This window comes from Chiloscyllium punctatum, chromosome 1 (assembly GCF_047496795.1).
Source record: "Chiloscyllium punctatum isolate Juve2018m chromosome 1, sChiPun1.3, whole genome shotgun sequence".
Classification (NCBI taxonomy): Eukaryota; Metazoa; Chordata; class Chondrichthyes; order Orectolobiformes; family Hemiscylliidae; genus Chiloscyllium; species Chiloscyllium punctatum.
This window is the reverse complement of record NC_092739.1, coordinates 39830940-40407655: the sequence shown is the minus strand read 5'-3', so window position 1 is coordinate 40407655 and position 576716 is coordinate 39830940. Positions and strand designations below refer to the sequence as shown.

Here is a 576716-nt window from a genome sequence, read left to right as displayed (position 1 = left end):
CTATAATGTGAATTCCAGAACTACACACAATACTCTAACTGCAGTCTAACCAATTTTTTTTATATAGTTCCAGCATAACCTCCTTGTTTTAAAGTTTTTGTCTCAATTAACAAAGGCAAGAATACCAGATGCCTTCTTAACTACTTTGTCTCCCTGTACTACTACTTTAAGGGACCAGTGGAAATTCACACCAATCCCCATGATCCTCAGTGTTTCCCACAATCCTACAGTTCATCATATACTCCCTTGCCTTGTTTGTTCTCCCCAAGTGCATCACCTCACACTTCAATTTCATTTACCACTGCTCAGCACATCTGAACAGTCTATATCTTCTTGCAATCTAAGGTAACACTCCTCACTATTTATCACCCCATCAATTTTTGTACCATCTGCAAACTTGCTGATTAACTCCCCTATGTAATAAATCTAAACCATAAACATCAAGTGCCCCAATACTGACCTATGTGGGACCCCATTGGGCATAGACATCCAGTCTGAAAACAGCTTCAACCATTACCCTCTGCTTCCTGCCACTCAGCTAATTATGGATCCAATTTTTCACTTTCTTACAATCGCATGGGCTCTTACCTTTGCTGTCAGCCTTGTTGCCTGTGGGGTAAATTATGTTCAAAACAGCAGGATAATTCTTCAGTTCCTCTTTTAAAGAAGATCATTGAAGTTTGTATGTAAAGGGCAGAGGGGTAAGAAATGGCTCTGGTTCAATGACTATGCAAAAAAAATGATACATGCAATAATCCCCTTCTCCCTCAGCGCTGTTCTGGAATGTTAGCCTAGATTATCTTCAGGTCTCTGGAGTAGGCCTTAAACCCACAATCATCTGAGTCAGCCACAACTACCAAACGAGCCAGCACTTAAGTGAACTGACCATTAGTCATTCAGTAGCATTTCACAAACATCAAGATGAATGACTACCTAACCTTCCGCCTATAGAGTTGGTCGCTGAAGGAAGAGCGTGCCAAGGCACTGGAGACTTGCCCTGCTTATCTTCCAGGAGTGCCATTCTGTTTTTAAAATTCACCTTGAATGGTGACAATGAGCCAAAGGGACCTTGGTTTCATCTCTCAACCAAAGGAGATTGCCATGTGAGTTGAATTGAGTGAGTTACATTCCTTCCTCAGTACTTTAGAAGTTGCTCCACTTACAGGAAAATCAGGGAATTCAAATTCCTGTTGTATGTGCAGATTACATTTGTTACAATGTCTAACTTTCATCCTTGCCCTCCAGAGCATCTCTGATAGCTGGAGAAGATTTATCCAAATTGGCAATAGAAGAATCACATGATGAACCCGGGCAGTTACTCTCCACTGCCTTGACAGGAGTTAAAGCAGCCAAGTGAAAAGAGGCAGTTTTTTGATGTTATTCTGAAATCTATCCACTTTTGCAACCAAGTGTTAAAGTTAAGGTTAACATATCACTCTATATTTATCCAGCTGCATGTTCAGCAATAATGGTGGCTTTATTTGAAAGAATATTATTCCAAACCAAGGAGCTAACCTGAACTTAATGATGAAGTTACAGCTGTAACACACAGGCTTTAAAGACAACAACAGTATCTGGAATTACGTTCTATTTTCTTGATCATCACACAGTTTATTATATGAATGTACAGTACCTGCCAAAGTTGACCAACGTAAGGACATAAGATTGGACACCATGTTTTCAAGGTTGTAAATATTGGCCATTGGTTATTGCTATGTTTAACAGTTTAACACAACATAAAATATTCCTCAGTTCGCAACTCTTGCCTTTGAGCAATATATTGGGTATGCTATTGACAGTATTCAGGAATTAATCATTTCATTTTCAATGAACAAAAACTAGTCAGGTTCATTCTTTGTTGGTGTCAACTTCATTGCAGAAGGCTGCCTATTTTCCCGAATGGTCTGACCCTGATTCTCAGGCTATGCCCCCAAAATCCCCAAACAGTGGAAATATTTTATCATTATCTACCCTGTGTTTTCCTGTTAAAAGTTAGAGATTTCGATCAGATCATCCTTTAGCCTCCTAAATCCTACAGAAAACATGACTAAATTGTATCGTGTCTCCTCATAATTTAAGCCATGAAGTCAGGTACCATTCTTTCAAACCCATGTTGTGTTCTGTCCAAGGGCAATATGTCCGCCCAGTCTGCTCATAGTACACCGAGTGGGGTCTAGTCAGTGTTTTGTGTAACTGCAGCATTACTTCTGCATCGTTGTATTCCAGTCCTCTGAATATAAAGGCAAGCATTCCCTTTTTATCCAGCTTATTGTGAAACTTCAATGATTTATACACCTCAACCCCTCAGTCTGTTTGGGTATCCACTGCATGTAACTTCCAACCATCTAGAAAGTACTCAGATCTATCCATTTTCAATCTAAAATGGATAACCTCACACTTGCTTATGTAGAAGTTCATCTGCCACAATTTTGGACATTCGCTTAGTCTATCAAGATCCCTTTGTAATTTTATGCTGCTATGTAGACTGTCTACAATGCTGCCTATCATTGTGTCATCAGCAAATTTGGATTTATGACTTTCTAAGCTATTATCTGAGTTGTTCATAAATGATGTGAATAATTGAACCTTGAAGCATGCCTAACCCCTACCTTGGTCCTAAGCGACCATAAGAGATTGGAACAAGAGTAGGCCATTTGGCCCCTCATGTCAGTTTGCCATTTGAGAGAATCACTCCTCGTATTCTCTTTCCTGCAACTTCCCTGTAACCCTTGAATCTGTTTTTGATCAAGAATCTATACCTCAGCCTTAAGTATACAAAAGGACTCTGCATCTACTGCTCTCTGTTGGTTTAGACACAAACCTGACTGTCCAGTGAAGCTGTAAATGTGGCCCTCCTGAACACTTACACCTGAAATATATGTTTCCAGCTAAATTGTTGCTAGCTCTTAACAGATACGCTCCAATGTATTTTCTTCCAAACATACATGCATCATAAACTATCCTTGATGCTATCCAAGACTTCTTACATTCATAAACATTTTGTTGTGATTTAATGCCAGCTAAATGTTAATTGCATGAACTGTAGTGCCTTGGAAGGATCTGGTATGATGACATCTTTATACGGAGATAAACTCCAACTTCCAACTCCATTCCTTTTCCAGATTCTGCTGGCTGGGCATCCTGGAGCAGGTGACATCTTGGCTGGGAAACAGAGAAAGGTGAAGCTCCTGCTTATCTAACATTTCCCAGTCTGATCTGCATGAACTGGTTTATAAACAAAGGTCACATGTTATTGACGGAAGCAGACTAAATATGTCAGGTGTTATCACGTGTTCATTTGTGTTCCCATCTCATGCACCTTCCCTATTTAAATTATTCAATGCTATAGGAATCCCCAAAACAACTGTCATTCTCTTCATCTGGAGAAACTACAAAAACATCAGCATCGATCAGAAATAATGACAGAAGATATTCAAAAACTAAACAAATTATAAAAATAGAAGTCTATTAAAACAGCCATATTCAATAAAATACTAAATAACAAAAAATACATAAACTCTCCTTTCTTTCACATCCTTGAACATGTTCCAGGGTACTCAATACCACTATTTTATGCACAAATAATATGTTGTATGAGCAGAACCTTACCCCTAAAATAAAGGGTTTTGACACTAAACTCAATGAAGGTCAATAAGCTATTGCACAACATTTGCATGAGACTGCAGTATGGTCACTCTCTGTTCCACCAAAACGGCACAGCACAAAACAGTGGGCACATCACAGGAGCTTAGCAAAATCTATCCAGTTGCAAAATGTTAACTTTAAGGGTTGGATTTCTGCGGGATTACCTCAATCATTCTGTTTTTCCAATAGGAAGTTCTGTAGAAACACGGGCAAAATGGGTTATATTTAATCTGCAGGATTCTATTACAGAGAATCAGGAGAAACTCCAAGAAAGCAAGCTCCTTTGCTTGTTTAATGACAACACTTCTTTTGTCTATTCTTTGAGTCACTGTATATATTTATTAAAACATCTTCTAAGGTACACTTATTTACTTGGTAAAAACAATGACTGCAGATGCTGGAAAGCAAATACTGGATTAATGGTGCTGGAAGAGCACAGCAGTTCAGGCAGCATCCAACGAGCAGCGAAATTGACGTTTCGGGAAAGAAGCCCTTCAACGGGAATAAAGGCAGTGAGCCTGAAGCGTGGAGAGATAAGCTAGAGGAGGGTGGGGGTGGGGAGAGAGTAGCATAGAGTACAATGGGTGAGTGAGGGAGGAGATGCAGGTGATAGGTCAAGGAGGAGAGGGTGGAGTGGATAGGTGGAAAATGAGATAGGCCGGTAGGACACGTCCGGACAAGTCAAGGAGACAGTGCTGAGCTGGAAGTTTGAAACTAGGATGAGGTGGGGGAAGGGGAAATGAGGAAGCTGTTGAAGTCCACATTGATGCCCTGGGGTTGAAGTGTTCCGAGGCGGAAGATGAGGCGTTCTTCCTCCAGGCGTCTGGTGGTGAGGGAGCGGCGGTGAAGGAGGCCCAGAACCTCCATGTCCTCGGCAGAGTGGGAGGGGGAGTTGAAATGTTGGGCCACGGGGCGGTTTGGTTGATTGGTGCGGGTGTCTCGGAAATGTTCCCTAAAATGCTCTGCTAGGAGGCGCCCAGCCTCCCTAATGTAGAGGAGACCACATCGGGAGCAACGGATACAATAAATGATATTTGTGGATGTGCAGGTAAAACTTTGATGGATGTGGAAGGCTCCTTTAGGGCCTTGGATAGAGGTGAGGGAGGAGGTGTGGGCACAGGTTTTACAGTTCCTGCGGTGGCATGGGAAAGTGCCAGAATGGGATGGTGGGTCGTAGGGGGGTGTGGACCTGACCAGGTAGTCACGGAGGGAACGGTCTTTGCGGAAGGCAGAAAGGGGTGGGGAGGGAAATATATCCCTGGTGGTGGGGTCTTTTTGGAGGTGGCGGAAATGTCGGTGGATGATTTGGTTTATGCGAAGGTTGATAGGGTGGAAGGTGAGCACCAGGGTCATTCTGTCCTTGTTACGGTTGGAGGGGTGGGGTCTGAGGGCGGAGGTGCGGGATGTGGACAAGATGCATTGGAGGGCATCTTTAACCACGTGGGAAGGGAAATTGCGGTCTCTAAAGAAGGAGGCCATCTGGTATGTTCTATGGTGGAACTGGTCCTCCTGGGAGCAGATACGGCAGAGGCAGGGAAATTGGGAATACGGGATGGCATTTTTGCAAGAGATAGGGTGGGAAGAGGTGTAATCCAGGTAGCTGTGGGAGTCGGTGGGTTTGTAAAAAATGTCAGTGTCAAGTCGGTCGTCACTAATGGAGATGGAGAGGTCCAGGAAGGGGAGCGAGGTGTCAGAGATGGTCCAGGTAAATTTAAGGTCAAGGTGGAATGTGTTGGTGAAGTTGATGAATTGCTCAACCTCCTCGTAGGACCACGAGGTGGCGCCAAAGCTGTCATCAATGTAGTGGAGGAAGAGGTGGGGAATGGTGCCGGTGTAATTACGGAAGATCAACTGTTCTACATAGCCAACAAAGAGACAGGCATAGCTAGGGCCCATATACGTGTGCCCATGGCTACACCTTTGGTCTGGAGGAAGTGGGAGGATTCAATCTACACTTATTTACTTGTCAGTAAAAAGATGCAAGTACTTGTATTTAATATTCTGGATTAGGGGTGCTGGAAGAGCACAGCAGTTCAGGCAGCATCCGGGGAGCATATTTAATATGGCAGTTTTTCACCTTCTCACGCTCCAGAGCGCTTCAGCCAATGAAGTAGTTTTAAAGTGTAATTACTCAATAATGAAGCCAACAATAATGAAATTTCCAGAATTAATTTCTAAATATCAAAAGTAAGTTTCAATTTTGATTGTATTTTGTAAAATAATGTGAAACGTCAAAGGTAAATATAATTTTATTTCTTTGAAACTGTAGCTGATGAAATAAAAACGAAACTAATGCACAAACTGAATCAGCACTCAGTATCACAACCGTGGTGAGAAGCAGCTTTCAATTGTTGTAATTCTCAGTTTTTCAGTTGCCCTGGGTGAGACTGCAGTACCTGAGGCAGAGTTACACTTAGGTCATTACTGGTGCACCTCACAGTAGCCATTGCTGAAGAGACCTGGAGGCAAGTATACATAGGCAGACAACCTTCTGTTTCTGGGCTGCAGGAGGTATTTGTGCTGGGAAGGTCATGAAGAATCAATATGAAAACAGATGCTTTGTATCCTTAAAAAATAAAACAGTATTCTTATTCTTTCCCATGATATAGTTACAAAAAAACCTTTCCACCAGCTCAATATTCAACCACAGTTTTGGCTGGAGGTTCTAGTTGGATTGTTTTTACTGAGCCAGATTTAATTGTTTGATGCTTGTAGACAAAATTACACATTGATATTGAAACCAATCATTGTATTAATTATAGTAAATTGTTAATAATACTTCATACAATACTATTCCCTCAAATATTTGGAATTAAGTCTAGACATCTGAAAGTGAGCGAGGTTTTTTGACCTACATGCACATCTTAATAACATAGAATTCTAACCTACCGAAAACACCTCGTGCTAAGGAGGAAGGAATATTCTGTGTTTATTACTTCCATTAAAATCTTTTGGCTTTTAGTGAAAGATGGTTGAATGTTTAAAGGTGTAAAGACTGGGACATTTCATTTTTCCAAGGATTTCACTTTCAAAGGAGCGTAACTGGTTTAACAAAATGTTGACAGCACGATCTGTAGTGAATCACTTGGGACTGAATTTTCACCATGACGGGAGAAGGCCACTCTGTACCCAAAATGGCACTGGAGCCCCAAATGCCACAGTAAACCAGGCACCCACTACCACTGCCAGGGAAGAGGGCAGTATCTACATGCCAGGTGAAGGGAGTTACCTTCGACATATGTGTGCTTTCAGTTTGACATGATTTTCTTCACTCCAAATTCTGGAACATGACTCATGGGCTAGACATTACTCAGGAGAACGTCACAACTTCCTGGAGTTTTAAGAGAGATCAAATACCCTTTTAGAGAGCTTAGGTAGCCTTTGGATTGCTATAAAAGTCTCACTAAGTGCCATAGAGCCCGATCGCAGGTGTATGACTGAAACCTGAGGAGGCTAGCGGGTTGGGCCTGTCATCTTAAAGGGCAGATATTTTACCTAGGTGTGCCAGACAAAGGAACAGTGCATATTGTTGCAAAGAAGCTGCACAATCAACATGGTACATGTCATGGGGGCATTTGAGTGGAAGAGCATGAAGCCAGAGGGAAGGGACCAGGCCTCAAATTAGAGGCAGCATAGCATATACTGTGCAGTACAACCAGGTTATATCCTGATGTACGGGCCGAGATCACATCTCAATATGACGAGAACCAAAGCAGATGGTGGCTCAGGTTAAATCGAGGATTATGTGACATGGCTCAACACCACCTGGAACCACAGTCTGCCAATCCTCATGCCCGACCAATGGTTCTTACTGTGACACAGTGCTGTATGCAGTGGCTCTTTACAATGCTCAGCCAGATATCCCTGCAGCAGCTCACAATAGGCTATACAAAGGTGCAACATGGCACTCACCCATGCCAGCTGGGAGCACACATAAATATCCCACTGAATGTGATGGTGCAAACAAGGAGGGTGGAGGTTTCCTGAATTAACAAGCTTTCCTCAAGTGGCAACTGTACCCACATTGCAATTGGGCACCAACTCATTAGGCTTGGTATTTGTAAACCAGAAATCCTGTCACTCCCTGACTCCAAGGTCTTCTGGCATACATGCACATGGTACCCTGGAAACTGCCATATCTCTTTGATCTTGAGGAATATGAAATAGATTTGGCTTATTCTTGTCCCAAGTATCAAGCTGTACGCTTTGACCCATCCAGAATAGTGTCAAACATTGACCTTGTCAAATATCGTGAATGGACCAGCAAATGGATCCCCAAGTGAACCCTCAGTGTAATAACAAACAAGAATAAAACCCACCAGTAAGGGCCTTACTGAAATATTACACTTTTGACTTCTCTGAGCCATGCAAATAACCAGTAAATCAGCAAACCTTGTAAAAGCAGTGAGCAGTGATTATGTGCACTATGTCCCTCACGAAACTGATCAATAATCTAACACAAACAAAAATGGATCATTTTAAGCATAATAACAATTGCCGTACTTAAACCTTGTTTAGACTCTTCATTTGATACTTAAGAAAAAATGGTTCAAAAGTTACTATAGCACGTTGTATCCACAGCAATATCAGGAACAAAAATAGAAATTGCTGGAAAAGCTGAGGTCTGGTAATTTTCAGGAGTTGGGTTAATAGAACCTGTCAATTCTTAATGGCAGTCATAACTGAGACACAGATGGTGACCAGCCGGAGATAGGAAAAGATCTTCCCAATTCAGTTCTCCTGTTTCAAAAAGAAGGTTTTGTTGTGGATCCAGTCCAGTATTGAAGTCCTGGCTTAGTCCAGACCCCAGTTATACTCCTGAAGAGTATCCAGAGGAGCCCTCATTAGTGGGATTGCTGAACAAGTAACATCTGCTTGTGTTTGGTGACATCTGTCATTGTGCCACAGAATGTCAGATTGACAGCTGCCTGAATATTTCACATCCAATCCTTATATTTTATCTTCAAGAACAAAGGCCTCTAGGCCAACAGAAATTTTCTTCTCTCGAAGTACATCCCTGAAGAGAGAAATCCATTTTCTTCCCCTTTATCCAATTTTATCAGGTTTTGAGCGATGTGAGCTGTGATGCGATGATTAGTAGAATTGGGCGTTTAGCCCAGCTCTCCACAGGTTGCCACTTTACTAAGCTCACTATACAACTAGCCATCAGCAAAACTCCACTTGCATTGCCAAAAATCTTGGAGACATCTAGCCATATCCAACTTAGTGTACCAGAGTATCAGACTCAGCCATCTGAACATTTCATATCTTATCCTTTTATTTTGCTCCAAGAGCTAAGATTTATTGGCCAATGGTGCTTTTTGATTTTTCAAAATGAAACCCTTACAGAAGGATAGATCAATTTTTATCCACAGCTACCCAGTATTTGAGTGTGAGTATTAGTTTATGGATTTCTCTCTTCAGGGATGTACTTCGAGAGAAGAAAATTTATGTACTGGCTTATTTTCAAGAATAAACATTAACATTTTCACGTTGCAAATTAAGAGTGTCAAGCAGTACTGAATTGTTACTGAATAAATATTGTTCATAAAAAGATAATTATGTCATGTTTATTAAAGAAATCTCATTAATGGATCTTTATTACTTAATTCTAATATAAAAAATTACATTCATGTTGTGAGCATGGAGTAGTGGAACCTGAGATAGTGCATTCCTCTCATCTCAGTCATATCAATAGGAATATGGTTAAAGGGAGGAGAAAGTGAGGACTGCAGATGCTGGGGATCAGAGCTGAAAAATGTGTTGCTGGAAAAGCGCAACATTCCTGAAGAAGGGCTTATGCCCGAAACGTCGATTCTCCTGCTCCTTGGATGCTGCCTGACCTGCTGCGCTTTTCCAGCAACACATTTTTCAGATATGGTTAAAGGGAGTAGACCATTTAGTCATCTCTAAGCCTGCTCAACAATGCAAGGAGTCCATATCTGACCTATGAGCAAACTCCGTTTACTCACCGTTTACTCCATACCTCCCAGTACTTTCAGCCAACAAATGCTCCTCAGCTAGTAAAACTAGAGAATTGACAGTGAATGGCAGATTCTAAACAAGGAAGTGTCAGTTCGAATTCAATGTCAAACCAGATATCAAAAGCAAAATAGGAAGAAGAAAGATTAGATCAAAAGAAAGAAAAATTTGGAAAAAAAACTTAAAGTATTTCTTTAAAATCTCCAACAAGCTGACAGAATGAGGTTCCACACTAATAAATTTAACCTTTGGTTCAAATGACATTACTTGGTGGAAACTAACACTTATTACACCATTAAAAGGAGTATGTAGACCAAAATGGACAAGCCCTAATCTCCTGATGTCGTGGAGTCATACGGGTCTATAAAAGGCCTTTTGGCCCATTACATTAATTCCAGTCAAAAAAACCACTTAACTATTTTAATCCCATTTTCTAGCACTTAGCACATAGCCTCATGTGCTTTGGCAGTTAGTGAACACTGGAACTTCACAATGTACATTAAACTTAATAGGGAGTCAAACAATGAGCTAGTTTTTCTGACAATTTAAGAGTTACAATGTGGACATCAGCCTCGAAGTATTTGTTTCTAACTGGACCCCCGAGGTTGCAGTCTGATTTTTGCAAAACCCACTGGTGAGTGTTGATTGCCTTGCTTTTAATTTGCAGTAAATTATAGCCCCTTATACCTCAGTCTAATTGATGGTCACATGAATGGTTTAAATACTGCAAATAAATGATTTTAATAGAATATGACTTATTTTAATTGCCTCCTAGTAAATTTTAGTGAGGGATAATGAGAGAAGTGCAAGAAATTACAAAATAATTATGACATAATTTCCTGGAAACTCCTATTCAATTAAGAACATGAGGTTTGGATATGACATTACCATAATGCTCATTTCTATACATTTTGGACCATTGTAGCAAATTTCTTTACAACAAGAAACAAGTCAATGAAGAGGGAAGTGAATTTTGAAACAGAACTACAAGTCACTGATGCTTTGAAGCATTATTTTTGTTCAAAGCATTTCAATTAGCTGTCACTCCTTTGAGCATTTATAATTGTTAATAAATCATATTTATGCCAGTTAAAATTTCAGACATGCAAAATACACAATTTAGAGTACAGGCAGCTGGAAACAAACATGTTCTGTAAGTTAAACAGAGGGGACCATATTGTAAGTACTTCAGGACCTTGTACATCTGGATTAGTTTACAGCGCCATAGGTAAACATTAGGGAAAGGAAATTTGTAAAACTTCTAATCATTTTTCAACAGCTGGGTTCAAAAATACATCCAGTACACAAAACAATGTACACACGATAATGCAGGGGAAATTTTTAAGCACTTCAATTTCTTTAAATGCTTGTTCTGGGAAAGATAGCAAGTGATGAAGATGTGAATGGGTTGCACAGATCTCCATGATGAGTAAACAGCATGGTGTGGTACTTATATGCTGCACACATTTGTGAGGTTTTCATTATTATTTTGCAAGATATTTGAATTACGACCATAGAAGCATAAAATGAATACATCATAGGAGGAGGACATTTGACCTAGGGTGTCTAATCTGACTCTGTCCAAGTGCAACTCTGCTAGCTTCGCTTTGCAGCCACTTCCCAATGGCCCAGTAACTACCCTGTTCTGCTCACCCAATTCCCTCTTAAACAGTGCATTTACAATCAACGCCAGTTGCTGCATAGAAAGTAGTCCCTCATGTCATTTGTTTGCCAGTTACGTTTAATCAATAACCTCCAGTTTTGACTCCTTTCCTGCTCGGAATGGTTTCTCACTATCTACTCTAACTACCAACCAGGATTTTGAATGTGCTGTCAAATATCTCAACCATCTCCTTATTCAAGGAAAACACCTCAGCTTCTTCAAACTAGCCACGCAACAGGAACTTCAACGCTGAAACCATTCTTGTAAAAACTTTTTGCACCTTCTCCAACTTTATAGAGCCCAGAATTACACACAATGCTCGGGTTGAGGTGAAATATAAGATTTATGAGCATTCTTAATGAGGCTATGTGAAATAAATCAGCAAAAAGAAACGGCCAGCTATCTGAGGTAGGCTTTCATGTACCTGAGAGTTACCCCCTAAATTCCATGTCAATAACTCTGAAGTGTATATTGGTTAAATTATTTGATTCACTTGTAATAAAAAGATTGGAACTAAGACTGAGTTAAATTCCTAATTTTAAACAAAACAAGGTTGAGAATTGGATGTACTAACACAGTGAGTCTTTATGAGTGTAATTTTTCATCCCTTGATCTTCCAAAGCAGAATACCACTTGCTGGAACTATTTATCAGGAACATTGGCTTATATCATTTCACGAGTTCACCAACTTTTATCACTTTTGAGTCGCACTAAAATTGTTAAAAATTTAATTTTGATGTAGCATACATGCATTTACACCAGTAGTCCTGCCATAATACTTTATATACAATGTAAGACATGTTGCAGACCCTAACAGACCCAATTCTGATGACTCTCCAGATCTGACCCAATTTCAGTGCAGAACCAGACAGTTTCAGGAAATTGGGTCTTCAACATGTTTGAATTTCCAATGGTTAGCTGAGATTCAAGTTTCCAATAACATGCACAAACAATGACACGATGTAATAGAAAATAATTGTTTCTTTTGGCCCATTTACATGTATTCTTTTGTGTGAGAGAACGAGGTACAGTTTTAGTAATGCATTTGCAAATAGGATTATTACCAAAATAAGTATTATTAATGAGGGTACACAGTCCTCCATTACAATTTTAAATCACTCAATTTTTGAAAAAAATTATACTGATAAATTTAATCATTTCCTTGGGTATAGTAGTCAGTTTCTTAGAACACTGAATAATTTTTGATTTTGAAAAATCTCATAACGTGCCCACATGTGACCATGCAACATGATTTGAACCAACACATTTTGACACTTTCAGTTACATTGGACTCCAGATCTGAATTAATCCCCCTCACAGCAGGAACTGATTCAATTTACAAATGTCAATTCAGTAACTGAAGGTGATGGGCATATATGGATGGTAGCCATTTCTAAAAAGATGAAAATGAAATAATCAAACTATTGCTATGCTGGAAAGAAATAAGACTGACAAATAGCCAGAAGCTGCTTTATTTTAGTTTAGGTATGTCGATTGCTGGTAGAGTTTCACAATATAAAGGTGATTATAGAATTGCTTTTCCCAGAAGCCGCTCTGTACTTTAAGTGTATATTTTGAATAAATTCTATGAGACTGATCCCAGCATTAAAGCATCACTCAGAAAGAGTTCAAGTCAAAGAATCAGGATTTAAGGTTAGTGCACCAATTTGCAATGGTCCTGCTTTCAAGGTCATAACACTCTACTGCAGGAAAGACGTAGGAATGCTAATCAAATGTCCTTTTATCTATATCTAATTCTTCAATTCCCACTGTGTTGAGTGATCCTCGATTTATGGATTGGTGCTTCAGAAAACCCATCGTATAGATACTTCTGATGAGTTCAAGCCGATGTTCAGAGTACAATCTAGAGTAATCATGAAAGTTCCTTTATTACTCAATCCTGGGCAGGAGGTGAAGTACACTCAATGTGAGTATGTGTGTTTGTCAGGGGGTTGAAGCTGCTCTTGTTTCTGGCTGTACCAGACATGTCAGTGGATCTTCTTGCCTGAGGCAAGTTGACCCTCCACAGCCAGAATGTCCGCAAGTTATGAGATGTGCAGGCAGGTATGGGGGGGATGGTCTGGCCACCTCTAGCTGTGTACTGAGTGGAAACTGCCAGAGGGTCTGTGTGTGGCGTCTCCTCTGAATGGGTGCTCTGTTGCTTGTGAGGAGGGGTACACAGTGAGGTGCTCCCACACTCTTTAAAGTTAATGTTTCCCAGAGGTGTCAGTCTCTGTGTTGGTGAGGAATGGAGCCTTGCTGATCCTGCTTCTGAGGGCTCAGTCCTCAGAAATTGAGGAAGGTACTTCAGGGTGAGATGCACCCTTTTGTAGATGTTGTGGATATGCTGACTGTACCTACAAGATACAAGAGAGAGAGATGGTGTTGTGGCCAGGATTTAGAAGTGGTGTTTGATGAATGAGACTGACAGCGCAGTTAACAGGAAAATGGCAATGGAATGAAGCGTAGGAGGACTTACTTGGTTGGTGGGACATGGACATCTCTGCACTCCTGCAGGAGCAGTCCAGGCTTTTCCTGCAAGGGCAAGAATTTTCTTGGTATAGAGGGTGAGGAGTCTGATAGCAGACACCCTTTTACCTCTGCAGGCCCAGTTTCCAGTTATGGGCTGCATTCTCCTGAAACGAGGTTAAGGCAGGAATTGAGTGAGGTGAAAGTGGCTATTAGTGCTGATACAGGTGGTAGGAAGGTGATGTGGGGTTCCACAGTAGTGAGTAGGCAACACAGAGGGCAGCTAGCTTAGTGGTGAAGGGTGGGTAACAGTGAGTAAGGGAAGATGTTGCAGGTAATAGTGAGAGTGGTAGAGCATGAGTCTTGGTGGGAGGTGGGTGCGGTAGCAGAGATAGAGTGAGTTGGAGATAGCAGAGAGAAGAGAATGACACTCACCATGGTGGAATAGAGAAGGTAATTGACTTTCCCAGGGCACTGCTGATCATTTCTTGGCACTTTGGAGATGGCACTGGGTGATCTCAGAGCCTTATCTCCACTAGAACCAACAGGTCCCTATCAGACAATCGTGGTGACATCATCCCCTTCTCCAACATATTCTGATCTGTCCTTCAGTACTCTGGGAAACGTCAAACCTCTGTCCATCGGTGTGACCTGCAGCATTTTAAAGATGATGTAGGTGCAAAGGGTGCTGATCTTTTGGCTGATATCTGCTAAACAGTGAGGCAGTCCAGAAATAGTGCATGGTAAAATACAATGGAAATTGGATGTGGCAGAAATCACAGAGGCAGTTAGGTAATTAATGCAATGCATTTGGTAAGCTATGCTGAGAAAACCTGGTAAGCCTCACAGAGAAAACCTTTCCAAACAACTTGACTCAAATTGGACTTAACCAGAAAACCATCAGATTTGGCCCCATGTTTCTAATGAATGAAAATCCTAATTGTAGCTCAGTCCTCACAATATCATGAGAAGGTGAAAATAGCTCACTCTTCAGTGAAAGTATCAGACAGTACAAACAAATTACATTTAACAATTGCAGTTTGCCTTAAGCTAATGTGGTAATGCTGAACAATGTGCAGATACTGAAGTGCAAGATATGTCTCAAGATAAATATAATAACACTATTTACCTTCTTGTGCCCTATTTAAATTTCTGTGGAAAGATTTTCTGTAAAATTTTACCTTCGCTCAAAACATTTCTTTTGAAATGACCACTGAATTCTTCCTCTTTGTTAATATAAAGGGTAAGTTTTCACTTCTGTGCCTTCAGTGAAGAAAGTATTCTTTAATATAGTTAAGAATAATATAATATGGTGCTGTTTTAGTAACCCAATTGAAAATGCAATCACCAAAAATAAATATTAATAACAAGGGTATGCAGTTCTCCACCCAAATTAAAATTAATCAAAATTATTTCAAAATATTACACGGAAGAATTTAATAGTTTCATTGTTTGCAAGGGGCAGTTTCTCAGGAAACAAAATAATCTTCAATTGAGTTTCTTTGTAAAAATGTGTCCACAGTAGTACCAGGTGACCTGTTTGTATGCAGGTTCAAAATCAATCAACTTGAATCTCAGAGTAAGAGACCAGAATTTATGACCAACTGTAATTTTGCCCGTAATTCACTAGCCACTGGTTTGCCCACGTCCATCCATATTATGCTGATGTAACCAATGTAAACAAGTGCACACTCAACTCCTACATACCGGAAACATATATCAGAGTGCTGAGTGGACTGTACATCAGGAGTATCTCTGCAGTAAACATTCAGGGATGTATTCTTATTGGCAATGCTCTGTGCTACAACTGCAAGCACAGAAAATAATTCCTCTAATAATAACAGAGAATGGCATGGATGTTTTACAGAATTGCAACAATGATTCTGGAATTCCCATCTAAAATGCCCAACGTTCCTAGGTTTTGCTGGCCTGGGATAAGAATGCGAGTTGTGAGCCTGTACTTTGTGTTTCAGATCTGACTGGCCGCACTGCAGAGACAGGCATCTGCTAACCCTTCACCCTCTTCATGGATTCAGTGTGGCTTTTCCATGGTTCATCTGTAAAGTCCCTCAGGAAGAGTCAGGAAGCATAGTCTGCATTGGGAAAGCTTTTGTAAACCAAGTTCAACAGGTCTTACTCTGCCACATTCCCCTTTCACGTCGCCTGTGTCATGCCACTGTCATGCCAGCTCAAGCCTCTCCCCTACCTTGTCTTCTTGTTCCCGTCCTTATTTATGATCTTTCCATGCCCATTCACCCAATACAATTTATCTACAAAGTCAATAAGCCATGTCCTATCAAAGGTATGTGTAGTACTGTTCAGGAAATAAACAAATATTTAGGACCATTCATTTGAAAAATTTCTGCTTTTCCTACAACCCTATCAAAATGTCAGTCAGGTACTAAAATACCAATAACACAAGGTTCAAGTATTTTACATCTCTTAATCTTGTACAAATAATATGCTGAAGACTTATACTTCATAATTACATGCAACTTTGATTAAGTTGTTCCTGTATAGCTACAACACTGACATCTACCTGGCAGTGTGTAAAATTGATACTGTGAACAAAAACCAGGACAAATCTAGCCTTGCTAATTAATAACTCATAATTCTACTCTGAATCATGAGAAAAGTGATGGAAGCGGTTATCAACTGTGGTATCAAATGGCATTTGTGACATAAAAACCTGCTCATTGATGCCCAGTTTAGATTCAGTTCCTGATCTTATTACGACCTGGATCCAAACATCAACAAGCTGAATTCCAGGAGGTGAGGAGAGTGTGATGTCAAAGTAATAATTGACCGAGTGTGGCATCAAGGAGCCAGGGTAAAACTGAAATCAGTGGGAATTGGGGGATAGCTCTTCCCTGATTGCAGTCATACTTAACGTAACACAAGTAGGTTCCAGTTGAGGAAGGACAATAATTTCCACTGTAGGACATTGCTGCAGGAGCTCCAACCATCTTCAACTGTTTCACCACTGACCTGCCTTTCAGTATAAAGGCCAGAAATGGGATGTTTATTGATGGTTGCACCATGATCAGTGCCATTCAGAGCTCCTCAAGATACTGAAGCCGTCTATATCCACAACTATCAAGACCTGGACAACATCCAGGCTTGGACTAATAACTAGCAAACAGCATTCAGACAAGTGCCAGGCAATTACCATCCCCAGTAAGAGAGAATCTAACCATCTCTCCTTGACATTTAATATTAATTACCACCATTGAATCCTTCATTACCAACATCTTGCCAATTGCCACTGACCAGAAGCTGTGCTGGACCTGCCATAGAAATATTGAAATAAGGGCTAACATTCCATTAGCCTTCCTGATTATTGCTGGCTTCCTGTGTTTCCTATGTGTGTCCCCACATTCCTCTGTGTTGCAGCTTTCTGCAGCTTCTGTCCATTTAAATAATCTTCTGTTCTTTTGTTCTCCCATCCAAAATGAACAGCAAAGGGTTACTGGAAATCCAGGTGGTCAGTGTGTACCTGTACTTGGTTACCCACAGCCCCAACCCATTATCCTCTTGAAGAGAATTCACAACTTAGCCTTTCATTGTCAGAAGTCCGGTTCAGTTTCTCCAGTGATTACTTGCTGAGCTGGTCATATAAGTCTTCTCCAATTAATCCCTTTGAAAACATGCCCACTACCGGGTAGCACGGTGGCTCAGTGGTTAACACTGCTGCCTCATTGTGCAAATTCCACACAGACAGTTGTGCAAGGCTGGAATTGCACTTCCTCCACGTGTGGATTTCCTCCAAGTGCTCTGGTTTCCTCCCACAGTCCAAAAATGTGCTGGTTAGGTGAACTGGCCATGCTAAATTGCCCGTAGTGTTCAGGGGTGTGTGGGTTAGGTACATTAGTCAGGGGTAAATATAGGGTAGGGGAATGGGTCTGGTGGGTTACTCTTTGGACGATCGGTGTGGATTTGTTGGGCTAATGGGCCTGTAGGAATTCTAATTCAAGCTATTGAGCCTATAGTTCTGCCTTCACCCTGGTTTGAAAATTAAATACAAATGAACATTGCACTAGTTCATGGGAATCATCTAGGGTTCAAACATTGGATTATATTAAAAGTTCCATTCCAAAAAACCCCTACCACCTTGTGAACTTTCAGATCAATCCTGTTACGTCATTTTTTAAGTGCCATGTTGCTTTGAGAGTTGACTATGCTACCAAGCCAAGGAATAGGATGACACCACATGACCAGCAACTAGGAAGAGTCTAAGCAGCAGCATGTGTCAGAAAGAAGGTACGTATAAGATACTCTGTATTGATGAGTTATGAAGTTTGACTATTAAGCAAATCTGTTTCAGATTTTCAAGCAAATTTGATTGATGCAATTTACCAATTTAGTATGATTATAGCAAATGGTTAAGGAAAACAACACAAGACAATAACAATTTCTAATCGTCAATGGAAGTAGATTTCTTAAATTCTTGCATGATTATTACACAGTAATGGCCCTGCCTAGCAATTGAGAGAACCAAGAATGAAGGAGGTGGAAGGAGCAACTTGTTAGAATGACAAGCACAGAGATTTCTCAACAAAGTAGAAAACGTTATTAGCAGTGGAAATTCAGTGACAAAGGCAGTGATGCAACAGTAACACCCATCCAAATTACAAGGCTCTTGGCTGATGCAGAATTTGACCTCAGAGTCTCATGTACAACCATGGGCTGACCACACCCCAGACTCTCGGAGTGAACCTGAAACATCATCTCTTCGTAGAAATGTGATGCTTGTTTCAGACAAAAAACAGCTGAAAAATGACCTGACCCAATTTCAAATGGACTGTTTTTCAGGTGCCTTTGGGGGGTCAAGCTGTTGGACTCAGAAATCGATCCTCAGATACACAGATAAAATGGGTACAAGACCTAATTTCTACCTCTTTGTGTCAGAATTCTGTCAACCCTTTCAAAGCCCCGGTTCTGTTGATTAGGAATTTAAGGAAACAGTTGAGCACCTAAATTAGACAAAATGACAACTTAATAAATGAGCAGGGAGCAACTCATCACTGTGTAAAGGAAACTCGACTTTGTTAAACCTAATTTCTCATCCATCTTCAACTCAAATGTAAGGCTCTTTGTATTGAAAATAAATGTTACAAGTAATTCTCAAGGCAAAAGAGATTAATTTACAACTGAAATTTTGTACAATAATAGTATCCCAGATGACTTTCTGAATATTGAGCTGTGGTTTAGAAAAGTAGAAACATGCTAAGTACAACAACAACTTCTATTTCTATAGTGCCTTTAATGTTAAAAAAAAACATGGCAAAGCACATCATGGGAGTATTCCGAAGCAAACTTTGACACCGTGCCACATAAAGGAGACATCAAAACCGAAATGAAAGGGTTTATTTGAAGAGCTAGTTAAAAGGTTACTGAATCTGGAAAATAGCAATAATGAAGCTTTCTCATGAAGGCATCTCCTATCCTGTCTGAACAGTACTACTGCCATTTATTTCTTGTTATCAATGCCAAAGAATTCACTTGGAAAGTGTACATATTTTTCCACCACAGATACCCTGGGACCAATCCAGGTAAGCATGCTATATGTCTTTTTGACCACCATATCCACTTATGTTGCCACTTTCAGGGAATTGTGGAGCTACATGACTAGATCTCTCTGTATATTGATGCTACTAAGGGTTCAGCCATTTGTTGTTTACTTCCTTCCTGCATTATTTTTCCAAAGTGCATCACCTCACATTTGTCTGGATTAAACTCCATCTGCCATTTCTCTGTTTAAGTATGTCAAGGTTTCTCCTCAGACCAATGCTCCCAGATATAGGTACTGTGGGTTTCACTCTCCTGAACTGCAGTATGTGAAGGAAAATGTCCAGAGGCACCCATACTATACTCAGACATTTCTGATATAGGTGAACTTTGGGGTAGGCCGCTATTTGGGTTGACAGTGCTCATAAGTGCGAAAGTGAGGATGCTGGAGATTAGAGTCTAGAATGTGGTGCTGGCAAAGCACAGGAGGTCAGGCAACATCCGAGGAGCAGGAGAGTTGACATTTCGGGCAAAAGCCCTTCATCAGGATCCTGATGAAGGGTTTTTGCCCAAAAGTGTTGATTTTCTTGATCCTCGGATGCTGCCTGATCTGCTGTGCTTTTCCAGGACCATACTCTCGAGTGCTCGTAAGTGTAATACCATGCACGTGGGCTCTTGTGGTGTAATGGTAGTGTCCCTACCTCTGAGCCAAGAGGTCTCAGTTTAAGTCCAACTGCTTCAAAGATGCATAATAATATCTCTGTCCACATAGACTGGAAAATATCAAGAGTAGGCACATCATGACTTGAGCCTGTATCTGATGCTTATTTGATATTGCCAGCACCATATTTTATCTACATACTTGAACTAACATGGTCTCTCAATCTCACAGAACTCAGCATACACTTAACAGAGGTAGGATCCCACTACACCCTTTCACTGGCATTTTTAAAGGAACCATTAATTACTTGCAGGTTAGTCCTGTTTCCACTGGCTACTTAGAGTAAGGAGAAGTATGTGTTGTATTGCAACTTGGATTTAATGATATTCACCAGGAGTGGTGTGGCACATGGTGAAAGACTTGGTTCTAGATACAAAGAGCAGTACAGAACAATACAGGAATAGACCTTTTAGCCCTCCAAGACTACGCCAACACATGATGCCTTTCTAAACTGAAAACCTTTTGCCTCTATGCAGTCCATATCCCTCTATTCCTGGTCTATTCATATATCTATCAAGATGCCTGTTAAATGTCGTGTTGTATCCACCTCCACCACCTCCTCTGGTAGCTCATTCCAGGCACTTACGGTCTTCTGTGTAAAAACATTACCTCTCAGATCTCCTTTAAACTTTTACCTCTGCTCTTAGTAATTGACATTTCTACCCTGGGAAAAAGACTGACTATCCATTCTATCCATGCCTCTGATTATTTTACAAGCTTCTATTAAGATTCCCCTCATCCTTCACATTCAAGTTTGTCGAATCTCTCCTCATAGGTAAATATCCTCCAAACCAGGCAACATCCTGTTAAACTGTTTCTGTGCCAGCTGCAAAGCTTCTACATCCTTCTTGTAGTGTGGCAACCAGAACTATACACAATGTTCCAAATGTGGCCTAACTAAAGTTCCATACAGCTGCAACAGGACTTGCCAGTTTTTATACTCTGTGTCTGACCGATCCATGTAAGCATGCTATATGTCTTTTTGACCAACTTACCCACTTGCGTTGCCACTTTCAAGGAACTGTGGACCTGTATGACCAGATCTCTCGGTATGTTGATGTTATTAAGGATTCTGCCATTAATGCATCAGATTTTCCAAAATGCATCACCTCACATTTGTCTGGATTAAACTCCATCTGCCATTTCTCTGTTTAAGCATGTCAAGGTTTCTCCTCAGACCAATGCTCCCAGTTGTGGGTACTGTAGGTTTCACTCTCCTGAAAGTGCAGTGTGAAAGGGAAAATGTACAGAAGTAGTACAGAAAGTGTCCTCTGGTTCGACAGGAGACCATACTTATCCCAGTGTGTTTGAGAAGTAGTTCTCCTATCTCAATCTCAATGTGCACTGTCACTTTTTCAATATGAAGGTATACCCTGGAACTGTAATGGACAGAATTACAGTCTCAGCAGGGCAAGGGATGGATAATGGTCAGAAATGTTTTGGGGCTGGATTTTCCCAGGACAGAGGAGGCAATAATTCCATCATCTTCCAGTTCATTACCTTCAGAGGTCTCCTTCAGGATTCTAACCAAACACAACTGGAACTTTCAAATTAAAGCTCTTACACTGAGGTTACCGATTTCCTAACTGTTCTGAACTATCTCCCTTCTTCAGGAGAAACCGTTTATTACAATTAACTTCAAATCACAACTTCTGTGAACTGACCAAAAGCTTTTGAAACTATGTCTTTTTTCTCCTAGGCTAAAAAATTATTTCCTCATTTGTTGAATCAAAAACAAGAGAATGGTTTTGAAGGTTTACTCTGCTCGAGTGGGGAATAGGTTTAGCTCAGTTGGCTGGATCGTTGGTTTGCAGAGTAGTGTGACACCAGCAGTGTGGGCTGGATTCCCATCACTGGTTTGATATTACCCTGAACGACAGACAGTATCTATAAAACCTTCTTTTTCAAGGGGAAATAAAATATCATACACTTTAAATTGAAATACTTTGCATTTATAAATTCCTATATTGCTAAATAAGCTTTCATATAAAATACATTTCAAAAATTTAAAAAATCATAACTTTCTACTTGTAGTTAGTTATTCCTGCGTACACGTTCACAATCCGGCAGTGAAATGCCATTGTCTCCATACCCAGTACTCCTGTCCTTACCAAACTGTTGGCATTGGCACTCTGGAGTTGCCCTTCACTGCACACATAGTGAGACAGCAACCACAAACCAAAGCTTCTCAGCCCACAGGGATGGCATAATGGATGAGCTGGAGGATGGAAGCAAGCCAGGCAGCATCAGGAAGCGAAGAAGTTGACATTGAGACAATTCAGTGCACATACAACTGCATATTCCTATATGTATCACTGTCAGACAGCTTACCAGTCCTTAATCACACCTTACAATCTTATGTTACAGCTAGTCTTTCTTCAATGCCCACTGCAGCCCAGCATCTTATCATTCTGTGACCATCATATGCAAGAAACTCTTTAAACATTTCAAACCAACTGCTTCTATTCTTCAACAGCAAAAGCTTACAGAAGTAAAACAAGCTTCCCTTCCAAGACCAATCGTTTTACAGTCAATGTATGACCACTGCACCCAGCACTTGTCTAATCGAACCAGGTGTCAATCAAATCCTGGCTGGACTGTAGCTTCCTATGCTGCTGTGCACCGTCATGCATATAGCTGTTCTTCCTGTTCAATGTCTTCAACACACTCCTCAGAAAATTGCTCAAGCTCTCCCAGCTTGTCAACCTCCATCACATTCCCTAATTTCCTGCTCCAGTTGTGTAGAACACAGCATGTGAGGATTATGAACAGGGGCTGCGATGATCCTGCCCAATATCCTAAGGACGTTACCCTTGTCAGTGACAATACTCTTTGAATGTTACATGGCAATCCCACTATGCATTCTCGATATAACTTCCACTAAATATTGTAAAAGCTAGCTAAAACACATTTACAGACAAGGCTTATGCAAGAGGACACTAACAAAGTCCTCATAAAGAAGGAAAAGTAAATAAATCAAAGCAGAAATGAAATGTGGATGACTTCTTGACAACCCTGGCAACAAAAGACTAGCAATCATGTTACCCAGTGCCAACAAAGGACCAGGAATTAGTGGGTTGGAGATGCAAACAATTAGAAAGAGAACTGTTGGAAATGTTACTGCTGTTGTGATTTTAATGACTGGCAGCAATAATTCCACAATCAAATCATTTTAGACTGCTGTGATCCTATTGAGTAGTAACTAAATACTGTTTAATGTTTTTCTTTCTCACAGTTACTAAATGTATTGGTTAATGTGTCCATTTATTGCTTGTTGGTAATGCAGTAAAACATGTACAGCTGTCAGATTATTGCTTCTACAACCAGCAGTAAATTGCTAGAGCAAACCATTTAAACTGCTGAAATACTGCAGGTGAACTCACGGCATTTGTTCCATCTCAATTTTCTGTGTTGTAGTGCTTGTCTTGTGCAGTTTTTCTTTCCTTTTTCTAATAGTGTTTGGTATTCTCTTATTAATTTTGTGAATTATTGGAAAAATGTTAGTTGAACCAAAATTTGCGACAGAAATTCTCTAGAAGGTTAATTGAAACTCCCGTTTCACCTGCACATCTTCATAGCATCATGGAATGACATAGCACCGAAGTAGGCTATTCGACCCATCATGCCTGTGCCAGCCCTTTTGAAATAGCTATCTGATTGGTCTCTCTTACCTGCTCTTTCCCTATCACCATGCAAGCATCTTCTCAGGTATTTAACCAAAGTTCTTTTAGATAGTTAACAGTGAATCTGTTCCCACAACAGGCAGGAACTTCCAGATTGTAACTTCCCACACAATACGGCTTCTCTTCATGACATTTCATTGACACTTCCTTCTGAATCTTCTTGTTCCTGAGTCTCCTACCAGTAGAAATAATTTCTTTTTATTTACTCAACCAAGTCCTTCATGAGTTTGAACACCTCTCTTAAGCTTCCTTTTAAATTATTCTAACCTTCCCCTATAATTGAATACTTTCATCATTGGTGCCATTCTAGTAAATCTCCTCTGTACCTCCCCTGGGTCCTGATATCCCTCTTCCAGTGTGATGACCAGAATCGGACATTATACTTTGGGCTGGGGCCTAAACAATGTTTGATAAAGATTTCATTTAACTTGCTGTATTTTCCAAATTGTAAAATTGTTGAGAAACCTAAATTTTGTGTTCCTGCTACTTTCTGACCTCAACCTGTTCCTGACTGGTCAGGTAAAGCAGACACTTAAACTTTATGAGTGAACATTTCCAACATCCACCAGCTAGTTCCATGTAGAGTCCAATAGGCTTCACTGGGCCTCAGGGGATTATTATATTACTATCCATTATAAAATGATTATTTCCACAACAACAAAAAAAAAGACTTGGAAGCTGAGCATGCTGATTATTTCTGGGCAGCAAACCTCCTGACTATGCCAAAACCTCTTCAGTACGAAGAACTGGCTGCACAAAGATATAGTTGCAGCTGCAAACCGTTCTTCAGCGCTCCCATCATTTACATGGCTGTCACGGGAAAGACCAGTTTAATTGCCATTTGCTCAAAAGGTTGCAAAAGTTGTGGGGGGAATTGAATACAACAGTAGGGAGGTAATGCTTCAGTTATACAAGACAGTGGTGGGACTGCATCTGGAGCGTTGTGTATTTACTGGTCACCCTATTTAGGGTGGCACAGTGGCTCCGTAGTTTGCACTGCTGCCTCACAGCACCAGGGCCCCAGGTTTGATTCCAGGTAACTGTCTGCGTGGCGCCTGCACGTTCTCCCGGTGTCTGTGTGGGTTTCCACCAGGTGCTCTGGTTTCCCCCACAGTACTAAGATATGCAGGTTAGAGTTGATTGGTAATGCTAAACTACCCATAGCATCCAAGGAGGTGTCGGTTAGGTGGATTAGCCATGGGAAATGCAGGGACAGGGTAGGCAGGGCGGGTCTGGGTGGGATACAATTTGGAGAGTAGGTATGGGCCAAATGGCCTGCTTCCACAACGTAGGAATTCTATTTAAGAAGGATGTAAATGCACTAGGTCATTCTGAGAAGGTTTACTAGACTAATACCTGGAATAGGCAGGCTGACTTATGAGGTAAGGTTGGACAGGTTAGGCTTGTATCTACTGAATTTCAGTATAAAAGTGAGAGATGCCTTGTTTAAAATGTATAACATCATGAATGGGTTGATGTAGACAGGATGTCTTCTCTTCTGGAAGAATCAAGTACTCGGGTCACTGTTTAAAACACAGGGGTCACCCATTTAAAACAGACGCTAGGCAAAATGATTTCTCACAGAGAGCTGTGAAACTGTAAAGGCAGTGGATTCCTGTTAAGTAAATGGGGGACGTGGTTGTGAATGGTTATCTGAGGTGGGGGAAATTGTGGAATTAAGGTTACAATTAAATCTTATTGAATGGTGTAGAAGGCAGAAGGGGCTGAATAGTCTGCTTTTGGTTCACATTTGTATGTTTGTGGCTGAAGAATGAGTGCACTCCAAATAAAACTGAGCACAATGCTGACTGCTGATTCCAGCGGATTAGAGAGTGTGTTCCAAGTCATTTTTGAGAGGAATCTATAAATATTTTCCAAGCCTTTATTGTGCCAAAACTGTGTGGTCTGCTGATCTACATTTTGCTTACAAGTCTAATAAATGTTATTGGCCCTTCAATTTAAGTATCATTCCCCTTCTGTGTTGGCTAAATGTTATGAATAGTTAATCTGCAAACATGAAACTGTGTTGAAGACAAGTTTATTGGAATGTCAGCTGTTCTGGGGATTTGATGGTTTCTTTATTGGCATAAAATTTCCATATTTTTAATCATCTTTATGAGCTATGAAGACAAACATGCATAATTAGAAAACTCATGTCACCAAGAAAAAGACAGCTAAAACTTGTATTCTGCATAAAAACAAAGGACATTCACTATTGAACAATAATACACAGCACTGATTCATCTAATTAAAACGTCAACAACTTCTATCAGCTCCCTCTCCCCACATGGATTGAATGAGGAAACATGGTGACTAAAAGGCTGAAAATACATGTGAAACCTGAAATAATAAACAAAAGGAAGATTAAATGGATGATTACCACTAACTCCATTATCAATTCAGTTGTAAGTGACTGAATTCGACCACTTCGTGTACCTGTTCAGACAGAAATACTTTCACCAGGACATATATAGAACAGCTATGAAATATTTTGTTTTTACTTCTGCTGCTGATTGGGAGGAGAATTAATAACAGGAGATGACGAACGTCATTAGCAGCATCACGTTAAGAGCTTATTATTTCACATTGCTTTAATCTGTTTCTCTTTATTAGCAGGAAAAATATGATGGCTTCAGAAGTATTGTGCAAGTTTATTAATATAAATATAAATGCGTCACATTGCGGGGAGTGTTTTTTTTGTCTCATGTAACACAACATGTGCTTTCCAAAAATAGGGTTAGTTATTGCGTGATGAATTTTACTGGAATTGGTTGTGCCTGATATCCAGCTATTTTCTGGTGTATGAGTTTTCATAACTAGGCCTGAGGAAAATTCCATGAGATCCTTCCAAACGCTGGTTGGTCTATGTCTACCTCCTAAAATACTCTTTTACTCAGATTCCTAAAGGCTGAACGAGCTAGTTGGATGACTAAGACCGTAAGACAAAGGAGCAGAAATTATGCCATTCAGACCGTCGAGTTTATTCTGCCATTCAATCATGGCTGATAAGTTTCTCAGCCTCATTCTCTCGTCTTCTCCCGTAACCCTTGTTACCTTTGATGCTCAAGAACCTCCTTATCTAACGTTGTTGTTGACGTCTGCTTTTGTCGAGGAGGCTGCCGAGATGTGGAGAATGATCCACATGGAGCTTTGTCAGTGGGGGCGAGGAGGGGAAAGTGTTCTCCGGGTGGGCCTTGTTGGAAGGGGGCCTTAGTTTTCCTGGTGCTTAGTGAAAGGCTCATTTTTTTTCAAATGTTCCAGCAGAGGAATCGATAATGAGCTGGAGATCAGTTTTTGAGTGACAGCACATAACCTACATCCTGAAAAAGGTTAAGATTGAAGCATTTTTGATTTTGGATCACACACAACGAAGGTTGAAAAGTTTGCTGTCAGTTCTATGGATTATCTCTGCTTCTGTGGATACCTTGTTGGAGGTGAAATGCATTGATTTGGTTTGATTTTGAATTTATTGTCATGTGTATTTTATGTAAGAACATACTGAAATATAGTGAAGAGCTCTAATCACTCACCACAATATGGTGCCATTTTGAATAATTTAAGAACAAGGGGGGAGAACAGAAAAGAATGATACAGCTAGAAGAGAGTCCACCAGTCAGTCCTGAGCTAGCTCATCACCATGAACGACATCTGTGCTGATATCACTCCACCACCACTTCATCGCCATCTGCACTGGACTGAACCAACATTGAAATCACTGATCCTCAGGCACCATCTTTACCACTGGACCGATACTCCTCCACCATCACCTCGCTGCTGCCTCCTAACCACTGTCAGAGTCACATCTCTCGCCACTCGGCCCATCTCTTCAGTGTCGCTGCCATTGCTTCACCGCTAGCACTAGACACAACCGAGATGCTGATCCTCCACCGCCATCTTTTGCTGCTGGACCTACCTCACCAACGCCTCTGTCGACGCAGCAGCTACTGATTCCATGTCCTGCACTTGGTCCAGGAAAGCAAATAGGGGCTCACTCAAGATCCATGCTGGGCTCACTCTCCTCTGCCCTGTGCCCTCTCAATGTCTATGGTAAGCCCGCCCTAGGTCTGCCCCCTGTCCTGGCTCGAGACTGCTCAAGCTCTGTGTACTGGGCTCCCACTGCTGCCAACACTGTCCAAGTTCAGGACAGGGTAAGTAAGTAAAAAACAGACAAGAGAGGAAAAAGAAAAGACAAAGAAAAGCAGTCAGAGCAGATGAGTTCCAGCACAGGAGCCCTACGCAACCGCCATTTTGGACTGGAATTGGTTAACAGCTAGGGCCTCCCATGAGTCAGTGGCTAAGTTTGACCACGTCAGGAATGGCTGGAGGACATTCTAAAGTCTTTCTGCTGTCTTCCTGGGAATCTCCCCTTGTGACTGAAATAAAGCAATTGTATCTTGGATCATTGCTGCAGCAGTGAGGATGAATATGCCAAGATTGAGATCCTGGTTCAAACATACTATAGTCATGGTTTATGGGACAGCAGTGATCCTAGTGCTCCCACATGCTTTGGAAACATGGAAAGCCAGGCACCTGAAGAAGCATTAGGGATATGTTATCAGTGGTTCTTTTGCACAGGCAAGAAAGTCAGTCCAACAGCAGCACCTTGTCTAAGCCAACTTGTTCAGAATCAGGATGCTAAGAGGAGGTGGCATCATGGCTCAGTGGCTCAGTGCTTAGTACTGTTACCTCACAACACCAAGGATCCGGGTTCAATTCCACCCCAGGGTGACTGCCTGTCTGTGTGGAGTTTGCACATTCTCCCCTTGTCTGCATGGGTTTCCTCCAGGTGCTCCAGTTCCCTTCCAGTCCAAAGATGTGCAGGTTGGGTGGATTGGCTGTGCTTTACTGCCTGTTGTGTTCAGGGATGTACAAGCTGGATGAAGTCATGATGGGAAATGCAGGGTTACAGGGATAAGGTAGGGGGCTGGGTGGGATGCTCTTCAGAGGGGTGGGTGTGGATTCAATGGGCCAAATGGCCTGCTTCCACACTGTAGGGAATTTATGATTCTAAATCATTCAAAACCAGCTCGGTTGGTCAGATAAGCTATTTATGTGCCGAACAAGAGACTTCTGAAGCAATTGCTTTACTAGGACTTCGGTCACAGCAGGAGATTCCCAGGAAGACAGCAGAAAGGCTTTAGTAACATCCTCAAGCCATTCCTGAAGTGGTCAGGCTTACCCACTGACTCGGCAGGAGGGGGGCTGGCTTGTGACCAAAATGAAGGCTCATTTAGTAAGGGAGCAAATGCAAATGCATTGACAGACTTTGGTCAGGAACATGCAGAGATGAAGCTGAGGAATCAGAGGAATCAAAAACCTCCAACCATCTTATTTACCCAATCCTTTAAGTACCAGCTGTGCTGACTGTGCCAGCATTTGCAGGTCAAGCATTGGATTATCAGCTATCTCAGAACCTAGGGAACTGAAATGGGAGCTAGTCCTCCTCAATCTAAGAGGAATGTTTAAGAAGATTTGAAGAATTACCAAATGTGCTGTAATTAAAACTGGAATCTCTTTCTCCCTCCAGTTCACAAGTCAGGAGACAAACATGTCCAGTACAGAAGGAAACTACACATATATGCCAACTCACTGAACCAACTATTCACTTCACACAAATTTCATTGAATACATATACAGGTGGAAGTTTATTTAATGGGGCTTTAATGTGACAAGCAAACATTTTGATGAGCTAACCTTGTTTTTTTTATACTGATACCAATTGTTATTAAACTTTGCTTCCCACTGCCTTTACTGTATTGAAATAAATTTGATCATGGAAGTCCAAGCTGATGTGGTAGAAAGAAGAAAAGGTACAATGGAGAGCTGAGAGGTAGGATAGGTTGGCCGAAAGGTTTATAATGCCTTCTTTCTGGTGTTCATACTGCTGTATTCACAATGAGATAAAACAGGCTTGCTTTGATAAGTGGAGTATTGGAGCAGGTCTTGGTCCCATACAAAAACTGTGCCAACAGATTTACAATGGCATCACTACAAATATATGTTTTACCAGCTGTTATGTTGAATGGCCCTTTGGAAGTGCGCCAACTCATGCCATACTTCTGGTGGTGCAGGCATGAGTTTGCTTAAGACCTAAACTCACTGAAGTGCAAACTTGAATATATGTACATGGCAATGCTGGTGTGAACTGACTGTTCAGATTCAGGGACAACACAGAGATAGACACAGAGCAATGCCATCTGTCACAAGGTCAGAAGTCACATGACACCAGGTTATAGCCCAACAAGTTTATTTGAAATCACAAGCTTTTGGAGTGCTGCCCCTTTGTCAGGTGACTTCACAGGGATAATCCCAATATGGATGCCCTAAATTCTGCTCTTCCCTGGAAGTCTGTGACAGTGCTGACCTGAGAAATGGTCCTGTACAGTGACACAAAGAAGCAACCTTTCGCCACAGGAATTTTGGATAGCACTACCAGAAGTCTTGTAGTCACAAAACAGAGGGGTGGGTACTGAACCACTCTATAACTTGCCTGTATGTGCACACCTACTTAGTCTTAGGCTTCTCTCTCCCATCATTTTCATTTTACAGTTTGTAGTCTCTACTGAGTTGAAGATACACAAGTTTGAAAACATGTACTAACAGATTAAAGAACATCATCTTCCCTGCTGTTTTCAGACTTATGAACATACCTCTCAACCATTGGAATTGATCTTTCTCTGCACCTTCTCTGTAGCTGTAACAGTATATTTTGCATTCTGTTCTATTACCCCAGATACTTACGGAAGGTATGATTTGTCTGGTTAGCATGCAATAATATTTTTCATTGTATCTCAGTACATGTGACAATAATAAATCAAATCAAAAAGAAAGAGGCTTATTAAACTTTACCCTTTAAATATCCCTTGTTCCTTAAAGCACATCTGATTTCCTCTCTAGTGCTGGTACTTTTCAGAATGTACAGCTGCTGTCATGAATGGTTATGCTGTGGGATTACAGTGGATAATTGCACTGTGCATGCACACACGACATACTGGTCAAGTTTGGCATCAGTTTTCAACAACTTAGAACATGCCAACATGTCTAGGTATCTTGCAGAAATCAAAGAAAATATCAAAAGAGAGGTGTTATCCCGAATTAAATTCATGTACCATTCACCCCTAACTAACTAGTTCAAGTAATATTTTGTCACATGGACAAGAAGTCAGGTAGCAAAACAAAATAAAGACTTGCATATTTTAATGCCTTTCATATCTATCAGATATGCCAATGCACTTTACAGCAACTGAAGTACTTTTTAAGTGTAATCCCTAGTAATGGAGAAAACATGGTGGCCAATTTGTACATAGAAAGCTCTCAAAATCATGTGGTAATGACTCGATAATCTGTTTTAATGATGTTCAATGCATCATAAGATATGGCTGGCAAAAGAAAAGGGCACAGAACAATCCAGAATAAGAGTAATTAATGGGAAAACCACATCAACGGGACAAGAATGGATCTGGCAGAATAAATTAGAATCAAAGGTTAGCAGCAGAAACGACAACTGAATTGACCTTCATAGAAGAGATAGCTGAGGCACAGCCAAAGTATATTCTCTTAACTGGGAAAAAGTAGGGAAAAAAGTTACAGATTCCTGGATGACAGAGAAGATGAAAATTAAGACAATAAAAGAAAAAAAAAGTGTGTTCAAACAATAACAACAATACCTATAGTACCTCAGGCTTTACTTAAATAAGATGGACTACAAGTGGATAAATGCTGAACTTGTAAAAGTCACTAATTCAACCTCAGCTGATGTACATTGTCTGGTTGGAGTGCTGCATTTTAGGGAGGATATAAATGCATCAGAGACATTGAGGACATGAGTAATAATAAGGGTTTTAGGGATGAGATAATCAGTAATGAAGATAATTGGAAAAGTTATGACTGCTATCCTTTGAGAAAAGTAAGCTGAGAGGAGATTTTAAAGATGTATTTGATTGGGTACCTCCATAGGATATCTTTATACAAACACTAGAATCTCTACGTGGCAATGCTTATGTAAGTCATTGTAACTAAAGAAATGACGATGAGGTTAGTATGAAAGATCCATTATATGTTTATTACAGCTCATGGACATATCAAAATATTACATTCAGAAGCTTCAGTGGTGACATGATATTATAATGATACCATTGGAATGTCTACTAAATGGATACTGATTCACTGACTGTAAGACATAACAAAGTTCTCCTTTTCAAAGTTAAACAATTATCCCAAACAGACTGTTTTCTGTCACATTTGGTTCACAACCTGGTTGTCTTTTGCTAGTTGTTCTCACTCAAGATCTCTGCACAAATCAAAGGTTTCTTCCTCATTCTTTTTGTGCATGATTAGTGTGTTGTACATTGGTCAGAGCTGGCTTCTGTTCCTTTACAATGTAGCACTTTGATCAGTCACATTTCTGGATGATCTGGGTTGGTTGCATATTTTGAGACCTTGAATGGTGTTCAAGTGTTGTACTTGTACCTCTAATTTCCACTTTCTGCACAGTTCACAGTTATTGTAGCTCTCTACTTACCGGCCATGTAGGTCTTTCATTCCCTAGTGCTTTTAAAGAACAGTCGCTGTTTCTCAGAATTTTAGACTTCTGGTTGCTGCACAGGGTCATTCACACTTGCCGTCTGAGCAGAAGTACTGCTGGAAAGGGCAGTCCCTTCTCCATGAAGTTATAGTGTCATAGAGATGTACAGCATGGAAACAGACCCTTCGGTCCATCTCGTCCATGCTGACCAGATATCCCAACCTAATCTAGTCCCATTTGCGAGCACTTGGCCCATATCCTTCTTAAACCCTTCCTATTCACATACCCATCCAGATGCCTTTTAAATGCTGCAATTGTTCCAGTCTCCACCACTTCCTCTGGCAGCTCATTCCATCCACACACCACCCTCTGCATTAAATAGTTGCCCCTTAGGTCTCCTTTATATCTTTCCCCTCTTACCCTAAACCTATGGCTCCAGTTCTGGACTCTCCAACTCCAGGGAAAAGACTTTGTCAGTTTACTCTATCCATGCCCCACATGATTTTATAAACCTCTAAGGTCACCCCTCAGCCTCCGACACTCCAAGGAAAACTGATCTAGCCTATTCAACCTCTCCCTTTAGCTCAAATCCTCCAACCCTGGCAACATCCTTTTAAATCTTTTCTGAACCCTTTCAAAATTGTCTGATAGGAAGGAGACCAGAGTTGCACACAATATTCCAAAAGCGGCCTAACCAATGTCCTGTACAGCCGCAACAAGACCTCCCAATTCCTGTACTCCATACTCTGACCAATAAAGGAAAAACAGGAATTGCTGGAGAAACCGAGCAAGTTTGGCAACATCCGTGGAGAGAGAAACAGAGTTAACAGAAACTTCAAAATTGTTCTGAAGAAGGACTAAAACTAGAGACTCAAAGCATTGTGCACTACAATTCTTTCCTTTTATATCAATGTGAAAACCTTGTTCTGCTGCATGACACGTGGTGACCATTGATACATTTGTATGCACCATATACTCTGCCAAACTATTTGAGAATGGATAGTGAGGTGATAATATGGGTCAGTCCCCATTGAGTGCACATCTTTAACTGGTTTGCCAATGAATTATAATCTGTTGTAAGACAATATTCATTCCAGTCACCAAATAAATTAGTAACAGTGATAATTGTATCAGCAACAGTCACACTCATTATATTGTTAATTCAACAAACAATGGGAAATTCAGAGAAGTAATTCATCATAAGGTTGTAATCTTCCCTGAGTACTACGAATAGGTCTGATGCTACACTTGTCTAAAGAATGTGGATTTAAATACTTCCTTCCTTGCTGGAGGTTGGTATGTTTGGCATGTCTAACATTCACTTACAAGCCATTGAATGACCAGATTCATCCCTGGTCATTACACAGACCAGCATACAGTGCTCATTGTCTTATGCGGTCAATACTCAAATGTTCCCTCATATGGATATGATACCTTAGTGCAATGTTTTTACTATTACAACTTATTTACTCTTGAAAATGGCTTGTTGAGATTTATCAAGTTCACCACAATATGGTCAAAATCAGCAATCCTTCTCAAATATATCTTTAGTACTGACAGGCCATCCCTGGATTGTGATCTTTTGCAGCTTTTGTTGTTACACATATTTGACTGTTATCAATTTTAACTGTTCACAATGGCTCTAGCCAAGATGTAGCAGATCAACCTTGAATGTCTTCAACTTCACCTGTAAAGATTGCATCATGGATGTGATCGGTTTCACTACAAATGGGGGTGCTCTGAATCATTCAAATTGTAATTATACCAAGACTGGTGCATTCTGGGAGAGTGACTGTGCCAATGCATGGAACCACAAGGCGTCTCTGCTGATCTATACCATGGAGCGCCATTTGCTTAGGTTCAGGATGCACAGTATGGTGGCTCAGGCTTTTCTGTCAATTTTAGCTTTAGGATGCATTGTCCTGCTTTTTCTGGATGAATGATATTAATGGCTATAAAAGCTTCTTATCACTTATACTATCAACATGCTATGTAAGGTTAACTATATTAAAAGCTTAATCATCTTCCGAAACTTGCTGTTCATTTGGTTGACTCTGAACCTCATTGAGTCTTTGTGTTTCTGCACTTGCAAAAACTTTTTTTGTTGTCAATGCTGTGGAGTTGTACCATCTTGATGGATGCCTCTGCTTTGTTCTGGAGTCTGGCTTGCCCTTTGGAACCAAACTTCCTGTACCAATGTGCTCAATGTCCCTTGGTGCCACATGTTTAACAGGCAGCCATGACATGACTGGATGCTGGTTAATCCTGAAGTTAATTCCGACCTTGGACTGGTCTTGGAGAATTTTGGAGATCATTTCTAGATTTTTCCAACTCTCTAATTCTGATGAAAAGAGCAGGTATGTTAATTCTGGAAGCCTGCCTTGCAAGCAGGAAGAGAGATTTTCCAAGGTTTTTTTCTCAATATGTGTAAAATAGAATGGCATGCAATGTTCGCACATTCAGTAAAAGATTATTGGTTTCCCATTCCATAAGGAAGTGGTGGAGGCTAGTACAATTACAACATCTAAAAAGACACCTAGATGGATATATCAATAGGAAGGGTTTAAAGGGATATGGGCCAAGTGCTGGCATTTGGGACTTGATCAAATTGGCTGGTGGGTAAGTTGGACTGAAGGGTCTGTTTTCGTGCTGTAAGTCTTTATGACTCTATCACTGTACAATTACGAATTTGCCTTCCATTTCTGAGTGAAGGTCTTGCTTTGTTAAAAGAAGTTAAAGTGCAATGCTTGTTTATTTCTTCTCTGGCTTTGCTTCCCTCTCCTTTCACTATTCAGCTTCTGTTTCCCTTCCTTTCTCTAAATGCTGCTGCTTTGCCAGGCTTTAATCCCTTGGAAACTGTTCCTTTAAGAAATGAGACTTGTTGTAACAGCCTTCTGTCTCTAGGTGGCATTTGTGCCAAATAAGAAATAATGATATTATAGGAGCTTTCATCTACCTTTAAATTTGTAGAAACAAAATTAAATGAACCAGGACATAGGCCTTCTTATCACAGCAAACCATTCTATAAATGTTTTAGCTATACTTTCTTTTAGGAAAATTGTAGCTTTGCCGTGAAGACCATTCAAATACATTTTCATTTTTAATTCAGAATAGTAGTCTGCTGTTTCTGTTTTCAAGAAGGGACAGGCTTCCAAATTTAAAGAAGTTAAATCGAAAGATTTTAATCAGAAAGTAACCAGCTCTGTCTTCTGGCTGATACTACTTATTGCCTGAATTTGTTGATTTCTAAAGCTATGGATAGCATGGTGGCTACAGCCTCACAGCACCGTGGACCTGGGTTTAATTGCACCCTTAGGCAACTGTCTGTGTGGAGTTTGCATACTGCCTCCGTGTCTGTGTTGGGCATTGCTAAATTGCCCAATATGTTCAGGATGTGCAGGCTAAGTGGGCTAGTCTTGGAAAATGCAGGAAAAAGGTAGGGGAGGGGCATCTGGGTAGGATGCTCTATAGAGGGATCAGTGTGGATTTGATAACCCGAATGGCCTGCTTCCACACTGTAGAGATTCTATGATTAAATCTGCTTTTCAAATACCTGGCACGAAGATCTTGAAGTCATACAGTCATAATCATAGATTCATTGAGACATACAGCACGTAAACAGACACTTTGGTTCAACCAGTCCATGCCAAACATAATCCCAAATTAAACTAGTCCCACCTGCCCATACCCTTTCAAGGCTTTCCTATTCATGTACCTATCCAAATGTCTCTTAAACATTGTAATTGTACCCACATCCACCACTTCCTCAGGAAGTTCATTTCACACATAAATCTGTGTAAAGAAATTGCCTCTGATGTCTTTTTAAAATCTCTCTCCTCTCACCTTAAAATGTGCCCCCAGTCTTGAAATCCTCCATCCTATGGAAAAGACAACTACCATTAACTCTATCTATAACCCTCATGATTTATAAATATCTATAAGATTGCCTTTCAAGCTCTGATCTTTTAGAGTTCTCCATTGCTGCTAACCTTGAGGTGCAGTTTGCCTCAAGTAGGGTACCTTTCCCTGGTGCAGTCATGCTTATCTATCCCTCACAACAAACAATACTGAAACTCAGGTAATGTGATACTGAAAGATCCCACAGATGTTTATCACAGCTCACTAAAATATGCAAATATTATATTCACAGTCACTTCAGTGCCTGCGATAACATTAAACTATTCAAGTACTAAGCTCCCACACTTCCATCATTGTGTCAGGCTTCACATGATCCCAAGTTAAGGTGGTGTCTGATGCCTTTTTGTCCTTATTTTTCATGCAATAACAGATTAACGATTTATAAGCATATAGTATTTAAAATCTAAAATCTAGGAGGTATTTAAAAACAGATACAGAGTAAACAGGGAGATAATGTTCCCACTCATGAAAGAATAAAAAAAGAAAGAGAGAGAATAGATTTAAAATAGATTAAAAGTGACATGAGAAAAACTTATTCACATATAGTGTGTGGTTAAAATCTGGTATGTGTCTCCTGAGAATGTGGTGGTGCCAGTTCCATTGAAGCAGTCAGAAGGGGTTTATTCGGTTATCTAGAAAAGTAGAATGTAAGGAATGACAAGGAGGGGGCAGGAGAATGGCAGTAAGTAAATGACTCATTTAGATAATCAGTGCAGTACAGTGGAACCAAAACGTCCTTAAAATAGTAACATGGGATCTTTTGTATCCACCTCGGATGACAAGAATGCCTTTGGTTTTAATATCTCACCCATATATGGCACCTCCAGCAATGCACTGAGTTCGGCACTGAAGTTTCAGCCTCGCTCTAGTTTAGTCCATATCTGAACTTAAATCCCACAACCTTTCGACTCAATGTTAAGATTGCTACCAACTGAGCCGCAAGTAGAAGGTTGTCTTTTTGAATTGACATAGATAAGAATCAGGATAAATAAACACGGCCCAAGAAATGTATCAACAGTAAGTTTAAATTTGTCGAACCATCATTCATGTACACCAGGTGCAGCTTGTTAAGAAAACTGCAATCTGGAAAGCTTTTCAATTTCTATTGAAATTCATGTTTTAGCATAAATGTGCATCAAAAGAAATGTACATATAAATTACCTTTCAGTGGTAATAAATTACAATTAAAAAGTCAAACCACCACAGTAGAATACCAGAGCGATGACTTTATTCCATGATGACCCTGAAAAACCAGTTTCATTGTTAAAAGATGAGACTTGCATTTGGGGATTGGATGGGTGGGGGGGGGGGCGGGGGGGGCTACCCCTGTGCATACACAGACGTTTGAATGAAGGCTTTGCTGGATAGCCAAAGGGATTATATATGTTATACATATGCACATGGTCTACTTATGCTGAAAACCAGACCGTCTTTTAAGCCATGTAATTGGTTTGCACCCACAATACGGGTCTCATTGATGCAAATGAAGAGGAAGTTTCAGGTAAATAGCCCGTAGTCCTGTGCTCTCAAAACATGTTAAAGTGCCAAACTTGAAAATACATATTCTTTGATAACAATTTCAACAGTTCAACAGGAAAACTGATAAATAAGGATTGTATTAGGTTGTAGCCGGAGTGTTGTGCTCAGTTTTGGGCCATATATCGTAGGAAGGATGTACTGGCCCTGGAGTGTGTTCAGAGGAGGTTCATGAGAATGGTCCCAGGAATGAAAAGCTTAACATGTGAGGAATGTTTAAGGACTCCGGGTTTATACTCGACAGAGTTTAGAAGGATAAGGGGGGGATCTAATTGAAACATGCAGAATACTAAATGGCCTGGACAGAACAGATATCGGGAAGATGTTTCCATTGGTAGGAGAGATTAGGACCCCAGGGCATAGCCTTAGAGTAAAGGGAAGACCTTTTAGAACAGAGATAAGGAGAAATGTCTTTAGCCAGAGAGTGATCAATCGATGGCACTCGGAAATGGATAGGTTATTGAGTATCAAGGGGATCAAGGGTTACAGGGAGAAAGCGGGAGAATGGGATTGAGAAACTTATCAGCCATGATTGAATGGTAGAGCAGACTTGATGGGCTGAATGGCCTAATTTCTGCTGCCATGTCTTATGGTCTTATGTTGTTATTGCCTACAACTGGAATCCCTCGTGGGTGACAGTATGACATTCTTGTTTTAAATGATAACCCTCAGCATCCATTGAAATTTTTTAAAAATCATTTTCACTGGTGCAGTTGTTCACTGGGATAAGATGCAATGAACTATTACAAAACACTAATGATAAGAATCACTGTGAACTCAAGAAATTCAAATAAGATTTATTTTAAACCAAACATTTTACCCTCCCCACTGGTAAAGGGGCAATGAGTGTGAATGGCAAATAATTGGGCGTTTTGGCACTGTTGAGATACCTGCCCACTTTCCACCATCTTAGCAGCTAAGATCTACTTAGAAAGGTTCATGGATGACCATCTTGACACCATCTCTAACTAATGTCCATGAGTAGTCAGTTAATAGCCCCTTAAGGATCTCAATACCCCCATCTGCTTCATTACCTGTTTTCTCAATAGGTGAGAAAAGTGGCTGCCCAATCAACAGGGAGACCTGCTGGCTCTCTCCCCCATTCGCCCCATTCTGGGTGAATTTGAGGGCATGGTGAGGGGCAGGTGCTGGCCATTTAAATCCATAGTGCTGTCTTTGCTTCTGAATCCTCTCTTCCAGCAGCCACTACCTTAAAATCTCTTTATACAAAAATACATGCACTTCTTTCTCTTTGCAGCTTTTTATGGCAACAAGACCTGAATCTCCAGCTCCGGAGGCTGCCAAGTTCAGATTGGGCTTGAAGCTTCCGTTGAGGTAGGTGGGATCTCAGTGTTGATGTACTTGTGCCAAGAAGCTCAGCTCAGAGGTTACTTTAGAAGGAGGGGTGGATGGTAGCTCAGTGGTTAGCACTGCTTCCTCACAGCACCAGGGACCCAGGTTCGATTCCAACCTTGGGTGATTGTGCAAACTCCACACAGACATTCTCCCAGTGTCTGCGTGGGTTTCCTCTAGATGCTGTAGTTTCCTCCCACAGTCCAAAGATATGCAAGTGAGGTGAATTGGCCATGCTAAATTGCCCATAGTGTTAGGTGCATTAGTCAGAGGGAAAAGGGCACGGGTGGGTTACTCTTCAGAGGTCTCCCTCCTCTAGCTTATCTCTCCATGCTTCAGGCTCACTGCCTCTATTCCTGATAAAGGGCTTTTGCCCGAAACGTCGATTTCGCTGCTCGTTGGATGCTGCCTGAACTGCTGTGCTCTTCCAGCACCACTAATCCAGTTATTGGGCCGAAGGGCCTGTTTCCACACTGTCGGGGAATCTAATAGTTAGCTCAGAACCTCAGCTCTTCAATGGCTGAATGCAGCTTAATTGGCCAGTTTTCTCAATAGCTGGGGTTGGGATTTAGTCCCCCTTGAAGATGCCTGCCCCCACTTACAGCCTTACAAATAACGTACTCCTTTTATAGGTCCTCAACATGGTAATATAGTGAGTCACTTGGTGATACAGAAGTTGAATATTGCTGAAAAGACAGACACATTCCTGAAGCTTTTTCTCTTATGCTTATTTGGAGAAACAGAAGAATATCAAATTTCAAATGATCACCCAATTGCACTGCACAGCAGGAGAAAAATATACTGATTGGTTGGCAAATTGACTCAATGGCTGAGGTGTTACCATGTTACCATGGAGAAAGTGAGGACTGCAGATGCTGGAGATCAGAGTTGAGAGTGGGGTGCTGGAAAAGCACAGCAAGTCAGGCAGCATCCGAGCAGCAGGATAATCGACGTTTTGGGTGAAGGGCTCTTGCCTGAAATATTGATTCTCCTGCTCCTTATATGCTGCCAGACCTTCTATGCTCTTCCAGCGCCCCACTTTCGACTCTGACATGTTACCATAGTAACCATAGTGAAGGCAACAGAGGACGATAATAGGCTCAGCAATCTCCCTTGCAATTCAAACAAGGTGTGAATGTCTGCATGTAGGTTTGCTCACTGAGCTGGAAGGTTTGCTTTCAGATGTTTCATCACCATATTAGGTAACATCATCAGTGAGTCTCCAGGCAGAGCACTGGTGGTATGGCCTGCTTACTATTTATGTGTTTAGGTTTCCTTTGGTTGGTGGTGTCACTTCCTGTGGTGATGTCATTTCCTATTCTTTTTCTCAAGGGGTGGTAAGTGAGATCCACATCAATGTGTTTGTTGATATGGAATGGCCATGCTTCTCGGAATTCTCGTGTGTCACTGTTTGGCTTGTGCTAGGATAGATGTGTTGTCCCAGTTGAAGTGATGTCCTTCCTCATCTGTAGGAGAGGATACTAGAGAGAGTGGGTCAACGAGCCACCACACACTGCAGCACTATGAAGAGTAGAGGAAAATCACCTATACAATCTATTTAAAAAGAACAGGTACCCAATTAACACAATCTGCCGACTTCCCAGTAACATTCCCAAACAAGCAAACAATGCGTCCAGAAACCCTAGCCACTTTCCCCTACATCAAAGAATTCTCAGAAATGACTGCCAGACTACTCAGACCCATTGGCAACACAAACCCACCAACACACTAAAACAGCAGCTAATGAACTTTAAAGACCCTATACAGACAACAAGCAAAGCAAATATAATTTACAAAATACCTTGCAAGAACCGTAACAAACGCTACATTGGACAAAATGGCAGAAAACTAGCCACCAGGATATTTGAACATCAACTAGCCACAAAGATACATGACCCACTCTCACTAGTGTCTTTACATACAAATGAGGAAGGACACCACTTCGCTGGGGCAAAACATCCAAACAGGACAAGCCAAACAGAGACATGCGCGAGAATTCCTAGAAACATGGCATTCCAACCGGAACTCTCTCAACAAACACATCGACTTAGATCCCATTTACCACCTCCTGGGAAAAAAAGAACAGGAAATGACATCACCACAGGAAATTACATCACTGACCGAAAGAACCCCAAACACAAATAGAAAGTGGGCCATACCACCAGTTCTTCAATCTGAGGCTCACTGATGATGTTACGTAGTATGGTGACGAAACATCTGAAAACCTTCCAGCTCAGCGAGCAAACCTACGCCAGAACCTAAACCTTCTCAAAATCTGCTAAGGTCTGAACATATTCCTACAGTCTGCATACAAAAGGTCCCTCGTATGAGGCAAGTTATTTCTAGCAAGTATAAATGAGCCATATTACGAGTTTGCCTGATTAACCTAAAGTCATTATCAGTGTAGCTACAGGCGTACAGAATGTCTGTCTAGTACTATCCAAATCATGAAATCACATCTAATAGTCAATATTTTGTTTCAGGTTTTACAAGCTTGGGCTGGTTCAATATAGTCTTCACTCTGCATATTATGAAAAGACAAAGGAACAGACTGTTGGATTCGATCAGGAAATTACTGGCACATATGCCAATGTATCTGGCATTGCACCAGCACTGCAATTCGGACATGACCCTGTTCAACTGTATGACATGCAGAACATCTTTCTGGACAGATGGCAGTATCCTGTCAATAGTAAACACACCCAGGTAGCCATTGCATAGTAACAACATGAAACAGCTTAACCTTATGTTCATTGTTTTTTAAGCTTTTATGCCTTTCCAATATAATTCGAGGTAGATTGGGCATTTCCTAGGTATAGTCATGATAGCCTTTTGTCCAATTGCGAGTTCAAGTTTCATGTTGTATGATCACAGCTAATGTTTCTACTGGACAAATAAAATCCATGAATGAAATCTAGCTTGATAGACCATGTATGGTTTTAATTTACTGTGCTATTCGTTTACTGTAATATAGGCATCTTTGACTCCATCCTTAGTAAATTTAGGCTCTATCTGTAAACTTTTAATTAAACCAAAGCCCTCGTTTGAATCAGAATCATCCTACTAGCTACCACCTCTTCAGACTTGCTTCAAAGCTGAGATCTAAGCATTTCTCTGGCCAACTGGTGTATTCCAAAAGCAAAGCGGATGCTGAAAATCTGAAATAAAAACAAAGTATTTGAAACACCATGTGAGACAGTTGGCTTCTGTGGAGAGAGAAAAACAGATTTCAGGTTGTGTTCTTTTATCAAAAGTTCTTGAGTGTTCATGAGATGAAACATGGCACTGAATGAGGATCTCAGGATATGACAAAAAACAGCAGTTCAGGAAGGGCTGAATACCTAAGGGATACCTGACAAGATAAAACCAGTAAACCTGTGGATCCAAAAGCGGAATTTCTGTTGGAAGTAACTCAGTTGCTGAGAAGGGAATCAGGTCTGTGAAAACAGAGGTTGTTGGAAACTTGATTAAGCATGAGAAGGAAATTACAAAGCAATTAAAGTGAACAACATGAAATAAATAAAAACACACTGAAAAGTCACTCATGAAAGGTCAACTCTGCTGCTCTCTCCATAAGTGTTGCTGAATATTTCAGGCATATTTTGTTTTTATGACCCATATTCTCTGCTCCATTTCACTGAATGTTAATACGTAGTGAAGTGTTAACTTAGTCCAAGCAATGAATTCATATTTAAATCACTTTATAAATTGCTTTAATATGGCATTAATTGCATTCTTCAAAATGTGAATTTTAGCAAAAATTATACTGCACCATCTAGTGGTGAAACTTTTGTAAATGAATGACACACTTCATTGTCAGTGCATAGATCAACCAGAAACATTTGGCAAAGAAAATATACTCTGAATTTCATTTTGAGAACTGCCTCAAGTTTGTGTCTTCTTCGTACAAGCCACTGTCAACTTCACAAAAAATGGTGTCTGCTGTTTAATCTCCAACGATTTTCATGAACATGATGCCTTCCTTTATTCATTCACAAGATTTAGGGCATCGCTGGCCAGACCAGCATTTATCCCTAATTACCCAGGCAGCAGTTAAGAGTCAACCACAATACTGTGGTTCTGGACTTACATATAGGCCAGACCAGATAGGGATGGCAGATTCCCTAAGGAATATTAGTTAATTATTTGTACAATGAATATCCCTTAAACTTTTGTGATCAAGTATCCTTTCAACATGGTTATAGAGTCAGAGAGATGTACAGCACAGAAACAGACTCTTTGGTCTGAATTATCCATGTCGACCAGATATCCTAAATAAATCTAGTCCTGTTTGCCAGTATTTGGCCCATAACCCTCTAAACCCTTCCTATTCTGGATGTAGGTTTGCTCGCTGAGCTGAAAGGTTCATTTTCAGACATTTCGTCACCATACTAGGTAACATCATCGGTGAACCTTTGATGAAGCCCTGATGGTATGGCCCGCTTTTTATTTATGTGTTTCGGTTTCCTTGGGCTGGCGATGTCATTTCCTGTAATTATGCCATTTCCTGTGGCGATGTCATTTCCGGTTCTTTTTCTTAGGGGATGGTAAGTGGGATCCAAGTCAATCTAGCACATTGACTTGGATCCCATTTATCAGCTCAGCAAGCAAATTTACTTCCAGAACCTCAACAGGAACTACAAATTTTCTCAAAACTTGCCTTCCTATTCCGATATGCATCCAGATGCCTTTTAAATGTTGTAATTGTACCCACCTCCACAACTTCCTCTGGCAGCTTGTTCCATACACACACCATCCTCTGCATGAAAAATGTTGCCTTTTTTATGTCACTTTTAAATATCCCCTACCCCCCCCCCCCCCCCCCACCCATTAAACTTATTCTCTCCAATTTTGGACGGTAATTGGTAACATTTTCAATCAACCTCTTTTTCCTAGGAAACACCAATGACAAATGTGGAGTCTTATTCTTTCAATTACTTAATTCTTTTTTTAAAAAATGTCCTTTCACTCAAACTTAATCCTTCTTTAACCATACTTTCTCTTTCTCAACATGATCTGACATTAAATTCATTCACTAATTCGCCGTCCACCTCAGTCTTTAAGTCTCACTGATTAATGAGATATTTTGTTTGTTCTGTTGTTCGCCCCAAAGTCCCAGGGATCCTGAACAAATGTTAAGGCCGAAACATGCACCAATAACTTCAACTTTCTCACCATTGTGCAGGATGTGGGTGTCACTGGCTATGCCAGCATCTACTGCCCATCCTGAACTGCCATTAAGAAGAAGATGCTAATCCGCCTTCTTTATCCGTTCTATCACATGGTGTTGGGACACACACTGGTATCAGTGATTTGATGTGGGAATCTTTTATAATATTTCCAAATTTGCAAATGATACTAAACTTGATGGAAATCGGACTTGAACAAAAAAGTGCAAAGTGGCTTTAAGGGAATTTAAACTGGCTCAGTAAGTGGGTGAGTGCATGGCAGATGGACTACAATGTGGCTAAGTGTGAGGTTATCTACTTTGGTAGGAGGGATGAAATGTGCAGAGTATTTCTTTAATGATGAGAGATTGGAAATCTTGATGTCCAAAGGGATCCCAGTATACTTGTTCAGAAGGCTCTGAAAGCTAGCATGCAGGTACACCAAGCAATTTGAAAGGCAAACAGTATATTAGTCTTTATTATTGCAAAAGGATTTGAGCACTGTAGCAAAAAACACTCTTAATGGTGAATGTATAATGTTTATTGCTGTGTGACAGGTGTAATAAATACAATGACAGTTTGATACCATAGAGTACCCCACTAGGCCATCTCAGAGTTGCCACGTTGCTGTCAGACTAGAATCATTTTCGGCTAGACCAGAACAGAAAAGGTATTTTCCTTCCTTAAAGGATGTTAGTGAACCAAACTTTTTTTTAAAAAATGAATAACACTGATTTCATGGTCAACGTTAAACTAGCCTTTAGATATTTTCTAATTAACTTGCTCAGAGAGTATGTGAGGCTTGAATTGAGACCTTCTGGCACAAAGTTGGGGACAGTATCACAGACCAAGATTAGCTTTCAACTTAATGAACTTTTATTCAATCCAGTGTGATGAAGGAGTGCTATGCATCCCAAACTGAATTGAATGCTATAGTTCCTTCAATGATTTCAGAGGAATACATTGGTCTCTAGCCATAATGATAAACATAAAGGAAAGATAAGAAACACATTTCATTATAGGTCATAAAAACTGCTTGAATACATGATTCCTTTGTCAGAAAAACATGGAGACTTTCTTGTCTGTGACCACTCTCAGCTCTGAGCAGTGAGAAGTCTCATTAGACTTTTAAAATAAAAAATCATGTGATTTAATATTCAGCTTCTCTAGAGGGAACAGAGGTCATTTACAGTAGCACCTATCTATTTGACAAATGACATACTGAGACATTTGGGTAATAGCAGTGAGGTCATAAATGAGGTTTCAAGGTCGCAAGAGTTCACTGGCAAGCAGGAAGGTGGTTTGAAGTGTGTCTACTTCAATGCCAAAACCATCCAGAATAAGGTGGGTGAACTTGCAGCATGGGCTGGTACCAAGGACTTTGATGTTGTGGCCATTGCAGTGACATGGTTAGAGCAGGGACAGGAATGGTTGTTGCAGGTTCCAGGATTTAGATGTTTCAATAAGAACAGAGAAGATGATAAACAGGGGGAGATGTGGCATTGTTAGTCAAGGACAGTATTATAGCAGCAGAAAAAACATTTGAGACTCGTCTACTGAAGTAGTATGGGCTGAGGTTAGAAACAGGAAAGGAGAGGTCACCCAATGGTGAGTTTTCTATAGGCCTCCAAGTAGTTCCAGAAATGTAGAGGAAAGGATGGCAAAGATAATTCTAGATAGGAGTGAGAGTAACAGGGTAGTTGTTATGGGGGCCTTTAACTTTCCAAATATTGACTGGAAATACTATTGTTTGAATACTTTAAATGGGCCAGTTTTTGTCTAATGTGTGCAGGAGGGTTTCCTGACATAGTATGTAGACAAGCCAACAAGGGGCGATGCCATATTGGATTTGCTATGGGGTAATGAACCTGGCCAGGTGTTAGATTTGGAGGTAGGTGAGCACTTTGGTGATAGTGACCACAATTATGTTTACTTGAGCGATAGAAAGGGATAGGTATATACCTCAGAGCAAGAGTTATAACTGGGGGAAAGGCAATGATGATGATATTAGGCAAGATTTAGGATGCAGAGGATAGAGAATGAAACTGCAGGGGATGGGCACAATTGAAATGTGGAACTTATTCAAGGAACAGCTACAGCGTGTCCTTGGTAAGTATGCATCTGTCAGGCAGGGAGGAAACGATCTAGTGAGAGCTGTGAGTTACTAAAGAAGTTGAATCTCTTGTCGAGAGGAAGAAGGCTTATGTTAGGATGAGATGTGAAGGCTCAGATAGGACGCTTGAGAGTTACAAGTTAACCAGGAAAGACCTAAAGAGAGAGCTAAGAAGAGCCAGGAAGGGACATGAGAAGTCGTTGATACATAGGATCGAGGAAAACTCTAAAGCTTTCTTTATCAGGAATAAAAGAATGACAAGAGAAAGATTACAGCCAACCTAGGATAGTACTGGGAAGTTGTGCATGGAGTCTGAGGAGATAGGGGAAGCACAAACTGAATATTTTTCGTCAGTATTCACACTAGAAAAAGACAATGTTGTCAAGAAGAATACGGAGATACAGGTTACTAGACTAATCGGGATTGTGTTTAATAAAGACGAAGTGCTAGCAATTCTACAAATTGTGAAAATAGATAAATCCCCTGGGCCGGATGGGATTTATCCTAGGATTCTCTGGGAAGCCAGGAAGGAGATTTCAGAGCCTTTGGTTTTGATGTTTATGTCATCATTGTCTACAGGAATAGTGCCAGAAAACTGGGGGGGGGGGGGGGGGGGGGGGACTGCAGATGTTGTCCCCTTGTTCAAGAAGGGGAGTAAAGACAGTCCTGGTAATTATAGACCAGTGAGCCTTACTTCACTTGTGGGTAAAGTGTTGGAAAGGGTTATAAGAGATAGGATTTATAAATCATCTAGAGAGGAATAAGTTGATTAGAGAGAGTCAACATGATTTTGTGAAGGGTAGGTCATGCCTCACAGACCTTATTGAGTTCTTTGAGATGGTGACCAAACAGATGGATGAGGGTAAAGCGGTTGATGTGATGTATATGGATTTCAGTAAGGCATTTGATAAGGTGACCCATGGTAGGCTATTGCACAAAATAGGTAAAAAACAATGACTGCAGATGCTGGAAACCAGATTCTGGATTAGTGGTGCTGGAAGAGCACAGCAGTTCAGGCAGCATGCAAGTAACTGCTGTGCTCTTCCAGCTCTACTAATCCAGAATATTGCACAAAATACAAAGGCATGGGATTGTGGGTGTTTTAGCAGTTTGGCTAGCTGAAAGAAGACAGAGGGTGGTGGTTGATGGGAAATGCTCATCCTGGAGTTCAGTTACTAGTGGTGTACTGCAAGGATCTATTTTAGGGTCACTTCGGTTTGTCATTTTTATAAAAATCTAGATGAGGGTGTAGAAGGATGGTTTAGTAAATTTGTAGATAACACTAAGGTTGGTGGAGTTGTGGATAGTGCTGAAGGATGTTGCAGGTTACAGAAGGACATAGATAAGCTGCAGATCTGGGCTGAGAGGTGGCAAATGGAGATTAATGTGGAAAAAAGTGTGAGGTGATTCACTTTGGAAGGAGCAAAAGGAATAAAAGTGTACTGGGTTAATGGTTGCGTCGATGAGCAGAGAGATCTTGATGTCCATGTACATACATCCCTGAAAGTGGTCACCCAGGTTGATAGGGCTGTTAATAAGGCATACGGTGTGTTAGCTTTTATTGGTAGAAGGTTTGAGTTTCAGAACCACAAGGTCATGCTGCAGCTGCACAAAACTCTGGTGCAGCCCCACTTGGAGTATTGTGTACAATTCTGGTCACTGCATTATAGAAAGGATGTGGAAGCTTTGGAAAAGGTTCAGAGGAGATTTACCAGAATATTGCCTGGTATGGAGGAAAGGTCTTATGAGGAAAGGCTGAGGGACCTTAAACTGTTTTCATTAGAGAGAAGAAGGTTGAGAGGTGACTTAATTGAGACATTTTAGATAATCAGAGGGTTAGATAAGTTGGACAGTAAGAGCCTTTTTCCTCAGATGTGATGGCTACCATGAGGGGACATAGATTTAAATTGAGGGGTGATAGATATAGGACAGGTGTCAAAGGTAGTTTCTTTACTCAGAGTAGTACGGGCATGGAATGTCCTGCCTGCAACAGTAGTAGACTCACCAACCTTAAGGGCATTTAAATGGTCATTGAATATCATTTGGATGAAAATGGAATAGTGTAGGATAGATAGGAATCAGATTGTTGCACCGATCTTTGGAACCATCGAGGAGCAAAGGGCCTGTACTGCGCTGTAATGTTTTATATTCTATGATAAAAGGTCGGCACATCAAGGACCGAAGGACCTCTGCTGTGCTGTACTATTCTATGTTCATAACAGCTAAATAAATTGTCAATTGCCCTGTATAGAATTTAAATTTTGAATTCCAATGAACTTCTGAGCCAATATAAGAGAAGATCAATCGTATTTTTCAAAGTGATCCAATAATGTATTGGCAACATTGCTAATGTTAAAGCTTTGTTTTTTTTTTAGATATATTGATGTTGATAGTGAATTTCTATACTTAGGATGTTAGCCATCACAGGGGACAAACACAAAGGAAATTGTAGTTGGGAGGCTTGCCCACAGCCCTTGATGGATATCCTTCCACCAATCTCAATGGAAGACAAATCAGATAAGAAGGACACAGTGAAACAGGACATAGTTAATTAGATTAGATTACTTAAGTTTCATCCTATCAGTGTGGAAACAGGCCCTTCGGCCCAACAAGTCCACACTGACCCTTTGAGGAGTAACCCACCCACACCCATTCCCCAACTCATGCACTGATTACTATTGGCAATTTAATTTGGGCCAATCAACCAAACCTGCACACCTTTGGATTGTGAGAGGAAACCAGAGCATCCAGGGGAAACATGGGAAGAACGTGCAAACTCCACACAGTCACCCAAGGCTAGAATCGAACCCGGATCCCTGGCGCTGAGAGACAGCAGTGCTAACCATTGAGCCACCATGCCACCCAAAACTTGTCATAATTTCCAAAGACTTGATTTCGGATAGGCATTTGGAACAGTGATGGAAGTATTTGACCAAACTGTCCACAAAAACAACAACAACATATATTGGTAACTTTGATAAAACAAAAAAATCCCACATTACTTCATTAGAACATCAAACAAGATTTCATATAGATCACATAAGGAGATATCAGAGTGAAATCACCAAATAATAAAAAGAAAGTCATTTTTTAAGGAATGATGTAAAGCACAAATGCAAGGTAGAGAGGCACTGAGATTTACAGGGAGAATTCCAGTGCTTAGACTGTAGGCAGCTGATAACACAACTATCAGTGCTGGAACAATGTAAATTTGGGATGTTCAGAAAACCAGAACTGGAGAATTACAAATATCTAAGCATTCAGAGATGGAAAGAGGCGACAAGAGGTGTTGTTAAGTCAAGATGAGAATTTTAAATTTAAGGCACAGCTTCTGGTGGAAAAGCAGTGAACATATGTTCCAGAGATGATGCACCAAAAACCCACAGCAGAAACTGGCAACGTAGAAATGTACCTCGGCCAGATTACTTATCCACTCCTGATTACTTGTCCCCTCCAGTTCGGCCAGATCAGTTGGGCCTGACTACTTGTCCCCTCCAGATGGGCCTGAGCAATCAGGCCGGGATAAGTAATCAGCCCGAACTGGAGGGGATACGTAATCAGTTGGGCCTGATTACTTATCCCCTCCAAAACAATTATGTTTTATGTTAAGGACAGTGAGATTTAAATGTGGTATTGGCTGTAACAGTTGTACAGTTTAACCAATGTTTTGATAAGTGATGGAATTTCCCATTCATTTAAACATCAGAGAAAATGCAGTGTAACAGAAGTTATCCAACATGTTTATTAGTAGGTTGGAGGTCACCTGCAAATGCCAGCCCTTCACAGAAATGCTATGTTAGCACTTGCGAATCATAGAGCTTAAAAAAAAAACTAAAAATGACCAAACTTGTCCACTGGCCACAGAACATTCTCCCAACATCTTATACTGAGTATCAAATTTATAATCACTACTTATCTGGTGCTGTAAACCTTCAGTATAAAGACAGTCCCCTATTTATGAAGTTCTGACTTATGAACACTCATGCTTGTGAATGCAATCTCATGCAGGGATGTAGTTTTACACACCTGACCTGTGAACCTCTCCTGTACTTACAAATGGAGTCTATATATTGTCCTGCATTGTGTTATGACTTGCCTACAAATCGACTTGTGAAATGACTTAGGAATGGAACTCGTTCGCAACCCAAAGACTGCAACTCTGGGGATCAATGACTACTGACAAAAACCTATAACTTAATTTCACCTCCCAACCAATTCAACAATCATCTGTGTCTCTTTCACTGAAAAGATTCTGAACAAGCAGCTGCCCTTAGATAGTAAAAAAGCAATACCATCGCAACACATCCTCAGGACAGATTAGAATAGTTCTGTTCTATGGAAATGTAGAATGATAGCAGTTTATACTACTAAGGAAGATGTTCATGGAATGTGGATGTCACTGGTAATTAATACTCATCATTAATTGCCCCAATTGAGCTGCCTTCCTGAAGTGCTGCAGTCCATGTGGTGTCAAAACACCCATGGCGCTGTTAGACAGGCAGCTCCAGGAATTAGACCCAGCGACACAGTTAAGGAAGGGTGGTGTAGTTCCAAGTCAGGATGGTATGGAGAACTTCAGGTGGTGGTAATTCCAGACATCTGTCATCCTGTTGTTGGTAGAGGTCATTGTTTCAACAGTGTTGTTAAAAGGGGCCTGGGTGAGTTGTTGCATGTGTCTTGTGGTATGTCAGTGGTGAAGGGAGTGAATGTTGAAAGTGGTAGATAGGGTAACAGTTAAGTGGGCTGCTTTGTCCAGAATGGTGTTGAGCTTCTTGAATGTTGGTGGAGCTGCATGCATCCAGGCAAGTGGAGATTATCCCATTACACTCCTGATTTGTGCCTGGTAAATGGTGGGTAGGAAGTGGGGTGGAGGTGCAGAAGTTGAGGTACTCACTGCAGAATTCCATAAGTTTTATCTACTTTTGTAATCTTGTTATTTATATTGCTAGTCTAATTCAATTTCTGATCAATGGTAAAGTCCAGGATGTTGAAAGTGGGGCAGTCAATGACGCTAAACTCACTGATTTTCAAGTTGAAATGGTTAGATTCTCTCTGCTTGTGATGGTTATTATCTGGTAATTGTGTGGCCAGTTATCAGCCCAAGCTTAGATGATGTCCAGGTCAGTCGTAAACGTGCTGAACATTATACTAAACTGAAGGCACTAGGAATCAGGGGTACAGTTCTCCTCTGGTTGAGTTCAGACCTATCTTAAACAAAGGTATTTCTGGTTGTTGGATTCAATCATCTCAGCTCCAAGATATCTCTGCAGGAGTTCCTCAGGAGAGAGTGTCCTAGACCCAACCATCTCATTAGTGCCTTTCCCTACATCGAAGCTCCCCTTACTTTGCTGTTTTGTTTTTCGACCCCTCAGGCAAAGCCTAAAAGCTCTCAGAAATTCTGTCTAGCCTTTCCTTTGGTGCAGATACAAAAGTCAGACAGCTGATCATGATTATCAGCAGTGATAAGTCAGAGATGTAGCACGTTGTTGTATGGCACTGTGCAACTTCAATGCTATATGGGTTCCTCCAGGTGCTCCGGTTTCCTCCCACAGTCCAAAAATGTGCAGGTTAGGTGAATTGGCCACACTAAATTGCCCATAGTGTTAGGTTTAGGGGAATGGGTCTGGGTGGGTGCGCTTCGGCGGGTCGGTGTGGACTCTTTGGGCCGAAGGGCCTGTTTCCACACTGTACATAATCTAATCTAATCTCCAAGTTCCAGCAGTGTACACTAAACACACAGCATGTGCTTTGACCAAACACCAGGAGTCATTGTTGTCATTGTTGTGATGCATTTAAAACAGAGAAGAATGGAGGAGGAACAGACAGTCCTGCAAAGCCACTACCAGCAGCAGCAACCAAGTAGCTCCCACATGAGGACAGCACAGCTGAAGGAACCCTCAGGATTCACAGGAGGCCCAGAGCATATCATCCTCAATGCCTATTTCCTCCAGATGAGTGAGGTTACACCACTGGAAACGATGTCACCAACCCAAAACATATAAATAGAAAGCAGGAATCATGTACAGTGCTTCATCTGAAGGCCCACTGAAGATGTTACCTAGTAGGGTGACGAAACATCTGGAAATGAACCTTCCAGCTCACCAAGCAAACCTACATCCAGAAGAAAATAATTCCATTCCATCATCATGTAGCCACATCTTAGAAGTGTGCACTAAGTACCCTGAGAGCTAAAACGATGCCTATACCTTTGAGAACTTTCCTGCTTCTGCTTTGTTTCAGAGGCTAGATGACTTACACAGATGGTTGCAGAGACAAAAGTTATTCTTTACAACTAAGAGTGATAACTCCAATACAAAAGCCCCTGACTGAGATTGAATGTAAATACAATGCAGCCTATTCTTTGACCAGCACCATCACACAGCAGGTAATAGGTCTCCTGAAGCTGAGACTCCAATACTTGGAACTGTCAGACCGGGCAGTATACTCGAAACAAAGTGTATCACAAAGTCATACCCTGGAGCTGACAAAGAAGGGATGGTTGACATTATGTAATTTTTGGGCATTACAGAAAAAATACTGTTCAATTGGATGAACATATGAATGATAAGGGAATAGTGTAGGATAGATGGGCTTCAGATTGGTTTCACAGGTCAGTGCAACTTTGAGGGCCGAATGGCCTGTACTGTGCTGTAATGTTCTATGTCCTAAACAGTATCATGGCTAAGATGATAATGAAGCAGACAAACAAGATTTTTTTTGTTCTGTAATCAAATAAGATGGAAGGTGTCTTGCCTGTCAGTAAAAGTACATTAACCATGTAACCCACATCAAATGTGCATATTCAAGGAAATTATGGGAATTGAATAAAATGAGCAAACAAAATAAAAAAGGATAAAAAAAGGAGTTCCATCACTCAGTCCTATTAACTGCAAGTGAGGATTTTTGAGATTGCACGTGAATTTGTTGGATGCAGCCTTGATTTTTTTATTTACTAAAATTACTGAAATTAAGCACTAGCAATTTCTTACAATAGGTTACATGTAATTCTGCACTTGCTATTGAGAGTTTTGGAGCGTGGAATCAGTCCCATAATGTTAAGCAACTCATTTGGTTAGCCTAAATCAACAAAGTCTTGTAGTGACTTAAAAATATAAAAAGGATCAGCTTCCAAGAATCTAAGGCTAAGATTCTGACCTGCCAGTGGATATTTCAGCCTCTTGTGTGGCAGGGTTTTCAGTTGTACTTCAGGCTTTTCAGGGTAAGAGAGTTAGAACAGAAAGTGACTGACTCACTCCATCGCATCTCAAATTCTTGAATTGAACGTTAATCAGCCACCGCTGCCTGGCAGCATCTTCTTGTTTATCACTATGTGCAGGTTAATATCATAAGCCATTGTCAAACAAATGAACAAATGTGTAATTGATTCAACAGCACATAAATTTTCTTTAAAACTTTGCATGAACTTTAGAAAATAGTGACATCTGAAAATCTATTTGACTTCTATCCTGGGGAAGTCAAAATGATCCATTAACACTGCTAACTGTGGATTGGTGAAATACCACTACCAAACCCCTGCAGCCTACAATGCAGTGCTGTTGATGCAAATATATTTTTTGCTCAAGGGATATTTAATTTATCCCGTAATTTCAATTAAGCGAAGCAGCAGGATGTGTTTATTTTCCTCAAAGAAACCAAATAAACAGATAATTTAAATTAAGTGAGCTCAAAATAAATGGAATAAACTGCTCATGTTACAAAGGTCATTAAATGGCTTCCATTTGAATTTTAATTCGTGAATTTTAATTTGTTGTATGATTTCTTCATTCTCACCTAGATTTATTTTATGCATACTGGGATAATATCCACCTCTAGACAATTTCCTTGTATAGTCTTTTGCATGGAACTACTAAAAATATTGACCACATCAATTTGCACTCGCATTTCCTTGAGAATTCTAATACGTATTCCATCTTCCAAAGTGCCATATAGACATTTAAGGACAAGTATTCTGCACCCATTATTCAGTGGTGAAAGCATGTCCCTTACAAGAATGCACTGAAGAAGAGACTTGCAAAAAAACACTCTGCAGAGGCTTTAGCAAGCATTTAATGATCAAACAAGAGTAGCCAAGTGTGTGAACTTTATTTGAATTTTGGCATGGCCTCTTGTCCCATGTTTTCTGTTGGTTTGCTCCAACAGCACGAGATCAGTTCACTACACATTTGAGCCTCAGCAACATGGCACTGAAAGCCACTGGGGGCTGAATCTTCTGAAAAGTGGCAATCACCCCTTGAATTGATACTCAGCTCCCAGTTCCGGCCCAGAGTTTTGATGAGAGCCTGTTAAAAAGGCAGAGTGACCCGATCTGGGAATCTTCCAATGCAGCACAGGATCAGCACCAGAGGTCAAGCCACATTCCCTCTTTACAGTAGTAACCACAGTTCTCTGGGTTTTAAAGTCCCAAAGACACTTTGACCACTACAGAGGGAAGGTAACTACAGGTTGTTCTGTTATAACACGTGTTTCATCAACATGAGTTTGTTGTAATGTGATTGACGAATTAGGGCCACAGATTCTAAAATGTGAACCTTGAAAATGTGTGTTGGGTGTAATTCAATTATAGCATGAACTCTAAGCAGTTTCTAAAGCTGCGATGGTAAAATCTGGAACCATTTGTGTCACCAACAAAATTTCAAAGTTATGTAAGAAAGGGAAGTTGCTGATAAATACTCTACTGGCAAAGGTAACTGTTCTCAGGCCATCAGATGTTGCTATCAATCTATTTAATAAAATTGTGTGCATTTATTGGAATTAATGTTATTTAAATAATACTGGCTCAATAGATCTTATTTTAAACTATGTGAAAAATGTTCATTTATTTTAATAGTATTAACAATCACTAGTTAAAAGTAATCCTTTCCATTCAGTTTACGTTAAAGTTGTTAAAGGATGCAAGTTCTGTAAATACAGTAAATCTTATGAAGCAAATGAGCATTTCACAGGAGCTGGATACCTTTGATGTTAAACTGTGTAAAACGATAACCAACCAAGAACAGAATGTGTGTAACTGTAAAACACTTTACACGATTAAACATGAAACTTGTTTTGAAATTCCTTCTGTAAAACATAATTATATAACCATAAAGTGATCCATAGGCCTGATAAATGGTTTGTTTTCATAACAGAACAAGGAACAAAGTATCAAGGATCTTAAAAACAACATTCAATAGGCAGCCATATATCCATAGTAGGTGAAAGACCCAAAATTCCTATAAAAATGCCAAGTTGCCTTTATTCATTATTCTGCATCAACAGCTCATTCTTATTCCACAAAATGCAAATCAGTTGCGGAATCCTTATTTACATACTGAGAAATACTTCTCCGCATTCCCAAAGAAAATTCCAATGAATCTCAAAAGAAAATAAGTTGATTTCACACCCTTCATTAAACATCTCAAAGCAGCTCTCAGTGCATGAATTTCTAAGTTCCACGTTGCTCTGCATACAGTGCACGTATGTCACATGGATCACATTGACTATTTATGGGGAGGGGGTTGAGGTCAGGTGGTTGCCCTGAGCCAGTGAAGTCATTGTGTTGAGTTTTCTCTGTTTCAGGGATGAGATTAGGAATAGGGATAGGGATAGGGAATACTATTCCTTGGAAGTAGGTTCAGGTTGCAATCTCCTCTCTGTGCGATTTAGTTGAAGGCAGTGTCTAACCAGCATCAGGTGTTTCTTAACTCAGAGCCCAGATGAGAGCAAACACATGATCCATTGGCACTGCCAAACAGGAGGGACCATGCTCTCCTTTCATTCCAGCTCCTGGTTTCAGGTCATCCTATGGAGGGGCTGCACCTCCAAAATGATGGCCTTAAAGCTCGAAGACCCCTCTCACCCTAGTTATACTCTCTTCCAACCTCTTCTGGTGCGCAGAAGATGTAAAAGTTTGAAAACATGTATAAACACATTCAAGAACAGCTACTTTCCAGCAATCCTTTTCATTGTATCTCGTACACGTGACAATAATAAATCAAATCAGACCAAGTCAGCATACTTCTGTTTCTTAAGTGTGTATAATTCAGCTCAATACACCTTTCAATGGACAATAAATATTGGTGTTGCCAGTGACACCCACATCCCAACAACTGTGTACTTAAATGCAACAGATATAAGAATGTATGTACATTTACATTGTCAATACAGATTGAAAGGAAGGTAAAGTAAAATTTCATTGCAGCAAGTAAAACTGCAATATGGGCTTTAATCCATCCAAGTCAGGCAGCATCCAAGGAGCAGGAGAATCGACGTTTCGGGCATAAGCCCTTCTTCAGGAATGAGGAAAGTGTGTCCAGCAGGCTAAGATAAAAAGGTGGGGAGGAGAGACTTGGGGGAGGGGTGTTGGAAATGCGATAGGTGGAAGGAGGTCAAGGTGAGGGTGATAGGCTGGAGTGGGGTGGGGGCGGAGAGGTCGGGAAGAAGATTGCAGGTTAGGAAGGCAGTGCTGAGTTCGAGGGATTTGACTGAGACAAGGTGGGGGGGGGGGGGGGCGAAAGGGGAAATGAGAAAACTGGAGAAATCTGAGTTCATCCTTGTGGTTGGAGGGTTCCCAGGTGGAAGATGAGGTGCTCTTCCTCCAACCACAAGGGATGGACCATGGCAACACGATGGTTGGAGGAAGAGCACCTCATCTTCCACCTGGGAACCCTCCAACCACAGGGGATGAACTCAGATTTCTCCAGTTTCCTAATTTCCCCCTCCCCCCCACCTTGTCTCAGTCAAATCCCTCGAACTCAGCACTGCCTTCCTAACCTGCAATCTTCTTCCTGACCTCTCCACCCCCACCCCACTCCGGCCTATCACCCTCACCTTAACCTCCTTCCACCTATCGCATTTCCAACGCCCCTCCCCCAAGTCCCTCCTCCCTACCTTTTATCTTAGCCTGCTGGACACACTTTCCTCATTCCTGTAGAAGGGCTTATGCCCGAAACGTCGATTCTCCTGCTCCTTGGATGCTGCCTGACCTGCTGCGCTTTTCCAGCAACACATTTTCAGCTCTGATCTCCAGCATCTGCAGTCCTCACTTTCTCCTTTAATCCATCCAAGGCCACTTGCAATACACAACCAACACAGTCACTTAAAAATTACACAAAACAGCTCAGTATCCCATAAAATCAGGAAACCTTTTAAATCCACTCTTCTTTGAATCGAGAAGTGTATTTAATGTCAAAACAGAGAGATTATATGTTCGAGTTTGGTCAGAATAGCCCAGCAAAAGTCAAACCAGTAGCATTTTCATTACATTCAAATTTTCGAAAGCAATTGAAAGCACACTGTTCCAACATCCAAGTTATCATCTTATAAATTGTGGAACAGCTATCCCATCATCTTGCCAGGGTCTTCTTTCTATCAGCCAGTACCCTCTTTTAGTATCACCAGTAAGGTGACCAACAATGAATAGTAGGACTCAATTCCAGTACATGCACTACTGCCAAACTCAAACAACTGGGTTTAAAATTTGGATTAGGTGGAAGTCCAACTGTTCTGGTAATCTTCGTACTGTGATAAATTCAATTAATACACCCTATGACAAAACTCTCATTTATATGGTACCTACACTATAGGAAAAATTTCAAGGTGCTTTCTCTTTCAAGGTTCACTTTCAGTGTGGAAATCATAACATCATCACGAGACTTCCCCACGTCCATCACGAGACATCCTCATGATCACCCTCAAGCCCATTGCAGTCACTTCTGAATTCCTGACAGGCTATCCAGCCCAAACTACAATACTGACCACCTGGGCAAAATCCAGCCAGAATAAAGGTTTGGAGGTGCACCCCCTCCATAAGATGACCTGAAACCAGGAGCTGGAATGAAAGGAGAGTAGAGTATGGTCCCTCCTGTTCTGCAGTGCCAACGGATCATGTGTTTGCTTTCATCTGGGCTCTTAGTTAAGAAATACCTAATGCTGGTTAGACACTGCCTTCAGAGTGGTGGGCCTGTGGAATTCATTGCCACAGAGTGCAGTGGAGGCCGGGACGCTAAATGTCTTCAAGGCAGAAATTGATAAATTCTTGATGTCACAAGGAATTAAGGGCTACAGGGAGAATGCGGGTAAGTGGAGTTGAAATGCCCATCAGCCATGATTGAATGGCGGAGTGGACTCGATGGGCCGAATGGCCTACTTCCGCTCCTATGTCATATGGTCTTATGGAACTTGTGAACATTGGCAGGGATGCATTAAAGGAGGAAGTGAGGACTGCAGATGCTGGAGATCAGTGATATGAGTCTGGTGCTGGAAAAGCACAGCCAGTCAGGCAACCCTTCATCAGGGTTATGCTCAAAATGTCGATTCGACTGCTCCTCAGATGCTGCCTGACCGGCTGTACTTTTCCAGCACCACACTCTCAATCAAGCCTGCATTCAGACCTGATGGTGACAACTCTAGCCACTGCTCACAAGGGGACATTTGGAAATCAAGATTAGATTACGTACAGTGTGGAAACAGGCCCTTCGGCCCAACATGTCCACACCGACCCGCCGAAGTGCATCCACCCAGACCCATTCCGCTACACCTAACACTACGGTCAATTTAGCTTGACTGCAATGCTAACCACTGTGGCACCATGCCGCCCACTAAAGATGTGTCCAATGCAGCTCGGATTCATAAAATTAAGAAATGAATAATAGTCATGCTGCTTGGGCATGGAATTCCTGATCACATATTCACACGGCTTATGGAATTGTAATCATTGTCCATTTATTTTTAACATAAAATGGTAAAAGGCAGTGCATAAAAGTATGTTTTTATTACAGAGTGCTTTGTTTCCTGTATTCAATAGTGGCAGATGTCTGTGCAGTAAATATCCATGTGATTACAATCAAATTTTCTGAAACAATTGAAAGCGCACTACTCCAACATCCATGTTATTGTATTATGAACTGTGAAAGTGCTGACCCAAAATATTATTAAGGCCTTTTGCCATTTACATTTACCAACATTACGTAAGTGCTTACAAGATGTTTTCTACTAAAACCAGTCCATATGATTAAAATGCTATCACCTTAGTACATCACCAGCATCACAGCAATTTGTTTTTGAGCAATACTGATTCAGGCTTTCACACTTGCATCAAGAATATCCACATTGCTGAGATACAAAACCAATTACATACAGAAGTGAAAGGAATTTTATTACTGGCTTTCTGTCATCAGCACAAAAGAAACGTTGATCATATAAAATGATGAAAAAGGAACCTTGTAAATGTCCAGACAAATTCTCAAAAATTAGATTCTGGAGGAAAAGGAATGAGTACAATGGAAAATTGAACCTCAGATGGGCAGAGCTTTGAGAGCGCGATGAGTAGGTTCAGGAAAATAAAGTGAACCACAGATAATAGATGGAAATGCATGGAGTAGGAATGCTATAGAGTGGAGAAAAACAACAGCTGAAATGGAAGTGATGAGGTAAAAGGACACAAAGTAAGTTTTCAGTTGTATAACTTTTTGGTGCAGCACAGAAGCAAAAATAAATCTGGAATAAATGAAGTTATGAACTACCCTAAAGAACTGAACTGGTTTAAAATTAGTTAGGGATAGCCAAAAATGTTAAAGCATTACATCTTATGGAATGTCAAAATTCTCCATTCCAATTTTATAAACTAAAAAATATGTGGAATATTTTTAAGTTTATGACTTTTCAGCTTCTATCTTAATTTCATGTGTATGTCACAGTCACTTACTCTACACTGTAAAATGTAATTAAAGCAAAGGACAATTAGTTTTATTTTCTGCCTGATTTTCCTTCTATGAGACTATTTCAATGGCTCTTACCATGCTTGATGACATCATTGTTGCTAGATCCCTGGCGATCCCCTTGACTTGGCACCAAATTCAAACTAACATTGAGAAAGGGGAAATTCATGCCACCCGAGTGTGTTTTAGCAACAAAACACACTCAGGTGTGTCATTGTCAAGAATACCTGTCTGGCTTTCTCTCACAAATTGCACACAATGAAGTACATGATGAATTGGCAATACAGCGTTTTATTTCAAAATTCTACAACATGTTGCAGTCAAACACAAAGTGGGATAGAAGCAAAAATAGTTACCCTCCTCACCTGGTAGTAATAATTTTCATATACTGAAAAATATCCAGGTAAAAGAATCAAGCAATTGCCCCTATATTTTCAATATATAAACATTATATAATTTCTAGGCTTTCAAACCTATCCAAGCAAATTCCCAAGTTTTTATTTCAGTTTAGTTCCCACAGGTGACTAGTTTATCCTGAAATAAATCTATTCTAGATATATAGCTTGTGTTGATATCACATAGTTGCAGAAAAGTAAATATTCAGAATGGAAACTCAGCCACGTTTAGCCATGTGAAACTACACATTGTTACTAATGCACATTAACTGTTTCTGAAGTGTGGCAATCCATCCCACAATCCACCAGATAGATTCATGACATCAACCCACATTTCCACGACCCAGCATCGATTCAAATTTAGGATTTTTTTGAAGGTATCTCTTACTATATTTTGGAAGTCAGAAGTCACACAACACCAGGTGGTAGTCCAGCTGGTTTATTTAAAATCACAAGCTTTTGTCACGCTGTTCTTCCAAAAGCTTGTGATTTTAAATAAGCTTGTCAGACGATAACCTGACATTTGTTTGACTTCTCACTTCATCCACACCAGTCCAACACCAGCATCTCCCCATCAATATTTTGAAAAATTAATGCCCAAATAAATGAAGGGTGCTGTAACAAAACAGAAATTCATAAGAAACTTACCAAATTGAATCCAAATGTCATTTTGATGGGCATTAATGGACACCATCCACTGCAGTGCCTACAGGTCACAGAAGCCCTGAAAGTTACCATGAGACAACTTTTGTTCCTTGTCCAACTGTGGACATGACCACAAAAGCAAAGCAGGTATTTGGGTGTAAGAACCCTCTCCATGGTCCACTTTGGCCAGTCCCAGGAATAGACTCACAAGAGATTCTCAATCTTCCTACATTCATGCTAGATGACTAATTATTCGAAGCATGGGGCTGAGGTGTAGCCAAAAATTAACTATCCACCTAAAGTTATAAAATAGAAACAGTAATCTAACACAGACTGGGTTGGATTTTCCATTGAATGGTGATGTCACACAGATTGCCACTCTGCACTTTTTATGTCACAAAGGAGCTCCATGTTGCTAATGGCACTTGCTCACAGCAGTCAGCTACTACAGTTTGTCATTTAAAGGTCCAGACTTAACAGGCAGCTACTTTGACAGCTGCTGTCAAACAGTCAGTGTGTAAGATAATTGTGAGATCAGATGTAGGATGGTAGGGTACCAGGACGGTTGGGTGCTGGGGTACATCATGGCAAGGGCATTCTGGCAAGCGTTGGAATGCTTAGGGTAGTTCCAAGTGGGTGGAGATATCAGGTCTAGCAGTGGAGAGGGAGAAGTATAAGGTCCTGTATGGAGGGTAAGGAGGTGACCAGTTGGGGCTTAAGACATTGTCAGATCCTGGAATGCTCTCTCTCAACTCTGCACAATTGTCAGCTCCAGAGTGGGGGAGAGGAGGTATTGGGTGGGGCAGAAGGGAAGGAGGGGTTTTGAGCCCAGTTGAGGGTCGTTAGGGGTCAGAGAGAGGTGTAGTTAGGAGGTGGTGGGAGATAAATACAATCGGGAGTCAGTGTAATTCCGACTCAGGAGTTAGACTGGGCATTTCGTCGTCTACATTTTCCTGCGCAACTGTTTATTTAATTTCACAGGAATCCTGCGAATTATCTGATTGAAAGGAAACTTTCAGAGGCCTCCACACGGAGGGAAATTCTCCAGCGGAATTTTCAATTCCCAAGCAATTCTTTCAGAGTCTGTTCCCAGAGGGTCACCAACTCCCGTCTTCAGAAACTTCCCGCTATTAGGAAATCCGGGCTGTATAAACATGAGGCACAAATTTGTGATTTTTTTTTGTTAATATCCCAGCACATAAGTCTTCCCTTTAGGGTTCAACTGGAACCGTGTTGCTGCTAAAAACTGCTGTCACTGATTGTCACTCCAAGTCGCCCACAACTAACCAGCAAACAATGTCCTAACCACTTAGCGACCAACACTGAAAGAAGCAATATGTCCGTATACTGTCAGCAGCATCATATTTATTGGTATTCAGTCAAAGATGATCATTCCGGGGTCCCCTGAGCAATCTTTCACTTGCCACGTTCTGTAATGCTTGCACCCTATTGAATGTGAAGTGGTTAAATATGTTGATTTTCAGTCTGCTCTTTTCTGTAACAGTTCTCACAACAGAGTATTCTACTTGTGTTCGCACAATGAAAAGTCTCATACTCACTGAAATCGGAGTTTGCCTGCGAGATAGTTGTTGCCAGTAACCCCGGTGGAAGGGTTTCCTTCAGTGCTGAGGTCAGAGTGTGCATTGCTCAGAACCCACACACCTAAAACCAAAATAATCATCACCGTTAGCACGTATTTACAGATCAGTGAGCCTTTCTGAAAAGAAACCGGCTCGCACTCCCCTGGGCGTTTCTAACATTGAGCTTTCATCTGATCTGCCTTTCCACTGCAGTAGCCCCTCTGGTCACATCGACCAGGTAGCCCCACGTTTTCATCGATTCGCTTTTCAGACCACATCAAGACCATCTGTCAACTGATAACACCCTTTACAAATAATGATCCCACCCGGGGGGAGGGAGTGAATGAGATTGACAAAGGTTTTCAGCTGTTCACCTGAGCAGGTTGCCTCCAGAGAGTAAAGGGTTAAAGCGCTTTGCTGACCACCGCTTGTGAGGAGCGCCCTCTGGAACTCCAATGCCCACCCTTCCAGCTCCATCGAATCAAAGCTCCCTGCAGCGTTCAATATGATTGTTTCATTGTGGGTTCATTGCTCTGGAGCAGTGGTTTGCAGCAATAACGCTGAGTTAAGGAGTGGTAAAGCTCTGTGTAGCGAGGTAACATCGCTGTAGTCTTACCAAACCATTGGGCTGCTCTCTTCGAGAGAAGCGACTGGTGGTTGTTTAACCCGAGGGTCACCACGTCTCAGACGAGAAGTTAAAAAGGAGAGTCCTTCATGGTAACTTCAGCCCGTTTTATGTCAATAACAAAAATAGCTTAAAACTTCAATGTGTTACATTCCAATATTCCAGCAAACTACTTGACATCTACCAAACTGATTATCTTCTGAGGAAGGGTCGCTAGACCCAGCGACCGATCACTGAAACAATAGTATGCCAGTTTAGGTTTCAGTGTTTGCTGAAAGCTCTACTTCATCCAACAACAATTTCTTGCACTTTGATATCACCTATGATGCTGAAGAAATTCCAAGGGGCTTCCAGACTCTGTGGGAATTGCAAATAGAGCTAGGGATTGGCTTGCTGAAAGAGATTGAGTTGAGGAGTCAGGGGAAGTTGAGATGTGCTGTTGTTGAAGAAAAACTCTTGAGACCCAGACCTTGAGAACTGATCAGTTTATTGCACGATATATCATGGGGAATTCACTGTCCTAACTGTGGCTCTGTGCTATTCCGAAATACATCAGAACACTACAGAATTATATAGAGAAAACAGATAGGAGCTGATTGTTAATTACAAAGCTTGGGCATGCTTACAAGATGGTACTGAATTAGAGGTCAGCCATTTTGGTCAAAACTAAACACTATTACACATTCCACAAGTGGACCAAAGTGGATGTTATCACCATGTGTTCTATTTACACAGATCTGTTAACACTGAGCAGAGATGCCCTTAATTAGCTGAGCAACTGTGAAATGGCAATAATTCGCAGGGAAACAGGACTAATTGACAAGTCTAGGTCCATTTGACTGACTACGCTGCATGCACTGGTCATCCATCAAATTGGGAAAAACACTAACCCGACAGGCTAGAGGCCTTGGATAGATAAGGCCTACTTCGAGCATTACCTCATAGTAAGGGGTGCAGAGCTAAAATACCAACTACTATTGCTTTACAAAATGGTTTCTCAGCTGGAATACGAAAATGGCTTCCAGGCAAACCATGTCAAATTTTCCTCCACATATGTAGAATAGGAGCAGACGTTCAGAGAGTGCAATTGAAGCTAGTCAGGGCTCCCAACAGGAATGAGGAGGGCTGAAAGATGACTGGTGAGGCGGGAGGGTGGGTGGGGGGTGGTAAGCGGGGAGTGGTGTGAAGCAATCGGAAACCAGGACATCTCCCTGCTACAGGAAGGATGTTGTGAAACTTGAAAGGCTTCAGAAAAGATTTACAAGGATGTTGCCAATGTTGGAATATTTGAGCCAAAGGGAGAAGCTGAAAAGGTTGGGGCTGTTTTCCCTGGACCGTTGGAGGTTGAGGAGTGACCTTATAGAGGTCTTATAAAATCATGAGGGGCATGGATAGGATAAATAGATAAAGTATTTTTCCTGGGGTGGGGGAGTCCAGAACTAGAGGGCAGAGGTTTAGGGTGAGAAGGGAAAGATTTAAAAGGGACCTAAGGGGAAAACATTTACGCAGAGGGTGGTATGTGTATGGAATGAGCTGCTAGAGGAAGTGGTGGAGACTGGTACAATTACATTTAAAGGGGTATATGAATATTGGATGGGTATATGAATAGGAAGAGTTTAGAGGGATGTGGGCCAAGAGCTGGCAAATGGGACTAGACTAGGTTAGGATATCTGGTTGGCATAGATATGTTGGACCGAAGGGCCTGTTTCCATGCTGTACATCACTATGACTCTGATTTCTCTTCACAGATGCTGCCAGATCCGCTGAGCTTTTTCACCAATTTCTGTTGTTGTTTCTGCAGTTCTTTTGGTTTTGTTTGCAATTATCTTTCTTTTCCTGATCAGAAGAAGTGAACAGAAACAATGGCTGGTCATACAATAATTGGCAATAAGAGGTGGTGAGTGGTTAGCTCAGTGTTTAGCACTGCTGCCTCACAGCCCCAGGGACTCAGGCTTGATTCCTGCCTCAGGCGACTGATTGTATGGAGTTTGCACGTTCTTCCTGTGTCTGCATGGGTTTCCTCCCACAGTCCAAGGATATGCTGGGCAGGTGAATTGACCATGCTGAATTGCCCATTGTGTTAGGTACATTAGTCTGGGGTAAATATAGGGGAATGGGTCTGGGGGTGGGGGTTACTGCTCAGAGGGCTGGTATGGACTTGTTGGGCTGAATGGCCTATTCTATACTGTAAGGAGTCTAATCAATGGCACTGTGTGAGTTATTGAGGACTCTATGATCTGTGCCAGTTTTTTTTTAAACACCATGGTTACGTATTTATAACTACTCACATATGTATGTAATTATAAATATCAGGATGTGTAACTTTAAGGGGATAGCATTGTCAATGGCGCTGCCAAGGCTACAGACTGTTGAGCAGTTGATTGAGCAACCACCATCTTTAATGGTAAGGTGGTCATGTGGAGGCCAGTAAATTATCTTCTGCAGTTCCTGAGTGTTTAATTCACTACCATGTCTCTTCCAGGTATGTCTACCTTGAACAAGTTTGCTCTTCTCTTCAATGCGATTTCCATTTTAATCTTTCAGTTTTTTCACCTTCATTGCTTTCTATTTCCCTCATAGTGTTTGATTAACCATTCTCCAAAGCTTGCTTTCACAGCCACATCCCCTTCCTCATTGAGGGTCTCCAGCTCAGCCTTATCCCACACAGACAAAAAGTTCCAACCTTCATGTTTCAGCTCCACCTGGGATTACAGGAATCTCTGAGACATACACCACTCCTCAGGCAACTGCCCCAAACACATCCTGAGATCCACAGTCACACTCTCGACTTCTCTCTTAATTAGCGCCATTTCACACTATTTCAAAGCACTCCTGAGTGTTTGTCTCACTCAAAGTTTTAACAGGAAAAAATTTCTCTTTCATTCAGTTGTTAGGGAATGCAAGCGACAAATACTCAATGATTCCACACTGTTATGAATCCTTCCTCACCTCCCCTTAATTCTAACTCCATCCTTTTATTTAATATCACTTCTTGCTGGGTATTCACTATAACCTTTGACCTTTCCCCTTTTTGACACTGAATGATCTATGCTTAACAAAGAATGTAGTTTTATTCCTTCACACCCCACCTCATGGTGAACACTTCTTCTGTCATCTTCGTCACTTTCTCCACTTCTTTGGACAGGAATTTTTTTCCCATGGCACAGACCCATTCACACAGCTCCAATATTCTCTCTTCACCTGGGCTCCTCCCTCTGGCCTTTTATCTGTACTTGGTCGTTTCATCGAGAACTAGTGATGTGACATCAGCAGCCTTAGTTTCTGTTCTCCCCTCACCCAATGTAACCTGTCACCCTCTGAACTTGCTGCACTCCATTCTCTCAGGTCCTTCCTTGCCTTCACCGACAAGTTTACTGATAAAGTCGGTGCTGTTCATAGCTGGTGTGCAGCTGTCTGCTTACAGAGTCTGAGCACCAAACTCTCAGATACTTCTTCCTGTCTCCCCGGATCATGACCCCACGATCAATCAGCAAGCTGTTTCCAGGACTGTTACGTAGCTCATCTCCTCTGGAGATTTCCCACCTCGTAGTTCTCCAATCCTGTACAGCCTGCCTCTTCAACATTCCCAAAATCCACAAACAGACAGTCCCTGATGGACTCATTGTTTCAGCCTGTTTCTGCCTCACTGAACCTATTTAGTCCTATCTTGACAGTATTCCTTCTCCCTTCTCCCTTGTAGAGTATCTCCCACTTACATTTGTGATTTGTCTGACACTTTCTGTTGGTTGCATCATTTTTATTTTGTAGCCCTTGCTGCCTACTCTTCACATGAGACGGGGGGGCGGGGGGGAGCTGTTCAATCACTCTCCACATCCATTCCCCAAAAGGATGGTCTGAAAGTTATCTGCTTCTTCCCGCAAAAGAAGCCTGAACCATCTCCATCCACCATCTCCTTCCATCACCGGGCTGAGCTTGTTTTCAATTTGAATAACTTCTCCTTGAACTCATCTCATTTTCTCCAAGTCATAGGTGTGGCTATGGACCTCTGCATGGAATGAAGTAAGTCCAGTCTCTTTGCAGGGTAAATGGAACATTCCTTGTTCCAGTCCTACTCGGCCCACATCCATAACTGTTTCTCTGATACATTGATTATATCTTCATTGTTTCTGTACTCTCATCCAGCATTGGAAAAATGCATCCTGTCTGCTTCCAAAATCCATCCTTCTGTCACCTCCTCCTGGTTTCTCTCTGACTCCTCCCTTCCCTTTCTTGATTTCACTATTTCCATTTCCAGGTATAGACTGCCCACCAATAGCCACTACAAACCCACCAATCCAACAATTATCCTGACTACACTCCTCTCAGCCTACTTCCTGCAAGGATTTCTTCCTTTCTCCTCATCTCTCTGACCCTATTACATCTTAGATCTTAGAATCCCTACAGTATAGAAACAAGCCATTCTGTCCAACAAGTCCACACCAACCCTCTGAAGAGAATCCCACCCAGACCCATCTCCTTACCCTATCCCCGTAGCCCTGCATTTCCCATAGCTAATGCGCCTAACCTACACATCCATGAACACTATGAGCAATTCAGCGTGGCCAATCCACCTAACCTGTACATCTTTGGACTGTGAGAGGAAACCAGAGTACCTAGTGGAAGCCCACGCTGACACGGGGAGAATGTGCAAACTCAACCTGACCAATCACAGTGTAAACCCAAGGAACAAGACTTCATTTTCAACTAGGGCAGTTTACACCCTCTAGGGCTCAATATTGAATTTCACAGATTCAGAACCTGATTCCTGGTCTCCATTTTTTTCTACATTTTCACCACCCCCGCTCGCTCCGCAACTCTGACTGTTTTGCATCTTATTTACTTTGCTCTCAATAGAGAGAATCCATTCTCTTTTCCACACCTAAATCTATAGCCATTTGACAGATCTATTTCTGCTTCACCACAGTTAGCAGCACCTTTGTCTTATCCACACCACCTGTTCTCCTGTTACTCCTCTGTCACTGTCAAAACCTTCAAGTTCTAAAGTAGAGTCATAGCGGGCTCAAAACATTAACTCCGTTCCTGTCTCCACAGATGCTGCAAGGCCTGATGTGTTTCTGCAGCCTTTTCTGTGCTTGTTTCAGATTTCCAGCAACTGCAGTATTTTCCTTTCATTATGTCTTATCCAGTAGATGTCAGTGGTCTGGAAGGATATTATGCATTGAATTTTAATGCAGTTAAATCTGACAACAACAACCAGTTACTTTAATGCAAGGCTTTTGATTTGAAATGGCCTGAGTCACTTCACCGAAGTGTTATTGAACAGAACGTGACACTGAGCCACATGAAGAGATATTAGGACTGGTGAGCAAAGCTTGGTCAAAGAGGTGGATTTCAAACTGCATCTTAAAGAAGAATGAAGAGGTAAAAGATAGAGAGGTTCAAGGAGGATTCATTGGTAGTCTACTGTCTTGGAAGACAACGGTTTGTACCATGGTGATCACCTCTATGTTACACATCATATGTTGTGGCTCAGGAGCCCAGTTTGTCAGTGTAGCCTCTACTGCAGATGGAGACAGAGGGCTGTGAAGGTGCCAGATTCATCAGGCTTTGTCCTACCTGCCTATCTTCTTTTCCACCTATCCACTCCATCCTCTCCTCCTTGACCTATCACCTTCATCCCCTCCCCCACTCACCCATTGTATGCTACTTTCTCCCCACCCCCACCCTCCACTAGCTTATCTCTCCACGCTTCAGGCTCACTGCCTTTATTCCTGATGAAGGGCTTTTGCCCGAAACGTCGATTTCGAAGCTACTTGGATGCTGCCTGAACTGCTGTGCTCTTCCAGCACCACTAATCCAGAATTTGTTCTAGCTAGGCCCTCTTCTCAGAGACAAAAAAATTCGCAGCTGCTGGAATCCAAGGTAGACAGGCAGGAGGCTGGAAGAACACAGCAAGCCAGGTAGCATCAGGAGGTGGAGAAGTCAACATTTTGAGTGTAACCCTTCTTCAGGACTGGGGTGGGTGTAAGGGGACCTGCAGATAAAGGAAGGGAGGAGGTGGTGGGGGAGGTTTTTGGGTGGGGAGAGGGGTGGAGTGGTGAGGTAGGGAATAGGTGAATATAGGTAGAGGATACAATCTGGTTGGTCAATGGGTGGAAAGATTCCGATTGGTGACAGGGACGAGTGGAACGGAGGGGGAGGGGCTGGAAAGGGAGTTGGGGAATGAGAAGGGAGGTTATTTGAAATTGGAAAACTCAATCTTGAGTTCTCCAGGCTGTAGACTACCCAGGTGGAAGATGTGGTGTTGTTCCCCCAATTTGTAGTCTGATTCAGTGTAGCAATGGAGGAGGCGAAGGATGGTCATGTTGGAGAGGAAATGGGAAGGGGAATTAAAATGGCCAGTGACTGGGTGGTCCGGTCAGCCTCTGTGGGCCTGGCTGAGATGCCCTGCGAAATGTAGTCTGAGTTTACCCTTGCTCTCTCTGATTGTCTCATAGAGAAGTCCACATATTGCAGAGAAAACAATACATTCCTGAAGAAAAATTGTTCACAATAGTTGTCTTTGAATGGAAGTAATCATTTCTGGCATCATGCCTTAGCTGGGAAGCTTGGCTTGTTCAATTCTGCTGTCAAAGATTGGGCCTGGTATGTGGAATGAATGCAATATTTCTTCTAGGCAAATAACATTACAGCAGATGAAAAGCACTAAGTAATCCTTCTGACTGCTTGCGGACCCACAGCATTTTCAGTTATTAGGAGCCTCAATTTTCCTGAAACATCAGATACTATAACCTTTCAAGAGGTGAATGGTTTGGTTCAGGAATATTACAATCCCAAGTTTCCTCTAATTTGGGAGATGCTATTGGTTTTATTTGGTAGTTCAAGAACCAGGGGAATCTGTATTGGGATTTTTAACGAGATTAATATGACTGGTAGAGATGTGATTTTGGGCTAACTCTGAATACGATACTGAGAGACCATCTGGTATATGGGATTAGTGATGTAACTATGCAAAAGCGCCTACTAGCTGAAGCTCAACTGAACTTCAAACAGGCACTATGACTGGCTTTGTCATTAGACAATGTGGAGAATGTGAGCTGCAGGGTATCCCAGTGGAAGTGGACACCCTCACCTGTCTGACTGAGCTTGGTGCATACCATTTGATTGCAGGCAATTGCAGAGCCTTGCACAGGAGTAAAGTATACTTGGCCCCTCAGAACAGCCAGAAAGGCTGTCAGAAACTGTGGGTTCCATCCCTCCATTTTGCATCAAAGAAATATCAGGGTCCAAGATGGATAAGCCTCAATATCATTACCACTTGAAGAAGAGGAGGAACCTTCTTTAAGTGGTAATGCAAGAGACAGGCTTTGGTCTAGTACACACTCCCTATGTCCAAGTCATAGTTGGAGCAACTGGACCTGGGACTCAGGTGACCCAGGAGAAGCTACAAGTAAAAGAAGAGGCCTACGTTCCCATATTTACAGGAGGAATGGATGCAGTGATTGGAACATTGATGATTAGATCTTTGATTGGGGGAGTTAACCTAGGCCAATCAGGGAGCCCTGGCTGACAGAGATAAACAGGAGATTCAGAGAGTCTCATCAGTCTAGGGATTTGCTTTGAGCTGACTGGCCACAGCCAATGCACTGTGTATGAGTACATAAAGGGTGATTTGGTGATGGAATACCAGCCTCTGTGTATTTATTTCAGGTGGGTAGGTGCCAGTGTATTGCTGTAGATCCTGTCAATAGGTCCGGTATATTTTTGGTAAGCTATCTGTTCATTGTCACTATTCTTTACATGTTAGATGTGGTACAGTATTTTCTTCCTTTTCTTTCAGTAATTCATTTCATCGAACTACTCTATTTCCTATTAGTATTTTGTTCTTGTTTTGATCTTTTTTTTACGTATTATTTTCTTTTTGATAATTATACTTGTTTATAACCTTTTAGTCAAATTACACTGAGGAAAGGTAATGCCAAGGTTTGATACAGTTTAATCATTTTTCACCTGAGCAGCACATTTTCTAATTTCATCCTCAGGCCAGAGTATTTCAAATACAAAGGTCATCATTTTCAATTAATTAATTTTAATAGGCAGAAAACCACAGACTGTACATGTCCAGTTTCCTAAGAAATTCTCTCTGTAATTGCTGTTTCCTTTTTGGAATCGAAATGAGCTCTTGACCACAACAGTACCAACATGAAGACTATCTTCATAGTATTGCCTGCCTCAGCTCATCAGGTAAAGCTGAACAACCTTCAGCTAGAATGCCAAGTGAATGATCCATCATAGTCTTGTCTGGGCCTCCCAGTATCACAAATATCAGTCTGCAGCCCATTTAATTTTTTCCAAATGATATCACCAATTAGACTGTCAGCTTCTTTACATCCAATGTTTCATCCCTTTCCTGTTGCTACATTTCCTGGCTCACTTTAGTGTCAAAAGGCAGACGGAGGAATTTGGACAGGCAAAAGGATGTGTTCGATGTTGTCATCAGCAAATATTTCTCATCAAACTCCAAATTCCAGTAACTATTTCTGGCAAAATCTGCTTAAAACATTTATCACATCACAGCAGGTGTGTTACCTTCCAGTGTTGGAAGAGGGTAGTGATTACACTTTAGGGCTTGGTGAGGATCTTTGGGATCTGGGCAGAATTTAAATTCTCTATTTGACTTCACTCTCACTATGATAGAATTTATTCAATCTATAGTCATCACCATTTCTTTACCTCCGTTTGTTCCTCTAATCTGGGTTGTTCCTAGAAGTCAAATTTCCATTTCCCTGTCTGCTAGTAGTTGTTTGGTTTTGCATGACCTTCCTTAGATACCCATTTTTTTTTCAAATTTTCAGGTTAGACTTTTGGAAAGATATTTAGGTTAAGGAGGATGACTTACTCTCTGGTATCAAGCTTCATTTACATGATTGTGAGTTTATTTCTCACTCTCCTCCTGGTCTAAATGGCTGGGTGCATTTCTTTTTCTCTATTCCATTCAAATATTTCATGCAACCGCAAAGTTCCTCTGCATCCTCAAACATAACTGTGTCTTCTAGTGTTTCAATGCTTGGTTTACTTCTCATTTGCCTTGTGGATACATCTCGAATAAGTTGTTCATCACTTTCATCGTGGAATCCCTAGAATGTGGAAATAGGCTATTCTGCCCATCAAGTGCTCAGCAACCGTCTCATCCCCTTGTCCTATTGTTGTAACGCTGCATTTCCTATGGCTAATTCACCTAACCTGTGCATCCCTGAACAGTATGAGCAATTTAGCATGGCCAACCCACCGAACCTGCACATCTTTGGACTGTGGGAAATGAACTACAATAATAAAGGTGGGGGAAGGGGATATAGGAATAGGGCTTGCTCGTTGAGTTACAGCTGTCCTTCATGTGGAAGATAAACCTGGTTAGGCCATACAGTAGCAAGCTCTGGAGCACAAGTCCTCAGTACCATTGCCAGAATATAGTCAGAACCAATAGTTTTCACAGTATCCACAGCCTTTAGTCATTTCTTGATATCATTTGGAGAGAACTAAATGGGCTGCAGACTGACATCGGTGATGCTGGGGAGCCCAGACGAAACTGTGATGGAACATTCATTCGGCACTTCTGGCTGAAGATTGTTGCAAGCGCTTCAGCTTTATCTGATGAGCTGAGGCAGGGTTGCTGTGAGGCAATGTTATGGAGATGATCTTCACGTTGGTACTGTTATGTGGTCAAGAGCTCATTTCAACTTCAAGAAGGAAACCATAGTCACAGAGCATATCTTAGGAAATGTGACGTGCAGCTTGTGGCTTTCTGCCTATTGAAATTAATGAATAAAAAACGATGACCTTTATATTTGAAATGCTCTGGCCTGTGCACAAAATTGGAAAATGTGCTGCTGAAAACAGGCACATTCTGCTTAATATATGCAAATCTGAGGTTAAATGTTGAGACCCCAATACCTTGTCAACTCTACTCACATACCTGCTGCCAGTTTCCTGCTATCAGATAAAGTGCTGCAAATTTTGCAGAGATATTTTATTTGTGTGGTTCAATGGTTTAAAGGTGTATTGGGAAAATTAGTAAGAGAGGAGAAAGTGAGAACTGCAGATGCTGGAGAGTCAGAATCAAAAAGTATGGTGCTGGAAAAAGCACAGCAGGTCACGCAGCATCTGAGGAGCAGGAGAGTTGACGATTCGGGCATAAGCTCTTCATTAGGAATGTTGGGGGAGGGGGCTGACAGATAAGTAGGAGAGTGGGAATGGGGCTGGGGGAAGGTAGCTGGGAAGGCAATAGGTGGATGCAGGTGGGGGGTAATTGTGGTGGGAGGGTGGAGCAGGTAGGTGGGAAGGAAGATGGACAGGTCAAGACGGCGTAACCGAGTTGGAGGTTTGGATCCGGGATGAGGTGGGGAAAGGGGAGATTTGGAAACTGGTGAAGTCGATGTCAATGCCACCTACAACAAATGTCTCGAAGCATAATAATGATTTCCTGTACAGTGCTTAACTTTTCTGTACTACAAGAACAATATATGGGGAAAGGTCTTCAGCATAATGAGACTCGTCAGTAAGGGTGGAAGAGAAGCAGGAATGTGGAACACTATATAATTGTCAGAGAATTTCACAACAGCTCCTTCACCTGAACAATTCCTGCTCTTCCACAATAACAGCAACTTTCAACATATCCTACCACCCCTAAGAAATTGGCCATAATAAAGTTCATGTCAGTTACCAGTAGAGGTTCCAAAGGCTACAGAAACAAATTACATACAAATATTTTTAAAATTATTTATAATTTTATCCATTTACATATACCTTCACATTAATTATCATCATAGTAAGAACCCCAGACTCGAACTTCTTCTCACTTCTTAAGGTAATCCCAAAAGGTGTTACCCAAAACTGTTGAGCAGTGAAGTTGCCGCTATAGGAACTGGCAAGGGTTCTTGAACTCGGGGTCAGGAAGAGACAAATGCTCACTGAAGAGCTTAGGGTTTTCTGGGACAGTGTGTTCGAATCCAGCTAGTTCTCTACTACCAGGTTCAGTTATTCCAAGGGTAGAGGTGTGCTGTCATCCTGAGATATAGCAATATGCTCTACACTCTATGCACCATTCTCCCTGACATCAGGTTGTGACTCAGTATTCCAATTGATCTACTACAGAAAACTGTGGAACATTTATAACCTTATTGAATTCTCATTACAGTTTGTCCCCTTGCTTGTCCAAGGCAGGAGAGATGATTGAACCCAGAATCAACACAGCCCCAGAACGAGTATTCTTGATAAATATGGACTCAAGTTCACAGCTAACTGATTTTGATGTGGTTCTCTGCTGCATGCAAGCTGCAAGTGTGTTTCAGAAGAAAGCAAAGCCTTAGTTCTTGTTCTGTACTAACACTGTGAAGACAAACTCCATAGTCAATAGTGAGAAATACCAGAGCTTGCAAATATGGTGGATATAGTAAACAAATTTTGCTGGCTATTGACAGGTTGGCATGCTTTTTTTCAAGGTGACTGCAGATGCTGGAAACCAGATTTTGGATTAGTGGTGCTGGAAGAGCACAGCAGTTCAGGCAGCATCCGAGGAACAGTAAAATCGACGTTTCAGGCAAAAGCCCTTCATCAGGAATAAAGGCAGTGAGCCTGAAGGGTGGAGAGATAAGCGAGAGGAGGGTGGGGGTGGGGAGAAAGTAGCATAGAGTACAATGGGTGAGTGGGGGAGGGGATGAAGGTGATAGGTCAGGGAGGAGAGAGTGGAGTGGATAGGTAGAAAAGGAGATAGGCAGGTTGGACAAGTCCGGACAAGTCATGGGGACAGTGCTGAGCTGGAAGTTTGGAACTAGGGTGAGGTGGGGGAAGGGGAAATGAGGAAACTGTTGAAGTCCACATTGATGCCCTGAGGTTGAAGCGTTCCGAGGTGGACGATGAGGCGTTCTTCCTCCAGGCGTCTGGTGGTGATGGAGTGGCGATGAAGGAGGCCAAGGATCTCCATGTCCTTGGCAGATTGGGAGGGGGGAGTTGAAATGTTGGGCCACGGGGTGGTGGGATTGATTGGTGCGGGTGTCCCAGAGATGTTCCCTAAAGCGCTCTGCTAGGGGGCACCCAGTCTCCCCAATATAGAGGAGACCGCATCGGGAGCAACGGATACAATAAATGATAATAGTGGATGTGCAAGTAAAACTTTGATGGATGTGGAAGGCTCCTTTAGGGCCTTGGATAGAGGTGAGAGAGGAGGTGTGGGCGCAGGTTTTACAGTTCCTGCGGTGGCAGGGGAAGGTGCCAGGATGGGACGGTGGGTTGTAGGGGGGCGTGGACCTGACCAGGTAGTCACGGAGGGAATGGTCTTTGCGGAAGGCAGAAAGGGGTGGGGAGGGAAATATATCCCTGGCGGTGGGGTCTTTTTGGAGGTGGCAGAAATGTCGGCAGATGATTTGGTTTATGCGAAGGTTGGTAGGGTGGAAGGTGAGCACCAGGGGCATGCTTTTTTTCACACTGCGTCACACAAAGCAGAGTATATTTTGATCAGTAGGTATCTGGTAACATTATAAGAAGCCATGTATTTGCATTGTGAGGACAACATTCTGCTGATTTTTTCCCAACTCTTTAACCTGGCACTCCAATAAAACAGAACCTGGTATATTTAAATAATGCTCAGATGTTGAAATGGTCCTGGCCTCAGGTTTCCAAATCTGACGAGCTTAGCTCCTACATCACCCATTCCATGGACACCCTACAATCCCAAAAGCAGAGCCATAATAGTTTGTTATTTAAAATAGCTTGCCTCATCTTAGCATTTATTGCATTCATGAGTTAAAATGTGGGCAGACAAATGTGACAATGTTAAATTTGTATTTTTCTTTCAGAATCCTAGACATATCTTCAGTACATATCAAACCTGGAGTGAGGGGGTAATAGTAACCCTCCCCAACCCAAACAAAACATACATATATTTATGACATTTGGATGGGATTTAATGAGTCAAAGGGCTCGAACCCACTGGTTGAAAAACCAATGGGAGCTCCCATGCCACTTCAGTCCATGAGATCAAATGCTATTATGAAGTAACCAGGCATTTAGTTGGAGCTTATGTTGTATTCAGGTCTGACTAGAATGGAAATCCTGCCTCTGAGAACTGTTGGCTAGTCAAAGGAGGATAGATCTAGAGTACTGAGAGAGCAACCAGGAACAGTGGCCACTGCAGGTGCTACACTATGATTTGCAGGAAGAATCAGCCTGGGATCCTTAGGCAGAATTCACTGTGGGCAGGATGGATGTCATAAGCAGAGTGTCACAGTTGATGGAGGGGTAAATGCACTGAAAGCAAGGATGTGTGTGTGGCTTCCAGTAGGCCGAAAGCACTGCCTGATGCTACTTTCCTTAGTCGAACAGAGTGCCTGTGAATGAAGAAATTTCCTAACAGGACATTGGCATCCCCACATGGCAAGTCCCCCACCCGCCATTGGTTGATAACAAGTGATGTTAAGCTCTTCAATGACCACTTACGGACTTTAATTGGTCTCCTGACAGGAAGGCCACCCTCAACCCTTCCTACTTTGAGCTTGACTGGGGGAGTCATGAAGGTGCCAGAGTGTCATCCTGCACTTTCTTGCCTAATCAAACAATCCTTTCCTAACTCTAATCCTCCTTCAGAGAGGCACATTTCCACCCAAGACAATTGTCAAAGCTGTTAGAGGCAACCTGAAAATATTTTCTACAATCAACTGAATGACTACTAGTCTGTTTCACCAAAGACACAAGCACCTCCAGCTAGAAGGATAATGGCAGCAGATACATGGAAACACCACTACCTGCAAGTAGCCCTCCAAGGCACTCACCATCCTGATCTGGAAATGTATCATTGTTCCAGTGATCCAGTGATCCAGTGTTCCAGTGATCCAGTGTCACTGGATCAAGATCCTGGAACTCTCACCCTAATGGCATTGTGGATCAACCTACAGCAGTAGACTGCAGCAGTTCAAGAAACAGCTCACCATCACCTCAAGGGCAACTGGGGACGGGCAATAAATGCTGGCCAGCCAGGGATGCTCTGTCCCATAAATGCTGGCCAGCCAGGGATGCTCTGTCCCATAAATGCTGGCCAGCCAGGGATGCTCTGTCCCATAAATGCTGGCCAGCCAGGGATGCTCTGTCCCATAAATGCTGGCCAGCCAGGGATGCTCTGTCCCATAAATGAATTAAAAACTTCCAAAAATGTAATTTACTTAAATTAATATCCATGTTTTAAAAGTAATTGCATACAACATTTCCATAATGTGGTAAGCTTTCAGTATCAGTAACTTATAAAAATATTTTAAAAATCAATTAAAACTTCACATCTCGAAGCATAACCTTTTCTGGGAAGTGTAGTTGAAATATCAGTAATGAACACAGTAAAGAAAAGGTCAGCAGCTGATATTTTCATGCTATTGTCAACTTTATTCTTGAAAGAAAAAGAAATTGCATATGGATTTCCTGAAACTTGTGAATTTTGAATGCTTCTCTGTGAAAGACATTTTCTAAAGTATTGGAATTTATGAGATTTCTGTGTGGCTTGACAAGTGTTTGATTATTCTCTTCCACTGAAGATTAAACAACCTTCTCAGTTCTGTAAAGCATTGGGGAAGACAGTTTCAAGATTATTTGCCCCTCCACATGCTTAATGTGAAAAGCTGATCATATACTTTTCCGTCAGTTTGTGACAGCTATACTGATAACCTTTTATATGCTCTGATATGGAGTTTTTGTTAGGAATGAAAGAATCAATTGAATATTTGATTCAAATTGTTTCAACAAAATATAATAATCTGTATTTTAATTTCTAAAGGTTCTGTTGATAGCTTTTACTACTTTGAAGATCTCTTATCTAACTTCAGTGTTTCCAGGGAGATTAAGGCACATAGACTCAGAAAGGATTGATAGTCTGCGTTAAATTCTTGGGAAGAAAATGTAAGATTTCACAAGGATCGTTCAAAATCAGAATTGCACAAGCTGTTAAAAAGTGCATCCCTTTCTTCTCCTTCTAGACCCCCGCTGCTGGTCTATGTACATGGTAGCCTTAAGTGGACAAAATGTACAGTGCAATTTTCAAGACAATGCATCCCTTCCTATGTTGATAAATGAGATGCGCAGTGGGTTTTAATGGTTTCTTTCTCAAACAATCAACTTAGGCATAATTTGGACATTCAATTTCACCTGGAACACTATTAGATGTTCTAAATGTTGTACTAACTTATCAACATTTTACCAATCACACAGTTATATACTATAAATTGAAAGAATTGATCACCAGCAGAAAATGGTTCACCTTGCAACATAATTTTATCTGTATGGTGGCTATTTTTTCTCATGTGTAGGATATTGTCCAACGTCAAGTATAGTCTCATCTCACATAACCTGTGTTCTTTATCTGAGATGTCAATGTCAAAATGTTTATGAAGCATGTTTTCAGTGTTTTGAAGATGACATACTTTGCGATCCAAGAGCAGAGGTGATCATTGATTCTTTGTGTTGATCATAACAAATGATTCAAAGTAATGGGAATCTGGTTGCTTTCCAGCGTGACATCACACTTCATAAGCAATTTATCTTCTGGCTTTAGCAGAATAACTATGAATTTCCTGTTTCACTTTCATTCAATCCTTCTGCTCCCAATTAAATTGTTCATTAGTACGTGGGGTGGTTCAGGAAGACATCTACTCATAGATGTGAAAAAATGAGTATAGTTGGAGGTTTTGCAGAGTGATAGGGAAGTTGCTCTGTAATTGCAAAGAAAACAATATAACTCTTGCTTCCATGACTCATTCTTGGCTGTAGCTGGAGATAGCATTTTTTTTCAAAGCACACATTAATCTCTTAATTTCTCCATTCACTGTTGCTCACATGGGGTTGGGGGGGAATGTTTCAATGAATTAATCCAGGCAATTTTACTGAATCATTGCTGTTGAATGGGATGTGTCATCACAATCTGAGGGACTCCAAATGTTGTGAAAATCTGATTAAGCTTTGGGATGATTGTTTTTGTTGAATTGGAGATAATATTTCTACCATTGGGAATCACTCCAGCTGTCAGTGGCAACAAGTAGGAGTTTGCCAATGGTCAAGTCTGAAAAATCAACATTAACTTCAATCCACGGTATTCTGGATTAGTGGTGCTGGAAGAGCACAGCAGTTCAGGCAGCATCCAAGGACCAGTAAAATCGACGTAGGAAAGAGATGGTAGGAGGTTTCCCTTTTCTTAAATTGACTATAGGTGGATATATTTCAACGAAGTGTCTCATTTTTGTTTGGCCCATCAAAAGACAATTGCATTGCATGTTTCAATATGCTACAGCCTGACTGGATAAACAAACTGTTGGGAATAAAGCAAATCATTTTTTAAATAAAAATTTAGAATTAGGAGCCTAATGATGACCATGAATCCATTGCCAATTGTCAGTTTAAAAAAAAATCAGGTTCACTAATATCCTTTAGGGAAGGAAACTGCCATCCTCACCTGGTCTGGACTACATGTAACCCAGACCCAAATGTAATTAGGGACAAACAATAAATGCTGGCCTGGCCAGAAATGTGCTCATTCCCATGAATGAATCCAAAAAAGAATATTTAGCTCAGTCTTTCTTTGGCCAAAAAACTCCCTGGATCACTCTGCCTTCCAGCTTGTGTAATGGGATAGGCTCCATTGAATAATGCATTAACATACTCATGCAAACGATTGAATTCCAAAGATTTGGGGTGACGTCTATAGTTTTCTTTTAGACTAAACAAGTCTTCACTAATTTCAGGCTTTTTTGGGTCCAAGGGCAAATTAAATATAGCAGTAAACTTTCACATTGATTCAAATAACCACAATCAATGATGTTAAGCATGCTGATTCATGAAAATGCAAGCATATAGGGGAAGTTGCCAGCTATAAATCATCAACCCATATCCATTGAAACAAGCACAATATTTTATACAGCTTTAGTTTTTTGTTGACAGTCTTGTGTTTTCTCAATCATCATACTATATGTAAATTTTAAAATTAAAAACATACCAAGCAGGCAAAAACTGAAACTTCCACAAGATAATTTTCAAGATGATTCAAACAATTATCTTTAAAATTCATCATTTGATAAACTTTTTCATAAAGCCACCTTCTCAAGGGGCTTGAGCTTTTTCCATTCCTGGATTTTATTTTCTTCTGACAGGTCTTCCCTGACCTTTCAAGGGGCACGGTGGGTACACATAAGCTGAAAGGTGCTGTGTTTCAGTCAGTATGTGTATATGTTTTTAAATATGCTCATGATATTATTGTGCATTATAGCATGTGACTTAAGGATCTCAATATCTTATACTCTGTCTTACCTAAGATCATTTGAAACATGACATTCTACTGGAAGCATGTTTCTCTGTTGTAATATTATATCTTAATATTAGCCCAGACACTCATGTGCCTAAGGAATGCAATATTTGCAAATAGTATCTAGCTTCTGTTTATTATTCAATAAAATTTTATCTACGCCAATTTCTTATGTTTCAGAAGATAACATAATAATTGTTGTGTAAGATAAAGCTCCCAACTGGAGGTAAACTCGCAATGTGCCAATAGTGGTTGGCATCTAGAAAATACTTCAATGTCTTGGTGGTAGATATTTGAAAAGCTAATTGAAGACCAGCCGGATAACAATTTTGACAACAGAGAATTTGAAAATCATATCGCTTTTTGCGAGTACAGACATCTACACAAATCTGTACACCACAAAAATTGAGGGTTTTATTTTTATTAGAATGCATGTTCTTTCAAGTATTTTTTCCTTTCAGGGACTATAACTGAAATGAAATTTGAACTGCTATATAACAGAAATACCAAGAGGGTTTTGCAACATGAAAATCAAATGCAACATATTTTTGAGCTGTTCTATTCTATAGTTTTTTAAAACAATATGGAAGACAATTTCAGAATAAACTGTCTTTTGAGATAAAGAAATTTTGCCTCATAATGCCCTTCTAGTTAGTTGAGCTATAGAGCACTCAATAGTTTTAATGCCACGGCACAAAAAAATAAATTGAGATACTGCAAACTGAAAGCATCAATCTCTCTGTCTCTCCTTCTCTCTGCATGGGGAAATATACCGAAAAACCAAGGAAGTTGAAAAGATAGAATTTTAATACAAAGAAATACCTAAGTCCACTCGATCAACTGTCAAATTGAGAAATGAACATCACTCTACAGATAGCAGTGGTAATCAGTGCTAAAAAATCAAAAGGACTGAATGAGACAACTTAATTTGCCTTTGAAATTTGAACTTATGGATTTTGGAAATTTGATACCTGGTCTAAATTCTTTTGCCACGCATTGTATGTATCTGTGTCAAATGTTTTGACTTCTGTCTGTTTTAATTGTGAATGACGTGAACACTTAGGGTGTTTGAAGGAGAATAGAAACACTTTCTTTTTTCTGTCTTTTTGTTAAAGTTAAGGATGTTACAATAAATGGAGTTATTTCCTGTGAATGACAAAACTTGGTGTAAATTATTTTGTCATGAACAGCAGTCCATCGGGCAAATTGATCATTGTTGTGGTCTAATTTGGATTTTATATATGAGGGGTAGCTTGTGAAATAGTGGAAGATGATTATGCATGAACACTTCCTATTAAAATTATAAGACATTTTTAAGACTGCCATAATGAAAGGAGAGATAAAAAAAAGAAAAAGGCTAGAATGAACTTTGGAACTGCAACACAATTCAGTGCAATACATTATAGAAAGGTCACTGTTCCAAACAAGCCAGTAGATAAGTGACAGTTTCTCACAACAACAGCTGCAAGGTCTGTAACTTATAAAGAAGGAACAGTTTTGAATTTATACTGGTGCAAAGTCAGTCGGTAGTACAATGCAACATTTTTAAGGCAGAATCATGGGCTTGGTAGAAACCTGATTATGGGCTTGGTACCCAATGACACCCTTATTGAAATATGCTCTATTTTAGAGACCAAACAATAGATAATTGTGAGAAAAGTGATCTAAACTTTTGCCTACCATTTGGATGTCATGTGCTATACACTCAAATTGCGACAGGAGCTAGTGTCAACATGTTATCATTACACATTCTGCAAGTGTTGCCCCATGTACAGCCTACATGAAACTGTCTCACAGTATACAGCAGACCACCAATTCTGTGCATTGGCAGAATTGAACCGCAACACCAATAAAAGTCGTTCTGCCATAATGTGCATTTTGATAACACAAATTCGCTATGGGGACACTGTTTCTGAATTGCAAAGTTTTAAAGCATGCATTGGTTATAATGCAATTCTGGCCCCATTAGTTTAAATGGTGCTGTTATTACACGATTTTCTTATAACCTGGGATTGCACAAGAATGGAACTACTGCGTTATAGCAGAACTGACTAGACACAAGTTGATCTTGGCTTTCTAAAGCCTTCTACTTGAGGTACACCACATTGGTCTTGCAATGGCATGTACAGATCTCAGTAAAGTTACAACCCTGAGATTCAAACCACAGCCACTGTGGAGGAATAGGCCACACATAAAAGAATCAAACCACGTAATGGTCTGCAAGAAACCAAATTTGAAATGAGATTTGTGTCAGCTACCAGGCTAATTATGTCTGACAACTACTGGGTGCCATGAGCGAGTGAGGAGAGGAATAGGTAATTAGAGCAGGTTAATATGTGGCTGAGGAGCTGGTGCAGAGAGCAAGGATTCATATTTTTGGATTAATGGGGAATCTCTTCTGGGGTAGAAGTATTTAAGAGGGATGTGTTCCACCTGAATTGTAGGGAGACCAATATTCTTGTGGAGAGATTTGTTAGTGCTACTCGGGAGGCTTTAAACTAGTCAGGGGAAGGAGGAGGGAACCAAACAATAGCGAGAAAAGAGAAAAGACTAAGGCTGATACAGTAGGAAAGGGGCCAAGTCAAAGAATCAAGGCAACAGGAAATTGGCAGAGTACAAGATAAGATTAATAAATTAAACTGCATTCACTTCAATTCAAGAGGCCTGACAGGTAAGGCAAATGAATTTAGGGCATGGTTGGGAACGTGGGGATGGGATTTCATAGCTATTAGAGAAATGTGGCTCAGGGATGGACAGAACTGGCAGCTTAGTGTTCCATGGTATTGATGCTATAGGAAGGATAGAAAGGGAGACAAGAGAGGAGGGGTTTTTGAGTATGAATAACATTACCACTATACTAAGGGAAGATATTCCTGAGAAATCATCCAGTGAAGTTATATGGGTGAAACTGAAAAATAAGAAAGGGCTGATTACCTTGTTGGGATTGTATTGTAGGTCCTCAATTGTCAGTGGGAAATTGAGAAGCAAATATGTAAGAAGATAGAATCATAGAGATGGTCCAGCTTGTCCATGCCGACCAGATATCCTAACCTAATCTAGTCCCATTTGCCAACATTTGGCCCATATCCCTCTAAACCTTTCCTATTCATATACCTATCCAGATGCCTTTTAAATTATACCAGCCTCCACCACTTTCTCTAGCAGCTCGTTCCATGCACGCACCACCCTTTGTGTGGAAAGGTTGCCCCTTAGATCCCTTTAAATCTTTCCCCTCTCATCCTAAACCTATGCCCTCTAGTTCTGAACTCCCCACCCCAGGGAAGTGACCTTATCTATTTACACTATCCATGCCCTTCATGAATTTATAAACATCTATAAGGTCACCCCTCAGCCTCTGATGCTCCAGGGAAAACAGCCCCAGTCTATTCAGTCTCTCCCTATAGCTTAAACCCATCCAACCCTGGCAACATCCTTGTAATCTTTTCTGAACCCTTTCACGTTTCACATCATCTTTCTGATAGGAGGGAGACCTTTTCACGTTTCACAGCATCCTTCCTATAGGAGGGAGACCAGAACCGCACACAAAATTCCAAAAGTGGCCTAACCAATGTCCTGTACAGCCACAGCATGACCTCCCATCTCCTATTCTCAATGCTCTGACCAATAAAGGAAAGCATACCAAATGCCTTCTTCACTATCCTATCAACCTGCAACTCCACTTTCAAGCAACTATGAACCTGTACTCCAAGGTCTCTTTGTTAAGCCTCACAGCACAACTTGGCCATTATCTGACTAATGATAGAGCTTAATTAAAATTCCAACCAACCATTTCTGTCTCTCGAACTATACTGCACAAGTTGGATCCTTGTGCAGTATAGTTCTTCAAAGTTCTGCTGCTGAATTGCTCTGGTGGCGGATTCTTATACGATTTACCTCTTTCAAGTTTGTCGTCTGACATTATTGATGATTCAAAAGACTCTTTCATCCCCAACACTGATTACACTCTGGAGACCTCAGGTCTGTCAATTGCCTTCTCATCAGATCTCAGATATCTGTAAGAATAATAGGGTTGGAAAAAGAGGGGATTTTAATTTTCTCCAAACATAGACTGGAACTGTTGTTTGTTAAGGGCTTGGATGGGGAGGAATTTGTTAAGTGTGTAAGAAAACTTTAGATACATTTCGGCAGGACTTCTACAGTTAGTGATAGGGCTCTGGGGAGTGTTGCCAAACCAAGAGACCTAGGGGTGCAGGTGCATATTCTTTGAAAGTAGAGTTGCTAGTAAGGTGGTGAAGAAAGCATTTGGCACATTTGCCTTCGTTGTTCACAATACTGTTGGAGTTGGGACGCCATGTTACAGTCATACAGGACATTGTTGAGGCTACGACAGGAATAATGCATAACATTTGGTTGCCCTTCCATGGGAAGGATGTTGTTCAAGTTGAGGGAGTGTAACAAACAAGGTTGTTTGTGAGACAGGAGGGTTTGATTTTTGTGGAGAGGCTGAATAAACTGGGGCTTTTCTCCTTGGAATGTCAGAGGCTGAGGAGTGACCTTATAGTGGTGGACTGGTCTATATTCAAGAACGCAGCGGCAAACCTGGACAAGTATGCCCCAACATCATGGACCTCTTTAGCTAATGTGCAGAGGACTACATGCCAAATAAATCAATCACTATTTTCCCCACCTGGAAACCATAGATGACCCAGGAAAGTCTTTGCCCACTAAAGACCAGGCGTGAGGCTTCAAGTCAAATGATCCTGACCTTTACAGGAAGTCTGATATGACCTCCATAAGGCCATCAGAGATGCCAAAAGGCAATACCGGACTAAGTTAGCGATCCAAACTAAGCATACACACACTCATTGTCTGTGGCAAGGCCTACATGACATAATAGGCTACAAAATGAAGCAGAACAGAATAGTGGACAAAAATACATTCTTTCCTGATGCACTCAATGCATTCTATGCTCGGTTGGAACAGAAGGTCAGTGAAACTGTGTTACCTGCTCCACCAGTCTCGGTTGCACCTGTTCCCTCAGTCAGCACTGCAGATATCGGATCAGCTTCTTTGAGAGTGAACCCAAGGAAAGTGACTGGCCCGGCTGGAGTCCCTGGCTGTCACTCAGATCCTCTGCTGACCAGCTGGCAGGAGTATTTGTTGATATCTTTAACCTTTCCTTGCTACAATCTGAAGTCCCCACCAGCTTTAAGAAGACCACCATCATCCTGGTACCAAAGAAAACACTTGCAACATGCCTCAATGACTACTGCCAGTGGCTCTGACCTCCATAATTATAAAGTGTTTCGAGAGGTTAGTCATGGCTCATATCAGGATTAGAGTTGTGCTGGAAAAGCACAGCAGGTCAGGCAGGTCAGTGGGTGGGAGGTCTCCTGAGGTGATGAGGTTCTGGATTCATCTCCCAGACCATACACAACCTCATCACCTCAGGAAATCTCCCACCCACAGCTTCCAACCTCATAGTTCAGGAACTCCGCACTGCCCGATTCTACCTCCTTCCCAAGATCCACAAGCCAACCACCCCAGCCAACCCATCCTCTCAGCCTTCTCCTGCCCCACCGAACTCATCTCCACCTACCTCGATACTGTCCTATCCCCTCAGTCCAGAAACTCCCCACATATATTCAGGGCACCACCCACGCCCTCCACCTCCTCCAAGACTTCCATTTCCCCGGCCCCCAACGCCTCATCTTCACCAGGGACATTCAGTCCCTCTACACCCCCATCCACCATGACCAGGGCCTCCCAAGCCCTCCGTTTCTTCCTCTCCCGACATCTCCAACAGTACCCTTCACTGAAACTCTCATTTGATTGGCTGAACTGGTCCTCACCCTCAACAATTGCTCTTTTGAATCCTCTCACTTCCTCTAGATGAAAGGGGTAGCCATGGGCACCCACATAGGCCCCAGCTATGCCTGTCTCTTTGTCGGCTACGTAGAACAGTCCATCTTCAATGGGCCGAATTGCCTTACTTCCACTCCTATGTCTTATGGTCTTATGTACAAGATAATACATGGCTTGGAAAGGGTGGATGCTAGGAAATTGTTTCCGTTAGGTGAGGAGACTAGGACCCGTGGACACAGCCTTAGAATTAGAGGGGTAAATTCAGAACAGAAATGCGGAAACATTTCTTCAGCCAGAGAGTGGTGGGCCTGTGGAATTCATTGCTGCAGAGTGCAGTGGAGGCTGGGACGCTAAATGTCTTCAAGGCAGAGATTGATAGATTCTTGTTGTCTCGGGGAATTAAGGACTACGGGGAGAATGCAGGTAAATGGAGTTGAAGTGCCCATCAGCCATGATTGAATGGCGGAGTGAACTTGATGGGCCGAATGGCCTTACTTCCACTCCTATGTCTTATGGTCTTATGGTCTTATGGTCTTCAATGTTACACAGGCACCACTCCCCACCTCTTCCTCTGCTACACTGGGGAGACTGGACGCCTCCTCACAGAGCGCTTTAGGGAACATCTCTGGGACACCCGCACCAATCAACCACACCACTTCGTGGCCGAACATGTCAACACCCCCTCCTACTCTGCCAAGGACACGCAGGTCCTGGGTCTCCTCCATTGCCACTCCCTCACCACCCGACGCCTGGAGGAAGAATGCCTCATCTTCTGCCTCGGAACACTTCAACCTCAGGGCATCAATGTGGACTTCACCTGTTTCCTCATTTCCACTCCCCCCACCTTACCCCAGTTCCGAACTTCCAGCTTAGCACCATCCTCATGACCTGTCCCACCTGTCAATCTTCCTTCCCACCTATCAGCTCCACCCTTCTCTCTGACCTATCACCTTTACTCCTTCCTCCATCCACCTATTGCACTTTCAACTACCTTCTCCCCAGCCCCACCCCCTCCCATCTCTCCATCCCCTGAGGCTCCCAGCCTCATTCCTGATGAATGGCTCCTGCCCGAAACGTCGATTTTCTTGCTCCTTGGATGCTGCCTGACCTGCTGTGCTTTTCCAGCACCACTCTATTCTACACTCTAATCTCCAGCATCTGCACTTCTCACTTTCACCATGGCTCATATCACCTCTAGCCTCCAGCCTGCTTCAATCCCTTGCAATTTGCCTACTGGTGCAACAGGGCAAACTCTATTTCTTTAGCTGTATATTCATCCCTAGAATGTCTGGATAACAAGGACATCGATGTTAGGCTTCTATTTGTTGACTATAGCTCTACCTTTGACACTATAATCTCAACCAAACTAATTTCTAAACTCCAAGACCTAGGTCTCTGCTCCACTCTCTGCAACTGGATGCTCGACTTTCTGACCCACAGAACACAATCAATGAGGATAGGCAACAGCACCTCCTCCACAATAAGACTCAAGGATTGTGTACTCAGCCCCTTACTGTACTCCCTGTACACTCCTGACCGTGCGGACAAATTTTGTCCGAACTCTAACTACAAGTTCGCTGATATCAAACAATTAGATTAGATTAGATTACATTACAGCGTGGAAACAGGCCCTTCGGCCCAACAAGTCCACACCGACCCACCAAAGCGCAACCCACCCATGCCCCTACATTTACCCCTTACCTAACACTACGGGCAATTTAGCGTGGCCAATTCACCTGACCGGCACATCTTTGGACTGTGGGAGGAAACCGGAGCACCCGGAGGAAACCCACGCAGACACGGGGAGAACGTGCAAACTCCACACAGTCAGTCGCCTGAGGCGGGAATTGAACCCGGATCTCAGGCGCTGTGAGGCAGCAGTGCTAACCACTGTGCCACCCTGCCGCCATGATGAGACAGAATACAGGAAAGGGACAGAGTGCTTGATGGCATGGTGTCATGATAACAATCTCTCCTTCAATGTCAGCAATGATCATTGACTTCAGGAAGCAAGGAGGAGGGCATGCCCCAAACTTTGTCAATGGAGTTGAGGTAGACATGGTTGAGAGTCTCCTGGGAGTGATGATCAACAACCGTCTATCCTGGACCAACCGAATTGATGCGATGGTCAAGAAAGCACAACAATGCCTCTTCTTCCTCAGGAGGCTGGGGAAATTTGGCATGTCTGTAAGTACTTTCACCAACTTTTACAGATGCACCATAGAAAGCATTCTATCTGGATGCATCACATCTTGGAACAGCAACTGCTCTTCCCAGAACTGTAACAAACTACAGAGAGTTGTGAACACAGCTCAGTCCATCACACAAGCAAACCTTCCATCCATGACTCCATCTACGCTTCTCACTGCCTCAGAGAAGCAGCCAACATCATCAAAAACTCCTCCCAACCCAGTTTTAATCTCTACCAACCTCTTCCGTCAGACAAAAGATACAAAAGCTTAAACAACAGGTTCACAAATAGTTTCTTCCCTGCTATTATTAGACTTCTGAATGGGCTACTCAAATTTCAAATCGAGTGTTGATCGTGCTTTTGTGCCCCCTCTTTGCAGCTGTAGCTGTGCATTCCTTGCTCTGTTCAGACACCCTATGATCTTTGTATGGTATGATCCTCCTGTACTGCATGCAAAACACAACCTTTCACTGTACCTAGTTTACGTGTAACAGTGATAATAATAAATCAAATGCAATCAAATCAAAGTGTATAAAATCATGAAAGGCACAGATAGGGTGAATAGCTAAGGTCCTTTTCCTGGCATGGCAAAGTCCAAAAATAGAGGGCACAGGTTTAAGGTGAGAGCAAAAGATTTAAAAGGGACCTGAGGGGCAACTTTTTCATGCAGAGGATGGTGCATGTATGGAATGAGCTGCCAGAGGAAGTGGAGAGGCTGGTATAATTACAGCATTTAAAAGGCATCTGGATGGGTATATGAATAGAAAGGGTTTAGAGGGAGATGGGCCAAATGCTGACAAATGGGGCTAGGTCAGATGGGGATGCCGGGTCAGCACAGACAAGTTGGACCAAAGGGTCTGTTTCTGTGTTGTATGACTCTCTGAGCTTTCCTAACTAGTGCATGTATATTGCCATTTTACAATTCATGCTCTCGGACACTCATATTCCTCTTCACCTCAGAGCTCTGTAATCTCTCATCGTTTAGCTAATATGCTTCTTTTTTTATTTTTCCTGTCAAAATATAAACAATTTTACATTTTCAAATTTATGTGCTATATGCCATATCTTGGCGCCCTCAATGTTCCTGATGAAAGGCTTATGCTCAAAACATCAACTCTCCTACTCTTCAGATGCTGCCTGACTGGCTGTGCTTTTCTAGCACCATACTCTCGACTCTGATTCTCCTGCATCTGCAGTCCTCACTGTCTCCTACTTGTTGAAAATCTCACTGCAAAGCCTCTTCCAAGGATGGCCACCTTGAAGAAGTTCTCCTCCTCTCTCCACAAGGATCTCAACAAGTCCCTCTCCACATATCCAAACCTTTTTGTTGCCTCCTTATGTTGTCCTCACAACTTACATTTATCCCCATGTTTGTGTGATCTGTAAATTTGGCAACCACACCTTATGTTCTTTCATCCAATTTATTCATATAAATGGTAAAACACTTAATGAAATAGCATGATCCCTGAGGCATACCATTCATCACACCTTGCCAACCAAAAAAAAAAGACCCATTTAAGCCTAATCTCTGCTTTCTGTATTTCAGTTAATACTGTATTCATCCTTATATCATGAGCGTTTATTTTCTATAATAATCTTTGATGTGACACATTGTCAGATGCCTTCTGGAAGTCTAAGTACAGTACATCCATCAGTTCCCTTCATTCCACAGCACATGTTACCTCCTGAAAGAATTCCAATAGATTGCCCAAACATCATTTCCATTTCACAAAATTATATTGTCTTTGCTGATTACCTTGGACTTCACAAATGCCCTGATGTAGCTTCTTTAATAATATGCCTAACGTATATCATATGCCAGACACTAAGCTCGCTGATCTATAGACTCTTGCTTTCTGTCTCCCTTTTTGAATAAAGGAGTTATATTTTCTATCTTCAGTGGGGCCATCCATTAATCAAGAGAGTTATGAGAAACTAAAATGAATGTATCAACTATCCACTTTGTTTATGGCCCAGGAAGGTGTCCATCAGAAACTGGGCAATTGTTAGTCTGCATCTCCAACAATTTACCCAGTGCCACTCCTCTGGTGATTGTGATTTTCCTGAGTTACTTCCTCCCCTCTATTTCCTGATTTTTCATTGTTTCTATCAGTGTTACTTGTATCTTGTACAGTGAGGAATGATATAAAGTACCTGTTCAATTCATCTTCTGTTTCTTCCTTGTCATGATTAATTCTCCAATCTACTTTCAATAAGACCAACACTCATTGTCCTTTCTTCTTTAGATATTTTTTGGAAACTTCTATTGTTTGTTTTTTATTTTTCTGGCTGTTTTCTCTTACACTCTAATTTTTCCCTCTTTATTAATTATTTTGGTAATTCCTTGCTCTTTTTTACATTCTGTCTGATCTTCTGACTTGCCACTTATGCATGTTTTTTTTCTTTTAGTTTAATTCTACCTTTAGCACTTCTAGTTTAACACTAATGGTGGGACCATCTGAAACTTTTCTTGTTCTTTGGAATTTATCTATTCTGTATATTCTGAAATATCCCCTTCAATGTCTGCTAATGGATTGCTATGACCTTTCCCTTAACCTACATTGCCAATTTGAATTATGGACACTGCAACCTAAGGGAGCTTTCACTGTAAGATAATTAATTAATAGATTTTATTGCCCAGTACCAAGCCTTCTCACAAGTCGGTTCCACAATTTGTTGATTTAACCAATTATCCCAAACAAACATCTATGAATACCTAATTTGGACTGCCTTTGATATTTTGATATCTGATATTTTTAGTCGATACGTATACTAAAGTTTCCCATAATTGTTGCATGCCTTTCTGACAATGTCTCATTATTCTTTCCTTTATACACCACCTTACCACTATGATTATTGTTCAAGGCCCTATACCCCATCCCACTAATGACTTCTTACTTTATCATTTCATTTTTCTTTCCAAACAGTTTCCACATCTTGGTTCCCTAAACGTTGATCCTCCCTTTCTGTTGTGCTAAACCATTATTAGCTAACAAAGGTACCACACCACATTTTCCTAATTTCCTCACATTCTTAAATGCCCAGTCTTCAAGATTCAGACCTTAATTCATATTATCCTGCAGCCTTATCCCTGTAATGTCTAACAGATTGTGTTTATTCAATTACTATTTGTAATCTTCGATTCGGAAGACACGAGCTTTTTTCTGCTCCTTGACTATGCTGTTAATCCTGAACAATTTCCCAGGTTCACCGGTGTGCGCATGTTTTTGGAAGGTTCCCCTGGCTCTCTCCAGAGATTGGCTGCATTTCCCTGTGCAGATTTAAAATCCACATAAAATTCACAATTTTGTAACAGGAATCCCTTAACAGAATTGAAAGCCATAACTGCCAGATGGGTTAAAAAAAAGGAACGAGTTACCAACTTTCTCATGTAAAGTAAGTAACTGGAAAGGAAACTGTTTCATGTCACAGTAATGTTATAATGGAAGTTTATTTGAAACTTCTTCGTGCACTCTAGATCAGTAATATGATGCAAGAAATGTTTAATGGTTTGATAAGAACAGGAAAAGTAAATGCATTCCTCACTGTTTTTATGTTCTTACTGACACAACTTTATGTGTTGTCCTTCTGACAGCTTCAGTGCTGCATGTCTGAATACTTCAAAATGTCAATACTCAGGTACAGTGTTGCCAATCCTTGAAGATCCTGCAAGAAATGTTATCACCATCATCTCTATGTTCCCTAATGAAACTTTCAGTATCAGCCATCACTGTCACAGTCATGAGCCTTCCAGTTTATGTGAAGCAATTCAATCCTCAGCCAAAGTTTCAGGGGAAACAGGAAGAATAAGACAGCTAACTTCAACTGCATTTGTGACAGTGACATCTGTGACAAGACAGTGCTCAAGGTTATGAAAATAAATTTGCTGCAATTCCTGTCAAGGCACACCACTATTAAAGAAAGGAATCACCACAATGCTAACTAAAAAAAAACAGAAGGACAAGATTTTATCTTATAAAACATCGAACGTAACCAACCAAACTTAACATAATTCAAACATTAATTAGCAAATAATATTTCAAATTAGAAGTTAAATGTAATTTTAAATAGTCAACAAAATACCTATGTCTCACATAATCACCCATATTACTTCCTGCACAAATATGGCACCTTGTGCAATTTCACCATCTTTCTAACTCGATCTCCATTATGTAGCATCTCCCACTATATTCTGCCCCTTAAGTTGCATTAAGCAGGAAGTTATTCCACTCAAAGTCTCCAGACATGATTGACCACCACCAAAATGCATTTCTCCTATGACGATGCTGTCACTTTAAAAGGCTATTTTGTCCTTTTTTAAGAGAAGTTGTAAGGCAGAGGTAGAGAACTGCCTGCTGAAGATGACTTGTGTAAGCAACTTGTAAGCCTTGAGTTTTTTTTTACAGCCTGAATGGATTTGGCCAGGTCTAGATTCTTGGTTTCACTAACATCAGAAGCTCTTGAGGTCTCAAAAAAGTTGAAAGCTTCAGTGAATGTCTCTGAATTTTCTACACCAGTTGTGGGGTGAAACCAGCTAACCAGGGATAGAAGCCAGTCCTAGAGAAAGGGATCACACATTCTAGGAGTGACTGGCAGTCTCTCTCATGCAGCTAGAGAAATGACAATTTTTCTGAGCCTTCAAGCATCACGCTCTGCCTGGCACAAAGATACAGTCAATGCACCACATCTTTAGATCTGAAAATTGCAAGTCTTATCGCCTCTTCAGGACTTGCATATCAGGTTTCTAATCCTCCAGGTGTTTCCCGGAATTGCTAGGAATTAAAGGTTCATCTTCTGGACATTGTTGCAATTGTACAAGCCAGTTACCATCTGAAAGAGTTAACTGACATCGCAAAATGGGCAGCACGGTGGCACAGTGGTTAGCACTGCTGCCTCACAGCACCGGAGACCCGGGTTCATTTCCCGCCTCAGGCGACTGACTGTGCGCAGTTTGCACATTCTCCCTGTGTCTGCGTGGGTTTCCTCCGGGTGCTCCGGTTTCCTCCCACAGTTCAAAGATGTGCAGGTCAGGTGAATTGGCCATGTTAAATTGCCCGTAGTGTTAGGTAAGGGGTAGATGTAGATGTAGGGGTATGGGTGGGTTACGCTTCGGCGGGGCGGTGTGGACTTGTTGGGCCGAAGGGCCTGTTTCCACACTGTAAGTAATCTAATCTAATCTAAAAAATCAGCTCCGCATGACCGGATATGAGGAGCTGCACCAGGGAGGAATTAACTTGAACTATGTGTATCCTGTGAGAGCTCCAAGTGTTCACTAGAGGGGACAATGCTTCAGTGATCGTTCTTAGTATTAACAGAATGCAGATAAATAAATTAATCCTAAACTAAGCTCTTTAGTCTCATGAAGAACGATCATATATCCCAGGTGTAATGTAACTAGCTACTCAGTGTTATGTAACAAGCCTATTTATTGCTCATCAAGATTGAGTCTGACTCCTGGCAACTCTGAGAAGGACATCCTTCCCCACACAGTATCACTAACTTAGACTGATACCAGCAAGGAAGGATCGGCAGCTGTGAATCTACCCGAGGCATCCCAGATGGTTCCAACAGAAAGCAACAGATACAAAAAATAACAGCAATCCTGGATATACCTTCTATAAATAGTGATCTTTTCATAATTTCTTTTGTGTATTAGTTTTAGAAATATCAGAATTGGAAACAGTTGACTGAGGTGTTTGGAGTTTGATGATTAGATGAGATTCCCTACAGTATGGAAATGGGCTCTGTGGCCCAACAAGTCCTCACCGACCCTCCAAAAGTTAACCCATCCAGACCCATTTCCTACTGACTAATGCACCTAACATTATGGGCAATTTAGAATGGCCAATTCATCTAACCTGCACATCTTTGGACTGTGGGAGGAAACCAGAGCACCCGGAGGAAACCCACACAGACACGGGGAGAATGTGCAAACTCCACACAGCCACTGAAGATCATATGATAAAGATTGAGTTCACAAACTTATCTGCGTCTACATCCTGTCTGATTTACCAATTACAGTTGGTGGGTCTTGGGTAACCAATAGGTATCTAAGTTATCATTCTTCCCAGTTTTCTATTGTGAGTCACAGTTTCCAGACAAGAAACAGACAGCCTGCTGTTAAAAGTCAACCCTATAAAATCAAAGGATTAAGAAAATAATTCAATAGCATGCAATGAATGAAGCAGTTAAAGTGAACACAGATGTGGAAGCACTTATGCTTTAGCTGGCTAAATTTATAATCTGGAATTTGATATGAAAGCATAACAATCACGCATCTCTGAATTTGCTCACCATAACGAAGACAAACAAAAGAAGCTAAAGTTATTTACTATGAAGATAGCTCTTCCTCAAGCTCATTTCTTTACTGTGTGGTCTTCAGGCCCACGTAGAACCCACCTACAGAGATTTCCAAATGGAATAGTGCAAACATTTATAGAAAATAATTATGAAGAATGCGATAGAATATATTCAAAATTCAGGAAATTTTGTACAGTGGTCTCCCCATACCCACGGGGGTTACATTTCAAGATCTACCGTGGAAGCCTGAAACCATGGAAAGTCATGGACCCATTCCTTTAAATGGAAAATTTACCTTCCTGTCTGCCCTAGTCCCTGGTACTGGAACGTTCCCTGTAATATGTTCGGGCTGCGGTAAATTGCAGGTAATTGATACCACGGAAACCACGCAGATACAGCGATCAGTCTGTATTGGGAAAGCTTTATAGAAACATAAAATGGGTTGAGCAGAAAAGGAGGCTTTTGACCCATCATTTCCATGCTGGCCCTTTGTCGGAGCAATTCAGCAAGCACAACTCCCCCAATTTTATCCCATATCTCTGCTATTTCTTTTATATTCAGATAATAAGCGAATTCCCTTCTTAAAACCCTATTTGTATCTGTATCCCTCACATTTCTTTGTGGTACATTCCAGATCCTAATCGCACACACAGCATAAAAATGTTTTTCCTCATGATCCTCTGGTGCTTTTGCATATCATCTTAAATCCATGACAAAAGCAGAAATTGCTGGAAAAGCTCTGTGGGTCTGGCAGTGTCTGTGGAGAGAAATCAGAGTTAACAGGGCAGCATGGTGACTCAGTGGTTAGCAGTGCTGCCTCACAGCACCAGGGACCTGGGTTCGATTCCTGTCTCAGGTGACTTCCTGTGTGGAGTTTGCACATTCTCCCCACATCTGTGTGGTATTCCTCTGGGTGCTCCAGTTGCCTCCCACAATCCATAGATGTACACGTCAGGTGAATTGGCCATGCTCAGTTGCCCCATACTGTTAGGTGCATTAGTCAGGGGTAAGTATAGGGTAGGGGAATTTGTCTGGGTGGGATACTCTTTGGAGGTTCGGTGAGGACTTCTTGGGCTAAAGAGCCTGTTTCCACACCCTAGCGAATCTCATCTTAACATTTCGGGTACAGTGACCCTACCGCAGAACTAATGGAAGCAAGGGAAAAAGTTGGCTTTTAAGAAGTAGAAAGGGTGAGGGGAGAGAATAAGGAGTAAATGATAAGTGGAGCTAGAGCCCAAGGAGAGAGAAGAACAATTTGACATGCAATGGAGTGAATAACATTAGCCTGGGACAATGATTAGCTACTAATGGGGTCTATTAGCAGCTAACAATGGGTTGTGTGATAATAGACCATGTGATAACAAGGTTTGGTGTGTGGGGGTTTGAATAAGGACATGGGAGAATTTGCTGCAAGCCCTAAAATTGTTGAACTTGATATTAAGTCCAGAAGGCTGTAGATTTCCCAAGCAGAAAATGAGGTGCTATTTTTCCAGCTTGTGCTCGGTTTCACTGGAACACCGCAGAAAGCCTGAGACAGAAATGTTAGCAAGGGGAACAGGATGGTGTGTTGAAGTGTCAGGAAGCTGTTTTGCTGACAGAACATAGGTATTCTGCAAAGTGGTCATCCAGCCTACGCTTAGGTTCCCCAGTGTAGAGGAAACCACGTAAGCAGTGAATGCAGTTGAGTAGGTGTGAACTACAGATGCTGCTTCACCTTGTTTGGGCCCTTGAATACTGAGGAGGGAGGAGGTAAGTGGGCAGGTGTTACACCTTCGGCAACTGCAGGGGAAAGTGCCATGAGGCTGTTGGGGTGTGTGGGAAGTGAAGGAAGAGTGGACCAGAATGTACCAGAGGGAACAGTCCCTGTGGAAGGCAGACAAGGGAGGGGACGGAATGTGTGGTTGATAGTGACATCTCGGTGGAGTTGGTGGAAACAACGGTTAACGATTCTCTCGATGTGGATGCTGGTGGAAAGAGGTTGAGAATATGGGAGACCCTATCGCTGTTGTGGGAGGGAAGGGGGGTGGAGTTGAGGGCTGAAGTGCAGGAAATGGTCAGACCTGACTGAGGGTCCTGTCATATATCATGTTAGGGAATCCTTAGTTGAGGAAAAAGATGGACATTTTGGAAATGTCCTTGTTGAAGTTGGCCTCATCAGAATAGCTGTGACAGGGATGGAGGAACTAGAAGACTGGAATAGAGTCTTTACAGGAAGTGAGATGTAAGAATGTATAGTCAAGGTAACTGTGAGAGTCAGTGGTTTGTAGTGGATGTTAGTGCCCAGCTAATCCCCAGAAATGGAAACAGAGATATTGAAGAAAGGAAGGGAGGAGTCAGAGATGGACCAAGTGAAGGTGAGAGCAGGGTGGAAATTGGTACTGAAATTGAACACTGTTTTTCAATCCTTTGGCTAAGGGGAACAGTTTCTTCCAATCTATCTGCTCAGACCCCTCATGATTCTGAATTAATTTATTAACTCTTTTCTCACCCTCCTCCCCTTTAAAGAAAACAGGCCCACCTTTGTCAATCTATCCATCAAACTGAAATCCCTCATTCTCAGGTATATGTTTGGCACGATTTGTTCAAATTGAAAAAAATACATTTGCAAGCCTAAATTTAATTTTGACTATAAGAATTTCCGGTTTAAATATTTATGTCTTATATTTAACTTTGCTTACCTTACTTTCTTTCCATGCACATACATCTTTTGGATGTTTCACTGTTTATTTACTCATCAGTATGCAAAGCATTTTAATGACTGCAGGCACTGTCACATTCCCCAAATCACAAAAACTCCACTGAGCATCCTGCTTAATTAGTTAAGAATCCTTTGGGCTTTTTGATGAAACTGTATGCTTGGGATATTAATTTCTATTTACAGTAGTGAAACTCTGTTAGATTTCAAGTAAATCAGTTTGCATACATTTATTATAAACTGCTTATTTTCAAAAATAAGCCTGCCAGAAATGTAATATCCATTATAAATGCATTGGAGTCACTGAGGTTATCTCTGTGGATTCAACATTTCTTTTTGTGCATTCATTATGCTTTACTGTTGCTATAGACGTTACGGCTGAAATGATACAAGACATTCCTTCATCTCATTAAACAGCATGGATATAACTAAGCAACGTTTTAAAAAATGTAAAAATTATTAATTGAACCACATCCTCAAATCCCCTACATTCTGAAGAAGGGTCATTGGACCTGAAAGGTTAACTCAGACTTCTCTCCACAGATACTGCCAGACCTGCTGAGCTTATTCAGCAATGTCTGTTTTTGCTTTTGCTTCAATGTTGTTTGTTCCTTGCAGCCATTTTGCTGTTCCAGTGGCCACCTCTGCCATCTAGGCTAGTTCCTTGGAATATATACTAAACTCCCCCTCACCCCTTCCCCACCTCCAACCCCCAATCTTCACTGAACTCAATCACCGAGTTTTCCTTTGACTACTTCTTGTTCATCTGCCAGTTGCTTTGCCAACATCTGAGGTGCTTCAGCTGCACACTGAGAAATGGGTGTTGGGTCTCTCAGCCCTGCCAACCTGCAATATAGGTTATTCATAACAATGTTTGCTTGACTCTGGTTAACCATTTGTTCAACTCAGCTCTTTGAATCCACTGGAAAATCTCCACAAGTATTTGAATTGATAAACTAACACAATTACAGCATGTCACCTGATCTCTCCTATATAATCCAGATTTCACTCTGTGTCTAATTGCATGTGGATTTTGGTTCAAGAACCTTTTGTCTGCTTTGTTTCATTTCGCCCTCTTCATGCCTCTCCTTCCTTTAGTCATGGCACATATCATTTTCCTTCTCCTCAGTACTTTACCCATGACCTTTACCCTACTCCAAAACTTACTATTCCTCACATATCCTTTCCTCTTGCTATCACTCCTGACCTAAAGCCAGTTTGAGCAAACTTCCAGTTGCCATATATGGTTTGCTTTCTCTGCCTCCCTAAAGGCAGAATTCCAAGTAATCCCATCCTCGTATCTAATGGAGTTACTTTTACCTATGTTGCCTAGAGGGACTAATCTCATTAACCTTCTCCCTGCCTCCTTCACGCTAAGCACATCATCATCCTCTTGGACTCTACCTGTGAATTTATGATCAATACACTTCTCCATATATTCCCCCCAGAATGTCTCGCAACAAGGCTCTCACTACATTTTACTGTGGATGTTCATATTGTGGATGTGCCGGTGTTGGACTGGGGCGGACAAAATTAAAAATCACACAACACCAGGTTACAGTCCAATTACCTGATGAAGGAGTAGCATCCCGAAAGCTAGTATTTTCAAATAAACTTGTAAGACTATAACCTGGTGTTATGTGATTTTTAATGATGTTCATATTGTCATCACTGATTTTAACTAGAATTAGCTTTTGGATAGAAACAGCTTGCCCCTTGCCAAATCTTGCTCCCTGGTTTTATTATTCATTTGAACTGTCAAGGTAGTGTTCCCCACTCACCAAACCTTGTTTTTTTTGCTACATGCACCTTCAAGACTCTGTCCTTTAAGCCCTTCATCTTGTCTCTTATCTCTGTTAATAAGTTTCTGCAGTCCAAGCACCATCACAACTATTCAACTGAGATAAATTAGTCTTTTCATTGAGTATCTTCTCATCGTGAATGCTTTTTTTCCCATCTCAACTCACCTGACATTTCTCTTCCACGTTCACAGCTTAAGCTTTCCTTTAGAACTCTTGCTCCATTGAAACAATCTCTTTCATTTTTATATGATCTCAATCTTTCACTTCTCTCAATGTCTGTCTGCTCATTTGTTTCAATCTCTGATCTCTCCTCATTGCCCATATTTCCTGAATCTCTTTTACTTCCACTTCCTCTATGTTGGCTCCCTGGAAGAATTCTTGCCCATGTCTCTTACCAGAACTTATAATTTTCACCACCTTGAGGTTTCCCAGCAGACTCTTCACTGTGTCCACCCTTGTACGGGTTCAGGTATACCCCATGTTTAATCCCTCAAGTCCAAGTGGTGCAGCTTTGGTGCAGCATGTCTCTCCATCAGCAGAACTGGTTCACACACACATCCAGTTCTACTGCACCTTGTTGTGGGAAGTAGGATCATTCTGTTATTCTATTTTTTGCTACAAATGACTGACTTTATATTTACACTCAGTTTTGAAAGGAACTGCTGGATGGTATCCTTGTGAGCCAGACAGACCTAGCCCTACATTTAGCCATGCCCAGTTACAAAATAGGATATGATTGACAGAATGACTCCACTGAGAAAAGCGTCTTTTCTCTTTCTCCAGTGATGGGTTAAGAAGCCCTCGCTGTAACCTCACATGATATGTTGTGAATTGCTCCTGGACAATCAGTGTTAAAGGGGATGGATAATACTTTTAGGATAGAGTGCATCTTACTTTTATATTTTCCACAATACTCCACTTCATCAAAAACATTTAAGGGCATTGACTGGAAGGAGCTGCTATTTATTTCCAATCTCTATTCCAGACTTGCACTGCTATGTTTGGAAAGCCACCCTGTTTGTGTCAGAAGATTTACAAATTGAAATGAAAACAAGCGTGATGAAGAAAAAGCTTGCCTAGTTTTCATTCTGTTGTGCCTCTATCATGGAAGTTGTTTAGATAACCGTAGTGTCCCTAAACATAGTCACATATAATAATGCCTAAAATGGGGCGGCAAGGTGGCTCAGTGGTTAGCACCGCTGCCTCACAGCACCAGGGTCCCAGGTTTGATTCCAGCCTTGGGTGACTGTCTGTGTGGAGTTTGTACGTTCTCCCGTGTCTGTGTGGGTTTCCTCTGGGTGCTCCAGTTTCCTCCCATGGTCCAAAGATGTGTATTGGCCGTGCTAAATTGCCCATTGTGTTGAGGGCTGTGTAGGTTAGGTACATAAGTCAAGGGGAACGTAGAATAATAGAGAGGGCAATGGGTCTGGATGGTTTACTCTTCAGAGGGTCAGTGTGGACTTGTTGGGCTAAAGGTCTGCTTCCACATTGTAGGGATTCTATGAAAATCATTTAAAAAGTTCTTGTGGCATACAAATCCATTATTACTCCTGATGACACAGTGTTAATGTGGATGCTGCAAAATAGCATTAGCAACACAAATGGTGACAAATGGAAAAGGCAATGCTGCAGAGATTAAGCCTGTTCCATGAGACGGTGAAATCAAGTTCTGACGAAACAAAGGACACTTCTGTTGCAAAGAAAAGGTGTGTGATCATCAGTTGCTCAATTGTTAGGAAGGTTTGCCAGGACAATAGGTGATTCAGCTGAAGAAATTAGAACCCTAAGAAGTAATGTTTGTACTGGACTAAAAATTATTTTATCACGTTGCAAGCGCTCTCTATCATTCTATTGGATGGATTTGATTACTAAGGTGATGGGCAATCTTCTGTAACTGAGACAGCTGGTGTTTATTTCCATCCAAATATTGGACTGTTCAGTCTCTTATTATCCTGGGATCGTTTGAGAAAGTATAATGAAAGATTTTGCCCATGCTTTGGAGCCTTATTGAGCTGATTTGGGGTGAGGTGACTTCAGAAAGGTTTCCTGGGTTGATTTTTACACAATATCAACCAAATGTGATCATTCAAAGTGTACTCAACAATGATACGAAATCTTAAGATTAGGAAAGGCTCTTGAACATCGAGATCAGTGCAAATGCTGGCAAACCAGTGTACAGTAGGCACCTTTGTGGTCTACCACCCTCAGGACTAAAGGCATAGCAGTTACTAAAATATAGGGACAGATATTGCCAAAATGGAAACGCCCAGGAAAGAATCAAATAAATCTCCATCCCATAGGTGCACAGATTATTCCCAATAATACCACCAATTGATTTTTTTTTAGATCATTATGTAAAGTATTCTTCTCATTAATCTTTAAGAGTAAGTGTGCACACAGTAAAGACATTTGCATAGTCATAGAATCACTGAATAGTTACAACACAGAAGGCCATTCAGCCAGTTAGGTGTACATAACAGAAAGGACAATTTGTTTAGTGTCACACCTTCATCTTTTCCTTGTAGACCAGTAAATGTTTCTTAGTGGTCTATATTTACAGGTTTCTTTTGTTTTTCATGTTGTGGGATAATATATCTGTCAATTCAAAGATGGGAAAATCACTACTAAAGAAACGGTTTCATACACTGATTTTTTTTTCATTGAACTGTCACACTTGAAAGGTCATAGCTTTCAATAAAGTATGAAGGGCCAGTAATCATTTAGCATTTGTGAATGGCTGCATGTAGTGCATCAAAGAAGCTTGACATGGTGGATGAAAGATTCTCAGAGATAAGAGCACAGCTCTGTTTTGACCTATATGGGATGTATTCTCAGTATCTTCCCATATATCCTTTGCAAGTTCACCTTTTTCATGTAATCAGATACCAGATACCTCAATTCTATTCCCACTAAACTGCTAACCAGTTAAATTCCCTTCCTATCCCCTATATTCCTTGACATTGCTCAAAGTTCTCTACTTCATCTCCTTCAAACCGGCTGCATTAATCCAACTCTTCAAAAAAAACAATGACCCCTTCTGACCTTGCTAACATCTGCCCCAAGTTAAACCTCGCTTTCCTGTACAAAACACTTGAACATACTGTTGTCTTCCAATTCCATCCCAGCTGTCCTGCCATCTGCATCAGTTAAATTAGGTTCTGTCACAGGGTCAAGGTGGCTCTTAACAAAGCTACAAATTGTATCCTATCGGACTGTGTCCGTGGGAAATGGTCAACCCACATCCTTTTCAACGTGGCTCTACCCATTGACGCAGAACCACGTCATCCTCCAACAGGTTCTCTTAGCTGGGTTGAATTGCTCTCACCACATTTCATTTATAGGAGGAAAATGGCCAATCTGGGACTAACAAGGGAGTTTACATGAGGAGGCATGTAAACTACTCTACGCCATCGAAAAGAGGAGGATGCTACCCAGGTCATGGGAACATGCAAGGAAACTCTTCACGATAAGGATTTAAAACCAACAAATAAGAAATCTTGGATAAATTGTTGGCACTTAAAGTTGGCAAGGCACTGAGATTGGAAGGACAACACCCAAGAATTTTGAAGGAAGTGAGGGTAGGAATTACAGCAGCACTGGGCACCATCTTTCAGTCTTCTCTGAACTGGGTGAAGTGCCAGACGACTACAGAATTGCAAATGTTACTATCTTGCTCAAGAAAGATTGTAAGGATAATCCCAGCAATTACAGACCAGTGAGTTTAATTTAGGTGGTGAACAAAACTTCTGGAAACAATTGTTTGGATCTGAATTAATAATCATATGGAAAAATAGGGTTGATTAGGGAGAGTCAGCATGGATTTCTAAAAGGGAAGTCATGTTTGACTAACTTGCTGGAGTTTTTAGGAGAGGTAACAGAAAGAATCGATGAGTGTAATGCTATTGATGTGGTATACAGGGATTCCCAGAAGGCATTTGGTACAGTGCTACACAACAGGCTTGCGAGCAAAGTTAAAGGGTAAGGTATGAAAGGGACAGTAGATACATGATTACAAAATTGTCTGAGCAATAGGAAACAGAGGAATGGTTAGTGGATTTTTTTTGGGTTAGAGGGATACTTGTAGTGGAGTTGCACAGGAGCTAGAATTGGGAACCTTGCTTTTCCTGATATTAGCATTAATGATCTGAGTCTTGGGGCACAAATTTTTAAAGTTTTCAGATGCCACTAAATTTGGAAGAATTATAAGCAATGAGGAGGATAGAATGGAATTCCAAAAGAGCATTGAAAGTTGGTGGAGCAGTCAGATTGTGTTCAATGCAGAGAAGTATAAAGTGATGCTGTTTGGTTGGAAGAACACCGAAAGGCAATACAAAACAGGAGACACAGTTCTAAAGGGGGTGCATGAGCACAGAGATCTAGGTGTATATGTGTGCAGATTACTGAAGCAGTAGGCAAGTGGGGAGCTCAGTGAATAAAGCATACAGTATTCTCAACTTTATTAATAGACACATAGAATGCAAGAGCAAAGAGGTGATGTTAAATTTATGCAAGAGACTTGTTAGATCTCCGCTGAAGTATTGGGACCAGTTTTGGGTACCATATTGAAGGAAAGTTGTAAATGCATTGGAGAGAGTGAAGAAGCAATTTACAAGAATGGTTCAAGGAATGAGAAACTTCACTTATGAATTAGAACCAGAACTAGCCTTTATTATCACTTTTACTTAATAAGTATAGTGAAAGGTCTATATGTCGCCACTTACAGTGCCAACTTAGGTACAAAGGTACCTAGGTACAGCTACAATAGTTACAAGATCTCAGACAGTAGAGAAATAAAGTGTCCAGCATCCCAGAAATAGAAGTTCACACTGGCACCTAGTTTTCTGTCCACACCAGGCCCTGGCTGCAGACTGTGCCAGGCTTCACCTTGAGGAGCTTGATGCTGGGAGATCGCTTCAGACTGCCACACTGGGAGGCCACTACAATAGGCAGGGAAGCAGCTACTCCAGGCTGGGAGGTCATCATGCCACACTGGGAGGCTGCTACAGGAGGAGGCCACTGTAGCAAGTCAGGAGGTCACTACACCATGCCAGAAGGTAAATGCACCAGGTCAAGACTCATTGCCAACGGTCAAGAATCTTTGCCAGACACCGGGAATTGTCGGAGGCCATGATAGATGAAGAAAATGAAGCACTAAGAGGAAGAAGAGAGAAAAAAAAGAAAAAAGAAGTAGAATGGGCGGAGCTGGCAAGCTCCGGCTGAAGTGTCCTTCTCCCCCACCATCTTGGCTACATTAAGGATTTCTCGAAGGTGTTGGGACCATTGTCCTTAGAGAGATGAAAGCTGAGAGGTTTTCATAATCATGATCGGTCAGGAAAGATAGGGAGAAGCTGTTTCCACTTACAAAAGGAAAAGTAATCAGAGGGCATAGATTTAAAGTGACGTGCAAGTGAAGCTATGGAGATATGAGAGAAAGCAGTTTAGTGGTTAGGATATAGAATGCACTGCCTGGAAATATAATGGAGGCAGGTTCAATTGAGGCATTCAAAAGCGCACAGGATTATTATTTGGATGGAAATAATGTGCAGGGATATTGAGGAAATGCAGGAGATTGTTATTAGGTGATAGAACCAGTGTTGGCATGGTGGGCCAAACAGTCTCTTTCTTTTGTTTATTTATTTTTGTGGGATGTGGGCATCGCTGGCTGTGCCAGCATTTATTGCCCATTCCTTTTGCCCTTGAGAAGGTGATGATGAGCTGCCTTCTTGAACCAGTGCAGTCCACCTGCTGTAGGTTGACCCACAGTGCCTTTAGGGAGGGAATTCCAGAATATTGAACCAATGACAGAGAAGGAATGAAAATTTATCTCCAAGTCAGGATGGTGAGTGGCTTGGAGTGGAACTTGTAGGTAGTGGGGTTCCCATATATTTGCTGCCCTTGTCTTTCTAAATGGAAGTGGTCATGGGTTTGGAAGGGGCTGTCTGAGAAGCTTTGGTGAATGTCTTCAGTGCATCTTGTAGATAATACACACTGCTGCTACTGAGCACTGGTGATTGAGGAACGGATGCTTGGAGATACAGTGCTGATCAAGGGTGCTGCCTTGTTCTGGATGGTGTCAACCTTCTTCACTTGTTGGGGCTGCACCCATCCAGGCAAGTGGGCAGTATTCCATCACACTCCTGACTTGTGCCATGTAGATAGTGGACAGGCTCTGCGGAGTTAGGAGGTGAGTTACTCATCACAGTATTCCTAACTTCTGACCTGCTCTTGTAGCCATTGTATTTATGTGGTGAGTCCAGTTGTATTTCTGATCAATTATATCCCCCAGGATGTTGATAGTGGGGCACTCAGTGACGATAACACCATTGAATGTCAAGAGGCAGTGGTGGTCATCATAGCCTGGCATTGGTGTGGCATGAATGTTACTTGCCACTTGTCAGTTCAAGCCTGGATATTGTCCAGGTCTTTTTGCATTTAGACATGGACAGCTTCAGATCCAGGAGTGTCACGAATGATGCTGAACATTGTGCAATCATCAGCAAACATCCTCACTTCTGACATTATAATGGGGGGAAGGTCATTAATGAAGCCTCCGAAGATAGTTGGGTGTAGGACACTACCCTGAGCAACTCCTACAGAGATGTCATGGAGCTGAGATGACTGACCTCAACAACCACAAACATCTTCCTATGTGTCAGGTCTGTGCCATAACTCTTCTGTGATTCTACAATTTGGATCTAATCGGAGCATCACCTCCAATCACCCATCCTTCAGCCCTCTCACCACTACTGCTGGTGTTCCCCAAGGATTTGTCCATGGATTTGTTTCATATCTTATCTACACATAGCCTGTGGGTGACATGATCCAAAAACAGCAAAAGAACTGTGGATGCTGGACAGCAGAAACAAGTACAGTGGCTCAGTGGTTAGCACTGATGCCTCACAGTGCCAGGAACCTGAGTTCGATTCCAAACTCAGGCAACTGTCTGCATGGAGTTTGCACGTTCTCCCTGTGTCTGGGTAGATTCCCTCCACGTACTCTAGTTTTCTCTCACATACCAAAGATGTGCAGGTTACGTGGATTGGCCATGCTAAAATGCTCATAGTGTGCTGCCAGGTGGGTTAGCCATAGTAAATGCAGGATTATAGAGTAGGGGGTGAGCCTAGGTGGGGTATTCTTCAGAGGTTTGGTGTTGACTTGATGAGCTAAATGGCCTGCTTCCACACTGTAGGGATTCTGTGACCTGAAATGTTAATTCTGATTTCTCTCCACAGATACTGCTGAGCCTTTTCAGCAACTTCTGTTTCTGTCATCCAAAAATAGTTTGGTTTAGCCGTAGCAGTCAGAAGCTGCATGTGGTACAGAAGGGTTCCAAGCTTCAGCAGATGATCCCTGGCTGACATTTCTCTCTGAAATCTCCCCTGCCTGTAAGAACCTGTATTTGAATTTACCTTTTGTCAAAGGGTATGTTTATGGGACGTTACGGGAATTGGAACAGCTCCTTAGTTAAATTGCGGTATCAAATCAGTTGAGTTTTCAAATTGTTAAGCTATTCAAAATTCTGTTTTCTTTTGTTCATGTTTCAACTGTTGTGCCTAAATATGTTCTGTTTTGCTTAAAGCTGAGTGACTCGACCAACTGCATCACACCCAGAGTATCTACTTCACATCTGCCTTTAACACAAGAAAAAGTTAGAATCTCGGCATCCTTCTTGAAATATTTTGAAGGGGTCTGGGTTGGTCCATAACAGCATAGTAATTAAAAGCATAATAACTTAATGGGAGCAGGAGTAGATCATGTGACTCCTGAAATCTTCTCCAACATTCAATAAAATCAGAGCTGATTGTGGCCTCAACTCCATTTTCCTGCCTGCCCCAACAACCTTTCGTTCTCTCGTAAATCAAAAATCTGTCAAACACATCTTTGAATGTGAAATGGCCCATATTTCCACTGGTCTTTGGGGTGAGAAACCCAAAAATTAATGACCCTCCAAGGGAAGAACTTCTTCCTGATTTCTGCCTTAAATGGGCAGCCCCTTATTCCGAAATTGTGCCCTTAGTTCTAGATTAACTCATGAGGGGAAATATCTTCACAACATCTTCTCAGTCAAGCATCAGAATCTAATGTGTGTTGATATCATTAACGCTCATTCATCAAACTCCAATGAGTATAGGCAGAAACCTTTGAATCTTTCATAGGAGCAGGAGTAAACCATTTGATTCTTCAAGCCTGCTCCACCATTCAATGAGATCAAGGCCTTTCCATCTGTATTTAGAATTCCACATTCCTCTCTTGATTCCTTGCCTAACAAGAATTTATCTACCCCTGCCTTGAAATACTCAACAACTCTATCTCCACCACCCATTGAGGCAGAGAGTTTCCGAGTCACACAACCCTCTGAATGAAAACATTTCCCCTCAACTCTGTCCTAAAAATTCAACCTTTACTTTTAAAATGGTGTCGTCTTGTTCTGGAATCACACCAAAGAGGAAATATCCTTTCCAAGTCAGCCTTCTCAAGGATTGTTCAGGATCTTATACATCTCAGTCTGAAGAAACCTCATTCTTCAAAAACACCGGGGAGAAAAGTCCCCCTTGTCCAATCTTTGCTCATAAAATAACCTGCTCATTCCAGATATCAATGTAGGAAGTCGCCTCTGAATTGCCTCCAACGCATTTACATTCTTCTCAAACAAGACAGTCTTTCTCCATCATTCAATAAAATGATGGTTGATCTGGTTGGGGTCTCCATTCCAATTTCCTGTCTTCACCTCATAAACCTTGAGACACTGGTCTGTCAAAGATCTATCAAAGTCAACCTTGAATAAATTGAACCCAACATTCACCACTACATTCGAGACAAGAAAATTCCACAATCTAACCACCCTCTGAGGGGGAAAAAAACGAACACTCCTCTTACATGACTTGAATGGGAGACCTCTTCTTATGAAACATTGCCCTTAGTTTTAGTCCATAAGAAGAACCATCCTTGTAGAATCTACACTATTCAGCCCCCTTGAGATTTTATATATTTTAATAAGATCACCATTCATCCTTTATAACTCCCTGAAAACTACTAATCCTGTTCAATCTTTTTTTCACAAGATAAGCCCTTCATTCCTGGAATGAATTTTGAATGAACCTTCTCTGAACAGTATCAAAAACAATTACATTTATCTTTTCAATAATGGAGACCAAAATTGTACACAATGCTCCAAATGTTCTGTACAGTTCCAGTAAAACCTTCTTACTCATATATCTCATTTCACCTGGAGTTAATGACAATGCTCTATTCCTCTACCTAATCACTTGCTCTACTTGTAGCCTGAATTTCTGTGATTCATCCTGTTGTACCATTGAGTGCAGCAACCTCTCTCAATTTAAGTGGGATGCTGCTCTTCTATTCTGCATGCCAATTAATTCACATTTATCCATGTTTTAATCCATTTGCCATTTTTAAAATCCATTTACTTACTCTGTCTAAACCCCTTTCCAAATTCTCTATCTCATCTTTGCTAGCTATCTTGCTCTCATTGGCAAATTTAGCTAACATACAATCTCCTTATCTAAATTACTGACATAGATGGGAATTAGCACTGATCCCTGTGGCTATCCATTGGTTACAGATTGTCAACCTGAAAAAGATACATTTATCCACATTCCCTGTTTCCAGTTAGCTTATCAAACTTTAAAGATGTTAATTCGTTACTCTGTACACCATATGTCCTTATCTTTACAGCAAAGATAATATGGTGCATTATCAAACTAGAAACCTAAGCACATTACATCTATCAATTCTCCACTACCCACCATGGCTGCCACTTCATGTGAAGAAACTTTAATTGATTAGTTAAACACAATTTCCCTCACACAATGCCATGTTGGCACTGCCTGATCAAATCATGTTTTTCTAAGAATCTTGCTATAAGGTCCTTAATAATGATTTTACACCTTCTCTATGGCAAACGATAGGCTACTTGGCTTAGAGTTTCCTGCCGTCTGCCTCTCTGCTTTCTTGTATAACTGTGTTCCATTTCATTTTTTTAAAATTCACTGAAGATAGACCTTCTACCTGAGAGGTAGGAACATTACCACTGCACTACAAGACTGTATATCATCCACGCAGAATATAAAAATTAATGCTAGAAATTTAGATCCTTTTTAATGACATGACACCTATTAATTACTGATAATGAATCCCTCCACAATTAAAAATAACTTTTTTAATTGTGGAGTCTTATTTCTTCAGGGCATACATTGTTGGAAAATTTAAAATAACAAATTCCAATTTTTAAAACATTTCCTCTTTTGTCTCATTTTGCTCTCACTCTCTTTCCTAAACCTAATTTCTTTGTCCTCTCTCTTTTCCCTCCCATGGCAGTTTTGACTATGAATTCTCTTTCTCAATCTTTGCTGTGATCAGTTTTTCAATTCAATAATTGAAGAGAATATAAAACAAAGAACTGCGGATGCTGGAAATCAGAAACACAAACAGAAAGTGCTGGAAAAACTCAGCAGGTCTGGCAGCATCTGCAGAGAGAAAGTAGAGTTAGTGTTTCAAATTCAGTGACCCTTCTTTCAAACTCAGTAATGGCGGCCAATTAGCAGGATAGCTGGTTTGCAATGCAGAGTGACGCTAACAGCAGGGGTTCAGCTACCACACAGGCTGAGGTTGCCAAAAAGGATTGTCCTTCTCCCTTCACCTGAGGTCTGGTGACCCTCAGGTCAAAGCGCCAACGGTCATCTTTCTCTCATGAGAGAGAAACCCTATGATCCAATCGGACTGTGGACACATTAATTCTTTAATCTGGTTAGAGAGAAATGAAAATTCAGGCCACATGTACTGTTTATTTTGCTGTGCTATTATCAGTATGTATTTGATACAAAGATTTTTAACAGCTTAAATTTAGATGAACACATCTAACCAGCAATAAATGCAATTAGATGCCCTGTGCTGCAGCAAAATCTTGACCTTTATATCTTACAACTTACACAGTACAACAACATCTAAAAGGGCATTTGAAAACATGGTAGTGAGGATATATAAGTTGTATCTTTCAGTGCACTGGGAAAGAAAATGTAATCATTCCAATAATCTGTAGTTTTAAAAATATTCATAGTTGGCTTAAAACTAGCATACCAACCACACTTAGAAGCCAGTAACAATTTAAGACCTCTGTAATATAACGAATGAACCTCATTCTGGGCTAACATGGTGAAACCCACATATGCCACAGCCCTGATGATGACTGATCTTTTATTAATTTATAGATGGCATTTAAAATGTTGTTCCTTTAATGATTTAAAACACCTTCTCTATTATATCCAGATTATTCGGCAATCTAAACGTGCTTATCATACCAACCGCATGTTACAGTCCTCGTAAAATGTGATCCTCTTAAGCCCCCTGCTGTACAGAATTTGCAATTGCAGTATTTTGCTCTTCTATTTCGACAGGAACTTGAATTACGCAATTGTTGCCATGGAAGCTAGGATACCTAAATACAGTTAATAAATACATTTGGGCTACAATTTTAGCCTCATTGATGATAACCACAAAGCTACCAGAATGTCGTAAAAATTCATCTGGTTCACAAAAGTACTTTCAGAAAGGTAATCTGCTCTCCTTATCTGGTTTGGCCCTTACATGACTCCAAACCACAGTTAAGTGATTGACTCTTAAGTGCCCTCTTAAGTGAGCTAGCAGGTCACAGGGTTACAAAAACTTCAATAAGAATAAAATTGGATGGAATAACTGACATTGGCCTTTAGGTTTAGACAAAACAAAGATACACCTTGGCCAAGTAATCCTGAAAAGATCTTTCTATCTAAAATTTTGGGGACTTGTATCAAATTAGAAGAGCTGTGCCACAGCCGAGTCAAGCAACAGCCTGACATTGTCATATTCACTGAATCATGCCTTACAGACAACACCCCAGGCACTGCTATCACCAGCCCCAGGAATATCCTTTCCCAACATCAGGATAGACCCACCACATCATGGTCCTCTCCTGATAAGGTAAACATTTGCTCCTCATTGGGGGTGAGGAGCTAAATGTTGGGCATCCCACCACCCATTTTGGTTCTCTGTTCTCTTTGAGGGCCATTTGCTCCTGTAATGGGACAACGGGAGGAATTAATTGAGGTGCAAGTAGTTAGGATTGTTGTTAGTGCTAGTGCATGTGCAAGAAAGCTGGTAAGATATCCCAAGTCAGTGAGTAGCGTATATAGAGGACATGCAAAGTTATTGGTGTGGGGACTTGGGTGAATGATGGCAATTGAAGAAAGATATTGCAGACAGTAGTGAGAGTGATAGACCAGGAGCCTTGGTAGGAGGTGGAAGCACTAGCAGAAATAGAGTAAGCGGGAGGTTACAGAGAGAAGATGAAAGCATTTACACTTACAGGGCACAGAAGGTCATGAACCTACTTCCTGCATTGTTATGCATTCCTACAGACCCTTGTCAGCCCACTGACCCTGGCGGCAACTTGAGTGAGTTAGCAGGATCAGGATCTCCTTTGATGGACCTGAGGAAAGAGGACAACCCTCCTCTCCACCATCCTGCCCACCAGAACCCCCAAGTCCCTGTTGGCAAGTCAGAGTGCCAACTTGCTCCTGTCAGTCATCTCTGGGGCAATTCTTCCCTCACTGCAAATGTGAATGGCAGTCCTGGTGGACAGCTGATATACACTGCAGTTTATAAATGGCACTGGAAGTGGAAATCCTGGAATGTCCCAACAGCGGTGAGTACTCGAGCTGTTAGGGAAAGCAAGATAGGTGCCAGAAAGGTATGGTATATATATATATATATATATATACAGAAAGAAAGCCTCCATGAAACTCCCTGAAATTGACACAAGTTATTTTTGGTAAACTTCAGCCTAATGTGTTACTTACAGATATTTCATAATGAGCCTGTTCAGAGATGTTATTACATAAATCTGAAGCATGTGGATCTTGAAAACAGGCCTCCTGATCCAAAGTGTGGACAGTACCACTGTGTTACAGAGTCCCTAATGCATAAGTCATACAATAGCTCTCAGATTGTCAGTCATTAATATCAGGGAATAATATGTTTGGAATTGTGTAAATAACACAGACAACCAAAGAAAATTTTAATATTCAAAAATATCAGGCCATTGCATAGATAGATTGTTCACTTAAAACATTAATTTTGTTCCTTTCTGCACATATATTGAGTACCTGCTAAATATCTCTAGCATTTTTATTCTTATTTCAGACTTCCAACACCACATTATTTCCTTTCACTTTGAATTGTATTTAGCAGCAGCACATCAATTAGAGAACCAGTAATTATCACCATTAAACTTATGGAATCATGCTGAGCAATTGTTCATGATATAATTAGGTAACAGGAGCACTGGAGCAATGTTAATATTCCTAAATTGCATTTGTGTAAACAATGGTGGCTAAAGGGCAGTAATATTACAAAACAAAAATTACAGAGGAAAATACCTATACTCTTTCTTGTCATCTGTCAAATACTTTTGTTGCCCACACTGAAATATTAACAATGAACATTGAAAATGGAAATATACTTATCTGACCTCTCCAGAGTCTCTATACTCTAACCATTGACTCCATTCCTCTTTCTAGCTATTAACTGAACCAGACTACTGATGACCCAGACAGTTCCTGAACCAGGTTACTGATGAACCAGACTGTTCATGAGGTAGACTGTTGGTGAACCCAGACTAAGCTCAGCTTTAGTCTGTCTCTGACACAAACACTACCTACTTCCACTTCCTGGATCCTATTCATTGTTATATTCAGTCTTGACCATTCCAATGATTTTCAGGCTTGCCTTCCACCCTTTACTATTCATAAACATCAGTTTATCTGAACCTCTGTTAAAAGCAAAGTACTGTGAATGCTGTAGATCTGAAATAAAAACAGAAAGTGCAAGAGAAACTCAGCAGGTCCAGCAACAGCTATGAAGAGAGAAACAGAGTTAATGTTTCAAGTCCAGTATGACTTCTTCAAGAGCAGACTATAACAGGATCAAAATGTTAATTTTGTTCTTCTCTCCACAAATGCTGTTAGATTTGCTGAGTTTCTCCAGCACTTTCTATTTTTATTTTTGTACTTCTCCAGTCTGCATCTTATCTTCTATTAAAGTCCTGTTTGAATTACATGATATCCCCTTAGTTAAAATGCTCATTCTGCATCATAGCTTTGTTGCTTCCTGTCCCTGCAACTTCCTTCAACATCCAAAATCTCTGCTGGCATTGCAACCTCTCATTCATCTGCCCTCAATCTCTCCTCTATTCACTTTACCACTGGCAACCATGCCTTCAGCTGCTGTAAAAATGTTGGATTCTTGGCGTGGCACAGTGGCTAGCACTGCTACCTCACAGCATGAGGGTCCCTGGTTTGATTCCAGCCTCGGGTGTCTGTGTGTGTAGTTTGCATATTCTCCCTGTGTCTGTGTGGGTTTCCTCTCACAGTCCAAAGATGTATGGGTCTGATGAATTGGCCATGCTAAATTGTCCATAGTGTTGGGTGCATTAGTCAGAGGGAAATGGGTCTGGGTGGGCTAATCTTCAGAGGGTTGGCATGGGCTGAGGGGCCCTGTTTCCACACTGTAGGGAATCATCTTATCTTTGTATCTTTAATAACTGTGGATTGCAAAGCAAAACAAATCCTATTTAAATCAGGGGTTTGACAGGGTGGCTGCATAATTTCACAGTAACGCATTCAATATCTATTGTGAACTCTGTTTTTATGGCTGGGGGATTCCTGCAACGTGGGGCAGCTCAGGAATGTAGGAGTTGTTCACAAAACAAGTTGATTGGCTCTCAGCTAGCTGAGCAGGTTGGAACTGGAAAGAAGTTATAGAGACACAGACACAGAAAGAGAGAGAGAAAAAACACAGAAATGTTGATCTCCACAGCAGAAGCTACTTGTTTTCTGCAATAAAACAACTCCGTTAAAACTTGAAGAATACCAGTTACATTTCCCATAGCAGTTGCTGTGAGCTGTGACTTTTGAACTGATAAATCAGAGACATTTTCCAAGTTAATCAGTTGCTCAGTCCTTCTTATAAACCAGTGGAAATATCTAGAGGAAGAGAACTGAAAACTAAGGACCTGGTTAACTGAAGAAGGATCATCTCAACATGGCAAAAGTGAAGCTATTGGACGGAGTAACAGGAATGCAGAGTACCGCGCTAATGGTAGGATTCTTGGTAGTGTAGATGAGCAGAGAGATTTCAGTGTCCACGTGCATAGATCCCTGAAAGTTGCCACCCAGGTTGATAGGGCTGTTAAGAAGGCATACGGTGTGTTAGCTTTTATTATAGAGGGATCAGGTTTTGGAACCATAAGGTCATGTTGCAGCTGTACAAAACTCTGGTGTGACTGCAGTTGGAGTATTGCATGCAGTTCTGATCACCGCATTATAGGAAGGATATGGGAGCTTTGGAAAGGGTTCAGAGGAAATTCACTAGGATGTTGCCTGGTATGAAGGGGAGGTCTTATGAGGAAAGTTTGAAGGACTTGAGGCTGTTTTTGTTAGAGAGAAGAAGGTTGAGAGATGACTTAATTGAGACATATAAGATAATCAGAGGGTTAGATAGGGTGGACAGTGAGATCCTTTTCTCTAGGATGGTGCTGGCTAGCATGAGGGGTCATAGCTTCAAATTGAGGGGTGATAGATGTAGGAGAGATGTCACAGGTAGTTTCTTTACTCAGGGAGTAGTAGGGGCGTCGAACACACTGCCTGCAACAGTAGTAGACTCTCCAACATTACGGGCATTTAAATTGTCATTGGATAGACATATGGACAAGAATGAAATAGTGTAGGTTCACAGGGCAGCGCAATATCGAGGGTCGAAGGGCCTGTAGTACGCTATAATGTTCTATATTCTATGTTCAAAGTTCATTGAACTGACTTGCAAGTTTTTTTCCTAGCTCTGCCAATAATCTTTTTTCTCTATAAGTTTTGTGTGTGTGTTACAGCATGGGGTAACTCCCCGATAAACTTAAACCAGCAACACAGACACGTGCCATAATCTGTTAAAATTTGAGAGGTCAAGACAATGCCAAAGGTTATTATTTAAAGTAAAAATTAACAACAGTTTTTTTTAGAAAGGTCAACAGAGAATTATTAACTAACAACAATTTACAACTCCTTTCTCTAACCTATCATTTACTTTCCCTTCGATAATGCTGGGCCAATAAAACCCTTGATTAAGATTTACCAAAAATTTAAATTTCAAAACCAGCCTTCTGTTGAATCTTCTCTTTGTGTCTTCCTCTGTCTTCATTTCTTCTTCTTGGAGGTTTCTGTTTCACAGGTCATTGATAGATAAAGGTACCTTTAAGAGAGCTATTCTGCAGGTAGTCTGAATATGTTGGTGGCTTGGCAGTTCTCCTCCAACTGTTCAATTATTTTTCAGTTTTATACCCCAAATCATTAGATCATTTCATTGGTTTTAATATTGTCAAAATAATAAATTTGAACTTGATTGGGGTTTAGTATCTTGGGGCATAATTTAAACAGATTAGCTGAATTTGAATTTTTTTTTGTCTCAAAGCAACCCAGGTACTGCGAGCTACTGGACCAAATGTTACATGGTAAATTCTCCAGCACTTTGTGTGCTTGCTAAGCCCTACAAATCTCTTAAAGGTACAGTACCTCTCTGCACCTTCATAACACCTCCCTCCTTAAGAAAAAAATGAACCATCATAATGATAAGATGGCTTCATTTTTTTCTGCTCTTTAAACACATTGCCAAATCATACAGATAGTTTTACTCTGAGTTCACCTTAACTTCTTCCTATACACATATAACATTGGATAAATACAAATCTCATCTAAACTTTATCAGTTTCATTCACGATAACACATCTGCAATTACATTCTTATGACCCCGCAACATGTATGATTTTTAAATTAAAAGTTTGTAACATAAGACTTCAACAAAATAGTCTCATATTCTTGTCTTTAAAACATTCTAAGACAGTAAGATGATTGTGATCCGTGTACACAATTGTCTCCGACACATTGTTCATGACATACACATTAAAATATTGTAAGGCCGGTACCAAACTCAATAGCTATTTTTGATCATGGAGTATTTCCTCTGGTGAATGTTGAGTTTCTTCAAGTGGTAACCAACTGGCAGTTCAATCCCATCCTCATCTTCCTGTTGCAGAACAACTCCAACTCCTATGTCGCTAGCATTGACGGTGACTTTAAAATGTTTTGAAATGTTTGGTGTAGCTAAAACTGGCTTGGTGGTTAATATTGCTTTCAAATGGCCAAAAGCCTCCAGGCATTATTCTATCAACTAAATCTCTTTGTTCTTCTTCAGCAAATTGGTTAATGGTGCCACTACAATGCTGAAGTTGGGAATAAACTTCCGATAGAATCCGCAGAGTCCTAAGAATCAAGACACCTCTTTCTTCGAGGTTGGTCGTGGAAATTCTTTGATGGCGTTCATCTTTGTGTTCTGTGGGGTGAACCTTCCATGACTGATGTTATGTCCCAAGAACATCACCTCTTCTTTCGCAAATTCAGTTTTGTTTAAATTTATTACCGGTTTTGCTTCTTGTAACCATTCTAAGAGCTCTGCCAACTGTACCATGTGATCTTTCCAGGACTTACTAAAGATCACTACATTGTTCAAATAGACTGCACAGTTTGTTAACCCAGCCACAACTCTGCTTGAGAGTCTTTGGTACATGGCGGGTGTGTTCTTCATTCCAAAGGGCATTATTTTAAATTGATATAGCCCATTTGGGGTTACAAATGCAGAAATTTCTTTCACCTTCTCTGGTAAAGGTACCTGCCAGTAACCACACAGCAAGTCCAATTTGGTGATCTAACTGGCTTGTCTGACTTTCTCAATACAGCCCTCCAATTTAGGAATCAGGTATGAGTCTGATTTTGACCTTCCGATAATCCACACAGAATCGTTGAGTCCCATCCCATTTGGGAACTAAGATGATCGGTGAACTCCATTCGTTCTGGCTTGGTTCGATGATACCATCTTTGAGCATGGCCTCCACCTTCCTCAAGATCTATCTGGCTTTGGAAGGTTTAAGGTGATAAGGGTATTGTTTTAACGGAGCAATATTCCATATGTCTACTTCATGTACAATAGCATTGGTCCTCCCCAACTGATTCTTACATATGTCCTTATACTACAGTAACAAATCTTTCAACTGCATTCTATGCTCCTGAGACAGATAGCTTACTAACCTATCCCACTCCTCAAGGCCTTCTTCATTTTTTAATCTATTCTGAGGCACGTCAAAATCCACGTCATCTGGATTTGATTCCTCAGTCTGCAGAGTGGTAACTAACACTGTTTCTCCAGTTCTTTCATTCTCCTAGCTCTCAGAATGGGACCTACACAATCAATTATAATCCATGTGAAATGAGGGAATTAGCAACAAAGGTGCTGGTTTTATTACTGGCTGTGGCTTACCTACCATTTGGCATATATGATACGTACAGTAAAGGTTAACCATATCCTTGTGCATTCCAGGCCAGTAAAAATGTTTCTGTACCTTAGCTTGGGTCTTTCATACCTGTAGGTGACCTCTGACAGGTAGATCATGTGCTACCCATAACATTTGCTGGCTGTATACTACTGGCAACACAATCTGGTGCACGTCAGCCCATTTCTCCTCTGCACTAATCTGCCATGGTCTCTATTTCTATCTTAGGATCCTATCTTTCAGATAATAACCCTCAGGAATATTCTCTTCCTCCTGTACAGAGTACATATCCACATATATATCTTTTATCATCTTGTCTTGCTGTTGTAAGTCCCTTAGCCTTTCAGGACTAAAGCCTTCTGTCTGACCATCTGCCTGTTTAGGTTTCTCCTACACCATTACGTCAAACAGGGTGTCCGCTAACTTAACCACAATGCCTTCATCTCTTTAGTTTTTGCTTCATGCTATGACTTAGAACAGTGGGATCTGGTTACCATACAGTCTGGGAAAATACCAGGATATTTTTTGTTTTACCTCCTCAGTTTCTTGGTCTCCCTTGGGCTTCTCCACAACAATGGGCGTCACTCCCAACTATAAATCATTCCCAAGAACAAACTGAATTCCTGGAACTGACACTCTCTCAGTCACTTTTACTGTAACTTCCCAAGTATTGAGTTGGCACTCCAACCTGATCTTACAAAGGGGTACACTAAATTTCTGTCCATCTATCCCACAAATTACCACACTCTTGGGTAACAGATCAGAAAGAGTGCATATTCGCTTATCTTTTACAATCAGCAACTGATTAGATCCCGTATCTCTCAAAATTATAGCTTCTTGTCCTTCTCCCCCTGTTCTTTCTGAGTAAACTTTACCCATAGAGGGAATTCTTTGTAGAGATCAGGTACTAACTCTATGCCCAGCGCCTGCCGAGGCTGTGCACTCTCCTGCAGATCTGCGGTAGATCTTCTTGGGGTCTCCATTACTACCTTTGCTAATGCCACTGGCTTAGCTTCTTTTACCACATCTTTTCCCACAGTGCCTTTCTTTAATGGCCAATATAGTGACTTCACGTGTTCCGCCTTCTGGCAGTGTAAACACCTTTTCCCAGTGCCCTACTGAACTCACTGACACTGTAATGTTCTGTGTCCCACTCCATTACAGTGAAAACACCTGAGGCCTTTCACCTCCTGACTACTTTCTTGGGCTTCTTTAACCTGTGATAAATCCTTACTAGTGCTCTCTATTCTTGGCTTCATAGTGCAGGATCTGCCCTTTTCCCATCTTCTATCTGTCAGAGGACGAATTTCTGGCCGAAGTTTGTCTTATGCACCAACATGTATTTATCTGCTAATTCTGCTGCCCTTCTCACTTCCTGAACTTACTGTTCCTCCACATGAATTCTTACCATCTCTGGAAGTGAGTTTTTAAACTCCTCCAGCAGAATAATCTCTCATAGAGCCTCAAAGGTCTTATCTAGTTTTAAAGCACACACCCAACTATTAAAATGACAATGTTTAATCTTTCGAACTCAACATAAGTCTGACCTGGTTCCTTCTTTGTGTTTCTGAACTGTGTCTATGTGCTTCTGGTACCAATTCATAAGCATTTAAAATAGCCTGTTTAAGCTCTTCATAATCTCTTGACGTTTCATCTGACAGCATGGCAAATACCTCACTAGCTCTGCCTACCAGTTTAGTCTGAACTAGCATTACACATAAATCCTTGGACCATCCCATCTGCCTAGCTAAGTTTTCAAATGAAATAAAGAAAACTTCAACATCTTTCTTATCAAAATGTGGCAGAGTTTTGACATATTTGTATATATCACGACCTTCTCTTTTAATCTCCATCCTGTTAACTTCACTTTGCTGACTAAGTTGCAAATTCTCAAGTTCAAATTCTCTCTCTCATTATCTCTCCCTTTCTTCTCTCTCTCTATGCTCAGCTAAGAACCTCCTCTCTCTCTCTTTTAATTCTCCCTCTTTTCCTCACTCTCTCTCTTTTCTCTCTCTTTCTTCTCTCTCTCTTTCTCTCTCTCTCCCTTTGCTTATCTTCTAACTCCATTTTCCTCAATTGTAATTTAAGTTTTTCTACCTTTACTGCATTTGTCTGATTCTCTGATACACCCAAGTGATTGAGTAACCCCCTAACAATTTCAGCTGTATTTTTGTCCTTGGTTAAACCCAAACCGAACTTATCTGTTAACTCTAAAAGTATGGCCTTTCTCTTTCCTTCTAAATTTTCTTGGCAAATTTGAGAATCATCTTCAAATCCCAGAACCTCTCACAATTTTAAGAGCCATTTCCTCATTTTTGACTTAATAAACCACAAGTCACCAAAATTAAACAAACTGTCTCACCTATGTTTTATTTAAATATCTAGGACACTAACCTGCAAGTGTTTAAATCTGTTGGGAGTTTTTGTACCCCAGATCTATTCAAAACTGTCTAAACCATTTCAAATCTCAGTCAAAAGCTTCTAAACTGGTATGACATGGGGTAAACCCCCTGCTAATTGAAACTTGCAACTCAAAATTGATTTAACCTGTGCCGTACCTTGTTAAAATTTGAGAACTATCCCAAAGGTCACGATTTAAAGTAAAAATTAACAACAGTTTTTTTTAGAAAGTGTAACAGAGAATAATTAACTAACAACAATTTACAACTCCTTTATCTAACCTATCTTTTACTTTCCCTTCTATAATATTGGTCTGATAAAACCACCAATTAAGTTTTACTAAAAAATTCAAATTTCAAAACCAGCCAACTGTCGACTCTTCTCTTTGTATCTACCTCTGTCTTCTTTTCTTCTTCTTAGGGATTTCTGTTCCACAGGTTGTTGATAGATAAAGGTACCCTTAAGAGAGCTATTCTGCGGGCATGTCTGTATACATTGGTAGCTTGGCAGTTCTCCTCCAACTGTTGAATCTTTTTTGGTTTTATACCCCAAAGCATTGGATCATTTCATTGATTTTAATATTGCCAAAATACTAAATTTGAGCTTGATTGGAGTTTAATATCTTGGGGCATAATTTAAACTGTATGGCCGAATTTGAATTTGTTTTTTGACTCATAGCAACCCAGGTACTGCTATTTGCTTGACCAAATGTTATATTGTAAATTCTCAAGTACTCTGTGTTCTTGCTAAGTCCTTCAACTCTCTTGAAGGTACAATATCCCATACACCTTCATAACATGTGTGTGTAAGGGCAAGTGTATAAACGGATTGGTGTGTTATTTAGTAATGTCAATGGTTTATTTCTCTCTATCTGTAGCTACAGTCTAATTGTTAATAATAAATAACCATTCTCATTTACAACAGAAACCCTGTCCATGCTTTTCATCAAACATGTTTTGAAAATCAGATAAATTGGATTTCTGTCAGTACCTTAAAATAGAGGGGCTCAGTTTATGGTGCACTACCCCTAGTGGGTCATAACACAGCTTAAGGACACACATTATAGAAATTGCTCCCTAACATCATCTGTCTCTCCATCTCCCTCTTCTGCTTTGCATCCTAATTTAAAAGCCATCTCTTCAATGAAGGTCCTAATAATCCCTCATAGTATTTCCATTTCTCTGTCTCCAAGAAGCAGTGTGGGTCATTGTTTTACATTAAACAAGGTGTTCCTACTGTTGTAGAATTATTTTTAGTTGCAGAATGGTGGTAGGTGTTTTGTTTAGTTTTCCTGCTTTAGCTTTCTGATTTATAAGCTGCATTTCTGACAAAAGCAGCATTTCACAGAAGAGCCTTTGCTGACTTAAGCACTACAACTCACACAGTAACTCATACTCAGCCAAACACCACTAGCTGCATCAGCATAGCAATTTATCTTGTTCCATCTTCTTCATTTCAAATATATTTAAGTTTACTATTGTCCTTCAAAGGTTTTATATTACTATAGCGAATCTCTTTGTTCAGCATGACATATATGAAAATACTTATATATTTCTGCTTCAAAATAAATCAATAAATAAATCCAGGCTTTCTCCTGGATGATGTCTCTTGAGTTGTTGGACACCACTACTTATATGTTGGAGGATTGGAGATGTCATTAGTATAGTTAAATCACATACAGTACAAATTAAAACTTTCAGATTCTGTAGGAATGGTTAATCAAATAGCAAAGACACAGCTTTTACAAAAAGTGTTCCATTCTTTTATTAAGAGAAAAGCTCTTTATCAATTGTGGTATCAGTTAGGATTGAATGAACAATTAATTTAAAAATATTAAGAACTACAATGCAGTATATCCAGTTCATTAAATACTGGAGTAGAAGTTAAATATTAGAAACTGGAGATCCAAAAACATTCTAATGCCATGTTAATGTATTGGTCTGATGGGTGAATTCAATTGCTTCTATTTTTGATGTCAATATCTATCAATGATTACCGAGAATTATTAAGAAGCTAATAACTGGGATGATGCCACAATGAAGAATAAAGAAAAATATTCTGTGGTTAGCCTTAGAAAAAGAGATCTGATATTAAATGACTTACAGCTTACCTCCAAAGAATTCAAGATATTAACGACGAAAAGTAGAATTTGAAGCATGCTAGTTTAATACCAGGCTATCCACAAGACAGCTTATATATAATCCTACCACCAAAATCCCTTTGATTAGTGTCATCAATTTGGAAAGATAACAGTGATACAGGAAATGTAAAGAATTCCAGTTCAGAGTTGTTGAAGTCAAGTTTGGTCACCTTCAGTCACAATATACACATGCCGAGCAAGATGTGAAATAAGAACCATTATAAAAACAAAACCAGTGTGATTCCTATGATTCTGATGAATCAAGATCATGAAGAGCAGTGATAAATTTGAAAGATTCATTTTAAAGATTTTGCTTCTTCAAGATTTGTTTATTTTAAATATTTTTAAAAATTCATTTGTGGCACATGAGCATCACTGGCTGGCCAACATTTATTGCACATCACTTAGTGCCTGAGAAAGTGGTGGTGAACTGCCTTCTTGAACCACTGCAGTTCACCTTCTGTGTGTTGACCCAAACTGCCATTAGGGAGGGAATTCTAGGATTTTGACCCAGTGACAGTGAAAGAATAGTAAGATATTTCCAAGTCAGGATGATGAGTGGCTTGGAGAGGAACTTGAAGGTGGTGATGTTCCTGTATATCTGCTGCCCTTGTCCTTCTAGATGGAAGTGGTCATGGATTTGGAAGATGCTGTCTGAGGATCTTTAGTGACTTTCTGCAGGGCATCTTGTTGATCGTACACACTGCTGCTACTGAGCATCGCTGATGGAGGGAGTGGATGCTTGTGAACATGGTGCCAATCAAAGCAGGCTGTGTTGTCCAGTGTTACGACATAGCAGTAAATCCCTCTGTTAATTAAACTAAACACTCAGAAAAGTTCACCTTGCCTCATAATCTGAATGACAGAGAACTCCCAAATTCCACTTTTTAAAGAAAATAATATCAATTTATTCTTTTACTCCAAAAGTGAACATTAAACAACAATTGTTCATATCTCTAAGCCCCCCTCCCTCTAACACCTGTTAATCCAGAGACTCAAGTAATGTTCTGTGCACTTGGGTTCAAATCCCACCACAACAGATGGTGGAATTTGAATTCAATAAAAAATCTGGAATGGGTTCAAAACTAGGGGGCCATATTTTGGCATGGTGGCTCAGTGATTAGCACTATTGCCTCACAGCACCAGGGACCTGGGTTCAATCCCTGCCTCAAGCAACTGTCTGTGTGGAGTTTGCACATTTGCCCTGTGTCTGCGTGTGTTTCCTCCCACAATCCAAAAATGTGCAGGTGAGTTGAATTAGCCATACTAAATTGCCCATAGTATTCAGGCATGTGTAGGTTAGGTTTATTAGGGTCTGGGTGGGTTACTCTTTGGAGGGACAGTGTGGACTTGTTGGGCAGAATGGCCTGTTTCACACTATGCCTCCTGTCTGTATGCTACTGGCAACACAATCTGATGCACTTTGGCCAATTTCTTCTCAGCACTAATCTACTGTGGTCTCCATTTTCATCTTAGGATTCTATCTTTAAGCTAATAACCCTCAGGAATAACCCTCTGGTTCTTTTCTGAGTATGCATCAATATATATTTCTTCTATTGTCTCGTCTTTCTGTTGTAAGTCCCTTAACCTTTCACGACTAAACACTTTTGCCTGACCCTCTTCCTGTTCATTGCATCAAACATGGTATCCGTTAACTGAATCTCAAATCTATGTCTTTCTCTTTACTTTTTGCTTTGTGCTGTGATTTATGATAATGGGATCTTGTTACTGCAGAGTCTGGAAAAATTCCAGGTTATTTTTCTTTTAACTCTTCAGTTCCTTGGTCTTCCTTGGGCTTCTCCACAACAAGCGTGTCACTCCCATTTTGGATTCCAACCTGAATTCCTAGAACTGACACTCTGTTAATCACTGTTACTGATACTTCCCCAGTCTTGAGTTGGCACTCCAACCTGATCTTACACAGAGGAATGTTAAATTTCTCTCCATCTATTCCACAAATTACCACTCTCTCAGGTAACATGTAGAAAGAATGCAAATACGGTCATCTCTTACTATTAGACACTGATTAGATCCCGTATCTCTCAAAATGATAACTTCTTGCCCTTCTTCCTGATTAAACTTTACCCACACAGGCGAAGTCATTATAGAGATCAGAACTAACTCAATACCCCAGCCCCTACACTCTCCTGCAACTCATTAGATTAGATTCCCTACAGTGTGGAAACAGGCCCTTTAGCCCAACAATTCCACACCAACCCTCCGAAGAGTAACCCGCCCAGACCCACCTCCGTCTGACTAATGCACCTATCACTATGGGCAATTTAACATGGCCAATTCACCTGACCTGCACATCTTTGGAAAGTGGGAGGAAACCAGACCACCCAGAGGAAACCCACGCAGACAAGGGGAGAATGTGCAAACTCCACACAGATAGTTGCCCAAGGCTGGAATTGAACCTGGTACTGTGAGGCAGCAGTACTAACCACTGAGCCACCATGCCACCCAGGTTTTCTTGGGGTGTTTTCTTTACTACCTTCACTAATGCCACTGGCTTAGCCTCTTTTACCACATCTTTTCGCACAGTGCCTTTCTTCACAACCAGCACTACGATTTTATATGTCCCACCATCTGGTAATGAAAATATCTTTTCCCAGTGCCTTTCTTAAACCACCGGCACTATAACTTTCAGTGCTCCACTCCATTACACCTCCTGTCCACTCTCTTTGGCTTCCTTTTCCACCAGCGGTAGACTATTACCAGTGTGCTCTATTCTTTGTTTAGTAATGTAGGATCTCCCCTTCTCCCAATTTCTATCCTTCACAGGATGAAATTCCTGCAGGAAGCTAACTTTCGCCTTATGCAGCAATGCATATTCATCTGCCATCTCTGTCGCTTTTCTCACATCTTGAACTTTCTGTTCATCCATGTGAATTCTTATCATCTCTCGAAGTGAGTTTTTAAACTCCTTCAGCCGAATGATCTCTCTTAGAGCCTCATAGGACTTATCTATTTTTTAAGGCCCGCACCTGTCTACCAAAGGTACTGTGTTTAATTCTTTTGAATTCAGCATAAGTTTGACCTGGTTCCTTCTTTATATTTCTGAACCGCTGTCTATACGCTGGTACCAATTCATAAGCACTCAAAATAATCAGTTTGACATCTATATAATCTCATGACCATCTCATCTGACAGTGCTGCAAATACCTCATTAGCTCTGCCTACCAGCTTAGTCTCAACTAGCATTACCCACAAGTTCTCTGACCACTACATCAGCCTATACAACTTTTCAAATGAAATAAAGAATGCTTCAATATCTTTCTCATTAAAATGTGACAATATTTTAACATATTTGTATACATCACCACCTTCTCCCTTCATCTCCATCGTGTTAAGTTGACTTTCCTGATTAATTTCTTCGAGGAGAAAGTGAGGACTGCAGATGCTGGAGATCAGGGCTGAAAATGTGTTGCTGGAAAAGCGCAGCAGGTCAGGCAGCATCCAAGGAACAGGAGAATCGACGTTTCGGGCATCAGCCCTTCTTCAGGAATGAGGAAAGTGTGTTCAGCAGGCTGAGATAAAAGGTAGGGAGGAGGGACTTGGGGGAGGGGCGTTGGGAATGCGATAGGTGGAGGGAGGTCAAGGTGAGGGTGATAGGCTGGAGTGGGGTGGGGGCGGAGAGGTCAGGAAGAAGATTGCAGGTTAGGAAGGCGGTGCTGAGTTTGAGGGATTTGACTGAGACAAGGTGAGGGGAGGGGAAATGAGGAAACTGGAGAAATCTGAGTTCATCCCTTGTGGTTGGAGGATTAATTCACAACTTCTGAAGTTCAAATTCTCTCTCCCTTTCTCTTTCTTCTCTCTCTCTCTCTCTCTTCTCTCATGGCTTTTCTTCCCTTTTCTTTATCTTCTAACTCCAGTTGCCTCAATTGCAATTTAAGTTTTTTTCTAATTCTACTGCACTTGTTTGTTTCTCTGATACACCTAAATGTGCGAATAACTTCATTCCAATTTCAGATTTCTTTTTGTCCCTGGTTAAACCCAGTTCTAACCTATTTGCTAATTCTAAATGTATGCCCTTCCTCTGCCTTTCTAAACTTTCTTCAAAAATTTGGGAAGCATCTTCAAACTCCAGAACCTCTTTAAGATTGTTAAGAGCCATTTCCCTTACTTTTAATTTAACTAACCAGTAACTGAAATTATATAAATTGTCTCATCTACGTTTTATTTAAAGATCTAGTCCACTAATAAGCAAGTGTTTAAATCTGCTGGGATCTTTTTTACCCCAAATCTGTTCAAATCTGTCCAAATCTGAGACTGGGTCTGTCTACACTTGTCCAAATCTCGGACCTGAGCCCTGAAACTCTTACGACATGGCAGTGAACCCCTCTGTTAATTAAACTAAACACCCAGAAAAGCTCACTTCACCTCATAATCTGTTAAAATATGAGTGACAGAGAACTCTTAAATTCCACCCTTTAAAGAAAATAATATCAAATTATTCTTTAACTCTAAAAGTGAAGATTAAACAACAACCACTCACAACTCTAAGCCCTCCTTTCTTTTAACTGTTTAATATCTGCCTCCAACTCTATATTACATCGACTTAATTTCAAAACTACATAGCAGCTATCGTCTCCGGTGTCTGTCTTCTTCTGTCTGAGGTCTCCCTGGGTTATCTTTTTTCTTTTTATTGTGAATATGTTTCATATGAAGCAGCCTTTTTGATAGTGAGTGTTTCTTAGTTTCTTGGATCTGTTGCTCTGTCCAATTTTCAAAATGCCTGCATTTTTACATTACCAACATCAGATCATCTCATTTGATGTCGGCAAAACAATAAATTCAACATAAAGATTGAGTTTTAGTATCTTGGGGCATAATTGAAACTGATTGGTTAAATTCAAATTGTTGTCAAAACAGCAATTAATTCGGGTGTCCATTTCACAGCCAAACTTTACACATATGCAATTTCCAGTACACTCTGAGACATATATACACAGGTGCTTGTAAGCTCTTAGTTCAGAACAGCATTGACTCTCTCTTAAAGATACAGTACACACCTTCAACTTCAGGACATACAACACCCCTCCAAGAAGATTGATTAAGGGAAGAGCTGTGTCTAGTGGAGACGTATACCGTGCCTTGTGCATGTATGTAAAAATCTGTTCAGTGTACTGAATGAGTATTTTGTCTCTGTCCTCACAATGGAGGGGGATGTTCAAGAGGATGAATGTGAATTTTTTTAATAAAATAAACATAATGAGAAGAGAAGTACAGGAAAGCTGATCTTCTTGAAGTTGGATTAATCACAAATTTAGAATAATACCTCTGATTAGTGATTGACTAGACCCTGACTGATTTCTATATCAGTCTGATTTCTCAGACTGATTTACCACTAATCTGAAAATGGTTGAATTCAACCTGCAGGACTGACTGTGGTCCGTTCCCTGTATTGTAATAATATGGAACTCCTGATCTTGAAATCCAAGCTGCCATCTAACATTGTTCAAGACCTTGCAGCAATCTTGAATGGTGTCCTTGATTGACTATGGTGGGACCTCCATGACTGATGACAGTCCCCCTTGACTTGGCTAAAGACTATTCCCGTTTGACTCTTGGAGGTGGCCATTCCTTTGGAGCGCATTCAGTGCATTTGTTGCATAAGCTGCTGGCACATGCTGTGAGTATAACATCAACATTAGATTCTGCCATACAGCATTATGTCCATCCCCTTGACCAGGAAGCATGATTAGCTGCTTGGTTTCCATCTGTAATAAAAGACAAGGGAAGACAGATTATTGTGAGCTGGTAAGTTGTTGATTTTGGGAGGGTTGGTGATCACAATGACATCATATTGCTGCTGATTATTTCTAAGTGATTTTCAAATACTTTATTGAGTTTGTTTAAAAAAGAAGCAGTTGGGTATGATAAATTAGTTAATTAGGTAAGGGAAGTATACAGTCATAATGGTACATTCAAGGGCAGCAAAAGCTTATGTATATTGTAGGTCATAGCTTTAAATTTGCTGGATCAGCTGGATTAAGAAATAAATACATGAAACCTGTCCTATTGAAAACGCAATTGGTTAGATGGTGACTTAGCGCTTTCTGAAAGGATATGTGTATTTAAATTAAGTATTACAACTCAGTAGGCGATGTACTAAACTGATGATAAAATACATCTCGATCAAGTCCTGTTAAAATCAGACACAGGCTACCAAATGTGATAACTGACCATTTGTCAGGAAACTAATGTATGGATGACCACAATACCATGATTAGATTCCCTACAGTGTGGAAACAGGCCCAACTAGTCCACACCAACCCTCCAACTAATGCACCCAACACTACAGGCAATATTGCCTGACTTGCACATCTTTGGACGGTGGGAGGAAACCAGAGCAAACCCACACAGACATTGGGAGAATGTGCAAACTCCACACAGACAGTCACCCAAGGCTAGAGTTGAACCTGGGACCTTGGTGCTGTGAGGCAGCTGTGCTAACCACTGAGCCACCATGCCATGTAATATAAAGACCATGCCATTGGTTGGCTGACACAAAGGCTGCGAGGAAACAATTTCTCCGAGCAGCCTGAGCAGCTGGTATGAGGCCACATTTTGTTAAAACTGGGAAATAAACCTCCTTCGAGGGAAAACAAGCTGATCTCATGATGACTGAAAGATCAACTGACCGTGGTAGATGTGATACACTTGTGATATTTGCCAAAGGCCAACTGATCAATCACTGAAGATTGGACAGTGTGAGCACATGGGGTAATTGCATAGAAAGAAGTATATGAAAATGTGCCTCCGAGCAACAGCAGGCCAACCCTCGAACATGAGTTGCCTAATCCAGGACTGGAGGTTGGGATGGAGCAGGCTGATATCTGTTTTGAACTGAACCCTGGACAAGTCCATGTAATCTCACTTGAGATTATAAGCATTGTGCAGGTAAGCTTGTGTTGTATTGCTGTTTTGTAGCATTGTGTAGTGTTCATTGCTTCAACTAATGAACAATTGAATATATCCTATTGTTGGGACTGCCTTGGGTTACTGACATCCAGAGTAAAAACCTGGGGGGAGGCAGGAATAAGAGTCTATGATCGGCTTAAATCATTCTCCAGCTCTCTCTTCACTTTTGGATATTTCTTAATAAATATTTTAGCCCCTTAGCCTTCAATTGCCCCAGCCAAAATTAATTATACTTTAATTTTTACTCCATTTTGCCAATATGACTTTGATTGGTTTAAAATTCGCTTCCTATGTGTCAGTATCTTGATCATATAAACTGTATTTCCTTGCTCTTCAGCCCACAATAGTGATTTTGTCAAGTAGGTGACATTGTAGGTATGTCACTGTCAGGCAGGGAGGAAGTAATAAGGTAAGGGAACCATGGTTTACTAAAGAAATTGTATCTCTTGTTAAGGGGAAGAGGGAGGATTATGTGACATTGAGGTGACATGGTTCAGATGAGGCGATGCAGAGTTACAGATTAGCTAGGAAGGATTCAAAGAGAGAGTTAAGAAAAGAAAGGAGGGGACATGAACAGTCTTTAGCAGGTAGAATAAAGGAGAAGCCTAAAGCTTTCTATACATATGTGAGAAATAAAAGGATGACCAGGGTAGGAATAACTCCAGTCAAAGATAGAGTGGGAAGTTATGTGTGGACCCTGTGGAGATCAGAGAGGTGCTAAATGAATATTTCTAATTTGTTTTCACTCAAGAAAAGGAGAATATTTTAGGGGAGAAGACTGAGATACAGGCTATTAGACTAGAAAGGATTTAGATTTGTAAGGAAGCAGTGTTATCAATTCTAGAAGGTGTGAAAGTCGATAAGTCCCCAGGGCCAGATGGGATTTATCCAAGGATGCTCTGGGAAGCTAGGGACGAGATGGCGGAGCCTTTGGCCTTGATAATTGTGTTGTCATTTTCTACAGGTTTAGTACCAGATGACTGGAGGATTGCAAACGCTGTGTCCTTGTTCAAGAAGGGCAGTTAATCATCTAGCAAGGAACAATTTATTTGGAGGTAGTCAACATAATTTTGTCAAGGGCACGTCATGTCTCACAAATCTCATTGAGGTTTTTGAGAAGGTGACCAAGCATGTCAATGAGGGTAGGGCAGTTGATGAGGTGTACATAGACTTCAGTAAAGCATTTGATAAGGTTCCACATGGTAAGTGTTTGGAGAAAATGTGGAGGCATGGGATTGAGGGTGATTTAGCCTTTGGATTAGAAACTGGCTTTCTGTAAGAAGGTAGCGAATGGTGGTTGATGGAAAACTTTCAGCCTGGTGTCCGGTTACTAGCAGTGTCCCACCAGGATATGTTTTGGAACCACTGCTGTTTGTCATTTTTGTAAATGACTTGGACGCAGGCATAGGTGGATGGGTTAGTAAGTTTGCAAATGACACTAGAGTCAATGAAATGGTGAACAGTATGGAAGAATGTTGCAGGTTGCAGGGAGACTTGGATAAACTGCAGAATTGGGTTGAGAGGTGGCAAATCTAGTTCAGTGCAGATAAATGTGAGGTGATTTACTTTGGGATGAATAACAGGAAGGCAGAATACCGGGTCAATGGAAAGATTCTTGGTAGGTTGGATGTACAGAGGGATCTTGGTGTCCATGTACATAGATCCCTGAAAGATGCCATCCAGATTGATAGTGCTGCTAAGAAGTCATACAGTGTGTTAGGTTTTATTGGTAGACGGATTGGGTTCCAGAGCTGTGATGTCATGCTGCAACTATACAAAACGCTAGTGCGGTCTCACTTGGAATATTGTGTACAGTTCTGGTCACCCTATTATGGGAAGGATGTGGAATCATTGGAAAAGGTGCAGAGGAGATTTACCAGGATGTTAACTGGTCTGGAGGAAAGGTCTTATGAGGAAAGGCTAAGGGACTTGGGTCTATTCTCATTGGAGAGAAGAAAGCTAAGAGGGCATTTAATAGAGACGTACATTGATGAGAGGATTAGATAGAGTGGACAATGAGAGTCTTTTTTCTAGGATGATGACGTCGGCTTGTATGAGGGGGCATAGCTGCAAATTGAGGGGTGATAGATTTAAGAAAGATGTCAGAGGTAGGTTCTTTACTCAGAGAGTTGTAAGGGCGTGGAATGCCCTACCTGCCAATGTAGCTAACTCAGCCACATTAGGGGCATTTAAACAGTCCTTGGACAAGCATATGGATGATGATGGGATAGTGTAAGGGGATGGGCTTAGATTAGTTCACAGGTTGATGCAACATCAAGGGCTGAAGGGCCTGTTCTGCGCTGTATTATTCTATGTTCTATGTGCTATGTCTGCGATCTAAACTTCAGTTCTCACTTTGCACTTCCTCTTGTTAGTTACTACAGATGTAACAATCACTTCTGCATGCTCATGGTATCCCAAGATCATGCCATGAATTCTTGACTCTCAAGTGTTCTTTTTGAAAGACTAGAAGTTGGCAGATCATGTATACCTTCTCCGTTTGGTCCCATTGTCTTTTCCTTGTTTTATACATTGCATTTTGTGAGACATGGCTCTCGTGCTGACAATCATTTTTACCCTGCAGCTTTTTCATCAATTCTTGCAGCTTTTTATTTTCTTTATCCAGCTGTAAAGCATATAAACAGGCTCTATAGGATAATTTATTCAGGACTGTTTGTAACCAATTAACTCCTTTTATAACTCTTTTGAAAGCCTATCAAGGATATTCATGTTTCTACAACTTTCAGTTCCTGCTACTGATTTTCCTAATGGTTTTGATTAAGCTTTCACTCACGTTGTAAAATACCCCAATACCATCGTGCGTAGCTTTTTTACTTTAAGAATGATCCAATAATGCATTTAACAGAGATTGCTCTTTCCCACCTTCTCAAGATTAAAGCCAATTAAACTTCAACATCTGAGATATCCCACTCCTGATACCATTGATGATTTTACATGGATTGTGATCAAGTTAACATAGGCAGTTGACTACTTTTAAGCACTTTTCAGATAGTTGATTGAATTTATTAAGAAGCAAAAGGTTAGAAATGATACATTATCTATTTGACTAAAGAAATATATAATCATGACCTGAACTCTGTCACCAGGAACCAAACCGACCATTGGCACAGAATATGCCAGTCTCATTAGTGATGCAAAATCCGGACTACATTCCCTAGCTGAGGTGTTAGGGAATTCCTCCCTAGATTGTCCACTTCGTCTTCTGCTCCATCTTCCCTGGAGAAGCTTCACAACAAGGACTGTTGCCACCAAGGATTGTCTGATGAAGACTGCTTTATGCTCCTGAGCACTTATTGATACCCCTACTTCTAGGGGCTAGTAATTTACGTGGTATCAATTGCCTGATCCATTTGGCCAATGGCCACAGAACAGCTACTTATGATTTTGTATGGCTGTTGTCCCCTTCCCCACCTCCATTTGAAGGCTAGTTTTTATTCCTTCCGGAACAAAAAATATCATATGTGGAGAGTGGTGATAAATCTTTTGTTTATGCTTGTAGAAAGCTAGTTACCACTATAATATTGTTAAATGAGGTCTCATGCAACACCGGAAACACTAAGAATAAAATAGTAAGGCTACACAGTTTTAAAGGGGGCCCCAATTTCCAATAAAAGTACTAAATGAAATGGCAATGAGCAAAAAGGCAAGGCAAGGTAGAGGTGCTGTGAGCATTCAGGTAAATTCAAATCGAGTATGCACTAAGTTAATAAGGTGAGAGCTCTGAATTTCACCCTGCTCCAAATGGATGCCTGCCTTGCACACAGAGTAGTGTAGTAGCAATATTGCAATGTAAGATGTTGGTGAGCTCCAGAGCGCAGTATTGAAGTCTGTATTCCAAGTCAGTCTGAGATGTGTTCTGATGATGTGGGGAGGTTGGTGCTTTGTCAGTGCCAATCTTCATGGGTGTAGGAAACTGCTGCTCTTGGAGGATGCCTCCACATGCTGGACAGTGAATGCCTGGAGAAGATTCAGTGAGTTATTGCTGCCATATAATCGCTTTGACTTTCATGCCAGGAATTGTTTCTCCCCACTGGTGCGGAAAATAGCAAGTTACATATAAACGAGGTACAATTGGGTCAAGCTGAGATGTTAATGAATGTAAATAGTTATCTTGCACTCACTAGCAAGATTCTTATCGAGCCATTACACTCTTATGTGGAAAATTAAAATTTTCTTTTGTGATGTTGAAAATCTCATTTCTCTGTTCTTGCCATATTTTTGTAACTGTCTCACCATTGTTACGTTGTTCAGGGGCTGGGAAAATTCCAATCAATGAATTTTATGGTTTTCAAATATCTTGATTGTGGTTAAAGGTATTGTTGTACAATGACTTTAATCAATATAGAATGTCACATTAATTTAATATGAGCTACTACTGTTATATTTTTGTGTTTCAAAGTGGCAACTGCCTACATCAGCAGTTCTCATTTTACATAAATTAATCCCGATCTTTAGAAGGATTTTTTGGAGATTTCAAAGATTGAAATGCCATAGTCTACAGTATCAAATACTTTAAATCTCAATTATAATTTCTTTTTCAAATGCCTTGCCATTCTTTCTTCAAAACTTCTAATAACTAATGATTGTTTACATAGTTTCTGACTATAAGGGCAGGCAGAAGGCATTAATTTCATTTGGCGTCATGTTCAGCACAACATCATGGACTGAAGGGCCCGTTCCTGTGCTGTACTGTTCTATGTTTGATAATACAATCATGGAAACTCTTAAGTTCAGATACCAAACCTAGCTTTTTTATCATGTGTCTTTAAGTGATTAACATTATTGATAAATACAGCTAACTGGCACAGGATATTTTTGTGCTTGATTATTTCTGTTAACTCTTTGTGTTGCATATGGAACCAATTCCACATAATGTACTTAATATTTATTCTTTCAAAAGATTGACAATCAGAGTTTGATCTCTTTGGATTATAGGCTCTGACAATTTCTTCAATTTTTACCTTCACTATACATCATTGTATCATCTACATCCCCATCTGGTGGGAGTCATACCTGTCAGATAGGAAGGTGATTATGGTTCTTGGAGGTCAGTCATCTCAGCTCCAGGACCTATAGATACTGTAGCTTTATGTGTAGGTCAGAGACTAGGAGTATTGCACTGAGTATCTCTCCCCAAAGCCTGTCCACCATCTACAAGGTACAAATCAGGAGTGCGATGGAGTACTCCCCATTTGGTTGGATGATTATAGCTCCAACAACACCCAAGAAGTTTGACACCAACCAGGATTTGCACCACAGCCAGAAATATTTAATCCTTCCACCATTAATGCCTAGTAGCAGCATAGTGTACAATCTGAACTGCAGAAATTCAGCAAGCTTCTTTAGACAACACCTTCCAAACCATGACCATAACTATCTAGAAGGACCAAGGTAGCAGATTCCTGGGTACCACTAAAGCAAATTCCTTTCTAAACCACTCATGATCCTGACTTCAAAATGTATCACCACTCCTGCTGCTGGGTCAAGGTCCTAGTGCTCCCTAAGGGTATTGGGGGAGTATTTGCAACAAATGGAATGCAGCTCATTCAAGAAGACAGCTCACCACCATCTTCTCAACAGTAAATAAAGATAAGCAATAATTGCCACTATGGCTAGCAAAACCCACATTTCATGAATGAATAAAAACAATGTATTTTTGTTACATGAGCCTGCATACACAAAATCATTCGGCATACTGCTCACACTGAATTGAACAAATACAATGATCTGCATTTGACAAAGCAAATGCTGAACGTGGCAGGGTAGAAGCTTCACAATTTGAAGTGGTCCAATTCCACTCCTCTCCCTCTCCCCTGCATCTTTCCTCATGAAAGGGAAAACAACAAACTTATAATTGTGTGTAAGGTAAAACAAAGAATTATGGATGCTGAAGATCTGAAACACAAATAGACATTGCTGGAGAAACTCAGCAGGTCTGGTAGCATCTCCAGAGACAAAGCAAAGGTAACATTTCAAATTCCATGACCCTTCATCAAAACTGGACTCAAAATGTTAACTCTGCTTTCTCTTTGTAGGTGGTGTCAGATCTGCTGAGTTTCTTCAGCAACTCCTGTTTTTTTCTGTAATGTATGTGTCAAGCAGATGCATCAATGGTGGTACAGGCATTCATTTAAGAAAGTTGTTTGGAGTGCCATTTGAGAATGTGTGCTGAGTAATAGGAGAGCTGACTGAGGTGAGATAACATTAGATAAGGATTGGGTGAGTCAGAGTAACAGATGAAAGAATAAACAAAACAATGAATGCTGTCAAAATTTAAATGATGTGAAGAATGATGTCATGGAACATGCTAAATTAGAGACAGAAAATTTGCAGATACTGGAATCCAAAGTAGACAAGCAGAAGGCAGGAAGAACACAACAAACCAGGCAGCATCTGGCATGGAGAAGTCAACGTTTGGGCATAACCCTTTGTCAGACATTTGACAGGCCAGAGTAAGATGGGGTGACACTCCATAGCATAAGTAAATTTATATTTGCTCATCTTTACTGACGTGGTTAGATTACCAAATTTCTATCTGCGCTGGACCCACATCTTCTGCTGCCCACTTTTTCACCTATTCCAACCTGCCTTCTTTATGTCAGCAAGGTTTATTTGTCAATATTAGCAAAAAATGCCTTTCACAGCCTTTGCTGCACCCAGCACTATTTCAAGGAACACATTATTATCTTTTGTAAAGCCTTTCACTTTCATTGATTTAATTCTTATTTTCATTTGACTGCATTAAATTAACCCAACTGCTTCAAATGGTGAAGGTGCACTGTGCTTTGAAGAGTGGTGCAGAAATTGCGACATGTGGGTTTGCACCATGCCCACATTCATAAGCATTGGAAACTCAAAAACCAGAAGTAGCTTTATAACAAGACTCCCTCCATCCCCACTCTCTCACTCCCAAAACAGGTCATTCCCACACATCCAATAATTTTCTTAGTTTCACATTCACTATTCCCCATCCCAACTCCACCCAAATCCCAACTCCAAGGTGATATCAGGATCATCTCATTAAAGGCGCATGTTTCTGGAAGGACATATGTTTTAATAGGTCTTGGATTTAAGCAAAAAAAGCATGAAGTTATCTTCTTATCACTTTCATTTTAAGTTGACCCTCCAATTGTCCCAAATCAATAGAAATTTCTTAACTTCCTTTTGAACAGTTCTGGTAATTTTAGGCATTCCATCCTGACATTTCACCATGCACATTAAATTAGATTAGATTACTTACAGTGTGGAAACAGGCCCTTCAGCCCTACAAGTCCACACCGCCCCGCCGAAGCGCAACCCACCCATACCCCTACATCTACATCTACCCCTTACCTAACACTACGGGCAATTTGGCATGACCAATTCACCTGATCTGCACATCTTTGGACTGTGGGAGGAAACCGGAGCACCCAGAGGAAACCCACACAGACACGGGGAGAATGTGCAAACTCCACACAGTCAGTCGCCTGAGGCAGGAATTAAATAGTCTCCTTTCTGAATCTTGAGTGATTAGAATATTATTTTCAGGCATTCTTGTCTGTATTAAAGATTGTGTGATTATTTGTGACTGCGTGTCAATAGAGATTACGATTTATCAGAGTCTTTAAGGTTCACAGAAACATTTTTTAGCTTGACTCTGCTGACCGGAAATCTGCTTCCTGCAGCTCTTCCTCACATACCAGAAATTTCACAATCAGGATGTTCACTTCACAATGCCGACGTCTGGCTGTATCTTGTGCTTCCTTCCCAATTATATTTGCCTTTTTCAACCTGGAATCGATCTCCTTCAACTTCTGCAAAAAAAACTGATCATGAGTCGAGAAGTCTTTTAAGCCTTTGCAAAAGTTTTCAGAGTTGTCATTGAATTAAAATTTCACCATCTGTTATGGGAGGATGCTAATCCATGTCCCAGAACATTAGCCTGGGGTTCTGGATTACCAGTCTAGTGACAGTACCACTTCCTCCATGTTTTAATGTGAATATTGACACCACTATGTCAGCCAGTGAAAGTGGAGGTGGGCCAGGATTTATGGTTTTAATTTAGTCTCTGAACTCATGACTGAAATGACAGCAAATTCTCAATTTGCTGAATATAGAAGAATTATTACTCCAATTCAATCCCTCAACCACCAGTTGCAGCAGGCCGTATGTCCTACAAGGTCCACTTCAGAAGTTCATCAAGGTTCCTTAGTCAGCACCTTTTAAACAAGACTTACAACATAGGAGGTAAAAACAATGACTGCAAATGCTGGAAACCAGATTCTGGATTAGTGGTGCTGGAAGAGCACAGCAGTTCAGGCAGCATCCAACGAGCAGCGAAATCGACGTTTCCGGCAAAAGCCCTTCATCAGGAATAAAGGCAGTGAGCCTGAAGCGTGGAGAGATAAGCTAGAGGAGGGTGGGGGTGAGGAGAAAGTAGCATAGAGTACAATGGGTGAGTGGGGGAGGGGATGAAGGTGATAGGTTAGGGAGGAGAGGGTGGAATGGATAGGTGGAAAAGGAGATAGGCAGGTAGGACATGTCTGGACAAGTCATGGGGACAATGCTGAGCTGGAAGTTTGGAACTAGGGTGAGGTGGGGGAAGGGGAAATGAGGAAACTGTTGAAGTCCACATTGATGCCCTGGGGTTGAAGTGTTCTGAGGCGGAAGATGAGGCGTTCTTCCTCCAGGCGTCTGGTGGTGAGGGAGTGGTGGTGAAGGAGGCCAAGGACCTCCATGTCCTCGGCAGAGTTGGAGGGGGAGTTGAAATGTTGGGCCACAGGGCGGTGTGGTTGATTGGTGCGGGTGTCCCAGAGATGTTCCCTAAAGCGCTCTGCCAGGAGGCGCCCAGTCTCCCTAATGTAAAGGAGACCACATTGGGAGCAACGGATACAATAAATGATATTAGTGGATGTGCAAGTAAAACTTTGATGGATGTGGAAGGCTCCTTTAGGGCCTTGGATAGAGGTGAGGGAGGAGGTGTGGGCGCAGGTTTTACAGTTCCTGCGGTGGCAGGGGAAAGTGCAAGGATGGGAGGGTGGGTTGTAGGGGAGCGTGGACCTGACCAGGTAATCACGGAGGGAATGGTCTTTGCGGAAGGTGGAAAGGGTGGGAGGGGAGGGAAATATATCCCTGGTGGTGGGGCCTTTTTGGAGGTGGCAGAAATGTCGGCGGATGATTTGGTTTATGTGAAGGTTGGTAGGGTGGAGAGTGTATTGCTGGAAAAGCACAGCAGGTCAGGCAGCATCTGAGGAGCAGGAAAATCGAGGTTTCGGGTCGGAGCCCTTCATCAGATTTCTGATGAAACGTCGATTTTCCTGCTTCTCAGATGCTGCCTGACCTGCTGTGCTTTTCCAGCAACACACTCTCAACTTTGATCTCCAGCATCTGCAGACCTCACTGTCTCCATAGGAACAGAATGAAGCCATTCAACCAAATGCATCTGTTCTACCATTTGATCATAGCTGCTATTTTTATTAACACATTCTCCTGTCTTCTCCCCACAACCCTTGACCTCCTTACTAACCAAGAACTTATGTATCTCTGTCTTTGAGACACCCAATGACTTGACCTCCACAGCCTTCTATGGCAATGAGTTCCTCAGATTAACCACCATCTGGCTGAAGAAATTCCTCTTCATCTCAGTTCAAAAGGATCGCGCCTTCACTCTGAGTTTGTGCCCTCTGCTCCTAGTCTCTCCTATTAGTGGAAACGTCTTCTTCACATTCACTCTATCCAGGCCTCTCAGTATTCTATAAGTTTCAAACAGATACTGCACAGATCCTTCTAAACTCTATTGCGTACGTCCTCAAACTATTAAACTACTTCTCATATGACAAGCCCTTCATCTCTGGGATCACTCTGTAAACTGCTCTGTCCTCCTCCAAGGACAGCATATCCTTCCTTAGCTAGGGGACCCAAAGCTGCTCACAATATTCCAAATGTAGTCTGACTACAGCCTTACATGGCCTCAGCAGTATATCCCTCCTCTTATATTCTTGCCCTCTCAAAATGAATGCTAACATTACATTTGCCTTCTTATATGCCAAATTAACCCAATGCTAACCTTAAGAGAATTCTGAATTAGGACTCCTAAGTCCCTTTGAGTTTCAGATTTCTGATGCCTTTTCCATTTAGCAATAGTCTACAAACTCTGTTTTTCCAATCAAAGTGCATAAGCTCACCCTTTCTAATGGCCACTTCTTTGCCCACTCTCCTAGTCTGTCCAAATTCTCCTGAAGCCTTCCTGCTTCCTCAGCACGATGTGTCCCTCCACCTATCTTTGTGTCATCTGCAAACTCAGCAACAGATCCTTTGTCCAGATCGTTCATGTGTGATGTGAATAGTTGTGGTCATAACACGGTCTCCAGTGGAACTCCATCATCCATGGCTTCCATTCTAAGAAAGGTTTCTTTACCCTGACAATCTGCCTCCTGCCAGTCAGCCAATCCTCTTTTTATGCCAGTACCTTGCCACTAACACCATGGGGTCCTGACTTATTTAGTAGCCATCGGTGCTGCAACTTGCCAAAGGCCTTCTGGAAATCTGAATAGACCATCTGCACTGGCTCTGCCTAATTTTCTCGCTACCTCCTCAAAGAATTGCAACAGATTTGTTGGCTGTGACCTCACCTTGATGAAGCTGTGCTGACTCAGCTGTATTTTACCTTCCAAGTATTCTGCAATCTCATCCTTAATAATGACTCTAAAATCTTACCAATGACTGAGGTCAGGTTGACCAGTCTATAAGTTCATGCTTTCTGCCTCCCTCCCTGTTAAACAGGGTTATTACATCAGCCAATTTCCAGTCCTCTGGGACTCTCCCTGACTCCAGTGATTCCTGAAATACGTCTACAATCTCCTCAGCTGTCTCCTGGAGTGTAGCCCATCTGATCTGGGTGATTTATCAGGCTTCAGATCCTTCAGCTTCCCCAGCACCTTCTCCATAATGATGGCCACTACACTCACAGCTAGCCCCTCACTCTCTTCAAGGGCTAGTATGCTGCTGGTGTCTTCCACTGTGAAAACTGATGTAAAGTTCCTCTGCCACTTTGTTTTTCCCCATTACTACTTCTCCATCCTCATTTTCAAGTGATCCAATGCCTATTCTTGCCTCACTCTTATCTTTTAGATATCTAAAAAAGAAATCTCTTGCAATATTTTATATTACTAGTTAGTTTACCCTCATGTTTGATCTTCTCCCCTCATGGTACTTTTTCAGTTATCCTCTGCTAATAATCCTCTGGCTTCCCATTAATCTTCAGCACATTATATGCTTTTATGCTGACCCTGACTTCCCTTTCCAGCCATGGTTACTTTGTCCTCCCCTTAGTATATCTTTTTCTTCCTTGGGATGAATTTCTGTTGTGCCTCCCAAATTACTCCCAGAACCTCCTGCCATTGCAGCTGTACAGTCTTTCCTGCTGGAGTACCCCTCCAACAAACATTGGCCAAATCTTCTTTCACATTTACTCAACTAGAGAACTGTTATATTTGATTCCAGATTTTCCCTCTCAAACTACAGGGTGAATTCTATCATATTCTGATCATTGCTTCTCGCGGATCCTTCACCTGTCTGCAATATTACACATCGTCAAATCCAGAACGCCCTGTTCCCTAGTGGACACTACGACAAGCTGCTGCAAAAAAAACCTGGTATACATTTCACAAATTCCTTTTCTTGGAATCTGTTACCAACCTGGTTTTCCCAGTCCACCTGCATATTGAAGTATGCCATGATTAATGTAATACTGCCTTTCCTACTTGCCTTTGCCATCCTGATTTATTGCAGTTATATCTTTGTGATATCCACAAAATCACAGCTGCCAAATTCAATCTGCACTAGAAGCTCATTTACCTTGTTTCATGTATGATGTGCATTTAAGCGCAATGTCCTCAGTCCTGCATTGACTGCCCCTTTCCTTATAGTTGTTCCCCTATCTGCTGTGTCTGATGTTAGACTCCTGACTCTTTCCATATTCTCTGTCCTATTACTTGTCCTGAAAACTTTAGTATCTTCTCCTGAGCCCTCCCTACTTTTAACTAGTTTAAAGTCCTTGTGACCACCCTATTTAGTCTATCTGGATCTTGGTTCCAGTTCAATTCAGATGGAGCCCATAACAATTGTACAGGTCCTTCCTCTCAACAATGATGTCAGTGCCTCACAAAATGGACACTCTCTTGCCACAACACTCCTTTAATCTTTTGCTTACTTCCCTAATTTTCCTATTTATATGCCAATTTGCACATGGTTCAAGCAATAATCCAGAGATTATTGTTTTTAAATTTTGTTCCTAATTTCTAATGTTTCTCAAACAGGACCTCTTCCCCACTTTTGCTGATGTTGGACATTTCTCTCTTTGGCAAGTTGGCACCTCAGCTACTTTTGACTCCTGCCCAGTCTGCAGAGCCATTCATGGCGGGCATGTCACCACTTGCAGATCTTACCTCAATGTTAACATCTAAAATGGAGACAATATTGGAATCTGAGCAGGTGGATGCAATTGTGAGAGTGAGTGACAATGTTTTGTCGGCTCACCATCTTCCAGCTCTTTCTCTTCTACTCCTGTCTAATCAGATTGCAGATGTTGGGTGTCTGAAAGGATAAAGGCTCAAGGTAGCTATTGAAAACAAAAAAATGCTGGAACACACAGCAGGTCAGGCAGCACGTGTAGAGAGAGAGAGAAAGTTAACTTTTTTAGTCTAAATGACGCTTCATCAGAGCTGACATGAAGTGTGGAGGGGCAGCATTTATGAAATTGTGTGGGGGTGAGATGCTGGAGAGAAAGGCTGCTGATAGTTCAGATTAAGTGATCGGAATGTGAGAATGGCAAAACAATGGTGTTTCTAACTGGCAGACTGGAAAAAACAGACAGTCCTATTGGAGTGGGAGAAGGAAAGAGAGAGAATGTAACAAGCCAAGCTAAAAGAAGGGGAAAAAATGGGAGTGAGCTCACAATTTGAACGTGTTGAACTCAATATTAGGTAAGACTCGAGACATTAGCTTGCTCTCTCTCTATGGATGCTACCTGATCCATTGTGATTTCCAGCATTTTTTTTTGTTTTCAGTTCTGTTTCCAGCATCTGCAGTAATTTGTCCCTCCAAGGTAGTTATTGTTCTGGTTGGAAGAGGAATGAAAAGCAAAAGTTAATAAAGTTTAAATGTTCTCACAAAAATGTGAGAATAGAAGAGTACATAGAAGGGTAACATTAATTTTGATAGTTTCAATCTCACCGCTAACACAGGCTTAGTCATGGCCACTACATTTTTAAAAATTTCTCCACCCTGCAGGCACTCTGCCTCTATTCCTGATGAAGGGCTTTTGCCCGAAACATCGATTTTTCTGCTCCTCAGATGCTGCCTGAACTGATGTGCTTTTCCAGCACCACTCTAATCTAGAATCCAGTTTCCAGCATCTGCAGTCCTTCTTTTTACCTCATGGCCATGACAATAATAGAATACACCATCATTCTCCCTGTAAATAACGACATGCAGTAATCCTTATCCTTTCGGTAAGATGCCACTACCTCCAGTTACGTGCCATCTTGTCTACAAGAAGAGGAATGTTTGCCTCAGTGAGACTGGAACAATTTGTTTCAGTGATATTGCTGACATGGTTATATAGCTTAGGCAGGACACTGGAAGAACACAGCAAGCCAGGCAGTATCGGAGGTGCAGAAGTCAACGTTTCAGATGTAACCCTTCTTTGAGTCATAGAGTCATAGAGATGTACAGCACGGAAGCAGACCCTTCAGTCCAACCTGTCCAGGCCGACCAGATATCCCAACCCAATCTAGTCCCACCTGCCAGCACCTGGCCCATATCCCTCCAAATCCTCCCTATTCATATCCCCATCCAAATGCCTCTTAAATGTTGCAATTGTACCAGCCTCCACCACATCCTCTGGCAGCTCATTCCATACACATACCATCCTCTGTGTGAAAAAGTTGCCCCGTAGGTCTTTTTTATATCTTTCCCCTCTCACCCTAAACGTATGCCCTCTAGTTCTGGACTCCCCGATCCCAGGGTAAATACTTTTATCTATTTCTCCTATCCATGCCCCTCATAATTTTGTAAACCTCTGTAAGGTCACCCCTCAGACTCCGACGATCCAGGGAAAACAGCCTCAGCCTGTTCTGCCTCTCCCTATAGCTCAAATCCTCCAACCCTGGCAACATCCTTGTAAATCTTTTCTGAACCCTTTCAAGTTTCACAACATCTTTCCAATAGGAAGGAGACCAGAATTGCACACAATATTCCAACAGAGGCCTAACCAATGTCCTGTACAGCTGCAACATGACCTCCCAACTCCTGTCCTGAAGAATGATTACACCGGAAAACATCCTGATGCTGCCTGGCTTGCTGTGTTCTTCCAGCCTCCTCCCTGGCAGCTTTGGATTCCAGCATCTGCAGTTTTCTTTTGTCTTTAACAGTTATATAGCTGGCAGAGGCAGGTGTGAAGTTTATGGTGATGCTAAATGTATGAGGGTGACATGAAGGTGAGTGTTGGGTTTGAGTCATGGTTGATAGAGAACATTGGTTGGTGAGTGAGTGAGTGGTGCATACAGCAATGTGCACGACTATTGGTGAATTGGCAGGAGATTTCATTTTAAGAATAATTTACTAATTTCTTGTGACACAGCATCCAAGTCCTCAGGACTTAACGTTGGCATTGCCAATGTTACCTATCTCGTCCCAATTTCTTTACAATGTATGTCTGGAGAGGAGATTTCTCTTCCACTTCAGTATCTTATGCCAAGACATCAATATAACGTCTGAAAAGCCTGGAGCGTGCAGTCATCCTGATGCACCATTAGTCTTACTTCTTGCCAGATGGTCTTCCCAAGCTAGTTTGAGCACCTGCTCTAGTCCAAAATACATCTCCCTTTTAGGGGTGCAGATTGTCTTTGCCTCATGAAAGCCAGTGATAGGTTTGGATCCTTTTGGAGGAATACTGTGTTTATTGCTGGACTGGATGCTACAATCATTTAAATACCTAAATTGAAAGCAACGAGTTTTAATTGCAAACAAAACAGAAATCGTTGGGAAAGCTCAATGGGTCTGGCAACATCTGTGGAGAGAAATCAGAGTTAACATTTTGGGTCCAGCGACCCTTCCTCAGAACTGGAGTGTAAATTGCATATGTATGATTTCCCCCTCGCGTTTTTGGAGATTATTGAATTTGGTCCCCATTTATTTGAACATTACTAATCTGCTATTTTACAAGTTTCATTCCACATTTTCACAGTGAAAATATGATTTCCTCCTTATTTACATCACCATGCTACTCCTCTGCAACAGCCTAACTTCTGACTCAGCAAGCAACACAAGTAATCAGCCAGCAGCTGCCTGTATGTTTGAGACAATTAAGTTATTAAAGATTTATTTGACTGATAATTTAACATACAGAGGAACCTCGATGATCCGAACCAGATGGGTGGGCACTATTTTGTTTGGATAATTGATTATTTGGTTAATTGATTTCCTCTAGGGCTCGGAGTTTTCTGTGAAGTCTGCACCCTGGTCAGGAGACTAAGTAAAAGCACACCGCGTGCGAGACCCTGCCCTCCCCCACTCCCAACCCGTCCAACACTCACCCGCCCGCCTCCAACCCTGCTCCCCCAATCCCACACTCCTGTCCATCCCCACCAACTGTCCAATCCCCGTCTGTGCCCCAGCTCCACCCCCCCCTCCCCAACCAGGCAGCTGGACTGTACACAACAGTAAGACTGCTGCTGCTTTTGTCGGGTAAGTCACCAAATAGCGCGCACCCACACACCGTTTTGACAAGTTCACACTCTGCCCTCTACAGGACAATGTTGGAGAGATTATCTGGGGAAGCGGGTTTAGGGTTCACCCCTATGTAGAACTCCAGGGAAAGCGTGGGGAGAGAATGTGTGACAGAGATAGAGAGAGAGAGTGGGAGGTCAGTCATTTAGACACGGTGCCTGGACTGTCCAGGACTGTTCTCAGCAGCATTTCAGTGAGCCAAGTTTGTTTTTAATCATTGTACCTGTAAACAAAAGATGTGATCAGGGTTGAAACAGCTCTTTGATGTAATGTTTCTAGCTGGACCTTGAGATCACTTTCGAATAATCTGATATTAGGATAATTGATATTTGGATAATTGAGGTTCCTCTGTATATTATGCCACTTATGAATGACATAAGAAAAATATGACTGCATTCAAAATGTTACATACAACATCAAGTGTGAGTAATGTATCTAAAGTGTCTATATTCTATTGAAATGGTTAAGCAAAAATAGCAATTGACGGATAGAACGCAATGTAACTCAGTGAGTTTATATGTGTTCTTTTTGAGCATATTCATGTGATAACTCAGTCAGATATATTGAAAATGTTATTTTATTTAAGTAATGTTTTATCCAAAAGATGATTTTAAGTTATATCAAAATGCATGGAGGCCACATGTGATTTCAAGATTGTGCATTAAACTGCTTAGAAATGAGGTGGATGTGGCTGCAACCAATCTCATTGGAACATCCCCAAAGTTTTAACTGAGCAGAGTGTTATTTTTTATGTATCCAGAAGGCTACCATGCACAACTGAGAGACTTTTTCACCACCAAAATACAATGATGTTTTCCTGTTTAAACATCAGCCACCAACAAAAAAAACCATGTAGCAAATTAAATTTTTACATACAAAGCCTGTTAAGAGCAATGCAATGCATCAAAGGTGAGGGGGATGTCGTTGGAGAGGGAAGGAACTAAATCATTATGGAGTTGGAAGAGGAAATAAAGTGTTGCATCCCACACAGTGCCCACCTCTCTCTAAAGGCATTTCAAAGGTTTGATAGATTTGTAAAATGTTGTAGAAAAGCTGAAGTAAATCAAATTTGTGGGGAGGCAACGGTCTAATGGTATTATCACTAGACTATTAATCCAGAAACTCAGCTAAATGTTCTAGGTACCCAGGCTCAATTCCTACCATAGCAGATGGTGGAACTTGAAGTCAAGAAAAATCATCTGGAATGAAGAGTCTAATGGTGACCATGAAACCATTGTCGATGTCAGAAAAAGCCATTTGGTCTGCCAATGTCCTTTAGGGAAGGAAATCTGTCATCCTTAATTGGCTGAGCCTATGTGTGACTCCAGACTCATAGCAATATGGTTGACTGTTAACTGCCATCTGGTCAATTAGGGATGGGCAATAAATGCTGGCCTAGCCAGAGATGCCTGCATCCCATGAGTGAATAAAAAAAAAATTGATTTAAGGGCCAGTGTACCAACTGGGAGAATAAAACCAACTGAAATTAATGTGTAAGTTTGATTGTATCAAATTTCAGAATGCGGATCACAAATGCGCCATCATAATGACAGTATTTCTGCTACAAAATTGTCTCAGCATGTATCTTAAATGACATATTTACCATTATTGTTTTAAAATATTTGCATTTCTACTCAGTATTTCCCTTTACATTAGCAGTTGTTTGACAATACCACTGGAGTTCAATAAAATCAAAAGCATAATTTGAGCCTCAGTGCATGTTTTTCTCAATTTATGGACTATTGGAAAACATACTGGAAAATGTGATACATATGATACATATATTTTACAACGTACATGTCTATTATAATATATAACACACATTTAGCATAGATGTCATTTAAAGTATTGTGAAAAGAAAGGATCGCATCTCTTTGAATATCTGTGATTCAGTTAATCCTTTTTCTTAATTTTAATTGTCATTGAATTTATGGCTTCAAGTTAAAACATTTTAAATAAAAATGCTGGCAATTCTTAACAAGTAGGTCATCTTTTTGATATCCACAAACATTTGTGCATAAAACTGACAAAACTTTGGGGAGCAGGCACTTCCTAATTTTTCCATTCGGGCTTAGTTCTACAGATGGCAAGATTTCTTACCCTGTCATCCGAAGACTTATGGGAACAGGATTGCAGCCCACAGATATTTACGGCTGTAGCTGGAGACAAGATTTCCTTCACTTTCCTGGGAAACTGTCCCACATCAGAGAGTTGATAGTCAACCTGAAAGGCCAGCAATTCTACAGTCCCAGCTGGACCACTGGTGGACCTGAACCTAGTTCAACCAGTGCTGGATCCTGAATAAAGTACATGTAGAGGCAGAGATGAGAAGAGGTGCCTGGGGAAGTATAGCAGAGGGGTGTGTGGTATTGATGTTAAGGTCAGATGGAGAGGGAGCATCTGAAGGAGGGGTGAGGCTGATCGTGGCTTGAGGAGGAATAGTGCACCTAGTAAGGAAAGAGAAGCACGCTGACCTCGTCCTCCCAACACTTTGATCTGCTGGTTTATCTCCGCCCCAGCAGGATCTTCTCCTGCCAGTAAAACATTGAGGCGGAGTGGGATGTGACCATTAATTGGTCACTTAAGCGTTTAATTGAGCGAGGGCAGAAGGCCCATCACAACCCTTTCTTGGCCCCACAAAATTATGGAAAGGCTGTGAGTAGGCAGTCAATAAGAGGACAACCTGGGGAAACTTATAGGCAGACAATATAATTCTGCTCTTCATCCTTTTAAGGATTATGAATAAATGCTCATGGAAACTGTTGTAAATTAATTTTTTTTCTTTTCAAAAATAAGCAACCAAAATCTTATACTATACAAATAAATACTTTTAATGACATGTAACATGTGGCCGTGTAACATATGAAAGTAAAACCACATCAGTTAACAATACGTCGCTAACTGCCAGGCATTATTTCACTTTAAAATTTTAATTCAATCCACATAATTTTTTAAATATTAAGAGTCCTGGTAACTGTTACCCATAATTAATTGTTGTGTTCTCCATTGCAATGCCCCTACCAATCAGAGTTCACTCGGCAACCAATTAGCACACTCCTCTTAAGCAATGTAAAAAACGTCAATACAACGTGCCTTTTTGAGAAATATACAATAGTACTAAAATGTTAACATGGAGAAAGTAACATATCCTGAGTAAGTCAAAATCAAATAGGCAAATCCAGCTGCCTATGCCAATTCAAGGTACTAACACACAATTCACTTTAATCCTTGTAAGATTAATTTGAATCCATTTGATTTATAGCTTTCAAATTAATTAGGCATTTATTGAAGATTTCAAGGACTCTTAAGGCAAAATCGTCGTCCCTACCTCCAGGCCAGAAGGTCTGAGGTCAAGCACCACCAACGTGATAGTGTATAACATGATCAAATCGGTTGATCCTTTTTAATGAATAATTTCATATAATACAACGTGGATACAAATAGAAATGTTAATTATAATCAGTTAGACTGGGGAGAGATGGTGGGATGGTTCCCCTTTTACTACCTATTGACCAAATATATCAAGGTGTGTTATTTTTAGAAAGAAATACTGTTCTAACCTGAGTACTGTGACTCTCAAGAACTTTTACAAGGCATGTTTTCTCTTAAGTTACATTGAAATAATAATGACTTCACGATGCCCAAAGTGTAATCACAATAGCACCCACTCACACATAAGACGTAAGTAAAAATAATTACAAATGAGGCAGCACGTATGTAGATTATATAAAAAGTTCAAAAGTCACACAGACAGTTTTTGAGATGATATCTGGAAACCTTGAAGGGCTGGTGGGTTTCATTTGGTTCACTAAAGACAACAAAGTCCATGCGTTTCTGGCAGTGAATTCCCAGTGGCTTACTGCTAGCAAATCAGGAAAAGAATGATGGCCCATACTCTTTACTTATCAGTTTTTAAACAGGATCCACACATTTTCCTTCTATAGTCTCTGCTTCAGATTATCAGTTCCTAGTCGGTTGTTCAAGATAGGAGTTATTTATGTCTATCTTATAAGCTAGGTTCTGTCATTTGATCACAGGATTGGTGTTCCAGTTTTCCACACAAATATTTTCTGAGGATTGTTATCATCCTAGATGAGATCACCAAATTTATGTTACAAGCAGGCTAGGAAAGAGTAACCATTTTTAAAAGGTGATAAAATGGGAGATCCCAGATTCTTACTAAAAGAATAAAGCCAGACGATTACATAGTTTTGAATGAACAACAATACACATTACTATAGAAACTTGCAACAATAATTCAATTTACTAAATTCCTCTCATACACACAAATTATAATGTAACATTTAGAATTATCATAGGCAAAAATAGGTAGCAAATGATAATGGAAATCTCACAGAGCACTCCAAATAGCAAATGAAATCAAGACATTTCTAGAGGATGCTGGAATCCTGTCAAACAGCTGGCACACCATGGGCATCTGTTAATTTTTCTTGTTAACTTTAACCTCTGGTATTTTAGGTGTAATAGGAACATCGTCTGTCATTGTCTTTTCTTGAGATGACTTAGGTGGTTAGAGTTTTGCACAATGTCAAGTTATGCTCCACTAAGTTACTCAGAGACTCCAGTTACTGTTCTATCATCAGATATAACCAAGTCTCTTATTTCTTTGTTCCCTAGTTACTTTTAAGGAAAGTTTTATTCTCTGAACAAACCTTTCTGCAAAATCATTTGTGGCTGGGCGCTAAAGAGCTGTTTGGAAATGTTAAACTGCATTCAATTTTAGATAGTCCATAAATTCTTGTGATGTGAACTGTGGACCATTGTCACTAAAAGTTTGTTCCAGACAAACAAACTTTGCAAACATCATCCCCAATCTTTCAATGGTTTTCTTTGAAGGATATGTCTTCATGACGGTAACTTCAGGCCTGTTGGTAAGTGCACCAACCACTATGAAAAATATTTGCCTTTCAAAAAGTCAAATGTAGTCGATATGGATTCTTTGTCATGGTCTTTTTGGCCATTCTCATGGGTTAATGATGCTAATGGAAATAAATTGCAAACTGATGCACAAGCTCTACATATTCTCATTTATTCCTCAATTTTGGAGCAATGCCCTAGCCACAAAAATAGCTAAAATGAAACAAAAAACTGCAGATGTTTGAGATCCAAAACAAAAACAGAAGTTGCTGCTGAAACTCAACAGGTTTGGCAGTATCTGTGGTGAGAAATCAAAGTTAACTTTTCAAGTCTGGTGACTCTTCATCAAACATCCTTCCAACCTGGAAATGTCACAGTAATCTTTGTGTAGTTGATTTAACTTACATTTCCTTAGCTGTGGTGGAATGATAACTCTCATTCCCCATAGGAGACACCCTACTTGTACAGATAGTTCTAGTTTCTGAGTGCCATAAAGCTTCAGTTCTGAAGTTGTTTCTATGACATTGTCACGAAGCACAATATTCATCACTGTTGAGAGCTGTAGATCATTACTAGTATACTTCTTAACTTGTCCTGCTGTTACCGGACTGTTCACTACTTGCTCAAAATCATAAGCACTGTTTGTAGTCAGCTCTTTTGGCGATGGGTTAGAGCCCATAAACATTCTTGTGCAAGTTGGATTGTTGATTCTTAATTATATAAGTGCGAGCTGATGGCAACAATAGCTACCTCTGCCAATGGCTCACCGCTAGAGAGATATCCCTGCATGAGGCCCAAATATTAATGTCAATGGTCTGTTAGTAGGGTAAATTTCCAGTCATACAGATATTGATGGAATCGTTTACTGCCAAAAATAATTCCTACAGTTTCCTTTTCTGTCTATGCATAGTTCATTTCTTCTTTGTGATTCATTCCATGCTGGTTGCAATAGTAACTTTGGGTCAAAATAGGTGAGAACTTCTGACTTGAGGGAAGTCTCTTTAGCTTGTGTAAAAGCTCTTTCACATTGATCTTCCCATTTCTAATTCCTTTGGTGCAATAAAATTGTACAAAGGCTTGAGAATGGTTGCAAAATTTGAGACAAAGCAATATTGCCTTAGTAGCTTGGGAATGCGATTGGTTCACATTTTTAAGTGCTGCTGCCTCATTTAAGGCTGTTAACTTGGAAGTTGACTTGTGAGTCCCTGAGCATCAAGAGCGTGGCCATTGATTGAAGATATATATATATAAAAAAATCACATTTGACTTTCCTCACTCTTAAACCATAATCTTCAAGTCTCAGCAGATCACCAGCTAAATTGTAGATACTCACTTTTTGTTTCTCCATGAGAGTAAAATATTGTTGTAATAACACTGGACTCCTTCTAATCCATTTAAAATGTGATCCATGGCACGTGGGAATGATGCAGGTGTAGATGTGATTCCAAATAGAAATATCTTGTATTTGATCAGTCTTTTATATATTATCATCATCAAGCATTTCTGTGACTCAGGATCAGAATTTCTCTGGAGATAGGCTTGACTAAGGTCATTTTTACTGAATAATTGACCTCCAGCTAGTCTAGCAAATAGGTCATTGAATAAAGTCAAGGGATAATGCTTAGCACACAGCACTGGATTAATAGTGACCTTTAAATCACTGCAGATGTGTACCACTCCATCTTTTTTTCATCACTAGTATGGTAAGCATGGCCCAATCATTCATGTTGATTCAAGGACTCTCATCTTGACCAACCTCTTTATGACTCTATGACTGTCAGTGAATGACCTCGCAATTCCCAGAATTAAATTGCATTTGCCATGTTTTTGCTCAATTACTATAGCTGTCCAAATCTTTCTGAAAGCATTGTACATCTTCCTCACAACATACAATCCTACTTTGCTTTGTATCATTTATAGTTTTGGAAGTAATGCGTTTGGAATTCACATCCAAATAATTTATCTATAATTGGAACAGCTGAAGCCCAAGTACCAATTCCCATCGGTTACAGGCTACCAACATGAGAATGACCAATTTAATCTTACTGCTTTAAGGATGTTACCCAAGCCTTATTCCATGTCAATACATTACCTCCTTTATCATGTGCTTTAAATTTGTTAACCAATCTTCTGTGGGGAATCCTATTAAAAGCCATCTGAAATTCCAAATGATTTTCATCTGTCAATTCCCCTTTACCAAATTTTATGAAGAACAACCTCAAAAAAGCTTGCTAAACATAATTTTTAATTTGCAAATTCATGCTGACTGTGCCCAATCAGATCACTTGTATCCAATTGTCTATTTATCACATTCTTTATAATAGATTTTAACATTTTCCATACTATTGATGCAAGGTTGTAGTTCCTGTTTTTTTTCCTCTCCCCCACTTCTTCTGAAATAGTGGGGTGACATTTGTAAGTTTCCAATCCTCAGGATTCATTTCAGAATCTAAAAGAATTTTGAAAGCTGATTAGCAATGCAGTAACTATCTCTATGGCCACCTCCTTCATGGCTCTGGGATGTTGACTATCAGGTACCAAGGACATATCAAATTTTAGTCTCATTAATTTCTCTAGGTAATCTTTCTAATACCAATTTCCTTCAACTTGTCATTCTCCCGAGTTTTGAGGATCTCTAATTTTGGGAGTCTTTTTGTATCTTCCTCAGTGGAAACAGACAAAAAGGAATTATTTAGCTTCTTTGCCATTTGTGTATTTCCCATTATAAATTCTCCTGAGACTGCTTTTACTGTCTGTACATTTGTCAAGTGAGCAGGGAATACCAATTCTGATGAATCACTTAATGTAAATTCATTGATGAAGATCAGTTGGGAAAAGATCCTCCTTTGAAAGAAGTAAAAAGCTCCTCAAAAGGTATCAATCATTTATTACCTTCCATATATTTTCCTTCAATCTAAGATTTGAACCATCTGTTGGCCTGTAACAAGTGGAAAACCATTTATTTTTTTCATGCTCATACAACACAGATACCAATTATGGTTTCAGTTTCACAAGGTGAAAAAGTTTCACATGTTTTTGACAAGTGAAGTTCACTTCACATGTAAGCATTATTAATGAATAAGGACAATAGGAAGCTGTTACATGAGATAATGGTTACCATTACTGATATTAGATTTTTGTTTCAGATTTGTTTAATTTAACTGAATTTAAATTTCCCATTGACTGTTGTGGGATTCAATCTCAGATCTTTAGATTATTAACTCAATCTGGTGGGTTACTCTGTCCATTATGTTACCACACCGGAAATTAGTACATTTTTATTTTGAAAGCACACTGAGAAATGAAAAAGGAAAGACCAGTAGAGAAAGAGGAACAGAGTAAAACTAAAATGAAGGAAACAGGAATGAAGGTCTGTGAAAAGGAATATCAGTAATCAGAGACCATGAAACAAATAAATGAGGTAAGATAATAAATGTTTCATATTTGTGAATTTATAATATTCAAAATTAATAAAAATATATAAACAATCTGCATCTTTACAGTATTATTAACATTGCTATTTTCAACAGTCAAACAAAATTTGTGCATACCCTGCATCGAGTATTGTACCTACCTTGTGTTTTAAAGAAGAGCAAGCTTGTACTGCTGTTGTCCTTGTGCAGAAAATACTTTCCGTGACTCAGTGATCTGATGAATGCATTATGACGTTTATACTCATTCTGATCAACTAAATTTACACAAACAGACATAAACTATAAAGTCAAATATGTTTGACCATGCCAATCCAACACCAGCCTGTGTGCACGTTCCTTTATGACCTGAGATCTCGGATGGGTATCATAACAACAGCAGCCATCACCTCGCTACCAGAAGAGCTGCCAACCTCTGATCTCTGCCCCAAAGGTCTTTGATCTTGGGGAAACATATACTGCTGGCCTTTTAGGTCCATGAGTGTCACTAGGTGTGGTGAACTTCTCCAAGAGAAGATGTGGGACTCTTGTCAGCTCTCCATCAAGGGCCTGAGGCTTTATCACCACCACAAGATTCCACTCCGTATGGTTTGGTGGCCTTGCTATAATAGATTACTGATTTATGTGGCAATTTATTGAATATCCAGGGGGAGTTGATTGACTTGAGGTAAACTTGCATGTTTCAATTAAATGCCCTTGTATTGCATCCCAAAGCTTGTTTCAGTTCACTGATTGCTTCTTAGCTGGGGAGAAATAAATAAAGCTGAGAATTGAAGTACTCCACAGAAGCTCTGCAGTTTGCAGGTAATACACACAATCGATGGGGTGGTAAATAGTGAGGATAGCCTTAGATTACAGGAGGGTATCGATGGGCTGAGCAGTGGCAAATGGAATTTAATCTGGTTAATCTGAGGTGATGCATTTGGGTAGGACAAACAAAGCAAGTGAATACATGATGAACAGCAGGACCCTGGTAAGCATGGAGGATCAGAGGGACCAAGGTGTTCATGTCCATTGGTCTGCTAAGGTATTTGGACAGGTGAACAAAGTGGTTATAATGTGCTAAGCTTGACTTTATTAGCTGCAGCATACGTTTAAGAGCAGGGAGGCTATGTTGAAACTGTATAAAATGTTGGTTAAACCATAGTCGAGTATTGTGTGCAATTCTGAAATCCAAATTATAGGAAGGGTGTAACAGTACTGGGGAATGTATAGATGAAATTTACTAGGATGTTGCCTGGGCTGGAGAGTTTCAGTTATGAAGAGAAATTGGATATACTAGGGTTGTTTTCCTTATAGCAGAGGAGATTGAGAGGGGGTTTGATTGAGATTTATAAAATTATGAGGGGCATAGATATAAAGAAACTTTTCGCGTTGATGGAGAGATGAATGCCTAGGGGGCATAGATTTAAGGAAAGGAGCAGCACGTTTTAAAGAGAAGCGAGGAAAAACCTTTATTCAGCCAGATGATGGTGAGAATCCAGAACTCTCTCTCTGTAAAGATAGGAGAGGCAGAAATCCTCGTAGAATTAAGGTGGAATTTAGATGTGCACTTGCGATGCCAAGACATAGAATGTGGTAGGCCAAAATGCTGGACAACAGAATTAAAATAGTTAGATGTTATTTTTGAGCAGCATGAATGTGATGATCCGAGAGCCTTTTTCTGTGCTGTAGATCTCTATGATTATTTGTTTCAAGGGCAGCAACATCAGAGAGGCCACTTTTGATTAGGTGAGAGAATATTTCATTTCTACAGGACCTAAAATCAAGAGTGTTGCTGAACAAAGACACCTTGGAGTGCAGGTTCATAGCTCCTTGAAAGTGGAGTCGCAGATAGATAGGATAGTGAAGAAGGCGTTTGGTATGCTTTCCTTTATTAGTCAGAGTATTGAATACAGGAGGTGGGAGGTCATGTTGCAGCTGTACAGGACATTGGTTAGGCCACTGTTGGAATTTTGTGTGCAATTCCGGTCTCCTTCCTATCAGAAAGATGTTGTGAAACTTGAAAGGATTCAGAAAAGATTTACAAGGATGTTACCAGGGTTGGAGGATTTGAGCTATAGGGAGAGGCTGAGTAGACTGGGGCTGTTTTTCCTGGAGCGAAGGCTGAGGGATGACCTTATAGAGATTTACAAAATTATGAGGAGCATGGATAGGGTAAATAGGCAAAGTCTTCTCCCTGGGGTTGGGGAGTCCAGAACTAGAGGGCATAGGTTTAAGGTGAGAGGGGAAAGATATAAAAGAGACCTACGGGGCAACCTTTTCACACAGAGGGTGGTACGTGTATGGAATGAGCTGCCAGAGGAAGTGATGGAGGCTGGTACAATTGCAACAGTTAAGAGGCATTTGGATGGGGCTATGAATAGGAAGGGTTTGGAGGGATATGGGCTGGGTGCAGGCAGGTGGGACTAGATTGGGCTGGGATATCTGGTCAGCATGGATGAGTTGGACTGAAGGGTCTGTTTCCGTTCTCTACAGATAAATTTGGTGGATCCTGTAAATATATGACTTACACAAAAAAAACTGAAGGCTGGCTGCGACTGTGAATCTCTGCAGCAGTCAGAAGCCTGTGAAGACGCTGTTTAATACACGCAGAAGGTAGTCACGTGACATTCCATTTCGCGCTCGGAAGAGTGCGAGGCGGTCACGTGACATTCCGTTTCGCGCTCGGAAGAATGCGAGGCGGTCACGTGACGTTCCGTTTCGCGCTCGGAAGAGTGCGAGGCGGTCACGTGACGTTCCGTTTCGCGCCCAGGAAGTGGGCCAAGGAGGTCACGTGATGATCCGTTTCGCGGGCAAAAGAAGCTCACATGGGGTCGGACATCCGGGAATGCGAGGAGGCGGAGAATGGAGTCAGATCAACAGCCAATGAGAAGATAATTCTACCTCAGTGTGTGTATGACGTTTTTTATTGTATAAAAGACTGGGGCAGGGACAAAACGAGGTCTTACTTTTTGAACTGGCACACGTGGTCAGGGAAAAAAGGGTTAGACCCAGAGCTCTGCATGCTTTGTCCACTTACTGTTTAAAATAAATCAAGAGTGTGAGACTGAATATCTTCTCCTAGTGCTTCATTTAAAAGAACACGGAGGACTAGGCTCACACATAGAAGAAAGTAAATTAGTAGATTGAGCCAAAGTCTTACAATCCTTACATCATCAATTATGAGACAAGTGAACTGAACTACTTCCTCATACTCATTTCAGCCTCAAGTTTGCTTATTATTTGTTCTATTGCTTCCGATTCCATATATATAGCACTTGGACTTGGTCTGCCTGTTGGAAGGGGCAGCCAAAATCCTTGCATTTTTGCAGTGAGTGAACAATTACATGAGAAAAGACATTTGTCAAAGCTTTTCATTTGCACTCAACAGGACAATTTGGAAGCAATACTAAAGTGTAGTGAAAGCAACAGTTATACGATGGGAGGAGAGTGCCGATTGATTGCAAGTGGATTCTGATTCGTAAAGACATTGGAATACACCAGCTATTAATAACTGACAGTTAAGGTTGAAGGGTGACCTTAGAGAGGCTTATAAAATCATGAGGGGCACAGATGAAGTGAACAGCAACGGTCTTTTCCCTGCAATGGGGGAGTTCAAAACTAGGTGGCATATTTTTAAGGCAAAAGGAGGAAGATTTAAAAGGGACCGGAGGACCAACTTTTTCACAGAGGGGGATGGTTCATATGTGGAATGAACTGGCAGAGAAAGTGGTAGATGAAGATATAGTTACAAGATTTGAGAGGCATTTGGACAGGGATGTGAAGAGGAAAGGTTTAGAGGGATATGGGCCAAACGCAGACAAGTGGGACTAGTTTAGTTTGGGAAACTTGGTCGGCATGGATGATTGGACTGGAGGGTCTGCTTCCATGCTGTGTGACCCTATAACTGCCAAACTTTTCTGAAATTATAAATTAGGCAGATTGATTCTGATTAGTTAGAGCATTGTCCCAAGAAATTAACCAGAAGATGGATGGCACCTCTTCTTCTTGTTGAGTTGAGACATGTGCAGTATGTGTACATGTTCTTCCTGTCTGCAAACGATAGGGTTTTGTGGTTTAATAGTATAACGTTTTTGGAAAATAATCATTCATCATGGCAGTGCCTTGACCAATCACAATCAACCCGTCTGGTACAAAATTTAATGAAGTTTCACAATTAACTATCAGTACTCTTCATGGCAACACCTCTACTAATCACAGTCCACTTGCGAATCAATCATCACTTTTCCCATGTACTGGATAAACATTGTTTTCCCTTACTTGCAAGTTTCCCAGAAGTGTGCAAGACAAAAATCTTTTGCCAAAACATGACTTTTTTCAGCAAGTTTTGTGTTACCAAATGAATACAATTATATTATTCTTACTGTCAGAAGAACTACCACAAAGCTTGCAATGGAGATATAATGGAGAGAATAGACAGATGATATTCTTTTCTCTTTGACATTTGTACTTGATAGCTGAAGCTAAGCATTATAAAACAGAAGACTAAAGAAAATGAAATCTGTAGTCTGAAGTCCAAAAGACAGACATTTGGTCACTAAGACAGTGAAATTAAAATGCAACAGGGTTTGTAAAAGACAGTGTCAGTACGTCATCAGCCCCAAAAGTTATGCTGGAAACAGTTTTGTGTGATGAGAGAGAATTCAGCATGCCCACAGTCTGGATGAACAGTATTAATTTGTAAAACACTTCTCACTCAGACAGATCAACTAGATTATTACACGAATACTATGCATAAGTTTCTTACATTGCAGCACTTCAAAGGGCTTTATTTTTGAAAAAGTGCTTTGGGGTATCCTATTATCATGAAACACATTCTATAATGCAAGTCTTTTATACATAGTCATATAATTACTACAGACCAATAAGATGAAAAACCCTAAGCAGACCAAAGGGATAGACACAGAGAGCCAAATTCATTTTATTATACTTTAACATAACAAACTTTATGACAGCAATAAATTGCTGTGGAACTGACTGTGAGTTGATTGATGCCCTTTCACCTCTGCAAATAAGATTCCAATCTAGCCCAGAGAGCTAAACAAAACTACAGTTTCTTCTGATATAATGTGACAGTTCAGTTTCCAGGCATTATAAGAAGATCATGTAACAGCAGCACCATTTAAACCAGTGGGACTGGAATCACATTATAGCCAATACAGGTAAGGAATGTTTGCGTTCTACAAATAATAGTCTAAATTCTTCAATCACATTATAGACAACTTGTATTGAAGAAATGCACATTATTGCACAAGCGACTGTATCCTCATTACAAAGAGTCTAATGAGAATTGAATTTAAGCTGTTCCTATTCAGTTTGGAGTGGGAATAAGACACTAGAGGAGGAAAAGACATTGTTGAACCTTCTAAGATCAACCATCATAGATGGGAGCAAGACTGACAGCAGAACACACCAGTTTCCCCAAAGGGTCCTCACGCGGGCACCATGCTTATCATTTGTCTTTGCAAGCAGCCAAATGTTTCTTAGGCAGCCACAGCAAATGCCTGAGAAATAACCTGATAATCTTGGCTTGAACATTCTTTAGGCATCCTCTGTGCACAGTATATTGATCCCTGAAATTCTGCTTTGTCACAAGCTAAATTGGACAGTCATATACATTTTGTAAAATTATCTTATCTGTTAAGGGATTCAATTATCTTTTACTATATTTAGAACTCAACTGTTAATTCATGTCATATTTTTAAAAAATAATATTTTGTACCAAATATCTTGATATTTGAGAGTTTGCCTCTTGGTTAGTGAGGTAGTAAGATTTGGCATTCATGCCAATAAAGTCGGACATGCTGTTGAAAAGGGCAGAAGCTGCATTTAAAATGATTTGAAGTTCAGAAATTGCAAAATTGAATATCGTGATGAACATCATATGATTTATGTATATTAATATTGCTATCCCTCACTGGGGTGTCTTACTGGAAATGAAGCCCCACTATTCCTAGAGTTGTCACAATAGGTAGATTTTTAAAAATATGCAGAATTCCCCAATTTACCTGGCTTGCAGACCCAGGTTGACAGAAAGCATGGACCAAGTTTCTGTAATTAACAAGAATTAATATTCACTTAAAAAAATCGACTCTAGCTACAGGCAAATATTATGAACCATTGGCATACAACTCGAGTAGTTTAAAGTCTAATCAATTTATAAATTCTCGCTCACATGCACAATCACACACACATAAAGGTAAAAAGTGGAAGTTATGAATAGAAGGAAAATTGGGAACGCAGTTCAGTGGTGTCTGTTTGCTCTCTTCTCTGCTAATATGGTTCTGGTGCTTTTTGGAATGCTTCTTCTGTTTTCCTTCTCCAAATGCTTTCAAAGGTTTTCAGGAGGCATAGTTTGGCTGGCTTACACTAAAAATGGTCTCTGATTATTAATGAAAAGTCACAGTTTACAGCAACTGCGGAAGGAAAAATAAATTGGTTTTCTTCAATACTGAAGTGATGTTTATTACAGAGAAGAGAGGTCTTGGGCTAGTGAAGGTCTGATGGCTTCTCACTGTCTTGTTCACAGCCCCAAGCTATTCGACAACCTAAGAACCAATCACATATTTTTAAGCAGGCAGAGGGCTCTTGTCATCAATAACAGGTCACTAATATGCAGGCTAGTCTGCTCCATGTTGCCAACTGAATCTACATTTGTACGCACCCTTTGGCTCCAGCTTGTCTATAAACTATACTTCTAATTACTGCTTGAACAAGCAGCTATGTAAATGGTGCTTATGGCAAGTGTTACGTTACTTGCTTTAAAAACCAGTTTCATCCGTATTTCTCTGTATTTAAAACAGTTCTTTTCCCCATTTCCATCCACAATTAAAAATTTAAAAAAAGATCTTTACAATACCATTTTTTTTAACAGTTTGAATTTTGAACTAGTCACATGGGTGTTGTTTATTTTTGTGAATGGGTTTCATAATTATCTTGGTCTCTCTTTCTGGAACCTTGCTTCGAAAGTGGTATGTGTCAGAGAGCAGATGTATGTAGGGCCACTTGGAGTATTAAATGGAAGCTTGTTTAAATTGTGGAGGTTTACAATGTGAGAGAGAAAATATTAAACCATTAGTTTACCAAAATATAGGATGGATAATTTATTTTTAATGTAGCAAAATGCTTTTAAAATCAGTTCAAGTAAAAACAGACTAAAGTCAGATGCAAGTATAATTTGGCTTTAAATTGCTCAAAAGAGTAAAGGAAATTACTTTGGGGAAGAGCTTAGATTGGGAATCTATTTTATGACCTCTGCAGGTTATTAAAATACTAGGAATGTCTAAAATTTCATGTGTATGAATATTCCAGGGAAAAGACCTCATAGCTCATTGGTCAGGACTTGAGCAAAAGCAGTTACAATAAAAAGTGATAGTGTTTTGTAAGTAGATAGAACTTTGTTTTTCTGTGTGTCCTAAATCTTCCAAATGGTGTTATATTTAAATAGCTTTTGAATTGTTTTGTTTTTACATGTTTTGTTAATAAACCTGTGTTTTACGGTCAAAACCAAATCTACAGCCCTGTGTACTTACATTTTAGTGAGAGACTATTGTTAAACAATGATCTAGCAAGCCACATTTCATTTTACAATCTGACCTGTGCAATATTAACATCAGCTATGATCATTACAATATGATCTTGAACACCACTATCTACAATTTCCAGAAATAGGTGCCATAATTGAAGTTGTCTTGAACACCAGGTTGCTGTCAAAGCCTGCCATTTCTTTGTCGTTATGCAAATGACAAATGGAATTTAATTGGGAAAAGTACAGGTTGATGCATTTTGGGACGGCTAATAAAGCATGGGAGTAGTTGAATGGTAGGACCTGATAAAGTACAGAGAAATCAGAGGGACTTTGTTGTGCATGTCTGTAGATTCTTGAGACATCAAGGATAGATAATATAGTTAAGGCAGCACTTGGATACTTACCTTATTAGACAAGGCAATTAATACAAAAACATGGAAGTTATGATGGAACTGTATGCAGTAAGGTACAGCTGACGTACTACATGCAGTTCTGGTCGCCACACTATAGGAAGATATGGTTGCACTACAGAGAGAGTGCAGAGGAGATTCTCGAGGATGTTGTCTTGGCTGAAGTGTTTCAGCAATGAAGGGAAAGAAGATAGAATGAGATTATCTTCCTTAGAGCAGAAAAGGCTGAAGGAGGGGAATATAATTGAGGTTTACAATTGGGGCATAGAAGGGGAGTAACTTTTCCCCTTTTGTAGATGAATCAATAACGAGACTGCACATTTTTAAGGTTGGGTTCAGATAGTTTGGAGGAAGGTGTCAGAAACTCACTGCCTAAAAAGGTGGTAGAAGCAGAAACCTTAAGACATTTCATCATCATCATCAGAGGTTTTGTACAGACGAGAATGACTCTCCTCCACTCTCAGGGTGAATCCTTAGATGCTGAAGACATTTAAGAAGTATTTAGTTGAGCACTCGAAGCACCAGAGAATGCTATGGTCCAACACTGGAAAATATGGTTAAAATAGATGCTTGATGACTGCATTGGCATAATGCTCCAAAGACATTTCTCTGTGCTGTAAAAAGTCTGATTCTATCATTGATGGATTTCAGCAGTTAAAGTCACCATAATCCCTTTACAGACTAGTGATGAGTTTAACTGAGAGCCGCTATGCAAAGTCGAGATGGTGGGATCTTCAATAATAACCTCGTCCAGTATGAAAATCGAACCAGCACTGTTGGAATCACACACCAGCTGAACTGAGCTAACTGCTTATGCACAGACACTAAAACATCTGCAGATGCTGGAATCCAAGGTAGAAAAGCAGGAGCCTGGAAGAGCACAGCCAGCCAGGCAGCGTCAGGAGGTGAAGTTGAAGTTTCAGGTGTAACCCTTCTCCAGCTCCTGACGCTGCCTGGCTGGCTGTGCTCTTCCAGGCTCCTGCTTGGTTACTAATCGACATATACAGACGGCTCGACCACGCCCCTCCCAGATGTGCGAGTGCGCATGCGTTTAGTACACAACGCCGGGGGGGTCTTGCTGCGGCTCTCATCGGATCGCGGAGGAAGGGGACGCTGAAAGTCGCACCTGGCCCGGAGGAGTGCGGGTGCACGCGCATGCGCGCGCGCGCGCAACATTCACCCCTCAGCAACCAAACTCCCCGCTTGGAGCCAGGGGCCGGAGGGTACGAGGCGGACGACGGAAGGGGGCGCTTTCAGCCTCTGGGTCTGCGGGGCGGGGAATACGCGCATGCGCAACGGCCTCACCTCCCCCTCCCCCTCCCCCGGCCTTGGTTGGGGAGTCGCAGTGAGCGGTGGCTGGCGGAGGGGGCGCTGGTCGGCCGGCCGCCCGTTGCTGGTGATTGTGGTGGAGCCCGGCGCCTGGGAGGAGGGAGCGGAGCCAGCGATGTTTCCCACTGTCACTCTCAGGGCTCTTCAGTTCAGCCTCGGGTGAAAATGGCCACCAAGAGAAAGTGCAGCAGCGGCACGACCCTCCCGACTGCTCCGTCATCCCCTTACGCCGTCGGCTTGCGGCACTTCACGGGATAAAATTCCCAACATTGAAGGAGGAGGAGGAGGGGGGTGAGAAAAAACAACCAACCTTCATCTCTCCTTCGTCCGCTCGAGGCATTAATTTTTCCTGGTGAGTTGATCTTGTTTTAAAAATGATATGGTGTTAGCTCGTTCGAACAGAAAGCCGTGATTTGAAAACAGCGAGGGGGAGGTGATCCCGGGAAAAGCTGGCCGTGTTGAAGCCGGGCTCCTATTTATCCAGCTTTATTTATTTTCCTTTTCCCCTCCTATGTGATTCCTGGCTGTTTCCGGCGGGGCGGGTTTCCGGTTGCGGGGTTTTTAAAAGGAGGCGACATTCGGGTCGCTAACGGCTCCCTCAGGCACCCCCCATCCCCCCCCCATCACGGGGCAGCCCGTCCGTCACCTCATAAACACCCCCCCCCCCCTACCCTGAGGGGGAAGACCGCCACCCCCCTCTCCTCCCCGGCCGGTTACCCACCACCTCCTCCTCCATCCTCTCCAGCTCCCTCCCGGGATCTGGGTTCAGGCCGCCTTTCCCAATGGACACAATCCCAAATTAACATGAACCCCCCCCCAGCGGGGCGTTTTTATTTTGGCGCTTACAGCGTTTTTGGGGAGCAGGCATCAGTATTAACTTCATGTAATATCGATTTGATGAAATCTCTGCTTGGATCCCGTTGGTCCCTTGGCAACAGGGTTTCAATCGTTACGTTTGAAACGTTCCAGCAGTTTGCTCAAAATGTGTTTTTTTTTCTCTCTCTCTCCCTTGAATTTCGATATTACTTGTAGTGGTTAGGAGGGAGCTACACGAACTCTACTTACTGTCCAGGGTATGTATCGTACCATTGGTGCCAACGTGTGAAATTGCAGATTGTTGGCTTTTCGAGATTTATGAGTCAATGAGCCAATTCAAAGCTTTAACAGCTAGAAAGCAGGCCTTGTTACCTCCTGGTGGAACAAATACAACTGTTCACCATAATAGAATGGTTTGCTAAAGGAAGACCAGTTTTTCAACGAAGTGGCTTTTCTGTTGTTTACACTCAATTGAAAATTGATCCGGAATTTATAATGTATTGGCAGACTTTTGAGACCAAGATTAATATGTAATTCTGATATCAATAAACCTAATATGTTGCAGGATAAGTTGAACGGTTATAAATCAAATCTTGATTTGACTTGTGGACTAACTGTGAGCTCAATAGCTTATCAGTTGCCTTGTTTATCAAGATTTGGAGATGCTGGTGTTGGACTGGGGTGTACAAAGTTAAAAATCTCAACACCAGGTTATAGTCCAACAGGTTTAATTGGAAGGACACTAGCTTTCAAAAGCTAGTGTGCTTCCAATTAAACCTGTTGAACTAAACTTGGTGCTGTGTGATTTTTAACCATGTTTATCAACTTTGTCTTCCCCCTCTTGTGTATTACTACAACACTCAGTCGTGCAGCCATCTTTACTTTTCCTTAGTAAGGGTTCTTATTCCCTTATGCATGGCAAGACACTGTCAATAATACCAAATAAGACAGGAGCTGAATTCATTATTGGTTAGTGCTTCTATAATCATGCTGTTTTATGTGACGATTAAATGGATTTCACTGCATTTTTCACGCTGTAAACCTGATATGATTAACTTAGTAAGTATGAAGTTATTTCATGTTTTGAGATCCAACAGTCATTGCTTACAAATGCAAATTACCTGGATGGCTTTCCAAGTAATAAGTTTTACAATTACTTCATTGAACCTGACTGAAGGTATTCCACAACATGAACTGCTTTCGTGGAATGAGGTTTATTAACTTTAAAAGGAGGTGAACCTCCCTAGGGGATTGAATCTAGAAATCCCCATTACCAGCTAGAGCTCAGGAGTGTAAAGAGTCATTGTTCTGCCTTTCTTGGGAGGTGCTTAAATACTATAAGCAGATCTCAAGTAAGAAATCTTGAATGTGGACAGTAAAAGATAACTCTGCATCCAAATAAACAATTACAAGCCCTAGTTGTACAGTGGAAATAGTTGAATTTATCAAATGTTGCAAGTGAATCTTTCAAAATTGCACATTTCCCTTTTGTAATGTCTGTTAATTCCATGTTTCAGGCCACATATCAATTGATTTGTTGTTATTTGAGACTTGTGGTAAAGTTATGTCTTCAAATAGTGTCATCTAGTGCTGATTGCAAAATTATATATTAATGTTATTAGGCTTTTGATTGTTTGGGGAAACATTGGATTTGCTAGCATGTGTCTGAGACAGATTCTCAGTACTTTTAAACTAACAAGTCCTCCCCTTTGAAGCTCCAAGGTATGCAACTCTGATTTGCAACTTGCTAATGCATACTTTGGGAAGTTGATTACTACAGTTTTCTGGAAACTTGTTCTTCTTGGTGGTGTGGTCAGTTAGAAGATGCTAATATTGCATATCCTAAAGTTTACCAACTAGATAATGGCCAAGTCACTTAAGAGATAAAGGGGCTAGGTTAGGTATCAAATTAATGGGGCATGTACAAGCTGAAAAAAAAATTATTTCTTGTCCACTTGGAAATTGTTTTGTCAGTAACAAATTCTTTGGCAACAAATACTTGCATAGGGTTAGAAAAATATTTAAAATGTGAATATCAAATATGATTGAATGTGTTTCATGAATTATGGAGTAGAGGGAATGTCTATGAAGGCCATATTATAAAAAGTGTGCACTCTAAAATTTTATTCTAATGTTCTCATTGTTGTGGTTGACTTAAGTAGCTATTCAGATGTAATCTTTGCATATCAACAAATTATTTGACAAGCAGAACCTGCAACTACTTTGCATGAAATCTGATAACAGAATATTGTACAAGCTTAGAAAATCCAAAATTCAGTGTACCTACTTACTACATAAGTGCTGAAATAATAGGAGGAAGCAAATTGTAATTAGTATGGCATACTAATGATTTCTTAGAATCTATCATCCATTTCTGATAGGATTTTGTTGGGCTTAGTCCTGTTAAATGAAGTGTCCAAAGTAGTTCAAGTCAACTATATTTTGTTTGGAAAATTTGTTCAGAATCTACTTTTTATTCCAATACCACTGGACAAAGAAGTTAATCCTTGTATTTTGCTTTGATTCATTCTGTTTAACTTAAAAATAATACAAGTTTTATATAGGTTGCCCTTAAAGTTGGGTTACGCTGGAGTGATTCAGCTTGCCTCTTGATTACTCTAGATGTTTCACATTAACTAATGTAAGTCGTCTTGGAGTAGTATTTTATCAAATAAACCAGATGGGCTGAATAACCTCCCTAATTTGCTGTTAGTTTACCTCTGAGTTCCTTTGCTCCATTATTTCTGACTGTGCCATTGGATGTCATCTTTTAAGTTTCCTTCCAAAAATCTGTTTTCCTCTCCTTTTTTAAGACCCTTATAAGCTATCTCTGACTACATTTTGAATTGTCTTTCATAACACCTCTGCCTTTGGCTGAGTGTTATTGTTCATGTTTATGCTTCTCTAAATTTACATCTGCATTGAGGATGCTGTATAAGTAGCATAATGGTGCTAGGAATGCCCTACAGCTCTCAACTGATACAGTAATAATGCATTTAAAGCTGTACATCTGTTTGGATAAATATGGTCAACATAAAGCTAAGTGAGGAAAATTCAGCAGTAACCTGCTCAATATAATGAATTGACTATTCTTGTGTTCAGCACAAATTGAATTAAGATGCTGTATCACATGCTCACTTTTGGCAGGTTTCTGTTGAAGCACTGGGAGATACACACATGTATAATTTTTATAAGAGAAATTACTTCAGATTGGATTTTTGTTATTTAGGAGCACTTCCTCCTTTTATATAGAGGGTGGATAAATTTTCTGTATTTCCATTAATATTGCTTTAAAATTGGCAACTAATTTCCCATTTAATATTTGTTGACAACGTATTTCAAAAATAAGGTGGGGCGGTTGTCTCTAGAGATTGAGAATTAACAAAAGACGTAGCATTCATTGGTGTTTCTATAGATAGCACTGCTTTCAATTTCAACATGAGCAGAAACTGGGTTAATGTAGGTGGAGCCAGTCATGTGTTTTTGTCTGCCAGAGGATGAGTGGTGACACCTGCTAAAATAAATTGGCACATCCATTTTGTGCTCACTAGTGTGCACAAATATTTCCCCAGCCAAGTATGAGCAATTGTTTTTCTTTTCCAGCTGCTTAAAAATGGGATGTATACTATAAATATGGCAGGTAAGTGCTGAGGTACTGCTTCAGAAGTGTTCTGAAGACTTTTGAAATGCATAAGAATAAGACCAGTCTGAGATAAAGTACCTCTTCTGGGCAGATATATTTATTCCATTTGACAGTATTCTGGAGTGGCACTGATTTGAACTTGGTGTGAATAATTGTTTCATCATAATTTTTCCTCCCATTTAAACTTTTTAAAATCATAGAATCCCTACAGGCCCTTTGGCCCAACAAGTCCACACCGGCCCTCCGAAGAGTAACCCACCCAGAGCCATTCCCCTATTAGTCTACATTTACCCCAGACGAATGCATCTAACTTAACACCTCTGAATACTATGGGCAATTTAGCACAGTCAGTTCACCTAACCTGCACATCTTTGGATTGTGGGAGGAAACCCATGCAGACATGCCCGAGGCAGGAATCGAAGCCAGGTCCCTGGTGCTGTGAGGCAACAGTGCTAACCACTGAACCACCGTGTTGCCCCATGATTTTTAAAAAAAAAACTAAATCCCAAGTTTGAAAAGATGCGAGAAGAACTGGATTAACTTCTGGATAACTTTAGATTGTGAATACTATCTTTTGACAAACCCTATCTATGAATGCCATCAATAAACATCAATTTGCAAGTTTCATCAAACTTGGAATTCTTTTACTGACTGTATGAATTATGTTTAATCCCAGATGATTATCTAATCTTGTACTGATGTCCTCAGATTTAATGATCAGATTGCCTTCATCGCTGTCCACTGTTGCTTTTAAATTGGACTCTTTGTTGCTTTAGCTTTTTTAATTTATCTAATATTCACACAAGTGTAATACACTTTGTGCACAGAATTATCTCTATTTCAATAGAGGCAGAAATGATATTGCCACATTAAAAGGGGAATATTTGCATTATAATTTGTAATGGAATTATTGACAGAACCAAAAACAAAACATTTTATGCACTAAAGTATTTTTAAGAAGTTTTTTATTTGCTGGAAATAGATGTTTATAGTGCATCTGTCATGTGCAATACCTTCTTTGAATCCATTGGTTTTTTTCTAAAAGCATAATTTCAATATATTTCATGGACCTTCTAGTATTACACTAATTCCAAAAATCTCATGGAATCTGGAGATCAGAACTATAAATATAGTCGATGACCCTTGTGTTTTAACCAAATGAGAACAACTGTTAGTTTAAGAGATTTTATTTAACTATGATCTTACCTTGTTCTTTAAATTGTAGCTTTATTTATCTTTGGAGTAGTTGATTTTGGATTATACTTCTCCTCAATGATTGGGGAGCAGAGCAGAACTGTGTAAAGACACTGCTGAAGATTTGTAGTAATCTTCAGTCAGGAATGTTGTGTGGACGACCAAACTCTGTCTCCCCTGAGATCCCTGGCTTCACAGATGCTACTTTCAGCTGATGCTGATCATTCCATGTGATATCAAGAAATGGTGAAAGTGCTCATCACTAGAAAGGCTATGGACCCTGAAGCTTCAGAAGTGTCTACATCCATTGTCAAGCTGTTCTAGTGCAGTTACAACACTAGCATCTATCTGACCATGTAGAAAACTGCCTTGTATGTTCTGTCCACAAAAAGCAGGATAAATTCACCTTGGTTAGTTACCACACCATCAATCTACTCTCAAGCATCAATATAATGGAAGGTGCTGTCAACAATGCTATCAATGGCTCTTAGTCCCAACTAATCTTCTCATTGACACTTAGTTTGGGTTCCACTATGGTCAGTCAGCAGATTTGATTACAGCCTTGGTTCAGACATGGACCAGTGAGTGATATTGTCAAGACGGCATTTCAGAGTTTGACATCAATGAACTGTGTGTGTTTTAGTGGTGGGGGAGCCTGCAGTCTTCACTGGTTAAGTCATACCTAGCACAAAGGAGAATGTTTTGTGGTTATTGGAGATCAGTCTGTCAGTTTTGTGACATTGTTGCAGGAGTTCATTAGGGTATATATCTTATCAGCACTTGTTCATGCTGTATGGCTCTATTATGTTCTGAGATGTTATTACACACCCATAAAGCGTTTTGGGATTTGTTCCTCAAGCTAGTGTCCTCAGCCCAACTGTTTTCTGCTACCTCAGAAATGAACTTTGCTCCATCGTAAAGTCAAAAGTGAGTGTTTTGGATAACGATATTTCGGACTATTTGAGATACTTCGGATCCTGCAACTCTGTTCATGTGCAGCAGGACGTGGATGGATAACTGGCAAGTAATGCCAGATCCTGACCACTGCAAACGAGAGAGAATCCTTGATCCTCAGTGACATTTACCATTGTTGAATTCAATTACTATTAATATGCATGGAGGCTGCCATTGTGCAGAAACTGAATGGGCCAGCCATGTCAATATTGTGGCTAATATAGAGCAGGTCAAAAACAATGAATTCTGCAATGAGTAACTTACCTCCAACTCCCCAGAAATTTTCCACTATCTGCAAAGCACAACTCAGGAGTGTGATGAAATACCGTCCACTTGCCTGGATGGGTGCAGCTCCAATTGCAGTCAAGCATTCATGGCAAAGCAGCTTTCTTGACTGCTACCCCACTCACAACCTTACTATCTCCACCATTAACTTTCAGTGGTGGCAGCATGTACTCGCAGCCTCTTTGAACATCACTTTCCAATGTCATAACCTCTATTCCCTGAAGGAGAAATAAAGCAGGAGCATGGGAACATGTATCATCTGCAAAATTTCCTTGAAGTTCCATGCCATCTGGACTGGATCAAGATCATGCACAGCCATTGGACCAAACTCCTGGGGCTTTCTTTCAAGAAGGCAATCCACCCCAGCCTCCTCATAGGCAACTAGTGATGGGTAATTAAGTGCTGGATTAATCAGTGTTATCCTGTGAAAGAATAAAAACTGTATACCTTTTTAGGTGGTTAAATGAATATTAAATGGTTATGTGTGCAGAGGTGATATTAGTTGTCTAAATTGTCATATTAAACAGAACAATGATTATACTGGTACATGAATCAATTACACAAAATGCTTTAGAAAATGTATCGTAGGTGAAGAAAATGTGCCAAAGGTCAAACCCCTCACAATTCTGCATTTGATTCCTCATGGTGTGACCATCTTTCTGATGCTGCAATTGACTTACTACGTTTTCTTCAATCTCATTTTAAACAAAAAACCTCCCTGGAATAATTTTGAGTTTGACTTGTTACGTGTTTCTGAATTCATGCAACATTTTGCTAATGCTCCATGTTGACTCCATCCTACATTGTTACCCCATCACAAATCATTTTGCGTTGACTCTGGACACTCCTTTTCTGGTTTGCTGTCAAATTTCTATGAATCCAATTTTTACATGATCAGGCTTGTGTAACTTGAGTTTACTCCAAGACCATTTGCTTGGATGTTTAGGCTGCTGCTCCAAATTACTCCTAATCTGAGTTCAACATTTATTTCCACTTAAAACTTACTTTGTTCTTCATGGACAGCTGTCAAATTATTTTCTTCTATCATTATGCCTCATTTAACCTTATTCTTCTCATTATTCACACTACTCCTTACAAGCTCCCAATTCCCTACACAAACACTCAGTACCTCTTGACTTTGTTTTTTTGTTTTCATTCCAGGCTTGACTCCCTCTTTAAATAACGCTAATGTTTTCTTTTTTCACTGCCCTAACATTCTCTAATGAACTCATGGAGACACTTGGTACTTGTTTCTTCTAAGCAGCAACTATCTGCTGTCAATTCCATTCTTGCAACAGCCATTCTGCCCATTTGATGACTATCTTTTTTCAATCACTTTTCTAACCAGTTCAACCCTACCATTACTGACCATGTGGACTCACTCAGCTAGTGCATCAGCCATCTTAAACATAGTCACTCATGTAAGCATACCCTTCCAGAATACTTGCATGGTTGGGAGCAAGGCCTTTGTCAAGCATGAACTTATCTGAAAGATTGATGGAGAGCAACGTATTATCAGAATGTAGCTGAGTGGTGAGTAGAGTTTTTTTTTCTTGAAGTCTCTTTGCCTGACTGTATTAAGTACTCCATCAAGGCTATTGCTGTGGCAGTTTGGTGCTTATCACCAAATCATCTTCTGTCCTCCTCCTCTGGCATTATTTTCTCCTTATGAGCATCTGACGTTGTTCCACCCCTCACTACTTTATTCAAAATTACTGTTCTCTACAGATTTCCAAATTATGATAGGTGTTTTATCACTGAGATAGCTTCACTAATTTTCTTCCTTCATGCTCTCACACTCATGTCAACTGTATATCCTCCTATATGTACCTCTGAAACAAAAAAAAGCCTCATCCCTCTATTTGCTGGTCCTTTTTATACTTGCTGTTTTGTTGAACTTTAGACTACTCCCCTTTCTCCAGTAAAATCACTACCTCTCTCATGTTGGTCAGCACCAATGCTGGCTTTGATCTCTGTTTCTTTAACTCCATGGCACGCAGACTTGAAATGATGTGGTGGACAATTAGTTTAATTATTCAGTACCAGATCTGTATGGGCTGCACAAAACACTTTTTTGAGTCCAATTCTTGGCTACTAGCACTATTTATAAGTCCAATATTCATCCTGGAATGCAGAGATAATGCTGGAGTGTTTTTCTCTACAGCAAACAGTCTTTAATTTTTCCTCTTTTGTCATCTTCATTCTCACTTCCAACAGGATATGAGGGACTGTTGATTTTTGAAGTTGGCCATGAGGCCATTTGATCTGCTTCTGCCATGTATCATCTTTATGCTCACTAAATAATCCAAACTTTCTGTAAAGTATTCGTCTTCCCAATCTTAAACTTAACATTTTCTTTAGTTTCCCTTTTATGTTTTTTGTGCACTTTGCAAGCCCATCTTGACAATGAGAACATTTCCTGTTTATCTTACTAAACTGCTGACCATCCAACTTTTCCCTTTGTGCTGATGCTGCTTAATGTTGTTTACGATTCTTTCTGTTCAGGTATTATTCCATTCTCTGTTAAAGAGATCAAGGGATTTGGGCAAGAGCAGGAAATTGATGTTAAAGTGGATATTTGGCTATGATCTAATTCAATGATTGGACAAGTGTGAGGGCCCAAGTGGCATACTACTGTTCATTTTCCCTATGATCTGTTAATTCTGCCGTTACTTCACTCAAGACTCCTTTAGCCTGTAGTCCATACAAACTTCTATGCCATCTCCAATCTTCCTTCCCCATCAAAAGTTTTTGACAATATAATTATTTTCCAAATCAGTGTCAATCTTTCCCAAAACTTTGAATCTCTCCAGTTGGTTTTCTGTTCCTGTTGCAATACCACAAAGGTGTTTAAGGTTAAAATAACATGTGTCAATGTTAAAGACAAAACTCTTTAGCTATCTTCAGTGTTTGCCATGATTGATCACATCCTCCTCTAGTACCCTAGAAATTTTGTCCAGCTGGGTGGTAAGATAGCTGTCTGTTTTCATTCTTCTCTGATTGTAGCTAGGGTATCAACTTGTATTGATTTTCTTTTCTTGATCCTGCACTCTATAGATCTATCTTTGGGCCCCTCCTAATATCACATGTATGCTGACAAATATCTAGTTCTACCTGACCAACGCCACCTTGATTCATCCATTGTTGTTGAGTTATCATACTGTTTGTCTAACTTTCAGTGCTGGATAAGCAGAAAATTCCACCAGTTAAATATTAGGAAGACTGACACCATTCTTCCCAGTGCAGTCTTCACCCCTTGATAGGTGTCTGGGAATGATCCAAACTTTGGAATGTTATTTACTTCTTTAAAGTAAATCACCCACTCTTCATTCAAATCAATTTGAATTGTGTGCAAGAAAATCATTCAGAATTATAATTTGATTTAGCTTTATTGTTATGTAATCAAATGAGTACAGTGAGTGGTTTATAAGTCACTGTTTACAGCGCCATCTTCGATACAAGGGTACCTAGGTGCAGTTTTTTCAGTTACAACAGTAGTTGCTGTGTAACAATGTAACCAACACACGGTGCCATCTTAGGTACAGAGTGCCTAGCTAAATCCTTAGTTATAGAATAGAGAAATTTTAAAAAGTCATATTACAGCTGTACACAGTATAATCATAGATCAGACAATCATGAAACAAAGTTTAAAAAGACACATCACAGTCTATCTCCAGCTAGATAATGGTGAGCAACATTTTGAAGAGTTGCATGCAAACTCACCCTGTGCACATACACCATTTGCTTGATGCAAAGTTTCCTTATGCCCAAATAGATGTTATTTATCTGAACTAATATTTAACTAGTGAAAACATTCTAACTTAGCATTAAGTGCTTTAAGCATCTGCTTTTTTTCATTTCTAGTTGATTGTCTGGCTGTTGTAAAGAAGTTTTTTATTTTTGTGCTTTTTAAAACTGTGGACTGAAAATGAGAAAAAGTTCTAAAACCTAAGGATTTAACAAAGATGGTTGCAAGTTTGAAAACGAGAAACTTGATAACTGTTGCAAACTATTTATGTGACTGTGGGTTCCAGCAATGTGCAGATGAGGGATTGTTTACAAGTGAAACTAGTTTGTGAAAAACTAGGGGCTAATTACCAATGATGAGGGTCCCCTGTCTGTCAGCAACTGTAATTGGTTGTCAGGTACTGAACAGCTTGAGCTGTGAATAAAATATAGAGCTTCGATCAGAAGAGAAATCCTCCTATCTGCACAGTCAATGCAACACACTTTTTCTCAGTTTTCTGCAGTAAGCCTTTTAAAGCATGAAGAAAATCACCTTTCCTTAGCAGTTGATGCCTTTTGTGACTTAGAACTAGATTAGTCAGAGACTTCTCAAAAGTGAAACAGCCACCCTGTGCTCTCTTCAAACCAGTGAAAGCATTGAGAAGATGATGGAGGAGAAATCTTTAGATCAGCAAGCACCAGCCCAACAGATATGAACAAAGGCAGTAGAACTATTGTCCCAGTTTTTCCTCTGCTCATATGTTTTCATTGCTTTTCTATCTGTCTGAATAAGGGGTTCAGAGTTTGGTTTTGTAGAGTTAACTTAATTGTTTGTGTAGCTGGAATCTAATGGCCTGTAAGAACTAACAATATCTTACGTGCAGAAATCTAGTCGGTGATTTCTATCTACCTGAGTCTGAAAATGAGGTTGTTTGGGTATTTTATGTATTTTTAAAAAAAAAATCAGATTTGATGATGTCTCTGGAAATAGTGGGCCTTGAGTTTTTTTTTCATTTTCCCCAGTGAGTCATGATGCTGCTAACATTTTATTCTAATGCTACACTAGTGTATCTCATACCTGCAGCAATCGTGCCATGAAATGATGGGGTCTTCAGTCCCATGGTTCTGACTGAAGTAAACTTAGTCTGTTATTTGGAAACAAAATTAAGATATGTGTATAGAAAAATATTAATTAAGACAAATGTGGGTCCCTTACAATTGTAAGGAGATGGCAGACCAATTCAATACTCATTTTTGAGGAAAGAATTGAAGAAAATCAGTTGGAAAATAGTGTTGATGAATTGATTTGAGTAAAGGCTGATAAATCCCCAGAGCCCAATAATCTACATTCCAGAGTACTTAAGGAAGTAATCTGAGAAATAGTGGGTACATTGATCATTTTTCAAGATTCTGTAGACTGGAATATTTTCTATAGATTGGAGGGTAGCTAATGTAATTGTACCATTTGAAAGAACATGTAGAAAGAAGGCATGGAATTTAGATCAGTTAGCCTGCCATCATTGTAGGGAAATTGTTAGTGTCTATAATAAAAGATAGAGTTGCAGGGCATTTGGAAAACATTAATAGAATTGGGCAGAGTCAGCAGGATTTAAAAAGGGGAAATTGTGCTTGATAAAACTAGTATTATTTGAGGATGTAACAAGTGGAATTGATCCGGTGGAGCCAATGGATGTGGTTTACTTTGACTTTCAAATGCTTTAAATAACGTCCCACTTAAGAGATTAGCATTTAAAATTAATGTGCATGGAATTGGAGGTAGTGTACTGACATGGATAGAGAACTGGTTGCCAGACAAGAATAAATGGGTCATTTTAAATGGGAGGCATTAAACTAATGGGGTACCAGAGGGATCATTGGGTCCCAGCTATTCACAAAGTATGTTAATGACGCAGGAACTAAATGTAATAAGTGATCATAATTCTATTAGTTTTAAAATAGGTATGGAAAAGGATTGAACTGATCAAAAAGTTAAAGTTCTCAATTGGAGTAAGGCCAGTTTTGACAGTGTTAGGCAGGAACTCTCAAATGTTGACTGGGGGATGCTATTCTCAGGTCAAGGAACATGGAAGGTCTTTAAAAATGAGATAACAAGAGTTCAGAGACTGTATGTTTCTGTTAGTGTGAAGGGCAAGGCTGGAAGCTGTAGGGAACACAGGATTACTAGAGAAATTGAGACTCTGGTTATAGAATCCTAGAAGCTGAACAGTGTGGAAGCAGACCATTTGGCACATTGAAGAGCATCCCATTCAGACTAAACCCCTACCCTTTCCCTGTAACCCTACATTTCCCATGGCTAATCCACCTAGCCTGCACATCCCTGGACACTCTGGGCAATTCAATTCGATGATCAGTCCGCCTCATTTGTGCATCTTAAGACTGTGGAAAGAAATTGGAGCACCTGGAGGAAATTCATGCAGACATAGGGTGAATGTGTAAACATGATGCAAACAGTTAGCTGAGGCTGCAATTGAACCAGTGTCCCTGCTGCTGTGGGGAAGGCATGTTAGCCACTGAGCCATCATGCTGCCCCATGGTCAAGGAGAAGTAGGCATATGTCAGGTATAAATTGCAGGGATCGAGTGAATCGTGAGAGGAGTATAAGGGTGGTAGGAGTATGCTTAAGAGGGAAATAAGGAGGGCAAAAAAGGGACATGAGGTAGCTTTTGCGCATAGAGTTAAGGGGAGTTCAGTGAGTTTGAGTACGTTAGGGCAAAAGAGTAATCTGAGAGGACAGGGTTCATTAAAGGTCAATGTGGTCATCTATATATGGAATGACAGAAAATGTGAGATAATGAATATTTTACATGAGTATTTACTGTGGAGAAGGACATGGAAGCCAAAGAACTTGGGAAAACAATGGCTATGTCTTGAAAAAAGTTCATCTTGCAGAAGAGGAGGTGCTGAGGTCTTAAAATACGAAGTATATCAATTCCTGGGATTTGATCAGGTCTATCCCAGAACCTTGTGGAAAGCTAGGGAAGAGATTGTGGGGGTTTACATTCATTTGGAAAGGCAAGGACTGATTAATTGATATGGCTTTCTGCATGGGAAATAGTGTCTCGCTAACTTAAGTCTTTGAAGAGGTGGCAAAGAAGGTTGGCAGTGTGGTATTGTCTATATGGACTTCAAATTGTTCTGCATGGTAGACTGGCCAGTAAGAGTAGATCACATTGGAATATAGGAGGAGCTAGCTGGTTGGATACAAAATTAGCTTGCAGGTAGGAGACAGAAGGTGGTGGAGGGTTGCTTGTCAGACTGGAAGCCTGTGACCATCTATGTGCCACAAGGATCAGTGCTGTGTTCACTGCTTTTTATCATTTATATAAATGATTTAGATGTAAATATAGGATAACACCAACGTTGGTGTAGTGGACAGTGAAGAAGATTAACTCAGAGTACAATGGGACCTTGATCAGATGATCCAATGGACTGAGGAGTGGCAGATGGAGTTTTGTTTAAATAAATGTGAGGTGTTTCATTTTGCTAAGGCAAGCCAGGGCCAGACTTGTGCAATTAATGAAAGGGTCCTGGGGAGTGTTGCCAAACAACGAGATGTAGGGGTGAAGGTGCATGGTTCCTTGAAAGTGGAGTCACAGGTAGACGGGTGGTGAAGGAAGGTGTTTGGCATTCTTGTCTTAATTGGTAAGGGCATTGAGTATAGGAGTTGGAATGGCATGTTGTGTTGTACAGGATATTGGTGAGACCACTTAGAGTAGTGCATACAATTCTGGTCACTCTTCTATAAGAAAGATGATGTTAAACTTGCGAGCGTGCAGAAAAGATTTGCAAGGATGTTGCTGGGTCTGGAGGATTTGGGTTATTTTCTGTGGAGTATCGGAGGCTGAGGGGTGATCTTCATGAATAGCCAAAGTCTTTTTTCATAGAGTGGAGGCAGAGGTTTAAGATGAGAGGGGACAGATCTAAAAGGTACCTAAAGGGGTAACTTTTTCAGGCAGAATGGTATGTATATGGTTTGGGCTGACAGAGGAATTGCAACATTTATATACATGTGTAATGTGAATAGGAAGGGTTTAGGCTTATGTGGGCCAAATGCTGGTAAATGGGACTAGGTCAGATTGTGGTGTCTGGTCGATGCGGACGAGTTGGATGAAGGGTCTGTTTCTGTGCTCTGTGGTTGTACCTGCGAATGTAACCTTGTGTAGGAATCAAACAAAGCTTTGGCTGAAAGCAGAATACTGCTGATTCTGGAAATCTGAAAGAGGAACTGCTGGAGCAACTTCAAAATGAAGGCAGTTTAATGAAACGTTAATGCTGTTTCTCTCTCCAGAAATGCTGCCAAACCTGCTGAGTTTCTCCAAAATTTTTTGTTTCAAAAAATTTCTCATTTTCTGCAAGACGTAGCCTGAGTCCCAAAGCTCCCAAACTTTCAGTGGCAACGCATCTAGTTTGTGACTCAGACTGCAGTTTAAAAAGGAAACCATAAGTGCAAGAATTCTAAAATAAGCAGATTACTTATAAAATCCAAGCTGTTTTGTATCTCTTTAAAGTTACAAACTCGCCTTTTATTAACTTTTACCTTTTTATTTTAATAATTAGGTCATTAACTATGCATATTTAACAGTTTAAAAAATAGCACAGAAACATAGAAAATAGGCGCAAGAGTAGGCCATTTGGTCCTTTGAGCCTGCACCATTGTTCGGTTTAATTCATGCACTTTCAACCTCCCATTCCTGCTTTCTATCCATACCCCTTGATCCCCTTAGCCACAAGGGCCACATCCAGATCTCTTTTGAATATATCTAATGAACTGGGCCCAACAGCTTTCAGTAGGAGAGAATTCCACAGGTTCACAATTCTTTTAAATGAAGAAATCCTTCTTCACCTCAGTGCTGAATGGCTTACCCCATATTCTTAGACTGCAATCCCTAGTTGTGGACTTCCCCAACATCGGGAACATGCTACCTGCATCTAGTCTGTCCAATTTCATCAGGATTTTGTTTTTGTGAGATTACCCCTCATTCTGTACTCCAGTGAGTACAATCCCAATCAATCCATTCTTTCCTCATATGTCAGTTCTTCCATCATGAGAATCAGACTGGTGAACCTTCGCTGGACTCCCTTAACAGTAAGAATGTCCTTCCTCAGAATAGAAGGCCAAAACTGTGCACAATACTCAAGACGTAGTCTCATCAAGGCCCGGTATAACTGCAGCAAGGCATCCTTACTCTAATACTTGAATCTTCTCACTATGAAGGCCAAAATACTATCGGCTTTCCTCATCACCTGCATGCCAACCTTCAGCGACTATTCCACCATGATACCTCATCTTTTCCTTACCTTTGATAGCATGAGCTTTAATTTTCCTTACTAATTCCTTTTGTGTGGAACGTTGTCAAAAGCCCAGATACACAATACGTACTGATTTACCCTTTTGCATTCTGCAGGTCACATCTTCAAATTCTGGAAGGTTAGTCAAGGGTGATTTCCCTTTAGCAAATCCATGCTGACTTGGATCAATTCTGTCACCGCTTTCCATATATTCAGAACGGAACACAATGTTGTAGATATCACTTGATTGAAGAGCTTGTAACTTGCAGTTTCTCATTTACAAAATAAATAGAAACATATGTGCACTTTGCTGATTAATGAACCTGGAACAAAATTCTGCAGCTTTACATTGGAATCCAGTTGTATACTGCTTCCATTGAATTGCTGGGAATATTATGGGCAAGTAAAGGATAACAGTTTGATTTATGGTCATTTGGATGTTATGTGATGGCATTTTTTTTGTTAACTTCTCTGTCAAAAGCATTACGTTCAAAGCAAGGCCGCCATTCTCTGATTTTATTAAAAAGCAATCATAGTTATGGTGTGATTGGACAGTGGCATTGCGTATCTTGATTTTTTCACTCAACCTGGAAAATGGCTGGAAAAAACGTAGTTGTGCATAACGTGGCTTATTTGTTTAAAGTATATCTCTGCTTACAGCCCATGAATGATACAAGTTACTGTTTCAAATGGCTGTGGAAATACATCCATATTCCAAGATGGTTTAATCTTTGTGGATAATCAGCTTCAAGGAAGACAAAACTTTGCCTGTGGTACAGTGATATTATGAGGAGTTAAAGTTTATAATCTAAAACAGCAGTGTGTTAGAGTGGTCAGCCCTTCCTGCCAGCAGAATAGGAAATAAGAGTATGTGTGATAGGCCGCAGTTCTGGGCTGGTCCCTCCAGTTGTGTTGAACTTTTAAGCTTATCATTTGATTGCACCAACCAGTAAGTGGAGTTAAGTGATATCACAGCACAAAATCAATTGGCATCATTTGACATCTTGAGATCTGACAGTCTGCAAGCATAGGTAAACTCGAAAGTTAAAAGTGCTGTTGATTGGAGACAAAGTGAAGTTGATTCAGCAAGTGGAAAGCCATGGTGAAAAATAAAAAGTGGGCATCACTTCAGAGTGGGAGATGCCTTTTTAAATGTTGCAATTGTACTAGCCTCCACCACTTCCTCTCCAGCTCATTCCATACATGTACCACCCTCTGTGAAAAAGCTGCCTCTTAGGTCTCTTTTTTTATATTTTTCCCCTCTTACCCTAAACCTATGTCTCCAGTTCTGGACGCCTCCACCCAAAGGAAGAGACTTTGTCTATTTATCCAATCTATGCCCCTCATTATTTATTAAACCAGTATAAGGTCACCCCTTAGCCTCTGACGCTCCAGGGAAAACAATCCCAGCCTATTCAACCTCTCCCTATAGCTCAAATCCTCCAGCGCTGGCCAACATCCTTGTAAAGCTTTTCTGAACCCTTTCAAGTTTCACAACATCCTTCCAACAGGAAGGAGACCAGAATTGCATACAATATTCCAACAGTGGCCTAATCAATGTCTTGTACAGCCACAACATGACCTCCCAAATCCTGTACTCTGTACTCTGACCAATAAAGGAAAGCATACCAAACATCACCTTCACTATTCTATCTACCTGTGACTCTACTTTCAAGGAACTGTGTACCTGCACTCCAAAGCCGCTTTGTTCAGCAACACTCCCTAGGACCTTACCATTAAGTGTATAAGTCCTGCTAAGTTTGCTTTCCCAAAATGCAGCATCTCGCATTTATCTGAATTAAACTCCATCTGCCACTTCTCAGCCCATTGACCCATCTGATCAAGAAGGTAAAAGTTACTGTCTCCTTGACTTGTCCGACCTGCCTATTTTCTTTTCCACCTATCCACTCCACCCTCTCCTCCTTGACCTATCTCCTTCATCTCCTCCCCCACTCACCCATTGTACTCTATGCTACTCTCTCCCCACCCCCACCCTCGTCTAGCTTATCTCTCCATGCTTCAGGCTCACTGCCTTTATTCCTGATGAAGGGCTTTTGCCCGAAACGTCAATTTCGCTGCTCGTTGGATGCTGCCTGAACTGCTGTGCTCTTCCAGCACCACTAATCGACCATCTGATCAAGATCCTGTTGTAATCGCAGATAACCTTCACTGTCCACTACACCTCCAATTTTGGTGTCATCAGCAAACTTACTAACTGTACCTCTTATGCTCACATCCAAATCATTTATATAAATGACGAAAAGTAGTGCCGATCCTTGTGGCACTCCATGGTCACAGGCGTCCAGGCTGAAAAACAGCCCTGCACCAGCAACCTCTGTGTTCTACCTTTGAGCGAGTTCTGTATATAAATGGCTAGTTCTCCCTGTATAGTATGAGATCTAACCTTGCTAACCAGTCTGCCATGTGAAACCTTGTCGAACGCCTTACTAAAGTCCATATAGATCACATCCACTGCAATGCCCTCATCAATCCTCTTTGTTACTTCTTCAAAAAACTCAATCAAGTTTATGAGACATGATTTCCCACGCACATAGCCATGTTGACTATCCCTAATTAGTCCTTGCCTTTCTGAATACATGTGCATCCTGTCCCTCTGGAGTCCCTCCACCAACTTGCCCACCACCGACGTCAGGCTCACTGGTCTATAGTTCCCTGACTTGTCCTTACTACCTTTCTTAAACAGTGGCACCACATTTGCCAACCTCCAGTCTTCCAGCACCTTACGTGTGACTATCGATGATACAAACATCTCAGCTAGAGGCCCAGCAATCACTTCTCTAGCTTCCCACAGAGTTCTCAGGTACACCTGATGAGGTCCTGAGGATTTATCCACCTTTATGCGTTTCAAGGCATCCAGCAGTTCTTCCTCTGTAATACGGACATTTTTCAAGATGTCACCATCTATTTCCCTACATTCTATATCTTCCAGTTCTTTTCCACAGTAAACACTGATGCACGTGGAGGGTGTGAATGTTTGTGGATGTCATGCTTTCTCCTGGATGGTGTTGAGTTTCTTCTAGTGTTGTTGGAGTTGCATTCATATAGGCAAGTGGTGAGCATTCTGTCACACTCCTGACTTTTTGCCGAGTGGATGATAGACAAGCTTGAGGAATCAGGAGATGAATTACTTTCCACAGATATCCTGGCCTCTGTCCTGCTGTTGGAGCCACAGTATTTAATGTGAATAGTCCAGTTCAGTTGCTGGTTGATGGTAACGCCCGTGATTAGATGGCGAGGAATTCTGCAATGGCAATGAGTCTCTTTGATTCCACAGTCTTGTCAATTGTAGTCTCAATGTTGAACAAACATTATTGCCTTGCCTTTGCAATTCTACTTTTTTTTTTCTCTTTTAGCACCAAGGCTATAATGAGGTCGGGAGCTGAGTTCTCCCAACAGAACCCAAACTAATTTTGAAAGTTAATTGTGAGCAAGTGCTGCTTGATAGCACTGTCAGGCATCCCTTCCATCACTTTACTGACGATTTGAGAGTAGATTGACCTAATCAGGTGTACCCTAGAACTCTGTGGAAAGCTAGGAAAGTGATTGCTGGGCCCCTTGCTGAGATGTTTGTATCATCTCTCTGTTTTTGTTTGCAACTTTTTTTTTCTCTTGAGTATCTTATACATTTGTATAATTTAATCTAGTGAAGTCACCTCTCTGACTACCCTTCTCCATATACCTATTAATCAAATCATCCTTCAGATATTTTTCAACATTAGAGTAGTCCAGACAAGACAAGTTACTGTAGCTGTAACCTTTAATTCTGCTGAAAATTCTCTTTGCCATTTGCATTTTTAGTAAGAAGACAAGGTTTGAATGTGGTATTGTAGTCCTTATTTAATATTACCCTATTTAATATCATTTTGTGACTGTTATTTTTATGACTTGTTTCATGGAGTTATGGTGGTATTTCCTATATCAAGTTGTGTGTAAAGTATTGCTGTGTTGAATATTGTCAGTCCCTGATGTTAGGATTCAATTAGCAATCTCTGATCTTAATTTATGAGACCCCGATAAGTGTGTCAGTGGGAGAGATCCACTCGATTTCTGGCTTTTGCATCCAGGAGTGTCTCTCCCCCTCTTTCAGCCTGCCTTTGTCAGCTTTTGTCCTCCCTTGTAGCATCTGCCTTACCACGCTGCATAATGGTGCATCCTCCTTGTAGCTTCATTCCTTCTCAAAGGAATATATTATTTTGGAAAGTTGCAAAATAATTTCTTAAATGTTTGACACTAATTTTGTAACCATTTTATCTTTTAAACAATCTTCCATTTTCATTTTAGCTGAATTTGTTGTCTTACTCTCATAGTTGTCTTTACTTACTTTTAAGACTGTAGTTTCAGATTGAAATTTCTCACCCTTAAACTGAAAATATCATGTCATGGATGCTCTTAGCTAGAGAATCCTTTACTTTCAGGTCATTTGCTAATTATTTCTCATAACACACATCTAGGTCTACAGTAGACTATTTCCTGATTGATTCCACAATATATTCGACTGAACTGTCTTACTGTACTCCATGAACTCATTCTCCAGACTACTTTGCCAACTTGATTTTGTCCAATTTGTAATTATTGCAGTACAATTCTTGCAGTGTTTTAATATTCAGTATTCATTCTTTCAAATTTGTAAGACACAACCTTTCCTAATAAAGCCACACTGACCATCCCTCACTAGTTAATGCCTTTCCACGTGACTGTTAATTCAATCCCTCAGGATTGATTCTAACAACTTACCCACCACCGAAGTAAGACCAACTGTTTTATAATTGGCATTTCATTTGTACTTTTCATTGTTCTTTTTGCACAGTGGAGCCACATTTGCATTCCAGTACCTCACCAATAAGTGAAAATTGGAATAAGTGTATAGTGAAGATTGGAAAATAATCTTTAGATCATCTGCTTTTTCCTTCCTGACCACCTTCAATATTCACAGGAATAATCCATCCAACATGGCAACTTGTCCACTTACAAGGATTCCAACACCTGTAACACTTCCTCTTTTGTTCTGTTGTGAGATCTAAATTCTGTCTCTTCATATTTGTTGATGTAATTTCATGGTTGTGCACTCCACCCTTTCCTGTCACACCAATTATTGCATTTTTTGTTATCCTGCAATATTGCCTTTCTCTTTAACTTTCCAGACCTCCCATTGCATGAACACCCTAGCAGCCCTAGTTTTAATTTGTAAGCGCAACTAGTCTCGGCTTTGTTCAAGTGAAGGCATCTCAATGGTACATCTCTTTTTTTGGTTTTGCTCCAGTAGTGATACTGTGCTTCATGAATTGAAAACTGCTTCTCGTGTACCAATTTGAGCCGAGTATTTAACTCTGCAATTTAGTTTTTCTTTTGTAGAAGATGGCATCAAAGTCAAGACCAATGATTTTTGTTAATGATCCCTAATTGTCCTTGAAATAACTTAAAAATTCAGCAAGAATCTCCTGCTCACCTAATTTCAGCCTTGAACATTCACCAGTTACAAGTGAATAAAAAAAATTGAAAATAGTATCCCTGACTCATCTCTATGACTCTGCGACTCCATGCGTAGAATTTGCACATGCACTACATTCCCAAGTTGGCGCTCAGACTTCGTCTCTTGCTGTACAACAGTAAAACCTGTTTACTATAAACTGACTGACTCCCACAGCTACCTAGATTACACCTCCTCCCTCCCTGCCCCCTGTAAAAATGCCATCCCGTATTCCCAATTCCTTCACCTCTGCTGCATCTGCTCCCAGGAGGACCAATTCCAATGCCGAACAACCCAGATGGCCTCCTTCAAAGACCGCAATTTCCCCTCAGACGTGGTTGACGATGCTCTCCACCGCATCTCCTCCACTTCCAGCTCCTCCACTCTTGAACCCCGCCCCTCCAATCGCCATGAGGACAGAACCCCACTGGTCCTCACCTACCACCTCGCCAGCCTCCAGATATATCGTATCATCCTTCGTCATTTCCGCCACCTCCAAACAGACCCCACCACCAAGGACACATTTCCCTCCCTTCCCCTATCAGCGTTCCGGAAAGACCATTCCCTCCGCGACTCCCTCGTCAGGTCCACACACCCCACCAACCCAACCTCCACTCCCGGCACCTTTCCCTGCAACTGCAAGAAATGCAAAATTTGCGCCCACGCCTCCCCCTTCACTTCCCTCCAAGGCCCCAAGGGATCCTTCCATATCTGTCAAAAATTCACCTGCACCTCCACACACATCGTTTACTGCACCCGATGTGGCCTCCTATACATTAGGGAGACAGGCCGCCTACTTGCGGAATGTTTCAGAGAACACCTCTGGGACACCCGGACCAACCAACCCAACCGCCCCGTAGCTGAACACTTTAACTCCCCCTCCCACTCCACCAAGGACATGCAGGCCCTTGGCCGCCTCCATCGCCAGACCATGGCAACATGACGCCTGGAGGAAGAGCGCCTCATCTTCTGCTTAGGAACCCTACAACCACAAGGGATGAATGCAGATTTCTCCAGCTTCCTCATTTCCCCCCCCCCAACCTTTTCTCAGTCCCAACCCTCGGACTCAGCACCGCCTTCTTGACCTGCAATCTTCTTCCCGACCTCTCCGCCCCCTCACCTTAACCTCCTTCCACCTATCGCATTCCCAACGACCCTCCTCCAAGTCCCTTCTCCCTACCTTTTATCTTAGCCTGCTTGGCACACCCTCCTCATTCCTGAAGAAGGGCTTATGCCCGAAACGTCGATTCTCCTGCTCCTTTGATGCTGCCTGACCTACTGCGCTTTTCCAGCAACACATTTTTCAACTCTGATCTCCAGCATCTGCAGTCCTCACTTTCTCCTCGTAAAACCTGTTTGTAGAGTGTTGATGAACCACACCCAACATGTAACTGTTAAGTCACAGTGATGAACACTGATTTACTTTCAGTTGATATTCACTGCTGACTCATAGTTTCTGTTAACTGGGCTCAACTAGCTTGCAATTTAAAAATCCAGCAGAGTCTGACTGCTCATTTAAAGTTTAGCTTGATAAAAGTTTACCTGTGAGTTTCCCAAATTATCTCTTATGCCTTATCTTAATCTGACCTAATCACAGTGTGATCCCATACTCACGCTTCCTGTAATCTGTTGTTTCTGATAATTTATCCATCTCATTCTAAATATAACAGTGTAAGTAGTTGGAAACTATTATGTCAATTAGGGGTGCGATATGTTTGAGATTACTGAGACATGGCGGCAAAGTGACCAATGCCAGGACCTGGATATTCAAGAAGGTTTGATGTTTATGAGGCTCAGGCAAAAAGGGAAAGGAGGTTGTAGTAGCGTTGTTAGTAATAGATAAAATTGGTGCATTATTGAGACTGGCAGAAAATCCAAATGCAAAAATCAATCTGGATGAATCTAGGAAGCAAAAAGCGTGGAAAACACTTTAGATTTGTGTGAAGGCCTCCAATGGTGGCAAATCAGGGGACAGGAATCAAACAGGTAATTTGAGAAAAAGTAAATAGGTACAACGTTATTCATGGGTAGCTTGATTAAATGTCTGGACTGTAAAAACCATATTAGCAATAATAGTTGTTGCAGGAGTGTGGAGGATGGATTTTAAACTAGTAGATTAAGGCACTAGCAGGAGGATGGATAATACCCTATGTTTGGTATGGTGCAATGAGAAAAGGAGGTAATTAGTAATCTTGTCAGAATTCCTGAGGGGAGAGTGAAAGACTCTTCATTAGATGGAAATTTTTTATTTCTTTCCTGTATTCATTCTCGGCAAATAGGCATTGTTGGCTGGCTACCATTTATTGCCCATCCCTAGTTGCCCTTGAAGGTGATGGTGAGCTGTCTTTTTGTTTTGCTACAGTCCACCTGTTATAGGTTGACCCACAATGCCATTAGAGAGGGATTTCCCTGGATTTTGACTCGATGACAGTGACGGAACAGTAATGTATTTCTAAATCAGGATGTTGAATGGTTTGGAGGGGAACTTGAAGGTGGTGGTATTCCCATGTATCTGCTGCCCCCATGTCCTTTTAGATGGAAGTGGTCGTCAGTTTGGAAGGTGCTGTCTGAGAATCGTTGGTGAATTTCTGCACTGTATCTTATAGATTGCCACTGACACTTGGAAGCAGCAGTATGTACTGAGGTAATGAATACTTGTGTATGTAGTGCAAGAAAAGCAGGCTGCTTTGTGCTGGTTGTTGTCAAGCGTCTTGAGTGTTGAAGCTTCAGCCATCCAGACAAGTGGTGAGAATTCCATCACAATCCTGACTTGTGCCTTATTGATGATGGACAAGCTTTGAGGAGTCAGAAGGTGAGTTACTCAGCACGGTATTTCTTGTCACTGACGTGCTCTTGTCCCTACTGTGTTTATGTGGTGAGTCCAGTTGAGTTTCTCATCAGTGGTAACCTGCAGGATGTTGATAATGTTGGATTCAGTGATGGTAACACTGTTGAGGGGGCAGTGGTTAGATTGGTTATTGTCTGGCACTTGTGTGGTGTGAATGTTACTTGCCTTTTGTAATTGCCAAGCCTGGATATTGTCCAGGCCTCATTGTACTTGAACATGGACTACTTCAGTATCAGAGGAGCTGTGAGTGGTGCTGAACATTGTGCCATCATCAGTGAATATTCCCACTTCTGAACTTATGATGGAGGGATGGTAATTAATAAAGCACATGAAGGATGGTTAGGCCTAGGACATTACCCTGAGGGAGCTGCTGCAGATATTTCCTGGATCTGCGATGACAGCCCTCTAACAATCACAACCATCTTCCTGTGTGCTAGGTGCTAGGTTCTTTTACTCCTGAGGTTCTTACACACTTGATGCAACTGCAACAGACCAACCTCTGTGAACAAGCAACCAAATTTATTAAACACAGGCTATTAAAGCACAGGCTTTTTGGAGGAACCTTTAACACACACCTCGCAGAGCTTACAGGGTTGTAGTAAAAACCGCGCTCTGAGTAAAGGAAACAGTTAAAGTTTATTAAAGTTTGTACAAGCTAGGTGACCCCCTGTGAACCCCCCCCCCCCCCCCCCCACCTCGGGCATGTGAGGTTGAGTCAAAGTGACGCACTTAACAAAGAAAGCATATCCCCTTTATACAGGTCAGTTGGCCATGCTTAGATGTGTTGGTCACTCGCCCACAGTCACATGCCACTCAAGACAACCCTCTGTTACTCACGATCACAAGCTACCCCAGGTACAATGGCAAGATGGGATCATTCTCTTGAGATAATGCAAATGCTAATGTCCTAATCCTGGGGAACCATTATGCAGACGACTTCCTGACTCAGTGATTCCAAGACAATACAGGTGCGACATACCTCTGGCCAGAAAGCATTTCAGAATGGAAGAGATTGAATTGATAGTTTAGCTTGACAATAGCAGGGGAGTATTGTCTAAATGAAGTGTAAATTGCAATAGATGGTCATCTGCGTTTTTTCACGGTTTTCGGCTGAGGACTGCAGAAGCTGGAGATCAGAGTCAAGACTAGAGTGTTGCTGGAAAAGTACAGTAGGTCAGACAGCATCCGAGGAGCAGGAAAACTGGCGTTTTGGGCAATAGCCCTTCATCAGGAATGAGAGAGGGAGCCTCCAGGATGGAGAGAGAAATGGGAGGGGGTTGGGGCTGGGGAGAAGGTAGCTAAGAATGCAGTAGGTCGATGAAGGTGATAGGTCAGAGACAAGGGTGGAGCGGATAGATGAAGGAAGATTGGCAGGTAGGACAGATCATGAGGATGGTACTGAGCTGGTAGGTTGGAACTGGGGTAAGGTGGGAGAAGGGAAATAAGGAAACTGGTGAAGACCACATTGATGCCCAGGAGTTGAAGTGTTCCGAGGCGGAAGATGAGGCGTTCTTCTTCCAGGCGTCGGGTGGTGAGGGAGTGGCAATGGAGGAGGCCCAGGATCTGCATGTCTTTGGCAGTGTGCGAGGGTGAGTTGAAGTGTTCAGCCACGGGGCGGTGGGGTTGTTTGGTACGGGTGTCCTGGAGATGTTCCCTGAAGCGCAGTGCAAGAAGGCGTCCAGTTTGCCAATGTGAAGGAGACCGCATCTGGAGCAACGGATACAATAAATGACACCTCTCGCCCCTTCTTGGACTTCTCCATCTGCACCAATGATGATCGACTTAACACTGACATTTTGTTTTTTTTTTCACAAACCCACCGACTCCCACAGTTACCTGGATTATACCTCTTCCCACCCTACCTCCTGCAAAAATGCTATCCTATATTTCCAATTCCTCCACCTCTACCATATCTGCTCCCAGGAGGATCAGTTTCACCATAGAACAAACCAGATGGCGGCCTCCTTTAAAGACCGTAATTTTCCTTCCCACGTGGTTGAAGATGCCCTCCAATGCATCTCATCCACATCCCGCACCTCCACCCTCAGACTCCACCCCTCCAACTGCAACAAGGACAGAACCCCTCCGTCCTCACCTTCCACCCCACCAACCTCCGCATAAACCGCATCATCCGCCGATATTTCCTCCACTTACAAACTGACGCTACCACCAGGGATGTATTTCCGTCCCTCTCCTATCCATTTTCCACAAAGACCTTTTCCTCCTTAAGTACCTGGTCAGGTATACCCTCTCTCTTCTCCCCCCCCTCCCAAAAAACAATCCACCCTCTGCTTCTGCCACCGCAGGAAATGCAAAACCTGCGCCCTCACCTTCAGGTTAGCATGCAGGTTCAGTTGGTAGTTAGGAAAATGCATGCAAAGTTATCATTCATTTCGAGAGGGCTAGGATACAAGCGCAAGAATGCACTGCTGAGGTTGTATAAGGCTTTGGTCAGTGTATTTGGTATTTTGTGTATCCAAGGATGTGTTGGTCTTAGAAGTCCAGATGAGATGAACAACTATGATCCTGGGGATGAGCAGCTTATCATATGAGGAGTGGTTGAGGGCTCTGGTTCTGTACTCAGTGGAGCTCAGAAGGATGAGGGGGAATCTGATTGAAACTTCCAGAATAGAATGGACACGTGAGAATGCATATAGGGTACAATCAGGTAGGGAAAGAGTTAAATTGAGTTTTGTGAAACAGGAAGTTCAGCTGAGCATGACTCCGATCGAATAAGAACTTGCAGTTAATAATGGGCTCATACCCCATACACATTCTCACATGGAGAAGATGTTTCCATTAGTAGGAGAGACTGGACCTGAGCGCACAGCCTCAATGCGATGAAGGTATGACCCTTTGGAACTGAGATGAGAAGTAATTTCTTCCAGAGGATGGTGAATCTGTGGAACTAATAGCTGCAAAAGGCAGTGGTGGCTAAGCCGTTGAGTGTATTTAAGCCCGAGATCAATAGATTCTTGATTAGTAAAGGATCAAGGATTACAGGGAAAAGACTGGAGAATAGGGTTGAAAAACATATCAGATTGAATTTGATGGACTGAATGGTCTAATTCAGCTCCAATCTTCTGATCCCTCTTGTCTGTAGCTTTCTGTAGTCCTCCTTGATTTCAATCAGACTCTGTTCCTTTATTCTTCCTGCCAAAGTGCATAACCTCACATTTTCCCATATTTCATTCCATTTGCCAAGTTTTGCCCATCTGGTTGACCTGTCCACATCCCTCTGTAGACTATTTGTGTTATCCTCTCACATTTGTGTCATTCATATACTTGCTTATAGTGCTTTGACTTTCTCATCCACGTCTTTAATAAATATTGTAAATAATCAAGGTCCTGCAGCACTGATTTGTGATATCTGATAAGTTACAGGTTCCTATCCTGAAAATGTTGTCATTATCCCAGCTGTCTTTTATTCGTTAGCCAATCCTCCCTCCATGCTAATTTTCTACCCCCTGTGCTGTTGACTTTTATCCTATTAATTAGTCTAATGTGTGGTTCCTTGTCTTCTGCTGATCCAACTATATTATATACACTAATTCTGTTTTATCTATTCAGCTATTTACTTTCTCAACGCGTTCCAGTAAACTTTGTTTTTCCCTTTGTGAAACCATGCTGTCTCTAATTGAACACCTTATGTATTTCCAAATGCTCTGCAATTCTATTCTTTGTAATAGGCTGTAACATTTTCCCAATATCAAATGTTAAGCAAACTGCCTATAGTTGCTTGTTTGTTTCTTGCTCTTTTTAAATAAAAGTATTACATTAACATTATTCCAGTTTTCTGGGACTTTTTCAGAATCCAAGGGTTCTTGAAAGATTGCTGTCAATGCATCCAATATATCTGCTGGTACTTTTAATATCCTTGGATAATGCATCACATCTGGTCCAAGGGACCCCAGTTTGTAACCTCATTAGTTTCCCTAGCACTTTCCAGTAGTGATAGTTACTCCTGTCATCTTTTTGCTCCTTGAATATTTAGCAGTTTTGGAATGCCATTAAGTGTCCGTACTTCAAAATCTGGAAAATTGAACTGCTGAAGCTATTGGGAAGATCAGGCAGTTTTTTTTTAAATGTAAGTGCTGAAATCAAGAACCTTGGCAATCTGGAACACATTGGAGTTTGGATAGTTTAGAAGCTAATTGAGAAAGTATATTTACTGTTTTTCTTAACTGCAGCCTACAAATTGTTTTGTAATTTAAACATAGAAAAAGGAGTAGGCCATTCACCCCCTTGAGCTTGCCCCGTTATTCAATGAGATCATGGCTGATTGAACACATTTCAATGGCTTTTACCCATCCCATTGCCATTATTCTGTGTGCAAGTGGTAATCAGGAATTTATGTATTAAATCTATGTCTTAACCATGCTCTAAGTGAGCTATTGTCAAGAATTCCAAAGCTTTGCAATCCTTTGCATGAAAACAGTTCTCCTCATCTCTGACTTAAGTGGCATCTCCCTGCTCTAGAATCCCAAACTAGGGTTACACCTACATTTACCCTGTCTATCCACTTAAGTATTTTGTAAGTTCAAGGTTTGTGTAACTCATCCATGGATTCTATCAACGAGCACATTGACCTGGACCCAATATACCAGCCAATGCAACGAACAACTGGAACTAGCATCCAGTAGCAGCAGGAATGGAACCAAATAAATTCCAGAAAACACAGTACAGCAGTGCTTCACAGGAGGCTCTGAAACGCTGAAGATGTCACTTAGATTTTAAAGAATACAGGCTCAGTTTACCAGTCTGTCTTTATGGGCTAGAATGTCTAGAGTTTCCAGTTTTGCCTTTTGTTATAACGCATTCACTTTTCTCATCCAAGTTGTTAACAATTATCATAATTTGTTACCACCTCCTTCCCATCTGCCTGAAGTCTGCCTTCAAGTCCTCACCCCATTTCCTATCTTATGCCATTATTATGTGAACCACGACTTCTGGATGATCCCCTCCTTCAGAAGGATGTCTTGTAGCCACTCAGTGATATCCTTGATCTTCACGTCAGGAAGGAACACACTGTCCAATCATGATGTTTACTACTAAAGAGATATGTCTAATCCCCAACTATGTAATCTCTTGTAACATTGTACTTCCATTCTTCATTCTCCTCTTCTGTATATCTGACTCACTGTTATGCCATAGGTATGGTTCTGGTTATACTCCCCTAAGGACCCATCACCCTCACCATTTCCAAAATAGCATGCCAATTAGCAAGCATTCATAGAACTCCTGCACTACATGCACAGTGTTCTTAGACTGCCTGATAGTCAAACATTTCCTCTTTGCCTGTATGTTTCTAATCTGTGGCATGACTGCCTCCTTATATGTGCTAAGCATGCAGTTCTGTGTGTCATGGATGCAGATCAGTGACTTGAGCCACTAGTCGAGTTCCAAAGCCCTGAGCTCAAGCTTGTAATACTTCCTGCAGATGTCATTGTTTGGGACACTTGGCATGTGCATAACTTTGCACATGCTGTTGGATGTACACTCCAGTTAGCTCTTTTGACATGCCATCTCTTTTCAAAAAAATCTGAACAAATCTGTTCAGTTTAGGATAAATATGTTATGAATACTCAATGAGCTATTTGAAAGCAATGGAGAGGGAAATGAAAATGTGTTCAATCATGTGGTCTAATCGCAAATAGCCAAGTTTTACTCTGAAGATTGAGGAGTAGATTTGGTCAGTATTTCTGATCAGCTTTCTCTGTACTCATGATGTTGTGTTGCTATGTGTTTTGAAACTCATAGGTCTCTAGATCCGTACCCTATTTACTGTCCTGTTCACCTGTTACTGTAGAGACTTTATTTCTTGGTGTATATTTAATTTCAAACCCCTCTTTTTTTTTTTCCCTCTGACCTGGATTCTCATGTTGGTCTGAATTTCCAGTCACGTACTCTCTCAGGTTCGCTGTAGTGAAGTCTCCATCATTCTGACATGGCAGCTTAATCTCAATCCTTTGAGCAACGAAGATGAGGCATTGCGTTTTGTTTTGTGGATCAGATTTCCTTTTAACAAAGAAATTTATACAATTTTTCAGAAATCATTAATCATTACAACCTTAATGCTCAAAGTTAAGACAAATGACATTTAGGTTAAAAATAGGATAATGGAAATGAGTAAATATTCATCAAACTTTAGTCACAGCATTTTGTTGGTACAATACAGAAAATCATCCAAGTCCATCAATTGGCGATAATGATCTCTTTATTGGACCAGATTTGACACTCTGAAAGCAAGAGAAAATCTAAGTCTGCACTTCCATATTTTTTTCAACATGGAGTATGACGTTTGGTTTTTTTTGATGTGTTGCAAAATGTTAGCAAACAATATTCCTCTTTCATTTCCCTTTCTTATATGGAACAGGAAAAGGAAAACCGTATCTATTTAGAAACAGTTTTAATAGTAAGCTATTTTGAATTCGCTAGTTTTATCCTGTTTTGTGATGGAATGAGTAAGTAATAGTACCAATGTAGATATTATCAATAACCTCGCTGACTGGATGCTACTTGGAGAGCCCAGTTTTTTAAAAAAATGACTGTGAAATTCCTTTTTGTTTTGCTGCACTCATTCACCAATTTGCACACTTCTCATTTTAACCTATACATTTTCAAAGTTCTTTTCATTGAATGACTACTTAGTAGGAGATGCTTAACCTCTTTCCCATGAGAAACCTGCATTTGCTTGAAGCATCCCTATAATTATGTGAATGTTAAATAAGAGAGCAGAAAACTGAAACTGTATTCTGTTCATCCTGAATTTTGTGTTATTTTCCCATATGACCACTTCTGGTACTTTGTAGGATTTCCTACAGGTATGAGAGACTGGGTAAGGGTTGTTTTGAGGTAGCTGCTGTCACCAATTGTATATCTCTTCTGAGGAAGAGTCACTCGACCTGAAACATTAACTCTGATTTCTTTCCATTGATGCTGCCAGACTTGGTGAGCTTCTCCAGCAATTTTTATTTTCGTTCTTTGTCTTTCTTTTAATTGGACCTATCTAGTTATTGGCAGAGGATAATAATGTAATGATAATAACCATAGCTAATGTAAAAGTAGGTCTGTTGCATGATGGTGATAAATTCAAATGCATTTGTTCAGGTGTAATTGTTAGAGTCTGTTCCCTTCAAGAAGAAGTAGAACTCCTTGACTTCACACTCAGACTGTGGCATTAGTAGAATGGGTGGAATCAATGTAACATGATCATTAAACGCTTAAGGCCTATTTCCTCATAAAACAAATTCCACATCATAATAATTATTAGACTGAATCATAGAATGATATATTAATTATCTTTTTAAATAGCCATAAGAAAGTTGTTTTCAATTTACTTGGCTGTTTTGGTGTTTCTTGTCTTATTTTTCTAGCATACATCTTTGCTCCAGCTGGATCAGATTAGCCTTTATGAATGTATTTTATAAATAAGCCAAGCCTATTTTCATTTGCATGCATTATGTGCATTAGAACTAGTATTTTAGTGGTTCCGGTCTTGTTGCTCTGGCATAGGGAAGCTGATGGCCTCCTGTTATTATCCCTGGTATTATCCCTGGAATGTTAAACCAGAGACCCAGTTGATATTGTTGGAATATTGCGTGCAATCTGGTCTCCTTCCTATTGGAAAGATGTTGGTGAAACTTGAAACGGTTCAGAAAAGATTTATAAGGATGTTGCCAGGGTTGGAGGATTTGAGCTGTAGAGAGAGATTGAATAGGCTAGGGCTGTTTTCCCTGGAGCGTCAGAGGCTGACGTCCCTTATAGAGGTTTACAAAATCATGAAGGGCGTGGATAAGATAAATAGACAAAGTCTTTTCCCTGGGGTTGGGGAGTCCAGAACTAGAGGGCATAGGTTTAGGTTGAGAGGGGAAAGATATAAGAGACCAAAGGGGCAAATCTTTCACTCAGGGTGGTACATGTATGGAATGAGCTGCCAGAGGAAGTGGCGGAGGCTGGTACAATTGCAACATTTAAGAGGCATCTGGATGGGTATATGAATAGGAAAGGCTTGGAGGGCTATGGGCCAGGTGCTGGCAGGTGAGATTAGATTGGGTTGGGATATCTGGTCGGCACAGGCGAGTTGGATGGAAGGGTCTGTTTCTGTGCTGTACATTGTTTTGACTCTGACTGTGTACATACTGGGTATCCAGTTTGAACCCCACCATGGCAGATGGTGGGATCAGAACTTAATAAAAAAAAATCTGGAATCAAGAGTCTAATGATGATCATAAATCCATTGCTGGTTGTCAGAAAAACCCATCTGGTTCACTAATATCCTTTAGGGAATTAGGAATGAGCAGTAAGTACTGGTCTAGCCAATCTGGTAATGAATAATAAAAAAAAAATTGGTGGGAGCCTTGTATTTTTAAAAAACATGCTGAACCTATCCATAATGTTATGATACCATTATGAAAACTTAATGTTTTAAACTTATTACTAGTGATCTACAAGACCATAAGATACAAGACAGGAGCAGAATTAGACCATTCAGCTAATCGAGTCTACTCCGCCATTCAAGCATGGCTGTTATCTTTCTCAACCATATTGTCCTACCTTCTCCCTTAACCTTTGATCCCCTTACTAATCAAGAGCCTATTTTTCTCTGTCTTGAAAACACTCACTGACTTGTCCTCCGCAGCCCTCTAGGAGAAAGTGAGGACTGCAGATTACAGTAGAGCGTGTGGTGCTGGAAAAGCACAGTAGGTCAGGTAGCATCCTCTGAGGAGGAAAGTCAGCGTTTTGGGTTTGCCTGAAACGTCAACTCTTCTGCTCCTCGGATGCTGCCTGATCTGCTGTGCTTTTCCAGCACCACACTCTCCACAGCCCTCTGTGGCAATGAGTTCCACAGGTTAACTATCCTCTAGCTGAAGAAATTCCTCCTCCTCAGATCTAAAGGGTCGTCCCTTCACCCTGAAACTGTGCCGTCAGGTCCTAGTCTGTCCTATTCGCAGAAACATCTCCACGGCACTCTATCCAGCCTGTTCAGTAATCTGTAAGTTTCAATGAGATCCCCCTCATCCTCTGAAACTCCAAGCATTGACCCAGAGTCCTCCATCGCTCCTCATATGACAAGTCCTTCATCCCCGGTATGGTTCTTGTAAGCTTCCTCTGAATCCTCTCCAAAGCCAGGATATCTTTCTTTCAATATGGGACACAAAAGTGCTCACTGTATTCCAAGTGCAGTCTGACTAGAGCCTTGTACAGCCTTTGCAGTGCATCTTTGTATTTGTATCCTAGCTCTTTTGAAATTAATGCTGACATTACACTTTCTTTCCTAACTACCAAATGAACCTGCCTATTAACCTTCAGAGAATCCTGGACTAGGACTCCTAACTCCCTTTGTGCTTCAGATTTCCAAAGTCTTTTCCCATTTTAGAGAATAGTCTCACGTGAATTTTTACTAAAATGCATAACCTCATGTGTTCCCACATTGTATTCTAACTGCTACTTATTTGCCAACTCGCCTAGCGTGTCCAAGTCCTTTGCACCCTCCCTGCTTTCTCAACACTAGCCCTCTACCTATCTTTGTGTCATATTCAAACTTAGCAACACTGCCATCCGTTACTTCTTCCAGATCATTAATATATAATGTGAACAGTTATGGTCCTAACACTGACTCCTATAGAACTCCACTAATCACTGGCTGCCATCCTGAAAAAGACCCTTTATCCCAAATCTCTGCCTTCTGCCAGTCAGCCAAACCTCTGTCCATGCCAGTACCTTGCACCTAGCACTGTGGGCTCTTATTTCGTGGGATCCTATGCAGCTCTTTGTCAGAAGCTTTTGGGAATCCAAATAGAACGTGTCTACTGGCTATCTTTTTGTCTAACTTTCTCGTTACCTCCTCAAAGAATTGTAACAGATGTCAGACATGAACTCCTCTTAATGAAGCCGTGCTCACTCCACCCGATTTTACCATGCAGTTCAAAGTACTCTGCAATCTTATCCTTAGTAATGGACTCTCAAATCTTGCCAACAACTTTGGTCAGGCTAACTGCCCTTTAGTTTCAGACTTCTGCCCCTCTCCCTTAAATGGGGATGTTACGTTCGCCATTTTCCAGTCCTCTGGGACCTTTCCCAAAAGATCACCGCCAATGCCTCTACATTCTACTCAGCTATCTCCTTCAGAGCTCTGAAGTATCGTCCAATGTGGGTGATGTATTTGCCTTCGGACCTTACAGCTTCCTCAGTACCCTCTCGGTGATGGCCACTGTACTCAACTCTTCCTTCTGACTGTCTTGATGTTCTGGTACATCACTGGTGTTTTCCTGTATGAAAACTGATGCAAGATACCTACTTGGCTTCTCTACCATTTCTTTTATTCCTTATATTTACTTCCCGAGCCTCGTTTTCCAGGATCCAATGTCCATTGTCGCCTCTCTAACATTGTAGATATCTGAAACAAGTTTGCAGTCTTCTTTCGTATTAGTAGCTAACTTGCTCTCTCAGTTCATCATCTTCCTGCATATTGCTATTTTAGTTATTCTGTGTCCCCACTTGCCTGGCTTCCCAGATTGTATACTACTAATTTTGCTTTTATCTTGTCCCTGACTTGCATTGTCAGCCACAGTTGCCTTAAGATGTTTCTTCTTCCCTGGGGTGAATCACTGCTGTGCCTATGGAATCATCTCCACAAACTCGTGCCATTGCTGTGCCACTGTCTTCCTTGCTAGACTTCCAATGAACTTTGGCAGCTCCTCCCTCACATTTTTGTAGTTATCTTTTACTCAATTGCAATACCATTACATCTGATTCAATTTTCTCTCAAACGCCAGGATGAGTTTTATCATATTCTGAGCAGTAGTCCCTAGGGGTTCCTTCACTTTCAGCTCCCTAATCAAGGCTGTTTCATCCATCTGCTGAATCCAGAATTGTTGGTTCCTTCGGCTCGACTAAAAGCTGCTCCAAAAAGCCTATCTTGTAAACATTTCATGAATTCCTTTTCTTGAGTTCTGCTACCAACCTGATTTTCCCAGTCCACATGCAAATTGAAGTCCCCCATGATTGTTGTAATTCATGCCTTTTATGTCTCCTGATTTGTTTTCTTTCCCATATCCTGACTTCTGCTAGAAGACCTATACACAGCTTCCATCAGGGTCATTTTTTCTTTGAGGTTTCTCAGCTCTACCCATAGGAATACTATGCCATCTGATGCTATATTACTACTTGCTATTGATTTAATTTAATTTCTTATTCACAAGGCAACCTGCCCCATCTGCCTGACCTTTTTGATAGAATGTGTATCCTTGGATGTTTAAATTTCCAGCCATGAGCCTCTTGCAGCAGTCTCTTTCTGATATCTACAACACCATACCCACAAATTTCAAACATGCTCCAAGCTCATTCACCTTGTTTGTATACTGTGTGTATTTAAGTACAACACACTCAGTTCGATGTTGACTGCCACCATTCTCATTGTTGTCCTCTTATCTGCTGTGCCTGAAGTTAGATTCTTAGCCTTCCCATATTTTGTGCTGTTACTTGTTCTGAAACATTAACGTCTGCTGTTTTCCCCCCTCCCCCCTTCCCCCCCCCCCCCCCCAACACCTTTTTTCTATAATTTTCCATGCAACATTACCCCCCAACACACCAGCCCTGACACCACGCACGCACATACCTTAGTTTAAAGCCCTATCCACATCCCTGGTTATTGATTCACAACGACTCTGTCCCAGCATGATTCAGGTGGCGCCTGTCCTATGAGAGTAGCTCCCTCCTTCCTTAGTACTGATGTCAGTGTCCCATGAATATGAACTTGTTTCTCTCTCTCCAATCTTTTGAGCCTCACTTTTATCATCTTTAATCTTGCTGACCCTGTGCCAGTTTGCTAGTGGCTAAGGTAATAATACGGAGATTACCTTTTTGGTTCTGCTATTTAATTTAGCCTCTACTCATGTTCCCTCAGCAGAACCTCTTTCCTCTTTCTGCTTATGTTATTGATAACTATGTGCATCGTGATGACTGGATATTTCCATGCCCACTCCAAATTCCTCTGTCGCCCAGCTGAGAGACCCTGAACGTGGGCATCAGGCAAGCAGCAAAGCCTTCGGTACTTGATCCTGGCCACAGAACAGTATCTGTTCCCCTGACTCTACTGGTCCTGATTACAGCTGCCTTTCTGTTTTCTCCCTCCTCTTGAATGTTACCCTGTACTATGTGGCTAATGTCAGTTTTCTCATCATCCCTGCAGCCCACACTTCCATCCACACAGGGAGCAAGAATCTCAAGCGTGTCAGACAAGCTCAAGGCCTGAGGCTCCTTTAGCATTATGTCCTGGATCTCTATACCGGTCTTGCTTGGAGTCACACCCTCCTGTCCCTGACCATGGACCAAGTTTGAGGTAGTGTGACTCCTTCCTGTAAAAGTTTACAGGTAACTGTCTCTCTGCATGATTTGTCGCAGAATTCAAAGCTCAGGCTGCAATTCATCAGCTGTGAGCCAGACTTTCTGAAGCAACCAAAACCGCCTGCAGATGTGGTCACTATGAACTGCAATGAGGCCCACGTCATGCAAGTACAACACGTTGCCTGGTCTGGTATCTCTAATTACTTAGTTTTAAATTTGATTTTTAAAAGTTTCACACTGGTTTGTAAATAATTCCCCTATTTATCTTCAATCTGAAAACAACCTATAACATATAGTCAAATTGATAGCGATCACCAATCAATGAACTTACTGCTCATTAATGGTTAATGATATCTCTGTTTTTCTTCCTGGGGATGCTGTAAGATCTGCTATATGTATCTAGCATTTTCTATTTTTGTTTCAACATTCATATTACTGCAGTACTTTTCTTAAATTGAATCAAATCAGTTGGGACAAGATCTTTGCATGTTGTCTTCAGTGTTAGTTTCATGCATGTGAATTCACTTCAAGTATCATTAGTTTCAATGGCTATCTATTTCTTTACCATGGATATTGAATTAGACATTTAGATCAAGGCAACATTAATGGCATGTTGATTTATGCCTTGTCTTTTTTAGGTTGGAATAGTCATTGTTATTTTATTGTTCAATTAAATGTAGAGACTTATACCATAATTAAGACAGTAATCAGTGTAGAAGGTGCTTGGTATTTAAGTCTCTCTGTTGAAGTGAGATTTAAATGATCTTATAAATAACTGGTATTTGATTGATTTGAGCCTTGCTGTTTTACTCGACATTTCAGTGGAAGGTTGTCAGACTGATTTATGCATAAATATCACCTGGGTAAAGAAGAGAGAACATTACAGACTTTTTAAAACAATTTTCATAGTTTTATTTCTAGAACTCCAATATTGTGTTCTTAAGTAGAAGTCATAATATTTCATGTATAGGATTGTTGTGTAGAACCTTTAGCTATGTGGTAATGACTAGTTCTACGTTAGAATGTTGGGCAGTTCTTTAATGTACTTTTAATGGTTTAGCAGTTTTGTTTTGACAAGATTGTTTTCATATTTAATTGTTTTATAATAATTGTTGGCTCGGTTTATATGGTGTGTGTTATTTTGTTTCAAAAAACACTTTAGTGGATCAGGGCAAGTTTGATCAGCAAATAGTAACTTTGAATCTCTGATACAATCTTCTGTTCCAGTGTTTCTGATCTGACCACCTTTCACTTTCTTCTGAGGATTCCTCCTCCGTGTGGTTATTAGGGTCTTTCTATGTCTACATGCACTTCTACTCCCACCCTTGCCCTTCCTTCCAGAATCTTAAAATTTTCCTTCATTCTCACCCACCACCCCACTAGCCTGATTAAATGAGACCATCGTCAATCATTTTAGCCATGTAAAATGGATGTTGCTGCCTCTTCCAACATTCTGAAGGAACCACACAGTTTGTGACACCCTGTTGCAATCCTTGGTCACCCGTAACATCCGTTCCTGACCCTGCACTAGCTTTTCATGCAAATGCAGGGTGTGCAACACCTCTTTTTGCATTTTCTCCTTTCTCACCATCCAAAGTCCTAATCCCCACCCAAAAAATAAAACAACAATTTGCTGATACTTCTTTAGCATACTATTTATGATGTGGTGTCTGCACTGGAGAGGGCAAACTTAAACTGAGTTAAGACTTGACTTAAGTGCCTCAATGATGGTCATTCAAGGTCAAGGAACACCTGTCATCTTTTGGTTGTCTTGAGATACCCTCCCTTATGCTAGCTTAAACGTTTTTATATTTAGAGGAATGGATAGTAAAGATGATTTTCAGTAGGAGTGAGAGTAACAGGGGGACTTAAACTTTCCCAATATTAACTGGGAAAATAGTTTTAAGTACTTTTAGATGGGTCAGTTTTTGTTCAATGTGCAGGAGAGTTTTCTGTCACAGTATATAGACAGGCCAACAAGGGCTGATGCCATACTGGATTTGGTCCTGGGGAATGAACCTGGCCAGGTGCTAGATTTGAAGGTAGGTGAGTACTTTGACAACAGTGATCATAATTCAGTTATGTTTACAATAGCAATGTGCAGGGAGAGGGTATACCACAGGGAAAGTGGTATTGTTTGGGGGAATGAAATTATGATGCGATTATGTAAGATTTAGGATGCATAAAATGGGGAAGGAAACTGCAAGGGGTGGACAACACTTGAAATGTGGAGCTTATTCAAGGAACAACTATTGTGAATCCATGATAACTACTTCCCTACCTGATAGGTATATAGTTATTGAGAGGGGGAGCCATGGTTTACTAAAAAAGTTGAAGCTCTTGTCAAGAGGAAGAAGAAAGCTTATGTGAGGATGAAGCGTGAAGGCACAATTAGGGATCTTGAGAGTTAAGTTAGCCAGAAAGATCTTGAGAGGGCGAAGACAGGCGTAGTGCCAGAATACAGTAGGATGGTAAATTTTGTTCCCTTTTTTTAAGAAGGGGAGTTGGGACCCTGGTAATTATAGGCCCGTGAGCATTACTTTGGTTGTGGGTAAGGTGTTGGAAAAGATTATAAGAGATTTATAATCATTTGGAAAGGAATAATTTGATTAGGGATAGTCAACAAGGTTTTGTGAAGGTTAGGTTATGCCTCACTAACTTTATTGAGTTCTTCAAGAAGGTGATAAAATAGGTGGGTGAAGGTAAAGCAGTTGATGTGGTGTATATGCAGTTCAGTAAGGCGTTTGGTAAGGTTCCACATGTTAGGCTATTGTACAAAATAAGGAGCTTTGTGACTGAAGGTGACTTAGCAATTTGGATCAGAAATTGGCTAGCTGAGAGAAGACAAGAGGGTGGTGGTTGATGAGGAATGTTCATCTTGGAGCTCAGGTGTGCCGCACAGATCTGTTTTGGGGCCACTGCTGTTTGTCATTTTTATAAATGATCTGGATGTGGGCGTAGAAGGATGGGTTAACAAATTTGCAGATGACACTAAGGTAGGCAGAGTTTTAGATTAGATTACTGTGTGGAAACGGGCCCTTCGGCCCAACAAGTCCATACCGACCCTCCGAAGAGCAACCCACCCAGACCCATTCCCCTACATTTACCCCTTCACCTAACACTATGGGCAATTTAGCATGGCCAATTCACCTGACCTGCACATTTGTGGACTGTGGGAGGAAACTCACGCAAACATGGGGAGAATGTGCAAACTCCACACAGACAGTTGCCTGAGGTGGGAATTGAACCCGGGTCTCTGGCTCTGAGGCAGCAGTGCTAACCACTGTGCCACCATGCCGCCCACTTCGAGTTTGGGATAATGCCAAAGGATGTGGGTTACAGAGGGATGTAGATAAGATGCAAAGCTGGGCTGAGAAGTAGGAAGAGCGTGAGGTAGTTCACTTTGGAAGAAGTAACAGGAATGCAAAGTACTGGGCTAATGGTAAAATTCTTGCCGTGTAGTTGAAGAGAGAGATCTGTGTCCAGATGCATAAATCCCTGAAAGTTGCCACCCAGGTTGATAGGGTTGTTAAGAAGGCATATAGTATGTTGGCATTTATTGGTAGGGGGATTGAGTTTCTGAGCCATGAGGTCATGCTTCAGCTGTGCAAGACAATGGTAAAGCCCCACCTGGAGTATTGTGTGCGGTTCTGGTCACTGCATTATAGGAGGGGTGTGGAAGCTTTAGAAAGGGTTCAGAGAAGATTTACTGGGATGTTGCTTGGTATGGAAGGAAGATCTTACAAGGAAAGGCTGAGGGAACTGAGGCTGTTTCTGTTGGAGAGAAGAAAATTGAGAGGAGACTTAATCGGGACATATAATCAGAGGGTTAGATAGGGTGGACAATGAGAGCCTTTTTCCTTGGATAGTGAAGGCTAACAAAGGGACGTTGCTTTAAATTGAGGCATGATAGATTTAGGACAGATATCAGGGGTAGTTTCTTTACTCAGTAGTAGGGATGTGGAACAGCCTGCATGCAATAGTAGTATACTTGCCAGCATTAACAGCATTTTAAATCGGCATTGGACATACACCTGGATAATAATGGAACAGTGTAGGTTAGATGGGCATCAGATTAATTTCACAGGTTGGCGCAACATTGAGGGCCAAAGGGCTTGTGCTGCGCTGTAACGTTCTGTTTCTTTCTATCTTCGGTTCTGATGAAACGTCATTGACCTGAAACATTAACTTTGTTTCTCTGCATGGATGTTGGCTAAATTGCTGAGTATTTCCATCACTTTTGTTTTTATTTCAAATTTCCAGCATGTGCAGATTTTTGCATTTGCCACTTGTAACTTGTGTAAGGACAAAAATTGATTGTTCTGCCTTATGTCTATAATAAATTCAGGTGAATAAAATTTTGTTGAATGAAGTTTGGAAGTTTGCTTTGAGCAGAATTTCGGCAAGGTAACACCTATTCCAACAAGTCATGATGAACCTATCCCAAAAGTCACTGCATCCGAGGTCAGATCAGTTTTCCTTTGTGTGAATCTAAGGAAAGCGATGGGACCAGAACAGTGTACCAGGCCATGCACTCCGAGCACACGCAGATCATCTGGCAAAGGTCTTCTCGGACATCTTCAACCTCTCCCTGCCTGTTTCAAGAGCGCCAACATCATCCCTGTGCTGAAGAATGCTCATGCAGCATGTCTCAATGACTACCGCCCAGTGGCAGTAGTCATTTGAGACTAATGTAGAATATCTGGTCAGCATGGACTAATTGAACCAATGAGCCTGTTTCTGTGCTCTATGATTCCATAACTGCTCATAATGCAGAGCACTTAATTCACAGTTGAGGAAGAGGGAGTTTTTAATCAGAGAATCACCATCTTCTGATTTAACTGGAGACATTCATTCAGTGTGTTCTAGGCACAATGGAATTCATACTGGCATTCTCAACTTCCCAGGCAATTCCTTCAGAGTCTGTCATGGTGGGGATCCTCAACAGCGGCGGCAGTGGGCGGCACGGTGGCACAGTGGTTAGCACTGCTGCCTCTCAGCGCCTGAGACCCGGGTTCAATTCCCGCCTCAGGCGACTGACTGTGTGGAGTTTGCACGTTCTCCCCGTGTCTGCGTGGGTTTCCTCCTGGTGCTCCGGTTTCCTCCCACAGTCCAAAGATGTGCAGGTCAGGTGAATTGGCCATGTTAAATTGCCCGTAGTGTTAGGTAAGGGGTAGATGTAGGGGTATGGGTGGGTTGCGCTTCGGCGGGGCGGTGTGGACTTGTTGGGCCGAAGGGCCTGTTTCCACACTGTAAGTAATCTAATCTAATCTAGCCCTGTACACAACTCGCACTTATGCTGACATAATGACTGACTGAACATTGGAAAATCTGGTTATAGTCAATGACATTACATCTCTATCTTATGCTTTGAAGAATAGTTAGAAAGTGAGCAGAATGGAAGATGGGATGAATGCAGTAGACTAAATTAAAATAATGCAAATAAATCATTGTTTCACTTGGAAAGTGTGCTTGAGTCCTTGAACAGTGAGAAAGGAATAGGTGACAATTGCTGCATCTTACGCTCTTGCAGGTAAAGGTGCTACAGGAAAAGGAGGGGATGTTAGGCGTGACTGAAGAGTAGAACAAAGCATTATGGAGGGAACACTCGCTTTGAAATCCTGAAAAAGGGACGGTAGCGGAAGACTTGTCAGCAAAATCAGGCTTGAAACAGGCAGAAGGAGGACATACACAGTTCTTTCAGTTTTTATAAGGAGGATAAAGTCTTGTCAATGAGGATAAACCAAAAATGTCAGAAGTTTTGGTTAATGTCTAGTTTGTGAAGGGTTAAGATTGAGAATCTGGTGGATGTTATTGTGACACTGGAAGGATTTGAAAATTCAAGTAGCACTTACAATTGAACAGCTATTTGCAGAGTCATTGTAGGCCAGGAGTGCTGAGTGGTTGAAGCTTAGTGCATGACACAAGCAACTGCAATTTACATGACTAGTCAATTGGTAGAACAGAAAAAGATGTTTTGTGAAGCTTTTTATTTTGCAGTCGTCAGGGCATTTTGCAAGAATACACATTCAAGGAGAAAACCAACATTTTTACTGTGTGAGTGGAGCATGTGGACTGGTTAGTATATGGAATGTTGATTGGTCACATTGCCATGGAGAATGCTCATATAAAAAAGACAATCGGATCATTTCAAACAGTATGTTCCTTTGCTTCTTCTATACCCGACCAGCCCATGTTTACAAACCTTGCATCCGTGTCTAATATTAGATGTAATACTGCAATTGGACAACATTTGTTGGATAAATCCTAAATATGCAAGGAATTATGCTAGTAACCAGTGTACTGGAAATCACACATTAATTCACAGGGCCTCTGTCTTTGCAGGCAGAAATCTATACATGCTTTGCTTCAACGCAACAAAATAAGTGACAGCCATTGAATGGTTTACTTGAAAATGCTGTCCAATCAGTCAAGAATTTTTTTTAATCTCCTTGTTCAGACATTATGACACACCTCTTGAACAGATGAACTTTGAAGCCAGGCCTTCTCAGTCAGGCACAGGTACGCTACCACTATATCACAACAACCCTATACCAATCTATGAACTTAACAGATTTAAAATTTAATCAAAACTTGGTTCTTAATTGTCAATTAACATTTTTCATGATGGTTCCCGGACCAGTCAGTTCACTTACCAATCAATCAGGCCTGTCCTCTAATGCAGTAAACATGTTTGCTTTCCCCTTGAATGACCTGATTAGTGTAGGGTATTGCTGAGTAGCAGTTGACAGGCTATTTAAGAAAGTATTGGAATAATCAAACTTTGAGACAATTAAGGTAAAGATTTCAGCCATGGTAACTGAGATAGGGTTGGGGTCACATGTCACACAAGTGGCAAGGCCAAGATTTATTCCCTAGCAAAATTGGAATCAAGGGACAAACTGGTTGATATACCTGGCACATGTGATGGTATGGTTTTTGGAAGTCTATCATCTCAGCTTCAGGACATCCCTAAGAGTTCCTCAGGATAGAGTCCTAGTACCATAAGGTCACAACTGGGGATATTCACTGAGGATCGGACAACACTCAGCACCATTTGCGACTTCTCAAACTGAAGCATCTGTGTTCAAATGAGGCAAGATCCGGTCTTAGAATGAAATGTGTCAAGTTACATTTGCAACACACAAATGCCAGGCAATGACTATCTCCACTAAGTGACAATCTAATCACCACCCTTGACAGTGTTGCCATCACTAAATACCCCACTATCAACATCTTCGAGGTTACTCAACTTGGCTTGCTGTATAAATACAGTGGTGAAGAGTAGGGCAGAGGCTAGAAATATGGCCCTGAGTAACTCTTTCCTCACTCCACAAAGCCTTTCCACAGTCTACACAGCACAAGCCAGGAGTGTGGTGGAATACTCCCTAGATGGGTGCAGCTCCTCTCTCAAGCTTGACACCATCAGGACAAAGCAGTTTGCTTGGTTGGCAGCACATCCACAAGCATCCATTCCCTCCATCACTGATGCTGAGTAGCAGCAGCATGTACTGTTTACAAGATTAACTACAGAAATTCACCAAAACTCCTCAGATAGCACCTTCCAAACCCACGACCACTTTCATCTTGAGGGGCAAGGGCAGCAGATAAATGGGAGCACCACCACTTGCATGTTTCCCTCCAAGCCACTCACCATACTGACATGGAAACGTATTGCCATTCCTTCACTATTGCTGGGATTCCTTCCATAACAGCATGTGGGTCTATCAAAAGTATGTGAACTGCAGCAGTTCAAGAAGGTAGTTCACCCCTTCCACCTTCTAAAGGACAACTAGGGACAGGCAAGAAAATGCTTGCCCACCCAGCGATTCCCATGCCTCATGAATGAATTTAAAAATATTAGTTACTCCATGGTAGACCATCTGCTTAAACTGCTGCCATCTATGTGTGAGGTGCTTCAGAATGCTGTTGGATAGATCTTGCCATTTCATTTATTGGTGATGAATGAATGGCAGAATATATTTAGTCATATTGATGTGTAACTTGGAAGTTACAATCTTGTCATGCACTGGTATTCCCTGTTCCTTTTAGCTGTCAAGGTTGTAATTTAGAATGTCCTGTCAGAGCTGCTGTCGCGAGTTTCTGCAGTGTATCCAATAAACAGTTTTATCATAGCTAAATTGTTTGGACCTTACGCTTCAAAGGCCAGTCAAACGGTATCACTTTGTTGTTCTTGGTTTCAATCTTTGAACCAAAGTCACATTTCTGACTTGTACACTGTTACCCGAAAAGAAATTTTGGTCAGCGTGAAAGCGAGTCACTAGCTATAAAATACCAGGCCCAGGTCTACTCTAAGTGTAGAAGTAGACTCCAGTGCGAGATGTAGTTTTGGAGATATAAGCTTCTTGGCAGCAGCGACTGCTTTAGAGTTCTGCCACCCTCCTTGGCTTACAGATAGTTTATCCTGTTATACTTCTCTGTCTCAATGACTGATTGTGACAACTTTTATGTCTTAACGTCTGGCTACAATAGAAGTTTCGAAAGTACTAACCTGTGACATGTTCCTGTAGCCATGGCATTTATATAACTGGTCCAGATGAATTGTTAATCAGTAGTAACCCTAAAGATATTGTTGTTAAAAGACTTGATTATGGTAATGCCTTTAAATGTCAAGAGAAAGCATTTAGGCTTTTTCTTGTTGAGGATGGTCATTTTATCACATTTATCTGGAAGAAATGCTACTTTTCACTTATCAGTTCAAAACTGAACACTGTTTAGGCTTGCTGCAAATGGAACTGAGGTGCTTTTATTGTCTGAGGAATTACAAATTAAGTTGTATAGTATTCAACGTTCAGTACATAGCCCCACTTTTTCTCACTTGAGGCGGAGACGGATTGATGGCCGTTGATGTGATAAGCTGAAGATAATTAGACTTGAACCATAGCCTCAGGACAAAGCCACATGAGTTACTCTTGGCAAAGATAGTTATCCTGTGCCAGACAACAGACTTCCTTTGTTCTAGAAGTTAGTCTAACAAGTTATTTCCTATTTTGCTGAGGTTCTTCTGAGCTTAATTTTGCTATATGCTGCTTTGCTAGCATGGAGAGTGAACCTCGGCTCTGGAGTCCAGGCAGTAAGGAATTTTGGACTTGGATGATCCAGTCACAGCCTTTTATTGAGCAATGGTGAGCAAAATATGCAAGTGCCAGTTGGCACTGCTGGCTTTTTAAAAAAAAACAAATGTGGAATGTCGCATTGCTGGTTCTGCCAGCATTAATGTCCATCTCTAATTACCCTTGAGAAAATGTCCATCTCGCACTAAAGGTGGTGGTGAGTTGACTCATTTTGCTGAAACCCACATGGCGCAGAAAGACTGACAGTATTGTTAGGAAGTGAGCTTTAAGCCTTTGACCCAGCCACATCAAGAATGGTGGTTTAATTCCAAGTTAGAATAGTGTTGAGATGATATGGTTTCCATGCATCTGCTACTCTTGTCCTTCTAAGTCTCATGATCACAGGTTTAGACAATGTTATCAAAGTGGCCTTGCTGAGTTGCTGTAATGCAGCTTGTGGATGGGACAGACTGCTGCCATTGTACTTTGGTATTGGAGGGAGTGATTGTTGAAGACAAAGGATGGGACGTCAATCAAGAGGGCTGCTTTGTTTTGGATGGTGTCGAACTTCTAGAGTGTAGTTGGAGCTGCACACGTCCAAGCAAGTTGTATTCCATTACACTCCTGACTTGTGCCTTGTAGATATTTCAGGCTTTGAGTAATCAGGAGGTGAGTTATTCCTTGCAGAATTCACAACTACTAATCATTCTTTGTAGAACTAGTATTTAAATGGCCGGGCCAGTTCAGATTGTGATCAATAGTAACCCTGAAGAGGTGGTTGATGGAGAGTTCTGTGATGATAATACCATTGAATATCAAGGGAACGAGTTAGATTATTTCTTGGAGAGAGATGCCTTCATCACATTGCTGATAAATAAGTGTAGACTCGTCTTCTAATTGACTCGTTTGATTTGTCTAGCTTCGTGTGGATAGGACTTAGCAGAAAATTCTCTGCATTTTGACATGGATGTCAATTTTGTAGCAGTAGTGAAGCAACGTGGTCTGGATGCATGGCTTGTGGTGGAACATGACAGCTAGGATCTCAAGATTCAGAGCCATCCTGTAATATAAATGTATTCAGCTGTTTATTGATGTGATTAGAAACAAAATTTAAATTGACTTTCAAGAAACATTCTTTTAACAATGTGGTTTATAAATTTATGATTTGGGGCTATGCTGTTAATTCAGGTTAGAATGAAGAAAGTATATGACATGTTTGTCTGCCTGGCAGCTAGCCTGGGTGGTTTGATTGCTAGAGATTAAATAAAAGGAAGGAAGTGTTTGTACTTGGACAGCAACCTATATGCTGGCACTGGCTAGATAGTCTCCAAAAAAGCCTGAGGAGTGTTCACATATGTTTTAAATAGTCCATTAGTGTGAAGGCTTACCGGGATAACCTGCCAACATTTCTTTCTGCATACAAGACTCTTGTGATTCAAGTTGCTGTAGTGGCCTTTGAGATGTGTCATTCCAGGGAAAGCAATTGTGAAATTGGATTGTGGACTGTTACATTTCTTGGTTCCTAAGTTTTGAAATAATTGCAATTGTGAATCAATACTGCAATTGCATTGTGTGTACTTGCTGCTTAGTGTGGTTGGTAGGTTGATACACTGATCCATTGTTACTTGACACATGGCTGAAATACAGCTGTAAAGTGTGGCAACTTGGCATTATCATATCAGTTAGTTCTTAGGTCTTTATGAATAATGTAACGTAACACTATTTTCCTGAAAACTCACTGTCTTATCATAGACAGCATAGTCTGCCAGGATCTGGGAAAATCCTTCTGGTTCACAATGCTGGAATATGCTTAGAAGCTTCTGTCGAGATTTAAAAGAACAAATTGGTGTAGATGGACTGGGTTTCGGTCTCTGGGGCACTGGCTATAGTACTGGGGTAGAAGGGAGCTATTCTGATGGGACAGACATGACTTAAACTATGCTAGGACCAATGCTGTAGCAAATTGAATAACTAGAGCTGTGGAAAAGACTTTAAACCAATTAGATGGGTGGAGGCTTTGGGAGAGGGGAAAGGTAGGCTTACAAAACAAAGATTGCAGGGTAGCTATTTGGATAATGATACCCAGAGAGGGGCAGAATGTACAATCGTAGAAAAATAGCAGCAAATGATATCACAGAGACAAAATGGTAAAAAGACAAAGCTACTGGTTCTTGAAGCAAAATAAATGAATTAACAGCACAATAGAGATTAATTAGTATAATCTTACAACCATCACAGACACAGTTACAACAAACACTACCTCCCCCCACAATTATTTTTTCAGAGCAGATCTCTGAGGTCCATACACAGCTTTCGAAAGCAGAAAACAATGCATCATCATACCCATCACTGTGCAGAGAATCTCCCAGTGGCTGTGCAGCCACACAGCTTAAAGGAAATGCAAACAAGGAGACCAGAACTCAGAACTAAGTGTTCACTGATATGTGACTATTCAAAAGACAGGTAGGAAGGATAGGTTGATGAGGTATCTTTGTTATTACAAGATGGAATAAGTCTAAAATCAAAAATGATTTTGGATTGGAAGATGTAATTGGGTGGAAGTAAATAATAATGAGAACATTGGTGAATGCAGTCTATAGGCCCTCATCAGTGCTGTATTGGAGCTATAACTGCTTATTGAAACAGTGTTTTAGCTCAACTTCTTTCTGTGGTGGAGAATTTCATCGGCTCACCACTCTCTGGCTGAATGATATGTTGTTGATCTGACTAGAGATCAAGCTATTTAGGTCTGGCAATATGTAATGACGTAGGTTGAATAAATAAACTGAGTTAAATATCTCCCTGAAGACAATGACTATAACATGGTAGAATTTAAATTGTGTGCGCTAAACTTAAATAATCATAATGACAAAAGAGTGACCAGGTGGAGTGGGCAGGTAAAGGGGTCAAGCAGATTAGGTGGTTGAAGAGAAATTTAGAAAGTAGTTCATGATTCACAGCAAAGTATATCCTAATGGAGAAGTCTAGGGAAAGAAAAACAATCATGGTTAACTAGGTAAGTCAAGGAGAGCATTAAATTGAGAGAAAAACATGCAGTATAGCAAAGATTGGTAAGACTGAGATTTGAGAGAGTTTTACAAGCCAACAAAAGATGACCAAAAGGAATAAAGCAGGAAAAAATAAACTTTGGGTGTAAACGAGAGTTTCTTTAAATATCTGAAAAGGAGCAGAGATGCCAAAGTGAACACATGCTTACAGAAATAATGGGCAACCAGGAAAGCAGGAAGGAACTTGTTTGAGGTTTAAAGTTTCTTCTGTAGTTTAAAGAATGGTTCCTACAAAAATGATATTTGGTTGGAAGAGCTTTTCGTCTGTTATTACAGCGAATATCTTCAAACATGAAAACTTGTCATCCTTTAAGCTATTAATTTGAATTTATTTTCAGAAGTTAATCTGTCATGACTGGGATTGTGATAACAGTCTGATTGTGGCCAAGTTGATAGCTGAATTTTGTTTGACCAGAACAAAATATCCTTCAGCACTGGTCCGTACACCTGCCAACATGATGGAATGGGAATACCAGGTAGACAGTTATGCATGTTCCAGTACTGAAGGAGTCATTTGTTTTATAGAATTATAGAATCAAACGGCACAGAAACAGACCTTTCAGTCCAACTAGTCCATGCCAACCAAGTTTATAGAATTAATCTTGTTTGAACCGTCATCACTACTCCTTCTCTAGAAGGATACATACGGATCATGATTAGAGTGGTGCTGGAAAACCACAACAGTTCAGGCAGCATCCGAGGAGCAGGAAAATTGACGTTTTGGGCAAAAGCCCTTCAGGAATTCTTGTTTCGGGCAAAAGCCCTTCATCGCCAATTTTCCTGTTTCTTGGATGCTTTCTGACCTGCTGTGCTTTTCCAGCACCACTCTAATTTAGACTCTAATCTCTAGCATCTGCAGTACCCACCTCCGCCTACATACAGATCATGTTCTAGGACCCTTAATACACTTAGTGCTTTTAAAATTATTTAAAGCACTGTTTATATGATTGCTATGCTAAGGGCATAGCACATCATCTTAAGCAAGATATCTCTGGTCTGTAGCTGAGTTTTCATTTTTTTTGTCCACATTTCTGTTTGAGACAGTTGTAGATGACCTTTTACTTACCACTTATTAATTTTACATTTAGAAACAATTATTAATAATGTAGGTTGCTTCTCACAAAATAAAGTGTGATTGGAAATTTATAATACGTACTTTTTTGAAGTTAATTTTTCTAATTAGCAACAAGTGAATAAACCCTTTTAGTATTTATTTTTGTTGGATATTAAACCTCATTTTGAGCCGGCCCACAGTCCTGGCAGTTCATTTTAGAAAAATGAAATCGATGAGTGTAGCAAGTGAATATTTTTTAATATCCCATTAGTACTGGACAGCATAGATTTGTGCTGGCATCAAAATTAAATTAACATTAGATTTAAAATTTTTGCTCAAGATACATTCCCGAAAGTGAAAAATTAAGTGAAAGCAAAAAGATTGTGTTGAAATACAATACTAAATGGAGGCTAGCCATAGGATGACACCAAAATTGGAGGTGTAGTGGACAGCGAAGAAGGTTACCTCATTACAACAGGATCTGGACCAGATGGGCCAATGGGCTGAGAAGTGGCAGATGGAGTTGAATTTAGATAAATGCGAGGTGCTGCATTTTAGAAAAGCAAATCTTAGGAGGACTTACACACTTAATGGTAAGGTCCGAGGGAGTGTTGCTGAACAAAGAGACCATGGAGTGCAGGTTCATAGTTCCTTGAAAGTGGAGTTTCAGGTAGATAAGATAGTGAAGGAGGCATTTGGTATGCTTTCTTTCATTGGTCAGAGTATTGAGTACAAGAGTTGGGAGGTCATGTTGCAGCTATACAGGACATTGGTTAGGCCACTTTTGGAATACTGCGTGCAATTCTGGTCGTCTTATGGAAGGACGTTGTGAAACTTGAAAGGGTTCAGAAAAGATTTACCAGGATGTTGCCAGGGTTGGAGGATCTGAGCTATATGGAAAGGTTGGATAGGCTGGGGCTGTTTTCCCTGAAGCGTCAAGAGGTTGTGAAGGGTGACCTTATAGGTTTATAAAATCAGGAGGGGCATGGATAGGATACATAGACAGTCTTTTCCCTGGGGTGGGGAGTCCAGAACTAGAGGGCGTAGGTTTAGGGTGAGAGGGGAAAGCTATAAACGAGACCTAAGGGGCAACTTTTTCATGCAGTGGGTGGTGCATGTATGGAATGAGCTGCCAGAGGAAGTGGTGGAGGCTAGTAAATTGCAACATTTAAAAGGCATCTGGATGGGTATATGAATAGGACGGGTTTGGAGGGATATGGGCCAAATGCTAGCAAATGAGACTAGATTAGGTTGGGATATCTGGTCGGTATGAGCGAGTTGGACCGAAGGGTCTGTTTTCATGCTGTATATCTCGATGACTCGATGCCTCTGTGTGTTCTCTCAATTTTGTTCTTTCTAGGAAGGTGTTGATTTATACAGGGATTCTGTGGAATCTGACTAGGTTCGATTAGTACTCAAATGGTTTCTTAATCTAAAAATCTTCAGTGTTAATTGATGATTGTAAGAGAGCATCACTGAGTCTATATAAAAGAGGCTACACTTAGTGCCTGTCGATGAAAACATTATTTAGCTTGGGATAAGTGTAGAATGGTGTTCTTCACTGGTCAATATTCACTCCGTGATGTACATTTATGAACTTTACCTGGATATAAAGGACATCATTTCAAAGTTTGAAAGTTGCATGCAATTTGGGCTTATAACACACATGGAGGATAGTACTAAATTACTTCAAGGGAATGTGGCAAGTCTTGAGAGATGGGTGAATGTGGAAGATGAAATGGAAGGTAATAAAGTGTGATATGAATTTTGGAAGGAAAGGCAAGGAGATGCAGTTTTAAATGTGGTTTTACGGAATGGAAAGACGTTGATTTACATGTGCAAGTTTTTAAAGGGAGCAAGACAAGGTGAGAAGACCACTGTTCTAAGAAAGAAAAACCCATTTGGGAATCTGAATTTCATAAATAGTTTGAATGCAAAGAAGTTAAATGTTAAGATAAAACTGGTTATGCTACAGGTGGGATATTATTTGCAACCTTGGGCATTTAGCTATAGGGAAGATACCAAGACTTCTGTTATGATACAGAGGCAACATACTAGAGATGTTATGAGGTTGAGCAACTTAGAGTAGAAAGAAGTGGAAATTCCATTAGAGCAGAAAAGGTAAAGAAAAAGTATGATCGTAGTGTTGAAAATAAAGAAGGACTTTGATATGAAGAGAAACTGTTTCCAGTAGTAGATGGTCACTAATCAGAAGCACAGTTGTAAGATGATTTTAGAAGATTCAAAGGGGCGATGAAACACTTGAATATCTTTTGGTAGTATAGAACTTTTAGTATTGAAAAAAGGTACATGTTGTCAAAATTTTTTGTCTTAGACTCATCAGGACGATTCACAAAAATACCAATTTAGGAAAAAGTATAATTTATGCTGCTTGAGAGGGGAGTGCTGGCTGGTTGGTAAGTGGGCTGTGATAGAGATGTTCCAGTGGAGAATGCACCAATTGATGATGAGAAATGAACAGTGCATGACTGTCAGGAATGTCTGACCAGTCAGAATAAACCTGCCTGGTTTAAAATACTAATTAAAAGTCTGGAAGTTAAGTATCATTCGTTAATTGCTGCATACTCCTTGGAAATGACCCAAGCAATCAATGCACTCTGCTGATGAGGTCTTTGGATTAGTGGTGCTGGAAGAGCACAGCAGTTCAGGCAGCATCCAAGGAGCAGCAAAATCGACATTTTGGGCAAAAGCCCTTCATCAGGAATAAAGGTAGTGAGCCTGAAGCGTGAAGAGATAAGCTAGAGGAGGGTGGGGGTGGGGAGAAAGTAGCATAGTGTACAATGGGTGAGTGGGGGAGGGGATGAAGGTGATAGGTCAGGGAGGAGAGGGTGGAGTGGAATAGGTGGAAAAGGAGATAGGCAGGTAGGACAAGTCCGGACAAGTCATGGGGACAGTGCTGAGCTGGAAGTTTGGAACTAAGGTGAGGTGAGGGGAGGAGAAATGAGGAAACTGTTGAAGTCCACATTGATGCCCTGGGGTCGAAGTGTTCCGAGGCAGAAGATGAGGCATTCTTCCTCCAGGCGTCTGGTGAGGGAGCGGCGGTGAAGGAGGCCCAGGACCTCCATGTCCTCGGCAGAGTGGAGGGGGAGTTGAAATGTTGGGCCAAGGGGCGGTGTGGTTGATTGGTGCGGGTGTCCCAGAGATGTTCCCTGAAGCGCTCTGCTAGGAGGCGCCCAGTCTCCCCAATGTAGAGGAGACCGCGTCGGGAGCAACGGATACAATAAGTGATATTAGTGGATGTGCAAGTAAAACTTTGGATGTGGAAGGCTCCTTTAGGGCCTAGATAGAGGTGAGGGAGGAGGTGTGGGCACAGGTTTTACGCTTCCTGTGGCGGCAGGGGCAAATGCCAGGATGGGAGGGTGAGTTGTAGAGGGGGGGGGGGCGTGGACCTGACCAGGTAGTCACGGAGGGAACGGTCTTTGCGGAAGGCGGAAAGGGGTGGGGAGGGAAATATATCCCTGGTGGTGGGGTCTTTTTGGAGGTGGCAGAAATGTCGGCGGATGATTTGGTTTATGTGAAGGTTGGTAGGGTGGAACGTGAGCACCAGGGGCGTTCTGTCCTTGTTACGGTTGGAGGGGTGGGGTCTGAGGGCGGAGGTGTGGGATGTGGACGAGATGCGTTGGAGGGCATCTTTAACCACGTGGGAAGGGAAATTGCGGTCTCTAAAGAAGGAGGCCATCTGGTGTGTTCTGTGGTGGAACTGGTCCTCCTGGGAGCAGATACGGCGGAGGCGGAGGAATTGGGAATATGGGATAGCATTTTTGCAAGAGATGGGGGGGGTGAGGTCTTTGTCAGTTTTTCCCTTTATTGGTATTCTTTCAAACTGTTCATCAGCAGTTATTGCCCATCTCTCTTTCCCCTTGTGCTGATGTTTTGAACCACTGCAGTCCTTTGGGTATATGGACATCTATAGTCCTGTTAGGAGCCTAAGGACTCTGACCTCGTGACACCGAAGGGCTAGCAATATATTTTCAAAGTTAAAAGTCACAACACCAGCTTTGTTCTGATACTTAAATGAGCCACAACACACTGCAGCACCCAGGAACTACGAGAAGCTGGAAAAAAAACACCTGTACAACGTATTCAGGGACAATGGGTATCCGATAAGTTTAAGTTTAGGTCTGCTGTGTAGAAAATGGCAGACTGGGCAAGAAGACACAACTCCCCCAGAAACTCTAGCCATCCTGCCATACATTAAAGACATTTTAGAGATCATGACCAGGCTACTCTAACCCCTAGGCATCATGTAACCCCACAAACCTATCACCACATCGGAACAGCTCTGATGAATTTAAAAGATCCCGTACCAACAACCAGCAGAACAAACATCATATACAAAATACCCTGCAAGGACTGCAACAGACATTACATTGGACAGATGGGCAGGAAACTAGCCACCAAGATACATGAACACCAGCTAGTCACCAAACGACACGATCAACTATCACTAGTATCCATGCACACAGATGAAGAGGGACACCAGATTGACTGGGATAATACATCCATTCTGGGGCAGGCTAAGCAAAGACATGCATGGGAATTCCTAGAGGCCTGGCATTCAAACCTTAACTTCATTAACAAATAAACTTGATTTGGACCCCATTTACCAACCCCTCAGAATGAGAACGGGAAGTGATGTCACCCACCACAACAGACTAAGACAGATAAATAGCAAACAGGATAGAACATCACCACTTCATCAGAGGCTCACTGATTATGTTATCTCGCATGGAGAACAAATCTATAAGCTCAGGTAGCAAACTTACAACCTAATCCACAATCTGAGCTATAAATCTTTTCCAAATCGCAAACACTTTGATCTTTTACTCTAAATTCTGTGTCCCGTGAGCCTGCCCCACTAGCTACCTGATGAAAGTGCAGCTCTCCGAAAGCTTGTTCTTCCAAATAAACGTGTTGGGCTATAGTCTGGTATTGTGATTTTTAACTTTGTCTACCCCATTCCAACACTGGCACCTCCACAATATATTTTCAAGTCAGGGTGGTGAATGGCTGGATGGGACACCTGTACCTGGTGGTGTTCCCATGCATCCGCCTTGTCTTCCTAGATATAAAGGTAATGGCGTTCAAAAGTCCTGTTTCAGGAACCTTGGTGAGTTACTATAGTACATCTTGTACGCAGTACACACTACTGCTACTGTGTGTTGATGTGAAGAGAGTGTGTTGTGAATGGTGTAGCAGTCAAGAGGGGGCTGCTTTGTCCTGGATGCTGTCAAACTTCTTGAGTGTTGCATCCAGAAGCTGCACTCAAAGGAAAATAGAGGGCATTCCATCATATACATGTCTTGTAGGTGGTTGACACACGGGGAGATAGGTGAGTTACCAGCCACAGGATTCTTAGCCTTTAAGCTGTTCTCGTAGCACCAGCATTTGTATAGCTGGTCCAGTTTAGTTTCTGGTCAGTGGTAATGTGCAAGATTTTGATAGTAGGTGATGCGGCGAAGGTAATGTCATTAAATGTCAAGAATAGATGGTTTGATTTTTAGCGAGAATCTATGTCTCATGTGCAAATATTACATTGGCCAGATCCTGCTGCACACAGACTTGGACTGCTTCAGTATTTCAGGAATCGGGAATGGCATTGCACATTGTGCAATCGTCAGCGGACATTTCTATTTCTGACAAATGATATATTTTTATGAAACTTATTTTCCTCTGTTTAGCTTTGAAATTTGGTTCAACCTTTAAAATCAAAAAGACTTGCAATTATTGAATGTTCGCAATGGTGGTGACACATAACACTGAATGTGGAGCTCGGAATTCAGTGAGAACAGCTGTCCAAGGAACATTGTCTATCACAGAGATATCTGTAATCCTTGAAAACATGAAGGATGGAACTTCAGTTGCAACCCCACATGGCGTAAGTGGAGATGAAGGCCGTTTCTGCGGAGGGAGGCGTGGCTGTGAAAGCAAGTTTCAGCAAACACTGGTAATGCAAGGTATTGAGCTGAAAGGTTCAAAAGGAAATCCTGTTGGAAAGAAGTGCAGCTCTTCAAAGTGAGCACATCTGGAAGCCTAGTTAACTAAAACAAAAAGTAAATTGAAAATTTGAAGAACTCTAAGGATTAGGAACAAATTCTGACCATGTTTTTCTGTATTTACTATGGTTAAGTGGCCCAGGTTGGAGCAGGGAGATCTGTTCCGTAGTCTTTTGAAAGCTAACATTTTATGACATTTTGTCTGGCTTCTGGATTTCATTTGAAAGTTAATTCTCAATGGTTGTAGTGCCTTTCTACATCTGTCCTTCATTAGGATCTTTCATCCATGACCAGCAGCTCACCTATGAACTCATCTATGACGAATCTCCTCCTAGCTGAACATTTTTCTCATCTTTTATGCAACTTCATTCTCCCCCTCCATTAAAGGAAAACCTGTGGTATTGATTGATTCCATAGCTAACATTTTTCAAGGTTAGACACTCGTTTAGAGGAAAGGTCACTTGACCTGAAACATTAACTCTGATTTTTCTCCACAGATGCTGCCAGACCTGCTGAACTTTTCCAGCAATTTATGTTTTTGCCTCTGATTTACAGCATCCCCAGTTCTTTTGGTTTTTCCTCTTCATTCTAGTTCATTTTCTTTTAGATGGACAGCTGCTTACCCTGCTCCTTGCTCTCGCGAATTTCATGAATTATGTCTCATGTTTTCATTTACGTGGTTCATCTCTGACTCTTCCCTTCTTTTTAGTACTGAAAATAAACTTTCTATTGATACTACATATTTAAATCCCACAACGACGATATGACAATTTATTCCACCCCTCCCTTGCAAGGTTTCTATTCCAAGCTTCCACTTTATTTATCGGCATCTCCTTGGATGCTAATTTCCACATCAAGACTTCTGAAATGCGCTTTCTTTTTCACATTGGTAATTTCTTTGTTGTCAAAGGTAGTACGTAACTGAACCTCTTCCATTTCCAATGTTTGTTTTTGTCCCATCTGTGCTTGCAATTGTGGATCTCCTTTCTCTCTAACTTGCAATACCGCTTCAACCTCAGCCTCTGCATGGCCCTGGCAATCTTTTATATTTCCACCTGCATTCAGTCTTGGGACTGGTTGCAGTCTCAACTGTGGGCACTCCTCCAGGTAGTTCCACTGGAACTGAGTTTCTGGCTGGTCAGATGGTCTCCAAAACAAATGGTAGAGTGCTGCCTCCAATTAACAGATGGAGCACTTAGCAAAGACAAATGTGTATTTCCCCCTGACTCTCTCGGGGTGGGAAACCACACCATCTGAAAATTCCTGCCCAATATTCTTGTCCAAAAACTGGACAAATCTGTACTTTGACCCTTACTGAGAATGTACCTGACTTCTGATTAGATTTGTCCTCTGGTACATCTGGTTTAAAATAGTGTTCTACTACAAATCCATTAACTCCACTTCAAGCAGGTTACTTTGAGTCATAGTTCTTTCTGGACCAAATGTATGATGTTTTGTCTTTTATATCCTATTCAAAGAAACAAGTTGTAGAGTCACAGAATCTCCAGAATCATATAGGAAACAAGTCCTTTTTGCTCAATTTGTCCATGCAGATCAGGTTTCCTAAACTGAAATAATCTTATTTACCTATGTTTGGCTCATTATTCCTCTAAACCTGTTCTATCCATGTACCTGTTCAAATGCCTTTTAAAATATTGTCATTATACCTGCTTCTACTACTTCCTTTAGCAGTTAATTTCATATATGCATCACCCTCAAGTCCCTTTTAAATCTTTGTTCTCACCTTAAACTTGTGCCCCCTAATATTTGACTTCCCCTTCCCCCACCCTTGGGGAAAATACTTCAGCTATTGATTTTCTCTATACCCCTCCTGATTTTTATAAACCTCCCTGTAAGGTCAGCCTTCTATGCTCCAAGGGGAAAAAAGTCCCAGTCTATCCAGCCTTACCTTATAAATCAAACCTTCTAGTCTTGGTAACATCCTTGTAAATCTTGTTTGCACCCTTTCCAGTTTACTATAACCTGGCAAATTGTACACAGTACTCCCAAAAGTGGCCTTTGACGTGACATCCCAGCTCCTGTACTCAGTGCTCTGAAGACAAACATGCCAAACACTGCCTTCACAAGCCTGTCTATCTATAACGCATCTTTTAAGGTACCAAGTATCTTCAAACCTAAGTGTCTCTGTTTAATAATATTCCCCAGGTTCTACCATTAACTCTGTAAATCCTGCCCTCGTTTGTCTTGTCACAAATTTGAGTTTTTTTTGAAGAGGTAACCAAGAAGGTAGATGAAGGCAGAGAGGTAGATGTTGTCTGCATGGATTTTAGCAAGGCCTTTGACAAAGTTCTGAATGGTGGACTGCTTACAGTGGTTATTTCACATGGGATCCATGGAGGGCTCGTCCACTGGATGCAAAATTGGCTTGAAAATAGGAGACAGAAGGTAGTAAAGGGTTGTTGATCAAGCTGGAGGCCTGTGACTAGTGATGTGCTGCAAGGATTAGTGTTGAGTCACTTATATAAGATTTTGATGAAAATATAGGAGGCATCGTTAGTTAGTTTGTAGATGACACCAAAATTGGTATAGTGGACACTGAAAGAAGTTACCTAAAGAGTGCAACAGGGTCTTGATCACCTGGGACAGTGGACTGAGAAATGCAGAGTGTTTAATTTTGAAAAAGTTTGAGAGAAGTGCTATTTCATGTAAATTAGTTCTTTCTCGAGAGTGTGGTTATATCATGGCATAAATTCTAGATTAGGCAGGCTTTGCCTTTTGGAGATGGTTGTAACATTATGATCTGACACTCTGGTATAAAGGTACCCATATAATGAAGTTAGTGTTGTGACTTCAGTCAGTCAGCTATGAATGTGAAATATATGTTAACATCGTAAGTATAGAACTCAGACTAATTGTATGTATCTATGATATTGTATATACTTAAATAGTTTTGTATCACTTTCAGTGGGAACCATTCTCTTCTCTCGTATGTTATTTGGACTGACATAAAAAGCCACAAAGTACATTAGGTATTTGCACTTTTCTGACTCTGCAAAGTCGGTCCCAACTTGACTCTGGAGTAGCATGAAATCACCTGGGAGAGGTTGTGTTAAATTGCTTTGGTTTTATTACATGAAGTGCGATAGTGAGTTTAATTTAAAATAAATGCTCAGTGTCATGAGCCTCCAGGCTGCTTTATTAACTTGAGACAGTAAATGATATTTGTGTCTGTACTGTCTATATTTAATATATACTTTAGCATCCAGTTTACACATGTAACTACCGAGTACGTAACCGGCAAACTTGCTTTTAGAGTCTGGTAGCACAAACAAGATATGGTTAACTGTAACCCAATGTGACATCTTCTGTTCTGAGATTAGTGCATTTATTGTTAATGAAGCATGCTGTTTCAAATGAAGTATGCTAACATGTTCCGAATTCAGTGAGAGCTATGCTCAGATCAAATTTGATATTTGGTGCTTGATTTATTTTCAATAAAATATTGTATTAAGTAAAATTTTGTATGATTAAAATATTTCATTTGCCACTTCATTGTATTTTTGAAGCAAAATATTAAGTCATTGGCTTCATTTGAAATACGTGCTAATATTGGATATCTATCTAGTATGGGAAATAATTAATTTCTGATGGCACTGAAATAAGGAATTTGTTTGAGCTTTTGCTTCTTTTGTTTATGGTAAATAGAAGCGTTTATTAATTTTTGCCTGTACACCTCATTATAACTTAAGCATGTATGTTAGGGGATTATAATGATTTTGCCCAACTTAATCTGTAAACTGCACAACCTGCTGGTTTGTCCAAAAGTGTATCATAATGAACTCTGGCATAATTTTTAGGTCTTGGGAAACTGGAAAACAGAAAAGTCAAACCACAACATACATGTAATCTCAGATGGATAGTGTGCTGATTTGTGACCTGCTTTCTTAGACACTTGTTGGTTGCAGGCTTGTTGTCACAGACAATGCTGTGTTGAGCTTGGAGCTTCTCATTTGAAGGAAATATGAAAAAATAACTCCTTTCTCGGGCTGTCAAGCTATCATGCCAAATATAAAGCATGTTGGCAGTGATTGTAAAGGAAGTCACTTTCCTGATGCCTTAGCTATGAGTTACAGCACAGGGAATTCAAAGTGATTTAAAAATTTTTGGGAATGTTTTGTGACTCATTCAATGGAAAGTCATCCCAGTTTACTTCACTAAATTTACAGTTTTTAGCAAATAGGAAACAGTGGCACAATACTATAAAATGCTAAATAGTTACAGTTTTGATCGAATTTTCCTAAATTGTAATACAAGATTTTCTGAGAAAACAATACAAGCTTGTATTGTAACTTATTTGAGGAATCCCTGTCAATTAATGCTTTTCAGTAGGACATTGACAAAGCACAAATAGTTCATAAAGGGACCTTCCCATTCTGTACAATCTGTCCTTGGAGAAAACTTTTGCCTCCTGAGAAATGCTGTTTTCTGTTCTGTGTAATTTCTGTGATTTTGTGGGTTAGTTTCAAGAAAGAAAACTCTAATCTAAAGTGCAGCAATACAAAATATACAATGATTCTAGTGCAAGTCAAATGGAACAGAAACATTTCACTTTATATCTTGTCATTTTACCATGGTATGACATACCTCAGAATTGATCCACCTCCCTCATAATAAAAGCTGAACAGGTGTTAAAGGCCATATCTTTTTGTTTTTAAAAACTGTGGCCTTTAATTAAGTGTGAGCTGTTGTAAAGCCTGTGTTCGTAAAGCAAGTAGCTTGACATCCATGCCAAATATTGTATAAGCAACTGTTTAAACAAGCATTCATTGATTTTTTTTTTAAGTTAGATGTTTTAGAGCTGTAAAGGTGTGTTTCAGATGCAAGTCTTGTCAACACCAAATTGGTCTATGAGCTAGTGATCAGTTATCGATGACAGAGGCATTCTTGCTTGCCAAAAACAGTAATTGAGCAGCTTTGAGATGGGGATAACTTACAGAAGTGTGCAGTTCTTCCACAGCTTGGGAGCAGTTTCTGTGTTATCTACAGTCAAACCTCACTATAAACCTGAAGAAAAGAAGCTTAAATTTCCTGTAACAATTATTGTAAGCTGTGACTTTTAATTGATAAGGGAATCAACCACCTGTGTCTCTTAACAAGCAGTGGAAGCATCTGGAGAAAGAACTAATGCAGTGTGCTGACCACAGAAGAGTCATAAAGTGTGTCTTAATAACAGAACTTGGGGGAAAAAAATATAGTGAACTATCTTTCCAATCTTCCCCTCTGACCATAAACTTCCGACATGACAGAGTGAAAAAAGTTATAAGGGGATGAGAGTTTTAATCAGTACATATGAACAAGGAAAATGAATAGCCCCTTGGGCATTTTGGCCTGCTCTGCCATTCAGTAAGGTCATTTTAATCTCAACTCTATATTCCCCTGTACCTGCATTATTCTTTCCTCCCTTTGGTAATCTACAGTCTATCTGTCTTAAAAAAATTAAAATTCTGCATCCACTGCCTTTTGAAGGAGGCATTTAAAAGTCTCTCAGCCCTGTGTTTAGAGAAGCACTTTCCTTTATCTGTCTTAAATGGGCAACCTCATTCTTGCTCTCGGACATCCAGATCTCTCTGCCTCTCCGAGTTCTTCAACGTCTCACTATTAAGATTGTATATGGTTTCGATTTCTGCCAAAATGGACAATTTCATACCTTCCTATGTTGTACCTCATTTACCAGATCTTTGTCCTCTCATTTTATCTATATTTATTTCTTGGTAGGCTCTTAATGTCTACTTAAAATGTCACTTTCCTACCTATCTTTGTGTCATCAAATTCAGTTACCATACCTTCAGTCCCTTCATCCAAATCCAGTAAATAAATTAAGGGTTGAGGCACCAGCTCCTGTGGCGTACTACTCGTGACATTTTGTTAGCTTGAAAAAAAACCCTATTTATTCCAACTCTGGCTGGCTAACAGAAAACAATGTGTAAAATGACACAAATAGATGGAGGGACAGGTAGTGTTGAGAAAACGAGGCAGCAGAAGGACTTGGACAGGCTTGGAGAGTGAGCAAAGACGCAGCACGTGGAATACAACGTGAGAAGATGAGAAGTGGGAAGAATAGAGATGTGCATTCTAAACTGGTGAAGACTTCATTAATCTGAAGTGCACAGGGACTTGGGCATCTAGTTCAGGATTCTCTTAACATGTAGGTTGAACTGGGACTGGCAATTAGGTAGGCAAATGTAATGTTAGCATTCATTTTAACAGCTCTAGAATACAAGAGCAGAGATGTACTGCTAAGGTTATATAAGACTCTAGTCAGATCATAATTGGGATATTGTGAGCAGTTTTTCAGCCCTGTATCTAAGGAAGGATGCACTGGTGCTAGAAGGGGTCCAGAGCAGGTTTACAAGAATGATTGTAAGCATGAAGGGCTGGTCTTATGAGGAGCAATTGAGGACTCGGAGTCTATACTTGGAGTTTAAAAGGACGATGGGTCACCCAGTTGGAACTTACAACAGCCTGGACAGAGTGGACATGGCAAAACTGTTTCCATTAGTAGGAGAGAATAGGACCCGAGGGAATAGTCTCAGTGAAGGTATGATTCTTAGAACTGAGATGAGGAGGCATTTCTTCAGCCAGAGTGTGGTGAATCTGTGGAATTCATTGTCTCAGAAGGCCAATTCATTGAATTTATTTAAGATAGAGCTAAACAGGTTTTTGAATAGTGAGGGTATCGAGAGTTATGGGCAGATGGTAAGAGAATGGGCTTGAGAAGCATAGCAACCATCATAGAATGGTGGAACAGCCTCAATGGGCCTAATTCTGCTTCTATACCTAGAAGTCTAACCTCTCCACCATGATCTTTTATTTTCTGCAAAGCCTTTTGATTTGGCACCATATCAAATGCCTTCTGGAAATCTAAATGTAATATATTGGTTTTCCCTTTATCCACAGCACAAGTTAGAGCTTCAGAAATCCAATAAATTAGTTAAAAATGGCTTCCCTTTGACAATTCCATGTTGACTCTGGCTGACTGTCTTGAATTTATCCAAAGGCTCAGTTATAATATCTTTAATAATAGCTTCTAACATTTTTACCTGGCGGATATTAAGCTAACTGGCCTGTAGTTTACTTCCCTTTTTGCAAAGAAGTTACATTGGCTACTTTCTAACCTAAAGGAATTTTACCTGAAGCTGAGTTTTGGAAAATTTATACCTTCTGATCAACTATTTCACTAGTTCCTCCTTTGAAGACCAGAGGATGAAATTTATCAGGATCTGGGTCTTATCAACATGCAGTTCTGGTAATTTATTCCATATTAACTCCTGGAAATTGAAATTTTTCTTGTATTCCTCTCTCCCTTTCAATTCCATTTACAGCTATTTCTAGAATGCTATCTGTTCAATTTATCTGCTTTCTGTTTATCCTCCATTATTAAAACCATAGACTTAGTTTCTATAGAATCAAAGCTTACGTTGTTAATTCTTTTTAAAATATCTGAAGGAACCTATTCTTAAATTTTTGGCAAATTTTCTCTTGTACTCTTAACTTTTCCCTCATTTTTTTAAGTAGTTTTTTTTTGTATTTTGTCCAATCTTCTGATGTGTCAGCTATCTTTGTATAGTTATGTCTTTTTTAGTTTAATCCTATCTTTGGCTTTTTCAGTTAATCACGGAAGATGGGTCCATTCCTTAGTTTTTCTTATTTGTGGGAGTGTACCTATTCTATGCTTTGTGGGATATTCAGTTAAATGTTTGTCACTGCATCCCTATCAATCTGTCCTTTTAGCCTAAGTTGCCATTTCACGTTTGCTATTTTTGTTTATGTACCATTGTAATGGTCCATACCCCTCTCCGTTAAGCTATTAGTAAAGTTGAATCATATTATTGCTGCTGCTACCCAAGGAGTGCTTTCATTATGAGGTCAATACTTAGTCTTATTTCATTGGTCAAAATCAGGTATAGTGTAACCTGCTCTCTGGTTGCAACAATAACGTACTAGTTTAAGAAATTGTCCTGGTAATATACAATGAATTTCTTTGCTAGACTACTTTTATCCCCATTTTATTTTACCACTCCATGATAATTGCTCAACTGTTTTGACAATTATTATTAATTGTCCCATAATTTCTTCCTTGACGTCCAGTTCTACCACCTAATTACTGTTAGGTGGCTTGTACCCAACTCCCACAAGTGATGTCTTGCCTATTAGTTCCTTATCTCTGAGATGACTTCTGTGTTCTGTTCTTTTTGAATTTAGGTCATCCTTCTCCACTGTCTAATATCATATTTAATTAACAGAGCCTCTCCTTCATCCTTTCCTAACTTCGTATTATTCCTAAATGTCATGGACTTTTTAATATACCGGTTCCAATCTAGATTATCCTGCAATCACAACTTGGTAACAGTCCTTGGATCCCTCATTATTTTTCTTAATTTGTACAACTTAATTTGTTTTGAATGCTGTGTGCATTGAAATAGATTTTGTTTGTTTATTATTTTTGTAACATCTAGTCTTATCTGCTGAGTTGCTATTGGATTTGAATTCTTTGTCCCTTCCTGTCATTGTCTGTGAATTATTTCCCACATTAATTCCTTCTTCTGTTGCCAATTCCCCACTCTTTGATTCACTGCAACTTCACAAGTTTGGGCCATAGTAATATTATACGCTGAGGGGTTATAATCGGTTACCTGTAACTAGAATCTATGAATGCTGAGAGCATTTCCAAAATCATGTGCTTGATAATTTTGAAAACTGTTGGTGGTTTTAGTGATGAGTCAACCTCTAGCATTTTGTTGTATTCTACCTGTTCCAGATTTTTGAAGTACTTTTCCTGACAGCTTTCAAATTAGCCAAGTATTAATTTGTTAAAGGAAAATAATTTTTGACTAACCTGAATGGCGTCCCCCGAGGATTTGATTTTAGACAATTGATTGTTGTTTATAAATGACTGAATTGTTTAGGCAGTACAATTTCGATGTTTATGGATTGTATAAAACTTGATAATGACATAAATAATGAACAGATTTGAAATAGGGAGGCACAATTTAGTGTAGTTAAATGTGACTGATACCCCACCTTGGCAAGGAAGGAATAAGAGAGGAAATGCAAAGATACTTTCAGCAGCTAACATCATCTCTAGAGATTTCCCATTCACAGGTAAAGCATGCCTTTGGACCACTACCACCCCTCAACAACCTGAACCAACGGATTCGATCAGCTCCCCAATCATGAGCACGAAAAGTAAAAACAAACCAACATTGGTGAAGAGGAGGTCCGTATGCTTGTTGTCAGAGGCTTTCGCATGGATATCAACCCACGTGAGCTTTGCCTTCTCTTTTGATCATTGAAGGGATGTGAAGGTTCACTGATCAGGCTAACATCAAAACAGCCAGTTGGCTTTGTTACGTTTGACAGCAGAGCAGGAGCAGAAGCAGCAAAGGATGCTACGTTCACCTACTCTGCTACTGCAGCTGCCACACTTCATGCCTAGATGCGCTGGTATCTCTCATCTGAAGCATCTCCACAAGGATAGAAGTCTCATCAGTTTTATTAAGTATTTAACTGCCCTTATCCAAGAATTCAAATTTCTCACTGGATTGGTGTGCAAGGATAGACTGGATTTTTTTCTTCAAATTGGAGTCTACTGAAGGAGATTTTGGATAACTGGCTCATTTCCACACTCATTGGAGGGGATGGAGTGGTCACAAAGAACTGTGATTTAAAACTTTACTGGGGAACATTTTTTTTCCACATCCGAGGATCCTGGGAATCCTATCTACTGCATGGACTGGTAATTTTTGTTCTAATCATTGTATATTGTGTGTCAATAACTGAAGTACTGGCTGTAAGATTCTTATGAAGAAGCTGGTAGCGCCTATCTAGGTGGTTATCATAGAATGCTAAAAGGAGGGAATGTGATATTAGAGTTAATTTGCTCTGCTGACCTGCAGAAAATTAGATGTCTTGAGGCTAGGGTGGGATGCCTCTGACTTATAGGTAGATTGTAAGGAATTTACATAGCCGTCTTTTGCCATTCAGAGTCATTTATGTGACCATCTATTATTCAGAGAACTTACATTTCCATCATCATCCTATTCAAAATCAATAAGAATATTGCAGTTGGGATTGACTGCTCCCTATAGTTTAAAAAAAACGATTCACCACAGGTTTGGCTATTAAGGGATGATTTACATTATATTGTTTCTGAAAATGATGTGGTCACTGCATTGTCTTGAGTGGCATGTGACTGAGGGAGTGGCTGGGGATTGTCTTGTGGGCATTATTGAATGTGATGTAAAGATTTTGTATAAAGGAAGAACTGTCCCCTTTGTTTAGGAAGATCCCCTGACATAGTTTTGCAAGCATTGTAAAGTATGTTAAAGGGTTTCTCCAGAAAACTTGTAGAGTACTGTGCTTAATGAATTTTGCTTGTTCACAGGATTTGGTATCTGCAGTTCTCAAGGGTATAAGAATCTCGAAAAAAAGAACTTAGCCATTAAATGAATTGTTACTGTTATGCTTGTAATGTGACATGACCCCAATTTATTGGAATTTATTAACAAGAGTACTGCAGGATAAAATTAAATACTCTTGAATTATATATCTATTTTGGGCAATAATTGTGGAATTTGCTCAAATCTATTATGAGGAGGGTGTCAACAGTGGTGAATGTCATATCTTGATATAGTGACATGAAATTAAGTAAACTTCAGGTAAAATGCTATTGTTCCATTGAGTTTGTGCTGGAATTGTGCATTTTGTTTCATTGTTCTGTGTTTTGGTAATTTGGGATGCGAAAGAACCCAAGTTATGATAGTGATGTGGACAGTTGACTCTCATTAAAATACTTATTGAATGCTAACCCCATATTCGGTGTATTTATCCCATTGTGTTAAGTTGCTGCTCTTAATTTATTTAATATGCTAAAGTAGAGATTTGGTAATTACATTTTAAATTGCTGCCTGATTGCACTGGTTATGCCAGATTTTATTTTTGATGTACTAATGACTTTGAACAGAAATCCTAGGGGAAGAGAAATAATTTTAAAGTTGAAATGTGAACTTCTACAAATTAATATCATTTTTGGGGTTTGAATTTTAAAATAGAGGCAAGTGCATATTGGTTATTTTTGTGATATTCTGCTAATAAAAAATAGGGTCAGAAACCTCTTCTGGAACTGTAATTTATGTACAACAATTTGTCAGAGAATAGATGATTTCAGACCCTTTGAGTGTTAATGGAAGATATTTGTACTGCTGTTTTTATTTGTTAATCTGGATGTTTTGCAAAATTTAATTCTGTTTAGAAGATGGCAGGGCTGAGCTTAGTTTCTCCCCTAGGACTTTAAGGCAGTTCAGGGAGCATCTCAGCAGAATGCTCTGGTTTGTGAAACTTGCAAATGAAGAGAGTTTGATTAGAAATCTGCAATTAGGACTGGGAAAATTTTGCGCATTCAATTATGTGAAAACATTTGTCACCAGATTTAGAAAGGGCTCCTTGAATTGTCTCCACACAACACAAAACTGTTAGGTTTCTAATAAGTAGAAACCACAGGTATAATTTGTCTGTATTTGAGTTTTGATAATGGATAATGTTGAAAAATCAGTTGAAATTTTGCTTATTGTGTATTGTTATCAATTTTAATTTTAATATTTACCTTCAGTATTTTTTTCTCGTGTAATAAATTCCTCGTCTGTTGAAGAAAATCTGCAGCCTCTTGTGAATGTTCGAATTTTTTTTTAAAAAAAAGAACAAACTTGGTTGTATTTTGGAATCTGACTTGACCAGTAGTATGATCAACTGGGAGCTCATCCATAATTTAAATTTACTGAGTTTAAGATTTCCAGAATCTGTGGTATGTTGCTTTCATTTGTAATTTAAGATCATCATATTCATCCAAATTGGAAACATCACCTTATTATTCCAGTAAGGAAACTGCAATATCTGAGACCTCAGATCAATAATACTGTCATTAAAACATAATGGACCAACCAGCAAGTTCATCATTGATGTATGGCTGCAAAAGAGTTGTACAGCACAGAAACAAATACTTTGGTCAAACTTATGCATACTGACAAGATAGCCTACATCGATCTTACAGGGCTCATACCCCTGTAAACCTGTCAAGATGCCTTTTAAATATTGTAACTGTATCAGCCTCCTCCACTTCCTCTGGCAGCTCAATCTGATAACTGTACCACCCACTGTGTGAAAAGGTTGCATCTTAAGCCCCTTTTAAATCTTTCCCCTCTGTTTAAACATATGCCCTCTAGTTTTGGACTCCCCTCACCCCATGGAAAAGACCTTGACTATTTACCCTATGCATGCCCCTCATGATTTTATGAACCTTTGTTGGGTCACCCCTCAGCCTTTGACACTGTATGGAAATAGCCCCAGCCCCCATTCAGCGTCTCCCGATAGATTAAACCCTCCAACCCTCGCAATATCCTTGTAAATCTTTTCTGAACCCTTTCAAGTTTCACAACGTCCTTCTATAAAGCAGGGAGAACAGAATAGCATGCAGTAATCCAAAGTGGCCTAACCAATGTCCTGTACAGCTGCAATTCGACCTCCCAGCTGTTCAACTCAATGCACTGACCATTAAAGACAAGTGTACCACATGCTGCCTTCACTACACTGCCTGCCTGCACTCCCACTTTCAAGGACCTATGAACTTGTACCCTCAGCAAGGGGCCTGTCCATTTGGCAACACTCCCCAGAACCTTAACATTAAGTGTGTATGTCCTGCGCTGATTTGCCTTACCAGAGTGCATCATTTCACATCTACCTAAATGAAATGCCATCTGATCAAGATTCCATTGTACTCTGAGAAAGACCTCTTCACTGTTCACTACACCACCAATTTTGGTGTCAGTTGCAAATGTACTAACCGTACTACCAATGTTCTCATCCAAATTATTAGAGAAATGACAGAAAGCAGTGGACTCAACACCGATCCTTGCGGCACACTGATGCTGACAGGCCTACGATCTGAAAAGCAACCCTCCACCACCATCTTCTGTCTTGTACCTTCAAGCTAATTTTGTACCCAGAGGGCTAGCTGTCCCTCGATTCCACGTGATCTAACTTTGTTAACCAGTCTACCTTGCGGAATCTTGTAAAATGTCTTGCTGAAATCCATATAGACAGCATCCACTGCTCTGCTGTCATCAATCATCTTTGTTATTTCTTCAAAAACTCAATTAAGTTAGGCATGATTTCCCACGCACAAATCCATGTTGACTATCTCTAATCAGTCCATGTCTTTCCATATACTTATAAATCCTGTCCCTCAGAATCCCCTCCAACAACTTACCCACCATTGACAACAGGTTCACTGGTCTCTAATTCCCTAGCTTCTCCTTAGTACCTCCTTTTAAACAGTGGTACCATCTTAGCCAACTCCATTCTTCCAGCATCTCACCCGTGGCTATCAATGATGCAGAAATCTCAACAAGTGGTCCAGCAATCATTTTTCTAGCTTTTCTCAATGTTCTGGCACACCTGATCAAACTTACCCACGTTTGTGTTTTAAGACAACCAGCACCACCACTTCTGTAATATAGATGCTTTTCAAGATATTACTATTTATTTATCTAAGTTCTCTAGCTTCCATATCCTCCTTCACAATAAATACTGCTGTGAAATACTTGTTTAGTATCTCACCCATCTCCAGTGGTTCCACATATAGCTGGCCTTGTTGATCTTTAAGGGGCACTGTTCTCTTCTGTCTTTTGTCTCTTTTGTTCTTAATGTATTTGTCGAATCTCTTTGGATTCTCCTTAACCCTAATTGCCAAAGCTATCTCATGTCCCCGTTTTGCCCTCCTGATTTTCCCCTTGAGTATACTCTTACTCAATCCCAGCTGTCTACCTGTCATATGCCACCTTTTATTTTGACCAGAGATTGAATTCCTCCAGTTATCCAGCATTACGTAAACCCTATCAAGCCTTAGACTACTAGCAGGAACATTCAGTCTGAGTACTCTATCTCATTTTTGAAGGCCTGCTATTTTCCATCCATCCCTTTTCCTGTGAATGGCCTCTCCCAATCGACTTTTGAAAGTTCTTTCCTAATACCATCAAAATTGGCCTTACTCCAGTTTGGAACTTTAACTTTTAGATCAGTTCTAGCTAGATCAGACAATACATACTATAAAAATTATATCTTCATATGCTATTTTTTATATATAGTGACAAATGGAAAATCATGGCAACTGTTAATGATCACAAGCATGTTCTTGGAGTTTGTGTGATGTCATAACCCAGAGAAAGCAACTTGAGTGGACTTTAAAACTGAATCCCAAGGGACTTGCACCTAATTATCACAATGTTTTTAAATTCTTGTCAATTGGCTACATATTTCGTTAGCAATCCTGATTCTAACCATTTCTCTCAGTGGAGAATTCAGCTTTTTAGTGAAGACTGCACTGCTACCTTGGAGTACTGAAAATTATGATTTAAAATATTCACTTAACTTTTAAAGCTCTCTTTGTTACATATTATGTAATCAACTGATAAACCAATTGTATTTGGTTCTCGTAGCATGCCCCTGTTTTGAATGTCAAACTAAATAAAAACATGTAAGGGATTACTTTACAGAACTTATTGAATTAATGTGCATAAAGAACTGAAGTGGGTTGGTGGGTCGAAAGTTCAATACAGCATCATCGTCACATGAACTTTTGAGCAAGGCCTTTTTTAATGTGTGAAATTTCAATTGTCATACACATGTTTAGGGCATCCCAGACCAGCACTGCAATTTAAAATACAGTTTAATATATCAAACTAATTTTTATTTTGAATGGTCAAAACTCTGCAGAATTTTAAAGGAGAAATAGCAAGAAATATCATTTGTAGGACTCTACTCTGAGGAATCCCTACAGTGGTGCCCTGTGGCTGAGATGACTGACCTGCAACAGCTGTAGCCATCATTCTTTGTGCTAGGTACGACTCTGACCAGCCAAACCTTTCCCCCTTGATTTCACCTGACTCCTGTGCTAGGGTTTCTTAATGGCACCCTTGGTCAACTGCTACCTTGATGTCATGTGCATTTATTTTTGACTGCCTGGAGTTCAGTTTTTGTTTTGTCCATATTTGGGTCAAGGCTGTCAGGAGTTGTGCAAGTCTGACAGAACCCTAACTGAGCACAGTGAGGTTACGTTTAAGTAAGAACTGTGTGATAACATTGAATGACATCTTTCATCAGTTCACTGACTGCGAATAGATTTGTGGGATAGCTTAGATTTGTCCTACTTTTTGTGGGCAGATCTATCTGGGCAATTTTCCAGATTGCAGTGCATATGCCTGTAAGGTGCTAGAACAGTTTAAATAGGAACAAGGCTAGTTCTGAAGTTCATGTCTTTAGTATTATTGTTGGAATATTGTCACAGTTTTAGAGAACAGCTTTGATATTGTATAGCTGGAATCAAATTGGCTGAAAACAGGTATCTTGTGATGCTGGGGAACTCGGGAGAAAGCTGAAATGGATCATTCACTCTGAATTGAATATAAAAACCCAAAAGATTCATTAATGCCCTTATCCAATTTTACTCCAGATCACAGCCTGATTCTTAAATGCCTTCAGAAATAGCCTAGTAACTCCTTGTTTTTATTAAATAACTGCAAAAAACGTGAACAAAAATAAAAGTTGTTATTGACTTAGATGCATGATGTTATAAAAACACACTCTGCTCAGTCATCCTCACGAACATCTGTCTGGAAGTGAACCAAAATTGAGAGAGCTGTCCCAGTAGCTATTCAAGCAACAGCCTGGTTTAGTCATTTTCTCTCAATCATAACTTGCCAGACAGTATCCCAAACTTCCTCTTTGCCATCCCAGATATGGGAATGGCCCTGGGAGTTATCAACATTGATTCCAGATCTCCTGAAGTCTTGTGATGTCAGGTTAAACATGGGCAAGGAACCTTTGATAATCACCACCTACTGCTCACCTCAGCTCTGCCATGTTGTAAATCATTTGGAGGAACTACTGAAGATAGCAAGAGAACAGTGCACTCTAGGTGGTGCACTTCAATATCCATCATCGATACTGATTCAGCGGTACAGTAAGACTTCTGACCCAACTGGGTGAGTTCTGAAAGACTGAACTGCCAGACCTGGCCTGGGTCTGATAGTGACAAAACCAACAATGGAGAATAAACCTACTTTACCTCATCTTAGTCTATTTACCTTTTGCTAATGCATCTGTCCACATCAGTAATGGTAGAAGTGACCATTCACAGTCTGTGTATGGTCATCAGGTTCACACTAAGAATCCCTTCCATTGTGTTGAGTGTCACTTCATTTGCGTTAAATATTAAATTCAGGACAGATCATGCAGCTATAAACTGGATGTCCATGAGGTGCTGTGGGCCATCAGCAGAAGAATATTTGTAAGACCATAACCCCACATGATCTGGCGAGGGATTGAGGAATATGGACCTTGTGCAGCCAGATGGGATTAGTTTAGAAAGGCATTGTGGCAGCACAGACATGGTGGGCTGAACGGCCTGTTCCTACCCTGTACTATTCTATGTTTTATATTCATAAGATACAGCAGCAGAATGAGGCCATTCATCCCATTGAGTCTCCGCCACCATTTGATCATGAATATGTTTCTAGATCCCATTCTCCTGTCGTCTTTCCATAACCCTTATTCCTTACTAATCGAGACCCTATCTATCTATCTTAAATTCAACCATAATAATCTGTAACCTTCTGACCTGGTGTTTCCCTTGCCTTACCACACTTATCAAACTAGGAGATCAAATCTATTTCAGTAAACAGTAAGGGAAAAGTATTCAAGGGACAGCATCAGTTGCGCCTAACAATGAGGTGCCAATTTAATAAAGTTGTTGCACGTTGAACTGGAGGCAATATACAGAGCAAAGAGATCCCACGCTAATGGAACAGATCAAAGCTCTGCACTCCTGCAGAGGATTGGACAATAATAGTGGCAGGGGTTAGAAATCATGCAGAACCAATTGTACCAATGTTCAGCCATCTAGATCCAGTCCAAAACAGCAAGGCAAATCCTATCTAGCCAATCTATGCATCAACCAAAAGATAGAAAATCATTGTGTTGTGAAAGGCATTTACCAACAAAAATCTGCTTGCTGATGCTCAGTTAGCATTTTAACAGTATGTCTCAACTGCAGACTTTATTGCAGCCTTGGTTTTAAACATGGGCAAAAAAACATAAAAGGATTCAGAAAAGATTTACAAGAATGTTGCCAGGGTTGGAGGATTTGAGCTATAGGGAGAGATTGAATGAATAGGCTCGGGCTGTTTTCTCTGGAGCATCAGAGGCTTAGGGGTGACCTTTATAGAGGTTTATAAAATCATGAGGGGCATGGGTAGGGTAAATAGACAAAGTCTTTTCCCTGGGGTGGGGGAATCCGGAACTAGAGGGCATAGGTGAGAGGGGAAAGATATAAAAGAGACCTAAGGGGCAATTTTTTCACGCAGAGAGTGGTAAGTGTATGGAATGAGCTGCCAGAGGAAGTGGTGGAGGCTGGTACAATTGCAACATTTAAGAGGCATTTGGATGGATATGTGAATAGGAAGGGTTTGGAGGGATATGGGCCGGGTGCTGGCAGGTGGGACTGGATTGGATTGGGATATCTGGTCGGAATGGACAAGTTGGACCGAAGGGTCCGTTTCCATGCTGTACATCTCTATGACTAATAAAGTTACAGAAGTGACGTGAATTGCAAGTGACTGCCCTTGATATTACAACAACATTTGACTGAATTTGGCACCAAGGATCCCAAGGAAAATCGATCTTAATGGGAATCGATGAACTCTCTCTATTGGTTTGAGTCACGTCTAGCATAAAGCAAAATGATCAGGGTTGCGAGAGGCCTATTAACTGAGCCTCAGAAAATCAGCTGAATAACCACTGTAGCTAGAAGGAAAGTTCAGGGGCTGGGAATTCTGCAGTGAATAATTCACCAAATCTAGCCCAAAGCCAATCTACATTAAGTGAAATGTAAAAGTTGAGGTGAGATGTTCAAAGTTGGCAAAGCTACCAGAAGATAAACAACCAACTAAATCTTTGGTGATTTAGACCTCCCGGTATCACTGCTTGGTTTGGACTGTACAATTCATAGAAGGTATAGCCGGGGGAGGCTTCATTTCAGGAAAGACTTCTTGCTTCTGTTTTTGTATACTGCATGCACTAACAGGTCCCATTAAATGTACAGACAAGGAAAGTTTGCATTCTACAAACAACAGTCTACATCCTTCAATCGCACAAAAGCCGATTCATGTTAAAGAAACACATTATAGCAGAACTGACTGTACCTAGTCCCAAATACCAACAAAAAGAAAACAGCAATAAAGCATTGTAGCATTCAGCATATAATTAATGTATCAGATCAACATATGCAATATGAAAATTGCATCTGAAAATTTGAAATGAAAATCCTCGGCCCTCACGGCCATGAATTCCTCTTCCTAACATCCCAGTGATGCAAACATGCCTGCAGAAGCCTGTTTGGTCATGCCCAACCCAGAAGACACCCTATGACCCCCATCACCAAAAGCCTAACAGGGATTTTAAAGATTTTAAAGAAAATTTTAAAGATACTAAGCTTTATGCTCATTTACAGAATATAACACTTTTTTTTGTTAAAATAGTCGTTTTGGTGTATCGGTCGAATTTTTGAGTTTACTAAAGCTAGCCAATTACAGTATTTTCCAGTGTATTATTTCATCATTAAGGATTGTTTTAAACTTGCCTAGTTGCAATTGCTGTTCAGGATGGCCGTTTAAAGGGATGAGACTCTGATATCATCTGGAATTCAAGAGGAGCATCTCTGGTACTTGGGTTCACATGTTTTCTTATATTAATGCTATTTTGTGCTGCTAATTTGTAAAGAATTGTTGATTTTGGACACTTTGTTTCTGTTCAGGCCCCTTCCAAATTATATTTTTTTGAAAGGTGGATGCGTAGAATGAGAATTAAGGTGTTGATTTAAAAATTGCTTGTGTTGACTTGCTGAGAGTCTCAAATTGTGGTCAGAGGTGCTGTTAGGTGAGGTGTAGCAGATTGATGGCATTGGACAGCATCTATTGTGAGTATCGCTTTTGAATTGATGTATTCCAGGTCTCCCTGATAGGCTTTTGGTGATGGGGGTCATAGGGTGTCTTCTGGGTTGGGCAAGGCCAAACAGGCTTCTGCAGGCATGTTTGCATCACTGGGATGTTAGGAAGAGGAATTCATGGCCCTGAGGGCCGAGGATTTTCATTTCAAATTTTCAGATGCAATTTTCATATTGCATATGTTGATCTGATACATTAATTATATGCTGAATGCTACAATGCTTTATTGCTGTTTTCTTTTGTTGGTATTTGGGACTAGGTACAGTCAGTTCTGCTATAATGTGTGTTTCTTTAACGTGAATCGGCTTTTGTGCGATTGAAGGGTGTAGACTGTTGTTTATAGAATGCAAACTTTCCTGGTCTGTATTGGCTATAATACAATGCTGGCCCCATTAGTTTAAATGGCATGGCTGTTGTGTGATTTTCTTATAATGTGAGATCAGACGAGACCGGAACTATTGCGTTATATCAAAACTGACTAGCTTTCAAGCGTTAAAATTGGGAATAAGTTGTGATGCACTGATTTAAAGAAAAGTCAGTAAGGAGAATGAACTCCTCCAAGATTTAGGTCTGTATCGATAACAAAGGCATGAATGAGAAGATGAAAGATGAGCAAAACAATTGAGCAGACAATACTACTGAAGTATTAATAGGTGGTGGAACAACTATGGTTTTGGAAGTTCATCTGAAGTATGGATATTGTATTAACATTGTAAATGTCTGGTTCAGCTTCAGGCAGCGACCATGAAGAAAGATGGATTTGATGGTTAGGCAACAAAATTTGTGGTGGGTGCTAAAGAGATGACTGGGGCAGGGGCCCTTATCAGCAGCTTTCTGGAAATATATCCATTGACTTCCCTTTTATTAGTTTTGTTGCTGACATCCTCAAAAGAAACTCCTACGGTTGTCAAATATAACTTTCCATTTGCAATCTGAAGAAGGATCACAGAACTCAAAATATTAACTATGCTTTCTCTCTACTGATGCAACCAGATCTGCTGAGTTTCTGCAGCAATTTCTGTTTTTGTTTGTTTCAAATGGCTATCATCTGCCATTCACATTTATTCACATTTGCAAATCCATGCATACTAAGGCCCAATCAGATCAATTTTCTTTTAATCCAAGTGACCATTTATCATGTTCTTTATGATAGCTTTTTATGTTTTTCCTGCTATTAATGTAAGGCTGATATAGGTGTGTAGTTCTCCTCTTTATAGTTCCCAAATCTATGGAATTTTAGAAATTGAATAGCCATGCATTGACTATTTCTGTAGTTACCTTGTTCAGTACTCTGGATGTGGACCATCAGGTTCTGGTGACTTATCAATTTTCAAAGTCCTATTAATTTCTCTAGCATCATTTCCTTACTAATACTTTCCTTGAAGTCCTTATTCTCCCAAGTCATTTGAATCTCTTATTCTGAGAGATTTCTTGCATCTTCCTTGATAGAAACAGACATAAAGCAATCATTCAGCTTCTCTGCCATTTCTCTATTCCTTGTTATAAATTCTCCTGACACTACTTTTAATGGAATTGCTTCTTAGTCAAATATTTCCTTTTTGTATAGAAGCTGTAATAGTCAGTTTGTGTTTTTTTTTTTGCAAACTGCATTTTTATTCAACTCCTTTCCTTATCAGTTTCTTGCTCCTTAATTATAGTACATTGATTGTTATTTCAGGTCACCTTATAAACCTTTCCTTTCTTTGTCAGCCACAGTTGGCTAACCTTTTTGAGTTCTTGCGTAGCAATATAGTGTTGCTATGAGCCATGTAAAAGTTCTTTCAAGACTATCCATCGTCCATGTAGAGGCATGTCTTTGAATGTATTTTCCCAATCCAGCCCAGCCTTTTTGAGCCTCATACTTTCACAGTTTCCCTTTTTTCAAATATTGCTTCAGATTGAACCAGGTCACATTCAAACGTGATGTAAAATTACAAAATGGTTATTAATTTGCCCTTTCTCATTATATAAGACTGTTTCAATCCCTATGACCTTCCAGGAATTTGTCGTCCTCAGTGTTGTTGTCAGTTGGTTTACCTCGTATGTGTGTAGATTGAAGTCATCCATGATTACTCCATTGCACAAGCTATGAGTATGTTTCATCTCCTGACTTGTACAATGCCTGACCCTACCATTGCTAATTGGTGGCCTACAAAGAATCCAACCAATGACTGCTGCCCATTGGCATTATTGCCTTTCCATTCCCCCCTCTCCTGTGACAGCTGATACACCCTTTGTGCATGGACTTTGTTCTGGCTGTATTGGTTTCCAAATAGGAATATCAGTTGAAAAGCAGAACAGACTTGGAACAAAAACATAAGTTGCTGGTCCAGCGGCATCTGAGGAGAGAGAAACAAGGTGATTTTTGAGTCTAGTGACCCTTCTATGGAACTCGAGGACTGGAAGGTGCTACCCGTCCTTTTTTTAGACTGTACAGTCTCCCATTCCTCCCTCTGCCTGCATGCTTTTAATATGTGATGTGACTATCTCCTAATACATGCTGTCTGCGTAGTTCTTTGTCTCATGATGCAGACCAGTAATTCCAGCCCCTGCTTAACTTCTGAAATCTGGAATTCAAGAATATGTAGCTGGTGACACTTCCTGCACTTGTGTCTGGAACATGTAGTATGTCCATGACTTCAGTCAATTTGTTGCTGCTAACTTGCCATTCGGTAAGTCTGAAAATGACTTGTTATTCTGAGAATAAATAATACTTAATGATAAAACTTTACTGTAAAAATTGGAATGAGTGTGGTGACAGGTTGAAGGAGGGTGTGACAGCACCTGAAATAAAATTGTTAATATTATTTATCTTGAGAGCTAGGAATTGAAGTTCTGTGATCAGCTGTTTGGTGGGAGCAGGGTCAGAATGATGAAGTTGTTGTTTTTTGTAATCCTGTTCAAGAGCATGTTTTAATTGATGATTGAGTTAATTTTGCATTGGGAGGAAGCAGTCTAATGAGTGTGTTGCAAAGTAGTTTTTTAATTGAAACAGCATAACTAAGCTTTCTCAAATTTTCTTTACTATTAAGTTTTTTTTTGCTATTTCTGATATAAATGAAACCTGTATCTTAAGTATTTTTAATCTTGTTGGGTATAAATGTTCAGCTATTCTGGTTGGTGATCTAAAGAGAGGGGGCAGAGAGATATAAGCTTTTTATTTGTTTCAAATGGAATTTGAGGGTTTAATATTTTGCAATATGTCATTTATTTGGTGAGATGTGATTTGGTGACAAGCACCTTATTAAAACGTCCAATAAACCTGGAACAAAACAGCTGCTAGACACCTATTCTACTACTCCTACCCCATTTGAAATCCAGTATTCAAGCTTGAATGGTCTGTGTCTGTGGTATGTACTGATCCTGTAGTAAATACTTTGATCCTCCCAAGAATGCTGAGATGTTCTTGCACATCAGTGGCAAATGTTATCAACTGCCTTTTGCTATTTAATTAATGTTGCAAGTTCAGAAACATCTTAAGTCTTGTACAGAAAGATCTATTTCAGAAATTTTTTGAAAATTATTAGTGACTCTTTTATCAATAATTATTAATAATTCTGTTGAATATAGAGATTAATAAGCAATTAGAGCTGGATGTAAAAATACCTGATCTCAGTTAGCTGCATTAACACTAAAACTGTTATTTAACAGGATTGATCGTGTTTTCAGGAAATTGGGAAAAATGAACATGGTGAAAAGGATCATGGGCCGTCCACGGCAGGAAGAATGTAGTCCTCAGGATAATGCACTTGGCCTTATGCACTTACGCCGCCTCTTCATGGAACTGTGTCATTCACCAAGGCACATGACCCAGAAGGAACAGGAGGAAAAGCTGTACATGATGCTGCCAGTTTTCAACCGGGTGAGTGCAGGCATTCAGCTAGCGCTGGGATTGTGAAAGCTGGTCACAAAAGAAAACCTTAAACTTTACATAACGAAAAAAATTGGTCTTCAAAAATTAAAACTGAGACAGAAATGAAATAAAGATGAATAACAGTGAAATTTTATATTGTTGCTTGTTTGTTCATCAATGTAATTAGTTCCTTTAACTTTTTGATTCTCTTAGGCATGCCTATGTACCATTTAATATAGTTTGTGGTCTCTAAGTAATGTTCACTGTGTGCTGAGGTTTGCGTTGCTTTTAGGGTCATTTACTTTTCCAAGAAAGGATTAGTTTGGCTGACATTGCTGTTGAAAGTACTTTTTGAATGTTGGCAGGACAACCTCACAAATGGATTGTATTGTAAATTTGAGTTGTGTGTCAGTGCTCTCTTATATTTTTTCACTTTTCTTTCTTCTGAATGTTAAAAAATAATAGACTTCTTACAACAATGTTTTTGAATTTTCAAAGCCTTTACGTATATTGCATGGTTTCATAGATTTCCTCTTAACTCTGAAATACTGCTCATACCAAGCAGTTTAACTTTGGTACAAGGAAAGCTTTGGAAACCGTAATCCAGAGCAAAATTAGCTATGGACAAGTGTAACATTTTTTGGAAAATACTGCATAGATTTGTTGAAAGCAAATCATATTTGCCAATTAATTGAGATCTTTGAAATAATAGAAGGTTGATAAGGATAATGCAGTTGATATGATGCATGAAAGAGGGCTACACAAGACGTAACAAAGTTACGATCCATAATTTGAAAGGAAAATGATAGCACGGATGCAAAGTTGGCTGAGTGACAAACAGAATAATTGTGAATAATTGTATTTTGGACTGGAAGAAGTTTCTTAAGGTCCTAACACCCTGGTCTGTTGCCTTGATGTGGATGGCCAAGGTGTGACTTCAAAATTTGCAAATGACCCAAAACTTGGAGATATTGATTTGATTAAAAATTGGACCTCCAGATACAAATAGGGAAATTAGAATTTTTTAAAGTTGCTCTGTTGTAATGTGATTTGTGGTATTAATATCTTATTTATTATAGAGTTTGGATTTTTAACTAGCGGCATATGGCTTTGCTCTGTGTCTCTGAAGGGTTTTAATATTAAGTTGTAAATATTTTTGTAGCCATGGTGATATCTTTTAAAACATGGTATAAGAGAGAAGCTTCCTGGTGAGTAATGGGGTTTTATTTGCATTGAGAGAGGTTTTTGAGTAATCGAAATAAACCAATCTTGGGCATTAGGCCCTGGTTACAAGATTCCATTTTGTTTTTTAGCTTGGGAAACACCTAAAGCTTATAAAAAACCTTTTTGGGTTGTTTGACTGAAGCTGCATGTGAGATACATTTGTTCCAGATGGGTGATAATTTAAAAACCGGTTTGCTCAATGTAAGGAGTTTAGTTTGTAAGTTCCAGATTTAGGTTTAGGATGAGAGGGGAAAGATATAGAAGAGACCTAAGAGGCAACTTCTTCACGCAGAGCGAGGTGCATATATGGAATGAGCTGCCAGAGAAAGTGGTAGAGGCTCGTATAATTGCCACATCTAAAAGGCATCCAGATGGGTATATGAATAGGATGGGTTTGGAGGGATATGGGCTAGATGCTGTCAGGCAGGACTAGATTGGGTTGAGATATGGACGAGTTGGACCAAAGGGTCTGTTTCCGTGCTGTACACCTGACTCTATGACTATTTGGTTAAAAACAATGAAGGGATTAGTTCTAGCTGTGAAAGTCTGTGCTCAGTTACATGAAAGTTTAAGGAAAAGGCGGTCAGGTTCTTTTAAACTGGAAAATTTAATCCACAGCTAAATCAAACCTTGTGAATGTGACAGAGGATGGAATTTTCTGTAAATACTGTGGCATTAATAATATTGTTTTGAAATCTTTAAACTTGTATTATATGTAAATAGTTAGGTTTATTCTAATTTTTTTTTGGTTTTATTATTGAAATCAAATCACCAACATTCTGTGATTGTGGGTCAGTAAAGACTACCTCGTTTAAAACCAAGTAATCAAAATGATCTACAAAACCAGATTTCAGCTTGGGATCTGACTTATCTAATAATACCACCAGAATTAAACCCCTACTGCGTAGAAACAGACCTTTTGGCCCAACAAGTCCACACCCATTCCCTTACATTTGCCCCTAACTCATACCCCTAACCTACGCATCCCTGGACAGCGTGGGCCAATTCGCCTAACCTGCACATCTTTGGATTGAGAGAGGAAACCGGAGCAGCCGGAGGAAACCTGCGCAGACACGGGGAGAATGTGCAAACTCCACACAGACAGTTGCCCAAGGTTGGAATCGAACCCGGGTGCCTGGAGCTGAGATAGCAGTGACAACCACTGACCCATTGTGCTGTCAGCTCAGATTATAAAATTGTTTATTCAGGAATGGAAATGAACAGATACTGCAGGGCTCAATGTAATACCTTTTAGTATCTAGTGTTCACAGAGATTCAGTGGTGAAGTATACCCATTGCACATTGCAATTATACTTCAGCTCCTCTTCCTGCATGGAATGTTCACAGTGCAAAACATCAGTTCCTCAATTATTGGATGCTGTACATGTCCTATACTTCATGGTTTGTGTTTGTAATCGTACCCTCTCTCTAGATATTTTTAGATTGATCCATACCACTTGAGCTTACTTAAGTTAATTGTCAGTTTCCTTCCAACCGTGACCAAGGTAGAATGCACTGTCTTAGAGTTCAGTTGAGACCCAGGTTCCAGAGCCATCAAAAATAATGCTTCTGTCCCTTGAGCATCTAAGATTTAATTGGAAAAATAACCGTTTACAATTGCAACATTGCTGTTAGCAGAGATAGAAGACTTACTTGGAACTAAAAAAGAATATTGATGAAGGACATTTCTATGATCAACTAGTTTGTTTTTCCAGTCAATTCTGTAATAATGATTAGAAATTTAACAGCAAAGAGTTGAAGGGAAGTTTCTGGGTAGTTCAAAGCTTGAAGCACAATTCCTGTGTCTTAATGTGAGGGTTAGGTAAACACTTAAATATTTAATTGGCTGTAAATAACAGCCTCTTTTAATTGCTGTATTTTAGCATATTTAATTACAGTACTGGCATGGTAGGTAGCATTTATGCACCACAAAAATAGTACTGTATATGCCCTTTAAATCTTAACTATGTAAATAATTAGCTCTCCCCAAAATAGAGGAAATGTGCCCTTATTGAACTATGTTTTAAAAATTTAGCTACATGGTGCAGTGCTTTTCAGAGTGTGTTTATTTTTTTGTGTATGTTATCAAGATGTGCACATTTGGAAACCTTCAGATAAAAGAAAGCCTAGCTGGTTTTAGTGTGACTGTGTTTTGAATTGAGAGTCACTTCCTGAACGCTTAACTCTATTCACACTAAACTGCTGATCACCCCACTTTCCCTGCTGGTCCCCATGTTAATAGGCTGTTGTTACTGGCTTTCTCTGTCTTCACATACTGTTCCCTCCATCAGATGGTCACAAATGTGAATGCTAGCTGCTGACTGCACAATTGTCAGTCCCTCAGAAATGACAGTTCATGCCCACTTGCAGAAAGGTATAGACAAAATCTAGGCTTGGGCTGAGAACTAGCAAGGTATATTCAAGCAACACAAGTGTCATGCAATGTCAGCATCTCCAACAGCAATGAGTTTAACTATCTCTCCTGATATTCAATGGAATTACCATTATAGAATTCCCCACTATCCACTCCTTGGGAGCTACAAGTGAACAGAAACTAAACTGAACCTGCTGTTTAAATACTATGGCTGCAAGGTAAGGCTTGAGGCAAGGAATTCTGTGGTAAGCAACTCCTCTCCTGGTTGGATACATTGTGCTTTTTGCAGACAGGGCGTGTCTGTGGAATTTTCAATATGGTTAGGCAGCGTTATAGCTACGATAGATCAACCTTATTGTTATGTAGCTAACGCTAGAGCATGTGTTCAGTACTTTCACTGGAATGTTGACAAGGCCCCATGGATGATGTATCTAGTACCTTCAGCCATTCTTTGTTATCACATGGAGTGAACTGAAGTGGCTGAAATTGAGATTTTTGATACCTCGGGAGCAAGATGAAATGGATCATCCTATCAGCACTTTTGGTTCAAGATGATTGCAAATGCTTCAGCTTTCTTCATTGCTAATGTGTTGATCTTCCCCCACTGCCACCCGTTGTAGAAAGGGATATTTGTGACACTCAGTCATTCAATTAATTGTCCACCTCCATTCACAATGGGGTTTGACGGGACTAAAGGACTTAGGTTTGATCTATTGGTTATGGAATCGCTTAGCTCTGTCTCTCACGTGTCACTTCAGCTATTTCACATACAAGTGTGTTGTAATTTCAATAGGTCAATATCTCATTGTTAGGTATGCCTGGTGTTGCTCCTAGTATGACCACCTCCATTCTTCATGGAGTAAAGTTAGATCCTCCAGCATGGTGGTAATAGAACAGTGGCAGAAATGTTGGTCTGTAAGGTTACAGATCATGGCTGCATGCAACTCTGCTATTGATACCCTACAGCGTCTCAAGGATGCCCAGTTTTGACTTGGATTTGTTTGAAATCCAATCCCATTTAGCAGGGTTTGTGTCACATAACATCTGGAGGATATCCTCAATGTAGAGATGGGCCTTTGCCTCCACAAGGACTGTGCAGTAGTCACTCCAACTAGCACCATCACGGTTCAGTGCATTATAAAGATTGGACAAGGACAAGAGTGCTTTGCTTTATTGTTTTTTTTAACCACCTGCTGTAGCTTCAATCCAGCAGCTACAACGTTTAGAACTCAGTCAGCTTCGTCAGTTTTGGTGCGACTGAGTTAATCTTGGTGATGGGTCTCTTCTGTGCCCTTTCCACCCTCAGTTAATATTGAACGTGGAGGAGTACTAGTTCATTAGCTGAGGGGAGGGTGGTTGTTGATGATTTAATTGTCAAGGGGCTTTGTTGGTAGTATTTTACTTCCCATTTTGAGACTTAATGGGTGTATGTATTACGTTCTGAGGAGTCCCAAGACCACTCCTTCCAACTGTATGCCATTTTGTTGGCATCTCTGGGTCTGTCCTGGAAGGATAGATGGAATAGGACATACCCAGGAAAGTGGTGATGCCATCTGGGACATTGTCTGAAGGGACTGTCAGACTGTAGCTTTATTGTGGGACAGCTCTCCTGTTTTTAGATCAAGCTCCCAGATATTAGTAAGGACAATTTTGAAAAGTGGACTTGGCTGGCTTGCTGCTGTTGTTTCTGGTGCAGAGACTGACGTGTGGTTCGTCTGGTTTCATTCCTTTCTTTAGACATAATACCGGGTTGATACCACTGAGTACCTTGCTAAGCCATTTCAGAGGTGTCAGTGTTGTCGGACTGGTATCATCTTAAGCTAGACCAGATGAGAAAGGCATTTTCCTTCCTTAAAAGACCTTAGCCAGATTGTTGATGGTTGCAACAAAAAAACCCACTGATTTCATGATCAATATTACATGAACTTTTAGATATTTTTAGTTAACCTGTTCAGAGAGCAAGTGAGGCTTGAACCTAGGCCTTCTGGCTCCACAAGAGCCCATGACCAGCTTTTAATTTAATGAATTTATATTCGGTCTGGTGTTATAGAAGAATTTGTACCCATGTCCCCCCAGAACTATAGTCTAGGCCTCTGCATTGCTAATCCATGCACATTGCTCCTGTGCTCCCAAGCTGAATTAAATGCTGGAGTTCCTTTGGTGATTTCAGAGGAATATGTTGTTCTCAGCCATAATGATAAGCAGGAAGAAAGGAAAAAATGTTTCCACCACTCTATATCTAATAACTCCCCCCATGTGAAATGGCACTGAAACATTTACATCTAATTACATGTCATAAAAAGTGACTGGATACCTGATTCCTTTGTCGGAAAAAACTTGAGACTCCCTTGTCTGTAACCACTTTCACTTCTGAGCAGCAAGAGGTCTTATTAAACTTTTTAAAATGAAAATCATGTGATTTAATGTTCAGCTTATCCAGAGGGAAGAAACCATGTACAGTAGCCTATTTGACACAATAACATGCTGTGAGATATTTGTAAAAAAGCAACAGAACTTTTGGAGGGTGAATTTATACTATAGGTTTAAACATGATGAAACACTAACTTACTTTCTTGAATAGGAGATTGTCGATTTCAAGCAAAATGCTTTAAACCTATGCTGATTGATTTGAAGGATGATTTATTTTTCCCCATTCTACTGTAAAAATCTCTGAATTGTTATCATAAACAGTTAAGTATGTCAGTGAAATTTGTTTAAGAAGTTGCAAATTCAATTCATAGCTATTCCATGTTACAAAAAAAATTAACCTTAAAGTAGCATGCCTAAAACCAAAGAGGCTTGTTTAAAAGCATAGTCACAGGAAGGATAGTATTTTTAGAGCCAAAAATGAAATCCCCTTGCAAAAGCAGATAAACTAAATTAGTGTTTTTTTTTGGTTTTTTTTTAAATAATGAATTCTGTCATTGCCACATACTGGAGTATGATGTAGGGACTATGGGATAAAGAGGGTTAAACTTAAAAGGTAGTTAGTGCATAAAGTAGAAAAACTACCTAATCTAGTTAAGATGTGGTCAGAAGTCACACGACACTCAGTTATAGTCCAACAGGTTTTTTATTTGAAATCACAAGCTTTCGGAGCGCTGACTTAACCTGACAAAGGAGGAGCACTCTGAAAGATTTCAAATTTCAAATAAACCTGTTGGACTATAACCTGGTGTTGTCTGACTTCTGACCTTGTCCGCCCCAGTCCAACACCGGTACCTCCACATCACAGTTAGGATGCATTCTAGGTTGTGGTATGTTTGGATATGGAAATAATGCCAGAGGGCTATGAAGTTTCAAATGTTAAACTCCTGTTCTGAAAATGAACAGGGGTATATGGCTGATAGGCCGTTCAGTTTCCTATTGTGGATAAAACTATTCCTGCGATTAGAGGTAAACTATCCAACTGTCAGACCAGATCTAAGCTTTGCAATCCTGCTATATCCAATTGTGAATGGTGGTGGATAATTAAACAACTTAGTGTAGGAGAATGTTGCACGAATATCTGCTTCCCACTGTTGGAAGAAACCAATAGATCAGTGCTGGAAAAGATAAGGATGAAACATTCATGGCAATCTCAGATGATCCATCTCTGCCTCCTGCTGTGGTCTCCAGTGTCAGGGATTCTAATTTTTGGCCAATTTGATTCATTCCATGTGATATCAAGAAACGGTTGGAGATACTGGATACTGCAAAGGCTATGGGCCTTGACAACATTTTGGCAACAGTACTGAAGACTTGTGCTCTAGAATTTGCTGCTCCCCTAGCCAAACCTCTTCTGGGTCAGTGGTCACATGACACCAGGTTATCGTCCAACAGGTTTATTTGAAATCATAAGCCTTTGGAATGCTGAACCTTCAGGTGAAGCGAAGAGAAACACATAGTGCAGACCGTGTATGCAGAGAGATCAGAAGATTGTACAAATGGTGTGAGTGGAGTGTCCAAAGGCAAAATAGTCTCTACAGGTGATCACAAGTGTCACATCGTGTGCGTAAAGTGTCAACAGCTGAATAGCAAGTGAGGGGATGATATATGATTCGATTAATTGAAGCAGTGAGATAACTAGAAAAAATTTAAAAATAAGATAGTGCTGGAGACAAACCAATTGGTTGGAATAACATGTTACATATAAGAGTCGCATGTTGAGTTTCCAGCCAAAGTACCTAGTAATCCAAAACTGTACAAATTAAGTTTGAGATCATAAGTTATCGAAATGATGGTATCAAAACAGGATAGTAAGGAAGATTTTACAGATACAGAACAGTGTGGTGGGGTTACATGTTGCGCAGCATGAACCTAAGGTCAGGTTTGAGGCTGTCGTCTTGAACTTGGCTATTAGTTGCTGCTCGGTGATTTTGCATTGTTGTGTATCTGAAAGGCAGCCTTGGAGGACGCTTACCTGAAGTTCGGAGGCTGAATTTCCTTGATTTCTGAAGTGCTCCCTAATTGGGAGGGAACATTCCTGTCTGGCAAAAGTTGCAGACTGTCCATTCATCGGTTGTCATAGCATCTGCATGGTCTTGCCGATATACCATGCCTCGGGGCATTCTTGCCTACAGCGTGAGGTAGACAACATTGGCCGAGTCACATGAGTATCTGCTATATACATGGTAGGTGATGTTCCCACGTGTGATGGTAGTATCCATGTCGATGATCTGGCATGACTTGCAGAGGTTGCAGTGGCAGGGTTGTGTGGTGTTGTGTTGATGTCCTGAAGGCTGGGGGTTTGTTGTGAACAATTGTTTGTTTAAGATTTGGCGGTTGTTTGAAGGCGAGAAGTGGAGGCGTAGGCATAATCTTGGTGAGATGTGAGTTGTCATCAATGACATATTAAAGATTATGAAGAAGATGGCATAGTTGCTCTGCTCCGGGGAAGTACTAGATGACAAAGGGTACTCTATCGGTTGTATCCTGTCTGTCTTCTGAAGAGGTTGTTGCGGATTTTCACTGTGTGGTATGTCAGAGCTGGCGCTTGATAAATTGAGCACCGTATCCCATTCTTATGAAGGCATCCTTTAGTGTCCTTTGTGTTCTTCCACGTCTGAGCAGATCCTGTGTATACGCAGGGCTTGTCCACTGGGGATGGCTTCTTTAACCTATTCTATCTTTAACAGGGTGGAAGCTAGAGTTATGAAGATGTGGATGTACTGTACCTTTCGAGAGTTAAAAGCTGCCAGAACTACTTGACAGCACCAAGTGTTCTGAATAAGATAACAATGTAACACTTGGTCGAAAGCTGGGTTGCTGGAAGCAACAAAACAGATTCGAATTAGATCGATCAGTTTAAATTATACCTCAAAATACCAAACTCCAATCAGGTTTGAATTTAATATATTAACAATCTTAATAAGCCAATGACACAATCTGTTGCTTTGGAAGGTATAAGACTGGGGAAAATTGAACAGTTGGGGGGAACACTGCCAAGCCACAAGCATCTGCAGGCTGCCCAGAAAATAGCCCTCTTAAAGGTATTTTATTGATCAGTGACAGAAATCCCTAAGAAGAAAAGATGACCGAGGAAGAGAAGGATCGATAGCTGACTGGTTTTGAAAACTTGAATTTTTGGTAAATCTTAATTCGGGAGTTGGGGAGGGTGTTGGTTTGGGATTTTATCCGACTAGTATTGTAGAAGGAGAAGGTAGTAGATAGGGTAGAGGAAGGAGTTGTAAATAGTTGTCAGTTAATTATTTTCTGTTATACCTTAAGAAATTTAATTTTTACTTTAAATAGTTCTTCACTTCTCAAATTTTCACAGATTACTGCACGGGATAAATCTTTTCGGTGTTGCTGGTTTAAATTAAGCAGGAGGCTTTACCCAGTGCCATAACGCTAGAGAAGTTTAGCATCAGGAGGTTATCTGTGAGCTTGCGGGAGACTGAGGTATTGAGGTGTCAGTCCTTCAGTGTCCAAGAATGATACTGATTCTGAAGAGTAGTCCATGGTAAGTCTGGTGGGACAAAACTTGTTAATATCAGTGTGTAGTTGTTTCAGCATTCTTTACCATGAATTCAAAGGAAGAAAATGTTGTCTGTGTCGGGTGTATAGTGTTGTTTGGAAGTTCTATGCAGCTAACAAGTCTTGTTGAAACCTGTACATGAAAATGTTGGTATATGGGGGCCAAATATGCACCCCAATGGCTGTTGTGTGTCTTGATGAAGAGCTGGTTGTTGAAGGTGAAGATGTGGTCGAGGATGAAGTGGATGAATTGTAGGATGGTGCCGGGAAGTTGACAATTATTGGTGTTGAGTACAGAGGCCATTGCAGCAATGCTGTCTTTGTGGGGGATGTTGGTGTAGAGGGCTGAAATGTCCATTGTGATGCGGGATGCTCCTGGTTTCACTGGTCTGTCGGTGCCAAGTTTCTGTAAGAAGTTTGTAGTGTCATGACAGAAGCTGGGCATTCCTTGTACAATGGGTTAAGCGTTATTGCAGCCATTTGGTTTGGCTCCAACACCATCTTATTTTTAATTTTTTTGTAGTTATCTCTGCCTCAATTAATTGGATCTTGAGTCATCCCTTCATTTGCTATTCACTTCTTCAGCCTGGGGTCACTCCATTCACTCCATTTGTATGATATTTTGATCTCTCTGCATATAAATTTTGTGCCTGTGTGCTTCTCTTCACTTCACCTGATGAAGGAGCAGTGCACCAAAAACCTGTGATTTCAAATAACCCTGTTGGGCTATAACTTGGTGTCATGTGACTTCTGACCTTGTCCACCCCAGTCCAACACTAGCACGTTCACATCAAGCTCTTCTAGTGCGGTTACAGCACTAGCATCTACCTGACAATGTGGAAATTGCCCAGGTATGTCCTCTACAGAGAAAGCAGAACAAACCAAATCCACACAATTACTATCCCCTCGGTCTATCCTCGCTCATCAATTAAGTGATGGAAGGTGTCATCAACAGTGCTGATCATTAACCTTCTCAATAATGCCCAATTTGGGTTCTGCCAGGGCCACTTAGCTGCTGACCTCGTTACAGCTGGGATTCAAACATGGACAAGAGACCTGAATTCCAGAGGTGAGAGTGACATCCCTGCACATCAAGGAACCTTAATAAAACTGGAATCCGTAGGTATTGGGGGCAAACTCTCTGCTGATTGGAATAATTCTGGGAACCCAGATTGAAATCCTGCTGTGGCAGATGGTGAAATTTGAATTCAATAAAAGAAAATCTGAGATTTAGAGTCTAATGATGACGGGGAAACGATTGTTGGAAAAACTCATCTTATTCGCAAATACCTTTTTAGGGAAGGAAATCTGCCATCCTTACCTTGTCTTGCCTAGGTGCACAATGTGGTTTATTCTTAACTGTCTTCTGAGCAATTAGGGAAGTGAAGAAGAAACTAGTCAGTGACATCTACATCCCATGAATGAATTTAGTAGAACAGGAAAATCTGGCAGTTATGAAGATGATTGTGGTTGTTGGAAGTCGGCCATTTCAGCTCCTGGGCCCCTCTGCAGGAGTTCTTTTGGTAGTGACCTGGGCTTAAGCATCTTCAGCTGCTTCATCATGACCTGTTCGCCAATGATTGCGCACTGTTCAGCACCACTCGTGACTCCTCAGATACTGAAGCAGCCTATTTTCAAATGTAGCAAGATCTGGACAGTATCCAGGCTTGGACTAGCAAGTGACAAATAATACATGCACTACACAAACATGTGGCTATGACCATCACCAATAAGAGACAATATAACCACCACCTCTTGACATTAAGTTACCATCACTGAATTCCCCCACAATCAACATCCTTGGGGTTGCCATTGACTGGAAAATCAACTGAACTTATCACAAAAACAGTGGATACAAGAGCCTAACAGTAGCTAGGAATACTGTGGTGAGTAACTCACCACTTGACTCCCCAAACTCTATCCATCATCTACAAGGCACATGTCAGGAGCATGATGGAATGCTGCCCACTTGCCTGGATGGGTGCAGCTCCAACAACACTCAAGAAGCTTGACACCGCCCAGGACAAAGAGCAGCTCGCTTGATTGGCACCATATTCATAAACATCCATTCCCTCCATCCCTAACACTCAACAGTGTATACTGTCACAAGATGCACTGCAGATGTTCACCGAAGATCCTTAGCATCTTCCAAACCCATGCCCACTTCCATCTAGGACAAAGGTAGCAGATACATGGGAATACCACTCCTTGCAAGTTCTTCTCCCAAGCCACTCAGCATCCTGACTTGAAAATATATTGCCATTCCTTCACTGTATCTAGGTTAACATTCTTGAATTACCCCCCTAAGAGCATTGTGGATCAACCTACAGTACACGCACTGTAGCAGTTCCAAGAAGGTAACTCACTGCCACCTTCTCAAGGGCAAATAGGGATGAGCAACAAAGGCTGGCCCAGCTAGTGATGCTCCGATTCCACAAGTGAATAATTAAAAAGTAATTGTACAAGGTTTCTTAGATTTAATAAATATAAAACGTTGCTGAATGTATTGTAATTAATGTTGGCTTCTACACATCCTAAACATATTTTCTTAAATTTGCACATAATGGGCATTAGGAAAATGATAGCCTATGAAATTTAAGGACCAGTGGTAATGTGATTACGAATTTGGCTAAGAGATAGGAAGAAGATGATAGAAGAATCCCTATAGTGTGGAAACAGGCCCTTCAGCCCAACAAGTCTGCACCAACCCTTCGAAGAGTGACCCACCCAAACCCATTCCCCATTATTCTACATATACCCCTGACAAATGTGCCTAACCTACGCATCCCTGAACACTATGGGCAAGTTAGCATGGCCAGTTGTGGTAAAACTATATCAGGCTGGAGGAGCATACACAATGATTTCCCCTAAAGAATAGCCTAATATTTTTGGTTGCTGTAGAAGACAACATTTCAGTTTTGTGGTGCAAAGCTTGAAAATGTAGTGAGTCGCAATGAAAATAGAAAACTTCAGGAGGATATTGACTTCTGAAATAGCCACATAATAAATAAATAAATAAATAAATAAATAAATAAATAAATAAATGTTTCATGCAAAGAAAGGTTTGAAGTCATTAATTTTGAAAGGACTAATGAGGAGAAGCAATATAGGGACAAATGAGATACAGAAACATCAAAACTTATGTTCATTTGCACACATTTATGAAAATAATAAAATTCTTAAACTAGCAAATTAAATCTTGAACTTCTAATTTGAGGCATAAGCCACAAAAGCAGCTCTGCTGAACCTGATTAATTACTGACTAGGCCTCAGCTGGTATATTGGCTTAGATTTTATTGTACAACTAACAGACGTTGATGTGTGTATTTGGACTAAGATGGACAATCACCTTCAATGACTACACACGCCTGGTTAAGGGTGGAATTCAGAAAGTTGTTTCCTGAGTTGTCCTACTCTTTCAGAAGCTATACGATATCTCACTGAGAAACTTGATTTTGAAACCAATCACAAAAACCAGAAGTTTCTGTATGTGATGGCTTTCCAATAAACACACTAGAAACTTGATCCAGAGCATTCTATCCACCACAGGCACACTGCGGCAGCAACTGCAAAATTCACTGCCCAGCTTCCTGAGGCTTCAACACCTTCTTTCAAACACATGACCCATGCAACTTAGCTGAACTGTGGCAGCATGCAGTGGGAAGATCATCACTTGCAAGTTTCCAAATTTCAATGATTAAAGAAATAACGTGAACGTGAATCAAAATTCTAGAATGCCCAAACTTAACAGCATTGATGGAATATCTTTATAACAGGGAGAACAGCAATTCAAGGAGAAAGTTTACCCCCAACTACTTGAAGTCAATTACGAATGGGCAATAATTTCTGGCCTTTGTAATGCCTTAGTAATGATTCCAGTGTAAGTACCTTTTTGAGAGTGTTGTTGTGGGTAAATTACCACAAGCTACCTGTAATTTGGCTACTTATTAAGAAATCTCTCAATTGAATATTGAAACTATTATTTAAACTTTATTGCTTGTAACAACCAAAATAAGACCCCTTAAGTCAACAAGTCTCACAACCCAGCTTGGCTGTGACCTGATTAGTGCTGCAAGTTAACACTCTGTTTCTGTTTGTTCAGGCTTTAATCATTGTGCAGTGTTGTTCTGCTCTGAGGAATCCTGGACTTGAATTATTCTTATAATTTGCTCACTTTCAAGTCTGAGATGTGACATAAACTGACGATCCTTTGAGATTTTTTCATTCACAATATTGGCTCATCTTCTGGAAACATTACATCTGTGTCTTGCCTTTTTATCAGAAGTAGCTTGTTTATTTCTTATTACATTTAGTATTGGCTTGTCTGTTTGAAGGTGCAACTTTCCTATGATTAACTCCTTAAATTCTTCACTGCAGTCATTTGTCCTTGTGGCAGAAGGCAGCGATTTATCAAGGGATTGTTAAAACAGTTTTGTTTATATAGCTTTGACTCCTCCTTCTACCATACAGGGTTTATAGCTTTCAATTCCAGTCTAAGTTTGTCCTTGTCCCTTACAGTTTATTCCAGTCAAAGTTATTGCTGCTTCTTTCAATGTGTGAACAGTTAAACTTCTGAAGTTTACACTAGCATAATGAGATGATTCTTAATTGCTGTCAAACAGCCTGAGACACTGACAATCAATGGGGAGGTTCATTCAGATTGTAATTAGATTAGATTATTATTGAGTGAATTTATTTTGGAAAGTGAAAATAGTATTTTATCTTTTCCTTTAGTGGAGGGAGCAGGGGGCAGTGACTTTTTTTATATGCAGCTGATATGATCTGAACTGCACTGACTGAAAAGATGTGGAACTTATCCAGTGCTTTGAAGCATGTGCTCTTATTTGTCCAAGTCTCTGAAGCACTTTTGAGCACAGAACACCACTACCCCACTGAACTAAGTTCTTAGTCTTAAGTTTGAGATTTTGGTCCTCAAATACACTGCTCCTGAAATTTGCCAACTCAGCCTTAGGTGACTGAGGGGAAAGTGATGAATTTTATCGTCTGCATCAGTCTTTGTCAAGACTGTTAAAATATTGAGTAAAGGAGTTGGGAGGTCATGTTGCAGTTGTACAAGACTTTGGTTAGGCCACTTTTGGAATATTGCGTGCAATTCTGGTCTCCTTCCTGTCAGAAGGATATTACATCGAACATCACAGCATAGTACAGGCCCGTCGGCCCTCAATGTTGTGCCACCCTGTGAAACTAATCTGAAGCCAATCTAACCTACACTATTTCATTATCGTCCATATTGCTATCCAATGCCCATTTAAATGACCTTAAAGTTGGCAAGTCTCCAATTGTTGCAGCAGTGCGTTTCAGGTCCCTACTACTCTTTGAGTAAAGAAACCACCTCTGACATCTGTCCTGAAGCTATGCCCCTCATGCTAGTCATCGCCACCCTAGGAAAAAGGCTGTCGCTGTCATTGCAATCTAACCCTCTGATTATCTTGTATAGGGCGGCATGGTGGTTCAGTGGTTAGCACTGCTGCCTCACCACACCAGGGACACAGGTTCGATTCCAACCTTGGGCGACTGTCTGTGTGCAGTTTGCACATTCTCCCCATGTCTGTGTGGGTTTCCTCTGGTTGCTCCAGTTTTCTCCCACAGTCTAAAGATGTGCAGGTCAGGTGAATTGGCCATGCTAAAATTGCCCATAGTGTTAAGTGCATTAGTGAGAGGGAAATGGGTCTGGGTTGGTGTGGGTTTGTTGGGCCAAAGGGCCTGTTTCCACATTGTAGGGAATCTAATCTAATCTCATGTCTCTATTAAATCATCTCTCAACTTCCTTCTCTCTAATGAAAACAGCCTTGTCCCTCAACCTTTCCTCGTAAGACCTTCCCTCCATACCAGGCAACATCCAAGTAAATCTCCTCTGAACCCTTTCCAAGGCTTCCACATCCTTTCTATAATCTGGTGACCAGAATTGCATGCAATACTCCACATGCAGCTGCACTAGAGTTTTGTACAGCTGCTGCATGACCTCATGTTTCCGAAACTCAGTCCCTCTACTAATAAAACCTAACACGCCATTTGCCTTCTTGACAGCCCTATCAACCTGGGTGGCAACTTCTAAGGATCCCTGTATATGGAACTGAGATGTCTCTGCTCATCTACACTACCAAGAATCTTACCATTTGCCCAGTACTCTGCAATCCTGTTACTCCTTCCAAAGTGAATCACCTCCCACTTTTTTCCATTAAACTCCATTTGTGAACTCTCAGCCCAGCTCTGCAACTTATCTATGTCTCTTTGTAACCTACAACATTCTTCAGCCTGATCCACAACTGCATAGGTGGCACTGCTGCCTTATAGCGCCAGGGACCCAGGTTCAATTCCCACCTTGGGTGACTGTGTGGAGTTTGCACATTCTCCCTATGTCTGCGTGGGTTGCCTCCGGGCACTCTGGTTTCCTCCCACACACCAAAGTTGTGCAGGTCAGGTTAATTGGTCATTCTAAAATGCCCATAGTGTTAGGTGCATTAGTCAGAGGGAAATGGATCTGGGTGGGTTACTCTTCGGAGGGTAGGTGTGGACTAGCTGGGCCAAAGGGCCTGTATCCACACTGTAGGGAATCTAATCTAATCTAATGTACTGACCTTTGTCTCATCTGCAAATTTACTAACTCATCCTTCTACACCCTCATCCAGGTCATTTATAAAAATGACAAACAGCAGTGGGTCCAAAAAAGATCCATGCAGTACACACTAGTAACTGAACTCCAACATGAATATTTCCCATCAACCACCACTCTGTCTTTCAGCTAGCCAATTTCTGATCCAAAGGCTAAATTGCCTTCAATCCCATGCCTCAGGAAATTTGTGCAGGAGCCTACCGTGGAGAAACTTATCAAATGCCTTACTGAAATCCATATGCACCACATCAACCACTTTACCTTAATCCGCCTGTTTGGACACCATCTCAAAGAACCCAATAAGGTTTGTGAGGCATGACCTATCTTTCACAAAACTGTCTACAGGAGTAGTGCCAGAAGACTGGAGGATAACAAATGCTGTTCCCTTGTTCAAGAAGGGGAGTAGAGACAACCCTAGTAATTGTAGACCAGTGAGCTTTACTTCGGTTGTGGGTAGAGTGTTGAAAAAGGTTATAACAGATAGGATTAATAATCATCTCGACAGGAATAAGTCGAGATGATTATTAATCCTATCTGTTATAACCTTTTTCAACACTCTACCCACAACCGAAGTAAGGCTCATTGATCTACAATTACTAGGGTTGTCTCTACTCCCCTTCTTGAACAAGGGAACAGCATTTGTTATCCTCCAGTCTTCTGGCACTACTCCTGTAGACAATCATGACATAAAGATCAAAGCCAAAGGCTCGGCAGTCTCCTCCCTGGCTTCCTAGAGAATCCTAGGATAAATCCCATCCGGCCCAGTGGATTTATCTATTTTCACACTTTCCAGAATTTCTAACACTACCTCCTTGTGAACCTCAATCCCATCTAGTCTAGTAGCCGGTTTCTTAATATTCTCCTTGACAACATTGTCTTTTTCCAGTATGAAAACTGACAAAAAAAAATTCATTTAGCGCATTCCCTATCGCCTCCGACTCCACGCACAACTTCAAACTACAATCCTTGATTGGTCCTAATCCTTACTCTAGTCATTTTTTAATCCCTAACATACATACTGATAGAAAGCTTTAGGGTTTTCCCTGATCCTATTCAACAACTTCTCATGGCCCCTCCTCGATCATCTTAGCTCTCTTTTTAGGTCTTTCCTGGCTACCTTGTAACTCTCAAGTACCCTAACTGACCTTTCACTTCTCATCCTAACAATAAACCGCCTTTTTCCTCATGTTGTGAAACATGAAAGGGTTCAGAAAGATTTACAAGGATATTGCCAGGGTTGGAGGATTTGAGCTGTAGGCAGAGGCTGAATAGGTTGGGGCTGAAGGTGACCTTATTAGAGGTTTATAAAATCATGAGGAGCATGGATAGGATAAATAGACAGGTCTTTTCCCTGGGGTGGGGGAGTCCAGAACTAGAGGGAAAAGATATGAGACCCAAGGGACAACTTTTCCACGCAAAGGGTGGTGAGTGTGTAGGATGAGCTGCCAGTGGAAGTGGTGGAGGCTGGTACAATTGCAACAAATTAAAAATATGCATCTGGATGTGTATATGAATGGGAAGAGTTTGGAGGGATATGGGCCGGGTGCTGGCAAGTGGGACTGATTAATTTCAGATATCTGGTCTGCTTAGACGGGTTGGACCGAAGGGTCTGTTACCGTGCTGTACATCTCTATAAAATCGTGAGGGGCATGGATAGGATAAATAAACAAGGTCTTTTCCCTGGGGTGGGGGAGTCCAGAACTAGAAGGCATAGGTTTAGGGTGAGAGGGGAAATATATAAAAGAGACCTAAGGGGCAATTTTTTCACGCAGAAGGTGGTATGTATATGGAATGAGCTGCCAGATGAAGTGGTTGAGGCTGGTACAATTACAACATTTAAAAGTATCTGGATGGGTATATGAATAGGAAGGGTTTAGAGGGATATAAGTCAAGTGCTGGCAAATGGGACTAGATTTATTTAGGATATCTGGTTGGCATGGATGAGTTGGACTGAAGGGTCTGTTTCCATGCTGTATGTCTTTGTGACCCAAGCCTCTCTGTAGAAAATGGTCCATGCTTTTCATGTCTTGCCAGTGGAGGGAGGTGTTGCATTGAAGGAGCTGGTTGGTAGAGAACCTTAATTTTCCAGGTTGTTTCTTGTATGCTTCAGTGAAGGAACCAACAATGACCTGACTCTTGTTTCTGATAAACACACTGAAGTATCATCTGCACCCTGCAAGGTTCGCATGTGTTTTTAGTCTTGCATTAAGCATGACATTTGTTCAGCAGTTTTCAGTTTGTTTTGTGTATTATTTCCACACCCATTGGTAATTTGATTGGAGGTTTAGTAACATTTGAAACCCCAACTACATCTCCCTGACCCCCTCACCCAATACCTCCCTCACCCCAAACTCCCCCCAAAACTGTGACCAGGCATTCCTAACCCAAACCAATGTCCCCAAGCCCAAATGAGCAGGCACTTTCTAGCCATGGGACCTGACTACTATCCCCACCTCTCTTCCCATACCTTCTCTTTCAATCAAGAACTCTCACTCCCAGATTCCAGCCTGGGGAATGACCAGAACTATTCTTCCTCTCCTACCAGTCTTGAGTTCTGGCACCCTATCTGAATACCTGCCATATTGTACCCTTTTATATAAGCTGTCAAAGTGGCTGTTTGTGTTACTGAAGGTTTAAATAGTGAAATACAACAGCTGACTTCTGTGAAAACTCTTTCTGCATTGCAAACACTCCTCCTAACCCGCAAACAATCCTGCGCTCCTAATTACCTGCCTGATTTGAAGCACATTCTGCAATTTTGCAGCTGCAGTGATGAGAATCTAGTGTCAGATATATGGAACTTCCTCTTAATGTAATAAAAAGGAATGTAGGGGCAGTCAGAATGATTGTAGGTAAGCGTGCAACATGAGGCCCCTTGCCTTCAGAAATACAAAATACAGCCTCATGTTTCCGCACTGTAACATTCTGATATCAATGACCCATAATCTCTCCTAGAAAGGTCATATGTGTAGGCAGAAGTTTGATACCTTGATGAAATAACTGGCTGGTGCTTAACTAGCTTATATGTTGTGACCAATCCTAGAGTATGATCTCCAATATAATTACTGTCAAATTACTTTATACATCCCATGTTAATTTATTTGTCGTTTTTAAAAGTTCTAAGTTTCCTTCATCCTTTGTTCTAACTCCCTTTTTAACATTCTGAATCGGAGACACTTTTCTACACTGTTCAGTGCTTTTTATCTTTTGGGAGCCAAAAACCAACACGTCACTTATCTTGCAAAAGTAAGTACTGCAGATGCTGAAAATCTGAAAGAGAAAATGATGAGCTACTTGAATCAGGAAGTATCAGAGAGAAGGTGAGTTATTGTTTCAGTTAGATGACCATCTTCAAAAATGATTTGTGATTTTGGCTGACTAGAGTGCTGTCCAGTGATCATAACTTCTTCTGACTAGAACTTTTGTTTTATTGCAGTTCAGCATTCTTTTGACTTTGTGGATAGTTTTGGGCAGAATACTGAATATTGTGTGCACTGAAATTTTTGAGGACTCTTCAGTTTACTTGTTTCATTAGCCCTATTCCAAATAATTGTTTCGGCCATTTCTGAATACAGTGTACGGTTTTCTTTTTACGTCTGTAATAAATTTGATATATTGGAAATGTACATACAGCTATAGTTTGGCTAACTTATTCTGCAATTTGAGTTTCTTACTATAATCTTGCACTCAATTTGTTATCTGCATACTGACTGCATTTCCATCACATTTTTGAATCTAAGTCATCAGGTGTGTACTTGACTCCCACCCTGATGTAACTTTTTTAACAATTAAAAGTTTTTCACTCTTCAGCCAATTTCTTGTCCATTCCCATAAAAGATTACCTTGACTCTTAACAAATCAGAACTTATCTAACCGACATTTGTGAGATGTTTTTGAAGTCAAGCTGTCACATGTTGCAGACTTGCCTATAATTTACATTGATTTCCACCTTTATGAAGAAGGTGAGAAATTTGGTCACCTAGGATCTACCTTTAGGAATTTATATCAACAACCATTACTAGATTATTGTTATAGAGATTTTCCAGGTTACTAGCAGTAAAGATAATCCACAACTTCTCTTGTGATGATTAGTTCTATTATTTTACGTGAAACTAAGACTAATGGGTTGGTATTGGCCTGTTGAGCTTCCTGCAGTTCTGTGACTCCCTAATAATTATTGTCAATGGTTTACCAATCTCTTTAGTCTTCCTGTAGATCTCTGTATTAACATCTATCCTCTGGATTTATTATTTTGGCCCTATTTAATCTGTTCACCATTTATTGTCAGAAGTCACTGCAGGATGATTGAGGGCTGTTGATTGTGGAAATGGGAGTAAATAGCCTTTTGAAGAGGGCAGAAAATTGCAGAAGTAGGTATGGGAAAGTCAAGTTGAGCTAAATGTAAGGTTAAATATAATGTCAAATGATGTCACTTTTTCAATAATTTGGCTATAAAAAGTTACTTGGACTACTAAAAGAAATTCAAACAAAAACTGCTGGAAATATTTAGTAGATCACTCAACTATGGGGAGAAAAGGAACTGATGATTCAGTATGACTTTTAAAAGTCATTTAAAAGACTGCTCAGCTGGAATTCAAAGGGTAAACAATGTCTCATTGCATTTCCTTAGAAATACATTCAGTACAAAAAGTAGTAGTAAGTATTTATTTATATTTGTTTTTACTGTTTAATTGAAATAGTACACGTAAGCAATGTGAGGAAATGATGAACTACACTATTGAAATGCTCGGAAGTAAAGCCATTAAATGCCTTTGGCAAAAGATGAAATTTAAACAGAAACTGCTACAGAATAATTTGAAAAGGACATTTCAAAAATTAAGGTGGTGATTGTCTTGTTAAGTTATAAAAGTATTCTAGTTTGCAAGTATGTAAGTCACAGTATAAGTAAATTGTCAGTCTCTTGATTGGTATCTGGACAAATATAGTAACAAACGTTGTATGTAACGAAGGATGGAGACTAATAATAGAAAAATTAATACTGCCAGTTTTAGCACCAATGTCTGCTGTAAGTTTTTATTGATTTGTATGTATTACTTTTTGTTCACTTTTAAGGTATTTGGAAATGCTCCTCCTGGCACCATGATGGAGAAATTTTCAGATCTCTTGCAGTTTGCTGCCCAGGTATCGCGTTTAATGGTGACTGAAATTAGGAGAAGAGCCTCGAACAAGTCCACAGGTATGGGATATCTGGATGTTGAATGGAATAATATGCCAATATTTGATAATGTTCAGAACACAATACTAATTATTCATATGACAGCAGATACCAAGTTAAATAACTTATCAGTAGTTACCTTCAATAACACTTTCAATCATAGCTGCATTGAATTCTTAATAATTTCCTAAATGAAAATGATAGGTACAATACACCATCTTATTGCTAATTTTCATTTGTACAAGTTACAGGTATTACATTAGAACAGTTTACTTGCTCTTGGGTTGATGATATTCCATTACAAATCTAGTATGAATGCAATCGAATAAGATTGAGATCCTGATGAACTGAGTCTCAGCTAAGAAAGTGGACTTCCAGGCTGAATGTTTCCTAAGTCAAAGCCTGGGTATCCACAGTGGGTTGCCATATCAATTAAGAATAAAATTGCTGAACACCGCCTCTGTCAATGTCTGGAACTGAAGGTGTTAAAAGTTTTTTTTGTTTCTTTGTACTCTCATACACAGAACTCAGTCGGCATCGGTCAGTACACTGAATATAGGAGTTAGGATGTCACGTTGCAGCTATATAGGGCAATTTGGTTAGGTCACTTTTGGAATACTGTGTCCAGTTCTGGCCTCCCTGCTATAGGAAAGTTGCTGTTAAACCTGAAAGGGTTCAGAAAAGATTTACAAGAATGTTGCCGGGTTGGAGGGTTTGAGCTATAGGAGGAAGCTGAATATTTTCCCTGGACTGTCAGAGGCTGAGGAGTTATGTTATAGAAGTTTATAAAACCATGAGGGGCATGGAGAGAATAAATAGACAGGGAATGCATAGGTTTAAGGTGAGAGGGATAAAATACGAAAGGGACCCAAGGGCAGCGTTTTCACGCAGTGGGAGGTGCCTGTATGGAATGAGCTGCCAGAGGGACATGGTGGAGGCTGGTACAATTGCAACTATTAAAAGGCATCTGCATGGGTGCATGAATAGGAAGGGTTTAGAGGGATTTGGGGCAAATGATGGCAGATGAGACCAGATTAATTTAGGATATCTGGTTGGTGCAGACGAGTTGGAACGAAGCGTGCTGTTTCCGTGCTGTACAACTGTCTGTACAAACCTTGTCAGGCAAGCAAGATGTGCACTGGGGTGACACAGGCAACAATGAAAATTATGTAAATCAGGAAATGCCTGCCATCCCAAGCTGGATCTAGCAATTCTGTTTCATCTCAGTAGATTTTTATACCTCAGCTTAAATGGACTGGTTATGAGGTCTTGCAAATTAGAATACATTTATCAGTTGCGATTTTTAGCTTAGATTTACAAGAGTTGTTTATAATTTTGTGCCTATGGAAATGTTTCAAGCCTGGAGTATGACAGTTAAAATGTAAAAGATTTGCACCACTTTTCCCCCCCCCCCCCCCCCCCTCAATTCACTGTTGCATGTCAAAATCATTGCAAGTATCAAACTAAACTTCTGGTAATTTAGGAGCAAATTACTGGAGATGCTAGAATGTGTACTGAATGCTGGCAATCACAGCAGTTCAGACCACCTTCATGGAGAGAGAGCAAGCTAGCATTTCAAATCTAGATAACTTCAGAGATGAAGTGAGAGTAATTTTCTACATGTTAGGAGCACTGTTTGGAAGCCAGCTTCAAATTAGTGATATCCAGATCAATAATCTAGCTTTTTACACTTCCCTGTCACCATTCTTGTAAACCTTGCTTCCAGCATTCTATTTATCAATGAGCAGAAAATCTTCAATTTGTTTCCTCTTCCAATCTTCATAGTCCTTCTTTAATCGACTGGTTCTGATTGTCTAATATATTGCATGTGAAGTTCCCCTACATGTAAGGTTTTGCACTTTTGGTCAATTTTCAAGGCTTTTCAAAAGTTTGCTGTCATGAAGTATTTGGTGCTGAATTCCCAAAGAGTACTTATGGTCAATTATGCAGTTTTATGTGTAGCATTTATAAAAATAAATATAGTTTTAATGTCTTTATGATCACTGTCGACTGTGTACACCAGATCATGGTCTGACAATTGTGCAGTCTAAGGATCATTTTGCCTGCAAGAATTTGGAACAAAGGGTCTGTTTCCATGTTGTATTACTCTATAACTATAATAAACTCCTGAGCTTCACTCTGTCCTTGTTTTCAAATGCTTCCATGACCTTATCTTTTCCTATTTCTGCTTCAGCTTTACAATCCTATAAGGGTGCTACGCTCCTCCAAATCTTGCTGCTTGAGCATCTTTGATTTTAATTTCTCTTTCCAACATTGTCTCTGCCTTTAGCTTTGAAACAAAAGATGTGTGCAGTTTTACTATTATTGTTCCTGTTTTTGATGCATTAACTTTGTGCACATCCAACCACTTTAAGTGGGCATCCACAATGACTAAGAATCTAAGAAGGGGTGGCGCAGTGGCTCAATGGTTAGCACTGCTGCCTCTCAACGCCAGGGACCTGGGTTCGATTCCCGCCTCTGGCGGCTGTGTGTAGTTTGCGCATTCTCCCGGTATCTGTGTGGATTTCCTCCCAGGTGTTCTGGTTTCCTCCCACAATCCAAAGATGTGCAGGTCAGGTGGATTGGTCATGCTAAATTGCCCATAGTGTTCGGTGCATTCGTCCGGGGTAGATATAGGGTAGGGGAATGGGTCTGGGTTGGTTACTGTTCGGAGGATTGGTATGGACTTGTTGGGCCAAATGACCTGTTTCCATACTGTAGGAAATCTAATCTAAAAGGACCCGCGTAGTCTATGTCGAGGGTTTATCCAGCCACTCTCTTGAATGTGGGGGAGCTGCTGGTGGTCTTTTTTTGTCCTTGTTGGCATTCTGGGTGTTTCCCCACTAACGCAAATATGTTTGTATCCAAAACTGGTCACTAGACATAACGTCTCACCAAGAATTTTTTTTTGTAAACCCCTGGATGACACTGGAGTTCAGCCAGTATCTCACTGCAACCTTTGCTCGGGAAAATCACTCTTGCTTCCCATAATAATATGCCGCCCTCCATTGTGATCTGGTCACTCCAGGTCTAAAGGGTTTCAATTCTGATTGTGACAGCCCCTTGGCCTCCCCCATCACCATTGGCTGTTTGTTTTGAAAGGACTGGATGGTTCTTGTCCAAAGTCAGCTGTGACCAGAAACGTGTCCACAAAATATAAAACTATTACTGACTCTCCCAGTGGGGGCACCATTGCTGGTGGATCTGCCAACAGGAAGCAGCTCAACACATCCACATTTGTTGCTTGGCTTCACAGATGCTGTTCCAACTTGTAATTATATGCACTTGGTATTAAAGCCCACTGCTGAACTTGCCTGAAACTATGGGTGGCACTGCCTTGTCCTCTTTAAGTAGACCAAGCAAAGGTTTGCGGTCCCTTGTTATTGCAAATTTATGTCTGTAAAAGTACTGGTGGAGCTTCCTGACTCCAAATATGACTGCCAAACCATCCTCCTTTACCTGGGTATATTTACATTCTGCATTAATCAAAGTTATGGATGCATATGCTACTGGGCATTCCTCTCTGTTGGGCTACCTATGAGCTAATACTGCCCTGATGCCATGCGGGGAGATATCAAATGTCAATATCAGTTCTCGCTTGGGATCATAGTGTGCCAAGATCTTTGAGGATGATAGCTGTTTCTTTACTTCACTCAAAGCTACGACTTGGCTGTGTGACCATTTCCAAGGCTGACCCTTTTTTAAGATTTGATATAAAAATAACAGGATGGAAGCCAATTATGATGAACTTTCTATACTAATTGGTGAGCCCAAGGAAAGCTCTAAGCTCCACTTATGGATGTGGCAGCTGGGGCTCCTTTGATCACCCTCACTATCTTCCAACGGGTGTTACCAGGTCTTGTTGACTCTGTCGCCCAAGTAGGTCACTTGGGGTGTCAGGAACATGCATTTTTCCCTTCTAGGGTGAAAGGTCTGTGGACCATATCCAAGTGCTCCTTATTGGTCTACCCTGTTATTTGCACATCCAGATAAATGACGACCTGGGGTAGACCTTGTAAAATTGCACAGGCTGATAGCCAAATGGCAGTCTTGCATATTGGTACAAAGCCTTATGAATACTAATTGTAGCATTCTTACAGGAATCCTTATCTAATTGCAATTACAAGTTATGCATAGTTCAAGCCCAGTTTTGCGAAGGAACAGCCTTCCTGACAGTTTTGCATAAAAATCTTCTATGCAAGGGATTAGGTATTTATCTTGCTGTGAAAAGTGGTTTGTTTTTTAAAATCCCCACAACGGTGAGCCGACCTGTCAGACTTCACAATCAGTATAATTGGTGCTGCTTATTCCACAAATTGGGATGGTTTGATGATTCCTTCACTTTTCCAGCCTTCTGATTTCTGCCTCTACTTTTGTCCATAAGGCAGATGGCACTGGGCAGGCCTTGCAGAATCGTGGAATTGCTTCCTGGTCAACATGTAAGGTTGCTTTGGCTCCTTTCGTCCCTAGACCTTCCTGAAAAAATTCTGGGTATGTAATTCGGATTTCACTCAGCAACCATATTCTAGTCAAAATGTTGAGCCAATCTAGGTGAATCCTTTTCCACCAATTTTGCCGGCTCAAGCTTGGGCCCACGGCTTTTACTACAATCAGTGATAACTGAACCAGCTGCTTCTCATAAGAGACTGGAATTGAAGTTGTACTCTTAATATGTAAAGGTTTCCTGGTATGGGTTCTCAGTTTAGCCAAGATGTTGTGCAAACTTGAGGGTTGGAGTCCAGGCTGAATTGTAAGGACTGATTTTGTGATCACTGAAACAGCCACAGCAGTATTCTCGTCCATTTGAAGTAGGTGGCCGTCTAACCAGACTTTTGTCTTGCTTGATTCTGATTTGGATGTTGCTAAGCAATTTAACTATTCCAAACCAGAGGTAGATGGATTTTCCACACTCCTGGGTATAGGCCAATGAGTTCTCTTACTCAGTTTAGATCTAGTGGGACTCCTTTGCTGTCTTTCGTCTGCATGCCACTGACGACAACAACAGTGGGTTGTCTGCCTGGATTCTGAAGAAAGTTTTAATTGTTTGGCCGACGTGTGGCTTTGTTTTGAGATTTTGTTGTGGGCTGACCTAGAGGCCCTCTGTTCAGGATATGTCCTGTGTGTGGCTATGCAACTGCCTTCACTCAAGTGGTGTTCCAATCCCTCAAATTGCTGAGTAAAACCAATAGCATCTTAAGAGTTGGAGGAAGCTTGCGGTCATATTATTCCTTAACTAAATCCAACAACTCTTGAAAGGTTTTAATATCTGCTGCCTCAAGGAAAATTGGGCTTCTAATAACTGAAAATGATGCAAGTTCACAAACTGTCAGGAGAATTACAAGTTGCTTTTCATCTGCCCGATGTCATTTACCTGGGAATCAAAACACATTCTTGACCTATACTGGGCTGAGTTTTCAACAGCAGAATCAAATGAGTCACACTTCCCAAATAATGGCATGATGCCAGAAATGTTCACCAGACTTAAAGATAGCTGTTGTGAGCAAATTTCTTCAGGAGCATGCTCTTTTCTTGTCGCCACTAAAATAACTCCACAAAGGCCAGTATCCTGTCACCAAGTCATTCTTTATTTCCAGGTGGAACATCCTTGACACTGATCCACCTCCTTCAGAACCAGCTGTGAGTGAACAGGATATCTGACATTTTTTTTCATCTGTTAATCAGTGCTTTTTGATTCGGGCTGTTAATCTGGTCCAGTTAGGGAACTCATAGAATGTTCACCTGGCTGCCCTTGTTACAGGCACTATAGGGAGTATTCTTTCACATTGTGTTTTATAGATGATGGATAGGTTTTGGGAGTCGGTAGGTGAGTTACTCAGGATCCCTAGCCTCTGACCTGCTCTTGTTACCCCAATATTTGAATGGCTAGTCCACTTCACTCTCAGGTTAATGATAATCTCAGGATGTTGAAAGTTGGTCATTCAGTGATGTTAATGCCATGGAATGGACAAGAAGTGACACTTGTGTATCATGAAAGTTACTTATCACTTGTCAGTGCCAGTGTTGATATTGTCAGGTCGTGCTGTATTTGGATGCAAACTGCTTCACTATCTGAGGAGCTACAAATGGTGGTGAACATTGCGCAATTATCAGTGAATATCTGTGTTTTTGACGTTATGATGTAGGGGAGGTCATGATGAAGCAGCTGAAGGTGGTTGGGCCTAGAATATATCCTGAGGAATTCATTCATCCATGCTCAATGACTGGAATTACTGACCTCCAACAACCACAACCATCTTCTGTGTGCCAGGTATGACTCCAGCAAATGGAGAGTTTCCCTCTGATTCCTGTTGACTCTAGTTGAGTGTCCCTGTAGATGGGGCATCAGTGAGTAGGTTATTGCTCAGTGGCTTGATAGTGCTGTTCATGGCCCCTTCCATCAATTTACTGATGATCAAGAGTGAAACATTGGGACATTGGTCCATTGATTTGAATAGGCCTGCAGTTTGTATGCAGGGATGTACTTGGGTGATTTTCCATACCGTCAGGTAGGTGCCATTGTTGTGGCTGTGCTGGAACAGCTTAGTTAGGCATGGGTAAAGTTCAGAAGGACACTTCTTCAGTACAATGCTAGGATGTTGTCAGGACCTAAACCTTGTATCAAGTGCCTCCACCTATTTCTTGATATCCAGTGAAGCAGCTTGGCATGTGTTGCTGGGCACCTTTTAGAGGAACCTGGACTTGGCACCTCTGGCTTAAGATTATTTCAAATGCTTTAGTCTTATGTTTTGATGGCCTTCTCCCCCCAGCATTGAGAATAGGAATATTTTGTGGAGCCACCACCTCAGTGAATTGTTTAATTATCCACCATATTTCTGACTGGGTATGTCAGCGCTGCAGAGCTTAGAACTCTGGTCTTGCTTAACCCTGCCTCATTTGCTGTCTATGTTCTTTGAGACACACACCCTGGTTTATATCTTCACCAGGTTGACACTTCTTTTGATATGTCTCGTGCTGCTGCTGCTGGCATGCAGTCTGGTGCTCCTGCAATCTTCCTTGGACCCAATTTACTCTGTGGCTTAATGATAATGTTAGAATGTTGGGGCTGAGATTGGAGTACAATTGTTATACTGATGGCCTGCAGTACCTATAGAATTGCTAGATCTGTTTGGAGTCTTATAGCGTTTAGTACCATGATAGTGCCACCCAACACTATATCAACAAAAATGATGAGGTGGTCACTCTTCCTGATACAGTCATGGACAGATAAACTGAAAGTCATGTTGGTGAAGATGAATTCAAATATGTTTGCCTCTTGTTTGTTCTCTCACCACCTGCCACAGACCCCAGCCAGAGCAATGTGCTTCATGGTTCAATCAGCTTGATCAGTAGTCAGAGATGTACAGCACAGAAACAGACCCTTCAGTCCAACTCACCCATGCTGACAGATATACTAAACTAATCTAGTCCCATTTTCCAGCACTTAGTCCATATCCCTCCTAAACCTTTCCTATTCCTATACCTATCCAGATGCTTTTTAAATGTCGTAATTATACCAGCCTGCACTACTTCCTCTGGCAGCTCATTCCATACATGCATCACCCTCTGCGTGAAAAAGTTGCTCCTTCGGTCCCTTTTAAAAGGAAACAACACCACTATGGGCCAGAAGTAGGCAGGTGGGGCTATTTTATTTTGGAATTACGTTTGGCATGGACTGGTCAGACCAAAGGGTCTGTCTTTGTGCTGTCTTCCTCGGACACTGTCTGGGATTGCTCCGCAGGTAGTTATTTCTCGTGTATTGGTTTCCCATTGGTAGTCATTCCATTTTGAGTTTCTAGGAGCCTTTCAAAATCCATCCCCTGTAGAAGCTCTCATGAAGTGTCATTTAGACTCGAAACGTTAGCTTGCTGTCTCTTTATGGGTCAATGAAGTGTGGTGCTGAAAAAAGCATAGCTGGTCAGACAGCATCTGAGGAGCAAGGGAGTCAAAGTTTCGGACTTAGCCCTTCATCAGGACTTCAGCATCTGCAGTCCTCACTATCTCCAACTCTGTCTAACCTGCTGTGACTTCTAGCATTTATTGTTGTTGCAAAAAAACATGTACAAAGCTGTGATATAAACCCGTCTATATATAAAAACTGTAAGACATAAGAGCAGAAATTAGGCCATTCAGCCCATCAAGTCTGCTCTGCCATTCTCTGAGAGATCTACTCCAAACATTAATTATTTGGACGTCACTGACAGGGGATGGATTTTGAAACCTCATGAGCAAAGTGGTCAACACGAAGGTACTTCAAAGGGCAAAAGTGTCTGGAATTAAAACAACATCAGAGCCCTGGTCAGGCATGTAGTTTGTATGACTAATGGTAACCTTCCTCAGACTGTAACATTGTCACAGCTTAAACTTGGGTCAGATAATATTAAGGTTGATGTTGAAACTCAATGGAATGATCATCCACTGGGAGAACAATACAAGAGAAAGAAGTACCTGGCAAGAAATCCCAGGCAGTGTTGTTTCTTTTGAAAAGCAAAGAATATAGTCAGCTAAGAACAAAAGGTAAGCTAGGAAGACCAGACAATCCTATCAAAAGGAAATAGTTGTTATGCTCATGTAATTGTGCCTGTGAATTTATGAAAAAATGGATACTCTACTTTTAAAAAAGCTGAATTGAAAATGAACAAGTTACCTTTAAGCAAGATGAAGTCAAGGGAGTCAGCTAATCTCCATTCTGAGCCAATATATATAAAACTACCCAAGGGTGGGGATAAAAACCAAAAGAACTGTAGATAATGTATATCAGAAACAAAAGCAGGAGTTGCTGGAAAAGCTCAGCAGATCTGGCAGCATCTGTGAAGAGAAATTGGTGTTATCGTTTTGGGTCTGCTGTCCCTTCCTCAACTGGTGGAGCTAGCCTGTTTGGCTGGACAGGAAGTTAAAATGTAAACAATTATTTTGGGACGTTCCAACGGAGAAACATTTTAAAAGAGAACGAATATTTCCTGTGGATTTATTATTTGCAACAATAAGTTTCTGATTTTTCTCCAGTTGGGCATAGGTTTAAGATGAGAGAGTAAAGATTCAAAAGGGACGTTTTTGCACAGAGGATTGTGCGTCTATGGAACAAGCTGCCAGAGGAAGTGGTAGAGGTCGGTATAATTCCAACATTTGGATTGGTACATGGATAGGAAAGATTTAGACTTGGCCCATCGCAGGCAAATACAACTAATTTAGATTTGGAAACTTGGTAGTCATGGATGAGTTAGGCCAAATGGCCTGTTTCCATGCTATATGATTAAAGCTGTAGTCCAAACCTTGATGGCAACTGATGACAACCCAGACTTTGCGGCTAAAGGGATCACCAAAGTTGTATAGTAAACTGACAAAATTCAACTATGAGGATAAATGTTATTCATTTGCATCTTGAAAGCACTTAAAAACCAGTTAGTTTAGGAACAAAGGGGCCGCAGGAGACAATATCCCAACCAGCAAAGGACAATATCCTGTCTAGCAGGCAAAGAGGTGATGTTAAACTTGTACTTGCAAGTTTTACAGAATCATACCATTTCTTCATTAGAGGGTTTGGGTCACTGGGGGATGTGCATGGAGTTCAGGGGTGAATCTGGTGAGGTCACTTTTTTTATTGTTAGCTGGGAGTTTAGATGAGCTTTATATTCCTCTAACTTGGGACTATTCAAATTTTTCACCTCTAATCCAAAGTTGGGGACTTTTACAGAGGATGCCATATGTCTGACAGTTGTTCATTAGAAGTTTGAACTTCTTGAGTACCTTTAATTGGGTTAGATGGTTCGAGACTTCCACAAGATCTTGAAACTTGACTCCTGTTTCCACTTCAGCAATTGTCTCCTTACCAGGAGATTTGGCCCTCCTGTCTTAGGGTTCAGTTTAATGTTGCATACTAATCTTTACTCGTAGCTCTCTTGCATCCTGTATTAGCTTTTCAACTTCTTATGCATTACTTGATCTGATATTCTGACTTATTTACCACGTCTTGCTTCTGATCTGTATAATAAGCATTCTTTCTCTGTTTTAGTTCTATTTTAGTATCCCATGTCAGGCATAGCATTTATTATTTGGATGCTCTTCAAAGGAAGGTGAAGAACTGAATAATTGTTCTAACTATAATATAAGAAATATCATCAAATGGCAACCACATGCATGTACAGAAATATTGTACATCTGTGAAAAAAGTTAGTGTGGGTAGAGTATGAGTAAAAGTAGTGTGATATTGTTTTAGCATTAACATGTGGTGTCTTTTCTTTTAATGAAAGACCATTGATGCCCTATTGAACTAATAGTAACATAAATAGAATGAACAGATGAAATTACAGACTTGAAAATAAGTGGATCCCAATGGAGACTTTTTTGATACCTTCACGCTACCTAACCTTCCTGGTGAAAAGGGAGGCTGGCAACCATCATAATTCCACGCCCTTGCCAAGGTTGCTATCTAACAACTTTTGAGGAGCTATTCTTTGAGATTTTCTTTCCTTTTGGGAGTTTGATAGAATCTGCTAGAGTTTATCCATTTATGTTTCCAAATGAAGTTACCACCTCAGAAATTGTGACTCCATACCTGCATCTGTCAGACAATAATGCAGATCAGTGACACTTAGGTTTTGACATTTCATTTAAATATTTTCCTATTGGAAAATGAAAAGGCATATAGGTTTCTGGTGTGCATTTTGTTTGTCATAACCACATCAGATATGTGAGCAAACCACCTTCCAGAAAATTAAAGTTGTGATGTCAGTACATTGGTTTTATGCTGCCCTCTGTTCAATGCTGTACTATAATAGAACAACAAAATACTTCACTATTTATTCTTTCCCATAAAGGTTCAATATTTTTATCCTTATGTTACTTTAAAATCTTGTGCTGCAGTTAATTTGCCTAAGTCTGTGTACAGCAAAGCACTGTATAATTGTGGTGTTTTATTTCTAGAATTTGTATTTGTGGTGTTTTTGACAGTATAAATCATTTTTGTCAGTGTAATTATCAAACTGTTGGGTCATCCTGTGTCCAGTTTTTAATATATTCCTTGCCACGGTATGTCTATTTATGATTTTCTTCTGTCAACAGAGGCAGCTAGTCGTGCCATTGTCCAATTTCTGGAGATTAATCAAAGTGAAGAATCAAGCAGAGGCTGGATGCTTCTCACTACAATCAATTTACTTGCATCTTCTGGGCAGGTTAGTTGAAACGAAACCTTAGGCATGCTCGGTGTATTAGCTAGCATGGCTGGGTCTTCAAAGTGTTTCAATTAAGTACAAATCCTACAAAATTGTATTCATTGTTTGCTAACTCCTGAACGTGTACAGTATTGTGGTTTGCTTGATAGGTATTTGCAATTCCATTATTTTGAAGCTGAATTACAAAATATCATTTCATGTTATATTGTTTTACTCTGAGTTAAGTTTTGTTTTTATAGTGAGATCTCTAACTTAATGTTGAGACAAAATGGGAAACAATATCTTATCTTGTATTTGTCTTTCTACTCCTGTTCTCTTTAAATTTTGTTGTGTCCAATCAATTCTTTCAAGTTACGGTCCATTCTTTTTTATGCATTCTCACACCATTGCTTGCATGGTATCTTTGAGGGTGCTGAGCTGCCACGCTCCAGCAAAACTTAATGGGAACTTTGCTGTCCATTAATCTTTAACTCTTTATGCCTCATTGTTTTAAATTTGTTCTCTGTCACCTATCTTGAATTTTTATTTTCATCTGAGTGAATTACTTTTTTTTTAAATTAGTGAAAAGCACATTTGTTTTGAGCTAAATCTGTATCACATTGCACTGAATTAAAACTACAATAGCCGTGATTTGTGAATTATTACGAAGGTGTTTTTTTTTCCCCAAGCTCAACTTTCTTAACAGACTTCATGCATGGAATGTTGTCCTACTCAGAAAGGGAAGGTTTTGCATTCATATTGATGTGTAATCTTAGTGTACAACCCATCTTCAAAATTACAATCTGGAGTCAGTTGGGCCTGGGTTGAATGGATATTGAAGAAAAAGACCTGCACCAAGGCAGCTTTGGCAGTTCTGATGTCTGGAGACAATAGGGAACTTTAGTGATACACCGCAAGAGTAGTGCTGAAAGAATATTCTTGATGACGGGGAGGTCCGGAACCAGGGGTCACAATCTAAAGTTACAGACTGAGATGAAGAGTAATTTCTTACCCAGAGTGCTGAACCTGTGGAATTTCCTACCACAGAGCAATTGAGGCCAAAGCATAATATGATTTCAAGAAGAAAGTAGATCTACCACTTATGGCTTAAGAGATCAACAGATATGGGGAAAGCATGAATATGCTATTGAACATATTAGCCATGATCATCATGATTAGAGGAGTAGGCTTGAAGGGCCGAATGGGTTACTTGTGCCCCTATTTTCTATGTTTTTGTGAAGTGGTGGGAATTAACAGTAAAACAAAAGTTAATTGTACTCAGTGTTTCACAGATATGTAATATCAGATTGAAGACCTGTGGTTTGAAAGTGAGAATGGTGTAAACCTTAAGAGGATAAAGACTGAAATGAGCTGACCTTTGACAGCTGAAATTTGATGTGGAGAGGTGTGAAATGATGCATTTTGACAAGAAGGATGAAGAGAAACCATATGAAATAAAGGGTACAATTGTAAAAGAAATGCAGAAGCAGAGAGATCTGAGTATGTGTATAAATACTGAATGTGGCAGGGCAGGCTGCGAAATTGGTTGATAATTCATTCGTGATTCTGTGCAGGGGCAATTGTGCACGCAAGGCAACTACTTTCCATTTGTAGGAATGATTTATAGATGAATGTGATGGGAATGACATCATGCAATGCTGGTCAAAGTCGGAAGTCTCATGATACCAGATAATCCAATAGGTTTATTTGAAATTGCAAGCTTTTGGAGTGCTGCTTCTTCGTTGGTTGAAGTGAGAAAGAGTGCATATTCTCAGCCTGTGCTTAGACCACAACTATGAGACAATGCAACGGAACTATAGCACCTACATGCACATTAAGAACAGGAAACTTAAGAAGCTCAACATCACCAACAGTAGTAACTAAGCCATTCCCTGTACCACGGTGAAACTGGTACCTCTAGAGGGAAGCCCATCATCAACTTGTCTGACCTCGCCCTTCAACCAGACAAAATAGAAGTTCTTAGCTGAGGTCTCAATTTCTGCCCCACTACCAAAACTGATCCCGTTGGTTTCGTGGCAGACACTGAGGAATTCATCAGGCAAATGAGGCTCCAGTAATTCTTCTACAAACCCCAAGATGTCAGCAGTAAGCCCAATGAGACAACCGGTGAACTGGAACAGTTGGCACAGAGATCCACAGTATAACAACCAAAGAAGAAAGAGTCGAATTGGACCCCTCTGGAAGGTTGCTGCTCTAGGCCCGATATGTATGCTTGAACTGGCATCAGCACCAGATTTGTCAGCCACGCCCAGAACATCACCCAAGCAAAAGCAATTCCTTCAGTGCTTTCAAGACCAACTGAAACATGGTCATCAAGCCATCAGACAAAGGAGGAGCCATCGTCATGCAGAATATAAATAACGGACTACCGCAAAGAAGCATACTGAAACTGAATGACCAGGAACACTAGATAATTACCTGCCGATCAAACCAAAGAACACACCCGATAACTCAGCAGACTGATCAAGACCTTTTAGCCAGACCTTCAGAGTATCTTACGTGCTCTCATCCCACGTACTTCTTGCATAGGAGACTATTACTGCCTTCAGAAGAAAGCCAATACACCTTGTTTCAGGCAATGGAACCCTGTATGAGAACCTTTGTCTATGTTAATGGCATCTTGAAACCCAATCTACAAGGAACTCCCTTGCGTTTCTATTGCAACACCACAGACTTCTTATAGAAACTCAGAATTCAGCTGACGAAGCTAGTGATTTCAAATAAACCTGTTGGACTGTGACCTGGTGTCGAGTGACTTATGATTTTGTCTAACAGTCCAACACCAGCACCTCCACATCTTGCTATTATGGTTGAAGAGGTATCAATGAAAATATACCCTAATTGATTGAACTCCTAACAAAGTAGGCATAAAGATATCGAGGGCTGAAACTGCACATTTCTTTAAAAATGAAAGGGGAAATGAAAAGGCAACTGAGATTCTGAATGTTATACAAATTGGCATTAAATGTAAAACCAGGATTAAGGGTTTGGGGTGGTGAGAGAGATGCGATGGATGTTGGTGAGGGATTCCAAGTAAAGATTTTTGTTTTGAAAACAAACAAGTGGTTAAAAAGTCCTGATACAAAGCATTTTTCACATCTTGTCAATTCTGCAAAAATATCCATTAACTAAATATTTTTGTTTTCTGTCCCTTGGCCAGCCATCTATTAATTTAGTTCTACTTTAAATACCACAAACAAAATTATGAAAATCAAGAAAGGTAGTTGAGTTGGAGAAAAATAGAATTTGGTTTGCTTTTTTGCATATTGTTAACTTTATTTGAATGAATTGCTTGACTGAAGGGAGGATACTTCCCCAACCAAAGAGAAAATCAAATGACAAGTGGAATCTTTTCTAATATACACTTAGTATATAATAGAAATAATAGTTTTCCTAAAATGGGAATTTTTTTTATTTCAACCTTTTTAATCAGCATGTTTTTCAGTGTTTTTAGCTGGAAAGGGGTGGTTGTGTTGGAGGTATAAATTTGCAATAAAGTTGCCTTCATGCGAAAGAGGTAGATGTTGAGAGACCATGATTAGTGCCAGAAATCTGTTGTCAGAAACTAACCTTGGAAGTGAGGCATAGATAACTTCTCCACTGGAGCTTCTATCAATTACAAAGTATGAGCTTTAATTTTTTTTAAGAAGATTTTTGCAATAGATGGGTTGTTGAATGAGAACCATGTCCAGTGGGTGACCAGCAAGAGACAATTCATTCATGTTCAGTCCAATTTAGTTGTTCTTCTCCTTAAAATGGAATACTATCTGTTTGACCCATGTGATAGTTGATGAACGAACAGACTCCTTTGAGTGAATTAAGTGGATGAGACCTTAGACCTATGACTTGGTTGAGTGCTTTTAGCTTTATTGCTTGATTTTCTGATTTTCTGCCAGATCACAATGCTATTAAATGTGAATTAAAAATCTTTTTTTTTGTTTCATTAATAACAGAAGACTGTGGACTATATGACTACAATGTCTTTGCCTTCCACTCTGGTTAAATGCCTCTATCTATTCTTCGATCTCCCACATGTGCCTGATGCACCTGGAGGGGCACAGACAGATTTACCACTTAGTGAACGGCGGGCACTGTTGCAGAAGGTGTTTGTACAGGTGAAAAATGATTGTGTTTGAATCTACTTAGCATTTTTCCCGATACTCCGTCATGACGTAGTCACTGTAAATGGTTTCACCCATTGCTAAGCTAGCTATCCATCAGCTCTGTACTTAACAAATTAAGAGGCGCTCACAGGAGGGAATTGCTCTGCTCACACCATGTTAACTCAGTGCTATTACAATTACGCAGCTCTTCATAGATTTTTTTTTCTCTGCCTGATTGCTTTTTACTACTCATCTCAAAAGAGAAATCTTTTCATTAAGACGTTCCATGTCGGAGAAGGCTCCAGGCCAATCCATATTCAACAGCCTGCTCTGAAACCTTTGCTTACACTTTGACAGCAAACTTATCCACAGCAGCTGAGGCAATCCATTGCATTCTCATACTTTAAATAAAATGAGTTGGGAGACCATGTTGAGGCTGTACAGGATGTTGGGTAGGGCACTTTTGGAATACTGTGTTCAATTCTGGTATCCTGCTACAGGAAGGATGTTGTGAAACTTGAAAGGGTTCAGAAAAGATCTGCAAGAATGTTGCCAGGGTTGGAGGGTTTGAGTTGTAGGGAGAGGCTGGATTTGGCTCTGGGTATTTTCCCTGGACCATCGGAGGTCGAGGGGTGACCTTTTTATAGAAGTCTATAAAACCATAAGGAGCATAACCAAGGTCTTTTTCCCAGGATAGCAGAGCACAAAACCAGAGGCATAGATTTAAAGTGAGTGCGGAAAGATATAAAAGGGACCTAAGGGACAACTTCTTCACGCAGAGTTAGTGCGTGTATTGAAAGAGTTGTCAGGAGGAAGTGGTCAAGTCTACTACAATTACAATATTTAAAAGGCATCTGGAAGGGTTGACTTGGGAAGGTTTAGAGGGCAATCGATCAAATGCTGGCAAATGGGACTAAATTAATCTAGGGTATCTAGTCAGCACAGATGAGTTGGAGTGTAGGGTCTGTTTCCATGCTGAACACCTCTAGGACCCTAAGACGACCTACAATTGTCATTATAGAAAAGGTCATTTCATCCTGAGGTTTTTTAAGAATTTCAGGATCCATTTCTACAAATTTGCCAAAAAAGTTTCCTGGGGTTCTGCTCTATGTACCAAGTTTTGTTGAAATTCATACATTAGATTTTGAGATGTATTGCTTACAGACTAACACAAATTATTACCCCCTATTCAACTTCAGTTGTGGAGGTCATTAACAGTCTGATCTGAGTTGAACAGTCGTCTTTAATTGATTTTGTTTTAAAAGAAAGGTCATGTTCAACTTGCAACATAATTCTGTCTCTCTCTTCATAACTGCTGCCAAATCTGTTAAGTTCCTGCAGCAATTTGTTTTTATTTCAGATTCCGAGCTTTTCAATATTGCGTTTTTGATTCTTAAGTGAGGGTTGCACCACAATAATGACTGACTGACTTATGTGGCATAATCAACACAATGAGACCTCCCAAGACACTTCATAGAAGTGTTATGAAACAAGGTTTGGTTCTGAGCCACATAAAGGAAGATTGGGTTGAATTTTGTGGATGGTTGAGTTTCCTGCTCAACCATTAGAAAAGCCAGCATAAAGGAGGACTGCAATGAATTAAAGGGGAATACAAGATAGAGATATAAAAAGACATAAGGGAGTTTCAGAGCTTGGGGCTAAGGTAACTGAAAGCACAGCTATGAACGGTAGAGCAATTATGAAAGGGAATGTACAAGAGGCCTAAATTAGAGGGATATGTTTGAGTCTGGGTTGCAGGCGATTGCATCAACATTGGGGCAAGACAATGGAGGGACTTCAAACAAACATGAGAATTGTAAAATTAAGATAGCTTAGCCATGAGTGAACAGGGTGATGGAGGAGTACTACATGCTGTGAGTTGAGAGGAGCAACAGAGTTTTGAATATCCTCAACTTTATGGAGGGTAGAAAGTCTTAGACCAGCCAGAAGTGCAATGTATTTAAATCTGGAGTTGACAAAAGCACCAATGGGATTTTCAGTAGCAGATAAACTGAGGATGGTCATTTGGTGGATGTTAGAGGTAGAAATTGGTTGTCTTAGTGATGGCACAGATTCGAGGTTGAAATGCATCTCAGGATCCAATAGGATACCAGTTAGAAATAAGCATGAGAATCGCAAGATTACCATGTGCTTTATCTATTTTAAATGCATTTCCATGCTAAACACGATGTCGTGCTCTAATTTTCTAATGTTGTATTAGGGAAGCTAAATGGATTGACATGAATCAAAGATAGAAAATGTGATGATTACACTGGTTCTAATATCTCAAAATCATCTGAGAATTTGCTATTGTTTTGGATAGTGATGTGTAAATTGGTTTCTCCCCTTAAACTTTAAATGCATCTATTTATGAACCCAACAAAGGTCAGCCAAGTTTTCAGAAAGCTTTGGAACCACCAAAAATTATCGTCAATCTATATTTGAGAAAGATTTATACCATCATTTTGGTGTAGACGTGAATCTCAGTCAGAGGTGGAAGTAGCAGTACTAACCATTTCCACACCACCACCAGTGCAGTCCAGTTTTGCACCTTAAGTGAAACTGATTATTTTTCCACAGAATCGTGTAGAAGGTTTAAATCGTGTTCAAACAATATTTGTATTTGCAGCAGTTCTTCAATCAGCATTACCAGTGACAATCTCCTGCTTTTTCTTCATACGCTTGCACACTACTTCTATGCAAATAATCATCAACTTCTCTCTTGAATGCCTCAATTTCTTGGGAAAGTTTGAAGAGCTAGCGCTCATCAATGTGCTACATTTCCAGGTGTTTCTCCTGTTCAAAATAATGTAGAATAGCATTTTTTGTTAACTGAATAATTCCTGCATTGATAGAATCAAAAAAATATTGAATCTGCTTATAACTTCAAAGGTATCTGGGGAACAATTATGACTGAAAGTAGGCACTGCTGGCTCGATTTTTATCTGAGATCTCACTAAATCAGTTAGTTTGTGTTTTGGTCAAACCTATCATTTCAACACTGCTGCAGCGCCTGGAATACTATCAACCTTAGTCCAAAATGAGTGCTGCTAATTATTGAAGTAATAGCAAATTGTGTTTTATTAATGACTGTGGTGTGACTTGAATAAAGGTATAATTTTTAAAAATCCCATGATTGTGAGTGATAATTTGATGACTGCTGAATTACTCAGCTTTTCAGCATTCATAAAGCAATTGTTCTGAACACTTGTATGAAGGTTGACAATGACCAACATTATATAAAATTCAGTTTTATAATATTTTTAGAATACTGTGTACAATTCTGGTAGCCTTTCTCTAGGAAACTTGTTAAACCTGAGAGGATGCTGAAAAGATTTACAAGGATGTTGCTGGGACTGAAGGGTTTCAGTTGTAGGGAGAGGCTGAATTGGTGAGGGCTTTTTTCCCTGGAATGTTGGAGGCTGTAGGGTGACCTTCTAGAGGTTTAGAAAATCATGAGGGGCATAGATAGGATCAGTGATCAAGGTCTTTTTCCTGTGTGTAGGGTTGGGGGTGAGTAGGGAAGACTCCAAAAGTAGAGGACATTGGTTTCAGCTGAGCAGGGGAAAATTTAAAAAGGAATGAAGGGGTAACTTTTTCACGCAGAGGGTGGTGTGTGTACGGACTGAGCTGCCAGAGGAAGTATGTAAACCGGTGTAATTACAATGTTTAAAAGGTATCTGGATGGCTATATGAATAGGAAGGGTCTACAGGGATATGGGCCAAATGCTATTAAATGGGACTATGTCAGATTGGGATGTCTGGTTGGCACAGACCAAAATTGGACTGAAGGGTCTGTTTCTGTGCTGTATGACTTTAAATGGCCACTAATTTGACATTTTAGTTTGTAACTTATTTTTTACTGTTAGATTTTGGTGAAACTTTGCAAGTATGTGTCACCAGCAGAAGAGCTAGCCCAGAAAGATGACCTCCAGCTTCTGTTCAGTGCTATAACCTCTTGGTGTCCTCCACATAATATCCTCTGGAGAAAAAGTGCAGGAGAAGTACTAATGACCATATCTCGCCATGGACTCAGTCTCAATGTTGTCAAGTATATACATGGTAGGTACTTGCAACTTCCTTGTTGTACATTGCAATTGCTTTTCTGCTGACAGCAAGAGTTTTGACTGTCAAAAATCTTTTAAAATTTTCAGAAGAAAGCCATTTAACATGCTAGTGCCACAAGCCATTTAGAGCTGTTTATGTTAATTTTATTCCATTGCTTTTTCTCATTGACTGTTAACTGATCTTTTTCTTAAATATTATAATTTACTAAGTTTCAGTTGCTGCTTGAAATACTTTCTATCTTGGACGACCGTGTGCATAAGAAAAGTCTTTAATTTCCTCCTTTACGCTCCTATTGATAATTCTTTCTGAGAATTGTGCTTACTGTTAGATTATAAGACCATAAGACATAGGAGTGGAAGTAAGGCCATTCAGCCCATCGAGTCCACTCCGCCATTTAATCATGGCTGATGGGCATTTCAACTCCACTTACCAGCATTCTCCCCGTAGTCCTTAATTCCTTGTGACATCAAGAATTTATCAATCTCTGCCTTGAAGACATTTAATGTCCCGGCCTCCACTGCACTCCGTGGCAATGAATTCCACAGGCCCACCACTCTCTGGCTGAAGAAATGTCTCCACATTTCTTTTCTGAGTTTACCCCATCTAATTCTAAGGCTGTGCCCACGGGTCTTAGTCTGTTCGCCTAACGGAAACAATTTCTTAGCGTCCACCTTTTCCAAGCCATGTATTATCTTGTAAGTTTCTATTAGATTTCCCCTGAACCTTCTAAACTCTAATGAATACAACCCCAGGATCCTCAACCGTTCCTCATATGTTAGACCTGCCATTCTAGGGATCATCCATGTGAATCTCCGCTGGACGGACACCAGTGCCAGTATGTCCTTCCTGAGGTGTGAGGCCCAAAACTGGACACAGTACTCCAAATAGGGCCTAACCAGAGCTTTATAAAAGGCTCAGTAGCACATCGCTGCTTTTATATTCCAACTCTCTTGAGATAAATGACAACGTTGCATTCGCTTTCTTAGTCATGGATTCAACCTGCATGTTTACCTTTAGAGAATCCTTGACTAGCACTCCCAGATCCCTTTGTACTTTGGCTTTATGAATTTTCTCACCGTTTAGAAAGTAGTCCATACTTATATTCTTTTTTCCAATGTGCAAGACCTCACATTTGCTCGCGTTGAATTTCATCAGCCATTTCCTGGACCACTCTCCCAAACTGTCTAGATCCTTCTGCAGTCTCCCCCCTTTCTCAGTACTACCTGCCTGTCCACCTAACTTCGTATCGTCGGCAAACTTTGCTAGAAGGCCCCCATTCCCTTCATCCAGATCATTAATATATAACGTGAACAGCTGCGGCCCCAACACTGAACCCTGCGGGACACCGCTTGTCACTGGCTGCCATTCCGAAAAAGAACCTTTTATCCCAACTGTCTGCCTTCTGTCAGACAGCCGATCCTTAATCCATACCAGTAGCTGACCTTGAACACCATGGACCCTCACCTTACTCAGCAGCCTCCCGTGTGGCACCTTATCAAAGGCCTTGTGGAAGTCTAGATAGACCACATCCACTGGGTTTCCCTGGTCTAACCTACTTGTCACGTCTTCAAAGAATTCCAACAGTTTTGTCAGGCATGACCTCCCCTTACTAAATCCATGTTGACTTGTTCTAATCCGACCCTGCTCTTCCAAGAATATAGAAACCTCATCCTTAATGATGGATTCTAGAATTTTACCAACAACTGAGGTTAGGCAAATTGGCCTATAATTTTCCATCTTTTGTCTTGATCCTTTCGTGAACAAGAGGATTACAACAGCGATCTTCCAATCTTCCGGAACTTTCCCTGACTCCAGTGACTTTTGAAAGATCTCAACCAACGCCACCGCTATTTCCTCAGCCACCTCCCTCAGAACTCTAGGATGTAGCCCATCGGGGCCAGGAGATTTGTCAATTTTAAGACCTTTTAGCTTTTCTAGCACTACCTCTTTCGTAATGGCAACCATACTCAACTCAGCCCCCTGACTCCCCTTTAATTGTTGGGATATTGCTCATGTCTTCCACTGTGAAGACTGACGCAAAGTACTTATTAAGTTCTCCAGCAATTTCCTTATCTCCCATCACTAGTCTTCCAGCATCAGTTTGAAGTGGCCCAATGTCTACTTTTGCCTGTCATTTGTTTCTTATAGTAAAAGTTTCTTTCAATACATCATTTCTAATATTACTGGCTAGCCTACCTTCATATTTGATCCTCTCCTGATTATCTTGATTATCTTGAACTATTCTTTGCTGCAATAGATATGAAATGTTTAACTTAAAAGTTAGCATAAAATATTGTTTTTGAACAACTTGGCAAACATAAGAAATTTAGTCTTCAGGTAATACTGACTATATTTGTCGTCAGGAATTCTTCGAGACTTGTGATGCAGAAGTATACAGCTCAAGCCTGCTCCACTATTCAGTAAGATCACAGCTGACCTGTTTTTAACCTCAAATCCACAATCCTGCCTATTCCTGATATATTTCCAACCTTGTTCAACAAGAATCTATCTACCTCTACCTTAAAAAAAAAAAATTCGAGGTCCTCTTACATCCTCTTGGCAGGGTGAGAGTTCTGAAGACTTGCAACCCTCTGGGAGAAAAAGTCTTTTTTTAAAATGTGACCCCTAGTTCTCTATTCTTCCCTAAGAGGAAATATTCACTGCCCATCTACATTGTCAGGACCCCTCAGGATTTTGTGTTTCATTTAAGTCGCTGCTTCCTCTTTTAACTCCAGCTGGCACAAGTTGGTTGTCCAGTCTTTCCTCGTAGGTCAGCCTGCCCATCTCCGGTTTTAGTTTAGGCAGCCTTCTCTGAGCTGCCTCCAGCGCATTTATGTCTTTCCTTAAATAAGATGACATTACAGCACAGTACTCCAGATGCAGTCTTACCAGTGCCCTGTGCAATGAAGTAGAACCTTTCTACCGTTATATTCCGTTCCCCTACAAGAAATGATAACATTCTGTTCACTTTCTTAATTACTTTCTATTCTACATAGTAGCCTTTTGTGTTTCAGGCATAAGGGGACACAGATTCATCTACATCTTGAAGCTCTGGAATCTTATACCATTTTGATAACATGATTTTTTTTTTATTCTTCCGGCCAAAACTAGGCAGCTTCACATTCTCTCACATTATACCTCCACTTGTCACATCTTTGGCAACTCACTTAATCTACCTACATCGTTTGGCAATGCCTTTGTTTCTCTTCAACTGTACTTTTCTACCTATCTTACTGTCGTTGACCAATTAGCAACTGTACCTTTTTTGTTTCTTCATCTGAATCATTTATATAAATTGTAAACAGCCAAGGTTCCAGCACTGATCCTTAGGGCACACCATTTGTTACATGTTGCTGAACCAATCTGAACAACAACTATTTACACAGACACACTGCTTTCTGTTTGCCAGCCAACCTTCTGTTCCTACCAGTATGCTTCACCCTACATTATGGGTTTTTTTTCCATAATCTCTGATCTGGCCTTCTATCAAATGCCTTCTGGAAACTTAAGTACACTTAATTCACCAGTTTCCCTTTATCAGCAGCATATCTTTTGAAAGAACTCAGATTGGTTAATTTTTATTTCCTGTTTACAAAATAATACCAACTGCTTTATCGCGTTGAATGTATCAAAGTGTCCTGCTATAACTTTAATGGTAGCTTTGGGCATTTTCCCTATGATAGATGTTATGCTGACTGGTCTTTAGTTTCCTGCTTTCTATCTTCCCTTTTTGAATAAGGGCAGGAGTAAGCAATTCAGCCCCTCAAGTTCTTTGGTACAATCGTGGCTAATCTTATCTTGGTCTCAACTCCACTTTCTTGCTTGCTTTCTATAACCTTCCAACCATGACTAATTTAAAAATCTGCATTTTTCCTCTTTAAATTTACTCAATGTCCTGGCATCCAATGCAGTTGGGAGTAGGGAATTCCTCAGATCTCAGGACCCTTTAAGAGAAGTAGTTTCTCCTCATCTATAGTTTGAATCTGCTACCCCTTATCCTAAAACTGTGATCTGTTATTCTAGATTTTCTAACAAGAGGAAACATCCTTTCCAAGTCTACTTTGTCCCTGTAGCAACTTGTATACCTCAAATGCCTCCTGTTCTTCTACACTCCAGGGTACAGGCCTAAACTGGACATATCTCTTAATAAAACAAACCCATCGCCTTTAGAATCAATGTAGTGAATCTTTTTTGAACTGCCTGCAACGCAACTATGTTCTTCCTCCAGTAAGGGGACCAAAACTGCTACTGCAATTACACTAATGCCTTGCACAGTTAGAACAACATGTTCATACTTTTATATGATATTCCTTTAGAATAAATGCCAAAATTTTATTTGCCCTCCTTATTACCTAGTGGGGGTATAACTGCTTACTAACTTTTTGCAATTCGTGCATGAGAACACCCAGATCCCTCTACACCAAAGCACCCTGAAATTTCTCCCCATTCAATTAATGAGTTGCCTTTATATTCTTCCAACCAAAATGGTTAACCTCACATTTATCCACTAAACTCCACCTGCCAAATTTTGACCCATTCATCTAACATATCCATAATCATTTGTCATTTTCATAATATTTTACTGCTACCTACTTCCCCACCTAGTTTAATTTTATCTGGAAATTTGGCTATTGCACCTTCTATCCCCACGTCCAAGTAATGAATCTAGATTGTAAACAGTTGTGGCCTGTGGGCTGAACATCTTACCATCCAAACTTACGAATTTATCTCTCTTCTCTGCTTTGTGTTGGTTAGCGAATCCTCTATCCAAGCTAATCAATTACCCCACCCTCATGTGACCTTACCTTGTGTATTAACCTTTTGAATGACACCTTATTAAATGTCTTCTGGGAGTTCAGATATACATTTACAGGATCCACATTATCCACTTTGCTTGTTGCATCTTCGAAAAGCTCTAGCAAAGTAGTCACCATAATTTACCTTTCATAAAGCTGTAATGACTCTGATTGTGTTTTGTTGTGGTTCTGTTCGCCGAGCTGGGAATTTGTGTTGCAGACATTTCGTCCCCTGTCTAGGTGACATCCTCCGTGTTTGGGAGCCTCCTGTGAAGCGCTTCTGTGGTGTTTCCTCCGGCATTTATAGTGGCTTGTCTCTGCTGCTTCCGGTTGTCAGTTCCAGCAGCAGCAGAGACAAACCACTATAAATGCCGGAGGAAATATTACAGAAGCGCTTCACAGGAGGCTCCCAAGCACTGAGGATATCACCTAGACAGGGGACGAAATGTCTGCAACACAAATTCCCAGCTCGGCGAACAGAACCACAACAACGAGCACCCGAGCTACAAATCTTCTCAAAGCTTGTGTTTTGACTTTCCAAGTGTCCTGTTACTAGTTCCTTAATAATGGATTTTAACAATTTACCAATGATACATTCAACTAAGTGGGCTGTACTGCCTATTTCTACCTCCCTCCCTTGTTGAATAAGGACGTTATTTTAGCACTTTTGAAACCACTGAAACCTTTCCCACATCCAGGAAATTTTGGAATATTAGTACAGTGGACTTACTATGTCTGCTACCACTTGCATTAAGACCCAAGGATCTAGGCCATTAGGCAACAGTTTGCTCAGTACCTTTTCTCTAGTAGTGATAATTTTCCTACATTCCTGCCTTTCTCTAATCTCTATTATTTGTTACTATTGGGATGGTACTATGTCCTCAACTGTGAAAACTTGAGGCAAACTATTGATTTAGTATCTCTGCCATTTGCGTTCCCTACTATGAATTCCCCAGTCTCATCCTCTGATGGATTAACGTTTACTTACTGTCTGTCTTTTTATAGACATACAGAAGTGTTTGCTATCTGTTTTATATTTTTAGTTTTTTTGCATAATTGAATTTTTCTTTCTTGCTTCTTTTAATAACCCTTTGGTCTTTAAACATTTTCCTAATCTTCTACCCTGCCATTGGTCTTTGCAATAGTGTGTGTCATTAGTTCTTTTCTTTATATTATCTTTAACTTCCTTTCTTATCCCTCTTTTACAATCTTAAATTTGGTATTTTCCAAACTAATGGCACCGTCTTCTCCCAACCTAGGTTATAATGAGGGTCTATCAGGACCTGGGCTTTATCTGCCTGCAGCTTCAACAACTTACCCTGATCACTTTTCTAGTGTTTGTGATTCTCATGAATTCCTCCTTCCATTTATTTCTTGATGTCTCCTGTTCCTGGGATGTTACTTGATTCCTCTCTTGTACTTCATAACATGTTATAGCATTGAAAAGAATATTTTTCGGCCTTTTGTACCAATACAGAATGTGCTGTCCAATTACCCACACTCCCCTGCTTTTTCCTTCTAACCAAGCAATTGTTTCCACATTAAATATTTATCCAGTTGCTTGTTAAAAATCCACTCTGGTCCTCCAACCTTTCGATAGATTTGAGGTCATAATTCACAATATAAAAATAAATTCTCATATTACTTCTGGCTGCTTTGCCAATTACCATAAATCTGTATCCTCTTGCAACTTGCATATCTATTGCAACTTTTCCTCTTTTAACCAGCTCTATTGAATCTCTGAGGCTTCTTTGCATTTAGGAGAACAAACTCATTTTCTCTAGACATTCCACATAACTGAAGATTTTGCATTGCTATTATCCGGTTAATTTCTCCGAAACATAGGAATTATAAGCAAGAATAGGCCATTTAGTTTTTTAGAGCCTGTTTTACCATTTGGTATGATCATGGCTGCTCATCCAAGTTTTCTCACTTCTTTCAGAGCACTGTGTTGTTCTGAATATCCGTATGGGCTTGAGTTATTCCAGTTTCTTTGCGAGATATATCGAACGTTCCTTGTTGCAGTCCTACTTGGGTTCCTCTCCATACCTTTTTTTCTGGTACATTGATAAAATGTTTAGTGCTGTTTCCCTCTCCTTTGAAATTGGAAAGCAGCATCAATTTTGCTTCCAATCTTCATACTTTCCTTTCCACAACTTATCTGGTCCATCTCAGACTCCTCCCTCCCCTTCCCATGACACCTTGGCTTCCAGTACAAGCCCACCATCTCCCATGGTTCCTTGATTGTACATCCTCTCACCCTGCTCTTATTAGGACTCCATTCTACTCTCCCAGTTTCTCTCTCTGCCGTATCTGTTCTGATGATATCACTTTGCACCATTTTCCTCAACCATGTATTTCTTGCTACCACATTCCTCCTAAGCCATATTTGACCCATTTCCCACACCTCTACCCTTATCCCTTCCTTTCCCTTCCCTTCCCTCCCTTGTTCTCACTTTCCACTTCACCAGCCTCCGCTGCCATTACCTCCACCTCCAACAGAATGCCACCACCATAAACGCACTCCTTTCCCCTTAAGGATACCCTATCCACTTCTCCTCTATTGCCAATATCACTTCATACAGCACCTTCCCATGCAATTACAATTGTCCACTTATTACCTCCCTCCCATTATCCAGGTTTTTGCACAAGCAGCATTTTGCACTTCCTTCAAGCCAGTCCACAGAAGGACTTATGCCCGAAACGTCGATTCTCCTGCTCCTTGGATGCTGCCTGACCTGCTGTGCTTTTCCAGCAACACATTTTTCAGTCCACAGGATTTGCTGCTTACGTTATTGTCCCCTCTACACGAGGGAGATGAAGTGCAAAATGATGACTACTTTGCTGAGTAATCTGCTCTATCTGTTAAAATGATCCGCACTTCCGGTTACCTGGCCGCTTTAACACACTATCATGTTCTTGTGGCAACATTTCAGTCTTCAGTCTGCTGCAGTGTTCCAGCAAAGTTCAATGCATGCTGCGTATCATGTTTCACCTAGGTACTTTACAGGCTTTAATGTGCAACATTGAGATTAACAGTTTCAAAGTATGAACATCTTCCTCCAAGTTCATTACCATCCCCGCACCTCTAGGTCTCGTTCTGTATTGGTCTATTGCTCTCAGTCAGACACTCTCATGTTTGGTGTTCTGCCTGATTCTCTCCCCTGCTGTCTCACTCTCTCTTTTTGAGCTACCAGCTCCATCTATTCATGTCACTCCTCCGTGCCATCAACACGCATACCACCTTTTCCCAACTGCTTTTAGTTATGAAGAAGGGTTACTGAAATTGAAATGTTAACTACCTTAACCCTTGTTTAAGAAGGGACTAAGGCAAAAAGTGGGAAATTATCAGCTGATTAACCTGATTTCAGTTGGTCAGATTTTGGAATCCATTGTGAAGGATGTGATACCTGAATACTTGGAAGTGCACGGTAAAATAGGGCCACGTCAGCATGGTTTCATCTAGAGGCGGTCATGCTTGACAAATCTTAGAATTCTTTGAGGAGGTAGCAAGGAAAGCCAATGGATATTGTCTATCTGAACATCCAGAAGGCCTTTGCCTATGAAACAGTGGGCCCTTATTTTACTTGGAGAAAGTGAGGACTGCAGATGCTGGAGTACCAGAGTTGAAAAATGTGGTGCTGGAAAAACACAGCAGGCCAGGTAGCCTCCTGTGCAGCAATGTACTGGCTTAGATAGAAGATTGGCTGTCTGGCAGAAGGCAGACAGTGGGGATAAAAGGATTCTTCTCAGGATGGTAGCCAGTGACAAATGGTGTTCCACAAGACTGTATTGGGACCACAACTTTTCACTTTATACATTAATGATCTGGATGAAGAAACTGAGGGCATTCTGGCAAAGTTTGCAGATGATCCAACAATGGTGGAGTGGCAGATAATATTGAGGAGATGGGGAGGCCGCAGAAAGATTTAGGCAGGTTAGGAGAGTCGGAAGAGAAGTGACAGATGAAATACAATGTGAGGTCATGCACTTTGGTAGGAAGAATGGAGAGGAAGTTAGAAATCTGAAGAGCAAACGGACTTGGGAGTTCTAGTACAGGTTTCTCTTAAGGTAAACTTGCAGGTTGAGTCAGTAGTTAGGCAAATACAATGTCATCTCAAGAGGACTAGAATATAAAAACAGGGATGTACTACTGAGGTGTTACCAAGTTCTGGTTGGACCAAATTTAGAGTGTGAGCAATTTTGGGCACAAGGATGTCCTGGCCTTGGAATGGCTCCAGAGGAGGTTGATGAGAATGATCCAGGAATGAAAGGCTTAACATATGAGGAACGTTTGAGGACTCTGGGATTATACTTGATGGCGTTTAGAAGGATGAGGAGGGGTTCTGATTGAAACTTACAGAATACCGAACGCATTGGATAGAATAGATGTTGGGAAGATGTTTAAATTAGCAGGATAGACGAGGACTCAAGGGCACAGCCTTAGAGTAAAGCGAAGACCCTTTAGAACGGAGATAAAGAGAAACTTCTTCAGTCAGACAATGGTGAATCTATGGAGTTTGTTGTCACAGAATGCTGTGGAGGCCAGATCATTGAGTATATTTAAGACTGAGAAGTTCTTGATTGCCAAGGGGATCAAAGGTTGCGGGAAAAAAATGTGGTTGAGAAACATATCAGCCATGATTGTATGGCGGAGCAGACTTGATGGGCCGAAGGCTTAATTTCTGCTCCTATGTCTTATGGTCTTATTCCCTCCACAGGTGCTGCTGGATATGCTCAGGTTTCTTTCCTATGTTTTGTTTCCGATCTCCAGCTCTTTGTTTGATTTACTTAATTCAGTATCCTGTAACTGCTTTTTCCTAATTTCCTTTGATTACTTTAGCCCTAAGCATCATATCCAACTCTTTAAAAGCATTCAATATTTTGGCGGTGAATTTCACAGGCTTACCACTTTCTGTGAAGAAATTTTTTCTCATCTCCATATTTCCTTTGCATGTCCTGTCCCAAAACTGTAGTTTTTAAAAATATACATATTTATTCACACAATGAGTGTTACTAGCTAAGACAGCATTTATTGCCTATCTCTAGTTACCCAGAAGGCAGTTAAGAGTCAGCAACACAACTGTGGGTCCTCGGAACACTTCAACCCCATGGCATCAATGTGGACTTCACCAGTTTCCTCACTTCCTCTTCCCCCATCTCACCCCAGCTCCAACCTTCCAGCTCAGCACCACCCTTACGACATGTCCTACCTGCCTATTTTCCTTCCCACCTATCCACTCCACCCTCTCTGACTTATCACCTTGATCCCCACCCCCATTCACCCATTGTGCTCTTTGCTACCTTTCTCCACCCTCCCCTCTGACCTATCACCTCCATCCCCACCCCCATTCACCTATTGTACTCTATGCTACTTTCTCCCCCCCCCCCCCCTCTCATTTATCTCTCCACCCTGCAGGCACCCTGCCTCTATTCCTGATGAAGGGCTTTTGCCTGAAACGTTGATTTTCCTGCTCCTCAGATGCTGCCTGACCTGTGCATTTCCAGCACCACTCTAATCTAGACTCTGGTCTTGAGTCACATTTAGGCCTGGAGTCACACAAGCGCAGCAGATTTCTTTTGCTAAAAGGCATTAGTGAACTAGCTGCATTTTTATAACAATTGCCAGTGTCGTTCTTAGACTTGAATTCTCGATGTTTGTTGAATTCAAATTCCATCAACTGTCGTGGTATGATTTGAACCCGGGATCACAGAATAATACCTGGGTCGCTAGGTTGCTAGTCCAGAGATGATACCATTGTGACATCTACTCCTCCACTCTTGCATCCAGAACTTGTCACCTTACTGCAGCTATAATCTAACTAGTGATTGATTAAGGCTCAGTATAACTTCCTAATGTTGGTATTTGATGCTTTGACTGATAAATTCAAGGATCCTGAATACTTTTTTTAAACATTTGAAACAATAACTGTGTGGTTATCATATGGAGTTAGTAATCTAGAGACCTTTAACTGCCCTCTGAAATGGCCCAGCAAGCCGCTCAGATGGGTCACTATCACTTTCTCGCTTTTAGGTATGGCCTGTTTGTTCTGGTCTTGTCACTGATTCCTACAAAATTTAAAAAAAAAGTCTTCTCAACGAGCTATACTATTTTCAAAGATTTAGGAGAGAGATCGGAGACTGGACTGAGGCATCTCTGATTCTCAACTCTTCAGCCAATGGAAACAGCTTCTATCTGATCCGTTTGAACCTGTCCATGATATGAACACCTCAAATGTCCCCCCCAGTTTGCTATTCTCTAAGGAGAGCAACTCCTAATTTCTCCAATTTGTCTACGTAACTCGTCCCTGAAATCATTCTCCAAAAACTTTTCTATGCAGTCAAAGTTTTTACATCCTTTCTAGTTTTTATATTGACAGGAAAAAACAGTTGCTGCAGATACTGAATGCTCATGCTTTTTACATGTTAATGATTATATAGCAGGATTAATCATTGCAATATCACTATATTATCCAGATATAATTACTTGGATATTCTGCATCCACGTTTTGAATTACCCAACCATGAGTTCATTTTGGACTTGTACAGTAAATGACTCCTGAAAATATGAATTCTTCCATTTAACTGTGGCAGTCAGTTTAGAATGAGTTGTACTATAAATAAAGACACTTTTTAAAACTATAGCTAATATTTAATATAAGCAATTTAGTGTATGTGCCCTTGTCATAACCAAAATTTAATTTATAGCTACTTTCTAAATTGGAAAGTAATTTGAATTAAACTTGTAATGGAAGATAGTGACAAATTTTACTGATGTTAATAAAGCATATCTTGCTTTAAAAATAATTATTAATATTTGCAGAAAAGCATATCTGGTAACATTAATTTTAAGAAAATCCTCTACCCTGGGGAAAAATAGCAACATTCATTGAGTTACTAAAACACTGATAACTTGCAAGTTTAGTTCTTTTGTTATTGGCTTTTAAATCAATCTCTTAGCTTGAAAATGTTTCAGGATTTCCTGCATTAGAAATAATAGAGGCACAATGCAACTTGCTTTCTAATTCTGAGATTTATATTTTAATTTGAATTAGATTAATGCTGCTTGAAGGACCTGACTGATGTTCTAAAACAACTTCAGATTTTGACATTTTTCTCTGTATAGCACTTAGAAAAGAAATTATAGGGGGAATGCAGAATGGCAACTTTCCATGTTTTTTTAATATTGATCTGTTTTATAGAAAAAGAATGTGTGGCCACTTGTATCCAGAACATGCAGCAATCAGAAGATCTTTTATCCCTAGAAATTGTTGAAATGTTTGCTGGACTGTCCTGTTTCCTTAAAGACTCCAGTGATATATCACAAGTTCTTTTAGATGATTTTAGGTCCTGCCAAGGTTATCAATTCCTTTGTGACCTTCTGCTCAGGTAAGTTCACAGCATAACTATTGTTTTTTTGATCAAACGTTATCCTCAATTATGTTTAGTATATTGTTTTAAGTTCACTACATCTGTTTAACTGTAAATGTATAGCGTGAGCACTGCTGTCATAACTTCGTTTGAGATTATACAGTGCCATATCTGCTTTTTACTAGTGAAACATTTATGAATTTTGATTCAAGATTTAATTATGAAGACTTCCTGAAAAAGTAGGCATGACAGATTTGAGGGGGCATTGGTTTATTTAATTTTCTTCTCCAGTTAAATCTGCCTTTTTCAAATAAATATAAAAAGAATTAGTGTTTCAGCGTGAAACGACAGGTGGAGAATACTGATGGGGATCATACTTCACATATAACAGGGCGAATACAGTCTATTAGATTTAGTTAAACACATCTGTAGAATTTTAAAAGTGATACTGTTTCAATACTTTTTAAATACTAGATTGAAACGTGCAAGATCCTGATGGGTCTGAACAAAATAGATGTGGAAAGGATATTTCCTCTTGTGGAAGGTTCCAAAATTAAGGGTCACAGTTTAAGACTTGAGAGATCTCTCATTTAAGATAGATTTGCTTTCTGAAAAAGGAACATGAGGTAGAAGCAGAACCGTTGAACATTTTAGTGCAGAGGTAGATAGCTTATTAGGCATGGAGGTGAAAGGTTAACTGAGATAGGCAGGAATGCAGAATAATCCTCAAGAGCAAGAGTGAAATTTGCTGTAAAATGTCTGTCTTGCACTTTACTAAAGCTGTTTGCAGAAATTGCATTTGAATGAAATAACATTCTGTCGTGTCTCTTTGTATAGTGGGTGTGAATAAATAAAAATATCTACTAATGAATGAATTAATATTTATATTAAACCCATCTAATAATTTGACTAAATATGCAATTCATAATGCCTTAATTCAAGCACTGACAAAATCTGATCATCTTGCTACCAAATTAATTAGAAGTTTAAGGATTGTATAACAAAGTGTTGGGCCGACTATCTGTCCTTTTGATCTATTCTCTTAGACTATATCCATTGCTCAATGAGCATCAGTCATGAAATACTGAAAAAAAAGTTGAAATATTGGCATCTGCACCACCTGCACAGGTTGGGTAGAATCTTAGTGTTGTTGGAACAGTGATGGCTTCAACAACTGATCAGAAATGTGGGCACAGCTCCATCTTGGCCATTTCCAGGACCTCTGACTTGATGTGGATGTTTTCTACTCAACCAGTTCAGAGATATTTTTATACACCTCTGGAGCAGATAGGGCATTAACCCGGGCCTCTTAGCATAGAGGTAGGGACACGACTACTACACCACAACAGCCCCTGCTCTGACTTGATGTGATGCGTATCAGACCATTAACTACATTGGATGTCAGTTTCTGGCCCTCAAACGGTGAAAATATGACCAGTAAAAGCCTGACCAATCAGGAATTGCCTCCTACCCTCCTCTTCCCCAGCTCCCTACTGGCCTGCTAGAAGTCCTCCAAAGTCTAAAGGCCGGTCTTCTCACCTAGCAAATCATCAACTTCTTCAATCCCCACTATTGGTAGAATGTCATTGGTGGCAGAATGAGACCTTTTATTGGCCCTTACTTGACTTCAGTTCACCTCTGGATAGGAAGGGTATCTGCTAACTTCTCACTTGCTGAGAGAATTCCATGGCATCACAAAGGCAACAGGTGCTCTGTCTCAGCCTTCATCCTGCTTCTATACCCCATCACTCCCATCATCTTTGTTTTAAAATTTTTTATGACTTCATCCGATCCTATCTCTATAATGTTCTCCAGCCCCACAGCTTAGAGATGTATGCAGTCCTGGCCAGTTGTGCATTCCTGATGTTAAAAGCTACAACATTAGTCACCGAGTCATAGTGTGGAAACAGACCCTTCGGTCCAACTTGCCCATGCCAACCAGATTTCTCGAACTAAGCTATTCCAGTTTGCCAGTATTTGGCTGATAACCCTGTAAATGTTTCCTATTTATGTACCTGTTCAAATGGTGTAACTGTATCTGCATCTGCCACTTCGTCTGGCAGTTCATGCAACATATGAGCCACCCTCTGTGTGGAAAAAGTTGCCCCTCCGATTTATTTTAAATCTTTGTCCTCTCACCTTAAAATGATGCCATCTAGTTTTGAACTCCCCTACCCTGGTGAAAAGACCTTGAGTATTCACCTTATCTATGTTCTTCATGATTGAATAAACCTCTAAGGTCACTCCTCAACCTCCTACACTCCAGTTTAAAAAAAGGTCCCAGTCTGTTCAGCCTCTTCTTATGACTCAAATCCTCCAGTCCCAGTAACATGCTTATAAATTCTTTTTTTGCACTCTCTCCAATTTAATAATATCTTTCCTGTAGCAGGGACTCCAGAATTGTTCACAGTGCTCCAAAAGTGGCCTAACCAACATCCTGTATAAACACAACATGATGTCCAAACTCTTATACTCAATGGTCTGAGCAATGAAGACGGTATGCCAAATGCCGCCTTTACCACCCTATCTACCTGTGATGCAACTTTCAAGGAACAATGCACCTGAACCCCTGTTCGACAACGCTACCCAGGCCCCTACCATCAACTATGTAAGACCTGCCCTTGTTCGTCTTACTAAAATGCAACACCTTGCATTTATCCAAATTAAACTCCATCTGCCACTCCTCAGCCTATTGGCCCAATTGATCAAGATCCCTTTGTACTCTTAGATAACTTTTCCTGACTAGTATGCCACCAAACCTGGTGCATTCGCAAACTTACTAATTATGCTTCCTTATGTTGTCATCAAAATTGTTTTTGTCATTTTATATAAACAATGTATCCAGCACTGATTCCTATGGAACATCACTGGAAACAGGCCTCAAGTCCAATAAACAACCCTTCAGTACCACTCAGTCTCTTACCGTCAAGCTAATTGTGTGTCCAATTGGCAAAACTCTTCCCTGAATCCCATGTGTTCTAACTTTGTTAATTAGTGTATAGTGCAGAACCTTGTCAAAGGTCTTGCTAAAATCCATATAAGACTCATTTTACCTTTAGTTGGCTAGGCCACAGAGTTTGAATTTCTCTCTCTCAATGCGTCTCCCACAAATATTTCCTTTAAAGCATTTCTTAAAACCCAGCCTTAAGACCAAGCTTTTGCTTATCTGACCGAATATCAGTAACTGTATCTCAATGCCACACTTTGTTTTCTAATAGGAAGTTTCATAATGTTGAAGGCCATATATCAATATAAGTTAGTCTCCTGGTAGAAAATATTGAAGCTTGTTTTCGTTCCCCAGCCATCAGGTTTTTCAGTTTGAGGTGTTGGTGGTAGTGTAATGATTAAAATGATTTAAAAAAAAACTTAGTTTTTGCCATTCTGTTTTTCAAATGGGCTTTGCTTTAGCAATCAGGATTTCTTCTCTATACAGAATTATTCCATGTGTTTGGAGCATCTATAATGTATTTAGTACATTTCCACAATTATAAGGAAGACTCTCACTCAGTAATTTGTGCAGAGCACATTTAATGCATAGTTGGAAATAATTTTGAAAGATGTTCTGCTTTGATATGGCAGTTTCAAAGCTTTGTGCTTAACTGGATTTCTCTCTCTACTTCTATAAACTCCTCAAGCTACACTTCTGTTGCAGCACCCTCTCCACCCAATCCAAAAGTCCTTATTGAGATTCATGTTCAGTGACTGGTCCATTGAATTTTTTGACCTACTGAAATAATAATTAATTTATCAATTCTTCAGTTGTGTGGATGACTTGACGACAGCATTCGAATAAGGCCAAGTCATCAGAATGACTCAGCTGCTCATACACTGAAGGTCAAATTGGGGCCTATTTTGAACAATTTAAGGAACAGTTTAGAGAATTATCCCATCAAGTCATGTCATCTATCGACAGTCCACATCCTCTCGGTAACTTACTACTTAGTAATGTTTCATGCAGTAGTTGACAATAGAAATTGATTATACTGTGTGTATGTGTGTTTTAGGTTGGAGCAAATAAATGAACCTGATGCCAAAGAGGCCGTGAAAGACTTAGTTCAATTGGTGACCTCATTGACAATATATGGGATCAATGAATTGAGATCTACTGGCATAACTAGCGGAGCACCTTTTCTTCTGCCAGGATTTGCAGTCCCACAACCTTCTGGCAAAGGTGACGCTATCCGTTAATTCTCTGTATTAATATACAAGGTGACATCTTTGTGAAAATCTTGAACAAATTTTCTTCCTTATTTTGATTGTGACATTATAATTTTCCTTCATGTCAACCACATTTTATTGCATGTTACTATGGCAGAAATTATGTTTCTGTTGTTATTTATCTTGATATAGAAGTTTGTTCATCACCTTTAATGCACACTGTCTGTCTTGAAATTAAGTACTTTAATTAAATGAATATTGCTTTACAGCAAAATAGTTTTCGGATTATATAATTAAATGTGTTATATGTGTTTATGTATTTGAGTTAGGTTCCTGGATGCATTATAAGAGCTTCATTTTAAATAATGGCATGCTCTAAACTAGTATATATTTTATTCCAGCCATTAAGGAAAACTGATCAATCCATTGTAATTAGGCAGTTGTACTTGTGGGGGGTAAAAGCTAAGATATTGCATCTAAATGCATTGATTGACATTAAAAAGTTGTCAGAATAAAATTTTAGAATGAACTAGATAAGTCATATGCTACTTAGTGCATATCAGAAAATATCAACAATCAAAAAAAAAAGTGCTGGAGTAGCATTACTCAAAAAAAGCTCAGCAATAAAACAATTGACTGGGAGTTGAATGTCGCAGGATTTCGAAGTTTCAGGTGTGATAGAAAGGGATGTAGAAAGTGGGGGGGGTTGCATTACTGGTAAAGAAGTGTCTCTCAGTTTTACTGAGGAAGGATACATCGGGTGACTCGTGCATTGAGGGCAGTATGGGTGGAATACAGGGATAGGAAAGGTGAATTCACAATGCTGGCGGTATACTACAGACCTCCCAACAGCCACTGGGAGATATGGGAAAGAATATGTAGATAGAGTTTGGAAAGATGTAAGAACAGCAGGGTTGTTGTGGGTATTTTTAATTTCCTCTATATTCACTGGGATTCACTTTGTGCTTAGGGCTTGGATAGAGCAGAATTTATGAAGACCATTCAGGGTGATTTCTTGACACAGTATGTAAACAGTCCAACCAGGGAAGGGTTTATGCTGGACCTGGTTTTGGGAAATTTTGGAAAGCCTGGTCAGGTGAGTGAAATTTCAGTGGGAGAGCATTTCGGGTGTATGACCGTAATGCTGAGAGTTTTAAGATTCTCATGGATAGAAATAACAGCAGTCCTTGGGTAAAGGTGTTAAGTCGGGGGGGAAGTCGGACTAGAGCAGTATTAAGCGGGAACTGGAGAATTTTGGTTCGGGGTGGCTGTTTGAGGATAAATCCACATCAAACAGCGATTGATAAGAGTTCAGGAGTGGCACATTTGTGCGAGAATGAAGGATAGGTATGGCAAGTTATATGAGCCTTGGATGACCAGGCATGTTATGACTTTGGTCACAAAGAAAAACGAAGCATACATAAGGTCTAGGATAATGGGAACTGATGAAGCCCTTGAGGTATATAAGGAAAGTAGGAAAGAACTTAAACAGGGAAGTAGAAGGGCTAAAAGGGTTAAGGAGAATCCCAAGGCTTTTTAGACACATATAAAGCAAGAGGGTAGCCAGGGAAAGGGTTGGCCCACTCAAGAACAAAGGAGGGAATCTATGCGTGGAGTTGGAAGAGATAGGTTTTTTAATTTATTCATTTTGTGGGATGTTGGCGTTGCTGGCTGGCCAGCATTTATTGCCTATACTTAGTTGCCTTTGAGAAGGTTGTGGTGAGCAGCCTTCTTGAACCACTGCAGTCCACCTGCTGTTTGTTGACCCACAATGTCATTAAGAAGGGAATTCCAGTATTTTGACTGTGACAATAAAGGAACAGTGATATATTTCCAAGTCAGAATGGTGAGTGACTTGGAGGTGAGGTCCTAAACGAGTACTTTGTCGGTATTCATCAAAGAGAAGAAATTGGTGGAGGATGATCTCAGGGAAGGGAGTGTTGAATTTCTAAGCTATTAAAAAGGAAGAGATGTTGTCGGTCTTAAAAAGGATTAAGTCCTGATGGGATCTATCTCAGAATATTGAGGGAGACGAGAAAAAGTTGCTGAAGCATTGCAAGACATCTTTGTATCCTCTTTGGCCACAGGTGAGGTCCCAACAGACTGGAGAAAAGCAAATGTTGTCCTATTATTTAATAAGGGTAGCAGGGGTAATCCTACATAATACAGGCCTGTGAGCCTCTCACTGGTGGTGGGGAAATTATTGGAAAAGATTCTCAGGGACAAGATCTATATGCATTTGGAAGCAAATGCTATTATTAGCAATAGACAGAATAGTTTGTGCGGGGATGTCATGCTTCACAAATTCGTTTTTTTGAAGATGATCGATGAGGGAAAAGTGGTTGATTTTGTCTACGTGGACTTCATTAAAGCCTTTTGACAAGGTCCCTTCTGACTGACTGGTACAAAAGGTGAAGTCACATGGTATCAGGAGTGAGCTGGCAAAATGGATACAGAACTGGCTTAGTCATAGGAGATAGAGGGTCACAGTGGAAGGATAGTTTTCAGAATGGAGGGTTGGGATCAGTGCTGGGACCTCTGCTGTTCGTGACCTACATAAATGATTTGGAGGAAAACTTGGCTGGTCTAATTAGTAGGTTTGTGGATGATGCACAGATTGGTGGAGTTACAGATAGTGAGGAGGATAGTCAGAGGATACAGCAAGATATAGATCATTTGGAGGCATAGGCAGATGCGTTTAATCTGGACAATTGTGAGGTGACATATTTTGGAAGGTCAAATACAGGTAAAATTATACAGTGAATGGCAGAACCCTTAGGAGTATTGAAATGAAGAGGGATCTGGTTGTGCAGCTCCACAGATCACTGAAGCTAGTGGAGTAGGTAGGAAAGGTAGTGAAAAATGGCCTATAGCGTGCTTGCCTTCATTGGAAGGGGCATTGAGTATAAGGATAGACAAGTTATGTTGCACCATTATAGAACTTTAGGCTAGCTTGGAATATTTCATACAGTTCTGGTCACCACATTGCCAGAAGGATGTGGATGCTTTGGAGATGGTATAGAAAATGTTTACTAGGATGTTGCCTGTATGGGGGATTTTATCTATGAAGAAAGATTGGATAGACTGGGTTTGTTTTCACTGGAATACAGGAGGTTGAGGGGGTGACCTGATCGAAGTTTAAAAGATTGTGAATGGCATAGATAGAGTGGATAGTACAGGTTGTTCTGTCCTAAACGTGTGTTTTGTTAATGTGAAGTGGCTGTAATGCAATTAATATATTGGGGGTACTGTTTCTAAAATGCGAACTTTTAAAGCATATATTGGTACTTTTACAGCATGTATTTTTTATAATGCGACTCCAGCCCCATTAGTTTATATTGTGCCTTTATTATGCAATTTTCTTATAACATGGGTTTGCACGAGAAAATGAAACTGCCATGTTGTGGCAGAACCATCTCTGAGGCTTTTTCCCACGATGGAAGTGTCAGTTACTAGGTGACACAGGTTCAAGGTGTGGAGGTGGTGGGGCCAAAGTTTAAAAGAGATGTGCAAAGCAGGTTTTTCACACAAAGGGTGGTGAATGCCTGGAACGTGCTACCAGAGGAAGTGGTGGAAGCAGTGGTGACATTCAAGAAGCATCTGCGCGAATACATGAAAAGGAAGGGAATCAAGGGATAAGAATCCTGCAAGTGAAAACAGTGTTGGTGTGGAAAGGCAGAATGTATCGGCACAGGCTTGGAGTGCGAAAGGGCCTGTTCCTATGCTGTATTTTTTTTTTGTTCTCTCTGTACTAGAACCTGAGTATTTAAAAATGGACTTAAGTGAAAATTCAGATTTGTCAAGTTTTGTAAATAATTCCAAATTTGACAAAACTTGGGAGCCAGTACTAGGATGGGAATTGGGAGCATTTTGGTTATGAAACCCTTAGCAAATTCTGCTGTTACTCCATTTATTATTTAACTGCATGGTGTAAAAGTGCTGTCTATTTTCATTTCTTGGAAAAACACTTAACTCTATTTTGTTGTTTTAATTAAATACACTGAATTTGGAAAGAGGTGATGAAATTGTGCATTGAATACTGTTATTTTTCTCTTTAAACCAGGTCGCACAGTAAAAAATTTCCAAGCATTCTCTGTTCTTCAAATTGCCTTCTTAAAAGCAAAGTCGAGCCATCTTGCCAGAACCATCCTTGATGCTATTTCAGACCTGTATGTTGCAGATAATGCTAATTACTTCATCCTAGAATCACAGCATACACTTTCACAGTTCGCTGAGAAGATTTCCAAAGCACCTGAGGTGCAATCCAAATACTTTGAAATGTTGGAGTTTATTATCTTCAGCTTAAACTATATTCCTTGTAAAGAACTAATAAGTATCAGTATCTTATTAAAGTCCAGCACCTCTTACCAATGTAGCATCACTGCAATGAAGACACTTGTGAAATTTGCTCGCCATGATCCTATTTTTAGAGATGTATATCGAGAAGTTGGATTGCTTGAAGTGATGGTCAATCTCTTGCACAAATACGCTGCCCTATTGAAAGAGCCCATTCAGAGTTTTAACGAGCCAGGTAAATCTATGTATTATCTATATTAATGCTCATGTTGTTTTTAATTATGGAAGTTCCAATTTTGAGGTGGCCATTATCTGTCATACACAATGAATTTCCCAAGTGCCTGTATCACTGGAGCTCCTCAAATGATCTTTGCACTGTCCTGTGTGACCTATTAAAAACATTGCAATTAGCTCTTCCACTTTTGCTGGGTATGATTGCATGTTACCTCCTCACAATACTTGGAACTGTCTGGTTGATACATTTTACACATCACAGATTGCTGGCTTGTTCACTATCAAAATTGCTGCTGTTGCTTAGTTTTTGTTCCTGAGTCTTGTTAGTTTTTCTGTTGTTTGCCAGAAGTTTACTCTCTGCCAGGGAATAGGAAATGTCTATTGACGACAGAGCAGACATTTGAGTGTGGGCCTGGCCTGATAGACCTGCAGTATTTGATTTTCAGCATCTGCAGTCATTGTTTTTACCTTGTTGATTTTAACCCTACTGCGAATCCTCTTGCAAGGATGCCTGCCTTGAAGAAGTTTTCCTCCTCTCTCTACAAGAATCTCGGAGTCCCTCTCCCACTGCAACCCCCAGGTCATTTCCTCTGCTCTGAAGCTACTTCAACAGCTTCCTCATTTCCCCTTCCCCCACCTCATCCTAGTTTCAAACTTCCAACTCAGTTACTGCCTCCTTGACTTGTCCGACCTGCTTATCTTCTTTTCCACCTATCCACTCCACCCTCTCCTCCTTGACCTATCACCTTCATCTCCTCCCCCACTCACCCATTGTACTCTATGCTACTCTCTCCCCACCCCCACCCTCCTCTAGCTTATCTCTCCATGCTTCAGGCTCACTGCCTTTATTCCTGATGAAGGGCTTTTGCCCGAAACGTTGATTTCGCTGCTCGTTGGATGCTGCCTGAACTGCTGTGCTCTTCCAGCACCACTAATCCAGTATTTGATTTTCAGCATCTGCAGTCATTGTTTTTACCCTGCAGGCTATTGCCTGCCTGATAGTAGTACAGCACGAACATTTGATAGTGTGGAACCCACATTGGTATAACTTCAAATATTATAAGAATTGTTTATGACTTCTTCAATATGAGCGTCCTTGTAGGGGGAAAAATGCGCATAAATTTGGTGATGAAATTTTTATTTGTATCCAATTTTGATAGTGAACAAGCCAGCAATCTGTGGTGTGTAAAATGTATCGACCAGACAGTTCCAAGTATATGTGAGGAGGTAACATGCAATTATGCCCAGCAAAAGTGGAGGAGCTAATTGCAATGTTTTTAATAGGTAACACAGGACAGTTCAAAGATCATTTGAGGAACTCCAGTGTTACAGGCACTTGGGAAATTCATTGTGTACGACAGAGGGAGGAAGATGTAGTCTCCATGTTAATAGTGCAGCAGTTAGCTGTATTGCTGACAAGGCATTTGAATTCAAATTCTCTATAGCTGGCTCATTGAGGAGGTCAGGGACAATTAAATGGTTCTGTGCTTATGGAGCTTAGAAATACTAGGAATTAGTAGGTAGTTAAGTGTTGGTTCAGCACTAAAAGAAGTCCTTAGAAACTGGGAAATCAGGAAGATTGCTGACTCCATTGGGGAAAACCCGGAAGGGGTTCACAAAAAGCTTATGACCATCAATAATTTAGTGCAGTTGAGAAAATGGATGTTGTGAAGCTCAGAAGCAATTTTTGCTTGATACTGTTGCTCAGGGAAAGTCCCAGGGGCAGGACTGGCTCAGTGAAGCTAGATGTCCATGAGGAGCTCGAAGTATGCTTTTGAATGAGTACTGATGAAAACTTTTGAAGTCCAGGGAGCTTAGACTAACTAAATCAACCAGAACGGGAGCGGTTATTGAGACCATCTATAATAGAATGGCTCTTCAGAGGAAATTTCAATAAAAGTAAAGTATTATTATCTCTTAAGTAGTTTAATGAGACTTGATGATTCATTGTGTCATGAGCATTGGGAGGGAATTGCTGAGGAAGCATTTGTTAGTTGACGGTGATGAGATGTTCTGTCATTAAATTTAACATGTTAATTCTGAGTGTTGGAGTGTAAATTGCACTTGTATTATATAGATTGTGCTACTTTTCTAACTTGTATCATAATGCTTGTTGTTTGTTCAAAACTGTGCAATCTTGCAGCTTTATTATTTTACTAAGTGCCTTGGATCTCGCACCTTATCTGCGTTGAAAAATAAAATTGGTCTTTGGCTAAGTTGGATCATGACTTTGGTCTGTTCCAGGATCATAACTCATTGGATTATAACCACAGGTCAAAAAGGCCCTAATGGGAGTTATATCTAGCCCTCCTAGCAGTCGTAAGGCTGTCGGGCAGAAAATAAAATGAGAGATTTTTTAAAAAAGGCACTATTACAATAATCGGGGGGGGCACCATCAGTGATGGTTTGGGAAAATTTGATTGATAGCAGAAAGAAAAGAAATTCCAAGAAAAATGTGTCAAATTTCTACAAGATAGGTTTTTTTTTTGGAGCAGCTTGTGGAAGAGCCCACTCGGGAACAGGCAATTCTGGATTTGGTGATGTGCAATGAAGCACTCTTGATTTAGGAACATAAAGTGAAGGAACCCCTGGGGAACAATGACCATCATATGATACAATTCACCTTATGGTTTGAGAGGGCAATGCTTTAATCAGATATATTAGTATTACAGTTAAGTAAAGATACCTACAGAAATGTGAGGGGGGAGATGGTCATAGTGTCATAGAGATGTACAGTACAGAAACAGCCCCTTCAGTCCAACTCGTCCATGCTGACCCAATATCCTAACCTAATCTAGTCCCATTTGCCAGCACTTGGCCCATATCCCTCTAAACCCTTCCTGTTCATATACCCATCCAGATGCCTTACAAATAATGCTTTTGTACCAGCCTCCTCCACTTCCTTTGGCAGCTCATTCCATACACTCACCATCCTCTGCATGAAAAAGTTGCCCCTTAGGTCCCTTTTAAATTTTTCCCCTCTCTCACCCTAAACCTATGCCCTCTAATTCTGGACTCCCCCACCCCAGGGAACAGGCTTTGTCTATTTATCCTGTCCATGCCCCTCATGATTTTATAAATCTCTGCGGTCACCCTGGGCCTCAGACACTCCAGGGAAAACAGCCCCAGCCTATTTCAGCCTCTCCCTATCGCTGAAATCCTCCAACCCTGGCAACATCCTTGTAAATCTTTTCTGAACCCTTTCAAGTTTCACAACATCCTTCTGATAGGAAAGAGACCAGAATTGCACGGAGTATTCCAAAAGTGGCCTAACCAATGTCCTGTACAGCTGCAACGTGACCTCCCAACGCCTATATTCAATGCTCTGACCAACAAAGGAAAGCATACTGCTGCCTTCACTGTCCTATGTACTTGTGACTCTACTTTCAAGGAACTATGAACTTGCACTCCAAAGTCTCTTTGTTCAGTAACACTCCCTAGGGCCTTACCGTTAAGTGTATAAGTCAGAGTTTATTGGAAGTGGGGCCAAGCTGAGAAGGTGGGAAATGACACCTTGGGAGTAATTCAAGAGGGATAACAGAAATTCATTTCAATGAAGAAGAAGTCTACTAAGGGGAAAATGAGGCCAGGCAGCATCCGAGGAGCAGGAGAATCGACGTTTCGGGCATAAGCCCTTCTTCAGGAATGAAGCTGGTGTGGTTGGTGCGGGTGTCCCAGAAACGTTCTGCAAGTACGAAATGACACCTTGGGAGTAATTCAAGAGGGATAACAGAAATTCATTTCAATGAAGAAGAAGTCTACTAAGGGGAAAATGAGACCAGGCAGCATCCGAGGAGCAGGAGAATCGACGTTTCGGGCATAAGCCCTTCTTCAGGAATGAAGCTGGTGTGGTTGGTGCGGGTGTCCCAGAAACGTTCTGCAAGTAGGTGGCCTGTCTCCCCGATGTAGAAGAGACCACATCGGGTGCAGCGGATACAGTAAATGATGTGTGTGGAGGTGCAGGTGAATTTGCGACAGATATGGAAGGATCCATTGAGGCCTTGGAGGGAGACGTGGGTGCAAGTTTAGCACTTCTTGCGGTTGCAGGGGAAGGTGCCGGGAGTGGAGGTTGGGTTGGTGGGGTATGTGGACCTGACGAGGGAGTCGCCACCCTCTAATCGCCCCCAGGACAGAACCCCACTGGTCCTCACCTTCCATCCCACTAACCTCCGGATACATCGTATCATCCTCCATCATTTCCGCCACCTCCAAACCGACCCCACCACCCCTCCCAACCCCTATCAGTGTTCCGGAGCGACCACTCCCTCTGTGACTGCCTCGTCAGGTCCACAACCTCCACTCCCAGCACCTTCCCCTGCAACCGCAAGAAATGCAAAACTTGCGCCCACGCCTCCCCCTTCACCTCCCTCCAATGCCCCAATGGATCCTTTCATATCCATCGCAAATTCACCTGCACCTCCACACACGTCATTTACTGTATCCGCTGCACTCGATGTGGTCTCCTCTACATTGGGGAGATAGGCCGCCTACTTGCGGAACGTTTCAGGGAACACCTCTGGGACACCTGCACCAACCAACCCAACCGTCCCATAAACACTTTAACTCCCCCTCCCACTCTGCCAAGGACATGTAGGTCCTTGGCCGCCTCCATCGCCAGACCCTGATCACATGACGCCTGGAGGAAGAGCGCCTCATCTTCCGCCTAGGAACCCTCCAACCACATGGGATGAATGTAGATTTCTCCAGCTTCCTCATTTCCCCTCCCCCCACCTTATCTCAGTCCCAACCCCCAGACTCAGCACCACCCTCTTGACCTGCAATCTTCTTCCTGACCTCTCCGCCCCCACTCCCTCTCCAGCCTATCACCCTCACCTTCCACCTATCGTATTCCCAGCGCCCCTCCCCCAAATTCCCTACCTCCTACCTTTTTATCTCAGCCCGCCTGGCACACCAGCCTCATTCCTGAAGTAGGGCTTATACCCGAAATGTTGATTCTCCTGCTCGTCGGATGCTGCCTGACCTGCTGTGTTTTTCCAGCATCGCATTTTTCAACTCTGGTCTCCAGCATCTGCAGTCCTCAATTTCTCCTAAGAGGAAAATGAGGCAACCATGCCAGACAAAAGAATTCAGATGTATTATAGTAGCAAAAGAAAAAGCATTCATTGTAGTGAAGATTTTTGGGGAGCCTTTTAAAAACCAGTAGATGGCCAATAAAAGAGCAATAAGTAATGAAATGAGGGTAAACTAGCTAGTAATATCAAAGAAGATTGCAAGAGTTTTTTTAAGGTAGTAAGGTAAGAGAGAGGCAAAATAATAGATGTTGGACTACTGAAAAATGAGGCTGGAGAAGTACCAATAGGGAGCAAAGAAACAATGAAGGAACTGAGTAGGTACATTGCATCAGTTTTCACAGCTAGCAGCATACCAGAACTTCGAGCGAGTCAGGGTAGGGGACAGAGGTAAGTGTAGTGGACGTCATTAAGAAGGTGCTGGGGAAGCTGAAAGAACTGAAGGTGATTAAATCACCAGAACTGGATGGTCTGCATGCAAGGAAGAAATTGTGAAAGCATTGGTGATCTTTCAGGAATCAGTGGAGTCAGCGAGAGCCCTAGAGTGTTGGAAAATGGCTAATGTAACACTTTTTAAAGAAGGGAGGGTGACAGATTAAAGGCCAGTTTGCCTGCCCTCAGTTGTTGGTAAGATTTTAGATTCCATTATTAAGGATGATTAGATTAGATTAGATTAGATTACTTACAGTGTGGAAACAGGCCCTTCGGCCCAACAAGTCCACACCGCCCCGCCGAAGCGCAACCCACCCATACCCCTACATCTACCCCTAACCTAACACTACGGGCAATTTAGTATGGCCAATTCACCTGACCTGCACATCTTTGGAGTGTGGGAGGAAACCGGAGCGCCCGGAGGAAACCCACGCAGACACGGGGAGAATGTGCAAACTCCACACAGAGAGTCGCCTGAGGCGGGAATTGAACCCGGATCTCTGGCGCTGTGAGGTAGCAGTGCTAACCACTGTGCCACCGTGCCGCCCACAGTGATATTGCGGAGTACTTGGAGGTGCATGGAAAAATAGGGCTGAGTCACCATGGTTTCATGAAGGCGGTGGGAGGGGGGACATGTCTGACAAATCTATTAGAATTATTTGAAGAGGTATTGAATGAATCAGCAAAGGAGAGCTAGTGGACATGATCTGTTTGGATTTCCAAAATGCTTTGACAAGATGTTGTACGGAGGCTGCTAAATAATTGAGCCCACGGTGTTAGGAGCAAGCTACTGGCATGAATAGAGGATTGGCTGATTGGCAGAAGGTGGAGAGTGGAGATAAAGGAGCTGTCTTCAGGATGGCAGCCAGTGACTAGTGGTGTTCTGCAGGGGACAGTGTTGGGACAACAGCTATTCACATTATACATTAATGATTTTGGCGAAGGAATTCTGAGCATTGTTGTGAAGTTTGCAGATGACACAAAGATAGGTGAAGGAACAGGTAGTGGTGATGAAGTGAGACTGCAGAAGGATTTATACAGGCTCGGACAGTGGGCACATGGAGCACAATGTGGGAAAGTGAGAGGTAAAGTGCTTTGGTTGGAAGGAAAGAGACTATTTTCTAAATGTGGAAAGGCTTCATAAATCTTAAGCACAAAGCGACTTGGAGTCCTTGTTCAGGATTCTCTTGATGGTAACATACAGGCACAGTTGTTAGTTAGGAAGTCAAATACAACATTAGCATTGCTTTCAAGAGGGCTAGAATACAAGAGATGAGATGTACTGCTGAGTCTGTAAAAGGCTCTGGTCAAACTACATGTGAAATATTGTGTAGTTTTTATAGAATTGTAGTATCCCTACACTGTGGAATGAGGCCATTCTACCCATTGAGTTTGCACTGACTCTGCGAAGAGCATCTCACTCAGACGTAGACCCCCACCCTATCCCTGTAACCTGACATTTACCTTGGCTAATCTCCCAACTTGCACATCCTTGCTCCACATGTCTCCATACCTCAATGTAACTTGGTCCAGGATCAATGCCTGCCAGCACCACCCACTACTAAGCCAATCAAGTTGGATGGCAGCTTCCCAGGGTGGAACTTCTTCCCTCTTGAGGAGTCAAAGTCCTCTTCTGTCCTTGTTAATGGCATGGATAGCAGATCATTGCTGAGGAGTCTACCTCTGTTATTGAGTGACTTTTTAATCCTGAGTGGTGTGGTGGAGGTGAACAATCTGCTTGCACATTGAATTCAGGCCTCAGTCTCAGGATAATGGAATCACTTAAAACTGAGAGAACTTTTCTCATTCAAAAGATTGAGTGTCTTTGGAATTATCTATCTGTGTGAGCCCTCCATTGTTGAATATATTTATGCCTATCATAAAATTTTGGTCTCTGAGAATTGAATGATAATGAGGCATGAACAAGAATGTGAAATAAAGGTCACTATTCTAAAGGTCAATATTCTAAGGGGCAAAAGGAGGTGAGGAAATAAGTATAACAGCTATCAATAGAAAGCAAGTATAAGGGGCAGTAATGGGGCTAAAGGCTGGTAAGTTCTGTCGACCTATGTGGATACATCCTAGATATTAAAGAAAGGTCGTCGCGAAGATCATGAATTATAATAATTTTCCAGGAATCCTTTGATTCTGAAAAAGCCCTAGGTATTAGCAATGTGCCTGTCTAGCACCTTTATTTGAAAAGGAAAGGAGATAAAAGACAGTTAACTATAGGTCAGTTAGCTTAACATCTGTTATTAGGAACTGTTAGTAACCATTAGAAACCAAATTGAGAGCCTTTGGAAATACATATTGTTGGAAATACATACATAAGCCCTCCTGATGAAGACCTTATGCTTGAAATGTCAATTTCCCCTGCTCCTTAGGTGCTGTCTAACCTGCTGTGGTTTTCCAGCACCACACTCGACTCTTAGAGATGTACAGCATGGAAACAGACCTTTGGTCCAACTCATCCATACTGACCAGATATCCTAAAATAATCTAGTTCAATTTTCCAGCATTTTTCCCCATATGCCTCTAAATGCTTCCTACTCCTATACCCATCCAGATGCCTTCTAAATGTTGTAATTATACCAGCCTCCATCACCTTTTCTGGTAGCTCATTGCATACAGGCACCATCCTTTACGTGAGAAAGTTCCTTTTAAATTTTTCCCCCCTCATCCTAAGCCTATGCCTGCCACTTCTGGACTTCCCAGCCCAGCGAAAAGACCTTGACTCTTTACTCTATCCATGCCCCTCATGATTTTATAAACCTCTATCAGGTCACCCCTCAGCCTCTGATGCTCCAGGGAAAACAGCTCCAGGGCAGCATGGTAGCTCAGTGGTCAGCACTGTTGCCTCAGCGTCAGGGACTTGGGTTCAATTCCAGCCTCTGGCGACTGTCTGTGTGGAGTTTGCACATTCTCCCTGTGTCTCTGTGGGTTTCCTCCAGGTGCTCGAGTTTCCTCCCACAATCCAAAGATGTGCAGGTTAGGGGAATTGGCCATGCTAAAATGCCCATCGTTTAGGGATGTGTAGGCTAGGTGTATTAGTCTGGGGTAAATGTAGAGCCGTAAGGAATGGATCTGGGTGGGTTACTCTTCGGAGGGTTGGTGTGTACTTGTTGGGCCAAAGGACCTGTTTCTACACTGTCAGGATTCTATATCTTCTATATCTATTCAGCCTCTTCCTATAGCTCAAACCATCAAACATTTTTGTGAATCTTTTCTGAACCCTTTCAAGTTTCACAACATCCTTCTGATTAGATTGAGACCAGAATTGCATACAGTATTCTAAGAGTGACCCAATGAAAGTCCTGTAGAGCTGCAACATGACCTCCCAATTCTTATACTTGCTGCACTGACCACTAATGGAAAGCATACCAAATACCACCTTCACTCTCTTATCTACCTGCGACTCCACTTTCAAGCAACTATGAACCTTCGCTCTAAGGTCTCGTTCAGCAACAGTTCCAAGGACCTTACCCTGAAGTGTATAAGTTCTGCTCTGATTTGCCTTTGCAAAATGCAGCACTTCACGTTTATCCTAATTAAACGCCATCAGCTCCTCCTCGGCCCATCTGATCAAGATCCTGTTATACTCTGGTGTTATGTACAAACTTACTACCTATGCCTCCTATGCTCACATCGAAATCATTTATATAAATGACAAAAATCAGTGGACCCAGCATTGATTCTTGTGGCACACCACTGGTCACAGGCCTCCCGTCTGAAAGTTAATCCCACCACCACCACCACCACCCTCTGTCTTCTACCTTTGAGCCAGTTCTGTATCCAAATGGCTAGTTCCCCCTGTATTCCATGTGATCCAACCTTGCTAACCAGTCTACCGTGAGGAACTTTGTTAAATGGCTTACTGAAGTCCATGTAGATCATGTTCACCAGTCTACCCTCATCAATCCTCTTTGTTACTACTTCGAAAAACTCAATCAAGTTTGTGAGACATGATTTCCCAAGCTCAAAGCCATGTTGACTATCCCTAATCAATCCTAGCCTTTCCAAATACATGTACATCCTGTCCCTTCAGATTCCCTCCAACAATTTGTCCACCACCGATGTTAGGCTCATTGGTCTATAGTTCCCTGACTTTTCCATACCACCTTTCTTAAATAGTGCCACCACCTTCGCAATCCTCCAGTCTTCCAGCACCTCACCTGTGACTAATGATGCAAATATCTTAGCAAGGGACACAGCAATCACTTCCTGAGCTTCCCACAGTGTTCTAGGGTACACCTGATTAGGTCTTGGGGATTTATCTCACTTTGTGTTTTAAGACATCCAGCACCACCATCTCTGTAATATGGACATTTTTCAAGATGTTACCATCTATTTCCCCACATTCTATATCTTCCATGTCCTTCTCCACAGTAAACACTGATGCAAAATACGTGTTAATATCTCCTCCATCTCCTGTGGTTCCACATATAGGCTGTCTTGTTGATCTTTGGGGGCCCTATTCTCTCCCTGGTTATCCTTTTGACCTTAATGTATTTATAAAATTCATTTGGATTCTCCTTCACCCTATTTGTCAAAGCTATCTCATGTCCCCTTTTTGCCTTTCTGATTTATCTCTTGAGTATACTCCTACTGCCTTTTATACTCTTTTTTTTTTAAGGATTCACTCAATCTCTGCTGTCTATACCTGACATATGCTTCCTTCTTTTTCTTAACCAAAACCTCAATTTCTCTCGTCATCTCACATTCCCTACACCTACCAGCCTTGCCTTTCACCCTAACAGAAATATACTGTCTCTGGACTCTTATTATCTCAGTTTTGAAAGCTTCCCATTTTCCAGCTGTCCCTTTACCTGTGAACAACTGCCCCCAATCAACTTTTAAAAGTTCTTCCCTCGTACCGTCCAAATTGGCCTTCCTTTAGTTTAGAACTTCAACTTTTCGATCCAGCCTATTCTTTGTCATGACTATTTTAAACTAATTATAGTCACTGGCCCCAAAGTGCTCCACCACTGGCACTTATTCAGTCACTTCCCCTGCCTTATTTCCCAAGAGTAGGTCAAGTTTTGCACCTTCTCTAGTAGGTACATCTGCAAACTGAATCAGAGAATTTTCTATTACACCTGACAAATTGCTGTCCATCTAAATCCTTAACACTATGGTAGTCCCAGTCTATGTTTGGTAAGTTCAAATCCCCTGCCATAACCACCCTATTATTCTTACAGATAACTCCGATCTCCTCACAAATGTGTTTCTCAATTTTCCACTGACTTCTGGAGGGGTCTATAATACAATCCCAATGAGGTGGTCATCCCATTTTTATTTCTCAGTTCCACCCAAATAACTTCCCTGGATGTATTCTCAGGAATATCTTCCCTAAATACAGCCGTAATGCTATCCCTTCTCAAAAAACGCCACTCCCCCTCCCCTCTCGCGCCACCTTCTTGTCCAGGTCACTTCTACCCCAGAAGAGATTCCAATGATCCAAAAATGTGAACCCTTCTCCCCGCCCCAGCTCCTCAGCCACACATTAATCTGCTCTATCCTCCTATTCCTACCCTTACTAGCTTGTAGCACCAAGCAATCCAGATATTACTACCTCGAAGATATCCTTTTTAAATTCCTGCTTAACGTTCTATATTCACCCTTCAGAATCTTGTCCTTTTCCTTTCTTGCATCATTAGTTCAATGTGCACAATAATCTCCTGCTGGTCCCTCTCTCCTTTGAGAACATTTCTCCAAGATATTCTTGATCCTGGCACCTGGGAGGCTACACACCATTCTGATTTCTCACTGCCAATCGCAGAAGCGTCTGTCTGTGCCTCTGACTAGAGAGTCCCCTATCAAAATCGATTGCTTGAAGCCTGATGTCCCCCTTGTTACATTTGAGCCAGTCTCGGTATCTGACTGTTCTGCTACATTGCCCTGAGAGTCCATCACGTACGTTTTCCAAAACAGCATATTTGTTTGAGATGCTGAATGCTGATATCCCCATGAAATTCCTGTAGTACCTGCCTCCCCCTCCTACCTTTCCTGAAGGTAACCTATCTGCTTGATAATCTGTAATTTTTCTTCCTTCCTATAACTGCCGTCCATCACCTCCCCCCCCCCCCCCCCCCCCCACTTCAGCTCCTTTAAATTCCTCGTTGCCTGTAACTGCTGCTTCAACCAATCCATGCAATCTGATAGGATTTGCAACAAAATACTTCCTGCAGACATAATCCTCAGGAACATTGACCCTCTCTCTAATCTCCCACATCGGCCGGCAGAGCACATCACTCTACTAAAGGCCGTCTTTGCTTTTTTTACAATCTACAGACCCAGAAAATAGCACCGTCTTACTGCTCTAAAAACACTGCTCCAGGCTAACTTAATACTTATGTTTTATATTTTTTTAATTTATTCGAAACAGATCTCAAAAAAACATTATCAAAAACGAAGTCACTCCACTCACTATTGGAGATTTTCAGCAACGTTACACTTAAAAACTATGTAGTTAGCTTCTCCTGTACTGTCAGCTCTCCCACACAGATTCTTCCAAGATCAGTTGTGAATTTCACTGTTTGTTAATTTTTCCTATATGCACTCCGATGTTCAAAGATACTTGAACTCAAACAGCAAAGGCTGTAACTGTGTAGATTCACTCTTGTGTCTAACAGCAGTGAGAGTTTCTTTCTCTGACCACATGGCCTGTACCTTTGTCTGTTGTCCTCCTTTTTAAAGTGCTGTTGTTTTGATCTTTTTTCCCCCTGTTCCAAACCAATGCAACAGCTTATAGGACAGTAATTACTGCTCCTGGAATTCAAATAAATTACCTCCAACACGCAAAATACTTCAAGAAAGGAGCAGCTCTTACAGCCATCATTTTTTCCCATCCTAAATCTTGGGTTACTAAATTAGCATGGATAGAGAATTGGCTGACTAGTAGACAGTTGAGGTAAGGGTGGTATTTTTAGGACAGCAGTCTGCACATCAAGTGCTGTGTCACAGGGATCAGTGCTAAGGTCACAATTATTTAGAATATATATTAATGAATGTACTTTCACTAAGTCTGTACATAACACAAAAATAAGTGAGAGCATGACTGTTGAGGTTGACACAATCTGCAGAGGAATATAAGGAAACAGTCTTGGCAGATGGAATATAATGGAGGGAATTGTGAAATTATGAATTTTGGAAGAAGTAGAGGAGCTGAATTTTTTTTTAAACAAAACTGCAGGAAGCTAAGTGTAGAGGATTTGAGAGTCCTTGTCCATGAATCATAAAAAGCTAGCGTCTAAGTCCAGTGGGTAATAGGAATGGCAAATGAAACATAAGCCTTTATTTCAGAGGGAATGGTGTACAAAAATAAGAAGGTTTTGCTCAAAGTATACAAGGAAAGCAGACCATATCCGGAATACAGTGAACAGTTTTGGACCCCTTATCCAAGGAAAGAGTGCTGGCATTGGAGGCAATCCAGACAAGGTTCACTAGGCTGATATCAGGCATGGAGGAGCTGTCTTATGAGGAAAGGGTGAGTAGATTGGGCATGTACTCATTGGAATATAGAAGAGTGAGAGGTAACCTTATTAAAACAAACAAGTTTCTTAGAGGAATGCACAGTTTAGTGAGGAAAGACTGTTTCCCTTTGTAGGAGAATCTAAGATCAGAGAGCTTAATTTCAGAATAAGGGGTTTCACATTTAAGACCGATGAGAGCAAATTTCTTCTCTAAGGGTACTGAATCTGTGGAATCCTTCACCACAAAGGACATTTGAGCCTGGGTCATTCAATATGTTCAAGGCTGAGCTAGCCCTTGCTAATCAAAACTTTGCCTCTGGGGAAAAGGCAGGAAAGTGGAATTGAGGATTATTAGATCAACCATGATCTCCTCAAGGCAGAGCATTTTGGATAGGTTGGTCTTCTATTGCTCCTACATCTTTTGGTCTTGAGTCATAACTCATTTGAGTAGCAGAGCGGGCTCAATGGACTGCAGGTTCTGCTCCTGCTATTTCTTCTGTTGTTATATTCTTTCTTTTTTTGCAAAGTGTATATAGATTCGCTAGATTATAGCTTGACGATAAAAAAAGTATTATCTAAACTTGCTGATTAAAGAATTTGTGAACAAAGTTTTTTTTTCCTTTTTATGGGAACAGTTGTGTTAAATGGTATGGCATAGATACAGGCTATTTGGCCCAATCATCCGTTCTGAGTTTTCAACTTCCCTCAAGCATCCTCTCTCTTTTGCTCATTTAAATGTATCATCATAGCTCTGTATTCCCTTCTCCCTTACACGATTTACTTCAACTACTACCTGTAATAAAGGCTTTCGCCTTCTCACCACTCTGGACAAAGAGGTTCATGCTGAATTGTCTATTGGAATGGACTTTCTTATATTGTCAACATCTGTTTTCTCTTGTGGGGAAAGTATATCTAATCTCTTTGTATCTGTTTTGTCAAAACCTTGCATCATTTTGAGATCTTTCCTGTTTCCACACTGTAGGGAATCTAATCTAATCATCCCTTAACTGTTTATCAGCAGAAAGGAAACCAAGCCTGTTCAGCATATTCTGATAAATATACTGATGAACTTCTAGTATAATCCTTGCAAAATACAGTACCTGTGATATCCTTTTTATGATATGACGGCCAGAACTGCATGCAATACTCCTAAGTGTGGTCTAACCAAGTTGCATTGCAGGTTTAGCATAGCTTCCCCATCCTGACAGTGTATAAGAAAGTTGCAGCAACAACTTCATTTTAAATATTGTATAGCAACTAATTAACTTTAAATTATTTTAACTATTAAATTTCTTCTTTTCTGCTGAGTAGAATACAAAACAAATTGTTCATTTGAAGACCGAAAACAGCTTGCCTTATTAGTGATGGAGACGCTGACGATACTGCTGCAAGGATCAAACACAAATGCAGGTAATTAAGAGATCTTTACTAAGTTCACCTAGTAAGCATTAGCAATAGTGCACAGGTTCTATTTTTGAAGGACCTATTTAATTCTGTGCTAGTGCATAGATGTTTGCATATTATGTAGTATAGGCATTCAGGCTTATTCTGCCAAGCTATTCCAGCTATTTTTCTGCTGAACAGTACATGGTTTTAGTCTACATACAACAGAGTTTAATTCACAAGAAGGCTTTTCATTTTTTTAAAAAAAAAATTCCTTTAATAATAGAGGGCTGCGCTGTTAAGATTGCATTCAAACTTGTCATTATAGCTTTTTCTTAATCATCCTGTCTGTTGGCTACTGTCAAGGGGAAAGATGTTTTATTTACTCATTCACAATGTTGGGATTGCTGGTAAAGGTTGAATGTCTAATTGCTGTATAAGGATCTCTCTTTTTGAGCCACATTAGTCCAGGTGCTCAAAATACAACCACAGTGATGTGAGGAAAGGTGTTTAGAAAATTTGATTTGCATTAAAGAGAAAGCAATATATTAAGTCAGGGTGCTGTGTAGCTTGGAGGTGAACCTGCAGGTGCTCTGTTCCCATGTGTCTGTTCTCCTTTTCCTCCTATAGATGGGAGAGATTGCAGGTTTGGAAACTAAAGTTGGTGAGAGATTCAGCAAAAACACATTCCATGATTGTCAAAGGCTGATGTTTGAATTTTTCTGGTTGGATTGGTCATTGCTGGAGCTTTGTTGTGAATGTTACTTGCTGCTTAATCGGCCTCCGTGTCAGGTCTTGTTGAATGCAGAAATGGACTGCTTTGGTATCTGAGGAATTTCAAATGGTGCTGAACATTGTGCACTCGACAGTGAACATCCTCATTCCTGATATTAGGATGAAGGGAAGGTCATTGCAGAAGCTGAAGATGGTTGAGCCTCGTACGCATTTATCTGAGGTTCTCCTGCAGAGAGAGCCTGACGTAGCGATGATTGTTCTGCAGCAACCACAACTGTTTTCCTTTGTGCAAGTTATGACTCAAACCAGTGAAAGATTTTTCCATTGAATTCAATTTTGTTAGGTCTTGATGTCAAGCTCAGTCAAATGCTGCCTTAATGTTAAGTGCAGTTACTCATCACAACTCAGTTTTTCAAACATTTATAGAAAGGCTGAACAAGTATAAACAGGTATACTAGAATAACAACCTGGTATCAACCAAGCCGCCAGATATGAGAGGCAGATCCTGCCGATTCAGTCCTACAAAGCCCTTTTTGCTAATCTGAGGAATTGTGCCAAAATTGGGAGAGCTGTCTTACAACAACATTCTGATGTCATTTTAACTGTAAGATATGATTTGGTCAGTAAATGTTCCAGACTCTTGGGTGACTTGTGTCCTGTGAATGATTCATGTTGGTCCTCACCTGAGTTTCCCCCCATATTACAGTGCTAATCTTTAGTAAATTTGATTAATGCCATATGATGTCAAAAAATGGCTCAAGACGTTTGCCAAAGATAAGACTATTGGCACTGGCTATATCCCAACTGTGGTACTGAAGATCTGAAACCCCGAACTGGCTGTGCACCTAGCCAAGGTTTACAGTCCAACTACAACATTGGCATCTAACCAATGGCATGAAAAATTGCCCAGCTATTTCCTGTACTCAAAATCTGTCCTTACCAAGGTAAAAACAATGACTGCAGATGCTGAAAACCAAATACTGGATTAGTGGTGCTGGAAGAGCACAGCAGTTCAGGCAGCATCCAACGAGCCGCAAAATCGACGTTTCGGGCAAAAGCCCTTCATCTGTCCTTACCAAGTCTAGCCATATATTACTTTAAACACAGCATAGTGATTGTTATTGTGGAAAGCTGGTGACTGAAAGCTCTGTGTTTAGAATGCTCTGGGTGTAGCTATTTGTATTTAAATGGGAGGTTGAACCTTGTTATGAAATAATCTAAATTACTCAGTTTTGAGTTTTTGATGTTTTTGCATAACTGAAATGGCTAATTTGTGCAGTGTTACCTTTTGAGCTTGACTTTCTCCATGGTTTGTGTAATTGATTATGGGACGAATTTGACGAATAGTAAAACTATAATTGTAATTTATGACCTGTTTTCAGCAGATTCTATGTTCTTTCATTTCATTGGAAATTTGTTTTAAGTTTGAATCTCAAAACTTGTTGTCAAACATTTTGGAAATAGTCATTCATCTCTTTCAGAAACACTTGGTGATTTTTGAATCAACTCACATCTATAAATTAAATTCATATTTCAATCCAAACTGTTATGTACCATTCAGGGTTGTCTTTTAAAACCTGAGAAAAATACAGTGAGCAGTCCCAAATGTACTAGAGTAATTTTTTAAGGATTTGAATAATGCTCTGCAGGAGACTAGTATGTAATAATTTGTCTTCAAAAAAAATTGGCATTTTAATATAAGAAAGCAGAGCAAAATAATGCAAAGTTCAATCTGCATATTATTAACGATTCATGGTGAACTACATAGCAGGAAACCTAATTTGTCAGGAAGTTCTGGAGAAACTCAGCAGATCTGGCAGCATCCGTTGAGACAAACACTATTATTCCTACTTTCTAAATGTAATAGACTTGAATTCTACAAATGAATTTATCTGAGTTCCTACTGTAAAACTTCAGTTCATAAAACTTTTTCTGCCTACAGATCTGACGAATTTCTCCAATACTTTATTTTTATTTCACATTTCCAGCATTCGCTGTCCTTTGTTTTTATTTAGCATTTTTTATCAGGGCAGATTTCATGTTGATCAACAATTAGTGATAGGTCTTGTGAATTTTGTATATTATATCTGTATTCATTCTTTTTTTTTACACCGTTTAGTTCTTCAGTTGATATGAACAAAGTCATAGATTTTCGTTAAATGTCGACTTTTGGAAAGAGCATTTCCTTTTCAGCTGTTGTTAACCAAGTCAACAAAAGGAGCAAAAGCATTTAGTGTTTAAATTATTGCAGAATCACCAAGCAAGATACATTGCAAGCCAAGTTTTAAACAAAAGGACATGCATGTTGATTTTCAAAGTAATTTGATTTTAAAAATATCTAATTTACTATTCAGGTTGATGTATGTGAATCTTAACATAATTTTTAAAGCTTAAGTATTTTCATGAAAGTATTTGATATGCTTTAATTGTATGTCAGTGCATTATGTAATTTCAGAAGTATTTCATTATGTCATGCAGTACACAGCTTCTGGCTCATTTCCCTTCCAAACAGGTTGCCAAATATTTTAAATGAAAAGAGCACTGCGAATATCTAATTCGTGTTTCATTGCTATTTTTGGTATGTTGTTTAGTTTTGCAGATTAAATTTAACAGTGCAAAATCAGATAAATCCAATTGAGTATTTTGAAGTCCATGACACTTAGAGATCAAACTAATTTAAAAAGGTTGCCCATGTTTGATTAATAGCATCAGAATAAAAGATGCTTTGTTTGGTTTAGTTTAACAACATTCAGGTCCAATACAAAATTGTAACTGAGGTATACTTAATTGTCAGCATCAGATTAAGGAACATAAAGTAGGCTATGTCGTCATGGACATGCATGGATCTTAAGCAGGTTTTCTGGTTTCAATTGTTCTGTTTTCTTGAAGGTTAGTTACACCTTGAAGCTGGGAAGAGTGTTGAAGCAACAAAGTGGCTTCAGACAGCACAAGTGTTGCTGTTAGCAGGTACCAGCCACTTGGGAAACAAGAATTCCCTAGGGGCTGTTGGACATTTTGTGCAGCTGAGAATAGCGGTAAAGGAAATTCACATACAGTACTTTGTTCGGGGCAGCTGAGAAATAATAGAGCTCAAGGAAACTCCACGGTAGAGTCAACTCAGTGAAGTTGACCATTCTCTGTATAGCTGGAATTGTGTCCATGGATAGGTGCTGGAATGTAGCATCAGAAGTCCACTGAAAAGCAGTCTTATTTAGTTTGAACCAGCAAGATATGAGTAGTCATTTAACCATGCATGACGGAGCAGCTGATGAGAGGGTTTCACAGATATGTCTTCAAAATCGAAGAAATGGCATCTGTTAGAAAGGAGTCAAGATTTGAATTAGTTCTGTTAATCTACAGTGACACTAATGTTTGGGGAGTGCTGCTGAGAAATTTGTAGGATCTGTCTTGACTGCATTTGGTATTTGATGTACTCTTGAGTGTTAATCAACTACTGTCTAACTTTACACATGTTTACTTCGCATTAATTCTGGTTTTGAAGTATAATGTGTGTGTAATAGTTACTGGTCCTTTGTTTTTCAAATCTGTAGAATCTTGTCATGTTAGTTCAGCAAGTACGTGGGATCCTAAACTTTATCTACTGTAAACAAAAGTACTAGTCCTTAGCTAGATGATAACATTAATGTGGCAGTCTTTTTACAAACCAGACCAATAGTTTGTACCACGGAATAGACTTAACCTTCCGTATTATGCATGATTGTTGTTTCTTTGTTCTTTTTCCTGAGAACTCCAATTCCCTATGTCAAACCTATGCCTAAAGGACAGGCATGACCTAGTTCATGACCAGCTATCCCACTTTATTTTATCAGTCAGTTGGACTGATGAATAATTTTCAGAGTTTTTAAACAGAAGTAAAAGTTTTTGAGGAAAAATAACAATGCATGTTTCAGTCAAAGGTGATAAAATAATTCAAAACCAGTTGTTGTTTCACGTTTTTTAGGTGTTTTCCGGGAGTTTGGCGGAGCACGATGTGTGCACAACATAGTGAAGTATCCACAATGTCGGGAACCTGCACTGATGATTATACAACAGTTAATTTTGTCCCCTAGTGGAGAAGATGATATGGGTACATTGTTAGGACTAATGCACACTGCTTCATCTGCAGAACTGCAACTCAAAACTGATATTCTGACAGTGAGTACATGATAGTCAAGTTTTAAATTCTGTTTTCCATTATAGTTCCTTTATTGATACGTGCTTCTACCTGAAGCATTCAGACTTGAGACTACCTCAGGTGATTATCTACTGCTGCATGATTCTTACTAGTTGGCTGCCTGTTCTTATATTTTTGGAAGAAAAATAAGGTCAAACTAAATCTGTTTTATCAATCATTAAATAATATGTCTAGGTTGACTACAATGAATGTGTTTATGAACTACATTTTTATTTTGTTGAAATGCATGTCTCCACAGGCTCTTCTCACTGTGCTGAGAGAAAGTCACCGCACACGAACAGTGTTCCGAAAAGTTGGGGGTTTTGTTTATGTCACATCGTTGTTGGTTGCCTTGGAGCGATCCTTGAGTTATGAACCCAAGGGAGTGTGGGAAAATGTGAACTCAGACCAAGCCTTTGAACTAGTGCATACAGTTATTTGTACATTAACAGCAGCAATGCGTTATGAACCTGCTAATTCTCATTTTTTCAAAACTGAAATTCAATATGAGAAACTTGCAGATGCTTTGCGTTTGCTTGGCTGTTTCTCAAATGCACGACAATTAGATTCGGTTACTTGCTGTCCTTCAAATATCCAACCGTTTCAAAGAATGCTTGAAGATGATGCACCATTGGAATCTGTTTGCCCAACACTGAAATATTGTAGTAAAGTTTTCTCTTGTCTCTACAAAATGGCCACAGACTCTTTTGATAGGTAGGAATATCATCATTTTGATCTTTCCTAATTTTGTTTACAATGTAAAATTTTATTTTAAAAAAGCAATGTTTAATAGACATTGCACATGTATTAGTGTAGCTAGTTCAATTATATTTCAGATTTAATAATGGATTACTTTGTAGTATTTTGATAGTTTCTATGTTTTGTATCAATTTGTGATATATATGCTGAGTAGGTTAAATGTTATTGATTGGTATATTGATATTTTTCTGTCATTAAAACCTAATACTAGAAGTTCTAGGAGTGAGTAACTATTTAAAAGCAGCTTGAATTCTACAATAATTCTTAGGATTGCATGGTATATATGCTATAGGGGCTAGATTTTAACACCATTTGCCTTTGTTTAGACAACCCAGAACTGATCTGTTCATTTCTGACAGTTTTATCTTCCACCTTATGGTTTTCACCTGCCCTTTGCTAAAGGCATTTTAATAAAACTGCTCATTTTATTTCTAAATATATTTACTCATGTATATGACTTCATCCTCTTGACAATAACAATGAAAGCTTGTTTGATTTTCATTAGCATTAGAATATTTAATGGGAATCTGATGCTTTGGCCACATCTTGAAATCAAAATTTTGGAGATAAGTTGCTGCCTTCTTTATAATGTCTTGTTTTGCATAGTTAAGTTACATAATTCTTTTGTGTAAAGTTTCTGCAAAGTAATATTGAGTTGAATTTGTTTTAGGAGAGTTTGCAAGGTTTTCTGTCGATTGCAGATGTTGATTGCTAAACACGTGTAAAAATTCCAATATATTTACTGGCAGTTCTTCTGTAACACAATGGTTGCGTTCTTATGCGATCCATGCTATATAAAAATCATGCAAGAAAAATGGTACTTAGTGTTGGTGGTACAATTGTGTTATAGCTAACACATGTTTTAAAAGTTTGCACTTTAGAAACAGCATCCCCTATTTGTCAATTGCATTACAGCCAATTTGTTGATATGCGCGTGATAGCAGAGCAACTTGTACATGTCATGTTTATCATCACAGTTGATCTAATGTTTTGCATCACAATTCTTCAAATACACAGTGCAGAGGCTTAGTGATTCCTAGTTTTTAATTGTTCTTCATTCTTCGAAAAGTGACCTGAAAGTAGTTAACTTCCCTCAAACTAGTCTTTTTTTAAAATCTGAGTTTTGTTCTTTACATCCCTTGATTGTTCAGGACATTTTTTAAGTTTAGAATTCAACAATGTCTAGACATTTGCATCCATTGCTATGCCCACACTTACACTAATTTAGTTTGTGGAACAACAACTGCTTTTGGAGTCTACCAGACTATTTCTATATGAAAAATGCAATTTGAAGGGAGGGGCATGTATTAAGAGTAGATTTGCTTTAGAAATTTTGTGCACTGAATTCAGAATAGATATACACCACTAAGGAACTTGAGTTACAAGAAGAAACTGACTTGGGAATGAAAGTAGTCCGAGGAATGAGGGTGAAAGTTGCAGGAATGGATTGGACTAAACATTTTAAAAAACAAAGAAAGAAGCAGATATGGTCAACTAAATTAGGAAATGGATAACCAATAACAGGAAATGTGAAATGTTTACATGTTTGCTGTAAATGATTAATAATTGCAAAACAAAAATAATAATTGGGCTATTCTACCATCTCAAAGATGACATCATATCAGGTGATTGTAGACAGTGGATATCTTTCTTCAAAAGAGAACATAGGCAGACTTTCCAACATAGAAGTTGATTTTCTGTTGGTAGAGGTAGGCTGATGACCAGAAGAAGTAAAATAGAATTTTCAGATTAGACAGCTCTGCGAGAATGATGCAGTTAAAGGAAGACTTGCATCTGGGCTGGATTTATTCTGTACATGCATATCAAAGAAGTGGCCAGTGAAATTGGTCACATTCTTTCTGTTATATTTAATGATTCATTAGAAATGGAAGAATACCTCAAACAATGTTAATTGTTTAAAAGGGAACATGGCAGAAATGCAAGGTTTACAGGTCAGTGTACCTTGCATTCATTGTGACTAAAATGTTAGGGATAATTAATTGCCCGGAGCTCGCGGACACCACCTCCTACTGCCCCATTGACCATGACCACACCTCCCACCACCAAACCATCATCTCCCAGATCATCCATAACCTCATCGCCTCAGGGGATCTCTCCACTGCCTCCAACCTCCTATTCCCACAGCCCCGCACTGCCCGTTTCTACCTCCTGCCCAAAATCCACAAACCTGACCGCCCCGGCCGACTCATTGTCTCAGCCTGCTCCTGCCCCACTGAACTCATCTCTGCATACCTCAACATGGTCCTGTCCCCCTTAGTCCAAGAACTCCCCACCTACGTTCGGGACACCACCCACAACCTCCGCCGCCTCCATGATTTTCGCTTCCCGATCCCCAACTCCTTATCTTCACCATGGACATCCAGTCCCTGTACACTTCCATCCCCCATCACGAAGGACTCAAATCCCTCCGCTTCTTCCTTTCCCACCGTACCAACCAGTACCCTTCCACTGACACCCTCCTTTGACTGACTGAACTGGTCCTTACTCTGAACAACTTCTCTTTCCAATCCTCCCACTTCCTCCAAACCAAAGGAGTAGCCATGGGCACCCGCATGGGCCCCAGCTATGCCTGCCTCTTCGTAGGATGTGTGGAACAGTCCATCTTCCACAACTACACTGGCACCACCCCCCACCTTTTCCTCCGCTACATCGATACTGTATCGGCACTGTCTCATGCTCCCATGAGGAGGTTGAACAGTTCATCCACTTTACCAACACCTTACACCCCGACCTCAAATTTACCTGGACCATCTCAGACTCCTCCCTCCCCTTCCTAGACCTCTCCATTTCTATCTCGGGCGACTGAATCAACACGGACATTTACTATAAACCGACTGACTCCCACAGCTACCTAGACTACACCACCTCCCACCCTGCCCCCTGTAAAAACGCCATCCCATATTCCCAATTCCTCCGTCTCCGCTGCACCTGCTCCCAGGAGGACCAGTTCCAATACCGAACAACCCAGATGGCCTCCTCCTTCAAAGACCGAAATTTCCCCCCAGACGTGATCGACAATGCTCTCCACCATATCTCCTCCACTTCCCGCTCCTCCTTCCTTGAGCCCAGCCCCTCCAATCGCCACCAGGACAGAACCCCACTGGTCCTCACCTACCACCCCACCAACCTCCATGTACAGCATATCATCCGTCGTCATTTCCGCCACCTCCAAACGGACCCCACCACCAGGGATATATTTCCCTCCCCTCCCCTATCAGCGTTCCGAAAAGACCACTCCCTCCATGACTCCCTCGTCAGGTCCACATCTCCCACCAACTCAACCTCTACTCCCGGCACCTTCCCCTGCAACCGCAAGAAATGCAAAACTTGCGCCCATGCCTCCCCCCTTACTTCCCGGCAAGGCCCCAAGGGATCCTTCCATATCTGCCACAAATTCACCTGCACCTCCACACACATCATTTACTGCATCCACTGCACCCGATGTGGCCTCCTCTATATTGGGGAGACAGGCCGCCTACTTGCAGAACATTTCAGAGAACACCTCTGGGACACCCAGACCAACCAACCCAACCACTCCGTGGCTCAACACTTCAACTCCCCCTCCCACTCCGCCAAGGACATGCAGGTCCTTGAACTCCTCCATCGCCAGACCATAGCAACATGACGGCTGGAGGAAGAGCACCTCATCTTCCGCCTAGGAACCCTCCAACCACAAGGAATGAACTCAGATTTCTCCAGATTCCTCATTTCCCCTCTTCTCTTCCCCCCCCCCTACCTTGTCTCAGTCCCTACCCTCAAACTCAGCACCACCTTCCGAACCTGCAATCTTCCTGACCTCTCTGCCCCCACCCCCACTCCGGCCTATCACCCTCACCTTAACCTCCTTCCACCTATCGCATATCCAGCGCCCCTCCCCCAAGTCCCTCCTCCCTACCTTTTATCTTGGCCTGCTTGGCACATTTTCCTCATTCCTGAAGAAGGGCTTATGCCCGAAACGTCGATTCTCCTGCTCCTTGGATGCTGCCTGACCTGCTACACTTTTCCAGCACCACATTTTCAGCTCTGATATCCAGCATCTGCAGTACTCACTTTCTACTATAATTGCCCAGCCAAGATGATAAAAAGAATCATGAAAGAGATCTTTCCTGAAAGATGCTCTTGAGGAAATGGTACACCAGATTGACCATGTAAATTTTGTGGATGTGATATACTTAGCTTTTAGCAGATCAGTAGTGCTAACGTTAGGAATTCCTGGATTAGGACTAGTACTTCTGCAGTGAAAACAGGAATTTTTGTGAATAGACCTGCATTGATGGTGAAGAGTCAATAAGGAGTTGATGGTGTATGGGATGTTTTGTTTACAAATTATTGTAAACTGGGGAAAGATAATTGTGTTCACAGGTATGTGTATGATTTAATTGGTGGACACAATTATTAGAGAAAAAGAATATTCATGATTTACTCATTAATGAGAATTGTTTGCTATTGACTTAGCCAGCTTATTTGATTGTCCATTTCAGTTGCCCTTGAGAAGGATGGTGCCTTTTAACTGTTGCAGTTAATATGGCGAGGACAACACCAGTGATGATTATGATTGGTATTATTGGTTCATAGCACCTCAAATAGTTTTGAGCTGTACCTTTGTTCTGAATCTATTTAATTTGGCATGGTTGATGGCATCTTCAGTGTGAAGACAGGACTGTATATGCACTGATACTGTGTTGGAGTCACCGTTACCAACCTTGCCATGGAAAGAAGAATCTGGAGTAGGTAGGTTGATAGGTTTTTCTCTCACGTTGGCTATTTCACACTAGCCACCAGCCCTGCCTGGCAGCTGTCCTTCAGGACTTGTTCAACTCAGTCTGAGGTGGTGCTACTGAAATGCTGTTGGTATCAGTGACTTCAATGTATTTCCCATTCTGTATCCTCACCATTCTTCGTGCTTCTTCAAAGCGGTGTTCAACTTGGAGGATTACTCATTTATCAGATTGCAGTGACATGGTAGGATGGTAATTAGGAGGAGGTTACCTTATTCATGTTTGACCTGATCCTATGAAACCTCGTGGGTTTACAATTGATGTTAAGGATTCCCAGGACCCTCCCTTTTGTCTGTGTAATAGTATGTTATCACTTCAGTTGAGTCCGTACTGCCCATGGAGCTGGGCATATCCAGCGATAAGGATTGAGTAATCTGACACTGAAATATATAGTTAGAACATAATAATGTAGGTCTTACAGCTGTTGAAAAGAATTGCATGAATTCCTCAGTGAAGTGGCAGAGACTACCTGCATAATCGTACTATCCCATATCATTGACACTGGAGTGATTATTGCCATTTGGAATTGGTTGTTGTGCTTATTAAGATTCTGCACCATGGCTCAGTAATTAGCACTGCTCCCCCTCAGTGCCAGGGACCTGGGTTCGATTTCAACCTCTGGTGACTGTCGGGTGGAGTTTGCACATTCTCCCAGTGTCTCTGGGTTTCCTCCAGGTGCTGTAGTTTCCTTCCACAGTCCAAAGATGTGCAGGTTAGATGGATCGGCCATGCTAAATTGCCCATAGTGTCCAGGGATGTGTCGGTTAGTTGGATTAGCCATGGGAAATGCGAGGTTACAAGGATAGGGCAGTGGGGGTTGGGTCTGGGTGATATGCTGTTTGGAGAGTCATTGTGGATTCGATGGGCTGAATAGCCTGCTTCTACACTAGGGATTCTATGAAAAAAGAATAATTGTTATCCTAGTTTTCCCAGTTTCCTGAAAAACAATGCCACAAACACTTAAGTCCAATATTGTATATGCATTTTGTTAAATCTTGACTGAGTGTCAAGTGAAAGTGGTATGTTAGTTTAAGAGTTAACTCGAGTACAAATTTTAAAGAATGCATTCAATGGTTTCAGCTGAATCTTGACATTTGTGTATGAGCCCGACTGGTAACTATTTTCAGTTAATATTTTCCAGCCTATGTGCAAGTTTTTTTTGTGTGAATTTGTGTTTTGATTCAAGATTATTCTTGTAATCCACTGCTATTTCAAAAGCTGGCAAAGCATTTTTTGGGTTGCATGGTTTAAAAAATGCAAAACTTAACTTCCTTGCACTTGAAACGGGTTCCAACTTTTGAAGTATATTTAGTAATGTATATTTTATATGTACGCACATATTTCTTACTCACTTTTTGCAATGTTTATAATCATATCTACTCAAACTTGATTTGTTTTTAATGTCTGTACCCCTTTTTTCTGTTTACATTTTTTCATCCATTTTAAACTGCTTTTTGTCCTGCTTTTCAAATTGTTTCCTCAACCAATTTGCAATCTTAGCTGTAATTCCACTAACAAACTTATGCTTATTTCTTCTTCCTAACAATCTTTGTCCAACAATGTTTGCTTTTTCTTTTGTTTATAGTCTTGCTGAACAAGTTCCGCCTTGTTTGACACATGAGACTTCCCTTCCCTCTCCTTGGAGTACTCCAGTTCTGTCCAGAAAAAGGTATTCGCCCAGTAGGGATAATTAAGCCCATTTTTTCTAATATTGATGTACCTCATATTTTTAATGTTGTGTAACTTTACTCCTCTATCTTCATCAGTGATTAATGTATGTTCTCCTTTATTTAAAAAAAAATCTGTCTTGCTTTTTTCTATGCTGCTGTCCTCCAACTACTACAAGATGATGGGACTTGCAGGTTTCTTGGTGGTATCTTCATATTAAATTTTTTAAATTCATTCATGAGATGTGCCCTTCACTGGCCAGGCCAGCATTTATTGTCCATCCCCAATTGGCCAGAGAGTATTTGAGTGTCAACTACATAGCTACTGGAGTCACATATAGGCCAAACCGGGTAAGGATGGTAGATTTCCTTCCCAAAAGGACATGAGCGAACCATTAAGAGAGACCCTAGATTTTTATATTAATATGGTAAGCCATGAGCAGTGAATGGCCATCTACCAGCAATGTACCTAACCAGTTATTTTGCCAAGCATTTCAATGCCAATTCTAGTAGGCATTCAAATTTTAGTTCTTGATGTGTGCAGTCCACTGTTCTAAAATTGGATGGGACCTGCCCAATTTAAGAACAAGCTTTAAAGTCATTTTGTTTAAACTTTCTTAATTGAGGTATGAACTTATCTGGAAGAAGGAAGCCAAAATGATAACTGTAGTTGCTATACAATCCAAAGTGACCAACCTGTAGTAGCCTTGCAACTCCTAAGGTGCTGATTTGTGCCATGGTCTTCAACTTTAAGTAGACCCAGTGTCACTTAAGCATCTGTTTTGACAACTGTCAGCACTTGTTGTGGAGCAAGACAGTGGCTGAGAAGGTGGTGATTTGCTGACCTTTGCTTTCTTTGGCCCCCTTCTTGGCTAGCTGAACCTTTTGTTTCTACTCATTACTAATGCTCTTAAGTGTTCCAATCAATATAGATGAGCCAACAAAAATTATATTGTATTAACAATTAGTGGAGGTAGATGGAGTTAGCACACACTGGGATCTTTTGAGCTGGTGACTTTTTCCTGTCAAGAGATTGAGGTTTTGTATGAGAGCACGAAGGTGGACATTTTCAGCCATTTCTCTTGCCTAGCAAATGTTGTCCAGATCTTGCCACTGCAGTGGAGTGGGTTAAGGAAGCAGGATGGTAGCCTTGCAGTTTGGTATACTCAGTCAGGGTGATATTATTCCCCACACACTTTTTTATGTTGTTGAGCATAACAGCTTAATATTTTTCATTTTGTATTCATTTCACCCTCAGTTGACAAACTGTGGATGTTTCTGGGGCTTAGGTGAAGGGGTCTGCAACCTCCAGTGTCTCACTGTCATTGCAGATAGAGGCAGTATTGCAATATCCTGCAGTGTGACTTCCACATGTAGATGACCAGACCAAATTCTCTTTAAAGGCATGAAGGAGTCTCTCCATTTCTCACGGAACATGTTTCTCAGTATGGCGTGCTAGTGCAGCAACATCAGTGTAGAGAATCTTTTCGAACAAGACTTGGCTCACCTTTGTCTTGAATTTCAGATGAACAAGGCTGCAATGCTTTCTAGGAGAAAGTAAGTGAGGACTGCAGATGCTGGAGATCACAGTCAAGAAGTGTGGTGCTGGAAAAGCACAGCAAGTCGGGCAGCATCTGAGGAACAGGAGAATCGGTGTTTCGGGCATAAGCCCTTCATCAGCAGTGTGGTGGGGAGAGAAGGGGGCTAAGAGATAAATAGGAGGATGGGGTAGGCATGGGGGAGACGGTTTCGGGGGGGGGGGGGGGAAGAGGGGAGGTAACTGGGAAGATGATATTTGGATGCAGGTGAGGAGTCATGGTGATAGGTTGGAGGGAAGGATGGAGTGGATAGGTGGGATGGAAGATGGACTGGTAGGACAGTTGAAGAGGGTGGTGCGGAGTTGGAGGGTTGGATGTGGGATGAGGTGGCGGGAGGGGAGATGAAGAATGTTGATGCCATGTTGTTGGAGAGTCCCAAGACTGAAGATGAGGCGTTCTTCCTCCAGACGTCGGGTAGCTTGGATTTGGCGGAGGAGGCGGCCCAGGATGTGCATGTCCTTGGCTGAGTGGGAGGGGGAGTTGAAGTGGTCATCCACAGGGTGGTAGGATTGTTTAGTGCGTGTCCCAGAGATGTTTCCTGAAATGTTCCATGAGTTGGCATCCTATCTCCCCAATGTAGAGGAGACCACATCGAGTGCAATGGATATAGTAGATAAGGTGTTTGGATGTGCAGGAAAGTCTCTGCTGCATGTGGAAGGATCCTTTGGAGTCTTGGATGGAGGTGAGGGGGAGGGGGGATGCGGTGGGGAGTGTGGGTGCAAACTTTTAACACCTCTTGCAGTGGCAAGAGAAAGTGCCGGGAGTGGAGAGTGGGTTCGTAGGTGTGGACCTAACCAGGGAGTCGCAGAGGTAATGGTCTCTATGGAATGTTGATAGGGGTAGGGAGGAAAATATATCTCTGTAGAGGTGGGGTCTGATTGTATGTGGCGGAAATATGTAGGATAATGCGCACCATCTGGAGACTAGTGAGGTGGAAGGAGAGAACTTGGGAGTTCTATCCTTGCTGCGTTTGGAGGGGTGGGGTTCCAAACACACAGGTGTGGGAAGTGGAGAAGATGCGCTGGAGGGCATTGTTAACTAAATGGGAGGGGAAATTGTGGTCCTTGAAATAGGGCCTCCTCCCAGCACTCCGCTCCCCCTTTAAAAATTCTGTCCCTTACTCCGAATTCCTCCATCTCTGCTGTATGTGCTCCCAGGAGGAGCAGTTCCATTCCAGGACATCCCAGATGGCCTCCTATTTCAAGGACTGCAATTTGCCTTCCCAGGTCAGCAAAAATGCCCTCCATTGCATCTCCTCCACTTCCTGTACCTGTGCCCTTGAACCCCATTCCTCCAACCACAACAAGGATAGAACCCCCTTGGTCCTTACCTTTAGCCTGTGGATACAGTGCATTATCTTACACCATTTCTGCCACCCATAGTCCGACCCCACCCTCCTACTTATCTATCAGCAGCCCCACACATTCCTGATGAAGGGCTTATGTCCAAAACCACCTGCTGTTTGGATGCTGCTTGACCTGCTGTGCTTTTCCACCGCCATGCTTTTTGACTGCAATACCTTTTGTCAGTTTTGGCATGTAAATAGACATCCTCAATGGGAAGGTAGAGGATGCTTGATGGCATGTGATAGCAGTCAAGAGAAGAATATTCAGAAGCATACCAGGACAGAACTGTTACACCCTACTGAAGAAGGGTCACTGAATCCAAATATCTGCTTTCTCTCCAGAGATGCTGAGTTTCTCTAACAATTTCTGTTTTTGTTTCAGACTTTTGACAGCTGCATTTTTTAAAAATCATGCTGCACCCCAGTGTGGATCTCAAAGGTTCTTATTTTGCACTGTGATAGCTGACCTTATCCATGAAGTTATGGAAAGAGAATATCAACCTGAGCAGATTAGGTGGCCAGCTAGTATTTTATAGCTTAACTAGATTGCATTTGTTTGCATTGTGTTAAATGCCTTTGTGAGATCAATTGGGACACGATATAAAGTGGTCACCCTTGTTCACGATGCTGCTTTTGCCACTGTTGAAAGGAGAAGTTTGTGTATCTTGATACTTCCAAAACCATACTGGGATTTAGTGTAGAAGCATTACATAACATCTACAATGACCAGTGTAATATAAATGAATCGTTTTTCCAATAGTTAACAGGATGATGCCTCAATAATTATAATTATAGAGTTGTTCATGTTCTTGTACAAAATCACAAACTTTGTATTTTGGATACTGGCCTCTTCCTTCAGCACACATGGAAATTGTATGGAGATACTGCAAGAATGCTAGTTTCCCATGCTTGATGTGTTCAGATGGTTTAACATTAGAACCTAGCAACTCATGGTAAGCAAGTCACTCGTTTTGCTCAATTACATTACGGGTGCAATATCAACACTGCAATGATAGGCAATTTCTCAGAAAGCACAGTTTAAAGTACTCCACCCACTTCTCCAACTCTGATAATCTTCCCTGCCTTTGTTTTTACTGGAGCCATTTCCTTTAGTGATACAATCAAAAAGGCAAAAAATCTTTCATGTATGTCCCAAGCATTCTCTTTCACAGGATTTCTAGAAATTCTGGTAGAGTTGTAACCAGTAGTAATTGACACACCATCCAACGATGTATTGGATTTTTTTTTGACCAGTTCCTTGTGTTTTCAGATCTCTTTAAATCTCTTTTGTCGTTATTACAAATGGTCACTTGGCTTCACTGACCTGTTCCTCACTGTGATGTTAGCCTCAAAACAGTCAGCTCTTGCTGCCTCTGTGCTGATTGTGTGGTTTCATAAATGATGTCTTAAAGTGTGAACCATTTTGCTTCTCCACTCCTCTGTTCAAACACCAAAAAGCATCTGCTCAATTGAGTTGAGGAATTTTTGATTTTTATTCAGGTAGGCAGTATTGCAGATGAGTTAATGGTGACACCTCTGCTTTGACTGTAAAGGTTTCAACTGTTGCATCCTAATCCTGATGCACACCCCAGGAGTGGCCTCTATCACTATGTGCTGTGGTGCCTGTGTTCAATGCGAATGCTAATCGGAGAGAGATCCCTAATAATGATGAGATCTAGCTGGTGCTAGTGCTCTGACCTTGAACAACCCAACAGACCTTTGCTTTGTTACAAAATAAAGTATTAGCCATGCAAAGCACCAGCATAGTAGCAAAGCTCAAATGGCTTTTGTTCTTGTATGTCTTTCTAAGAGCATCATCATCTGAGGTGGGAGGTCTCATGATGTGCGTCCTCTATTGCATTGAAATCTCTAGGGGGGGGCGGGAGGGGGAAGATGTTTCAACTTGGAAGTTCTGATAATAGAAGTGTGAAGCATCTTATTGAACTGGTTTTCACCTCTATTGGATTTTATCATAGATATTCATAGTTAACTGGTTGTTGTTTTAGTTGAGTAGCTGATGGAGACAATGCGTTCTGAACCATTGGTGAAATGAGGCTGAGGATCTGTCATAGAGACTAGCCAATTGCAGCAAAGCCTATGCTTGGCTCATGTATTTCCTCTATCACTGGTCTGCTTTTGACAAGCTTGGCCTCTTGGAGGGAAACTCTATTGGTGTTCAACCAATTATGTTCCATCTTAAACAGTGCTGTCTTGTGTACCTTATCATTTAGCTGCAAGTCATCTGTTAAACCAAACATTTGCCATTTGTTTTTTGGTTGTTCTATGTGGTTGCCTGACATGATGGATTCCATATACCTTTGGAGCAGAGATTCCAAGCTCCAAACAATTTTGAAGCAAAATTTATGGAGACTGGTGTTCCAAACATCATTGATCTTCTTAGCCTGTGCACCTCACAAGGGAGGTTATGCAAAACACTGTGTTTCAAGCCACCTTTTCTGTTCATGTATTGGACGTGGGTGTAGCTGGCCAACATTTATTACCCATCCCTAGTTGGCCTTGAGAATGCTATGGTGCGCTACCTCCTTGAACTGCTGCCATACATCTGCTGTAAGTAGACCAACAGTGCTGTTAGGAAGAGAATTTCAGGATTTAGATCCAGTGACACAGAAGGAATGGTGATTATATTTCCAGGATGGCATGGTGATTGGCTTGGAGGGGAATTGTAGCTAGTGGTTTTCCTACATATCTATTGCCCTTGTAATTTCAAATGGGAGAGGATGTGGGTTTGGAAGGTGCTTTCTAAGGATCGTTGGTGAATTTCTGCAGTGCATCTTGTGGATAGTACATACTGTTGCTACTGACCATTGGTGGTGGAAGAAGTGGATGTTTGTAGCAGAGGTGTCAATCAAGCAGGCTGCTTTGTCCTCGATTGTGTGAAGCCTCTTGAATGTTGTTGGAGCTGCACCTATCCAGGTAAGTGAGGAGTGTTGCATCCCACTCCTGACTTGTGTCTTGTAGATTATGGACAGGCTTTGGGGAGTCAGGCAATGAGTTACTCGCCACAGTATTCCTAGCCTCAGACCTGCTCTTATATCCATTGATTAGGCTGCAAGTCTATTTGGATTTCTGGTCAATGATAACCCCCAGGATGTTGATAACTGGCTTACCTTCTTTCACCACATTTTTTTCCCCCACAGTGCCCTTTTTTTTAACAACCAGCACTGTGATTTTGTGCCCCACTTTACCACTGTGGAAACACCTGAGACCTTTCACCTCCTTTCCACCCTCTTGGGCTTCTTTTTTAACCTGTGGTAAATTCTTACCAGTGTTCTGTACTCTTGTTTTGGTAATTTACAATCTCCCCCTACTCCCAACTTCTATCCCTCACAGGACGAAATTCTGGGCCGGAAGCTTGTCTTATGCACCATCATGTACTCATCTACTATTCTACTAATGGGCGGCACAGTGGTTAGCACTGCTGCCTCACAGCACCAGAGACCTGGGTTCAATTCCTGCCTCAGGCAACTGTCTGTGTGGAGTTTGCACATTCTTTGTGTCTGTGTGGGTTTTCTCCGGGTGCTTCGGTTTCCTTCCACAGTCTAAAAATGTGCAGGTTAGGTGAATTAGCCATGCTAAATTGCCTGTAGTGTTAGTTGTAGGGGAAATGGGTCTGGGTGGGTTGCTCTTCGGAGGGTCGGTGTGGACTTGTGGGGTCGAAGGGACTGTTTCCACACTGTAAGTAATCTAATCTAATCTAATTCTGCTGCCCTTCTCACTTTCTGAACTTTCTGTTCCTCCATGTGAATTCTTACCGTCTCTGGAAGTGAGTTTTTAAACTCCAGCAGCAGAATCTCTCAGAGCTTCAAATGTCTTACCTATTTTTAAAGCATGCACCCATTGATCAAAATGGCAATGTTTAATTCTTTCAAACTCAACATAATTTTGACTTGGTTCCTCCTTAGTTTCTGAACTGCTGTCTATTTGCTTCTGGTACCAATTCATAAGCACTTAAAATAGCCTGTTTAACCTCTTCGTAATCTCTTGACTCCTCATCTGCCTGCACAGCAAATACCTCACAAGCTCTGCCTACCAGTTTAGTCTGAACTAGCTTTACATATAAATCCTGGACTACTCCCTCTGCCTAGCCAATTTTCAAATGAAATAAAGAAGGCTTCAACATCTTTCATGAAAATGTGGCAAAGTTTTGACATATTTGTATATCTCACTATCTTTTCTTTTAAGCTACATGCTGTTAACTTGACTTTGCTGACTAAGTCGCAACTTCTCAAGTTCAAATTCTCTCTTTTTGTCTGTCCCTTTCTTCTTCTTCTTTGCTCAGCTAAAAACCTTCTCTCTGTTTATCCTCTCTCCCTCTCTCTGTTTATCTTCTATCTCCATTTACCTCAATGTAATTTAAGTTTTTCTACTTCTACTGCACTTGTCTGTTTCTCTGACACACCTAAGTGTTTAAGTAACTCCTTTACATTTTCAGCTTTACTTTTCTCCTTGTTTAAACCCAAATCTAACTTATTTGCTAATTCTAAATGTATGGCCGTTTTCTTTCCTTCCAAACTTTCTTGTCAAAGTTGAGAATCATCATCAAATCCCAGAACCTCTTTAGCAATTTTAAGAGCCATTTCTTTCACTTTGAATTTAATCAACCACAAATCACCAAAATTAAACAAATTGCCTCACCTACCTATTTAAAGATCTAGGGCACTAGCCTGCAAGTGTTTAAATCCACTGGGCTTTTTCATTCTCCAAATCTATTCAAATCTGTCTAAAATTGTTCAAATCCTGCACGAGCCCCCAAACTGTTAGGACACTGGATTAAACCCACTGCTAATTTAAACCAGCAACACAAAAGGTTTTCTCCGTGCTGTAAACTGTGAAAATTTGAGAGGCAAAGAACTATCCCAAAAGTCACTATTTAAAGTAAAAGTTAACAACTTTATTTTTTAAAGTGTAACAGAGAATAATAAACTAACAGCCATTTACAACTCATTTACTTAAACCTATCTTTTACCTTCCCCTTTATAATATTGGTCTGATAAAATCCCAAATAAGGTTTACCAAATAAGTCATTTCAAAACCACCTAGCTGTTGTGCTCTAGATTTGCTATCTAGCTCAGTGTTTTTTTTTCTGTGCAAACTCCTTTTCCAGACAGGTGTATCTCAGATCGTTCTTACTAGCAGCCTACATCTGGTCTTTTGGCAGTTCTCCTTGCAGCTCTGACTAACCATTCAAACGGTCTGATACTTATACCCCAAAACATCATTGGTTTTAATATTGTCAAAATACCACGTTCAAACATGATTGGAGTTTGGTATCTTGAGGGTATAATTTAAACTAAATGGCCAAATTTGAATTTGGTTTTTGTCTCGTAGCAACCCAGCCAGTGCTAGGTATTCCGATCAAGTGTTACATTGTTACTTTGTTCCAGACTCCCTATGCCCATCTAAGTCCTTGCTAGCTTTCAACTCTCTTAAAGGTACAGTACCTCTTAAACCTTTCATAACACCTTAGATATATAAAGGGCCAAAGAAAGGCAAAAGTTGACATTGGGCCACTGGAAAATGATGCTGGACATATTGTAGTGGGGAGCAAGGAAATGGCTGAGGAACTAAAATAATTATTTCATGTCAATCTTCATGGTGGAAGACACGAGTAATAAAAAGTCAAGTGGGTGAGGGGACAGAGCTGAGTATGGTGGCCTGCACTAAGAGAAGTTGCTAGACAAACTGAATGGCCTGAAGGTGGATAAATCACCTGGACCAAATGGGCTACACCCCAGAGTTCTAAGGGAGATAGAAGAGTTAGTGGAGGCATTAGTGGTACTCTTGCAGGAATTTCTAGAGTAGGGAGGTCCCAGAGGACTGGAAAATCACTAATGTGACACCCCTTTATAAGGGAGTAAGGCAGACTGATTAGCCTAACCTCGGTCATGGGTAAGGTACTAGAATCCATAGTGAAGGATGAGATTTCTGAATACTTGGAAATGTTTAGTAAAATAGGGCAAAGTCAGCATGGCCTCATCAAGGGGAGGTCATGCCTGATAAATCAGCTAGAATTCTTTAGGGAAGTAATGAACAGGTTGGACCAAGGAGAGTCAATGGATGTTATTTACCTGGAGTTCAAGAAGGCCTTTGACGAGGTGCCACAGAGAGGCTGTTGAGTAAGATGAGGGCCCATAGTATCAGAAGCAAGGTGCTGGCAGGTATAGAAGCTTGGCCATTTGGCAGAAAGCAGGGTGTGGGGATAAAAGAGTCCTTCTCATTGCACCCAGTGACACATGATGTTCTGCAAGGCTGTGTTGGGACCACAACTTTTCCCTTTTATGCATTAACAATCCAGATGAAGGAACTGAGGGCATTCTGGCTAAGTTTGCAGATGATACAAAGATAGGTAGAGGGACTGGTAGCATTGAGGAGATGGGAAGAAAGATATGGACAGGTGAGGAACATGGGCAAAGAAGTGGCAGAGGGAGTACAATGGGGGAAAGTGTGAGGTCATGCAGTTTGGTAGGGAGAATAAAGGCATGGACTATTTACTAAATGGGGAGAAAATCCAGAAGTCTAAAGTGCAAAGAGACTTGGAAGTTCTAGTCCAGGATTCTCTCAAAGTAAAGTTGCAGGTTGAGCCACTAATTAGGAAAACCAATGCAATGATGCGTTCATTTTGAGAAGAATTGAATATAAGAGCAGGGATGTACTTCTGAGGCTCTATAAGACTCTGGTCAGACCACATTTAGAGTATTGTGTGTCGTTTTGGGCCCTTTATCTCAGAAATGATGTTCTGGCCCCAGACCATGTTCAGAGGAGGTTCAGAAGAATGGTCTTAGGAATGAAAAGCTTAATTTATGAGGAATGTTTGAGGACTCTGAATCTACATTTGATGGAGATTAGAAAAATGAGGGGCATCTAATTCAAACATACAAAATAAAATGGCCTGAACAGAATAGAGATTGGGAAGATGTTTCCAATAGGTGAGATCAGAACCCGAGGGCATAGCCTCAGAGTAAAGGGAAGACTCTTTAGAATGGAGATAGGGAGAAACTTCAGCCGTACAATGGTGAATCTGTGGAATTCATTGTCACAGAAGGCTGTGGAGGCCAGTCATTGAGTATATTTAAGACTGAGATAGTTAGGTTCTTGAGTGTCAAGGGTTAAGAGGAGAAAACAGGAGGATGGGGTTGAGAAACGTATCAGTCATGATTGAATGACAATGCAGACTTGTGGGCTAAATGGCCTTATTTCTGCTGTTATGTCTTATGATCTCTTGAGATTGAGGGTTTGAAGCTATACAGATCTAATAAGATATCTGAATGCTGAAAAGTATGGGTAGATTTAGCATTGTAAAACGAGATGTGCGTTTTGCTGAGTTTCTTCACCTTTTGTCATTCAATTTGAAGCCTTTGTTGTTAAATCAACAGCAGGTTAGATGTTTAAAGATAACTTATGTAAAGAAAAGAAAGATATTGATTTTTAAAACCAAAAGCTGAAGTGGTAATATGTTAATATGACAGCAAGACAGTTTTTTGTGGTTAAATTTAAATTCAATAAATGCATTTGCTTGTTTTTTGAATAATACTTCCTGAAATATTTAAAGCATCATTCTCTCTTGAAATGTAATCTTCTAATGATGGTGGATACATGTTTGACACTCATTTTGAAGTGTGAGAACCAACTATTCTGCAAATTGAAGTTGCTATCTAATTATCTCACTCTTTATAATCTTTTGAAAGTAGGGCAGTTGGGTATCAGGAAATAGAAGCCATGCAATATTTTATTTCTGGTGTGTCTGTTTGATTAAAAAAGGCTAGTGTTGACTTCAGAATGGCATAAATGCACAGTAATAGGAATATATAAATGAGTAATATGAAATTTCTGCAAAAATATAGAAATGTTTGACATTTTTATTTTGTAACTCTTCACTCAAAATAACCACATGGCAATGGCTATGTATTTATTTCTTTTGTAGACCAGGCTATCACGCAGTGTCAACACCTCCTGTGTTCCCAGCCAAATCTGTCACAGAAGTAAAGCTACAAAATGCATTAACTTCCTTGCATTCTTCTGATCCAGTCATCATACATCCTGGAGCTGTGCTTGCCATGTTAGACTTGTTGGTCTCAGTGAGTGTCAGTGAACAATTTGAGGTAGGAAAGGTGAGATTTAAAAATAAAACTATTACTGAAATGTTAGAATTTTCACCACTGACTAGTTTAACTTTGCTATGATTAGATGTATGTATCTTCTTAGTCATAACATTCAACTAAATTCGGACAGAATTTTTTTATAATTGCAATAAAGTAAAATCACCTTTTCCCAATTTTTTTCCAATATGAACTGTCTTTTCCTTTTTCTTATGTAATAAGTTTTCAATTTAATGATTGACTTGACTTCAACAGCCATATGTTCTGATTCCTTTTCATGCTTCAGAACAAAATATCCCACGTATTTCTTTACCCTAAAGCTAATATTGGCTTCTTGGTGAGGGGCAAAGAATCTTCAGTTTTGCCAGAAATGGATGTGAGCTTATACACCTGAAAGTTTGTGGAGATCTTAATTGTACGGTGGGCAATATGGTCAGCAGTGGAGCAGAATGTATTAATTTCCTAAATTATGTTTAAATTTTGATATTTTAAAACCCTGCAAAAATATAGTGCAGATTTTAGGTTGCAAAACCGTTTATCAAATGGCATCTCTTTACACATTAGAAAATTTACTCAGTTTACCATTTATCTCCATATTCTCTGCTTCTTTGTTTTTCTTCATTGTCTAAATGAAAAGTTAACCCCACAGATGATGGGGCTACAATCAAGGGATTATATCTTACCCAAATTCAATTCTGAACTCATTCTACATAATGTTTGGACCTTTTGGTTAATGATAACTGAATGCCAATAAGATTTAGATTTGAAAAGTGCTCTGTTTCCCTCTAGGCCCACTGTTCCACTGGTCACAATGTAAATTTAAATGTTTTTCCCAGTTATCAATGTGGCCAACAGCTATAATTTATCTGTATAACGTTTTGGGTAAAAAGATTCATTAATCAAGTTTCTTTAACAAAGAATTGTTGATTTATTATAAAACTTCAACAAAGATGTCAAACTGGTTAACGCATACTGTTCATAATAATCCAGCACATTTAGGCACAAGTGTATACACCAGTCAGAAGTCACATGACCGAAAGAATTGCAGATGCTGTAAGTCGGAAACAAAAACAAGTTGCTAGAAAAGCTCAGGTCTGGCAGCATCTGTGTAGAGAAATCAGAGTTGATGTTTCGGGTCTGATAACCCTTCCTCAGAACTCTGCAAGCTTTTGGAGCACTGCTCCTTTGTCAGGTGAAGGAGTCACTGACAGCACACTCCTGACAGATATCAATTTGCCCCACAGCCACTTCACCTGATAAAGGAGCAGTGCTTTGAAAGCTTGTGATTTCAAATATACCTGTTGGAGTGTAACCTGCTGTCATATGACTTCTGACTTTGTCCACCCAGTACAACACGTGTACACACATTTCTACAGAAATTGACTTGGGGAAAACAAAAAATATTCTCTCTGGTCAATAATTGTGAATTCTTGAAAGCAACATGATAATGTGTGAAATGTTCAATCTGGCATTTTGGTACGTGTGGACAGAACACTGGATTTGGACAGTTGTCTCTGAGTTCAGTGAAGATGTAGGCATTTAGGGCACATTCAGACAAACTCCCTCAGAGGCTTCTCTCAAGATCAGAGTTCCTGGCACCACATTGTTTGCCTAATCTCCAAAGTGATCAATTGAAAGAAAAACATCCAGGTATTTACACAGTACTTCAGAAAATAAATTTTCCACATACCATCAAACTTCGAGTCCTCCAAACAATCAAATATGTATCCTTATTGACAGTAGCAAATTAATGTATTTTATGATTCCCAATCCCACCATCCTTCAGGCCAGGAAACATCCAATGATGCCATTTGTTTTCTAGCTGAGAGGACGCAAATTAACGCCAAAAGAAGGCTATACAACTTGCTCTTACCTCTTCAAAAGGATTAAGTACTGCAACAACTGATAACTTTTATGAACTAATGCAGTATACCTGCTAATTTGTTGTTTGTGTCATGATCCATGTCTATTAGAACTGGAAAATAGCAGAGCTGCAGTAAAATCTGGATATCTGAATAACCAGCATGTCTATCTCGTTCTTGAAGCCCAATCTTTCTTTTATTTAAACATCTGAAAGCGATACTCAAAAGTACAAATTAATTTGATTCAACCATTTTTCTCACACTCAAACATATTTGAGTGATTGGATTCTATAGAAATCTATTACGTATAGAAAATATTGCCATGTATGACAGACTTGCATAAACTACTTGACACTTAATGTTAATTGGACGTTTGATGGACAGAATTAGTTTGTATAATGCCAACTTCAAATGTCTTCAAATAAAATAATTACTCAAATAATATCTAAAATAATATTATTAACTATTGTTTAAGTGGTGCTAATGGCATAGAAGTAGTATATGCATGTGAATATTAACTAAAGTTTGCCATCTGCTGGATTGTTAAGAAAACATTTTATTGACCCTTTGGGATCATTCAAATGTTTCAATGTAGAGGTTACAAAATTAAGTTTTGTTTTTTTTAAAAAAAACATAGTATACTCATAACTTTGCATAAGGCAATGCTGAAACAGTGATGTTAAGGGAAACTGTTTTATGATGTAGATTTGACAGAAGTGGCAGCAAAGACATTTACAAAACCCCTTCAAACTAAGTAGTTTCTGTGAAGCAAGTGTGACATGTAAGAAATTTGACTGTGTTTGAAGTGCGTCTCTTTGAGTTTCCTCTGAGCAATTATTCTCTAGCAGTGAGTTTGTTTGATTTTGAACCTCTTTTCAATAAAAGCTATATTAATAAAGAGCTTAGGAAAATGATGGGTTGAAATGCACCTCAAAACATTCCAAATTAGAAAGCCCTTTAATTTGAGTTAGATAACTAGTAGTTAATCCCTACTCATTAATGCTCAGTGAATGGAATGGTTTGAGTACATCAAAAGATTCTCAATTATTTTTAACAATCCTGACCATAGTTTTACAATATTATTTTTAGATCTAGTATATTTTTACACCACTGTATGTTTAAGGAAGCAAGATCTGTCATCTTCTCTGTTACGGCATGGCACTTTTTTTCCATGAGTGACACAGATTGACTCCCTTCAGAATCACTGTGTCAGCGAGGTACACGTTTTTTACACAGGAGGGTGGTAGTTGCCTGGAATATGCTATCTGGGGAGGTAGTTGAAGCAGATATGATAGCAATGTTTTAGAGGCCTATAGACAGACGTGAACAGGCAGGGAATAAAGGGATATGATCTCGTACATGCAGATGGAATTAGTTTAGAATGACATCACCGTTAGTATAGACACAGTGGGCCAAAGGGTTTGTTTCTGTGCTGTCCTGTTCTATGTTCTAGGAGCTGAGTTGGTTTTTTTTCTTTACCTGCATTTTTAATACTTATTTCTTGTCTGTCTTAGTATGCAATAGATCTTCAGCTTGCAGTGGCCAATATCTTACAGTCACTCATCCATTCAGAGAGAAATCAACAAGTGATGTGTGAAGCAGGGCTTCTTGAACGACTTCTACATAGATGTAGTTCTGCTCTATCTGATGAAGATCATCCTCTGCACCCACCACTCCAAAGAATGTTTGAGCGATTGGCTTCACAGTCATTAGAACCAGTGGTCCTTAGGTAAGCTATGTGTATACCATGCTGTGAAGGTTCAAATTAATCTTGGATGTTTAAGATATTGAAGACTATTAGGAATTTGTCACAGCAATATTAGAAAAGTTAAAGTTATAGTCAACAATCTTTAGTCAAATCTTCTCCATTTTTGAACATTAGCTGTCAGATGGGTTAGCGATAGCCTTCATTTTGTGGCAGCTATGTCAGGCATGTCAAATTACAGCTTTCCTTGGTTCCAATTTTTTGCTAAGTGAACATTTAATAAAAGGCAAGTTTTTACAATAAGTTCACAAACGCAATGAACAAAGCACAAGGTTCTCCACCCACCTCCAAATATAGATGTTGTTCAACCCCATCCAAACATCATCAATTCACCAGAAGTTTGAAGTTGGATAGAAGTCAAGTCTTAACTTGCCATAACTTTTTTTAGAACCAAATTTCAGTTGAGGAACAAAAACAGTTACCACACCTTGTTGATCAAATATGAGTCGCAGTTGCTTTTCCCTACTAAGGGGTTTCCTGACATTTTTTTGCCCTATTCTTTTGTTACACTACCTTTTCCCTAACTAGTTTCATCTTTCCCCAACCGTGCATACTTTGCATATCTGGCAGGGAGTTATGCTACCAGGAGATCAATTTGATTGAGAGCAAGACATGAAAGCGAGGCATGATGTTAGAATGTTGTAAGTTGTTTTACAGTCCATGAAGTATTGTTCAAATGTAGTAATTGATGTAGAAAACATGGCAGCCAATTTGTGGGCAGCAAGCTGTCACAAATAGCAATGTGATCGTAATCGCCCTCCTCTAGCTTATCTCTCCACGCTTCAGGCTTACTGCCTTTATTGCTGATGAAGGGCTTTTGCCCGAAACGTCAATTTCGAAGCTACTTGGATGCTGCCTGAACTGCTGTGCTCTTCCAGCACCACTAATCCAGAATCTGGTTTCCAGCATCTGCAGTCATTGTTTTTACCTGGTTGATTTTAACCCTACTGCGAATCCTCTTGCAAGGATGCCTGCCTTGAAGAAGTTTTCCTCCTCTCTCTACAAGAATATCAGGGAGTCCCTCTCCCACTGCAACTCCCAGGTCATTTCCTTTGCCCTGAAGCTCTTCAACTATGTCGTGAAACAAACTCACTACCACAGCCACATTCTCTTTCCTGAAACTTTGTGTTTGGATTCTATTGCCTGGTAGAACACTTAGAAGATTACAAATGACATAAGCTGTTACTGTGACCAAAGCACATTATACCCTTTCATTCTATCTACAACATTTGACACTGCACTATCTGCTACCAAACACTGATCCTTCACTGTCTTTCTTACAAGCCTGTTATAACTTGGTTTCATTGTAGATTTTTGCCTTTTAGCTTCATTGTCACTATAAACTTAGGCAGAGCATCTCCAGCTAGTGGTTTCACTTCCTGTCTCCCCCCCCCCCCCCCCCCCCAACTAAAATATCTTGAGGCCTAGGAGGGTTTTTTTTAAAAAGCAAGTTGTTGTAATTATTCTTTTTATAATGGCGTAGTATAAATGATTATGGTTTGATACTTTAATTGAGATGAATCCTATGGGAAGTTAGAATTTAGTGAATAGTAAAATGAGCAATTAATATATTTTTTGACTGGAAAGTATCAAATGCAGGTATATAGATCTGTACGAGTACTTTTCTTCAAGGCATTTGCCAACTTACTTCACATGCTTATCCTAGATATTCTATTCCTATATTCAGTACACGTTTGGCTACTTCACGATACATTGACAAAGGAAGTACTGCCCGAAGCCCTAGTGATTCCTCAAATAACTGAGGAAAAATTGGAGTGATGGTTATCATGCTCCCATTAAGCATACTGTTGTTAAAAATTGGTGGAAGCAAGTCACTTGTCATCTTCTCTGGTTGTAATGAATTTGGAGCAGAGTACAATTTAATGATGTTTAATTAATCATAATTTATGAAAAATGATAAAACTGGTTTGCTGGGATGGGTACATTTGTGAATAAACATAAACTATAAACAATTATTTATTGTGATGAGGGCAAATTCAGTAACCCTTAAATTAATTTAAATGTTTAAAGATGTATTGCTTTGTTCTGTTGGTATTGATTCTATTTGTATTATTTGCCTTCAGAGAATTTCTCCGCCTTGGTAATCCATTGAATTGTGGGGCCTGGGATAAGAAGTTGATCAATGTGTATAGAGTCCACAAGCCAAGCTCTTTAAGTTGTGATGCAGATATGAGAGGTATGCTGTATAATATGCACTCATATTTTGTAAAATCCCTTTTTAAGTGCTTCTCTGGAACTTCATAGCTTTCCACTTTATTTTGAATAATATCACAGAAATAGATGTTTTGATTTTTTAAAAAATCTCTTCACTCGATGCAGACCTTTTTTATTGCCATCTGTAGTTGCCCAGAGCGCTTTAAAGGCCTACTGTTTTATGTGAGATTAAAGTCACATGTAAACCAGACAGGAGACTGGGAGGTTTTCTTTTCTAAAGTATATTTGTGAACCATTTAAATTTTTACAACAATCTGACAGTTACTCAAATTTATTGCATTTGTTTTTCCAATTTGTGATAGCAAGATTTGAGCTCAAGATTCTTGGATTAATGGTCCACTGCAGTTCTGGAGAAGAGTCATATCAGACTCAAAACTTTAGCTCTGTTTCTCTTTCCACAGATGTTGTGAGACATGAGTTTCTTCTTCAATTTCTGTGCTTGCTCCAGATTTCCTGCAACTGTATTGTTACGTTTTTGTGTCAAATGTTTACTATTATAAAACTCTTACTTTGACTTGTGTAATGAAAACTTGCCAATGTAAATTTATCCACACTATCATTCTCCCATTCCAGTGCTGTTGATGAACTACTTCTGGTGCCTCTGTAACGACTCAAGATGATTGTCAGTGTCTCAAATCTTTTCAGTATCTTGTGGCTTAAATGCTATCTCTCTCTGGGATTCTCTTTTAATATACCCATTTATTTATTCTACAAATTCCATCAAAATCATAATCATCATTTGTTTTACTGAGGATATTTGTTAGTGAGCTAATCTACTTATTCCCATAAATACTTGTCAGAAGTACATTTGAAAAAGCATTCCTTATCCTTTGGAATCAATTATTAAGGAAGTAATAGCAGAACATTTGGAAAATTATAACCAATCAAGCAGAGTCAGCATAACTTCATGAAAGGGAAGTTGTGTGACTAATTCATTGAGTTTTTTGAGGAGGTGTCAACCAGATAAGGAAGAGGGGAACCAGTAAACGTGTTGTTTTTGGACTTCCAGAAGGCAGTCACAAAAGGTTAAGACTTGAACATAAGAGTTCACAATGTTGGAAGTAAAATACTGGCTTGGATAGAGAATGCTCAGGGACAGGAAACAGTGAGAGGGGATATGGTGTTCTTTTTCAGGTTGGTGATCTGTAACCAATGGGGTTCTACAGGAATCAGTGCTGGGATTGCAACTGTTCACAATATATTAATGACTTGGAGGAAGTAAGTGAATAGTAAGTGATTTGCAGATGGCACAAAAATAGCTGGAAAGGCAGTTGAGAGAGATACAACAGGTTACAGAGCGATATTGGTAAATTAAGTATGTGGGCAAAAAGTTGGCAAATGGAGTAAAATATGGGAAAAGGTGAAGATGTCATTTTGGAAGGGACAACAAGAGAAAACTTAATTTAAATAGAGAGAGACTACAGAAAGCTGCAACACAAAAGGACTTAGGGGTACTTTGCATGAAACACAGAATGCTAGCATAGAGGTGCAGTAGATAATCGGGAAGGCTGACAAGTTGCTGGCTCTTATTTCAACAGGGTTGGAGTATAAGAGTAGGGAAGTTTTAATTGGAAGCTAGAGCTTCCAATTAAACCTTTTGGACTATAACCTGGTGTTGTGTGATATTTAACTATGAATCGCCATGTTCATGTTTGTTGTACTCTTCCACCTTACAAACTATATTTGATGGTAAATCTTTGAGTATATTTTTCATCTTTACCATCCAGAACTCATCTCTCACCTGGTCTAAAACACACAGTCTTTGTACTAATAAAAATACTGCAACCAAAATTAGATGAGTTCTGCAATGGGCAACTGATCCATTTCAGCACAGGTGGCAAAGTTGAGAATTACCCTATTTTTGTACCTAATGAGTGAGAGTACATAGTTTTAAAAAAGAAATCTATATCAAAGGAAAAAGGGCTGAGTCATCTCCCCTACTGTTTGAATGTCCTTACCCATTTCTGTTTTTTTTAAAGGGAATATGACCACATCTCTGGATGGCTTTGGTTCTGATATTGTATTTTGCTTGAATGAAGATAACACTCACTACAGGATTAGCAAAAGTTTGCTCAAAGGGACAGAAGGCAGTACAGTACCTCTGACCAGAGTGAAGTGCTTAGTATCCATGACTACACCACATGATATTAGGCTTCATGGTTCATTAGTCACCCCAGCATTTGTGGAATTTGATACAGCTCTGGAAGGGTTTGGGTGAGTATTGCTTGCTAAACTTAAAGAAAAAGCTAGATTATTACAATCTTCTACTGATTTTGTGGTACTTAAAATTAACCATTAGATAATGTTTAAAAAAAAAGGGAGTGGGGATCAGTTTAATATTGAAAAGAAAATCTGAATCCAGCAGGAAGAAGTTTCAAGTGGTTGAATTGTACTTGCATATTCAGAAACTTGTGCATCCAAAGTAAAGTCACAAAATGTTTAAGGTACTGCAGAGGAGTATTGATATTTTTAATTTAATGTCTGAGTTCAAAGTAAATGACATAAATTTCCTTAACCACTCCGGGTGCTACTTTGTAATCTGTATAAATTGTAAGCACATGTTTTCATGTCCTAATTGATATCAGTAGACTTTGATCATAAATGTGGAATTGTGGAATCTTCATTATTTGTGCACCAGTTGTCTGTCAGAACTTTCATGCACAGAGCTTTGCATGAGGCACTGATGTCTGGTACAACTGAATATTGTCAGTTGGACATAAATTGAGTCTGTTATTTATATTATATCGAGAATAATTTCTGAATCCAATGTTTTACTGAAAAAATATGGAAGAACAAAATTTATAGACTCTTGATAGTCTGATAAATTCCACTTATTGACTGAGAGAGTCCTTTTCCTTTCTCTGAAAGAAGCATTGGAATCTGGCCAATCAGCCCTATTGTTGAAATGATGAAAAATATTGTTGATTGCAATACATGTTTCATTTACCCAGCACAACCTGCTCACCAGTGCTCTCTTTGGGTTCCTGTAAAGCCACTGCCCTCCGGCTCTCATTACAACATTATTTCAAATATTGGCAATCAAACTAAATTCCAGAGGTGCAGTGAGTTTGGCTCCAGTTGACATCAAGACAGGTTGCAATTAGATTGAGTGTAGCATCAAGGAGTTTGATCAAAATTAAAATTAGTGGAAATTAGGAAAATATCTCTCCATTTGTTGAGTCATACTAAATACAAAAGCAGGTAGTTGCATTGTTTCAGATTTGTCATCTCAGCCCCAGGTTCCTCAGGGTAATGCTCCAGACCCAGCCACCTTTACCTACTATCAGTTAGTTCATCAGACGTTCCTTTAAACGTAAGGTCAGCAGTGGGAATGTTAACCAATAATTGCGGTGTTCAGTATCATTTTCAGCTGTTAAGATACTGAAGTAGTCTGGGCCTCCAAAATCTGGACAGTATTAGGCTTGGGATGGTAAGTGGCAAGTAATATTTCACAATGTTACAATGCAGAAAGAAGCCATTTCAGCCCATTATGTCTGTGCCAATTCTCTATATGAGCATCTTTCTTACTGCCTTTCTCCTGCCTTCTCATTTGTTCCTCTTAAAGTACTTGTTTAATTTCATTTTGAATGTCTTAATTTAAAACTGCCTCCTTAACACTCGGGCAGTGTATTCCAGATTCCAACTACTCGTTGCATGAAAATGTTTTCTTGTATCGCTTTTGCTCCTTTACCAATTGCTTCAGATCTGTGACACCTCATTCTTGATTCTTGCAAGTAGAACATTTTCTCCCTCTTTATTCTATTGAGACTCCTTTGATTACTGCTTTCAAATCTTCTCTTCCCCAGGAAAGTAGTCCCAACTTCTCCAATCTTATTTTCATAACTGAAATCCCTCATCCCTGAAATCATTCTCAGAACCTCTTCTGCACTCTCTCCAATGTGTTTGCATTTTCCTGAGATGTGGTACTGGAAGTGGACATAATACTATAGTGTTAAAATGGTGTCTTATACAAATTCAACATAGTCTCCTAAATCACACACTCATTGTCCTGTTAATAAAGCTTTAGGATACTTCATGCTTTATTAGCCATTCCCTCAACCTGTCCTGTCAACTTTTAATAATTTATGACGTTATAAGGGCAAGTCATCTGCTCCACTTTTCGCTTTGAATTGCATGCTTTATTTAATTTTGGCTGTCGATGTTCTTCCTACCAAAATGCTAGCACCTTCACATTTCTCTGTATTGAGCTTCATCTGCCACTTATCTGTGCACTCCAACAACTTGTCAATGTCTTTTTTATGTTTTACATTGTCCGACAAAATATTTGCTTACTACTAAGCTTCTTTCTCCATGTATCAATCCATTTTTTAGTCTCTAAAATGTTACATGCTTCCTTGTGTATCCTTTTACTATTTAAATGGTTATAGAAGACTTCAGAATTTTCTCCTAATATTAGCCACTGGTCTCTTTTCATACTTGCTCTTTGCCTATCTTATTTATACTTCGCCATCTGTTTGAACCTGTTATATTCAGCCTGGTTTTCAATTGCGTTTTCTGACATTGGTCATAACGTTCGTTCTTTATCAAATTTCTACTTCTTTGGTATCCACGGAGTTCTACATTTGTTTGTGCTACCTTTCTGTTTTGAGGGTGTTTACCTTGTCTGTTCGCAAGCCATTTCTTTATTTCAAGGTAGATAATTGCTAAGCTACTGCTTTACCTGCCAATCTTGATTCCCATTTATTTGACCCAGACCAGTCTTTCCTGTTGAAGTTAGCTTTCAACAATTTATTATGCTGACTCTGGGTTTTTCATCTCCTTTTCATGTAGTCATTTTATGTTACGGTTATCGCAATCCCCTAAAAGTTCTTTCCCCTGAAATTTGATCTTATTCATCCAATGAATTTTCAAAAACCCAGCCTAGCTCCCTTTCCTGTTGGACTAGAAATGTAATGCTGTAGAAAAAATTTCTGTGCACACTGTAGGAACGCTTGCCCTTCTCTGTCCTTCACCCTACAAACCCAATTTATATTCAGAATAATCAATTGCACCTTTTATAACTATATAATTTTTACACTTCTCTAATTTCCATGAAGGTTTGTTTCTGTACATCTATGCTGCCATTTAGCGGACTGTATAAGACACTGAGAAATATAATTGTATTTTTATAATTTCTTAGCTCTAGCCAAATTGATTTAACGACTATCTCTGACAATCTGACCATCTCCTATTATCTAACCAGCTTCCCTTGATATTGACTTGAATTTATGACCACTGAAAACCAAGCATCAGCATCTCCAATGTTAATGTTGATCACCAGGTCAACTGAAACCACCGTTTAATACAATGCCTATAGCATATGTGAATTACTTCTGTGGTGAGTAATTCACCTAGTCACTTCTCAAGCCCCTCCATTCTTTTCAGTGTCAGGAGTGTGATAGAGAACTTTCTACTTTTCCGCATGTGGAACAACAATCAAGAAGCTTAACATCATCCAGGACAAAGCAAGGCACTTAATCCATGATCTTCTAAACATGCTCTTCCTCCGTCAACATAATGCATTTTAGCAACATGCCAAGGCTTCTTGACTGTACTTTTCAAACTTGCAAGTTTTACAACCTAGAAGTACCACAAGAGTGCAACATGTGAAAGCCATCACCTGCAAGTTTCCATTCAAGTCAGCACACCATTTTGACTTGAAACTATATTTCTGTTTTTACACTATTGCTTCGTCAAAATCCTAAAATTTCAACCAACCAGCTCACTAGGTGTAATTATATTATGTGGATCACTGTGGTTCCAGAAGCAATTGATCACCACCTGCCCATTGGTGAAAAAGAAATCCTGCCTTTACAGCCTAGTAAAGATTACAAGTTGGAACTTGGAGGAGGATGAAAAAGCTCGTGTCACGTCCATTAAATATTCCAAAATAGTTTCAGTCAATTAATTATTGTTAATTCAAATCACGGTTGTTATTGTTAATGGAGGTTCCGTTGTAGTGGTCATTCTTTCTCCTTGCAATGCCTTCACAGGTACTTTACTTTCTCTTTTTCAGCTGCCTGTTCTTGCCTAGTTTGGCTCCCCATAATGCACCTAACAACACTGCCACCGCTGCAGGAGGTGTTAATGATGGAGCTGTTACCAGTGGACTTGGTGCAGGTAAAAATGAAATGTGTGACAGTAGCAGTCATACTTTAATATTGATTGCAGGGCCAGGTATGGGAAATACATGCGTGAGTGGTAGGATTCATTTAGCTTTTAAAAATAAAACTGAAATAAGTGCACACAAACATCAACCACAATATTATCCACAATATGCCTTGTAATGAAACATCCAAAGGCATAAATATGAAACTGAACCACAACATTATCCACAATGTCTTTTAGTGTAATGAAACATCCCAAGGCATAAGTATGACACCAAACCACAAGGAGAATTGAGTCAGAGAGGTAGGTTTCAAGGAGTGCCTTTAAGAAGGAAACCAGTGCAGAGATGTGGAATGGTATCAGGAGATAATTTCAGAGATTGTGGCCTAGGCAATCAAATGGCCTGAATTCGGAAAATGCAGCCATCTCACAGGGTTGTGGGGCTGGAGTAGATTTGTAAACAAAGAATCTTTTTTAATCAAGAATATTTTTGTTGAACTAATAGGTATGCTAACAATGGGACATGCAGTGAGTTAAAACATGTATAACATGATTTTCAATAATCTCTAGTTTACTGTGGGGAAACAAGCCAACAGAACTTTAGAAAAGTCAAGTTTAGGGCTAATCAAAGGCATAATGACTGTTTCAATGGAACATGGAATGGAACAAGGTGTAGTCATAGTCAGGCACTGTAATAGAGATGGCACAGTTATGAGATCTAAAGTTCATCTCGTGATCAAATGTGACATCACAGTTGCAAACAATTTGGATTATCTCAGACTGTTGAGGGAGAGAAGGATGGGAGTCTGGTGCTTCAGTTTTCAGTACTTGGAAGGAAATTGGAGGAGAATTCTGTTCATCCAATACTGGATGTGATAAAACCTCATTTAGCAACAGTGGAGGAGTCATGAGAGGTGCATGGTGCGGGTGAGACTAAATGTCATCAATGTACATGCAAAAGTGAAACCTATGTCATCGGGTGATGTAGCTGAGTTCCAGCATGTAATTAGGAGAAAGCCAAGGATTGATCCTTGGGGAAAAGTGAGGACTGCAGATGCTGGAGATCAGAGCTTAAAAATGTGTTCCTGGAAAAGCGCAGCAGGTCAGGCAGCATCCAAGGAACAGGAGAATCGACATTTCGGGCATAAGCCCTTCAGGAATGAGGAAAGTGTGTCCAGCAGGCTAAGATAAAAGGTAGGGAGGAGGGACTTGGGGGAGGGGCATTGGAAATGCGATAGGTGGAAGGAGGTTAAGGTGAGGGTGATAGGCCGGAGTGGGGGGGTGGGGGGTGGGGGGTGCGGAGAGGTCAGGAAGAAGTTTGCAGGTTAGGAAGGCGGTGCTGAGTTCGAGGGATTTGACTGAGACAAGGTGGGGGGAGGGGAAATGAGGAAACTGGAGAAGTCTGAGTTCATCCCTTGTGGTTGGAGTTGGAGGGTTCCTAGGCAGAAGATGAGGTGCTCTTCCTTCAACCGTCGTGTTGCTATGGTCTGGCGATGGAGGAGTCGAAGGACCTGCATGTCTTTGGTGGAGTGGGAGGGGGAGTTGAATTGTTGAGTTACGGGTGGTTGGGTTGGTTGGTCCAGGTGTCCCAGAGATGTTCTCTGAAACGTTCCGCAAGTAGGCAGCCTGTCTCCCCAATATAGAGGAGGCCACATCGGGTGCAGCAGATGCAGTAAATGATGTGTGTGGAGGTGCAGGTGAATTTGTAGCGGATATGGAAGTATCCCTTGCGGCCTTGGAGGGAAATAAGGGGGGAGGTGTGGGCGCAAGTTTTGCATTTCTTGCGGTTGCAAGGGAAGGTGCCGGGAGTGGAGGTTGGGTTGGTGGGGGGTGTGGACCTGACGAGGGAGTCATGGAGGGAGTGGTCTTTTCAGAACGCTGATAGGGGAGGGAAGGGAAATATATCCCTGGTGGTGGGGTCTGTTTGGAGGTGGTGGAAATGACGGCGGATGATATGCTGTACATGGAGGTTGGTGGGGTGGTAGGTGAGGACCAGTGGGGTTCTGTCCTGGTGGCGGTTGGAGGGGCGGGGCTCAAGGGCAGAGGAGCAGGAAGTGGAGGAGATGCAGTGGAGGGCATCGTCGACCACGTCTGGGGCAAAATTGCGGTCCTTGAAGAAGGAGGCCATCTGGGTTGTACAGTTTTGGAACTGGTCCTCCTGGGAGCAGATGCAGCGGAGACGAAGGAATTGGGAATATGGGATGGTGTTTTTACAGGGGGCAGGGTGGGAGGTGGTGTAGTCTAGGTAGCTGTGGGAGTCGGTCGGTTTATAATCAACACGGACATTTATTATAAACCGACCATCGCCAGACCATAGCAACACGACAGTTGCAGGAAGAGCGCCTCATCTTCCGCCTAGGAACCCTCCAACCACCAGGGATGAACTCAGATTTCTCCAGTTTCCTCATTTCCCCTCCCCCCACCTTGTCTCAGTCAAATCCCTCGAACTCACCACTTCACTCCGGCCTATCACCCTCACCTTAATCTCCTTCCTCCTATCGCATTTCCAACGCTCCTCCCCAAGTCCCTCCTCCCTACCTTTTATCTTAGCCTGCTGGACACACTTTCCTCATTCCTGAAGAAGGGCTTATGCCCGAAACGTCGATTCTCCTGTTCCTTGGATTCTGCCTGACCTGCGCTTTTCCAGCAACACATGACTTACATAACCCAAACTAAACTAGTCCCACCCGCTTACTGCTGGCCCATAACCCTCCAAACCTTTGCTATTTATGTACTTAACCAAATGTCTTTTAAATGTTGTAATTCACCCACATCCACCACTTCCTCAAAGTTCATTCCACATCCAGACCTACCTCACTATGCTATCCCTGTGTTTTTTAAAAAAAGAATTTGCTCCTCATGTCTTTTTTAAATCTTTCCCCCCCCCCACCTTAAAAATGCACCCAGAATATAAGTAACCGCAAAGAATGCCCAAAAAAATTACAAGTGAATTTAGAGTCTGAGAGAATGCTGGCTGAAAATATGGAAATAGATAAGATATTGAGAGATTCTACAGATACTTAAAAGGGAAACAGTGAATCAAATTGTGTTAGCCCTGCAGAGTGAGAGTCTAGTTTATTTAATATGGGAAAATAAGGAAATGGTAGATCAAGTGAACAAATATTTTGTGCCTTTAAATAGCACCTTGGAAATAATTATAAATCAAGATTGAAATGGATAAGATTCTTAAAATAATTACATTCACCGGGACAAAGGGTAGTCTGGGAAAATTATTTGAACTAAAGGCTGGTGAATGTCCAGGTCCTGATGGAGTTCCTCCCACGGTATTAAGAACAGTGACTGCTGAGATGGTAGATTCAATGATTGTAAAAATCTCAAGAGAATCCAATAAAGGCAGCATGGATTTGTGAAAGGGAATTTGTGTTTAGTCAACTTACTTTGAAGAAATAACAATAGTGAGTAACAAAACCAGAAATTGCTGGAAAAAGTCAGCCGCTCTGGCAGTATCTTGGAGAGAAAGCAGAGTTAACATTTTGGGTCCAGAGACTATATTTTTGTTTAATAGTAATGAGCACTTGACATCCCTGGAGACATTTGACAAGGTACTACATCTAAGGTTATTGCACAAAATAAAGGTTTGTGGTATAGCGGTGACATATTAGAGGATTGACTTACTAGCAAACAGGAAACAGTCATATAAATGTGTCATTTATAGGTTGTAAGATGTAACGAGTGGAGCGCCACAGAGATCAGATGGTGCCTCAATTATTTCAATCCATATTAATGGCTTGGATAAAAGAAACTGAATATATGATTGCTAAATTTACTGATGATGCAAAGTTATGTAAGAAAAATGTGAATAGAGCATAAGTAAGTTGTGAAAAGAACATTTCAAAGAATCAAAGAATCTCTACAGTGGAAGCAGGCCATTCAGCCATTGAGTCCACATCGACTCTCCAAAGGGCATCACATCCAGACCTACCTCACTATGCTATCCCTGTAACCCTACATTTCTGATGGCTATTCCACCTAGCCTGCAGATATTTGGACACTGAGCAATTTAACATGGCTAATCCCTCTAATCTGCACATCTATGGACAGTGGGAGGAAACCGGAGTACCTGGAGCAAACCCACGCAGACGTGTGGAGAATATGCAAACTCCACACAATCACCTGTGGATGGAATCGAACCTGGGTTCATAGCACTGAGAGGTAGCAGTGCTACCACTGAGCCACCATTCTGCCCATAAATTTATATACAACTTAAATGTCATGAGAGTTTTGGCCTTTATCACCCTTGCAGGAGGTGAGTTCCAGATTTTCATGACGTTCAATGAAAGAATTCTTCTTCACAACCCGTATGAACCTCCTGTCCCTTAACTAACTCAAATCTATGCTGCTGGTCATTGATGCCTCTATCATGGGAAAAGTTTCTTCCTATCTTACCTGACTGCATCTCATTAATTTTATGCATAATTCTTGACTGACTAGGAAGTCAAAGGGATGTGAAGGACAAAGATTTGGCAGGAAAGTAGCAGAGGAGGTGCAAGGAACCAAATGACCTCCAGCTGCTAATTTGTATACTTGTTATCAATAGCTAGGGTGAGAAAGAGTAATGGTTTTACTGTGGTTTAAAATATCAAAAGTGGAAGTTAGAAAAACACTTGAATAAATCAACAGTTTCAGAAATATTGTGAACAGGGTCCAACTATCTTGTCTTTGGTATTTTAAAATGTGGTTGGAACTGAACTAAAATAATTCAGAGCTAATACTTGATTCTTTTAATGAGTCTATCTCAGTTGGTTTAGCCATCATGAATCAGCTTCACTTAGATCTGTGCTGAATTTGGAGACTGATTGATTGGATTGCAGTACAATTGCCTTCTGAATTGCTGAATTACAGGGATCTGCAGGTCAACTACAGTATCCGTCAAATACTCTTCCTTCACCCCTTGAGGGAAAGTATAAAAATAAAGGGTCTAAATCTTAGTCTATTATTTCTAACTCCCCATACTAATTTCCTGCCAAAGCGTACAAATCATGCGTATTAACAGATCACGTTTTAAAATATCTTCTTATTGTTACATTTAATTTTGAATCCACAACATGACCTTGTTAATCATGTGGATGCATTAGATGGCTGGTCACGCATAGTACAGATAGTGTTTTCCACAACTGGCAGGCTCCATGTTAGGTAGTTAATATTATCCACCATTTCCAGCATATATGTTGTAACAGTATTTTGTAGTGGGCATTGCAGTGGAGTTGTGGTATTGGTACAAAACTCAAGATCTACCTAGTTTCTGTCTAAAAGTGCCAGGCTAGGCAATTCTTTCCTTACAGTCAGAACTCTGAGAACACTTCCTGAAAATTCCATCAGACGTACCTCATGATTAAACAGGCAAGGTCAGTATCTGCTGAGAGCAAGCATGACTGAATTTTGTATCTACTGAAATATCCAACAGAGCAAACCTATTGGGGATAGGCATACTTTGAAGATCATTTATTAAGGGGTACTCTTACACCCTAACAAGAATTGGAAACTATCTTGAAAACTTGTTTTACTGTTTAATCTCTCCTTGGCTAGAGCCCATGCATTCTTGCTCTTGGCTTTCGTTAACAGTGTCAGACAGGCATCTATGAGACAGCATAGATTACCCCTATTACTTGAATGATCCCCCTGACCCCAGCATTTGAAGTGCAATTTCTGTTGGTGAAAGTTGTTAGGCAGTGATTTTGCCTTGCTTCACTCCAGTAGAGCATCAACATCACTGGACTTTCAGTTATTTTTATCACCCTGTTCTGACATGTTATGACCCACCCCTGGGGCAGGTGGGAGTTGAACTCTAACTTTCTGGCCTAGAGACAGGAGCACTCCCATGTTTTTACCAAATTACATATATTTTAGAAGTGCCTGCATATCAGTAAAATGTGCACATTAAGCTGGACATAATATTGTATATTATAATATGTATCTGAACAGAAAACCAGGTTTCTATTTGTGGTTGTTGTGCAAATATGACAATTTATATAGGTATAATCTAAAATATTACAATTTTTTTTAGGTGAACGATTCTTTCCACCACCTTCTGGGCTTACTTATTCAACTTGGTTTTGCATTGAGAGACTTAGTACTCCTCTGAACAATCATCCTGTTCGGCTTCTTACCCTCGTTCGAAGATCAAACTCCTCTGACCAGCATTTCATTTGTCTTGCTGTTGTATTTTCTGGGAAAGACAAGTCCCTGCTGGTTTCAACTAAGGAGGAGTTGCTGCAAAATTATGGTGAGTAGATATATAAAAATGCTGTTGAACATGTTTGGATAGTATTAGTTTTGAAATGCAGGAATTTAAAAACTGACATTGATTGTATTACTCAAATGTGAAGACAAATGTATGTTCCTGAAATTGAAGCTAGTACTGTGGAAAACGTCTGTCTTCATATTGAGCAGTATTTTACTGAAAAACGGCAATCCAACTGATGTGTTAAAGATATCTTATAACATTGTCTCCAATGCAGAGAAATTTATTACCTATTAACTATTTTGCAGTAATGATTTGTGAGACTTAGATAACATTTCAATTTCAGCACTTTGTGAAAATTCATCTGTATGCAGCAAAATGTGAGTGCTCAGATAGCTACCTTTGTCTGGCCAGCACTAGGGTTTGGGATAGCTGTTTGGGGTTTGGGAAGAACTTGCAGTAGGAGGATCCACGTATTGTGGTCCATATCATATCGGTGACAGAAGGAGCATGAAAAGCTAGGTGATAAGTTATAAAGGAACATCAATGTAATCATCTCTAGATTATTACTTGACCCATGACAAATTGACATAGAGCAGATAAGATTGGACAAATGAACACATGGCTCAAAGAACTATTTGGGGGAAGTGGGTTCAGTTCTGTCCGGCACTGGCATCAGCGTTGAGGAAAGTGGAATCTGTACTCTTGAAATAATCTATGCGTGATCTGTGCTGGGATAGGTGTTTCAGCAAGCTGTGTAACTAGGGATGTAGAGAGGGCTTCAAACTAAAGAAGGTGGGTGAGGAATTAAATTTAGTAGCAGTAGCAGATTAAGTTTGGGTAGATGCAACAAATCAAGGAGTACAGATAAAACAGGAGAGCCGAATAGGAATATGGAAAATGAAGGTCAGCAACTAGTATGAAAAGATAAAGAGAGAAAAACCTAAGAATGGACTAACAGTCAAGACTAAATGTTACAAGGGTAACAGAAAGGCAAAGCTAGTGCTTCTATATCTGTGTACATGTAGCAATCCAACAAAGTAAACAAATTAACAGTATATACTGAAGTAAATATGATCTGATAGTATTATAGGGACATATCTGCAGGATGACAAAGATTGAGCCTTAAGTATTCAGTATGTGACATTCAAGAATAATAGTAAGTTAGATCATTGTTAAGAGATACTCTTGGTTCAGGAGATAGGATGTAAAATTGAATTGGGTGGAAATGGAATTAGTGGGGGAAGGAACTCAATTGTTGGGATGGTCTGCAGGTCTGCTAACACTAGTCACGTTGGAGGGTGATCTATGCAAAGAGAAATGTTGAGTACTAGTGACAAAGGGTCTGCATTCCCTTTATCATGGATGATTTTAATTGACAGACAAACTGAAAATATCAGATTGGCAGTGCTAGTCTGAATGAGAAATTCATAAAATGCTTTTAAATTTCTTAGAACACCATGAACCAACTAGAAAGCAGGTTATAGATATTTTAAATCATTTCTGATCAGCCTGTTCAGAGATGTTACAACACAGTTCTAAAGCAGGTGAGATTTGAACCCAGGTCCTGTGGCTCAGAGGTGGGAATATTATCACTATGCTGCAAGAACACCAAAGAGAAAGTTATGTTAGACCTAGTATTGTGTAATGAGACAGGATCAACTAATCATCTTTAAGTAAAAGCAGTTCCAAATTATAGTGACCACAAAATGATTGAATTTTATATTCCATTCGAGAGGGCGAAGAGTGGGTCCAAGAGTAGTGTTTTAAACTTCAGTAAGGGAAACCATATGGGCAAACAGGTATTTGGCTCAGAGAAGTCATAGAGAAGCAGAGGTATTCATCTAAGGATATATTTTAGAATACTCAACATGAGTAAATTCCTACCCTTAAAAATTCTAAAGGGAGGACATACCACCAAAGAGTAACTGAAGAAATTAAGGAAGTAATTAAACTTATTTTAAAACACCAATATTGTGCAAAGCTGGTCAGAATATAAACCACCACAGAATGACTGACAAAGATTAATCAGGAGAAAGAAAATAGTGAGAGAGGAGGCTAGCTAGGAGTATAGAAACAGATAGCAAGTGTTTCTACAAATATCAAAAAAGGCAAAAAGAAGTTTGTAAAAAATGAATTAATTGTCAAGAATTGAGAGTTTGTCATAGTGAGGAAATGGCAGAAGAATAAATATTTTGCTTCTGACTTGACTATAGAGGATGTGAAAAAATAACAATTGTTCTATTTGGTCAGAGTTCTATTCTACTACCACACTTTGCTTGCAGTACACCTTAAAATGGACCACTTAAACTTAATGCCCAGGATTTGATTTTAAAGATATCTCTCATTGCCCTAAGCTGTATCATCATAAAGTGTTTCTCCCTATCCAGTCAATCAATTTATTTTTAAAATCCAAAAACTTCAATTAAATCACCTTGACCTGCTTTATTCCAGTGAATAAAACTATACTTTGCAATTATCCCCTGTAATGGTAGCCTTTGGAGGGTTCAGGTAACATTCTGTTGTTTGGTTGTTTTGGTTTTCTTTGATTGGGAAAAGTAAGAAGAAGGTAAAATTCAAGGAAAATTATTCAGATTGCTAAAATTCATTTACACACGAACATTAGATGCTTGTCAAAGCCATATCTCATAAATGTATGCAACTGAGAATGTTAATCGGTAGGTTGTTCATGGGTGCAGACATTGCTTTTTAAAATAAAATCCTTCATGAGAGTTCTTAATACTAATTCTTCCTTAAGTTCTGAAATTCGTCATTTCCTTCCTGACTCATGGTGCAGTAGTGCATTATTTGAAAAAATATTTTATCGGATATGAATACTGTAACAAGGTCAGCATTTGTGCCTGTCTTTTAATGCCATTGAGAAGATGTATTTCAGACATGCTGTAATATTCATTTTTAATTATCCTGCTCTTCCTTTAAAACCCACCTCTTTGACCAGCATTTTGGTCACCATCTAGTATTTCCCCTCTGCGTTGGTATGAATTTTAGTTTCATTTTATTTCCAAAGCATATTGGGCTGTTTTCTATCTTAGATGATATATGTAAAGGCGAGTTGTTACTAAGGAAAATGTAGCTGTTTTAGAAATGGAACAATTGTAATTGATCTTAACATCATTTCACAAATTTATATCTATCATAAAATAATTGGACTTGAAAACTTTATCGCAAGCTACAAAGTATTTTAGCTGCCATTGTTGATTTCAGATTTCTGCTTCAGGTTTCTCATCATTGTTCTCTAACATTCCTTTTCTTCCAAATATCTATGAACGTGTTGCCTTCCAAATCCAAGTTCTCTATTCCTGGCACTCCAGGTCTAAATCTCTGCATCAGGCCTATATCCCCCAGCTCTTATCAAATCACAAAAGGCATTCCATGTGACTGTGACAAAGATTTCTTTCAAACTGTCTGCAAGTTTTGAAGCAATTGATGATATCATCTTCCTCTACATCTACATCGCCATCATCTGTGAGGCTGTGATTTGCTGGGTCCATTTTCATCTTGTTTAGTCGTAACCAGAGAATCTGCATCATTGTTTGGGCCTGTGCAAAGAAACCAATGAGCTCTGGTGACACAAAACATGTATTTTTGGCCACTTCTTATTTCTCATCTGTAAACTGACAACGTCATTGGTTTTTCAGATGTATGTTGCCAGTACTCTGCTTTACCTATCGTAGCCAAATTTGCAGATGGCTCAAAAATAGGTGGAAAGGTAAGTTGTGAGGAGGTGGCAAGCAGTTTGTTGACAGATTAAGTAAGCGAGCAAACAGTTAGCAATTGGAGTACAACATGGGGAAAATGTGAAATTGTTCATTTTTGGAAGGGAGAACAAAATTTTATTTAACTGGAGAAAACCTGCAGAAAGCTAGAACATAAAGGGACTTGGGAGTACTTCGTAGAATCCCTACAGTGTGGAAGCAGTCCATTTGGCCCATTGAGTCCACACCAATCCTCCGAACAGCATCCATCCCAACCCTATCCTTGTAACCCTGCTTTTCCATGAGTAATCCATCTAGCCTACACATCCCTGGACACTGTGGGCCATTTGGCATGGCCAATCCACCTGTCCTGCATATCTTTGGACTAAGGGATGAAACAGGAGTACCTGTTTCGAAAACCACGCAGACACATGGAAAATGTGTAACTCTATCGCCAGCGCTGTGAGGCAGTGGTGTTAACCACTGAACCATTGTGTTGCCCCATATATGTCTATGAAACACAAAGCTAGTTACTAATACTGTACAAGGTGCTGATGAGGGTGGTAGTTTAACCTGAGGTCACCACGCCTGAGGCGAGGTTAGAGGTTGAGAAGCAAAATCCTTCATGGTAATATCAGCTGGTGAAGATATTGAACCCATGCGGTTGGCATTAATCCAACTGAGCTAACCAACTTCCTGACCTAAAACTTACTTGAGTGACTCAGTTTAATATTTTGTTTTCTAATGGGATTTATTTAACATGCTATTGCTGGAAGTGTTTTCATTGAGAGAAGTGCAACATGTATTTTAGGGTGAATGCTCAGGCTATGCAGTGCCTAGCTAATTGTTGAATTATGGAGGTGGATAGACAATGAAATCAGCAACCTGAGATATTTAAATAAGGAGTTAACAGTCTATTGAGTTTGTTAGCAATTCAATTAATCCCAGTATTGTCTGTCCATGTGCTTATGCAATTGGTGTGAGCTGTTGGATGGGAGTGGATGCCCAGTTTTTCCAAAAAAATATATTTGGAAGAGTGGTAAGAAGGGTACTGACTTTGGAAGGTGCTCTTTGTGCACCAGGCACATACCCCTCCTTACTTGACTGTCCTCCACCTCTTCCTTCCTTCCAATCTACACTTTTAAATCCACCCTATGTAATGCCACCAGGTTAGCTGTGTCCAGGCAGTTCCAGTGGGCGAAACATGTTATTTTGCACTAATTTCTTCTACTTGAAGCATGCAGCGCCTTTGGGGCGGGCTTCATAACCCCCTGGTAGCCAGCAACTACTTTTCTTTCAAATTGGTGATTAGTCTTCCCACCGTCACTAAACTTTTGCCTGAAGCCTTTGTAAAACAATATTCTGCTGCATTAAAGGCATTGTATTATTAATAATTGTAGCATGTGGAGTATTGTGGCTAAAAGATATAACATTTATGAAATGCAGCAGTGCAGTGTGATGTCATCCTGTCAAACAAGGGTTTAATTGTTGTTCTCTTTTTAGTTGATGACTTCAGTGAAGAGTCCTCCTTTTATGAAATTCTTCCCTGCTGTGCCCGATTTCGCTGCAGTGATCTGATTAATGAGGGACAGTGGCATCACCTGGTACTTGTGATGAGTAAAGGAATGTTAAAGAACAGCACTGCTACCTTGTATGTGGACGGTCAGCATGTTAACACAGTAAAGGTATGATGCTTTGAGAGAACCCATGTCGAAAGTTGCAACTGTAAAATCATTTGGAATGCAGGAATACAACTTTTACCAAATAATTTTTGTTTCAGATAACTTTCTGCTGCTGTAGGTCAGTTTGTGTTCTCTTTAAAATGACATCACAAGTCCAGTGACTCTATCCATCTTGGTATAATAAAAATGATCCATCACTGCCAAATCACTTAGGTCTTTGTATTGTTTAAGGAATGCAACTTTTTCCAAAATTCACTCACGGACATGGGTGTCACTGGCTGGCCTGCATTAATTGTCAGTCCTTAGGGGCCTTTGAGAAGATGATGAAAAGTGATCAAAACTGCTTGCTGGAACTGCAGTCCATGTGCTGTAGCTTGACCACAAATGCTGTTGGGGAATGAATTCCACAATTTTGACTTAGCGGCAGTGAAGGAATGGTGGGTTACTTAGAGGGGAACTTGCAGGTGGTGTTTCCATGCATCTGCTACCCTTGTCCTTCTAAATGGATGTGGTCATGGATTTAGAAGGTGCTGTCTGAGGTGAATTTGGTGAATTTCTGCCATGTCTGTTTGTACAGAGCATCAGTGATGAGGTTCCTTCCAACAAGATTTTTCTCTGACAGTTTATCATTATTTTTGACTTCACAGTTCTCCCTCTAGGTGATGTTTGTTCCTGTCCAAGTATAATTTTTAGCTAATCAAATAGTGAAAGCCAATTGATTGTCCAGTAGATGCCAATTCCCAGAGGAACTATTTGGTTTTAGTAAGTACTTTCATAAAAGTAGTCCTAAATGATTATCTAATGACTAGGGGATAAAAATACATACAATATTGTTTACCATACAATATAGAGAAAGCTTGTAACATGGGCTTTTAATGGCAGCAAAAGAAAATCCATGCAGAATTGCTAAGACTACCAAGTTTCTAAGGGCATGTGCTTGGGCCTGTTAATGTATTGAAAACATTTTCTGGACAATTTGTTCTATTATTTTTTTCAATTGATTTAGTTTGTTCAGATCACTTTTATGGATTCTCCAGGAAAGTTTATACATTCTCAAATAATGAACTAAAGAAAATACCATGATTTTATAGTTCAATAAAGTTATGTTGTCTTTTAAGCTAGAAATTGACCGTAGCAATGTGATGCATCCCAGTGTAAAACACAGCCAATAGTATAGCATTTATTCCAAGCAAATTAATTAGGTAATTATCATTTTTACAACAACTAATTTGACAATCAAGTAAACAATTAAATATAATATATTTGAATTTAATTTAATTAAATTTCATAGTTTCTTGAATTTTAAGACAATCCACCCCATTAAAATTTCCAGTATTAAATTTTAATTGGTCATAGTACATTTCTCTACTTAATGACTTTTTCAGTCGCCAACTTTTTGTTTTCAAACAAAGACAGCCTTCTTTGTCTAGCTGGAGTAGCAATCTAAGAAATCACAAAGGAGCACAGTACCCAGTAATGATGTCAGCATGTTTGAACAAAACATTGACAATCTGAATTAAACTAGTGTCAATTTCCATATGGAAAGGATGCAAATTGTTTCTTTGAAATCATAGAATCCCTACAGTGTGGAAACAGGCCCATCGACCCAACAGGACCACACCGACCACCCAAACAGTCACCCACCCAGACCCATTCCCCTAACCTATTACCCTGTTTACCCCTGAATAAGGCACCTAATCTACTCATCCGTAAGCACTACGGACAATTTAGCATGGTCAATTCACCGAACCTGCACATCTTTGGACAGTGGGAGGAAACCGGAGCATCCGGAGGAAACCCATGCAAACACAGGGAGAATGTGCAGACTCCACACAGACAATTGAGAGAGGCTGGAATCTAACCTGGGTCCCTGGTGCTGCAAGGCAGCAATGCTAACTGCTGAGTCACCTGTGGCACCTCAATATTGGCAAAGTATTTTCTCCTTCCCTCAAAAAAACTAAAACCAAAGAATTGTGGTAGAGTGTAGCATTAATGGATTAATCATAAATGTCTGTTATAAAAAACTATGCAATAACTGAATTAGTAATGCCAGCATTTGGAACAGAAAAAGGACATTACAGCATAGGAACACAGACTCTTCGGACCACCAAGCCTCTGCCAATTCTTAGTCGTAATTTAGACTCGCTGCTTATTGTCCATACGCTATTTCTATCCCTCTGTTCACCTTCCATTCATGTGTCTATCATGATGCACCTCAAATGGTGCTAACATGTCTGCTTCCACCACCTTCGTTGGCAGTGCATTCCAGGCCCCACCAGCTTTTGTGAGAAATATTCCCCATTCTTCTCCCCTAAACTATCCCCCTCTCACCTTGAATCTGTGCCATCTTGTAGTTGACCTTTCCACCCCGGGAAAAAGCCTCTGACTATTCACTCCATCTACATCTCTCTGGATTTTGTAGACCTCTATTAGATCACCCCAACAATCTAGTTTATCCAATCTCTCTTCATACCTAAAACCTTCCAGACCAGACCGTATCCTGGTAAACCTTCTCTGCACCCACTCTAAAACATCCACATTCTTCTGGTAGTGTTACAGCCAGCACTTGGTCAAAGAGTGCGGTGCTGGAAATGCACAGCAGGTCAGGCAACACCTGAGGAGCAGGAAAGTTGACTTTTTGAGCATAAGCTCTTCAGGAATGAGGAGATGGTCTAAGGGGGCTGAGAGCTAAATGGGATGGGGTGGGGCTGAGGGGAAGGTAGCTGGGAATGCAATAGGTAGATGAAGGTGGGGTGGTGATAGGTCGAGAGGAGGGTGGAACAAATAGGCAGGAAGGAAGATGGACAGTTTGAAGTCGGAGTCGAGTTGGAAAGTTGGATCTGGAATAAGATTGGTGAGGAGGGGTATGTGGTGAAGTGGGCAGTGGTGGAGTGAGGCAACTGGTGAAATCCCATTGATGTTGTGTGGTTGCAGGGTCCCAAGGCAGAAGATGAGCCGTTCTTCCGCCACACGTTAGGTGGCTAAAGTTTGGTAGTGGAGGAGTCCCAAGGATTTGCATGTTCTTGGCGGAGTGGAAGGCAGGGTAAAAGTGTTCAGCCACAGGGCAGTGGGGTTGTTCAGTGCGTGTGTCCCAGAGATGTTCTTTGAAATGTTCTGTAAGTTGGTGCCCGGTCTCCCCAGTGTAGAGGAGACCACATAGACAGCAACGGACACAGTGGATGACGTGTGTGGAAGTACAGGTACATCTCCGTCAGATGTGGAAGGATCCTTTGGGCACTTGGATGGCAGTAAGGGATAGGTGTGGGCTCAGGTTTTGCACTACTTGTGGCAGGGGAAGGTGCCGGGAGTGGAGGGTGGGTTGGTGTGGGGCGTGGACTTGACAAGGGAGTTGTGGAGGGAATGGTCTCTACGGAATGCAGATGGGGGTGGGGAGTGAACTATATCTCTAATGGTGGGTCCTGTTTGTAGGAGGCAGAATTGGCGGAGGATGATGTGTTGTGTCCGGAGGTTGGTGGTGTGGAAAGTGAGGACTAGATGATTTTTGTCCTTGTTGCGATTGGAGGGGTGATGTTCAAGGGAAGAGGTCAAAAAGTGGAGGAGATGCACTGGAGAGCATCGTCGACCATATCGGACAGGAAGTTGTGGACTTTGAAGAAGGAGGCCATCTGGGATGTTCTGTGGTGGAATTGGTCCTCCTGGGAGCAGATGCGATGGAGACTGAGGAATTGGGGATAAGGGATAACGTTTTTACAGGATGCAGGATGGGAGGAGGTATAGGTCAGGTAGTTGTGGGAGTAGGTGGGTTTGAAGTAGATGTAAGTGTTGAGTCGGTCACTGGAAATGGAGATGGAGAGGTCCAGGAATGGGAGGGAAGTATCCAAGATGGTCCTGATGAACTTGAGATTGGAGTGGAAGATGCTTGTGAAGGTGATGAACTGTTCAACCTCCTCCTGGGAGTACGAGGTGGCATTGATACAGTGGGGAATGGTGCCAGTGTAGCTGCAGAAGATGGACTGTTCCACGTACCCGATGAAGCAGCAGGCATAGCTGGGCCGCAAGCAGGTGCTCATTGCTACCCCTTTGGTCTGGAGGAAGTGGAAATATTCAAAGGGGCATCTTTGCATCTTCCATCAGGACTCCCACCCACCCTCTGACGACCTCTTCTCCTGCCTCCAACACACCCCATCCACCTGGACACCCTGTGCAGTCTGTTACCCGCCCTCTATCTCTTCACCTCCAACTACTATCATTTCATTGACCGCTTCAATCTGTCCACTCCTCTTCCCCCCCCAACCTCTTTTTTCCACTCCCCCCCCCCCCCCCCCCCCCTACTCTAACCTCTTTCCCCCCCCCCCACTCAATGCGCAGCCCTCCGTTCCAACCCCAAACTCATTATCAAACTAGCAGACAATATTGTCAGGAGGTAATTTGGCACAGCATCCTCTACACTGCTGAAGCAAACTCTCAGACACCACCTCTTACTGCCCCCTCAACCACGACCTCACCCCCCCATCACCAAACCATCCACAACTTCATCACTTCAGGGGATCTCTCACCAACAGCCTCCAACCCCATAGTCTGGGAACCCTGCACCACTTGATTGTATCCCCTACCCAAAATTCACAAACCTGACTGCCCCCATCGACCCATCATCTCAGCCTGCTCCTGCCCACCAACCTTATCTCTGTATACCTTGACACCATCCTGTCCCCTTTGGTCCAAGATCTCACCATATACATTCGGGACACCATCCACGTCCTCCACCTCCTTCATGACTTTTGTTTTCCTGGCTCCCAATGCCTCATCTTCCCCATGGACACCTAGTCCCTGTACACATCATCCGCCATGACGAAGGCATCCAAGCTCTCTGTTTCTTCCTCTCCTGCTAACCCAACCGGTACCCTTCCACTAACACTCATTCGATCAGCTGAGCTGGTCCTCCCCCTCAACAATTTCTCCTTTCAATCCTCCCACTTCCTCCAGACCAGAGGGAGAGGCATGGGCCTCAACTATTGCTGCCTCTTCTTTGGGTCCATGAAACAGTCCATCTTCCACAGCTGCACTGGCACCATTCCCTACCTTTTCCTCTGCTACATCGATGACGATATTGGCACCACCTTGTGATCTCACGAGGCGGTTGAACAGTTCATCACCTTCACGAATACCTTCCACCCTGACCTCCAGTTTACCTGGACTATCTCGGACACTCACCTCCCCTTCCTGGATCTCTCCATCTCCACTTCCAGCGACTGATTCAACACGGCCATTTACTTCAAACCCACCGACTCTCACAGCCACCTGGGCTACACCACCTCCCACCCAGCCTCCTGTAAAAACTCTATTCCTTAATCCCAATTCCACCCCTCCGTCGCATCCGTTCCCGGAAGGCCAATTCCACCATGCAACATCCAAATGGCCTAGTTATTCAAACACTGCAATTTCCCCACCCATATGGTCGATGATGCGCTCCAGCGTATCTCCTCCACTTCCTGCACCTGAGCCACCCCTCCAATCGCAACAAGGGTAGAACCCCACTAGTCCTCATCTCTTCTTCACCCCACCCCACTCCACCCCACCCCACTCCACTAATCTTCAGATACAACGCATCATCCTTTGCCATTTCAGCCACTTACAAACAGACCCCACCACAAGGGAAATATCTCCCTCCCCATGCCTATCTGCATTCCATAGGGAGCATTCCCTCCACAACTCCCTAGTCAGATTCACACCCTCCACCTCTGGCACCTTCCCCTGCCACCGCAAGAAGGGCAAAACCTATACCTGCACCACCCCCTCACCTCCGTCCAAGGCCCCAAAGGATCCTTTTATATCCATACGAGATTTACCTGTATTTGCACGTCATCCACTGCTCTCTGTGGTCTCGTCTACAGTGGGGAGACAGGATGCCAACGTGCAGAATGTTTCAGAGAACATCTCTGGGGGACATGCACTGAACAACCCCACCGTCCAATGGTCGAATACTTCAACTCCCCTTCCCACTCCGTCAAGTACATGCAAGTTCTGGGCAGCCTCCACTGCCAAACTCTAGCCACCTGATGCATAGGGGAAGAATGCCTCATCTTCTGCCTTGGGATCCTCCACTAGCACAGGATCAGTGTGGATTTCACCAGTTTCCTCATTTCTCCTCCCCCACCTTATCCCAGATCTAACCTTCCAACTCAGCACCGCCCTCTTGAACTCTCCTACCTGTCCATCTTCCTTCCCACCCATCCGCTCCATCCTCCTCTCCGACCTATCATCTTGACCCAAACCTATATCTACCTATCTTCTCTCAACCCCACCCTCTTCCCATTTATCTCTCAACTGTCTTGGGTCTCCTTGATTCCTGATGAAGAGCATATGCTCAAAACGTTGACTCTCCTACACCTCGGATGCTGCCTGACCGGCTGTGCTTTCCCAGCACCACACTCTTGGACTCTAATATCCAGCACCTACAGTCCTCACTTTCTCCCTGATGGCCAGAACTACATTCCATATGCCAAATGTGGCGTAACTAGAGTTTTATACGGTTACAACATAGCTTGCCAACTTTTATATTTGATGTCCTGGCCCCTGAAGGCAAGCATGCAGTATGCCTTCTTGACCACCTTATCCACCTATGTTGCCCCTTTCAGGGATTTATGGACCAGGATACCCAGGTTCTGCCAATTAATGTATATTTCACACCTCAAATTGATCTTTCAGAATGCATCACCTCACATTTGTCCACATGAAGCTCCATCTGCCATTTCTCTGCCCAAATCTGCAATCTATCTATATCCAGCTGTATCCTTTGACAACCTTCCTCACTATCGGCAACTCTGCCAATTTTGGTGTCGTCTGCAGACTTTTAGACCGTTTTATTCAAGAAATGTAACTGAATTGTGTATTTGCAGACTGAATTCTTAGTTTTCTGGCAGTGTCTCTGTTTCATGTGGTGAATGCTTCATGATAAATAGTATTCAATGTGTTATAGTATCCAAAATTCCAATTATAGAACCAGGTAATGTTATAGACATTGATTTTACTGAAACAACATTAATTGTTAAACTGCAAACAGAATGAACACACATTGCACAATCTATCTACTGACTTTTAATTTGAGCTGATAGTTTTTGCTGTGACATCCAGAAAGTGCAAGTTTTATGTGGTTGACTTATATTTCTTTGTGAAGCAGACATTGAGACAATGATAACTGTTTCTTTTTATTTGACTTTGCAGCTTCATTATATCCACAGTTCACCTGGTGGATCAGGGTCAACTAATCTGCCAGTTGTTAGCACAGTGTATGGCTACATTGGAACACCTCCGGCTCAGCGTCAGGTCTCATCGTTAGTATGGCGTCTAGGACCTACACACTTCTTGGAGGAAGTTTTACCTGCTTCCAGTATTTCTATCATTTATGAATTAGGACCAAACTATGTTGGTAGCTTCCAAGCTGTGTGTGTTCCATGTAAGTAATATTTTTGATGCAAAATTGTAATGTTTAACGTTAAGCTAATTGGGTTCTTGGCAGATAACGAGTTTGTTAATTTGAGAGAAAATGCACATGTTGGTGTTATTACACATAACAGATTTACCCCAGCTTTGTATATCTGTTGAAAAATCCTTCTCGCTCATTTTGTTTTTGTCATATTGATTTAAGCATGATGTACCAACACTTGTCCTTGGTGATACTTTTTTCAGTTATGGATTATGACTAAAACATTCTTCAGCATTGTTTTTAAAAAAAAGTCTTCCTGTGGCATAACTAAGTAACTGAAGCTTCTGAAATAGGAAGGGCCAAAATTCAGTGTGGTCCTACATCTCTAGGTTAGGTAACAATGACAACACTGTCTGCAGAACAATATGAATCATCCACTTTAACCATTAAAATTTCTCTCCCTCGTCTAAAGCCACTCTTATGCACACATATACAGACATGCAAAAAAAACTGGTATTATGAGTGAGGGTGATAAAAAGGAAGGCTGTTTAATTGTCCCTGAGTAGTTCACTGAAGTTGTCCTTTTGGATTTTTGTGACATGCTATTCGTCATTCTATGTCTTCAAGTACTTTCACTAGCTTGGCGGAGGCACAGAGCAACTGGTTTGCCACATTGTAATGTCTCTGACTTATTAGTTAAAAGCAAAAGCTTAGACAACTGGTGAAGGAAAGTAAGGTGCCTTTCTTCAAGGTTAGGTTTTTTTTATTGTAGAGAAAAGGCCATCACCTTCCCTTCCACAGGCTTCTGGGTATCTTGTTAACACTTAAAGAGTTCTTCAGCAATCTAGGAGCATTTAGATAGTTTTTAGCAAGCAGAAGGCTTTTGTCATTGAAAGCTGGTCACCACTTCAGATTAAACAATTACTTATTGCTGGCCGATTTTCATTTTAATAACAGATCCTGGCTATTCTTTCCAATATCTTAGGTTTTTAGAATAGTCCTTTTCCCAGCTCAGTGCAGTATAAAAAATATAGAATAATAAAAAGGTAAGGTCTTTATAAGATCAAGCATAAAGTGGGAAATATACAGTTATCCAGAATAGCATAACAAAATATTACTTTAGGGAAGAGAGATGATAGCATACTGCAGTAACAGAGGAGTCTGGGTGTCCTTGTACATGGAGCATGCAGAGTTAAGAATTCAAAGTCATGCAATTAGGAGAGCAATTGAAAAGTTACAAGGGGAATAAGTTGATAAGTCTTGATAGAAATATGCAGCATCTTGTTGAGACCATAACTCTGTACAGTTTTGGTCTCTTTTAAGAAAGGATGTACTTACATTGGAATTAGCGCAGAGAGGGTTTACTAGGTTGATTTATGGGATGAAGTTGTCTCGTAAGGAAAGTTGAGAAGGTTGAATCTGTGCTCTTTAGAGTGTAGAAGAATCAGAAGTAATCTTATTGAACCATAAGTTTCTGAGGGGACTTGATGGAATTGTTCCTGAAAAGGCAATCTCCTTCAATCGCCTATATCGAGATTTAGGATTATAGTTTTAGAATAAGGTGTTACCAATTTGAAACAAATGAGAAGGAATTTCTTTTGAGTGTCATGAATCTTTGATACCATCTATCTGTGAGAACATGGTGGCTGAGTTATTTTCTATCTTAACCTGAATATATTTACATTTTTCAGCAATAAGAGAGTCAAGGGAACAATGAAAGTAAGTCTTTTTGAGGCTAAGATTAGAACAGCTATAATCTTATCATTGGTGCAGCAGGCTTCTATGAGTCTGGCCTACTTTAGCTCCTAGTTTTATCTTAAATTAATTTTTCTAACTCCATTTTAACTGTATGAATCATATTAGCTCTCTAGCGCTAATTTCAAATGTGCTTAATTTTAAAGCAAATGCTATATCTTCCCCAACATTTGAAGATGCGTGGGCTTTGCTCCATCCAGATGAAGAGTTTTTATCCTTTCTCTAAGCTTAATTATTTTATCAATAATCTTCATTTCTATTTTAAATGTCTCTTTATATTTTTGATTTTTGCCATTGGCAGTCCATGATGTTGTTCTTCATTAACTGGCTTTAACTACTACTTTTGTTATTTACTGATCTGGAGCATTCTTTACTTTTCCTTTGAACACAATTATTAAGAGCTTAGGATTCTATTTTCTCCATGTCTTGCTAATTAGTTTTCCTCTAAACTTTTCATGTATGCTCTTGATACCTTATTGGTTGCCTGCGTAGTTGGTTAACACCTTTTTCTTTATAGAATCATAGAATTCCTACAGTGTGAAAGCTGGCCATTTGGCCCGAGAACACACTGACCCTCACAGCTACCTGTCCCCATCCCTCCTATCCTATACCATGATCCTACATTTCTTATGGATCATCCACCCAGCCTGCACATCCCTGGACACTATGGGCAATTTAACATGGCCAGTCAACCTAACCTGCGCATATTTGGACTGTGGGAGGAAACTGGAGCACCAGAGGACACCCACACAGACATAGGAACAATGTGCGAATTCCACACAGTCATCTGTGGCTGGAATCGAGGCTGGGTCCCTGGTGCTGAGAGGCAGCAGTGCTAACTACTGAGCCTCCTTTTTCTCAAGATTTTTTTTCCATTTTTCTTTATTCACGCATGATACATATTTATTGGCTGATTTCTTGCTTTTTTTCCTTCTGGGCAGTTTTGTTATTTGGTGGGGCCAGGAGTGTGATGCTGGCAAAGCACAGCAGGTCAGGCAGCATCCGAGGAGCAGGAGAGTCGACGTTTCGGGTAGAAGCCCTTCATTAGGAATCTTGTCATTTTAAATGTTTTACATTTCTTTTGTACTGGTACTTAGTTTTGTTTTTGCTAGTTTATGTTCCCTAGTTCAGATTTTCATTTTAATACCAGCTTATTTGCATTCTATTTATTTCTTTCTTGTTCTTCTCACATCTTTTATCTTAATTATGTAAATATTTTGCGATTGCCCTGTCTTTAGTGTTCCTCTGTTTATTTCTAGTTCACTTTCCAGTAGTAATCAGGAAATGCCCCTACTTTTATCAGTTTTGTTTTTAAACATATTGAGTTAAGAAAGGAATCCTGCACACTTTATACAATCTATCTTTCCTGTATTCCTTTCATTGCCACTTAACAATTTTTCTTTGTGGGTGGGTAAAATTTCCTGTGCTTATCATTCTCTGTCTCTCACTCCTAAATATATTTCTTTACATATTTATTCCTCCATCTTATTTCCATTACAGAACGCAGTGTATGTAACCCTTTCAGTTATAATTTGGAGGTATAGCATATAGTGTTGTTGTGGTAGTTTAGTTTTTTATGTATCCCACTTTCTCAACCTATTAAATTTCTGTGCTCCCAATTATCTTTACAACTCTACATTGAGTATTTTCAGGGGGAATAAAATATCAATACTGTATTTAAATACAGTGATCATGGATTCTAATATTGGACATTACATGCAGTAAGCCAAAATTTTCTAAGAAGAAATGGATGTATTTCAGTGGTTTAGAATTGTTCTCTATGAAATGCTTAATTTGTTTGGAACTGCTTTTGTTGCTTTTTTTAAAAACCTAACGCACAAAGCACAAGATAAACATAAGCACACAATAATATTATATTGGTGTTTTGTTCCTAGAATAGTTTTCAGTTGAAACAAAGATGTAAATTCTCCGTTGTAAGATTAACGATAGTCTTAATGAAAAGCACCTTGATGCCTATACGTGATTATTTCTGAGATTTAGTCTGTGGAATTTACAATATACTAATTTTTGATTGTATAACTAAATGGTTATACAATGACATCTGTAGATTGCAGAAATTAATGAGATGTGATTTCAAAATATATTTTTAAAATAAACTTTATTATGGAAAGTCTACATACATGAATAATATGTCCTCTTGTTCTTGTTCCTCTTAAGAGCTGGAATAGTTTCTCACTCTTTATTCTATCCAGCCCACTCCTTATTTTGAAGATGTCTATTAGTTCCTCTCTTAGCCTCCTTCACTCTGAGAAGAACAGACCCGACCTTCAGTCTATCCTCATAACTGAAGTTTCTCATTCCTGGAGCCTTCCTTTATAAACTGTTTTTTTTTCACCCTCTCCAATGTGTTCATATCCTTTATGTTGTGATCTCTATAACTATACATGATACTCCAGTTGAGAGCTAACAAATGTCTTCTACAAGTTTAACAGCATCTTTTTTTTTTGCTGTTGTGCTCACTGCCTGTTAATAAAGCTTTACTTACTACACCCTCTACCTGTCCTGCTATTTTGTGATCTACATACGTAAATGCCCAGTTTTCTTTGCTCTTGCACCCCCTTAGAATTGTACTCATTTTATTGTCTTTCCACATTCTTCCTACCAAAATGCATCACCTTGCACATTGAATTGGAATTCATTGTCCACCTATCTTCCACTTCATTAACTTGTCTGTGTCCTTCTGGAGTTTTATCATGTCCTCCTAATAGTTTACAGTTCTTCCAAATGTTGTCATCTACAACCTTTGAAATTGCCCCTTGCACACCAAGATATAAATCATTAATATACATCAAGAAAAGAAACAGTCACAGTACTGACACTTGGAGACATCCACTACAAACCTTCCTCCATCCTGAAAAATATCTATTGACAACTACTCTGTTTCCTATCAACTAGTCTTGTATCCATCTTGTGACTGACCCTTTCAGTCCATGACTCATAACTTTCCTCAAGTCCTCTAAAAGTCAATATACATTGTGTCAAGTGTCATTTGCATGGACCCATTCTGTTATCTCTTCAAAAATCTCTCCAGTTAGTTCAGCATTGTTCCCCTATTTAGAAAAACAAAAATCCATGCTGGCCCTTTCTAACAAACCCCCTTTTCCAGGTAACGATTAATTCTGTCTTGAATAATTGTCTATAGAAGCTTCTCTATCACTGAAGTTAAACTGATTGCTATGTAATTGCTGGGCTCAGCCTTACAAATTTTCTTGAACAAGACTACCATGTTTGTAGTTTTTCAGTCTTCTAGCACCTCTCCTGAATTTGGGGAAAACTGAAAGATTGTGACCAGTGCCCCTACAATTTACATTCTTGCTTCCTTCATAATCAAAGATGCATCTCATCTGGGTCCAGTGCCTTGTCAACTTTAAGTACCAACTGTCTATCCAACACTTCTACACTATCAATTTTAATGTGAGTCATAGCTTCAAATTGAAGAGGGTTAGGATGAAATATATCAGATGGAAAGTTGCATTTGAGTCACTTGTGGAAAATCTGTATGTTTTAGTTCAAAGATTTTTCTAATTCATACCACGTGTAATTGAACAACTTGGGCAGAGTTTAAAGCTAGTAAATATTGCATCATTGATACTATGTAGTTATGCTGCAAAATAGCTTTGCTGTTGTGATTTCTTTTTATTATAAAAAGTTATTCATCTGCGAGTATGTGGCATTGCTGAGAGTTCTCTTCTTTAAAGGTAATAGATATTGATATTTTTTCTAATTTGTGTGTTGCTAATGTGTTCCTTTTATAAAGGCAAGGATTCAAAATCTGAAATGGTCATTCCATCTCCCATCAGTCTGATTCCTGAGGAGAAAGTATCTTTTGGGTTGTATGCACTTTCAGCCTCTTCACTCACAGTGGCCAGGATTAGAAAAAATTACAACAAGGTGGACAGCAAAACCATAGCCAAACAGGTGAGCATTTAAAGGAAACGCATAAAATAAAAACTATGCCTTAAGACATGGTTCGGTTTACACATATTTGTGTTCAATTTGCAAAATTGTTTGGTAGTACAGAATTAGATCTGGCATTACACCGGCCTTTAAATTCAAATGCGACATTTGTGTTATAGGCATAAAGTTAATTTGGCTTGATGTCAATGTCCTGCTAGTGTCAAAGACCACTCATGTTGCTACTGTGTAGTAGGAGCATGGGACAGCTAGCATCACCAGTTACTCAGGTACCTTATCCTTCCCTTAGAACCACGATCAAAGTGGGCCAAGGCCAATTATATCAAAATTCAGCAGGCGCTGGGAAATGTAGATTGGGGACAGCTATTTGAAGGAAGTCCACATTTGATATGTGGGAGGCTTTCAAAGATAGAGTGAGGTTGGTGCAGGATAGGCATGTCCCTTTGAAAGGAAAGGCAAGATTTGTGAACCGTGGGTGACAGGAGAAATTATGCATCTAGCCAAGAGGAAAAGAGAAGCGTACATAAGGTTCAGGCAGCTAAGAACAGAACAGGATTTGGAGGAATATCAGGAGAGTAGGAACAATATCAAACGAGGTATCAAGCGGGCTGAAAGAGGTCATGAAATAACTTTAGTGAGCAGAATTAAGGAGAATCCCAAAGTCTTTTGTTCACCTATAAGAAGCAAGAGGGTAACTAGAAAAAGGGTTGGTCTGCCAAAGAATAAGGAAGGAAGGTTGTATATCGAACCTGAAAAAATGGGTAAGATTCTCAGTGATTACTTTGCCAGTGCTCACTGAGGAGAGGGACATGATGAATGTTGAGATTTGAGATGGAAGTTTGTTTATTCTGGATCATGTTGACATAAGGAGGGAGAATGTGTTGGGTAGGCTAAAGGATATTAAGATGGACAAATCTCCAGTGCCGGATGGGATCTATCCCAGGTTGCTGAGAAAGGCGAGAGAAGAAATTGCTGGGGCCCTGACACACATCTTTGTAGCATCCTTAAACACAAGTGAAGTGCTGGAACACTGGATAGAGTTGCTAATGTTGTCCCCCTGTACAAGAAGGGTGGTGGGGATATTCCAAGTGACTACATACCAGTGAACCTGACGTCAGTGGTGGGGAAGTTGTTGGAGGAGGTACAGAGGGAAAGGATCTATTTATATTTGGAAGAGAATGGGCTTATCAGTGATAGGCAACATGGTTTTGTGTGGGGTAGGTTGTGCCAACTTAGTAGATTTCTTTGAGGAAGTGACCAAGTTGATAGATGAAGGAAGGGCTATAGATGTCATACATGGACTTTAGTAATGCGTTTGATAAGGTTCCCCATGGTAAACTAATGGAGAAAGTGAAGTCACGTGGTGTGCAGGATGTTCTAGCTAGGTGGATAAAGAACTGGTTGATCAACAGGAGACCGAGTAGTAGTTGAAGAGAGTTTCTTGAAACTGAGAAAGGTGACCAGTGGTGTTCCACAGGGATCAGTGCTGAGGCCACTGTTGTTTGTGATATACACAAACGATCTGGAAGAGGGCACTGTTGCTCTGATCAGTAAGTTTGCAGATGACACGAAGATTGGTGGAGTAGCAGAAAGCAAAAAGGACTGTCGAAGAATACAGGGGAATATAGTTAGACTGGGGAGTTGGGTGGAGCAGTGGCAGATGGAGTTCAATCTGGGCAAATATGAGGTGATGTATTTTGGAAGATCTAATTTTAGAGCAAGCTATACTGTAAACAGAAGAGCCTTGGGAAATGTTGATGAGCAGAGAGATCTGGGAGTTCGGGTCCATTGTACTCTGAAGGTCGCTACAAAGGTGGATAGAGTGGTCAAGAAGACATATGGTATGCTTGTCTTCATCGGACGAGGTATTGCGTATAAGAGCTGGCAGGTCATGTTAAAATTGTACAAGACTTTGGTTAGTCTGCATTTAGAATACTGTGTTCAGTTCTGGTCACCACATTACCAAAAGGATGTGGATGCTTTGGAGAGGGTGCAGAGAAGGTTTCCGAGGATGTTGCCTGATATGGAAGGTGCTAGCTATGAAGAGAGGTTGAGTAGGTTAGGATTGTTTTGATTAGAAAAAAGGAGATTGAGGGGGGACTTGATTGAGGTCTACGAAATCATGAAGGGTATAGGCAGGGTAGATAGGGATAAGCTTTTTCCCAGGGTGAAGGATTCCGTGGCGAGAGGTCAAGGTGAGAGGTGAAAAGTTTAAGGGGGATACATGCAGAAAGTGCTTTACATAGAGGGAGTTGGGTGACTGGAATGCATTGCCAGCAGAGGTGATAGAGGCAGGCATGGTAGATTGATTCAAGGTGCATCTGGACAGATGCATGAGTAAGTGGGGAGCAGAGGGATACAGATCCTTAGGAATTGGGCGATAGGTTCAGACAGTGAACTTGGATCGGCAGAGGCTTGGAGGGCTGAAGGGCCTGTTCCTGGGCTGTAAATTTTCTTTGTTCTTTATAGTAATCTGCGGTAGATTGGATGCCAGGTATGTAGGTTGTACATACTAAAGATTGGTGGATTGTATCAAACAGCGTATCTCTTCCATTCATAGTAAGAAAGATACTGGCCGTAACCAGCCAGGCCTCACTTGTAAAACTTGTAATTCCATGTGGTTTTTCAATAGTACAACATTTGCTTGATAATCCCGAGTGTTGGTGTAAATTCTGTATCCAATCAGTTTAGGATTATTAGTTGGGCTTGCAGTGCGGCACAGTTGAGTCGAATGGAAGTTGCATATATTATTACACACGACCCTGTTCTTTTGCAGTCCATGAGGCTTAAAAAAATAGGAACATCCCCTTCTGTTCATCCCCTTCTGTCTACTCTGCTGTTCAATAGGAACATGTCGGAATGAACATTTCCAAGCACTGACTCTGTTACAACTCAACAAAATAGGTCTAGCTATTTGTTAGTTCATTTCCCAGGGCAGTACCTGGTTTACATTTTTTTTAAAAACCTGTTAGTTAACTGTTTATCACCATTAGTTGATGCATTCTCCATGGCAACACCTCTATCGATTAGAGTCTACTTACCAACCAATCAGCATACTCCTCTGTGTATATATCAGTTTTTCCTTAAATTGGTTACTGTTCCACTTTATCCTGACCAATGCAAGGTGAAAATTTTCAAGTAAGTGTCTTTTTGAGCAATATGATATTAAGTATAGATTGGGTTCTCAATGAAATTCTAAAGATGGGGAATTACATCCCCTTACATTGTCAAAAGGCTATGCAAAATGGTTTTTCATTTTTTTTCATGAGCAGTGAGTGTCATTAGCTAGGTCAGCATTTGTTACCATTTCTTAATTATGCTAGAGAAGACATGAGCTGTCGCTTAGCATAAGGAAAAAATCAAACGTTAGATCAGTGAAGAAATTGGAACTGAGAACTAACTAAGATTTATAAGAAGTGGAACAACAATGGAAATCTGAAATAAAGACAAAATGCTGAAGTTACTCAACATGTCTGGCTTCATCTCTGGAGAGAGGAAAAGATTTAATATTCCAGTTCCGTGATCTAGGTTCATTTGCTGTCATTCGCTTGTAGCAATTTGTGTCTGATTCACACAGTTTTGGAGCATAAACTTCTAAGCTGACACTCCGTAATGCAGTACTAAAGGAGAGTTGCTGTGTTTGAGGTGTTTTTTTTTCATGAGACCTTAATTCAAGGTCCTGTGTTCCTGCTTAGTTCAAGGTAAAAGATACCATGACACTATTTGGAAGAAGAGGAGAGTTTGCCCTGACGTCCCTCAATATTTATTTGTCAATCAACACACACAAGTACATAAATCTGATTATCTCATGGTCTGTGGGAATTTGCAATATGCAAGTTGGCTGTCAGATCACTTAGATTCCAATAGTGAATGCATTTCAAAAATACTTAATAGCTGCAAAATGTGTTTAAAATGTTTGGTATTGTGAAAAGTACTATATTCATGCATACCTGTTTTCTGACAGGTACTTCAAGATCAACTGAGTATTTCCAGCATTTTTGATGTTATTTGTATTGAGTAGTATTTTCAGGCAACCTTCACTAAGGTTGCTTGCAAGAGTTTGTTGGCTAAAATTAAATGTGAAAAATTGAAGGCGTATTACTGATCTTGTTGAGTAGTAAAACGATTATAGGGATAGTGAGGATGGTTATTGATTGGCAAATGTTGCTTTTTATTTATAAGCTCAGACACTGATGTCATCGAGGTCCTGCAGGATATTTACAGATTGATTTAAGGAAACTAGATCAACATTTAAGGGAGAGGATAGTTGATGTTGACTATGGTACATTTTTTTGTGAAAAGTGGGGAAGGTGTTCACATAGAATGTAAACACTAGCATGGACTAGTTGAAGCAAATAGCCTGTTTTGTCCCCTATGTCCTATGCACTCCCATGTAAAACTTTTAAAACTGGAGCCAGATCATTCAACAGAGAACTTTGGAAGTATTTCTTTATGCAAAGGGTAGTGTAAGTGTAATAATCTATTGTACATGTGTAGTAAATCCTAGTTCACTTAATCAAAATTAGATTTAAAATTATTAATTTTGCAAATCAAATGTATTACGGGATATGGAGCTCTCAGCCAAGGTGAATCATGAAGTTAAAATGCAGATCAACCATAATTTCAATGAACATTAAAACATGTTGGAAAGGTTCAGTAGTTTACTCATTTTCTTACAAGAAAATGCAATTGTTGATTTAAATGTATCTTAAAATGTTTAATAGTTTAATTTTAAATTGTGAAACAAATCAAAGTGGAAGTTAGTTCTTTTGCGAAGAGTTTTTGCAATATGTTCGCTCACATAATTATGTGTATAGTGACATAATAAGAAATTCTCCAATATGAAACATGTAGCCACTGAGATGTTGAGAGAAAATTGAGGTTATTTGTTTGTCCATTTTATTCCTAGCCATTGAGGTGATCCTGTGGAGTCTAAAATGCAATCCTTTTCGAACATACAACAAAAGATCTGACAAGACCTTGATATTTTTTCAATGACAACAATCCCAATTCTGTTTATGCTTATGTATGAGGTGTCCCCATAGTTCCCTTTAACATTTCGGAGCTTCCTTCAATACTGATCAAATTATAGAATTAGTTTATACAATGGAGTTATAGAAAGAAAGGAAGATTTCTGGACATGTGCACTATCACTGAATGTCCTAAAGGATGAGACAACCTCAAAATGGACACTCAGTTGTAAAAGTCCTTAACGTGGTAAACTGTAGTTTATGTAGTTGGTGATGTATAATCCCAGAATGCAGCATTGGATTTGGATACCTATGGCATCAACATAGTTGGCAAAAAAACAATTTGCTCTATCTAGGCCCTTCAACCACACTTAATATTGACTATGATAAAGTTTCAATAATTTCTAAGACTTGGGGCAATTATTGCTAAAGTACATTACCTGGATGTCCAGGATAAGAGCATGTGCTCTTATAACCAAGATATGGTATCTATCATGATTGAATTGCAGTTGCTGCTCAGACTCTGCATCTCTACATCTGAATGAGATGTGAAATGTATTTTTGTTATGATCAAAGAATTGCTGACATTTTTGCAAACTTTTTGGTGAATTATACCATTTTGAACACCTGGTATCCATTTAGAATGCCTTTACAGATAAGTCTGATCCAGGAGTTAAAGTTTTAAATTGGGGTAAGGCCAATGGTATTAGACAGGAACTTTCAAACGTTGATTGGTGGAAAGGCTGTTCGCAGATTATGGGACGTGTGGCATGTGGGAGGCTTTTAAATGTGAGATGACAAAAGTTCAGGCCAGCATGTTCCAGTTGGTGAGAAGGGCAAGACTGGTAGGAGTAAGGAACACTGGATGACTGAAGATATTGAGGCTCTGGATAAGAAAAAGGCATATGTCAGGTATAGGCAGTTGGAATCTAGTGAATCCCTTAAGTATAATAGGAGTACACTTGAGAGGGAAATCAGAAGGGCAAAAAGGGGACGTGAGATAGCTTCAGCAGAGAACGTAAAGCAGAATCTAAAGAGATTCTACAAGTATAGTAAGGACAAAAGAGTAACCAGGAACAGAGTAGGGACCATTAAACATCAATGAGATCATCCATGTGTGGAGCCGCAGGAGATGAGTGAGATAGTAAACAAATATTTCTTGTCAGTATTTACCGTGGAGAAAAACATGGAAGCTTGGCAGCTCAGGGAAATAAATACTGATGTCTTGAAAAGATTCCATGTTACAGAAGATGTGGTGCTAGAGGTCTTAAAATGCATAAAAGTAGGTAATTCCCTAAGACCTAATCAAGTGTATCCCAGGACATTGTGGGAAGTTAAGGAAGAAATTGTGGGGCTCTTAATGGAGATTTTTGTACCATCGACAGCTACACGTGAGGTGCTGAAAAACTGGAGGGTGGCCATTATTTAAGAAATGCTGCAAGGTAAAGCCGGGGAACTACAAGACTGGTGAGCATAATGTTGGCATCCGATAAGTTGCTGGCGATTCTGAGAAACAGGATCTACATGCATTTGGAAAGGCAGGAACTGAATAGGAATAGTCATCATGGCTTTGTGCATGGGAAATCGTGTCTCTCAAACTTGAGTCGCCAAAATTGGTCGTGTTGAGTTTTTTGAAGAGGTGACCAAGAAGATAGATGAAGGCATAATGTTGTCTAGATGGACTATAGCAAGTGTTTTGCCAGGTTCTACATGGTAGACTGGTTAGTAAGGTTAGATCACGTGAGATCCAAGAAGAGTTTGGCTAATTGGATACAAAATTGGCTTGATGGTAGGACAGAGGGTGGTGATCGAGGGTTGTTGTTTAGACTGGAGATTCGTGACTAGCAATGTGCCAGAAGATTCGGTGCTGAGTCCATATTGTTCATCATTTATAGAAATGATTTGGGTGAGACTATAGGAGACATGTTTAGTAGATTTGCAGATGACACCAAAATTAGTCATATTGTGGACAGTAAAGAAGGTTATCTAAGAGTACAAAGAGATCGTCATGAACTGGTCCAGTGGGCCAAGGAATGGTAAGTAGAATTTAATGCCGATAAATGAGGTTTTGCATTTCGGTAAGACAACCAGGGTGGGACTTATGCAGTTAATGATTGGGCACTGGGGAATGTTGTTGAAAAGAGACCTAGTACATGGTTCCTTGAAAGTGGCATCATAAGTATGCAGGTGAAGAAGTAGTGTTTTTGGAATACTTGTCTTCATTGATCAGAGCAGCAGTGCAGTAGTTGTGATATCATGTTGAAGACATTGGTAAAGCCACATTTGGAGTACTGCTTACAATTCTGGTCACCCTGCTATAGGAAGAATGTTATTAAACTGGAAATGGTATAAAAAAGATTGACAAGGATGTTCCCAAGATTGGAAAATCTCAGTTGTAAGGAGAGGCTGAGACCTTTTCCCTAGAGCGAATGAGGCTGAGGGGTATCCTTTTTGAATTTTATAAAATGAGGGCATAGATAAGGTGAATAGCCAAAGGTTTTTCCCCAGAATAGGAGAGTCCAAAACTAGAAGGCATTGATTTAAGGTGAGGGAGGAAGGATTTAAATGGACCTGAGGGTCACCAGTTTCACGCAGAAGGTTGAGTGTATATGGAATAAACTACCAGAGAACGTGGTAGAGGCAGGTACAGTTAGAATGTTTAAAAGATGTTTGGATAGATACATGGATAGGAAAGTTTAGAGGGATATCGGCCAAATGCAAGTAAATGGAACTAGTTCAGTTTAGGAAATCTGGTCGATGTGGACGAGTTGGGCCGAAGGGCCTGCTTCTGTGCTATATGGCTCTAACATTGTATACAATGCCAGTTACATGTCTACTAACTAATATCCAAATTCCTAGCAGGGGGAGAGCTTGGTTACATGAGGAAAAAAGTGATGCTAAGTGTTTACACCTGTGAATTGAAACTTGAAACCAAGTCATACTCTGGCAGTGTGCACTGCTATACCTAACTATACAACACTACAGAACCTTGTTGCTGATGAAGCCACTGACTTAGCTCACTAATGAAACTGGAAAGAATAGAAGCCACTAGGGCTTAGATTCTTCCTGATTGGTTTCACGTAACACGACAACTCATTAACCCAATAGATTGATAGTCAAAGTTGAACTACAGCAGGAAAGTTTAATAGGCAGTAACATAGTTCCAGCTGGTTCAACTCCAGAGTCTTATTCCACCTGAACTGAACCAAAGATTGCTGGTTGTAGGCAAAGTGGATTAAGTAGACGTTCCATTTCAGGCAATCAATGCCCCAAGAGTTGGAAGTATGTTTGTGTAAATTTACTGACTGTGGGCCACAAAGATGTCCTCTTCCTTTTAATGAATTAGAAGTTCCCTGTATAGATAGAGTTGTTAGGACACATAGTGATGCTGTGTGAATCATAAGACATTCAGTGCTGCGAATGACTTCCACTTGCTGTTTTGAAACAGGAAAGGGAGGTGAGACCATATGTGCAAAATGAGTAGGTTGAAAAATAGAATATAGAAATTTTATTTGGTAAAGAAGTGAAGACACAGAAGGAAGTTAGTTTATTTGCATACATTGCATGTCTCAACTTCCTCGCAATAAGGAAAGATGTGTTACAAAAGTAACCAATACTCAAGCAAGTTGGATAGTTTAACTTGTTTATGTTTCACATAACGCTTGAATATATTGCTCATACTCTAATGTTACAAAGTTTAAAGTAATTGAGTTGATTGTTTTGGTGGCTAATTTCAGATTACATTCTTGTGTTGTGCAGATGGCCATTTCCTCGCATGAAAATGCTACACCAGTAAAACTGTTGCATAATGCTGCAGGGCATTTAAATGGACCAGCACGGACTATTGGTGCAGCTCTTATAGGATACCTAGGTACAGTGCTGTTTAATGTTAGCCCAACACTGGAAATTGTAAATTATTCATTGGTATAGAATTTACTTACAATTAACTGGAAATCTGACTTCAATGTTATTTTAGAATGATATACAAAGTCAACTTTTATTACAAAAGTTCTATCTTTTTTAAAAAAAATTGTTGGTCATCAGCCATGATTTTAACCCATCAAGTGTCAAAAATGAGACATGAAAGGTTTGGTTAGTTTATTTGGTTATTTGCAACAGGGTGAAGCCAAGAGTATAGGATCACGTCCTGCACCAGCTTAATTCACCATCATGGCTCTATCTTCTCAACACCGCTGTCTCATCTAAGACATGGCTATCCTTGTTTTGAACTCTCTGCCTGTCGTATCTTTCTAAGGAGCCAATGATCGTCTGTGATTGTAGCAACTTCTTACTTGCATTTGGGAGAAAGTATTAACATTTTTGCAGCAGCTTACACCTAATTCTTGTGGTTCATGCTGCAGGACTTAGCATACAGGCAAGGGCCTCACTGAAATTGAATAGTTAGTTTTAATGTTTTATTTTTGTGTTTTAATTCTAGCTAACTGGATTCAACACTTAGCATTAACCTAACCAAAAGTACTGAGTGTAAATTTACTGCAAGCCCAGCAAAGGTTTTTTTTTAACTTGTTTCCTATTGGTCCAAAAGAAGTAGGATGGCTTCCTCAGCCCTTACAGGTTGCATAGCCTTCTCCACCTCTTCAACCTTCCATTTAATTTGACTACTGAATACATTGCAGCTGCTTCAGGCTTCTTGCTGCACTTGCTTATCACTCATCCACTTAACCTCACTTTATTGTGATGATGATTGTTCGAGACAGAGACCTGAAAAGAGGTCTTTGGCCCATCAAGTCTGCATCAGTCAAAAACAGCCAATTAATTATTCTAGTCCCATGTTTCAGCACTAGACTTGTACGCTTTGGCATTGCAAATGTACATCTAAATGCTTCTTAAATCTTACCAGGGTTTCTGTCTCTACCACCCTTACAGGCAGTGAGTCCCAGATTCCTGCCATCCTCTGGGTGACAAATCTTTTTCTCATCCCCTCTAAATCTCTGCTCCAGGCCTTAAAGTTTTACCCCTGGAAACTCCATGGTTTCTTCCCATCTTCTGTGTATGCCTCTTATCTTCTGCGTCTCACTCATTTTCCCACTTAATCTCCCCTGCTTCAAGGAAAACAGCCCCAGTATATGCAATTTCTCTTCATTACTAAAACTCTCCAGTCCAAGTAAATCTCCTTTGCAACCTCTCCAGTACAATTACTGTAAAGGTCCTGCGATGTTCAAATAAGGCATCCTGAAATGGGCCCGGATATTAAACTTTCCACGATGGGCCCAAGTTTACCTGATGCCCACAGATAAAATTCAAGCTATGTTTCCTTGAAATAATCTTAAAAAACACCATCTTTAACTTTATATTATAGGTAGATCTTGCCCTCACTGTCCAGCAGAGGTTATGTGTGTAATTTAGTGGAATAATGCTAAGTAATAAAACACTTTCTGTATTAACTTCATATTCAGCTTTTATTAATATTTTGACATTCATTATTCAAATGCATAATTTAAAATAAACAAGAATTAAAAAGCAAAACCAAGCTTCCTTGCAGTATTTCTTTTTATATAGTGCTTACTGGTAGTAATTGTTCTTGATGGAAAGTTTAAAATGTTTTGAAGTGCATCATTTTTGTTTGTTTTTAAATTATTGTTGATTTTCTTTGTCAGGTGTGAGGACCTTTGTTCCTAGGCCTGTTGCCACTACGTTACAATACATTGGTGGAGCAGCTGCTATTTTAGGCTTGGTTGCAATGGCATCAGATGTTGAAGGCCTCTACGCTGCTGTGAAGGCTCTTGTTTGTGTGGTAAAAAGTAATGCACTGGCAAGCAAAGAGATGGAGAGGATTAAGGGCTATCAAGTAAGAACTTCAATGCAATTCTTGTTTAAGGGAACAGCCTTCTATCTGTAAAAACTGAAAGAACTGCGGATGTTCTAAATCCGAATCAAAAACAGAAGTTGCTACAAAAGCCTAGCAAATCTGGCAGCATCTGTGAAGAGAAATCAAAGCTAATGTTTCCGATCTGGTGACCTTCCTCAGAACAGGAACAGTCACCTGACCTGAAATGTTGGCTTTGATTTCTCTTAACAGATGCTGCCAGACTTGCTGGGCTTTTTCAGCAACTTCTGTTTTTGAGCCTCATATCTGTGCAGCTTACAACAATTTTGGAAGTGGTTTTGTCGTCTGTAAATGCCAATGAATAAAATGCTCAAAAAGATGGGATTGCAAACAGATGAAGTGATAAATGAAACAAATTTTGGGAAATTTTGCTTATGTTGTAATTCACTATTTGGATATATATAGATTCAGACTATGGGCAGAAATATTTGAACTTAATTTATGTTTTGTAGTCTTGCTGGATGTTATTTGGATGTTGGGGAAAAGTAATGAAACTTTCTACTGAGTGAGGCAGATCGATATTGAATGTGTCTTTATTGGATACACAAGTTTTTAAATTTGCTGTTGGACTTCATTCAGAATACAATTCAACCAAATTCTCAATTAAACTAAAAAGCATGTAATAGATATTGGAGTTAAAGGCTGTGTTAGAGCAAAAGAGCAAAATTGAATTGTGTAGTGGTTGAGTAATCAGAAAAATGAGTTAAGTCCAAGTTCTGCACTCTGGGGGGAGAAAAACAGTTTAGGATTAGCCTTCATGAAAATTTGTTTAAAATGGAATGGTATAGATAGGGTTAGCGCTGAAGATGTCCTTCAATATAGACTGGGAGAGTAGTTATGGAGGACATAAGCTTAAGGAAAAATAAGTGGTTAGTATAATAAAATTGTTCAATTACTCAAATATAATAAGTATGTGGAATAATCTGTCACTACCCTAATCTGACAATGAGGTAGTAGAGATATTTGAAATATAGTTAAGCACTCAAATAAAAGAGCTAATGTGCCAGTGGGAAAATCTTCAATGAAGTGATTTTTTTTCACATTGATTTCTCTCCTATTCTTTACATTATTATTTCAAGTTTCCCAATACCTCTTTCCTAAATATAATTGAGAGAATTTCTGAGTAACATGTTGTTTTTCCTCTTTTTAGCTCCTGGCAATGCTGCTGAAGAAGAAGCGGATTCTGTTGAACAGTCATATTCTCCATCTTACATTTTCGTTAGTGGGTACTGTTGACAGTGGCCACGAGACCAGTATCATTCCTAATTCTAATGGATTTCAGGATTTGCTTTGTGATTTTGATGTAAGACACAAATTAAGAAGTGGTACAACAGTAACTTAGAAAATAGTACACAACACTGACTGCTTGCACACAGTAATCTAAGAGGAGCAGTGTGAAATATTGGTCAAAATCATCATGAGAAGGGAAGTGTTAGAGGGGTTGGAACCTTTGTGGATAAGTTGCCAAGGCTGGGTGGTTTGTTTGCTAGGATGTTGAAGGAGGTCAGTGAGGAAATAGCAGATGCTCTGAAGATTATTTTCAAATCTTGACTCGACCCAGGTGAAGTGCTGGAAGACTGGAGGAAAACAAATGTGGTTTTGTTTCTAAAGGGTACAAAGGAAATGCAAAACAATAATAGGACAGTTAGTCTTTCTTCAGTGGTGGGCAAATCATTTGAATCAATCCTGAGAGATCAGTTAAACTGTCACTTAGAAAGGCATGGGCTAGTCAAGGATAGTCAGCATGGCTTTGTTAGGGGAAGATCATGCCTTACAAATTTGATTGAATTATTTGAGGAAATGAGAAGGAGGGTAGTGTAGTGGATGTGGTCTGCTTGGATTTTAGTAAGGCATTTGACAGGGTGCCACATAGCAGACTGGTCAGAAAAGTAAATGGGATATAGGATAATGTATCGAATCGGATCCAAAGTTGACTTAGTAACAGGAAACAGTTGCTGGATGCCCGTGTGAATGGAAAGGTGTTAGGAGTGGGATCTTTGCTGCTTGTTTTATACATTAACAGTTTGGATTTGAATGTTGGAGATACAATTGGGAGATTTGCAGACTACACAGAAATCGCCCATGTAGTGGATAGCTGCAAGTTCCAAAATGGTATAGATGGGTTGGTGGACTGTGCAGGAAAGCGGCAGATAAAGTTCAACTCTAATAATTGTGAGGTAATGTAATTGGGGAAGTCAAACAGTAAAAGGGAATACACAGTAAACAGGAATATACTGAGGGGGGTAGATAAAATGAGCGATCTTGGCTTGCAAGTGTATAGGTCCCTAAAGGTAGCGGTGCAGAGGTTATAAAAATATGAGATGCCCTCCTTCATTGGCAGAGGTATAAAATATAAAATTATGGATATAATGATGAAACTGTATAAGACACTGGTGAGGCCACAATTGGAGTATTGAGTGCAGTTCTGGTCACATTGTGGGAAGGAAGTAATTGCTCTAGAGAGAATGCAGGAAATATTTCCAAAAATGTTGATAGAGCAGGAGAATTGTAGATAAGAGGAGAGATTGGAGAGTTTGGGGTTGTTTTCTTTGGAACAGAAAAGACTGATGGGTGACATGATTGAGGTATACAAAATTGTGAGGGGTAAAGATAGAGTAGACAGGAGGAACTTGTTTCCCATTGCAGAGAGTTCAAAAACCAGGGGTCATAGATACAAGCTAAGTGACAAGAATTAGAGGAGATTTGAGAAAAAATTTTATTACGCAGAGGGTGATGGGTGTTTGGAATTTATTACCTGAGTTGAGGTGGAGGCAGGGAGCCTACACTCCTTTGAAAAAGTACCTCAATCTGTGTCTTGATGTATTGTAAGCTGCAGGCCTCTGGCTATGTGCAGGAAGATGGAATTAGAATAGGCATCCAGATGTCTTTGGGTCAGTATGGACAAAAGGGCCAAATGCTCCTCTCTGCTGTATCATCTCTATGGTCCTACATGTGACCAAAAGGAAAGCTGTTTTCTCAGAATTTCAGTGGGATATGGGGAGGGTCCTCTTTAGATCCCCTGCATTTTTTTTGTCAAAGACTTGCCTTACAACACTTGTAGGCGGGATCATATTACTGAATTCCAATAGTAAGTATTGATTGAAAAATCAATTAGGAAAGTAGTGTATCCTTAAAAAAATAAAATTGTTAAAATGGAGCTCTAGAATTCCAGTACCTTCAACAAGTAATGCAAGTGATACTTGGTTAATGCCGATTACTCCAATCCTTACATTTAAAGGAATGTCATTTCTGGGGTAGTCAGGACAGTGGCTGTCCTGCAGCACTTTCAGCTCCCAGCTCAGAATTTTTAACCTATGACATATATTTTATTTTTCCAGGTCTGGCTTAATGCACCATATGAACTTCATCTGTCATTGTTTGAGCACTTTATTGAACTTCTCACTGAATCAAGGTATTATGTTATTTCAAGATACTTCTAAAATATTCATGTTGCTAATAACAGTGATTAGGAATAAAAGGTTGCTTTGATTCTCTTTTACAGTGAGGCTTCTAGAAATGCCAAGTTAATGAGGGAATTCCAATTGGTACCAAAGCTTCTGCTCACTCTGAGAGATACATCCTTGTCCCAAATGACCATTGCAGCTATCAGTAACGTGCTCAGCCTTTTGCTGCAAGGCTTTCCAAACAGCAATGACCTGCTCAGGTAGAGTTCAAGAACAGCAAATAATGTTAAAGTCACCAAGGAATAGAATTGCAGTAATCCTTTTGAGTACGATGTATGTTTTCTAATTTAAAAAAAATTGATATGTGTGATCTGAAACCATGGAATTACAGAAAAGAGCTTACTTGTGAAAAGCTTTATGCAAGTTGCACAATAACTATAATGGTGAGGTGCAATGTACTTCAGTTGAATACAAGATAATATAACTGAGGTGATTTTGTAATGATTCCAGTTAATGGTGTGATTGGAAAAGTCGCATCCCAGGATGAAATTTGGTTTGATAAATGTATGTATGATTTTTGTTCATTTATTTGAAATGTAATGATTAGTCGTTGAAACATATTAATATTCTGCTGTTGATGTCCTTTAATACCAGGATAGAAGTTTATTAAACCAAAAAAGACACAGAAACTAATTTATATAGATATAGGGGATACTTTTAAAGTATCTTAACATAACTAGCAAGACCAAGTTTCAACCTGTTTCCCAACACAATCTGTGACAAACAGTACATAGAACAGTACAGCACAGGAACGAACATGTGCCAAATGTAATGCCAATTAAACTAATCCCTTCTGCCTGCCCCTGCTCAATATCCCTCCATTCCTTGCATATACATATGCTTATCTAAAAGTTCCTTAAACGCCCCTATCATTCAAGACTCCTTCGACTCAGTTTAAAAAAAACTTGAAGTCCAGAGAAATTATCCCCCCTCACTCAACTCTAGTTTTCTACTTAACTTACAGCTTCCATATACATTTCTGTGGACTGTGGAGATAATTTTCATAATTCCTTTCCATCTCTGCGGAGAAGAATCTTCCACAATTCTGAGGGCCTAACTCATCTCACTTCTAAAATTTCAGTGCAAGCTCTACTGGCTTTAAAATGTGACAAACTAGAAAATTCTGCTGAGTTGGTTGGTTCCACTGAACTAAGCTAAACTCTTGTTTCAGCTGCGCTGAAAAACTTCTGTCTATTTCCCTGGAGTCAAAACAAAACGAACGGATTTGTTCTGTTTACTCTGCCAGTCACAAATTCACCAGTATAAGCATCTTATCTATGAACACTACAGGGGCTCTGCCAGGCACCTCATTATAAATACATTGCTTTCTTCACAATTATGTATTTGGAAAACTGTTCCGGAATGAGTTTTGACCTTTTAAAATCTTTACAAATCACCAAACTCCAACTCTGTTTTAAAATCCAACTTCGAAAAATAATAATTAATATATGTGCACATTTCATTTATTGTTTTCTATGACATTTGCTTCATTCCCTTTAATTTTGTACAGTTATCTATGGTGATTCCATCTAAAAATATCTTTTGGGTGGGAATGAACTTCCTTGGTTATTTCAACAAAATATGTTGAACTTTAAAATTTTCAGGCCTATCTGTGATAAAAGCTTCACATTCAGAAAAATTGCTTAAAGGTGTGTTGTAAAAGCAGTTACTCACCTTTGCCCAGTGTCTTGAAGCTCTTTTGTTTTCCTCGAAGTTATACTTGGGTACAGAAGAGACCAGTTGTAAATCTAAAATGTTTTTGATAATTGTCCATTCTCTTCAGTGCTGCATTGAATATGAGCAAAATTCAGCTCAGACTATGTTGTACACCCCCTGTATAGTACTACAAAATAAAGGAACCCCTTGCATTTTATGAAAGATGTAATTACTTTTCACTTTTCATTTTGTCTGCAATTCTTTTCCTTTACCCAACTATCCTCTAAAAATGTACATGTAAACAGTTATTGAAAGAGTTTTAAGTATACCATTTATGAACCTGTATGGCAATTGGTGAAATTATTTTTGCCTAAGTAGAAATGCCAATTCATAAAGTATTTAGTCATAGAGATGTACAGCATGGAAACAGACCCTTCGGTCCAACTCGTCCATGCCGACCAGATATCCCAACCCAATATAGTCCCACCTGACAGCACCCGGCCCATATCCTTCCAAACTCTTCCTATTCATATACTCATCCAGATGCCTTTTAAATGTTGCAATCATACTAGCTCCACCACTTCCTCTAGCAGCTCATTCCATACGCATACTGCCCTCTGTGTGAAAAAGCTGCCTCTTAGGTCTCTTTTACATCTTCCCCTCTCACCCTAAACCTATGTCCTCTAGTTCTGGACTCACCCACCCCTGGGAAGAGACTTTGTCTCTTTTATCCTATCCATGCCTCTCATGATTTTATAAACCTCTATAAGGTCACCCTTCAGCCTCCAACGCTCCAGAGAAAACAATCCCAGCCTATTCAACCTCTCCCTATAGCTCAGATCCGCCAACCCTGGCAACAAACTTGTAAATCTTTTCTGAACTCTTTCAACTTTCACAACATCCTTCCAATAAGAAAGGGACCAGAATTGAACGTAGTTTTCCAAAAGTGGCCTAACCAATGTCCTGCACAGCCGCAACATGACCTCCCAACTCCTGTACTCAATACTCTGACCAGTAAAGGAAAGCATACCAAATGCCTCCTTCAGTATCCTATCTACCTGCGACTCCACTTTCAAGAACCTATGAATCTGGACTCCAAGGTCTCTTTGTTGAGCAACATTCCGTTACCATTAAGTGTATAAATCCTGCTAAGATTTGCTTTCCTAAAATGCAGCACCTCATATTTATCTGAATTAAACTCTATCTTCCACTTCTCAGTCCACTGGCCCATCTGATCAAGATCCCATTGTAATCTGAGGTAACCTTCTTTGCTGTCTACTACACCTCCAATTTTGGTGTCATCTGCAAACTTACTAACTGTACCTCCTTATGCTCACATCCAAATTGTTTATATAAATCACGAAAAGTAATGGACCCAGCACCGATCTTTGTGTCACTCCACTGGTCACAGGTTTTCAGTCTGAAAAACAACCCTCCACTGCCACCCTCTGTCTTCTACCTTTGAGCCAGTTCTGTATCCAAATGGCTAGTTCTTCCTGTATTCAGTGAGATCTAACCTTGCTAACCAGTCTCCCATGGGTAACCTTGTCGAATGCCTTACTGAAACCCATATAAATCACGTCCACCACTCTGTCCTCGTCAATCCTCTTCGTTACATCTTCAAAAAACTCAATCAAGTTTGTGAGACATGATTTCCCATGTGCAAAGCCATGATGATTATCCCTAATCAGTCCTTGCCTTTCCAAATACATGTATGTCCTGTCTCTCAGGGTTCCCTCCAGCAACTTGCCTTCCACCGATGTCAGGCTCTCTGCTGTATAGTTCCCTGGCTTGTCCTTACCACCTTTCTTAAATAATGGCAACACGTTAACCAACCTCCAGTCTTCTGCCACCTCACCTGTGACTATCAATGATACAAATATCTCCTTAAGAGGCCCAGCAATCACGTCTCTGGCTTCCCACCGAGTTCTAAGGTACACCTGATCAGGTCCTGGGGACTTATCCTCTTATGCGTTTTAAGACATCCAGCACTTCCTCCTCTGTAATATGGGCATTTTTCAAGATATCACCATCTATTTCCCGACATTGTATACCTTCCATGTCCTTTTCCACAGTAAACGCTGATGCAAACTACTCATGTCATATCTTACCCCATCTCCTGCAGTTTCACACACAGGCCGCCCTGCTGATCTTTGAGGAATAAGAGAATAGAGCCATAATTCTATTAGTTTTACAATAGTGATATGAAAGGATAGACCAGATCTAAAAGGCCAATTTTGACGGTATTAGGCTGATTTGAGGGCAGATGTTCACAGGTAAAGGGACGGCTGGAAAATGGGAACCCTTCAGAAATGAGATAACAAGAATCCAGAGACAGTATATTCCTGCTAGGGTGAAAGGAAAGGTTGGTAGATGTAGGGAATGCTGTACAGTTGCAGTCAGATTTCCTTACTCTTATAGTCCAATCCCTTGAAAAAAGGGCCACCAATCCTTCACCTTCCTAATTAACTGCTGTACGTGTGTGCTAGCTAACACGTGTTTCACGCACAGATACTCGCAAATCCCTTTGTGGTGCGGCTTTCTGCAGTTTTGCTCCATTTAAATAATGTTCTGTTCTTTTGTCCTGTTTTCCAAAATGAACAACTTCATATTTTCCCCACGTTACACCCCATTTGCCAACATTTTGCCCACTTACTTAGTCTAACAACATCTCTTTATAGATGGTTTGTATCCCTCTCACTGCCTTATATTCCACCTGTTTTGTGGAATCTACAGATTTGGTTGCAATACATTTACTTCCCTCCTGCAAGTTAAATTGTAAACAGTTATGATGCTTGCACTGATCCCTATGGAACTCTACTGGTCATGGGTCCCCGTCCTGAAAAATAACTCCTTATTCCCACTCACTATTTCTTGCCTGTGAGCCAATTCTCTATCCATGCCAGTGTACTAGCTCTGACACTATGGGCTGTTATGACTTAACCTTCTTTAGTGACTTCTACATTGCCAAATGCAATACATCTATTAGTTCCCCTCTATCCATCTGGTGAGACTTCCTCAGAAAGGGCTAATACATTAGTAAGACTCTATTCCCTTCCATGAGGCCATGCTGACTTCATTAAATTATGATTTTCTGAATGCTCTGCTGTTGCTCCCTTAATAGATTAAAATTCTGTTCTGATAATAAATGGTAAAGTAATCAATCTATAGTTAGCTGATTTTTGCCTCCCTCCTTTTTTGAATAGGTTTCTCACATTACCAGTTTTCCAATTCTCTGGTACTTCTCCACAATTTGAGTTTTTTTTAGAAAATTACAAACCATGCATCCATTATCTTTGTAACTGCTTCTTTCAGATTCCTAGGATGCAAACCATCAGGGCCAAGGCACTTATCTGCCTTTAGCCCCATTGTTTGTCTAACAATACTAGTTTAGTGATGGTGATGATACTTAATTCCTTCCCTGTGTTCTTCAGTATTAATGGGATGTTCAAAGTATCTTCTACTGTAAAAACGATTGAAAATATCTGTTTAACCCATCTGCCATTTCCTTGTTCCCCAAAACTACTTTCTAAGGTGCCTGCGTTCACCTTGACCGCTCGCTTCCTTTTTATATATTTAAAGAATATCTTATTGTCAGTTTTTATAGTTCTCGCTAGTTTGCTCTTGTAGTTTATTTTCTTTGTCTTTATTATATTCTTACTGCTGCTTTGCAGGATTCTGAATTTACCCCAGTCTTTAACATTATCACTGACTCTGGCCACTTTACATACATTTTGTTTCAACTTAGTGCTCACCTAAACTTCCTTTGTTAGCCGTGGTTGATCTCTCGCATAAATTCTTTCCATACTGGGATATATTTTTGTTGAGTCATGAATTATCTCCTTAAGGACTAAGCAGTTGCAAATGGTACTAAACATTGTGTAATCATCAGAGATCATCTCCTTTTCTGATCCTATCCTGACAGCAATTGATGGTTAAGAGTGACTTGAAGAAAACCAGGAAAGCAAGATGATGTTATTTACCTAACTAAAGTTATGGTGGTGACAAACATATTACAGTAAATAGTTATAAATGCCTTTGGTATTCCAATCTTGCAGGTAGATATTTGTTAATTTTCACTTTTCTCGTATCAAGGTTTGGTCAGTTTCTGTCTTCTACGTTGCCTACTTTTGCAGTCTGTGAGAAGTTTGTTATCATGGAAGCAAAAAATGAGGAAAAGGAAGAAGGTAAGCTACATACCTCTTGTTTAAAATTTCTTTATATATTGACTATATGACTTAGTCTAATATTTGATTAACTTGGCCGTTTTAATTTGATTCTTTTCTCTGTCTCTGTATGTTTCTCCCTATTCTAATCATAAAAGTTTGAAAGGTAGATGAGGGCTACCTGGATGCTTAAACTTATTTTGTGCTTAGGTGACTTGGTGCGCACTTGCACTACAGATGCAACTTTAGTGGAAAATGTAAAAATAACACTGAATCAACATAAGTGTGTGAGATAATCTGAAGGAAAACATTTTTGCCTGTCCACTATTGAAGAATGCTGGACGACATAGTAATTAATTGACTGTAATTCAGCAACCATTATCTGCAGTACTGCGGGCCAACCACTGATTAGTACTGTATCCATATTTGGTCTCTGAGCCACAAGGCGATAGTCCAGAAAAGAACCATGCTTAATCCCTGGTGTCGGGAGTCTGAGAAATTAGAAATACTTGAGAAATTTAGGCTTTTCAGCCTGGATTGAAAGTTTTGAAGAAATTATACTATGTGGTTTGTGAAGTCTTAAACAATCTGGCAAAGGTAGATCTGGATCTTTACTTCAAACTGTGGGATAGAATGTGGAGAAGAAAGTTCTAGTAATTGAAAGTAATTTTAAGATCAATATGAAGAAGTTCCCCAAACAAAAATTCATTAACAGTTGAAATAAAATTTCAGATTAAGAAGGGGAGATAAAAACCAGAGGTGAATTTAAGAAACAGTGACTTGCTCTAATTGGTTGGAAGGGGAATACTGTAGTACACTTCATAAACAATTGATTATGGGGACTATCTATATCCAGCCGTGTATTGTCATGATAGTATTGGTGAAGGATATATAAAGTAATCTGAAATGACAGCAGGGAAGTTGCTCAAAGTCAAGACCACATAGATATTGATGCGAGTGAAGTATGCTCATTTCTACATTGCCTCCAAGAAGCCGGAGAAAGTTTTGGCTCATCTGGGTTCTGATGTTGGTCAATAATTTTGAAAAGAGTAGCAAAAGATTTTTAATAGATGAGAATAAATAAACTGAATATAATCAGTATACCTCTGGAAATTGACAAATTCATGAACTCCTAAACTTGGAGCCCAGTGTGGAAGTTAAGGATCATGAAGAATAAAGACATAATTAGTTAGATTAGACAAGTGAAATGAGAGTCTGCACTTCATTTTCATGGACAGAGATTGGTGGTGAGACATAGTTCGCATAAGCATGCCTCCTAGAGGCCATTTAAATGATTGCTGCTGATGAAATTGGATATTGGAATTCTTGGTGTCTGCTATCTGGAATATGGAGATTAAACCAGGTAGGACCATGACTTTTCTCTCTGCATTTAATTTGGATGGCCAGGAAACCCTTTGGTGAACTGAGGTACTTCTGCAGGGTGCCCTGAAACAGAGAATTAGGGATGATTTATGCAGGGAATAGAGTGTATCAAGTATCCTTTGTATGTAGTTGTTAGGTTCCATTCTGGGACAGTTGATCGCAGAGAAGATTGTACATAAACTGTGCATAAACCATTTTCGAACTGTCCAACTTGTCAAAGCCAGTCAAGAAATGTCAAAATGTGTTTTTATGCAAGAGAATGTTTTTGTCAATGGAACATAGCCTGTAATAGAGCTATCCTTTCTATTATAAGCGCTTCATCAGGAATATAATGCTCCTCCTGCTCCTTGGATGCTGCCTGACCTCCTGTGCTTTTCAACTCTGATCTCCAGCATCGGCAGTCCTCACTTTCTCCTATTTTTATTTTATTGTGTGCATGCGTGCTCATGGATATATAATGAGTTGACTTGTACACAAGAACCAGAAGAAATAGGAGCAGGAGTAGGCCATTTAACCCATCAATCATCCCTTGAAAATTAACAAGATCATAGCTAATCCATCCCAGGCCTCAACACTCACTTCAACTAGCTCATCATATCCCTGAACTCTGATATTTCAAGTCCATTAAGATTCCCTCACTAGTGAAAACATCTTCTCATAATCTACCCTGTAACTGTCCTCACTTTTGTATGTTTCCATAAAATCATTCTTCATTCTTCTAATTGCTAATGAATCAATACCCTGTTGTGTTAGCAGTTTTGATAAATCAATCCCTTTGTCCTAGAAATCAGTCTAATGAATCTGTTTTGAACTGGCTCCAATGCCAGTACGTTCTTTCTTAAAGCCAGGGATCAAAACTGTATGTAGTTCTCGAGGTACACCCTCACTGACACTCTGTAGAGTTGTAACATGACTTCACTGTTTAAGATTTGACTCCCTAGCAAGTTCTATTTGCCTTATCTGTGAGCTACCTTTGTGATGCATGCACAAGAGCACCTAATCCCTCTGCACTATAATTGTTTAGACTCAATTTATTGTGATGCAACTGAAATTATATATCAAAAAACCTGGATTGTTCAAGTCTCTCATTTTTCAGAATGATCATGTTGATTTCAGTTCTTTCATATTTAAACCTAGAACTTTTTTTAAAAGTTACATTCTCAAGTGAAATTTAACAATAGGTGCCATGTCAGCTCAGATAATGCACTGAAGATGTGAGGTGCACTCTGTGAGGCTGTCTGTGCACCAATGTTCAGACTGATTCTGTTCCTAAAAAAGGGATTTACAGAATCTTGAGAATGTGACTTTTTTTTACAGAAAAGTTCTGGGTTTAAGTATGAAAGAACTGAAACCAACATGGCCATTCTGAAAAATTAGAGACTTGAACAATCCAAGTCTTTTTCGATATATAATTTCAATTGCATCATACTGTAAACTTTTATTGTAAATTCTGTGTCTTACGATCTTATACTGCACCACCACCTGATGAAGGAACAGCATTCTGAAACCTAGTGCTTCCAAATAAACCTGTTGGACATAACCTGGTGTGGTGTGACTTTTTACTTGGTGAACCATGGGTATTCATCCTTATCTCCAAGTTGTTCTTTTTGACTGGAATATATTTTTGCGTGTTGTGAAATATCCATTTAAATGTCCCCCAAAGCTCAGGCACTGTTTTCCCCTTCGATTATTTTGCCAACTCACTTTATTCAACTCATCGTTCCTACCTCTGTACTTGTCTTTTATTTAAGTTGAGGACGCTGGTTTGAGACCCAAATTGTTCTCACTCAAACTGAATTTAAAATTCTACCCTCTAGAGAATACCCTCTCTTATTAATCCAAACTCATTACACATGGTTCTAAAATAGCCTGATTGCAGGAAGGTTTTTAATGCTGTTCTATTATGCCTCCATCTTCTCCTGATTCATACTTGGTTCTACAATGATATAGCTCTTCAGTGATCTATAGATGACTCCCATCTGTGGCTTCTTTCCCTGACTATTTCTTAGTTCCACAGAATCTGAATTTTCATCGTGGTCTGTGGCACCTATATCATTCTCAACATTGTACTGATGCCTTCCTTTATACCCCACCTCTGTTTCCTTTTTAGTTAACTAATAATAATTATCTAATACTTGGATTTTTTCAAGCCTCCAGCAATATGTAAAAATATTGTTTATTTGAAGATTATCTAGAGATGAGTTTTGAAGACTTGGATATTTCACATGTTTGTCAGGTGCCGATGATGATTTGGGTGGCCTTGCTTCAGCTAATACCATTCTGTTGAGAAACAGACTTTTGGATATCCTGCTAAAGTTATTGTATACTTCAAAAGAGAAAAACAGTGTTAATCCACAGTAAGTATTGCTGGAATTACAGTTTGCTGTAATTAATATATATCTATATATAATGTGCAATGTACACTGTCTACTGTCTAATTTTGTTACCTTGTACTGCTTATCAAGTAAAAATCTCACAGTAATATTTGTGTGATCGCTGTGGGTGGATTTAAGTAGCTGTGGGAAAATTTCAAAATGAGGATAATTTTGACTATATAAAATATTTTTCAAAAATTTCTGCTTGTCGTCTTAGAACATTTAAGCAATGTTTTTTTAATATTTTATTTCAGTTTAATTGTTCTTAACATATAAGAAAATTAAAAATGTATGCTCCTTTCCTCGGTCACTAGTCACTTAGTCTGTTGTGTGCAGCAACAACAGAAATTTCACCTCCACAGTACATGTAAATACCAATTAGCAGCTTAGTACAGAGAAATTCTATTTTATTTTGTATGCAGCTGGCCAATCACTCTTCACCAGGACCCGAGGTTGGTGATTAAGTAATTTTGATGTTATTTGATATGTAAGGCTAAATGGATTTGCAATTGGATTTCTATTATGTTGTTAAAACTGCTTTCTGCCCTATTTCTAGCCTGAAATGTTAGCTTACTTGATTAATTCTTCCCTTTCAAAACACACCTATAACAACAAACCCACAGAGCATGTGAAGAATTGGTGAAGATTTGGGGTTTTGACTGGCTTTTGATGTTCATGGAAGAGCACCTGCATCCCACTACTGTCACTGCAGCAATGAGAATTCTTGTTGTACTACTGAGCAACCAGTCGATCCTTGCCAAGTTTAAGGAAGGGCTTTCTGGAGGAGGCTGGCTCGACCAGACTGACTCTGTTCTCACAAATAAAATTGGAACTGTATTAGGTATGTGTGAAATCTTACTGTTGCACAATGTTGCTGGTACATCTGGAATTTGCCTGTTTGCTTTCTGCATTATATAGGAGGCATTATGTTTTGTGTAGCTCCTCCCAAAAAATCAAATGTGACGTATCCATGGTGGAATCCTTCTCTTATTGGATGATTAATCAATGGTCAAACCAGTCCAGATAGTGAAACTTCAAATCATGTTATGGTTACTTAAGAATTTGAACTTAGATTATACAAAAAATGAAATCTGGAATTAAAAATTATGAAACTCTTTTAAGATCTTATTTAAACCCTACATGGTTCTTTTGAGGATTTTGTTTTCTGGAAAGAAAACGGTCATCCTTGTCTGGTCTCAACTGTATATGCCTATAGTCCCACATCAATTTTCTAAGTCTGGAGATAAATGCCAGTGACCCGATATTCAAAACTCAAATGGTTTGCTGCTTTACTAAGGCATCTTCCCTGTACATAAAATGGTATTCTATCACGAAAGTCAGGTATTCTAAACTGGTTTAAATTAATTATGTAGAGCAATATAGTTGGGATGCCTTACAATTATTTTTCCAAGGTCAGTTTGGTTTGATTGAGGAGGTGGCTATAAAATGCATGAGTTTTACCATATTTGCTGTGAAAATAAGTTCCTGAACGGTACATTGAATATACAGTAAGAAAACAAGAAATGTATTACATTTTCAAGCACTTTATGGTAAAGAAGAAGGAACTGTAAACAAAATTTCTCATGTACCTTTTGATAAATGCTATTCAGGAAATACAGGAAACGTTTATAGTTTCTGAAGCCTTCAAGGTTTAGTGTATAATCCAGAGTGACATATCACTTTTAAACTGATAGATGTTGTAGTGCCATCTTTTACATGATGCTTTAAGCCAAAGAAATTCTCTCTGCTTGTTTAGGTAGATATATTGGATCTGTGTGGAGGATTTCTATTGGTATGGTGACTTGACGTTATCCCGCAATATCAAAACCATATTAAACTTCTTCATCTTGCTACTTGTGTCTTTCAAAGAAAAGTATTTTTCCCATTCTGACTCATCCTTGAAAACTATGGGCCTTGCTAAAAGCAAATTCCTATAGGACCTTCCTATATTGCACCTTAAAAATAATTAATTGACTGTTTAGCATTTAGGGCTATCCTCAGGCTGGGAAAAGCGCTGTATTAATGGATGTTCTTATAAATTGGTAGCAATTCTACAAGGGTATTGCTTGCAGTTTGGAGTGGTGTAGAAGCCCTGTCTGATGAGAAAAAACTGTTTGCTTTCAATGCTGATTTATTTGTCTAAATTGCAGCAGTATCATTTTAATCTATTAAACGATTAATCTAAAACAATTTAAATGCGCCGCAAATGTGACAGGATATCAGTTTCCAGTAGCTTCAATACTTTAAGTACTGAAGGTGGGATTTGCATGCATGACGATTGACTGTTCAGGCTATCTGTTTAAAGGCTGATATTAATGCAGTTCTTGAGTTCCTGGGTAACATATGCATGTGGTCATCCTAACTGTTTTTAATCCCATTCGTGCCTCTCCAGCACTCAGGTGAGGATATGTAAATTTAAAGGCCCTACCCAAAAGGATCTTTGCTCAACATACAGCAGTACAACCTGGGCAATGTTCAGGCTTGGGCTGACAAGTAGCAAGTAACATTCACGCCACTCAAGTGCCAAGACACGACAGTCGCTGGACTCAATGCTGCCTCTGCTTTCTCCCCATAGATAATGCCAGGTCTGCTGAGTTTCACCAGCATTTTTTTTGTTTTTGGCTAGAAATTCTGTGACAAGTAACATGCCTTCTTTTTCCCTTGTGCACCTCTACGATGTTGGTCAGAAGACAATTAGACATATGACTAGATGAATGCAGCTCCAACTACACACTAGAAGCTCGACACTTTCCAAAACCAAACAGCACACTTGATTAACATTCCATTCACTCCTTTAACCAACAATGAACAGAGACCAGAGTGTGTATCGTCTACAAAATGCACTGCAATAACTCATCAAGGCTCTTCTGACAGCATCTTCAAAAAATAATTGATCCCTTGAAGACAAGGGTGGCACATGTTTGGTACACCACCACCTGCAAGTTCCTCAAAGTCATACATTGTCCTGACTTGGAACAGTTTTGCTATTCCTTAACTGTCGCTGAGTAATTTTGAAAATCCTTTTCTGACAGCACTGAGTGGCCCTATACCTCCAGAACTGCAGCAGTGCAAGAAGGCAACTCATCACTGTCTCTTCTAGAGCAATTAAGAGCTATGTCCCATGAACAAATTTAAAAAGCTACCTAACTGCTAAGATATGACATAAAACTCTTCTTGCTTCAGGCTAAATGCAAGTAAGATAATTTGCAGCATAATTTAAAACAATTTAAATTTTCTTTATGATGCTGTGCAGTCATGTTATGTTGATTAGAAGTCACGTTACCTTTCACTGAAGAGAGGTTATTTTTTAATGCAAAATTATTGTAACAACACTGATTTTTATCTAACAATATTTGTAACTTGTCATTTTTAGGTTTCAATGTTGGCAGAATTGCTGGTGGTAGATCAACAGTGCGTGAGATAAACCGTGATGCTTGTCACGTCCCTGGTTTTTATATTCTTCAGTCATTCTTACCCAAACATACCAATGTGCCTGAACTATATTTTCTGTTGATGGCCCTTTTCCTCCAACAGCCAGTTACTGAATTGCCAGAAAGCCTCCAGGTATGTAATTCATATAATTTTATTCTTTATTAATTTTTAAAAGGTTTGGGTGCCATTTTGTTACTTCATTTAAATTCATTGAATAAATTTAAGGGTCTAACCCATTAACATGGAATAACATGATTTTTCCCAGTCCAACCTGCACTTGAAAATGTAGAAGTGGGGAAATAGTCTCAATTTATCCAATTTTGAGACCAGTTGGTTTGCAAATGTATTTAAAGAATTAAAACAATTTTACAAGTAATCAAATGGAGTAAGAATGGCAAATTTATTTTCAACCAATGCAATTGAATGCTTTGTCTCTTTAAACTGTGATATATTAGATTAGATTACTTAGTGTGGCCCTTCGGCCCAACAAGTCCACACCGACCCTCTGAAGAGCGACCCACCCACCCCCCATATTTACCCCTTCATCCTAACACTACAGGCAATTTAGCTTGGCCAATTCACCTAACCTGCACATTTTTGGACTGTATGTTTAATAATTTTAGCTGCTTTGTTTCAAGTCTAGATATAATATTTTTTACACCTGTTTTTATAATACAGCATCAGTTTCATTCTGTTTTATCCCATTGGTGATGGCTGACTTGAATCTTGAGATGTTTTATCCTATAAGCTACAGGAACACTAGTGACTCACTGTTTCATATTGTTCATATTTAGTGTTAAAAGTCTGCAGCAAACTATTTTGCTGCTAATAGGTGCAATTTTGTGGAGGTGTTGAGGTCTCAGATGCTGGCTAGACAGTTGGACAGAGCTCCGCATTGCCTCATTTGAGGAAGGCCTGTAGCAATTTGTGCCATAGCCTAGTAGCTGGATGACTTCTGGGCTGAAGGATACAAATGGATGTCCTGCTACCAAGAACTACCAGCCAATGGTAAACCAGCAGCATTTCCAGGGCAATAATGGTTGCAGCTGGTGATTGACTCACCCCAGGCCTCTGAGGATGCACACAGGCACAAGTGAGTGACAACAAAGAAGAAAGCAGTGCGGCAAGGAAGGAGAAGAGTTGGTAGCTTGACCCATTCCTTCCCAATGTCCGATCCTTCAATGAGACCTCTGGGAGCACACCAGAAAACATGCCAGGGTCTACTTGTCATTCAGTGTTGTGAGTCACACCATCTGTTTTTGAGTTAGTGTGTTTCTGCTTTGTTTATAGCACTTTGAACATTGAGAATCTGAAAGATTAAAACAAACTACTTTCTCAGGATGACTTTAAATTAACGAGTGATGACATACCTCTATCAAAAAAAAATTAGGTCAATATTTAATGATTATTCTGGACCTTGGAAATTCAAATCTTTGAAATCAGCTGATGAAAATTATAACTTGAGAATACGCTGCTAAGAAGATCATAGTGGCAATGAAGGAAAGTGGAGCAGACTGAGAATTGTGGCAGCATTCAGAAGTCAATTTTGGAGCTGCTTTTATATTTATGAAATCAAAACAAGAGTTGATTTTTTTCCATTTTTGTTGGTATAGATTGGAAATTATATCAATTTCCTGTCCTAGCTATGGGCCAGGTGCTGATACCTGGGGTTAGGTTGAAGGTCAGGTGACACTTATGCTTTGCAGCTCAGTGGGCTAAAGGGCATCTTCTGCACTGTATGATTCTACAATTTAGTCTCATTTAGAAACTCTGGAGTTATTTTAGTGCTGATTTCACATGAATAGTGTAGATGAAGTACAGTGGGGTAGGTCAGCTATTGCTATTTTGCCAAGAAGTATTTGAGTTTGTAAACAAACTTGATGGATTTTCTGAAGAGTCTTTTGAAATTCTGAGAAATAATTTAACGAGCACCTTCACTACAAATTACCGTGATTTTCTACTCCGAGATATGATACATGTTTTTTCAGTTTAGATAGAAATAGTTTCAACCATGCATTCTTCTAATCTCAAGTAGTTAACATACATTCATGCCTGGTTTTCTACATTTTACATCCACAAACGTGAGGTCATCCACTGACTGTCTTAACTTGTGACAAATCCCCGATTATCCTGTGCTCACCAAGTTACGTTGATTCACAGTCAAATAAGGACTTGATTTTAACATTTTCATCCTTATTTTTAATTAGTTCTTCCCTCACTATCACAGTAATATTCACCAGCCTCTCAGCCTTCAGACATTTATTTTTGTTCTATTTATTTGATTTTATTGTCATGTATACTCATAAGTGCAGGAGTACAATGAAAAGTGTATAATGTCACCACATGAGGTGCCATCTTGGGTACAAGTGCCTCAGCACAGGATCATAACAACGTAGAAAGAAAGAACAAACTTAAACATTGCAACAATTAGAGTACAATGTAAAGCAGCCGAAATACAGACATCTGGTTGTTCTAATTCTTTGTCTCTTGTCCACCCCCCACAATTTTCATTGAATTATTGACCCTCAGTTGCATGCCCCCAACTCTGGAATGTTCTACCAAAAACTCATTGCCCGTCTCTGTTTGCTCCTTTAAAACGCATGTTAAAATTTAACTTTTTGTCATCTCAGTTAATTTCTTCTTATATTGCTCCAAATAATACTTGGTTTTCTAATGTCCCTGTCCACTGTCTTAGGAAATTTTATTATGCTAAATCTGTTATATCAATACAAATTGATATTGTTCCTTCTGTCACTTGTCTATCAAACTATGGTGAGGCAACACGATCCCTTTTTAAAATGTACAAAATGTACTTTTGTAATTAAATATATTAATATAAAAGCAAATTTCTAGTATTACCATTGCATAATACAGCAAATAATTCCCAGTACTTGAATAATCTATCAGTGCTAAATTTATCTATCAATACAGAATCTGCTGGTCTGAATAAAATGGTTCTTTCGAATTTGAGGATAACTCCCTCTCATGCGGAGCTCTAGCAAAACAGCCTGTAAATTTTGCAATTGTAGCATAATACTGCAACATATAAGAAAAAATAGCTCAAATGGTAACTAGGTATCTTTCCACGTGCTTTCTTAATACAGTTTGATTTGGATTCTATCTGGACATTTATCTTCGGCGTTCCTGCTTCCAGTGGAACAGTAGTTGCATCAGTTCACACAGTATGCTCAGAATCTGCTTTTCTATTGTTGGGAATGCTGAGGAGTATGCTCAATCTTGTAAGTATATACAAATCAAATTCAGCTTATTAACTGTATAAAGACTTCGATGAAATTAATTGTGAAAGTAAAACCTTGCTATTCAATGTTATTTGAAAGCAAAGAACACATTTCCACTTCAATTGGTCTGAAATCTACAAAAACCTATCTCATCTAAACTACATTGAAATTAAAAAAAATTCTAGACATGCTTAGTGATGTATTTAGCGTCAAATTAAGTTAAACATGAAAATGAAGGACTTGTTTTGTCTTGAACTTAACATATTGTATCTTCCTATAGCCCTGGCAGTCTGAAGAGGAAGGTTCTTGGCTTAGAGAGTACCCAGTCACTTTGATGCAGTTTTTTCGTTACTTATATCACAATGTTCCAGATTTAGCTCCACTTTGGACAAGCCCAGATTTCCTTTGTGCTTTTGCAGCAACAGTCTTTCCTTTTAACATCAGACCATATTCAGAAATGGTGAGTCTTTAATTTATGCTAAATTACTTAGCATAATTGTGAGTCAATTGCACAAAGTTCTGAGAAGTGAATTAAATGAAAAATGGATAATATTGTGAAAAGTACTTTGTTTGATTTTGCACATTATTAATGTCTGTCTCTGTCAAACTGGTCTTGGTATTTGAGATGTATGGATGAAGAACAAAATGTGGATAAGGGACCTAATTGGCTAAAAAGAAGTCAACTGTGTTAAACATGACTGGAAAGAGTAGCTTTGACCAATTGAGCTGTTGACTAAGTGGCCAAGACTGAGGATGTTTTTTAAAGTGTATTATGAAGATCACAAATTTTGATTGTACTATTCACAAGTGAAATGCTTTAATAGCATCCCCTCCACTGCCATTTAGTTAACTCCTTGAAACTGAGTGCTTAAGGTGATTTGATGAAGGAAGTGGCATTTTTGCTGTCATTAGGATATCTAGTCACACTTAGCAGCATTTTGTATATTTTTATGTTGTTAGCCTGGCATAAACTTCAAAAATATCCCAATTTCTAATTGCATTTTTGTCCCAGAATGACACGGCTTGAAACTTATCAATGGTTTCAATGCCCTGTTTTACTATGTAAACTTTAAATTGTCTATGATTATCTGTTGCTTGTGATTGTTGTCATAAATAGCCTGTTGACTTGTAAATAAAATGTGGAAAAAGCTGAAACTAGTTGCAAGTTTGTTTTTAGATTAGATTACTTAGTGTGGAAACAGGCCCTTGGGCCCAACAAATCCACACTGACCCTGAAGAGCGACCCATTCAGATCCATTCCCCTACATTTGCCCCTTCACCTAACACTACGGGGCAATTTAGCATGGCCAATTCACCTAACCTGCACATTTTTGGACTGTGGGAGGAAACCCACGCAGACACTGGGAGAATGTGCAAACTCCACACAGACAATTGCCTGAGGTGGGAATTGAACAGGGTCTCTGGTGCTGTGAGGCAACAGTGCCAACCACTGTGCCACCCACTGCTTTGGGCGAGCAAAACTTGCTCTCAATTTGATCAGCGCAGCAGGTCAGGCAGCATCCAAGGAGCAAGAAGAATCGAAGTTTCGGGCATAAGCCCTTCTTCGGGAATTCCTGAAGAAGGGCTTATGCCCAAAATGTCGATTCTCCTGCTCCTTGGATGCTGCCTGACCTACTGCGCTTTTCCAGCAACACATTTTTCAGCTCTGATCTCCAGCATCTGCAGTCCTCACTTTCTTCTACTCAATTTGATCAGTACAAACCCAGTAACAATATTAGTATAAAAACCAAAAGAACTGCAGATGCTGTAAATCAGAAACAAAACAGAAGTTGCTGGAAAAGCTCAGCAGATCTGGCAGCATCTGTGAAGAGAAGTCGGAGTTAAATTTTCCGGTCCAGTGACCTTCCTCAGAACACAATACCTGTATTAATATTATGCTTAACCCGTTTACACAGTTGTCAAATATACAAGTCTAAAGTTTTAATGCCAAAGTAATTTTACTGCTTTCCTCCCTTAGTCTCTGCACCAAACAATTATCATGCTCAGTGATTGAAATCTGTTTAATTTTTTTCTCAAAGTTGATTGCCTTTTTATCTCCCTAAATTCTTTCTCCTCATGTAAACTCCTCACCCCTTGATCACAGCCATCTCCATGATCTTACAGCCTCAGGTGGCTTTGCTCATCTCTTTTATCTATTGACCAGACTGATTTCTGAGATAACAGGATTGACGTGAAAAGTTCAGCTTGCACAGAATGTCAGGGGAATGGTGTCTCCTGCCCTGAAAGCCTCAGATGTATCTTTCCTTCAGTCACTGCTGCAGATGTCACATTAACCTTTTGGAGGGTAAACCCATGGGAAGAATTGGTCCAGATGGAGTCCCCGGCCATGCACTCAGATCCTGTGTGGACCAGCTGGCAGGTGTATTTGCTGGCGTGTTTAACCTTTCCTTGCTACAATCTGAAGTCCCCACCAGCTTCGAGAAGACCAGTGTTATCCCAGTTACCAAAGAAAACACATGCAACATGCCTCAATGATTATTGCCCAGTGGCACTGACCCTCAATATTATGAAGTGCTTCGAGAGGTTAATCATGGCTCATGTCGCCTCTAGCCTCCAGCCTGCTTCAATCCCTTGCAATTTGGCGACTGGTGCAACAGGGCAAATTCCATTTCCCAGCCCTACGTTCATCCCTGGAACATCTGGATAATCAGGCTGCTACTTATTGAATACAACTCCTCCTTCAGCACTAATCCCAACCAAACTAATCTCCAGACTCCAAGACCTAGGTCTCTGCTCCACGCTCTGCAACTGGATGCTCAACTTCCAGACCCACAGAACGCAATCAATGAGGATAGGCAACAGCACCACCTCCGTGACCGTCCTCAATACTGGCACCCCCACTGCCAGTGGCCCTCATTAACTGTACCTGTTTTTCTAAACTTGCCCTTTTTATTTGCACTTTTGAAGATAAATCTGCTACTTTAACTTTCTTCCCCCAGTAGTTTACTGGTATCTGCATCTCTATTTATGATATGGTTTCCTTCTTAGACTCTTTCTCCACCCCCCCACCCCCCCAACCCCCCTGTTGATTCCTACTCTCTGCAGTTTGACTAATTGCTTCCTACTTTAAACATGATTTTAATGATGGATCTCTCCTAACTTTTCTTTGGCCTTGGCAACACAGTGTTTAGCACTGCTGCCTCACAGCACCCCGGTCCCAGGTTCGATTCCAGCTTCGGGTGACTGTCTGTGTGGGTTTCCTCCAGGTGCTCAGTTTCCTCCCACAGTCCAAAGATGTGCAGGTCAGGTGAATTGGCCATGCTAAATTGCCCATTGTGTTACGTGCGCTAGTCAGAGGGAAATGGGACTGGGTGGGTTACTCTTGGAGGGTCGGTGTGGACTTGTTGCACCGAAGGGCCTGTTTTCACACTGTAGGGAATCTAATCTAATCTTAATAAGGACTGATGAGATTTCTTATCTGCTACATTTTCACTTTAATTCTGGCTATTGACATGCCCAGATCTGTAACCTTAGTTTAAATTGATTTTCTGGCCCTTGATTTCCTTTGCTGTAACTTTGCCACATTGAGTATGCCCACTGTGCTGTAAAGATTTTATCTGAGCTGCAAGTACTTTCTAACATTTTCACTTTTCATTTGTTGTACTGTGTTGTATTCTTTTTGCATTTAACCGGCGATTTAACTTCACTCAAGGAATGTCCAACATCTGTTCACTTTACGTTGAATGCCAAATCAGAACTGCTCCTATTTGCTAGTAATTAATTCCCTTTCTTCAAGGAGCTCTTAACTCCCTGCCGCAAAGCATCTTTTCCCAAGTTAGAATGCTTTTCCTTTGATTGTAGATTTTTCCTTGTTGAATCTTCCCAAGAGGGTTTCTTCTGTAATGTTTTTAAGTATTCAGCTCTTCCATATTGCTGACTCTCCTCATGAGCAGGCTGAGTCTAAAGATGCTGGAAATACCATGACCTGCATCACTGCCAATGAATACTAAGAGGTGGCTAAATTGAATCCACACTGTTGCTCACAGTGTTGGATGTACAGCCTTCACTGCTGATCACCTTTTGTGTGTGAGACTGTCTGGAATGTTGTTCAAAATGGGTTACATTTGTTGCCATCATCTTTTATGGTATGGAATTACTGGACCCAATTGGTCAGGTGTGGTGAAGGAAAACACTTGCTTGTCCAATGAGAATATCCTATCTTAAACAAGATATACTTTATTACTTGTCATGCACTGAGTGTGCAAGTCTCACTGAAAGGATGGACATTGCATATATGAGGGGAACCTCGATAGTAGGTCTTAATCCTTTTGAGATCGTGGGCTGGTCCACCCAAAGGTTCATAAGACAGCTTCACACTGAGGTGGTGCTTATGCCTCAGGTCCATATACAATAATGTCACGTTCCAAATCTGTTCCCATTTACCCAGACCTTCATGGTTGCAGCCTTTTGGTCAGGTTTCTATTGCAGCCACCATATTGAAACGCAAATATTATATGTGATTGTGACAAAGTTGAACTCCTTTTCACCTTTCTTGACCTGTCAACAACTATTGATATGTTTGACCGCACTATCCTCTAGCTGCTTTCCACTGTTGACCAGGTTGATGGAACTACTCTATCTGGTCTGTTCTTACCTATTTTTCACAGCAAGGGATTCACTTGTAATGGCTGTCTTCCAGCTCTTAGAATAATGTCTCTGGTTTCATTGACCTTATACTTTGTCCCTTTTTATTTGTCATATCCCTGCTTCTTCTCAACCATTTGAAGGCAAGGTGTTAGTTTTCACTTGTGCATGTGCATGTGCATGTGCATGCTGGAAGGAATCAACAGAAATTTCCTCTAGTTAAATATTAAGACTGAAGCCAGGGTTTTTGGTTGCCATTCAGAACTCTGTGCATTGGCTACTGGCTCCATTCCTGTTCTAGACCACAGTGTGGGTTTAAATGTCACATTTGATCCCAAAATGTGTTTTTGGCCTTGTATTCATGCAATCATTGAGCTAATTTCCACCTCTGCAATACATCTGCTGAAATGTACTTTTTACCCTTCTTCCATATACTACTCTACATAAACTTGAGGTTATTCACAACTTTGCCATCCAGGTCATAACTATGAGCAAGTCCCATTCACCACACTTCTATGCTCACTGACCTACATTCACTCTCAGTCAAGCAACACAACAGGCAGAATTTAATGTAGGTGATGAGACTCTTGCCTGTTGACTATGAAGCAAACAAAAAGCCTTGTATACTTTTTTTTTACAAAAGATCCAACTAATTAAGTGCTAATTATTCACCACTGTGTAGCAGTGTGCCTTCACTCAAAACCGAGGACCACAGGGACAGAAGTCCCACTGACAATGATCACAGATCAGCAGCTCTTCTTTGCTCAGTAATGCCACTGGGGAGTTAGTAGCTGCTCCTTGTAATGCATTCACCAACACCCAGGATTGTTAGAGGATCCAAGCCACAAGTCAAGTCATGACAAGAGGTAGTCAAGGAATGCAGGTTATTGGAGGGGGAGCAGAAAACGTCACAGGTGACTTTCATGAGGTCCTTCTGCTGATACCATGTATTGCATGAGATATAAGAGATCTCTTTGGTAACCCGCAAGGATTAAAAAAAAAGCCTCTGCCCAGATATTTGCCCAATTATGGTGAGTAATTGGTGAGGAGTCAGGACGATCGTCCATGAGCTGTCCTGCCATATCCTTAAATAAGGCAAAGGCTGGAAGGTGACAGGTGCTCACTGGGTATCCTTTTCTCCAATTAAGTGCCCCCAGCCACTAAACTTGTTGCAGGGGAGAGCATTAAGTATGCTTGATTTTGTTTTCAAATCTGTCTATGGAATTGCCCCTCCCTATTACTGCATTTCCTCCACACAATCTTCTGCTCCATCTGTACTCCTCTAATTCTGGCCTTTTGTTCCTCCCAAATTGTAAATACTGCACAGTTGGTGGCCTTTAATTGTCCTAACGTTTGGAATATCCTTACTCACTTTCTCACTTTCATCTCTTAAACATACAATATAACCTACTTTGTAGACCTAACCTTCGGTTGTGTAACCTGATATCTCCTTATGTCGCTTAGTATCATACTTTGTTTTGTAATATTTCTGTGATTTGCTTTAGGATGTTTTATTACTTTAAAAAGTACAATGTATCTGTAAAGTTGCATTTCTAAAATGGTTTTTTTTTTAGGTGACTGATCATGATGATGATGTCGGCTCTCCTGCTGAAGAATTCAAGGCATTTGCAGGTGATACAGGCATGAATAGGAGTCAATCAGAATATTGTAATGTCGGGGCAAAGACTTTCCTCACCAACCACCCTGCCAGGAAGTTTGTATTTGACTTCATGCGTGTCCTTGCGGTAGAAAATTTATGTCTTGCACCTGCCAGCAAACAGACTACTCTCATAGACCTGCTATTAGAGGTAGGTGTTGATCAACCTGAAATAATACATGTGTAAATGAATTTTTTTAATTTTTGTCTATTTTCTTGACCAAAAGGTCAAGATATTCATCTTAATCAGTAATTCATCTCCATGAACAGATAGTGAGAGGACTTGATCAAAATATACATTCTACTATTTTATAAACTAATCTCTGGTTTAAAAAAAAATTGAGGTTCCTTGAAAGGAAGGATCAGTGTCAGGTTGATTTTTTAAAAAGTGGCGTAAGTACAGAAAACAGTGAGTCATAATAACTTATTGATTTTCACTTTGGAGGATGGTAAATTATACTTAACCCCCAGGGTTCAGTGCTGAGACACTGCTTTTTTTCCATGACCAGGATATTAAAATACAGAGAAGAACTTAAGAATTTGCTAGTGATACCTTGCAGCCTAAAAGATTGCACTGGATGCTTCTGGTTTCCATGTTTGCATCGCAGCTGTTCTGATGATGCAGTTGTCCATGTCAGCACCTTTTGATATGTCCTTCTCTTCCCCCACCTCCCCTCCCCCCACTCCTTCAGCCAAAGACTTTCCTACCTAACTGTGGTTGCCAGGGTCCTCAGCCACATCAAATCCATTTCCCACACTGTTGCTCTGTTGCCTAGACAATCATGAGGTTTCCCTGTGTCACCTTTCACCTTGCTGTCTACCATATTTAAGGTATTATCAAATTTGATGTATGCCACCCCACCCCACCCCTCTCCTCAGGATTCAAAGGGGAGCATTCATTCTGCAATAGCATGATTCAGTGCTTAATCACTTCAAAATCACTTAGTTCATTTTCAGTGGCGCCCTTCCATGTAAGCACAGGTGATGTCATATCTGCCCTTTTAGTTCCTCTCTCCTCACCATCCAAGGCTCAAACACTGCTTCCGGGTGAAGCATCAGTTTTCAAATACTTCTTTTTCAATTTGCTAAACTGCATTTACTGCTTGTGGTGTGATCTTCTCCACATTGGGGAGACAGACTCTAATTGGATGACTGCTTTAGTTGTTGACTAATTCCACTCGGACCACAAGCATGCTTAGTTATTTGCAATTTAATTCCCTAGCTTTCTCTCTCATTAACAGTTTTCTTTGACCATTAACTGAGTCAAATTCCTGAAACTCCCTCCTGAAAGGCATTGTGGGTCTACCTAGATCTAATGGAATGCAGTGGTCCAGAAAAATAGCTCCCCACAATATTATCAAGTGGAACTTGGAGTTGGCAAAAAAAATGTTGGCCTCGCCAATTAAATCCTCATCCCATTAATAAATAATGAAAAAGGCTATTCCATTAATACGGAGGGTCAAAGAAGCACATTTTTTCTAATAAGCACTTCCACAGACACCTGAACTCAAAACTGAGTTCAGCTATTTTGAGGCTGGAATTATTTTTCTGTCTCACTGCACTACCCCATGCTGTTTTCCTTTCCCTTCCCAACCATCACAACCACCAGCCACCACTAAAATTACAGACTTCTTTCTTGACTTTGCTGCTTGTTGCTTTAGGGGAGCAGCTGCTTGTTATTTTGCCATTCACACCTTTCGGTCCCATCTTTAAACTCTTGTTATATTGCCACTCTCTTCGGTTATTTCCAGCAATTCCCTTGTAATTGCAAGGAGCACATTCTGAAACTGATCAGCAAGCAAGTTATAATAAACTTGGTGTTGCATAATGTGACAGGATTAATTCACAGCCTCAGGGTAAAGGCACACCTAGATAAATGTGACAAAAATATGATTGAGTTTTGCATCCTGTTTGAAAGGGATTTTGTTGCAGGACTAGTATGTTAAACTTACATAAAGGCAACTATATAGGGTGTGGAGGCTGAGCTAGTTGAAACTGAATGGACATGCAAGGCTAGAGGATACGTTAGTAGAGAGAGTCAGATGTTTAGGGAATATTCCCCACAGAATACTCAAAATAAATCTATTCCTACTGTAATGAAAAGTCCTAAAAGAAGGACCCACTATCTGTAGTGAATTGAAGAAATTAAGGAAAGTATCAAAATGAAAGAGAAAAAATCAATAACTGAAAAGTTGAGCAGTAGGTCAGATTGATTAGAAATTTAAAGAATGCCAGACAGTGACTTAAAGGCTTATCAGGATAAAGGCATTAAGAGTTTAAGAGGAAATTAGCTAAAAACATAAGAATGGACAGCATGAGTTTCTGCTAGATGAGTGCCAATCCTCTAGAGAGTGAGAATGACGAGTTACTCGTAGATAATAAGGAAATGGTGGATGTAATGAAGACAGAAGCAAAGTACTTTTCATTACAGAAAATACAAAAAGCATTTGGGAGGGAGAAAGGAATTTGGTGAATTGAGTTCTGAGGAAGGTTCACCCGACTTGAAACATTAACTCTGATTTCTCTCCACAGATGCTGCCAGCAATTTCTATTTTTATTTGGAATTTAGTGAAATGAAATCAACAGGGAAGAGGTATTAGATAAACCCATTGAGCTGACATGTCTCAAGATCCCAGACATACCTAATTTAGAGTCTTAACAGACTTGGTCAGTGAGGTAGTAGATGTGCTGGTGTCATTTTTCCAGAACTTCCCTCTATTCAGGAAAAGTTCCATCAGACCAGAAAATAACAAATATAACTCAAGAAGAGAGGGAGATAAAAAGGGTGCCAAAGGCCAGTTAACTTGCCATTTGTCATGGGGAAGCTGTTAAAATTAACTGTAAAAGTACAACTGTCAGCTTGGATGAGTTCAAGGTAATTGTGAAGCAAACGTTGTTTTAACCAATTTATTAGACTCGTTTGAATTAGGTAATGTGCTGTGGATTAAGGATAGCCAGTAAATGTACTGTAGTTCAGTTCCCACAAAGTATTTGGCAAGGTTTTGCATCAAAGAAAATTCTAGAGGAAGACCCACATTCTGTGGTTATCTAAACAAGTTAAGAAAGGCATCAAATGTAAAGAAAAAGTCTATTATGGAAAATAAAGGATCATAGTGTCAGGAGTAACATTAGCCTGGATAGAAGATTGACTGGCAGAAAACCAAATATACATCAATATGTACTGATTGAAAGGATGAGATGATGGAGTCCTGCAGGGATCTGTGTTAGTGCCTCAATTTCTTACAATTTCTATCAGGGCTTTAGACGAGGGGAGTAACCACATGGTAGTTAAATTCACAGATGACCAAAAGATAGGAAAGTATGCTGTGAAGAACTAGGAGCAGGAGAAGGCTATTCAGCCCTTTTGAGCCTTCACCACCATTCAATACAATCATAGCTGATCCCATTTTGACCTCTTCTGCACGTTACTTCTTGATCCCCAAAACCCTCCAAGCTATAACTTATTTTTTAAAAATCTGTTTATTTCCTCCTTAAATTTACTCACTGTCTCGGCATCCACCTCACTCTAGGGTAGAGAATTCCACAAATCCATGACCCTTTGAGAGAAGTGTTTTCTCTTTATCTCTGTTTTAAACCTTCTACCCCTTATCCTAAGATTGTGACCTTTTCATTCTAGATGCTCCACAAGAGAAAACAGCCACATGGTGCCTACTTGGTCAATTGCCTATAAGTGTAGAGTCAGAGATCTACACCACAGAAAGAAGCTGTTTGGCCCTTCATGTTCTCAGTGCAACCATCTAACTATTCCAGTCCCATTTATCAGTGCTTGGCCCGTAGCCTTGTATATTTTGGCATCTCAAGTGCACATCTGAATACTTTTTAAATATTATGTTGGTTTCTGCCTCTCCCACCCTATAGGCAATGAGTTATTCTATACCTCCATTACACCTCTTGTTCTTCTAAACTCTAGACAGCATGGACATAAGCTCCTCAATATCTCTTAATTAGATAAACCCTTCATGTGGGAATGAATCTCCGCTAAACTGCCTCCAATACTACTACAATCCTCCCCAAGTAAGGGGACCAAAATTATACATAGTGCTCTAGGTGTGGTCTCATTATTGCCTTGTACAGTTGCAGCAACATTTCCCTACTTTTATATTTTTTAACCCTTTTCCATTAAATGCCAAAATTCTATTTACCTGCTGTGTATTACTCAAACAGCTAATGACTGCAGAAATCCAAGTTATTGAGGGGTTGAGTTGCTCAAATACATCAGTTACAAAAAGCTGGCATACAGGTACACCACATGATCCAAAAGTCAGATGGGAGACTATCCTTTATTATAATTGAAATTAAACATGAAAATCTGGATGTTACACTTCAGTTAGACAGGACATTGGTGAGTCTACGTCTCAAATATTGTGTGCAGTTTTACCTCCTCATTTAAGAAAGGATGGAACTGCAATCAAGGCAATTCAGAAACTTGTGAATTAAAGAAGTTAAATGTTTTCACATTAGATGGGAAAGTGGGATCAGAACACAAACCAATCACCATGTTCACATTGAACGGCTTAAGGGTTAAATGTGTACTTTTGTTCCATTTTTGTATGTTCATATATTGTTTAATATCGCTTATATTCTGGCCTGTCACAAACCTCCCTGATTTTCTTCTTCATGTCACGTCTTTAACAGCTATTATGTCTCTCAGTTTTAGCTGTTCTGTTCAACAGTTGCAACTTGAAATATCGATTCTGTTGTCTCTCCACAGAGTATTGCCAGCACTTCTATTTTCATCCAATACATTCTCTGTATACTTTAAAATTAAACAGTGGTTTCATTCTCAACCACAACTGTGGAGCGTGTTTTATTGAAAATAACGTTTGACAGGATTATAGTGTCAAGCAAAGTAATAGAGATTCCTAATGTAGACTTTTCTTTGCTGTTGTCAAGGCCTCACCTGACAGATCAACACGAGCTCAGCAAAAAGAATTCCAAACTTGCATCTTAGACAGTGTGATGGATCATTTATTGGCAGCAGATGTTTTGTTAGGTATGTCTGACTACCTTCAGATAATGCTGTGGAAGAAAAAGTATAATACTTGTGAAAATTCCATCAAAATGTTCCGATGAACTGTTGAATCAATACTATCAGATTATTTTGTATAATGATTTTATTGGCTTTACTAGTTATTATGTAGAGTTGCTTGCATTTGAAAGGAGCACTATTTAGTTTTTTTGTGAAATGAGAACATCTATAACAATACAAATCCTACGATAGGTGCCAGTAATAATAGTACTAGTGCGGTGCTGACAGATGGATGGGAATCTGAGATTTAGTGATCACAAATATTGTGAAAAAACGACACCTAAAACAGATTACCATTGTAGCTGATCTGCATCACCTATTACTTTTAGGGTGTAGGTTTGCTCGCTGAACTGTAGGTTTGAAATCCAGACGTTTCGTTATCTGGCTAAGTAACATCATCAGTGGCAACCTCCAAGTGAAGCGAAGCTGTTGTCTCCTGTTTTCTATTTATATCTTTCGCCTAGATGGGGTTCCTGGGGTTTGTGGTGATGTCATTTCCTGTTCATTTTCTGAGGGGTTGATAGATGGTATCTAGATCTATGTGTTTGTTTATGGCATTGTGGTTGGAGTGCCAGGCTTCTAGGAATTCTGTGGCATGCCTTTGTTTAGCCTATCCCAGGATCGATGTGTTGTCCCAGTCGAAATGGTGGCTTTTTTCATCCGTGTGTAGGGCTACGAGGGAGAGAGGGTCGTGTCTTTTTGTGGCTAGCTGGTGTTCGTGTATCCTGGTAGTTAACTTTCTTCCTGTTTGTCCTATGTAGTGTTTGTGGCAGTTCCTTGCATGGAATTTTGTAGATGACGTTGGTTTTGTCCATGGGTTATACTGGGTCTTTTAGGTTTGTTAGTTTTTATTTGTGTGTTGGTGGATTTGTGTGCTACTAGGATTCCGAGGGGTCTTAGTAGTCTGGCTGTCATTTCTGAAACTTCTTTGATATATGGTAAGGTGGTCAGGGTTTCTGGCTGTGTTTGGTCTGCTTGTCATGGTTTGTTCTTGAGGAATCTGCGCACTGTATTTTTTTGAGTATCCGTTCTTCTTGAATACGTTGTATAGGTGGTTCACCTCTGTTTTGTGTAGTTCGTCTGTGGTGCAGTGTGTGGTGGCTCGTTGGACTGGGACAACACATCTGTCCTGGGATAGGGTAAGCAAAGACATGCCAGAGAATTCCTAGAAGCCTGGCACTCCAACCACAATGCCATAAACAAACACACAGATCTAGATGTCATCTATCAATCCCTCAGAAAATGAACAGGAAATGACATCACTACAAACCCCAGGAACTCCATCCAGGAGAAAGATACAAATAGAAAGCAGGAGACAACAGCTTCGCTTCACTTGGAGGTCGCCACTGATGTTATCTAGCCAGGTAACAAAACGTCTGGATTTCAAACCTACAGCTCAGCGAGCAAACCTACACCCTAAATCTCAACCTGAGCTACAAACCTTGCAAAAACCTGTTACTGCATTTGTTTTTAGATATTTAATTGCCGGCAGTCCATTTTTGGCAATTTCGAATAACTGCTCTCACTTTCAAGCAAAGTCTGTAGCTAGATATTATATATATCCAAACCTGCAAACTTTATCATCTAGAAGGACAAGGACAATAATACGTAGGAACGTGTTGGTTCACTCACAGGCCACCTGCCGTAATGACTTAAAAATATATCACCATTCCTTTAGTGTAATTGTGTCAAAGTTATTGGGTCTCCCTTACAGAATTGTGGGTGCACCTACAAATGAACAGCAGCAGTTCGAGAAGGCAGTTCTACCACCATCTTCTCAAGGGCAATCAGTGATAGGCAATCAATGCTAGCCCCATCAGCAATGCTCACATCTGTGGATACTAAAACTGTTTTTAACAGGTCAACACACAGACACTTTGATTTTGCAAACTATTCCAGGCTATCTTAAAAACTGAAAGATTAAATGATGCTGGTAGTTCTTCATTACATTGATTTTTATTCATTATTGGGTGTGGTAATTTCTACTATGAGCTGATAAGATTCAATCTCAAATTTTGTTTTTTTAATCTTGGGAATTGATTGTATGTACATTTTTTTGTCTCTTGTAAATGAATTTAGGACATTTCCTGAAATGATTATTGTAGTTCTGATACTGGAAATTCAAATTGTCCTGTGATCATGATCGTATACAAAGTATCAGACTGCACTTTTTAATGAAGTTAACATAAAGTGCTGCTCTATTGATTAAAAATTAACCAAAAAATGCAGTGATAAATGTCCTGATACTTTATATTAGAACGTCACATTAATATCCAACGAGGGAAAATTTTAACATGGCAATAGATGAAATTAGTGTTCCAAAGTTATTGAGGAAAACTATAATTTTAAAGTCTCACTTCAGATTGCACCCTTCTTAAAATAAAAAGTTGCTACTCATAAACTAAAACCTAAAATCTTCATAGAAATAGTGGACTAATCCATTTTAAAAGTTATGCAATATACTTTTGTAATTGCCATACTCATTTTGTAGTTTAACAGACCATTTTTATGCTTCACAAATGTTTCAGGTGAAGAAGCAACACTACCAATTACCAGTGGAGGAAGTTACAATATATTAGTGAACAATGTATTTTACTTCACACAACGACTCGTGGACAAGCTTTGGCAAGGCATGTTCAGCAAGGAATCCAAACTTGTGGTTGATTTTATTGTTCAGCTGATAGGACAGGTAAGTTGATAGCATGAATGAGTCTCAAGAAAAATGAAACTGACTTTTCATAATATTAAAATGGTAATTTATAATTATGTATAAAGTAGAATTCTGGACATTCATTGGATATCAGTCAACATGACATAATAGCCCAGAATTTGCTGCAAGTTAAGGAACAAACCAGTAACCTGTGCTTTAAAGGATATTCAATCCAACATATTGAAGCAAGAAAGTGTCACACACAAAGTTGCAAATTGCCACAAAATATTTGAATGATTTGAGTTGTTTTGATATGAACCTCCCAAAACTGAATTTGCAACAGACCTTGGAACTGGTGTCAAGAAATGTAGCATTTGTGTTCTAGAAAATTAATTACCATGCTGCAAAAGTTAATGTAGCTATCTAACAATGACCTGTCATCATCTAACATGGTCTGAAGGAATGCCTGAGATCTAATGGAATGAGGGAAGGAGTGATGGATACATCAATTAGGGTTAATTGCTGTGAATTGGTTGTACAAATATGGGGAACTAATAAGCAGCATGTGAATTTTGTGGCATCGTTAAATGAAATAAAGCTCTCACTAAATGTGTGGAGTTGTATCTATTTAAATACAATTATCTTTAGTATATAACATTGATCACAGAGGATGGCTGCAACAAAATGTAAAGTTTCGGATTACACAACCATTTCCTGAAAATATGTCTTATAACCAGTGAAAGAATGAAGTTACAATGTGGACCTGGGTTACTACTTTACCAGGTTTGGCCTTGACGTTTTTGTAGCCGTACAGGAGGAAGATAAGAACGTTTTTTTTTCAGTTTTGAAGACTAATGATTTCAATATAGATAAAATTTTGAACAAATTAACTTGCATCGATAAAATTTATCAAAAAGTTTTAACGGCTTATGAAGAGTAGTCAGACTTTGATAAATTTAGGAGGACATTGAAGAGTACGTAATCAAAGTAAGTAGATTGTATGCAAAGCTGCAGAATGTTCATTTGGAAATACCTCCAGCTTTGCTGGCATCTGTGATATTGAATTGTGCCAAAGTATCAGGCATGAACAGACTTCTAGTTTTGACAGGAGTTAGATTTGCAGATAAACATATATTGCTAGAACAAATGACATAAGCCTTAAAAATATGTCCCTAAGAAAGCATTTCTTTCTAGCATTGTTTATAGCACAAAGAGGGTTACTGGCACAAAAACACACAATGGAGGATATGGTGCTAACGAATTGGTGAGACAGTTTAGATACAGGTTTCTGACAAGAGTATGAAAAGAAAACTGTAACTAAAAGAAATTAAGACAACTACTAATGACTGTCTTGAGAAATGAAGGAAGTTTGGTACTTGCAGTTTTAAAAAAAAACCCAGAAATGTTCAGGTTGTCGTCAATCAATGTTTCAAGTATGATTCAAAATACTATTCTTGGTTTTTAGAGGTATGATTTTTGCTTAAGGACATGCATTGAAATAACATGCAAAAGGTCTTTTGGTTCAAATCTGGGATAAGTATTCATTTAAGTGCAAATGAAGAGTGTTGTAAGTCTGAAAATACAATTGAAAACCGACAGGAATACCAAAGGTTTAGGGAGGAGGTGAAAAAGCAAATACGAGAAGCAAAGAGGAATAATGAGAGAAAAGCAGCTAACCGAAAGAGAAATCCCCAGGTCGTTTTTTTGGGCATATAAACAGAAGAGTTACTAACGGAGGAGTAGGGCCAATCAGAGACCAACAAGGGATTTACATGCAGAAGCAAGGGACATGGTTGAGATGTTAAATCAACATTTTGCACCCCTTTACAAAGGAGGTAGCTGACCAGGCAATGGTGACAGAGGAGGAAATTATCGCGAAAAAGGTTCAGAATTAAAACGGAAGAAGTCTTTGATAGATTGTTGGCATTTAGTCATCAAGGCGCTGGGACTAAATGAGATGCATCCAAGGATTCTGAAACCAGTGAGGGTACAAATTGTGGAGGAACTGGTCATAATCTTTGTCTGGATTTGGGGGAGATGTCAGTAGATTGCAGAATTGCAAACCGCATTTACAGACCAGTTTGTTTAACTTAAGTGATAGATAAACTTCTAGAAGCAGTTATTTGGAATAGACTTAATAGTCACCTTGATAAGGGTAGGTTGATTAGGAAGAATTAGCATGGATTTTTAAAGAGATAATTGTGTTTATTGAATTTGCTGGAGTGTTTTGCAGAGGTAAGAGAAAGGGTCAGTGAGGATAAGCTGTTGATGTGGTATACATGAATTTCTAGAAGTTATTTGGAGCAGTGGCACCCAACAGGCTCGTGACAAACATGATGGGTCATGGTATAAAAGGGACAGTGGCTATAAAGTTGTCTGAGTGATAGGAAACCAATAATAGTCAATCAATATTTTTTGCAGTGGAGAAACATTTGTAGTGGCGTTCTCCAGGGCCCAGACTTGGGAACCTTGCTTTTACTTATTTTCAGATAACACTAAACTTAGAAGAATAGTAAACTATGAGAAAGTGTGGAACACCAAAGGCGTGTTGACAAGTTGGTGGAGTGGGTAGATAGGTGGCAGATGCGGTTCAATACAGAGTAGTATGGGGTAATGCATTTTAGTTGGAAAAAGATTGAAAGTCAATATAAAGTAAGGGGTATAATTTTAAAGGGGATTTGGGAGCAGAGGAACCCACTTGTTTATGGTGCACAGATCATTGCAGATGGCTGGACTGGTGGAGAGAGCATTTAATAAGGCATAGTGTTCTTGGCTTTAATAATAGTTATGTAGAGTGCATGAGCAAGGAGGTGATGTAAAATTTATGCAAGAGACTTGTTAGACTTTAGCTGGAGTGTAATGTACAATTACTGGGACCACACTCTGGGAAAGATGCAAATGCACTGGAAAGACTTCAGAAGTGATTTGCAAGAATGGTTCCAGGTATGAGGAATGTTAGTTGTGAGGATAGGTTAAGATGTTTGGACTGTTTGTCTTGGAGTAAAGAAGGCCAAGATCTTTCAAAATCAAGAGCAACCTGAACAGAATAGATAGGGATAAGCTGTTCCCCCTCATAAAATAATTTTTAAAAATTGAAAGGTGTAGATTTAACATGGTATGCAAACTAAGCAAGGGTGATGAAAGGAAAAACTTGTTCGCACATCGAATAGTTAGCATGGGGAATGCACTGCCTGTGGAAGCAGGTTTAATTGAGATATTCAAGAAGACATTGGACACTTAGTTGGATAGAAATACTGGGTGGGGATAGGAGAAAAGGCAGGAGATTGATACTAGAACTGGTGCAGGCACAATGGATTGAATGGTCTCTTTCTGAGCCATAATGATTTTGTGATACTATTTCACCATGAACTATCCCAAACAATATAATATTCAAAACTAAGCATGAATTAGAAGAAGGTGGAGATACAGGCCAAATAGAGGGTGACATATTGATCACAAGAAGTTTCAGCCCAGAAATTAATGTTTTGATGATACAACCTGACCGGATGCACATCTCCAGCATGTGAAATTGACTGGCTACCTGAGTTTGAAAGATCCACCAGTTTCAAATTTGAGCATGATAACACATTAAAACCTTTAAAAAGAATGATCATTCTTTGTAAAATAATTGGAATCGATCATTCCATTAGCATTGGTGTAATGACCAATAAAATGCCACTTAATATTAAGTAGACTATCAGTGAAGAAACTGAATATGGAAAATGGTAATGTTATTGTATTTGGAAGATCTGTGAATTTGCAATTTTTGCAATTGGAACATAACCTCTCTCCTAAAGAAATTAACAGTGTTACTAACATCAGGAGTAGAAATATAAAGACAATATGTCAGTTGTGTTACAATGAAATAGGCAATTTGCCCATCTGTGTCCAATAGGCTACAAATTTAGGAAAGAATGCCAGAATAATAGATTGAGAGTTTGATAAGCTCATGGAAGAGATATGATAGATGTGAATTTCATATGAAATACTGATGAACACAGCTACGTTATGTTTGCCCTTAGGAAGAGGTTTCATTGAGGTGCTGACTATGGATTTAAAGCAACAGTATCAAGAAAAAACATTTTCAGTATACATTTTGTGGATTTGGGAAGTTGATTTTGTTAGTCAATAATACGTAGTGAAGATGTGAAATGAACTGTGGATAGGGACTGGACTTGAACCACCAGCAAAGTCTCTGATGATTGAGGTTGTGGTGAGGGGTAGATATGAGGTTTCTCAACTCTGACTTTAGAGATAAATCTGCAAATATGAGCATAATTGTTATGAATATGTAGCAGAGAACCTTTTAGCAGTGGGGTGCGGGAGAAGTGCTTGAAGTAAAAGATGAAGTGGTTTAGAAAAATTTTAACATGCAATTTGATTGATCTGCCATCATTTGCTCTAAAGTGGGTAGTGCTGAGAAGTATTGCAGATGACTGGAGGATATAATCCTGATCTGTTATTATTTAGTAGGAATACTGAAGTTCCATCAGTAACAAGTGATCAACCCCCAGCTTGGGAGGGGGCTACAATTAGTTCTACTTTCTTGGACCATTTGAACTCATTTTAAAAAAGCCTTTCTGCCTTCCTGTTAAGAGAAAGTCTCAGAATTGGTGAACCTTAAGATATAAGATCATTTGAAGCAAGTTTGTCAGGAATATATGGCTTATTATAAGGAAGACGTCCAGGGAAGGTTATTAGTAAAGTTGGAAAATAATAATTGTACAGTATAGGAACCACACTGTTCAGGGACACTCTTCCAGCCTGTTTTGTATGGATTGCAAATTTGCAGTTTTTGAAGGAGTTATAGAAAATAATAAGGACCAGATACCCCTTATTCCCAAATATTACACAGCTATGAACATCATGCTAAAAGGGCTAGTCCAACAATAAAATGCATCAATTATACGTCGAGCAGGTGAGACCACTAGAAAACATAAAGCTTACATGAACATACAGCACAAGTGGCAAGAGGTTCAGCCAATGGATTGAGAACATAAAGTACAAAAATGGCAGGCAAGAGAATAAAGTGTAAACTCAAACGTTGGGTCCAGGAGCAAATATGTCCCTAGAAAAAGATCATTATCTGTTGAAATAAGTCCTATTAATAGGAGGGATAGGTAAAACAGTTGCAATCCCGAAATGTATAGAAGGCAAAATACAGGGCATAATTTAACAAGAACAATAAATATACTACAAACTAGGAATACCATTAGATGCAGAAATCATGTGATCAGGAAGTCTAAGTTGACAAAAAAGAATAAGAACAACAACAAAGTTGGTGAGAATTTGGGGTGTGCACAGAGGTGCCAGATATGAAACATCCAGCCCGATATCATAAATGGAAGTGCAAGGAAAATGCCCGTCCTGATTGGGTTAATTGTTGATGTGAGATTTTGAAGAAAAATGGGGACCAGTTCACCATAAAAAGTAGGTTCACCGATGGCCGGAAAAGCAGTTTGGAAATTCGTCTTATGAGCAAAAAGCCTTGTTAGCAACAAATGCTTGAGGATGTAGATCGATTGATTGAAGAGCTGCATTTCAGCAGACAGACAGAAATACAAGTACAAATCCCTTTATCCGAACATCCAAAAACCGAAAAGCTCAGAAAACTGAAGGTTTTCATGGAGCGTGCAGCATCTGTCGTGTCTGCGTAAAATAACAGGGTTTTCTTGGCTGGCAAAGACCACACCCACTCGACCCACGTGACAGCGGGGAAGGCGTTAGTTGGGTTTTGTTTTTACTGTGCTAAATTGTTTAATTTTAGAGTGAAAATGTCAAAAAGAGGTGCAGGTACATCTATGGCTAGCAATAAGGTAATTATCAATAATGCAGAAAGTAGAATTATTGCAGAAGCTTGATCGTGGTGTGGCTGTGTGGCGTCTTATTGAAGAATATGGTGTCGGAACTACCACTGTGTCTATGATTTGAAGAACAAAGACACGTTACTGAATTTTTACGGTGACAGTGATGACCATCAACTAATGAAAAATAGGAAAACACTGCATAGGGCAAAAAATGAAGCTCTTAACTGTGTGTTGATGGAGTGGATTAGACAATGAAGAAGTGAACGTTTGCCACTGACTGGTCTGGTCATGAAACAAGCTAGAAAATATCATAGAGAACTGACATTAAAGGTCAATGTCAATATTCAGAAGCTTGGCTGCAGAAATTCGAGAAGCGTAATGGTGTGAAATACCTGAAAATCTGTGGCAAAAAGGCTTCTAATGACCATGAAGCAGCTGAAGATTATCTTAGTGAATTTGCCAAGCTGGTATCTGACGAAAGCCTTAGTCCTGAACAAATTTACAATGCTGATGAAACAACACTCTACTGGCGCTATGTCCTGAGAAAAACATGAGCAACGGCTAATGAGAGACCACCAACAGGTTTTAAGGAAACTAAGGACAGACTAAATATTATTGGGTCTGTCAATGCTGCAGACACAAGAGGTGAAATTGGCAGTGATTGGGAAAAGCAAACATCCGAGATGTCTGAAAGGTGTACACAATTTGCCTGTGCATTATTATGCAAACAAGAAAGCATGGGTAACTCGAATTTCTTTCCGACTGATTCAGTAAACACTTCGTACCAGCGACACAAGCTCATTGCAGACAAGCTGGACTGGAAGAAAAGTGCCAAACAGCTTGTGAAAAGTAATGTTTTTGGCATTTACTTGCCCCCTAATGTGACGTCGGTATTATAGCCTTATGACCAAGGACTTTTACGCTGCATGAAGAGCAAGTATAAGGGTTATAGTATGCTTGCTGCAGTCAACAGAGAGATAGAAATTCAAGACTTCCTGAAAGAGTTTAGTCTAAAGGATGCCATTTACACAGTTGCTAATGCTTGGAATGATGTTGATAAAGCAACATTAACAAATGCTTGGCGCAGAATCCGGCCCACAATGATGTTTCTTGTAAATGAGCCTGCAGAAGGAGAGTTGAATGATTTCATGTCTCTAAAGAGAAAAAGATGATAGCAAGCCTTGTTACGTACGCACAAAATTTATCGGATGAAAGTGTAAATAAATTACATGAAGTTGACATCGAAAAAATATGAACATTGTCAATGCTGTGCGTGTTATGCATTCCTTGAGTGATGAGAACATTGCTGAAATGATTTTAAATACAGGTTCCTGTATAGATGAGTGTGAGGATAGTAATGATGATGATGACAGTGAGTTAGTGAACACAGTTGAAAAAGTCCCCATTGACAATGTAGTGAAAATGTGTGATCAGTTAATTGCTGGCCTTGAACAATGTTCATTTATCAGTGAGCAAGAGATTATGGCAATTTACTCAATTAGAGAGATTGCGTAGACAGAAACCGATGTTAATGAGACAGATGACACTTGAAGAAGCTTTTAAAACCTCTACCTGCTGAAGCTGTGTATGTTTTTATTTGGAATGTTTTTATGGAAATAAAATGTTGTTGAATATTTGCAGTCTATGTATTTCATGACTTTGTATATATTACTCTATAACTAAGCTTTGTAAGTTTAAGTTTTCCCAAATGTTTTTCTTGTAATGTTTTTTTATGGAAATAAAATGTTGTTGAATATTTATAATGGATTGATTTCATTTATCAGTACACTATTCTATAAATAAAGTGTGGTAGTCTTCTATTCTTTATTCTAGTCTTTATTTATCCTGCTTAGTGTGAGTATTGATACGTTTTTGCTGCAGTACAGTATTTATGTTTAATTATGGGTTGCTGCCCTGCACCCTACAGGGGTGCTACATTAGTTCCATAAACCGCAAAACTCTGATTTCTGCAAAGCAGCTGGTCCAAGCATTTCAGATAAAGGGATATGTACCTGTATTTCTTCATCCTCCAAAGGAGGCACCAAATGTATGATCGCGACATATGGTCTAAATGATGCCTGTAAAGTACTACTTAGTGAAATATATCTTGTTAACATTGAGTTGTCTTTAGTTAAATGCAAACCATGTCTTTCTGGCAACTTAGGAGTCTGCTTTCAGGTATATTTGATTCATATGCATAATGTCTTTATGGGTGGGAGCAGTCAAAAATACTGCCATAACTGGACATAAAGCAGAATTTTAAATTGCAAGTCAGGGTTATGTTACTTTTAACTGCATTAACTTGGAACTCAAGCAAAATGGACCAAATGTCACTTGCAATCTTATTTGGAAAATATTAGCCTTATTGCAATTGGTCAAAGTGGGGGCTCACAAAAAAAGCAACATCCAAAACTGAAATGGAAGAATTGCAAAGTCTAATTGAACAGTTGAACTTGCCCCAATAAAACCAGATGCCAGTTTTGAAGTATTAAAGTTGAGTACAAGTGTGAAAGATATAATTTGGGCAATTAAAGCTTTTGAAAGAAAATAAAATGGAGCATTCTATTTTGAAATTTCCAATATTGGGTGATGCCAGGAATGTGAAACTTGTTTTTAGCGTGGGAACCTAAAGAAGTCAGGGTTGTGACAAGTACCTTAGCAGCAAAAGCTTATCTTAGTGAAAGTATTGGGTGAAAGTCTGGAAAGGAATTCAACAACCCATTTAAGACTACATCAATAAAAAGTTGTAAGATAAATTACTCTTAATGAAACCACCTAGGAATTACTCTTGCAGTTTTAAATGGGAAATGAAGGAGTCTCCAAATTGAAATGGATGGTGAGCAACAGTCAGTATCTGGTAGTTTTACAAAGAAAGGAGCAAATTCCAAGAAACTGTTGGATATACTGGAAAAAAGGACATTGGGAACTTTAATCCGCAAATTTAAAAATCGGAATATCAAATATTGTCACTTTGTAGGTTTTGTTTGCTTGTCGTTATTATATGGATTCTTTTACAAAAACAGAGGAATATGTTAACATTTAATATGACCTAAGGTAATGCCTGAGACCAAATGGAATAAAAGACTTTGGGTCATCCAAGCTGGAGAACGGGAAAAGTTTTAGGTGTTAGAGGTGATTTCCTCGAATTCCAGGAGCAGCAATGACTATTTTATATGCTGTTGCATTGTTTTGGAACATTGGAGAAAAATGTAGTTGGCACAACAGCACTTTTAAAGGGAGAGGGACAGACAAAGGAAGCACATGGTGAGGTCAGTGCAGGGGGTGGGGAAGAGAGAGAGAAAGAAGCCCACATTGCTAACTTACACAGCAGTGAATCTGCACAGTTACTGCTTTGCTGTTTGAATTCATGTATTGCTGCTCGTCGGAGTGCATCTGGGAAAATTAACAAATAATAAAATTCACACCTTATCTTGGAGGAACTTATTTGGGAGAGGTCACAGCACAGAAACAGATAAGTAGATATTTTAAGCGTGGCCTTAGTGAGTCTGCAGTAGTGAGTAGAGTGGCTTCGTTCTTGATTATATGTTATATTGAGATATGTCTCTTGATTAAACTTAAAAATATAAGCCATAAATATTAAATTAGCCTCGAGCAGTGTTTTGCAGAGGAATAAGACAGTGCTATTTACTGTGTCTGTAGATTGGAAGCAGCAAAACTGGTCTTTAGTGAAGTGATATGCTCCTCTTGTCGGATTTTAGAGTTCAGGGAGTTTACATGTTACTGAGGGTTATATCTGCAATAAATCTTCTGTGGCTATTCCCATTTCAAACAAGTATGCTGTTTTGGAAAATGTAGGGAGCGATGGATTCTCAGAGGAACGTAGCATGAACAGCCAAGTTTCTGGTATTGAGACTGGCTCTAATGCAACGAGGGATACATTGGGTTCCAAGAGAGAGATTCTGTTAGGGGACTCTCTCATTCAAGGCACAGACAGACGTTTCTGTGGCCAGCAGTGAAAAATCAGAAAGGTGTGTTGCTTCCCTGATGCCAGGATCAAGGATGTCTCAGAGGGTGAAGAATGCTCTCAAGTGGAAGAGGGGCCAGTAGGAGGTCATTGGTTCCAATGTGTACAATGACATATGAAGGAAAAAGGATGAGATTCTGAAGGGAGATTACAGTGTTAGGCAGGAATTTAAAAGGAGGTCCTAGAGTGTAGTAATATCTGGATTACTCCCCGTGCTATGAGCTAGTGAGGGCAGGAATACGAGGGGAGAGCAGATGAATGCATGGGTGAGGGGCTGTTGTATGGGAGAAGGATTCACATGTTTGGATCATTGGAAGCTCCTTTGTGGTAGAAATGACCTGTACAAGGAGGACAGATTGCCCTTAAATTGGAAGGGGACTAATATACTGGCAGGGAGATTTGCTAAAACTGCTTGGGTGGATTTAAATTAGTAAGGTGATGGAGGTGGGGGCAGTGTCGTTGGGACCCAGGGAGATAGTGAGGAAGGTGATCAATCTGACACTGTTTGACTCGCCTTTGTACTCAATTCTACCAATCCAGGAAAAGCAGAGATCAAGGTAGAACTGATCACCTGCATTTATTTCAATACCAGAAGCCACCAGGGAAGGCAGATTAACTCAGGGCATGGTTAGGAACATAGGTCTGGGATATCATAGCAATTACAGAAACATGGCTCAGGGATGGACAGAACTGGTGGCCTAATGTTTTAGGATACAAATGCTACAGGAAGGATAGAAAGGGAGCGAGAGAGGAGGGGGAATGGTGTTTTTGGTAAGGGATAGCATTACAGCTGTGCTGAGAGAGGATATTCCTGGAAATACATCCAGAGAAGTTATTTGGGTGGAACTGAGAAATAAGAAAGGGATGATCACCTTATTGGGATTGTATTATAGACCCACTAATAGTCAGAGGGAAATTGAGAAAGTGATTTGTAAGGAGATCTCATTTATCTGTAAGAATAATAAGGTGGTTATGGTCGGGGATTTTAACTTTCCAGACATGGACTGGAACTGCCATAGCATTAAGGGTTTAGATGGAGAGGAATTTAAGTTTGTACAAGAAAATTTTTATGGATGTACCTACCAGAGAAGGTGCAAAACTTTATCTACTCTTGGGAAATAAGCCAGGGCAGGTGACTGAGGTGTCAGTGAGGGAGCACTTTGTGGCCAGTGACCATACTTCTATTAGATTTAAAATGACGATGGAAAAGGAGAGGCCAGATCTAAAAGTTGAAGTTCTAAATTAGAAGAAGGCTAATTTTGACGGAACTAGGCGAGAACTTTCCAAAGCTGATTGGGAGCCAATGTTCGCAGGCAAAAGGGCGGCTGGAAAATGGGAAGCTTTCACAAATGAGATAACGAGAATCCAGAGAAAGTATATTCCTGTTACGGTGAAAGGAAAGACCGATAGGTTAAGGGAATGCTGGATGACTAAAGAAATTGAGGGTTTGGTTAAGAAAAAGAAGAAAGCACATGTCAGGTATAGACCGGATAGATCAAATGAATCCTGAGAAGAGTATTAAGGCAGTAGGCGTATACTTAAGAGAGAAATCAGGAGGGCAAAAAGGGCACATGGCAAATAAGGTTAAGGAGAATCCAAAGGGGATTGTATAATACATAAGGGACAAAAGAATAACAAGGGAGAGAATAGGGCCCCTCAAACATCAGCAAGGTGGCCTTTGTGTGGAGTTGCAGGAAATGGGGCAGATACTCAATGAGTATTTTGCATACAAAAAGGACATGGAAGATATAGAATATAGGGAAATAGATGTTGACATCTTGAAAAATGTCCATATTACAGAGGAGGAAGTGTTGGATCTATTGAACAGCATAAAAGCGGATAAATCTTTAGGACCTGATCAGATGTATCCTTAAACTCTGTGGGAAGCAAGGGAAGTGATTGCTGATATATTTTGTATCATCGATAGTCACGGGTGAGGTGCCGGAAGACTGGGGGTTGATTAACGTGGTGCCACTGTTTAAGAAAGGTGGTAAGGGAAGCCAGGGAACTATAGACCAGTGAGCCTGATGTCGGTGGTGGGCAAGTTGTTGGAGGGAATCCTGAGGGACAGGATGTGCACTTCCTTGGAAAGACAAGGACTGATTAGGGATAGTCAACATGGCTTTGTGTGTGGGAAATAACGTCTAGCAAGCTTGATTGAGTTTTAGAGCAGAAGATGTGATCTACATGGACTTCAGTAAGGCGGTCGACAAGGTTCCCCAAGGGAGACTTGTTAGCAAGGTTACAACTCATGGAATACAGGTGGATACAGAACTGTCTCAAAGGTAGAAGACAGAGGGGTGGTGGTGGTGGAGAGTTGTTTTTCAGATTGGAAGCCTCTGGCCAGTGGAGTGCCACAAGGATCAGTGTTGGGTCCACTATTTGTCATTTTATATAAACGATTTGGATGTGAGCATAAGAGGTACAGTTAGTAAGTTTGCAGATGACACCAAAATTGGAGGCGTAGTGGACAGCAAAGTAAGTTAGCTCAGATTACAACGGGATCTTGATCAGATGGGCCAGTAGGCTGAGAAGTGGCAGATAGAGTTTAATTTAGATAAATGCGAGGTGCTACGTTTTGGGAAAGCAAATCTTAGCAAGACTTCTACACCTTAATGGTAAGGTCCTAGGGAGTGTTGCTGAACAAAGAGACCTTGGAGTGTAGATTCATAGCTCCTTGAAAGTGGAGTTGCAGGTAGATAGGATAGCAAAGGTGGCATTTGGTATGCTTTTCTTTATTGGTCAGAATATTGAGTACAGGAGTTGTGAGGTCATGTTGCGGCTGTACAGGACATTGGTTAGGCCACTGTTGGAATATTGCATGCAATCCTGGTCTCCTTCCTATCGGAAAGATGTTGTGAAACTTGAAAGAGTTCAGAAAAGATTTACAAGGATGTTGCCAGGGTTGGAGGATTTGAGCTATAGGGAGAGGCTGAACAGGCTGGGGCTGTTTTCCCTGGAGCATCGGAAGCTGAATTTTGATCTTACATAGAACATAGAAGAATACAGTGCAGTACAGGCCCTTTGGCCCTCGATGTTGCACCGATCCAAGCCCACCTTACCTACACTAGCCCACTATCCTCCATATGCCTATCTGATGCCCGCTTAAATGCCTATAAAGAGGGAGAGTCCACCACTGCTACTGGCAGGGCATTCCATGAACTCACGACCCGCTGAGTAAAGAACCTACCCCTAACATCTGTCCTGTACCTACCACCCCTTAATTTAAAGCTATGCCCCCCTTGTAATAGCTGACTCCATACGTGGAAAATGGTTCTCACGGTCAACCCTATCTAAACCCCTAATCACCTTGTACACCTCTATCAAGTCACCCCTAAACCTTCTTTTCTCCAATGAAAACAACCCCAAATGCCTCAGTCTTTCCTCATACGATCTTCCTACCATACCAGGCAACATCCTGGTAAACCTCCTCTGTACCCGTTCCAGTGCCTCCACATCCATCCTATAGTATGGTGACCAAAACTGCACACAATACTCCAGATGAGTCCGCACCAGAGTCTTATACAACTGCAACATGACCTCAGGACTCCGGAACTCAATTCCTCTACCAATAAAAGCCAGTATGGCATATGCCTCCTTCACCGCACTATTTACCTGGGTGGCAACTTTCAAAGATCTCTGTACATGGACACCAAGATCCCTCTGCTCATCCACACTACCAAGTATTCGGCCATTAGCCTAGTACCCCAGCTTTTTGTTACTCTTACCAAAGTGAATCACCTCACACTTAGCTACATTGAACTCCATTTGCCACCTTTCTGCCCAGCTCTGCAGCTTATCTATATCCCGCTGTAACTTGCCACATCCTTTCTCACTGTCAACAACTCCTCCGACTTTCGTATCATCCGCAAACTTGCTCACCCCACCTTCTAACCCCTCCTCCAGGTCATTTATAAAAATGACAAACAGCAATGGTCCCAAAACAGATCCTTGCGGAACACCGCTAGTAAGGGCACTCCAAGATGAACCTTTACCATCAACTACTACCCTCTGTCGTCTTCCAGCCAGCCAATTCCTAATCCAAACCTCCCAACTCATCCTCAATGCCATATCTCCGTATTTTTTGCAGTAGCCTACCATGGGGAACCTTATCAAACGCCTTACTAAAATCCATATACACCACATCTACCGCTTTCCCCTCGTCTACCTCCTTAGTCACCTTCTCAAAGAATTCAATAAGGTTTGTGAGGCACGACCTGCCCTTCACAATACCATGCTGACCATCCTTGATCACATTATTCTGATCCAGATGTTCATAAATCCTATCCCTTACAATTCTCTCCAAGACTTTGCCCACAACAGAAGTGAGACTCACCGGCCTATAGTTACTAGGGTTATTCCCTACTCCCCTTCTTAAACAAGGGAACCACATTTGCTAGCCTCCAGTCTTCTGGCACTACTCCTGTAGACAATGAGGACATAAAAATCAAGGCCAATGGCTCTGCAATCTCCTCCCTTGCTTCCCAGAGAATCCTGGGATAAATGCCATCAGGCCCAGGGGACTTATCTATTTTCACCCTTTCCAGAATTTCCAACACCTCTTCCCTACATACCTCAAAGCCATCCATTCTACTTAATTGTGACTCAATATTCACATCAGCAACAATGTCCTGTTCCTGAGTGAATACTGATGAAAAGTATTCATTCAGTGTCTCCCCAATCTCTTCAGCCTCCACACGCAAATTCCCACTACTATCCTTGACTGGACCTATTCCTATCCTAGTCATTCTTTTATTCCTGATTATCTTATAGAGGCTTACAAAATTATGAGGGGCATGGATAGGATATATGGACCAAGTCTTTTCCCTGGGGTCGAGGAGTCCAGAACTAGAGGGCATAGGTTTAGGGTGAGAGGAGAAAGATATAAAAGAGACCTAAGGGGCAACTTTTTTACAGCAGGGGGTGATACATGTATGGAATGAGCTGCCAGAAGAAGTGGTGAAGGATAGTAAAATTGCATCATTTTAAAAGGCATCTGGATAGGTATAGGAGTAGGAAGAGTTTGGAGGGATATTGGCCGGGTGCTGTCAGGTGGGACTAGGTTAGGTTGGGATATCTGTTCAGCATGGATAAGTTGGACCAAAGTGTCTGTTTCAGTGCTGTATATCTCTTTGACTCTATAACGTGATGGATAAATAAACCAGGCATTAATCAGCCATCAGTTGTTTGTAAATAAGGAATCAGTATATCAGTCGGTTGTTAGTTTTGTGGACTATTGGGTTGTTTGAACTCTGATTTCTTCAGGACTGTTTTAAAAGTGAAGTTGTAATGAAGGACCATAATTGAAATTTTAATCTTTCTTTCTCTTTCAGAATTTGACAATGGTATGTATTTGATGCTTTGGTTAGTTTTCAGAATTTGCAACAAAATGCATAAAGCTTTAAAAGAGCTATTTAAGAGAAGCTCATCAAGCATTAATCATAATTGACTGTGATTTGGAGAGGCCAGAGTTGGACTAGATTGGTCGAAGTCAGAAGTCTCACAACATCAGGTTATAATCCGGCAGGTTTATTTGAAATCATAAACGTTTGGAACACTGCTCCTTTGTCAGGTGAAGTGGATTACCTGATGAAGGAGCAGTGCTCCAAAAATCTAAGATTTCAAATAAATCTGTTGGACTATAAACTGGTGTCATGTGACTTCATATTTGACCAGCAATGGAATTGTTGTATTATTTCTTCCAACATGTAGGTTTTGAGGGGAGGAGTGAGGAGAGTAAGTTATCCTTTGTATAGATTTCCAGAAAGCAATAAATTAGAATGTCTGCATAAAAAGAGAAATGATCACATACAAAGCAGATAACAATGTTTTGAATGTATCTTGCATTGGCAGAAAGTGACCAGTGAGCTAAATCAGCCATAGTTGTTGGGAATATACCACTCCTATCCATGATCTGTGCTTCACATTAAGAGAAGGGTTCCTAGTTGGTCTGTTGAGGCCAAACCACTCAAAAAGGATTCAATCAAAATAGTTAATGAAGAAGCACAGTACTTGAGAATCCAAATACCTAGATCATTGAATGTCATAATCGGGTAGAGAAATACTAGAGTGGCATGCTAGGCTCTATAGCTGGATGACCAGAATTCAATGTTAGAGATGTTGAACCACAACTATCCCAAATTCCTGATTAAATCACACCCTTGGAAACCTGTTCAGGTCTGGGCACCCCACCTTTAGGAAAGTTATATTGATCTGAGATGGAGTATGGTGTACTATTACCAGAATGATAAATGATTCCAATGATTAATTCTGTGGACTGAATACATATGCTAGTATTGTAATCCTGAGAATGTTATGGACTATTTTGATCAAGGTTCCCAAGGTACTAATTGGAACTGATTCAGTGAATGAAGAGAAATGGTTTCCACGGTGGGGGGGGGGGGGTGGGGACTTAAAGGTTTGGGAAAGCAGTTGTCAAATTAAAGCCAGGCTTTTGAGTAAAATTAAGAAGTGATTTTAAATGTAATTGGAAGTGGAGCTTTACAACTCTCCTCCAAAAATGTCAATAAGCTCTGGGTTAATTGTTGATTCTAAATCTGACCTGGTTGGATTTTTGCTAAAAGCTATTGAAGAATACGGTGTAAAGGAAAGTACATCGAGCTACGTTGCTGATGGCCATGTAATGGCCAATCAGGGTCGAGAGCAGTGTTCCTACTGACTTAGATTAAATCTATGTAGACCTTAACAGCAGTGACTTCTGGAACCGGAAGTCAATGCTGTAAATGACATTGGCATACCAATCCTCGTGCCCGCACCTTCAGAGTGACAACTGTACAGCTTTGAGGGAGTAGTGCTTGGGGGTCTTAATGACCATCTATTGTTCCTGCATTCCTATGGCATGAACAAGGAAAATGAATCTGGAGATAAGTGAATGGCAATTGCAGTTCACTGTAAAATACACAATTACAGGAAAAAAAATGGATAAATTCAAATGTTACATTTCTCAATGCAGTTGGAGTGAAGGGATCAAAGTGTGCACGTGTATATATTCTCGGTTGAGTGTATAGTTGTTTATTCTAAAAATAATTCAATATGACTATGCATAAATTAGAATGAACCTTAACAAAGAGATGATTAATCCAGTTCAGGGGTGTTTAATGTGTATGGGTGTGCAGAGTATATGCTAGCCCTGGGCACCGTAAGGTTACCAAGAGATATCAGAGATGAAGAGTGAACTCTAAAGTTCTAGCAGTTAGAAATCTTAGGTTGTGGAGAGTTTCGTAAGAAGTCCAAAATGATAAAAGGAGTTGAAAGGTAAACATTAATTATTGTGGAACTTCTTAATCCACTGCCATACATGGTGTTATTGTTAGTCTCTTATACACACAACAGGGGTCTCAGTAACTTTGATTAATTTTGTTTATTCAAACAGCCTCGAAGATAGAGTCTTAGAATGGCTAAACAGAATTCTATCTAATACACTTTCCTGGCTATGACTGACCTTTGTTCAGTACATTTTTTTTTATTTGTTCACTGAGGGTGTTGCATTTATTGCCCAGAGGGGAGTTAAGTGTCAACTACATTGGTGTGGGTATGGAGTCATATGCAGGCTGGATCAGATAAGGATGGCAGTTTCTTCCTGAAAAGGCATTAGTGAACTAGATGGGCTTTTTCTGACAATCAACCATGGTTTCATGGTCATCATTAGACTTTTAGTTCTATAGCTCATAACTTATGGCTCAATAATGTAGCAATTAATACCTTCACTGTTCTTATTTCTTGAAGATTTAGTTGCTGATACTAACTCATCAAAACCTCTTTAAGTCCTATATTGCTTGGACCATAAGAACTGGATGGCTCCCTCTTATGCTCCAAGTCTTTCTCTACCTCTAAGGAGATAATCTTAACATCTGCACTGGGCAGGTAACACAACCTACTGGACTCGTGCTGTTGGCTACAGAGATCTCTGTCTTTTCCCCCTAATTATAATGTTTTCTACTAAAATTAAATTTCTTTTTAATTCCCTTATTGGAGAGTTACCTGCACTGTGATGCCATGGTCAGTTGGTTCTCTCATCCTGCGGTCCACACACTCAAGGAACCTTGAAGCTGTTGGATAATTGCAAAAGCTGAGACTCCTGTATTACTACATGCTGGAGGTTGTAATCTACATGTTAAGGCAGCACAGTGGTTCAGTGGTCAGCACTGCTGCCTCACAAGTGCCAGGGACCCAGGTTCGATTCCAACCTCTGACAACTGTCTGTGAAGTTCGCAAGTTCTCCTGTTGCTCCAGTTCCTCCCGCAATCCAAAGATGGGCATGTTAGGTGAATTGGCTGTGCAAAATTGCCCTTGGTGTTTAGGGATGAGTAGATTAGGGATGAGTAATATAGGGTAGGGGGGGGATGGGTCTGAGTGGATTACTCTTTAGAGTGTCAGTGTGGACTTGTTGGGCTGAAGGGCCTGTTCCTACACTGTAGTGATTCTATCCTATGATTCTGGATCTCTACCCCGGCCTCAATCATCATTATGTTTTTCTGTCCCTGACTAGAGACCAAATATGAAATACCTACCATCAAGATTAGATTAGATTACCTACAGTGTATTGGCTCAACAAGTCCACACTGACCCTTTGAAGAGTAACCTACCCAGCCCCATTTCCCTCTGAATAATGCACCTATCGCTCTGGCCAATTTAGCACCGGAGCATCCGGAGGAAGCCCACGCAGACACTGGGAGAATGTGCAAACTCCACACAGACAGTCGCCCGAGACTGGATTTGAACCCAGGTCCCTGGCGCTGTGAGGCAGCAGTGCTAACCACTGAGCCATTGTGCCGACCCTTTCTTTTCACCCAGGACACACATCCCTAGACATTCCGGGACAATTTACCATGGCCAATCCACCTAACCTGTATATCTTTGAACTCTGGGTAGAAATTGGAGCACCCAATGGGAACGCAAGGAGACATAGCCAAAACATGCAAACTCTACAGTCACTCAAGGCTGGAATTGAACCTGGGTTGTAGGTACTGTGAGGCAGCAGTGCTAACCACTGTGTCACCATGCCATCCCAAGGGTGCCCCTGCATTTTGGAACAAAGTATCTGGGTACTTTCCCCTTCCTAATGTATCACTGTCATCAGCTTTGAGCTGAGGTCCCCAGAGTTTCAGAAACTCGCTGCGTATCTAGTCTCTGATATGCATACTGCTGCTTACCAGCTCTCAACACATCATTTCCGCTGTCGTCTTTATGATGTTTAATTTATCATTCAGTTATCTGCAGTGACACCAAATAAGTTAACTGGTTAAATATTTTTATCGCCCAAGTATCAGTTTAAACTACTGTCATGATTAGAAAGATAAAACCTTAAAAGTAATCAATCACTCACCTGTTCTACATATTAGCTTAAGAAGAGCTTATTCAAGAAATTCCCATCTGCAGCAAGCACCCCAGTTTGCCTTCATACGGTGCCACATTTAGGTATTATTGCACTGCACTTCCACACTTTGGATAAGATGCAAGTAGCATTCAAACCACATGTGGCAGGCAGTTACCACTTCCAGAAGACAGCACCTCCCTCAATGTAGAGTAGTATTTTTATTATTGACTTCACTACCAACATCCTGATACTCAGTACTGACCAGAAACTCAATTAGACTACCTCCTATAAATTCAATGGCTCTTACAAATTAAAGGCTGAATACTGTGAGTGGTATACTTCCTTATTCCCAAAAGCCTGTCCAAATCCTTCAAAGTGTAGGCTATTTATCTGCTCCAAAACAGATGTAGCAATACTCAATAGCATTGGAGTCAAAGTAGTCAGCTTTATCAGCACCCCAACCACTGCCTAAAATATCTAACTGCTCCACCACTGGCATTCAGTTAATATGCAAGGAATCTAGAAGGAGATGTACAATAGCTCATCATCAAGCATCTGCCAATTCCAGAATTTCCACTACATAGAAGCACAAAAAGATCAGCTACAGAGACCAGCAATAAGGTCAGAGTTGAGAAAAATTGTAGATAAACAGAATTGAAGGCTCTTTATCTGAATGCATGCAACATTTCAGGCTAACTAGAAATTAGAGTTGATGTCAAATTGAAAGGAAAAAATATAGAATGTTAGAACTTTGCAAAGTTTACAGGTACCCCAGAAGACTGGGGAAAATTTAGAAATAATCAAAGGTTGACTTTGAAATTGGAGTTTGAGATATAACTGGCATGAGTGTAAAAATAAACAGTGAAATGTACATGTATATAAAAAGGATGTAAGTATTCAAAATAAGTGGATATGCCTTTATAGTGTGAGACTGGGGAGTTAACAGTGGGGTTGAAAATGTGTTGCTGGAAAAGCGCAGCAGGTCAGGCAGCATCCAAGAAGCAGGAGAATCGACGTTTCGGGCATGAGCCCTTCTTCAGGAATGAGGAAAGTGTGTCCAGCAGGCTAAGATAAAAGGTAGGGAGGAGGCACTTGGGGGAAGGGCGTTGGAAATGTGATGGGTGGAAGGAGGTTAAGGTGAGGATGATAGGCCGGAGTGGGGGTAGGGGCGGAGAGGTCAGGAAGAAGATTGCAGGTTCGGAAGGTGGTGCTGAGTTCGAGGGTTGGGACTGAGACAAGATGGGGGGAGGGGAAATGAGGAAACTGGAGAAATCAGAGTTCATCCCTGTGGTTGGAGGGTTCCTAGGCAGAAGATGAGGCGCTCTTCCTCCAGCTGACATGTTGCTATGGTCTGGCGATGGAGGAGTCCAAGGACCTGCATGTCTTTGGTGGAGTGGGAGGGGGAGTTGAAGTGTTGAGCCACGGGCTGGTTGGTCCGGGTGTCCCAGAGGTGTTCTCTGAAACGTTCCGCAAGCAGGCGGCCTGTCTCCCCATTATAGAGGAGGCCGCAGTGGATGCAGTAAATGATGTGTGTGGAGGTGCAGGTGAATTTGTGGCGTATATGGAAGGATCCTTGGGGCCTTAGAGGGAAGTCAGGGGGGAGGTGTGGGCGCAAGTTTTGTATTTCTTGCGGTTGCAGGGGAAGGTGCTGGGAGTGGAGGTTGGGTTGGTGGGGGGTGTGGACCTGACGAGGGAGTCACGGAGGAAGTTGTCTTTTCGGAACGCTGATGGGGGAGGGGAGGGAAATATATCCCTGGTGGTGGGGTCCGTTTGGAGATGGCGAAAATGATGACGGATCATACAACGTATATAGAGGTTGGTGGGCTGGTAGGTGAGGACCAATGGGGTTCTGTCCCGGTGGCAGTTGGAGGGGCAGTGCTCAAGGGCGGAGGAGCGGGAAGTGGAGGAGATGCGGTGGAGATCATCGTCAACCTCGTCTGGGGGGAAGTTGTGGTCTTTGAAGAAAGAGGCCATCTGGGTGGTTCAGTATTGGAACTGGTCCTCCTGGGAGCAGATGCGGCGGAGACAAAGGAATTGGGAATATGGGATGGCGTTTTTACAGGGGGCAGGGTAGGAGGAGTTGTAGTCTAGGTAGCTGTGGGAATCTGTCGGTTTATAGTAAATGTCCGTGTTGATTCGGTCGCCCGAGATAAAAATGGAGAGGTCTAAGAAGGGGAGGGAGGAGTCGTCAGGATTATAGAAGTATGGCAGCAGGATAATCAAGGCTGGGAATTAAATAATTAGGGGTATTCACTATTTAGGAAAGGCAAAAACAAATTAAAAGGAATGGATTGCATTGCTAGTTAAAGAGAAAATTAATGTAATCATGAGAAATGATGTTAGCTCCAATAATGTAGAATTTGTGCCTTTGGGCAGAGCTGGAGACACCAAGGGGCCAAAAAAACATGAGTGGGAGTCGAACATAGACACTCAAACTGTAGGGTGATGTGAGAGATGCAAGCAATAAAGGTACATCTGTAATTATAGATGACATGAATCTGTATATAGATGAGGCAAGTCAAATTAGTAATAACAATCCTGTTGAGAAATTCCAGGAGTGTGTATAGGATGGCTTTCTCGATCAGTGCCTGTTATATGCACAACTTCATCTTTCATTTGTCTTTCTTAATAATTGTATGCAGGCTTAACTTACAACACAGAAGGTAAAAACAATGACTCCAGATGCTGGAAACCAGATTTTAGATTAGTAGTGCTGGAAGAGCACAGCAGTTCAGGCAGCATCCGAGGAGCAGTAAAATCGATGTTTCGGGCAAAAGCCCTTTCAACACAGAAGTCTGAGAAGAATCAAGAGAAACACAAAATCAAATACCAAGCAATTGATCAATTAATGCCATTTCCATTGTACTTAAGAGTCTATTGGTGGGTAGATTTAGGGGGAGATAAGAAAGAGAAGTCTAAAGAAAGTATTGCAAAACTGAACCATCAAAGAATGGCAAACTTCTGTCAATTAGGGTTGGAGGGTTCCTAGGCAGAAGATGAGGCGCTCTTCCTCCAGCCAATGAACTAGAAAAATCACACTATGATAATATGTTTCATTCACTGAGAGAGATGCTGACAAATATGTCCATGAGGTTTTCTTGATGTTATGAGCAGGGTAAAACCCATTGAAGAGATCTGTATAGTGAGTTGTGAGAGAGGTGGATGCAATAGAACCCAAAATGTATTGTTAATGCTACTGTTTTGTTACCAACACTGAAGAGCAACAAAACAAGATTGCTCTGCACACTTAAGTGAGTGTGACTAAGGACCAAAGAATAAATGACTAAAGAAGGAGGAGAAAATTAAAATGCAAGGTTTTTTTAAAAATCTACTTTGAAGATAACATGTCTAACATGATGTTTTTACCTTGGACATAAATACTTTTAAAGGTGAAGACAGGAAGTACATTTGTACAAATAATTTTCAATGTTAGAATGTTGGGAAAGAGCCCATTGTGATATATAAATGTGAAAATTATAACACCTAACAGGGTTAGCTCAGAAGATCTGTTACTGTTGTTTCTTCTAACCTACAACTTTATGGAAGCTACATCCAGGTAATTTCATGGAAGAATTTCTTCTCTATACAGTGCTAATTGACAGTTATGAAAAATGCTAGAAGTTGATCATTAGGTAAAAGATTGAAAGCAGCAAACACTCCTTTTCTTGTCAATTACTGAACAATGCAGTATGAACAGTAGATGTGTCTGTTTTTATTTTTGCTTGAGGAAGTTTGTGTTTTGTCTAATTTACTTATTCTAGTGTGTGGCTAACATTTGCTCTAATTATTGTAGTCAGTGATTCACATTTATATTTGGACTGCTCAATTTGAACATAGAAATAAATATTGGGCTGTTATGCTGAAACAACAATTTTCAGTACAATGGAATCTTGATTATCCACAAGGAGGAGAAAGCCTGACTCCTGCACCACCTCGTGGATGATAAAAGTTGGTGCATACCTGAGTGCTTGGTTTGAGACATTTCAAATCCTGATTTTATTATCTAATCAAACTTACAGCATGTGAAAATAAAAGTCATATAATGCCATTTTAAAACTGTTTGTGAAATACATTGCAGTGAAAATTTGATTTTCTGGATAGTGATTTAATTGAGGTTTTTAGGATGTTGGAAATTTTGTTCATTTGGGGGTAACCGGGTTAGCATTTATTACCTATTCCTAATTGCCCCTTATATAGTGGTGAGTTTCCTTCTTACACTGAAAAGACTGCAACAGTTTATCTACATCCATGATGTTTTTAAGGAGGAAGTTCCAAAATTTTTACCCAGTGACACTGAAAAAATGGCAGTATATTTCCAAGTCACGATGGATACCCACGGTATTTATATGGCTAGTTCAGTTTCATTGATAACCCTTCAGATTTTATACTGGAGGATTCAGCAATAGTAATGCCACTGAATGTGAACGATGATAGTTGGATTCTGCTTTGTTGGTGACCATCATTGCCTGGCGCTTGTGTGGCATAAATGTTATTTGACACTCATCAGCCCATTGGAAGAGTACAGATAAGGAGCAACTGTTTTCTATGGCGGGGAGCTCTTGGCAAAGAGTACTTTAAATCAGACTCCACTAATCGAAAGAGAAGTAAAAACACTTTCATGCAAAGGTTGTTAGAAATGTGGCATCCTCTCCCACAAGAATCATTAAAACTCAATGACTTTAAGTCAGAATTTGGTAGAGATGCTCATGAAGTGATATGGAGTCAAGACTGGTATATAAAGATCAGAAGCAGATCAGCTATGATCTCCTTAAATGAGAGAGATGAATTGACTACTCTTGTTCCTATGAAAATCGCTGAAAAGCTCTGAATTTCAGATGCATGAATACTAACTTTTATGTGATACTGGACAATCAGATAATTACAATAAATTCATGTATTCTGGCATAAACCGGGTTCATATGGTGTTAGTAAATCAGAAATGTCTATTGTAATTCAGGGTAATCATAGGAATAGATTGAAAACATGTACTTCAACTTGTAGGTGCTTACAGCTTCTTCAATTCTGATACTTTTCAGTGGAGAAACTGCTTCAACCTTTAACTGGTGCTTTTATAATCACTAGAAGTTGAAAACATCAGTATTTTGTACAGTAATAGTGACGCCTGGGGAGGATATCAGAAATTATGGTTGTGGAATAGCAAGTAATGCAAAATTTCATAGAGTCCCTACAATGCAGAAAGAGTGCAGCGGACTGTCAAGTTTGCATCAACCCTCCAAAGAGAATATCCCACTTCAATTATCTCTCACCACCTGAAGAAATGGGTTCAGAGGCTAACAGGCACATTGTATTCCCCAAATCCAATGTTGGTAGTATATGTAGAATTAGTAAAACCTTTGGCAAAATAGGACATTAGAAAATACCAGAGAAGGTAGAATTGAGAGGATAGAAAACTGGATTCCAGTGTACAAAATAAGCTAGGAGTTGAGGGCTATTTTTATATTGTGTATATGTGTGAGTGCATATCTCTACATTGGTGTTACTTTTGTTCACTGTATTAATTAAGTAGATAGAGATCTAACAAAAATACTGACCTGCTCCTGCCCGGTCACAGTTTTACCAGCAAAAGGAGCTGTTAAACAACCCCACCCCACCCCAACCCATTTCTGCAAATCCCCAATGAGTAGTTTATCCTAGCACCTGCCATCACTCATTCATATGCTGCAACAGCCTGCCCTGTCTAGTTACCTCTAATTTACTCCTCACTTCAGTTTTAGCTCCTCGCCTTCGGAAATCAGATGCAATCTTTGAAGTAGCCACTGTTGTGCTGATGGTATGCTAAGGCAAGAAAGATGCCAATCATTTTAATTGGTCAACCACTCTCAGGATCTTTCTCCCAGCTTGAGGAGAAAGTCTCACCACTACACAGTCAATCCCTCTCTAAATATTAAGTGGCTATAGGGTGAGCTATCAGAGCAAGGACATACTCACCCCTGACTTTTAAACCATGATAGTGTAGAGATACCACCGCTGTATTAAATGTAATCCACTGTGGTAATGTCGCAACAGACTGTTTATATATAGTTCAGCATTTGTGCATTTTGTGCAAATAGGTCTGAAGCTAATGTTCAATGTCATAGTAACTACACTATGAAGAAAATATTCACATTTAAGTTGAGGAATGATGTAACCAGTTTCATTGGAAGCACTTACTTATTTTAGATCCCAGGCTTTCCATTTTTGGGGGAGTTTCTTTCGGTTTACCAACTTAAAAATCTTCCTTATAATAGTGTAAAACTAAAAGCTATAACTAACAAGGGATTATGGTTCACACTTCTTTAGTGTACTGTTAACGGCAAAGAAATCTGTGATTAAAAAGCCAAGCTTGAGGATGCAGAAAATGCATTTTATTTATTACAGTACCTTCCTCTCAGAAGAGTGAGAGATTTAGAGAAATTGGAAAAAGTCATAATTAAAAAGTAAAACATTCAGCTTGACTTTCTAAAGGCTGCACATTCTGTGCTTCATTAAAGAATATAGTGATCACTTACCACTGTCTATTGCAACACTCGATACACTTTATGTACTTTTTTTGTCATTGTACCTTTTGGTGTAGATTTCAAAGGTTTTATAGAGACTTCTTTACTGTTAAATAAATGAAATCGCCTCTGGGATTATGTAGACCTCAGATAATGAGGGCACAAAACATCTATCTGTCTTCCTCAACCAAGGATACTTTCAGTGACAATATTTGTTGTGACCTAGTAGCTAATTCTATGAAATTCCTTTGTTTATGAATTATGATATTCTAAATCTCTCCGAATCCATGAGAAACTGTTCAAAGGCTTCAAAATGTTTCTATGTTGGAAAATTAAGATTGATTTGTAATAGCATTGAACGATTGACATGTATAAATAGACTGTCAGTGAATATTTCAAGATTAAGGAGCACAAGAATTGCTAACAGTACAAGGCAAAGCTGAAATATCTATTTAGGTACTCAGAATCCAAATGTGATTAAAACTTTTAAAATATGGAGGATGCATGGTTAATATTTTGTTTGATCCAGATCTATGTAGAAAAATGCATTTTCTCCATTGTTCATTTAGACTTTGTAGGTAAATTGTCTTTTGATCTGTACCCCATAAAACACCAGACAATTAGTGTATCACATAAAGCTCTGTTTATATACCAAACATTCATTGCATATGCATTGCTGTTTCGACCTTTAATTTTTAAGCTTTATTATTGTTCTGTTGCACCTAATCAATTTAAACTGCGGAGAGATTCAAGTGGAATCTAAAGTGTGTTGATATATTGATGACTTCTAACTTGCATTTCTTTGTAGCTACAACACGGTAGGAAAAAAATGTTGAAATGTTAAAATTTTATAATCTTTTCTTTGTCTAGTCTAAACGGAGGTCCCAAGGTCTCTCTCTGGATCCTATTTACCACTGTCTAAATCGAACAATACTCTACCAGTTATCAAGGCCGCATAAGACTGTTCCACAACAAGTTGCCCTTTTAGACTCTCTACGTATCCTGACAGTCAACCGCACACTTATACTTGGACCTGGTAATCATGATCAAGAGTTCATTGGCTGCCTAGCACATTGTTTAATTAGCCTATATGTTGGAAGGTAAGTCTCATAGCTAAGTCAAAATAACCAATGTAATATTTTCTTCATAACAGCATGAAAACTTAATTATAAACACTAATAAAAATGATCATCTTGATCTCTTTATTTCATTATCAAATTTATAGATTATCTTCTGTTAACTAATATATTATACATATCATCAAACTGCAACCAGTTTATTATATTTGGACTTTTGATTTGTATAGTCATTTAAATGAGTTCTTACACTGGCAGTTGGTTTTTAAAAAATTTACTGGTGAATTAGCTACTCCCATTGGAGGAAACGTTATTATCTTGCACCTCATGGGATTAAAATGATAGGGCACTGACAGCATGGATATGAACCTGGAAGGAATAATGGTGAGTTGTTCATTATCAGACTGGATGAATGTATACCATCATATCACCAAGAGATCAGTTTTGGATTAGATTCCCTACAGTGTGCGAACAGGCCCTTTGGCCCAACAAGACCACACCAACCCACCCAGATCCATTCCCCTGTACCTAACACTACAGGCAATTTAGCATGGCCAATTCATCTAACCTGCACATCTTTGGACTGTGAGAGGAAACTGAAGCACTTGGCGAGAATGTGCAAACTCCACACAGACAGTTGTCCAAGGTGGGAATTGAACCCGGGTCCTTGCTGCTGTGAGGCAGCAGTGCTAACCAGTGAGCCACCATGCCGCCCAGTACCACTGCACTTTCTAATCCGGGTTTTTGTAGTGGGCACAATATAAAATTTGGAAGAGTTGTAAATAGTAAAGACGATGTTAGCAGTTTTGCAGATTATGAAATGGAAGAGAAGCAATATAAGCTAAGTGGTAAAATTCTAAGAGGAAGGGAAATACAACTGGGTCAGAGAGACTTAGGAATTCACATCTTTGAAAGTGGTTGGAAAGTTGATGAAAAGTTGTTTGCAAAGCATAAGTGATCTTTGGTTCTCTCTGTCTACATACAAAAGTCAGGAAATTATGTTTTAGTAAATACTGGTTAGGCCTCAGCCAGATTAGTGTCATAGAGTCATAGAGATGTACAGCATGGAAACAGACCCTTCGGTCCAACCCATCCATACCGACCAGATAGCCCAACCCAATCTAGTCCCACCTGCCAGCACCCAGCCCATATCCCTCCAAACCCTTCCTATGCATATACCTAATGCCTCTTAAATGTTACAATTGTACCAGCTTCCACCACATCCCTGGCAGCGCATTCCATACACGTGCCACCCTCTGCATGAAAAAGATGCCCCTTAAGTCGCTTTTATATCTTTCCCCTCTCACCCTAAACCTATGCCCTCTAGTTCTGGACTCCCTGACCCCAGGAAAAAGACGTTGCCTATTTATCCTTTCCATGCCCCTCATAATTTTGTAAACCTCGATAAGGTCACCCCTCAGCCTCCGACGCTCCAGGAAAAAAAGCCTCAGCCTGTCCACTTTTAGAAGGGATTTAAAGTATTGCAGATGGTTTAAAGGAAATTTAACCAAAATGAAACCATGGTTGAGAGACTTCAGCTATGGGGAAAATCATGAAGCTGGGGTTGCTCTCCTTAGAGTAGAATAAGTAAGACTAGGTTTAATAGATTCAAAATGTATTGGGGTTAGAGTATATAAGGAGAATCTATTTGACTGGACAGTAGATCAATAACATCAGAACACAGATTTAAAGTAGATTGCAAAATAAACCAGAAGAAAGAGGACAATTTTTTTGTGCATAGATATCTGAAATTTACTGGCTAAACAGAAGCAGATTTAACAGTAGTTTTCAAATGGGAATTGGATATATGCTTGAAAAGAACAATTTGCAAGTGTATGAGGAAGAGCAAGAGAATGGGGCGAATTGAACCAGCACAGGCACGCACACTGGATCAAATGTTTAGTGCCATATTTTCAGTGCTATGCCTGCCAGTCTGACCTAAATTGGTATAAATAGTTTGCAAGGATATTGCCCAGTGCTTGTGGCCCCAAAAACTATTTTGACCTGAATTTATCAACTAACACTGTCCTAACCTCAGGTAGCTGTACCTCATTCTGCAGTGATTTAGAGTGATCGTCAGCTACTTTGCAGTTATTAGCTGAGTTGATTTCTACTGACTGTTGCTGATTTTGAGGTGTGCTTGATAGTTTTGTACTGCTGTTTGAGATTGATGAAATCACAGGGTGTGGTGTGGTACAGCCTGAAGACCTTGGTTCTGACTTTCAGCGATTCTGCCTAGACCAGTTATTCCTGCAAAGATAGCTGGTATCCCTTTTGTCTAACAGCTTGACAGTGAAATAACAGAGGTGATAATAAAAAGGATAAGTTCCTTGAAGAGAGAGAAGGAAGGGGAATAGGGCTCTCAACAGAATGTTTAACGAATGATTTCATATCCAAATGACCTACGGAGCAGGTCATCTGATGTTTTTTCTCAGCACAATTTGCTCGCTAAAATTTGGCACTTGTTGCAGCCATTGTCAGTTTATTTGAAGATGCTCATGGCTGTGAAATTTTCCTCCTCCCAAGTTGGATTGGGTGACATTTGTAACATCCCCCAGTTGGCTGTGGCACTGTTGCATGTACTCCTTCATTTAAGGGAGTAGAAAATGTTTTATTTTACTCCTGACACAGAAAAGCAGAGAGAATGAGAAAGAAGCTTAACTCAGGTTGTGGATGTCCCATGATGTAGGTTTCATGTCATGTCATGTCATATATATTATTTTGCAAACATTTATTCTGTAATTCTGAGATGCAGTGTAACCAGAAGGGATTCCACAATCATACTCAGTGCATAATACAGGGCAATCCTAAGTATTATGAAAGCCATCATAATGCCACCATTTTCTGGCAGTCCTCTGTACTGCCTGCTTTTGAGCAAACATGACAAATTAGAGCAATTATTGGGCAACAAAGGCTAACCACTGATTACTCAGCTCATATCTCCAGTGTGTACCCCTCTCATATAGGAAAAATGCATATAATGAATTCATGCTCTCATACAAAATGCGATTGATACCATTGGACTGTTGAAACAATGCTTTTGCTGGTTGGATTGCTCTTGGAAGAGCTTGACAGTCCTGTCCTCCATCCCAGACTCTGGCATGGTTTGCTGCTTCCTGCACAGCATTGCTATCACATGCTTCACCCTTGACATTAAGTCGTTGCAAGCAGTGAGAAGGAGGGAAACTTACCTTCATTCTAAAAGAAATGTAGAAAATTTTGGAAACACTTAACAGGTCCAGCAGCAGAAATGGCAAGTGAAATAGTTAGCATTTTGGATTGGTAACTTTCTTCATAGAAACCTGTTTTCTAGTTAAGCAGCAGAAATGAATGGAACAGGGTTAATAGGGAGCACAAAGGAAGGCTTGTGATAAGAGTGAAAGACAGGCAAAATTAAATATCAGACATATTGGTGCAAGACAAAAAGAAATTGTAATGAATAATTTCTTGGTAGTACAGAGCTTCAACATTGCTAGAATGTGACAAGAAGTTAAAACTTTTTGTCTTGCATGCATCAGAGCTAGGATGCAAGAAACAGACTTGAACAAAGGAGGCACAATTTTTATAGGGCATGAGAATAGAGTGCTGGTTAGTTGTACCATTATTGGCAGGGAAATGCAGCAAGAACAGTTATTTATCAATTTCAATTTCCAGACCAAGCAGGAGGGGAATTTGCAGGTTGCAGCTTCCTAATCATCTGTCGTCCTAGCTGGTAGAGGTCCCTAGTTTGGAACTTGGGTCAAATTAACCTTGGTGATTTGCTGCAGTGCATCCTTAAAACGTGCACTATGTTGCAACTATGTATTAGCAGTGGGTTGGGAGGGATTAACTTTTAAAGGTGACAGATAGGGTGGCAATCAAAGAGGGCAGCTTTGACCTGGATAGTGTTGAGATTTTTGAGTATTGTTAGAGCTGTCTATATTCGATCACAGTCCGGTTTTGATTTGCTAGATTTGTTGAAATCCATCTCAGTTAGCATAGTGATAATAACACACAACATGATGGGAATTTCTCTCCAGAAGAACTGTGTAGTAGTCGCTCCTACCAAAACTGTTTTGGACGGATACGTCTACTGCACTTAGGTTGGTGGGGACAAGGTTTAGTAGGTTTTTCTCCCTTGGTTCCCTCACCATGTGTTGCAGAACAAATCAAGCAAATATGTCCTTAATCCCAGTCAGTAAGGTACTACTGAGCCACTCTTGGCGATGAATATTGAAGTCACCCACAGAGTAATACTCTATGCTTCTTCTGAGTGGTTTTCAACATGGGGGCATACAGATTCATCAACTGCAGAGATGTTTTGGAAGGAGTTGGTAGATAGATGGTAGTCAAGATTCTTTGCCCATAGCAAGTTTTGAGAAGATTTATAGATCAGGTTGAGGCCTGGATGTAGGTTTGCTCGCTGAGCTGGAAGGTTCATTTTTAGACTTTCGTCACCATACTAGTTAATGTCTTCATTGAGCCTCGGAAGAAGCATTGCTGATGATTCCTGCTTTGTATTTACATGTTTGGGTTTCTTTGGTGTGGTGATGTCATTTCCTTTGGTAGTGTCATTTCCTGTGGTGATGTCATTTCCTATGGTGATGTCATTTCCTATGGTGATGTCATTTCCTATGGTGATGTCATTTTCTGTTCTTTTTCTCACGGGATGGCGAATGATGTCCAAGTCGATGTGTTTGTTGATAGAGTTCCAGTTGGAATACCATGCTTCTAGTAATTGTCATGCGTGTCTCTGTTTGGCTTGTCCTAGGATGGATGTATTGTCCCAATCGAAGTAGTGTGTAAGGATATTAGTGAGAGAGGGTGGATGTGTTGTCCCAATCGAAGTAGTGTGTAAGGATATTAGTGAGAGAGGGTAATGTCATTTTGTGGCTAGTTGATATTCATGTATCCTAGTGGCTAGTTTTCTGCCTGTTTGTCCAATGTAGTGTTTGTTACAATCCATGTTTGACCTTATGACATGAGCCTTCATGGGTCCAGAATCCGTGTTGAAGATTCAGAGGACAATTCTCCTCAGCTGATACTAATGTGATGTTACTATGTCAGCTGGATCTGTTCTATCTGTGGGATAGCACATAACCAAGTATGGTAATTGTTAGTGTTTGTGACATTGTCTGCTGGGGATGATTCTCTAAGTATAACTGTGGTACGAGTAACCCCAATTCCACATTTGCCAACAGTCGCACATCTTGCCCTTGCTTTCTTACTGAGCAGCATAATGCTGTCTTGGCGACAATACTGAAATATAACCCACCACAAAAGTAACATTTCAAATCAGCTTTTTAATAAGATAATCTAATATTCCTTACAAATGTCAACCAGTCACCCTCGTGCAAACTCATAGTTCCTGTCTCCTGTATGCTTTACTTTTGCCTAGTGCTTCCCATGCCCTGCAACATGTCTAATTAAAGACTGATGCCGCTTTATGTTGCCATGAAGCTTATGGGTCAGGGATCTATTCTATACATTGGCGAGATGGCTTTTCTTGTCTCTTGTAGTTTGGGGCTTGGAATGGTTTCCCCTTATCTATGAATGACTGCCATATCTGAGTGTTGTAGGTTTTTGCAAATTCTTTTGTTTATCCTATTGTACATAACACTGTCTCTATAATTGCAGTTTTTTATTACAGATTAGTCCATCCTTTCTTCCCAGTTTCTTGAACATATTTGCTGATGTCTTTGTTGCATCATGGTCTACAATGTCATTATCATATCCACCCTCAACACAGTACAGACACTATATTTTTTTTCAAATTAGTATGCAAGATCACAGAAATTCTATTTATTGGATGTAACTTGCACATGAAATTCCTTTTTTTGCATTGGTTGGTCAATTCTGAGCAAATTATGCTGGCAAAACTCAGCACACCTCTAAGAAATACCAAATCGTATTGAAAAACAGAAGTGCAATATTTAGTTGAATGTCTACATTTGTTTTTGTGATGATCTGAAATTCATCCTGCAAAGTTTTTTTTTCAATTACTTTGTTGCAGAAAGTTTTTTTTAATTTTAATCTTGAGTCTTAGCAGTATATATGTAATGAACTGTTTTTGATTAATAATGCTTCCTAAATTGTCAATAATAAGTAAATCTTGCAGTTTAATGATGCTTTTTCAAGTATCTCATACATGTAAAAATTATTTTTTAGTGCCTTAAATTTTTATGTAGGCAGTTGAATTCAAGAAACTAATTAAGGCATCTTACTGCCAGAACACATTTAAAAGTATTTGAGTCATTAAGTCTAGTTTTAGCCTTTACGGGAAGTTGTAGCCACAACAATGTAGAATGCATGAGCTAAGAAAAATTAAGTCTACTGCATGAATGTTCTGCCCAAATAAGTATTTTCTATTTGTAGTTTTCTGTATAGGTATATGATAATTTGTTCAAAGTCAGTCTAGAAATGTGCATCCCATTTTGGATTTACTTTTGTGCATCTATCTAAGAAATAAATGTTTGTACTGTGTAATTCAGTCATCTATTCATGTACTTGACCATTGTATGGGGCTGAGCTAGCTCATTTGGAATCTTGCTGCTGTTCTTGACTATACTGATGCCATATGACAACACCAGGTTGCCAACTTCCAACTCTTATCAATACTCGTTTCTGCTGTTCCTTCCACTTATTTGATTCTAAAACATTTTTCAATGCTCCTGTTACCTTTGGACCTTGATCTTCCATAAACCAAAAACTACCAAATCCTACTGAACCATTATCTCTGTGCTCGCAGACCTACATTGATTTCTGGTACAGCATTGTCTCAATTTTAAAGTTTTGGTGTATGCTTTCAAATTCTTCCATGTACTTACCCATTTTATCTTGGTAACTTCTTTCAGTACTACAGCCATCTAAATTATCTGCTGTCTTTCAATTATGGTTTATTATGCGCACCCAGTTTTTTTTATTCTACGTTTATAGCTGTGCCTTCAGCTGCCTATGCTGTAAAATTTCCTCTTTAAACCTCATCATCTCTCTAGTTCTCTATTTTATGGCATTTTCTTCAAAACTACTTCTTTATTCAGCTTTGTCCTAATAGCTCCATACATGGTTCAAGTGTAAAATATTATTTCATATCACTCTTACAATGTCCTTTAGGATGTTTTACTATGTTAAAGGTATGACTTAAATGTAAAGTTGTTGCTTTTGGTATTCACATGTTTAAAAGTAACTTGTCAGACTATATGTTGATGAAAATTATGACTCTTGTACGTATTTTTTGGTCATGGCATTTTGTATTCTATCAGTAGTTAGCCTCAATTTTACTTACCAGAAATGGACATTTTATAACTGTATATAAGAGATCAAAGAAATGTTGCAGACTTTTTTGTGAGGTGTTCAAAAGTTAAGACATACCCACACTTGTGTCAGATGCAGATGACATTTCAAAATGTTGACCACCCAGACTGAGTTTTACATTTTGGATACTTTCTAATTAACCTGTTCGGGGAAGCTACAACTTACCTCTGAAGCAGGTGGAACTTGAACCTGGGACTCCTGCTCAGAACTAGAGACACTATCATTGCACCATGCTCGGCTGAGTTTAGCTTTTGTACTTGGCAAATATGTCCACCTCTCTTTTGGTCAGATTTTTCAAAGGTCAATCTTGTATGTCAATCTTGTATGTCAATCCTGTAACATTAATGGTAGATGTTACCTGTTCATGCGCAAGATTAATATAAACAATAAATAGCGTCTTTTTTTTCATATTGAACATGGAACAATTGTGACTTTTTTAAAAACCTTTGCAGTAATCTTGAGGGTTTTGGCCTGGAAGCAGAAGCAAGAATGACAACATGGCACATCATGATACCTTCTGATCTTGAACCAGATGGAAACCATAGCCAAGATATTAGTGAAGGTAAAACATAATTCTATTATTCAATTAACTCTCCACAAGCAGTAATTTTCACGAGTGATCATTTAATGAAATTCTGTATTTTCTGACTAGCCTAACTCTAATCAAGAGATTGAGACCCAGACTTGGCCAGGTAAATCTTAAATATCTGACATCATGGAACAAAAGGCGATACTTGAAATCAAGTATATTGTCAAAAGGCAGTTGCTTACAAAGAATAATTAATTTCAATGGAAATGTAATAGAACTATTTCTAATAGAATGATCTTTGATGTTGCATTCAATTCAACATTTGCTGTGTTTATGCAGTATTAACTTTTAGTAGAATTATACAAATCTCTAAGCAGATGAGAGCCACGTAATCTCTTAGCTTTCCTACCCTCCTGGAGTGGTCAGAAAGTTTTTGGAATTAGGGTTACCTCTCCTGTGTTGTGCCTTGAACAGCCAGTAGGTCAGCTAATTAAACGCTTCTTCACAGTGCGCACACATTCTAATATCACTGGCTGCTGTTGAAGTCTCAGGCTCAATAACATCACCTGACCATCCAACATGCAAGCCCGTGGCAGGAAGTCAGCAGCAGGCAGGTGGAGAGTACAGAATCTGCATTGAAAGAGTCTCTGAGCTGGCAGGGGTTCTGGAATAGGGGATAAAGTAATGCTCAGAAATTAGAGAGAGTTTGAATGCTAGAACTACTCTAAAGGCTTCAGTTAGCATGGGGAAGAAAGAGAATGGTAGATGCAGTTTAGGGGAATGAACCTTTACAAGGGAGATGGAGAATGCTGAATTAATGGGAACAAAAGGGAACAGGGTATTCTGGGCATGTGTAACTTACAAATTCAGGCTGCCTTTGAGGTTCTCAGGTTGGGCGTGCCACCTTCTCACAGAACCAAATTCAAAACTGGGCCAAGAGAGAAACTGCGAGCAATCCTGTTAAGTGATATTGACAGGAGAGTTTTTTTGCCTCTGATTCCTTTCAGTGATCAATCCATCCCTACCACTCCTTCCACCAGATAAAAAATGCATTCCTTAGTTCCTCCTCTTCTGCTGCCCTTTCACCCTGCCTATATTTTTCCTCTCTGTACCAGCAGATTGTCAAGTTCCTGCTTTCTCATAATTTACTAAACTTAAAGATAAACATAAAACTGGGGTATGATAGTAGTTCCTTCATGGCAAATACACGATGGAATCCTCCTGTTACTATTGATTGTTACCTTTGGGTGATGAAGGATAAAGTGGAGAAAATCCTGGGATACAAATGGAATTCAGTACTCCACTTCCAAATCAGGAACCATTCACATTTCTGAATTTCTCTCCTGTTCTTACCTCCTCAGCTTGTATTTTTGGAATATTTTGTTATTCTTCATTTGAGTAAAAAGAATTCTAAAGTACCTGTTTTAAGTCAAGATTTCACTCATTGAAGTTGATGTCGTCTTCAACTCTTGCAATTTACAGATGGAAATGAATAGGCATAGGGACACCATATCTCAGGAAAGTTAATAAATTGTATTTTTATTTTCGGGCAAATTTGTATTTTGGCAAATCCTTTTTTAGTTACATCATACTTCAGAAAATCTTATTAACTTTAATTGTTTAATTTCTTCTTTAAACTTGAAATTCCATTTTTAGGTCGACAGCTTCTTCTCAAAGCTGTAAATCGGGTTTGGACTGAACTAATTGTCAACAAAAAGCAAACTTTGGAGGAGATCTTTAAAGTTACACTACCCACAAACGAGCGTGGGCTAGTGGATTTGTCAACTGCAAGGCCACTCATTGAGGATGCTGCTTCAAAATGCTGGCAGAATCATATAGGTAGGAACTACAGTACAGTTTTAATTATAATTTATTATAGGAAGTCTGTGAACTGTCAGATTTTTCAAAATGTTATTGAAGTTAGAGGGAGAGCTGTTCAAAACCATGAGAACAAGTGGCATTGCTATCTTGACTAATCTATTTCTATTATCTGAATTATACAGTAGCTGGATGAAAGGATTAAGAAGTGGGTGACTATACTGGAGATTAGTGACCACTGGTTAGATACATTATTGTAATGGAAAAGAACAGAGATAATTCAGGAGTAAAAGTCTTTAACTGCGGGAAGGCAAATTTTACAAAACTGAAGTGATTTGGCTAAGGTAGACTGGAAAAGACTGCTAAAGGATGAATCAGAGAGCAGCCATTTGGAGGCACTAAAAAGCGAGCTCCTTAGTACACAAAGCATACATGTCCCCTCCAAAGATAAGAATGCCAAATCTAGACTTCCATGGTCCTCTAGAAAAATACAGAGGAAGATTAAATAAAAAGCTTATGATAGTCACAAAACACTGAGGAGTGTAGAAAGTACAGGGATCGAGTAAAAAGAAGGAAATCAAAGAAAGGGCACACAACTATATTAGCAAGCAAGATAATGAAAAACCCAAAGATGTTTTCCCTGTCTAAAGCACAAAGGTCTCAGTTTTCCTTAACTATCCTATCAGAAATGAAGAAAGGAGCTTGTGTGAAGATGCAGAGGATATGGGAGGAATTTCAAATACATTTTTGCCTCCGTATCCAGAAAGGAAAGGGATGATGTGGATATTATAACCCAAGAGGAGCAGTGTGAAATATTGAACAAAATAATCATAATTCAACATGAGTTGAAATCCTTGTTGAAGGAGGTCAGGGAGGCAATAGCAGATACATAGAATCCCTACAGTGTGAAAACAGGCCCTTCGGCCCAACAAGTCCACATCAACCCTCCAAATAGTAATCCAACCAGACCTATTCCCCTAACCTGACTAATGAACCTAATCCACACATCCCTGAACACTATGGGCAATTTAGCATGGCCAGTTCACCTAATCTGCACATGTTTGGATTGTGGGAGGAAACCAGAGCATCTGCAAACTCCGCACAGACAGTTGCCCAAGGTTGGAATCGAACCTGGGACCTTGGCAATGTGAGGCAGCAGTGTTAACCACTGAGCTACTATGCCACCCTAAAGGATTATTTTGCTCTAAATCCTCTAAGGATAGGTTTCCATTCTTCACTAGACACAGTTGAGGTGACGGAGGCAAATGTAGTTCTGTTGTTTAAGAAGGATATAAAGGAAATGCCAAACAATTGTGGGCCAGTTAATGTGTCTTCAGTAGTGGGCAAATTGTTAGAATCAATTCTGAGAGATTGATAAACTATCACATAGAAAGGCATGGACTAGTCAAGGATAGTCAGTGTGGCTTTCTTGAGAGAAAGTCATGCCTGACAAATTTGATTCAATTCTTTGAGGGTAGTGCACAGACAGATGTCATTTACATGGGTATTAGTAAGGCATTTGACAAGGTCCCATGTGGCAGATTGGTCAACAAAGTAAAAGCCCATGGGATACAGGGTAATGTCTCAAATTGGATCCAGTGTGGGCTTAGTAACAAGAAACAAAGTGTAATGGTCAATGGCTGCCTTCGCAAATGGATGTTACGCAAATGGATCAAGCGATGTTATGCAGAGCTTGCTGTTGGAATCCCTGATGTTTCTTTTCTACATTAATGATTTGGACTTGAACAAGGAGGGCACAAGTGGGAAATTTGCAGATGACAAAAAAATTGGCCTTGTAGTGGATAATATAGAAGATAGTTTTAAGCTTGCAAATTATATAGATTGGTTGGTGGAGTGGGCAGGAAAGTGGTAGATGGAGTTCAACTCTGATAAGTGTGAGGTAATGCATTTAGGCAGGTCAAGCAATAAAGGGGAAGATACAATAAACAGAAATGTACTGAGAGTGGTGGATGAAGTGTGAGATCTTGGCAGGCAAGTGCACAGTCCCTAAAGGTAGCAGTACAGGTTGTTTGTAAAGAAGGCCAATGGAATGCTCTCCTTCTTTGAAAGAGGTATAAAATACAAAAGTAGTGATTTAATAACAAAACTGTACAATGACACTGACAACTGGAGTATTGTGTGTAGTTCTGGTTACCACGTCACAGGAAAGATGTAATTGCTGTGGAGAAAGTGCTGAGAAGATTTACTAGAATATTACTAGGGCTGGAGAATTGTAGCAAGAAGAGATTGGAGAAGTTGGGGTTGCTTTCCTTGGAACAGAGAAGGGTGAGGGATTACATAACTGAGGTATGCAGAATCGTGAGGGATAGGGTTAGACAGAAGGAACCTGTTACCCTTGGCAGAGAATTCAAAAACCGTGGGTCATAGCTTCAAGCTAAATGGCAAAAGGATTAGAAGGAATGTGAAGTATTAGAGTGTCTGGAACTTGCTGCCTGAGTTGGTGGAAGCGTAGACATAGAGACATAACCTCTTTGAAAAAATACCTGGATCTGCATCTTAAGTGCTGTAATCTGCAGGAATGTGGGGTGTGTGCAGGAAGTTGGAGTTAGAAAAAGCAGTAATGTGTCTTTTCTTTTGCAATTTCAGAAAGTAAGTTCCTGTGTAACTTGTAAATTAACTTCATTATATTAGTTGATAAACATGAAAAATAACAAAAACAACTCGTATCTTTCCAGCACTTTGGTCAGAAAACAGGCAGTTAGAATCGATTAGACTGCATTTAGATTGCCAGTGATGCTTCTCAACTTATGTTTAAATTAGCAAAAATGTAAGAACAAAAGATTTCTGGTGGACCTTTGTAAAACATCGTTAAGTATTTATAAGTTCCTGTTTAGACCTCATTTCATTAAATTCATTTCTGAGACTTACCAGAGTGACACCAAAGATTCGGCTTTTGAGCTTTGTGAAGACCGAAGAAGAGTTAAGATTGTTCTTCGAGCAGAGATTGTTGAAAGTTTTATAAAGTTTTGATTGGAAAAATAAATGTTTGTTTTAGTTGTTGAATTGATAACCAAAGCAATAGGCAACAAAACGTTGTACAGGAAATGGGCAATTGTTTTACACAGTGAGTTGTAATGATCTAAAGTGCACTACCTGAAAGGGTCACGGTGACAGATTCCGGCATGTCTTTCAAAAGGAAATTGTTTATGTACTTAAATGAAACATTTCTACCACTGCAGAAAAATATAATGAGAGAGGTCTAATTTAATAACTGTTTCACAGTGCTATTGGCACAATGCACCAATTGTTTTCCCTTCTGTGCATTAGAATTCAATGTATTGTGTGGAGCTATGAAACCATACTTTAATGTCTTCATTGGGAAGAGTGGTGCAGCAAGATTGCACGGAAATGAAGAATAAAGTCATCCGTAACGTTATAGAGAATTTGCTTTGAATTTTGTTGAGACTATCAAAATATAAAATCTCTTTTCTGGCTGTAAAGGTTCTATGTCACACAAATTCTAGCTCTTAAATTTCTGCTAGAGACTTTAAGCAAAATCTACTCAAGTAGTTGGCAGTTAATTCAAAACCAAATATGCTGTAAGAATGGGCTGCTGTAGCTAAGCTGATTCAGTTTTCAAACTTGATATACTTCATTCCCCAAAATTTAACACCTTTTCAGATTTTTCACCTTGATCAGTAGATGTTAGTGATGATTAACATCGCTGCATGTTTCTATTGGGAAATGCAATATTTTATAACATGTTATCTGACTAGAGTTTGTTGTTTCATCTGCCAATTTTTTTTATTTCCAATTAAAATAAAATAATGTTAGAATTCCCATTTAGGTAGCTTGTCAAAATTTTGTCCTGAAAGTGGGAAGCCTAATTTGATGAACATGATTAGGAAACATAAAAATGCATTTTGATCATTTGTAGAATTTTTCTACCATTTGTTAATATTCCCCATGAAGTAAAAAATTGCTGGAAAAGCAATGGATTGATGATTAGCATTAATATACTTGTGACCCAACATAAAACACAATGGAAATTAATTGTTTTTAGATGAAATTATATCAAGAACCCTTATCTTCAGGGTGTTATGTGAATTGTGTGTGCAGCACAGTTCAATAAATTTGCAGTTCATAAGTCAAGAATGTCTGGGAAATACAACAATTTTTAAAATTGCATTGCACTCTTCATAAATTAGCATTTTGGGAGTAAAATTTTATTTACCTGCTGTTTATGTATATTACTGAGAATACACTTGACTACAGCTTTGGATAAATCATGGACTTGTAACTTAGTGCAAATTAATATTCTTATTTAAATTTTTTTCTATCCATTGTTCAAGACAATTTCACCTATGGACAAGAATGAGTTTAAAATATGGAAAGTAAGAGTTAGAAAACAGAAAATTGAAAAGATTAGAAACGTATTAACAGTTGGAGGCAAAAAGAAACCAATGATTCCGTGCTCTATTGATCATGCACAATTGGCATGATACCTTTTAGCACTCATGGAAAATTAACACAGGTGAGATGCATTGGAAGTGGTTGTAGAAGCCAAGTCAGCAACCGTGTGTTGTAATAAAGATAGCAGATGGAGCCAATACAAGATGCAAAAGGGAGAAAACATTCAGGGTTGGGACAGAAACTGTGAAGAGACCAAACATGAGCAGTCGGGTAGTGGAGCACTAGGCAAATGGAAAACTGATACATAATGCATAGAAATGCTGCAAAACAGCTTCATCACTTAGAGTCATAGAGAAATACAGCACGGAAACAGACCCTTCAGTCCAAATTATCCATGCTGACCAGATATCCTTACCTAATCTAGTCCCATTTGTCAGCATTTGGCCCATATCCCTCTAAACACTTACTTTTCACATACCCATCCAGATGCCTTTTAAGTGCTGCAATTGAACCAGCCTCCACCACTTCCTCTGGCAGCTCATTCCAAATACACACCACCCTTTGCGTGAAGACGTTGCCCCTCAGGTCCCGTTTTTATCTTTCCCCTCTCGCCCTAAACCTATTCCCTCTAGTTCTGGACTCCTCCCACCCCAGGCAAAAGACTTTGTCTATTTATGCTATCCATGCCCCTCATGATTTTATAAACTTCGATAAGGTCACCCCTCAGCCTCCGACGTTCCAGAGAAAACAGCCCCTGCCGATTCAGCCTCTCCTTGTAGCACAAATCCTCCAACCCTGGCAACGCCCTTGTAAATCTTTTCCAAACCCTTTCAAGCTTCACAACATCCTTCCGATAGGAAGAGACCAGAATTGCCTGCAAAATTCCAAAAGTGGCCGAACGATCATGACCTCAGCATGTACAGCTGCAACATGACTTCTCAATTCCTATACTCAATACTCTGACCAGTAAAGGAAAGTCTTCACTATCCTATCTACCTGCACCTCTACTTTCAAGGAACTATGAACCTGCACTCCAAGGTTTCTTTGTTCAGCAACACTCCCAGGGACCCTATCATTAAGTGTATACGTCCTGCTAAGATTTGCTTTCCCAAAATGCAGCACCTCGCATTTATATGAATTAAACTCCATCTGCCACTCCTCAGCCCATTGGCCCATCTGATCAAGATCCCGTTGTACTGAGGCAATCTTTTTCGCTGTCCACTACACTTCCAATTTTGGTGTCATCTACAAACTTACTAACTGTACCTCCTATGTTCACATCCAAATCATTTATATAAATGACGAAAAGTAGTGGACCCAACACCGATTCTTGTGGCACTCCACTGGTCACAGACCTCCAGTCTAAAAAGCAGCCCTCCCACCACCACCACCCTCTGTCTTCTACCTTTGAGCCAGTTCTGTATCCAAATCGCGAGTTCTCCCAGTATTTCATGAGATCTAACCTTGCTAACCAGTTTCCCATGGGGAACCTTGCCAAATGCCTTACTGAAGTCCATATGGATCATGTCCACTGCTCTGCCCTCATCAATCCTCTTTGTTACTTCTTCAAAAAAAGCTCTGTCAAGTTCATGAGACATGATTTCCCATCCACAAAGCCATGCTGACTAACCCTAATCAGTTCTCGCCTTTCCAAATACATGTAAATCCTGTCCCTCAGGATTTCCTCAATAACTTGATCACAACTGATGTCAGGCTCACCTGGCTTTTCCTTACCACCTTTCTTAAATAGTGCCACCACCTTAGCCAACTTTGTCTTTCAGCATCTCACTTGTGACCATTGATGGTACAAATATCTCAGCAACGGGCCTAGTAATCATTTCCCTAGCTTCCCACAGAGTTCTAGGATACGCATGATCAAGTCCTTGGGATTTATTCACTTTTGTGCATTTCAAGATATCCAACACCACCACTTCTGTAATGTGGACATTTTTCAAGATGTCACCATCTATTTCTCCACACTCTATATCTCCCATGTCCTTCTCAAAAGTAATCTTCCCCCATTTCCTGCGGTTCCACAGGTAAGCTGCCTTGCTGATCTTTGAGGGGTCCTGTTGTCTCCCTAGTTATCCTTTTGTCGTTAATGTTTTTATAAAATCCCTTTGGATTCTCCTTAACCCAATTTGTCAAAGCTATCTCATGTCCACTTCTTGCCTTCCTGATATCCCTCTTAAGTGTACTCCTACTGCCTTTATACTCTTCAAGGATTCTCTTGATCTCTGCTGTCTATACCTGACATATGCTTCCTTCTTTTTCTTAACCAAAACCTCAATTTCTCCAGTCATCCACCATTCTCTAGATCTACGAGCCTTTCCTTTCATCCTAACAGAAATATACTGTCTCTGGACTTTCATTACCTCATTTTGACGTCTTCCCATTTTCCAGCCGTCTGTTTACTTGCAAATGTCTGTCTTCAATCAACTTTTGGGAGTTCTTGCCTAATAGTGTCAAAATTAGCCTTCCTCTAATTTAGAGCTTCAACCTTTAGATCTGGTCTATCCTTTTTCATCATTATTTTAAAGCTAACAGAGTCATGGTTGCTGGCCCCAAAGTGCACCCCTACTGACACGTCAATTACCTGCCCTGCCTTATTTCCCAAGAGTAGGTCAAGTTTTGGCACCTTCTCTAGTAGGTACATCCACATATTGAATCAGAAAATTTTCTTTACTTAATAAATTTCTCTCCATCTAAGCTCTCAATGCTATGGCAGTCCCAGTCTATATTTGGAAAATTAAAATCCTCTACTATAACCACCCTATTATTACAGATAACTAAAATCTCCTTACAAATTTGTTTCTCAATTTCCTGCTGACTATTAGGAAGTCTTTAATGCAATCCCAATAAGGTGATCTTCCCTTTCTTATCTCTCCATTCAATTCAAATAGCTTCCCTGGGTGTATTCCCAGGAATATCCTCCCTAAGTACAGCAGTAATGCTATCCCTTATCAAAAACTTATAAATCTAGACTCTGTCAAGGACCTTCATACAAAATCATCTGACAGTTATCCAAGATCGAACTGGATAGGAAAGGCCAGTCTCTCGTTGCCTTAAATTCACTATGATTGTTTGATAATAGTGGATCCTACTAAAATTGAAAAGGCATATGAGAGAGAAATTATTGGTTACTGTCGTGGAGGTTACTGTCGTGGAGGTTACTGTCGTGGAGATTACATCGACTTGACTCGACTATTAGCAAGAGCAAAGAAAGGAGCTTTATTTTAAATTCTGCAGAATTGAGTCCATTACAGCTAGATGCTTCAATGTAAGGAGTACTGAGCATTGTTCAGATGCTTGCCTTATACTGTTTCTTATACACTCTAAAGGGCAAAGACTGGGAGAACTCAAGTTATTATTCTCTCATCCTTGGGTCTTAGCTATAACAGTTCTTCAGCTTTCGCTGAGTTCGACTATTGCAAGGTCGAGTTGAATGTTTACAGAATTCAAACAGAGATAAGCTGACTGCAGACCTTCATCAAAGTATTGTTTACAAAGCTCAGTACAGCATTAAATGGAAGAAAAGCATTCTCTTTTAAATTTCACAGTAAATGGATAATTAATTTCACAGTAAATGGATAATTTTCCATTACATTTTCCCCTTTTTGTCATTTTATGACAACAAGGACAACAACTACAACAAAAAAAATACAGAGCTAGAATAGCTATACATCAGCAAATGTTTAGGAAACGCCAGGCCTTTTTCTCAGACACCACCTACCTGAAACACAGCTTTGTGGTGGTATCATCACTTGCTCTGGTGTGCCCTGTAGACATCCCATGTTCACATGTCACATTCGTCAACGTCCTGGTTTCTAAACGGCCGTGGGTCACGTGAAGGTCTCCTTAGTACCCTCAGTTAAGATTACCGTCTGCGGCTGTATTCCAGATGCCTCTGCCCTTACAAATAGTCCTACCAGGGCGCTTGTTAAAAGTGTGAGTTGGGGCAGCCCCATATTCGTATGAGGCTCCTAATCATTACTTGCACTTAGTTGGTTCTGGTGCTGTCCGATGTCTTCTCGGGCCCAGCTACACGCTTGCAATGGCTGGCATGTATCCACGTAGCTCTTTCTGCGATCTTAACTGCTGTCTGTGTTGCAAGGAGCACTTGAAACGGTCCAAGCCACCTCTTCGCCTTCCAGTTTTTCCACCAGAAGTGTTTCACCACTATCCAGTCTCCAGGTTCTAGATCCTGCAGCTTCCCTTCTGCTGGTTGGGGTAGTGCTGCTTTCACTTGATTCCGTATTTGAGATAAAAGTGTAGAGAGTTTTATACAGTAACACAACATCTCATCCTCACAGCGGCCTGTTATCTGTCTTACCTTAGGTCTTGGACCAGTTCCTGTGTTGGGCGGCCTATCAAACAAAATCTCAGACGGGCTAAGATTAGCTCTTCCTTTCCTCCTAGATTTCATATACATCAGCACAATTGGCAGTGCCTTTGTCCATGTCACCCTCTAGTTCCTCACAACATTTTGTCCATTTATTTTTTAGGGTAGCATTTTCTCTTTCCACTGCCCCACTGCTCGCTGAGTGGTAGGCACAGTGTTGTCTCATGTTTATTCCCAAATAATCGCTGATCTGCTGTAAGGCATTATTGACAACCGGTGTCCCATTGTCACTACTAAGCCTTTCAGGGATGCCCCATCTTGGAATTATCTCAGTTAGCAAAGCTTAGGCTACTGCACTGGCATCCTCTTTAGACGTGGGGAACGCTATCACCCATTTGGAAAACATATCCACTATTACCAGACAATACCTTTTCCCTTCGCTGGGTGTTAGTTCAATGAAATCCATCTGTAAATGTTCAAAAGGTTTTTGGGGTTTGGGGTGTGCTGCCTGCCTCATTTGTATTCCCCTCCCCACATTATTCGTGGCACAGACAACACAACGCTCACAATATTTCTGGGAGTAATGAGTAAATCCCTTAGTGTACCAGTGTGCTGAAATACTGTCGTACATTCCCTCTTTTGACACATGATCCTTACCATGTGTTAGTTTGGCATAGAATGGAAATAATGATGGTGGTAGACAGGGTGTACTGTTGGGGCCACACCATACTCCTTCCCTCACACTGCATCCTGCTTTTGTCCACTCACGCTTTTCTTCCGGTGTGGCCGGTGACTGTAACTCCCATACGTCTGCTGTTGAAAGGGGGAAAATGGAACCTTGCCAAAGTCGCGTGATGGTATATGATTTCCCTTTGAATGAAAAAGTGAACCAGAATTGACTATCTAGGTGCACCGGGACACTAAAGAAGGCATTTTCTAAATCCACAACAGAGAACTATTTGCTGTCCGGTGGAATTTGAGCTAATATGGTATAGGGGTTGGGAACATTTGGGGAGCATGGAGCAACAGCATTATTAATTACCTGCAGGTCTTTGAATAAACCTCCATTCCTCCGGTTCACCGGGAATGTTTGTCTTTTTGACCTGAAAAATGGGGGTTCTCACCGGTGATTTTTCTCAGGGGATTATCACTCCAGCTTTTAGGAGGGATTCAAAGACTGGAGTAATTCCTTCTATGGCTTCGGGTTTTAACGGGTATTGTGCCCTACAAGGACAATACTCAGACGTCGGGGTTATCCTTATGGGCTCACAGCCTCATAAGAGCCCCACATCATGTTTGTCCTTTGCCCACAACTCAGTAGGGACCATTTTTAATCTTGGGTCTGAGACTTCTATGTTAGGGAAGTGCCAGGCTATCGCCCTAGGCTTTTCAGGGCTAGCGGGGGTTAACTGGATTGTCCTATCTGCCTGAGTTGGCCAATTTAGTTTCTTCCTTTATGTCTGCATATCTGCATTGTACCAAACACCCACATCGTCCCTGAAGACCCAACCTTTGTGCCTTTAGCACCCATGGTCCCAAATCCTGTCACCAGACGCCTTCGCCAGTGATAAGTGAGGAGCGGAGCCTTCCACATCAAAAAGATAGGATCTGTTTGCTCTTACAGATACCTTAGATAAGTTCACACTGACTGCACATCTGTGATCACTCCAATAAAATTCGCACGATAACAAGTGATCTGGTTTAACCAATCTCCTGAACCAATCCTTCTCATATGGTTTGTCAGGGCCGTCAGGGTGTATGTGTGCAGTGCAGCATATCTCCAGCAAGAAAATCGGTGTGAATAGGATTAACATGGTTGCTTGCTTCCAGGATGAGTGAATCGCTCACTGAACTTATCGCTCTCTGGCTTAATCGCCACTCGTAGACATACATCAGGGGTCGTGGGTCATATTTTACAGCCTGCACTGGTAAATCTTCCCTTTGAATTACCTGCAAGCGTGTCGGAGTAGTGAGCAAATCCAACCCCAGTCTCCCTATGAGGTCCCAAATCATCAGATTTAAAGGACAAAATTCCGATAACAAGAAGGAGAATTGGAATGTTTCCCTGGTACTAGTTTTGCACAATAGGGGTACAGAAAATCTCTCCCACACCACGAATCCTGATGCACCCATTGTGTTCAGGAACCTTTCACTCATCTTTTATTTGTGTCAATTGTCTAAACTGGCTTAATTTAAGGACTGTGTGTGTTGCCCCTGTATCTACCAAAAAGGTAACTGATGTGCTTTCCACATATAACACAGAGGTGGGCATCGACTTATATGCATCATTGTGATATTGGACATACTGTCCACACTTTGCAATCTCAGCGCTCAACATAGCAGTGTGACATGTCTCAGTGCTCATAAGGTTAGTAGAAGAGATTAGCATAAGCGAGTCTTCTTTGCCAAGCATAAAGGAAAGAGGCTTACCTGTACCTTGTGGGCTGCCCACCTCCACCTCAACCTTCCCCTGTCAATCCCCCCTGTCGCTCAGCCTCCAGGGCCAATTCAGACTGTCTGTGTGGGCACTGTCTCGCCCAGTGGTCCATTTCTCCGCAAACAAAGCACCTGCCAGATCTACATCTGCCCGCACCTCCTCCACACTCCTCTTCCTCTTCCTCTTTCATGACCTCCACCTCTGCCTCTCTTCCCGCCGCACCTCCCTCCAATGGCTGGGTGACCATTTGCATCATAGTAAGCTGAGCTTTGTGCTTGCTGTTCCATCTTTAGTTTCCACTTATCCTTCTCTTGGGTAAGCAATTTTTCAGCATGTATCGCATGTTGTTCTCTCAAATTCAACTTTCCTGTGCCCAGGTAATACATGTGTCTTTTACCTTTTTCACCATTTCGTCCTTCATTCCATTGATAAAGCTGTTCCTCCGATGTGTCTCATATGGTGTGATTTCTGCCGCCATTATGCCCTTGGGGTGGGGTGGAGTGGGGGGTGGTCTCAGTCCACTATGGGCATTATGGACTTCAGTGAGGCGCATAAAGTACTGGGACACTGTCTCACCTTCCCGTTGTTTGCACATTGCTATTTTGGTCATGTCCATTCGCACTGGGACCACCTCCCTACAGGCAGGTGCCAGCGCTGCAATCAAGGTCAGGATCTGAAACAGACTTAAGACACTGTACAGCTTCGTTAGGTTGTTTTCCGCGTGCGTTGGTGTTTGTACGTGTATTTGACCTATCCTTTACTTGAGATTTCCTTTCTCTGATATCAGCCTCAGCCTTCCACATGTTGTAAGCACTCCAATTCACGGGTTCTATTTTTCACTTCCTTTTCTCCTTCTCCCTCTCCTCCAACCTCGACCTCAATATTTCCAGCTGTCTTTTACTAAAACTTCCTCCCTCCAGAAAACCACATTCCTTGATCCACAATTCTAACTGCTTTTCAGACTCTGGGCCGTAATTATTTAGCATGTATTGTATTTTTGGTTGGCCATTCCAAGTCCTGTGTGGACTCTCCCTTTGTTTGCTCTTGCCGGAGTCCATTTTTAGTGTAGCTGGAAAAGTGTTCAGCTCTCTCTCTCTCTCATGCGGTACAGTTTGACTTGCTTTCTTACCTCTGGAGGTCCCCTCTCGCGTTGGGTGTGTCCGCCTCAATGCCTTGGTTTTCATAAACCAAGAAACCACGTACCCGGTACGTCTTTGGCGAGTCCAACTCAGCCAGTTGGGTTTCCAAGTCTAAATCCACCTTTAAACTTGCTGTCTCCTAAACACTCTAAAGACGGCAATACCTTTTGCTCTAATACCACGTGAGAGTTCACTGAACCCTTTTCCTGCTGTATTTATTCTCTTAGAATGAGTCTCTATGTAGGAATACTTAAGCCATGACTCTCACGCAAAAGGGCCAATTCAGCGCTCGGGATGAAGTGAAAGACCTTCAGGCGCTGGCGCCTGCACCTCCTGGGAATCCTTAGAACCTCACCCAGTCACGGGGTCCCGGGACGAGCCCCCAAGTTTACTTAGAAAATTATCCATTTACTGTGAAATTAATTATCCATTACAGTAACTTAAAAAGGTGATGTTGAGAGATCAGAAAGAGTGCACCAATTTTGAAGCATTTTATCTACCCAACCCTTTGGGCACATCCTGCCCTATAATACAGGCATTGGTCTCAGAAGCCACTTTGGAAGACGTTTAGCCAGAGTGGAAATAAGTCATTCTCAATCCTGAGGGACTGAGGCATTTTTAATGGTCAAACTAAGTGAAAGCGAACTGAATTGCAATACTGAGGTTGTCCCTCTGGTCCAACATGATGTTGTTAAGTTTGTGCTCTAAAACTCGTTGTAGTCTCATGTAGGGGCACCTTCTTCATACAGAGGGTGGTGCATATATGGAATGACCTGCCAGAGGTGGTTGGTACAATTACAACATATGGATGGGTGGAAAAGGTTTAGAGAGACATGGGCCAATGCTGGCAAATTGAACTAGATTAATTGAGTTTATCCAGTCAGCATGGATGAGTTGGACCAAAGGGTATGTTTCCAAGCTGTACATCTCTTTGACTATATCTTGTGTCCTTTCCTCTCAATTACCTATCCATCCTGTTCTTGAATATTGTTGTGGTCTCTGCTTGGTTCAATGGATTAGACATTGTTTCTCTGCTAATGGGCTTGAAGACAGGCACATGAAATGAATGACTATCATTACCTATCATCTCTCACCTGAATTAATTGAAATTTTACTTGGGGCAGGAGAGATGTCAGGCAACCTGTCTGCTCTTGGATATATTGAGACCTTTAAATGACCAATTAATCATTACATATGGGTTTCAGACTGCTATTGCCAATATTTCCCCACGGCAGAAGGGAGGCTCATGGCTGTAGGGTCTCAGTAACTTTAGCTGCCAAGAACTGCTGTCTGGCAAGTGGTTGAGGATGGAACTTCTTTTGTGGGACACCTCCGTCAACATTCCCAATTTTGGCATTATTCCCTGCATCTCAATCCATCCTGTCTGATCCCAGACGTAGACCTTCCTACCTGAATTTGACTTCTCAACTTGATCCAATAGCTTGTAGTCCCAGCAGTGGTCACTGTGCCCATCTGTGCTGCTGGGACTGCAGAACTGCTAGCGATCTAATTGGTCAGAAGATCTCTAAGGCAGAACCCCTTACGAAGACAGTGGTAGAGGTCTTATCTTAAGTTGGTTTGAGGCAGCTGTTTGGATTGTTAGCAGTACATCCAGTTCTTTTATGCTAGGGCAGAGGTGTGTTGTGCCAACAGTATCCTGCAGTTCCTTATAAAATGCAGCCCAGTAGCTCAAGCAATGTATTCTTTAACCTCTAAAGTCTTCACATTTAATGCTGTATATACATTCCCTTAAGGCTATGTAAACAGTATGTATCAATCTTCTATGTTTTATTTGTTCATAATTTTGCACAACTTTTATTTTAACATCTTATAAACAGCTCCATTCTGATCTAAGTTGGCCAGTTCTTTGTTTTTGCTCTGATGAGACAATATCTTCATTGTACCCTTTTTGATGTTTTTCATAATGTGGTACCCAAGACTGACAAATGTGGCCATTACATCTGATCTTTACAAAAGATTGCTCGAGAATAAGATATCCTTCATTGTCATGTATATTCAATGCAAAATGCAGTGAAAAGTGTGTACTATCGCCTGCATAGGTGCCGTTCACATTAACTTAGAATAAAATAATTAATAGAGTAACTTAGAGTTCAACTTTTCTTTGTCCGCAGTGACAGCATGCCACTGTTGAATGTGACCTGCTCCAGGATTCCCAGCCCATGTCATGCCCACCACAATGCTGAAGTACTTGGTATTCCATTACCTATTTTGTTTTCATAGAATCCCTACAGTGTGGGAGCAAGTTTTTCGGCCCATTGAGTCCACACCAATCCTCCAAAGGACATTCCATCTAAATCCATCCCCCCCTACCCTACTTTGTCCATGTAACCCTGCATTTCCCATAGCTAATCCACCTAATCTGTACATCCTTGGTCACTGTGGGCAATTTACCATGTCGAGTCCATCTAACTTTCACATCTTTGGACTGGGTAAGGAAAACCAGCGCATCCAGAGGAAACTCACTCAATGCGCACAAGATGCGCAAACTACACACAGACAGGCATCTGAGGCTGAAATCTAACCTGGGTCCCTGGCATTATGAGGCAGTAGTGCTAACCACTAAGCCACAATGCCACCCTAAAATTTTCTAAAATAAACTTTTATACACTTGAGCACTCAAAGTGTTGTGGACCTGAACACACACATCCTTCTGTTCTTCACATTATCCAACTTTCACCTGTGAGAAGTATAAGCTATTTTTAACTGAAATATATCACTTCATAAAACTGATTTTGAATTTCATCTGACACTTTACTTGGCTGGCTCACTCTTGATCTATATGAAATCTGCCTTATTTAAATCTGTGCTTGTATTTTGACACAACTTTTTGACTTTCCATTCAAACCTCAACATTTTCAATTTAGCAGTTAATACTCCTGAGTTGAACATCTGCATTTAATTCATCCATCTGATCTGTTCCTCATGACTGCATCTAATATACCTTTCCTCTTCAATCCATTCAAACATTTAAATTCAACGCACTTTTTAGGCATCTTTTTTTTTCTATTTACTCCTTCTCCTATTCAATCAGTGAATCCTTTAAGTTCAGAAACCGTAATAGAATATATCTTTTAAGGCTTTCTTTTACATGTTTAGAGCTATTAAATGAATTCATGGAATTATGCATATCAAAGTTTGATTCAAAACAAACTATAGTATATTGCATCATCTGTCAACCACATCTTTTGTAAACTATGCTGTAGGTTTTAAGTATAGAATTGTTTTCGAGAGGCGTATGTGACTGACATGCCCATATACTGAGAGAGGGGAAGTGTAGCACATTTAGCAAGCTTCCTGCTCCTTTTCTTCCTATGGTTTCCTGAAGCAGGTATGGAAGGTGAGTAGTAGCTGAATTGACAATTGGAATCCAAGGCTGAGAAACTTGTATAAGAACTGAGCTTTTTTTTAAAAGATTGGTCACTATCTGCCCTTCAAGAAATACATCTTTAAACGAGGCAGCTCACCACCATCTTCTCAAGGGCAACTAGGATTAGGCAATAAATGCTGGCTAGCCTGGGATACTCTCATCCCACAAGTGAATAAAAAGACTTCTTTTTAAAAAAAAAAATCAGATTTTGCATTCATTACTCCTTGTTCTTTCTTTTGGAGGCCAGAGAAAGGCATGAATGAAGAAATACAATGATTGTATTGACCATTATCTGCAACTATGTCTCCAGTTCCAGGCATAATTCTTTGTGGCTAACAGGAAATAACTGCCCAATGTTAATAGGGTGGGATAAACTTTACAAAGAGAAGCTATATTCCAACTTCATTGCCACACAGATTAAAACATTATCTTTTTGTGTTTACACCAGAATTTATCAAGGTTTGTTTGGAAAATATTCACAGCACATTGTGAATGCAATTTTATAGATGCTGACTAACTGTCCTTCTGAAACTGCCCACCTACTGAAGGAGCTGTTAATTACAGCCAAACACATCTTAACTACCAATCTTTATAACCTGGGTGGCATATGAATGACATCAATAATGACCATTAATGATATATCTTCCATGAAACACTTTACAGTTGTGAAGTGTATTACATCAGGGTCTCATAAAGATGCTATAGATGAAATCTTGTTAAAGATTTTCTTCCATTTGGTTCGTCAGCATGCTCATGCCAGAAAATAGAACTGTTGTAGGTTGGATGCTTTATCAGCAAAAGCATGAGCATTCAAAATGGATTACCCCTTTATGGCAATGAGTATTTCACTGTAAAAGATGTGCTGACTTCTTATTTAAGGCATCTTGATGGGACTGATTATTTGGTGAAATTGTGTACCATAGATTGAGTGAGCTGCCAGAGAGAACATTTGAAATGGATAGTTCAAGACTCTTAACCAGACCATCAGTTTCACATTCACACTCTCACTCAATCTCTCTGACACTCTTGTGCTCTCTTGCTCTCACACTCACTTTCCCTCTCTATCTGTCTGTGTTTGTCTCTCTCTCTCCCCCTCTCTGTGTCTCTGCACAGGATCTTGTTTGAGTTCCTCAAAGGTATTGTCATCTTTTAGCTGGAAGCTATCCTCCAGAATCTCAAGTTCTACCTTCATTTGTGTGTATGGCATTTTCTGTCAGTAGAGAAGAAGTTGGGTTAGGAGCACAATGGATGATATCCATGTTGCCATACTTGAACTACTGTGTATATCAAACAGGGTGATCTTCCTTTGTTACATTTCTTGAGGCAATTGCTGTCTTGCTGCATTCACAAACCTAGGGTCTAATTTTAGTGATGCCTTGTTATATTTATTCAGTTTTCACCAATTCACAAATGCTCTGTGAAGGTGCTGAAGTCCCAAATCAGTAGCTTTCAGTGGCTGCCAAATTCACATGAGGGACCTCACTGAATATCTAATTGAGGCCAGTGCAAAATGCACCATATATGTTTTTTCCTGTACAATTTACCAATGAGAAAGCATCTCAATAAAGAAAAAAAACTGACTTTTTATTCCAGATTTTCAAATTGGACAGCATGAATATCTGTGAGGGATTCTCTGATTCATCTGCTGTAATTACAATAAAAGATATAAGAAAATTCTCAGAAATGGCTTTCTTGGTGATTCCTTTTTCAAGGGTATCTGTGCTTCGAGCTGCCCTGTTCAGTATTGCATACCTTTTTACTAATTTTGTTTCCAGTATGTAACTGCAGATTTGTAAAATGCGCTCTGTTACTGATGATTATCACCCCTTGACCTAATAACATACCAACATTTGTAGGTTTCTTTTAACTGCCAGTCCTAAATTATGCTTGAAAAAGTGGTGGTGAGCTTTTAATAGATCTGGTGTTGGTTCAATAGTATTGTTAGGTGAGCTATTCCAGAGTTTGATCCAGCAACAATGCAGGAAAGATCTTTCAGAGTCTCGGTTGTGTGTGACTTAGAGGTGTAGCCCAGTTACCACCCTCGACAACAGTTAATGACTCAGCACAAAGTATAAGTGTCAAGTCAATTTTATTAGTTTAGTTAAAACAGACATACAATTCACATTGTTTAGTTAAGAAAAAGTTAACAGCAGGCATGCAATTTATACAATGCTAAAATTTAGGTGCACACCCACTTAAGTTTCCATACCACTTCCTGAACAGTCAACAGAAATAAAAGCTAAAACCCGAAAATAGGTGCTCATGCTGGCCAGGCGATTCCCCTTCAGTGTAATCTTCATACTCCCAAGCATGTGGTACTCAACTTTGCAAAGGTTAATCTCCAGAGATTTTGCTGTTGGCACACCAAAATCCTTTATTTTTTGTTTTTTCCTTATCATCTCAAACTGTGGTGTGTTGTCCTTGGTGGTTCTGAGCTCATCTGATGAGCCAGTGTCTTTCCAGTGCAAGCTCACCCCAAGGACACCGTTTGGATTACCTCGTTATTCTTTCTTCAAATAATGATTTGTACTTTATCCTTTCCTCTGTGTTGAACCAGTTTAAGCCAGTAGCTTCGGTTGACAAGCTATCGTTTTTATATACGAGTAGCCCCTGGCCAACAGAGGGAACTTGCAGGCGATGGTTTTCCCACAAACCTACTACCCTTGTTCTTCTAGGTGGTAGAGGTGCCATGAGAGAACCTTGTTGAATTGCTGCAAATAGGTGCAGTTTACCATGTGGAGAATATGACAAAGGTGGTGGATGGCCAGTCAAACTAACAGTTTTGTCATGATTCTCTCTTGTTTGTAATGGTTATTGCCTGGCACTTAGTTGTTGCTTGCATCTTAAGTCCAAACTTAAATGTTCTCCAGACCATGTTGAATGTGGGCATAGACTGCTTCATTATCTCAGAAATTGCAAATGGAATCAAGTGCTTGAAATGTCAGCAAAAATGGTCTTTCTGATCTTATAATGGTGGGGGAAATTCAGATCAAGTAATCAAGCATAGTCTGACTTCAGATATTGACCTGAGGAATTCCTGGAATGACACCCTGGGGCTAAGATGATCTTTCTTTGTGCTAAGCATGATTCCAGCCAGTGAGGGTTTGCCCCAATTCCTAAACTTCAGTTTTTTTTCCCTTAAGCATAGCTTTCAAAAGAGATTTTCATGAAATCATCCTTCAGCTTCACCTGATGCAAAGGTTATATCAAGGTGTAGCACTGTCATACTATTGTAACTTTTTTTTGTTCATTCACGAGCTGTTCTTGAAGTTTATGAATAAAGTTGCCACATGAAGGGTGGGATTTTTTTGAAAGGCAGTGTTTCCCACCCTGGTCCCCAAAAAGTCAACAGGGAGCATCACCAATTGCAGTTGGCTTGCAGCTGTTTAACACTCAGAACATTATGTGACTGATGAAAGGTCACTGGGCTCAAAACATCATCCCTGTTTCTCTCTCCACTAATGCTGCCAGGCCGGCTGAGTTTCTCTCATATTTGCTGCTTTTGTTTCAGACTTCCAGTGTTCACAGTTGTTTGTTTACATTTTGTTTTTGACTGCTGACAATTTCAAAGATGAATTGTACAAAGTAATGTTATGATGGGGCTCTTTCATTCATTAGACAAAGGTTATATTGAGTTAATTTTGCCAAATAGTCATTGACCTGAAAGGTTAGCTCTGATTCTGTCACCACAAATGCTTAATATTGCTGAATATTTCAGCACTTTGTTTTAATTTTAGATTTTCAGCATTTACAATATTTTGCTTTTTTATCTTTATCCAACTTGTCATATTTTTGCATAAATTATGTGCAGTAGATGAATTGTAAATGTTTATTGTCTTATTCTATCTCCTCAGATAATAGAAACTATTGTTGAAATAATATGGTTCAGATATTTATAGATTCTTTTATTTTCACATTTGTTTGACTTTTATAATGTTTGTGCACAAAGAATAGTGGGGCACTCTTGTATGTTTACCTGCTATTAAAAATTCCTGCAAATGTGATGTGTTTTCACTTTGTTTCTGTCTTGGGTAGCCCACGAGAAGAAGTATATTAGTAGAGGAGAAGCAAATGTAGCCCCTGCAGCACAGTCAAAACTCTCACGTGTGAGCAGTGGATTTGGCCTGTCAAAGCTGACTGGATCCAGGCGAAGCAGAAAAGAAAGTGGAATCAGTAAGACCAACCTCACATCACAGGTAGATTTTCTCCCTTTAATTTGAATGTCTCCGTTTGCATCATCTGCCATTCAATCATTAGGTGTAATCTGTACTACTTTTAAACAATTCACTGAAATGAAAAAAAGACAAAAGAATATAATAAGGTGACATAAAAGCATCTGGAAATGCAAAGACTGATATCATGTTATACAAATAAAATTACATTTGGATTTTCGGTAAGCATTTGATAAGGTACCGCATTATTCGGCTGCTTGAGAAGATAAGGGCCCATGCTGTTAGAGGTAGTGTATGAATGTGGATAAAGGATGGCTAACTAAGTGAAGACATTTTCAGGATGGTAATCTGTAACCATTTGAGTTCCACAGGGATTGTTGCTGGGGCCATAATTATTGACTTGGATGAGGATAATGAATGTAAAATAGTAAAGTTTGCAGGTAGCACAGAAAAAATTGGGAAGACAAGTGGTAAGGAGAATAGAGAGAGTGGAAGGATTTAGACATATTAAGTCGTTGGGCAAAACCGTAACAGATGGAATATACTGTGGTAAAATGTGAGGTTATGCACTTTAACAGGAAGAATAGAGCAGTTGAATATGAGTTAAATGGAGAGAGAGTGCAGAATAGTACAGCATGATGGGATTTGCAATCCTCTTGCATAAATCACAAAACCAGAATACAACTTGGCAAGTGCTAGGGAAGACAAATTGTATTCCTTTCAAGGGGCATGCAATATCAAAATAGGAAAGTCCTGCTAAAACTTTACAAAGTACTAGTTAGACCACAGCTGGAATATGGTGAACCGTTTTGGACCCCTTATCTAAGGGTTTGGAAGGTAGTCAGTATAAGATTTACTAGTCTGTTCCTGAGTATGGAGAAAGTTGGGCCTGTGCTTACTGGAATTTAGAAGAATGAGAGATGACGATATTGAAACATACAAGGTTCTTAGGGAACTTGGTGGGGTAGATGTGGAAAGGTTGTGAGAATGATGCGGACCAAGGGCAGGAATCGCAACAAGAATTCCTTACTCTTAAGACTGAGATAAGGTGGAATTTCTTCTCTGAACGGATAGTGGGTTTGTGGAGTTTTTATAATAGAAGGTTGTAGAGGCCAAGTTGTTCAGTATATTTATGACTGAGGCAGATTTTTTATTGGAAAGACAATCCAGGGTTCTAGGGAAATGACGCAAAATTGAAGTTGAAGATTTTTCGATCGGTCATGATCTCATTGAATGGTAGTGTGACTTAATGGGTTGAATGGCCTGCTTCTGCTCCTACGTCTTAAGACATTGAGTCTTAAGTTCCCCATGAGCCACAAATAGAGGCCAGAAAAATGTATTTACAATGTTATACTGGATCGCTGACTGATTCCTGTGAGGAAGCTATTTCCTGGGCAGTTATATTTCAGAACTCTTTCTGTAGTTTTATAAAATTTTAGCATTCAATAATTTGTATTTCTTTTTATCAGGAAATTTCCCAGTGGATGTTCACCCACATTGCTGTTGTGCGGGATTTAGTGGATATGCAATATAAAGAATATCAGGAGGTAAACATATTATATTATTTTAATAAAGCTAGTTTTTTTTTCAAATTTGGTATACTAAGGGCTCTTTGAATATGTTGCTGTTCAAGATCTAAATAGTCAAGCATTTATTCATTTATACTGTCTAATCCAAAAGATTATTAGATGATTTGCATCAACAAGGTGATCCAGTGAGGGGAAATGCATTGTTCTGACCATAATGTGCATGTATCATATCTGTGTATTTAACATTATTGCTGTACCTATGTGGAAAGTACCTTCACCATGAAAAATTATCCTATGGTTAAGGGTATATTTTTTGAAATCTGATAACCAATAAATGATCTCATTTTGCCACATTAACTGAAAGAATGAAAATCTTTTGAGACACTCCGACTTAAAGAGTCAGCATTCAGACCATCGGTAATGGAGCTGATTGTCCACTCCATTGCTGTAGAAATGAATGTTGTGAAGAGAGAAAAATGTGAAGTTTGTTTGAAGTTGTCAGGGCAAGTTAATGCCGATTATGATTCAATAAGTGTTGGTTTTATGAGCAGAGTACAAAAGTAAGGAAGTTATACTAAAATGTTTGTGTCTCTAATTAGACCCTAGGTTATTTTGTCCAATACTAAGAAAAACTCTTTACAGAGGATGTCAAGGTCTGCTGTGGAGGAACTTCACTATAATTCTGGGATCGAGGATTTAGTTCTATGGATAGAGTAGAACAACTAGGATTGTTCTCTTTTGAGCAGGGATAGTTGAGGGATATTCAAAATTGAGCAATTTTGATAGTTTCTTCCAATTTACTCTGTCATAACAATTGTAACCAATGACCACAGATCAAAGAAAATTGGCATGAGAAACCAGATGGGTTTTTATTTTGTTACAAAGTATGATCTGATTGGAAATAAATTCAGAAATAACTTAGTTCCAAAATATCTAATTCATGATTCACATTAACGTACGAAAGGTTATGTTTAGTTCTGAGTTAGTTAGCTAAGTTGGCTTGATGGCTGGTTTGTAATGTGATGCCAAAACGCGAGTTCAGTTCCTGCACCAGCTGAGATACTTATTAAAATCCCACCTCAACCTCACCACTCACCTGAGGCATGCTGACCTTGAGGTTAAACTCCTCCAGTCATTTCTAATGAGCGAGTAGCCCTATGGTCCTCTGAGACTATGGCAAATATATGTTTAGGTCTGGGAAGATGATTGCTTCAAAATTTAAGTAATGAAAATCTAGCATTCTAAAGCATGCCAGAATATTTCAAACCATAGCAGTTCACAAGCTGACTCATGTTCATTTAATAAAGTTAGACCAGGAAAGAGTGGGTTATGAAACAGTCGATGGTCTAAATTAGCTAAAGAACTGGAGATCTTGTATAAGACCATACAAAATCAGAACTGAAGTAGGTTATTCAGCTCCTCAAGCCTGCTTCACGATCTACTAGGTCCAACACTGCTCATGTACACTTTCTTGCTCTTTTTCCATGACTCGTGATTCCCCTTCTGATCAAGAATCTTTCTCTCAGCCTTAAATATGCGCAAGGACTTCCAAAGACATTCGAACATCTGAGAGAAGAAATTCTACCACATCTCAGTCTTAAATTGGCACCACTTAATTCTGAGACACTGTCTGCTGGTTCTAGACTCTCCCAAGAGGAGAAATATCCTCTCAGCTTTTACCTTTTCAAGCTTCATGAAAATTCTACATGTTTCACTGAGATCACCTCGCATTCTTATAAATTTGAATGAGTAGACTCCCAATCTGTTTAATCTTTGCTCATAAGATAATTCCTCCATATTGGCTCATCCTAATGTACCTTCTCTGAACTGGCTCAAAAGGATAATATCTTTTCTTAGATAAGAGGACAAAAGCTGCTCACAGGTTGCCAGTTGTGTCTCTCCAGCATTTTGTATAGTTGCAGTAACTCCACTATTATAGTCCAACCCCCTTGAAATAAGGACCAACATTTCATTAGTCTTCCTGATTACCTGCTGCACTTGTGTGCTAGCTTTCTGTATTTCGTGCACAGGTATCCCCAAGTTCCTTTCTGTTTTTCTCCATTTTAAATAATATTGTTATTTTGTTATCCCTTTCAAATCAAACAACTTTGCACTTTCCCCACATTCTGCTCTATTTGCCAACTCTTGCCCACCTATTTAACCTATCATTATTTTGCTGTAAATTGTTTGAACCTCAGGCACAACCTGCCTTTCTACCTATTTTTGTGTTGCCTGCCACTTTTGCTGTAGTACATTCGCATCCTTCCTCCAAATTATAGTAATATATATTGTAAACTGTTGATGTCTGTGATACCTGTGGAACCTCACTGGTCACAGGTCACCAACTTGAAAAAGGGCCCTTTATTCCTACTCTTGATTTCCTACCTATTAGCCACTTCCTATCTAATATACTACCTCCAACACAATGGTCTCTTATCTCACAACTTAACCTTTTGTGAAGTACCTTGTTGAACGACTTCTGGAAGTTCAGATGCAACATATGGTTCCCGTCTATCCGCTCTGGTTGAGAATTCCTCAAAAAAATATTTAATAGGCTTCCTCCCACAGTCCAAAGATGTGCAGGTCAGGGTGGATTGGCCATGCTAAGTTGCTCATAGTGCTAGGTGCATTAGTCAGAAGGGAATGAGTCTGGGTGGGTTACTCTTTGAAGGATTGGTGTGGACTTGTTGGGTCAAATGGCCTGTTTCCACACTGTGGGGGATCTTATCTAAAAAAAAAGTTAATCAAGATTGCCTCCTTATATGTTTTCTCTTTCAACTTAATATTCTCCTTCATTTCCTTGGTTAGCCGTAATTGGTTTATCACTGTCTTAAAATCTTTACTCCTTACTGGGAAGTATATTTGCTGGGAACTAAGTTACCTACTTAAATGTCTGCCACTGCTTAATTAGTATTTCCTGTTAGTCTATCTGTCCTATACACTTTAGCTAATTCTATCCTCATTTCATTGAAATTCCCCTTATTTAATTTTAATGCAGTTGGGTCTGACCCAAATTTCTCACACTCAAATGAATGTTAAATTCATCATGTTATGATCACTACTTTTTAGGGATTTTCATTCTGACTTCATTTATTAAATCTACTTATTACACAGTACTAGATTCAAGATAACCAGTTCCTTGGTTGGCTCCATGATTATTGCTCTATGAAACTATCCTTCAAGCACTGTATGAATTTGTTGTCGTAACTAGCCTTTCCAAATCGATTAACCCAGTGAACAAAAAGATTTAATGTCATCCATAATTATCTGCAACCATTACTTTTTGGGCAATCCCAAGAGGAAGTTTTGTTTTGGGAGTTGGAACTGGATTAAAAGCATTCATCAAACCTGAAAGATTGAAAAACCTATACTTTCAATTAGATCAAAGTTGCAGACATAAATATGCATGAGTTAATATAAAGGTCTGTTTGAGGACATTCCAGAACAGACTAGTTTGTCCTGGAGATAGTGACTTTTGGGGAGGGTTCTGAGCTAAATTTTTCTTGATGTTTGCTGAGGGAGGAAGTTAGTTGCAGTTTAGATGGTATATGGTTTGTAGCATATTGAGAGAAGATAGCCGATGAAAATGATAATTATACCGACCTGTGCTATAAGCAGCATAAGTAAAAATAACTTCTTTAAATATACCATATGGAGGTGAGGTTTAATTTTGGTTTGAATTTTGCAGGAACAATAGCTGAAAGATTTGCCTATTTTGCCTGTATGGACTCTTGTGTCAAAAAAATAAAATAAAAGTCAGTTTTGATATGTTGAGAATGTAAACAGAACATTGGAATGAGGTATCCAAAGTCGGGAGAACTTATTCCCTCTGAGAACAACTGGAGCAGAGGAGAATTCTCTGGAGGATTGTGGCGTATTTTTGGGTGGCACCTTTCAATAGTAAATAACTTGATGATTGACGTGTACTGTAAGAACGTTCTTGGGGGAAGTAAGAAGTAAACCTGAATGCAACAAGTATGTAGATATAAACTGTATTATGAAGATAATGATGAATGCGTCATTCAAGATTTTAAATGTAAGAAAGTTAACTTTTTTTTAAAATGTGAAATTTTGTTGAGTAGTAGTCATGTATAAATCAAGGTATTTGGATTTCCCTTTAAGTGCTGATGGTCCCTAACAGGGTAGCAACAATTTTGAATTGGCTGTCTGCTTGCAAAATAGTTACTTGCAAGGACTTTGGGGAAGGGAATATGCAACTGTTTGGATAGCACTCTCGTAGAACACAACTTAAGAACTAGGAGCAGGAGGAAGCAATTAGGCCCCTCTAGCTAACTCTGCCATTCAGTATGTTAATGTCTGATCTCATCCCAACCTCAACTCCACTTTTCTGCCCAATCTCCATAACTCTTCAATCCATTACTGATTAAAAATCTGTCTGTCTTTTCCATTTGTTTATTCGGTGTTCCTATATCTGCTGCTGTCTGAGGTGGTGAATTCTACAGGTTTACAACCTTTTGAGAGAAGTAATTTCTCTTTATCTTTGTTCCCAATTTGCTATTCTTTTTCTTCAAATTATGACCTCTTCCAGACATCCTTTCAACATTTACTTTGTCAATCCTCTTTAACATCCTGTATACCTTAATTAGATTTTCTCTCATACTTCCTAACTCTAGAGAGTTAGGCCTAAAGTGCTTCATCTCACTTCATAAGACAAACCTCACCTCATAGATCATAGAATCCTTACACTCTGGAAGTAGGCCATTTGGCCCATCGAGTTCACACTGACCGTCCGAAGAGTATCACACCCAGACCCACCCTACCCTATCACTGTAACCTGCATTTCCTGCAATCTACCTAACCTGCAGATCTTTGGTGCTAAGCAAAGAGACCTTAGGGTGCAGGTTCATAGTTCCTTGAAAGTGGAGTTCCAGGTAGACAGGGTGGTGAAGGCTGCATTTGGTATGCTTGCCATTATTAGTCAGTGCATTGAGTAATAGAGTTGGGAGGTCATGTTGCAACTGTACAGGACGTTGGTTCGGCCACTTCTGCAGTATTGCAGTCAGAAGCACGTGGAACGCAGTAAATTGAGGGGTGTGTAGGTTAGATTGATCTTAGATTAAGATAAATGCTTGGCACAACATCATGGGCCGAAAGCCCTGTACTGAGCTGTACTGTTCAATGTTATGGTCTCCCTGCTATAGGAAGGATGTTGAAAGGGTTCAGAAAAGATTTACAAGGATTTTACCAGCGTTGGAGGATTTGAGCTATAGGGAAAGGCTGAATAGGCTGGAGCTATTTTCCTTGGAGCATTGAAGGCTAAGTGACCTTATAGAAGTTGATAAAATCATGAGGGGTAGGAATAGGGTGAATATTCAGGATCTTTTCCCCAGGACAGGGGAGTCCAAAACTAGAGGGCATAGGTTTAAGGTGAGAGGGGAGATATTTAAAAGGGACCTAAGGACCAACTTTTTCACGCAGAGGGTGATGCATGTGTGAAATGAGCCACCAGAGGAAGTGATGGAGGCTGGTTCAATTACAATATTTAAAAGGCATCTGGATGGATACATGAATATGAATGATTTAGAGGAATATGGGCCAAATGCTGACAAATGGAACTAGATTAATATAGGATATCTGGTTAGCGTGGATGAGTTGGACCGAAGGGTTTGTTTCTGTGCTGTATAACTCTGACTCAATCTAGAGAACCTTCTCTGAACTTCTGGTAAAGAAACTACATCCTTCCTCAGATAAGGGGACCAAAACTCTGTGCTCTATTCCAAATGTCGTCTCACAATTGCCTTGTATAGTTGCAGCAACATTTCCCTACTTTTATATTCTATTCCTTAAGCAATAAATGCCAAAATTGAATTTCCCTTCCCTATTACCTGTTGTACCTACATATTAGTTTTCTTTGATTCATGCACAGGGGCACTAAGACCCTACTGCACTGAAGTACTCTGAAGTTTCTCTTTATTTACTTAATCATTTGCTTTTATATTCTTCACAACAAAATGCATGTTAAACTCTTTATGCCAAATTCTGGCCCATTCACCAACCTATCCATATCCATTTGTAAATGTTTTATTTCATCATTGCAACTTACTTTCCTACCTATTTTAGTAAATAGAGTGCTGTATTGAGTCAGCTACCTTAGCTGCAGCAATAAGTGGAGTATTAAAGTTAACATTAGTTCCCTGGAGTAAGTGATGAAAAATCTACCAGGTACCTCCTGTTTGCTGAAGTATGATTCTGGATGGAATGAGCGGGCTCAGTATGATGTCTTTTCCCCAACTGAGTTAACTGCCATCACACTCTGTCAAGATTGCCAAGGTTCATGTGATTTGAGAGTGATGCTAAGGAAAGTAGAAGTTAAATCAAACCATAACAGTATGTCAGAAGTATTCTGTGCCATTGTGAATTAAGCTTCATATACAATGAAAACACCAGCCAATGAAGAAGTTAAAATTATCACCTCATATATTGATGATTGGTTACTGAAAACCCTTGACCACTCACTACTATTTACGCAACAGCCAACTGTATACAGATACATGGCTTTTAGTAAGGACTGTGAAAGTGGTTGATGATTTTCAATTTCTCCTTTAATTGGATCATTAAATTGATGAATCCATATATTTCAAAGGCACCTGCAGATTTCTTGACTTGCTGTAAATCGTGTTTGCCGAATGAATCTGCCAATCCTAGACTATCTTCAACTGCATTTATTAAAACTTAATTATTATTGAGCTCAATGTTTAATATTACTACATTGTAAGAAGATTTTTAATCAACCTGTTCAGATATGATATGATTCATCTTCTGGCCCAGAGTTAGCGACACTACCACTGTGCCAAATTATTGCTACTTTATATGTTGACATGTGTGTTAAATATCAATATTTGAAAGTATGTATGTATTGACCATTTAATTTATAGCCTATTTTTCTCTTCCACTTCCTAAATGTAATGAAAAATCAAATTTCTAATTTGCAGCGTCAACAAAATGCCCTCAAGTATGTGACTGAAGAATGGGCCCAGATAGAATACGAGCTACTGCGAGAAAGAGGTTTATGGGGTCCTCCAATTGGATCGCATCTTGATAAATGGATGTTGGAAATGCCAGAGGGGCCCTGCAGAATGAGAAAGAAGATGGTGCGAAATGACATGTTTTATATACATTATCCTTATTTACCAGAAAATGAGCAGGAGTCCACCAGTCTGCAGGTAAGTCTTGATAAATCTGTTCTAAAACAGAAGTTGTTTTTCCATGACTTCATAAACTGTTGAAATTGTCATGTAAACCAAAGATATCAATCATTAGTAAAAGTTGTATTTGATTGTTAATGGAATCTAATATTTCTTTATATCTGATTTTTGAGAATTTACTTTTTTGAATATTTTGAAATGCAAGTTATTCAGAAACTTTTGTAAAGTTAAAAGCTATAGTGTTTTTTCCCCAAGATTACTTTGGTAATTTAACAAAAAAAATTGTGTGACAAAACAAAACCAGTCTGTTAGTATGACGGTGAAAATCAGGTCCAAGAGTAATGTCAGTTACGATTCCTAGTGTGCCTTTCCAAATGTGAATGGGTTAATGGATACTTCATAGCAATTACTATCTTCAACTATCCATCTCTAAATAGACTATTATGTCAAAGTAATAAAAATGCACAGTATTCCCCATTCTCGTGTGTCAGGAAGTATTCCTAGCTTCCTAAAACTATCATAAATTAAATTTTTGTTTGCTTTTTGCTGAAGTTTAGAATTAAATTTACAGTCCCCTGCAGCTTATTTATTTCTCATTTCGTAAGGCTATATCTTGTTAACAATGTTGTGACCAGCAATTATTTTTATAATCATCATTGATTTTTAAGATTACCCATTTTGTTTGGCCATAGTGATGGTCAGGAGCAATGCATGCATTATATAACTAATGTTACCATGTTTTCTTTGGCTGTAGATTCTAGTTGTATGATTGAGGTGTTGAAGTGAAGGTCTGTGTTGATTGTATTTAGAGGAAATGGTTGCGATATTGTGCTGTTTTTCATGTAACCCGTGATGGAAGCACTTCTCCAATTCTGCATCGTAGCTCATAGTAATTTAACAGTCAGTAAATAAAACCAGAATATGTAATTGATTCTAATCATTGGTTTAAGTTTTGATCCCTGATGAATTCAATCATATCTTCATGACCTTAGTAATCTATATATTAAAAAATGTATTTCAATAAACAAGGTCTTGAGCCCAAGTATTACTTACTTTCATGAAACAAAGAACACTCGATGCTGGAAATTTGAAACAAACAAAAACAGAAATGGCTGGAGAAACTCAGCAGTCTGGCAGCATTTGTGGAGCAAAAAGAGTTAATGTTTTGAGTCCACTGACACTTTTTGAGGGCTTTGATGTTAAGGGTAGTCACTGTCACCACATTGTAAAATACAGTTCCTCTATCCATGTCTGATCCAAGGCTGTAATGAAGTCAAGAGCTAATTGTCTCTGGCAGAACCCAAACTGGACATCATTGAGCAGGTTATAGAGTCATACAGCACAGAAACAGACCTGTTAATCCAACTAGTCCACACCAACCAAGTTCCCAAATTAGTCCCATTTGCCTGCATTTGGCACATATCCCTTTAAACCTTTCCTATTCAACCTTTCCTATCCCCTCACCTTAAAAATATGCACCCTAGTTTTGAGCTCCCCTACCCCAGGGAAAATACCTTTGCTATTCACCTTATCTATGTCTGTCACGATTTTATAAATCTCCAAAAGGTTACCCCTCAACCTTTTATGCTCCAGTGAAGAGACTCCCAGCCTATCCAGCCTCTCCTTATGGCTCAAATCCTCCAGTTATGGCAACATACTGGTAAATCTTTTCTGAACCCTCTCCAATTGAATAATGTCCTTCCTGTAGCAGGGTGACCAGAACTGTACACCAAAAGTGACCTCACCAATGTCCTGTCCAACTGCAACATGGTGTCCCAACTCGTACACTGTGGACTGAGCAATGAAAGCAAGCATGCTAAATGCCATCTTAACCACCATGTCTACCTTGACACAAATTTCAAAGAACCATGTACTTGAATCCCTTGGTCTCTTTGTTTACCAACACTACCAAGGGACCTGTTATTAACTGTACAAGGCCTGCCTTCGTTAGTTTTGAAATAGCTTGTATTTATTCAAGTTAAACTCCATCTGCCACTCCTTTGCCCATTGTCCCAATTAATCAAGATCCCTTTGTAATTTTAGATAACCTTCTTCACTGTTGACTATACCACCAAATTTGGTATTATCTGCAAACTTACTGCACCACGCTCATGACTGTCTTTACTAATTAGTGTACCATGCTGAACTTTATCAAAGCCTTTATTAAAATCCATGTAGACAACATCTTTTATTGTGTCGTCCTCAATCTTTTTGTTTGTGTCCTCAAAATAATACTCAATTAATGCACTATTTCCCACACACAAAGCCATGCTGACTATCCCTAGTCAGTCCTTGCCTCTTCAAATGCAAGTAAGTCCTATCTCTCAAAATCCCTCCAACAACCTACCCACCATTGATGTCAAGCTCACCGGTCTATAGTTCCCAGCCTTCTCCTTACAGCCTTTCTTAAATAAAGGCACAACATTTGCCAACCTCCAGACATCTAGCACCTCACCCTTGGCTGTAGGTGATACAAATATCTCTGCTAGGGACTCCGCAATTTCTTCCCTAACTTCCCATGACATTCTAGGATGCATGTGATCAGGCCCTGGAGATTTATCCACTTGTGTTTTTTTAAGACTTCTAGAACCACCTCTTCTGTAATATAGACAGTTTTCAAGACATCAGTATTTATTTCACTGACTTGGCTAGCCTCCATTTCTTTCTCCACAGTAAAAGCTGACGCAAAATCTTTGTTTAATGTCCCTATCTCCTGTGTTCCACATTTAGATTACCTCATTGATCTTTAAGGTGCGCTATCTTCTCCCTAGTTGCTCTTTATGTACTTGTAGAATCTCTTTGGATTATCCTTCACCTTAACTGCCAAGGCTATCTCATATCCTCTTTTTACCATCCTGATTTCCTTCTTTAGAATGCTCCTAATGTTCTTAAAACGATTCACTTGATCCTGGTTGTCTATACCTATTATATGCCTCCTTGTTGACCAGAGCCTCTATATCTTTACTCATCCATTGTTTTCTACTCTTACCAACCCTACCCTTCACTCTAACAGGAACAGGTTATTGCTAAACAAGTGTTGCTTGGTAGCAGCATTGACACTGATTATTATTCCATTATTTTATTTATGACTGTGGCAGTAATTGCTCAATTTGGATTTGTCCTGTTTTTGTGTACAGGGCACACCTGAGCAATTTTCTATATTGTAGCTGTACAGGACTGGCTTGGCTAGGGGAGCAGCAGGTTCTGGAGCACATGTCTTCTGTAATACTTCAGGAAAGGGTGGCACAGTGGCTCAGTTTTAGCACAAGCTGCCTCACAGCGCCAGGGACCTGAATTCGATTCCCACCTCGGGCGACTGTCCATGTAGAGTTTGCACATTCTCCCTGTGTCTGCGTGGGTTTCCTTCTGGTGCTCCAGTTTCCTCGCACAACCCAAAGATGTGCAGGTCAGGTGAATTGATCATGTTAAATTGCCCATAGTGTTAGGTGCATTAGTCAGGGGTAAATATAGAGTTGGGGAATTGGTCTGCGTGAGTTACTCTTTGGAGAGTTGGTGTGGACTTGTTGGGCCAAATGGCCTGTTTCCATACTGTAAGGAATCTAATCTAATATTGTCAGGATGTTGTCAGGACCCTCAGCCTTTACATGTCCTGTGCTTCCTGCCATTTCTAGATATCATGTAGAGCTTAGCTGTACCCATCACTTTTGTTTAGCACACGTGTAATCTGCTTTGTAACTTTACCAAGTTGACACCTCATTTTTAGGAATGCCTGGTGCTGCTCCTGCATTCTTCATTGAACCAGGATTAATCCCCTGGCATATAGTAGTAATAGAGTGGGGAATACACTGAACGATAAGGTTGCAGGCTATGTTGGAGAATGATTCTTCAGCTGATGACCCACAACACCTCATGGATGCCATTTCTGAATTGTGCAATCTGTTTGAAATCTGTCCCATTTGGCACATTGAGAATACCTTACATGTGTTGTGTGGCACTATCAATGTGAAGTTGGGACTTCATCTCCACAAGGACGAGTCAGTCATAGTGATACTGTCATGGTCATGTGCATCTACTGCAAGTAGATTGGTGAGGATGAGGTAAAGTATGCTTTTCTCTCTTATTGACTCCATCACCACATGCCACAGACCCAGTATAGCATCAATGTCCTTTATGACATGACCAGCTTGATTAGTATTGGGGCTGTTGCCACTCTCTTGGTGGATGTTAAAATCCCCCACTGAGAGTACATTTTGTGCTCTTGCCACCCTCCGTTTCCTCCAAGTATAGTACGGTATAGAGGAGTGCTGATTTATCAATTGAAAGCTAATTTACTGTCTCAAATATTTTGACCCAGATCTTCCAGTTAGTGACAAAACTGGGGCATACGCAACCAACTGCAGATGAAACTACTTATCTACCCCTCTTGTCAGCTGTACTGGAAATTTGATCCCCTGGTTATAGCATGGATCCATGGGCAAACAAACAGGAGAGGCCTGGTGGTATAGTATGTTCCCAGCAAAATTATATTCCTTCTTATGTTAATAAAAGAAACTGAAGATCTGTCTCTTGAACCATGACTTTAATTCAGTGATGGCCAAAATCCTTTTGGTCATTCCTTGAGAAACAGTTGAAATCACTTTCCGTCTTTTATTCACTTTAGTTTTAATTGTAGCTTCTCCTCTAACTCCTAAGTGGAGCCCTGAATGTTGTAGTGCCATTCCAACCCCTGCAATGTGATTGCAATAGCCGGACAGTCTATTAAAATAAGTTTGCACTTGAAGCTGGATACAAGTTTGTAGTGTTTACTTCTGACAAGCACAGTATGGTCAGTGAAATGCCATACCTACATAATTTGACCTTTCGTATCTCAGTACTACAAGTTGTATGTGTAGTACATGTGTTTTCAGGTATTGTGTTGCGTATGAAACTTGCTTATTTATGAGTTCACCCAATCAATTTTCAAGTTATTTAATTTTGATTCTGCACTGCCACCTACTTGCAATGTTTTGTGTGTGCTTCTGTACTTATGTGGTTATTTCAAGTGTGCTGAAAATCTGATGTTTATTTCCTGGATTATTCTCAATACCTTATTTTAGTTGCTCAACGCTAGTAAACTGCCTGAGATGCCTTGGTTTGATGATGACAATATGGTCTCTGAGAAGGTAAATGTGGAAAAAAATATCAAGAGCAAGAGTTGCTATGCCCATTAAGTAATATATGTGAATGAACCTGCATGATGGGCATTGTAACATAGCTTCACGATTGGCTTCTCCCAATGCATCTTTTTGAGCTATAAGATGATGATTCACTCTTCACTGCAGGATTTGTTACTTCTTTGCACTTTGTCACCAAAATAGATCTTTGTAAACTGTTTTATATTGCACACTAACAGGCTTTCTTGGTGTCTCACCCTAGCATTTCAATTAACATCATTGCTATTTTTGTGGCCTTGTGATTTAAGCTGCATTGTTTCAAACCAAGTGTCAGCAAAAATATGCGATGACTTAGTTGAGTCAGCCCTTTTTTCTTCTTTCTTTCCTAACCATCTTCAAAAATTGTACAAAATATAATAAATAATTTTAAGATGTCTACACAATGTTCAGTTTATTTGATATTCAGTGTTAATTATTGTGTCTCAGCACAAATTTTGCTAAAGCATGTTACTGAAGTAATGTTCAACATAAAGCTTGTGAATATTAATTTGTTTTGGCAGTTTATTATCTTCCTCACACATCATAAGCCTATGGCTGGCTGCTACAAACACCTTTTATGTATTTCTTATGATGTGCAGTGTTTTCTCATCAGTAAGGATCAGGATTAGTTCAGTTTAAAAAGAATTATCTGATCTAGTGTGTAGAAATATACTGTCTGGATTTTGCTTTTATAGAAACCTGCTCGCTACCGCAGAGCTATCAGCTATGACAGTAAAGAGTACTACTTGCGGCTATCTGCTGGAAATCCTACGATGTATCCGGATACAATTGAAGAGAGTTCAGAGGGTGAAGCCACACATCATGAACCAGAGCATGGAGAAGATACAATTGCAAGAGTCAAAGGTTAGTGTATATACAGGAAGCAACCGGTAGATATTTAAATCCTTGAATATCTAGGAGTAGGTCTGAGCCTACATTTCAGCTATAATGTAAAAAAAATTGCTGTGATTTCGCTTTTTTTCGAATGATTTATCCAAATAATGAATGTTTGTTGCTCCTGGCCTATGCTGCCATCTCAAATTGAGCTAGGATTTTCCTACGATGTGGAATCAGACTATTCAGCCCATCAAGTCCACACTGGCCTTCCGAAGAGAATTCCACCCAGACCTGAAAACTCCACCCCACCCCATCCTATTCCTGTAACCCTGCATTTCCATGGCTAATCAACCTAGCCTGCACATCCCTGGACGCAATTGGAAATTTAGCATGGCCAATCCACCTTACCCACATACCTTTTGGACTGTAGGAGGAAACCAGAGCACCCAGAGGAGCCCCACACACATGAGAATGTGCAAACGCCAGACAGACTGTCGCCTGACTGTGGAACCCAGGTGCCTGGTGCCATTAAACAGCAGTGTTAACCGCTGAGCCACTGTGCCACCCTAATAGTTACTGCATTGCGTTGGCAGTTCATTCTGTGAAGTGTCTTAACACATTCCGGTGACACCACATCACGCTAAGAGCACGCATTCCATTTTCCAGAGTTGAATTATTAGTAACTTAATCTTCAATTAATTGTGTATGTAAAATCTGTAATAGGGTTTCAGAAGGAAAAATAAAATTGGAATTTTAGGATCCTGGGAGCAAGAGTAGATAACTTGTATCTTTGAGTCAAAAAGTGTGGCGCTGAAAAAGCACAGCCAGTCAGGCAGCATCCAAGGAACAGGAGAGTCGACATTTCGAGCATAAGATCTATGCTCAAGGCATCGATACTCCTCCTCGGATGCTGCCTGACTGGCTATGCTCTTCCAGCACCACACTTTTTGACTCTGATCTCCAGCATCTGCAGTCCTTGCTCTCTCCCACTGATATCCTTGATCTTGTTAGGCCACTTGGTTAAGTTATGACTGAGCTATATTTCAAATCCATTTATCCACCTTCACTCCTATTCCTTGATATATTTGTGTTAATTTCAGTGTTGAACATATATGGTAGGTAGACTTTACTTGGCTCACCTTTAAACTTTTGCACTCAGGAGGAGGGGTTAAGCACAACACTTATGCAACTAATGTCATGACTTAACACTTTAAACCTCAAGGTCAAAAGGATCTTGTACCCGAAACATGCAGATGCATGTTAATAAAGTAATTCTAATTAGTAGTTTTAAATTAAAGGACAAAGTCTACCTAAGTATCATTTATATGTTGGAATTACATGGTTTTATCAGCTCAATAGTAAGGAAGAGGTCTGTGAAGCTCATGTGGATTAATACACTTGCATAGTAGTCAGAGGTTCATGGAGCTGATAACCTAGGTATATACAAAGATGTACTGGTACTAGAGGTCTAAAAATGGCTCTGGGAGGTTTTATGAAAGAATATAAGAAGTATGGATAAAAATAGTCATTCAGTGAATAACCAAATACATAATGGTGTTCACATGGTCTGCACTGAGAAATAAACATTTTTGCAGCAATGCACTAATAGATCAATTGGAACTAATTAAAAATTAGATTTGATTTATGATCTTTTTATATGTTACCTGTTTAGATCAAATATTTCTGCATTAAATTTATAAATTAATATAAAATTTGAAATTTTCATAGGAATTGTGAAGCCGCCACTGAAACGTTCACGATCTGCTCCTGATGGTGGTGATGAAGACAATACAGAACCTTTCCTTGATCAGATCTCTGAGGGAAGTTCAATGGATGAAGAAGAGAAGACAGACAACCAGACCCTGCTACGGTTATTAGAAGAGGGAGAAAAGGTACTGAAACGCATTGCAGCATTTTCCCCAAGCATTCATTGGCTTGATTCAGTGAACTTCACCAATTCACATACCAATTATTGACTTGTTGTTAGCTGTATTTCCCTTTGTATGCATCAATTTGCTCCAACCTATCAGCAGTAAACCTCTTTCCCCTGCTTGAACAAACAGTAGTGAATGTGGAAGACCTACTTTTTCGAAGTGAAGTAATCCTTTCCACAATATTTGTGTCTTTAACTTGATTCCAAATAACTAGAGTTGAGATGTTAAAAAGCAGTATTTATTAAAAATCAGATCTTAGTATTACAATCTTTAATTGTCTCTCTCAATCTATCTTTTGATCTGCAGTTTCCTGTTGAAAGTGTTCTAAATTGATCAAACCAGGACAGTTACCCAGTTTACATGCTGGGGACATGAATGGAAAAAGCATGAGCTCCACAATTGAATTGAATTAAGATAGCTCAGCACTGATTCTAAAGTTTGTATTCAGTGTAGCCTTGGGATTCTCATACAGCAACAGCAACTTATATTGATATAGTGCCTGTTACTGTTAGAAAATTTCACAGACCACTTTAGTAGAACAAGGCTCTGTCATTAGGAGGCTTCAGACTTAATAAAGAGGAAGTGAGATTGGAAGTTGGTGGGACACTGGTCATGATCTTTCAGTCTTCCCTCGATTCAGGAGTGGTGCCAGATGATTGAATTACAGACATTACGTCCTGATTCCAAAACATCTGTCAGGATAAACCCAGCAATTACAGACCAGTCTGTTTAACTTCAGTTGTCAGGAAGCTTCTAGAAATGCATTGTTTAAGCTAGAATTCATAGTCACGTAGAAAGCAATGAGTTGTTTAGGAAGAGCTAGCATGGATTTCTCAAGGGAAAATCAAGTTTGACTAATTTACTGAAGTTATTTTTGTAGTGTAGCAAGATGAATGAGGTTAATACTGTTGATACGATATGTGTGGACTTCCAAAAGGCATTCAATACAATATGAAACAACAGACTTGTGAGAGAAGTTATAGCTCATGAAATAAAAGCTGCAGAAGCAACTTGATTACAAAATTGGTTGAATAGTAGGAAGCACAGAGTAGTGGTCAGCGAATATTTTTGGAGCTTGAAAATGGTTCATAGTGGAGGCCCCTGAGGTTCCCTTATTTCTCCTGAAAATGTTAATGATTTAGATCTTGATGTGCATGGGGCAGTTTGAAAGTCTGCAGATGATGCAAAACTCAGAAGCATTGTCAACTGAGGACAGTGTAAAACTCCAAAAGGACGACATCAAATTGATGTAGAGTACAAGAGCAAGGATATGATATTGAAAAAATACAAGATAACTTTTAGATCTCAGCTGGAGTATTGTGCACATTTCTGGACACTACATTATAGGAAGGATGTGAACATATTGGGAAGAGAAGAGTACAGATTTACAGGATTGGTTCCAGGGATGGGACACTTCAGTTATGACGATAGATTAGAGAAGTTGGGACTGTTTTGGAGAGGAGAAAGTGAGGACTGCAGATGCTGGAGATCAGAGCTGAAGATGTGTTGCTGGAAAAGCGCAGCAGGTCAGGCAGCATTGAAGGCGCAGGAGAATCGACGTTTTGGGCATAAGCCCTTCTTCAGGAATGAGGAAAGTGTACCACCCCGTAGCTCAACACTTCAACTCCCCCTCCCACTCCACCAAGGACTGCAGGTCCTTGGACTCCTCCATCGCCAGACCAAAGCAACACGACGGTTGGAGGAAGAGCGCCTCATCTTCCGCCTAGGAACCCTCCAACCACAAGGGATGAACTCAGACTTCTCCAGTTTCCTCATTTCCCTTCCCCCACCTTGTCTCAGTCAAATCCCTCAAACTCAGCACCGCCTTCCTAATCTGCAATCTTCTTCCTGACCTCTCTGCCCCCACCCCACTCCGGCCTATCACCCTCACCGTGACCTCCTTCCACCTATCGCATTTCCAATGCCCCTCCCCCAAGTGCCTCCACCCTACCTTTTATCTTAGCCTGCTGGACACACTTTCCTCATTCCTGAAGAAGGGCTTATGCCCGAAATGTCGATTCTCCTGCTCCTTCGATGCTGCCTGACCTGCTGCGCTTTTCCAGCAACACATTTTCAGCACTGTTTTGGAGAGAAAAGGGCGAAGAAGAGACCTCAGAGATCTTCAAAATCATGAGAGGTCTATGGAGAAACAGATCCCATTTATAAAGGATTGTGAACATGTGGGTACAGATCTAGTGACTGGCAAACATGTTACAAATGTGATGGTAAGACCTTTCTCACATAATAAGTAGAGTAGAATTCACTGCCTAGAAATGTGGTAGAGACAAAGTCATTTGAGGCATTCAAGAAGATTTGAATCATTATTTGAGTAGAAATAATGTGCAAAAGCAGGAGAATGGCACTCAGTCACAATCCTTGTTGGAGAGCTGGTACAGGCATTATAAGCTGGGTGATAACCACCTGCTTTTCTGTGATTCACAGCATAACAGACAAATATTTACACCTGGTCAAAAGAAGAGATCTTAAGAAAGATAACCAAATATTTGGTCAAAAAGATATTTTATAAACATCATTGGAAAATGCAATTGAAATGACAGGCAGAGTTATAGCAAGGGAATGCCAGAGTTTAATCACTAGGTGTAGTGAAGGGTATGTGGGATGTATGAGAGTTCTGTGATCAAGGAGCAAAGGATTCTTGGAAGATATCGACAGCTTAGTGGTTAGCACTGCTGCCTCTCGGTGCCAGGGATCCAGGTTCGATTCCACCCTAGGCTGATTGTCTGTATGCAGTTTGCACATTCCCCCCATGTCTTCGTGGGCTTCCTCCCACAGTCCAAAGATGTGCAAGTTAAGTTAAATTGCCCATAGTGTCCAGGGATGTGCAGGCTAGGTGGATTAGCAATGGCAAATGCAGGGTTACCGGGATAGGGTAGGGGGGTGCATCTGGGTGGGATGCTGTTCAGTGGATCAATGTGGACTCAGTGGGCGGAATGGAGTGCTTCCACACTGTAGGGATTCTATGATTCTACGGAAGAGGTCCCAGCAATTATAGGGAGGAGCAAAGGCATGAAGAATTAGAACATAAATAGCTTTAAACTTAAGACATTCATTTACCAGGGGGCAGTGTAGGTCAGAGGGTAATGGATGGGGTGTTCTTGTTGCAATTGGCATATAGCCAGCATAATTTTGAAGGAAGTCATCTATCAGTAGAGTATTAATATACCATGGGTGAGGTTTGAAAAACAGCTGGATTGAGACGGGAAATGTAAGTTGGACACAGTAGTGAGCTATTTGATTCCTTGAGTCTGCATCGTTATGACTGACTGCCAGCAAATGTTGAGATACAAGTAAGCATTGAATTATACAGTTTGAAGCCAGACTTTGATCAAGTAAGATACTCCAGTTTCAACCGTATTGTTCATCCTAAGACAGTAGCCAGAGAGAGAAATGAAATCTATAGGTAGGCAATAGAGATTGTGGCAGTTGCCAGAAATAATGGCTTTAGTTGTCTTAGTGTTTAATTGAAGAAAACTGCAGGACTAGTCTGACAACAGAGAAAGTAAAGGGGTCAAAGTACAGTTGGGTATCATGGGAGCACATTAAAAATGATACCACATCTTCAGTAATCTTGCCTGGGACAAGATGTTGGAGAAAAATAGGTAAGCACCAAAGAGGGGTCCTAAGTATAGCCCAGAGATTATGGTATAAGGAGAGAACTAGCACAGGATGTTCTCTGGTGTGATTAAAGACCAGATATCATTCAAGAGGCATGAGGAGGGATCCTGTAAATGCTGACATTTCACATGGTGATTCTCATTTGTAATTTTGATTAAGGCTGATTTTGTGCAGTTCAAAGGCAGAAACCTGGAGATAGTCAAATGTAGAGTTAGGAAAAAGATAGATATGGAATTAGGATATGGTAATACTTGCAAGAACTAGGAGAAAAAAAGGAAATTGTAGATGGGACTCATTTTGTAAGAAAAGAGGAGTCTCCTTTTTCCCATACAAAGGGTAGTAAATTTGGAAAAAGATTGAACCAAACAGGTTATGGATATGAAAAGAATAGGAGTTTCAGAATGTTGCTGGATAGCCTTCTCTTTGGAAACAATACCAACCAAAATTAAACAAATCTAGAAAATTGAGTTGAAGTGCAGTTCAGCTCTGATCCAGTTGAAAAACCGAACAGAGTTGAAAGCTGATTGGTTTGCTCCTGCTCTTGATGGTCCTAATTATTTACTGTATCAGGGGGACCAGGAGAGACATTGGCTGGTCAGTTTAATAGGTGAAAGGGTTGAGATGAGTTTGACAAGGACATAAGAAAAAATAGAAGTGGAAATAAAGAAGAATAAAAATTCAAAATTGGATAAGAAAACACTTGCCGAGGTAGGCAAGGAAAGGCGCGTCATAGAGATAACAGAATGGATGGTCTTATTCATCTTAACAGCCTTGCACCTATTTTTGGAAGTAATGTGTTAGAAGGTTTAAGGAGTTAAGGAATTGTTCTTTGTATTCATGATGACTGGAATAGTGAGCAGAGATTCTGAAGATCCAGTGATTGATGCTTTATGCAGTTCAGCCAGGTCTGCCAATGAATTGCTAAATTATTTAGGAATCATGCACATACAAGTTTGCATCCCTTGGGCTTAAGGAATTAAGGTGGAACTGTACCAAGGGGAATGACCAGGGCTCAAAATTTGTAAGTATGAAAGTACCATTAGAAGTGCTAATGGAAAATGTTTCTTTCCCCAAGGTCAGACCTGGAAGAAATATTTAGATGGGAGTGGTGGGATGTGAATGGTGAGGGAAGTGATCAGGGTTGGCTTTGACTGTGCATGTGATTAAGTAGGAATCAAGAGGCTGTATAAGATTGCCAAGGAATTGGCTGTGAATATCAAAGCTCATAGAGAAAACAGTTGAGCCAAGTCTGGTTGACGGTGAGCCCAGAGAAAAAAAAGAGCAAAATGAGCTGAAATAGAGATCAAGACATAGAAAAATCACACAGGGGGGAAATAATGAGGATATCTTGCTGAGAAATGGCTCAGGACTTTGATAGATGTGACATTGCTCAGTGGAGATGCCAGGAAAAAGAGACAAATCAAGAGGAGTTTTGGTGATGAAGACTACCCTTGCAGAGCAGACTCCCATGGAGGTTGTGCCCAGTTTAAAAGCTTCACTAAGCTCACAAATCACCTGAGCCAGGTTTTCACTAAAGCAGTGATATAAGTATAATCTTCCACAATGAGGTCATAGATGGCAAGGCCCTCTTCCACAAGTGAACAAACATTGTGGAAGGTAATTTGGGAGGAGGCAATGATTATTGATTCTCTGATGAAATCAAGAAGCTGTTCGAGCAATGAATGCAACATGAAAGAACTGAGCAAGATTTGCTGTTTTCCCCTTCACTCCCACAGCAGGCATACAAAGTGGATGGTTGGGGATAGATTAGCTTGGGAAATTGTGCATACTGCTTGTAAAGAAACAGCTGAGTAACCTGGTGTCTTTGTGAACTCTACAAAAAATGTCAAAAGAACTACCGGGAATCTGGAATTTAAAGAAGATTCAAGTGCACACTAATAACATCAAGTGACTGATGGAAGGTCATTGTCCAAAATCCAGAATGTTTCTTGCAAGATCACTATGCAAGTTATCTGGCAGAAAAGGCATGTTAAGAATAGATGATCAAGATTGCAGTAACACAATTCTATATCATTGGTTCAAGGTCAAAACCTGAGTGGTTTATTGGCTCCTTCAAGATCATAAAACTGTGTTTCTGCTTTGAATGCATGCTGAATACATTACAAAATGTTAAAATTATCACAGTATTATTTCTCACCTCATTCTTTGGCTCATAACAAATGTCAGGTGGTCTGCTATCAGTAACACTTTTAAGCTTCAATTTCTTTTCACATTACAGATGTTAAAGTAAATCAACAGATATATGACAGGAAATAGGGCTATTACAAAAGCATGAGCTTAGTACCAGGAATTTCATTAAGATTCTAAATTTTTCAATGATGTATTTCATTGTTATAAATTCAGTAAGAAAACTAAATTATTTTTGTGTCTTGATATTTAGTGTTAATGTCAGAATTTATTTGTCGAAAGTAGATCAGCAAGTTAAATGTAGATTGCTGTGAATATTCTAATATGATTAATCATCAGGATAATTCATATTTAAATTGCTTTATTTTATTTTGCTCATTCTCCAATCTCTTTACCTCCAGTATTTTCTTCCTGTTTGTGCTTTTTTATTTGTAATTTATTTTTTTAAGGAACAGTAGATTGCAAGTAGCTCTGCTCATGTTAATTTATGTAAGAAAATTTTACAAAATGTAAAAAGCAAATGTTGAAAATCTAAAGGTAGAAAAAAGGGAAAGTAGACCAATAAATTAGCAATAAAAGAAAGGCACATTAGGTGCTTCCTGTCAGAAGAATGTTAATGTCGAATGAAAGCCTGAATTTTAATAAACTGACCTACACAGAGACAGTGCCTGAAAAAGGTATCTCCTTGTATATACATTTACATCAATTAGAAAAACACCCTTATGACTTTGTAATTAATCACAAAATACTTCTTTCAGTTTGAGTTCAAAGCGTGAAGCCTTGTTGCTAAAAGTACATACACAATTAGGATTTAGAAGCAAAAATAGACCATTTGGCCCCTCAAGCCTGCTCTGTCATTCAATAAGATCATGGCTGATCACTTTTTGTTTCAAATTCCAAATTCCCATCGATCCCTCCAATAACCTAAGAATCTCATTAGACAAGGGAAACAAACCACCACCACCTAAAAATATTCAATGATCTTGCCTTCTATATCTTTTGAGAGAGTGTTCCAATGTTGCACAAATCACTGAGAGAAAACAAACACTCATTTTGCCCTAAAAGGGTGACCCCTAATTTTAAAAATCTTCCTTTGTTCTGGACTGAACTGCAAGACGAAATAGTCCACATCCACGTTGTTGAAACCATTCAGGTCCTTATCATGAAGCAATCTATTCTTCACTGTTTTAAACACCATGCCCAGTCTGTCCAAGCTTTCTTCATAAGACTGCCCACTTAGTCCAGATATCAAACCAATAAACTTCTTCTGAACTGCCTGTAACTTGTTAACGTCCTTCCTTAAATAAGGAGACCAAAACTATCCACAGTATTTGAGATGTAGTTACACCAATGCCCTGTGTAAGCAGAGGATAACATCCTTACTTTATGTTCAGTTGAATTAAAGAGTAGCATTTCATTAGTGGCCTTGATCACTGGCTGTCCCATCATGCTATCTTTCTGACTTATGCACTACCCATCTCTAACCGCCATTTACCAAAATGCAATCCCAACAGAGAGGCATGGCAGCAGGAATTGGTGATTACCATGATTGTCGGTTGATCAGGTAGCAATAAAAGCCTTCATCACAATCATGACCTGGACCAATTCATCTGAAAATTAGAGAACCTCTTGTTACTCATATGTGCCAGCATCTGTAATGATTCACCAGCGAGTGGTTTTAAGTCCATTAATTGAAATCCTGTGCATTTTTAAGGATCCAGTTTCCTAACTCTGCCCAAAAGATTTTTGGTGAAAATGTTAACTTTTCCAGTACGTTAGTGGGAAGCATTACATTTTAATGCAAAAGACATATTATTGGTGTTGGAAATCTGAAACTAAAAGAGGAAATGCTCAGAAAATTGGACAGCATTTTTTTTAAGCAAGAAGCATTTGGTTAAACATTAATTTCAAAAACTATGATGTAATATTGACATACAATGGAGGCTGGACTTGTGTTTAACTGCATACTTTGTGATCTTGACTTTTTATCTGTCAGATAATGAAGCACACTTGTATGTATCTGATCTGTTATAGATTCAGCACATGTACAGATGTGCTAGAGTTCAGGGACTGGACACCAGTGAAGGTCTTCTCTTGTTCGGCAAAGAGCATTTCTATGTGATTGATGGCTTCACAATGACTGCAACTAGGGAAATCCGTGATATTGAAACTCTGCCTCTAAAGTGAGTACATTTCTTTTGTTTCACTGTAATGTTGACTAAATGTTATTGTAATCTCGAAGTTCTGGATTGAAGGATAGCCTTGATCAAACAAAATTAGATTAATGATCTATAAGTGGTAACCTCTGATTTGTCTATTATTCTTCTGCCTGATTTTGTATTGTAACTTCAGAAGATCAGCAATGCTGGCCTGTAGTAAGATGTTGTTAACTACTTTCAATGTTTCTTTATTTTGTAAAGAAAGTAGCAATTCTTCTTTTCCTAATAAAAAAAATGAGTCCAGTTTGAATACTGTTTTTCTAATAATTATCAATAAACAATTAATGTAACTAAGGAAGAATATAAAGGAGTTGATAATTTCCAAAAATCCATCCAAATGTGTCAGTTATCAACTTTTCATGTTTACAGCAAACATTTTGAGAGCCACTGTTCCATATTTGGTGATGAAATTCTGCATAGGTTTGGCCCTTTTTTTTAGCCCATAGTCTCTTCCAGCCGTTTTATCACTGCTGCTCCAGTCACTCAGCTGAGGAAGAGATCTAAATATTGTGTTATTTTTATTTTGCTTTAACAGTTAAATATGGAACTATTTAAGTTCAGCAGAATGCATCATTTTATATGAAAATTTGGATTATTCAGCGGAGTATGTATGATGGTGCGTCTATTCTTACTGAATACTTAGTGAATTTGAATAGTAGGTATGACATGAGAATTAGGAGAAAGTGAGGACTACAGATGCTGGAGAGTAAGAGTTGAAAAGGTATGGCGCTGAAGAAAGCATAGCAGGTCAGGCAGCATCCGAGGAGCTAGAGAGTTGGCGTTTTGGGCATAACCCTTCTTCAGGACTAGGGAAGGGGGCTGAGAAATAAATGGTGGGGAGCGGTTTGGGACTGGGGGAAAGGTAGGTGGTATGGCAAAGGTGGGCGAATTTAGGAGGTGTTTCTGAGAATTCAGTAGGAAGTGTGGAGCAGATAGGTTGGAAGGAAGATGGACAGGTAGGTCAGGTCAAGAGGGTGGATCTGAGACAGAGAGTTGGATCTGGGATGGGGTGGGGGGAGGGAAAATTTGGAAACTGGTGAATTCAATGTGCAAGTTGTGTGGTGTACGCTCCCGAGGTGGAAGATGAGGAAATGTGAAGGTTTACCATCCATCACCTTCAATTTGTCTTGTTTTAATCTTTACTGTTGTTAGTATTTCTTCCCAATATTTATTGATAAGCATGAATTTGGTGTGTATGAACAGAGATTTTGAGATGGTGTTTTTTAAATCTGGAATGTAATTTATTTATTAATACTACTTTTCCAATTATTCTCTTTTTTTTCTGCAAACAGTAATTCAGTTGAAGTTATAGCATTGTCTTCTGGGCATTAGCTGTTAACTAGTGATTTGTCATTATCATCTGCCTTTTTGCATGAATTTATGATGGTGAATATTAACACGTTAATTAACCAGAGGGGATTAGCACAGCTGATTCTTGCCTCATGCTCAAAAGAAAACATCAACAATGTACAGCATGGAAGAAGAGCATTCGGCCCACCATGTCAGTACCATTAAAAGTGTTATCCAACATTATCAAACTTTCCATTTCTTGGTCTGAGCTCCACAGGTTACAGCAAATATGACATGGCATTTCAGCCTGAACGCTTACAGTTGAGGAAAAGCTTTCCTCCATGGCCATCCAAACCTTCTGCCAACTACTTTAAATCTGAGTTCTGAGGAAGGGTCACTGGACCTGAAACTTTAACTTAATTTCTCTTCACAGATGCTTCCAGACCTGCTGAGCTTTTTCAGCAACTTCTGTTTTTGTGTACTTTTAAGTCTATGCTCTCTGCCTTCTGAACACCCTTTCTTTCAACTCTATCTATCCTCCACATAATTTTATATACCTCTATTATATCTTTACTCAGCATCATCTGTTTCAAAGAAAACAAGCCCAACCTGATCACTATTTTATCCAAGTTAAAATTCTCCAATTGCTTGTAAATCTTCTTTGTACCCTCACCCATTTCCTGGAAGGCAGTGATCAAACATGTATGCGGTATTTTGGCTGGGGCCTACCTAGTGTTTCAAATAATTTTAATGTAACCTCCCTATACTAATCCATTGTTTGCCATTTTTATTTTGAAAACTTTCTTGAGAAGGCAAATTATGGGCTAAGCAGTATGATGTGTTTCACAAATTTGATTGAGATTTTTTGAGCAAGTTACCAAAAAGGTGATTGTTAGTGCAGTAGATGTTGTTTATTTGGATTTTAGTAACGCCTTTGACAAGGTTCCACATGCTGGATTAATTAGTAAAGTTAGGTCACATGGGATTCAGGTTGAGCCTGCCAATTGGAAACATAATTGGTTTTAACAGCAGGAGACCGAGATGGAGGGTTGCTTTTTGGACTGGAGGCCTGTGACCAGCAGTGTTCCAAAGGGCTCGTTTCTGGGTCGTCTTTTGATTCTCACTTAAATAAATGATTTGGATGACAGCATAGAAGGCATGGTTAATAAGTTTGCAAATGACACCAAAATCAGTGGCATAGTAGACAATGAAGGTTTTCTAAGATTACAAAGGGATCTTGATCAAATAGGTCAGTGGGCTAAAAAATGGAAAATGGAGTTCAATCTAGGTAAATGCAAGGTATTGCATTTGGTACAACAAACAAGGGTAGGGCTTATACAGTTACAGGTAGGGCCTTGGGTAGTGTTGTAGAACAGAGGGACCTACAGGTGCAGGTGCATAATTCTGTAAAGTTTGCGTCCCACATAGGTGTTTAAAAAGACACTTAGCATGATTGCCATCATTGCTCAGTCTTTTGAGTATAGGACTTGGGACGTTATGTTGAGGTTGTACAGAGCATTGGTGGAGCGAGCTTCCTCTGGAATATTGCCTCCAGTTCTGGTCGCCCCGTTATAGGAAGGATATTAGCAAGTTGGAGAGGGTTCCGAAGAAATTTACCAGGATGTTGCTGGGCATAGAAGGTTTGAGTTATGAAAAAAGGCTGGATAGGCTGGGATTTTTTTCACTGGATTGTAGGAGATTGAGGGGCGACCTGAAAGCAGTTTATAACATAATGAGAGGTATAGATAGAGTTAATGGTAGTTGTCTTTTCCCTAGGATGGGGGAATTCAAGACTAGGGAATATATTTTCAGGGTGAGAGGAGAGACTTAAAGCCATGAGGCAATTTTTTTTACACAGAGGGTAGTTCGTGTGTGGAATGAACTTCCTGAGGAAGTGGTGGATGCAGGTACAATTGCAATGTTTAAAAGATACTTAGATACATGAATAGGAAAGGTTTGGAAGGATATGAGTCAGGAGCAGGCAGGTGGGATTAGTTTAGTTTAGAATAATGTTCGGCATGGACTGGTTGGACCGAAGGGTCTGACTCTATATTAGAGGGAAAAAATGTTTTGAAGCTAATGGAGCAAGATAATAGGACACAGAATTTATAGCAAAAGATCATAATGTCATATAATGATTGCTGTTAAGTCTTTCATCTTTTAGAATGGGTTGCAGGATTTGATTCATTAATATATAAATCCCAGGACTACTTTCAAGTTCTTTCAAGAAACTAAAGAGCATGGGAAAACCTCCATGCAAAAAATAAGTAACAACATAACATCTAGAAGCCCTTGGAGGTACAGAGTTATGCTAAAAGATGTATTCAGTGATCTTAACGCATTCACTATTCATTAAGTCATTTACTGTGACTTTTGACCACAAGGAGGAAAAGGAATATTTAACTGAAGAAATATCCTCGTTAAATAAGCACATTCAAACAAACATATTAACATATGCCACATAGACTACTAAAAATATTTTAATCATATTTATCAACAAGAATTAATAAACATGATGGTGAGAGGTGATGACAATGACGTGATATTTATACAGAGCATTTCATGGATGGAAATAACAAGCATCATATGAGAGGAGGGACAATCTGATCTGTTTCAAACAAAGAGAGGTGTATCAGAAAATGCTGTACTGCAACAAAAAATTATCAAATCTATGCACAGAGTAAGCATTCAGATAGATAGACACCAGAGGTAAACATTAGAAGCAAGAAGATAACAAACTGACGCATAACACTATTTACAGAAGATGCCCTACAAACTATTAAGTAAAATCTGGAGGTTTAGGATATCAATTTAGAATGAACACCAAAACGTCAAAAACAAAGTTAATTTGAAGGAATATGTTAGAAAAAACTCAAATGGAAGTTGAAGTAGATGGAGTTACATTGGAACAAGCAGATTAGTTTGTCTGTTTAGGACATGTGATAACACAAAATGGTAGATGTGATATAGAAGTTAGGACGACTGAATAACCCAAAGTAATTTTATGAACACAAAAAAAGTACTAATAACACAAACTTGTAACAAGGTCAAAAACTCAAAAGGCTGCATTTTATTCAGTTTTTTGTGTGCCTCAACTCTAAACAATAAATAAATATCAGTGGAAGAAAATGGAGACCTTAAACATATAGATGCTAATACATATGCTAAAAATTCCACTTGGAGACATTAGGCAAATGCAGAAGTAGTGAAAGACGCAGGAGGAGACAGAACTTTTCCAGTAGCATCCAACAGAGAAAATGCCAGTATTTTGGTCATTTAATCAGAGTTGAAAGGCTTGAGAGATTCCTTCTAGAAGGTAAAGTGGAGGGCATGAGAAAAACCGGGTCAAGCTAGTTATGGTTGGATGACAGACATCAGTGTTTGCAGAATAGTGGATATATGAGCATGGTGCAAGAAGGTTGAGGATGGCATGCCATGACAATATATTTCCTGGCAGATGTAGCTGCAATCCAGGGATGTTGAAGCTAATTATAATGTTCCTTAACTCACTAGAGACTGAGATATAGTTGAGTTACCATGTGTGGCTAATGAAATCTTTATCTAATTTAAATGAATGTACATTAATTAATCAAGCAATACCTTCAGGAATCCATCTTTGCTCTGCAGTGAAACATTGTGAAGTATTACACATAGTATTTTTATTAGTGTTGACAGCTATTCTGAAGGAGAAAAGGAATGTATGATTTGTAACTTCAACTTATCTATTACAAAAACAAGCAAACTATGTCAGACCTAGCTTTATCTTATTTTTTCCTTTGACTCGTCTAGCACACATGAGCCTATCATTCCAAGAGGAGCACGTCAAGGGCAGAGTCAGCTGAAGAGGACTTGCAGTAAATTTGCTTATGAAGACATCAAAGAAGTGCATAAGAGACGTTATCTCCTACAGGTTGGAATCATTTTGTATTCTTTGATTCATCTATTATTTGCTTATTAAAATAATTTATCATAAACTTTTACAAGTTATTCTCTCCTTCAGCCTATTGCAGTTGAAGTTTTCTCTGGGGATGGGCGAAACTATCTCTTAGCCTTCCAAAAAGGTGTTCGAAATAAAGTGTATCAAAGGTAGGAAAAATAATTGTTGCTCTTCTTCAGTTTTGTTAGTAAGAATACTGCAAATAAGAGTTTAAATCATATCGGATTTCACACGTTGATTCAGGTGAGTCCAATTTGGTATGAATTAATTGCACTTGATAGTTACACCAATACAAAAGGAAAACATGGCAGATGCTAGAAATCTGAAACAATAAAGAGCTGAGAAAACTAAGCTGGTCAAGCAACATCTGTGGAGGGGACAGTGATTATTTTAGTTAGAAGACCTTATATAAAACTCAAGAAAACATTTAAGTTTTAATTTTTCTATTTTTAGTTCTATTGGTTTAAGAGTTTTAAGCCTATGTTACCTTGAGTATGGTTGACCACACCATCGTCCTCCACTCTGTCTCCACCATCATCCAGTTGGGTAGGACTGCTTTTGCTTGGTTCCATTCTTATCTGAAATTTTCTAGCCAGAGAATCACCCACAATGGTCCTTTTCTAATTCCAGCATCATTGGTCCCTTATTATTCCTCATCTGCATGTGCACCCTTATCCAAAGTCAGTCAGGTTCTACTTGTATGCCCTCAATAATTAGGGTCTACCTAATCATCAGTTATCTGTCTCAGTGGCTGCATCTAAATTGTAGACTCTTGTCTGATGTTCAGTACTGCATGAGCAGAAATTTCCTCCAAACAATATTGGAATGCTGAAGCCATTTTTATTTTGGCTTGTTTCTTTGCCACTGACTCAATTTCATGCCGTCAGCTGTCTGAAGCTGAACCAGTTTATTTAAAAGGCAATTTATTTGTTTTAAGCTGATAGAAAGCTTAGAGTAATGAGAAAGCTTCTGATGGACTTAAGGAGAAAGGTGGTAAGGAAAAGTTAGGGAACTATAGACCGATGTGTCTGAAATCAGTTGTTGGATGGGATCCTGAGGGACAGGATTTACATGTATTGGGAAAGGCAAGGACTGATTAGCAATAGTCAATATGGGAAATAGTGTCTCACTAACTTGATTGAAGTTTTTGGAGAGAAAAAGAAGATCGCTGAAGATAGAGTGGTGGACGTGACCTATATGAACTTCAGTAAGGTGTTCGACAAGGTTCTTTATGGTACTGGTGAGCAAAGTTAGGTCCCGTGGAATGCAGGGAGAACTAGCCATTTGGATAGTAAATAGGCTCAAAGGTAAAAGACAGAGGGTGGTGCTGGAGGATTGCTTTTCAGACTGGAAGCCTGTAACAGCAGTGTGACACAAGGAGCAGTGCTGGTACCACTGCTTTTTGTCATTTATATAAATGATTTGGATGTGAACATAGGAGGTTGGTCAATAAGTTTGCAGACAACACCAAAATTGTTGGTGTAGTGGACAGCAAAGAAGGGTATCTCAGAGTACAATGGGACCTTGATCAAATAGGTCACTGGGCCGAGGAGTGGCAGATGGAGTTTGATTAGATTAAATGTGTGGTGCTGAATTTTGGAAATGCGAATCAGGGCAGTACTTAATAGTAAGGTTCTGGGGAGTGTTGCTGAACAAAGAGACCTTGGAGTGCAGGTTCATAGTTCCTTGAAAGTGGAGTCGCAGGTAGACAGGATAGTGAAGAAGGCATTTGGTATGCTTGCCTTTATTGGTCAGTGCACTGAGTATAGGAATTAGGAGGTCATGTTGCAGCTGTGCAGGACATTGGATAGACCACTTCTGAATATTGTGTTGAGTTCTAGTCTCCCTGCGATAGGAAGGATGTTGTGAAACTTGAAAATGTTCAGAAAGGATTTATAAGGATGTTGCCAGGGTTGGAGGGTTTGAGCATCGGGAGAGGCTGAATTGGCTGGGGCTATTTTCTCTGGAGCATTGGACACCGAGGGGTGACTTTATCAAGGTTTATAAAATCACGATGGGCATGGATAGGGTGAATCGACAAGGTAATTTCCCTGGGATGGGCTAATCCAAAACTAGAGGGCATATGTTTAAGGTGAGAAGGAAAAGATCTAAAAGGCACCTAAGAGGAAACTTTTTCACACAGGATTGTGCACGTATGGAATGAGCTACTAAGGGAAGTGGTGGAGGTTGGTACAATTGCAACAGTTAAAAGGCATCTGGATGGGTTTATGAATAGGAAGGGTTTCGAGCGACATAGAGGGTTTACGGGCCAAATGCTGACAAATAGGATGAGATTAATTTAGGATATCTGGTCAGCATGGACGAGTTGGACTAAAGGGTCTGTTTCCAAGCTGTACAGCTCTACGACTCCATGACAGCCTGATTGAACTAATGGAATAGGCAGATACATTGGTGGATGAAATTGGACCATTGTTTGTTTAAGGTGATGAATGATAAGAATGAGGTTGGATGGTAGAGGGCAGACGTTTATGATGATTGACAAAAGAACCAAAGCTGACATCCAAAAAAGCTTTTATAGACAACTTAGATTGCATTTGTGATGCCGTGGCAAACATGGCTATGGGCCAAGAGCTGGAATATATGATTAGAATAGTTAGGTGGGTATTTTTGATCAGTGCAGACTCGATGGGCAGAAGGGCCTTTCTCTGTGCAGGAGACCTCTGACTTTGACCGTTTGGGATGCACTTGCTGTCAGATTGGTGGTAACACATTTAATAGCTTTATAAAGGTAATTGAATAAATACTTGAGAGAGAAAAATGCTTCATGAAGTTAGAGAAAGCACAGAGATTTGAGATATCAGTAATGCTCATGGAAAGAGCAGCACAAACTCAATGGACTGAATGGCTACATCCAGTGTTATATAGTAGAACCTCGAATATCTGAACATCCGCATGAGACCTCAAGTATCTGTAAAAATGGCATTAGGCAACTCAGTATTCAGTTATCAATTAAACGGCACTATAGCATGCATTGCCAGGTAATGGAGAAATGTTTGATAACCAGCAGTCAAATTACCGCTTGTTTACGATAGATCAGTTGTTGGGTAAACAGTATTATGGTGTGCATTGCTGGATAACCGGCACTCATAAATTACCACTTGTTTCCAGTTATCTGAACAATCAATTATCTGAACAAAATACTCCCTGCCAATCCCATTCAGATAATCGCGATTCTACTGTAGTATTCTCTGACCCTGTGATGAGGTTCTGATGACATGATACACGATCACTAAGACTATCTGATCACTACAACCATAATATAGCTGAACTCTGATTGCTTTCGGTGAATTCATCTGCTGCTGACACCACATTTGTCCCACGATCACCTCCGAACTTGTTGCTACAAAGCACTTTGTGCCTCGTGGTCCACTTTCTTCCCTCTGTAAATTAGAGGTCATCCAAAATTTGGTTGTCTGCTTCTCGCAAGAAGGGAAAAGTAATAATATATAATTATAGTTAATTATGTAACATTGACATTTTTTTAACCTTGAACTTTCCGTCCTTGCATTTCTTCTATTACCTGGTTGTCCTATTTCTCAGTTATTTGCTTCAATATTTTTGTGTTTTAGATTTTTAGCTGTTGTTCCTTCCTTGACTGACAGCTCTGAGTCTGTATCTGGGCAACGGCCAAATACAAGTGTGGAACAGGGGTAAGTGAAGCTAACCTTAGAATCTGGGATTTTCCCCACAACTGTTTGTTTCTTTCTCCAATGTTTTGTAAGTGTTTGCTATAAATGAATAGAATAGAAATTGTTTGGTTATATTTAAATAAAGTTGTGACATCCGTTGCCTGATTTTCCTCAGCTATTGTTGGACCTTTAGAATTGTTGAATGTCACGTTAGAAAATAACTTCTTAAGTATTCGACAGGTATTTAGAATTATAGAACATTGTAAATTGATTTGTTGTTGCAGAAGTAAGGAGTGTTTTTAAGTATCTATCAATCCCTTTTCCTTATTTAAACTATTTTCACCTTAATTTTAATTGAAATTTACTTTATCTTATTGTGACAATCTCTATACTATGGCTATAACTCCAAATCTCATGTTCTCTAGCTTCTCTCTTTATAGAATATATCTGCTGTCATATCTTGGCTCCTTCAGATAGTTGTGTTGTATTTGCAATACTATACATAATTTTACAAACATTTGCAGCTTCTAATTTGTACATTTGTGTCTAGGTCACTCAGCTTCTTGTGCCTGATCAGCGTTCAATAAGATCATGGCTCATTTGAATACTCTGCATTCTCATCTGTCCCAAATAACCCTTTGCTGTTTTGTTGATCAAGAATCTATCTCTGTATCTTAAAACTATTCAAATGCTTTACTTGCACCTTGTGAATTCTCTTTCTCAAAAGACACGTAACTTTCTGGGAGCATTTTTTTTATTGTCTCTGTCTTAAAGGGGTGACTCCTTACTTTTAAATAGTGACTCTTTGTACTAGAGTCTCCTGCAAGCAGAATCATTCTTTTCACAACCATCCTTCTGATATCACTTGGGCTTGTGCATTTCAGACAAGTTATCTGTACTGTTTTAAACTCCAACAGATATAAACCCAGTCTGTTTAATCTTTCCTCCTCAGACAACCCACCCATTCAACATATTCATCTAGTGAACCTTCTCTGAAATACTTCTATGTATTTACATAAGTAATGGGATCAATACAGTGCACAGAAATCAAAATATGGTCTCACCAATGCTTGTAGAACTGAAAATGATCTCCCTACTTTTTATATTCCATCTCATTAGAAGGTGACAACCTAGTGGTATTGTCACCAGACGATTGATCTAGATACCTGAGTAACATTGTGGGAACCAGGTTTGAATCCCACCATGGCAGCTGGCAGTATTTGAATTCAATAAAAGTCTGGAATTACAAATCTAATGTTAAGTCAATTACTGTAAAGACTCAGCTGGTTCACTAATGTCATTTAGGATAGGAAGTCAACCATCCTTACCTGGTCTGGTCTAAACGTGAATCATGTTTTGCACTGTGGGAAATTAGGGATGGGAAACAAATCTGGACTAATCACAGATACCCAAAACCGGTAAATGAGTTTTCTTTTAAAAATTCACTCAAAATAAATGGTAACATTTCATCAGCTTTACTAATTATTTGCTGTTCCTACATACTAACCTTTTGAGATTTACAGAATAAGGCACACAGATCTCTCTGCATCTCAAGATAATTTTTCTTTAGATTAGTTACAGTGTGGAAACAGGCCCTTTGGCCCAACAAGTCCATGCCGACCCTTCGAAGAGCAACCCACCCAGACCCATTCCCACACATTTTCCCCTTCACCTAACACTACGGGCAAGTTAGCATGGCTAATTCATCTAACCTGCATATTTTTGGATTGTGGGAGGAAACCGGAGCACCCAGAGGAAACCCACGCAGACACAGGGAGAATGTGCAAACTCCACACAGACAGTTGCCTGAGGCGGGAATTGAACCCAGGTCTCTGGCGCTGTGAGGCAGCAGTGCTAACCACTGTGCCACCCACATAATGTTTTTCTTGATTTTTCTTGCCAAAATCAACTATTTCACGTTTTCCAAAATTGTACACTATTAGCTAGGGCGGCAAGGTGGCTCATTGGTTGGCACTGCAGCTTCACAGCGCCAGGGACCTGGGTTCAATTCCAGTCTCTGGTGACTGTCTGTGTGGAGTTTGTGTGTTCTCTCCGTGCCTGCATGGGTTTCCTCTGGGTGCTCCAGTTTCCTCCCACAGTCCAAAGATATGCAGGTTAGATGAATTGGCCCTGCTAAATTGTCCATAGTGTTCAGGTTAGGTGCGTTAGTCGTGGGAAATATAGAGTAATAGGGTAGTGTAATGGGTCTGGGTGGGATATTCTTTGGAGGTCGGTGTGGACTCGTTGGACCAAATGGCCTGCTTCCATACTGTCGGGATTCTGATTTTTTTTTTGCCCACTCACTTAACCTATCTATATCTATGTGTAGTCTTATCCTGTCCTCTTTAAAACTTACTTTTTTACTTATTGTTGATGTCACTAAGTAATTTAGCAACCATACCTTCAGTTTATTCGTCTATGTCATCTATTCATTTATATAAATTGTCAAAAGCTGAGGCCCAACACTGATCCCTGTGACACACCACTTCTTATATCTTGCTTGCCAAAAATGACCTACTCTGCCAATAAAGTATGGTGGTTGTCAAAGAATCATAGAGTCATAGAGAGGTACAGCATGGAAATAAACCCTTTGGTCCAATTCGTCTGGAACCACCTAATGAAGGAGTAGTGCTTCCAAATAAACCTGATGGACTATAACCTGGTGTTGTGTGAATTTTAATTTCAAAACATTTGTCCAGTATCCCTTCCATGGTGATTGTAATTGTCTAAAATTTATTCCTCCCTTCCATTTCCTGATTTACAGCTACTTGCAGCTAGACATTACTCTTATGCTCTCTTATGAGGATGAATGCAAAGCACCAATTCATCAGCCCTCTCCTTATTTTCCATTATTAATTCATCAGACTCACTTTCTATTGGACCAATATTCTTTTTTTTTCTTTTTCAATACTTATTAAAACTCTTGCTATCTATTTTTTGTATTTCTAAATAGCATTCTTTCAGACTCTACTTTTCTTCCCCTCATTAACCTTGAATTTTTTTTTTAATATTCTATTCAGTCTTCAAATCTGCCACCTGTCAAGGCTAAGTTATATGCTATCTCTCTATTTGATACAACAGCTTTTGTAGCTGTTGGGTCCATTCCTTGGAGTTTTTTTAAAATTATTTTTGCAATGTATCCATTCTGTATGTTTTGAAACATGCCCTTAAATTTCTATCACTACATCTTTTGACCTATCCTTTAACTTTATTTGCTTATTCACTTGTATTAACTCTGCTTTCATGTCCTCTTAATTTGAATTTTAATTTCTAGTTTTAAACCCAATTTTTCTTAAACTGAATGTAAAATTCAATCATTTTGTGATTACTGCTAACTAGGGACACCTTCACCAAAAGATTATTGATCAATCCTATTTCATTGCACAATACTGCCTCTGTTCTCTGGTTGGCTCCAAGCATGCTTTTCTCAGAAGCTTTTCTGAAATCATTCTGTGAAATCCTCATCTAGGCTATCTTTACCCATCTGATTATTGTTTTCAGTCTATATGTCGATTAAAATTTCTGACAAGCTCCCAATATTTCTTCTTTTTGTACTCTGTCCTACCATGTAGGTTTCTTTTAGGGGGCCTTATACATCATCCCCACAAATGCCTTCTTGTCTTATCATTTATCATCTCAATCCAAATCCTGCTTTCTTGAACTTAGTTCATACCTTCCTATTGTGCTAATATCATTTTACATTAGCAGAGACAGCCTTTCGACATTTCCCAGCTCCCTGTCCTTCCTAATCTTAAAGTCCCAACCTATGTCATCCTACAGTTATGTACCTGTAATGGCTACCAGATCATAACTGATTCAATTGTATTTATGATACCAGTTCATCTGTTTTTTATTGAATGTTACATACCGACAGATACAAAGCCTTTAGTTTTGTCCTTTTTTCTTGGTAACCTCTAGCCTTGGCTGTTGGTTTACCTTAAGATTCTTAATCTCTGTTCCTTCCTGTCATGGTCTGTTTATTATTCCCATGCTAATAACGTTCTCTCATTTTTTGTCTCTGCTCTTTGATTACCTGTTCTCAAATTTGATCCCTTGCCTTGACTATTTAGTATTAAAACTCCTCTACTTCCCTAGTTATGTGGCTTACTAGAATACAACTAGTTCTTCCATAATATGGTTGCATTCTTGTGTGATCCCATATTATAGAAAAATCATGCTTTAGAACTAGGTCTTAAAGCAGTAGTGATGTAATCGCGTTACGGCCACTGTAGTTTTAAAAGTTAATGTTTTAGAAACAGTGTTCCCAGCATTATAGCAAATTTGTATTAATGAAACATGAATTATCGCAGAATGACCTGTACCAGCTTCAGCATGATTCAGTACCTAGCTCTTCATACTATGCAGTATCTCTTTCCTTGAACTGTTCATGTCATGATATCTGCAGGGATCATAATGACCATATCCTCCCATTCCACTGTAGTTCCTCTCCAGCCCTGAGCAGGTGTTCTGACTATAGCATTAGGCAGCTACACAGTCCTCTGGACTCATGCTTTTTGCTGTAGAAAACTTTGTCCAAGACCCCCTCACTATATTATTCCCTGCAAGTTGAATGGCTTTTTGAACCACGGGTGCCATACTTAATGAGCTCGTCCACTCTGCATCCCTCCACATCATCCAAACGAGCTGAAAGCACATCAAAATTGTTGGACAGCTGCAAAAGCTAAGGCTGTCTGGATCCCCTTACCTGCCTAACTCTCAGTCACATCCTCTTTTTTATTTTCCCTGACCAGTGTTCAAACCAACACCTAAAGTTCAATTAGAAACGTAGGAGTAGGCATAGGCCATTCAACCCCCCCCCCCCCCCCCCCCACACACCTTTCCACCATTGTACATCATGGCAGATAATCTGCCTCAACACCATATGTTCATAATATTCCCATACCCCGATGTCCTTAGAACATAGAACAGTACAAGCTCTTCAGCCCTCAATGTTGCACCAACCTGTGGAACCAATCTGAAGCCCATCTAACCTATGCCATTCTACTCATGTCCATATGCCTATCCAATGACAATTTAAATGCCCTTAAAGTTGGTGAGTCTACTACTGTTGCCGGCAGTGCATTCCACGCCACTACTACTCTGAGTAAAGAAACTACCTCTGACATCTGTCCTACATCTATTTCCCCACACTTTAAAGCTACGTCCCCTCATACTGGCCTTCGCCATCTGAGGAAAAGACTCTCACTGTCCAACCTATCTGACCCTCTGATAATCTTATGTCTCAATTACATTCCCTCTCAATCTTCTCTCTAATGAAAACAGCCTCAAGTCCCTCAACCTTTCTTGTAAGACCTTCCCTCCATACTAGGCAACATTCTAGCTCCATTCCAGGCAACATTCTAGTAAATCTTCTCTGAACCCTTTCCAAAGCTTCCACGTCCTTCCTATAATGCAGTGACCAGATCTGCACTCCAAATGTGGCTGCACCAGAGTTTTATACAGCTGCAGCATGATCTCATGGCTCTGAAGCTCAATCCCTCCACCAATAAAAGCGAACACACCGTATGCCATCTTAACAACCATATCAACCTGGGTGGCACCTTTCAAGAATCTACTTACCTGGACACCGAGATCTCTCTGGTCATCTACACTATTAAGAATCTTGCCATTAGCCCAGTACTCTGCATTCCTGTTACTCCCACAATGAATCACATCACACTTTTCCACTTTAAGTTCCATTTGCCACCTCTTGGACTAGCTCTGCAGCTCATCTATGTCTCTCTGTAACCTACAACATCCTTTGACACTTTCTATAACTCTACCGACTTTAGTGTCATCCGCAAATTTACAAACCATCCTTCTATGCCCTCATCCAGGTCAATTGTAAAAATGGCAACCAACAGTGGGCCAAAAATAGATCAGATCCTTTGTATCTAGAAATCTAATAGATTAGATTAGATTAGATTACTTACAGTCTGTAAACAGGCCCATCGGCCCAACAAGTCCACACCGACCCTCCAAAGCGCAACCCACCCAGACCCATTCCCATACATTTACCCCTTCACCTAACACTACGGGCAATTTAGCATGGCCAGTACACCTAACCTGCACATTTTTGGGCTGTGGGAGGAAACCGGAGGAAAGCCACGCAGACACAGGGAGAATGTGCAAACTCCACACAGTCAGTCACCTGAGGCAGGAATTGAACCCGGGTCTCTGACGCTGTGAGGCAGCAGTGCTAACCACTGTGCTACCGTCTTGAATATAATTGATGTCTGAGCTTTCACAGCCCATCTGGAATAGAGGATCCCAACGATTCACTACTCTGTGAGAGCGAAGAAATTCCTCCTCATCTCAGTTTTGAATGGCTTGCCCCTTTGAGACTGTGTCACCTGATTCAAAGCCCCCAGCCAGAAGGAACATCCTTCCTCAATTTCAGCCCTTAAAGAAAATCTATAAATTTAAAAACCTCTCATTCTTCTCAACTCTGGAGAATACTGGCTCTGCCTCCTTAATTTCTTTACATAAAGCAGTTCTACCATCTCAGGAATTAGCCTTGTGAGCCTCTGCTAGCTTCCCTGTACAAATAGTATATACTTCCTGAGCCACAGGAACCAAATGTGTGCACAGTACTCCAGATACAATCTCATCAAGTCTTTATAACATTGAAGCTAGGTATTTTTACTTTGCATCTCCTAGTACATCATTTGCTGTCCTAATTGCTTATGGCATCTGATTTTTTTTAGCTTTTGGTATCTGATGAACAATGATATCCAAGTCCTTTGGACATCACATGCTAGTCTCTCACCATCTTAAGAAATATTCAGTAGCTCTATCCTCCTACCAAACTAGATAATTTCTCATTTATCAGTGTTTATGTTAAATCCTACCATATTCCTGGCCACTTGGTCTGTTCGAGACTCCTTAAAGACTTTTCTCACATTATAGGCGAAAGTGAGGTCTGCAGATGCTGGAGATTAGAGTCAAAGGTGTCATCCTCACATTATAACCTAGTTCTGTGACCTCAGAAAACTGACAAATCTGACATTTGGTTCCTACATCATAATCCATAGAGATTTTGAGCAGTTCGGGTCCAAGTGATTCCAGTGTGGCGTCCAACTTATCGCAACATGCCAAACTGAGAATAGACCAATTAGTCCACTCACTCATTTAAATCGTTTACTAACCCTCAATCCATGTCAGTATATTACTTCTGTCAATATCCTAATTTTGCTAAACAGTCTTCTCTTTGGGAACTTCTCAAAAATCATCTGAAAATCCAAATGTATCGCATCCACTGGCTTCTCCTTATCTGCTTTGCTAAAGCCATGTTTAGAAAATGTCAACAGGTCTATCAAACACAATTTCCCTTTAATAAATCCTGTTTGAATTTGCTCAAGACAACCATTATTTTCTACAAACTCAGTTATCATGTCCTTTATAATGTTTTTTTGTATTTTCCTGACTACTGATGACAAGCTCACAGGTCTGTTGTTCCATGTTTTCTCTCTCTTTCCCCCCCCACCTTCTTAAATGGTGGAAGTATGTTTACAACCTTCCAATCTACAGGTAATGTTCCAGAATCTATAGACTTTTAAAAGGTGACCAGTAATGCATCTGCCAACTCTGACTACCACTTTAAAACATTGGGAGGTACACCATCATGTCCCACGATTTGTCAGATTTTAGTCCCATTAATTTCTTCAATACTTTTTTTTAAACTCTCATTAATTTCTTTCAGTTCCTCATTCTATCTGGTCACTTGGATCTCTATATCTCTGAATATTTCTTGTTTCTTCTTCCATGAAGACAGATAAAAATTATTTATTTAGCTTCGCTCCCATTTCCATATTTCACATTATGTCTCTCTCTGTAATGGGAATACATTTGTCCTTGTTAATTCCTTCCTTATACCTACCTCTCTATCAGTTTCTTGGTCTATCTTTGATGAATTATAAAATGCTTCCAATTTTCAGGCTTGCTTCTTGTTCTCACAACAATATAAGCGTCCTCCTTTAATACAGCATTCAAGTTCCTTTGTTAACCACGATTGACTCGCTTTTCGTGTTGTGTCTCCATGTTTTAAAGGAATGTACATTTGTTGTAAACCATGTATTAATTCTTTAGATACCAGATATTGTTTCTTTACATTAATACCTTTCTAATGTATTATTTCAATCCAAATTATTCTTTGTTTATGTTTAATATCCTCTGTTTGATTGAACTGCTTTGTTTTAAATCTTAAATGTAAATTTCTTCCATATTATGGTCACTCTTCATCAAAGGTTCTTTTACAACAGTGTTATCAATTAACTTCTCCTTATTGCATAATACTTTATCCAAAATACCCTGCTCGCTACTTAGCTAATTAGCATACTGCACTAGAACACCATCTTGCAGAAATTCCAAGAATTTGACCTCCACGGTGTTGGTCAACAGATGTACCAATCTCCAGGCATTTGATGTCACAATTAATGTAATACCATTGCTACATGCACCTCTAATTTCTGATTTCCTGATTCTGTGCCCTTACTGTTTGGCACCAATGTTTTCTGCTCCTTACTTAGCTCTGAATAGCCAGATTCTGGTCTAAGATCCTGTCTTACTACTTTAGTAATCCTATTCCTGTTAACAGCTCACTGAACTGCTGTGTTGGTACTACTGACGTAAGAGCTTGGAGCACAAAATCAGAAATGTATCCCTCAAGTAATATTACAAGGTTGGAAAAAAAATCTAAATCACAGATTAGGGAAACATCCAACAGAACTGCCAAAATTGGAAAAGAGATTGAGGGAAGTAAATAATGATTGATTATGTAAAAGAAAAATTATTGTGCTATCTGGTGAATCAATAAGGTCTGATTTTACCTCCTCAGTGGGAAGCACACTCTGAAGGTCAGAATGGATGATGAATTTGTTCTGCAGTAGAAAGTTCGAAAAATTTTAATTTCTCGGCTTCATTTGCTGATGCTCTGTCAGTGTGTCCCTTCCTCCCTATTGCAAACCAAATGGGAAGTATGCATTTGCCAGAATATGAGAGACAGCAGAATAAAAAGCAATAGAACCCTAAGCATGCGTAACTAGGTAGTTTGGACCAGATACTGTAGGGGAGGATCCATATTTCTTCTTTGGACCCAAAGAACCAACCCTGCATCTTATCATCCAAAGAGAAACAAAATGTAATTAAAATTCATAACAAATCGTCGCAGCAGTCTTAACAGCCAAATAACCTAGTATTTTCCCAATCATTCATGATTTAAAGCACTTTTCTATGATTAGTCCAGTATCTTACGCCTTTTTCCAGGCCATTCTGTTATCATGGAGTCTGCATAAACCATACAACAACAGTGTACTGCCACTGCTTAACAAGGATTTCTTGCGTCATTTTCACATCCTTAGATTCATTATCACTCACTGCCATCCTGGAAGAAGCCAGCAATTGTACTCCATATATAAGAACATTGTATCACAAAACTAGATTCACTGTTCAAATGAATTACATGTATTCATGTTACCAATGGTAGAACAAAGTATACATTCTTCCTGATATTATATTCTGTGAAAAGGTATTGTAACAACTGCTATTTAAATCGCTGAAACTTTCCATGCAGGAAGTAAGAAACTTGAAATTTAAGCCAACCATCTCTTTGAGAGATATTTTGGTTAGTATTTTTTATATATTTTATTCTAAATGCAAGCTAAAGCATTGTTTATTATCTGTCCCCAGATCTGGTTTGCTTAGTACTTTGGTGGGAGAGAAGTCTGTAACACAAAGATGGGAGGTAAGTAAAACAAAATTAATGACAGAATTGAAAGCAAACAGAATGGCTTAACATTTGTCATAATGCACTTTGCATGAAGTAAATGTACAAGATAGCTAATAGTCTTGCATGAAGACTTCTTTTTTGAATAAAAATAGTCTTAGCCTAATCCTGATTACAACATCATCTTGATTCTTAAATGTTTCCGAGGCTTTTATCTCTTCTACTCTAGCTCAAATCTTTTTGTACATGTTGATCATTCTTTTTGTTTGAAATAAAACACCCTTTGCACTTTTGTTCCTTTGCTTTATTCTTGTAATTTAACTTAGAGTCATAGAGATGTACAACACGGAAACAGACCCTTCGGTCCAACTCGTCCATGCCAACCAGATACCCTAAATTAACCTAGTCTCATTTGCCACCACTTGGCCAACATCCCTCTAAAACTTTCTTATTCATATACCCATCCAAATGCCTTTTAATGTTGTAATTATACGAGCCACCACCATTTCCACTGGTAGCTCTTTCCATGCACGCACCAGCATTTGCATGAAAAAGTTGCCCCTTTTTAGATTCCCTACAATGTGGAATGTCCTTTTTAAATCTTTCCACTCTCATCCTAAACCTATGCCCTCTAGTTCTAGACTCCCCCAACCCAGGGAAAAGGCCTTGCCTATTTACCCTATCCATGCCCATCATGATTTTATAAATCTCTATAAGGTCACCCCTCAGTCTCTGACGCTCCAGGGAAGCCTTCAAAAATAAGATAACAACTGTCCAGAGACTGTATGCTGCTATTAAGGTGATAGGCAAGGCTGGTAGGTGTAGGGGATGCTGGATGACTAGAGAAATTTGAGGTTTTGGTTAAGAAAAGAAGGAAAAATGTATTTGGTATAGACAGCAGTGAACAAGTGAATCCTTAGAAGAGTATAAAGGCAGTAGGAGATTACTTAAGAGGGAAATCAGGAGGACAAAAAGGGGACATGAGATAGCTTGAGCAAATAAGGTTAAGGAGAATCCAAAGGGATTTTATAAATTTAAGGACAAAAGGATAACTAGGAACACAATAGGACCCTTCAAAGATAGGCAAGGTAGTCTATCTGTGGAGCCATGGGAGATACTAAATGAGTATTTTGCATCAGTGATTACTTTAGGGAAGGACATGGAAGATGTAGAATGTGGGGAATTAGATGGTGACATCTTGAAAAATGTCCAAATTACAGAGGAGGTGGTGCTGAATGTCTTAAAATGCGTAGAAGTAGATAAATCCCCAGCACTTGATCAGGTGTATCTGAGACCTCTGTGGGGAGCTAGGGAAGTGATTGTTAGGCTCCTTGCTGAGGTATTTGTAACCTGGCATAATACAGTTGATTACTTTTACTTTCTTGTACGCTATTATGTTCTTCTTCCCTGATTTTATTTAGCTTTTCCTAAAATGTATACTGTATTTGCTATTCACCTCAACTACTCTCCATAATAAAATGGTAACATCATAGAAGGAGGTAATTGGGTTGATTGCAAGAGAATTCTATTTAATCGTTCTCCCCCTCTAATCTCTCCATTGCCTTTAAAGCCACAGCTGAATTTGCCTCCATCACATTTTAAAACAATCTATTCTAGATTCTAACCATTTTACTCCATAAGTTTTTTTCCTTGTTTTTTCTTTGGTCTTTTTTCCTAAATGCCTTAAATGTATGTTCTGTTTCTAGAACCTTCTATGAATGGGAACAGTTTCGCTGTACTCTGTCTAAACTACATGATTTTGAACCCTTACATCAAAACTCATCTTGAGCTTACTGAGAAGAACACAACAATTTTAACAATGTATCACATCACTTATGTCATTCAACCCTGGAACCATTCCAGTACATGTTTTCTGCAGCCTCTAAGGCCTTTTCATGCTTTTTGAGGTGCAGCTGCCAAAACCAGGCACAGCATTCCAGTCATAGCTGAACCACTGCTTTATGGAAGTGAGATTCACATCCTAACCACTGGCTAGATAAAGAAGTTTCTTATTAATTCATTAAGCAATGGTTGAGCATCTGATAATTGTGAACACCACTTCTAACCTTTGTAAGCCTGAGTAGCTACTTTTAATCCCATAATCAATCTTTTGTCCAGCCTGCTATTTATTCCAGCCTATTTGTTCCCTGATTCCATGCATTATAACCTTAGACTTGAATGTGGTGTGCAGTATTTTAAGAAGGCCGATAAAAATTTAAATGAATATATAGTGTTTCCTTTATCTGCTGTCTCTGGAAAATCAAATAATAAGACTGATCAAGCTTGACTTTCCTTTTTAGAATATACATATTTTCAAATTCTAGACGTTTCTCCATATTCATTTCAGTAAGAATTCTGTTTCTAGCCTTCCATTAGTATTTTGCCGTTATGTTACATATATTTAATATAGCTATCCCATCCTCATTCTCTGGCCTTTCTGATGATTATCATCAATGTTTAGTTGACAATTCTGATTCATTTTTCCTTCAACATCTGGTTCCTTGCTATAGATTTATTGTCTCAGTTTTAGCCATTTATTTGCATGCTGTAAGTTATTGTGCAGTTAATTAATTTATCTTCAGTATTTGTTTCAATTGCTTGATTTTAAGTCCTTTTGTGCTCTTTTGTACCTACGCTTATGCCTTACCTTCAGACATATGTTATTTTCACCAGATCCTTCCCCCAACTTTTTTCCACAACCACTGATGCGAAATTCTATACACAGCCCTATCGATACTTTGTGGGACACAGATCTCATTCACTCTTGTTCTTATGGGGTCCATCCCAGCATTATTGAGGTTTTCTTATCTGAGGAGGAAGTGAGGATGCTGGAGACCAAGAGTTGAAAAATGTGGTGCTGGTGAAACACAGCAGGCCAGGCAGCATCCGAGAAGCAGGAGAATCAACGTTTCGGGCATAAGCCCTTCTTCAGGAATGCGGCTGGTGTGCCAGGCGGGCTGAGATAAAGTGTAGGGGGGAGGGAATTCAGGGGAGGGGCGCTGGAAATATGATAGGTGGAAGGAGGTGAGAGTGAGGGTGAAAGGCCGGAGAGGGGGTGGAGGCGGAGAGGTTGGGAAGAAGATTGCAGGTCAAGAGGACGGTGCTGAATACGGGGATTGGGACTGAGATAAGGTGGGGGGGGAGGGGAAATGAGGAAGCTCGAGAAATCTACATTCATCCCATGTGGTTGGAGGGTTCCTAGGCGGAAGATGAGGCATTCTTCCTCCAGGCATTGTGTGGTCAGGGTCTGGCGATGGAGGAGGCCAAGGACCTGCATGTCCTTGGCAGAGTGGGAGTTAAAGTGTTCAGCCATGGGACGGAATGAGGATTTCCGTCATTTCCGCCACCTCCAAACAGACCCCACCACCAGGGATATATTTCCCTCCCCACCCCTATCAGCGTTCCGGAGAGACCACTCTCTCCATGACTCCCTCGTCAGGTCCACACCCCCCCACCAACCCAACTTCCACTCCCGGCACCTTCCCTTGCAACCACAAGAAGTGCAAAACTTGCGCCTTCACCTCCCTCCAAAGCCCCAATGGATCCTTCCATATCCAAATTCACCTGCACCTCCACACACATCATTTACTGTATCAGTTGCACCCGATGTGGTCTCCTCTATGTTGGGGAGACAGGCCGCCTACTTGCGGAAAGTTTCAGGGAACACCTCTGGGACAACTGCACCAACCAACCCAATCATCCCGTGGCTGAACACTTTAACTCCCCCTCCCACTCCGCCAAGGACATGCAGGTCCTTGGCCGCCTCCATCGCCAGACTCTGACCACACGACGCCTGGAGGAAGAGCGCCTCATCTTCCATCTAGGCACCCTCCAACCACAAGGGATGAATGTAGATTTCTCCAGCTTCCTCATTTCTCCTCCCCCCCCCCCCCCCCCCCCACCTTATCTCAGTCCCAACCCCAGATTCAGCACTGCCCTCTTGACCTGCAATCTTCTTCCCGACCTCTCCGCCCCTGCCCCCACCCCTCTCCAGCCTATCATCCTCACCCTCACCTTCTTCCACCTACCGTATTTCCAGCGCCGCGCCCGTCCCCTCTACCTTTTATCTCAGCCCGCCTGGCACACCAGCCTCATTCCTGAAGAAGGGCTTATGCCCGAAACGATGATTCTCCTACTCATCGGATGCTGCCTGGCCTCCTGTGTTTTTCCAGCACCACATTTTCAACTCCGTTTTCCTATCTGAGTACTGCTGTCAATGTTTCATTAATGGAACCTCTGGGCGGCACGGTGGCTCAGTGGTTAGCACTGCTGCCTCACAGTGCCAGGGATTCCAGCCTCTGGCAACTGTCTGTGTGAAGTTTGCACATTCTCCATGTCTGCGTGGGTTTCCTCTGGGTGCTCTGGTTTCCTCCCATGATCCAAAGATGTGCAGGTTAGGAGAATTGGCCATGCTAAATTGCCCATTGCTTGAAGTGCATTAGTCAGGAGTAAATGTAGCGAAATGAGTCTGGGTGGGTTACTCATTGGAGGGTTGGTGTGGACTTGTTGGGCCGAAGGGTCTGTTTCCATACTGTAGGAAATCTAATCTAATCTCTCCTTTTCGTGAGTCTTTCAGAAGCACATTCTTCTTCCTTTTATCTTTGTCACCTTATTACAAATATTGGCTTCTAATTGCTTAAATTCAATGCTGTTCCTTCTCACAAATGATTAAACCGGCAATTATACTTCTAATTAAACCAAAAGACCTTTCACTTTAGTAGAGTATGGAGTGTGTTTTTTTTCTCGTTTGTGAAAGGTTGAAATCTTGGTGTTTTGCAACAATCATTTTTTTGTGATAAGGTGGGGCCCTGACATTGTTTACTGTGTGGAGATCTCGTATTTGTACGATAACAAGTTGTCCACTTGCTGGTTTGATCTGTAGAATATATGGCTCCAAAATGTTGAACATCCTTGATGTGTCTAATGCATAGAAGTAAAATGATTTCAAATATATGTTACTTTATATCTGTAGCCATGGGGAAAAGAAAAATTACATTCCTTGTTGCCTTTCTTTTAGAGAGGAGAAATCAGTAATTTCCAATATCTCATGCATCTGAACACATTAGCAGGCAGATCCTATAATGACTTGATGCAGTATCCAGTGTTCCCATGGATTCTTGCAGACTATGATTCTGAGGTATGAAGACTTTTGAAATCGATATTCAATGAAGGAAAGTTAGTTTATACCTTAATGAATTTTAGTAAACAATAGTTATTAATTACATCATGGTCTTGGTTTCATTTTGCAAGTGTGGATGTTTCCAACACAGCCCATCCTTAGTTTCACAGTGCAGTTTGAAAGTGCTGATTGCTTTCTAAACTACTTCAAAGATAATTAAGAGTCATTGGTGGATAGTTTTCATTCCCTGATTTTTAATCCTTTCATAACCTTGCCCAAAGGCCTTATGCTATGAAACCCCCACCAAACCGCTCCAGTTTTGCTTCACGTTCTTTCTTTGTGATGCTTGTTCAAGCCAGTTAGTCTTAAACAAGCCTTGACCATCTGCTTTAATATATACTTATGTGGCTCAGTCAAAACCTTTTGAGAACACACCTACAAAGTGCCTTGGGATATCCTATAAAAATTCAAACAATTGCTGTCATGGACTAGTTGGCATTTTACAATTATCCAGTGGTTATTTTATGCCAGATTGTTTTTTTTATTTCCATTTTTGTTTTTAAGTATGGATTCCTATTCTCAAACTGCCCATGGGATTATCTAGTTCTGCATAATCACTACGAAGCCTTCATGATATTGGGAATATTTAGAAACATGTCCTAACTTCCAAAGGCTCAGCATTTCATGTCTATTTAGGGATATATTTTAAATGCAGACCTGACTGAACATTATTGATGTTACACTTACCAGTTTGTTAGATCCAGATTTCACATGCAAAGGAAATTAGAAATTGAATTGTAACAGAAGATTGAACTAATGAATATTGATGTATTTTAAACCTTATTATAATAATTGCTTTCTCATTCAACCCACCAAAGCAATACTTTACTAATTTATTTACTAAATATTCAAACGGAAGTACTTGTAAGTAATTCCTTTCCTTTTATATAGGAACTCGATCTTGCAAATCCTAAAACATTTCGGAACCTGGCTAAACCGATGGGGGCTCAGACTGATGAGAGATTAGCTCAATATAAGAAACGATATAAGGACTGGGAAGATCCAAATGGTAAAGTTCTTTATAGAGAAAGAAGTATGATTCTACTTGCATGCTGTGTAAATAGATGCAGAACTGTTTCTGGTTTTGCTAATGGTTTGCCTGACTTATGCCATTCATGAACAGCCACCTTAATATTTTGATATAGCAACAAGATGTTAAACTGGATGAAAGAATTCTTTAAATTGAATTTTATAGAACATTATGTATGTGGATGTTTGTTTTTTTTACAATTTTGAATGAGCTATTTGCTTTGTAAAAAAAAACTTGTGTTGGTGATTTTGAATTTAAGTGTGGATAATGTTTGTTCTGCTCTTGAATCCTAGGTGAAACTCCAGCATATCATTATGGCACACACTATTCTTCTGCCATGATTGTAGCTTCTTATTTAGTAAGATTGGAGCCATTCACCCAAATATTTCTCCGGCTCCAGGTAACTAACATGCACTTCAGTTATTCAATTTATAATTACTTTATCACCACCTTCAGACTAATGTGTCCAGTCTTAAATTTAAAGGTACAGTACTTCTTCATTGCTAAATTTTCACCATGTTATTTGTTTGTGTCATTCTCCTTTCACAGGGTGGCCATTTTGATCTTGCTGATCGAATGTTTCACAGTGTACGAGAGGCCTGGTACTCTGCATCCAAACACAACATGGCCGATGTAAAAGAACTCATTCCAGAATTCTTTTATCTTCCAGAGTTCCTTCTAAACTCCAACAACTTTGATCTAGGTATGGTGTGCATGTGAGCATAGAAATTTTAGAAAGGTACACTGTCTCACACTATCAACAATAAGCTATACTTGAAGGGACCGCAGAGTAAAAATAAGACTGCAGTATAACACATCCAGTTCTCCAGACTCTAGTCTGTTTGAGCAACCTTCTTTACAAGAAATATAAGGTTATATGTTATGAATATTGAATTTTATCACAACATACTTTGATTTTTTTTAAAATATGGTCACTTTTGCACTGTTGGTATATAGAATTTTACAGTACAGAATAAGGATGTTCAACACATGTCTGTACGCGCTCCTGAAAGAGCTACCTAGCTAGTGCCACGCTGCTTCCCTATCTTTTTAGCATTTAAACTTCATCACTTTCAAAATGTGACAACCAATTTTCATTTGGCAAGAAGATGCTGTCAGTGTAATTTATTTTATTGCTATTGATTGCGAAATAAATATAGTCAAAGATTTTTGTGGAATACTGAATTGGAATATCTTCTGCCCATGAGACTGAACAGTCAGGCCCAAGCTTTAATGTCTCACCTAAAATTCTTCCGTATCCCTAGAGATTATGATGAGCTTTCATGAGTTGAAACATTGTTTTTATGTTTTAATATAGGTTTTGTTCATCCATAAGGGCACTCTGGTACAAAAAAAATTAATCTAGATATCCGTAGGGGTATGTTTCTGTTACGTTGGCAGATTTTCTGAGCGGGGATTCTTTTCTTTCCTGAACACCTTCCCCTGTCACTGTCATCCTGGGATTCCCAAATGTAAGTGTCTCTGGTGCTCAAACTAATGTGTTCCACCCACCTTCCCACAGTTTTCTAATCGGCATATTAATAACATGCAATTCCACCTACCCATACCCCATGAGACATCAGAGTAAATGTCTTGGTCACACAGGTTTTAAGGAATGCCTTAAAAGAGGAGGGGCAGAGAGGTTCAAAAATGGAATTCCAGCACTTAAGGCTCAGGTAGCTGTAGGCATGCCCACCAATCACAGAACAGTTAAAATCATCAATCCTCAACAGGCCAGAATTAGAGGAGCTCGGGTATCAAGGAAGATTGGGGAGCTGGAGATGGTGACAGAGGTGGAGAAGTACAGGGCAATGGGGAAATTAAAATATTTGTTTTTTAAAGTAGTATTTCTTAACTAGAACTCACTGTAGATCAGCAAACATATGGGTGAAGAGGGTTTGTTGGGAGTTCACAAAGAAGCAAAGTTTTGAATGACCTGACATTATAGGCTAAAATATGTGCCACTTTGGTGCCATGGCAGCAGTGGAAACATGATGAGGGAATCAAACATATAATTCTGAGAAAGATTGCTTCAAATTTAGGAAGTGACAAGATGCTGAAGGATTTTGAAGAGGAATGGGAGATGTAGATTGGATGGTAGTTTACAAGAATAGCGGACGGAGGTTAGTATTTGAGAGTAGTGACAACACAGATTAGAAGGAACAGTGCCTGAGAAAAGTATTAATATGAGAGCCAGGAAGGGAAATTGGATGACAATAGTTTAGGGGGTATGGGATTAAGAAAGCAGGAAGTAAATCTGATCGACAGTGATCTTGAAGAGAATGAGGGGAGGTGAGAAAAAAACATAGAAAGGATGCAAGTTCAGGGCCAATGCAGAGAAGTGAATATTTTAATGGAGGTTTAACCTGGTGGGTGAGAAGAAGAGAAAGCAGTGGCAAAGTAACTGGACAAAACAATCAATGAGGTCCTCACTTGTTTGAGGAAGAAATGACAGAGGGAAGAATTTAAGACAGTTTGCAGAAAAGGAAGCCAGAGAAACTTTTGTATTCCAGGAGCAGTGAACAGTTTTTGCCGGTAAGGCTAGGGCCTGACATTGCTTTGAGGCCCAGCCATATTTTGTGGTTTTGTAGGTCTGTTTGCTTGAGGTTAGGGGTTAAAACGCAGTAGAATGTGCTATTAATGAAAGGCCTTAAATGAACCAGTTTGGAGAAATTAAGCCATATACCCTGGCACCTAGATTACTATGGAGTCTCACATTTGCAAATATGTAAGTGAATATATTCAAGCTTGCTGCTGATGGAGCAGAATGGAGATGATCCTGGGCATCAGTCCAGAAAGACCCATGAAGGTCTGTATGAGTTACAGGCAGCAACCAAAAACTCCTCCCTCTCCTCCTTCTCTCATGCACATGCACATATGTGTGAGTGCATGCAAGCAAACACATCCCTTTGTGTGCACAGTGAAGTTGTTGTTTTCATCTTTAACAAGGGAATGGAAAGTTAACTAGTGATCTAACTGCCTGTGGTAATATAAAATTACTCTCTGTGAACTTAATCACATGCTTTTCTGATGCTTTGAAAGCCTGCAGAATAATCAGCTAAATTTAGATCATTTGAGAAATTTGTATGATAGGATATAGGTTGTACAAAGTGGATCACGTAGCCATGTCATGGATGCATCAATTTTTACAAAGTTTTCAACTTTGTAACTCTCATGAGAAGTTGTTTGTTTTGGCTATGGTTGGAAATGAGTTTAGACTACTTGCTCAAAAAGCACATAAAGTTTAGTGCATAACACTAAAGTTAATGTGCTTAAGTAAAATCATTTCTCATATGGATTTGTGTTGATACTTAGTGCAAATATTATTTGCATTTTGCTTCTGTCAGAACACACATTAAATCATGATTACACAATTTGATGTCCTGAAGAAGAAGCAGTGCTTTCAGGAATCATATCAGGGAAATTGTATGTGTGCAACCAAATATTTCTAGCTTAAATTTAAGTGAAATCATTATTTATGTTCCCAGGAATTCAAAAGGTGCATTAAACCAACACTTTGCTTGGAGCCCTTGATCATTGCTTATTTAGGAACTTAGAAATCGGAGCATGAGTAGGACATTCAGCACATTGAGCCTGTTCCACAATTCAGTACGATCATGGCTAATCATCTGACTCATTATCCTGTTCCCACTTTCTACCTATACCCTTTGATCCCTTTCGTCCTAAGAACTATATCTAACAAACTTGTTGAAAGCATAAATGCTTCAGCCTCACTGCTTTCTGTGACAGAGAATTCCACAGGTTCACCACTTTGTGGGTAAAGACATTTCTCCTCATCTCAGTCCTGAATGGTCTACACCATATCCATATGCTGTCATCCCCAGTTCTGGACTCCCTGGGCATTCGGAACATCTTTCCTGTGGTTTTCCTGTCTAGTCCTGTTCAAACTTTATAAGTTTCTTTGAGATTTTCCCTCATTTTTCTAAGCGCCAGTAAATATAGTCCTAACTGATCTAGTCTCTTCATATATCCGTCCCACCATCCCAGAAAGCAGTCTGGAAAATCCTGTTGTGCTCTCCCCAGCGCAAGCTTCCTCAAATAAGGAAACCAAAATTACACTCAGTACTCCAGGTGTGGTCTCAACAAGGCCCTATAAATTTGCAGCAAAACATCCCTAGTCCTGTACTTGAATCCTTTTGCTACGAAGGCCAACATACAACTTGCCTTTCTCACTGCCAGATGCACCTGCATGTTTACTTTCAGTAACTGATGTACAAAAGCACCCAGGTTTTGTGGCACCTCCCTCTTTCCAAATCTATCACCATTCAAAAAAAAACTTACCTTCCTTTTTTTGCTGCCAAAACAGCTAACCTTACATTTTTCCACATTGTACTTTATCTACCATGTCTTTGTCCACTCACTCAATGTCAGGGTAATTACTTAGTCTGAGACTTTGAGACTTGCTTCAAGAAGCTTTATTTTTTATGAATTCACAGAGAGGATGCTACAATCATCACTGTCTCGCAGTACTCTCTCAAGCAGAATGTTCAACCTAAATTTATACAATGATACAAACCACTTTGATTTCATTCCGCAACCAAGGAATGTTGAGTACAATAATTCAAAGTAAAGATAAGCACAGCACAATTACTCCTTTTGTTCCCGATTTGCTCAAGGACCAAGAAACGAACAAGGTTTACATATACTCTGTATATTTCATCAAACTATAATTACAAAACCTCAATCTTTATCTCTTGTAGTATTTTTCCACTACAGCTAAGAGCCAAGATACCTTTTACCTTGGTCAAGTATCCCATCATGCAGTAGTATCCCAAGTTCTTACTACTTCCACACTCCACTTATTCAAATCTCAATGAAACATCTCTGTGCCCTAATCTTAGCTAAATCATTAATATATATTATGTACAGCTGGGGTTCAAGCACTGATCCCTGTCTGCCACACAGAAAAAGTGGGCTGGTCAGCTCAGTTGGCTGGATTGCTGGTGTGCAATGCAGAATGACACCAACATTTTGGATTCAATTCCCACTCTGGCTGATATTACAAGAAATGACCCCACCCCCCTCCTTAATATCTTCCCTCACCTGCGACATGATGACCCTCAGGTTAAACCACCACCAGTTGTGTCTCTCTAATGAGAGATCAGCCTATGGTCTGGTAGACTATGTTAACTTGCTTTTTCCTTTTTACAAAGAAAAAGACCCATTTAATCCAATTTTTTGTTTTCTGCCTGCCACCCATTCTCTATCCATGTCAGTACACTGCCCTCAATATGTGTTTCAATTTTGTATACTTCTCGCAAAATTCCAGGAGATTTGTCAAGCATGACTACTTTCATAACTTTATCCTAAATTTGTCAAATCCTGTCACTGTGCCTTGCTATTAATCTTTTAAAATTCCCTCTCGTACTTTCCATGGCCACTTCTTTCAGTATTCTGAGATGTAATTTATCAAGCCCTAGTTTTTAATCCCATTAATTTCGCCAAAACCAATTCCTAATTAAGACTGATTTCCTTCAGTTTCTCCCTCTCACTGGTCCCTATGTTCTCCAATATTTTTAGGATGTTATTTGAGTACTGTTTTGTGATCACAGACCAAAATATACATTTAATTGATCTGCCATTTCTCTGTCCCCCATTATAACTTGTCCTGTTTCTGATTATAAGGAATCTTTGTCTTAACTAATTTTTTTTACAATCACTATATGTTCCCCACAAGCTTACCCTCTTATTCTGTTCCCCCCGCCCCCACCACCACCACCACTTAATCAATCCCTTTGCCTCCCTTGCTGAAATTTGAAGTGCTGTCATGCCTCACATTTGTTTTTTTTTGTTTGGCTAATTGCTATGTCCTTTCTTTAGATTTTATATTATCCATAATTACCCTGTGGGCCATGGAAAAGCCATTTTCCAGTTTTATTTTAGTGCTCAGAAAGAATGAACAATTGTTACGGTTCCTGCATGCACTGTTTGCCATTTCATACCCATTGTCATTCTTTTAATTAACATTCCCAATTTATCATAGCCAGCTCACACCTCATTGTTTCCTTTATTTAGATTCAAGACTCTAGTTTCATAATAACTACATCTCTCTCCATCTTAAAGAAGATTTCTATCATATTATGGTCACTCTTCCCCATGGGGTCTCGCACAACTGGATTACCAGAATTCCTTTCTTATCGCACAATGCCCAATCTGGGATAGCTTGTTCTCTCAGTTAGTTAGTTCCTCAACAAAATCCTCTCTCTCTCACTCCAATAATTCCTTCTTTACACTATTGTTGCTGTTTTGATTTCCTCAATCTATACACATATTAAAGTAACCCATAATTACAGATGTACCTTTTATTGCTTGCCTCTCTAATTTTCTACTTAATATCTTTCCCAATATTATCCCTACAGTTTGGGGATTTATGCACAATCTTCGCTATTGTTTCTGCCGATTAGTGTATCTAAGGTGTATCCGTACAGATTCCACTTCATTGGAGTTAATATGCTTCCTCACTGTTTTACTAATTCACTCTTTAATCAGCAATGTTACTTCATCTTCTTTTCCTTTTCTTCCGTTCTGAAGAAGGATTGCTGAACCCTAAACATTGACTCTGATTTCTTGCTACAGAAGCTGCCAGGCCTGCTGAATTTTTCCAACAATTTCTGTTTTTGTTCCTTTTCCTTGTTTATGGTTCTGTATCGTGATAGACATATTTGCTATAAAATTGGTATTGTTTTGTAATAATGTTTACAAATGATGAATATGCTCTCTTCCATAATTAGGTTATAAACAGAATGGCATAAAATTAGGAGATGTGTTGTTGCCACCGTGGGCCAAAGGGGACCCAAAAGAATTCATCAGAGTTCATCGTCAGGTAATACTGGCAACAGTATTAACCTTTCAATATTCTGTGTTATGTATTACTTAGCACTGCGAATCTTGAGTGAAGAATATTGTGTTAATTTTAAATATTTTCACTTCACATTTGAGGATGCTACATACTCTGTTTTAAACAACATTGATCGAACCTATATGTTATACTTGTATTATTACAGTAAATGGAATATTTAAATAGCGCTGATTGCTAAATTATTGTAGCTCTGGCTTTCCATTTTCATAATGCTGAGTTACCAGGATTTCCACACATCAGGATGTTTCCTTCATCTTTGGAATACCAGGCAAAATCCCATCCAATATTCAATTGTAGGAATCTTCAGAGAAGAGGGTAGTGCATTTGTAATGGCACTAGACTAATAATTCAAAGGTGAAAATGTGTTGCTGGAAAAGCGCGGCAGGTCAGGTATCATCCAAGGAACAGGAGAATCGACGTTTCGGGCATAAGCCCTTCTTCAGGCTGATGCCCGAAACGTCGATTCTCCTGTTCCTTGGATGCTGCCTGACCTGCTGCGCTTTTCCAGCAACACATTTTCAGCTCTGATCTCCAGTAACTGCAGTCCTCACGTTCTCCTTAATAATTCAAAGACTCAGGTTAATGCTGTGGGCGTTAGTTTAAATCCTGAATTGTCAGTTGGTAGAATTTAAATTCAGTTTGTAAAGCCTGCTGTTGAAAACTAGTTTCTGTAATGGTGACCATTAAACTTCCATTAAATATCATATAAATTCATTTGGTTTGCTAATATCCTTTAGGAAGAAAATTTGCCATCCCTGCCTGGTTCAACCCACAGCTGTTTTTCTCATAACTAGCTTCTGAAATGATCTAGCAAGCCATTAAGTTCATGGCAAGAATGGATGTGTGTGTGCTGGTCTTCCCAGTGATACCCAAACCCTGTCAAAGTGTGCAGAAAATCTTAATTTTTGTATCTTAATCAGATCCAGTAGAACTGCCTCTGCAGTCTAACAGCTTTATCATAATATTTAAGCTGGGCCAGCAAATTTTAACTTCTCATTTAATAGAAAATTGATCCATCTGGCATTGAATGCCCCTCCTGTTGGCAATATTGACATGCTGGATTATATAGGTTATTGATGGTATTGCAGGTATTCCAAATTTATAAATATTTGGAACAATTGTACAATGCAGTATCTTCATATTTTTGTACTTTGAAAGTAAAAGTTATATTTACTATTAGGTAAAAGACTTCACTTCCATAAACAATGTCAGATATTGATATTTTAAATAGATGCTTGGTCTACATTATCTAACATCACCAGTTCCTCTTAATGCTGTGATTTTCATTTCTGCCTTTGTTTCAGGCATTGGAATGTGACTATGTCAGTTCACACTTACATGAATGGATCGACTTGATCTTTGGTTACAAGCAGCAAGGTGCACCTGCGGTAGAAGCAGTCAATGTCTTCCATCATCTGTTTTACGAAGGGCAGGTGGACATTTATAATATCAATGATCCACTGAAGGAAACTGCAACTATTGGCTTTATCAATAATTTTGGACAAATTCCCAAACAGGTATGTTACATTGCATGGCACATAACACATCTTCCAAGCTAGATCATTGCAGCACTGACATAACCAGCCTCCCATCTCACACATTCCACAAGCTTAAGTTTGTCTAAAACTGCGGTGTCAATATCCTAACCTACATCCAATCTAGTTCCAACATTTGCACTTGCTAACTTACATTCGGTTTCTAACTCTCAACACTTAATTTTAAAATTCTGATCCTTGAGTTCAGTTCCCTTTCTGACTTTGTACTCTCTATCTTTGTACCCTCCAATACTCTTCATGAGTTCTGCCTTCCTCCACCTCCACCTGTGTATCTCATATTTCTTTCATTCATAGAACATAGATGACATGGATATGGGTGTAGAGGGATGAGTTAGTAAATTTGCGGATGCTACTAAGGTAGGCAGAGCTGTGGATAGTGCCAAAGGATGTTGTGAGTTTCGGAGGGACATAGATAAGATGCAGAGCTGGGCTGAGAAGTGACAAATGGAGTTTACTGAGGAAAAGAGTGAGGTAGTTCAGTTCGGAAGAAGTAATAGGAATGCAGAGTACTAGGCTAATGGTAAAAATCTTGGCAGTGTTGATGAACAGAGATATCTCGGTGTCTAGGTGCATAAATCCCTGAAAGTTGCCACCCAGGTTGATGGGGTTGTTAATAGATATAGTATGTCGGCCCTCGATGTTGCACTGACCTGTGAATTAATCTAATGCCAATCTAACCTACACCGTTCCATTATTATCCATATGTATGTCCAGTTCCCATTTAAATGCCCTTCACATTGGGCAGGCTGTTCGACGCCCCGACTACTCTGAGTAAAGAAACTACCCTGATTTGTGTCCTAAACCATATCACCCTTCAATTTAAAGCTATGTCCCCTCCTGTTAGCCTTCACCAGCCGAGGAAAAAGGCTCTCACTGTCCATCCTATCTAACCCTCTTATTATCTTATACATCTCAATTAAGTCACCTCTCAACCTTCTTCTCTCCGATGAAAACACCCTCCGTTCCTTCAGCCTTTCCTGATAAGATGTTCTTTCCATACCAGGTAACATCCTAGTAAATCTCTTCTGACCCCTTTCCATAGCTTCCACATCCTTCCGATAATGGTGCACGCAGTAGTCCAGGTGTGACCTTACCAGTGTCTTGTACAGCTGAAGCATGCCCTCATGGCTTCAAAACTCAATCCCCCTACCAATAAACGCCAACACACTATATCTTTCTTAACCCTATCAACCTTGGTGGCAACTTTCAGGGATTTATGCAGCTGGACACTAAGATCTCTCTGTTCACCTACACTGCCAAGAATTTTACCATTAGCCCAGTACTCTGCATTCCTGTTAGTTCTTCCAAAGTGAACTACCTCATGCTCTTCTGCATTAAACTCCATTTGCCACTTCTCAGCCCAGCTCTGCATCTTGTCTATGTCCTTCCTGTAAACCACAACATCCTTCGGCACTATCCACAGCTCTGCCTACCTTAGTGTCATCCGCAAATTTATCAACACACTTCTATGCCCACATCCAGGTCATTTATAAAACTGACAAACAGCAGTGGTCCCAAAACAGATCCTTGCGGTAACTGTACTCCAGGATGAACATTTCCTATCAACCACCACCCTCTGTGTTCTTTCTTTCAGCTAGCCAATTTCTAATCCAAACTGCTAAATTACCTTCATTCCCAAAACTCCTTATTTTGTGCAATAGTCTACTGTGTGGAAGCTTATCAAATGCCTTACTGAAATCCATATACACCACAACAACAGCTTACTTTATCCCCTGATTTGTCACCTCCTTGAAGAACTCAATAAGGTTAGTGAGGCATGACCAAACCTTCACAAAATCATCTTGACTATCCATCATCACATTATTCCCTACCAGATGATTATAAACATGTCTCTTGTAACCTTTTCCAACACCTTACCCACAACCAAAGTAAAGCTCACTGGCCTATAATTACCAGGGTTGTCCCACCTCTGCTTCTTAAACAAGGGAACAGCATTTACTATCCTTCAGTCTTCTGGCACTACTTCTGTCAACAATGATGACATAGACATTGAAGTCAAAGGTTCTATAATATCCTCCCTAGTTTCCCAGAGAATCCGAGGACAAATCGCATCCAGCCCCGGGCTCTTATCTATTTTCAGATCTTCCAAAATTGCTAACATTCCATCAATGGTTACTATGTTTTCAATCATCTATATCCAAAGGTGTTGGAATCCCAACACTAAACGTCTCCACATTTATACTTCTCTTTAAAGACTCTCCATAGAACGTACATCCTTGATCAAGCCTTTATTCACCTTTCCTAATATCAATTAGCTAAATGTCAGATTTATTTGGTTTTTTTAAATTGATTTTTCTTTAAATTGCTTAGGTCCCTCTACCGTTGCAGAGTCAGAAATACAAAGCTTTTATTTTGTTAATTTTTGATTTACACCAAGTCTAGCTATAAATATATCCTTTTTTTAAATAAATAAATGCCTTTTCATTTGGATTGGAGGCTATTTCACTGAACTACATGAATTCTGTATTCCTCATCTCACAGCCTTCAAAAGTATACTGAATCACTTTGAAGTCAAAGGGCCTCCTGTAAGAGGATTCAGTCATTTGAATGGCCCCAACAACCAAGCATTGCCTACCTGTATGGTTTTTGGATGACAGTTCCAGAAGACTCTGACATTATACATAAATAATTTGAAACACACTGCAGTTTAAAATCTTCATATGCATATCCAAGCTTAGTTCATTACAAATGTTAGAGTTAGTTCAGGGTGTTTTTTAAAGGGAAGGAAATAGAATAATGTTAGACAAATACAGGTTATAACCAATTATTCTTGAATCTGTAGAATCCATACAGTGTGGATGGCCCAGCAAGTCCACACTGACACTCCAAAGAGCATCCCACCCAGACTCACTCCTCTACCTTATCCCTGTAACCCTGATATATTTTGAAGAGAAAAATTCCAATAATTTTAAAATATTTTTGAGATATTTTTGTGTTCTGTAATCATGCTTAAAGCTTTCCTTTTTCTCAATGGGCACACTCAAAGTTGTGCAAGTGGAAAATCTCTCCAGAGCATCGACTAAAGTATAAAATGATCTTCAATAAGCAAGTTAAAAAGGCTTAAAATATTGCACTGAAGCAATAAAATGTAGTTTAACGTACTTAAACATATTTCTGTTCATTTCTTGCAGCTTTTTAAAAAACCTCATCCACCAAAGCGAACGCGTAGCCGGAATAATGGGGAACCATCTGGTGTACCAACCTCTCTGAGCTGTACCACTGACAAGATCTTCTTTCATCATTTGGATAATCTCCGACCATCTTTGGCACCTGTTAAAGGTAACACCTGTTTCAAAGCTTGTTTGCATTTTGTGAGGAGTATCTGTTTTTAAAAAAAAAGCCAGAAATTGTTTCAATTTCTTTTTAAAAACTTATTATTGAATTGTATTTAAACATGATCACTGATTTAAAAACTACTTTTACCTTACTCTTCCTATCTTGATTTAAAATGATCAAGAATCCAGCCTATTTATGCATTTATAGCAAGTGGTTCATTACAAAAGAAAGTTAGTCTGTCATTGTCCTTTATTTAATTCCCAAATTACTTAGAAATTCCCAAGCCCACCTGCATCTGTGTGATGTTTTTCTTTTGCTGCACCAGTCTGTTGTGCCTCTAAGAGTTTACGTGAAACTGAACTGAGACAGTGTAAGCTTTACAATATATAAAGGTGTATATATTGTGGCTCACTGGCTAGCATGCTGCCTTACAGCACCAGGGATCCAGGTGATTAGTCTGTGTGAAGTTTGCACATTCTCTGTGTTTGCATGGGTTTCCTCCAGGTGCTCCGGTTTCTTCCCACGTTCTAAAGATGTGCAGGTTAGATGAATTGGCTGTGCTAAATTGCCCATAGTGTCCATGGCTGCGTAGGTTAGGTGGAATAGAGAGTTACAGAAATAGGGCAGGGGGTGTGAGTCTGGATGGGGATGCTCTTTGGCGCATCAGTGTGGACCTAATGGCCTGTTTCCATAGTGTAGTGATTCTAATAACTAGCCATTTGGATGTAGGAAATTTAAACCATCAGATGGGGACTTGTCAAAGAATAGGAATTTGAAATTAAATGTGTATCAAAATTTGCCATTAATTATGTGCTACTTGTTAGATCCATCAAGGAATAGTGAAATACAGGGCATTCAATTAATTAAGACTGTACAGCATACAAGTGATAGAGATTTTGAGCTCCAGCTGAAAGTTCAATGCTGTGCCTTTGTGTGAATTGTAAAATATGCCTTTATTCATGTGCTATACAACCTCCCCTTCTATCCATGCAGTGCCAAAAGTGGATAGATTATACGGGCATTAAGCTTAAAAGTAGCCTCTTCTAATGATTTTGTTTTCTTTCTATAGAACTGAAGGAACCAGTGGGACAGATCATTTTTACAGATAAAGGTGTTCTAGCAGTAGAACAAAACAAAGTGCTAATTCCTCCCAGTTGGAACAAGACATTTGCCTGGGGATATGCAGATCTCAGTTGCAGAGTTGCAAATTATGAATCTGACAAGGTGTGTAACTAGAACTTTATTAAATACAGCTGTCTTCCCACATAATGCTATTCCAGAGGATATGGAGCAAAACATATGTGAAATGGTTATTCTCTTTCAAGTTGTTGTCAATTTCAGTCTGAGTGAATTCTTAAAAGGAAAGATTGTTCTTAATTTTTTGCACCATTTCTGAATTTTCAAATGTACATAATCTCTATATCCTTGGCCTTTTAAACTGTTCCAATAGAGCTCTATTACCTTGAGGAATAGTTCACCTCAATTGCACACTTTACAACACCTGGACTCAACACTAACTTCAAGTTCAAAATTAAAGTTTTGGCCATATACTTTGGATTGTTGTTGTAAAGTTTCTTTTGATTATTCATGACCATTTCTCCCTGCACACTATCAAGTTGCTTTCACATTGGTGTAAAGGTGCACAAAATGTAATAGAACACAAGAATAATTGTTCTTGGTTAAAATAAATAAAGCAATACATTAAAATATGATACCTAAACAAGATAAGTGCTATTACATAGCACCTTTCATGAGCTCTATCCTAAATCAATCATCAACTAGAGAAGAGCCTTTGAGGTGTAATCATGTCTGCAGCGTAGGCAAGTGTTGCAGCCAATTTGTATACAACAAAATTCAGCAATCTGTGCAGTGATAACTAATTTGTTAATGATATTATGTGAAGAATAATTGCTGACCAGGGCACCAGGGGAACTTATCTGCTGCTGTTTTAAAAAACAAATTCCATGGCTATTCTAGAGTGGGCAGGCAAACTCTCCGTTTAATATCTGATCCTCAGGGCTGCTTCTATACAGCACTCATTTACTGCAGTACTTATGTATCAGCCGAGGTTATGTGTTAAAATTCTGGACGTACTGAACCAAGGATGGCTCGTATTTTGTGTTTAATGATGTTGCCCATGCTGAAAGATTTTTTTAAACACTTAAAATGTCATATTTTAATTTGAAATTTATAATCGTATTTACAACATGGAATGTTGTGTTTTTACTGTGGCATAATTCCTATTTCCTTTATAGGCTTTGATAGTATATGAATGCCTGAGCGAATGGGGACAGATTTTATGTGCAATTTGTCCCAACCCTAAATTGGTTGTTACTGGAGGAACAAGTACTACGATCTGTGTTTGGGAAATGGGTACCTCCAAGGAGAAAGCTAAAGCACTGATCCTGAAACAGGTAATTCAGTCAATATAGTATTGTATATTTTGGTCTTAGAAAAATAAGGTAACTATACTCAACCCTAAGGACATTATTATTGCTATTGTCATTTGGGAGGCTTCTCTGAAGTCCTGTGTTGTCACTTTAAAGTTATGTATTATGTAACGAAAATTCCCTTCCAGGATATTCTTGTTCAGTAAACAGGTTGTTTTTAGTACTGTCTCTAGACACATCATGCAATGGTTTCTTTTAGTTAGAAATATCCAGTCAATATTATCAACTGCTCACTGGGAACCAAAAGCAAAACCATGAGCCCTAAAAAGGTACAGTTGACCAATGACCCCACAGTTATGCTACCGATGCAATAAATAGAAAATCTTTGCCTAGTGTCTCTCTGGTCTTCGTGCTCCATTTGTAAAAAAGATGTATGCAGACCTTATAAGTCAGGGTTTCATGAATTATGTTTCCTTTTAAATGAATAAAAAGCTTGGTAGTTTCTTGAATTTGTGATCATATCAATTTTACTTAAATTCATTTGAAAATGTCCTTCGCAAATTTGACTTAAAACTGGTTAATCTCTCGTTGTTGTACATGGGAAACTAAAATCATTTGGCCTTTAAAAGAAAAACTCAGAGTAGAAATAATTTTAACAATGCCTGCAGATATAACTCTGCCATTAACATGTCATTTGCTTTTAAATTATATTTGTACACTGTGTCCCAATTAGCTTACAACTATATATCTCAATTTGAAGCAGATTCATTGATTTTCAACATCATAGATTTTCTACATTAGTCTATGCTGAAGAGTTTCAAAACTGCCATACCACTGTGGCTGTTAAATGTGATAATTTTGCTTGAATGCTTCAAAGTATAAATTTGGATGTGAAACTTTTTATTGAAAATGAGGTGTGTGTGAATAAGACTTTCATTGTATTGTTTGATAATGTCATTGTAATGGACACTGAGTTAAAATGGTTATTTGAAACCAGATACGATATTCTGGTAAAGAATGAGGATTTATAAAACTAGGATACACAGTTATGCATTCCGAAGTTAATTTTGTATTGCCATTATACATTTCTGTTTAATATATTATGAAAAATACCTAAATGAATTGTAATGCAGATCTTTCTGCCACTTTTGACAGTGCAATTACTGTGTAAAAGGTTTACATAAACTTGTTAAAAACTGGCAGTGAACACAGGAAGTTATAACATCAAAGGTTTTTTATAAGTATGGTTGATATAAGTTGGCATAATAAATGTGGCCATTAGGATTTGTGACTACAGAAGTTGGCACAAAAGTTGACAAATATGACAGTAGAAATTAAAGTTCTGTGCACAGTGAATGTTTTATGTACATGAGTAATATCAATAACCATTTGATAGTTTAGAACTTGAATATTACTGAGAGTAGATAAATTTCGTTGAACCTTTTCATCTGCATTCATCAGGACATTCTGCATGAATAGCAATTCAAAGGGAAAACCAGCATTTATGGTACATTGCTGATTGTTTGGCAAATGGACTCTGGTAGAGGTATTCCCACAGAGGACGTGCCCACCAGTACTGATTGATATTTAACAGTCAGCTTTAAACTTTAAATCAAGCAGTTTGACTCCAATAAGTCAGAGCATTTGAGAAATCAACTAACAAATAGCTGTCACTGATTTTGTTGAGCTGAAGTAGGCGCAGTGAGTATACATGTTTTCTCTGCCTTCAAACAACAGGCCCTGTATATTAATAGACATAGATTCCAATACACACAAGTGTGCCACACTGCAAACCCAATTGACAATCCTAAATTGGTTGTCAGTGTAATTCCTTGCATACTCAGGATTATCCAAACATCCATTTGCAAACATGGATTATGTTGAGGTTGACATCACCAATATCGAAAGGTACCAGATTTCCTGCAATTGGTGAAGAGTAGCAGCAGTCTGTGAACTGTTCACTTCAACAGTAATAATAAAGGCACCAAAGGAGAGCTTCCCCTTTACATCCACTCACTCATTAGATGCCATTAATGTTAGGATTTGTGCTTGGTTCAGGTTAAAACCTGCCCTGACTTTAAGTTAATGACAGCAGGAAAATAAAATTACTTCAATTAATGGGATTGAGTTAATATGACTGGATTTCAAATCACCTCTGTAATGAATAGATTTAGAAACTATGTATATTTAGAGAGAGTTTTACTCATTCAAAAATCTATCTTCAGGTATCGCAATCATAATGCGTTCAGGAAATAAGTTAAATGCCCCAACAGTGACGCATTATCTTGGTTATTTCCCAAACCCCTGAAGTTAATTTGTCTTCAAATAGAAGTACATTGAAATCCACTAAAAAGAGTATAACTAATTTCTATACAGAAATAAATATTTGTTACAGGTTCGGTGGGACTTTTACAACATGGGAGAAGAGACCTCTGAAGCAGATAGAGAATCTTGCTATACATCCCATGTACCTCCATCACCGAAATTGACTTGAGCATTTCAAAAATAAAATTCATATTTCTGACAAATGTGTCAGATGGAATCCTACAATCTGAAATGTTGCTGTTTCTCTCCTCAAATCTGGCCTAGCTACTGAGTGTTTCCAGCATTTTCACTGCTTTAATTTCAAACTTCTAGCATTGGTAGTATTTTGTTTTTGTTACAAGTCTTTAAAATTTAGTCATAGTAAGTTTATAGTATCAATGTTACTTCATTTTGCTCTGTTTTAGGCACTCCATGGGCACACAGATGCAGTTACTTGTTTGACTACTTCTTCAGCCTATCATATAATAGTCAGTGGATCACGAGATCGCACGTGTATCATTTGGGACTTGAATAAACTATCTTTTGTCACACAACTGCGAGGCCACAAGGCACCAGTGTCTGCTTTATGCATTAATGAATTAACAGTAAGTACTGGACTTTATCCTAACCATCTACAAGTTGTGGTTGATAGAAGCTGTGACAAGATTATTGTAAGTTTGCTGCCTTAGTGCAATGTTTTCTGCTCTTAAAGCTATACCTTAAATATTCAAGAAAGTGACTGGGATGCTATCCCTTATAATGAGAGGAATTAAACTTAAAAGTAAGGATACTCTTCAGGTATACAAGGCTTTGGTAAGACCACTTCTAAAATACTTTGAGTAGTTTTGGTCTCCTTTTTGGATAAAGAATGAAAATGCATTGGAAGCATTTGAGGAGATTTATTAGATTGATACTTGGAATGAGTGGGTTAGCTTAGGAGAATAGGTTGGACAAGTTAACTTTGTTTCAGGTGGAGTTTAGAAATGCGAGAGGTAACTTGATTGAAGTGCATAAAATCCTAAATGGCTCTGACAAAGTGGACTTGGAAAAGATGTTTCTTCTTGTGAATCAATTCAGAACTACAGAGCATTGTTTTAACATTAACGTTGCCTTTCAAGGCAGTGATGAGGAAGAAGGTTTTCCTCTGAGACATTGGAAGTGGTCTATTGAATATTTTTAAGACAGAGATGGATAAGTTCTTGTTAAGCAGGGAATTGCGTGTTTCTGAGGTAGATCGGAGTGTAGAATTCAGAACATAAACGGATCAATCATGATTTTTTTAAAAAATATTCACTCAAAGGATTTAATGCCACTGGCTGGGCCAGCATTTATTGTTATCCTTAATTGCCCAGAGGGCAGTTAACAATCGACCTCATTGCTGTTTATCAGGCTCAGGTGTTCAAATGACCTGCTTCTGCTTTGATTTTGTATATTTGTATTAGCATTGATGAAGGCAAAGATAATCAATAGCCTCAAACCTAAACAGCGTGACTGCGATTCTTATAATTCCTTATCGAAATAGTGTTGGTATTCTTGTTTCAACTGAGATCCACTTATAATTTAAAACATGAATGAAAGTTATCCATAAAACACATCTCAACAAAACAAATCTAAACAGTATTTCTTGGTATATGGCATTATTGGTATTGCCAATATTTATTGTCTGTTTCTAGTTGCCTTTGAAAAGTTAATGTAATGAATGATGTTATTTTGAGTTAGTTTCAAACATTTGACTGCCATCTCTATGGTTCAGTTTTATATGTCTTTACTTTTACAAAATCTTCAACAGGGAGACATTGTCTCTTGTGCTGGGACATATATTCATGTATGGAACATCAATGGAAGCCCGGTGGTAAATGTAAATACATTTACAGGACGCAGCCAGCAGATTTTTTGCTGCTGTGTATCTGAGATGAGCGAGTGGGACACGCAGAATGTTATAGTCACTGGACATTCAGATGGTGTGGTCAGGGTAAGTAATTTATTCTGTTGTGTTTCAGTTGGTAATCATTCAGAACATTCTGAGAGAGAGAATTGATTAATTATATAGTTTTAGAATCTTGTTCTACACAGCCATAGAGCATGGAAACAGACCTTTCGATCTAACTCGTCCATGCTAATCAGACATCCCAATCTGACCTAGTCCCATTTCCAGTATTTGGTCCATCTGCCTCCACTACTTCCTCTGGCAACTGATTCCATACATGCACCACCCTCGAGGTGAACAAGTTGCCCCTCAGGTCCCTTTTAAATCTTTCCTTGCTCACCTTAAACCTATGCCCTCTAGTTTGCACTCCCCCACCTTAGGAAAAATACCTTGGCTATTCATTCTATGCATGCCCCTCATGATTTTATAAACCTCTATTAAGTCACCCCTAAGCCTCCAATGTTCCAGGGAACAATAGCCCCAGCCTATTGAGCTTCTTCTCAGAAGTCAAACTCTCTAATACCGACAATTAAATGTGTTCTATTTCTCATTTTAGTGTCCATCTGACCCACAAAGTTAGTTGAAGGTTTGTTTTTATTTTTGAAATATCAGAATGTACAGAAGTAGAAAACTTGCTATAACTAGCCAAAACCCTGGTTAGGCCACAGCTGTATTCAGTTCTGAGCATTGAACCTTAGGAAGGTTATACTGACTTTATTTTGTGGGGGAGAGTGGCAGTGGAGAAAGAGGCAGGGTGTGGGCAGAGGTGGTATGTGTGTAAGTGCAGCAGAATTTACCTGACTATTACCTATGCTCCAAAGATGAAATTACAGCTATATCCATCATACTTTTAACACTATAAAGTCCTGAGGTGCTTCCCAGGAACACTTAGATAAAATTAAGACAATTAGCAAAATTTACAAGGGTAAGCACATAAATTGGGGTTAAAATCTGCAACATTTTAAAGGTTAAACAAAGATAAGATCAATTTAGTGTAAGTTTGAAATATCCTGCAAGAACTGCACAGTGCCCTGGTCAAACTAATTATTAGTAATGTGTTCAGTTTTTGCCACTAAATCATAAAGGAAATATGCAAATCCTGGAGTTAGAACAGAGAGGATCCACAGGACCATCAGTGGACGGGTGGGGGATGGGTGTTAAAGGTTTGACATATGGGGAAAAAGCTAAATAATCTGCAGCTCTTCACAAATACTTAACATTGTAAAGTATTCTATGACATCCTGAGACCATGACAAGAGCTATATAAATGCAAGAGTTATTTTATGTATGGGTTGAATGTGCTGATGGCTTTTACATTTTAATGTGATAAAGCTTATCTTTCAAATTGCTGCTACACTGCTAGCTATATAATGTATAAAGCTGAGAATAGTTTTTTGACATGAAACCATGTTTGGTGACACTGATATCTGACCAAGGTCAACGTTTGGTGTCATCCTCCCATTTGGGTGAATTATGACAAGTCGTTTGAGGTTCACTTAGAGTCACTGAGATGTACAGTGCAGAAACCCTGTCCATCTAGTCCCATTTGCCGGCATTTGGCCCATATCCCTCTGAACCCTTCCTATTCATGGAGTCTTTTAAATGTTGTATTTGTAACAGCCTCCACCACTTCCTCTGGCAGCTCATTCTATACACACATCACCCTCTGCATGGAAAAAAGTTGCTTCTACAGTCAGTTTTAAATCTTTCCCCTCTCACCCTCAACCTATGCCCTCTAGTTCTGACTCCCTCACCCCAAGGAAAAGACTTTGTCTATTTACCCTATCCACACCCCTCATGATTTTATAAACCACCATAAGATCACCCCTCAGCCTCCAAAGCTCCAAGGAAAATAGCGCTGGCCTATTCAGCCTCTCCCTATAGTGACCTTCTTAAGATTTCTTTCGGTATATTCTCGCATTCAGGCCTCCTTGCAGATTTCTTTTTTGGGGAGAGTTTTCCTTAAACCAATTTGTCTCCTCGCACCTTGACTACATTCAAGACTCAAACTGGCATTTGGAATTTTCTGCCTCTCACTTTTCCCTTGGTTCAGAGTTCTCCATAGGTGTTTTGCAGTAGGTGCTTTCTATGTGTTGTGTATTTTTATTTCTTCTGCCACACTCGATGTCTCAAACTTGATTGTGTAATTTCTTTGATTCTATTTTATTGAATTTTTTTTTGCTATGTTACTCTTTTCTCTCTCTCCCTCAATACAATGAAATTATCTCTTCCCAACCCACTGATCTATTCCCACCTTATGGAAATATAACTTTTTTTAAAAAAAAGCTTTTGGTGATCTCAAAGCCATGTATAATTGCTACCATGTAGAGTCATGGTTAAAATTAAGAACCAGGATGAAATACTGAATCTTCAGCTCCTTTTTTGTCCCATAATCATAATTTCACTCCCAGTGTATGTTACATAGAATCCCTACAAGCTCAAAACAAATAAGAGACAGGCATAGAAACTTTGGACCAATGCCATCCTAACATCCATATTGTTATCTTGTCGCAGTGCATACAATGTGCCACAGCAGATATCTGAGGTCACTATGATAAGTGAAAAAGACCAAACAACTGCAAATGCTGAAAACCAAATCTGAAGAAGTGTCACTGGACCTGAAATATTGACTCTGATTTCTGTCCAGAGATGCTGCCAGACCTGCTGAGTTTTTCCAGCAATTTCCGATTTTGGTGCAATAACAATATTTTTTCTACTCAACGGAATTGTTCACTAAGAGTAATCACTCTCATGGAATCTCCATTTAAAATCCTAATTCTGCTCCAATAATGTAAACCTGCATTTTGAATGTATACTTTTGCTCTATTTCTAACTGGCATAACATTCAACATACGATTTTACTACATCTGAAACAATGTTACAACCAGGCCTAGGTGAATGTTCCCCATTTTTATGGTTCTAGACAGGATACTCCAAACCATTTTGAAGTTGTCTAATGAAAAGGAATGAACTGGCTCTCCTCCTTTAGTCATCAATCCCCTTAATTGGTTGCATCAAGGTTAATTTGAAAAGGATCTGTTACCTTCTGAATACTTATCTCCCAGAGCCAAATATATCTGACTTTTAAAAGAAGCCAATTAAACGAGTCTTTCTTGAAGTAACAAAGAGTGAGTTTAATCATTACTGCATGTGAGAAAAAAATACAAATGTAACACACACACACACACGTACGTGGTGTGTCCAAATATAGAAAAAAAAATTTGGATTAGTCTCTGATTAATTCACGAAGAGCTGATACTTGTTCATCATGTTCATTGCAATGAGAATACCAGTGGCATGGATGCTGGCAGATGAACAGTAGGCTTCATAGTCTGTAGTTTTGCAGGTTTGTTGAGATACTTCTGATGCCTTTCATTTATGGTTAAATACCAGCATTCAAGATGGGAAAATTTATTTATTGTCTTGTTTCCTGTTTAACTAGTTTGCAGCACTATGAGTGAATGAGGATCTATGCAACACAGGGTGACTATAGGTGATAGTTCTTCAACTGTGACCTTGATAGCACTCCAGTGCTCAAATGCAAGTTGGCACACATGAGAATATTCAGTCTCAGTAGTTCACTTCAATAGAGTTGAAACTGATATTTTTAACCCCTGTCATTTTGTGGTTTTCTCTTTGAAGGATACACAATGTGTCTGCAGTTTAGGACATAATGAATTGAACAGAAAAATAGGTGAATTGTAATGCGTGGTAATGAACAATTTTAATCACAGCTGTTATGACTTTGGGTTAAAGAAAGCTCATACAGAGACTGGGCTGTGATTTCTTGTGACTACAACAATAGTGAAAGGTTGACAATCCTGTTCAACAGCAAACCATCTGCTATGGGTTATGTTGTTGAACAGGACTTGTCGCCCCTTCGTTATCTTTAGCGACACAAGAAATCACAGTCCAACCACAGTTAACCTGTCGTCATAACAACAGTGATTAAAATTGTTAACTATTGCAGATTACAACTTGCTATGTTTCTGTACAATTCATTGAAAATCTTCAAAAACTTGAGATTTATTTAACTTTCCCATGTTTTACCTGCAGTGCAGGTAGATAATGTAGTAAAGAAGGCTTTATGGCATGCTTGCCTTCATTGGAAGGGACATTGAGAAGGACAGACAAGTGATGCTGCAGTTTTACAGAACTTTAATTGGGCCACATTTGGAATATTGTGTACAGTTCTGGTCACCACACTACCAGAAGGATATGGATGCTTTTGGAGAGGGTACAAAAAAAAGTTTACCAGGATGCTACCTGATTTGGGGGATTTTAGTTATGAAGAAAGATTGGGTAGACTGGGTATGTTTTCACTGGAATGCAGGAGGTTGACGACCGACCTGATAAAAGTTTATAAGATTGTGAATGGCATGGATAGTGTGGATAAAATGAGGCATTTTCCCCCCAGGGTGGAGGGGTCAATTAGTAGAGCGCACCAGTTCAAGGTGCAAGTGGGGAAGTTTCTCTCACAAAGGGGTGGAGTGTGCCTGAGTGTTGCCAGAGGAGGTGGTGAAAGCAGACATAGCAGCATTCAAGAAGCACTTGGACGACTACATGAATAGGAAGGGAATACAGGGATACAGATCCTGTAAATGAAGACAGTTTTATCGTGGAAGGGCACAATATGGTGGCACAGGCTTGGAGGGATAAAGTGACTCTTCTGTTCTTTGTTCTTGTTCTCGATACTTTTGACTCTCAATGGGGTAGGGAGATAAAGGCACATTGTGAAAGGATTTTAAAGAACAATACACTGCTGTATTAATTTAATTTCTGTCTTAATTAATTAACATATATTTGATTCGTCAGTTTTGGAGAATGGAGTTTCTGCAGGTTCCAGAAACCCCAGCTCCAGAAGAGACTATGAAGCTTCCAGAAGATGTGGATGATTCTTCTGCAGATATACAGATAGGTAAGAGCACACATGTGCTATAAAAATAATTTGCTTTTTTGATATTGTATTCCGTGCAGAATGGGATAAAACCAAGTCATTGTCAGGTATCTGGTTGCATTTCTCATTGTTTCACATTAGACTTTTTGAACTGAGACATAGTGCTGAAGAATGATACATGTATTCTTCCTGATTTATTGCATAGCCATAAGCCATTAGGATTTGCTACTATCCACCATTTTGCTATGGTTTTAGTCAATGTCCTTCCCGAGTATTGATTGTTGGTTCTGCAGCTCCCATAAGCCTCTTCTGGGTCAAGTGTTCATCATTTGCAAGATTTTCACCTGGTCTTGAAAAGTTGACCTGGTTCTGCGATGGAGGGCCCCAGTGTATTATCCTATCATTTGTTTTAAGGTTTCCAGCTTGATAATGAATTCCAGGGGCTCATTGCAGTTGATACTGAACTAATGGCAAAACAATTAGATTTTTAATGAAGTCTTAATATCTTGAGTATGTGTGTTTGCATGCTTGATTATAAGAATTTGGGTGAAAAACTTGAATTTTTTTGTTCATAACATAATGAATTTTTTTAAATTTCTGGGAACCATTAGACATTGTACTTTGGATGTCCACAGACTGGATGTGTACAAAATTTGTATATCTTTATGTACAAGTAATTCTTCAGTAATTCCTTTATTTTTCCATTTGATGATGCTTTTGTAAGCTTGGTCTGCTGGTTTTTGTCTTGGAACACGTTTTCATTCAATTATATTATATAGAGTGGCACAGTGACATTTTATAATTATGTAAGATTGATAAGCTGGCTACCTTAAAAGAATATTTCAAAATGAGTGAAAAGAGTAATTATTTTATACATAAGGAGAAAGCGCTGAGTCAGCCAAAATGAAAACAAACAACACTAGTTTCCTTATTTTGGCTGTTGATGAAATGAAAGCCCTTTCTTGGTTAAAACTGTTCAAAGTTTATGTTAAAAATGTAGTATCGTATTGCTAATAGTTGTAGCCATAGAAATAATATTGGAGAGAAATTGCACTTCTTGCCTACTTAAACATCTATTTACAAATTCTAGAAGACAATATAGGATCTGATTATGTTTTCCTATTATAATTATATGGAATAAGATATTGGATATTTATATTTGGAATTTAGATGGGGATGCTCAGGATGAGGAAAGCAGTGATTCAGACCTGGAGGATCAATGCAGCATCCAGGACCCAAAACCCAAACAAAGTGTATCTGGCTGTGCAGCAAATAAAGCAAAGGGCATATCTGGGCGAGCAGCATGGTTTGTAGATGGAGATGAATCAAAGCGTTGGGCAGATCAACTCAGCCTGGATGAGAAGGATGGATTTGTTTTTGTAAATTACTCAGAAGGCCAGCCTAAGCTGCAACCACAAGCTCAACAGCAGCCTCCAATTCAAAGTCAAATGCACTATCACCATCATCAACTTCAACAGCATTCAATGCAGAATGAAATAAAACGCCATAACCAGCTAAAACAAGGTAATTGTTTTTACAATGATACTCCACTTAGTCAGTTATTTTAGTAAGTAATTGTTGGCATTAAATTCTGTTTTCATTATATGACCTGTTCTGCTAACACTTTCTTGGTGGGCATAGAGTCACACAGCATGGAAACAGACCCTTTCGTCCAACTCATTCACACCAACCAAGTTTCCCAAAATAAACTAGTCCCACTTGCCTGCGTTTGGCCCACATCCCGCTAAGATTTTCTTATTCATGTACCTGTCAAAATGTCTTTTAAATGTTGTAACCGTGAATGCATCTACCACCTTCTCTTCAAGTTCATTCCATATACAAGCCACTTTCAATGTGAAAAAGATGTCACTCAGGTCCCTTTTTAAATCTTTCTCCCCTCACCTTATCTCTAGTTTTGAACTCTCCAACTGTAGGGAAAATTCATCCTATCTATGCCACTCATGATTTTATAAACATCTCCAATGCTCCGATGGAAGAAATCCCAGCTTATCCAGCCTCCCCTTTATAACTCAAATCTTTATAACCATATCCTGTTAACATTCTTGCAAATGTTTTTTGTACCCTCCAATTTAATAATAATCTTCCTGTAGCAGGGCGAAATTAACCGCCACTCCTTTGTTTTAAATTAATCTCTATTTATTAAGAATTAGCATAATTGACCTTAAATGTCTAAAATGAATTGATAAACTTGTGCTTCATATATTTAAAGTAGTTTTTAAAACATTTCCTTCCTATGTCTCTCCGAATGCTACAAGAGGGCTATAAAATCATTTTTGCCTTCCTTTGGTAGTGGCTAAAAGTGGGGGGGAAAAAATCATTATTTTTCCTTTCTAGTCATTATACAATTTTGCATTTTGGCACAATAAATGTATTTTTTCATGTGTTTCATACCAAAGAAACTGTGTATAAGCAGTACAAATACATTGCATCACAAAATCAATACAATGCGGGCAGTAATACAAACAGAAAAAGAGTCATATCATCAGATTCAAAATGTTAACCTTGTTTGTCACTCCACAGATGCCACCAGACCTGGTGAGCATATTTTCTGTTTCATTTCAAACTTTCAGCATCCTTAGTTTGCTTTTGTTACAGTGTAGAAGGCAGTTATTTGGTTCATCATGTCTGCACCTCTTCTCTTAATGCCATTCTCCTGCCTGCCCAACATTGTCCTGCATGATGTTCCTTTTCTAATAAAAGTTCCTCATCAATGCTTCAATTGAACTTGTTTCCATCATGCTTTCAGGAAAGCACACTCCATATCCTAACCACTCACTGTAAAAGTGTTTTGTCATATCACTTTTGCTTCTTTTACTAATTATTTAAATCTCTGCCCTCTCATCCTGATCCTTCCATGAATAGGAGCAAATGTTCCCCGTTTACTTTGTGCAAACCCCTCATGATTTCAAATACCTCTATTAGATGTCTTCTTGGCCTTCTCTTTTGCAAAGAAAATGGATCCTAACTTCTGCAATGCCTTCACATCCTTTGTGAAGTGCAGTGCCTAGAAATGAATGAATATTCTTGTTGAGGCTAATCTTGTGTCTTATGCAAACTGAATATAACCACCTTGCTCTTTTGTCCTAAACCACACTTTTGTTAAAGTATAGGATACTGTGTGCTTTATTAACTCATCTCTCAACCAACCCTTTCACCTTTGTCTTTCTGCTTCTGCACCTCCTTTGGAATTGTACACCTTATTTTATCTGTATTCTTTTTCCCAAAATTAACCACCACTCATTTTTCTGTGTTGCACTTGATCTGCCACCTGTTTGTTTATTCCACCAACTTTTTACACTCTTTTCAAGTTCTCCTGACAGCCTCATAATTTACAATGTCTCCAAATTATGCATCATTGCACATTTTGTGTACACTCTGTACATCACGGTCTGAGTCATTTGTATTAAGAAATAAATCAAGGAAAGCCAGAATTTCAACGCCGAATCCTGTGGACTGCCCTACAAATCTTTCTCTGACTGAAAAACAGCCATTAATTGCCACTGTTTGTTTGTGTCACTGTTAGAATATTTTTTAATCTATCTCGCGACTGTCCCTTTTACTATGTGAGCCACAACTTTGCTATAAGGATTGGTATGCAGTACTGCTCAAATGTTTTCTGAAAGTCGTGCAGTTCAATATGGCATCAATATTCAAAACATGATTTAAAATGTTGGATAGTTTAAGAGTAAAGTTAAATAAATGAAGTAAATAACAATTACTTTTGTAATTTCAATTTCCACAGGTAACAATTAATGTTATGCAGAATTTGCTTCTCTCTGATAACTGATTTTTTTTCTTTGAAACTCAAAGCTTTTCGCTGTTCTGTCACTAAATCCCTTTCATCATTCAGTTGAACTTTGAGGATTTTTATTAGAAATTGGATTTGTTTGGATCATCAAATGAAGCTGCTGCTCATGCAGATTTCTTGGAGTTTCTAAATGCATTGTTTTCAGAGACAAAATAATTCTTTAAATAAACAGCATGGTGTCTACATTCAACTTGAATATTAGGTGGCATTGTTGTCTAAAGGTTTCTTTATATTTCTATCAAATAATTATTCAATAACTAATTGTTATGGTTCTGTTCACTGAGCTGGGAATTTGTGTTGCAGACGTTTCGTCCCCTGTCTAGGTGACATCCTCAGTGCTTGGGAGCCTCCTGTGAAACGCTTCTGTGATCTTTCCTCCGGCATTTGTAGTGGTTTGAATCTGCCACTTCCGGTTGTCACTTCCATCTGTCCATTGCAGTGGTCGGTATATTGGGTCCAGGTCAATGTGCTTATTGATTGAATCTGTGGATGAGTGCCATGCCTGTAGAAATTCCCTGGCTGTTCTCTGTTTAGCTTGTCCTATTATACAACACTACTATTATAGGACAAGCCAAACGGGGAACAGCCAGGGAATTCCTAAAGGCATGGCACTCATCCACAGATTCAATCAATAGCACATTGACCTGGACCCAATATACCGACCACTGCAACGGACAGCTGGGACTGACAACCGGAAGCGGCAGATTCAAACCACTATAAATGCCAGAGGAAAGATCACAGAAGCGCTTCACAGGAGGCTCCCAAGCACTGAGGATGTCACCTAGACAGGGGACGAAACGTCTGCAACACAAATTCCCAGCTCAGCAAACAGAACCACAACAACAAGCACCCGAGCTACAAATCTTCTTGCAAACATTGATCAATAACTAATTACAACACCCTGCCATAACTTACAGGCAAGTGCCCTTCCTCATGGTTCTGAATGGGAGTTCTTAAATGAATATTCTAAGGCTTTTTAAATCCAGAATTTAGACTTACTTTCTTCATAGAATTGATGTCATAAGAACAGAGAGCTGCAAGTAAGAAAACTCATTCAGCATGTCACGTTAGCTTCTTCCAATGGGAGTTTCAACTATTAAATATAGTTAGGTTAGGGTAAATCATGTCAATAGTTATACTAAACCATATCCTGGCAATTCTGCTTGCTTTACCAAATTTATCTTCCTCTTTCACCTGAGAATGTTGTGATGCTTCAGCTTGCACCTACATATTTCCTATTTTGCAAGAGATATCCATTTATGATGTACTAAAAAATAAAACTGGATAGGAGACAAGACATTAGCCTAGGCGCTGAAAATAACAGTCAATGCTGCAAATCCTCCTCATTAATATCTGGGGACTTGAGCTGAAATTGATAGCGCTTTCCTACCTACTAGTCAGCAACAGCTTGACATAGTCATACTGTCATCTTCATGCCTTGCAGTGAAATATCTCACTAGCCATCCTAGGTTTCGTCCTGTTCCTGATACAGTGGAGCATGGGAGGAAATGGCCCTGGGAGTTTGTTTTAATTCATTCATGAGATATGACCAGCATTTATTGCCCATTCCTAATTTGCCTAAGAAAAGATGGTGGCAACTTGCCATCTTTGAACGACTGCAGTCCTTGAGATGTAAATATGCCCATAATGCTGTTAGGTAGGGAGTGCCAGGACTTTGGTACACCAACTATGAAGGAATGACACACCATCCTGATTTGGAATTGTATTATCATTTGGAGTAGAATTTCTAAGCAGTAGTGTTCCCATCTGCTGCCCTTGTCCTTCCAGGCAATTGAAGTCACAAGTCCTCGACGTTACCTCAGGACTCCATGAAGTCTCATGGCATTATGTCAGATTTTCTCAAGGAAACCTCCTGTTAATTACACCCATTAACCCTTCTCATTTGATTAATTATTACTCCTCCATGTTGAACACCACTTAGAAGAAACACTGAAGGTAGCAGAGGCAAACTATGTACTCTGAATGGGATACTTCAGTGTTACCACAAATAACTTGTTGCATAACTACACACTGAGCTGGACATGTCCTGAAGTCCTGCCACACTGGGCCTCTGAAAGGTGGTGAGGGAAGCAACGAAAAGAAAGACCTGTTTGAGCTTGTCTACCAGTCACAGTTGCATCAGTCTAGGAATGCATTAGGAATGACCAATGTACACTCTTCGTGGAAACAGAGATTCCATAGTCAAACTGAGGGCAACCCCTCATTTTGTGCAGCACAACCATCATGTAAAATAGAGCAAAGGTAGCAGCTAAATTGAGTAAACAAGAGGCACTGTTTTCCATCAGCAAAAACACTGTTGGATTCAACCACAGTCTATAAGCCAATAATCTGGCATAACCTTCACTCTACTATTGCCATCAAGCCAAGAGCACAGGATAGATTGCCAGGAGCTGAACGACACTGTAGGGGATCTAATCTAATCTAAATACAGTCTGTTCTCCTCTAACACGGTACTTGCGTTCTTTTGTGACCTTGTTGTAGAAAATCATGCTATAGAAATAACGGGACCTATGGGAAAATCCAGGTTGGGGTGAACCACCAAAAATATTAGTAGAAATCGAAACAAAAATAGTACTTAGCCCAACACAAACGATAGCACAGTCTAAAGTTTCAAATCATATATTTTAATTAAATATTACAATAAATTTAGCGTTTTAGAAGTTTGAGTTTGTGGAGTTACAGAAATGTATTAAGACTTGGCTGAGGGTCATCATCAGCTTCATCACTACTTTCAGGTGAAGTTCTGGATGCAGGGTTACGACAAAAGAAAATATTTAGTCCAGAAGTGGATGGTTACAGTTCATTGTTTCTTGCGGAGTGGCTGCAAAAAGGCATCTAATTTTTGCTACTTTGTCATCTTTCTTTCATGAAGAAGCTGTACATAGGGTGCCAGATCAAACTTTATGCCACAAACTGCTATCCAGCTGCATTCTACACCAGTCATTGACTTCTAAGAGCTGCAACTGCTTCTCAACTTCCCTCCGGATGGAAGACAAAAGAAAAGTGCTGCATCCTGGACTTCATCGTTTTCATCTTGATCTTCAAATCCAACTTGCTTTGTTCTTTCATTGCTGGGCACTCCTTTAATGTTTCAATGCCTTTAAAATCATAAAGAAAATCTGGGAGAAGCTTTAGCAAGATTGCATGCATGCAGTCATTACTTACCTCACCCAGGCCTCCACAGTGATATCAATAGGATGCTTAATGTTCAAGTTCTTCCAAAATTCAAAAACACCGTCCTCATTATTCACCTCAGTAGCTGCAATCAATTTCCTGAATGTACACCAGAAATAATAAGCTTTAAAAGCTGCTATTGCACCCTGGTCCATGGATTGAATGAGAGAGGTTGCGTTCAGAGGTAGAAATAGCACTTTGATGTTTTCAGAAAGCTCACCAATGGTGGGAGGATGGCTTGGTGCATTATCCAGAATGAGGAGAATCTTGAAATCCAAACGTTTTCTCCTGCAATAATTTCTAAAAACATCCTAAAAAATATCAACAATAAAGTCAGAAAAGTTTGCCCTGTCATCCAACCTTTTCTGCTTGACCTGAAGTAAACCTCTAGAGTGGACTTAAGGTAACCAGGGATGGAATCACATAATACCCAATGGGAGTTCTTTTTTTTTAAAAAAACTGTTCCCCAATTCACCAGTCATGTTACAGCCAAATCGCGTTGCTCAAACGCGCATTATAGGAGAATGACCTGTATACCTAAAGATATGATCTCAACTTGGAAGAGCTACAAACAGCACAAGATGCATGCTAAACAGGAAACCAATAAGCCAATCCCACAACCAAAAATAAGATCAAAGCCTTTCAGTTCTGCTACATCTATTCATGAGAACTAGTCTGAGGAAGAAAACTCCAGAAATATCCCTGTTACCAATGATAGGAGATCCAGGACAACAATACCAAAGACATTTGTAGTCATCTACAACTGGATGAGACTATTTTGGCCATCTTTGGAGGTCCCCAGGAACACAGATGCCAATCTTGAGCTGATTTATTTTTCAGTCCATGTAATATCATGAAAGAGCTGAAGGCTCTGGCTATACCAAAGGCTTTGAACCCTGACAAATTCTAGGCTGTAGCACTGATGAGTTATGACCAGTCTGTCAAAACTAAACAAATTATTCTTTCAATGACAGCTGTATCAGCAAAGTGACAGAGCTAAAAATTGACATTTACGCAGTAATAGTCTAAGTCATTGCTTAATTTGAGCACAGCTCGGACCACTGCTCTTAACAACATTATAACAAAAAGCTGAATTCAGGACCTAAGACAAGAATGATTTTCCTTGACAGCAAAGTAGCATTTCACTAAGTGTGTCATCAAGGACCCCAAGCAAAACTGCAATCAGTGGGAACAATTCTCCATTGGTTGCAATCATACCTAACAGAAAATAAGGTGGTTGTGCCTTTCGAAGCCACTTCATCAGTGATCACTTTCCATTATACAGTCAGTTGTGGGGATATTTATTGATGATTGCAGTGCTCAGGACCATTCACAACTTCTCAAATACTAAATGCCTGCATGTTTGCAGGACCTAAATAATATTCAGGCTTGGATTAATAAGCAACATTCATGCTGTGCAAGTGCCAGGCAATGACCATCTCCTCTTGATACTTGATTATATTAATATTGCTGAAACGCCACCATCATCAACCTGGGGTTGCCATTGGGCAGAAGCTAAACTGGATAAGCCATGTAATACTGTGGTTACAAGAGCAGCCCACAGGCTGAATATTTTGAGGTGAATAGCTCACTACTTCTAAATATTGTCCAGGGCACAAACCAAGCATATGGTGGATTACCCTGCACTTACCTGGATGATATTCATCGTCCAACAGCACTCGAGAAGCTCATCACCACATTGGACAAAGCAAACAGTATTTTGTGTGTACCTACACTATATGGATTGTAAAGATTCAAGAAGGTGACTCACTGCTATCTTTCCAAGGATGAATAGGACTGTGCAAGTAATAGTGGCCTTAGAAGTAACACTCCCAAACTCAGTTAAACAAAAGAAAATCTCACGATGATGTTGAAGAAGGAAGCCATAGCTATGTCCACTGTATGGACGTAGTGAATTTGAAGTTTGTTTCATTCATGAAGTCGAAATTATAAACTGTGTTAATTCTAAGAGTCATGGGGTAAATTCCCAAAACAAGATTGCGCATTATTTGGCAGTGGATTCTCAATCCTAAATTACAGTTGTCAATAATTCTACACGTGATGTCACACTGATGTTCAAGGAAGTACTTTCCTGTGAGATATTCAGAGTACCACAGAGGATACTTCACACTGGATCTAGCTGCACAGTACCTGATAAGTTTTAGTGCTAAATAATGCCAAAAGTAGAGTTCCATTCTTTTCTTGCTTTTTTTGGTTGAAAGTAGAGGTTTTCTAAAAGGTAAATAAAAATATGGTGTCAGTTAGCATATTGAAAATAATGTGAGACCATCAAACTGAAGAAGAAAAGATTCACATTTGTAACAGTTTCTCCATAGAAACACTATCCTTTTATACCTTTGACACACTTTTTGCAATTTTTGTTCTTCATACAAGCATCTTTTTAGGCTGGGTCTTTTTTGTGAAGTGCACTGTTTCACTGTATAATGTACTGACCTATGAAAGAATTGCTCAATACAGAAATGCGCCCATCTAGACATAAGGCAGCAATTTCTATGGCCTGTAAGGTCAGTACCACCATTTGCAGGGGTCAAGTATTATACTTTAATGGTCAGTTAAAAGGAGGGGCTAGAGAAGCTCGAGCTGCTCTAGTAAGAAAGAAAAAGATTAAGGGGAGATTAAGTAGGAGCACTCAAAATAATGGGTGTTTTGATTTGGCAACTATTTCCTTGGTGAAGGAGGTCAGTAACCAGAGTTTAAAATAATTGGCAAAGGCTCTAAATTCAACATATGAGGTTTTAATATGTATTGTTCAGATCTGGAACACTGCTGAAAAGTAATCCATAGGAACTTTCCAAGGACAATTGGGCATGTCACTAGAGAATGTTAATACACCGCATTATGGGGAAAAAAAACTGGGGTTAGGGGAATGAATTGGGTAACTCTTTCAAAGAGCAAGCACGGAGACAACAGGCCAAATGCCACCCCCCCCCCCCCCCCCCCCCACCCCAAGCTGTAAATTTCAATCATTTTAAATCTTAGACTTTCCCTTCAAACAGCATTATTATATTCAGTTAGTTGTGAACTAAATCACCTAATTTGTTGTGGTTAAGCCAATTTTCAATCATCATATAATTACTGCTTATTCTCAAAGCTGCAAGTAGCAGATTACATTTTCTGTTGACTCTATGAATGCAAGTGGTTTTCTGTTTGGTTTCAGGATACAGATGGGAGCGGCAGTTGGTATTTCGAAGCAAATTGACAATGCATACTGCATTCGATCGAAAAGACAATTGTCACCCTGCAGAAATTACTGCATTAGGCCTTTCTAAGTGAGTATTCTTAGTAAAGCGACAGTAAGTTACGCTTTTAGTCTGGCGCTCTCTCCAACTTCTGCCAATAGATAGATGGTGAACTTGTAATGTACCAAATAGATATCATATGCAGCAACTATCAATAATTGTGACAGATCAATCAGTTTCTATAAGATGGCTAATATTTTAGGGTTCATAATAAAAGCTAATATCTCTCGTTCCTCATATTGCTAATTGTTCTTTTGTCATGTAACTTAAATTGGTGTCCCCTCGATCTTGAATCTTTCGGCCATCAGAACTGTTTTTCTCAATCTGCTGTCTAGACTCCTCCATGATTTTAAACACCTCTGTCAAATTTTTTCTCAACCTTCTCTTCTATAACTCCAGCCGCTCCAACATATCCACATTAACCAAAGTCACTTCTCCTGCAGCTAATCTCAAATCACTTTGGGACCTTGCATAATATCCTTCTCAAATGTGGTGCCCGGATTTGGGGAAACGACTCCAGTTAAGGCCTGATTTTTATAAAGATTCATCAAAACTTCCATGTTTTTTTCTTTGTGCTTCTGTTTATAAAGCCTGGGGTCCCATAAGCCACCTTCCTTGCTTTCTCAATATGCATGGATATTTTCAAGAATTTGTGCTCATATTGCCCTTGTGTCTCTGTTCCTGTACCAGCTTTAGAAAACTAGTTTTATTTCATATTGCCTCCTCTTCTACCTACCAAAATGTATCACAGTGTCCTCCTTTGAGTTAGTTTAATTTGCCAAATGTCTGCCCAGTAAAGCAGTCTGTCTGTGCTCATCATGTCCTCACAGTTCAATTCACTTCAGGGTTTTAAATTTGAATTTAAATTAGATTCCCTACAGCCCAGCAAGTCCACACTGGCCCTCCAAAGAGTAACCCACCCAGACCCATTCCTTTATTACTGTACATTTCCCTCTGACTAATGCACCTAACCTACACATCTCTGAACACTATGGGCAATTTAGCATGGCCAGTTCGCCTGACCTGCACATATTTGGGAGGAAACCGGAGCACCCAGAGGAAACCCATACAGACCCTGGGAGAATGTACAAACACCACACAGACAGTCGCCCTAGGCTGGAATCGAACCTGGGCCCCTGGTTCAGTGAGGCAGCAGTGCTAACCACTGTGCCGCCTGTTTGTGTCATCTGCAGCTTTTGAAATTGTTCCCTGTACACTCTCATCTAGTTAATATATATCAAGGATTGCAGTGATTGCTTTGGAACTCCAGGGCAATATTATCACCTATTTACCATTACTTTGTTTCTTATCATTCAACCAATCTTCTATCCATGCTGTTCTTTTATTCAATGAATTTTAATTTTTCTGGCAAAGGTTATTTGGCACTGTATCTGAAGAGTATTGTAAGTCCATGTACACTACTTAAGCCGCATTACCCCCATTTATCCTCTCTCTTATTTATATTAAAACTTCAACAAAGTCATGAAGGCACAGTTTAGCTTTAACAAATCTAAAGTGTCTTTCCTTATTTGATCCACACATGTCCAGGTTTCTGTTACTCCCATCCCACATTATCATTACAGCCCAGCTTGTGGTTGCAGAATTTATCCTTGTGTCCTTTTCCATTTAAGAGATTGTTTGAAAGTCTCCTCCCCAGTGTGGAAGCTATCCAGAAAGAATGCACAGATTGGAGATACAACACTGTGGTCCCAATTCTCCAGTCAGACCACTGAAAGTGGATAAAAGTTGTCATATAATATACTTGCTGTCCCTGAGAGGATAAGGAATTTGAGAAGCCCAAATTTAAGGGTTCATCCTAATAACACATTACAGATAAATGTGGTCTCCCTTATAAACAGAACTAACTGAAGCCAATTTTTAAAACATATTCATACCTTTTTAAAGCAGATGTAAAACTAAAATACTGAAATCATCTAACTTGTCACTGTGGGCACACCAGTATTTGTATTTATTTGCTATCATGCTCATAGCAGTCCCAATAACTGCAGTTTTTGTATTCAAAATTTTGCTTTCATTTCTTTTTCATGAACTAGAAGCAACTTAGGTGTAGATTGTGGAAATCCTTCAGTAACTTTGTCAAAAAATCATTCATTCCATATGACTCTAAGCAATGAGGAAAGAAAGCAAGTTGTTACATTCCAAGTCTAATTGTAGCCAACCGCAGGAACCATGCTTCTTTCTATCAGATTGTTGGGTATGAAGAAGCCTGGGAAACCTGAATGCTAGGTTTTCCTCTCTGAGGCCACAAGTGGCATTTTTATTAACATTCGAAATATGATCAGTGTCCCACCTACTATGCGTCCCTTGTCTTCAGCAGATGATGGCAAGCATTCTTTATTTTTTCCAACTTGCCACTTCAGAGACGGCCACAGTGTGGAAGTGGAGTTATTCAGACCCAAAACAGATGTTGCATGTGATTCTTACAATGATCCAACTGCTTTCAGTCATGTTTCTCTTGGTCCAGCCTACACATGATCAGACTTATGGAAGTTAACTTCTCAGTTCAGTTTTGAATTAATAATCTCAGTGCTGCCATGCTCCTGTAAAGGTGAAGTAACCATAGTCCCAGATGATCAAAAGGCTGCTGTCTCATTTTAGAGAGAGAGAGAGAGAGAGAGAGCTGGTGGCGAGTTTAACCTGAGGATTGCCAGCCCTCAGGCAAGGGACAGTGTGAAGAAGGCAGGACCTTCATGCTAACCTCAGTGGGAATTAAAGTTCCACTTTTGGCATCGCAAATCAGTTGTCCAGCCAACTGAGCTAACTGACCCCAAAAATACCTGTATTGTCGATCTATTATTTTCTTGGCTGAGATTAGTTAAATGGCAAATGTTTAAAAGTATTTTTTTTCCCATCAGATATAGGATTCCATTTTTAAAAGTTGAAGATTTAATATTACTTGTGCGGCAAATTCTGCTCTGTGCTCAAAGATCCATGAAGCATCTGTCACTTTAGTTATGTGATCATGTTAAATGTCCTGATCCATCCATTAAACAAAAAAGAACAGCTTTATTGTCAACTAGAGACCCAACTGAAGCCACATGATCTATCTCTCATTATTGGTTACATCGCAATGGAGACAGCAAGCTAATGACAAGTGGAAGAAATAATTTAAAATAATAAATACATGGACATTGAAGATTTAAGGGAGTTTGTTTTTACTGAATGTAAATGTTTTTGTGTAGTAGTTGTGCTCAGTAATGTTATTTTAAATTTCCTCTTGAGAATTACAATGGTAGCTGGGGCAAGTAAATGTGGATAAAGTGACCAAATTAAATAGTTCCTTCCTAGATCTCACTTATGCATGAAGTTGAGCAATTACAGTTTAGTGTTGAATAAAATTTTTATTTTATGAATTGAAATACTAATTGTTATTAAGGTCTGTTTAAAATGTTGCCAATTTTCAAAAGAAAACTCAGTAAACTGACCAGTGAGTCAATGAATGAAGTCATTTTGGTCTTCCTGTTTTGTTTCCTTTCCTGCAGGGATCACAGTAAAATTCTGATAGGTGATGCACGAGGTCGGGTATTTAGCTGGTCAGTGAGTGATCAGCCAGGGAGGACAGCTGCTGACCACTGGATTAAAGATGACGGAGGGGATTGCTGTTCAGGATGTTCAGTGCGCTTCTCTCTAACTGAGAGACGGCATCACTGCAGAAACTGTGGGCAACTCTTCTGTCAAAAGTAAGAACAGTTGATTATTGCATAAATTTGGGATATGTGTTCCATAATATTCCGTTTACTCAAATCAGATGAAGTAGAGCTGCAGTGAGCTTTAATATGTGTTACTTTACCAGAACTAACACTTCAAGATTAGGTCTTGATTTCAGTGGCTGAATGACAGTTAAAGACTTCTGATGATTTCGTTGTATAAAATACCTAGGGTTATTAAATATATTCTTAGATTTACAGCAATTTTCCAACTAAAGGGGTGTTGTTTTTCTGTAAACTGCACCCAGAAGAAGTGCACAGTTCAAGAGATGAAAGTTCAATGGAACATTGTCCCTGATTGTGTCAGTCCCACAGTTCCTTGTGTCTACCTGATGGACAGTACTGTCTGTTTCTGGAGTTCATGAGGCGGGAAAAGCAGTTTCTTGTTTCAAGCTTTCCTTTCCATCATTGGACATACCAATGGAGGAATATCTGTAGAAACTTGTCACAAAGGCTTTTGTAGGTCAGATGCCCTTCTGATATTCTGGTCAGCTCAGTGACTGAAGACGAATTGTCAGGAAGCATCTTAAATATGATTGCCCCTTCCTCTCCCCCATCCCCATTCCAGCCCCTCCAGTGATTTTCTAGGACTAGCACTATTATGAGGTGAATTGATTCCTTCTGTACAAACATTTATATGGCTCATTATTCAGTGTCATTGTGTGAGACATTCTCTCCATCCGGCTTCTGTATTTTCTTGTAACAAGGCATAACTTGGTGTTTTACTGATTAACTTCTTGGAATATTCTCTTACTATTTGATCCTATTTTAGCTTTTATGGTCATGATTTGATTTGTAAATCAAGCCAAGGCCTTTTTTAAAATGATTAGAAAAATGACTTGAGGTGGTTACATATGGAGCAAAACTGTTAAAGACCCTTAATTTGTTCTGTTCTATGAATGTGTGTTCATTTCATGTATGAGAATTGACTAATGTTCAAAATGTACAAAAAGCTTCTTTCGTTGTTACCTTAATGTTGCAGTTAGGAAAAGAGATGTTTGACAAGTAGCTGTTATGAAAGCAATATTGAATCTTCTGGTCTCCAATTTGCTAAGTAGTGTAATATCAGTTTGGATCTATCTTTGATCTTCATGCCCTTGAAGAGGATATCTGATTTTATTTTTACAACTTTTGATACTGCATTGTTTTACTGGTTACAGCAGTTACAGATTCTACTTTTATTTTATTTCAGATGTAGTCGATTTCAGTCTGAAATCAGGCGCTTGAAAATCTCCTCACCAGTCCGTGTCTGTCAGAATTGTTACTACAACCTGCAGCAAGAGAAGGGAGCTGAAGAAAGCTCCAGGAACTAATAGGTCATTGATTTATCAGTGACCAAACAAGCAGAATCCTTGTTACTCCCAGCTATTTCAAATGATTTTATGCAAAAGGAAACAATGTGGGGAGTTTAAAAAAAAGAGTTTACATAGATTTCTTTGTACTGTGTTGAAGCACTGTAATATACTGACTGGAAAGGGATCATTGCCTTGCAGTTAATGTGCCCATCTCTCTACCTAACTCATGGATGGTTTGAATGTTCTGGAATGTGCTGAGATTATGGTTTTAGAAGTTCTGGACTTAAACCATCTTTCAAACATCTTGATGATGTCACCCATATTCATGAAAACAGTGGCTTGTAAGATTTTAAATGTAAATCTGCCACTTTCACAAAAACCCTATTGTTTATAGTGTAAATAGTTGTAGTGGCCTTTTTAACAAGAGGAACTTCTGAATTGCCTGTTAAAAGATGTCCTATTATAACCACTAATTGTGTGATTTAAAAAATCAATAGTTGTGTCCAGCATCATTCAGTAACTATTTTAGGAGTCAATGAAAATGTGCAAATGCTAATTATTATCAATTGCATTAATACCTTGCATTGTTTTTTTTCCCATTTTAATTATTGTTTGATGCAAACAATAATGAATTTGTGAGTTTGTTTACTCCATTACAGAAGCTTCTTGGTATTGAAGAAAGAGGGGCATGCAGCAGTTTCAAACCAGCCATGTCATTGTACTGATTTATTTTCAGAGTAACAGCTTCCTTGGTGTTCATACTTTTTTGAAAATATTAAAATGTGTCTGGGGATAATCATGCTATAACATCAGTATCTGTGTTTTAACAAACAATTATTCAACCCTATCCTTTTTATGAGCAATAGGAGACTAGCAATGCTTGAAATGCTGTCAGCATTGCACTGCCACAGTGCAAGACTTTGATTTTGCCTGCGTGCTTTGAAGTGGGATGAGGGGAAAAGAGGGGTGGATGGGGAGGCAAAAAATTAAATCTGGTGACTTCCTTGCCGTTACATTCTGTTTCAGCACGCTCAGTACACTGCAATTAGGGTCACAATAAAACTGAAATATATCTAAAGTTCGACTCTTGTAATTTGAGTAAATGCATTTTCTACTTTATCCAAGCTGTTTACGAAATGTTGATGTATTCGAGACCAGCAAGTATAAAAGCAGTATTTTCTCTGTGCATCTATATATATGACATATTAAGTCACAATGCAGTCATGCAGCATCATTTAAAACAGTAAGTTATATCCTGTGTCATATAATGGTTAAAGCAAGATGACATGTCAGAATCTTCACTGCAGCGTGTAAAACATGCTTTTACTTCCAAACCTTTTCTCCATTTATTAACATTACAGCATAGTCTGTTAGCAACAATTTCATGATTTTACTTAACTAGCTGCTCTTTAATAGCCATGTCGTGAATTTATTTCACAAAATGGTTTCCACATATTTCATTGGTTGACATGCTATAAATGTTATTTTGTACCAGTCAGTTCAGTGTTTATGGACTACGGACAGCTGGCGTGATGCTCCTGGTAACTTCTTATATTTAAAAAAAAATGTAAACAAGTTTGGAAAGGAAAATACTATTCAGTTTTATTTACAGAATTCCTTTATAATGGACCTCAGTATTTTATATTAGCCTTCAACAAATATTGCTGTTAAATAACAGCCAATGTCTGTAAGCACATTGACTGGGACAAAGAAGCAACTACTGGTAGTTGTTAATGTGTTACATATAGTGAGGGTTTCTGGGAATCAGACTAGATTGTAGATTCATTGGCTGTTAAAGGCCACTTGCCCTATTGCAGTGGTACTGTGGGCAGTAAACGTTTCTTTTCACGTTAAATGCTGCTACCAATGCAAGGATCGCCACTTAGGAGGGTAAACGATCTTCATGTTTATTTAAGATGATTTTTGTGTTTAAAATTGTGTTGGGCATATCAACACGTACTATATCATAATCTGTAGAAAGCACTCGGAGCAATCTTTTTGTCCCAACTATACGCTTTGTGCATAACAAACATTTTCATCTTCCCACTCCCTTTGTGTAAACGCATTATTCATGTGTACTTATCTGTATAATGTATTCTGCAATTTGTACCATCATGCTTACAACTGTAGAATCCGCTGCTAAAGGGCAACACTTGTCTACATTGATACTAAAAGTTACAAAAATGATTTTGCACCTTCCTATTGTGTATAAAACTGGTAGGAACCATTTTATCATATACATTTTCTCAATCATTTTAAAGACAGCGTTTCTTTACAGTAAATGAACTGTATAATATTTATGCAATTATACTGGTTTTGAAGTATTTTTAATTTCAGCAAGTTTTGTTACTTGTTGCATGATTAACACTGCTGACTTTTTGTGTCAGTAAAATGTATATTGTTTTTCACTTCTTTTTGTTTAATATATTAATCAATTACTTGTACCCCTCCCTACCCAGGTGACCATTATCTGTACAGTAATGAATCTGAAATGAAGAAAACTGGCTGAACTGGAGTGGGATTTTTGTACTATATATGAGAACTGAAATCCTTGTTTTGGTGGTTCCTGTGCTAGACTGATGCATTATATTAGTGTGTAAACTGTGGTATCTGAATGTTCATTGTATATTTGTCTTTAATGCAAAAGAGCTACAGTCACACAAATACATATGTAACTAATGCAATAGAGACAAGTCCTGGTACTAAACTTTTTCATTTAAATAAATACCTGCTATTTACCACCAAAGTGTTGTTTACTACTCTTGAAAAGGCATTAGTTTGTTAATTGATCAATTATTTTTGCTTTCCTGAATGAGAGATCCATTGTGATAACATTTTTATCTGTGTGGTACAAATGCTTAAAGTTCTCATTTGTTTCATTGTTACTCAGCATTCCTAAGGCTGAGGAGACAGTGAGGTCTGCAGTTGCTGGAGATCAGAGTTGAGAGTGTGTTGCTGCAAAAGCACAGCAGGTCAGGCAGCATCCGAGGAGCAGGAAAATCAAAGTTTCTTGCCGGAGCCCTTTATCAGGAAGGGCTCCGGCCCAAAACATTGATTTTCCTGCTCCTCGGATGCTGCCTGACCTGCTGTGCTTTTCCAGCAACACGCTCTCAGTTCTTAAGGCTATGTCCAATGCTATAAAGGATGTCAGTAGAAGTTTATGTTGGATCTTCTTCAAATCATGTTTTCTTTTAATTGTGTGTTGACCATGGCTCAAAGTTCAGCATAGCATTGGCTCAGGTATTCCAATATGGATCCTGATAGAATTTCAAATTATCTTTAATAACTTTTATTTAACTCCTGCAACAAGGAAGATCTTCTTTGAAATCATGTCCCCTTTTTTTGCAGCAGCCATTTGCTGTGTTCTATCATCACAGCTGCTGTGTCAGGGTAGGGTGCCTGGTAAGTTAATGAATGTCTGTCTAAGTGGAGTTGAGCCAAGGACTGTGTTGTGTAGAGGTTTGGGGATTGTGGTTAATGCTCATTAGTTTTGCAGGACCAGATTTGGTATAGAGACGGGATGTGAACTGTCAAGTTGGAGAGAATTCAGTCAAGAGTTCACTTTAATAATTAACCAGCATTTTTTTTGAGTTGGAATCCTCCAAAGTTTCCAATTTTAAGAGGCTTCTTTTGGAGGGTTTTGAAGGAATTGCCAATCTAAGTGCCAGTCTTGATAACTTCTACTCCACTGGAGATTCCATGTGGTCTGAATGTGCAACTCCAGATATATGATGGTTCAACTGTTGGGGAATTTCAGTCACTAGACATCTATCATAGACAATTCTGACAGTAAACGGCCAGAACCACCTAAAAGCCCATGTGTATCAATTAGTATTTATATGTTTTTTAAATGTATATGAGCTCCAATCACACATATGTAACTGTGATACAAACAAGTCCTGACCTATTGGTTTCTTTAAGTGTAGATTTTTTCTCTCTTTCGTTGGTTGGGTATAGTACTATTTATACATGTGTTCACTCTTAGATTGCCAATTTCCTGTAATACTTGTTACCTTTAATCCAACATACTGAATTTTAACTTGTGAAATTTTCATTTTGGAACATCTGCCATTACATTTCTAGAAGGTTAATAGAACTGCATTAATGGAGTGGCTGCTTACTGCCACTATTGTTCCCTTACTGCCCCACCATGAGCTCAACTTATCTCCTCCCTGCCCTCTCAACTCCAGTGGTCAGCTCAACACTCCACTTGGCTCTGTAAGAACTACAATAACATCTGAAACTAGACAAACCCTTTAAAAGGATGTTTTTTGAAAATTTGAAATAATATTTGGAGAGTATCAGCAGGAGTAATGGCATCTGGGGAGTGAGAAAAACCAGTCACCAGAGGATGACGGTAAAGAGGGTGAAGCAGACATGTTTAGTCCATCACTAATAGAAATGAAACTGAAAGAGCAGTCTTGAACGGTCTAACTGAATCAGATAAAGAGCATTTACAGGAACTCTGGTTTCTGAGGAAACTGGGCAAGCAACAGTCATCTTAACCAAAACAAAAACAGAAATTACTAGTGAAACGCAGGTGGTCTGGCAGCATCTGTGAGAAGAAAGACAATTTAATGTTTCAAATTCAGTGTCTTCTGCAGAAGAGTCACTAGATCTGAAACGTTAACTCTGTTTTTGTTTCAGATCTCTAGCATGCAGTTGTTTTATTTTTGTCATAGAGATGAACAGCACAGAAACACACCCTTCCGTCCAACTCATCCATACCAACCAGATATCCCAACCCAATCTAGTCCCACCTGCCAGCACTCTGCTCAAAACCCTCCAAACCCTTCCTGTTCATATAGCCATCCAGATGCCTTTTAAATGTTGCAATTGTACCAGCCTCCACCACTTCCTCTGGCAGCTCATTCCATACATGTACCACCCTCTCTGTGAAAAGGTTGCTCCTTAGGTCCCTTGTTTATCTTTCCCCTCTCACCCTAATCCTATGCCCTCTAGTTCTGGACTCCCTGACCCCAGGGAAGAGACTTTGTCCATTTATCCTATCCATGCCCCTCATGATTTTATAAACCTCTACAAGGTCACCCCTCCACCTCTGACGCTCCAGGGAAAACAGCTCTAGCCTATTCAACTTCTCCCTATAGCTCAAATCCTCCAACCCTGACAACATCCTTGTAAATTATTTTTCGAAACCTTTCAAGTTTCGCAACATCTTTCCGATAGGAAGGAGACCAGAATTCCACTCAATATTCCAAAAGTGGCCTAACCGATGTCCTGTACAGTCGCAACATGACCTCCCAAATTCTGTACTCAATACTCTGACCAATAAAAGAAAGCCTATCAAATGCCTTCACTATCCTATCGACCCGTGACTCCACTTTCAAGGAGCTATGAACCTGTACTCCAAGGTCTCTGTTCAGCAACACTCTCTAGGATCTTACCATTAAGTGTATAGGTTCTGCTAAGGTTTGCTTTCCCAAAATGCAGTACCTCACATTTATCTAACTTAAACTCCATCTGCCACTCCTCAGTGCATTAGCCCATCTGATCAAGATCCTGTTGTAATCTGAAGTAACCTTTGCTGTCCACTACATCTCCAATTTTGGTGTCATCTGCAAACTTAGTAACTACACCTCTTCTGCTCACATCCAAATCATTTATATAAATGATGAAAAGTAGAGGACCCAGCACTGATCCTTGTGGCACTCCAGTCACAGGCCTCCAGTCTGAAAAACAACCCTCCACCAACATATTCTGTCTTCTACCTTTGAGTCAGTTCTGTATCCAAATGGCTAGTTAAAAAGAACAAAGAAAATTTACAGCCCAGGAATTGGCCTTTTGGCCCTCCAAGGCTGTGCCAATCCAAATCCACTGTCTATACCTATCACCTAATTCCTAAGGATCTGTATCCCTCTGCTCTCCACCTCCTCATGTCCAGATGCATTTAAATGAATCTACCGTGCCTGCCTCTACTACCTCTGCTGGCAACGCCTTCCAGGCACCTACCACCCTCTGTGTAAGTACTTTCCACATGTATCCCCTTAAACTTTTCACCTCTCGCCTTGAATGTGTGACCTCTCGTTGAATCCCTCACCCTGGAAAAAAGCTTATCTCTATCCACCCTGTCTAGACCCTTCATGACTTTGTAGACCTCAGTCAGGTCCCAACAATTCTAAGCTACTCAACCTCTATTCATAGCTAGCACCTTCTATACCAGGCAACTTCCTCGTAAATCTTCTTTGCACCCTCTCCAAAGTGTCCACATCCTTTTGATAATGTGGCGACTAGAACTGTATACAGTAATCTAAATGCGGCTGAACTAAAGTCTTGTACAATTTTAACATGACTTGCCAGCTCTTATACTCAATAGGCAAGCATACCATGTGCTGCCTTGACCACACTCTCCACCTGTGCAGCCACCTTCAATGTACAATGGACCTGAACTCCCAGATCTCTCTGCTCATCAACTTCCGTATTCAATATAGTTCTCTCTAGAATTAGACTTCCCAAAATGCCTCACCTCGCATTTACCCGGATTCAACTCCCATCTGCCACTTCTCCACCCAACTCCCCAGTCTATCTATATTCCCCTGTATATCTTTGACAGTCCCCTATGCTTTCTTCTACTCCACCAATCTTCATATCATCTGCAAAAACTTACCCTCGTGGATAAACTGTTGTTTTGTATATTTAGATAACGAGTTCGGACCTTCTACAGATGTTTTTCTAACACAGAAGCAGAATGAAGAAATAGATTATGTAATCCAGTGTGATAAGTGTGAGGCAGTACGTTTCGGAGAAAAAAAAATTAGCACTGGATTTTGTTTCAACAGGAAGATTGATCTCTCTCATTCCATAATTTCAATCTGGAAGTTAAAAATATGCAATTCCCTTAAAGGCTTCATCTAATGACACTTTGTCTTTAAGTATGCATACTCCATGTCACTAAAACACTACTGCGACATTTTGTTTTAAAGAAATAATAAATATATACACGTAATAATTTGACTAGACTTGGCATACTGTAGTGCAAATCCACCTCCCACTACAAAGGGTCCTGAATCATAATGTAACATCGATCAACAGTTTGAGGATATACCCAACTGAGGACTTGAGTTCAGAGGAGAATTGGGGCAGCCCCAATCTCAAACAGAGGAGAGGAAGAAGACACTGACCAGAGCAATATCTAACACCATACAGGACAACAGGAAAAATCAACACTCGCGGTCCGCGGCAGAGCCCAGTTACGGAGGAGAACAAGCCAAGCCCGCGTTCGATTCTAGGGATGAGCTCCCACCCTGTGTCCCAGCTGGTTTGATGAGGATACGTGGAGGTGGGCTTTGGGGATGACAGGGCAGGATATTCCCATGGAAGGGAAGCATGATAGGACTTTGGCATTAGCGATTTTTGTTTTCTTCTCACTCACCCATCAGTTAGTAACTACTCACTGATTTTAAACCCACTATATCAGGTCTGGGCTGCACGGGATCAAGTTAACTATCAGACACGTCTCTGACATCCAATTGGAATCTATAATTGTCAGGTTGAAATGTTCATTTTGCTTGTTATCAATGAAATTAGAGTTTTCTTTGCCTCCTGTGTTTTTCATCACACTACATAAGCATACAGTCAGAACTCGGGAGCTGGTGAGAAGTAAATAAGGCAGCACTCCTTAAAATAGGGAGCATACAGCATAGGAATTCCACAGTAATGTGAATAGTTTTGAGATACTGGGACCACGTCTGCAGAAGCTGCCTCCTACCCTTGACCCAAACATCACAATAAAGAGAAGTCGGGCAATTTGCTGCGTCATCCAAAGAATAGCGGTGTCACATAGTTGGTAGAACTTCCAGCATCAGAATTACTGACTCTCGAATGGAAATGATTTTCTTTTGGTAGTGATGTATGGTTGGCCTGTGGCAGAGGTATCAAGAATTTACAACATACAGGAGCGTTAACCTATATTGTAATACCATGGGAGAGAACATTATGATTGATTATAATGTAGTAGATTCAGGACATTTTATATTAGCATACTCTGTTCAAAATAACTATCAATCATTTAAATGTAGTCTAGTGTTCGGAGATGCAGTATGATCAAGGTCATATTATACATTGACTTTCTATTTTCACTGATTTATTTCACTCAGTTTTTGGCCTACTTAAAAAAATACCTTGAACATCAACACTGAAAATTTTAAATCCGTTTTTTGTTAAAAAGTTCTCTGCATAATTGAAGTGTTTTTAACACTAATGGATTTAAATGAGCAGATGAGTAGTGCTAAAAATATATAGGATAAAACATTAATCTGTCATCCTGGATACGACTGATGTAAACTGAGGTTCGGCCAATCCCTGGAGAGATAATTCAGTTCGAGCTGATTATTGCTGCCTTCAATAACTTGCGATCATCGCTGACAGGACAGTCCTAAAGTTAAACATTGCTGTTGCAAAATAAAACCATAGAAACTTGCAGCACGGGACATTTAGTCTAGCGTGCCCATATGCTGGTTGTTACGATTCACGTGCTGTAGGTACACCTAGTGTTATTAAGCAGTTCACCTAATAAAATTCATTTCACCATCTACCTAAAGTCACATTCAAAAGATGCAAAAGACTTAGGAGAATTCAATAAGCTAAGATGCCTTGAGCATAATAAATAAGCAGGAATGGATCATTTGGAATCACAAGTTGCTCCAATATTCAGTGTGATCACATCTGACTTTCTGCCTTAACTCCACTGCCCTGGCTGCTTTCCATTTTCCTCAATTTGTTGAAGTAATTAAAAATCTGCCCAACTCAAACACTTCTTTTGGGATTTAACTTTTGCCACTAGACATTTTTGGATGCCAAGATTTTCTATTGTTGTCACTTTTCCTTTCATTGTTGCTGCCCATCTATCCCTTATTTTTATTTATAATTGTTGTTGTGGTTCTGTTCGCCAAGCTGGGAATTTGTCTTGCAAACGTTTCGTCCCCTGTCTAGGTGACATCCTCAGTGCTTGGGAGCCTCCTGTGAAGCGCTTCTGTGCTGTTTCCTCCGGCATTTATAGTGGCCTGTCTCTGCCGCTTCCGGTTGTCAGTTCGAGCTGTCCGCTGTAGTGGCCGGTATATTGGGTCCAGGTTGATGTGTTAGCAGCAAAGACTCTCATGCACATCATTAATTAGACGCTTTACAGGTGTTTTCTATTCTATTAGATGTTCCTCACATTTATTGCTGCCTGCCTCTTTTTTTCATTCCATATCATGCTGTTTGTCTGCTGTCCTAGCAGAGATTTGGGGAAAACTTTGAGCTCAAAACTTCTGGCAGCAAAATGAATATCCTATACTGGTGCTGGTGTCATAGTTTCGAGGAGAAAGTGAGGACTGCAGATACTGGAGATCAGAGCTGAAAATGTGTTGCTAGAAAAGCGCAGCAGGTCAGGCAGCAACCAAGGAACAGGAGAATCGACGTTTCGGGCATCAGGCCTTCTTTCCTGAAGAAGGGCTTATGCCCGAAACATCGATTCTCCTGTTCCTTGGATGCTGCCTGACCTGCTGCGCTTTTCCAGCAACACATTTTCAGCTCTGGTGTCATATTTTACACTAGTAAAAAGATGATCAGGACTTAGATGATTTTGGTGATTGATAGAAACAGAAAATAAAAGGATATGAGAATAAGGCAGGTTCATGGGACTGGGAGCACTCTCTACATGCAAGATAAACTTAAATGCTGATTACAAGAGTAGGCTACTTGGCCTTTTGAGTCTGCACTGCCATTCCTGTGCAATCTTTTCATCTCCTTGGTAATCACAAATCTCTAACTCTGCTTTAAAAATATTTAAAGTTTCCACACCCACGGCTTTATGAAGGGAATTCCAAAGACTCTCACAGAATGTTTAAAGAGCACTGCATTTAAAAATGCTTATTTTAAAATTGTGACCCCTTGTTCTATATTTTCCAAGAGGAACATCCTTTCAATATCCACCCAGTCAAGTTTCCTCAGGATCTTAATGTTTTAATTAAGTGACCTGATTCTTCTAAATGCCACAAGATACAGGCCTAGCTGGTCTAGTCTTTACTTCTGTCAATACGCTCATTCCAGGCATTAGTCTAGTAAGCCTTCTCTGAACTGCTTCCATGTGTTAATATCCTCTGTAACTATGATGATTGAAATAACACATTAGGTCCAATGTTACAGCAATATTTCAATCAATTTTTATGGTGCCCATAAAAATAGATGAAGGAAGGAAAGGTATTGCATTCAGTCTTAGGTGCATTAATACAAATCCCTGTTGTATGTATTATACTGCAGCTTTGTTACACATGACTGTACTTCATTTCACAACTCTTATCAGTGGTAGGATGGACTTTCACCTTTTACTGTGAATTGCCTGTAAAACAATTTCATTTTTTATTGTTATTTGGGAAGGGGTGGGGAATGGGCAAGACCTACATGGTAAATGAGTAGCAGCAGGGATAGGAGCTGGAGTTGGGTCTTGAGATTAGATACTAACAACCATGTTTCAATGCAATCAACCATTCATCGACTGCAGATTCACTGCTATGTATATGTACTTCAAGTTTGCCTTTTGAAGGAAACTTTTTTTTAAAACAAATTTTACTATTGAGTGTGCATTAGAGCCATCACGATTTACAGGAACATGGTCTTTCCTTTGAGGAGGTTTTGAATCACTGAAAATAGGCAACTGACTTTCAAAGAAGAGACTGTGATGTTGAGATGATGTACTGGGATAGCTGGGTCCCAAGTGATAAGGGGGCTTGTGTGGAGAGAAATTATACAAATTGGAAATCAGATCGATTGATTGAAACCAACAGTAGAAGTCATGAGTTTTGGTATTATACTAGGGCATATCAGAAATAGCAATTCTCACACAAAAACATAGTTGCTTAAACCCCAAACAAAACTAAATCAAAATGATACAAGCCATAATTCAGACATCTGTTTGGTCCTTAGTTACATTCAGTTGGTATAACGTTCATTGAAGGGACCATTACTTT

The 576716-nt window shown here is 40.0% G+C and overlaps 1 protein-coding gene across 9 annotated transcripts; it reads left to right on the top strand.

Annotated features, from left to right (window-relative positions):
- The first annotated feature begins 162352 nt into the window (after positions 1-162352).
- On the top strand, positions 162353-568498 carry wdfy3 (WD repeat and FYVE domain containing 3). 9 transcript variants are annotated; one of them, XM_072594588.1, is made up of 67 exons: positions 162353-162958; positions 241174-241366; positions 262621-262744; positions 273782-273891; positions 277845-278006; positions 281864-282056; positions 294061-294247; positions 298234-298400; positions 302451-302918; positions 317163-317261; positions 321931-322124; positions 322403-322857; positions 329287-329370; positions 340254-340440; positions 343805-344019; positions 346140-346252; positions 348270-348504; positions 352307-352410; positions 358424-358642; positions 363820-364001; positions 371181-371412; positions 376916-377076; positions 385803-385914; positions 387662-387852; positions 389042-389194; positions 391230-391303; positions 391394-391555; positions 397107-397198; positions 400797-400917; positions 401358-401387; positions 401559-401776; positions 404309-404499; positions 407472-407606; positions 407887-408066; positions 413786-414019; positions 418783-418882; positions 421447-421607; positions 448065-448294; positions 456016-456125; positions 457749-457931; positions 477626-477786; positions 479232-479309; positions 486245-486475; positions 491515-491580; positions 492306-492474; positions 494176-494339; positions 502200-502348; positions 507464-507584; positions 507675-507760; positions 511202-511282; positions 520949-521003; positions 526003-526122; positions 527056-527173; positions 527488-527594; positions 527744-527897; positions 533947-534038; positions 535379-535591; positions 538783-538930; positions 539997-540151; positions 541183-541341; positions 544047-544226; positions 545411-545593; positions 550364-550466; positions 551616-551969; positions 560648-560759; positions 564233-564430; positions 565650-568498. In XM_072594588.1, exons 2-67 carry the CDS (start codon positions 241187-241189, stop codon positions 565768-565770), a joined length of 10626 nt encoding a protein of 3541 aa, XP_072450689.1. In that variant the 5' UTR covers positions 162353-162958; positions 241174-241186; the 3' UTR covers positions 565771-568498. The 9 variants fall into 9 exon arrangements, with proteins under 9 accessions (XP_072450689.1, XP_072450698.1, XP_072450680.1 ...); XM_072594597.1 differs by having other exon boundaries at positions 241156-241366; positions 340254-340431; XM_072594579.1 differs by having other exon boundaries at positions 241156-241366.
- The last annotated feature ends 8218 nt before the right edge of the window (positions 568499-576716 follow it).

Bases quoted from the DNA above. Each gene is read 5' to 3' on its own strand.
- wdfy3 (XM_072594588.1), top strand. From the start codon at position 241,187: ATGAACATGGTGAAAAGGATCATGGGCCGTCCACGGCAGGAAGAATGT. The intron at 352,411-358,423 runs GTAAAAATGAAA...AATTTTTTTTAG, and splicing joins TACCAGTGGACTTGGTGCAG to GTGAACGATTCTTTCCACCA. The intron at 538,931-539,996 runs GTAACACCTGTT...TTCTTTCTATAG, and splicing joins ATCTTTGGCACCTGTTAAAG to AACTGAAGGAACCAGTGGGA.